Source organism: Furipterus horrens, unplaced genomic scaffold, assembly GCF_987537825.1.
Source record: "Furipterus horrens unplaced genomic scaffold, mFurHor1.1.pri manual_scaffold_9, whole genome shotgun sequence".
Classification (NCBI taxonomy): domain Eukaryota; kingdom Metazoa; phylum Chordata; class Mammalia; order Chiroptera; family Furipteridae; genus Furipterus; species Furipterus horrens.
The window spans coordinates 72,081,569-72,658,284 of NW_028327179.1; the positions used below are offsets into that span (position 1 = coordinate 72,081,569).

The 576,716-nt window shown below is 37.6% G+C and overlaps 2 protein-coding genes, 1 long non-coding RNA gene, 1 other non-coding gene and 2 pseudogenes across 4 annotated transcripts; 4 read left to right on the forward strand and 2 right to left on the reverse strand.

The window, feature by feature from the left end:
* Window positions 1-9,440: 9,440 nt before the first annotated feature.
* On the reverse strand, window positions 9,441-10,772 carry LOC150001913 (uncharacterized). The gene is made up of 3 exons (XR_016513067.1): window positions 10,503-10,772; window positions 10,289-10,392; window positions 9,441-9,644 (listed from the first exon to the last, which is right to left on the reverse strand). It is a non-coding gene; the product is annotated as an uncharacterized LOC150001913 (long non-coding RNA).
* Window positions 10,773-10,962: 190 nt separating this feature from the next.
* On the forward strand, window positions 10,963-276,755 carry CFTR (CF transmembrane conductance regulator). The gene is made up of 27 exons (XM_090287405.1): window positions 10,963-11,162; window positions 60,197-60,307; window positions 66,247-66,355; window positions 83,570-83,785; window positions 87,349-87,438; window positions 88,318-88,481; window positions 89,813-89,938; window positions 93,179-93,425; window positions 96,356-96,448; window positions 101,743-101,925; window positions 104,681-104,872; window positions 134,050-134,144; window positions 136,496-136,582; window positions 138,367-139,096; window positions 141,051-141,179; window positions 149,051-149,088; window positions 149,555-149,805; window positions 153,686-153,765; window positions 158,270-158,420; window positions 165,570-165,797; window positions 172,892-172,992; window positions 217,437-217,688; window positions 243,426-243,581; window positions 253,105-253,194; window positions 273,818-273,990; window positions 274,613-274,718; window positions 275,931-276,755. The coding sequence occupies exons 1-27, from the start codon at window positions 11,110-11,112 to the stop codon at window positions 276,129-276,131; spliced, it is 4,452 nt and encodes a 1,483-aa protein (XP_090143531.1). The 5' UTR covers window positions 10,963-11,109; the 3' UTR covers window positions 276,132-276,755.
* Window positions 276,756-346,779: 70,024 nt separating this feature from the next.
* Window positions 346,780-552,982, reverse strand: CTTNBP2 (cortactin binding protein 2). The gene is given in 24 exon segments (XM_090287406.1): window positions 346,780-347,586; window positions 347,589-347,796; window positions 354,178-354,279; window positions 355,381-355,513; window positions 356,579-356,642; window positions 366,374-366,559; window positions 366,918-367,123; window positions 369,464-369,642; window positions 376,145-376,332; window positions 376,470-376,622; window positions 389,287-389,386; window positions 389,470-389,556; window positions 403,826-403,905; window positions 404,979-405,074; window positions 407,465-407,740; window positions 411,657-411,774; window positions 428,632-428,886; window positions 435,449-435,599; window positions 437,799-437,898; window positions 449,464-449,667; window positions 455,750-457,406; window positions 472,819-473,043; window positions 539,529-539,636; window positions 552,859-552,982. Coding segments are annotated over 24 exon segments (5,070 nt in total). The 5' UTR covers window positions 552,940-552,982; the 3' UTR covers window positions 346,780-347,473.
* On the forward strand, window positions 370,996-371,098 carry LOC150001916 (U6 spliceosomal RNA). Its single transcript, XR_016513196.1, has one exon. It is a non-coding gene; the product is annotated as a U6 spliceosomal RNA (small nuclear RNA).
* LOC150001917 (ATP-dependent RNA helicase DDX18 pseudogene) lies at window positions 382,474-384,724 on the forward strand (annotated as a pseudogene).
* Window positions 532,190-533,404, forward strand: LOC150001918 (E3 ubiquitin-protein ligase makorin-1 pseudogene; annotated as a pseudogene).
* Window positions 552,983-576,716: the final 23,734 nt, after the last annotated feature.

Here is a 576,716-nt window from a genome sequence, read left to right on the forward strand (position 1 = left end):
CACTGAAGAGTCCATTCAATAGATCCTGAAGAAATAAATAAAAAAGGAAAAAATCTCCCTTTGTGGTAAGTCTATTTTCACCTAAACAGAGAGGCAAGTGCACAAATTGTAGAAAGTTCGTTAATTAAAACAGTTTTATATGGTCCAGTTACACAAAGAGCACTGTGATTTAAGTGGTAAGCTTTGGAGCCAAACCACTGGATTCATTCAAATTCTGGCTCTATTTCTTGAATTTGAGCATTACATTTAATTTTATGCAACTTACTTTCTTCATTTATAAAATAGAATAATGGTGATAATAAGATATATCAAATTATAAAGTTTTTCCTCGGCATGTAATGTAATTTGTGCAGTAAACATGTATGCCATACTGTACAATATTTTTTTCTTGCAAAGACAAGAGCATGCTAAATTAACCTACTATTATTAAAAATTTACAGTTTTTTAGGTAGAACTTTATAAGTTAAATTTGTTTAAATGAAAACCATTACATACTTGCCAATTTATTTTCTTTTTCCCTTTTTATTAAATGTATTGGAGTGACACTGGTTAACAAAATTATACAGGTTTCAGATGCACAATTCTACAACACATCATCTGTGCACTGTATTTTGTGCTCATCACACCAAGAAAAGTCTCCATCTATCACCATTTATCCCCCCATACCTTCCTCCACCTCCACCCAACCCCTCTCCCACTAGCAATCACCACAGAGTTGTCCATGTCCATGAGTTTTTCTCTGTTTCTTTTTTGCATTAATCCCACAATGCCCCCCGACAGCACCCCTCTGACAGCTGTCAGCCTGTTCTCTGTCTTTGAGTCTATCTCTATTTTGCTTGCTAGTTCATTTTGTTCATTAGATTCCACATAAGAGTGAAATTATATGGTACTTGTCTTTCTCTGACTAGCTTATTTCACTTGCCATAATGCTCTCCAGGTCCATTCATGCTGTCTCAAATGGTAAATTTTCTTCCTTTTTTTTTTTTCTTTACAGCTGAGTAGTATTCCATTGTGGAAATGTATCAGTGTTTTTTAAATCTACTTATCTACTGATGGGCACTTTGGGCTGTTTCTAGATCTTGGCTACTGAAAATAATGCTGCAATAAACACAGGTGCGCATACATTCTTTTGAATTTGTTTTTCAGGTTTCTTCAGATACATTCATAGTAGTGGAATTGCTGGGTCATAAAGTAGTTCCATTTTTAATTTTCTGAGGTAACCCCGTGCTGTTTTCCACAGTGGCTACACCAATCTGCATTCCCACCAATATTGCACAAGGGCTTCCTCTTTTCCACATCTTAACCAATACTTGTTATTTGTTGATTTGTTGATGATAGCCATTCTGACAGATGTAAGGTGATATTTCATTATGGTTTTAATTTTCACTTCTGTGATTAGTGGCATTGAGCATCTTTTAATATATCTATAAACCATCAGATATCCTCTTTGGAGAAGTGTCTATTTTTTTTTTAATGGCTATATCCTTGTTTTTAGGGTTTATTTTTTCAGATATAAGTATTGCTACCATAGCTTTAGCTTCATTTCCATTTGGAAAAAAATATCTTTTTCTGTTTATTTTCTATTAGTCTGTATGTATCTTTCATTCTGAGGTGGGTCTCTTGTAGACAGTATGTATATGGATCTTGTTTTCTTATCCATTCACCTACCCTATGCATTTTTATTGCAGCATTTGAACCATCTACATTTGAAGTGATTATTGATACTTATGTACTTATTGTCATTTTTTTCTTTTTACTGTGTTCCTGTTTATTGTTGTTGTTGTTGTTGTTGTTGTTCTTCTTCTTCTTCTTCTTCTTCTTCTTCTTCTTCTTCTTCTTCTTCTTCATCCTTCTTCTTCTTCTTCTTCTTCTTCTTCTTCTTCTCCTTCTCCTTCTCCTTCTCCTTCTCCTTCTCCTTCTCCTTCTCCTTCTCCTTCTCCTTCTCCTTCTCCTTCTTCTTCTTCTTCTTCTTCTTCTTCTTCTTCTTCTTCTTCTTCTTCTTCTTTCTTCCTTTTCTTTTTCTTCTTAAAGCAGGACCTTTAACATTTTGCAGTACTGGTTTGGTGGTAACAAGGTCCTTTAGTTTTTCTTGTCTGGGAAGCTTTTTATTTCTCCTTCAATTTAAAGTGATAGCCTTGCTGGGTAACACAGTCTTGGTTGTAGGTTGTTGCTTTTCATTACTTGACTATTTCATGCCAATCCCTTCTGGCCTGAAATGTTTCTGTTGAGAAATCAGCTGACAGTCTTACGGAACCTCCCTGGTACATAAGTGACTTCCTCTCCTTGCTTCTTAGATTCTCTTGTTGTCTTTAACATTTGGCCTTTAAATTATGATGTGTCTTGGTATGGATCTCTTTGGGGATATCTTGTTTAGGACTCTCTTGCTTCCAGGACTTGTGTGTCTTTTCTCTTCACTGGGTTAGGGAAGTTTTCGGTTATTATGTCTTCAAATCCATTTTTGATCCCTCGTTCTTTCTCTTCTCCTTCTGGTACTCCTATGATGCAGATGCTGTTATGCTCCACATTGTCCCAAAGTACCTTAAACTAGCCTAATTTAATTTTTTTCCTTTTGCTGCTCTTATTAAGTTTTTTTCCTACTTTGTCTTTGAAATTGCTGATTGGATCCTCTGCTTGACTAAAGTTACTGCTTAAACCTTCTAGTGTATTGTTCATTTCAGCTATTGTTTCCTTCATTTCTAACTGGTCCTTTGTAATTGTTTCTATATCCTTTTGAGCACCCTTATAACCACTATTTTGAACTCTGTAGCTGATAAATTGCTTACCTCCATTTTATTTAACTCTTTTTATGGAGATTTATCTTGTTCTTTGTGGGGGTCTGTTACTTTGTCTCCCCACTTTGGCTGCCTCTTTGTGTTTGTTTCTATATATTAGATAAATCTACTGTGACTTCCAGTTGTTACATAGGTGCCTTATGTAGTAAGGGTCTTGTAGGGTCCAGTGGTGCCATCTCCTTGATCACCTGAGCTGATGTGAATTATGTGGGCCCTTCTGTTGTAATTGAATCTTGATTGTTATTGGTTTCTTTGTGCATGGGATCAATCCCCAGGATGGCTAACTGTGAGAGTCAGCCCTTATCACAGCATATGACCTGCTGCATAGTTTCTGACCACACAAAGTGGAATTTGCTTCAGCAAGGTTTGGTTCCTGCTTAGATCTCCTTATTGATATGCTGCTTGTGAAGCTTTTGGATCTTGCTATGATGTTGTCTAAAGCTGGCCACTGGGTATATTGGTTCTTGGTCTCTTGGGAGGGACTCTGGTACAGGCCAACTTAAGATGCTTCCTGTGACTGACCCTCAGCAACCTGTTTGGAGCTAACAGCTATTGACTGATTGTGGCTGCCTCTGCTGCTCCTGATTGTGGACAGGAAGGACCAATCCACACACCAAAGCTGCTTTTACTAGTATGGGGCCTGAGAGCAGGTCAGCAAAGGTCCCAAGGCCCCCTGAGATCTGCTTCTGCCTGCCTCAGCCTGCTGGCTGCCTGTTAGCCTCGGTCACTGAAAGGGCTTCTGAGTCTATTCCTCAGCAGGGCATAAACTCCGCAGAGGAGGAGTGTGTGTGAGGGGCAGTGTGAAGCTATTGCTTCCCCCTGGGCTGATGCTGTATTGAGGGCAGTGCTCCATTCAAGAAAAATTGCTTCTGCAGTGTGGAAGAATTCTCAATTTGATTTTCTTCAAATTATATGATATACTTTGTTCCAGAAAGAATTTAGACAATTTTCGTACATATCTTTAAAGATAATTTTTGCATATGTAAATAAGGGTTCCATAGTGTTTTGCCATCATTTCATCAATGCTGCCTCTCAACAGCCTTTGAAGCAAGGAAGTTGCTGTCATTCTGTGAGATACCAGGATGTAGACTGTGGAGGCCAATGAATCATAGTTGGTGAAGCAGGAATTGGTTGTTCTTTTGACCATATGGATTTATCACCATAGTTCACCAATCACAGTGAACTTGAAGATCAATAAATGGCCAGTTTAGTTTCCTAAAGCAACAAGAATTTATAGACTCTGTCTATATAGAGTAAATTAAAGAAAATCAGAAAGAAGACTCTGAACCGGGGAATTCTCAAATTCTAGTTTCCCAGGCTGAATAGTCTTACCTGAGTAACTGACTTTATGTTATTTCCTTGGCTTTAATCATGCATGCATCAGTATAAGAAATTACCATAAAATAATTTTTTGTGAAAAAAAATTATAGCTGAAAATACTGTTTATGATATCATTCAGTGATAATTCTATAAGCCTTTGAATGGCAAACTCTTCCAAAGTTGGAATGGAAATTTAAGGTGTACATGTTGATTTGATACATTTATACATTGTAATCTGATTACCATTATAGTAATAATTAGCATCTCTATCACCTTGCATAATTATACTGATTTTTTAAATTGCATACTGCCTTCTAACATATATCAGACTAGACTTTGATAACCAAGATATTTATAATTATTTCAGGTCCCAGGTGCAATAAGAATTTCCCATGCAGTCTCTCCTCTTATTTTTTATTTCAATGCCCTCCTGATTTACATATTTTTACTATAAATAATATATTTTGAGGGATATATTTATAAATAAGTAAATAACCTACTATTTTATTTACTGTACTCCGTTGCTTTTCTCAGTGTAACTCTTCTATATAGTATACAAATTAGTATAGAATTCACCTAAAGGAAAAAATCACCACTTTTCTTATTAGTATGCAAATATACAAAGCCACAATTTTAATTCTATAGGCAGCATCTGGCTTTCAGCATGATATCACCAATGAAAATTTAATCTGATGTCATTAATTCTCTTGTTTCTAAAAAAGCTTCAGTAGGAAAATAAAAAGAGAACCAATATAAATAATGAAACATTTTATGAACAGCAGTTCTAGGAAATCCCAGATTTATTAGCTTTTATATTCATGATAAAGTTGTATTCTGAATATTGTTCATAATTGTTCCAGTTTATTAGTAGCATTAATAAGCACCCATTTTGTAAATATTGAAGATCTTTAAGATTTCCTTTATGAGGGAGTACTTTTAAGTTAAAAAGACACATTAGGGTGTCAAATTCCATCTGGACACAGATGTTAAAAATGTACCACTGATGAAGAGCTGAAAATTAGAGGATATGAAAAATAGAGTTTTCAAATGTAATTTCAACGCAAAAGGAGTTAAGATGTTTTCACCATATAAAATATCTATTTCTGCCTCTAAATCAAAATTATCTTACAGCTGAAGGATACCCGAATCCCCCTTTTCATCTAGTCCAAATACGAACAACTGCAGAGGGAATGAGAGAGTTCAATGTTCCTGAGAATTCTGACAGCCTTTAAGGAGTTCAGTTTTCTGTAGCATTCCATTTTGCTATGTTGAACTGGTTTATTATTTATTACCAGTGATATATAATAATTTCTAAAATTTATCAAAATCCATTAGGTTCTAAGTCCTTTATGTTTGTTATATGCATCACATAATTTCATCCAGTGATTCTTAACTGAGGGCAATTTTGCCACCCAGAAGGTGTTTGGTAATCTTTGGAGACTCAGTTTTGGTTGTCACTACTGGGAGGGCATTAGTGCTACTCGCATCCAGTAGGTAAAACTGGAGATGCTGCTAAACATCCTACAGTTCACAGGACAGTTACCCACCTCAAAGAATTATTCAAATAATTATTCAAATGTCAAGAGCAATGAGGTAGAAAGAACCTGACTTAATGCATTCAACAACCTTATGAGATAGGTATTATTATTATTAAAATATTTTTACACGTAACACCATGTAAATTTAAGGCATATAACATGTTGATTTGATACATTTATATATTGTAATCTGATTGTCATTATAGTAATAATTAGCATCTCTATCACCTTGCATAATTATACTGATTTTTTTAGTAGTTGAATAATTAGGTTCTAGTCTCTTAGTAAGTTTGATGATTATAATACAATACTGATGTCTATATATACTATACTATGCATGAAGTGGTTATTATTATCCATATTTTCAGAAAAGGGAACTGAGACGCAGAAAAGTTAAGTAAATTATCAAAGACCACATAGCTAAGTAAGTAGTGGTGCCACAATTGAAAACCTAGCTCTTTATTGCCTTACAGCCCAAGCTCTTCCCATTATGCTCTGATACCATCTTCATAGAATTTTTATGACCATCTATAATTCTGAGTTTTGGAGGGTGGATATCCTGTCTTATTCTGTATACCTGCCATAGTACTGAGCTCTTGCTTGCTGAAAGATTAATAGTAACACTTCATCTCTTGAACATTGTCAGATTTCCCCTTTATGGTGACATTTCAACTATTAGATCAGTTTACCCCAAGAGCTAAGTGTTTGATTGTATATACTGTATTACTAAATAAGAGAAAAGTTGAAAGGAAAACAGAAAATATAATTTGTCTCCAAGGAGGTTGTGAAGAAGAAGGGTTATATATGTGTATAAACAGAAGTATGTGTGCATGTGTGTTTATAAGCAGAATTGCCAGCCTAAAGATAATGTTGGAAGATATAAAATAAAACAATAATCTGGCCTAATCATTGTCAGAACATGGCGGCAGCTGTACTGCCCACCCGGACCTTTGATGTATACAAATGAACCATATGCATATTGTCTCAGCCTCTCCCATAGGAAATAAAAATGGACTTTGCTCATTCCCAGAAGAAATGTTGATGGACCTAACGTAATATATTGACTGGCCTGGTTGGGGAAATGCAGGGTGATGTAAATGACCTGCTGAATGTGTTGATGGGTAAACTCACTCTAACCAACATGTATGTTCAAAAAACTGTGGAGAGGGCACCTGCAGACACACAGGCAGGCGATTTCTAGGGACTCACATGGGTGACTGGGAGTCTCCACTCCCCCTTTCTCCTTCTCTTTTCTCCCTTCTCCATTCTCCATTCCCCTTTCCCCATTCTTCTTTTGTTGCTCCTACAGGTCATCAAGTTGGACTGGGAGTTTTCTCTTACGTCTAACCCCCTTCCCTCTCTTCCTTCAATAAACGTGGTGTAAAATCCTAGACTGTTCTCTGGGTGATTTCTCAGAGCAAGGTTACCTGACAATCATGTATCAGGACACCTCCCTCTGGGTCTGAAGCATCTCTGTAAGACTATATTTATATTTGTATCTTTGGCCAACACTGTGGAAGAGCTTTGGATGCTTTTACCCTTCTAGCTTAGGTAATTTATAAGCAGAACCAGCTTATCCATGTGATGCTGACAAGACCTTGCACTTCTCTCTCTCTTTTTTTTAAATAATTTATTTGTTTATTTTATTTTTAGAGAGAGGGGAAAGGAGAAAGAAGGGAGAGAAATATCACTGTGTGGTTGCCTCTCACTCACGCCCCCAACCGGGGACCCGACGTGCAACCCAGTCATGTGCCCTGACTGGGAATCGAACCAGCGACACTTGACTCGCAGGGCAACGCTCAATCCACTGAGCCACAGCAGCCAGGGCTGCACTTCTCTTTTTTGATGATCTTTCCTTCCTTACTGGGGTGACTTTTATTGAACTGTACATGTAAAAATAATTTAATATGGTAAAATTATGTTATGTGTATTTTACCACACACACAAAAATGCCAAACAGCCCTGACTGGTGTGGCTCAGTTGGTTAGAGCATCCTCCCCTGCACCAAAAGATTGCAGGTTTGATTCCCAGTCAGGGCGCATACCTGTGTTGCGAGTTTGATCACTCGTCAGGGTGTGTATTGGAGGCAGCTGATCAATGTTTCTCTCTCTCTGCCTTTCCTCTCTCTAGAAATCAGAGAACATGTCTTCAGATAAGAATTTTTTAAAAATAAAAATTGCCATTCGAGTGGCCACTTAATATTCTATATTTAAGGTCAGTTCTGCTTAAAACATTAGGAAATTCTGTAGAAGTATGTATAGTGGTTAAATGCTTGGGCTTAGGCAATAGACTGCTTAGGTTCAAATCTCAGCTTTCTCTGTTATTATTTACTCTGAAAATTGCTTGGGAAAATTACTAAATGTTTTGTGCCTTAGTTTCTTTACTTGTCGTCGGCAGCCGTCCGTCTCGAGAGACGATGGTGTAGCTTCTTAAGAGTCTATCTGCACCGCCGAGAATGGCTGTGCAGTCCGACTCGGGAGTGACACGGTATCTGTCTCCTCCCGTGTTGAATCGACATCTTGTGATGACGCTGGAGTGTCCTCTCCAGTGAAGCTGAAGCTACAGAGCCTGGGCAGGGTGATATGGAGGGTCTGCTGTTGCCCATGCAGCAGACCCCCCCTCTCTTCGCAGCTGAAGGGTCCAAGGGAAAGACGGAGTCAATACAGCTTGGCTTCAGGTGCGCCGCAGGAGTTGCCGGTGTTGACTACAACATCAAACCGCCTTAGGGACTCCGGCTCCGGATTTTCTGTCGGGGTTTACTCCCTTAGCCTTTCCCCTGAAGAGGTATGCCGCAAGGCAGCGGAGGTTTTTTGGAGTCAGAGTTTTCCTTCTCTGATGTGCCCTGACTGGAAGATCGAACCAGCGACACTTAGCTCGCAGGCCGACGCTCAATCCACTGAGCCAAACCAGCCACGGCTAGTAAATGATAGTATATATAAATATACAAGGGGTGGTTTGATTAGAAGCAATATAACACATTGAAAGAAGTGATGGTTTGGAATTAGACCTGATATGAATGTTAGCTCTACCAGCACAGGCATTTAGTTAACTTTACTTCTGTCTTCTCAACTGAAAATTGGGGAGAAAAACACCTATTTACATAGTTGTCAGGTCTACATAAGATGATGCTTAGCAAATAGTAAGAACTCAAGAAATAGTAACTTTTATTTCTTCTTTCCACAGGAAGGAGATAATTAGCAAATATTGGAGGTCTCTGAACTATTATCATTTGATCAGCTTCTATGATCTCTTTTTGGAACTAATTCTTAATTTCCTTATTGTCCCTTGCATCGTGGTAAAAAAAAGGAACTGATTATCAATTTATTTCAAAAGGAATTATATTGGATGGGTCACCCTTGCAGTTATAAAGCAAACAATGGAGTGGGGTGGTGAAGTTCAATAATATACTTGGGAAAAGTCAATAATGAAGACAGGGCCCTAATTTTTATGTCATACTGGAGAGAAGAAAACATGGGTGCAGAATTTAAAGGACGGATCACGAGTTAGAAATACTTAAGTTCTTCCTGGTATCTGACTTTACCTAGTTTGGTTTATCTCTTTGATCTTATTTTCTCTAGTATTAAAATTTAGGATAATAAAATGTAAATGTTTATAAAATCCACTTTAAGATAGAAAAGGGTGATATTGAAAGGCAAAAGAGAGCTATAAAAACCCACTGAATGCACTCAATTTAAATACATGTGCTTGCTTTCTATTATTATGAAATGCACATTTTATTTATACTGTATTTGGGTAACCACAGTCAACAATAAGGTAATTCACAGGCAAATATTCTTGTGTTAGTAGATGTAGAGACAATAAAGTAATCAGACCAAACTTTCTACTTTCATTTGAATTTTTCAATTTAAACTCAAAGTGCCTTTGCCCTGGTGAGTGTGTTTCAGTTGGTTAGAGCTTCCCATAAACAGAGGTGGTGGGTTGGATTCCAGGTGAGGGCACAAGCCTGTGTTGCATTTGGTTTCAGTTCAGGCACCTGCGAGGGAAAATGGATGGGTATTTCTCTCTCATATGGATGTTTCCCTCTCTCGCGCCTTCTTTTCCCCTCTAAAATCAATAATCATGTCCTTGGTGAGGATTAAAAAATATATAATAAACTAAATATGCCCTTGCTTTTACACAATAGGATACAGGAATTAAAGGCTTAGCTCTTTAAAAACCATCAGCCAGGCACACAATCTTAGTACCAAAGACTGGGAGAAGCCAAGGGGCCCACACCTGTGAAAGAAAGCTTAGTTGCCCTTGGAGAGTTGAAGATGGCGTTTCCCTGAGTCAGGTCAGAGTTAACAGACTACTTCTGCTTCAAAGACTGTTTGCATTCCTTTCAGCATATTAGTCAAGATGTTTTGCTGACCGAGACTAGGAAATCTATATGAGGGCAGGTTAGTTTACAGTCTGTCCACATGTCATCGTAGTCGCTAACACACACAATAGCTTTTCTTAAAACGCAAGCGGGACTGAAAAACTTAGGACAGACAATGAACAAATCCTGGGAGAGTGAGTAATGGACAAAGGGACAACTTTTACCTTCTTGTAGGATTCCACGCCTTATTGCACCCCCAACCCCCACCGCCGCCCCAAGTAGTCACCTAAGGGGTCTAAGCCACACTTAGAGCTTACCTAAGCCTGAAACTAACAAAGCTTCGTTCTTCCTTGACACTCAAAGGAAATGCTAAGGTGAACACACATCAGGCACTGCCACGGGACTTTCCGGCTCTCTAAGGCTGCATTTTGATATAGGAGAAACATATTTTTGTTCCCCTTTCACAATGCACCTTGTAAACGTAACAGCAAACGGCTAGAATCTTGGAAAAAGGGAGAAGCAGGAACGCACGGGGTAGTTGGTGGAAGCGTGCGGGGGTTCGGTGCAAACTGGTGAATAGGAGGGTCCAGGTGGCGCGGGTGGAGCCGGAGCCGGGAGGGGGTTGGTTTGAGGGCTGGTTCTGCTTTTGCCCATGGCTCTTCTGTCCACGAGAGTCGGTGGCCCGACCTGGAGAGCTGCCACAACTGCCCTCACCTGCGGGCTGGGCGGGGCTGCACGGTAAGGACGCAGTTCTGGAAGGAGGTGAGAGAGGGAGGAAGGTTGGGAGTTAGAATCCAGAGAGGGGAGGCGCGGGGCAGAGAGGGAGGGAAGGAGGCGAGAAGGAAGAAGCCGTCGGGGTGCGGACAGGGGTGGGGAGGGGGTGGAGAAAGCCGCTAGAGCAAAAGTGGGGCCGGACCGGGCAGTGTCCGACTTTTAACCTGGGCAGCGGAGGCGGGGAAAGTAGCAAAAGGAAAGGGGAGGTGTGTGGGGTAGGGTTGTGGTGGGAGTTGGAAACAAATGACATCACAGCAGGTCAAAGAAAAAGGGGTGAGCAGCCGGCAGCAAGAAGACCGGGGCGTTTGGCATTAAGAGCTCGAGCCCTGCCTACTCGGCAGGGACCTCGGCGTCCCCAGAGACCATGCAGAGGTCGCCCCTGGAAAAGGCCAGCGCCGTCTCCAAACTTTTTTTCAGGTGAGAGGGTGTCCAGTTCAGCTTTGCAAGGACACGTGCCAGGAAAAAGTAGGGCCAGAGAATAGGCTAGTTTTGGGGAAAGAGGAATAGTTTTTTAAAAGATACACTTATCATTCGTTGTTACGGAAGAGAACCTGGATTTTGTGGAATAAAATCGAAAACATTAAGAAGAGATAAAAGAATAAACTTTTTTGATAGAAAGCTTTAGCTTAACTTTGAAGTCTTAACTAACAAATGAAAGTCATGCTCTCAAGATCCAAATGTACTACTGTGCAATTGTTTTCTTTGGTTTTTCTAAGAAGCTTATGAATTATAAACTTGTTAATAAAAATACTTGTTTAGTTATTTGTTTTCTCCCCTTCATGCCGTGGAAACTTCAATGATTTCTTGGCACACATACTACTACTGCCATGCCTGCATGTAGTAGGTGCTCGGAAAACACTTTGACCAGAAAACACTTGTTGACTGATATTTGGACGTTTTTAGGGGAGAGGAGTGAAATGGGTACTATGTGCTTAAATTAAGTTTTTATTGTTATGACACCAAGTCTAACAAGTATTTGCCGCAATTCCATTATTCTTTCTTTAAAGAATGAAAGTGAAACGCTTGAAATACCTTTTTCTTTTATTTTTTTAAAGCCAATTCCACAAGCTATAAATTTAAAAAGGGGTAGTGGTTAGAATTATCATAGAAATGTGAAGCCATGGAAATAAGACATTGAAGTTATATCCAACTGACATTTAATAAATTGTACTTAACCTTGCTTTGCATAAAAGCTTGCATACTTCATCTAATGAGAGTTTTTTTAAAAAGAGTCTAAATTCTAAGTCTTAGGTAAAGTGTAAATGGATGTAGCATTTCATATTTGATGTGTTCTTTGGATACTGTATCTTCTTTTCCTCTTATACTTGTATAAATGAATGAGTAGGCATAGCTCTGGAATATAACTTGATTCATAATTATCCAGTGAATCAACATATTTAGGTACCTATACACATATGTACATGTTGCAGGGAAGGGACTCAGCTTTTCACATCTATGTTTTTTATTCTGCATGTGCAGTAAGCCTGGAACTCAGTGCTAGGGGAAGATCATTGGCCATTGAAGGAGAGCTGTGAATGGGAGAGGATTTTACTCTTTGAAATTACCTTTTTGTGTTGATGTTTTCAGGACCTTTTGTTACACCATCTATAAAAATTGGATTATCTGTTGATCTATGTTCCTATTACTTACAAAATCAGAATGTCCATTGGCATACATTGTAGACTTTTTAGTAGAGCACTTTGAGAAATGTAAAAGCCATCTAGTCTAAAATTAAGTTTTCGGGAGCAGGAATACCTCATGGCTACTTCTATGTACTAAAGGACTTTAAATTAGCTCATTGTTGATTTAAATGACATTATTGTTGATTTATCAAGGTTTTTTTTTTTTCCTCAACAGATCACCTTAAAATTTTTAGTATAGTTTAAAACTGCTCTCAGGTTGATTTGTAAAAAAAAAAAAAAAAGTATTATAATGGCTACTGGCTTTGTTAAGAGCGCACTCATTCCTGTTTCCAAACTATTTCATAATAAATTTTTCTAAGACTACATGTATTTTAAAAAGTTAAGTTCCTGCTATTTAAAGGAACCGATGGTCATCTCAAGTACCTGTGATTATAAACTTCCTTCTAAGGTTATATTTCTGAAAAGATAAAAACTTATTTTCTGCATTGGATTAGAGGGTACTGCTTAGTGGTCAAGAGAGTTAGGACTTGTATTCAGATTGCTTTGGTTCAAATCCTAAATCTGCTACTTAGTAGCTGTGGGACTTGAAGGAAGTCACTTAACATCTCTGTGTTTGTGTGACTTGAACTTTAAAACTTGGACCTATATAATAGGGATTAATCTGTTGAGACAGTACATGTAAAATGTTTAGCCCATAAATGTTAGTTGCTATTATTATATCATCAGCAATTACCATATTTTTACATTTTTACAATACCATGTATCTTGTATATATAATATACTCAATTCATCTTTGTTGAATATAATTTTGTGACTATTGGTCTATATATGCAATGAATGAGCCCGGATGAGAACTTAAATTAGATAAAATCTCTTCTGACATGGTCTTACCAGATATAGAAAAAATCATTCAAAAATGTATTGTAAATTTTATTTTATTTTTAAAATTTATTTTTTATTTATAGTTGACATTCAATATTACTTTTATTGCAGACTTTAAAGACATTTACCAATGAAGGGAAACATAAGTGCTTTGAGCAACAGAAGCATAATTATAATACACCAAGGTTGTGGTTTAATGCCTTGTCAGGGCACATTGAAGAATCAATCAATGAATGCATAATTAAGTGGAACAACAAACTGATGTTCCTTTCACTCTTGAATCAATAAAAAAAAAATCATGGTTTTTCAGTTTTTCATTTATGTTTTAAAGGAGAAAATAGGACTTAGTTTGGTAATATTCAATGCATAAATGTTGAAACTTGTTTAAAAGGCCCTTAAATGGCACCAGTCTAAAATATATTATCATTGTTAGTGTCATTTCACTAGAACCTGTAATTTTAATGTGGTAGAGCTACAGTATAAGTATAGGATTGCAAAACCACCACGGAAGGGTGTTAACCATTTAACATGCAGCTATATGTTGTTTGTCAAATTTAAAAACACCTCTGACTCAGCAGCAATCTTGGTAATTGTGATTTCACTGATTCCAGATGCATCAGTGTAGGTCACTTTCCTGGCACAAATCCCTGAAACACAATGAAGTCAAAAGGGGAAAACAGATTATAAGAGATGTGATTGTTTTGGGACCCTACCTGAAATTTGAATATATAAATATGTTAAATGCATTATCACAGAACAAAATACTACTCTTTCAAATGCTTCTCCTAAACTCGTATGAATTTATCCAGTGGTTGTTTGAGAGTGAAATTAGCATTACAAAGTGGCTTTACTATGCACCTTTGTATCAGCAAAGAGATTAGGTTTCTTTTAGCAAGAAACTTGTAAAAATTCAGTTTACTTATTTGATGTAGAGTGAATATAGTCTTTTTTTTTTTGCATGCAATAAAATATTTTTATTTTAAAATTTTGTTTTTATTATTATTTTTTGTTGTTGACACTATTACAGATGCTCCCGTTTTCCCTCCTTTTTCCCCCTGCACCAACCCTCCCCTGCCCTTCACCACATTGAGATCTGTGACCATCGGCTATGCATATATTCATATGTGTTCTTTGGTCAATCTATTCCAGTTCCACCCACCCCCCTTCCCTCTGAGATCTACCAGTATGTTCCATGTGTCTATGGCTCTGGCTATATTTTGTTTGTTCATTAGATTCCACATATGCATGACATCATATGGTATTTGACTTTCTCTGACAGGCTTATTTCCAAAGTGTATATAATCTTATAGAGCTCTGAAAGATCTGTTTTCATAGCTGTATTCAGGTTGCAAGGCTTGTCAAGTAAGTTATTCTCTGTGCAGTTTCATTAGCTTATTACTGTCTTTCAAAATCAATGACTTTCAAATTGTAAAGCCCTGGATGTCAGGGCCTTCTGTGACGTGTTTAATGAAGCATTCAGACCATTTCAGGACTGCTGCATTGAATGGTATATACACATTTCTTTGTAGTGATGATGATTCCATGGTGATCAACTGTAGAGGCTTATTGGTATTGTAGATTGGTGACTTTCAACAGTCTTGTCATACATCATCCTTCTGATAAGAAGAGGTCAAAACAAGAGGATCCTAGACAGATTTTATTCACCAATTTTTTCTTGGGTTTATGGCCAGGCCTTAGCTTTAGTGGGAAAGTCTACCTGCTAATTCCTTGCTCATGGGGTAAAGACATAGTTTAAAGATTTATACTACGTACTTATTGTTAGGATTCTCACCCTGAAACAGGGATTTACTCTGATAAAATGAGGTAATTCTCCCATAGGTTGCTTCAAGGAGTTGAGTCAGAGCAGTACTTCGTTTTAGGTCATGATTCAGGGCAGCTTGGAGGATGCCCTAATGCAGCAGTCCCCAACCTTTTTGGCACCAAGGACTGGTTTCATGGAAGACAATTTTTCCACAGGTGGGAGGTGGGAGTGGGAGGCAGAGCTGCTCACCTCCTGCTGTACAGCTGGTTCCTAACAGATCCTGGCCCAGGGGTTGGTGGCCCCTGCCCTAATTCATTTATTCACCATTTTTTTGTATTCCATGAAAGGCATTAAGAAGGTTGAGGTGCACAAGAAAAAGTACTGGTGCTGCCTCCATGAAACAAATTCTCTGAAACCCATAGTCTCAAGGGCTTATAGAAACAATCTGTAGGGTATCTCATCCAGTCTAAGGTTGGTTAAGCAAGGCTTGCTGGAGGAGTGACCGTTGAAATGTCACAGAAAGAAGATTATCCAGACAAAAGGTGGGGATGGATTAGGAAAAAATTAAATACAGAAGCAGCTGACTGTATGCAGGAATGGCAGTAAGAGTGATCATGGCACTATTAAAGATTTCAGAGAAGTTCCCTGTGACTGGAACATATGTGTGACTGAGATTTGGGGGAAATGGATCTGAAGTTCTAACAATGGCCACATCATAAGGGGCTTTGTGAACTACATTTGGGCTTTATCATATTGGAAGTGCAATGGCATGGTTTTCAAGCCCGGGAGTGACATAGCAAGTGCAGAGCTGTTGCAGTTTTGCAAAAGAAATGCTGAACTGAAAGAGTGGCAGTTGGGGCAGGGAGAGACAGATGGATTTGAAAGACATTTACAAGGTAAAATCAACAGGCTTGGTAATTAAGTAGATATGGAAAGCAAAGGAGAGAAAAGAATCTAGGACAATGTCTATATTTGCTGGCTTGGGTAACAAGATGGATGGTGATGAAGCTTGCTGAGTGAGGAGATTGAATTGGAGAAGACGGGTGGGGGTGGGGCCTATGCAAAGCCTCGGCTTCTCTTTAAAATAAAAAAAGGAAGTTGTGCTTATGGCTCAAAGGCAGGTAATATGGTTGTTTGAAGATATATTAAAGTGATTTAGAGCTTAGTCTTAGGTAAGAGATGTTAAGATTCAGAATACTTCCCTCACACTCTTCATTAAGTCCAGGGTGACATCTGGGGAAGAAATGAAAGTGCTCAGTTGTTTGGCTTTATTGTGGTACAAAGTCCCCTGAGTGTTCTTGTGGAATAAACAGCTGTATTCTACGGACAACGCTGGTTAAATTCTACTTAGAATCTTCCTACTACCCTCCCCTCAAATCCACCTACTGATGTGTGAAGTGTTCCCACCTACTATAACTTCACTCCTTTAAAATGATTTCTGTGATTCAGGAAGTAGGTATGAAAATATGCTGGGGCTTCAGGTTTTGTCTGCAGTAACTGAATAAATATAAGCACACCTATTACATTAAATTTTTTTGTGTGTTTGAAAAAAGATTCTTATTACACTTGAAAAGATTATGTATCATTGTTTTATGTTAAAACTTTGAGTCTGTGAAAGCATGCAGAGCTTTTTTTCTTAGCACTGCCTACAGAGGTACACCCACATTCTATCCAAATTCACACCCACCCCCAAATGCCTAGTGAAATTCTTAACATCAAGAAAGGACCCAGCCATGACCAGTGTGGTTCAGTTGGTTGGACATTGCTCCACAAAGCAAAGGCCAGTAGTTTGATTCCTATGTCAAGGCACATGCATGGTTTGTGGGTTCGATCCCTTGCTGGGGCATATAGGAGAGGCAATCAATCTATGTTTCTCTCTTACATCGATGTTTCTCTCCCTCTTTTTCTTCCTCCCTTTATTTCTAAAAATAAATAAATAAAATCTTTTTAAAAAGAAGAAGGGAGCCCAAAATTTCATCTGGTACCAGTAAAACCGTACATGAAAAATAAGCTCAATAGGCAGAATCTTAGAGATGATGACAGCTCTGTTTAGAGGAGATTCAAGGGCCAGACCTTGGAGCACACAGTATAGGTTATAGGAATAACAAAAAAATGTAGCCCTGGCTGGTTGGGATTAGCTACTTCCGTTCTAGAGGCACTAACTGGAAAACTATAGGAAGCTCTTTTTGTACATTGCATTTATTTTAAAAACCTGTATAAACTCTGGAAAATGAAGCAACACAACAAAACTTTACCTTTTTTAACCCAAATCCCTTGCTATACTTTAGATCAGAGGTTGGCAAACTTTTTAAATAACATACTGGGAGGTAAATATTTTCAATATTAAAGGCAACATGGTCTCTGCCATTGTGGGAAAGCAGCCATAGACAATATACAAACAAAAGGGAATAGCTTTGTCCAATAAAACTTTATGTAATGGGTACTGAAATATGAATTTCATATAATTTCATGTCACAAAGTATTCTTTTAGAATTGTATGGTGGTAAGCTTAAAAATATACAGCTTTAAAATTATTTAGTTTAAAATAAAGATCTAGAAAAACTTTCCAAGGCTCATGTATTGCAGAAACCAGTGCAGATTCTTTATGTCTGGCAATCGGAAGAATATGCGAGGCAAGGTTGGAATCTCTGATATTTCCTTTATTGTAGATATTACAGTATTCATGCATGCACAGCACCATGGGTGAGTGCTGGACCACCAGTCGGCCACCAACCATGCTCCTGCTGCTTAGTGCCGCTGCTCTCCGTTCACTCGCTGCCCCCTGCTCACTAGCTCGCTGCTCCAACACTCCCAAAGGGGTTCCTGCCCCTTATATATTATGCATAGACAAAGCTGGCTACTAGCCAAAATATGACATCAATGCTTATATAACTGCGAGTGCACTGCACCTATGAATCTAACTGTTATTTCTAAGCAGCCTACTCCTGGGCATCTGGGGTGAGGGAGCCTGACAGACTCTCTTGTCCTCACATCATATATAATTAACTTTATTATATTCAGTAACAGAGTAATTTAAAAAAATTATTTTTAGAGAAAGGGGAAGGGAAAAGAGAAGGAGAGAAACATCATATGAGAGACAAACATTGATTGGTTGCCTCTTATACATGTTCCAAACAAAGACCAAACCTGCAGCGCAGACATGTGCCCTGATTGGGATCCAATGGGTGACATTTTGCTTTGCAGGATGACACCCAACCCACTGAGCCACATTGGTTAAGGCATGAGTAATTTTTAAAGGAAATGAATCACTAATACATTCAAAAAGGATTTTTCAGAAGAAGAGGAAAATACTGTAGTAGTTTAACAGCTATTAGATAATTTTCCAGGATAGTTTTTGGCTTATAGAAATATATTGACCATTTATTCTTTACTTATTTTTTGCATATGCTTCTTTTGATGCATCCATCTTTCCAGGTGCAGGCTCTACCTTATCCATCTTTTGGCATCCAGTCCCAGGTGCAAAGTAGGCCTGTAAAATATATGTGGTCTGTGCAGAAATAGTCCAGTCATCATTAATGTGAGAATGGTTTGTGTGACATTGATGTTACCTGGCAACCAAGGAGAATGGACTGGAATATGCATGCATGAACAATAATGACTTCACTTTACTAGTCAGTGGAGGCGGTAGACACCAGTGATTGATCATGTGTACTGTATGTCTGTCACATTCAAAAGGACTGAGAGAATAGAGCAACAAACCTGCATCAAATTATACAGTGAGCTTGAACATTCCTCCACAGACACTACTCAGATGATTCAGAAGGCCACAGCTATGGGCAACTGGTGATTGGCAGCTTCATCACGACAACACACTCACTTATGCATCATGTCTCGTGCAGGTTTTTGGTGAAACATCAAATCACCCAGGTGACGCAGCCCCCCTACCGCCCAGATTTGGCACCCTCAACTTCTGGCTTTTCCCAAAACTAAAGTCACCTTTTAAAAAAATATATTTTTATTGTTTTCCTGTTATAGTTGTCCCACTTTTCCCCTCATTGCTCCTTCCCCACTCAGCCCACCCCTTCTCCCACAGTCAATCCCCAACCCCATTTGAAAGGGAGAGATTTTGTCCTGTTGGTGAGATTCAGGAAAATATGACGGGACAGCTGATGGTAGTGGGAGAACTTTGTGAGGTCCCAAGGTGACCGCTTTGAAGGGAACTGAGGTATCCTTATCCTATGTACAATGTTTCTTGTATCTCATATCTTATTCATAAATGTCTCCATTATTCATATTACATGGCTGGATACGTTCTGGACACACCTCGTACTTGTTGAATTAAATAAAACTCGACTAATTCAGCTCATATTTACATTTATAAAATATTGAATATTGGCAGGAAATGTAAACATTTACTTACATATAGAATTAAAAAATCTTTCTGTTTAGTATTCTGAAGTTAAAATGCCTAATTTTGAGTTAAAATGTTGTTTGTTTTACCATGTGTTCTAAAGTATAACATTATATAGGAAAAACTGTTTCCGTTGCTTTCTTCTGTAGTTCACAGAACTTTCCAGGAAAATTGCAGCTTAAGATAGTTCAGAAGATCAAATGATAGCTAAGCTTCCCATGGATACACTATTCCCTCTGAAATATTTTTTTCAAACCTCCTGTGAATATTCAGGTTGCCTGATAGTTTAATTTTAAGCTAGATTATTAAAATGATTATTTCCAAAATTTACTCCTAAATGTATGAGGGGGGACTCCCCCTAAAACAGAATTTATTTATAAAAAATTGTGTATTTATTCTTACATATTTAAATTTCAGTCACCTTCAATGTATTCTCTATTTGATGCAATACACCTATCTAGTCTTTCTTTGCATTGCTCAAAACAGTTTTTGAGCTTGTTTATTTTAATGCCTTTTATTACTTCTGTTGTTCTTTGTTTCACTTCTTCCACATTGGCAAAATGTTTCCCTTTGTGGACTTTTTTCATTTGGGAAAATAAAACAAAAGTCACCAGGGGTGAGATTGGGTAAATAGGGAGGATAAGGCATGGGGGTCATACTGTTTTTTGACAAAAACTGCTGAACACTCTGCGCAGTGGGGGCAGGTGAACTCATAAATCACCCATCATGAAATGGGCAAACATGCTGAAAGAGTCTTCAAAAAAAATTCACCGAGGCTGAACACAGCCTCTCACAACAATGCAGCTGGTACATGAATACAGATGGGTTCCTAAAAACACTCCCCTAGCAGGGGAAGCCCATACTATGGGGGCCCACCCTCCTGAAGATGATTCTGGGTTTGCTTGAGTTCCCTATAATATATGTCATAACTTAGTGTTTCAAAAAAGAATTTCAAATTTATTTTAGTCTTGGGCTCTTGAATACATTTTCCAAATAATAAGTAGGCTGACCAAACACTACCAGAAGAACTTCTACTTTCAATTCAAACATAGCATTGGCTTCCAAAAACCCACATTATCCTCTTTTCTACCCACTTTCACCTGGTGCTTTATAAGGTTACTCTCTTCTATCCATTAAAGTCAGTGTATTGCTTGTATATATACCTTGTGAATTTGCACAAAGCAAATAAATTCCCCGTGGATTAATTCGATCATAAAACTTGGAACAAATCACTAATACAGTTAGACATTAAGTATTTATGTAAATCAGTTAATTTAGAGCATACACTAACTACAATGAAGTAAAAAATTTTATTCACTGTATTGAGTTTATAAAATTGATGAAATTAAAGCTAAGAGGTAGCCATCCCAGTAACATTAGAATTGAATTTTTATGCAATAAAATTTTATTAGACAACCTCTCTAAAATGAGCTCACTAACATAAAAGTAATAACTTTGAAACACAAATGTGATTTTTATTTATTTATTTATGCATGCACTTATTTAGCATAAATATTGAGCCCCTGATATAGTCTAGTAATTAGAAGACTTAGAACTTATACCAAAACTTATTATGCATTTGCATTACTCTTTACTGGAATTTTCACAATAATGCTTTTATTTTTAAGTATATTTTATTGATTATATTGTTACAATAGTTCCAATTATTTCCCCTTTGCTCCCCTCAGCCCAGCACGCCCCTCCCCCAACAATCACCCCCAAGTCCATGCCCATGGGTCGTACATACAAGCTCTCCTGCTTCACCCTTTCGTATATTCTTCTTCTTCTTTTTTTTAAATAATTAAATAATCTATTAATTATTTTAACAATAAAAAATAATCCCTCCCTCTCAGATATTAACACTCTTTATAATCTTATAAAGGACAATGGGCGAAGGTCTCGAGCTCCTCTAGGTGCTTCAAGCTGGACATGGTCATCGTCCTACCTACGCTTGGGTCCAGAAATCCCTAATAAGAGTGGGGGTGTGGAGGGGAGGGTAGCCTTCCCACATGGGGAACGATCGTGCAGACTTCAGGTCTGTCGGCTGTCCCTGGACAACAGCATGCTTGATTTAACAGGCTGGCATTTTTGTTGTATTCTGGAGGCAACAGATTTGGCAACAGGGTTAAAAGACATCATTCAATCCATAACCACTAGATGACAAAAGACAGGTATTAATTTTTCAATGTCCCACATTAGGGAAAAAAAGGGGGGGGCTTCTTTGGAGGAAGGTATGCCAGGTACATCTCATCTGTCCAAAACCCTTTTGCCCATTATACTTAGTTTGGGCTGAGGGAAATAGTTTAGGTTTCCCCCCTCTCAGACCTCTGCGCTCTTTCTGTCCAAGCCATTAGGACAGAAAAGAGAAACCAGTTTTAAAGTGAAGCCCACAGACCACCCCATTCTTCACCAACCCAGCCACTTAGTTCAGCCAAACCGTTCAGTCTCAGGAGGCAGCGATGCAGACAGGATGAAGTGAGGCCTATATGTACAGACAATCACTCAGGTAATGATATCATAGGCTTATGCCCTTTAAAAACAGAAAACACATGTTAATTTATGTAACACAACCCACATACAAGTCTCTAAATCTGTAGGACTGTCTTATCGGAAAGACATCCAGTTGCAAGACATTTGACATTCTTCTTGCCTGTAAATTAAATATCTTTGATAATACCACAGACATAGTTTAACTTTCAAATGAAAACAAATTTTAAATGAAAAGAAACTTTAAAGATGATTAGCTGCATTACTTTATAGTCTACCACTGAGCATTGTGATTTTCCTTGAATCACAATTTTTCTCCCTAAGATTACCCTCCTTGTCATTTAAGGGACTGCATGAAGTCCATTTTTAATTTATCCTGTTCATTTGCATAAACACAACAAGAATGAAAAATGATCTTTTATGATCTTTCGTTCTGCTTTGCTGGAACTTATGCAAGGAACATTTAGGCTGACCTTCAGTCTGCCCTTCAGGGCACAGAAGCAGAACCACATACCTGGCATTCAGCCTTGCCTGTAAACACCTGTCTTTTCCAAGTCCTTCTGGTTTTCCATTGTATCTTAAGGTCCCTACTAGCCATATTTCAGGAAAACAACCTTCATTCCTTCCCTGGAAAGATTGCTGTGGACCGCACATCCAGCCAAGATACCAGACCTTTTATCTCGTGGGCTTTTATTACCTTTGAAAGTCAATCCTAGTTCCTCAGGGCTTTTTGGTAACAACCAGAGCCCAAGCATGTCTCCTTTAGGCATGACATTCCAGTCAAAGTCTTAGTCAAAAAACCCTCTATTAACAACTGGTCTTATTAGTTTTATGCACAGAAACTTATGTCATTACTTACTTCTTTAGAAGGTCAAACTCTGGAGGGATCAGATAGGGAGAAAAATATACAGTGTGAAGGAAAATGCTTGTCCTTCTAATATTCACTGAACTTTCATTTTTTTCCCCACTAAAGTTTTTTGTTTGTTTGTTTTTTCATTACAGTTGTCCCACATTTGCCCCCCTCTTGCTTCCCTGCCCACTTCTCCCACATTCAGTCCCCACCCAGTTGTCCATGTCCATGGGTCATTTATACATGTTCTTTGACTAGACCCTTCCCCTTCTTACCCCCTTCTCTCCCTCCCATCTCCCCCTTTGTTACTGTTCATTTATTTCTTGTTTACATACCTCTGGTTCAATTTTGCTCATTTGTTTGTGTTGTTTATTAGTTTGCTGAAATAGATAATAGCATAAGATATTTTTCTTTTGTTGCCTGGCTTATTTCGCTAAGCATAATTCTCTCTAGTTCCAATCATGTTGTTGCAAACAGTAAAAGTTCCTTCTTTCTTTAAGTACTTATTCATTGTCATTTCCCCCACTTTGTACTCGTGTTCCTCTCTGTCTCTCTCTGTTTCTTCATCTTCTTAAAGCAGACCCTTTAGCATCTCTTGCAATGCTGGTTTGGTGGAGATGTATTCTTTTAGCCTTCTTTTGTCTTGGAAACTCCTTATTTCACCTTCTATTTTGAATGAGAGCCTTGCTGGGTAGAGTATTCTTGGTTGTAGGCCTTTGTTTTTCATTTCTTGGAATATTTTTTGCCATTCCCTTCTGTCTTCTAGTGTTTATGCTGAGAAATCTGATGATAGCCTTATTGGAGCTCCCTTGTATATTATTAGCTGTTTCTCTCTAGCTGCTTTTAGGATTCTCTCTTTGTCTTTGAATGTTGCCATTTTAATTATGATGTGTCTTGAAGTGGGCCTGTTGGGGTTCATCTCCATTGGGACCCTACGTGCTTCCTGGACTTGCGTGACTCTTTCTCTCCTCATGTTAGGGAAGTTTTCTGTCATTAGTTTTTCAAAGAGGTTTTCTATCCTTGCTCTTCTTCTTCTCCTTCTGGAATTCCTATGATATGGATATTATTATGTTTCATGTTGTCCTGCAGCTGTCTTAGAACCTCTTCAGTCTTGTTCAGTCTTTTTTCATTTTGTTGCACTGTCTGGGAATTTTTGTCTACAATTGTCTTCCAGCTCGCTGATCTGATCTTCTGTTTCCTCTAGCTGACTTTTAATTCCTTCTATTGTGTTCTTCAATTCAGAGATCGTATTCTTCATTTCCTCCTGGCTGTTATTGATAGCTTCTATGTCCTTTTTCATGCTGGTGTAATTCTCAGTAAGTTCCTTGTAGTTTCCCTGGAGTTCCTTGTAGTTTTTGCTGAGCTCTCTGAGCTTCTCCATAATCCATGTTTTGAATTCCATATCTGATAGTTTGCTCCCCTCTATTTCATTTAGCACTCTTTCTGGGGATTCTACATTTCCTTTCGATGGGGGTTGTTTCTCTGTCTCCTCATTTTTGTGACTCCTATTGTTTGTTGGTGCTTCTTAGAATGATCTGCACTTCCTGGATCTGCCCCTGGTGGCGTCAGATCCTGTACCATTCTGGGCATAGGCAGCCTGTTGGAGACTTCCAGGGATCTACTGCCTTTGTCTGACTTCTTTAGTTGTTAATCTATTCAATCTGTGATTAGCTGTCAGGCTTAAGGACCGTGGGTGTGGCAGCTTAATTCCTGTAGGCAGGGTTTTTGCTTCCCTTTAGGCTGACACCACTTGGAGGGGGACGGGGGATGATCTGCCTGCAGTACTGGGGATGAGTCAGCACTGGGACCCAGTTGGCCGCTTCCCCAGTTCTCCCCTCAAAGCCACCACACCAAACTCTCCCGAAGCGTCTCTAGTCCTCTCTGCCTTCCCTCTGCTCGAGCCCAGGGTAAGTGGGGGCCAAAATATTTTTGTATATGATTCGCTTAAGAGCTCTTTTTCTCCTGCTGTTTCTCTCCAGCTATCAAGAAACCCTGCGGCTTTCGCTTTTCACAGCTGGATACTATTTTACTTTCCACTCTGTTGCTGTAGGCTGGGAAGCCCAGCTGGGGGTTTAGACCCTGCGCTTCTCAAGGGGAACCCCCAGCTGCTGAGCTGTTTCTCAGTCCCTTCAGCTGCCACCCATGTGAGCCCAGCCAGCCCTTCTGCATCTCTGTACTCCCTACCAGTCACGTTGTGATGTAGCGACCTTTTCTGTCTCTCCATGGTTATAAGACTTCTCTCCAGCTAGTGTTTGGTTGGTTATTCCAGATGATTTCTCCAAAATTAAGTTGTAAATCCAGACTAGTTCTGGGAGGAGGTTAGTGTAGCTTCCACTTACTCTTCCGCCACCTTGTTTCCTCTTCACAATAATGCTTTTAATGATACAATTTTCCTCTTTAAAGTGCAGAGGTGCTCTAAGAGCTACAGATTTTTTTCTATTACTTTATTTAATAAAGACCTTTTTTTTTTTACTGATTTTGTGAGGATGGAAAAGTAATTTTTCTTCCACCATTAGAAATTCTCCTGGCTAGACTAATAATCTTATTAATATGAGATGGGTTAACAGAGTAAAATAACCAAATTTAATACATATGCACATATGGGGGTTCTGTAGAAATGTCAGACCCTAGGACACATTGGGCAATTGAAACTGATATGCTATGATTAGCTAAGGAAAAAGCAGGGTGGGCAGTTGTGGTTTGAGACTTCAAAAGGCAGGAGATGGAAAAGCAAATGTTTGGTAAACTAGTGTTTTCTGGGCCATCTTTGGGACACAGAGAAAACCTAGATCTAACGGCCCTTGCTAGGTTTCTCCCTATCACACAAAAGTATATATTAAACTATAGTTGTCTATGATGATAGCTTCTTTCCTGCACCAGGTGCTCCCCTTCTTTTAAGCAGTAAAGGGGCAGTCAGAGGTTTTTTTCTGAGTCTTGTTTCTTAAAATTAACCAGCTTAAAATAATCAGTATCCCAAAGATGCTTATTTTGGAGAAGCAAACTCTGCTTCCTCCCAATTTACAAATCAAGTGCAGTAGTCACCTCACATAATAAAATAAACTTTCCTAAAGTCAAAAATATAATTCCTTGAGAGCAAAAATTGTTTAATGTATTTTTTAAAATATGTCTTATGAAATGTAAATACAAGATCATTACATTTAGAAGTGAAAATTGGATTCAGTCCTTGAACACAGTCTTTGGATCCATTGAGGTGTCAATTTGGTAACTTGGCTTCCTTTCTGAACTCATACAAGGTTTTGCTGATACAGTTATTTTTGCTGCTGTCAAGGGTAGCTGTGAGGCTACCAACAAACAAAACTCTTCTGTTTCCTTAGTCACACTCTGTCACTTTAGTGATTACACAGGGGAACAATTCTTAACATAATTCCTGTTGAGTTTGATTTTTCAGCTGTTTTAGACTTAAGTAGTCATGTTGATTTCAAAACTGCAGTTATTTTCTCCTATCACATTAAGTTTTTTCCTGTACAGCTTATCTTAATGTGACCACTCTAGGCTGGATCGAACCTGAATCAAGGGAAGCACTAATGCTCTCCTACTGCCTGAGAGCAAACCTCCCTTGAGTAGGTAGGGGTAGGGGACAACCTTGGAGACCAGTGACAGTTTTATACTTGTCTAAGCTATTCAGTTACACATGAGACAGTGTGGTGAGAGTTTGTGTGCTGCTCTATATAGAGAATCAAATTCCGAATAGTCCAAGTTCTTGTCTGTATACAAGGAGTTAGCAGAATTTATTTTTTTTATTTACAAACGTACTTATTTCCTTTCCTTCAGATCATGTCTGCCTCTGCTACTTCTCATGGTAAGTGCCTAAACAACCCTGATTCATTTTGTTATATCTGTGGCAGTTTCACCATTCCCAGTCAAAGGACCAACATCAGTGCATTTTTCGGGCAAGCCTATTTTGCATATTTTAAAGTAAAACTTGGTGATCAAGATGTCTTGGGCTCCTCACAAGGTGTGCAAGCAGTGTGTCAGGAGTTTATAGATGTGGATGAGGGGAACACATGATAAATTGCCATTTGGTATACTTATGGTTTGGTGAGAACTCAGAGATCAATCAAGTGACTGTTACTTTTCTATAGTGAAAACATCAGGATATAACAAGAAAAATACATGTAAAATAGAGTATCCTAGTCTACCATCAGCTGTACGCCCAGTGCCTCATTCAACTGAAATCCCAGTGCCAGTTTTCATTGAACTACCCTCTTTCAAAAAACAGGAGTATGATGAAGAAATAAGTGACAGCAACAATGAAGATTTTGGAATTGAAGATGACTCAGTTCTTAAGGAATTTGATCAGCATGAGTTGAATGATTTGGCATGAGATTTGGGACTATCCAAAAAGGCTTCAGAACTCCTGGCATCAAGACTACATGAGAAAAACTTGCAAGAGGGAGTACATTTCTGCAGTACTTTCCAAGTGACGTTGGCTTTGTGCATTGCTATAACATACATGGTTTAATGGGGGAATTGGGAATTCCAATCTAGAACGCAACTGAATGGCAACTGTTCATCGATAGCTCAAAGCGGAGCTTGAAGTGTGTCCTCCTTCACAATGGCAATTTATTTGGTGCAGTCCCAATTGGCCATTCAGTTTGTTTTTGTGAAGAATATGAAGACTTAAAGAGAGCCATTGATCTGTTCCAATATCACAAGCACAATTGGATCATCTGTGTTGATCTTAAAATGGTCTGCTTCCTTCTTGGTCAGCAACACGGAATCAACAAGTATCCCTGTTTTGTGTGTATGTGGGACAACAGAGCTCATGAGAAGCATTGGGTGGAGGCGAATTGGCCTCCGAGATCTGATCTCAAACGTGGTGATCCAAACATTCTACATGAGCCCCTTGTTGACAGAAAGAACATTATATTCCCACCTCTGCACATAAAACTGGGTCTCATGAAGCAATTTGTTAAAGCTTTGCCAACCAAAGGAGACGGTTTCAAGTATCTCATTTTGGCATTTCCTAGCCTGTCATTTGAAAAGATAAAATACCTTAATATGTATGTTTGGTAGTAGAAATTTACTATTTGTACACAATTTGACCTACAGTAACAATATATAGCCTTTATATGAATAAAATAACTCTAAACAGTCTATTCATGTAATTTTTTCTTTATTTTCCTTTGTGTGTACATTTTGTATGATTTTTGGGACACAGGAAGGTTATCCTATACCTTAAAACGTTGATGTGATAGAGGAAAACTGGATCATTCTTGGATTCAGATGCCAAAAGTTAGTCAAAACCAACTGTCAGATCTAACTCAATGAAAATTGTGTTCCGCAGTGTTATTAATGCAGAGGAGAAGTCAGATTCTGTGATGAATAGACATAAGTTACTGAAAATAGTTGAGCTACCAAATCTGTTGTTAATGAACATTTGACAAAAATTTAGTTATTCTTTTGAAAGAGAAATATAGCTATAAAAAAGATAAAGAAGTTTTTTACATGAATTTATGCTTTTAAAATTAGGAGCTTTTACTTCATAATTAATGGTATTCTAAGCTTTAGAGATATACATTTTAAATTGTGATCTACTAATCATCTGCTCTAAACCTATATTAGAATATATGTATCTTATTTATTAAATTAAAATACTTTAATAATTATTAAATCAATCACTTAATTTAGTAATAAATATATATTTATCTATTACATTAAATATGCATATTCTTAGATCACACTGTATACTTACTAAGTCAGAATATCTGGGAGAGGGCAACCACAATCTTATTTTGTTGTTATTTATTACATTTCAGGTGATTCTTTTTGCCTATTAAAATCTGAGAACCATTAGGTCAGTCATAAGAAAATGGGTTTAAATTGTCCAACTACTAACTTCTCAACCTTAATAAAAGGCTTCAGAACTACAGTTCTGAGAACAAAAACAGTATTCTACTTCAAATAATAAAATGTGGGATATTGTGGAGATTTCATCTTCTCCCAGCTCCATTAAATTTCCTTCTCTTAACATTCTTCTTTAAATCTTTGGGTCCAAGAAAGAAAATTTTGAAATTTCACTATTTTTCCGTAAATTAACAATAAAAACATACATATAGTTCAATTTGCCATAACATTAAATTTTTCTTCTTAATAATTCTTGAAATTTATAGTTTTGCCTCCTGCTATCTTCTAGCATTTACTAATAAGCACTTTTTATGTACTAGACATTATGCATATTTTCTCAGTGACTTTTTCCAACAAATCTAGATAGATTCTACATATAAAGTATATGAGATTTAGAAAGATAAAAGACTTTACACAAGGTCACCCAGTTAATTACTGTGAAGTCAGGATGTGAACTTGGATTGGTCTAAATCCAGAACTCAATTCTTAACCAGTATATTACAATATCCAAAAAAACTAGAATGGATTTGGTGTATTATATGATTTTGCTTCCTTTTGTTATATAGATTTTTCTAAATTTCCTTCTCTTCAAAATTTGTTTTGTTTTTATACAATTTTATAAATAATATTTAAATAGGCATTAGACTCAGTTCTTGAGAGTGCTCTCCTATTGTTGATTTGCATGCCCTCCCACTACTGATTTGCATAAGTCCCTGTGACAACCTACTTTAGGGCTTAGGTTGTATGGGGAAGTGTTGTCTTAGGTTAATGAGGTGTTTAAAATTTTAAGTGTCTATCTGAAGAGTGAAAGGTGTGGTCATCCAAAAGCATGCCAGTAGCCAAACATTGTCAGTTGCACAAAACTTGAGCCACACTGCACTACTTATCCTGATTTGTTCCATCAGGTGCTTGCCATCCATCACCCGTCATTGTTTTCTCAAACCTACTGAGCCAGGCTTTCTGTTAAGTTTTTGCATCTACTCTTCTTATCTTATTAACTTCATGCCCTCAGCTACAGTCCAGGTTCAGTCAGTTCACTGTGGCTGTCACCACCACCCACACCTTCCTTGATGGCCATCTCTGATCACGAATCCCTAGTTCATCATTCAGGTCATCTGTTTCTCTATGTTTACTCTTATCTCTTTCTTGGGGATGAAGGAAGGGACAAATCACCTGGAAGATGGTTCTTCAGTTTCATGTTTGACACTTTATATATATAATTCTTGGATTTTCCTAGTGCAGTGGTTTTAATAATTTAAAAATATATATATACAAATAAAAGTGACAATAAAAGACAATAGCCCTTCCATAAATACAAAGATATAGCAAGCCTCCTACACCACAATAAGGGATGATAGGATTATATAATATGTATGTGAGCTATTCTCTTGTTCCTACATGCTTGAATTTTTCATAATGTTATGGTTCTGAAATTGAGATGCCTGCCTCTTATAATTGATGTTAAAAGAATCTTGTCAAGGAGCAAGTTCTAGTTGCTAGATGGGATGTTGTCTGATTCATAGTTGCTTAATTAAAGCCAATTAGAGCTTCAGAGAAAGAAATTTGTCAGCTATCAACCCAGGAATAAATTGTAATATGAGATTTAACAATACATAATAGGATTATATTCCTGTGACCTCAATTAAGTTATTTGCATTTGTCGTACCTCACAAGGTTGACTATTAACTTTTTTTAAAAAGATTTTTAAAATTTATTTTTAGAGAGTGGAATTGAGGGAGAAAGTGAGGGAGATAAATATCAGTGTGTGAGAGAAACACCCATCAGTTGCCTCTCAACCCCACCCCGCCCCCCAACTGGGGACCTGGCCCACAACCCAGGCATATGCCCTGACCAAGAATCAAACTGGTGACATTTGAGTTCATGGGATGACACCCAACCCACTGAGCCGCATTAGTCATGGTTAACTTTAACATATTGCTTGAAATTTCTTGAGAAATATTACTCTGTGGTCTAGTTTTAAAAGAAATGGTTAATATTTACTCTGAAGTTTGTTGGGCATACCGAGCACTGTAATTAAAGTAGAAATTGCCCAAGCTCAGGAGTTCACTGAAATTATACTGCCTGTTCTACAGGTGAAGGTGTTAAGAATGTAGCTTGTCACTGTAACCCTACTTACAGCTGTGAATAGCCAAGAGAGATTCAAAAGAATATTTTTGACCTGAATATGAAAAAGGCTTAGAAGAAAACTTTAATTATGATATTGAAGGAGAAAGTGGTAGGTAATTGTATGAATAGGTATATAATACTAAAAATTTCCTTAAAAAAACGATATTTAATGGAACATTTTTTTTGAAAGTCTATTATTAAGTTGATGGTGAGTCTTAAAATCAATGTCACTTTATTGTTGAGCAAGCATGGCAAAGTATTGTAAAACCATAATATCACACATGGCTTGTTATTTTCTGAGAGTTACATAACTCTCTGTTATACTGGGATGAAACCTTGTACAAACAAGCATATCAGAGATGTAAACTGAGCTTGGCTTACATGTGACTGTAGTGACACGGTTACTTATGTAGTGTGGAAATAATCGATGACAGATTGTAATATGTTTATATCTGTGCACAGTGATGTTAGGGGAAGTTTTTCTATATAGTGAACACTAAGTGGATTACCCTGTCAGTCCAGGCTAATGTTTGGATGAATCCATTGTGCTAAAAAATTTTTTAAATTATTATATATTTTTATTACCATTTATTCCCCTTAGACCCCTTCACCTCTGCAATCACCACACTGTTGCCCATGTCCATGAGTCCTTTTTTCTTTTTGTGAAATCTCTCCAACCCTTCACTTCTCCCCACCCCTTAGCTGTCATTCTACTTCATGAAACACATTTGAGAATGTATATTTTTATTTCTATTTTTAATACCAAAACATACTTAAAATATTGATATTTCAAATGAAAAGTTGGTGAACTCCTTGAATTATTTCTGGGGAACACTGGGTGTTGGTGTCCACAGTTTGAAAACCACTGAACTATTTTCCCTCCTATTGGTTGTTCTTGATCTTCCTTTGAGTTCTTTATTTTAACCTTTCTATACTCTTAGAAAATAATTTCATGTTCTACTTTATCTCTATCCTCAGTGTCAACTCTTAAGTAACAGTATATAGTGGAAGAAACATGTACATTGGGATCAAACAGACTTGGCTGGAATCCTCACTGTGTGATTTATTAATAACAATATGATCTTAGGCAATTTACTTAACCTTTTGATAATGTTATGATCATCATTATAATGAGTTATGCTCATCTTAATGCAGCTCAGAACTATTATGACATCTAACATTCATTGAGTGTTTAATATGTGAATGTCAGAGTTTTTCAGAGCAACAAAACCAATAGGAAATGTCTATGTCTTTATCTGTATCCTATCTATATCTATATATTTATACCTATATCATTTATCAATCTATAGGTATAGACATTCTTATTTATTATAAGGAACTATTTCACGTGATTAGGAAAGCAGGAAATCCACAATTTGCATGGTGCGTTGGTATTATGGAGACACAGGAGAACTGATGTTCCAGTATGATTTTGAAGGCAGTCTACAGGAGAATTATCTCTTGCTTGGGGTTAGCCTTTTTGTTCCAGTCAGACCTTCAACTATTTGGATGAGGCCCACTCACATTATGGAGGGCAATCTGCTTTACACAAATTTTACTGATTTAAATGTAAATCTCATCCCAAGACACTCTCTAAGTTAACATATAAAATTGACCATTATGCTCTGTAAGCACTTTCCATGCATTAAGTGATAGCTAATTATGCCAGACAAAGAGTGGTTTTTTAGTAAATGCTAAGTACTATCATCAACATGATTATTATAATTACTACTTTTTTATCTTTACTTCAGACTCCAAGAAAGTAATTCTCTTCTCTAAATTTAAGTCTCCTCTTCTGTGAACTGGACCCAGTGCCTCCTCTTTGCTTTGCTGATGCCTTTCATCAAAAGAGCATCACCTTTGTTCACTTGACCCTCTGTGTGCATTGTCCAAATATGGAATTTTCCCATTTTTTAGGACTATTGTATTAGTTTTCTAGAGCTGCTGTAACAAAGTACAAAAAAGTGAGTGATATAAACAATGGAAATTTATTGTTTCACAGTTCTGAAGGCTAGACATCTGATACTGAGATCAAGATATCAGCATGTTTGGTTTCTTCTGAGACTGTGAGAGAAAATCTGTTCCATGTGTCTCCCCCAGCTTCTGGTGATACACTGGCACTCATTGCTGTTCTTTGATGTGATGTGGCCTCATTTTCACCTCTGCATTTATCTTCAAGTGGCCTTCTTCTCATTGCTTTCTCTGTGTCCAATCCAAATTTTCTTTTTTTTTTTTTTTAAGGACATCATTCATATTGGGTTAAGGCCCATTCTATGGTCCTCATTTTAACTTGATCACCTCAGTAAAGATCCTGTTACCAAATCAGGTTACATCCTGAGATACTGGAAGTTAGGATTCATATATATCTTTTCTGAGGGGAGCACAATTCAATTCATATAGTAATAGTCTTCAGGAGCAGAATGAGATATGGAAGCAATTTGAAACTATGAAGTATAATACATGTAGGGGTTACTCTAATTTATGAAACCTTTTAAAAGATATGTGTACATCATCTATAATGGTACATAAATAACATGGAGACAATGCAGAGTATATCAAATGACATGATAGGGGAACTGTCAAGGAAGGTCAAAATAAAGGGAACATTTGCTCTTGAGTACACTGAAAAATCACTTTCTGTTTATGAAATATTGGCCGTCTTCACTAAGAATAAATAAAATGAAGGCCAGACATTAGGAAAACTGCTTTGGTAGTGACGAGTGTTAAAAATTAAAGCATTTTATGGAGGGTAATGAAATAATCCTTACATGGAAGTTTTAGGATTCTCAGCTTTAAGATATGATTCAGAAAAAGAACATAGATGTTATTAAAGAACTGTCCTTGAGCAAATATACACACCCTTACATTCATCTTGCATTTACCATATACTTATGAAATGTTCTGACTTGTTTTTGTCTTTTAATACATTTGACCAACAGTTATTTGCAGTCATATCTGTGTCCTCACATGGGCTATAAACATATCATGTTTGAGTAATTGGTTAAGACATTAATTCCATTTTTATGCTATTCCAGGCACTGCACAACACAATGAGATATAAAAATCTGTATTATACTTTCATTGTCCTCATAAAGTTAGTCTTATTAGGGGAATAAACTAGTAAACAAAGTGTAATGTGGGTAACATTAATTTAACAATTTAAAAAATAATGGAGTGATGATCATGTGCTATGCTCTGTGGTAGGTGCAGGATATACAGCAGTAAAAACAAATCTGTAAGGTGTTTGCCCTTGACAACTTACAGTCTAGTGTGTTGGAGTCAGGAGGAATTGGCAAACAAGTAAACAGACATGTTATAGTAACTGCTCAAGTGGAAGAAGGATGGGAGAGAATGGAGAACATGGGAGGAAAATCAAACAGATTATAGAGAGATTCACATACATAATTTATGTGAAACTATTTTAATGCATTTGAGCTTTCTTGGAAACAGAGTTCAAGTTTTATTTCAAAGAAGTTATTTATTTTTCTTCAGTTTGACCAGGCACTTGGTTGGTATTGGTACAAAACCAAAAAAAAAAAATTTGCTACTAAGTCATGATAATAGAAGAATTCTTTTTAAAATTAAGAGCCAGCTTAAGAGCTCATCCAGTGAGAGCTCCTGCAGTGTTCAAAAGGAAGAGACTCTGGCTCAGTGTTTCCTTTAAAGTTTATTTTCCTAAAGTGCATATGGAAGCAAGAGATCATGACATTCTGAGGTCACAATTATTCTTAAATGCCTATAAAATGAGTTTTTACTAAGTTATCATGATTTGTGTTATACTTTCTGCTTTTAATGACCTCATTGCAAGGGTGACCATTTTGAACCTCTAAATTTCTTATTAGGATCAGTTAAGGATTCAATAATTAATTATTATGTATTTTGTTGCAGTGCCGAGGTTGGGGAGTTAGGGACTGGGGAGGGAGCAGGTTGGGGTATTTTGTGGATTTTTATTTACCAATATGTTGCTTGTATAAAGAAAAGATGTAAGGAATAAGTGAAGGGGATTTAAAGTAAAGCTCTTGCAGTAGAGACTTTTTTCCTTGGTAAATCTTGAGCCAATAGCTGTCTCCATTCCCTGCCTGTGTTATGCTTCTTTTTTCCTGGAATTTACAGTGAAGATGAGGGTTAAGGCACTCTTCTCCTACCCTGTAACCCTGAGGGGTTTTACTGTCAGTGTCTCTTTCAGTAATATCAAGGCTCCAGTAAAAGGAAAGATAGCATTAATGTTGCTTTATAACCTCAGGAATAGGATCAAAAATTTAAATCTTGAGTTATATAATGTGTCTACAAAACATGCACTTCCCCTCACCAGAGGCAGAAGAAATAAAGTTGTAAATTTACATTTTAATGCTATATTTGGCAATTTGTTTTTTCTAGAGGGTGAAATAATAACAACGGAATATAAAAGGGTTAAAATGTCACCAATATCCAAATCCATATAAAGATTAAAGATGGAAATTGTCTGCAGCTGGGAGGTCTGAACCCAGTACCCTACTTACTGCTCTTTGACTCTCTGAGGAACAGTAGTGTAGCAATGTAACTGAGCAGGGAGCAAAAACAAATCAGAGCGAAGAGAAGGCTGAGATAAATGAAGAAAATTCTGGATCTGACTGATCGTCTGGTTAGATGATTCCAAGAGAACTTTAGAAACTAACTTTATATTGACTGCACTTAAAAAATCATCAGCTTTGTCTTCCAATGCTGCTGTTTCACTGTCACCCTGGAAGCATTTAATCATCTTCATCTAAAAACATTTCCCAGGTCACCTCTAAACTTCATTATCATTCCATCAAAGAAGCAAAATAAACAAATAAGTGAGCATCCTCAAATAAACAATGTTGGGTGAAATTATACTGCATTTTTTAACTTTGAGAAAAATTTCCTCACGGCAGTTACTTAGAAAGCAGGTGTCAGCAAGGCTTTAATAGGCAGTGAGAATTTTTGTACACATAGTCGTCGTCGTTGTCGTCGGCAGCCGTCCGTCTCGAGAGACGATGGTGTAGCTTCTTAAGAGTCTATCTGCACCACCGAGAATGGCTGTGCAGTCCGACTCGGGAGTGACACGGTATCTGTCTCCTCCCGTGTTGAATCGACATCTTGCGATGATGCTGGAGTGTCCTCTCCAGTGAAGCTGAAGCTACAGAGCCTGGGCAGGGTGATATGGAGGGTCTGCTGTTGCCCATGCAGCAGACCCCCCCTCTCTTCGCAGCTGAAGGGTCCAAGGGAAAGACGGAGTCAATACAGCTTGGCTTCAGGTGCGCCGCAGGAGTTGCCGGTGTTGACTACAACGTCAAACCGCCTTAGGGACTCCGGCTCCGGATTTTCTGTCGGGGTTTATTCCCTTAGCCTTTCCCCTGAAGAGGTATGCCGCAAGGCAGCGGAGGTTTTTTTTTGGAGTCAGAGTTTTCCTTCTCTGATGTGCCCTGACTGGAAGATCGAACCAGCGACACTTAGCTCGCAGGCCGACGCTCTATCCACTGAGCCAAACCAGCCAGGGCTTAATAACATTTTTACTTTTATTATTGTTTTACTTATTTATTTTCAGAGAAGGAAAACTCTGACTCCAAAAAACCTCCGCTGCCTTGCGGCATACCTCTTCAGGGGAAAGGCTAAGGGAGTAAACCCCGATAGAAAATCCGGAGCCGGAGTCCCTAAGGCGGTTTGACGTTGTAGTCAACACCGGCAACTCCTGCGGCGCACCTGAACCCAAGCTGTATCGACTCCGTCTTTCCCTTGGACCCTTCAGCTGCGAAGAGAGGGGGGGTCTGCTGCATGGGCAACAGCAGACCCTCCATATTACCCTGCCCAGGCTCTGTAGCTTCAGCGTCATCACAAGATGTCGATTCAACACGGGAGGAGACAGATACCATGTCACTCCCGAGTCGGACTGCACAGCCGTTCTCGGCGGTGCAGATAGACTCTTAAGAAGCTACACCATCGTCTCTCGAGACGGACGGCTGCCGACGACGACTTATTTATTTTTAGAGAGAGGGGAAAGAGAGGGAGAGAAACATCAATGTGTGGTTGCTTCTCACATGCCCCCAACTGGGGACCTAGCCTACAACCCAGGCATGTGCCCTGACTGGGAATCGAACCAACAACCCTTTGGTTCACAGGCCAGCACTCATTCCCCTGAGCCACACCCGCCAGGGCTGTACACATAGTAAGGGCAGTATAAATTATTTGGATGTTGAGGATCATGAGAGTCTATCAGGTGCTTTGTCTCTGATGGCTCATGACAAATAGATCCCTGACTTCACAGCCCAGAGCTTCCCAGTGTGGATTTCTGTCCCCATAACAGCGGTGTCATCTTCACACTGCAGGACCACTTTTCACTGAAAAGAAAAATCAAGTAGCATTGTTTCCAGATGTTGAGTTAATTCCAGAATGAAAACCATGGCTTAGAAAGGATTTGGGCATTTCATTACCAAAGGATGGAGAAGCCCATTAGACAGTGTTTATTTTGGGTCCTAGAGGTGGAATTCGAACAAACCAGGTAAACAAAGCTTCAATAAGGGATTCAGAGTTCTGGAAAAAGGAAGGGGATGCCAAATAAATGGGATAATTATAAAACAAATACCAGCAAAGTTAAATCAATATATTATGTGGGAGACATCCTTGTATCACTCATGTGAAGTATGTTTTGTTTCTACCTTAGAGAGAAGAGGCAGAACTTGTTTTCCTTCTTTCCCGCTCAGCTACCACTGGGCATGCTTCAAACTGCTCTGCTCTGTTCTCTAGTGTATGATTGTCTAGAATAACAGTAATAATGGTGAGCTCTGACAATCACACAAGTTTCTCTCTGTAAGCTTTTACAAATGTCAGCCAGTACCCAAATGGCATTATCTACTGTAAAATCTTAAAGCCAGTCCATTTCCCTTCTTCCTTATTTTCTTGGTTTCAAATATATTTCTTATTGCCAATGGAAATAAAAATCAGAAATTTGAAAGCAATGGTATCACTGTCTTTCTGGTTTGTAGAGAGCTCCTAAAAGTTAACTCATACAGAATACAACAATTTTAAAGGGAAGTGAATCAGCCTATCTTTCTAGTCAGTTGTTTCAGCTACAATCAATTTTGTGCCTTTCATTAGCGGTTTTATGCCCAGATAGAATAAAATTAAAACTAAAGCCATTGAACAATACTGTGAGATTGCTTTTCTGAAGTACATGGGCATGGGCTATAAATCACTATGCTTTGTTTCTTGGGGGTCTGTCAAGATGGGTGGAATATTTTGTAGCATTTCTTGTTCTCTCTCATTTGATTGAGTCCCTGAAATCGAAGTCATGTGAGTAAATTAGGTATACCTGTTAGAAGTGGCCTTTGCACACAAATGGTACCCATTACTCAGTTTCTTTACAATACTATCATTATCACCACTTTTTCTATATTCATAGTAGTTCCAAAAATTGTGTTGCTTTTGGGGGACAGGAAATACACAATTTACACAACTCCTGTTGCATGTCACCAGACCATGGGCTGTGCAGTCTTAATCACTTGCAGTAGTCACCCAGGCACTAACATATCTGAAAAGGCTTGGAGTGTCAAAGTCAATCCAGTAAGAATTTATATCTTTACCTGTTCTAAGAGTGAAAAATCAATGTTTGGGAAAACTTTTCAAATTGATGTTGAGAGTTAATTTCTGTATGCTTTTTTCTTCTTTCCTCCCTCCCTTCCTTTCTTTCTCTCACTCTCTCTCTTTCCTTTTTCCCCTCTTTTTGAGAGGCAACAAGTGTTTATTTGGGATCAAAGGATTGAAATTTGGGGACACATATTAAGGCAGAAATGCAACTAGTGTCCCAATTACAAGGAGAAAGCAGGAGGTTTTAATGAGAAAAAGAAAGGAATTATTACATGATAGAAAGAAAGAATTTCTGTTGCTGCTTACAAGCTGTATATGATGGGTTACTGATTTTTTCTTCTGATGGAGACTCCATAAGCAGTCCTCTGGTCAGGATGTTTGCCCTCCTGCTGGGTTTACAAATAATTATTTGTGAAACAATGTTGATTTTTAGCCCAGTCCAAAGGTCTGGGTAAGTCAAATGATTCAAGGAACAAGCTATGCAGGATGTTTCTGTCATTTTTCATAACTATGAATAAGAAGTATTTTTCACAAAGCATACAGTTCATTTTAACTCACAGTTCCCCCTTTCACACCTCCCACTCTATACATCCTCTGTTGGGTTTCATGTAGTTTGAGTAGTATCAGTTCTGGAATTGGCTAACTAGCACCTCTTTCCCTGTATGAACTCCAGTTTCCCCTTCTCTAAAATGGAAGCAATAATGTTCTCCTTCCAGAAGGAGTGACATGAGAATTAAAAAAAAAAAAAAATAATGGGAAAGTTGTATGACAAAATGCTATAGAACTGTGGTAGGTTATTCTAGATATACATAGTTTGCTCTCATTTAAAATGTCAGTAGAACAAGGTAAAGTATTATTTAAATTATATTTCATTGATTATGTTGTTAGAGTAGTCCCAATTCTTTCCCCCTTTGCTCCCCTCTGCCCAGTACCTACCTTCCCTCCAGCAAGCCCAACCCCCGTAGTTCATGTCCATGAGTCATGCATTTAAGTTCTTTGGCTTCACCCTATCCTATACTATTCTTAACTTCCCCTGTCTATTTTTTACTAACCAATTATGCTTCTTAATCCCTGCACCATTTCCCAATTTCTCTTCCTCCAGCCTCCCAGTTGATAACACTCCAAATGATCACCATATCTATGATTCTGTTCCTATTCTGGTTTGCTTAGTTGGATTTCATTTTTATTTTTTAAATTCAGTTGTTGATAGTTGTGAGTTTGTTGTCATTTTGTGTACATAATTTTGATCTTCTTTTACTTAAATAAGTCCCTTTAACATTTCATATAATAATGGCTTGGTGATGATGAACTCTTTTAGCTTTATACCTTGTCCAGGGAGCACTTTATCTGCCCTTTCATCCTAAATAATAGCTTTGCTGGATAGAGTAATCTTGGCTGTAGGTCCTTGCTTTTCATCACATTGAGTACTTCTTGCCAGTCCCTTCTTGCCTGCAAAGTTTCTTATGAGAAATAAGCAGATAGTCTTATAGGCACCCCTTTGTAGGTAGCTCTCTGCTTTTCTATTGCTGCTTTTAAGATTCACTCTTTATCTTTCTGCTTTGGCATATTAATTATGATGTGTCTTAATGTGGTCCTCTTTGGGTATAGCTTCTTTGGAACTCTCTGTGCTTCCTAGACTTGTATGTCTATTTCCTTTGCAAAATTTGGGAAGTTTTTCTTCATTATTTTTTCATATAAGCTTTCAATTTCTTGCTCTTCCTCTTCTCCTTCTGGCACCCCTATGATTCAGATGTTGGCGTGGCATGTTTAAAGTTGTCCCAGAGGCTCCTAAGCCTCTCCTCATTTTTTTCAATTCTTGCTTCCTAATTCTCTACTGGTTAACTGTTTATGTCTTCTTTATGTTCCAAATCATTGATTTGAACCCCAGTTTCCTTCCCTTCACCATTGATTTTGTGTGGATTTTCCTTTGTTTCATTTAGCATAGCCTTCACTTCTTTCCTTATGCATTTGCCATACTCAAGTATATCTGTCAAGTCTGTGAGCATCTTTATCACCAGTGTTTTGAACTCTTCATATGTTAGGTTGGCTATCTCCTTGTTGCTTAGTTCTCTTACTGGAACCTTGATCCATTCCCTCTTTTGGGCCATACTTCTCTGTCTCCTCATTTTGACAGGCTCCTGTGTTTGTTTGCCTCTGTGTCTTAAGTAGAGTTGTTGCTCCTGTTATATTGTAAGGGGTGGAGCCTTAGGTATTCATCAATATGGGCGATATTTTGTAGTGCTCTATGTGAGGAAGGTGTCTGAGAGGAAACAATGTTACTTGCTTAGCACTTGCCCCTTTTCTAGGTGCTTCTCCCACTTCCTCATGGGATTGGTACCTCTCTAGTTGATGCCCTCGCCATCATTCCCAGAGTGGGTGGATCTGTGGACCTTCTAAGACCACGGTGGCCCTTTAAACAAGTGGACTCTGCTGAGAGACCAGCAGTTTCTTCCTCTGCCCCAACCTGCACTGGTTTGCACAGTCAGAAGCAATGAGGCTTTATTTTCCCTGACACTGGGACTGTGAGCTGTGCAGTTTGGTCTGGTAGTGGGAACGCTCCCCAGGTGATCCTCCCGACTTTTAATAATGTGTAACTGCATTTTCCACTGGCCTACCACTGCCGCATCCTCTCCTCCCTGGCTTCACTCCTCCTACCTGTCTGGATGAGTATTCCTTCTTTATATATTTGTTTGTTGGACTTCCATGCAGCTCGATCTTCTGGAACTTCTGGTTGTTTCTAGTTTTGAGGTAGTTGTATTCCTTCTTAGTTGTGGAGGGAGATGCAGCATCTCTGTCTAGGCCTCCATCTTGGCCAGAAGAGGGGAAAGTGTTTTTTAATGTATAATAGCTATGTATTTATTACCATTTTATTGATTTTTTTTTCTTATTCTTAAGAACACCCTTTAAGATTTCTTGTTACACTCGTTTTGTGGTGACCTCTAGGTTTTTCTTGTCTGGGAAGCTCTTTAAAATCTCTCCTTTGATTCTAAATGATAACTTTACTGTGTAGAGTAAACTTGGTTGTAGGTCTGTGCTTTCATCTCTTTGACTGTTTCATGCCAATCCCTTTTGGCCTTCAAAGTTTCTTTTGAGAAATCATTGGACAGTTTTATGGGAGCTCCCTTGTAGGTAACTAACTGCTTTCTTTTGCTGCTTTTCAGATTTGTCTTTGTCTTTAATCTTTGGTATTTTAATTATGATGTGTTTTGGTGTGGGCCTCTTTGGGTTCATCTTGTTTGAAATTCTTGGTGCTTTCTGGAATTATGTGTCTATTTCCCTCACCAGGTTAGGGAAGATTTCAGTCATTATTTTTTCAAATAGGTTTTCAATTCCTTGTTCTCTTTCTTTTCTTTCTGGCATCCCCATGATGTAAATGTTGATATGCTGGAAGTTGTTGAAGTTGTCTCAGAGGCTCCTTATAGTACCCTCATTTTTTGAGTTGTATTTTTCTTTTTGCTGTTCCAATTGCTTTCTGCTTCCTTATTCTACAAATCACCGAGTTAATCCTCTGCTTCATCTATTCTATTGTCGATAACCTGTAATGTATTCATCATTTCAGTGTATATTTCATTGTTCACTTTTTAAAATGTTTTCTATCTCCATTTTTATATTCCCTATCTCTTTGTTGTAGTTCTCACTATTCATCTACTCTTCCCCTCAGTTCACTGAGCATTGTTATAACTAGTGTTTTGAATTCTGCATGTGATTGATTGGTTGTCTCCATTTAATTTACTTCTTTTTCTGGAATTTTGTTCTGTTCCTTCATTTGGGAAATGTTTTTTTGTCTCCTCACTTTGGTTGTCTCCCTGTGTTTGTTTCTATGTATTAGGTAGAGCTACTATGTCTCCCAGGCTTGGTCAAGTAGTGTTACATAGTAAGTATCCTATAGGGCCCAGTGGTATAGCCTCCCCAGTAACCTGAACTGGGCACTCTAGTGCACCCCTTAGGTTGACTATGTGCACCCTCCTAATGTAATTGAGCCTTGATTGCTTTTGGCACCTCAGTGGGAGGGATTTACGCCCATGCTGATCAGCTGTGGGAACTGGCAGTGAAATCAGCAGAGAATCTACTGTGCAGGGGCTGACCCCATGGAACAGGATTTTTTTAAGTGAGACTCTGGTGCCTACTGCATCTTCCTCTTGTGTGTGTTGATTATGGATGTGGTTGGTTGGTGCTTTGGCATGGTTGGAAGCTGTACATCAGATATGCTAGTTCTAGAACATCCCAGGAAGTACAACCAAGGTCAGACTTCCACAAAGCAGTCTCCTTGTTCCATATTAAGAGTTCATTCATATGTCACACTTTTTTTAAACTCCATGATTTGTCATTTTTATTTAATTCAAGCCTCATAAAAGTCTCTTTCTTTCAAGTCTGGGCTCCCTCTTCACTCCCTGTCCCATGGAGAAACCCCAACTTAAGAGGCTAACTTTCAACGTGAGTAAGAAAGGTAAACATTCCACTGTAACACCATTTCCATAGAGAGGGGCCATCCACTATGAGCTACATAGTGATCTGCTGATTGCTACTACTTGTAAAGGTCTTTTGGTGCCTTGGAAGAGACCATGCTATGAACTAATGCTGGCTGCTGCTAGTGCCAGGCCACTTAGTAAGAAGTATAGGGCATGCTGAAACCAGGTGCTGATTGTTTGAGGTTTATGAACCTTTGAGAGGTTTTAGGAAAGTCAGCATGATGAGCCAAGAGAGGTCATTTGTATGGAAGAGTCACTGGACGCAGCCTGGGTGTACTCACATATTAGGGTCTCGGGGATTTATCAGGGCAGGGAGATCAGAGTTAGTGAGGTTAATAGAGACTCAGATATGGTGCCTGCCTGCAGACTCTGTGGGGTGAGGGCTCAGCAAAGGAACAATGAAGTCTGCCAGCAATCCTGTGTGAGACAAAGCTGTCCCTCTAACCCTCACACAGATGCCAGACACGTTGGTTTCTCTCCATATGTCCTGGGCATCTTTTAAGCTGCTGCCTCTGTGCTGGAGCTCATAACAAGTGAGTCCATATAAGTCTGCACACCCCCTTTAACAGGAACACTTTGGACTCCGGGAAACTTTTGCTCATTCAGCCACAATCTTTGCTGGTTTTTTTAGCCAGAAATTATGGGACTTCTCTTCTCAGCACTGAAACTCTAGGTGGAGGGGCCTGGTGTTGGCAGGGACCCCTAGCTCCTCAGCAGAGACCTCTGCAGCTGAAATATCTCTCCTGATTTTTAACTGCCACATGAGTGTGGGGTCATTACATTCTGTATCTCCATTTCTCCTACTTTTCTTGATGTGGCTTCTTCTTTATACCCTTAGTTGTAGTACTTCTCTCAGATGGATTTCAGGTAGTTCTAAATTAAGGTAATTCTGTAGTTTAGTTTTACTATTGATGTGGATGTGGGAGGATGCAAGTACCACATTTTCTATGCTGTCATCTTAAACAGAAGCCTTTATATTATTTTTCTTTATTTATTTTTACAATTAAAATTTGTATATTTTTGTATTTTTGCCTTTTTTAATTGTTGTCCCAATGTTTTCCCATTGCTCTCCCCTGTACCCTCACCCACAACTCCCATAGTCAATCCTCATCCTGTTGTCTGTATCCATAGATTATTTGTACGTGTTCTTTGACTAGACCCTTCCCCTTCTATCCTCTTTGGTCCCTGTCAGTCTGTTCCTTGTTCTCATGCCTCTGGTTCTATTTAGCTCATTTGTTTGTTTTGTTCATTAGGTACCTCTTATAGGTGAGATCATATGGTATTTGTCTTTCACTACCTGGTTTATTTCACTTAGCATAACACTCTCTAGTTTCATCCAAACTGTTGAAAATGGTAGGAGTTCTTTCTTTCTGTTATGTAGTATTCCACTGTGTAAATGTACCATGTTTTTTTGATCCACTCATCCACTGATGGGCACTTAGGCACTTATTGTAAATAACACTGCTATGAACATAAGGATGCATAGGTTCTTTTAAATTGGTGTTTCAGGATGCTTGGTGTATAATCCCAGCAGTGGGATCACTAGATCAAAAGGCAGTTCCATCTTTAATTTTTGAGGAAATTCCATATTGTTTTCCACATTGGCTGCACCAGTCTGCATTCCCACCACAGTGCACTGAGGTTCCCCTTTCTACACATCCTTGCCACCATTTGTTGCTTGTTGATTGGTGAAAGATGGCCATTCTGGCCAATGTGAGGTGCTATCTCATTGTAGTTTTAATTTGCATCTCTCTGATGGCTGGTGATGTTGAGCATCTTTTCATATGTCTAGGGCCCTCTGTATGTCTTCCTTGGGGAAGTGTCTGTTCAGGTCCTTTATCTATTTTTTAATTGAATTGTTTGTCTTCCTCGTGTTGAGATGTATGAGTTTATATATATATGTTGGAAATCAAACCCTTGTCTGAGGTATTATTGGCAAAGATGTTTTCCCATATGGTTGGTTCCCTTTTCACTTTAATGATAGTTTCTTTAGCCAAGCAGAAGCTTTTTAGTTTGATTTGGCACTATTTGTTTATTTTTTTTCTTTATATCCCTTGCCTTAGGAGATATAGTAGTGAAAATATTGCTGTGCAGGATATCTGAAATTTTACTGCCTATGTTTTCCTCTAGGACTTTTATGGTATCATGACTTATGTTTAAGTCTTTTACCCATTTTGAGTTTATTCTGGTGTATGGTGTAAGTTGATGATCTAGTTTCATTTTTTTGCATGTACCATTCCAGTATTCCCAACACCATTTGTTGAAGAGGCTACTTTTACTCCATTTTATGCTCCTTCCCCCTTTGTCATATATTAATTGACTGTAGAGACATGCATTTATTTCTGGACTCTATATTCTGTTCCATTGATCTATGTGTCTGTTCCTATGCTAGTGCCTGACTGTTTGGATTACAGTGGCCTTGTAGTACAGTTTGATATCAGATATTGTGATCCCTCCTACTTTGTTCTTCTTTCTCAAGAATGCAAAAGCTATTCTGGGTTGGTTTTTGTTCCATATAATTTTTGAAGTATTTGTATTAAATCTGTGAAATATGTCATTGTTATTTTAATAGAGATTGCATTGACTCTATAGATTGCTTTGTGTAGTATGAACATTTTATTGATGTTACCTCCTTGGTAAGTTTATTCCTAGGTACTTTATTTTTCTTGTTATTATAGTAAATGGGATTTTTTCCTAGCTTCTTTTCTGATATTTCATTGTTGGTGTACAAAAAAGCCTTTAATTTCTCAATATTGACATTGTTTTCCACTATTTTGCCATATTCACTTATTAGGAAGAGTGGTTTCTTGGTGGAGCCCATAAGGTTTTCTATGTACACTATCATGTGATCTGCAAATAGTGACAGTTTTACTTCTTCTTTCCAATTTGAATGCCTTTTATTTCTTTTTCTTTTCTGCTTGTTGTGGCTAGAACTTTCAATACTAGAAAGCAGACACCCTTCTCTTGTTCCTGATCTTACAGAGAAAAATTTTAGTTTTTGCCCATTGAGTATAGTACTGTCTGTAGTTTCCTTGTATATGTCCTTTATTATGTTGAGGTATGCTCACTCTATTTCCACATTGCGGAGCATTTTGATCATAAATGGGTGTTGTACTTTATCAAGTGCTTTTTCAGCATCTATTGATATGATCATGTGATTTTTGTCTTTCATTTTGTTTATGCGGCATATTACACTCGTGATATGCAAATATTATACCATCCTTGCATCCCTGGGATGAATCCCACTTGATTGTGGTGTATGATCCTTTTAATGTGTTGATGGATCCTGTTTGCAAATATTTTGTTGAGGATTTTAGCATCTATGTTAATCAACAATATTGGTCTATAGCTTTCTTTCTTTGTTGTGTCTTTACCTGGTTTTGGAATTAAGATAATACTGGCCTCATAAAAAGAGTTTGGGAGTCTTCCTTCTTCTTGAGTTTTTTGGAGTAGTTTGAGAAGGATAGGAGTTAGCTCTTCCTTAAATGTTTGGTAAAATTCACGTGTGGAGTTGTCCAGCCCAGGGATTTTGTGTGCCAGAAGTTTTTTGATTAATGTTTCAATTTCACTAGCTGTTATCCATCTCTTCTGACTTTCTGCTTCTTCTTGATTCATTTTTGAAAGATTATGTGTTTCTATATATTTTTCCATTTCACCCAATTTGTCAAATTTCTGGGTATATAGTTGTTCATAGTAATTTCTTACAACTCATTTTATTGCTGTGATATCAGTTGTAATTTCTCCTCTTTTATTTCTGATTTTATTTATTTGGGTCCCTCCCTTCTCCCTCTCTCTTTTTTGATGAGTCTAGTTAAAATTTTGTTGATTTTGTTTATCTTTTAAGAGAACCTACTCCTGGATTCATTGATCTTTTGAACTGTTCTTTTAGTCTCTATCATTTAATTTCGCTCTAGTCTTGATTATTTCCTTCCTTAGACTCACTCTGGGTTTGATTTGTTGTTCCTCTAGTTTTTGCAGATGTGGGTTAGGTTGTTAATTTGAAACTTTCTATCTTTTTTTTAGGCAGGCATATATTGCTATGAACTTACCTCTCAAGACTGCCTTTGCTGTGTCACATATGGTTGGGCTGTTGTGTTCATTTTCACTTTTTTACAGAAATTTTCAATTTCTTTCTTGCTCTCATTGTTAAACCATTTACTATTTAATAGCATGTTATTGAGTCTCCATGTATTTGAATGTTTCTGAGTTTTTTCCTTGAGGTTGGTTTCTACTTTCAAGCCATTGTGATCTGAGAAGATTCTTGATATGATTTCAATTTTCTTGAATTTGTTGAGGCTTGTTTTGTGTTCTACCATGTGAGCTATCCTTGTAGATGTTACATGTGCATTTGAAAAGAATGTATATTTTGCTTCTTTGGGGTGAAAAGTTTAGTATATATCAATTAAGTCCAATTGATCTAGAGCAGTGGTTCTCAACCTGTGGGTTGCGACCCCTTTCACAGGGGTCACATAAGACCATTGGAAAACACATATATAATTACATATTGTTTTTGTGATTAATCACTATGGTTTAATTATGTTCAAATTGTAACAATGAAAATACATCCTGCATATCAGATATTTACATTGCGATTCATAACAGTAGCAAAATTGCAGTTATGAAGTAGCAACAAAAATAACTTTATGGTTGGGGGTCACCACAACATGACGAACTGATTTAAGGGTCATGGCATTAGGAAGGTTGAGAACCACTGATCTAGAGTGTTGTTCAATGCTACAATATCCTTGTTGATTCTTTGCTTGGAAGATCTATCCATTGTTGACAATGGGGTGATAAAATCCCCTCAATGAGTGTGTTGCTATTGATATTTTCCTTGACATCCTCCAATATTTTCTTTATATATTTGGGTGGTTCTATGTTGGGTGATTTATGTTTACAAGGATTATATCTTGATAGATTGTTCCCTTAAGTATTATATAGTGTCCTTCTTTGTCTCTTTTTATGGCTTTTGTTTTGAAATATATTTTGTCTGGTATAAGTATTGCTTCCCCTGCTTTTTAAAAAATGTTGGTTTGCTTGGGAAGTTTTTTCCATTCCCTCATTTTTAATCTGTGTAGGTCTTTTGTTCTGAGAGTCTCTTGTAGATAGCATATACGTGGGCCATGTTTTCTTCTCCATTCAGCTACCTTATGTCTTTTGACTGTAGTATTTAATCCATTTATTTAAGATTATTATTGATAGGTAGTTAGTTATTTATTGCCATTTCTCCCTTTGTACCAATGTTCCTGCCCCTACCCCTCTCTTTCTCTTTCTCTTCATCTTCTTAAAGCAGTCCCTTTAACATCTCTTGTAGTATTGGTTTGGTGGAGATGTATTTTTTTAGCTCTTTTTAAAAATGTTTGGGAAACTTCTTACTTTGCCATCCATTTTTAAATAGAACCTGATAGGTAGAGTAGTTTTGGTTGTAGGCTGTTGCTTTTCATTATTTGGAATATATCTTGCCATTTCCTTCTGGCTTGTAGTTTTTCTGTTGAGTAATAAGTTGGTTGTCTATCAGAGTTCCCTTGTATGTTACTACTTGTTTCTCCTTTGCTGCCTTTAAAATTCTCTCTTTGTCTTTAAATTTTGCCATTTTAATTATGATGTGTCTTGGAGTGGGGCTCTTTAGGTTCAGCTTGATTGGGACCTTCTGTGCTTCCTGGACTTGTGTGACTTTTTCTGTCATCAAGATAGAGATTTTCTGTCATTACTTTTTCTTTTTTTTATTATTACTTTAAATATGTTTTATTGATTATGCTGTTACTGTTGTCTCAATTTATTTTCCCTTTGCCCCCCTCCACCCAGTGACCCCCTCCCTCCAGTTGTCCCCCACTTTTAGTCCATGTCTATTGGTTGTGCATATAGTTCTACTCAACCTCTTCCTGTCTATTCCATTCCCTCCTAATATGCTTCTTAATCCCTTACCATCTCCCTCCCTCTCCCCCTTCCCCCTCACTGCTGACCTCCCCCCAGTATGTTCCCCATACCTATAGTTCTTTTTCCACTCTCATTGCCTATATAGTTTGCCTTTGTTTTGATTCCCTAGCTTCTGTTATTGGTTGTTGTGATGCAGTTTTCATTTTAGTGTTCATAGTTTTGTTTCTCCTTCTTCTAAACAAGTCCCTTTAACAACTCATATAATAGTGGTTTGGATCTAATGAACTCCTTCAGTTTTATTTTGTCTTGGAAGCATTTTCTCTGCCCTTCTATTCTGAATGACAGTTTCACTGGATAGAGTATTCGTGGCTATAGGTTTTTGATTTTCATTACTTTGAATATTTCTTGCCAGTCCCTTCTTGCCTGCAGGGTCTCCCCTGAGAAATTAGCTGATAGTCTAATTGGGACCTCTTTGTACATGATTCTTTTCTTCTCTCTTGCTGCTTTTAAAATTCTCTCTTTATCTTTGATTTTTGACAATTTAATTTTAATGTGTCTTGGAGTGGTTCTCCTTGGGTTCAGTTTTTCTGGAACTCTCTTTGCTTCCTGTACCTATAAGTCTATTTCCTTCTCCAAGTTTGGGGAGTTCTGCTTCTTTATTTTTTCACATAATTTTCAAATTTCTAGTTCTTCTTCTTCACCCTCTGGCAATCCTATAATTCGAATGTTGGATCTCTTATAGCTGTCCCAGAGGTTTCTGATCCTCTACGCACTTTCCTTACTTTTTGTTTTCCCTTTCTGCACTGGTTGACTCTTCCTTCTCTATGTTCCGGTTTGTTGATTTGATTTCTGGATTTTATTTTCTCACCACTTGTCTCGTATGTGTTTTTGTTCATTTCAGTATGAGTGGCTTTCTTTCCTTCCCTGTCTTGTTCAAATCTTTTGTTAATTCTGTAAGCCACCTCATAACAATAGCTCTGAACTGAGCCTCGGAAAGGTTTCTTATTTGTTCGTCTGTCAGATTCTTCATCTGCTGCCTGGTGAGCTGCGTCACCAGGATTTCAGTCGTTGTCTGCTTCATTTTGACAGATTTGTGTTTTGCTTTGCTTCCTGGGCAGGCTGTAGGGGGCAGAGCCCTGTGTACGCATCACTACCCGGCGACCTGTGGTGATCCTGACCTTTTTCGCCACGCTGTGGTGCTTTGTGTGGGGGCGGGGATCCAAGATAGATTCCTGCCATTATTCTCTGCTGGGAGATCGGGATTTGTCCTCCTGCCCTCTGGGCCTCACCGTCCGATGCAATGGGGAGCTGCCTTTCTCCGCATTGGGGTTGTGAGTGGCCAGGGCTCGACTGCAGCCGGGATTGCTCCCCCTGCCGCTCTCCTGACTGCTACTGCAAACAGCACCACCTGACCTTTCCGTTCCAGTTCCGATTTCGCCCCTCCTACCCATCCAGGCGAGCACCACTGGTTTGTAACTTCATATGTTGGGCTTCCATGTAGTTTTACTTTCTGAAATTTCTGGTTATCTTTTGTTATGAGGTAGTTGTATTCCTTTCTAACTGTACAGGGAGACTGAGCGTGTCTGTCTAAGCCTCTATCTTGGCCGGAAGTCCCCTTGTTATTACTTTTTCAAACAGGTTTTATACCCCTTGCTCTTCTTCTTTTTCTGGTGTCCTTGTGATATGGATATTAATATGTTTCATGTTGTCCTGCAGCTCCCTAAAATATCTTGTTTTTTCTGAGTCTTTTTGAGTTTTTTGCTCTTTCTGAGAATTTTTTTTTTACCTGTCTTCCTGCTCACCAATTTGATTCTTTACTTCATTTAGCCTGCTTTATATTCCTTCGACAGTGTTCTTCATTTCAGATATTGTATTCTTAATTTTGTTCTGGCTCTTTTTGGTAGTTTCTATGTCCTTTTTCGTACTGTTGGGGTTCACAGTGAATTCCTTGTAGCTTTCCTGGAGTATTTTGTAGTTCTCACCAAGCTCCTTGTGGATGCTTATAATCATTGTTTTGAACTCAATGTCTGATAGTTTGCATGCCCCTGTTACATTTAGCACTCTTTGGGAGGATTTCTCCTTTCCCTTCAGTTGGGGGTTGTTTCTTTGTCTTCCCATTTTTGTGACTCTTCCTGTTTGTTTCTGCACTAGATTGATGTGCTTTGACTTTCTGTCTTTGTCAGGTGATCTCTATGGTAGGAAACTGTTGGGACGCAGTGGTGCAGTCTCCTTTACTTCTGAGCTTGATGATCTTGGGATACCCTTTATGCCATTTATGTGGGCTCTCAGTTTGTAATTGGGTTTTGGTTGTTCTGTTGTTTTTTTGGTGGGTACTTCCCCATGGCTGGCTGACAAAGAGTCACTCTGCCCACCACATCTTGTATGTTGATGTATATCTGCTGCCAGAACAAAACCTAACAGCCCAGGAAAAAAACCCACACCTGCAAAAATAACCCCCATCCACATCCTCAGTGTCAACAGCAAATGAGCCAATATTAATAAAGGTGTCAAGGGATTAAAACTATTATAAAAAAGGAAAAATGAATATGAGATGAATAAATGAAACAAAATTATTTTGAGAGAGTAGAAGGAGGGGCAATACTAAGACTGAGGAATAGAGATAAGGTGAAGAGAGAAAGAAAGTAAAATTTACATCATAAATTAAAAAGGGTGGGAAAAAGTTGGGATGAAATAAGAGAAGGAAAGCACATAGTATTAGGGTTAAACAGAAATTTATATATATTTTATATATATATATATATATATATATATATATAGAGAGAGAGAGAGAGAGAGAGAGAGAGAGAGAGAGAGAGAGAGGGAGAGAAAGGAAAAGGGAGGAAAAAAGAAAGAAAAACAGGGGTATCAAATTGAGGAAGAAAATCCACCACAGCAATATAAATAACAGAACAAAGATTAATATAGATGGGATGGGAATAAGAGAGAAAAGAGAAATAAAAAAAGCTTAAGGGGTGTCTAAAGGAAGGGTAATTTTGAAGCATAGGGGGAAAATGAATACTAAGAGTGAGGAATGAAAACCAGGCTAAGAGAGGGAAAAATCATAAATTAAATGAATAAAAGAAAAGTCAGGAGGAAAGCAAAAAGGAGTAGGAGAAGGGAATAGTAAAATTTGAGACTTGAAATACAAAAATAGTGATGATCTAGAAATGAAATTGATGAAATGCAACAACCACCATATTTACAACCCACAATCAAAGATTTATAATGATGGAGAGAAAATAAGGATATTTTACAAATGGGAAAAAGAATGTGAGATGACTAATGATGAGTGGTTTTGAGAGGTTGCATGGGGGATAAATAGTAAGAATGCAGAATAAGAACAATTCATAGCAAGAGAGTACAGTAGTCCCTCTCTCTATAGCAGTTCACTTAGCCTCAGTGTATCGCAGGATTTTTAAAAATATTATATTTAATTATTTATTGTGAATTTTTTGCTATATTGCAGGATTTTGTGGTACTGTACACATATGTTCTTTAAGTTATGTAGGTTTAAGAGTGTAGAATAAATGTAAGTTTCTACTTCGCTGGGATTCTAGAATGTAATACCCATGATAAGTGAGGGAATACTGTAAATAAAATTTAAAATGAAAATAAGGAAAGAAAAGGGTAAAATGGATTTAGGGAAAGGAAGGGCAAAATATGAGATTTGAAATAAACTATAATATAAAAACTAGTGCCCTAATAGACACAGAATTGAAGAAAAAGAAATGGATGTTAAAAAGCCATGCAGAAAAGAAAATAACACTAATCATGAAGAAGACCGTGGTAGAATTCATCTCAGTAGAATCTAGCTTTACCACTCTTTTCTCTTTCTTATCCACCCCTGGTAATGTCAGAAGGTGTCTCAGTCTGGTTGTAGGCGGTCTATTCAAGACTACTAGCAATCCACAGTCTGTGGCTGTCTCCTTCAGTTGTTAATCTATTCAATCTGTAATCAGCAGTCAAGGTTAAGAACCACAGGGTGGGGCAGAGTAATTCCTGTGGCCGGGATACTGCTTCCCCTCCAACTAAAGCCACTTGGAGGCTAGTGGTCTGGTTGAGCAAGATGGCTTCTGCAGTATGGAGTATAACTCAGCATGGGGATCCTCTCAGCTGCTCCCTCAGTTCTCTCCGCAAAGCCACTGCCCCAAACTCTCCTCAGCTGTCTCTAGTCCAGTCTCCCTCCTTTTGTTAGAGCCCAGGGTAAGTGGCTACAAATGATATTTTGTGCATTGGCCCTTTTAAAGGCTCTGTGGATCTTCAGTCATCTCTCCCTGGCAAAAAAATCCCCACCACTTTTCACAGCTGAACTTTATTTGGGTGCCTTTCCAGCTCTGGTGCTGTAAACTGTGGAGCCCAGCCTGGGTTTTAGACCCAATATTTCTCAGGGAAAAGCCCCCCAAAGAAACTCCATATTTATACACAATCATTCCCCATCCCCTTTTCTTCCCCTGTCCTAGGCAAATACTAATATACATCTGTCTCTGTAAATGGGCCTAACCTGAATATTTCATATAAATGGAACAATGTGGCCTTTTTTGACTGGCTTCTTTCGTGTAGTGTAATGTTTTCAGGATTCATCCATGTTATAGCATGAATCTGTACATCTTTCCTTTTTATTGCTGAATAATATTCTGTTCATGTGAATATACATTTATCCATTCAGAAGTTGGTAGATACTTGAGTTGATTCTACTTTTTTTCTCTTATAAAAATGGTGCTATGAACATTTATGTGAAAGTTTTTATGGGACATACATTTTTATTTCTCTTGAGCATATGCCAAGCAGTGCAATTGCAGGGTCTTGTGGTAAATATATGTTTAATATTTTGAGAAACTTTCAGGCTGTTTTACAAAATGGCTGCATCATTTTATATTTCAATCAGCAGGGTATGTGTGTTTCAATTTTTTCAGACATTATTATCTGTCTTTTTTATTATAGTCATTCTAGTGCATATGAAGTGGTATTTCATTATGGTTTTGATTTCCATTTCCATGATGGCTAATGATGTTGCACATCTTTTCATGCTCTTATTGGATGTTTGTTTATTTTCTTTGGGGAAATGTCTATTCAGATTTTTAACCCATTTTTAAATTGTTTTTTTTTTTTAATTATTGAGTTATGAGTCCCTTATATATTCTAGATACAAGTTATCAGATGTATTATTTTTGAAAAATTCTCTCATTCTTTGGGTTATTTTTCTACTTCATGTCCTTCAAAGCACGAAAGTTTTAAATATTTTTGATGCCCAATTTATCTGCTTTTTTTTTTATATTGCTGCTTTTCCTTTTGATGTTATATCTAAGTGTCTACTAGTTTATAAAATTAGTCCTAATATGATAAATATGGCACAGGTTTGGACTTTGCCATCACAGTACTGGTTTTTAATTTCAACTCTGCACTGGACAAATTATTGAATTCCCTCAGCCTTAGTTATTCATCTGTAAGATAGAGATAACAATGGAATTTATTTCTTGAATTGTTGTGGAGATCATATGAAATAAGGTATGTAAAATAGTTAGATAGTTTTGCAGAGCTGTGGAAATACTCTACTGTTAGCTATTATTTTTGTCATAATCCCAATAATAATAAACTCTAGCACTCTGAAAGTTAAACTGATGTCAAGAAGTTTATATGAAGATGTTTCTAGTGATGAACAGTTATAATGTTTTATAGGTCATTGAATTTGGCCCCCATGAAAACTAGGTACAGTAGATATGGTAATTATTTCCAGGAAGAGATGCAGCTGAGAGATCTTAACAAGAGTCTTTTTCAAGGTCATATGACTGGGCGATGATAAAGACAGGATTAAAACCTGGGGTGATCTTCTTCTGTTTTTTTTTTTTTTTCCTTAAAATCATTAGTTGTTTCAGTAACAGATTTGTCATTGGACTTGGTGACTGTGACTTTGTGGTCTGAAGTATTAACTCAGACAACCACATCAAAAATAAAGATAAAAAGCAATGGTATGAGAAATTATTGATAGTGAGCATTGTCTGAGAATCAGAGTTAGAACATATTTGACCAGAAGAGTTAGGTTCATAGATAGCCTTAGAAAATAATTAACTATAATTATATGTATATTATTGTTTAAATAAAAATAACTTCCTCCTTATTTCCAAAGTTACACGTGTTCATTGTTAAATATTAGAAAATATAGATAAACATAAAAGAAAATATCTTTCCAGACACTTGCTTAATATGCTTACATTCCTAATACATTTATACTTAGAATAATCTCATAAAGTGGACAGATAGATTCTTGTATTTAGTGTTTGGATTCATTAAGCATGGAGTTAAATGAGTTTACATTAGGATGATTGTATGGTTTTAAACTCTGGGCCTCCAGAAGATTTTTCAGAATTGGTTTGTGGTCTTCTGTTGAGAAGAAAATAATTGCCTCCAGATCTTCTGAAATTGATTGACTACATTTACTTTACTGTTTACTCATCTAGAAAGAAAAAATGAAGTATAATTCTCTTGGTACATTAGATGTCATGAGTAATTAACTCTCTAATAGAAAAATGGCTGATCTTTAGCAAGCATGTACTTCCTAAAGGTGATTGAGTGGACTGAAGTGATTATTGCTTATAAATTCCCACTTTATAGAAAAGCAGCAAACACTGTTTAAATACCTTGTGGAAACAGAGAACAGTTACTCACCAACCTGACCTCAACTCCAGTGTTGTGATTTTGGGGTGCATTTTTTAATCCTATAAGTTTCATACTGGACTTTTTAGAGTTTGATTCCACTCTTAGTTTTATTTTCACTAAAATTCATTGAAAAAAATATATCTGAGTATAAGGTAACATTGAATCTAAGTTGATAAAATAATGGTGACATTTGGAGTGTTATTTATGAGGTTAAAAAGAATCCTTATAGAGATGAGATGACTTCTGGTCAAGTCAATTTTTCCCATTGTAGCCATTTATCTAACTAAAGCAAAGTAGTAGAGCTATGCTGCAGAAGTTTGAGATTTATTACCACATTTTGTTCTAATGATTTTTCCTCTTTCCTCTGCTTGAACTTCAACATTTTCTGTAGTTAGGACTACCCAGATCTTTTTTAGCTATTTAAATCTCATGGTACATATATTGGATTATGCAAAAACCTCCAGTGTTTTAAATTTATCTACACAAATTAGTTTAGAGTAATTTCTACTTAGGTCTTCAAGTATTAATTACTTTTTAAAATATTTTATTTCTCTATTTTTAGAGAGAGGGGAAGTGAGGGAGAAAGAAAGGGAGAGAAACATTGATATGAGAGAGAAACATCAATTGGTTTCCTCCTGCACATGTTCCAGTCAGAACTGAACCCACAGCTGAGGCATGTGCCCTGATTGGGAATTGTACTGTAGATCTTTGGCTTTGCAGGACAATGTCCAACCAACTAAGCCACACCAGTCAGGGCCTCAAGTATTAGTTATTTAATTCAAAAAAGGAGTGTATGAGTTTGTTAATGTTTAGAAGTGTCATGCAACCTGTGGTTTGAATTTGCTGTTTTATTTGGCTAGTTAAGTAACAAGTAATGTTAAATACTGTGGAAGCCTGATTGTTTTATACAAACAAAATCATTGTGAACTAAACAGATCTGATACCTGCCCTCCATCTTAAATTTTAGCAGCTGAAAATGTCAGATGCCTCTGTTGGATTAGTAAAACCCAAATGTCAAATGGAAAAATGATTATAAGCTTTAGTTATGTAGTTTTAAGGGGATAGATTCCATAAAAATCTAGGCTTTAATAGTGGCTATACTTGGAAAATTCTTTTTATTATAAGAATTACAAGTCACTATATACAAATATTGGAAGCTTTGTCCTAAAAGTAAAACTAATTAAATACAGTTACATCTTTGTGTGTGTGTGTGTTTAAATAAAAAGTAGTGATAGCATTTTTCCTCAATAAAACCTGGAGCCTCTCACAGTTAAGTGGACAGAATAGGGAATCTGTGGTACTAGACTTTTTTCCAAAGTCAATTTGAAACTTTTAAATTACAAAACACTATATACCTAGGGATCTCTGTCTGCTACCATATAATTAATGATTAGCTAGTTTCTGTTAGAAATAATGAGAACTTTGGAAACTATTTCTAAGTAGATCAGTTTATATGTTTATTGTCAATATATAGCGACTGCTTAAGTATGAAGGAGAATTGATAAGATCAATTAAAAGTGAGAGGAAGAGATAGATGGTGGGAGCAAATTCAAGGAGGAGGAAGGATAGAGTTTATTTCTTTTGGTGAACCTGCTTTGTTTCATGAAACACCTGGACACATGTTCATTTTTAATTATAGAAATTCTGTCTGGGCATTCCTAAATTCTATCCAAGTATGTTTAACCTCCTCAGAATGATTCAAAAGCAGTGGTAGCTGAAGTTTTACAGTAACTAATATTTCATAAAGTATCTAATTATAGATATCCAAAATTTCTGTTGTTTTGTTTTTGTATTTCTAAGACTGGCTTGAGGTAGGCATGAAAAACTCCTTGATGGGGCAAAAATTTTATTCAATTTTTATTAGTTTAACCTCACAGAATAAATTCTTTTCTTAAGATAACTCTGGTAATTACCAAAGTTAATTGATTTTAGTTCTCATAATTTACCTTAAGTCAAGTTTCTATTTCAGAGCTACAAATATAGGTTTACTGTGGTGAACCTATCAGGAAATACTAAATTATATTAATAATTTTAAATGGTTAACACATTTTTATACTACTGAATATGTTTTGTTTGATCATGCTGGGACATGGAACTCGATAATCAAAACTAGATGTTACAGTGTAACATACATATTAAAATGGGCACAGATAACACACGAAGTTTTTATAAAAGCGGCCCACAAATTGTTACTCTGAAATGAGATGGAGACTCATTTATGGGAATAGTCATCAGCTCTTAGATGTGCATGAAAGATGTATGTTTATATATTTTTAAAAGAGATGAAAAGATTTATTTTTAAATTTACCCAAAATATATTTGTGTATTATTTTTACAGACAGTGAAATTCTATTTATTTGTAATTTTAGCATCAAATTTTAACCATTTCAAATAGTGAAATGCAAGGTTTATTGAGAGGTGAAATATATTTTTCCTCTTACTTAATCTTCTATAGGCCCTTTTCTTACTGTCCTCAATGCCATTACACTGTTCCAAGGCTTTCAATCATCTGGCAACAGTGATCTGCTATAGTTGGCCATTTCTTATAGTTAAATTTTTAAGGACATTTGTAACCTGGCTGTTAAGCACAACTGGTGTTGAAAATTAAATCATCTACACTTACAGTTAAATAAATTATATTAAAACAAAGGCAATAAAAACTCAAAAGTTTTCACTACCTAATTATTTTACATCTTACTGTTATCCATATTATTGAGGTTATTTATGTTCATTGTATCTCAATGATAAACATTTTACATTATGATATGCAACTGTGTATCTCTTCCCAACTATGTGTTCACTGACTTCATATTTGATGACTTATAACTGGTCATAGTGGGAGTATCTATTTACACCAGAGAAACTGGAAAATGACATTAGTCACTTTTTTTCCTTTGCTTTTTGTTTGTCCTGGGGAAAGGATGGTTAAAGATTTGCCAGCACACTATACCACTACCTGCAGACTGTCAGCTTTTGATCTTCCTGCTTTGAGGTTCAACTTCCAGCTGCTTGTCTTGTACAATTCACCATGCTTAATTTTCCTAAATAGGGAAAGTTGAGTATGGCAAAGGAAGGAAGTTAGACAAATGTGGTAAAAAAATCTACAGTTTTCACCTTTAGTAACAGACGAGTTAGTGTCTCTGAGTCTCTATTATTTTATCCTTAAAATCAGACAATGTTCTCTTTTTGTTCTACTTAACAAGATTTTAAAATTAAAATCACAACATGCTATGTTTGTAAAATCTCCTTGGAAAATGCTATATACATATACATTTTTTAGTAATAAACAGTTGCTTCACTTTTTCACTTCCTGCGTTAAGTTTACAAAGGCTCATGACCAACAAGATGGAGCTTATATCCTAACTTGCTGTCCCCAATTTTTCACAACCTAACTTCACCTAATTTCCAAATTTACTTTCAGTGCTTTATGTTTGATACTGGGATGGTGCTGTGTGTGACATCACCTTTTCCATGATGCCCGGTACACTTGTTGTATTATCGTGGTACTTCTCTAAGTATACCATGATAGACAGTTCCCAACTATTTTCATTCCTGTTATCCAGGAAAAATTTTCAATGAATCAGACTGGACAATAAAGACAAAACCTAATTATCATCCTTTTTGTTAAGGCTCTTGTTAAGATGCAAATATTGCAAGTAAATGGAAAAAAGGTGACATTAAACCATTGTCACTCATTGATATCTTGGCAAGAAATGATTAATGAAATTACTAAGCCTTCAAGTTGGGCCCTAATTCAGTTAACTTCTAAGGAAGGACAAGTTATAGAGACATCAGGAACGTAAGGCAGGGTCCAGCTGAGGAAGTTGGAGACAAAGGATGTGTGAACAGGAAACTGGGCCTGTTTGATTAACTGGTGGCTAACAAGCAGTTTGATATATTACCAAAGTCTCAATGACACAAAATTTTAGATATCTATAAAGAAGAAAAGGATTCCAAGGGAAAGAGTATACGCTTGGAGATCACTATTTCCAAATTCAATTCATTTCTTCAATAAATGAAATTTCACTCAAATTTCATTTAGGAATTTCTCTTTCTACATGATTTCTTTGTTTCATATTTTTCTCCTCCTCCTCCCTCCTTTCTTTTCCTTCTTCTTTTTAGTTTATCTATCTCTGTGAAGATTATTCTGCCTTCCCATAAGAATTAGAAACAATATACTTGAAAATAACTGAGCTATCTTGCCTAATTATTTACCATATCAGCTTCACCAGTTTCTGTCATAAATTCTTATTTATGATGTGGGGTAAGGGGACGAAACATAAGAAAGTTATGACCCCCACCCTCAAGTAGTAATTCCGATGTGATAATTAAATAAACAAATTGATAAAACTACTTTTTAACCCTCCTGGTATATATAGTCAGTTTATTAAACAAATAGCTCATTGCTGAATGCCAAGTATCATGTGCTACAGTAACAAAACTATGTAAGGGTGTTGATTGAGAATCTATCTTCTTATCATTCACAGACCATTTTATATTTGAAGTGGTAGAGACTGGACTTCAGCAATTATAGAAAACTATAAACTCCAAGTATCTGCTTATTTTGGGGCTGCATTTTTTTTTGAAGAATACTTTTAATATAGAATGTTTAGCAGTTTGTTTTTTCCTTTAGAAAGGATTCTACTATCATTCTCAATTCTTTCTGACAAAGCTACAGTAACATTAGTTCAGAGATACTAGTGTTTTATACAAATGTGTCCTGTAAATATGAAACTCTGGTATTTATAAATAAAGTTGAATTATGTTATTCATATTTATGTCTCCACATGCCAGAATATTTGAAATAATATCAGATTACAAGTCTATATTTGAGACTATATCAAGTATATATTTCTATCTGTTCTTCTCTTTATTTTAGCTGGACTACACCAATTTTGAAGAAAGGGTACAAACAGCGCCTGGAGTTGTCAGACATATACCAAATCTCTTCAGCTGATTCTGCTGACAATCTCTCTGAAACATTAGAAAGGTATGTTCATTACATTGTCCATTGTAGAGAGAAATTAATATTATTAATTACTTATAAAACTGACATATCAGAGGGCTTAATTTGTAAAATAACATATAGAAAATAGGAGCATATGCCTGACTGGGTTGTTCAGTTGGTTGGAGTGTCATCCCATTCACCAAAAGGTAGAGGGTTCAATTCCTGGTTAGGGCACATACCTAGGTTGTGGGTTTATATCCTGTTTAGGGCATTTATGGGATCACATTGATGTTGCTCTCTTTCTTTCTTCTTCTTTTTTTTAATATGCTTTATTGATTATGCTGTTACAGTTTTCGCAATTTCTTTTCCCTTTGTTCCCCTCCACCCATTCACCCCCCTCTAGTTATCCCCTCCTTAGTTCATGCCCATTCATTGTGCATATAGTTCTTCTCAACATCTTCCCGTATACTCCACTCCCTCCTACTATGCTTCTTAATTCCTGTACAATCTCCCTCCCTTTCCCTCTTCCCCCTTCCTGCTGACCTCCCCCTATAATGTTCCCCATACCTATAATTCATTTCCCACTCTCATTGCCTACTTAGTTTGCCTAGCTTAAGTTCCCTAGCTTATGTTGTTGGTGGTTGTGATACAGTTTTGATTTTAATGTTCATAGTTTTGATCCTCTTTCTCCTAAACAAGTCCCTTTAACATTTCATATAACAGTGGTTTGGATCTGGTGAACTCCTTCAGTTTTACGTTGTCCTAGAAGCACTTCCTCTGCCCTTCTTTTATGAATGACAGCTTTGCTGGATACAGTAATTGTGGTTGTAGGTTTTTGCTTTTCATTACTTTGAATATTTGTTGCCAGTCCCTTCTTGCCTGCAGAGCTTCTTTTGAGAAATCAGCTGATAGTCTTATTGGGACCCCTTTGTATGTAATTTTCTTCTTCTGTCTTGCTGCTTTTAAGATTCTCTCTTTATCTTTAATTTTTGACATTTTGATTGTAATGTGTCTTGGTGAGGTTCTCCCTGGGTCCAGTTTTTTTTGGAATGCTCTGTGCTTCCTGGACCTGTAAGTCTATTTCCTTACCCAAGTTAGGGAAGTTCTGCTTCATTATTTTTTCCCATAATTTATTTTTTAATTTTTTTATTTTGGTTTTTCAATTACAGTTGTCCCCTTTTCCCCCAATTTCTCTCCCCCACCCAACCCACCCCCTCTCCCACAATCATATCCCTCCCCGTTGTCCATGTCCATGAGTCTTTCATACAGGCTCTTTAATTAAACCCTTCCCTTACTTATCCCCCTTCTCTCCCTCTCCCCTCCCCCCTATTTTTCCCATAATTTTTTAATTTCTAGTTCTTCTTCTTCACATTTTGGCAGCCCTATGATTTGGATGTTGGCCCGCTTATAGCTGCCCCGTAGGCTTCTGAGCCTCTCCTTGTTTCTCTCACTTCTTGTTTTCTCTTTCTGCACCGGTTGACTGTTAGTTCCTTCCCTATGTTCTGATTTGTTGATTTGATCCCTGGTTTCCTTTCCCTCACCAGTAATTGTGTATGTGTTTTTGTTCATTTCAGCAGGACTAGCCTTCATTCCTTCTCCGTCTTTTTAAAAACCTACTGTTAGGTCTGTAAGCACTTTTATAACCAAACCTCTGAACTGAGCCTCAGAAAGATTTTCTATCTGCTGCTTTGGTAGATTAGATATTTGCTGTCTGGTCAGCTGTGTCACCAGGATCTCTATCCTGATCTGTGCCATCCTGACAGTCTTCTGTTTACCTTTGCTTCCTGGTGGGGCTGTCACACCTCCTACGCTATAGGGCGCGGAGCCCCGGCACTCATCACAACTGGGTGACCCTTCTCACCACGCTGTGGCATTTTCTGTGGGGGTGGGGTCCAAGATGAATTTCTGCCATTCACTCTCTGCTGAGAGACTAGGAGCCTCCTCCTCCATCCCCTTCCCTTTGGGCCTCACAGTCCAAGGCAATGGGAGTCTTCCTTCCCCGGCATTGGAATTGCAAGCTGATCGGTCTGGTCTGCAGCCAGGGGTGCTCCCCAGACACTTCCCATCTCCCCTTAAATACAAGTGTCTGTGCTTACCACTGTCCCACTGCTGTTGCTGCTGCTGCTTCTGCCAGCACAGCCTGACCTCTCTGCCCCAGCTTCACCCCTCCTACCCATCTGGATGAGCACCACTTCTTTATAACTTCATACGTTGGACTTCCATTTATTTTCTTGAACTTTTGGTTATTTCTGGTTTTGTGGTAGTTGTATTCCTTCTTAGTTGTGGAGGGAGACAGAGCGTGTCAGTCTAGGTCTCCATCTTGCCCGGAAGTCTCCTGTGTGTGTTTGCCTCTGTGTGTAGAGCTGTCATAACTGTTACATTGTAAGGGGCAGAGCCTTAGGGATTCGTCAGTACAGGGTGACCTGTTTCCCCATGTTGTGGCGCTGTATGTTGGGGAGGGGCCTGAGAAGGAACAATGCCACTTGCTCAGCACTCATCCCTTTTCCAGGCACTTTTCCCACTTCTGTATGGGACTGGTGCCTCTCTAGCTGTTGCCCTGGCTGTTCTTCCCAGAGTGGATGGGTCTGCAGACATTCCAGGACTTGGAGGGAGGCCTTTAAACAAGTGGATTCTGCTGAGATACTGGCAGTTTCTGCCTCTGCCCCAACCCCCACTGGTTTGCACAGCCAGGAGCCATGAGGCTTGATTTTCCCCAGTGCTGGGACCATGAGCTGCAGGGTCTGGTGAGGAGCTGGGAATGCTCCCCAGGTGTTCCTCCTGACTTTTAAAAACATGTAACTGTGCTTTATGCCGACCTGCCGCTGGCACCACTGCTGCCACCACCACACCGTGTCCTCTCCACCCTGGCTCCGCCCCTCCTACCTATCTTGATGAGTATTTCTTCTTTATATCTTTGTTTGTTGGACTTCCATACAGTTTGATTTTCTGGAACTTCGGTTGTCTAGTTTTGTGGTAGTTGTATTCCTTCTTAGTTGTGGAGGGAGACACAACATGTCTGTCTATGCCTCCATCTTGGCTGGAAGTCCTCCCTTTCTTTCTCTGCTTCTGTCTCTCTCTCTCTCCCTCTTCCTCTCTCTGAAGTCAATAAATATATCATCCCTGGTTGAGGATTAAACATTAAAAAAATAAAACAGGAGCATCTTATGTTCTTGCTGAAATCTTGCTCAATTAGAAATTAAACAGTGAAAAGATGAAAGAAAAATAGCATTTTTTGGAGAAATTATTTTTTCTGAAAAAATACATATTTGAGTTCTAAGACATTAACACTCTTTGAAGTATATTAGGTGGATTTCGTGAAGACTGAAATAACAGCTATATGAAACAAATTATATATATTTGCCCCCAAAATTCTAATATCTGATTATAAATAAAATCTTAAAGTAATGGCTATAAATAGTAAATAAAAATAAAAGATTCATAATTTTGAGTATCAAATGCCAGGTATAGTGTTTCTTTTCAGCCACTATGGTAGAAAAGCATTATCTCCATCTTACAAAAGAGCAAACTGAGGCTCAGAGAGTTGATTGATGTAATTTTCCAGCTAATGACTGATGGAGCCATGATTCTAACCCAAGGTCTGTATTCCTGGTCTCCCCCCGAACAGTGTTTCCCATTGCAAGAACTCCCCTTTTCTAAGAGTACAGTATTCCCTCATTTATCATGGGTATTACGTCTAGACACCCCCCCACCCCCGCAAAGTAGGAACCTTACATTTATTCTACAGTCTTAAATCTACGTAACTTTAACAACATACATATACAGTACCACAGAATCCCGCGATACAGTAAAAATCCACGATAAATAATTAAATATAATATTTTTAAAAATCCCGTGATACAGTGAGGCCACGATAAGTGAACCATGATATAGAGAGGGACTACTGTATTGGTTAGAACCCTTTGATTGCCAGTGAAAGAAAACCAATTACTATCTTAAGTAAATAAAAAGAAGGAATTTATTGACTCATGTGGTCTAACTCTATGAATGCCTAGATAAAGAACTGACTGACCTTAGAGATTCAGTGGAACCAGGGACTCAAATGTGTTGGTTTTATTTTCTCAGATGTGCTTCCTCCTTGCAGACCACAAAGAACAGAGCCCTTTCTTTTTGGTCAAATGTGAAAAATTCCAGAGACCCTTGAGTCACATGCTCACTCCTTGGACTAACCACAGTCAATGAATGAGCTAGAGTTGGTCTTGTGCCAGCAGCACAAGTTCTGACACCAGATGAAAGGGGGAGGGGAGAGGGAGTTGGCAATAAATAAACAAATAAATGTTAATAAGTTATTGCACCAAAAGAAAGTTGATTAGACTTGAAATTTTACTTTATTTTCATTAATGTCATTTTATTTTTGACATTTTTATGGCAAGGGAAAATATTCAAGTTTATTTTTCTTGATTTTAATCAAAGAATTAGGCTAGTAGAAGTAGCAAATCCACATTTCCAAGATCAAGTACCAAAACTTATATCCCTGCTAACTTCTCTTAGACTACAAACTGTTCAACCACCACCCATAAAAAAGTTTCCCAGTCTTAGCTTTCCCTCAGGTCACTATCCTATTGTCCCCCCCCCCCCCACTTTCATAGCTAATATTTCTCTGCTCTCCTTGTCTCTTCCCTCTTCACCTATTATTTACTTCTTAGCTCCCTAAAATATAGTTCACATGTTTACCATGTTCCTAAAATCACACTGATCAGGGTCACCAGAGGCCTCTAAATTATCAAATATAATGAAATCTTCTTATATGAATTCACTTCTTCTCACCTTGAAACCATTTCTTTGGCTTTTTAATCTGACTCTTCCTTTGAAGGAGAAGCTGAAGATTCAACCTTCATATTTACCTCATTGTGAGTCACTGAATGATATGGTTGGGAGGCAAGTTCCCTGTGTGTGAGTGAAAGAGTGGGGAAGAGTGGGGAAGTAGACAAATGGGATAGGGTAATTAAGCATTATAGATAGAAAGCTTCTGGGGCAAGCCATTGTTCATGCAAAGACTACCAAGCTTGTCCTCAAATCTCAGTTGTGTGTTCTTTCTTTCAAGTAACTTAGAATGATCTGTAATGATAGATCGAAGGGTATGGGAATAGCTTTTGATCAAATGCAAATCCTTTATCTAGTTATTTATTTAGTTTTTGCTTGTGGTTCATGAAATTTTTATCGTTAGAGTTTAAAAATGGAGTCGAATGTGACATTTAGAGGTACATTTTATCCTCTTGGGAAGAGAAAGAGGGCTTTTTACTGATATAAAATAGTGACAATAACAAAATAAATATAGTCAGCTTATAAACCTATAGTATTTAAAAGAAAACAAAACATTTATTTATATATCAACCATTTTAAGACTATTTCATTTTTATTTGTACTAGAAAATATAGAATTTGATTCCATTCTAGTCTTCCTAACTCTTACTTTGGAATAATTATAATAGTTGAAATTAAAGCTTGATGACATTTATTTCATACCCCTACATTTAAAAACAAAGTCTAAAAAGTTTTTCTAATGTTAAGCTACAGAAAACTCCATCCGAATTTTTATCTTGTTTTTGATTTAATGGTTTAATTATATAAAATCTACTACAATTCTAAACAGGTAAAAATCAAGAGATAAAAAGGCAAAAATATTAAACATTTATTTTCCACCTTGTTCCAAGTGCAGCAATGTGTATTCATAAGTCATACTTATTTGTATACATTTTGTATTGCTGTTAAGAAGCCCAAAATTTTTCTTTAACAAAAGTATTATGACCTTTTCATGAGGTCAACTCTCTGAAATTGATATATGGTGGAACATCGAACTCTCCCACATATCTGACTGAGCATCAGTGTTGCAACATCTCTACAAATTTTCATTTCTTTAGTTGCTTGGTTAATCTGCTTGGATGTATGAATAAAACTATGTTAAGGTAAATAAACAACTCAAATATTTGCACCTTATTAGTTCAACTTTTTATTCCTTTCCAGAGAATGGGACAGAGAGCTGGCATCAAAGAAAAATCCCAAACTCATGAATGCCCTTAGACGATGCTTTTTATGGAGATTTATGTTCTATGGAATCCTGTTATATTTAGGGGTAAGGATCTCATTTGTAAATTTATTATAGATAAAATAATTAGGTTAAATTTACCCAAATACATATATGAGTGTTCATAATATTTTGAAATCTTATCTGCAAGCTGAATTATTTCAAGGAAAAATAATAAAATTTAAAAGTTTGGCGTGAGGTATTCTTGTTTTGTCAGCCTGCAACACCTTTATCAGTGTGAAGAGAGCACCATGCCTGAAAACCCCAGGCTTTGTGGTGTTTAAGTGCTGCCTGGGACGTTCCTCTGACTCTGATTTTTATTATTTTACATCAACAGAGCCTCGTTTTGAATCGTTGGTTATAATCTAGAAAAGGCAATGACAAATTGAAAACTTATTTAGTCTTCAAGGAAAAATTGTGCACAAATTTGCTTTGGGATGTGAAGCACCATTTGAATGCACTTGTATTCATATAAAAGTTCATGCTTTGCAGAGCTAGCAGTGTCCTAGTGTCTCCCAGAGAAATGCCATACAAATTGCACTATTTTAAGAATCTATAGTAGAAACACAGCAAGAAAAATACACTTAAAAATTTATCTTGACAAACTGACCACATTTATGTTCGTAATGTTTTGTGCTCTCTAAGGAATCTCCTGGAAAAGTTCTTCTGGCTTTTGACTATCTATCTATCTATCTACCTATCATCTATTCTATAGAAATCTGTAATAGTTTGGGGGGTGAAATATTTTGTTCACTAATGTGAATAGGATAGCCGAAGCATTAATTATCTTTTAAGATATCTTTGAGGTAATTTTTCTCAATGATAGTAGTCAGAGTTTTGGGAAACAATTTTACACATAGCTTTTGTCTCAAATGACTTAATTTTTAAAAATGTTTTTGCTGATAGCCTTAATAACTATACTCTATACACTTGTGGAACCAAAAACAACCCCAAATAGCCTCAGAAGTCACACAAAAGAGGAAAAAAGTAGGAGGAATCACAATACCTGACATCAAACTATATTACAAGGCCACTGTAATCAAAACAGTCTGGTGCTGGCATAAGGTCAGACACATGGATCAATGGAACAGAATAAAGAGCCTTAATTTTTGACAAACGGGGCAATGAAATAAAAATAACTTCTTCAACAAATGATGTTGGCAAATGAAACTAGACCACCAACTTACACCATGTACCAGATTAAACTCAAGATGGATAAAAGACTTAAATGTAAGCTGTGACACCATGAAAGTCCTAGAGGAAAACATAGGCAGGAAAATTTCAGATATAATATGTAGCAATATTTTCACCAATATATCTCATAGGGAATGGGAAAGAAAGGAAAAAATAAACAAATGGGACTACATGAAACAAAAAAGCTTCTGCTCAGTAAAAGAAACTATCATCAAAATGAAAAGGGAACCAACCATATGGGAAAACTTTTTTCCCAATGATATCTCTGACAAGGGATTGATTTCTAAAATATATATATGAAAAGTCACATGACTCAACACCAGGAAGACAAACAATCCAATTAAAAAATAGACAAAGGACCTGAATAGACACTTCTCCAAGGAGGACATACAGAGGGCCCATAGACATGTGAAAGGATGCCCAACATCACTAGCCATCAGAGAGATGCAAATTAAAACCACAATGGGATACCACCTCATACCGGTCAGAATGGCCATCATTAACAAATCAACAAACAGTAAGTGCTGGTGAGGATGTGAAGAAAAGGGAACTCTAGTGCACTGTTGGTGGGAATGCAGACTGATACAGCCATTGTGAAAAACAGTATGGAATTTCCTCAGAAAACTAAAAATAGAACTGGCTTTTGATCCAGTGATCTGATCCCACTTCTGGGATTATACCTGAAGAATTCTGGAACCCTAATTCAAAAGAACCTATGCACTCCTATGTTCATAGCAGTGTTATTTACAATAACCAAGTTATAGAAACAGCCTAAGTGCCCATCAGTGTATGAGTGGATCAAAAAAACATGGTACATTTACACAATGGAATAATATGCAGCAGAAAGAAAGAACTCCTACTTTTTGCGACAGCATGGATGGAACTGGAGAGTATTATGCTTAATGAAATAAGCCAGGCGACAAAAGACAAATACCATGAGATCACCTAATACAGGAACCTAATGAACAAAACAAACAAATGAGCAAAATAGAACAAGAAACATGGAAACAAGGAACAGACTGACAGTGGCCAGAAGGGAGGGGAGAGGGAGAAAAGGGGGGAGAGAAGGGGAACGGTTTAGTCAAGGAACTAGTATAAATGACCCATGGACATGGACAACAGGGTGGAGATTCACTGTGGGAATGCAGGATGCAGGGCATTGGAGACCAAAGGAGAAAAATGGGAACAACTGTAATAGAACAACAAAAAAATATGATTTACTTCTGTTATCATATAAGAATGTAATATTATCAATAAATGATTGTTTAATTGAAGTAAATAATACTTCAAAATCCCTGGCTGGTGTGGCTCAGTGGATTGAGCGTCGGCCTGCGAGCTAAGTGTCGCTGGTTCGATCTTCCAGTCAGGGCACATCAGAGAAGGAAAACTCTGACTCCAAAAAACCTCCGCTGCCTTGCGGCATACCTCTTCAGGGGAAAGGCTAAGGGAGTAAACCCCGACAGAAAATCCGGAGCCGGAGTCCCTAAGGCGGTTTGACGTTGTAGTCAACACCGGCAACTCCTGCGGCGCACCTGAAGCCAAGCTGTATTGACTCCGTCTTTCCCTTGGACCCTTCAGCTGTGAAGAGAGGGGGGGTCTGCTGCATGGGCAACAGCAGACCCTCCATATCACCCTGCCCAGGCTCTGTAGCTTCAGCTTCACTGGAGAGGACACTCCAGCGTCATCGCAAGATGTCGATTCAACACGGGAGGAGACAGATACCGTGTCACTCCCGAGTCGGACTGCACAGCCATTCTCGGCGGTGCAGATAGACCCTTAAGAAGCTACACCATCGTCTCTCGAGACGGACGGCTGCCGACGACGAATACTTCAAACAGATTTTACGTTATCACTATGGTTGCAGTGAAACTGAAAATTTTTTCCTAGTCGTATTCTCTGTCACATGCTGGGCCTATTAATTAACATAAGCACAACTGAGTAGAAGCTGGAAGAGAGGCCTAGTTACCAAGCTCCTTTATTCTCTGCCTGACTTGTGAAGTAGTTTATCCATCAGCCTAGGAGTTTTATATGAGCAAAAGCACCTCATAAATGTGCAAATTTAGATGATACACAAACATATTGAAGTTATTTTTGGCCTGGTGTACACAGACCCCAAAATAAACATGATATAGTTTAATATCTATTGTTCCTAATCTGTTTCAGGGTCAGGTCAGCATTAAGCCTTTTATGCAGATTATTTTACTTGATTGTCCTTATAAATCCATGCAGAAGACATTATTATACAGAAAAGAAAATTGAGAATCAGAGAAATTATATAACCTCCCCAAAGTCATGCATATGGTAAATTTGAATGATAGCCAGGTCCATTTAGCTCCAAAGCCTATGACCCACTACATTAGATTATACTTGCTATTTAACTATATTTATAATGGTTGTATTTAGGCTGTTGGCAGAATGTTGACTCTAGTAATTACTCTTGGGTCTGCTCAGTTTCTTTGCACTTTTTCAGGAGACACAGGTTATCGGAAGCTTGAAGGTTGAGAATTCTTCCTGGGTCACTTCAGAGGAAAATCTGCAGAAAGTTCACAGAAGAATGTAGGATAGGAAAACCAACTAGAGTCTTATCACTTATACTTAAGGAAGAAACTGGGTGAAATTCACCCAAGAGCCAGTAGTGCTGAGGGTCAGACTTATAAACAAAACTAAGGAGTCGAAGAGTGGAGACAATGTGGAGGACGAACTATTCTTAAACTCACGTTTAAAAATGTCTCAGGAATCTTAAATCCTTTTATGGGTAAGGGGAGAGGTGCTCATGAGCTAGCCTGAGCCCTGGGCTACAGGTCTGCAACTGTCATGTTTATTTGCACCAGCTCAGATTCTACTGATAACCAACAGAATATTGGTGAGGAAAAGAACCTATGGCATAGTGGCTGAAATGTGTATGGTAAGAAGGTATGGAGAGGAAAATTAACATTGGCAATGGCACGAGTGTAGTGTGACTATAGGTTTCTCACTCTTGTCACAGAGAAAAGTCCTTGCTGAAGGCATGCAGTTTTAAGTAGTGGAAGTGTTGAAAACTAGAAGTCTTATAGAATTTAGGTAACTATTGAGGTGGTTAAAATGAATGCCACCTTTCAGGGCATCTGATCTCTTAAATCTGTTTTGTTGGTTACAGGAGGAAAAGAAGAGGAGAGAATGTAGGCATTTTCATAAGAGCTCTGTCCTTTTAAGCAAATTACACCAATGCCTCACTATTTACATATTTTTTTCTGGGCACTCCTTCTTTCTACTGAGTGTGACATTTTGGTAATGTTTAAGTTCCATGAAATGAACAGGGATTCAGAAAGTTGTTATAACACTACTCTTGATAATAGATAGACATACTTTCAAAATGTCCTGTATGTTCTCTGTCTAAATCAGGATAATTGTATTATATAGTTTGATTGGTTTTATTACTGATAGAAACAGTACTATAAAATTTGGTGTTGACTATGAAAGGTTAAGAAAAAAATCTCATTATGAAGGAGCTTGTCTCTGCGCAATATTCATGTAATTTTAAATTATATTAGCTATGGCCTCTCAACATTAACTATGTACTTATTTTTCTTCATTTGACTCAGCATCCAAATTCAACATTGTCTTTAACATCTAAGACTCCCAAAATAGAAGGGAAGCTAGCTGTTGAAAAACTGAGTATGGGAGTCACTTAAGGATAGGCAGAGGGAAGCAAAGTGGATGGAAGTGTATAAAAGCAGGTTACTGAGAGAATATCGTTATCACAATATATTTATTATGATAAAAATTTTACAAGCATTCACTCAAAATATTCTTGATTCCTAGGCAGCCCTGTGCATATTTCCGTCATCAAATTGCAATACATGTCAGAGCAACTTGGGTCAAATTACTTTATTCATTAAACCCTACACAGTTTAAGAGCATAAAAGAGAAGTCCTAGTACTCATGTTGCTAGACTTCTGAAGTTCCATAGACTATATTGCAAAGGTAAATGTCCCTTATGTTTTGATAAACACATTGGGTAAGTGTTTGAATTTAAGCATACTTCTTTTTATTTTTAAGTATATTTTACTGATTATGTTGTTACAGTACTTCCAATTTTTTCCCCTTTGCTCCCTTCTGCCCAGTACCCCTCTTCCCTCTAGCAATTCCACCACCCTTAGTTCATTTCCATGGGTCGTGCATATAAGTTCTTTGGCTTCACCCTTTCCTATATTATTCTTAACTTCTCCCTGTCTATTTTGTACCAACCGATTATGCTTCTTAATCCCTGCACCATTTCCCCATTTCTCCCCCTTCACCCTCTCAGCTGATAACCCTTCAAATGATCCCCATATCTATGATTCTGTTCCTATTCTGGTTTGCTTAGTTGGATTTTGTTTTTATTTTTTAGATTAAGTTGTTGATAGTTGTGAGTTTGTTGTCATTTTGGTGTACATAATTTTGATCTTCTTTTACTTAAGTAAGTCCCTTTGACATTTCATATAATAATGGTTTGATGACGGTGAACTCTTTTAGCTTCACCTTGTCCGAGAAGCACTTAATCTGCCCTTCCATTTTAAATGATAGCTTTGCTGAATAGAGTAATCTTGGTTGTAGGTCCTTGCTTTTCATCACATTGAATACGGCTTGCCAGTCCCTTCTTGCCTGCAAAGTGTCTTCTGAGAAGTCAGTCGAAAGTATTATAGGCACCCCTCTGTAGGCAACTCTCTGCTTCTCTCTTGCTACTTTTAGGATTCTCTCTTTATCTTTCACCTTTGGCTTTTTAATTATGATGTGTCTTTGTGTGGTCCTTTTTGGGTCTAGCTAGTTAGGGACCCTCTGTGCTTCCTGGATGTGTATGTCTATTTCCTTTGCAAATTTTGGAAGTTTTTCTTCATTATTTTTTTACATAACTTTTCAATTTCTTACTCTTACTCTTCTCCTTCTGGCACCCCTATGATTCAGATATTGGCACATTTAAAGTTGTCCCAGAGGTTCCCAAGCCACTCTTCATATTTTTCAATTCTTGTTTCCTCATTCTGTACTGGTTGACTGTTTTTTTTTTCCTTATGTTCCAAATCATTGATTTGAACACTGGTTTCCTTCCCTTCACCATTGGTTTTGTGTAGATTTTCCTTCATTTCACTTAGCATAGCCTTCACTTCTTCTCTTATGCGTTTGTCATACTCAAGCATATCTGTCAAGCCTGTGAGCATCTTCATCACCAGTGTTTTGAACTCTGCATCTGTTAGGTTGGTTATATCTTTATCTGTTAGGTTGGCTATCTTTTCGTCGATTAGTTCTCCCACTGGAACCTTGATCCATTCCCCTTTTTGGGCCATACTTCCTTGTCTCCTCATCTTTACAGGCTCCTGTGTTTGTTTGCCTCTGTGTCTTAGGTAGAGCTGTCATTCCTGTTAAGTTGTAAGGGGCAGAGCTTTAGGGATTTGACAGTACAGGGCAACCCTTTCACCACGTTGTGGCACTGTGCGTGGGGGAGGGGTCTGAGAGGAAACAATGCCGCTTGCCCAGCACTCATCTCTTTTCCAGGCACTTCTCCCACTTCTGTATGGGATTGGTGCCACTCTAGCTGTTGCCCTGGCTGTCATTCTCAATGTAGATGGGTCTGCAGATGTTCCAGGATCATGGGGGTTCTTTAAACAAGTGGACTCTGCTGAGAGACCAGCAGTTTCTGCCTCTGCCCCAGCCCCCACTGGTTTGCACAGTCAGGATCGATGAGGCCTGATTTTCCCTGGTGCTGGGACCATGAGCTCTGTGGTCCGGTGAGGAGCTGGGAACGCTCCCCAGGTGTCCCTTCTTACTTTTTAAAACGTGTAACTGTGCTTTCCGCCAGCCTGCCACTGCCGCCGCTTCTGCACCACCACACCGCATCCTCTCTTCCCCAGTTCCGCTCCTCCTACCTGTCTGGATGAGTATTTCTTTATATCTTTGTTTGTTGGACTTCTATGCAGTTTGATTATCTGGAACTTCTGGTTGTTTCTAGTTTTTTCTTTTTTTTTAATTGTTTTTCAATTACAGTTGTCCCATTTTTCCCCTATTGCCCCCACCAACCAGCCCACCTCTTCTCCCACAGTCATTCCCCACCCCATTGTCGATGTCCATGTATCGTTTATACATGTTCTTTGACTAGACCCTTCCCCTACTTATCCCCTTTCTCTCCCCTGCCCTCACCCCCTGATAACTGTTTTTCTGTTCCTTTTTCAATTTTGTTCATTTGTTTGTGTTGTTCATTAGTCTTCTGTATCAGGTGTTATCATATGGTATTTTTCTTTCATTGCCTGGCTTATTCACTAAGCTAATTCTCTCTAGTTCTATCCATGTTGTCACAAATGGCAGGAGTTCCTTCTTTCTCTCTGCTGCATAGTATTCCATTGTGCAAATGTACCACAATTTTTTAATCCACTCATCTACAGATGGGCACTTAGGCTGTTTATAGCACTTGGCTATTGTAAACAGCGCTGCTTGAACATAGGGGTGCAAAGGTTCTTTTGAATTGGTGTTTCAGGATTCTTCGGGTATAATCTGAGCAGTGGAATCATTGGTATAAAGGCAGTTCCATTTTTAGTTTTTTGAGGTAATTCCATACTTTTTTCCATAGTGACTGCACCAGCCTGCATTCCCACTAACAGTGCACTAGGGTTCCCATTTCTCTGCATCATCACCAGCACTTGTTGTTTGTTGATTTGTTGAGGATGGCTATTCTAACTGGTGTAAAGTGGTATCTCATTGTGGTTTTTATTTATATCTCTCTGATGGCTAGTGATGTTGAGCATTCTTTTCATGTGTTTATGGACTCTCTGTGTATCCTCCTTGGAGAAGTGTTTGTTCAGGCCCTTTGCCCTTTTTTTAACTGGGCTGTTTGTCTTCTTGGTTTTGAGATGTGTAAGTTCTTTATGTATTTTGGAGATCAATCCCTTGCCTGAGGTATCGTTGTCAAATATGTTTTCCCATAGTGCTGGTTTCCTTGTCATCTTGCTGATGCTTTCTTTTGCTGAGCAGAAACTCTTTAGTTTGATGTAGTCCCATTTGTTTATTCTTTCCTTTATTTCCCTTGCCTTAGGTGAAAATATTTCTACATGGGATATCTGAAATTTTCCCTCCTATGTGTTCCTCTAGGACTTTTATGGTTTCATGGCCTACATTTAAGTCTTTGATCCATCTTGAGTTTATTCTGGTGTGTGATGTAAGTTGGTGGTCCAATTTCATTTTTTTACATGTTCCTGTCCAGTTCTCACAGCAGCATTTGTTGAAGTGGCTCTTCTCACTCCATTTTATGCTCCTTCCCCCTTTGTCAAATATTAATTGAGCATTTAGACCTGGGTTTATTACTGGGATCTCTATTCTGTTCCATTGATCTATATGTCTGTTCTTATGACAGTACCAGGCTGTTTTGATTACAGTAGCTTTCTAGTATAGTTTGATGTCTGGTATTGTGACTCCTCCTGCTGTGTTCTTCCTTCTCAAGATTGCTTTGAGTATTTGGGGTGTTTCTAGTTTTGAGGTAGTTGTATTCCTTCTTAGCTGTGGAGGGAGATGCAGCGTGTCTGTCTATGCCTTCATCTTGGCTGGAAGTATGACCCTTTAAGCATACTTTTAATGAAAGGAGAGTGTTTGGGGGAATTCTGCACCCAGTCAGTCTCTGGTTTAGGCACTTACATTTATTTATGTCTCTTTCACCTAAGTATATCTACCTCTATCAAATTTTCAAGTTGCATGTTGTGTAAGATTTACTTTTTAGATTCTTCTTTCATTTCCACAAACCCCCATAGCTAGCTGCTTCTCTAACCACAGCAGTGACTTACATGCTACACTCACTCTATATCCTGAAAATACCCTCTACTATACAGGGGAACAATTTTTAAAATAATTTGTTGATTTTGGTATTTCAGCTGTGTTAGACTTAAGTAGGCATGCTGATTTCAAAGCTGCAGTTAGTTTTCCTTTATCACATCAAGTTTTTTCTGTAGAACTTATCTTAATGAGACCACTCTAGGTAGATTGAGCCGGGATCAAGGGAAGCACTAGTGCTCTCCTATTGGCTGAGAGCAAACCTCCCTCAGTTGGGGAGGGGTGATGGACAACCTTGGAGACCAGCAACAGGTTCATACTTGTCAAGGCTATTCAGTTACACATGAGATAGTCTGGTGAGAGGTTGTGTGCCACTCTATATGGTGAATCATATTCCAAAGTGTAGTCCGAGTTCCTGTCTGTATACAAGGAGTTAGCAGAATTTATTTCTTATTTACATATGTACTTATTTCCTTTCCTTAAGATCATGTCTGCCTCTGCTATTTCTCATGGTAAGTGCCTAAACAACCCTGATTCATTTTGTTATATCTGTGGCAGTTTCACCATTCCCAAAGGACAAACAAAAGTACATTCATTAGGGAAGCCTATTTTGCATATTTTAAAGTAAAACTTGGTGATCACAATAAGTCTTGGGCCCCTCACAAAGTATGCAAGCAGTGTGTCATGAGTTTATAGATGTGGATGAAGAGAACACGTGATAAATTGCCATTTGGTATACTTATGGTTTGGCGAGAACCCGGAGATCATTGAAGTGACTGTTACTTTTCTATAGTGAAACATCAGGATATAACAAGAAAAATACATGTAAAATAGAGTTTCCTAGTCTACCATCAGCTGTACGCCCAGTGCCTCATTCAACTGAAATCCCAGTGCCAGTTTTCATTGAACTACCCTCTTTCAAAAAACAGGAGTATGATGAAGAAATAAGTGACAGCAACAATGAAGATTTTGGAATTGAAGATGACTCAGTTCTTAAGGAATTTGATCAGCATGAGTTGAATGATTTGGCATGAGATTTGGGACTATCCAAAAAGGCTTCAGAACTCCTGGCATCAAGACTGCATGAGAAAAACTTGCAAGAGGGAGTACATTTCTGCAGTACTTTCCAAGTGACGTTGGCTTTGTGCATTGCTATAACATACATGGTTTAATGGGGGAATTGGGAATTCCAATCTAGAACGCAACTGAATGGCAACTGTTCATCGATAGCTCAAAGCGGAGCTTGAAGTGTGTCCTCCTTCACAATGGCAATTTATTTGGTGCAGTCCCAATTGGCCATTCAGTTTGTTTTTGTGAAGAATATGAAGACTTAAAGAGAGCCATTGATCTGTTCCAATATCACAAGCACAATTGGATCATCTGTGTTGACCTTAAAATGGTCTACTTCCTTCTTGGTCAGCAACGCGGAATCAACAAGTATCCCTGTTTTGTGTGTATGTGGGACAACAGAGCTCATGAGAAGCATTGGGTGGAGGCGAATTGGCCTCCGAGATCTGATCTCAAACGTGGTGATCCAAACATTCTACATGAGCCCCTTGTTGACAGAAAGAACATTATATTCCCACCTCTGCACATAAAACTGGGTCTCATGAAGCAATTTGTTAAAGCTTTGCCAACCAAAGGAGACGGTTTCAAGTATCTCATTTTGGCATTTCCTAGCCTGTCATTTGAAAAGATAAAATACCTTAATATGTATGTTTGGTAGTAGAAATTTACTATTTGTACACAATTTGACCTACAGTAACAATATATAGCCTTTATATGAATAAAATAACTCTAAACAGTCTATTCATGTAATTTTTTCTTTATTTTCCTTTGTGTGTACATTTTGTATGATTTTTGGGACACAGGAAGGTTATCCTATACCTTAAAACATTGATGTGATAGAGGAAAACTGGATCATTCTTGGATTCAGATGCCAAAAGTTAGTCAAAAACAAGTGTCAGGCCTAACTTAATGAAAAATTTGTTCCCCAGTGGTATATATAACCCCATCTCTGACACACACGCTGCACTTTCTAGTGGTACTTACAGCATTCTACACTTTCCCCCAGTTCCTATGACAAGATTTGGAAAGTTATGGTGTTCAGTTTTCTTTGAAACATAAGTAATTTTTCTTTAATATGTAGAGTAACTGGTAGCTCCATTCCAGATATGGTGATTTAATTGGTCTGCGATGGGCCCTGTGATAATAAACAGTAGTCTCTGAAAAGTCCCCAGGTGATTCTGATTCAGTTAGATCAGCAAGAACGTTATGACTGAACGTATTTAACTTTCACTAGAATCTAAGGTGAGGGAAGTGGGGGGTGGTACATATAAGGAGGACATTTTAGTTTTTTTTTTTTCTTAATAATACTTAATAATATTTCAGAGAAGGAAAACTCTGATTCCAAAAAACCTCCGCTGCCTTGCGGCATACCTCTTCAGGGGAAAGGCTAAGGGAGTAAACCCCGACAGAAAATCCGGAGCCGGAGTCCCTAAGGCGGTTTGACGTTGTAGTCAATACCGGCAACTCCTGCGGCGCACCTGAAGCCAAGCTGTATTGACTCCGTCTTTCCCTTGGATCCTTCAGCTGCGAAGAGAAGGGGGGTCTGCTGCATGGGCAACAGCAGACCCTCCATATCACCCCGCCCAGGCTCTGTAGCTTCAGCTTCACTGGAGAGGACACTTCAGCGTCATCGCAAGATGTCGATTCAACACGGGAGGAGACAGATACCGTGTCACTCCCGAGTCGGACTGCACAGCCATTCTCGGCGGTGCAGATAGACTCTTAAGAAGCTACACCATTGTCTCTCGAGACGGACGGCTGCCGACGACGATGACTTAATAATATTTAGTAATATCTTAATACTGAAAAATTTAAAGCATAACAATTAATATTAACTATTTTAATGAAAAGGGAAAATATTTACATGCATACCAGATCCCCATCCCCCATCTAGCTAACTTGCAGAATCTAATTCAGAAAGTTTCAGGTGGACCCTGAAATTCTGCATTTCTAAAAGCTCCCAGATGAAGATGCTGTTTCCATTACCACCTCACTTTGAGTAGCAAGGCCTGACAGAGTCATGGAAGAAGAGAAAGCCTAGTTAGAAGAAATAGTTGTGAATAGAAAAGTAGGCAGATATGACCAAGGAACCCCTGAATAAAAGTGACAGCAATCCCATTAAGACTACAAGTTGGTCAAGGATTTGTGAAAATTCTCAATGTTAACTATTAACTTCTGTGTCCTTCCCTAAGCACTCCCTTGCAACTAATATAGAATAATATTGTATATAAACTGTAATTGAAGAAAAAAAGCAAAAAATGAAAACACAGAAAATGGTTAGGAATAAAAATTCACCAAGATTCAACAGAGGGAAAAAAAAAAAGATGCATCCTTACCAAAAGAAAAGAAAAAAGGAAAGAAAGGAAAGAGAAAAGAAAATGACTCTTGCAGAGAAGCAGATAGATGACAGGGTATATGGTAAGGGAAAATATATGCCTAAGAGGGACTCTGTTTCTTTTCTAAGACTGCAGGAGGGGGAGATGTTCCATCTCTTCCTGTAGAAATATTGTTACACAGTATTAGGTCCTGTTAGGTTTCAACAGAACTATCTGAACAGAAAGGTGATCCAAGAGCATTTAACATTATATATACTTTTGAAGGCTAATCTAGAAATCCAATACCATGTTCAGTAGAAAATTGTATTTAAGGAAAATGCATCTCCTGCTCTTCCATGTGACATTTAGAAAACAATCAATTTGTAGATTAGGAATTGTCTGTGATCATGTATTCACAACTTAAATTCCGTACAAGGTGGTGCAGTTCTCTCATTCCCTGTAGGAAGATGGTGCAGCCTTAGTTCTTGTAGCTAACCAGTATCCAATCATGACTCATGAATGCAACTCAGTGAAATAAAGTAAAATATATGTGATGCACTCCAGGATGTGTTTTTTTCAAAGGTGAGCATTTTTTTCCCCTCAGGTCTCCTGGGGTCTGATCATGCTTTGATGCCAGAGTCTGTTTTATTGTCTTTGGACAAAGCAAAGAAATCTTCAGGACCTCAGTTTCTTTAACTGTACAATTCAAGGGATGGCAGTAAAGTATATAGTTTCTATAATTCCTTCCACTTTTCAAATTATGTGTCTATGATATGGGGCCTAGAGAAATGGTATATGTCTTAAATTACAGTGATATTAACTTATAACTTGGTAGGTTGATGTTGAACTAATCACAATGCTTGCTTGATGATCAACTGAGAGAGAACAGGCTGTATTTTAACATTTTCTTTTTTATTTAGGGTTATGAATATGAAATAGACTTTGGAGTCAAAATGTCTAGTTCAAATTCCACTTTCACCACTTACTAGCTGTGTACCACTGGGAAAATTATTTAAACTCTCCTTGTCACAGTTTCTTTAATTGTAGAGTGGAGATAATAGCATATATTTCAGAGTTATTGTGAGAATTAGATGAGTTAAGCAGGTAGAATGGATCCTGATACATAGCAAGTACTTCAAAAATATTAACTGTTACTAGATCTTTATTAGAATCTATCTACCTACACAAATACTAATCTTATTAGCATTTACTTAAATTTCATAGGACATAGGAGTATATCTTGCTAATATTTAAAAATGATGCCTAGATATTAAGTATTACCTCTGAATTAAAATCAGTATTTTAACACATATTTGATTATTGTATCTTCTAGGTTAAACCTATGTTGCTGCTATATCAGCAGGTCCAGGAACATTTTATTATAAAACACTAAGAATTTAGCTTAGATTTCTAGTGAAGATATTGCTGGTAATAGTTAATGAATAAAAAATACCAAAAGTAAAATACTAAAAACATGATTCAAAACATGATACCACATATATTTTCTATGCTGAATATGTATGGTATCAGATGGGTACTAGATTTTTGGGGATGATCACTTTGTAAATTATATAAATGCCTAATCACTGGGCTGTACACCTGAAAGTAATAATATTGTACGTCAACTGTAATTAACAAATAATAAAAAGTAAATCTAATTTTTAAAATGACTATTCAGTTTCTCCATTATGTATTGCATAATTTAACCTTTATACACTGAATTAAAATGCCATATTTTATTGTACATCAAATTACTAAGTGCACTTGGACCTATTCTGGAACTTTCCAAATAAAGCAGTCTATTTCTGTCTCATGCCACGTATTATTATAGTTGTATAATATAATTTGATGTTTAGTAATGTGGACCCTCTCACACATTGTTTTTATTTTTCAAATGTTTTTCATTAGTCTCTTATTTTTTTCCCATTGAAATTTAGAATAATTTTATCCATTGATTCTACAAATACATGCTGAGTGGATATTCTGTGCTAGGTATTGTGCATGGTGTTAGGATTGCTTTAAGAATTGAAATAGACAGCCTCTGCTCTTATAGTGCTAAAAGTTCACTTCTAAAAACTCAGAATTCTGATGAAAATTACATTAACCTTATAAAATAACTTAGGGGAGAATGTGATTTTTGCAACAATTAGTTTTTCTTTTTAGAAAGTTTTAAAGTTATTTACTTGACTTTAAAAATATATCTTAGTAATGTATTATAAAATATATTTTTAGGTATATATATTAATTACTAATATTAACAATGCATTTTTATTATATTTTTTGATATAAATGGGGTACTTTTTAAATTGATTATTATGCTTGGTATATAGTAATCTTTTTCCTTAGTACAAATTTTTTTTTTTTTAATCTAAAAGTTGTTCTATGGACAATCACATTCTATGCTGATAATGATAATAGTTTCATTTCTTCTTTTCTATTGCCAAACCTCAGTTGTTTTTCTTTTTGAATTGTATTAACAAAAGTTTCCAGAAAAAAATGTTTAATTGTACTACCTGCTAGTATTGCTATTGTTCATATGTATCTTACTCTAAAAGTAGTGCTTCTAGAGTTTTATTAATTGTGGTGTTGGTTATTGTTTTGGAGGAGATTTTTTCCCAAGTTAATGAAATATCTTTATATTTGAGTTTATTTAGAACATTATAGATATATGTATTGAAGTTTTATCATACAGTGTTCCTTTACAGTTGTTATTGAGATAACCATAGGTTCTTTTGTAGACCATTGGTGTGCTATTAATTAATTTATCACTATCAAGACATTGTAACTTCTCAATATTTCTCAAATAATATTCTAGTTTTCCCAATATTAAGACATATAAAATATATGTAAAATGAGTTAAGATGATAATGATAATTATTTTACAACTACTCACAATAGAAAATAATGTAAATTTAGAAGTTCTTCAATTAATCATTGTACTTGTATTAGAAACAAGTATACTTTGGGTTTGGAATTGTAATTTTTAAGGTGAGGTTATCTTGGGATTACTTCATTTACTGTAATTGTAAGCTGAACCAAGTTTTCTATTTTCACCTGAACTTTTTTTAATGGTCTGAATGTCCAGCAGACTTCCCTATCTCTAGAAACATCTGGTCCTGTCCTAGGTATGCAGGTAGAACAGAAATTGTAAAGATTTAGATTCATCCAAAGTTACTTTAAACTCTAGTCTGGAGGATCCCATGAGAGAACAGATATATCTCCCTGGAGTTATTTTCATGTTTCTTAAATTTTCCCTAAACTGAAATTTTCATCTAAACTGAAACTGAAGAGTATTCCCACCAGGAATGCAATCTCTAAGCACATGGTCTTCTGAACTCACATTGTTCAGACCTGCATCCCTCTGAGAAGAAAATACCTATAGTGGTGGTAGGATGTGGGCCAGTTGCCCGAGAAATCCTCAGCATCTGCCATGGGACTCCCCTGGCTTAGACCATATAATCAGAGATGTTAGCAAGGCAGGGGACCTCCAATATCAGCTCACTCCACCACTCAGTTTATCAGTTAGGAAACCACACAGAGAAGGGAAGTGACTTACGTGACAGAGACTATAGGTAACGTGCTGGGATAAGAATGTGGATTTCATGACTCTGAATTCAGTGTTCATTTCACTGTCAGGCTGGCTGAAAATTTTGTACGTATCTTCTTCTGTTATCTAAGTGAACCATAATAAAGTGAATTTCATCTTGATTTGTGTCTGATAAAATTAACAAAATATTTTATGAAATTTTCAAATAAATTTATGTTCCTTCTCATTACTTTCAAGCCTCAGTTTGCTTGCACTGTTTTATATGGTGCTGTACTGGGAAATTTCTTCTGTTTCTGAAAATAATCGGAATAATGGTGTATACACAGCTTTCACATGCCAAGAATGTAGGACTTCTCTAACTGGTGTGTAGCTCAGTTGGTTGAGCATCGATCGTCCTGCAAAGTGAAATGTTACCAGTTTGATTTTCAGTCAGGGCACATGGATGGGTTGTGGATAGGTCCCCAGGTGGGGTGGGTGGCAATTGACTAATGTTTCTCTCCTTCTCTTTCTCCCACCCTTTCTCTCTAAAATGAATGAAGGAACGAATGAATGAATGAATGGATAGATAAATGCATACATACATAAATAAAATCTTTTAAAAAACGTAGGACTGTGTTTATCTCAGTCATTATAGGGATGATTTTTATAAAGGACTGTACTTCAAAGACTAAGCTAAGTATCAGTTATCATTGTTTTCTCTTTCAAATAAAAAAATCGGGTGATATCTGTTAATGGTTCCATTGTAAATATTAGAAACATGCTACTTAAAACAGAGTAGGAAAAACTAAAAGGGCGAGGGGTTGGAGTGCTGATTTTGTCCTTGAATATTAACAATTCCATGTTGTGGTGAGGTTTGTGTTGGTTTGATGTTGACAGATGGTCCTATTGTTGGGATTTTGTCTACCAAAAATAAATTACATTTTTATATGAACATGTACCCTCCCAGAGTAATACTACTAGTGTTTTTGTGGAATAGCCATGGTTGTTCAAGGGATAAGTACGTCCTCTTTTGGTTAAGACAAGATTACAGCTAACTAATTCAGTAATGATAATGTGCAGAATAGGTGTCTAAATCAGATTAACACACATTTCATTTATTTTGTTATTATTGCAACTGAATAACAATTCACCAAATGGGCCTATTGTGATAACCATGAGAGGTTATGGAAAAATTATAATGGTGATACAATGGCAGGGAATTGAGGTACCAACATATTTAAAGCAATATGTTAAGAATTTCATATATGGCATGGCTCTTTGTGTAGCCATTTTAAAATTTTCTTTAAAGATAAAACTTCCTGTGTTGAAATTGTGAGGGTATTTTATGAAAGGGGAATAAAATTTCATTTTTCTGTTTGTCCTCTTCTGCAGGAAGTCACTAAAGCAGTCCAGCCTCTCTTACTGGGAAGAATCATAGCTTCCTATGATCCAGATAACAAAGTGGAACGCTCCATCGCCATTTACCTAGGCATAGGATTATGCCTTCTCTTTATCATGAGGACACTGCTCCTGCACCCAGCCATTTTTGGCCTTCATCACATTGGAATGCAAATGAGGATAGCTATGTTTAGTTTGATTTATAAAAAGGTAATACTTCCTTGCGCCGTCTATATTCTACATGGAGTGGCATCATGTTGTAAATGCTGTGCTGTTGTAAATTAGGGATAAATGTTAAATCAATTTCATAAGTCTGTGAGATAAATTATAGCAGTAATTAGTGTTTCTAATTTTTCTTGATAATTTATTCACTTTAATAATTTTTGAACACATTCTATAAACTGCATATGACATAGTTTCATTTTTGTTCTTTTCACTAGTCATGTCATCATTGTTTTAAATCCATGAGTCCCTGTTAAAATGGTTCTTACCATCTGCATAAGATATTGACAAAATATTGTCTTATGGTATAATGCCATATATCCTTATATTCAACTATAAGAGTATAGTATATAATTATTAATGATAATCCAAGCAATGAAATTTTCACCTTAACTAGTTGTGACACAGGGGTGTATTCACCTATGTACTTCCTTATTTTGAGTTAGATTTTTGTTACCCTGTGAGTTTGCAAATTTAAAAAAAAAATTAAAACAGCTCATGGATGGCAACCATAACAACCTTTTCTGTTTTCTGTGTGTACTGTTCATACAAGAACCCAAGTTGCTGAAGTATGATTTAGGTAAATTCAGATTAAGATTTAGATACCTTGCAAACACAACTTAAGACCATTTCAATAACGTGTTTTCACTAACCTGATTCAAAACCAAGTGTGACTGTTTAAGTCATTATATTGGGTTGGTCAAGAAGTCTATTTAGTTTTCTTTGTAAAACAAAAGACACATTTTTCATTTTACCAATAACTATTGATTTGGATATTTTGCATATGTCAGCTATCTCCTGTGTGGTAGAGCATTGACTGTTCTCAGTTACTGTCTTGACTTGATTGCTGTCAGTTTCAACTAGTCTACCTGACCATGGAGCATTGTCCAACGAGAAATCTCTAACACAAAACTTCACAAACCACTTTTGACACATTTGATCAGTCACAGCACCTTCTCCATACACTGCACAAATATTTTCTTGTGTTTCAGTTGTGTTTTTACCTTTCTTGAAATAATAAAGCATAATATGATGAAAATGTTGCATATTTTCTTCCATATTCAATATTAAAATGGCTATACAGAAATTCATCAATTTTGATGTTTTTTCTGAATGCACACTGATATGGCAGCTTTCACAATACAATCTAACAAAATTGTTTTGAATGAAGTTAAAGACAACTAAGTGCTACTAGAGCCATCTTACAGAAAAAAAAAAAAAAAACAAATTTTTGTCCAGCCCCAAAGAGAAAGCTATTTTGGTTGAATCATTTGGATACTGCTTTACACTTATTCTCTCTTTTCTTTTCCCAGTGTAGAAACTTTATATACTTAGTTTATAAGGGTTATGGATCTGAAATTTCCTCTAGCAAATAACCCATAACACTTCCATAATATACATGCAAGGTCACTTGTGTTGTAAAACCTTGATAGCCATACTTTATTGTTCAAAGAAGCCTTTTATGGAGGCACAAGAGAAAAATGGAGTCCACAGTTTAATTAAGTCACCTCAGCTGCAGTCTCATCAGTTCACAATTACCAGGAAAGCATGGGTGATAACTCAACAAAAACTTTGTTTTGATCTAGAAATTTTATATAAGTGAAGGAATTAGGTATTATTTAGACTATAAAAGCTACACAAGCATATTAAAGAAAGTAGGATCTGGTTTAAAAAATATTTATAAAAGTGCTTAATATCATAAGCAATAGCTAATGATGTACAGTACATGACATGACAAGCTTCTAAGTTATTTAGACATGCTTTCTCCTTTGAGCTTCTCCCTAGACTGTAGATAAAAGATTTCAAGAAAATAAGACCTAAGAAAATATAGAACATTGAGTAAAAACTTGTTTAAATTTTTTAAAGTGGATAAATCATATTCCTTGAAGTAAATGGTTTTCCAATATTAGGGAAAGTAAAATAGTACTGAAATAATGTAGCAAGACAAACTGTGTTATATAGGAAGAGAGAGGCATGAAATGGTCTGGGCTAAGGGGAGGAGAGATGAAAGAAGGAACAGGTTAGTTTTTAAATAAGTCCATGTATAACATTTAGCACAAAAACAGCAATTTCCGTATGCTTTCATATCCAAAATGCATTCATGAAACATTAGAAGCTGTTGTTTCTATCCTTTTTTATTGTTGAATATCTGTTATTACCTAGTTTGCTTTATCTCTCTTGCTGCACTTGTTGGCCTTCATTGACATCATCACCAAAGAATGCAATTGCATCTCCACATGGCTTTGTTTTGATCCCTAAAGTAAACCAGTACCTTAGCTGACCAGTTTCATCCATGTGGCAGGCAAACACTGATTCTTTCTATGATATTCTAAATTTTGTAATAGGGCACCATTTTGGTTTCATCCAAAATCTGCAACTATGACTCATTCAAATTATATTTTAAGTAATGAATCTAAGTACAAACTAAATTAAGCTATACCTCTGAATTTCAGAAAGATAAAGGTAACTAAAATGAAGAAATATTCATTGAGTGTTTATTGTGCTTAACATGGAGCCTTGTGGAGAACTCAGTCACTTGAGACTGAGTCTGTTACTAGGTCATGTGCGATCCAGCTCAATGGATTTTCCCTCTCATATTGCTCTAATAATGTTTTGAAATTAAAGACCTTGATTCCTTCTTCATCTGTGCTTATCTAAACACTATTCATTAATCCACATTCATCTTTAATTCTGCATCTTTAAAAAAAATCTTTCCAGGTTTTATGACCAGATACATGAACTTTCTCTTAACCACCTATTATATTCTACTTCCTTTAACTCATTTATCATAGCATATTTAGTTATGTTTTAAAAAACTTAATAATAATCCATGAAGCCTTAATATAATGATTTAATCTACTAAGTGCTCAGTACATATAGGGATTCCATTGAAAAAAATATTAGATGGGTACTCTCAGATCAAAGCCATCTAATGGCAAATCATTCTTACTAAATTTTGCTGATAAAGTATGATTGTGATCTTTTATAATTATAACTAATTTATCTACTAAAAATTCTATTTTGTGTATATGAATGTATATTTCTTTGTAAAATTTAAGGATTTTATATTAGTAATATAATCTTTCACAAAATTATTATTTAATTATTTATACTATACTTTTACTTTAACAGTAATTTTATATAATAGAGTTACTATAGGACTACATTCAAAATCTAAGACCAAGGTTTTAATTTCAAACTACCTTTGGTTCCATGTTTTATAAAAATGAATCAAATCCTCTATACTGTATACATAAATATTTAAGTACAATATCATTCCCATTTTGGAGTATAAATAATAAAAAAATATTATTCTCTAGATGCTGAAAAATAAAATAACTAGTGGCATGCCAGTATAATATTTGTTGTGAAGAGTAATATTTATAGATCTGAGGAGATACAAAGCCAAATGAGCATAAAATAATTTTCATGATCTTTTCTTAAAAATACATGCATAGTTAACTAATTCCTCAGGTCTGTTATTATGTTACTTATGGATATATTTGTCTTCTGTTTATCAACATCATCTAACTTCCCATTTTTCCTTTTAGACTTTAAAGCTGTCAAGCCGTGTTCTAGATAAAATCAGTATTGGACAACTTGTTAGTCTGCTTTCCAACAACCTGAACAAATTTGATGAAGTATGAACCTACTGATTTAATCTTTTGTGCAATGTTATTATAACTTGTACAACCTGAAGGTTTTCTTGGATTAGATAACGGTAATAAGTGGTTAAGTAGAACACATCCTTATCTTCCTTATTTTTGAAAACTGAGAAAGGTAAGTGGTGTAATGAAGTGCTATTTTGGGGTCTCATGGAACCACACAACTCAAATGCACATCACCTTACTGGGTACATGATGAGGTTTTTCAAAATCCAATCCTTTTCAGATCTTGTTTTCTTTTAATACTTTAAATCACTTATTTGCTTCAGTTGAATATGATACTCTAAGCAATTTTTTGTCAATACTATCTTGTGTCATAAATAAATGCAAGGACCTTGAGGACAGATAGCATATTTTATTTATCTTTGCATTTTCAGCGTTTAACATAGTATTGAACCCTCAGCAGGTGCTAAATAAATTATTGTTGAATTGAGCATGCTTTTATTCTGAAGATATTGTCAGACAGAGTTGTGCCTTTGTGGAGACTGGGCTCTGGACAGTCTTTTGTTCTTCATAGCTCTTTACTTTATCCAAATAGAAGCAAGTTAATTAAGATAAATTTTTTCATTTGACACTTAAGAGATCCAATCTCAATTCCACTGGGGAAAAAAATACAATAAAAATGCAGTAACTTGAAATTTGTTCCGTGGAAAATTCTAGTCTATGTGTAGAAGGTTTGAGCACATTGCTGCGTTTTATGTAATGAACGCCTAGATTTTAGTGTACTCAGAATCATGAAGTGTTTGGTTGTGTAAGTTCACTGTGCTCAATTCATTCATCTATGCTTGTCTGTTTGTTTTTTGAGTAGGTGGCGGATAAAATATCACCAGTTTTCAATGTGATTTTATTTTCCAGGGACTTGCATTGGCACATTTTGTGTGGATCGCTCCTTTACAAGTGACACTTCTGATGGGGCTGCTCTGGGAATTGTTACAGGCATCTGCCTTCTGTGGACTTGCTGTGCTCATAGTCCTCGCCCTTTTTCAAGCTGGGTTAGGGAGAATGATGATGAAGTACAGGTAGCACTCTATTTACATAGCTTGAAAGTGTTTTAAATTAGGTTTTCAAAAAGCCCATGCAAATAGAACCAGGACTGCTCTGCACCGAACTGTTATCTAATTCCTACCAAAAAGGAGTTTTTATTTATTATTTAGTTATTTATTTTCACCACATCTTTTACTTGTATGTGGACTCTCATGAACAAATTAAACAAAGAGAAACAGACTCAGAGGTTCAGAGAACAGACTGACAGCTGTCAGAGGGGAGAGTGTTTGGGGGCTGAGTAAAAAAGGTGAAGGGGGATTAAGCACACACACCAAAAAAAAAAAGCCTCATAAACACAGATAACAGTATGTTGATTGCTAGAGGGAAAGGGAGGAAGGGGAAGGTAGAAGAGGGTAAAGGGAAGATGAATGGTGATGTAAGGAGACTTGATTTTGGGTGGTGAACCCACAATCAAGGAATTATTTTAATGATGCAAATAATAATTCCTATGTCAATGGGACACTTTTTTACTTGTCAGTTTGTAGAATTTCCTTATAAATATGTTACCACCCAGTCCATTTTTGTATATCATAAGATTTAAGTACAATGGATAAAACATTGATGTGAGTGGAAGGGGATGCACAGATTTTAGATAGACTGTATAAGCTTTTACTACCCTGGTTCATAGATCATCACACCAGAGCCTTAGTTACTTTTTATTACAGAATGATTCAGTGATGTCAGTCATTGCTTAATTAGAGGACATCTAGAGTTTTTCAGCTAGAGCATGATAAAAATTATACAAATTTTGGAGTCAGATAGCTCTTGGCTTGAATCCCAAAGTGTAGGCTTACTAGTTAGTTATGTGACCCAAATAAGCAATTTTTCCTCACCGAGTCTCTGATTTTTCATCTATTTTAAGAAATATTTATTGATTTTAGAGAGAGAGGAAGGGAAGAAGAGAGAGAGGGAGAAGCATTGATTTGTTGTTCCACTTATTTATGCATTCATTGGTTGATTCTTGTATGTGCCCTGACTGGGAATCGAATCCACAACCTTGGTGTATTGCGACGATGTTCTAACCAACTGAACTACCTGGCCAGGGCTGGTTTTTCATCTTTAAAATAGAGATAACCACCACTCCTAAACTGCCATTTGTATGGAATGTATCTAGTATAATGTTTGGCACATAAGAGGCATTTATTAAGTGGTAGCTATTATTTTTATTACCACATATTTGATAATAAAATGTTCATCTTTTTAATAAAAGAAGTGTTGCTTCTTAAAAGCTTGAGCAGTTTTTAGTGGATAATTTGACTTGTTTTTACTAACTGTGAAATTGATCAATTGATTGATTGATTTACAGAGATCAGAGAGCTGGGAAAATCAATGAAAGACTTGTGATCACCTCAGAAGTTATTGAAAATATCCAATCTGTTAAGGCACACTGCTGGGAGGAAGCAATGGAAAAAATGATTGAAAATCTAAGACAGTAAGTCATTTAGATAGTTTTAATGTCATTAGTCAGTTAATGTTTAACATTTCAAAAATGAGTCACAGTGGATTTCCAGCTCATATTTGAAGTTTTTGACAATCAAACACTTATATTGAGTTATCTCAATATTCACATTTGCATACAATCATTTTCATGGACTGTATTTTTACAGTTTGTCTAGTGTGTTATTTTTCATTAGAAATGTATTTTTATACTGTATGAAAGAATCTTCTATATATGTTTATAGCTGTCTAATATACTTATTTGACTAAAATAATGGTCTCAATGCTAAAGGTTGATTGAAACTTTAAATAGAACTGCTAGAGAGGTAAGTATACAATTCTGAACCAAATAAATGATTGTCTATTATATATATACTAAATATATGCATTATGGCTCATGAATAATGAAAAGAAAACTTCATTTGGTTAAAATATATTTGTTCTTCCTACATGGTAATATCTATAAATTCTAATTCTATAAACTCTTTACTTGAGATTTCAGTTCAGGTAATGAAAATCACCTTCTGAGGTAGAATCAGTACTTGGCACTTATCTCTCATCTTGTTTCACCTCTGATAACCTTTTTTTCACTGATTAGTAAATATTATATCCAGCAAAAAAATACAGTGCAGACTAAGATGAGATTACTGAGATAATTTTGGATAAAATGTAAATTAGGGTAGTCATGAGACCATTTGTCTTTAGTCAAGTTCCATTTTCTGCAAAGTGCATTCAAAAAAGATTCTAGGACACTCAATGGGGATAGATATACTGTTAGAGGGCAAGTATTTTAGGATGGATATCACAGGACAGTTTCACAGGGGAAAATGAACTAAAAAGAAGAGCACCCTTTTGGATAATGTGACTATGTGTTATTAGGAATACAGGCTGCTGATTCCAGTAGATGGTAATGGTAACTGAGCCGCAGGTGTGTGATTGGAACAACAAAAGGAATGCTAAAATGTTAAGTCCTTTGCCATGTAAATAGAAAGAGTAAAAGGATATTTATTTCCCAAACATTATTGCTCACCTGTTTTTATTATGCCTTTCAAGACAAATCCAGGAAAGGAATTTTATTTTCTTTCCAGAAACATCCTTAAAGATCTCAGGGACTTGTTTTATTAAAGTTGTTTTTCTCATTAGCAAGTGTTTTCCATCACACTTGTCCCCTTGGTCACTCATAAGGCTATAAACACAGACATAGCAAGAGTGATGAAGAGTTTTCTCAGGCCTTACGGTGAACTCGTGGTCAGGTCATTCTGCTTGCTGACTTTTCTTGACTTTTTTTTCTCTGTTCCTCAGAAAGAAGAAATTCATTCTTCCTACTCTGTATTTCTGTTTGAACAATTCTAATAGCATATGTTTGGTTATGTAACTTGTATAACCCAGTTCCTTAACCTGGCATGAAATTGTTACCTGAAAAGGCCGTAAAGTGCTGACGTAAATATGGGAAAGCAAAAATTACTTCTATTCAAAAGAGCAAATACAAAGTTCTGGAAGAGATTGGAGGGATGCACTTCAAAGGGTGGTTACCTTGGCTTGGGCCACTGTTAAACTTGGCAAAAGGCTATGTAAAGGTCCCTGATTATTGTTCCTTGGTAATAAAGTCATTTACAATTTTTTATAAGAAACTGATAAAATACTTTTATGACTTATAAAATGTTAGTGACTTTACTATGGAGCGTACTGCTTTCTTGGTGGTTTTTATAAATATTCTTGAACCCATTAAGCTTTCCCTGTAGTATCACTTCTTCATTTCCCTCAATAGTCTCTAGTACATTTCAACAAAAATTCTGACAGATTTATTAACTTTTTTTGTAAATAGTGTTTTCTAGCATTTATTAATATCAGTGTAGCCAATATTTTTTTTCTGATGAAGATTGAAGACAACTCAGTAAGGTTCAAATGCCAGGTCCTCTGCTGTAATGTCATTTATCTTGACAACAATTTCACAAGGATGATGTTATGTTTTCCTTCTGAGGGAAAAACAACTTGCTTAAGATGGTATAGCTATACCTGATACAACCGGCAATCAAACTATAGTGATGTTCCAAAATCATAATCTGTCTTCAATGCTAAATAATTAATACAAGTAAGCATTAGACAGTAAATCACAGTTGAGGATGGGCACACTGAACTCCATTTTCTTCATCAGAGTGCTCAATGTTACATTTTTTAAAACTTAAAAGATTTCCTCTGAATTCTATCTATTAAGAATGGGAACCTTTATGAGTTATACAAGTGTGTGGAAGTAGCACTCAAATGCCAGGCACACCTATTGCTCCTTCCCATCAGGACCCTAAACTTATCCATGTCACCACTGATCTTTCCTTTACAAGAGCTGAATAGAAGAATCATAGTGATTCAAGTTTTTAGGGTCCAGGAAGAATGAGACAGAGGTTGAAGGCAGCATTGTGTTCTGTTCTCACCAGCTTCTGCACTCCCTGTTTTCTGCCTTTTGGAGCATTTAAACTTATCATCTGTGTTAAAAAGAAAACGGTTCTCATTTGAAATATGGACTAAAAGATTGGAAGTATAACATAATTGCAAATAATTACATTAAAATGAGAAAGACAAGGAGAATTCAGTATCTCACTTGTAGTTTTTCAAGAACCACACCCCACAGAATCATTTGGGTTCTTTATTTTCTTTTTCTTTTTTCTTGAAGCCTACTGCAAACTCAGTATCTCTGAGAGCTGGGCCAGAGACTCTGCATTTTAAAAAATTTCTTGGGTGATCTTTACTTATGCTAACATTTGAGAATCAATTCTCTGTAGCTTGTATATTATTTTCAGTGTTCCCCAAAACCAAGGTGGAATTTCTAAAGTGCTAAGAAGCTCTTAGGAAATCACAGTATAGCCTTTTTAAAAATATAAATCTTGCAGAATTGTCCTCATTTCCACACTTAATTGCTTAACATGCCAACCAACAAACAAAATATTATCAAAGTCTGACTAATCTTAATAATTAATAATGAAGTGATAAAGCTATATAAATAATGTAATAATAATTTAGCTTATTAATTATAGTTTAAAATAGTATTCACAGGTATTATGGGTAAGACAGTGATACATTCATTTCTATTCTTCTTTCAGATAAGGTAACTGAGGCCCAGAGAGGTTAAGTAACTTGCCCAAGGTCACAAAGCCTTGAGAGTCTATGTTCAGGTTTTACATTCCAAGATGCCTCATGTTTAAAAAGTAAATAAGCATCCCAAATCTTTTTCTTTTTATAGAACAGAACTGAAACTGACCCAGAAGGCAGCCTATGTGCGATACTTGAATAGCTCAGCCTTCTTCTCCTCAGGGTTCTTTGTAGTGATGTTTTCTGTGCTTCCCTATGCATTGAACAAAGGGATCATCCTTCGAAAAATATTCACAACCATCTCATTCTGCATCGTTTTGCGCATGGCAGTTACTCGGCAATTTCCCTGGGCTGTACAAACATGGTATGACTCTATTGGAGCAATAAACAAAATACAGGTAATGTACCATAAGTGGGCATTGTATACAATGATTTTAGAACAATTTAGAGCTTTGCTAGTAGGTAAACTGTTTAGAGATAAATTCTTGATCTTGGGCCTGTTTGATGCTCAGGAACTCCTCTCTTGACATCTATATGTGGTCTCTCCAGTCCTAGTAATGAAAGCCTCATGAAATAAAATGAAAGCCTGTGAGATTGTCCTAAGTCAAAGAAATTGAAGAAAATATTGTTTCTGTATTGTGGACAATTTTCTTCAACTAATCAATCAATAGATCAGTTCTAATGAACTTGGAAAATGTACACAAAGATGGTGGTAGATTCACCAGGAAGTTAAAAACTTTCTAGCTAACACTAGGAATATTCACCTTAAATTTTTCCAAGTATTTTCCTAGACAGTATGATGGACAAGAATGGTATTTTATGTCACATTAATCCCCTTAAAATACCAGCAATGCTGAGGTAGCTGCTAAGTCTGCAGAGAAGTTCTAAAGTCCTCAAGTGATGAGACTCAGTTTATACAAAGCTAATTGAATCACTACTATTAACTTGTATATGCTTATAACTTGTTTTAATCCTCACGTGAAGACATGCTTATTAGTTTTAGAGACAGGGGAAGGATGGGAGAGCAAGAGGAGGGAAACACCTATCTGAGAGAAAAACATTCATCTATTGCCTTGAGTATGCACCCTGGCTGGGGCCCAAACCTGCACCTAGGGTTGTGCCCTGACCAGGAATCAAACAATGACCTTTGGTTTATGGAATGATGCTCCAACTGAGCCACACTAGCCAAGGCAGTGCTTATAATTTTTATACTAATATGTAGATCAGAGCGTTTTGTTATACTTTTAAAATACTATTTTTTAAAATTCTCACCCAATGATAAGTTTTATTGATTTTAGAGAGAGAGGAAGGGAGAGAGAGAAACATTGATGTGAGAGAGAAATATTGATGGGTTGCCTCCTGTATGCACCCTGGCTGGAGCTCAAACCACAATCCAGGCATGTGCCCTGACTGGGGATCGAACCTGCAGCCTCTTGGTGCATGGGCCAGCATTCCATTCAACTGCGCCACCTGGCCAGGGGTTAAAATACTATTTGAGTATTTAACCCAGAAAATAAATCACTGTGGTTCTGTCATTATATAATCTAGGCCATAGTTTGCAGATGGTGGCCAGTGGACCTAATTTTGGCCTCAAACCTGTTTTATTTCACCTTTACATTAAAAAAAATTTTAATTAGCTGCCAGCATTTAAAAATTGGGAAATGTCACATATGCAATAAATTATATGTTCAACCTTTTTTGAAGGATTACAATATATAGTAAACATGGTCCTCTTCCCTTACAAGCTGTTACAGCTCCTCCATTAGAGAGGGCCTACCCTCTCCCATTTATCATAATCTTAATTTTATCATTTTAAAAATATAAAGGGGGATCCAAAAATCCTTGGAATTTATTTATAAAAGATTGTGTATTTATTCTTACATGTTTAAACTTCAGTCATCTTCAAAGTACTCTCCATCTGATGCAATACACCTATTGAGATATTTTTTCCACTGCTCAAAACAGTTTTTGAATTAATCGAATTTGATGCCTTTTAGTGCTTCTGTTGTCTTTCATTTCACCTCTTCAACATCGGCAAAATACTTCCCTCTGAGGACTTTTTTAATCTGGGGAAACAAAAAAACATCATTTGGAGTGAGATGGGGTGAATAGGGAGAGTGGGGCATGGGGTCATGCCATTTTTTGCTAAAAGACTGCTGGACACTCAGTACCATGTAAGCAGATGTGCTCATAAATCAACCATCATGAAATTGGCAAATGTGGTGAGCCTTCAGAGAAAATTAACTGAAGCCGAATGCAGCCTCTCACAACAATGCCAGCTGATACACTGATACGTATGGATTCCTAGAATACTCACCTAGCAAGGGGAGCCTGTACTACAAGGGGACTATCCTCCAGAAGATAATTCCAGGGTTTTTTGGGTCCCCCTCATTTTATGTGAGTTTGAGATCTGCAATTTGGACAAATTGATGAGTGTAGCTCAAAACCATAGAAGGTCATGGACGATCTTATCCCATCACAGCTGTGTGTGTGTGTGTATGTGTGTGTGTGTGTGTGTGTGTGTGTGTGAGAGAGAGAGAGAGAGAGAGAACAGACATGCAGATCAGAAATGAGAAAATGAGAGTGTCATAGAGACAGAGAGAGTGACTGAACAGGAATGCAGAGATAGAGAAACATCTTGAAAACACATTAGAGAAAAAGAGAGAAACCAAAATAGAGGTAGCAAGAGAGAAAAGAGTAGAGAAGAAAGAGGAAAAGTGAGGCAAGGACCAGGTTTTTCTTATTACCTCCTGTGAGAAAAGCTTCAGGATGCATGGACTTAATTCTTCTTTGTGCTCCCATCTTCCCTCAGAGCACTGTGAATTGGAGTTTCTAATGGAACTTTTAGAATCAGGGTTTGATACCTTAAAATTAGCTATATCAGATCTGCACACCTTCACTTAACCCAGAGGAGTGATGCTAATGATGTCTCTAATAAAGGCGGAGGGTGTGCTATAAAGATAAAGATACTAGTTTTGTCTCTGTCCTAACTGAGACAAATTGCTGCCTAATGCAGAGGTGCTTTATAAATTCTTCACTAAGGTTAACATGTATAGTATGAGGAAGTATGTTAAAATTTAATGTGTAAACCAAATTTATGTAATATCACAGGTCGAAAGGGTGCATTTCTATTATGATGACTCCTAGTGCTTGGCAAATTTACTTTAGAAATTATTTTTAATTGTTTTATTAAGAAATAATTTCTACCATAATTCATAAAGTCTAAATACAAGATATAGTACCATTACAGTATGAAATATATGTAATAATGTATTAGTGCTTGCTTTTCTGGTTCTCCATTATGTTTTTGCTCTCTTTTGATAAACAGGATTTCTTACAAAAGCAAGAGTATAAGACGTTGGAATATAATTTAACAACTACAGAAGTAGTGATGGAGAATGTAACAGCCTTCTGGGATGAGGTCAGAATTTTTTAAAAAAATTGTTTGTTCTGTATATTCTTTGGTGAATCTGGTTTTCATACTAATGGAAATGAGAATGATGTTGGAATTGGTAGAGCTGGAATGTTAACCAATCTACCTATTTTATAGATTAAGAAGTAAAGGCCCAGGAATATTAAATATAGTATAGAAGCCTCTTCATTTGTTTTCTAAATCATATAACTCAGCTCACATAACATGTTAGGAAGTAATACCAAGCTCATTGGTTTTGAATCCAGGTAGAGCTGAATTTGAATCCCAGTCCTGCTGATTACTCTCTATGTAATCTAGATTGAGTTATTGAACTTTGGGGAGCCTCTGGTTCTCCATCTGTAAAATGAGTATATTAATATTTACCTTGCAAATTTGTGTAAAGTGTTCAGTGCACATAATAGTTCCTCAATAAATGCTACCATACCTAATCTCAAGTTTTAGTCCAAGTGCTTTACATATACCAGTTAACATAAAGATATATGAGAGGCCTATCAATGTATGGTTTTCTGTGATTTTACTTATTTTCATTCACTATTAAAAATATTCATATTTCTCAAAGTCAGAAATATATTATCAATAATTTTTAGCCTCTTAAGAAGTAATATGTGATCATTGAGAAATCCTGTTGTGTTCCTCTTTCCTTCTCACTGATATCTGCTGAGTAAAGGCAGGAGTTATGAAACCAATGCCCTATTTCTCCATATTACACAATATATTAAACTTGTTTTATTTATATAAGTAACTTGATCACCAGGTCTTCACTTTACTTCAAGTATTAAGATAAATGTAAGAGAATAATTTTTTACCTGAATAGCAAAATTGTTTGTGGAAAAGTGTGTAGATCAGATTGATTTCACTTTTTTTATTTTAGGTATGAAGAAAAAATAAATTTGATGTTTTCACAACTATTTTCAGACAATTATTTTCCTATTCTGGTGGAAAAGTCCTCCTTATCACTCTCCTTCTGTTTAGTGATATAGATACTATGCTTAAGCCCCATATGTGCCAGGCACTAAAAGAAGCACTTCATATATGTTGTCTCATTTAATTCTCATAACATTTCTATGACCTAAGAAGTGATATTAATATTTCCATTTCACTGACAAGGAAAGGGAAGCTTATAAATGTTAGGGGACCTATCTCAGCTCACGCCTGGCAAGAGCTGAGGCCAGATTTTGGACACAAAAACCACAATCTACAGTCCTTCCACTGAGCCATTGACGGTTGACTCCTGTCTGTCTGTATCTCCACCTTTCAGTTTTTTGACTGTCACCTAGCAAAATCCAGACACTCCCTGATGGTATTTACTAAGGATAATGGTGCTTGTTAAAACTCTGCTTTCATGTGTGAGACTTCAACATTCACATGAGCCGTCCTTCTGATACTATCCTTAGAACTTAAATTTTACAGTGACTTCTTCGGAAGCTTCCTCTCATAGTCATATCCTGAGCTTTGTGAGCACTTTGGCAGTTGTATCACACTTTGAAATCTCTTTTTCAGTCTAGAATTTCCTAACGCTTCCACTCACTCAGTCTCTTAATCCCATCTTTACTGCCATGCAATTTCATCAAGATTTCTAGTCTCTAATTCTGTCTTTTGAACTCCTCCTGGTTTAACCTCTGCTTATTCCAAGACCAACCATTTCAGTTCTTCTTCCAGCAGCACTCTCAATTACCCTTCCTGTGTGATGAAGCCTTTTTTTAAAAACATTCACTTCATCAGCTTTGGTGAAGAAGATGCTATCTGGAAAAATCATATATTCTAGTCAATTTTCTACTTTATAACAATTAATGTCTCAGTCTCAGCTGGGTCTATAAACCTTCTTGAGAAATCTTTTTGTCTCTGGTTAATTTTACTTACCATTTCCCTAAAAGATATCCCTGATTTTTATTACTTTCCTGAACCATCCCACCATCTCTCCTAAAATCTGCTTATGCCCATCACATAGCCTTGCCTTCTACAATACATAGAGAAAATATAAGGCATCATCGTGTATGAATGCTTCCAACTTCCCTTTCACCCTTGGAATTTCGCCCTTTGTTCTTCTTGTCTGAAGAAAGATGTAGGCTTCCTTGTTCCATCTTCTCAGAACACAGGCCAGTGATTATTCTCTCTCTTCAAGCTCCCACATCTCTTTTCAAATTACACCTTCTCATATTTAAATATTTTCAAGCCAAAATATTTTTCTGACTTTTTCCCACCCAGTCTCATTCTCTAAGATTTATCAGTTACCTCCCCTTTGCTCTCAAGCTTGTTCTTACTTCTCATATTTCATGGATGTCTCCACACTGTAGTCTGGATTCTGCCCTCATTAATTTATTAGAACTGTTCTTTTCTCTTTGAATTCATCCCTAAACTTTAGTGAACCACTCTTTCCACATTATTTTATCCTCAAACCATGAATTCTAGTCTTCTCTGCCGGCCATTTCAATAGTGATGGGCCACTGGGTTTCTACCTGTCTCCTTCTAGCGTTTCATGCTTTCTGTGGGTGACCTCACCCAGGCCCAGTTGATGACAAGATGCTAATTACCCTTTGGAAATTCCACTTTCAAAATTTATAGTAGAAAAAAAACCATGTGCTCCACATTTATAGCAAAGTACATATATATAGTTTATCCATATTCTTGGATACTATCCTGCAACTAAAACATATTTAAAAGACTTTAATGGTATATGAAAATATTTATCATTTACTGTAAGTCAGATAAGCAGTTCATAAACTTTACATATAATTTTTATTAATGTATAAATTAAATGTAAAAATTATATATATGATTTTATATATTATATACATTTATATTATACGTAAGAGTAGAGGGATATCAGTTGAAATGTTAAAGATGGTTTTCTCAGTGGTAGTGCTATAGGTAATTTTTTTTCTTCTTTTCTGCTTTTCTGTGTTTCTCAAATTTTCTGAAATTAGTATCGTACTTCTGTAATCAGCAATCAATGTTATTATCAACAATAACCTGCCATTGGTCCTTTTATCATAATGGATAAAAGTTCTCCTAAGCATGGCACACACAATCTTCTTAATAGCTTGTACTGCCCTCCATAACATGCACAACATTTGTTATCTTGCCATGTATATCATTCCTGAGACATAGTTTGTTCTTTTAAGCCTAAATTATTGTGCACGCAGATCCGTCTTCCTAGAACACATATACTATTCCTTGTCTTGTGAGATCCCACTTATATTCTTTATAGCCTAGTGTGTATATCCTTTACTTGGTCAAGTTCCAGGCTGAGTCAGTTGCTCTCTTTACTGTACTCCCATAGGTCTTGGTATGATTTTCAGTTGTAACACTAAGCATATTGTAATATGAATATTTATTCATATGTTATTTTCCCATGTGGGATTCTTGAAGCCATCTTTAATACAGAGATGGGGTTCACTAAGTTTAATGTATTTGATAATTAAATGAATAGTGAAATAACAAATGTCTTTTTCTTATTTTTAAACACTTTTAATTGCCTACTTAAAATTTTTTTTATTCTATTATTTTTAAAGAGAGGGAAAAGGATGGAAAAAGAGAGGGAGAAAAACATCAATGTGTAAGGGAAAAATCAATTGATTGCCTCTCACATGTGCCTAACCGGGGACTGGGCCTACAATGCAAGCAGTGTGCCCGGAATTGAACAGCAGCCCTTTACTCTGTGGGGAGATGCCCAAGCAACTGAGCCACACTGGTCAGGGCTAATTGCCTACTTCTTAAAAGCTCTACTTTTATTATCTGTATCATAAGAACTCAAATCAGCGGTCTTCAATTAATTAATTAGTTAATTAATTGATTTATGGAGAGGGAAAGGGAGAGAGAAAGAGAGGGAGAGAACATCAGTGTGAGAGAGAAACATGGATCTATTGCCTTTCATATGTGCCCCAACCAGGGACCAACTCCGCAACCCAGTCATGTGTCTTGACCAAGAACTGAACTGGCGAACTTTTACTATGCAGTATGATGCCCAACCAACTGAGCCACATTGGTCAGGGCAGCGGTCTGTATTCCTCTGACACATTTTTAAGATGACTTATAAATTTTTCAACATAAGTAGTGGCAAAAGATGTAATTCTGGTTTATTGTATGTATGTTAAGTGGATATTTGTCAAAACTTGGGAGCTGAACTTTCAGTGTATTCAATTTATAGAAGATAAATGAATTTATGAAGTCAATTCTCATTGTCAAGCCAATCAGCCCCCTTATCTTGCTTTGTGCCACAGCATGGAGCAACCTGGAGACTACTATGCCAAGTGAAATAAGCTAGTCAGTGAAAGACAAATACCATGTAATCTCACTTATACGTGGAATCTAATGAACAAAATAAACTGACAAACAAAATTAAAATATAGGCATGGATACATGAAACAGAGTGAGAATTGTCAGAAGGGAAGGGAGAGGGAGGACTGGGTGAAAGAAGGGAAGGAATTAACCAAAGAACATACACGCATGACCCATAGACACAGACAACTGTGAGGTGGTGGCTAGAGGGAAGGAGAGTTGGGCTGGGTGAAGGTGGGCAAATGGGACATCCGTAATAGCATCAACAATAAAAATAAAGTAAAAAAATAAAAAGCATAATATTATAATAAAATGCAGATGGTTTATATATTAATTAATTAAATTATTGAAAATTAAGCAATCAACTAAGTACTTAATTGAAATGCATTATCCTTCAACTCATTTCTAACATCTATTCTAAGCTAGGTAAGACATGACTGCTTTCTTGGGTAAATGGGATTTGTTAAGTCATCTGACAGTGTTGTCACATTTATGTTTAGTAATAACTACTTAAAGAAATAATTTGAGCTTTTCAGAGGAAAGTACTACCAACATGACAGAATAGAAGTCAGATTTGGGTTATAATTCAACTCTGGCTTATTAGTTATGTGACTTTAGGTTTCTCTGAATCACAGTCTACAGCTTTGAAAAAAGGAAATATCAAATCTTACCTCATATATTATTATTATGCTGAAGATTAAATTATAATGTTTATGTATCCAGCCTATAGGAAAAGGTGTACATATAAATATTTATATTTATATAGACAGGTCTTTTTAACTTGATGGTCAGTAACAATTAAGAAATTAAAACTATCTTTCGATTAAATATTGTAATTTTCAAATATTTTAGATCATGTGCTCTAGGAATCATGGGTTGTATAATTATATGCTGTAATGTATGGATCATGGTCCATGTGCTTTTGAAACTCATCATATGTAAGATAAATAACTATTGAAAATATCTGGAAGGCCTACTTTTTTATTTTCTATGTTTTCCTACAGGGATTTGGGGAATTATTTGAGAATTCAAAACAAAACAATAATAATAGAAACATTTCCAATGGTGATAACAGCCTGTTCTTCAATAACTTCTCTCTTCTTGGTACTCCTGTCCTGAAAGATATCAATTTCAAGATAGAAAGAGGACAGTTGTTGGCGATTGCTGGATCTACTGGAGCAGGCAAGGTAGTCTCTTTTATTCCTTATCATTAAGATCTTAATTTGGCATGCCCCTCTTTTTTCTTTTTTTAGTTTGTAGTATAAAAAAGTATTTTGGAGAAATTCCTACATTGGTATTAGAAGAATGCTTTCATGTAGTGTTTCTTATAATATAAGTGATTCCACTGATAACATCCTTTAGCCCTTATTAATATTATTTCCAGTGACTCTTCTACATCTTTAAATTTTGTACAGCTCTCCACACAGTGTCCTGTACATGGTGGGCATTAAATAACTACTGAACAAATGAATTATCCATATTTATGAGCCTGTGGCACATACATTTTTTCAGAACTGGTCCAGGAAAATCATAGCTCAGATTTTACCTCTGTAACCACATAGGCAAAATGTCCCCATTTTGTTGATGTTAGAATTTTGGAAAATGAACTCAGATTTGCTTATTATTTATTAAGAGAAATATTGTTGAGTGAGATAGTTATTTAAAGGAAATACATAGGAATGTTAATTTATTCAGTGTTGATCAGCCTCCCTTCCCCCACATCCAAACACACACACTCCATGTTACTTTTTGTCATAAATTAGAAAGTGAAAACAGCTAAAGTCTCAAACCTCACTGTCAGGAGAAGAGAAGACTTGATCGTCATCTTCAAGGACATAAGTTATTGTTCAGATAATGATAGAACACTTGTTCTCCTTAGGAAATAAATTTAAAGCGCATGAAGGAATCAAATTAGAGATGCAAATCAGAGCTATAAATTTGTTAAACATCTTTGAGAAAAAATGGTGTTTTTTTTGTTCTAGTCTACATTAAGTGTCTTTCATTTAGGAAATGTCCTTAAATTATTTTAATTAAGTGATATTGGTATAAGACTCTTCAGCGCTTGCTTGCCACATCTGCCCAGAGGTGTGGGGATTTTCAGTTTATCTGTTATTTCCAACACAACTGAAATAGTTCTGTTGCCTTGCTGACAACCCCTGACACTATATAGTCTCCATCATTCATCCTGGCCATGCTTTGGTACTAAGCTTTAGTTTGGATATAAAAACTGAACATTAGACATATAGAATGAACTATTAGCTTCTGCTTTTGCTTATTTTTAAATAAATATAGTGTCTTCAAAGTTTTATTAATATTTTTGTATTTTATGTATTTACATATTTAATGATGCTTTCATTTAACATCATATCTCTCAGAATACCAAAATATCGATAACTGCATAAATATATAAATTATTTATATATGTCAATAAATATGAGTATGTATATGTATATATATTTATGTATTTTTTAACCTAAAATGATATAATTTAATGATATTGATACATTATATTAAATTATAAAGGCTCAATAATTTTAAAAAGTGAATTACTGGTATATAAATAATAGATGAAACAGTGGAATAGAATTAAAGCTATGAAAATAGATCTAAATGCATAAAGGAATTAGTATTTGATAAAAGTTGCATCTAAAATCAGTGAGGAAAAATAGAATATTCAGTAAATGGTGTTGGACAACTGGACAGCCACATGAAGGGCAAACAAAAAATTATATCCAAGTCTCACATAATAAACCTGATGAATTTGAAACAGATGAAAGAATAAGCAAAAAATAAGATGATAGGATGCTTAAAGAAAATATTGGAGGATGCCTAAAGAGAAAGAAAAAAAAAAAAACATGGAGGAAGAAAGCTTTTCTATGACTCAAAGTACAGAAGTCATAAAATAAAAGATAAATTAAACCATATTAAAAAAAAAACTATTTGTACAAGGAAATCAAAGGGGAAAAATGTCATACTGAAGTAAATATATGCAATTTATATTGTATAAAGGAATAATCTCTCTCTAAATAAAGTGATCCTAAAATTTAGAAAAAACATACAAACAACCCATTAGAAAAATATATAAAGTATGTGAACAGATATTGCACCAAAAATGAAAATAGAAGTGGCCTTTAACATATGAAAAGATATTGTACTTTATTCATCATAATAAGAGATATGCAAATACATTTTGATAGTGTCACTTTGAGAACAGGTTGTAGGAAAACAAGGGAAGAAGCAAGGGGATGAGTTAAAAGGCTATTGTGCTAATCCAGGCAAAGGACAATGCTGTATTACTCCTGGTAGGAATCGAATTAAAGTAAGATTCAGGATATGCTTCCAAGAAAGATACAACAGGTTAGAGAGATTGAACATGGCATATGAGAAAAATGGAAGACTCAAGGAGGAGCCCAAGGTTTTTGGACTAAAACTGGAAGGATGAAGTTTCCATTTATTGAGAATGTTATGGGAGAAACAGGTTTGGGTTACAGATTGATTTTGGAATGTTAACTTTAAAATACCTCTTTGACATCCAAACAGAGATCTTATTTGGATATACAAATCTGGTTTCAAGGAAGTTGAGGATAGCAGTGTAAATATATGGGGCTAGGTGAGATTCCAATGGAAAAAATGTTGATAAGAAGAGAAAGGTGCCAAGGTAAAAATCCAAGGGCATTCCAAATTTTAGAAGTTAGGGAGGTGGGTGTTTTTATTGGTTATATTTATAATAATAATTCTATGTTGCATCTTTGGTTTTCCACTTTTTAGTTCACTATCAGTGTACCCAAAACAGGAAGTGCTTAATAAATTTTGAATTAAATGAATTAATATAGAATCTTTCAAGATCAGAATAGATACCTCTATTTAGGATGACAGTTGGAAGCAAGACCATTCTGGGAGTGATTTGATCAAATGACTTAATAACAATGGTTTTATTTCTAGACCTCCCTTCTAATGATGCTTATGGGAGAACTGGAGCCTTCTCAGGGTAAAATTAAGCACAGTGGAAGAATTTCTTTCTGCTCTCAATTTTCATGGATCATGCCGGGAACCATTAAAGAAAACATTATCTTTGGTGTTTGCTATGATGAGTATAGATACAGGAGTGTCATCAAAGCATGCCAACTAGAAGAGGTAAGTAATTATGTGAAGATTTTATGATTATGCATATGACATCTTTATACTACTTAAATTATATATTTAGCTTCCTATTTAATGTCAGTATACATATATTAATCATGTTTTCACAAAACCATAAAGAAGGTATACTTTACTTTTAAAATGGTGGACTTGTTTGGTTAGAACAAAAACGCTTTATGAAATGGTGAGAATTTTGTTCATTCATTAGTGAGAAAATGTCCTCAATGTGTTACTGGAAGAAACCTGCTTCTTATTTTGATGCAGTAAAGAATGACAGATCAGCTAGTCTATTAGTGTGCAATCAGGGTTTATTAGTGATATGTTCTAATGGAAGAGAATAGGCCTTGTCAGGTGGGGGTGAAAGGGGAGAGCAGGGGTTGCATAAGCCCCAGGTCCTTTGTTCTGAGGACTTACATAGTTGGTGGAATGGGGATGAAGAAGTTACATATTGATTGGTAGGTAAAAGTGGTGCCAGCTTCCCCCAGTGGGACATGACTACCCAACCATAGGTATGTGTGTGGGTTCTTTCCCAGATAGTGGAAATGGTAGATAGAATTTCAAGGACTTCTTTCCCACCTTCTAGGCCTTGGGATGTTCAGAACACCTGACAATCTTAGTAAGATTGTTACAGAAGCTTACAGAAGCCCAATCTCAGGACTCTTCCTTCCCCCTATAATATCATAGTTTTGCTTGTGATGTTTGGAAGGCCTGACAATCTTATCAAACCAGGCTCGGGACTGCTGGGTCATTGGGTGAGACACATCTCCCTCCTCCTCCTTGCCTTGGTTTAGTATCTATCCTACATAAGTGATAAAAGGCATTGCCTGGCAACCAGGACTCTAAATGCTGGCCAGCAATAACAACAGTCTCAGATTTCTTCCTATGCTATCTCTTGCCTCAAATGGACATTTATATGGCATGCATTTTTTAAAAAGGTATTTCAAAATTATATGAGGTTTTCAATAATTTTACTAATACCATAGTCTAATGGAATGAATGTTTCCCTGCCAGTAGAGAATCATAGGTAAACTTGCATTTTATTTTATTGTTTGGCCTTCAACATATAGCTATATAATCTTTAGTGATTGTAATTCTCTGAAATGGAAGCTAAATGAAAATGATACTGTTGTCTCATTTTACAACAATATTGGGGAATGGACTAATTATTTGGAAATACATGAAGTATATCAAGTGAAGTGAGTGTGGGGATCTTGTGCTATCTGAAACATAAATTATATGATGGAAGCTTCAATAATTATTGATATAAATAATTACAGGGAATATATTATTATGAGGTTTTCAGAAGTATTTCCTGAATAGTTACTTTGATTCAAAATCACTTCTTTGATAGATGGCATTTGACACTAGTGGATTTCTTTAAGTCACCTTTAGTGGAAAAAATTGCAGTGGGAATAAAATAAAACAGAATACAGTGCATGGAAAATAGAACATGGCTAATTGTGGAATAGATAGAAACTGCAAATTTTACAAAAGGACTGCGTACTTGTATAAATGGCTCTCTATGTATATGCAAACTCATTCAACAGTTTTTAAAAAGTTCTATTCTCTTATTTTTCTATCCTCTCTGGAACCATAATGAAGATAAAAGCTATCCTGAAAAACTGCTAGATTTACTTTGAAGAAGATATTCTTCATTTCTCAAAAGGTCTTCTTCCAGGAATAGTGTTTCATAACCTGGAGGTTGGAACACTCAGTAGATTTGTTATAAAAAATCTGAGTGTTCCTAAAGAACATAGATATTTGTCTAGGAGGGGACTTGGATGTAGGAATGCTAGTGCCTTGCAAAATAAAGTATGAGATCTATTTATTTATTTATTTATTAGTGGAAAAGTGTTGGAAGGTTTCTGGTAGGCTTATACTTTGCTTTAAATATGCCTTTTCCCATAGAAATAATATTATTGTGGTGGTTTGATTCCCCCAAGTAAACCTAAAAAATTATGTTTAACCCAAATATGGCATAGTTATATTATTAGTAATAAGTTCAGAGCTAGTGGTCTTTCATTCATATAATGAGCATGTACTAAATTCTGAATACTGTGCTAGGTCTTGAAAATACCAAGTTGAGTAAGACATGGGCCATTTGCTAAAAGGTGCATAGTATATTGAGTATGTTTTAATAAATGATTGTATGGTATGTGAATTATATTTCCATAAAGCTGTTAAAAGAAGGAAAGAAAGATGATAAAAGGAAGAACATATTGTTGATTTTTTTATTATTTCATAGTCAGCCTTAAAATTATTTTGTTATAATTTAGTCTTTTTTATTATATTCACAGGGTTGAACAACCATCACCACATTTTCAACCACTTTAAAAGAAACCCCATTAAAATCAATTTTTATTTCTTCATACCTACTCTATCAGCCTTACGCAACTTTCAGTCTCTAAAGAGTCTCTATTCTGGATATTTAACATAAGTGAAATCATATGGTCTTTTATGCCTCATAACTTTTTTAAAGTATATTTTATTGATTATGTTGGTACAGTAGTTCCAATTTTTTCCCCTTTGCTCCCCTCTGCCCAGTAGCCTCCTTCCCTCCAGCAATCCCACGCCACTTAGTTCATGTCCATGGGTCATGCATATAAGTTCTTTGGCTTCACCCTTTCCTATGTTATTCTTAACTTCCCCCTGTCTATTTTGTACCAACCGATTATGCTTTTTAATCCCTGCACCATATCCCCATTTCTCCCCCTCCCAGCTGATAACCCTCCAAATGATCCCCATACCTATGATCCTGTTCCTATTCTGGGTTGCTTAGTTGGATTTTGTTTTTATTTTTTAGATTCAGTTGTTGATAGTTGTGAGTTTGTTGTCATTTTAGTGTTCATAGTTTTGATCTTCTTTTACTTAAGTAAGTCCCTTTGACATGTTATATAATAATGGCTTGGTGATGATGAACCCCTTTAGCTTCATCTTGTCTGGGAAGCACTTCATCTGCCCTTCCATTCTAAATGATAGCTTTGATGGATAGAGTAATCCTGGTTGCAGGTTTTCTTTCATCACATTGAATACTGTTTGCCAGTCCCTTCCTGCCAGCAAAATGTTCTCTGAGAAATCAACTGATAGTCCTCCAGGCATCCCCTTGTAGGCAACTCTCCACCTCTCTCTTGCTGCCCCCAGGACTCTGTCTTTATCTTTCACCTTTGGCATCTCAATCATGATGCGTCCTGGTGTGGTCCCCTCTAGGTCCAGCTCGCCCGGGACCCTCTGTGCTTCCTGGACCTGTATGTCTATCTCCTTCACAAAATTTGGAAAGTTTTTCTCATTTTTTCAATTCTTCCTCATTCTGCACTGGTTGACTGTTTTTTTCTTCCTTATGTTCCAAATCACTGATTTGAACTCTGGTTTCCTTCCCTTCACCATTGGTTTTGTGTGGATTTTCCTTCGTTTCACTTAGCATAGCCTTCACTTCTTCTGTTATGTGTTTGCCATACTCAAGCATATCTGTCAAGGCTGTGAGCATCTTTATCACCAGTGTTTTGAATTCTTCATCTGTTAGGTTGGCTATCTTCTTGTCACTTAGTTCTCCTGCTGGAACCTTGATCAGTTTCCACTTTGGGCCATAGTTCTTTGTCTCCTCATTCAGACAGGTTCCTGTGTTTGTTTGCCTCCACATCCCAGGTAGAGCTGTTGCTCCTGTTACATTGTAAGGGGTGGAGCATTAGGGATTCATCAGTACAGGGCGACCTGTTTCACCATGTTGTGGCGCTGTATGTGGGGGAGGGGTCCGAGAGGGAACAATGCTGCCTGCCCATCACTCATCCCATTTTCAGGTACCTCTCCCACTTCTGCACCAGACTGACACCCCTCTAGCTGCTGCCCTGGTCGTCGTTCCCAGAGTGGGTGAGTCTGCAGACGTTCTAGGACTGTGGGAGCCCTTTAAACAAGCAGACTCTGCTGAGAGACCAGCAGTTTTTTCCTTCACCCCAACACCCACTGGTGTCCATAGTCAGAAGCAATAAGGCTTTATTTTCCCCGGTGCTGGGACTATGTGCTGTGAAGTCCTGTGAGGAGCTGGGAAAGCTCCCTAGGTGTCCCTCCTGACTTTTTAAAACGTATGACTGCACTTTCCGCCAGCCTGCCACTGCCGCCACCACCACACTGCATCCTCTCCACCCTGGCTCTGCCCCGCCTACCTGTCTGGATGAGTATTTCGTCTTTATATCTTTGTTTGCTGGACTTTGATGCAGTTTGATTTTCCGGAACTTCTGGTTGTTTCTAGTTTTGAGGTAGTTGTATTCCTTCTTAGTTGTGGAGGGAGATGCAGCATGTCTGTCTATGCCTCCATCTTGGCTGGAAGTCCTCACCTCATTAACTTTTAATCTAGAAGAAGACATCTTTATTTTGAAAACATTTATTGAGACTTGCTGTATTTTATGAAAATATAAATAATATAAAGTCCATATACTTCAGAGATTCATGGACCAGTAGGAGAAAGACACATATCAATAAAAAATACAATATAATGGAAAAAGAAAGCCATTTCTATAGGAGTAAAGATGAAAGCATGGGAATCAATCTGGTTTTACCTAATATAAGGAATAATCTCCAGAGAGAGCAGAAAGCTAATTCCCTCCAATGGTTTGATTCACTCTGGAATTTCAGTGGTGACAAGGGTGAAAATTATGACCTTGTAGGAAATTTTTGATTAAGAATATTAGAGATGCCAGTAGAGAGAAGGTTAAGTTGATGCAGAAAAGTGGGAGATTGATGAGTAAATGGTCACTGTATTATTGACAAAAGAAAATGAAATATTCAATAAATATAAGGTGGCTGATAAAGTATCTGGTACAAATTAGCTATTCAGTAACTATTAGCTTATTTCTATTACCTTTATTTACTAGTATTTTTATTTTATTTTTTAATTTAATTTAATTTTATTTTTTTTTCAGATTTAATGTGTTTTATTGATTAAAATATTACATTTGTGCCAATTTCCCTTCCCTCTGCTCCCCTCCACCCGGTGGCCCCCCTCCCTCCAGTTGTCCCCCCTTTTTAGATTATGTCCATTTGTTGTGCATACAGTTCCTCCCAACCTCTCTCCGTCTATTCCATTCCCTCCTACCATGATCCCCAATTCCTATATCATCTCCCTCCCTCTCCCCACTCCCCCTCCCTGTTGACCTCCCCCCAATATGCTTCCCGTACCCACAGTTCCTTTTCCACTCTCGTTGCCTGTTTAGTTTGCCTTTGTTTCATCTCCCTAACTTCTGTTTTTTAAACCAGTCCCTTTAACATCTCATATAACAGTGGTTTGGATCTAATGAACTCTTTCAGTTTTATTTTGTCCTGGAAACACTTTCTCTGTCCTTCTATTCTGAATGACAATTTCGCTGGATAGAGTATTCGTGGTTGTAGGTTTTGGATTTTCATTACTTTGAATATTTCTTGCCAGTCCCTTCTTGCCTGTAGGGTCTCCCTTGAGAAGTCAGCTGATAGTCTAATTGGGACCCCTTTGTACATAATTCTTTTCTTCTCTCTTGCTGCTTTTAAGATTCTCTCTTTATCTTTAATTTTTGACATTTTGATTATAATGTGTCTTGGAGTGGTTCTCCCTGGGTCCAGTCTCTTGGGAACTCTCCTTGCTTCCTGGACCTGCAAGTCTATTCCCTTCCCCAAGTCTGGGAAGTTCTCCTTTATTATATTTTCACTCAATTTTTCAAGTTCTAGTTCATCTTCCTCACTCTCTGGCAAACCAATGATTCTTATGTTGGGCCTTTTATAGCTGTCCCAGAGGTTTCTGATCCTCTCATTGTTGCTTCCCATTTCCTCTCTCTGCATTGGTTGACTGCTTGTTCCTTCTCCATATTCCAGTTTGTTGAAATGAACTCTGGATTTTTTTTCCTCACCATCTGTCTCGTATGTTGTTTTGTTCCTTTCGTTATGATTGTTTTTCGCTTCTTTCTTATCTTTTTCCTGCTCTTTTGTGAATTCTGTAAGCCACCTGATAACAATGGCCCAGAACTGAGCCTCTGACAGGTTTCTTATCTGTTCATCTGTCAGGTTCTCTATCTGTTGCCTGGTGAGCTGTGCCACCGGGATTTCTATAGTTGTCTGCCTCATTTTGACAGATGCGTTTTGTTTTCTTGGGCCGGCTGTCCGGGGCAGTGCCTGTGTGCGTCACAAATCAGCGACCGGCGCCTGCCTGTCCACGACCTATTTCGCAGCCCTGTGGTGCTTTCTTTGGGGGCGGGGGTCCAAGATGGATTCACACAGTTATTTAGCTAGGAGACCAGGATCCGTCCTCCTGCCCCCCTGGGCCTCACTGTTCAAGGCGATGCAGTGGCTGCTTTCCCCAGCGCTGGGGTCGTGCACTGCCAGGGGCTTGACTGCAGCCGGGATTTTTCGCCGCCCCGCCACTGTCCCAGGTGGGACCGCAAACAGCGCTGCCCTCTTTAACTCTTACCTGCCCAAATGGCACCGCTGGTTTATAACTTCATATGTTGGGCTTCCGTGTAGTTTTATTTTCTGGAATTTCTAGTTATCCTTTGTTTTGAAGTAGTTGTATTCCTCTCTAGTTGTAGAGGGAGACCTAGCGTGTCCGTCTAAGCCTCCATCTTGGCCGGAAGTCTCTAATTTTATTTTTCAATTGCAGTTACATTCAAAATTATTTTGTATTAGTTTCAGTTGTGTGACATAGTGATTAGACAACTGTACACTTTAAAGTGTCCCCCAGTATTTCCAGTACCTGCCAGGCACCATACATAGTTATTGCAATATTATTGACTATGTTTCCTGTGCTATACTTCACATCCCTGTGACATTATGTAACTACCAATTTGTACTTATTAATCCCTTCACATTTTTTACCCAGTCCCCCAACCGCACTCCCCTCTGGTGATCAATGGTTTGTTCTATTTCTTTTGAGGTCGAGAATATTGCTAGAGAGCATGACATAAGATAAATGTGACTGAGAGTTAGTTCTTGTTAATAAGTGACTACTGTGGAGACAAGCTGGAGCTTGGTGTAATTAAGAAGGAGAACCATGAAGCCAAAAAGTAATAAAAATCATTCAGTATGAATTTTGATGTTCACAAAATAGTTATAAGAGAAAGTTATAAAACTGGTCATCTATAAATATGGTAGTTGGTCTTCATAACCCACTCAACAAAAGTTGGACTATTCTCTAGAAGAAAACAGATGACATAGATCCCAATGATTTATAATGTGTGAACATTGGTTCCATGCTCCAGAAATGGCAGTGGGATTGGGAGGTGATTCCAATATCTATGTCCCTTTCAGACCCCAAACAGTACTATGTGATTACCTTATGCCAGACACTGTTCACTGTGGTGGGAACAAGGAGAGTACAAAATGAAAACATTATTATACCTTTCCACAAAGAACTTAGAGGGTAGTTGGGGGAAAACATACATAAAGAGACCATTTCAATATAATACAGCAAGTGTTGGGTCAGAGGTACTCTCAGGGCAGTATTGAAAGCCCAGGTGAGGGCTGTTAGCCAGCCTGGACAGTTCTGGGAAGCTTTCTGTAAAAATGAATACCTTGAAGGCTGAGTAAATACAGAAAAGGTATTATGTACAGAGGAAAATGTGTGAGCAGAAAAGTGGTACATAAAACCACTTGCTTATTACAGGGGACCACAGGTGTCTTAAGAGAGCCATAGTATAATTGGGGACAGTGACTGACTGGTAAGAAATGAAACTGGAGGGTCCTGTCTTGAGAGCCTTGTATACCAGTCTCAGGAATTGGTCTTGAAGAGCTTTAATTAGGAGTATGATCCCATCAGCTTTGCATTTTAAATATATCACTTTGGTTGTAATATAAGGAGCAGAATTAATGTGGACATAATTCAAAGCTTTGTGGAATAGGAGAAAGAACATAGATTTTGAAATCTGACAGATCTGGGTTACTAAAGAAAGTTACTTGTCCTTGTTGAGTGCTGAGTGCTGAGTTTTATCCTCTGCAATATGGTGATAATATTACCTACATTGTAGGGTTTTCTGTATGCTTTTGGCACATGGAAAGTATTAGTAGTAGTAGTAATAGTAGTACTATTTGTTATTCTGACTAGAATGAGGGACACTAATAGCTATTTCAGTAATTCAGATAATGGTTATGATAATCAGGAGAGACAAAGTAAAGCAGAGGAATTGTGAGAATATAAGGAAAATCATCTTTATGCACTTAATATTTGCATTTATAGCAAAGTGCATCAGGAAAAATGAGCCTTCAGGAAGAGTGAGTATTTTCCTCAAGAAATTAGAAGTGAAGAGAAATGGAATTGGAAAGGGGACAGTTAGAACTGCTATGGGTTTAGGAAGAAAGGATGTGGAGCTGAATTACATAGAACTGAGATACCTCACCAAGGCAGAAAGATCACAGGTCTCACTAACATGGTGCCAGTGGAGAACCCCACTAAGTACACTTTAACAAAAAATTATTAATAATGATGACGACCTCCATTTTTTATGTGAAATAAAACACTTAGCATTTCATTCCTAACAACCTGTCCTGTTGACTTTTACAACTGATTTGGACCTTTTTAGTCATCTTATGATAGGCAAAAGCATTCAGCATTTCCTAAAATTCCTTGTACTTTTTAAAAAAGTATATTTTATTGATTATGCTGTTACAGTTGTCCCAATTTCTTTTCCCTTTGCTTCTCTCCACCCCAGTAACCTCCTTCCCTCCAGCAATCCCACCCCCCTTAGTTCATGTCCATGGGTCACGCATACAAGTTCTTTGGCTTCACCCTTTCCTATATTATTCTTAACTTCCTCTTGTCTATTTTGTATCTACCAATTATACTTAATCCCTGCACCATTTTCCCATTTCTTCACCTTCTCCCTCCCAGCTGATAACCCTCCAAATGATTCCCATATCTATGATTCTATTCCTATTTTGGTTGTTTGCTTAGTTTTTCTTTATTTTTTATGTTCTGTTGTTGATAGTTGTCAGTTTATTGTCATTTTTATTTAAGATTTTATTTATTTTTTAGAGAGAGGAGAAGGGAGGGAGAAAGAGAGGGAGAGGAACATTAATCTATGGTTGCCTCTCATACCCCTCCAACTAGGGCCCTGGCCCATGACCCAGACATGTGCCCTGACTGGGAATTAAACCTGCAACCCTTTGGTTTGCAGGCCGGTGCTCAACCCACTGAGCTACACCAGCCAGGGCTATTGTCATTTTAATGTTCATAGTTTTGATCCTCTTTTTCTTAAATAAGTCCCTTAAGCATTTCATATCATAAGGGCTTGTGATGATGAACTCCTTTAGCTTTACTTTGTCTTGAAAGCACTTTATCTGTCCTTCCATTCTAAATGATAGCTTTGCTGGATAGGAATTAAAAAAAAAAAAAAAAGCAAAAACTAAAATTCCTTGTACTTTAAGCTGGCAAATGTGGTGAGTATAATGAGTACATTAGTATATGCTGTTCTCTTTTATGAAAGTTTCCTAAATGGTGTTATCTATCAAACTACATGGTATATTTCTTAAGAACTATAATTCTAAAAAATTTATATTGGTATACTTCACCTAGCACATTGATACACAGAAGGGTAAATTCTTATTCAATAACTGTTTCAGAAATATTTTGAAGTAGGCATGTCAGTTGCAAGAATTTTGCTAAAAAATAAGTTATCAGACTCACAGTCTAAGAATTTGCGGAGATTTACATGACAGCATATTATTACTGGGAGTGACAAAAGTAATCAAGTGTGCTCAATTATGTTAACAGTCAAAATCAAGTTTCTTCTCTTCTCGCTGACTTTAGAGTTTCCAATTTTTATATTTTTGTTGTTACTGTTAAACAAGTGTTCACACTTTTGTAAAAGGTCAGTGAGAAACTTCAAAAATGAAAGTTTTATTTTTGTAAGTGTAGAGAAGCTTCAAGCGTAAAAACATGAAATACCAGCTGTTGCCAGCAGAATAATCCCTTACATTCTCTGCCTGGCCCCTATCATCATATACAAACATTCATGACTCAGTATGTTTTCATTTTGATTGCCAAAGATGATCTGTTTCTTAATGTACTACATCTAGACTTAGAACTGGAGATGAGAATGGAATATTTTTTCCTCATTTTCGTGTTTTTGTTCAGCTCTAATATCTACAGAGCACTTGGGTATGTAATGATACTTGGTGTCATAGGAGTAGGCTGGTAGGTGTAAATTTACTTGGTGAGAAAAAGCACCCACAACATATTTCACATAGTTTTCTGATTTCAGTTTGTTGAAAATTATTCACTCAGTGGGATAGCTCAAAGACTTTATCACAGGGAAGGGCATAGAAAGAGTTGTGTGCTGACAGGATAACTTGTAATGTGCAGACATGAGTGAGAAAACCATGTTGAGATTCTTGACCTTCAGTCCTCCTCTTTTAGGAACATCTCCATGTCTTTTTTATATATCCTACTTTGGATCTAGATCATAGTAGAATGGATTCCTAGGCAAATTGATAATTATTTTTTGAATACCATTTTTTTGTGCTTATGACCATGAATATCCTCTTTTCTCTTTCTTTCCATGTACCCAAACTATCCTTAGAGTACTCCTGAATACTTGCAATTTTTGTAACTAGTACTGGAGACTTTGCCAGTTTAAAATGAGTAATCAATATAATTGGGCCCTCATTAACTTATCTCTTAAGGAGATTATAATCATACTTCCTATTGAAAGAGTGACAGACTTCACTGTTCTCTTGCCTTTTTTATTCCCAGAATATCACCTCTTTTGTACTTCACCAATTCCTTATTCTACCACACAGCGCCACAACTGACAGCAAGAAAATTCTAGGTGGCCTAGTGTTTAGATGGTGAGTCTTTCCTCAGCAAGGCACTCTCTTGTAAAAGTACTTGGGTTTGGAGAAGTAATTGGCTTTTGTAATGTGCATGATGGGAGGAGGGGGAGGATGTGAGAAGAGGTCAGGGGTTTAGGATATGTAATTGGTTTCCAAAAAATTGTTGAGATTCTTTTGTAACACAAAGTGTTACATTAAGTATTTGTCATGAATAACATTACATATGAATTGCAATAAAAGCATTTATGTGTAAGTTGAAGTAAAATCTGTTGTGTTGTCTATTTCACCACTGCCTGACAGTTTTCATATTTAAGACACTGGAAGAAAAAATTGGGAGGGAAGTTGGCAAGAAGTTACTAAAAGAAACTTGGGAGGAATATTGGCAAGAAGTATGAAAAACTTGGGAGGGATGTAAGCAAAGAAATGAGCTGACAACTGTTCTGGAAAATAAATTCCATCATGCAGATACCACAAGATTAATTAAATTAAAATTTGACCTCTGGATTTTCAGATCTGGCCAAAACTAACCTGCATTGAACAGAAGTTTAACTTTTAGATGGTCAATATATTGTACCATCACAGGAGAATTCAGGAATATTCAGTTGGGAGATCTGTAAATAAAAAGGTGCCATAGGAATTAACATTTGCATTCAATAGTAGTCAAGATATAATGGGCTCTAAAACAGATATTTGAAACACATTTAACTGTGTTTCCTAAACCAGAATAAACCACATTAAGTGACTGTACCTTGACACACCTGTAATTTGCTATTGGTAGGTAATTGAGTTTGAAAGCACTGCCATTTATTTACTGTAATATGAAACAAGCACATTTATTTTGTAAGACTACTGAACAAGAACCAAATAGGAATAGTGTGGCATATCCCAAATGAAACTATTATTTCACTTCATTTGAACCTTAGAACTTAAGAAATAGTAGCTAATATCTATTGAGAGAGCACATGTAAGCACTGCTGTGCTAAGCACTTGGCACACATTGGTATATCGAATTCTCACTTTCTAGTTATCTAATGATAACTTTGCCCAGAGTTTGCAGTCAAAATGAAAATGTGCTAAATTCTAGAACTATGAACTAGGTTTTAGTTACAAGCCTGTAACTAATTATTAGTTTAACAAATGAGAGTTATTACATCCCTAAAACCAAATTTGCCCTAAAACTCTCTTAGTAAGATTTAGGTAAGCCTGGCTTATTTCACTAAGGCAAATACCGTATGATCTCACCTAATACAGGAAGCTAATTAACAAAACAAATGAGCAAAATAGAACCAGAGGCATGGAAACAAGGAATAGACTGATAGTGAGCAGAGGGGAGGAGGGTGAAAGAGAAGGGGAGGAAGGGAAGGGTCTTGTCAAGGAACTAATATAAAGGACCCATTGGCATGGACAACAGGGTGGGGACAGACTGTGGGAGAGGGGCGAGGGTGCGCAGGGCAGGGGAGAGGAATGAGGGAAAAATGGAACAACTGTAATAGAACAACAATGAAAAAAAAAGAAATGAATAAAAGATTTAGGTACTTTAACAGAACAGTAGTATAAAAATTTAATTATAACTGAGTCCAGCTATTTCATGAACAGATAATAAAATTAAAATATTTAAGCCATGCCTTCATATCAGAAAAAAATTATTGTTTTCCAAAGGTAAAAGGCATGCTGTATCATCACACATATCCCTCTGGAAGAAGTGGGATTCTGGATCTTACACTCTTGGGGTTTCCCATCTTCTGGTAATGACAAACTAAACAAGATTAAGAGAAGATTCTACACTTATATTTTAATAGAACCTTAGACCTTTAATAGAACATTAGAACTTAGTAATGTTCATAAAGACCTTTCCAGAAATGGAAATTTGTTTTTCTCTGAAAATTCTGAGTGCAAGCATTCTCTAGACAAAATAGTCCTTGAAATGGCAATTGTATTATCATTAATATGATGCAAAATCAAGTCTATAATACCTAATTTTTATTTAAAAGGTATAGTTACCCTTGAATCAAATTTAATAAATTAAAAAATTAATTTCAATAAATATTTGTTGAGTTCCTACTATGGACACAGTACTGTGTTAGGCATTCTGTATACTGTCTGCAAGTATAACAAGGATCCCTGTCTGCAATGAACTTTTGACCTACAGATATTTTGAAATAAAATGTATTTAATTACATTTATTTAATAAATATTTGTGACTGCAAACATTGAACTAGGGACTATGTCACACTCTGGGAATTATTAATAAACAAGACAAAATTCTTGTCCTCAAGGAGCTTTCATTCTAGTGGAGATAAACAAGTAAAAACCAATATCATTTGGTAAGTTATATGATATTGGACAATATAGGATCCTTATCAGAGTGCAGGGAAGTGGTACTTTATCTGGTCTTAGATGATCAGGCAAGGTGTTCCTGGAGGAAATGATATCTTAAATGAGAGATGATGAATGAGTAAGAGTCATTGAAGTAAAGAAGAGGGAGAACATTCCAGAAAGAGAACAGAATGTACAAGGTCTGGGTTGGGGAATAAAATGAACCTGGAGCCAAGGGACAGCACTGCACTTTTAGAGGAGCTCAAAGTATTGCAGCAAGGCGGGGCTCTGGAAAGGAAGCAGTATATGGTGAAAGCTGAACTGGGAGAGGACAATCAGATTGTTGTTTCTGTCTCCCCACTTGCCAGCAATGAAAAAATAGCCAAAAGATGCAGAAAGGCAGAAGTACTTCACTTCACTTTCATGTTTCATATACCCAGTGAAATCCAATTCTCATACAGCACTCTAACTGCAGAGGAGTCAGGGAAATGTGGTGCTAAGTGGGATCACAGGAAAGTACCCTGGGAGGAGAGCACATGGGTCCACAGTAACTTTTATTTATTGGGGAAATGCCATGATCAAAACTGTATCTTATGTAGATTCATCCAGTGTAATATGCAAACTAGAGGGGGATAATGTAGATATGGTTAGAAGTTTAGGAAATTCTTCATATCTTAAAGAAAAGAAATGAAACTTTAAGAGACTTTTATAAGATCATCTGAATCAATGGGATCAGCATAAATCCAAATCTTCTGATTCTGTATCTTTTTTGCTATATACTATTTGAGATGTTATCTCTTAGAAAATAAACTCTATTGTAGACTAATGATTTACCCATTAAACATTGCTAACTTTAAGTTAGAACTTCAGGAGAGTTATTGTAACAGTATTATTAAACCATCAAGGTTATAGATCTGCTATTTGAAGAGAAGATAATGATGACAAAGAGTTGTGAACTAATGGATTTGAAAATGCCATGACTTAGTTTAGAAAAGTATTTTCAGGATATTTATTTTCATGTAAATGATATATCAAAGTACCATAATTCTAAATAAGTATATCTTAGGTAAGTCATCTATACTTGAAATTTAAGTTTCTTCTCCCAAATTACCTTTTCCTTTTCGTCTCCCCTCAGTGCAGAATCTCTTCTTCATGCCTCATAACTTCAAATTTAAAGTATGGGAATCCAAGAGGGTGGGCTGTCAGCATAGGGGAGGAAGCCTGCTCAGGTCAAGTTGAATTACAAAGTAGAAGACTAGTTACTAAGGGACTTGGAGATATGTTAGGAACTCCAGAGCAGGATAACACTGTATGTTCCCATGAAGTACTGAGAACAAAGTGCTTTCTCACAAATCGGATTTCTTTCAGCATCTTGAGTGGGTAGATCTAGAAGAAATAGGTAAGAAATTAGTAGCTTCCTAAATGTCAATTCTTAGACCAAGTGAATCAAAAACATCTAGTGAGCTTTTACAAACTAGACTTTTTAGGGTTATTTCAGGGAATTTGAAATCTGGAGTCCAGAAATGTATAGTTGAATGAATTTAATATAGAGCCAGAATAAGATAACTAAGATTTTTTTATTTATTTCAAGTTCCTTTTTTTTACTTTACTTCCTTGGGAATGTTTACCAAAAGATAACTTAAATTACTGAATTTTACAGTTCTTTTAAAAATGCTTGTTATTATTCTGAAATATAAATGCAGAGCTATACACATACAAAAATGAACACTGAAGAGGCATAGGGATATTAACATAAGTGCATATATTCTCATAAGTCCATGCATAAAACTATATATGTATATGAATATGAAATAATTTTTAATATTGGTGTCAAAAACAATAACATTAATTATAATTGTGATTTTTGCACTTTTGCTAGATCCAATAAAATTATATTGGAATGTAAGTTTTCTGTTATAAATTTGGTCAGTACCAAAGGTCAGTGAAGGAAGAGATTTTGATTTTCAACTTGACAATAAGTTCTCATCTCTTATGCTTTTTAGCAAGAGTAAATCTTTACCCAATATTTTTATATATGACTGTTTATAATCAAGTGTGACTTAGGTCAACAAATGATTTTTCCTAATAAAACAGAACTCCAATTTTTAATTTATGAATTCATCCATGTATCTTTCCTGCTGTAGAAATTAACCTCTGTAGATATATATCATAGAGAGGTACACAGAACTTTTAAGACAATATATCCACATTTACAACAGCTATGTACAAAAATGATTAATTCGTCCTTTCTCCCTCCTTCTAGTACTCTCTTGGCTTCCTCACATTCTTTCCTTCTTTCCTCTATTCTCCCAACACCAACACTTTTCTCGTCCCTCCTTCTTGCCCATTTCCTTGTGCATAAAGCACAATACAAGTGTTTAGTAATTATTAAACATTAATAACAATAGCACTAAGTCTCCAATGATTTACTCTTAAAGACATGCTTTATTGAGTGGCATTACCTCTAAAGTTCATGTTGGTCCAACCCAAGTATTTCACCCTCCTCTTTTACCACAAGCACCTATATTGTCAAGGTTGTTCTAAAGAGTGATAAGGCAGTCATAAAACAAGGTGTACAGTTTTTCCTATCTACAAAGCCACAGGAAGCTCAAATGTACTCAGCAAATATTGCAAAATCACACAGGATCATTAAGTGTAACACTATACCCTTTCTTTAAAGTTCTCGCTTGCTCTTTCTCTCTCTCTCTCTTTCAATAAAATAGCATCTTGTATCATTCCTCTGTTGTATGTTAATGTCCAAGTTAATGAGCTTTATATTAGCTTTAACAACTCCTGGTTTATCTGGTGCACTTGAATAATACTACAGTGATTGAGTTAGGTGCACTTAAAAGAGTAAATGATAAACATTTGTGTGAAAAGTACACATATTACCTGAGTATATTACACATTTCTTACTAATGAAGTAAGTTAATCTTTATTGCATCCTTATTATAACATTACTTTGACCCTCTTTGGTACACTTTATCCAAGTATTTTCAAGTGCTTTACAATCTCAAATAGACCTAATGTATTATATGCACAGAAACCTTTGAAGTTGACATTTGCCTTTCTGACTAGCACACTGTAAAGAAAATTAGCCAAAGGACAAATCTGAGGAGTCGTAATACTTACAAGTTAAAGATGCATATTTCTGGGATCTGCCTTAATTTTTCTAAGACTAGATAAAGCATTTTTAAAACAAGGTCCCCAGGTGTTGTGAAACAATTGGTCCAGGAACTTCACTTTGAGAAACAATGACTTAGATACTTGATTTTATCTGTAGATAAATTGTTCTGAGAAAATTATTTTATTTTATTTTATTTTATTTTATTTTATTTATTGTCACTCTATTACAGTTGTCCCAGTTTCTCCTGTTGCTCTCCCCTGCCTGGAAAAATTATAAAATATAAAATGTCAGTGTAGGATGGCTTCAGAGAAAGGTCTTTCAGGGTCTCCTTCAACAAGAAAATTAATTGATCATGACTTTTATAAGTTTATATTTGATTATCTTAAGACAGGTCTATATTCTATTGAGTTATAATTGTCATAACATTATCATTTCAGGTACACAAACAATGATTTGATATTTGTATACACTGCAAAATGGTCACCACAATAAAACTTAGTTTAAAAAAATTTTTCAGTAGTTAATTTTTATATAACAAATCAGTTTACACCCAGCATCTTAGTTCCATTGAATTATTTCCTCCAACATTAAAACATTTTTTTAATTATATTTTTTAGTGGGGGAGGAAGAGAGGGAGAGAAACATCAATCTGCGAGAGAAACATTGATCAGTTGCCTCTTGCACACCCTCAACTGAGGATCTGGCCTGCGACCCAGACATGTGCCCTGTCCGGGAATCTGACTGGCAACCTTTTGGTTTGAGGGCCAAACCCACTGAGCCACACCAGTCAGGCCGGCAACTTTTATGAATAGCTGCAAGGGACCTCAAGAAAAGTTGCAGTGTCAGGGTAGAGAAATAGAATTTGTCTCTCTGTGTGCAAGGCTTCTCCTAGCAACTCCTGCTTTTGGTTGCTTTTTAAACTCATGAGAGCACCAGGTGATTTAATTTTGTTTTAGATTATAATTTTCACTGAAGGAAAAATTTCCTGTGAAGGCCGAAAACCAACACCCTTAAGATAAATATATTACCAGATTTGAGTGCTCTTAGTAATCAGCAAGGATAAATGTTTAACAGTCTACACAAAACAAAATGTATTAATTTAAATCAAATAGAAAAAGCCAAACACTAATAAAGAAATATACAAATGTACAATAAAATAGGTGATCAGAACAAGTGCTTACATTAGCAGCAGGATATTGGTATCACTAAGACATTTGACCTTAAAATAATAGATTTATTCACAATTCTCTTCAATCTACCTTCACTATTTTGTTTCATTTCCATCTCAGTAGCTTCCTATTAATTACAATCTCTGAACTACGCGTTAAATTATCTAAAGTTGCACACTTCATTTCATAAATGGTTTTAGTCCAGAAAGGAGGCCAGAAACATTGCCTCAGAATAATAACTTTTTCAGATACAGGAATCTTTTATTTTCATGCTTTTAAAAAATAATCTGTCTCACTAGTGTCCATTTTAGATAGAAAACATTCATATAACAATATCCCTGTTTTCTTAATTGCATTTTTAGTGGCCTAGACAAATCCTTCTCACTATCGTTCTTCCACAAAACCCCAAATTTCAGGCAATCATTATTATGATTGTGATGTATACTTTTCCAATCCATTTGAAATAACTTATACCTATGTATACATATATTTATCTATAAACAATATTTAATAGTTTTGTTTGCATGGCTTTAAAATGTATGTAAATGGTATCCTTTGTATATGTCAACCTTCAACTTGCTTTCTTTGCTCCTATTGCCTTTCTGAGATCTAGCTCTCCTAGTTATATGTAGAAATGTATTTTACTTTTTAAACTTCTGCCATTTGTGACAACATGGATGGAACTAGAGAGAATTATGCTTAGTGAAATAAGCCAGGCGAAGAAAGAAAAATACCATATGATATCACCTAATACAGGAGACTAATGAACAACACAAACAAATGAACAAAATTGAACAAGGAACAGAGTAACAGTTATTAGGGGGGAGGGGGGATAAGTAAAGGAAGGGTTTAGTCAAAGAACAAGTATAAATGACTCATGAACATGGACAACGGGGGGGGGGCGTATATGATTGTGGGAGAAGGGGTGGGCTGGGGGGGAGCAATGGGGGAAAATGGGACAACTGTAATTGAAAAACAAAAATAAAAAAAACAAAATAAAATAAAATAAAATAAAACTTTTTTAATGTAAAAAAAACTGTATTGTACTTAAATGTCACATTTCATTTACTTATTCTGCTACTGATGAACATTTAGACTGCTCCAAGATTTTAATAAGTACAGCAATAAAAATCTTCGAAATTTCTCCTTGCACATACACAGGGGTTTCTCTGGTGTAGATATCTAGCTGTTGAATTGTGGTATCTTAGGGTACATGTATGCATATTACCAATTTTACTAGATACTGCCAAATTTCACTTTCAAGTAGTTACACCAAAGTACTACCAGGCATTTATGACAGTCCCCATTGATTCGGTTTTGTGAGCTCTTATTATTGACAGAGACTTTAATTTTGCCATTCCAATTTGTAAAAAGACATAATCTCTCTTTTTCTAATTTGCAGTTCCCTGATTGCTGATGAGAGCATACATATTTTCATGTTTATTAGACATTCTCACTTCATATCCTTTGCCAGTTTTGGGGGGTAAGATATTGTGGAGGCTTTAAGATGTGCCTTACAGACTGCTGTTGTAGGGAACATAATTGAACAAAGGCCCCAGCTGCTATGAATTGAAATCCTTCACTCATTGAATTTGTCTTGAACCTGGTCCTTTCACAGGCTGCTTCTGATAAATGACTCAGTATGGCAAGGTTACAGATTTGTGTTTGGAAGACATGGGACTTATTTATTAACTAATTTTGCTTCAGGGACTCCCAGCTAGCTTTCCAAAACTTTCTTAGACTTAGACTGCACACTGCTTTAGTGTTCTCCCATCCGCTGTCCCTCTTGCCTTCACTCAGGGCCTGTACTTGTACTGAGGTCTGACAATTTTCCAGCCTTCCCTGCCTCCTTCCCTATTTCATTTTACACAACTATTTCCCCTAATAAAATCATTTCACATTTAAAACTGTCTTAGCATAGGAAGAGTGGTCTTTAAAGTTACTTGAAAAAGATCTAAACTGTTAGGAAATTGGATGCTTTAAGTGTTAGACAAGATGACTTTTTAGCAATGCTTTCCTTAACAATATTTTAATGGTGTTAAACACCAGGTTTTTTTTATAGGTATAGTATATCTAACTAGAATTTATCACAACTGCTTTCCAGTCTTAAACCTTAAAAAATAAAAAGCTAGAGGAACTGGATAATTTACTAGCAAATGCAAACTATTGAAATTGAAGAATCATAAAAAAGGTTAAATAGACACATTACCACTGTGAAGGCGATTCATTGTCTACTAAAAAAAGGCACTATCACTGGATGATTTTGTAACTGAATTGTGTCTAACCTTTAAATAACATGCATTTCCTATGTTATTTACACTATACCAAACCATAGAAACAAAATCATCTTAGTACCAAAATCTGAAAAAAAATAATATAAAAAGAAAACTATAGTTAATCATACTTATGATATAGATTTTTTAAATAATTTATTTATTCATTTTTATTTATTTATTTATTAATTTTTTCTAGAGAGAGGGGAAAGGAGAAAGAGAGGGAGAGAAATATCACTGTGTGGTTGCCTCTCACTCACGCCCCCAAATGGGGACCTGACGTGCAACCTAGTCATGTGCTCTGACTGGGAATCAAACCAACGACACTTGGCTCGAAGGCCGATGCTCAATCCACTGAGCTACAACAACGAGAGCTGGATATAGATATTTTTAATGTTCTAAATAAAATAATAATAAATAGAATCCAGAATGGTATAAAAAATATGGCCAAATAAGATTTGTGATAGGAATGCAAGAGTGCTTCAGCATAAAGAAATATGTAAATAAAATATAATTTGTTATATCAACAAGGAAGAAAACAAAATAAAGTATCAGTAGATGCTAAAAGTGTCTTATATAAAATTCAGCAGTTATTCTAAATAAAATTTCAAAGTGAAACTAGAAGGAAACTGTATAAATACAGTAATTTTTTAATCAAACATCCCAAAGTGAACATTAGTTTAAACTAAAGAAAGTTAATGTCATTTGTCTTAAAACAAGAACAATATTAAATGTTCATTAAAAGATTGTTCACCTAAAATATTCTAGAAAAAAGGAAACAAACAGAAAGGAAAATGTCTGCTAGAATTAACAAAGGATTATAAGATGGTGGGATCGTAGTAGATAAGCATACAAAAATAGTCTTTTATTTAAAATTTACTTTTATTGTTTTTCAATTACAATTATCCCATTTTTTCCCTATTGCTCTCCTCCCCCCAGCCCACCCTTTCTCCCACAGTCATTCCCCAGTTCATTGTCCATGTCCATGTCTCATTTATATGTGTTCTTTGACTAGACCCTTCCCCTATTTATCCCCCTTCTCTCCCTCCCCACTACCCCTGATAACTGTTATTCTGTTCCTTGTTCAGTTTTGTTCATTTGTTTGTGTTGTTCATTAGTCTCCTGTATTAGGTGATATCACATGGTATTTTTCTTTCATTGCCTGGCTTATTTCACCAAGCATAATTCTCTCTAGTTCCATCCATGTTGTCGCAAATGGCAAGTGTTCCTCCTTTCTTTCTGTTGCATAGTATTCCATTGTGTAAATGTACCACACTTTTTTGATCCACTCATCTACAGATGGGCACTTACGCTGTTTCTAGCACTTGGCTATTGTAAATAGCACTGCTATAAACATAGGGGTGCATAAGTTCTTTTGAATTGGGGTTTCAGGATTCTTCTGGTATAATCCTATCAGCGGAACCACTGGTTCAAAAGGCAGTTCCATTTTTAGTTTTTTGAGGTAATTCCATACTGTTTTCCATAGTGGCTGCACCAGTCTGCATTCCCACCAACAGTGCACTAGGGTTCCCGTTTCTCCACATCCTCCTAAGCACTTGTTGTTGGTTTTTTTGTTGATGATGGCCATTCTGACTGGGGTAACATGGTATCTCATTGTGGTTTTTGTTTGCATCTCTCTGATGGCTAGTGATGTTGAGCATTATTTCATGTGTCTATGGACCCTCTGTATATCCTCCTTGGAGAAGTGTTTGTTCAGGTCCTTTGCCCATTTTTTAATTGGGCTGTCGGTCTTCTTTGTATTGAGATGTGTAAGTTCTTTATATATTTCAGAGGTCAATCCCTTGTCAGAGGTATCATTGGCAAATATATTTTCCCATATGGTTGGTTTCCTTTTCATCTTGCTGATATTCTCTTTTGCTGAGAAGAAACTCTTTAGTCTGATGTAATCCCATATGTTTATTCTTTCCTTTATTTCCCTTGCCTTAGGAGATATATCGGTGAAAATATTGCTACGTAAGATATGTGAAATTTTCCTGCCTATGTTTTCCTTTAAGACTTTTATGGTGTCATGGCTTACATTTAAGTCTTTGATCCACCTTGAGTTTATTCTAGTGTGCGGTGTAAGGTGGTGGTCTAGTTTCATTTTTTTTGCACATCTCTGTCCAGTTCTCCCAACACCATTTGTTGAAGAGGCTCTTCTCACTCCATTTTATGTTCCTTCCCCCTTTGTCAAATATTAGTTGACTGTATAGACCTGGATTTATTTCTGGGCTCTCTTTTCTGTTCCATTGATCTATATGTCTGTTCTTATGCCAGTACCAGGCTGTCTTGATCACAGTGGCTTTGTAGTATAGTTTGATGTCTGGTATTGTGTTTCCTCCTGCTGTGTTCTTCTGTCTCGAAAATGCTGTGGCCATTCAGTGTCTTTTTTTGTTCCATATAGATTTTTGAAGTAGTTTTTTTTAGGTCTGTGAAATATGTCATTGGTATTTTAATAGGGATTGCATTGAATCTGTATGGGGAACAGACAGGCATGGGGAGATGTGGGAAACAGATAGGCTTGGTTTAAAAGATTTTGACCGCTGTGCAGAGCCATGCCTTGCTGGGCCCTTAGCCGACAGGTTGTCTTTCAGGCTTCCTCTGGATCCCACCCTCTGGGAGATTTTAGAGATAGAATAGAAATACAAAGTGGCTTTTAAGAAAAAGGAAACCTGCTCCGTTTTTCTCTAAATGGCCCCAAATTCTTGTCAGTAGGATGTGAAAAAACAAAATGACTGAGTAAGTGTAAATGTTTTTGAACTTGTGTAAAATACCTGGGTGCTTCACCTTTGTATTTATCTGCATTTCCCTTTGTTATGACTCCCAACCATTTGATGAAGGGCTGCATGTTTTTCTTATGCATTTCCCATGTAGAAAGTAGTTAAAAAAAAACCTGGCTAATAAAGAAACGAGGGTGATTTTCTTCAGAGAAAACCCCCTCCCTTCGTTCCTCAGATGGTGAGTGTCTGAGTAGTTTCTTCGTCCACTCCAAGGGACCCAGAGTCTCTCTCAAATCTGTAAATTGCTTTGGGTAGTATGGACATTTTAATGATGTTGATTCTTCCTATCCATGAACATGTTATATGCTTCCATTTGTTTGTAGCTTCCTTAATTTCTTTCTTCAGTGTTATGTAGTTTTCTGAGTACAGGTCTTTTATCTCTTTGGTTAAGTTTACTCCTAGATATTTTATTTTTCTTTTTGTTATAGTAAGTGGATTTTTTTTTTTTTTTTTTAGTTTCTATGTCTGATATTTTATTGTTGGTGTACAGAAAGGCCTTCAATTTCTGTATATTGACTTTGTACCCTGCTATTTTGCCAAATTTGCTTATTATGTCGAGTAGTATTTTAGTGGAGTCTATAGGGTTTTCTAGGTACACTATCATGTCATCTGCAAGTAATGACAGTTTTACTTCCTTTTTTCCAATTTGGATGCCTTTTATTTCTTTTTCTTGTCTGATTGCTGTGACTAGAATGTCCAACACTATTTTGAGTAGGAGTGGAGAGAGTGGACATCCTTGTCTTGTTCCTGACCTCAGGGGAAATGCTTTCAGTTTTTGTCCATTGAGTATGATGTTGGCTTCATGCTTCTCGTATATGGTCTTAATTATGTTGAGGTATGCTCCCTCTCTCCCCATTTTACTGAGTGTTTTCATCATAAATGGGTGTTGTACTTTATCAAATTCTTTTTCAGCATCCATTGATATGATCATGTTATTTTTGTCTTTCATTTTGTTTAGATGATGTATTACATTTATTGATTTGCGAATATTAAACCATCCTTGCATCCCTGGGATGAATCCCACTTGATCGTGCTGTATGATCTTTTTGATGTGTTGCTGGATCTGGTTTGCCAATATTTTGTTGAGGATTTTAACATCTATATTCATCAGTGATATTGGCCTACAGTTTTCTTTCTTGGTTGTGTCTTGACCTAGTTTTGAAATTAGGGTAATATTGGTTTCATAGAAAGAGCTTGGGAGTTTTCCCTTTTCTTGAATTTTTTGGAATAGTTTGAGAGGGTAGGCATTAGTTCTTCCCTAAATGTTTTGTAAAATTACCTGTGAAGCCATCCAGCCCAGGACTTTCATGTGCCAGAAATTTTTTGATTACTGTTTCAATTTCACTCTTTGTTATTGGTCTGTTCAGGTTTTCTACTACTTCTTGATTCAGATTGGAAGATTATATGTTTCTAGAAATTTGTCCATTTCATCTATGTTGTCAAGTTTCTTGCCATATAGTTGTTTGTAGTAATTTCTTACAATCCTTTGTATATCTGTGATATCTGGTCATGATTTCTCCTCTTTTGTTTCTGATTTTGTTTATTTGGGTCCCCTAACTTTTTTTTTGTGATGAACCTGGCTAAAGGCTTGGCGATTTTGTTTATTTTTTCAAAGAATCAGCTCCTAGTTTTGTTGATCTTTTGAATTGTTTGTTTAGTCTCTATGTCATTTAATTCTGCTCTGATCTTTGTGATTTCTTTCCTTCTTCTTGCCCTGGGCTTTGTTTGTTGTTGTTGTTCTAGTTCTTGTAGCTTTAGGATTAGATTTTTTATTTGAGATTCTTTTATCCTTTTTAGGTAGGCCTGTATTGCTATGAACTTTCCTCTCAGGACTACTTTTGTTGTGTCCCATAGGTTTTGGATTGTTGTGTGTTCATTATCATTAGTTTTCAGAAACTTCTTGATTTCACCCTTGATGTCATGTTAACCCACTCATTATTTAATATCATGTTATTTATTCTCCATGAATTTGAATGTCTTTGAGTTTTTTCCTGAGGTTGATTTCTAGTTTCACGGCATTGTGGTCTGAGAAGATGCTTGATATAATTTCAATTTTTTTAAATTTTGTTAAAGCTTGTTCTGTTTCCTACCATGTGGTCTGTCTTTGAAAATGTCCCATGTGCATTTGAAAAGAATGTATATTTTGCTTCTTTGGGATAAAAAGTTCTATATATATATCAGTTAAGTCCATTTTACTTAATATCCTGAATGCCTCAATATCCTTGTTGTTTCTTTGCTTCAAAGATCTGTCTATTGTTGATAATGGGGTGTTAAAGACTCCTACTCTGACGGAGTGTGTTGTTGTTGATATCCTTGTTGTCCTCTAGTATTTCTCTTATATATTTGGGTGCTCCTATGTTGAGTGCATATATGTTTACCAGGGTTATATCTTCTTCGTGGATTGTTCCCTGCAGTATTTTGAAATGCCTTTCTTTGTCTCTTTTTATGACCTTTGCTGTGAAATCCGTTTTGTCTGATATTAGTATTGCTACCCCAGCTTTTTTTTTTTCATGTCCATTTGCTTGGAACACTTTTTCCCATTCATTCACTTTCAGTCCATGTAAATTTTTGTTTCGAGGTGCATCTCTTGTAGACAGCATATATGTGGGTCATGTTTTCATATCCATTCCGCTACACTATGTCATTTTTTAATGTGTTTCATTGATTATAGTGTTACAGTTGTCCCAATTTCCCTTCCCTCTGCTCCCCTCCACCTGGTGGCCCTCCTCCCTCCAGTTGTCCCCCCCTTTTAGTCCATGTCAATTGGTTGTGCATATAGTTCTTCTCAGCCTCTCTCTGTCTATTCCATTCCCTCCTACTATGCTTCTTAATTCCTATACCATCTCCCTCCCTCTCCCCTTCCCCCTCCATGCTGACCTCCCCCCAATATGCTCCCCATACCTATAGTTCTTTTTCCACTCTCGTTGCCTACTAAGTTTGCCTTTGTTTCAATTACCTAGCTTCTGTTGTTGTTTCTTGTGATACAGTTTTCATTTTAGTGTTCATAGTTTTGATCCTCCTTTTCCTAAACTAGTCCCTTTAACATCTTATATAATAGTGATTTGGATCTAATGAACTCCTTCAGTTTTATTTTGTCCTGGAAACACTTTCTCTGCCCTTCTATTCTGAATGACAATATCTCTGGATAGAGTATTCATGGTTGTAGGTTTTGGATTTTCATTACTTTGAATATTTCTTGCCAGTCCCTTCTTGCCTGCAGGGTCTCCCTTGAGAAGTCAGCTGATAGTCTAATTGGGACCCCTTTGTACATGATTCTTTTCTTCTCTCTTGCTGCTTTTAAGATTTTCTCTTTATCTTTAACTTTTGACATTTTAATTATAATGTGTCTTGGAATGGTTCTCCCTGGGTTCAGTTTTTCTGGAACTCTATGTGCTTCCTGGACCTGTAAGTCTATTTCCTTCCCCAAGTTTGGGAAGTTCTGCTTTATTATATTTTCACTTAATTTTTCAATTTCTAGTTCATATTCTTAGCCCTCTGGCAAACCAATTATTCTTATGTTGGGTCTTTTATAGGTGTCCTAGAGGTTTCTGTTTCTCTCTTCATTTTCCTTGCTTCCTGTTTCCTGTCTTTGCACTGGTTGACTGTTTGTTCCTTCTCTATGTTCTGGATTGTTGATTTGAACTCTGGATTTTATTTCCTCACCATCTGTCTCGTATGTGGTTTTGTTCCTTTCAGTATGAGTGTTTTTCAATCCTTTCTCATCTTTTTCCAGATCTTTTGTTAATTCTGTAAGCCACCTGATAACAATGGCCCTGAACTGAGCCTCTGACAGGTTTCTTATTTGTTCATCTGTCAGATTCTTCATCTGTTGCCTGGTGAGCTGCGCCACCGGGATTTCTATAGTTGTCTGCCTCATTTTGACAGATGCGTTTTGCTTTCTTGGGCCGGCTATAGGGGGCAGTGCCTGTGTGCTCATCACAACCCAGGGACCGGCAGCGATCCGCAACCTTTTTCGCCGAGCTGTGGCCCTTTGTCGTCACTACCCAGCGACCAGCGGTTGTCCAGCAACCTTTTTCGCTGCGCTGTGGTGCTTTGTGTGGGGGCGGGGGTCCAAGATGGATTCCTGCAGCTATTCCTGTAGGAGACCAGGATCCATCCTCCCGCCCTCTGGGCCTCACCATTTGAGACGATGTGGTGGCTGCTTTTCCCAGCATTGGGGTTGCAAGCTGCTGGGGTTCGACTGCAGCCAGGATTGCTCTCCCTACTGCTGTCCCTGGTGCTACCGCAAACAACACCGCCTGAGTTGCTCTTCTTACCTGCCCAAAGAGTGCCGCTGGTTTATAACTTTGTATGTTGGGCTTCCGTTTAGTTTTATTTTCTGGAATTTCTAGTTACCTTTTGTTCTGAAGTAGTTGTATTCCTCTCTAGTTGTAGAGGGAGACCGAGCATTTCCGTCTAAGCCTCCATCTTGGCCATATACTTGAATATTACTCAGTGTTGGGGAATAAATGCAGAGTCCCTTTTGTCTGGCAGTCAGATGAAATATATGAGGCAAGGTTGGAATCCCTGACAGTTCCTTTATTGCAGCCATTACATTATTCATGCATGTACCCCTGCTGTTCACTCACTCAGCACCCACCAGCGCTCGGTGCCATTCCTCCATTCACTCACTGCCCCAACACTTGCCCCTTTGTGTGCCCGCTCAAACTCCCATGGGAGTTCCTGCCCCTTTTATATTATAGATAGACAAAGCCAGCTATTAGCCCAAAATATGACGTCAATGCTTATATAATTACAAGTGCATTGCCTGGGCATCCCAGGTGAGGAAGGCTGACTAGATTCTATTGTCCTCACACTCAGTCATAAAAGAGAAGGAAATCCTACCATTTATAATAACATGGATAAATTTTGAGGTCATTATGATAAGTGAAATAAGTCAGACAAAGACACATTCTGTATGATCTCATTTATATATGGAATTTTTAAAAATTGAACTCACAGATACAGAGAACAGAGTAGTGGTTGCCAGAGGAAGGAGTGGGGGTTATTCTACTGCACTTCCTCCAATGTGTCAGTGTTTTTAAATATCAGGCCTCCGGTCACCCCAGCTCAGGAGTATTGACAGTAACAGTTCCTTAGAGGCAGTGTTTAGAATGGTCTCAGTCTTTTTTGTTGAATTTAAAGTTATGTATATAAAGTTCTATTTAATTTTCATATTGTAGGTAACAGAAACAAATTAATTAACATAAGTAACCATTTGAAAACTTACCTATAAATTATTTGGCAACTCAAGGAGAGATGGTGGATTGCTTCTGGACTGTCAAAGGAAAAGGAGGGATAGTATGGGAGTGTATTTTTAGTAAAGGGAGAGAGAGGATGGTAACAAAAGAAAAAATCAGATCGTTGGGGATGGGGAGAAAAGTGGAAGAGAACTTTTTTCTAACAAAAGAATGAGTACTACCTATCTGACTCTTCTCCAAATCTCAGGTCAAACCCCATTTCTTTCAAAAAGTCTTCTATCATTTTTCTGTCTATTGTACAAATACTTCTGTTATCTATACAATTAATCTGTGATTTAATTATGTACTAGTTTATAACCTATATTAAAATGGTTAATTAAATCTTTTGAATGTTATTTGGTATTCTCCAGGATAATAGCTTATCTTTCAGATTAGATTTAGAATGACTGGGAGTCAAGGACTATTTCTGATAAATACTAAACTTCTTTTACAATGCCTAGGATGGTTGTTGCCACAGAAAGTTCATTAACTGGGAGGGAATATGACATAACTGATGTGGAAGGGAGGTGACAGGAGAGACAGCATGGTTGCAGAGAGGACACAAGAGTATGTGTTGGGTGGGTGGGTGAGAGGACTATGGAAAGAAGTTGCCTTGTACCTATGGCCACCCACTGAATATGTTTAGATACTGCAGGGGATGGTGAATGTAAGTAACATTCTTTTAGTTTCTCTTATTGAGAAGTTTACAGTATTCCCTCACTTATCACGGGTATTACATTTTAGACCCCTCCCTGTGACAGGTGAAAATCCACAAAATAGGAACCTTACATTTATTTTGTATTTATATATATTTTAAGGCTTTATAAACCCTTCCCACACATTTATAAACCATTCCCAGTCCCTTATTAACATTTCCCACTTCCTTATTAACCTTTTCCATGCTTTTATAAACACTACTTATGTTCTTAAATATATTTTACACTCTTAAATCTATGTAACTTTAACAACATACATATACAGTACTGCGAAATCCCACGATATAGCAAAAAATCTGTGATAAATAATTAAATATAATATTTTAAAAACTCGTGTGATACAGTGAGGCCACAATAAGTAAACCGCGATATAGAGAGGGACTACTGTATTTAGTTTTGGAGGTTTCCTTTTAAAAGTGAGCTTAAATTGGAAGAAAGTGCACTTAAGCACATTATTAGCACTTGGGTTTGTATAATTGCCTATGGATGCACACATGTTTACATGCCATAAATATGCATAGTCTTTACTTTTTTATATTTTTAAATTATTATTTAATAATCATTAATGGCATCTTAAAACTTAAACAAAGCTTTATTTCTTAATTTCAGCGATGAAGTAGATTTGAAATAATTGAGATGCAGTTCAAAATTCAGCTGTGGTTAAAAACAGTAGTATGAGATATGATTACATTTGAAGAAAAAAGTAACTTTGAATTTCAAATTCAACACATTAACAATTCCCCTCTTACTTTCTATTTTTGATAATAGGAGATTTCCAAGTTTGCAGAGAAAGACGATGTAGTTCTTGGAGAAGGTGGACTCACACTGAGTGGAGGGCAGCGAGCGAGAATTTGTTTAGCAAGGTGAATATCTGATTATTGGTCCAGGGAGCATTTGCTGTAAATATCATTCGTATAAAAGTTATAGATAGTTCTCCATTTTTTTACATTCTGTTTTGGAATTGAAAAGTACTTAGGGTTTTATGACTAGCTGGTTAAGAATAATCATTAAAATTATAGATAATGATATAAATAGTATTCATATCTGTTAAAATGATAACTTTTTCAGAAAGTTATTTGGTGTGTGTATATTTGATTGCCTTATGGTATATTTTACTACAAAGGAAAACTCTGGGGTTCTGCATAGCACAGGAAATATAGAATGTACATTTTTGTGAAGTCTATCACACACTCGCCCACTCACCCCACCCCACAATAATCACACCTGCTCTAAGTTTCTGTTTATGCTTCTTAGTTTAGATAAACACACATTTTCAAATTGTTTTAAAATACACATAATAATTTTCATAACAAGAATAAAGGCAAATTATATCACTTAGTTTAAAGTCTGTTATCTTTAAAAACAAATAAATAGGACAAACACATCCAACACTGTGGTGCGAGGTTCCGTTAATAGAGACATTCTTGGTCTAAACATTTTGAGCTGTAAAAGAGAGACGTACAGTTAATTTTTATTAAGAAAAATTTTTGGTTAAACTATCATGTTCAGTTTTAAAAATTATTGGTGTTATGGGCTGTCAAATGTTCCTCCAGTTATATTTGAAAAAAATTCTTACATGTTGCCGATGTTGTTAATAAGAAATCACATTTACTTAATAATATTTTGGCTCCTTTCTCTTACTTTTTCCTCCTGCTTTTAAACGTTGGGATAGAAAACTAACTCACTGAACATCTCCAATTGCCTAGTAATATTCTAGGTAGGGTGTAAGTAGGTGTGTGCGTGGTTTTACTCAATCTCCACATCATCCTGCAAAGATAGGATCGTTCTCTCACTTTACGGAACAAATCATGAAATAATTTAAGCTGTTAGATGTTGCCAAAACCCACATTGGGAAATGGTAGAATGACTATTTGAACTAGGTCCTCTCGACTCTACATTAAATTGTGCCTTAATTTTGGGATTAAAATTTGAAGAAATAAATCAATAGATATGGGTAATTCACAGGAAAAGATAATGGCTTCTGAATAAAAGAAAATAATTAACCTGTGAGCCAAAGTAAGACATCCTAAACATTCCATTTCATATTTGGGTAAGATATGCAATATAGTTTCTAGACATTGAACATACATTTGAGTTTGTATTTACTAGTTTAAGAGTTGGTTTTATCGTAAGGTGCACACAGTTTGAGGTATTACTGAAATAATTATTTTTATTCTGATTGGAATGTATCATGTGTTGTCCAGTTTTAGATGGCGAATATGTTATTTCTAATCTGTTGAGAAACTGTGGTCATAGATGTTGTCTTTGAAAATAATTTACACTGCAAAGGTGTTTTTAGATTTTACTTTGACTTTTTGAAATTTCTGTATTTTCTCTTAGAAACCTGCTGATTGAACACATTGTTTTTTTACTGAGAGTATCAAGAATTATACATAAACATTGACTTCTATGCGTTTTGGGTAGGGGTAGGGTTACTAATCATCACAACTGAAAAATTTAAATGTTGCGAAGAAATTATATTATTTCCATTAATATGAAACTATATCTTCATCTTATTACTATTCTAAGACAAACTTAATGAAGAATTTACTTGCTCACAACATTTTATTTTTTTAACTTAAAAAGCCAAAAATATTTGTATACATTTTTACTGTGAATTATTCATTCTTTCCTTGTTTGGGATTTTTATGCATATGGTACAGAGACTGAGCAAAAAGCGTATCAATCATATAGCTACAATGGCACTGCTATGAATTGTTGGTAGCAGTCAACAGTGAAAAACATTAAAAAGAAATAATTTTATATAAGTTCTGCAATTTAGTTGCTGTCTCTGACATTTTACAGGATTGAAGCAGTCTATTTTATTCTTTCTTTTCCCCCACCAAAATGCGAAGTCTTTGAGGGCAGGGGCTGTGTAATTTTCACTATTGTATTTCCAGCACTTAGCACTGTGCTTTGCTCTAATTAGATACTATTGTTAGAAGGTGTTGTTTTGTGTGTGTGTGTGTGTGTGTGTGTGTGTGTGTGTGTGTTTAAGGTTTTAAATTGTATGGCCTGGTGTGATTCAGTTTGTAACTTTTGCTAGTTTCTGTCATTTACATTTAACAAAACCATGTCAGCAATTCTTGGAGTACTCTGAAAAGCCATAACAATCAAATGTAACTTATTTTATTATTCTTCATTTAAAATCATATACACTAAATGACATGGGAAATACTGACAAAGTCTTATTTAGTTTTCATTTTCTTTTTAGAGCAGTATACAAAGATGCTGATTTATATCTATTAGACTCTCCTTTTGGATACGTAGATGTTTTAACAGAAAAAGAAATATTTGAAAGGTATGTTCTTTGAATGACATTATGCTCATGCTAAAAGACAAAGAATGGTTGTACTATAATAGATTGCATATTATTCCTTGAGAAATATGTCCACTATTGTGAGTCAGTAAGAAAGAATACAATATAGCACTTAACTCAAATCTGATTTTCCCTTCACAATCAAGATTCAATATCACTTTCATGTAAACTTCTGACCACCTCATGCTAAACCTATTTCTTACATTGCTATTGCTTTAATAATTGCTATCTATGTAGTTTTTACAGCATTATTATCTTGTGACATTATTTTAATTGGTTATTATATTGAAAGTTTTTGCTTGCTTTTTGTGTCAGCATTTTATACTATCTCCTCCTTAGATAGTAAACTTTTTAAAGAGTTAAATAAGCTGAATGTTTTTTTATTAATTTTCACAGAGGATATGTTTATTGATTTTAGAGAGAGAGGAAGAGAGAGAGAGAAAGAGAGAGAGAGAGAGAGAGAGAGAGAGAGAGAGAGAGAGAGAGAGAGAGAAACATTAAAATGAGAGAGAGAAATCAATCACTTGTTTCCTGTAAGTGTCCCAACCAGGGATGGAACCTGAACCTGCAACTGAGGTTTGTGCTCTGACTGGGAATCAAATCTGCAACCTTTTGGTGTATGGAACAATGCTCCAACCAACTGAGCCACCTGGCCAGGGCAAAAAAACTGAATGTTTCAATGTTTAATGTAAGTGAATGCTTAGACTATTCCTCTACCTCAACGCCTCCTTGAGAACCTTGTCCTCAGTCACACAGAGCTCGGGATTTACATTTCATTGAAGGTCCTAATAGGGCTCAAAGTATGTGAAGTTCCAAAGAGAAACAATTAGTTTAATGACATGATTTCAAAGTTTCAAAATCATTTCAATGACTATAAAGTAGTTCATTATGCGAATTATCATGATACTCTTTTAGAAATAAAGATTTTAAGCAAAAAGTATGTAGATGTATGTGTGTATAAAATGGCATTATTCCAGGAAGCACATTTCCTAAAATTTAAATTTAATATCTAAAATACTATAATACTTTTATAAGTATGACTGTAATAAGTAACTTCTTACCAATAAAAACTTTGCTAGCTATGCTAGTATATTAGAGTACACTCTAGAATTACGCCTCTTTCTATACAATGTATAATGTTTCAATGCCTAAAAGAAAATAGTCTCCCTTAGATGGTTCTATTCTGGCTCTGGAGGGCAATTTTATGAGAGGAGGGTCAATTTATCCAATTCTTAGGTTTATTGTTGTTGTTGATTTAATAAATGAGATTAGTCTTATCATAAAACTTTGAGAACTAAATTGATGATCAACTTAAAAATTAAAAGGAATTTAATAGAAAATTTAAAGAACAAGAAAGCTCAGACATTTAAGAAACTACATAGAAATATAGTCCTCCACTCTTTTCCCCCAGGAATCTTAAAGGTCATCTAACAATTCTCCATATTTTAGATGAATGAACCAAGACCCAAAGGATAATCAATTTGCTCAAACTCAAATATTTATTTAATATAGATATTTAATTTCATTCAAAGTCTATTAACACTCAGCTTATACAGTATCTCATGCTATAACAACTCAAGAAACACCAAATTAATTAGTATTGGGTATTTACTTTTAGAATTGTTTTAAGTATAGTAACATTGTATTATAGAGGTTTTATATGAGAATACAATAATAAAATGTTAAAATGAAATACATATACATAGTATTGTAGTAAAGTGTTTATAAAATTGACATCTAATTTATATCTTTTTATATTCTTAAAGCTGTGTCTGTAAATTGATGGCTAACAAAACTAGGATTTTGGTCACTTCTAAAATGGAACATTTAAAAAAAGCTGACAAAATACTAATTTTACATGAAGGTAGCAGCTATTTTTATGGGACATTTTCAGAATTACAAAGTCTACGGCCTGACTTCAACTCAAAGCTCATGGGATATGATTCTTTTGACCAGTTTAGTGCAGAAAGAAGAAATTCAATCCTAACTGAGACTTTACGGCGTTTCTCAGTAGAAGGAGATGCTGCCATCCCCCAGAACGAAACAAAAAAACAGTCTTTTAAACAGCCTGGAGAGTTTGGTGAGGAAAAAAGGAAGAACTCTATTCTCAATCCAATCAATTCTTTAAAAAAATTTTCAATTGTACAAAAGACTCCATTACAAATGAATGGCATTGAAGAAGCTTCAGAAGAGCCTTCTGAGAGAAGGCTATCTTTAGTTCCAGATTCTGAGCAGGGAGAGGCTATCCTGCCTCGAAGCAATGTGATTAACACTGGTCCCACATTTCAGAGAAGAAGGAGGCAATCTGTTCTGAACCTGATGACACATTCCTCAGTGAACCAATGTCAAATCACTCACCAAAAGACAGCAGCATCCACAGGAAAAATGTCACTAGCCCCTCAAGGGGACTTAGCTGAAATGGATATATATTCAAGACGTTTATCTCAAGGTAGTGGCTTGGAAATAAGTGAAGAAATTAATGAAGAAGATTTAAAGGTGTGTATAAATTATTAGTGTTTTGTGTTGTTTTTTTGTTTGTTTTTTTGTTTTTGCCATGGAGTACATCTGAGTGGAATGCAATATATAGTATGTTACAAAACTTATTCAAATAATGGGTTTAGCATGTGGTTTATCTTAAGACTCTGAAAGTGCAAAGTTCATAATTACAAGCACCTTCAAAATGTAAAAGAATCAACTATTTCCTTTTGTGAAAGGCATATCTTTTCCCATAAAATGTATTGTATGTCAAAGCAAGGGCTAGGGTTGAGTTTACTAGGCCAGTGATAATCATCATTATAAATTAGAAAAATTATAAATTATTAAAAATCATTATTAAACTGCTTATTACCACCTTAAAACCTCTCTAGGAAGAGGTGGAATATAAATAGATACATAAACAGATAAGGCAGTTATTTAGAGCCCAATAAGTATTTCCATATGTAATGTATATAAGCATCTAGTTTCTCAACAGGACTAACACATTCTGATCTTACTTTTCAATATCAATCTTACCTGAGCTTAGTGTGAGCTCTTTTAATCTTTTAAATTGGCTTTATACATTGGATTTTTAGACAGGTTTCTTTTAAAGAAGGTATGTGAAACTCAACATATATCAGTACCAACCTTCAAATAGAAAGTTTTTATTATTAAGTTTTAAAGAATAAAATATTATTTTTAAAATAGGAAGCAATATAAATGGAGAGGATTTGTTTAATTTTTACTAGGAAAATTCTTTATGTGCCTTGGATGAAACAGGCAGCATTGTAATAAATTAATATGTTTAGTAGCACAGATCAATTAAGAGTAGTATGACTTTTGGCAGTCGCAAGTCATTTAACATCTCTGGGCTGAGTTCTCTTTTGTAAAACAAAGGAATACAATAGGTTATCTCTAAAATATATACTTTCAGTATTCCTATAACTTTAAAAAAATGTTTCCTAAAGAACAATTTATTTATGTGATTTTAATATCAGTCTGAATGAATTTTTCAAACCTGAGCCTGTAAAGTTAGTTGTGAAGAATAATTTATTTGATAATATCTAGTTATTATTTATTGATTGCTTCCAGTGCCAGACAGCATATACTTAGTCCCCATTATTATCCTAGAATCTACCTGTAATTATTCTTAGTTATAAATAAGGTAAGTAAAGTTTAGAGAAGTTAAATTGTCCAAATTCAAGCAGCATCTAGGAAGTCAATGTGGAATCCAGATTCAAAGCCAGGTTTGACTTCAAAAATCTCCATACCCAACCAGTGTGCTATATGTTCCAATATCATAGGACTCCTTCTTTGAAGTTTTAGTGCTTTTCCTGTTGACCTTATGAGAAACAAAATTATCTTTTCCCTTTGGATTACTTAGAATTACTCTTTCTCAAATTTTTGAAATACATCTACATATGACAAAAACTTCTAGGGGAATATACTGAGGAGTAGAATTATATCATTTAAATCAGAGCTGGGAAGAGAGATAATCCTAGGCTATTTAGGAAGGTACAAACATCAATTGGCCCCAGGTATATTTGGAGATTTCTATAGCTAGCAGAATTTCAAACTGTACTTATCCGTAGATCCCCTTAAGAAATAAGTTAAATCAAGGTGAGTTCTGGGAAGCTTCAATTTGATGGTACTGTTCACTTGATGAAAGATGTAACACAGATAAGCACTAAAGTGGTAAAATTGCCCAAAATATAATAGTTACATAATCAGTGATGTGCTTTCAGAATTTTGATGAATTACAGTGTTTCTCATTTTTTAAAAAGCTGTGTTGCTCCAGGGGACATACTGTCTGGAGTATTCTGCATGTGTCATTTATAATGGTTTATGTTTGTTGAAAATCACTTAGCTTCAAATAGTAACATTTTCTTATTTTTACACATTCAAAATAAAACCACATAGGTGATATGAAACTGTATAGTCTCATCATAGTAACCATGAGTGCTTTTTTTTGCAGGAGTGCTTTTTTGATGATGCGGAGAGCATACCAACAGTGACCACATGGAACACATACCTTAGATATATTACTGTCCATAAAAGCTTAATTTTTGTGCTGACTTGGTGCTTAGTTATTTTTCTTGTAGAGGTAAATATTTTCTGCTGTAAGATATTACTTTGATTTAAACTCAAAGTAAGAATAGTTTGGAAGGATATATACATATATGAGGGAGGACCCCCAATTTTTTTATTTATAAAAAATTGTGTATTTATTCTTAGATATTTAAACTTTAGTCACCTTCAAAGTATTCTCCATTTTATGCAATACACCAATCAAGACATTTTTTCCACTGCTCAGAACAGTTTTTGAATTCATTGATTTTGATCCCTTTTACTGCTTCTGCTGTTTTTTGTTTCACCTCTTTCATGTTGGCAAAACGTTTCCCATTGAGGATTTTTAAAATCCATGTGAACAAACAAACAAAAGTCACTCGGGGCAAGAATTGGTTGAACGGGGAGGATAAGGCATGGGGTTCATGCCGTTTTTGGTCAAAAACTACTGAACACTCAGTGTGGTGTGGGCAGGTTCGCTCATAATCACCCACCATGAAATTAGCAAATCATTGAAACCAAATGTAGAGTCTCACAATGCCAGCTGGTACACTGATACAGATTGGTTCCTAGAACACTAACCTAGCAGAGGAAACCTATAGTTCAGAAAATAATTCTGGTTTTTTGGGGGGGTCCCCACTCATATATGTACACATGTATAAATGTATACACATAGAAATAAGAATATATGTATATAAGTAACTTTATAATGTATAATGGTATGTATAGTTTTATAAAATTTTTCTACTGATATTTTATTATTTCATATATACCATATAAAACACTTAAACATGTATCTTCTATATAAAGAGTTTTTACTAGAGAGATTCAAAACCTCAATGTAGAATGCCTTTATGTAGATTGAAATTAAACACTGAAAATCATTCTATACTAAATTTTAATTTCACTTGACTCTATATATTGCATTATTACATATGTAAGTGATGAATCACCACCTTTAAATGATTTTCAGAAATGAAGTAAACATATATTAGTCACTTAGTAATCATTGTAAACAACCCTTTTAGAGATTTGAATTACCCAGTTGCTTACAGAATGCTTTTATGTTCAAAGCCACCATCATGGTGTCTTTGCCATGTCCCTGCTGTCTTTCACATTAGCAGGTTTAAAAAAGGCGGAGGTGCAAACAGTACAGTAGGCCACAAGATCAGTTCCACGTCAACATAAGAGGTTCCTGAAGCTGAATGATGGATGAGGCTTTTCTCTAGATCAGAAGTAGCTACCTAAATGGTAAAAGGGGCCTGGCAGATGGGTGTTGCAGTGACTTTGAGACTGAATGGAGAACATTTAACCTCCAATCATCTAAGGGGGGGCAGCTGTAACTCAGCACCAGCTAAGGAGTTTTTATGAGGCATTTGGGATCAGTTTTGAAAAATATTCTTATCAAGACAAATTAGAAACCAGATTTTTCTGTAAAATTTTCCCATTTTTAAATGTGGGTAAGTCAATTTAATAAAAACAAGTAAACACTACATGGACACAACAAAACACATCTGTGGGTTGGATTCAGTCTAAATGACTACTTACTCTAGATATTTATTGCAGAGGACATTGATTTGAGGATGTGTCCTAACAGACAACCTAGTTCTAACATGAAGGCCCATGCTGCCTTCAGGAAAGAAATGAGCCAGGAGAAGAGCTGTCTTCTTGAGGCTATATAAATATGTACATAACTGAAATCAAACTAATTACTATACATTTGTTATGTGACTAGGCTGTTTGTAACCTCATTTAAAAAGCCTACATACACCCTGGCCAGGGTGGATCAGTTGGTTATAGCATCTTCCTTAACTGGAAGGTTGTGGGTTTGATTCTGGTTAGGGCACATATCTATGTTCATCCTCAGTCTGGGTGCTGGCCCATGCAACCCTGGTCCAGTTGTGTAAGGTCCCCAAGCTGAGCATGTATGGGAGGCAACCAATCAATGCTTTTCTCTCTCACAATGATGTTTCTCTCTCTTCTTTCCTCTCTCTATAAAACCAATGAAAAAAAATGTCCTCAGGTGAAGATTTTTTTTTAAGTCTACATAAAATATCATCACTCCTCTGTGACTATATTAATGTTAAATATCCAAAGGTATGTCCCAAAAATTTGTACATACTATTTCATCTCTAAACTACTGGTTTCCATTTGATATTTGGGTTCTGATGATATCTATTTTGCCATACTATTATTTTAAATTAATAAACCAAATGAAGTTTCAGTGGGAAATATAATATAGCACAGTGCCAGCTCTGGAATCAGACTGACCTGGCTTTGAATTCTGTCTTATTAATACTATGAAACTCAGTCAGGGGACTTCTGGCCAAGATAGAGGCATAGGTAGACAAGCTTCACCTCCTTGTACAACCATAAGAAGGATTACATCTACTTCAAAACAAAAAAACAACAGAACTACCAGAAAATATAACTGCATGTAAGTCCAACAAACAAAGATATAAAGAAGTAATACTTATTCAGAAAAGTAGGAGAGGCAGAGATGGGGAACTGGGTCAAGAGGACGTGGTGTGGTGACAGTGGCAGCAGCAAGGCAGTGGCTATAGCTGGCCAGTGTAAATGAGCAGTCACACATTATAAAACCCAGAGGGACACCTGAGGAGTGATCCCAGACCCAGGCCAGACCACATAGCTCACAGTTTCAGCACAGGGAAAATAAAGCCTCATTGCTTCTGACTGTGAAAAACAGTTGGGGTTGGAGTGGCAGATGAAACTGCCAGTCTCTCAAGAGAGTCTGTTTAGAGGGCCCCAATGGTCCTAGAATGTATGCAAACCCACCCACTCTGGGCATCATCACCAGGGCATTAGCTAGAAGGACACCAGTTGTATATGGAAAGCAGGCGAAGTGACTGGAAAAGGGGCAAGTGCTGAGTAAGTGGCATTGTTCCCTCTCTGACCCCTTCCCCACATTCAGCACCAAGAAATGTTGAAATGGGTTACTCAGTACTGATGAATACCTAAGGCTCCACCCCTTACAATGTAACAGGTCCAACAGCTCTACCTAATACACAGAGACAAACATAGGAGGCTGTCAAGTTGAAGATACAGAGAAGTATAACCCAAAAGAGGGAGCATATCAAGGCTCCAGAGAGAGAAGGAAGTGACGAGGCAATAGCCAACCTAACAGATAAAGAGCTCAAAAACTGGTGATAACGATGCTCACAGAAATGATTGAGTATAGCAAATGCATAAGGAAAGAAGTTAAGTCTATACTGAGTGAAATGAAGAAAAATCTACATGAAACCAATAGTGAAGGGAAGGAGGCCAGGTTTTAAATTAATAATTTGAAACATAAGGAAGAAATAAAAAGTCAACGAGTACAGAATAAAGAAACAAGAATTAACAAAAATGAGGAGAGACTTAGGAACCTCTGGAACAAGTTTAAACATACCAGCATTTGAGTCATAAGGGTGCCAGAAGAAGAGGAAGAGCAAGAAATTGAAAGCTTATTTGAAAAAATAATGAAGAAAAACTTCCCTAATATGGTAAAGAAAATAGATATACAAGTCCAGGAATCACAGAGAACCCCAATCAAGCTAGACTCAAAGAGAACCACACCAAGACACATCATAATTAAAATTCCAAAGATTAAAGATAAAGAGATAATCTTAATAGCAGCAAAAGAAAAGCAGAGAGTTACCTACAAAGGAGTTTCCATAAGACTGTCAGATGATTTCTCAAAAGAAACTTTGTAGACAAGAAGGGATTGGCAAGAAGTATTCAAAGTGATGAAAAGCAAGGACCTACAACCAAGATTACTCTATCCAGGAAAGCTATCATTTAGAATGGAAGGGCAGATAAAGTGTTTCCCAGACAAGGTAAAGCTAAAGTTCATCATCACCAAGCCCTTATTATATGAAATGTTAACATTTAAGAAAAAGAAAATCAAAACTATGAACACTAAAATGACAACAAACTCATGACTATTAACAAATGAATCTAAAAAATAAAAACAAACTAAGCAAACAAGTAGAACAAGAACAAAACCATAGATACGGAGATCATATGTAGGGTAGTCAGCAGAGAGAGGGAAAGGGAGAATAGAGAAAAAGGTGCGGGAATCAAGAAACATAATTGGTAGATACAAAATAGGGCATCATTAAGCATCACAGAGTAAATGAAGAAGCCAAAGAACTTATATGCATGACCCATGAACATGAACTAAGCAGTGGATATTGATGGAGGGAAGGAAGGTACTAGGCAGAAGGGAAAAGGGGGGAAATAACTGGGACAACTGTAATAGCATAATCACAAAATGTATTTAAAAAAGAAGAAACCAAATTAGTTAACCTCCTTGAGCTTTGTTTTCCTCATCTATAAAATGGAGGTCTAAGGATACCAGGTTCATTGGCCATTTTTGTGGGTTAAAAAACATGATGATGATAAAGCACTTAATATAGGGCTTGGCACATATTGAGCAATGCTTGTTCTCATTAAGAGCCTTAAGGTTATATTATCATTTAAAGCTCCAGATAGTTTAAGATGAACAAGTCCATAACACAGACATAATGGAAGTTTCAATAATTCCTTTTACACTTTAACAAAAACATGGGGTTGGGTAATTTAACACTTCACATGAGTAATAAAAATTACATTGAAATGTATTTTAAATTCACCTTGATGTCTGCCATTCTTGCCAAAAGACCAACACTGATTTGAACAAAACCAAGTCCTGTGCCACATTTAATCTCAAACCATCTCTTAATAATTGTTAATGTTTTGAACCATTGCATTGAAAAATCACATTTCTTGATTGTTTTCAATTTAGAGTGTTATGTAATAAAAATAACCCTATATTAATGTGGTGGTGATTTATGTTAATTTAAAGGACCTTTGTCACATGCAACTCCATAGAGTTAAACTTACATACCTTTCAAAATGTTGTAAACTCATTTAATTACTGTTTGGGCATTGAGCTTCTGCACATATATACAATATTATTAGCTCACTTAATCAAGAAAACAGTGTTCCTTTGTCTTTGGGGTAGAAACTAAATTACAACAGAGAATGCAAACACTGTATAACTACCCATTATTGTAGGGAGCTCAAAAACTTTACAAAAAATATTTCTAATGGACAAAACTATTGATAATGTCATTTTCTAGGTGAGACTTAATATACTAACTGATAAGTCTTTTTGGCAATATCCTGGAAGCATTGCCAGGCTCTCAAAATTTTGAATAACAAAAGCTTGGTGATAGTAGGCAAACAGTAATTGTTTTAATTATGTGCACAGTTATGTAGCTAAACAGATTATTCACTGGTGTTCCCAATTCTGTTGCCTCTTTTTAAATAAAAATTTATGAAGTTTTTATTTTTGCTTAAGTTCCTTTTTTTAACCCTCATTCAAGGATATATTTATTGATTTTAGTGTGAGAGGAAGGTGAGGGGAGAGGCAGAGAGGGAGGGAGAGGGAGAAGGGGAGGGAGAGGGAGAGAGAGATGGAGAGGGTGGAGGGAGGGAGGGAGAGAGAGAGAGAGAGAGAGAGAGAGAGAGAGAAGCATTGATGTGAGAGGGGAAACAGCAATCAGTTGCATCAGTTGCCTCCCATCCTCACCCTGACTGGGGATCTTGGTGTATGAGATGATGCTCCAACCTCTGAGTTCCCTGGCTAGGACAAGCACCTATCCTTTTTTCTTTATAAATTATATTTCATTGATAATGCTATTATAGTTTTTCCAATTTTTTGCCCTTTGTCCCTCCACTGAACTTCCCCCCCAACCCTTCAGGCAATCCTTATTCCATTGTCCTTGTCCATAGGTCATTCATATATGTTCTTTGGCTACTCTATTCCCTATTCTGTACTTTACATCCCCGTGACTATTCTGTAACTACCAATTGGGATTTCTTAATCTGTTCAACTTTTTCACCCATCCCAATCCTCCCATCTTGCAATTGTCAAAATGGTCTCTGTATCTATAATTCTGTTTATGTTCTGCTTGTTTATTTTTGTTTTTAGATTTAAATGTTGATAGATATGTATTTATTGACATTTTATTGTTAATATTTTTATCTTCTTCTTAAAGAATGCCCTTTATAGTTTCATTTAATAGTTGTTTGGTAGTGATGAATATCTTTAGCTTCTTTTTGTCTGGGAAGCTCTTTATATGTCCTTCAGTTCCACTGGATAAAGTAATCTTGATTGTAGGTTCGTACTTTTCATCACTTTGAATATTTCTTGCCAATATCTTCTAGCCTGCAAAGTTTCTTTTGAGAAATCAGCTGACAATCTTATTGGTGCTCCCTTGTAGGTAACTAATTGCTTTTCTCTTGTTGCTTTTAAGATTCTCTCTTTGTCTTTAACCTTTGGCACTTTAATTATGATGTGCCTTGATGTGGGCCTCTTTGGATTAGTCTTGTTTGGGACTCTTTGTGCTTCCTGGGCTTATATGTCTTATTTCCTTCACTAGGTTAGGGAAGTTTTCTGTCAATATTTTTTCAAATAGGTTTTTAATTTCTTGCTCTTTCTTGTGATGTGAATGTTGGTCTCCTTACACTACATTAATTATTTTAATTCTTTTTTCTTCTGATAACCCTTCATATGATCTCCATATCTATGATTCTGATCCTGTTCCAGTTGTTGCTTAGTTTGTTTTTGTTTTTTAGATTCACTTGTTGATAGTTGTGAGTTGTTATTTTACTGTTCATTGTTTTGATCTCCTTTTTTTCTTAAAAGTGTCCCTTTAACATATAATAAGAGCTTGGTGATGATGAACTCCTTCAGCTTCACCTTGTCTGGGAAGCACTTTATCTGCCCTTCCATTCTAAATAATAGCTTTCCTGGAGAGAGTAATCTTGGTTGTAGGTCCTTGCTTTTCATCACTTTGAATACTTCTTGCCAATCCCTTCTTGTCTACAAAGTTTCTTTTGAGAAATCATCTGACAGTCTTATGGGATCTCCTTTGAAGATAACTCTCTGCTTTTCTTTTGCTGCTATTAAGATTATCTCTTTATCTTTAATTTTTGGAATTTTAATTATGATGTATTTTGGTGAGGTCCTCTTTGGGTCCAACTTGTTTGGGTTCCTCTGTGCTTCCTGGGCTTGTTTGTCTATTTCCTCCTGCAAATTAGAGAAGTTTTCCTCCATTATTTTTCAAATAAGTTTTCAATTTCTTGCTCTTTCTCTTCTCCTTCTGACATCTTTATGATTTGGATGTTGACACTTTTGGAGATGTCCCAGACACTCCTTAAACTCTTCTCACTTTTTTGAATTCTTGTTTCTTTATTTTGTTCTGGCTGAATATTTATTTATTCCTTATGTTCCAAATTGTTGATTTGAATCTCAGCTTCCTTCCCATCACTGTTGGTTCCCTGTGTGTTTTTTCTTTATTTCACTTTGTATAACTTTCACTTCTTCCTTTATTTTGTGGCCAAACTCAATCACTTCTCTGAGCATCCTTATCACCTGTGTTTTGAATTCTGCATCTTATAGGTGGCTATCTTTTTTTCCCTTCATTCTCTTTCTGGAGTTTTGGTCTGTTCTTTCATTTGACCCATACTTCTTTGTCTCAATTTGACAGCCTCCCTGTGTTTGCTTCTGTGTATTAGGTAGAGCTGCAACACCTATTATTATCTTCCAGCAGGTTGAGATTTAAATATTTAGGTATGATCATAGCTCTCCTGTGGGGCAATGACTACTTCCTACTGAATAAAGAAAAGAAATAACAAAGTATTTAATTCAGTGAAATTTGAATCCCATTTATTTTACATGCTCTTACCACAATAATGGTTCTTAGAACAATTATTGCAGCTGCTAGACCCAGGGGGAAAAAAAGGAAAATGAAAGTGTGTGTGTTTTGATATTGGTTATGGAGAATTACAGTTGAGTGTGTGAATAGCAGGTAAATATGGTGAAAAAAATCAAGTGTGTTGTTGATTGTTCTATTCCAGGTGGCTGCTTCTTTAGTTGCGTTGTGGCTACTTAAAGAGTGAGTATCCCATGTCCTATTGTGGATTGTATTTTGTTTCTATTTGATTATTTGGGTATTATTAAATATTGTAACATCCACTGTGCTTCATTTCCCCCCAATATCATAGAAATGAAAAATCAAATTATTTTGTTTAAAATTGTCAGCATGTGCAGATCCTGCAGCTCTTCACTAATTTCTAAAGAATTAAATTGTGTTTAATTTTCATAAGACGTAATGAAAATATTTAAAACAATATATATTAGAATTTTCTCTACATACTTAAAAATAATCAAGTTTATCTATTTCAATGGTGAAAAAGTTTAATCTACATTCTTGCAAAAATAAGTCCTTGAGATTAAAGGCATAAACTATGCTAATGAAATATGTTGTATTTCTTTAGACTTAACTTCAGGTTCAGTTAAATGTATTGGAAATTCAATAGGAAGTTTTGGTTTCTGAATAACAATTTCCCTTTCCTTTACAGAACACCTCTTCAAAACAGAGAGAATAGTACTGAGAGTACAAATAACAGCTATGCATTGATCATCACCAGCACAAGCCATTTTTATGTTTTTTACATTTATGTGGGAGTAGCTGACACTTTGCTTGCTCTTGGATTCATCCGAGGTTTACCACTGGTGCATTCTTTAATCACAGTGTCAAAAATTTTACACCAAAAAATGTTACATTCTGTTCTTCATGCACCTATGTCAACCCTCAACATGTTAAAAGCAGGTACTTAACTAGGTATTCAAAATGAAGCTGCTGATCCACCAGGGGACCTATGATTTAGTTGGTTTTCTAGTAGTAGCTTTGCACAGAGGCATCTGCACCTTTATTGAGCTTCCTTATGACAGGTGTGTAGATTTTTCAGAACCTATAGGCTATCCGATATTGTTCGTATTTCTGTATAAGTTAATTCGAGTAGCTCAGTTTGTGCTGATAACATTGTAATAGCAAAAGCAGGACTTTCTGGGGCAGTTTTTCTCCATTCAGATGTTTGGTCTAACCCTTTCAAGGCATCTTGTTGCCAATGTACATATTGTTTAAAGGAGGAGAAGATTTGAAGCAATCAAGGAAAATATAAAATTCTTTTACTGAGAAAGTCTTTTGATGGGGTAAAATAATCTAGTTTTCTGTAACTGTTCAAAGGTGATCATGCAAATTTGTTTCAGGTTGTTTTTTTTTTTCCTTTTATGGTGGTGGTGGGGAGTATTGTTGGGGTTGAAATCCCAAATGTATTTTAAAAGTAGTTTTATACCATCATGGAGGTTGGTAAAAGGGTAGAAGCTATCAATAATAAGATGAATAAGGCCTGAGAATTTAATGTGTAACATATGGCTATAACTGATAACACTTTATTGTATAATTGAAATTTGCTAAGAGAATAAAACTTAAATAAGAGATGATGGATATGTAACTCAATGGAATGAATCCTTTCACAATGTGTACATATATAAAATCATTACATCACATACTTTAAATACCTTACAATTTAATTTGTCAGTTATACCTCAATAAAAAAAAAGTCACAGAAAATAAGAGTAGTGAAATAAAGGAACCAAAGATTTTAAATACTAAGGTCAATAAGGTACATTGAAAGTAATCAATTTAATTGAATCCCCTTTAGACAATTTCACACTTAGAGTTGAATAAGGAATTCTCTGAGTTTTATTCTTCCATCAGTCTGCTGGGCCCTAACTTTGTGTGGCCACTGAGCCAGGGGCTAGTATGAAAAAATGAATGAGGCACAGTTATTGCCCTGGAAGAACTCACAGATGAGAGAAAGGAGACACAGAAGCATTTGATTATAAAGCAAAGAATAAGTTCCAAGATTGAGGATTTTAGAGTTATTTGTATCTACAAATCTCAAGATAATATATATCCTTTTTTTTTTTTTTTTTTTTTTTTGGCTAACAAAATTTCAGTGTTAATTTGTAGGAAGATAGGAAGATCTTTATATTTATTCTGAAGCCCTGTGGGCCACTAAAGCTTTGACTCTTTTGGATATATTCATCACCACCATCTGTTTTAGAGCTAAATTTTAGACCTAAAAGGGAACATCAGATTTACTTGACCTAGTGATTTCATTTTCTTATGCAAAAATTGAGACCCAAAGAAGATAGAGTATTTGTCAAAGTTGCCAACAGTCAGAAATGGGCAATGAGACATAATGGAAAGAGCAAGAAATTGTTTGAATTCTGGCTTGTATTTATATGGGCAAGTTACTTTCCTGAGCCTGAGCCTTGCCTTTGCATCTGTAAAGTGGTGACCTCACAGGATTATTGCCTGTTTCAAGGCCAACATGAAATAAATGTCAGTTCCCTGCCGTTTCCTTCTGTGAGGCCCCGTTCCCACAGGGGGTGCCCTTTCCATTACCCTCCTTGCATTTCAGAGCTCCTCATTCTCTTGAACACCACACATAGTGGTTCAGAATCTTCTCTCTTTCATAATTAAATGATTGTCATTCACTTTATTTTCTCATTCAACTCACTTTCCAAACTAATCTGTTTTGTGGAATCATTTTGAAACATCTGTTTTTGCATTTTTCCTTATTTATGCTCATGAGAGCTAAATAGCAAGATGACCTTACAATATCTAGATATCCTTTTATCACTTCTATAGTCATCCTTAATTTCTATATTCAAGGATAATGCTTTATTTTGGAAAACATTGCCGTTACTGATATATGGCCCATTTTTTTCTCATGTTGCCTACTGTGCTATAATCAGCAGAAACCAATGCTTGCTTGCCTTGTATGTGTACTTCAGTTTCTCTCATATGTGCCCTTCTGCGACTGTCTACTGAACTTGATTTTCTTTGACTCCTTATCTGATTTTTCAATGTTGTTATTTAAATGACCTTAAGTCATAAAGACACACAGTAGGCGCTCATTAAAATATGCTGAATAAATGGAAATGTGAATGCATATTTTGAGAGGATACTACCATTTGAAATATAATAAGTGCCAACAGAATGATATTTTTTCCATCAAAATAGACTTCCATTTTCTCAACAATATATATACCATAAACTAATATTTTTCAATTTTTGGTAATTTATGGAAAGATATAGAAATATGTTTAAATATGCTAAAGAAAATATCGATAAAGGCTAAGAGAGAGTGACTTAAATTGAATAATGCATTGAATAATTCCTACATAGAAGGCTTTTTGCTGAGGGCTATGAGTGATAAAAAATAAATGTGGCACAGTCCTCCTGCCCTCTAGCAATTTACAGTCTAGAAACAGATAAGACATATATACAAGTGACTGTGGTATAAGACATGGATAGAGTTGTTATAACACAGAAGTGCTGACAAGATGCAGTAAAGGTATTAAGTGTGTCTAGAGGAGAAAGGGATTAATTTGAACTGCTGAAAACATTGATGCTTCCTTGTAAGAGAGGCATTTGAATTGGCCCAGGAAGGAGACATAGATTTTGCAAAAAAAAAAAAAAAAGAAGAAGAAAAAGTGTTTCAGGCAGAGGGAACTGCATGGAAAAGGCAGGGAGGTAGGAGAGTATAGAATATACTTAAAGAATAAACCAAGGAGGGGATTTAGTTATAAAATTAGTCATGGGAAAGTAAAGTACAGCGCAGGGAATATAGTCAATAAAAATTTAATAACTATGTATGGTGTCAGGTGGGTACTAGACTTACTGAGGTGATAACTTTGTAAGATATATAAATGTCTAATCAGTAATCACCTGAAACTAATATATTATTATATGTCAACTATAATTAAAAACAAAAGTTTAAAAAGAATAAAAGAATTTTGTTGAAATAGAATGAGTAGAGGAGCCATGTATTAACTAGGGGGTTTTCAAGGCCAAACCATGGAAGACATTAAATATTTAACTAAGAATTTTGGACTTTATCCTGCAGTTAATGGAGGTAGGTGTGTATGGGTGATAAGATTCCATATCACTTTGTGTGTATAGTATTATGGTGTATTTTATCCAATTATATGTTTCACTCCCTCCCTAGACAATGAATTCCTCAAGGGCAAGATCATGGTTTATTCACCTGTGTTACCTCAGTGCCTTGTATTGTGTCTGGTGCAGAGTAGACACTCCATATATAACTCTTTTTGATTGAAGGAAAAAATTATCAGACTTATAAATGTGAGTCTGGTCTCTAGAAAACAGGCTGAAGTCTGGATTGCTAGTTTGGGCAGGTAGGAGTGGGAGCAACCATGGGTTCGGCAGAGGTACATCAGGAAGGTGAGAAAATCAGAGAAGATAAGCTATATAGTATGGGCTATAAATGTAAGGGAATGATGAGAACACAGCCAGGCTTGCAAGTGTGACAGTGTAGTAGGATGAGTACCCATTTCTAACATAATTTCTGATATGGGCTCTATTAAAGAGATTAGTTTTGACCTGAATCTTACAGCAACCTGCATTTTATAAAGGTTTAAAAGTGGGAGACAATAACTTGAACAGTTACTTAGAATCTTTGTAGAATACTCAGTTTTTCTAAGTGCTTATTTATCTGATTACACGCTAATTCTTAAGTCCTAAAAGCATCTCCTATGATCCAAATTTATCAAATATTAATATATCTTGTTAAGATTATTTGTTTTTGAGAAGTTTATCTTCTTTTATATTATAGGTGAGATTCTTAATAGATTTTCCAAAGATATAGCAATTTTGGATGACCTTCTGCCTCTCACCATATTTGACTTCATCCAGGTTTGTAAAAATAAGTATTATTGTGTCTTTGCATTTGTCATCTTTTAAAAATAATTAGGAAAAGAAGTAAATGAGTTTTTACTTATTTTTCATTTGCTTGAGAGTTGATGTCCTATCTACTGTATGAATTTTGTCAATATCAAAAAATCTTCAAAGTAAGCATAATTTTAGTAAATTCAGTGACAAGTTAAAATGCTTTACCTTATCCAAATCCAAGGTAGTTCTGCATTTAGATGTACTCCTGTCTGCTTGGGAGTGATGTGAGAGGTATAGCAGACCATCTTCCCCCAGATCACTGTCCATGAAGTATGCCATTTTGACATTGGCATCACCATTTGATGGAAGTCACCTACCTCCAAAGGGCCCATGTTAAAATTAAGACCAATTTCCTGGTAGCCTACAGTTTCAACCAGTCTGATCCATGAACACCTTGGCACAGATTAGCCAGCCAGCATCCTCGCAATAAGGACCATAATGCAGGGACAGAAGTACAAATAAGTGTTCAAGAATGTAAGAGGGGAAAGAAAAATTCAGGACTGGTCTGGACTATCCCTAGGTGATAGATTTGAAGAGGCTTCCAGTGCAGCCTGGCTCTGAGCATGTCTCGGTTGTGGTGATTGCTGGTAAGAATGAAGGAGGAGGGGACAGAAATGAGTAAGCTTCAGAATACTGCATTAACATTCCATAAGTGACAGAGCTTCAGGTGTGTTTTGGATTCGTAAACTGGGCTGTTGGACCATGTTTACAAATAGCTTCTTGTTTGGCTTAGGTTGAGGGACAGAGAGCAAATGCCACTGTCTCAGTGATTGATCTCTTTGGAGAGACAGTAGGAACAGGATGCAGCCCATCTTGTGATGAGTCTTTCTGTCCTCCCACCCACTTTCACACTCCCCCACCTCTCAATAATACTTTATTTGAGAGAAACTATGGAACATAATAAGGGTTCCCAGAGTTGTGTGTATACACAGCTAGCACTAACAGGTGCAGAAAAAACCAGATTGTCAGTTTGCCTCATTGAAAATGATTGGCAAAATCAAATACAACTGTCCTAAGTGAACTTTAGCATCTTGGATTTCCTTCAGTTGCTCTGTTTAGGGATATAACTCAGCAGCAGCTGCTGGAATTCTTTTATTGATGCTTTGAGTTTGTGAATTTGAAGGAGTGTTTCCTGTTTCATTTAATGCTGGACATTTGTTCCTTGTTTCAGGAGTGTAAATGACTCGTTCCAAATATATACTATTATTAAATCAGGTACAAACTGGAACATGAACATCTCAACATATTGAAAAATGATTCATGACAATTTTTTCCTACTTTTGTAGCCTACTGAGTATTTTCTGAATCAGTATGAGGCTCACTTCAAAAATTATATAGGAGAGATAATTTTTAATATTTTTTTATAAATTAACACTTTTCAACACATGTGATGACTCAAATGCTGTCTCTATTGCAGTTTCAATAGTTTCTGCTTAATTTCTAATATTGTTGGGATTCTTTAGTCATGGCTTCAAAAGAGTTTGGGTAGGACTCTTTTAATATTCCTGTTTATAGAAGGGTCTCACGATAAGGAAGCATAGCATATGACAATCACATACAGTAAAAATCTGATTAATTTCTATTTTATTAAAAAATATACTGGCCCTGACTGGTGTGGCTCAGCTAATTAGATGTCATCCTGCAAACAAAAAGGTCACTGGTTCAATTCCCAGTTAGGGCACATGCCTGGGTTGCAGGTTCAGTTCCCAGTCGGGGCATGTGCAAGAGGCAACTGATCAATGTTTCTCTCTCACGGCAATGTTCCTGTTCCTTTTTTTCTCCCTCCCCTTGCCTCTCTCTAAAATAAAATAAATAAGTTAAAATTTTATTACAGGAGCTCCTTTAAATTGTGAGCTCCTCTTGTTATATTTAAGCATGTTCTGATTAATGAAATTTCATTCTAGACACATTTCAGGAATACATTTTTGTACAAATAAAGCATACATGTAAATTTCACTTTAAAATTAATTTATATTTGCTCTATTTCCAAGCATTGGATAATGTTGTGGAAAATTTGCATTCTGGATCGGAACATCATATAATGAAAATGGAAGTTCCAGATTCTGTTCTGAAGATACCACTATTTATTCCACCTTAAGGAGATACTTAATCTCTGAGGGTCTCAGCTTTCTAACCTGTAAAAAGGAGAACCATAAATCTGATGATGGTCACTTTCATTACTAAAGTTATATGGTTCAGTTTGGCACAATGGGATTGGACCATACATGACTAATTTGAACTTGAAGCCAAACAGAGAAAAATTTTGTACTCTAGCTCCTACCTAGTTCTCTGTTTGGATGAATGATTTTCTTTTTTTTAAAGAAACAAGCCTACACATTTTTAATTACCAAAACCTATTCTTCTCAGCCTCAAAACCTTTAGGTCTTTTTTTTATTTCTTCTCTCTTATATACAAGTACACACTGAGTCCCGCTACTTTTACCTCTACCGTGTCTTTCACATTTTTCCCTACTCATTCTATTAACTCTATTAATCCCTTACTTAAAATTTCTGAAGGACTTGCTCTCATTTATGAATTCCAAATATTGTGTTTATTGCATGGTTTTAAAAAGTTATTAACTCATTTCCCTATTTATCTATTAATTAATTATTTGTTTTGAAGTGATCCATTATTCTTATTGGATAATGAGGCAGAGCTGTGTGACTGTCAGTGTCAGGGATGCTTTGGAGCTGCTTTTGGTGGGAGAAAATGTGCTGCCCACTTCCTAGGAGCATTAATGAATGGTACCTTGCAGGTTTTATAGTCTGTTGACTTTTATTTTCTTCTGAGAAATTTTAGGATTTGAGTAACAATGAATGGGAATTAGAAATCTGTGCTCACATTTTCACCTTGTCCTGAAGTCCCTCTATTTATTTATTCATTTTGTTGTCCTCTTACTAATATACACAGTCTGAAATGATTTGTTTCTTATCTATTGTGAGTTCAATTAGGACAAAATTTAAGGTTTCTTTGTGTAACTTGAATATCAAATATTTTAAACCAGTGCCTTTAGTTTTGTATACAATGCTAAATTATTAGCTTCTTACCTCAGTGCCTAAGGGTGGCCTCTTATGGAGAAAATTGAGTTATTTTCCTTAATTCTTCGGCTTATTTTCCACTGATTTCTCAGTTTGGACTGTATTCTGGATGATTATAATGGTGAAAATATATTTTGTGAATGTTTCTTCACTTCTAGTTTTAATAATGTGAAGCAGTAGCTATAGTGTGGATGGACTTGACAAACACAAAATTCATTTTGACAATATGTGAGATAGAAAAAAATGTCTAATTTTAAATTAAATTAGCCATACCCCCACCCCAATTTTTTTTGAGCCTGTAGTTTATCTCTAGTTGTTTTAAGGAACAGAAACAAGATTTGGGGGGAGAGGAGTCGGCAGCCGTCCGTCTCGAGAGACGATGGTGTAGCTTCTTAAGAGTCTATCTGCACCGCCGAGAATGGTTGTGCAGTCCGACTCGGGAGTGACACGGTATCTGTCTCCTCCCGTGTTGAATCGACATCTTGCGATGACGCTGAAGCTACAGAGCCTGGGCAGGGTAATATGGAGGGTCTGCTGTTGCCCATGCAGTAGACCCCCCCTCTCTTCGCAGCTGAAGGGTCCAAGGGAAAGACGGAGTCAATACAGCTTGGCTTCAGGTGCGCCGCAGGAGTTGCCGGTGTTGACTACAACGTCAAACCGCCTTAGGGACTCCGGCTCCGGATTTTCTGTCGGGGTTTACTCCCTTAGCCTTTCCCCTGAAGAGGTATGCCGCAAGGCAGCGGAGGTTTTTTGGAGTCAGAGTTTTCCTTCTCTGATGTACCCTGACTGGAAGATCGAACCAGCGACACTTAGCTCGCAGGTCGACGCTCAATCCACTGAGCCAAACCAGCCAGGGGAGAGGAGTAACATTTATTTATTAAGTAAAACTATTTTTTCAATCTTAAACATGAGAAAACTAGGTTCAGAGAAGTTAAGTAACTTGCCTAAAGACCAAGCCTATATATTTAAACCAGATTTGTATGACTCAAAATGCTGCAAGATGAATGACCAAATTTCAGAAATTGTCTAAGCAATATAAATGCTAAAATTTCACATTCACACTAAATTATTTCAAAATAAAAAGTTTATTTTAAAAGAGGGCAGGCTAGAAAAAAATCACCCTTTCCCAATTTATTTATCATACACTTTAAAGTGTACAGGAAAGGAGGACATTAAGAGAGCCAAGATCACCATGTTTTCAAAACTTCAAAATGTTATTATGAAGCAATTTAAAAATTTTTTGAGTTTTTAGAGAACTTATTTTAAAAAGTACTTTGAGGTGAAAGCCTTACTAGTAGGAAAATACTTACTCCTTATTGAGAATGGAACAAAGTGTGAAGAGCTTATTTAGAAATTATATCGCAGACGTACCTTGTCCACTTGCAACATGAAAATGTTTACTCACCAAATGGCTTTTCTTGATCCTACAGTTGGTATTAGTTGTGATTGGAGCTATAGCAGTGGTCTCAGTTTTAAAGCCCTACATTTTCCTAGCAACAGTGCCTGTGATTGCTGCTTTTATTATATTGAGAGCCTACTTCCTCAACACCTCCCAGCAACTCAAACAACTGGAGTCTGAAGGTATGACATACTGAATGTGCAATGCTCACCATGGAAAATATCCGCAAGAGTTACCTGTAATTCTCTACTATTTTTTAAATTTAATTTAATTTTATTGTTTTTCTATTACAGTTGTCCCATTTTTCCTGCCATTTCTCCCCCTGATCCAGCCTATCACTTCTCCCACAGTCATTCCCCAACCCATTGTCCATGTCCATAGGTAATCCATACTAGTTCCTTTACTAGACCCTTCTCCTATTTACAACCCCCCCCAAAAAAATTGTTTTTCTGTTTCTTGTTCAATTTTGTTCATTTGTTTGTGTTGTTCATTAGTCTCTTGTATTAGGTGATATTATATGGTATTTTTCTTTCATTGCCTGGCTTATTTCGCTAAGCATAATTCTCTCTAGTTTCATCCATGTTGTCGCAAATGGCAGGAGGTCCTTCTTTCTCTCTGCTACATAGTATTCCATTGTGTAGATGTACCACAGTTTTTTAATCCACTCATCCACAGACGGACACTTAGGTGTTTCCAGCACTTAGCTATTGTAAACAGCACTGCTATGAACATAGGGGTGCCTAGGTTCTTTTGAATTGAGGTTTCTGGATTCTTCGGGTATAGTCCTAGCAGTGGAATCACTGATTCAAAAGACAGTTCTATTTTTAGGTTTTTGAGGAAAATTCATACTGTTTTCCATAGTGGCTGCACCAGTCTGCATTCCCACCAACAGTGCCCTAGGGTTCCCATCTCTCCACATCCTCGCCAGCATTTGTTGTTTGTTGATTTGTTGATAATGACCATTCTGACTGATGTAAAGTGGTATCTCATTGTGATTTTTATTTGTATCTCTCTGATGGCTACTGATGTTGAGCATTCTTTCATATGTCTATGGACCTTCTGTGTGTTTGTTCAGGTCCTTTGCCATTTTTTAATTGGGTTGTCTGTCTTCTTGGTGCTGAGATGTGTAAGTTCTTTATATATGTTAGAGATCAATCCCTTGTCAGAGGTATCGTTGGCAAATATATTTTCCCATATGGTTGGTTCCCTTTTCATCTTGCTGATGTTTTCTTTTGCTGAGCAGAAACTCTTTAGTTTGATGTAGTCCCATTTGTTTATTCTTTCCTTTATTTCGCTTGCCTTAGGAGATGTATCAGTGAAAATATTGCTACATGGGATATCTAAAATTTTCCTGCTTGTGTTTTTCTCTAGAACTTTTATGGTGTGAAAACTTACATTTAAGTCTTTGACTCATCTTGAGTTTATTCTGGTGTGTGGTGTAAGTTGGTTGTTTAGTTTCATTTTTTTGTATGTCCCTGTCCAGTTCTCCCAGCACCATTTGTTGAAGAGGCTCTTATCACTCCATTTTATGTTCCTTCTCTCTTTGTTGAATATTAGTTGACTGTATAGACCCGGGTTTATTTCTGGGCTCTCTATTCTGTTCCATTGATCTATATGTCTGTTCTCATGCCAGTACCAGGCTGTCTTGATCACAGTGGCTATGTAGTATAGTTTGATGTCAGGTAATGTGATTCCTCCTACTGTGTTATTCCGTCTCAAGAATGCTGTGGCTATTCGGGATCTTTATTTGTTCCATATAAATTTTTGAAGTAGTTTTCCTACGTCTGTGAAATATGTCTTTGGTATTTTAATAGGGATTGAATTAAATCTGTAAATTGCTTTGGGTGGTATGGACACTTTAAAGATGTTGATTCTTTCCATCCATGAACATGGTATTTGCATCCATTTATTTGTATCTTCCTTAATTTCTTTCTTCAGAGATACGTAGTTTTCCAAGTACAGGTCTGTTATCTCTTTGGTTAAGTTTATTCCTGGGTACTTTATTTCTCTTGTTGCTATAGTAAATGGGATTTTTTTAGTTTCTATCTTTGACATTTTATTACTGGTGTACAGAAATGCCTTTGCTTTCTGAATATTGACTTTTTGTTCCCTGCTATTTTGCCAAATTCACTTATTATGTCAAGTAGTTTATTAGTGGAGTCTATAGGATTTTCTATGTACACTATTATGTCATCTGCAAATAATGACAGTTTTACTTCCTCTTTTCCAATTTGGATGCTTTTATTTCTTCTTCTTGTCTGATTGCTGTGGTTAGAACCTCCAACACTATGTTGAATAGTAGTGGAGAGAGTGGACATCCTTGTCTAGTTCCTGACCTCAGGGGGAATGTTTTCAGTTTTTGTCCATTGAGTACGATGTTGGCTTCCAGTTTCTCATATATAGCCTTTATTATGTTGAGTTATGATTCCTCTATTCCATTTTGCTGAGAGTTTTCATCCTAAATGGGTGTTGCTCTTAATTGAATGCTTTTTTATCATCTAGGGATATGATCATATGGTTTTTGTCTTTCAGATTTTTTTTTTATGTAGTGTATTACATTTATTGATTTGCAAATATTGAACAATCCTTGCATCCCTGGGAGGAATCCCACTTGATCATGGTGTATGATCTTTCTAATGTGTGGCTGGATCCTGCTTGCCAAAATTTTGTTGAGGATTTTAGCATCTATGTTTATCAGAGATATTAGCCTGTAGTTTTCTTTCTTTGTTGTGTCTTGACCTGGTTTTGGAATTAGGGTAATACTGGCTTCATAGAAAGTGTTTGGGAGTTCTCCCTCTTCTTGGATTTTTTGGAATAGTTTGAAATGGTCAGGCATCATTTCTTCCCTAAATATTTTGTAAAATACACATTTCAAAGCCATCAGTTGAGGGCTTTTGTGTGCCAGGAATTTTTTTATTACTGTTTCAATTTCACTCTTTGTTATCAGTCTCTTCAGGCTTTCTACTATTTTTTGATTCAGTTTTGGAAGATTATATATTTCTAGAAATTTGTCCATTTCATCTAAATTGTCATGTGTCTTGCCATATAAATGTCTGTAGTAATTTCTTACAATCCTTTGTATTTCTTTGATATCAGTCATGATTTCTCCTCTTCCGTTTATGATTTTATTTATTTGGGTCTTCTCTCTTTTTTTCTTGATGAGCCTGGCTAAAAGCTTGTCGAATTTTATTTATCTTTTCAAAGAATCTGCTCCTACTTTTGTTGATCTTTTGAATTCTTTGTTTAGTCTCTATGTCATTTAATTATGCTCTGACCCTGATGATTTCATTCCCTCTACTATCTCTGGGCTTTGTTTGTTGTTGTTGTTCTAATTCTTGTAGTTGTAGGGTCAAATATTTTATTTGAGATTCTTCTAACCTTTTCAGGTAGGCCTGTATTGCTCTGAACTATCCTCTCAGAACTACTTTTGCTGTATCCCATAGATTTTGGGTTGTTGTGTGTCCATTATCATTAGTTTCCAGAAACTTCTTGACTTCTCCCTTCATGGCATGTTAACCCACTCATTATTTAATATCATGTTAGTCATTCTGCATGAGTTTGAATGTCTTGAGTTTTTTCCTTGAGGTCGGTTTCTAATTTCACGGCATTGTGGTCTGAGAAGATGCTTGATATAATTTCAGTTTTCTTGATTTTGTTGAGGCTTGTTCTGTGTCCTACCATGTGGTCTGTCTTTGAAAATGTTCCATGTGCATTTGCAAAGAATGTATATTTTGCCTTTTGGGGATGAAAAGTTCTATATGTATATCTGTTAAGTCCATTTGACCAAGTGTATTGTTCAATGCCTCAATATCCTTGTTGTTTCTTTGCTTTGAAGATCTGTCTGTTGTTGATAATGGGGTGTTAAAGTTCCCTACTATGAGTGTGTTGCTTTGATATCCTTCTTGTATTCTTCTAATATTTTTCTTATATATTTGGGTGCTCCTATATTAGGTGCATATGTGTTTACCGGGGTTATATCTTCTTAGTGGATTGTTCCATGCAGTATTTTGAAATGCCCTTCTTTGTCTCTTTTTATGGCCTTTGCTGTGAAATCTGTTTTGTATGATATAAGTATTGCTACTCCAGCTTCTTTTCATGTCCGTTTGCCTGGAATATTTTTTCCATGCCTTCACTTTTAGTCTGTGTTAATTCTTTATTTTGAGGTGTGTCTCTTCTAGAAAGCATATATGTGGGTCATGTTTTTGTATCCATTCTGCTACACTATGTCTTTTGATTGGAGTATTTAATTCATTTACATTTAAGTTTATTATTGGCAGGTCTTTATTCATTTCTCTGTGTACCTGTGTTTCTCTTCCTTCCTCTTTTTCTTTTTTTCTTAAAGTATGCCCTTTAGCATCTCTTACAATGCTGGTTTGGTGGAAATGTATTCTTTTAGTCTTCCTTTGTCTGGAAAACTCCTTATTTCACCTTCCATTTTGAAAGACAGCCTTGCTGGGTAACATATTCTTGGTTGTAGGCCTTTGTTTTTATTGCTTGAAATATATTTTGCCATTCCCTTCTGGCTTGTGCTGTTTCTGCTGAGAAATCTGATGCTAGCCTTATTGGAGCTCCCTTGTATGTTATTTACTGTTTTTCTTTTGCTGCTTTTAGAATTCTCTCTTTGTCTTTGAATGTTGCCATTTTAATTATGATGTGCCTTGGAGTGGACATTTTGGATTCATCTTCATTGGGATCTTCTGTGCTTCCTGGACATGCATGATTTTTTTCTCTCATATGTTATTACTTATTCAATCAGGTTTTCTATCCCTTGCTCTTTTTCTCCTTCTTGTATCACTATTATTCTAATGATTTTTCATATAAACTTGTCCTGCAGTTCTCTTAAACCCTCTTCATTTTTTTAAAGTCTTTTTTCATTTTGTTGTATTATCTGGGAATTTTTTTTTTTACATTGTCCTCTAACTCACTGATCTGATCCTCTGCTTCATTTAGCCTGCTTTTTATTGATTCCTCTGTGTTCTTCAGTTTATAAATTGTATTCTTCACTTCTTCCTGGTTCTTATTGATAGTTTCTATGTCCTTTTTTTTGTGCTGGTGTAGTTCTCTGTAAGTTCCTTGTAGTTTTTCTGGAGTTCTTTGTAGTTTCCCTGGAGTTCTTTGTAATTCCCCTGGAGTTTGTTGTAGTTTTCTCTGAGTTTGTCAAATTCATTGAGCTTCCTTATAACCATTCTTTTGAATTCCATGTCTGATAGTTTTCTTGCCTTTGTTTCATCTCTTTCTCTCTCTCTAGGATGCCTCTTTTCCTTTCATTGGGAGGTTGTTTCTGTGTCTCCCCATCTTGGATGCTTCTTGTTTGTTTTTGTTTCTTGGATTTGTCTGCTTTGATTTCCCACCCTTGTGGTGTGAGATTCTGTATAGGAGACCTGGGGGATTCAGTGGTGCAGTCTTTGATCTTGTGAACTTGATGCTCTTGGGATGCCCTTTAGGTCTTTTGTTTAAACTGTCTGGTTAAATTTCAGTTACTCTTTGATGGAACCTTCCCTCTGGCTAATTGATTGAGAGTCACTCTGCCCACCATGTCTTGAGTTCTTTTGTTGTGATGCTTTTGATGCTGTCCTTCTTTTTCTGGATCTGCCCCTGGTCAAAATTCCATGGGTTTCAAATCTTCTTTTCTGGCTGGCTGGCTGGCTGTGAGAAGATCTAGCTGGATTCTGAGGCTGCTATTCTCTCACTTGTGGGCCTGCTGTGAGATGCACTGAGTTGGGTCTCTCCCCACTTGTCCTGAGGCACTCCAGTTCTCCTCAGGCTTGTCTAGCAACACTGTTCTGCTGGCAAGCCAGTGCACAAACCCCTGATCCCTGCCCAGCCTCGGGTCCTATCTCTGCTCCTCCTTCAAAAAAGTCTCTATGTTGCCTCCAAGCTGCAGCACCAGCCTGCGTCCCTGTCTGATAGCGCCTATTGTGCTCCTGTGCATACAGCTTGCCTGCCTGGGGTCTCTACCGAGTCTGCGTTTCTACTGCAGCTTTCTTATATGGTCCCCTCTCCATGACTGAGTTCTGCATTATTGTTTGGTGGAGCCGTGATGCGATGCGAGTGCCCAGTGTGCAGAGTTCTTGGCCCAGGGAGTCCCCACCTACATTCTGTTCATTTAGTTTCTCACTCTTCACTGTCTTCCCACGCCTCTGGCTGTTTCAATGAAACCTTCTTGTTGACTCGCTCCTGGACTTTTGTGGTCCAAGCACCTCTGGCAGGGGGAGGTTTCTAAGCAGATCCAAGCTAATGAGCTGGTCGACAGCTGCCCCTTTCAGGTGCGGTGCGGCAGAGGCGCTGGGTTGGGAGGCCCAGCGACTCTGCTTGGAGTACTCGGGCCGAGCTTTCTGCCCTCTTTCATGCCCCTTCCACATTCCCATCCCTGTTTGTGCCATCTGAAATCCACACTCACTCAGTCCTCTCCGTGTTTGTCCTCTAACTTCTTCCGCAATGGGAGCAAGCAGACAACACTGCTACCTACTCTGCCACCATCTTCTTCCCTCTCTCAGTCTCTATTATTAATCTACATTTCCCCCCAAAATATTTTCTGTTTTTAAATGTTTGCATTTTATTGTAATGATTTTTTAAAGTTATATGAATGTAAAGGAAATAGCAAATTACAAAATACATATAGATTGTTTTTGTTAAATAAGACCATGTGAATTCATTTTCGGTTTTAGAGCAACTGCATAAAGCCTTACCAGATTAGTATATAAGATATTTATCCATAACTTTCTCATATAAATTGAATTTAAAAATGATAGTGCTAGCTAGTATTACTAAAGGTTTGTCTGGGTACCCAAATGACACTGGACAAAATTCTTCCTTCTGGATTGTTTTCAAACACTGTTCTTCTCTCTCTTCAGGTCTGCCCTTTGTGCCCCAAATATTGTTGGAGCTGTTTGTAAGCACATGTTTTGGTAACAGCCTTGGTGCAGGTGCATTTTCAGGGGCTAAATTTTAAGTGTATTTTTGCATTAAAAATTATTTGCTAAATTAAGTCGCATAAACTTTCTTCAAGGTGTTGAATAAATTGTCTTAAGAGAAAAACATTTTCTCTCAGCAGTGATTAATTTAGGATCAGTCAGTGGTAGCCAAGAAACATGAATAACTAATGGCAGTGATTTTATATAAGTTCCCAGACATGGTAGCCAAGTAAAAAAAGAGGGTAACATTAAAAAATAACAAATTTCATCTATTCCAAGTACGGTACCAATATCAAAACCTGTCTAGCCAGTAATATTTGCTGTATTTTAAGCTAATCTTTATCAGATGCATGGTAGTAAGGATTTGCATTATGTATTTATGTGATCTGCATTATTTTCTATTGGAATATTGCACAGGCAGGAGTCCAATTTTCACTCATCTGGTTACAAGCTTAAAAGGACTATGGACACTTCGTGCCTTTGGACGTCAGCCTTATTTTGAAACACTGTTCCATAAAGCTCTGAATTTACATACTGCCAACTGGTTCTTATACCTATCAACACTGCGCTGGTTTCAAATGAGAATAGAAATGATTTTTGTCATCTTCTTCATTGCTGTTACCTTCATTTCCATTTTAACAACAGGTACTATGAAGTTGTTAACTAGTTAGCTAAACATTTAATTTAAAATTTTATCAACCAATATAATATTATATTCTTTAGGTTAAAATTTTTAGATATCTTTAAATCAATTTGGGGAATATTTGTTAATCAAAACATTTTTAGTTTATTGTTTAAGAAATTATTTTCTTGAATTTCTATTGTTTATTGCCAAACAAATAATGTCTTTGAGTTTTAACTGTGTATAGCATTATCCCTACTTCACAGTTTTAAAAAGTGAGACAGAGTGTCAGATAACAAATTTGTAATTGAAAAAAAATTCTCTCTAATAAAGAACTCTCTAACTAGGGGGAAAAATGTCCACTCACCCATATACAAAATCTTCATCCCTGGTAAGTTTTGTTTTTTTTAACTGCCAGTTGGTAAAATTTGTTATTCTAATGAGAATTTTGTGTGACAAAAACTGCCACAAATGTGAATTGTTAGATAAAAGTACATTTTTCAAATACAGATGTGTTGAATTTTTCATCATAGGAAAAATAAAAATCTGTATAGACAAGTGAGTTCTTCTCACTTAAGAAATTGAATTACTGAGCTATATCGTCGGCAGCCGTCCGTCTCGAGAGACGATGGTGTAGCTTCTTAAGTGTCTATCTGCACCGCCGAGAATGGCTGTGCAGTCCGACTCGGGAGTGACACGGCATCTGTCTCCTCCCGTGTTGAATCGACATCTTGCGATAACGCTGGAGTGTCCTCTCCAGTGGAGCTGAAGCTACAGAGCCTGGGCAGGGTGATATGGAGGGTCTGCTGTTGCCCATGCAGCAGACCCCCCCTCTCTTCGCAGCTGAAGGGTCCAAGGGAAAGACGGAGTCAATACAGCTTGGCTTCAGGTGCGCCGCAGGAGTTGCCGGTGTTGACTACAACGTCAAACCGCCTTAGGGACTCCGGCTCCGGATTTTCTGTCGGGGTTTACTCCCTTAGCCTTTCCCCAGAAGAGGTATGCCGCAAGGCAGCGGAGGTTTTTTGGAGTCAGAGTTTTCCTTCTCTGATGTACCCTGACTGGAAGATCGAACCAGCGACACTTAGCTCGCAGGCCGACGCTCAATCCACTGAGCTAAACCAGCCAGGGTTCTGAGCTATATAAAGTACTGAAATATATATGTGACAGAGGACAAAGGCTCAGAGCAAATGGCACATCCCACAGGGCTGTTTAGTTATAAGAACAGGATCCTGCTCAAATAAAAACAAGGCACGGAATGGATAAGAAAACAAAACCCACATATTTGCTGTCTACAAGAAACACACCTCAAAACTAAAGATTTACACAGACTGAAAGTAAAGGGATAAAAAAAAGTATTTCAAGCAAACAGACATGAAAAAAAGATGGGGTAGCAGTACTCATATCAGACTAAACAGATTTCAAAGCAAGGGCAATAAAAGAAGATAAAGAAGGACATTTTATAATACTTAGCGGAACAATCCATCAAGAAGATATAACACTGATAAACATACATGCACCCAACATAGGAGCACCCAAATACATAAAGAAAATACTAGAAAACCACAATAATGATATGAACAGCAACACACTCATAGTAGGGGACTTTAACACCCCATTATCAACAACAGACAGATCATCCAAGCAAAGAAACACCAAGAATATACAGGCATTGAACAACACACTAAACCACATGGACATAACTGATATATATAGAACTTTTCACCCTAAAGAAGCAAAATATACATTCTTTTCAAATGTACATGGACATTTTCAAAGATACACCACATGATAAGACACAAAACAAGCCTCAACAAATTCAAAAAGTTGAAATTATATCGAGCATCTTCTCAGACCACATAGCCTTGAAACTAAAAATCAACCTCAGAGAAAAAAATCAAAGACATCCAAATTCATGGAGAATGAATAACATACTATTAAACAATAAATGGGTTAACAATGACATTAAAGAAGAAATCAAGAAGTTTCTGGAAACTAATGACAATGAACACACAACAGCCCAAAACCTATGGGACACAGCAAAAGCAGTCCTAAGAAGGAAGTTCGTAGCAATACAGGCATATCTGAAAAAGATAAAAGAATCTCAAATAAAAAATCAAACCCTAAAGCTACAAAAACTAGAACAACAACAACAAACAAAGCCTAGAGCAAGAAGAAGGAAGGAAATCCTCAAGATCAGAGCAGAATTAAATGACATAGAGACCAAACAAACAATTAAAAAGATCAACAAAACTAGGAGCTGATTCTTTGAAAAAATAAACAAAATCAACAAGCCTTTAGCCAGCTCATCAAGAAAAAGAGAGAGAAGACCCAAATAAACAAAATCAAAAGGAAAGAGAAGAAATAACGACTGATACCACAGAAATACAAAGGATTTTAAGATATTACTACAAACAACTTTTATTGCAAGAAAGTTGACAACCTAGAAGAAATGGACAAATTTCTAGAAACGTATAACCTTCCAAAACTGAATCAAGAAGAAGTAGAAAGTCTCAACAGATGAATAACAAAGAAGGAAATTGAATCAGTAATCAAAAATCTCCTGGCACACAAAAGTCCTGGACCGGATGGCTTCACAGGCAAATTTTATAAAACATTTAGGGAAGACTAACTCCTACCCTCCTCAAACTATTCTAGAAAATCCAAGAAGAGGGAAAACTCCCAAACACTTTCTACGAAGCCAGTATTACCCTAATTCCAAAACTAGGTCAAGACACAACAAAGAAAGAAAATTACAGGCCAATATCGCTGATGAACATAGATGATAAAATCCTCAACAAAATATTGGCAAACAGTATCCAGCAATACATCAAAAAGATCATACACCACGATCAAGTGGGATTCATCCCAGGGATGCAAGGATGGTTTAATATTTGAAAATCAATAAATATAATACTTCACCTAAACAAAATGAAAGACAAAAATCACATGATCATATCAATAGTTGCTGAACAAGAATTTGTAAAGTACAACACCCATTTATAAAGAAAACACTCAGCAAAATGGGAATAGAGGGAGCATACCTTAACATCATTAAGGCTATATATGAGAAGCCTGAAGCCAACATCATACTCAATGGACAAAGACTGAAAGCATTCCCCCTGAAATCAGGAACAAGACATGGATGTCCACTCTCTTCACTTCTATTAAACATAGTGTTGGAAGTCCTAGCCACAGCAATCAGACAAGAAAAAGAAATAAAAGGCATCCAAATTGGGAAAAAAGAAGTAAAACTATCATTATATGCAGATGACATGATAATATACATAGAAAACCCTATAAACTCCACTAAAATGCTACTCAACATAATAAGCAAATTTGGCAAAATAGCAGGGTACAAAATAAATATACAGAAATCTAAGACATTTCTGAACACTAACAATAAAATATCAGAGACAGAAACAAAAGAGAAAATACCACTAACTATAGCAACAAGAAAAATAAAGTACCTAGGAATAAACTTAACCAAAGAGATAAAAGACCCATACTCTGAAAATTATTAACATTGAAGAAAAAAATTAAGGAAGATACAAATAAATGGAAGCAAATACCATGTTCTTGGATGGGAAGAATCAACATCATCAAAATGGCCATACTACCGAAAGCAATTTACAGATTCAATGCAGTCCCTATTAAAATACCAATGACATACTTCACAGACCTAGAACAAATACTCCAAAAAATTCATATAGAACCAAAAATGATCCCGAATAGCAAAAGCAATCTTGAGACAGAAGAACACAGCAGGAGGAATCACAATACTAGACATCAAGCAATACTACAAAGCCACTGTGTTCAAAACAGTCTGGTACTGGCATAAGAACAGACATATAGATCAATGGAACAGAATAGAGAGCCCAGAAATAAATCCAGGACTATACTGTCACCTAATATTTGATAAAGGAAGAAGGAACATAGAATGGAGTAAGAAGAGCATCTTCAACAAATGGTGCTGGGAGAGCTGGACAGAAACATGGAAAAAAATGAAACTAGACCACTAATTTACACCACACATCAGAATAAACTCAAAATGGATCAAAGACTTAAATGTAAGCCATGACACCATAAAAGTCCTAAATGAAAACATAGGCAAGAAAATTTCAGATATCCCATGTAACAATATTTTCACAGATACAATCTCCTAAGGCAAGAGAAATAATGGAAAGAATAAACAAATGGGACTACATCAAAATAAAGAATTTCTGCTCAGCAAAGGAAAACTTCAGCAAGATGAAAAGGAAACCAACCATATGGGAAAACATATTTGCCAATGATACCTCAGACAGGGGACTGATCTCAAAAATATAGAGAGAGCTTTTACGACTCAACATCAAGAAAACAGACAGCCCAATTAAAAAAATGGGCAAAGGGACTGAACAAACACTTCTCCAAAGCGGACATACAGAAGGTCCATAGACACATGCAAAAATGCTCAACATCACTAGCCATCAGAGAGATGGAAATAAAAACCACAATGAGATACCACTTTACCCCAGTCAGAATGGCCGTCATATACAAAACAACAAACAATAAGTGTTCGCAAGGTTGTGGAGAAATGGGAACCCTAGTCGACTGTTGGTGGGTATGCAGACTGGAGCAGCCACTATGGAAAACAGTATGGAATTACCTCAAAAAACTAAAATTGGAACTGCCTTTTGAACCAGCGATTCCACTGCTAAGATTATACCCGAAAAATACTAAAACCCTAATTCAAAAGAACTTATGCACCCCTATGTTCATAGCAGCCCTGTTTACAATAGCTAAGTGCTGGAAACAGCCTAAGTGCCCATCTGTAGATGAGTGGATCCAAAAACTGTGGTACATTTAAACAGTGGAATACTATGCAGCAGAGAGAAAGAAGGAACTCCTGCCATCTGCAACAACATAGATGGAACTAGAGAGAATTATGCTTAGTGAAATAAGCCAGGCAAAGAAAGAAAAATAACATATGATATCACCTAATATAGGAAACTAAAGAACAACATAAAAAAACTAACTAAATAAGACAAGGAACAAAATAACAGTCAATAGGGAGGAGGGGGGAGGAAGAGAAGGGGGATAAATAAGGGAAGGGTTTAGTCAAGAAACGTGTATAAATGACTCATGGACATGGACAATGGGGAGGGATATGATTGTGGGAGAAGGGTGGACTGGGTGGGGGAGAGCAATGGGGGAAAAATGGAGCAACAGTAATCGAAAAACCAAAAATTAAAGTTAAAAAAATAAAATAAAGTTTTTTTAGGTTCATAACTTAAAATTTTTTTCTTACGTTATTTGAAACAGGATCAAAGAGAGCTAAATTACATGAATAAAGATTTGTTACTAATTCAAACCAATACATCATGTGTTATAACATAATGGTTAGGAGTCGGATTGAGGCCTGATTTACCAGGGGTGATAGGCAAAGCATTTAACAATCATAGCAGTTTAGGACCTATCAATCAAATTCAGTGCCCAGCCAGAGTGAATGTTAGCCCCAGAACTAATCAACCCTGCCTCTACTGGTCTTCAGTTGTATTAACTTGTACCCATTAACTTCTCTAAAGCCTTCATTTTCCTCATGTGTAAATGTATATAATATTAGTCCCTATCCCATGGGTTTATTGTGAGTATTAAATGTGATAATTTGTGCTAAACACTTAGTATATTGCCTGGTACATAATAAATACCCATAAATCTTACTTTGCTATTAAATTTTATCTTACTTTCATCTTAATCTTCAGAATGAGTAATGTATTGGGATCCTGAATAAATCTTACCTATTCGGAATAAATGACTTAGTACTAAAAGCACATACTGCTGTCTATGGTTTATCCTCTGTTAGAGGAATTGTGAAAGCCAAAATTTTTATTAATAATTGTAGGATAAATTATTTTTTCTATTTTTAAAACCCTATGACAGTTTTATTATGCAAATAGATACAAGGACTGGCTCTCAATAGAGATTTGATAACCTAAAGTTATAATAATTAAAAAAGATTTGTATTAGAAATTTTTATGACCATAAATAAGTGCATATTTGTAGATTTTAATTAGTGGCCCTCTCCAGCCCTGAAAATGTATTTATGTTAATTAAACACTTAAGTTTTTTTCTTCCTCAGTGAACTTTTTTTTAACATAAATGGCAATCTTCTCTTTCCAAATTGCAGGCCCATGAGTTTTGACTTCCCCATGAAACTCTGAGTCCAATTTCTTTTCAACAGCATCTAATTTCTTTGTTGATTAGCTCATCAGGACACATTGTGCATTGTAGTCTTTGAAGGTATTATTATTTACAGAGTAAGGGTAGATGAGTTAAACATGGTATCTACCCCACAGCAACAGCCCACTTAATATTTATAGCTCTTTCTAATATTCAATCACTCTTTGATTTAAAACATTGATTGAGTACTTATTATATGCAGGGCATTATTACCAGTAGTATGCCCTGGCTGGTTTAGCTCAGTGGATTGAGCGTCGGCCTGCGAGCTAAGTGTCACTGGTTCGATCTTCCAGTCAGGGTACATCAGAGAAGGAAAACTCTGACTCCAAAAAACCTCCGCTGCCTTGCGGCATACCTCTTCAGAGGAAAGGCTAAGGGAGTAAACCCCGACAGAAAATCCAGAACCGGAGTCCCTAAGGCGGTTTGATGTTGTAGTCAACACCGGCAACTCCTGCGGCGCACCTGAACCCAAGCTGTATCGACTCCGTCTTTCCCTTGGACCCTTCAGCTGCGAAGAGAGGGGGGGTCTGCTGCATGGGCAACAGCAGACCCTCCATATCACCCTGCCCAGACTCTGTAGCTTCAGCGTCATCGCAAGATGTCGATTCAACACGGGAGGAGACAGATACTATGTCACTCCCGAGTCGGACTGCACAGCCATTCTCGGTGGTGCAGATAGACTCTTAAGAAGCTACACCATCGTCTCTCGAGACGGACGGCTGCCGACGACGACGATTACCAGTAGTAGCTGCTATGGTGAACTGAGATGACAGATGGTTAAAACTGTCACAAAATTGAAATGTAAATTTAAATGTCATATATCCTGGGAGAGTTATAAATAAAGGGGTTTAAGAGAAAAATAACATCAAGTTTGTTTATATCTTTTTTTCACATATAGGTGAAGGAGAAGGAAGAGTGGGCATCATTCTAACATTAGCCATGAATATCATGAATACTTTGCAGTGGGCTATAAACTCCAGCATAGATGTGGATAGTTTGGTAAGTAATTGTTATTGTTTTAAGAATTTTTTATGAAACATTTCAAAGAAATCAAAAATATAGCCCTGGCTTCTGTGGCATGGTGGATTCAGTGCCAACCTTTGAACTGAAAGCTCACCAGTTCGATTCTAGTCAGGGCACATGCCTGGGTTGTGGGCCAGGTCCCTGATTGGGGGCATGCAAGAGGCAACCAACTGATGTTTCTCTCTGACATCAATATTTCTCTCCCTCTCTTCCTCCCTTCCCCTCTCTCTGAAAATAAATAAATAAATAAGTTATAAGAGACAGCTAGGTACTCAACCCTCAGCTTAAAATATAAAACATTACAGATAAAATGAATGCTACTATGTATCTCTTATTAATCCCACATGTCTTATTTCTTCCACATAGATAACCACAATCAAGATTTAGTGCTGCAGTGAGCATTCTTGCACAATCTCCTCAGTCAGGATTTTTACAGGGGAGATATCTGGGGGTGTTATTACTGGGTCATAGAATTAACTTACATTTAACTTTACTAGTTGATGCTAAATTGTTCTCAAATCTGTTGTACAATTTATATTCCCATCAACAAAGTATAATGATTCTCATAGACCCATACCTATGATATCCAACCCTTGATATTGTCGGGCTTTTTAATATTGACAATCTGATTAATGTGAAGTGATTACTAAGGAGATATGGCAGCTTAATACATATTTATTGGCCACTTGAGGTTTCTCTTCTGTTAATCGCTTGTTCATATTGATTGCCTATATTTCAAATAGACTGTTTTTTTCCCTTAATTCATTTGTAGCAGTTTATGAATTCTGAATCAATTGCCAGTTTTATACATTCAAAATATGTTCAGTCCCCCAGTTAGTGCTTGATTTTTTAGTGTCTTTTGATGAAAAAAGGGTTTTAAGTTAAATGAAGTTAAATTTATTAGTCTTTTCTTTTATGTTTTATGCATTTGGTATTGTGTTTAAGAAATTCTTCCCTATCTTAGAATTTCAAATTTATCAGCATTACATCTTTTAAAATATTCTTTCTATTATTAAAATTCCCAGTCTTTAGTCATGGCTCCTTTCTCACTCTTATAGTGTTTTTCATTGCCTTCTCTCTTTTTGCTTGATCATTATTGCCACACATTTGTATCCCTTGATTGGTGTCTATGAAGACCATATTTTGGCTTTATTGTTTCTCTTGTTTTGTTTCCCTAGAATGTAGAGCCTGCAGTAAAGTTTATGAGCTGGCACTGTGTCAGTGATACAAATATCATGGCAGCAAGAATGAGAGCTAAAGGAAGCAAGGCAGATTTCTAATTTTTAATTAAAAAAACAAATACATAATTTTCAATCAGACTATGTAGTTTGTCTGGATAGCTTAATCATCAACTTTCTTAGTCTATCTGTAGTACTGTTTTTAAAATCAGTTATCCATTACTGCATTGGTGGGGGGGTCTAGAAATCCTTGTTGAGAATGACTTTTATTGCAGTCCAAGGTCCTTTTTTCCATTTTTTGAGATAGTTTGCTTGCTCTCAACCCACACATTCATTCAGCTGTGACATGTCTATAACCAATTCTTGTCAGAACAAATATCATCATAAAAAATATCTCTAAGAAAAAAACAAACCTATTTTTAAGTATATTTTATTGATTATGTTGTTACAATAGTCCCAATTTTTTTCTTTTTGCTCCCTTCTACCCAGTACCCCCGCTTCCCTCCAACAATCCCACCCTCTCTTAGTTCATGTCCATGGGTCATGCATATAAGTTCTTTGACTTCACCCAAAAACCAACTCTTTTAATGTCCTCTTTTTGCCTATATGTCTTAATATTTTATTTTAACCAAAGATTTTAAATAATTCATTGAAGTATAACTTAACCTTAACATGATTTATAGTAGGGTTTATCTCCTTTCTTTTAACATTATATAATTTTTTAGTTTGAACAGCTCTTTTCAGCTACTATTCATCTCTTCACTGAGCTCTTATGCTTTTGGGGTTGGGTCTCATAAATGTACATTTATTTACTTATTTAAATCCTCACCTGAGAATATGTTTATTGATGGGGGGGGTGGGACAGAGACAGAGAGAAAGAGAAACACTGATGTGAGAGAAGAACATCAATGGGTGGCATCCCATACATGCCGCAGCTAGGAACCAAACCTAGGTATGTGCCCTGACCAGGAATCAAACTCATAACTTTTTGGTATGTGGGACAATGCTCCAATCAACTGAGCCACCTGGCCAGGGCTTTAAAAATGTTTCTGTTGGGAAATAGTAGAAGAATAGTGCTTGCATTTATTTAATTATTTGTTCCAACTTTCTACTACTTTGACTTAGAGTTAAAATTCTTATTATGTCACCTCTTTATCCAAACAATCTCTTCAACCTGTATATTCACAATTCCTTTCTCTTTGTCATATTAATTTTCTTGGTTTACATAACAGCCTCTATAAACTGATGTCAAAATCTTTGTTCCATTTTGCATGTCCAATCTCCATTAAGGTATTTTTACTTCTTAGTTTTCACATAAACATCCTGGGCTTTGTGACCTACACTTTGACATTGTATCTTTCATCTCCTGGTATAAAAGGATCTTTGCAAAGAATTATTATGCTATAATACAGTCTATAAAAAGGGTTGGTATTTGCATTTGATCTCATTTTTAAAAGTCATGTTCTTTTGTTTGGATATCAAAGTGATTGTGTTAATTTTCATTTCCCTGCCAAATAACACAAGTGGTCTTTCATGGGCCTTTGTGGGCATTTATTTAAATATTAATTCCATTCATATTGCTTTCACCCATGCAATTGCTAAAGTTATTCAGTAATTTCTTTAATTTTCACATGGCATATGTTGAGAGTAGAAGGTGAAATAGTTATGCCCTCAAGTTTCACATTTGAATGATCTTAACAATAAAAGTCCTTGTGACCTCTGAAGTAAAAACTCAATATGTTCTCATTTTTATTTTACTGATTTCTTAACTGAATTTAGATCTGAGTTTAAAATGCAGTAAACACATTACTTTGGTTGACACATACTTTTAGTTTTTTAGTACTGGGCTATTGAGAAAAATATTCTTGAAGTGTGGAAAGAATATTGCATTGTCCCATTTGACATGGACACGGAGACATCAACAGAACTATGAAGTTATAAAAATAGCAATATGACTTTTTATAGCTCATCCATTGCTTATACCCAGGTGCCTACCCAGATGCCTTCCTTTCATTAGCTTTCAACCAGTAAAAGTAATATTTGGATGATAATACTTCCTCATCACTACTTCTAGTCACTTTGTATTTATGACTGACTATGCATATCAAATATTGGCACTGAAAACTGGCCAACAACCCTTTTATTACATTTTCTAATTATTATTTGTATTATTTATTAAATTTGCTTGGGCTAACATTGGTTAATAATATTATATAGGTTTCAGGTGTACAATTCTATATTACATCATCTGTTTTGTGTGTTCACCACCCACAGTCAAGTCTCCTTTCATCCCCATTTATCCACACTATTCCCTCTTCTACCTACCCAACCCTGTTTTCCCTCTGGTAATCACCATATTGTTTTCTGTGTCTATGAGTTTTTTTCTTAATGCCTTCACTATTTTTATCCAGCCCCACAACCCTACCCCCTCAAACACTTGACAGCTGTCACTCTGTTCTCTATGATTCTGTTTCTATTTTGTTAGGTTACTTTGTTTTTTAGATTCCATATAGGAGTTAAATGATATAGTGCTTTTCCTTCTCTAACTAGCTTATTTTACTTAGCATAGCGCTCTCCAGGTCCATCTATACTGTCCTAAAAGGTAAGATTCTTTTTTTCGGCTAAGTAGTATTCCATTATGTAACTGTACCACAGCTTGTTTTTTATCTTCACCTGAAGACACTTTTATTGCTTTTTAAAGGGAGAGAGGAATAGAGAGAGAAAACCATTGATGTGAGAGATAAACATTGATCTATTGCCTCCAATACACACCTAGACTGGGGATCAAACTCGTAACCCTTTGGTTACAGGATGATGCTCCAACTAACTGAGCCACACTAGTGAGTGCTGTACCACAGCTTTTTTTAAATCTACTGATGAGAATTTGGGCTGCTTTCAAATCTTTTCTATTGTGAATAATACTACTATGAACATAGATGTCCATATATTCCTGCAAATTAGTGCTGGAATTCTTTGAATATATTCCCAGGAGTACAAACACTGGGTCCTAAGGCAGTTCCATTTTTAATTTTTTGAGGTAACTCCATACTGCTTTCCACAGTGGCTGCACCAATCTGCATTTCAACCAACAGTGCACAATTGTTCCTTTTTCTCCACATCCTTGTTAACACATTGTTTATTGATCTATTGATAATAGCCATTCTAACAGGTGGGAGGTGATATCTCATTGTGGTTTTAATTTACATTTCTCTGACAATTAGTGATGTTGAGCATCATTTATATGTCCATTGGCAATCTGTATGTCCTCTTCAGATAAGTGTCTATTCAGGCCCTTTGCCTGTATTTAAAATTGGATTGTTTGTGTTTTTGGAATTGAGATTTATGTTTTTAATAAAATTTGGATATTAAACCCTTATCAGGTGTATCATTGGAGAATATGTTCTTCCATTCAGATGAGTTGTCTTTCATTTTATTAATGGTTTCCTTTGCTGTGAAAAACCTTTCTAATTTGATGTAGTCCCATCTGTTTATTTTTTCTTCATTTTCCTTGCCCAAAGAGATATATCAGAAAAAATATTGCTATGAGATATGTCAAATATTTTACTTCCTGTTTTCTTCTAGGATTTTTATGGTTTCGAGTGTAACATTTAAGTAATCCATTTTGAGTTTATTCTTGTCTGTGGTATAAGAAGGTAGTCTAGTTTCATATTTTTGTACACATGTGTTCAGTATTCCCAGCACCATTTATTGAATAGACTACCTTTACCGCATTGTATGTTTTTGCCTCCTCTGTCAAATATTAATTGACTGTAAAGGCATGGGTTTATTTGTGGGCTCTCTACTTTGTTCCATTTATTTCTATGTTTGTTTTTATGCCAGTACCATGCTGTTTTGATTACTAAGGCCTTATGTATAGTTTGATATTAGATAGTGTGATTCCTCTTTGTTCTTTCTTAAGATTGCTGTTACTATTAGGAGTCTCTTGTGGCTCCCTGTAAGGTTTTGAAATATTCGTTTTAGTTCTGTGAAAAAAGTTATTGGATGTGGTTCAGAATATTGTTGAATCTGTGGTGTGCTTTGGAGAGAATAAACAGTTTAATGGTGTTAATTCTTCTTACCCATGAACATCGTATATGCTTTCACTTATTTGTATCTTCAGTTTCTTTCTTATGTGTCATAATTTTTGAGTACAGGTCTTTTACATTTTTGGTTAAATTTATTCCTAGGTATTTTACTCATTTTGAAGAGATTCTGAATGTGATTGTTTTCTTAGTTTCACTATCTGATAGTTCATTATCAGTATGTATATAAAAATGCAATTGATTTCTGGATGTTTATTTTGTATCCTGTTAGTTTACTGAATACATTTATCAGTTCTATTACTTTTTTGGTGAAATCTTTAGGGGTCTCTATATACAGTATCATGTCATCTGAAATTAATGACAGTTTTACTTCTTTCTTTCCAACTTGGGTGACTTTTCTTTCTTTCTTTCTTTTTTTTTTTTTTTTTTTTTTTTTTTTTTTGTCTGATTGCTGTGGTTAGGAATCTCAGGACTATATTGAATAAGAGTGATAGAAGCAATAAGCAATATCCCTGACTTGTTCCCAATCTTAAGGAAAATGCTTATAACTTTTGCATATTGAGTATAATGCTGACTGTGGGTTTGGCATATATGGCTTTTTTGTGTGTGTTGAACTGTATTTCCTCCATTCCCACTTTGCTGAGAGTTTCCCTCATAAGTGGGTGCTGGATTTTATCAAATGCTTTTTTGTGCAACTATTGGCATAATCTTTTAGTTTGTATCCTTTGTTTGTTCATGTGGTGTGTTGTATTAACTTATTTGCAGATATTGTACCAACTTTGCATCCCGGGAATATATCACACTTGATCATGGTGTATAATCCTCTTACTGTATTGCTGGATCCAGCTTGCTATAATTGTGTTGAGAATTTTAGCATCTATGTTTATCAGGGATATTGGCCTATAATTTTTTTGTAGTGTTTACATCTTGTTTAAGAGTTAGGATATGCTCACTTCATAAAATGAGCTTGGGAGTCTTGGCTCCTCTTGGAATCTTTGGAATTGTTTGAAGAATAGGTATTACTTTTTTCTGTGAATGTTTGGCAAAAATCACCTGTGAAGCCTTCCATCCCAGGACTTCTGTTTGTTTGGAGTTTTTCTTTTTTTTATTACTGCTTCAATTTCACTACTTGTAATTTATCTATTCACATTCCTGATTAAGTCCTGGGTGATTGTATGTTTCCAGGAATTTGTCCATTTTGCTCAAGTTTTTTCAATTTGTTAGCATATATTTGTTAAAGCATTTTCTTAAAAATACTTGTATTTCTGTGGTGTCAATTGTTACTTCTTTTCATTTCTGAGTTTAATTATGTGACTTCTTTTTTGCTTGATGAGTCTGGTTAAAGGCTGGTCAATTGTATGTATCTTCTCAAAGCTCCAGCTCTTGGTTTTATTGATTTCCTTTAAGCATAAAGTTAGATTGTTTGTTTGAGATTTTTTGTGTGTTTCTTGAGATAGGCATGTAATGCTATGAATTTTCTTTTATGGTTGCTTTTGCTATGTCCCATAAATTTTGGGTTGTTGTATTCTCATTTAATTTGTTTCAAGGTATCTTTTGACTTATTTTCCGATCTCATTTTTTACCCATTCATTGTTGAATAACAAGTTATTTTGCTTTCATGTCTTTGAGTGTTTTTCTGGGTCTTTTTTTTTTTTTTCTTGTGATTGATCTCATTTCATATTCTTATGGTCAGAGGAGATGCTTGATAGGGTATCAGTCTTCTTAAACTTATTGAGACTTGTTTTGTGTCCTAACAAATGGTCTATCCTAGAAAATGTTCCATGTGCACTTGAAAAGAATGTGTACTTTTGAGTGAAATGCTCTGAAGATATCAATTAAATCAATCTGATATAGTGTGTCATTTAAGATTGCTGTTTCCTTGTTGATTTTGTTGTTGTTGTCTTGGAAGATCTGTTCATTGATGTTAATGGGGTGTTAAAATTTCTTCTATGATGGTATTACTGACAATCTATCCAAAAGGATTTGCTTGACCTATTTAGGCACTCCTCTGTTGGGTTCATGAATATTTAAGGGTTATAACCTCTTGTTGGATTGCTCCCTTTATCATTATGTAGTGTCCTTCTTTGTCTCTTAGTGTAACCTTTGATTTAATTTCTCTTTTGTCAGATATAATATTGGTAGTCCAAATTTTCAAACTTTTCTTTTGTATAAAGTATCTCTTTCCATTCCTGTAATTTTAGTCTGAGGTGGGTGTTTTTTAAACAGAATATGTATGGGCCTTGCTTTTTCTCTTATTTTTTAAATTATATTTTATTGATTGTGTTGTTACAGTAGTCCCAATTTTTTCCCCTTTGTTCCCCTCTGCCCAATACGCCCCTTCCCTCCAGCATTCCCACCCCCCTTAGTTCATGTCCATGGGTCGTGCATATAAGTTCTTTGGCTACCCCTTTCCTATATTATTCTTAACATCCCCCTGTCTATTTGTACCAATCGATTATGTTTCTTAGTCCCTGCACCATTTCCCCATTTCTCCCCCTCCCCCTCCCAGCTGATAACCCTCCAAATGATCCGCATACCTATGATTCTGTTCCTATTCTGGGTTGCTTAGTTGGATTTTGCTTTTATTTCTTAGATTCAGTTGTTGATAGTTGTGAGTTTGTTGTCATTTTAGTGTTCATAGTTTTCATCTTTTTCTTAAGTAAGTCCCTTTGACATTTCATATAATAATGACTTGGTGATGATAAGCTCCTTTAGCTTCACCTTGTCTGGGAAGCACTTCAGCTACCCTTCCATTCCAAATGATAGCTTTGCTGGATAGAGTAAACTTGGTTGTAGGTTGCTTTTCATCACATTGAAAACTGCTTGCCAGTCCCTTCCTGCCTGCAAAGTGTCCTCTGCGAAATCAGCTGATAGTCCTATAGGCACCCCACTGTAGGCAACTCTCCGCCTCTCTCTTGCTGCCCCCAGGACTCTTGTCTTTATCTTTCACCTTTGGCATCTCAGTCATAATGCATCCTGGTGTGGTCCCTTCTGGGTTTATCTCGCCCAGGACACTCCATGCTTCTCAAACCTGTATGTCTACCTCCTTTGCAAAATATGAGAGGTTTTCCTCATTTTTTTCAATTCTTGCTTCCTCATTCTGCACTGGTTGTTTTTTTTTTTTTTTCCTTATGTTCCAAATCATTGATTTCAACCCTGGTTTCCTTCCTTTCACCATTGATTTTGTGTGGATTTTCCTTCGTTTCACTTAGCATAGCCTTCACTTCTTCTGTTATGTGTTTGCCATACTCAAGCATATCTGTCAAGCCTGTTAGCATCTTTATCACCAGTGTTTTGAATTCTGTGCCTGCTAGGTTGTCTATCTCCTCATCTGTGAGGTTGGCTATCTCCTTGTCGCTTAGTTCTCCAACTGGAACCTTGATTCATTTCCTCTTTTGGGCCATACGTCTCTGTCTCCTCATCCTAACAGGCTCCTGTGTTTGTTTGCCTCTGCATCCCAGGTAGAGCTGTTGCATGGAAAGGGGCAGAGCTTTAGGTATTCATCATTACAGGGCGACCTATTTCACCACATTGTGGCTCTGTATGTGGGGGAGGGGTCCGAGAGGGAACAATGCTGCCTGCCTATCACTCGTTCCTTTTTCAGGCACCTCTCCCACTTCTGCACCAGACTGGCGCCCTCTAGCAGCTGCCCTGGCCATTGTTCCCAGAGTGGGTGGGTCTGCGGACATTCTAGGACCATAGGGGCCCTTTAAACAAGCAGACTCTGCTGAGACCAGCAGCTTCTGCCTCCGCCCCAATCCCCACTGGTCTGCATAGTCAGAAACAATGAGGCTTGATTTTCCCCGGTGCTGGGACTGTGGGCTGCGAGGTCCGGTGAGGAGCTGGGAAAGCTCCCCAGGTGTCCCTCCTGACTTTTTAAAATGTGTGACTGCACTTTCTGCTGGCCTGCCGCTGCTGCTTCCACCATACTGTATCCTCTCTGTCCGGGCTCCACCCCTCCTACCTGTCTGGATGAGTATTTCTTCTTTATATCTTTGTTTGCTAGACTTCATGCAGTTTGATTTTCTGGAACTTCTGGTTATTTCTAGTTTTGAGGTAGTTGTATTCCTTCTTAGCTATGGAGGGAGATGCAGTTTGACTCTCTGTGCCTCCATCTTGGCCAGAAGTTGAGCAGACTGTATGGGTCTTGCTTTCTTTATGAATCAGCTACCTTATGTCTTTTAATTGGAGTATTTAATCTATTTACATTTAAAGTGATTATTGATAAGTATGTATTTATTGTCATTTTATTTTTTTAACTATGTTCCTCTTTTACTGCCTCTTCTTCTCCTCCTCTTGCTCCCATCCTCTCTTCCTCCTCTCTCTTCATTATTATAAAGCAGCCACTTTAACAATTCTTGTAATACCACCAGGTAACAAACTTCTTCAGGTTTTTCTTGTCTGGGAAGCTCTTTATTTTCCCTTCAATTTTAAATAATAGCTTTGCTGGGTAAAGAAGCCTTGGTTGTAGGTCCTTGCTTTTCATTACCAGTCTCTTCTGGCCTGTGATGTTTCTGTTGAGAAATCAGCTGACAGTCTTGTGGGGAACTCCCTTGTAGTTAATTCTCTTTCTCTTGTTGCTTTTAAGAATCTCTCTCTCTTTTTTTTTTTTTTTAAATTTAAGCTTTGCCATCTTAATTATGATGTGTCTTGATGTGGTCCTCTTTGGATCCAGTTCATTTAGAACTGTCAGTGCTTCCAAGTCTTGTGTGTCATTTTTCCTCACATGCTTAGGGAAGTTTTTGGTCATTCTTTCTTCGAATATGTTTTTGATCTCTTGTTCTCTCTTCTTCTGGTATGCCTGTGATGTAGACGCTGTTGTGCTTCACTTTGTGCCCCTAGTCACTTAAAATATTCTTATTTTTTAAATTCTTTTACTTTCTGCTGCTAGAGTTGGTTGTTTTTTCCTACCTGTCTTCCAAATCATTGATTCAGTTATCTGTTTTATCCAACCTATTGTTTATTTCTGCCAGTGTATTCTTTTTTTATTTTTTAAAGTATATTTTATTGATTATGTTGTTACAGTAGTACCAATTTTTTCCCCTTTGCTCCCCTCTGCCCAGTACCCACCTCCAGCAATCCCACCCCCCTCTTAGTTCATGTCCATGGGTTGTGCATATAAGTTCTTTGGCTTCACCCTTTCCTATGTTATTTTTAACTTCCCCCTGTCTATTTTGTACCAACCGGTTATGCTTCTTAATCTTGCACCATTTCCCTATTTCTCCCCCTTTCCACTCTCAGCTGATAACCCTCCAAATGATTCCCATACCTATGATTTTGTTCCTATTCTGGTTTGCTTAGGTGAATTTTATTTTTATTTTTTAGATTCAGTTGTTGATAGTTGTGAATTTGTTGTCATTTTAGTGTTCATAGTTTTGATCTTCTTTTTCTTAAGTAAGTCCCTTTGACCTTTCATATAATAATGGCTTGGTGATGATGAGCTTCTTTAGCTTTACCTTGTCTGGAAAGCACTTCATTTGTCCTTCCATTCTAAATGATAGCTTTGTTGGATAAAGTAATCTTGGTTGTAGGTTGCTTTTCATCACATTGAATACTGCTTGCCAGTCCCTTCCTGCCTGCAAAGTTTCTTTTGAGAAATCAGCTGATAGTCGTATAGGCACCCCTTTGTAGGTAACTGTCTGTTTTTCTCTTGCTGCTTTTAAGATTCTCTCTTTATCTTGAACATTGGACATTTAAATTATGATGTGTCTTGGTGTGGTCCTTTTTGGGTTTATCTTGTTTGGAACCCTCTGTGCTTCCTGGACTTATATGTCTATTTCCTTTGCCAAACTTGAGGAGTTTTCCTTCATTATTTTCTCATATAAGTTTTCAATTTCTTGCTCTTTCTCTTCTCCTTCTGGCACCCCTATGGTTTAGATGTTGGCACATTTAAAGTTGTCCCAGAGGTTCCTAAGCCTCTCCTAATATTTTAAAATTCTTTTTTCTTCATTCTGTACTGGTTGACTGTTTTTTTATTCCTTATGTTCCAAATCATTGATTAAACCCCAATTTCCTTTTCTTCACCATTGGGTTTGTGTGGGTTTTCCTTCATTTCACTTCTTCCCTTATGCATTTGCCATACTTAAGCATATCTGTCAAGCCTGTGAGCATCTTTATCACCAGTGTTTGGAACTCTGTATCTGTTAGGTCGGCTATCTCCACGTCACTTAGTTCTCCCACTGGAACTTTGATTCGTTCCCCCTTTTCGGCCATACCTCTCTGTCTCCTCATCTTGACAGGCTCCTGTGTTTGTTTGCCTCTGTTTCTTAGGTAGAGCTGTCGCTCCTGTTGCATTGAAAGAGGCGGAGCCTTAGGTATTTGTCAGTACAGGGCGACCCATTTCACCACATCGTGGCACTGTATGTGGTGGAGATGTCTGAGAGGGAACAATGCTGCTTCCTCAACACTTGCCCATTTCCAGGCACTTCTCCCACTTCCATATGGGAGTGGTGTATCTCTAGATGTTGGCCTGGCTGTCGTTCCCAAAATGGGTGAGTCCATGGATGTTCTAGGACTGTGAGGACTCTTTAAACAAGCAGACTCTGCAGAGGGAATTGCAGTTTCTCCCTCTGCCCCAACCCTCACTTGCTTTTACAATCAGAAGCAATGAGGCTTTATTTTCCCTGGTGCTGGTACTGTGAGCTGCGCTGTCTGGTCTGGTGCTGGGAACGGTCACCAGGTGTTCCTCCCAACTCTTTAAAATGTGTTACTATGCTTTCCACCAGCCCGCTGCTGCTGCTGCTGCCACCACCACACCGCATCCTGTGCACCCCGGCTCCGTCCCTTTACCTGTCTGGATGAGTATTTCTTCTCTATATTTTTGTTTGTTGGACTTCCATGCAGCTTGATTTTCTGGAACTTCTGGTTGTCTCTACTTTTGAGGTAGTTGTGTTCCTTCTTAGTAGAGGGAGACGCAGTATGTCTGTCTACACCTTCATCTTGGCCGGAAGTCTCCTAACTGGTCCTTTTTAATGGTTTCTGTGTTCATTTTTATAATGTTGAGTATCTCTGTTTACCATTACTTTGAACACTGCATCTGATAAATTCCTTATCTTCACTTAATTTAGCTCTTTTTCTGAGGATTTCTCCTCTTATTTCATTTGGGACATGTTTCTTTGGTTCCCCATTTTGGCTGCCTCCTTGTGTTTGTTTCTATATATTAGATCTGCTATGACTTCCAGTCTTCATGGAGGGACCTTATATAATAGGTGTCCTGTGTAGTGGCACAGTCTCCTTGATCACTTGAGCTGGGTGCTTCAGGAATGTCCCTTGTATTTTATGTGGGCCCCCTGTTGGAATTGAGTCTTGATTGTTATTTGCCCATTTCTGCATGAGATCAGCACTCAGGCTGGCAGAGTGAGGCTCAACCTCATCCACAGTGTTTGAGCTTCTGTGCTGGTGCTGACCTCACAAAACCAAATTTGCCTCAGCAGGATTTGCTGCCTTTTGAGATACCTTTTGTACATGCTGTTTGTTAAGCTTTTTGCATCCCGCTGTGATGTCTGAATCTGGCCCCTGTATGTATTCTCTCTTGGCCCCTTTGGAGGGACTTTGATGCAATCAATGTCACACACAGTCCGTGACTGACCTTGAGCAACCTATTTTGAGCTACAAGCTATCTGCTGTGTCTGCTTCTGCTGGGCTTGGTGCACGTGCATAAGGCCACGCTGTACATCAATGGGGATTTTACCAGCACAAGGCCCTGGGAGAAAGCCAGGGAAGGTCCCAAGGCACCCTGAGATCTGCCTCCAACCGTCTTCACCTGCTAGATACCTGTTAGGCCTAGTCACTGAATAAGCTTCTGGTAGTACTTAAGTTGCATGAAGTTCACAGTTAGTCACCAGGTAGGGCAAGTGTTGTTTACCAGATTGATACAGGTTCCAGTGCTGGGGGTGGGGGGGACACTTACCAAATCTAGCTGCCACCCCCTGGGTACTTGCACATTTTTGTGTTGGAGTGGGGTCTCAGGGAGTCATCAAGGTGAGATCAGCATAGCTTATCAGGCCTAAACAGCCCAAGAGTTGTCTATATGAAGGGAGAGCTCTGCAACAGTCAGGCATGTGAAGAAAAAATAGACCTTGTCCTAGAGCCACACAATTCATTGTGTCCCAGATTTGGCCAGGAAAGGGAGATTAACAGTGTGGGGCTGCAGGGAGTCAGGAGAATATAACTAGTGAAAATTCTGTGTGTGTGGGGTGCCAGTCAGGCTTCTAGAATGGTGAAAGATGTGGCCCCTGCCATAGAGCCACACAACTCAGTCTATCCTAGATTTTGCCCCAACATTGGCAGGGTGAAGCCACTAGAAGTCTGATGAATGAGGCTACTTGAGCTGGGAGGGTGGGACTGCCCAAAACCTGAGGGTAGTTTTATCAGATCTTCCATGAGAGGGAAGTACCAGTCAGGTTCAAAGGAAAGTCAGGTTCAGAGAAAGAGAAATATCCCCATCCCAAATCCACAGAACTCAGTCACTGACATCCACCTGCATCTGACCAGACTTCTACATCCTAGCCAATGCAGATTACTCCCCAGCAGGGTGTAAGACCTTCAGGATGTGGCAAAAAGGATTCCAGTTTTCCTCTAGTCTGATGTCATATGGTGGGGAGTGCTCCAGCCAAGAAAGATGGCATCTATGTTGTGAGAGGGACTAAGCATAAGGATTCTCAAAGCTGTTCCTTCAGATCTCTTCCCAGAGCCACAAATCCTGGACTCACCTCATGTGGCTCTCTTCTGCTTTGTCTTCCCTCTGCCAAATCCCAAGGTGAGCGGCTGCATAAAAAAATCTCGTGTTGGACCTTTAAGAGGGTACTTGTCTCTCTAGTAGACTCCTGCTTATCCCTGGTGAAAAGAATCCCCACTGATTTTCATAGCCAGGTGTCACATGAACACCTCTTCCTAGGTCTGTTGCTCTGGGATAGGGAGCCTGGCTTGGGGTTGAGACCCCAAAATTCTTAGGGGGAACCCCTGCAGCTGAGATCTCCTTCCAGGACCTCAGCTGCTACCTGAAGGAACACAGCCTACTATTTTCTTGTTTCTGTTCTTCCTATCAGGCTTGTGGCTTCTTCTACAAATCTTTGGTTATACAACTTCTCTTCAGCTAGTCTTCAGTTGGTTATTCAGGTGATTGTTGTATAATTTAGTTGTAACTCCAGTTTGGTCCTAGAAGGAGGTGAATGTACCTTCCACCTACTCCACTACCATTTTGGCTTTCCCTAATTAAAATTTTATTTTATTTCCTAAGATAGTTCTTCCCCACCTTATTGCCTCTTCTCATGTAATCTAAGAATTGTTATTTCTGCACCCTCAGGTGCATATTTCATAGAAAAATGTGCAATGGAAACAAATTTCCTCATTTCTCTTCTTAGTTGCACTATCCTACTGCACTTCTACTCATGTGCTCCACCTTCCCTCTGTGTCTTTGCTCTTATATGAAGGCCAGTGATATGCAATTAAACCTTTGTAGGATCTTTCTCCCTAGCTTGAAGATACCTTCCCTTGATCTGCAGCTTATATCCCATTTTGTTGACATATTTACAGCCAAACTTATTGAAAGAGTGTGTCTCCACTTCTTCCTTCATTCTTTATACAATTTACTTCATTTTATTTCCATCATCCCCATGACTCATGACCAATATCTTTTCAGAGCCAATGCCTTTGTCTCCCTCGACCTCTCACAAATATTTATACCATGGAAAATTTTTTCTTTTTGTGATACTTTCTTCTCTCATTTTTATGATGCTATTTCCACCTCATTTTATTGCTGTCTCTCTGGTTCTACCTTATTTCTCTTTGTTGGCCCCTGTTCTGGTTCTACCTTACTCTTCTTTGTTGGCCTCAGCTATATTCCAGCCTGCTCCCATATACACTCTCTCTAGCTATTGTTATCTAACTCCATACTTCAAAACCCATGTCTTGGTGAATTACACATTAATACCTGTAGTTTAGACCAATCCCCTGCTCTGTAAACATACATCGAGCTACCTACCTGACACATCCATATGTTCATAAAATGTAGTGATAGAATATCTCCCAGTAAACTTGATAGTTTAGGCCATAAGTTCTTGTCCAGAATTGCCTCAAAATACAAATGGGATATCATCAGACCATTGAAAAAGAATAGAGTGTATATATTATCTACTAATTTGTCTGTCTTGATTTAGCAAATTGGAAAAATCATATGAACATTGCCAACTTAAGAACAATATATAGCAGGTTCTCAAGTAACATTGTTTCATTCAATGCCATTTTTTATAACATTGATGAGATGCTGTAGGAACCTAATTCTTGTTTATATCAATTAGCCTGTAATAAATTGGTTTCATTATATATCATTTTGCTTAAAGTCTCTATTGATGGTGTTAAATGAGGACTTACTGTTTTGTTTTGTTTTTTGTATAATAGGTTGTGAATCACCCCAGAAATTTAAAAATACAGTAAAATTATAGTCTAATTTATTTTTTAAAGTATATTTTATTGATTATGCTATTACAGTTATCACAATTTTTCCTTCATTGCTTCCTTCTGCCTGCTACCACCCTGCCCTCCAGTACTCCCCACCCTTAGTTCGTGTCCATGGGTCATGCATATAATTTCTTTGGCTTCTCCATTTCTTATACTATTTTTAACATCCCCTGTCTTTTGTACCTATCAATTATGTTTCTAAATCCCCATACCATTTCCCCACTCTCCCCCTTCCCCCATACCAATGATAACCCTCCATGTAATCTCCATATCTATGATTCTGTTTCTGTTCTAGTTCTTTGCTTAATTGTTGCTTGTTTGTTGAGAGTTGTTAGTTTGTTGTCATTTTAATGTTCATATTTGATTATTTTCTTTTTCTTAAATGAATCCCTTTAACATTTTATATAAAAAGGCCTTGGTGATGATTAACTCTTTTGGCTTTACCTTGTCTGGGAAGCGCTTTATCTGCCCTTCCATTTCTAAATGATAGCTTTGCTGGGTAGAGTAATCTTGGTTGTAGGTCCTTGCCTTTCACCACTTTGAATACTTCTTGCCAATCCCTTCTAGCCTGCACAGTTTCTTTTGAGGAATCAGCTGACAGTGTTATGGGAACTCCTCTATAGGTAACTCTCTGTTTTCCTCTTGCTGCTTTTAAGATTCTCTCTTTATCTTTAAAATTTGGTATTTTAATTATGGTGTGTCTTGGTGTGGTCCTCTTTGGATCCAACTCATTTGGGACTCTCTGTGCTTCCTGGACTTGTATGTCTATTTCCTTCACCAAATTAGAAAAGTTTTTTCATTATTTTTTCAAATAAGCTTTCAATTTCTTGCTCTTCCTCTTCTTCTTCTGGCATCCCTATCATTCAGATGTTGGTACATTTATAGTTGTCCCAGAGGTTCCCAAGCTTATCCTCATTTTTAAAAATTATTGTTTCTTCATTCTGTTCTGGTTGACTATTTATTTCTTGTTATATTCCAAATTATTGATTTGAATCTCAGCTTTCTTTTCTTCACTGTTGGTCCCCTTTGTTTTTTTCTTTTTTTTTTAAAGGACATTTTTAAATTTTATTTATTTATTTGTTTGTTTGTTTGTTTATTTTTAGAGAGAGGGAAAAGGAGAAAGAGAGGGAGAGAAATATCACTGTGTGGTTGCCTCTCATGCACCCCCCAACTGGGGACCTGACGTGCAACCTAGTAATGTACCCTGACTGGGAATCGAACCAGCAACACTTGGTTCACAGGCCGAACTCAGTCCATTGAGCCACAGCAGCCAGGGCTTGTTTTTTCTTTATCTTACTTGGCGTAGCCTTCATTTTTTTGCTATGCTTTTGCTGTACTCAGTGAGTTTCCTGAGCATCCTTATTACCAGTGTTTGGCTAGCTCTGTTTTGTTTAGTTCTTTTTCTTTTCTTTTTTTTTTCTATTCTTTCATGTGAGCCATACTTCTTTGTCTCCTCAATCTGGCAGCCTCCCTGCTGCATATTAGGTAGAGCTTCTTTGACTCCTTGTCTTGGTGCACCTGTTAGCAAAACCGTAGGTAATGCTAGGTTGGGGCAACCCACTTCACTGTTTTATGGCTGTGTATGTTGGGGAGGTGTCAGAGAGGGGACAATGCTGCTGCCTGGCTGCTGAAGGCTTGCTGGGCACTCACCCCATTTCTAGTCACTTCACCCATTTCCTGTATGCAACTGGCACCTCTCTAGCTGTCGCCCTGATAGTGGTTCCCAGAGTGGGCCCTTTAAATGGACTATCTTTATAGGCTGGCAGTTTCTTCTGCTTCCCAACCGCCACTGATTTTTTCAGCCAGGAGGTATGAAGTTTTATTTTCTCAAAGCTGGAACCCTGGGCTCTGCAAACTGACCTAGGACTGGGATCTATCACTCCCCAGGTAACCTGTCCATTCTTTATCTACCACACATGAATATGGGACTGCCCATTCCACAGGGTGCCACAGCCACTGCCTTGCTGCCACCAAACTGAGTCCTCTCCACCCCAGCTCCCTGTCTCTGCCCTTCTTACCTATCTGGATGAACATGGTTTCTTTAATCCTTGATTGTCAAACTTCCATACAGTTCAATTTTCTGGCAGTTCTGAGTGTTTTTTGTTTTGAGGTTAGTTGTGATCCTTATGGTTGTGCAAGGAGGCAAAGTGTGTCTACCTATGCCTCCTTCTTGACCAAAGTCTCCAGAGTCTAATTTAATAATTTCTACTGTATAGCCCCATGTTAGGGAACTTCTAGTTATTCAACTGATAATACATTGTTTTAAAAACTGTTATTTCTAATCCCTCTATTCATTTCAGTTGCATATCTCACATCAGTTTGTAGATGGGATGAAAAGAGAAGTATTAATTCATTTTAACTTCTTACATCAAATATTATATGGATTATAGTTGTTATTACTAAAACTATTACTTAAATGTTGCATATTTAATTTAAAAACTATGTACTGATTTATTTCCATGGATTAACAAGGTGCCTGCCATTTTTAGTAACATTAACATGAAGCTCTTTCTCCTAGTCTTAGCTATTATGTATCTTAAATAGGCAATGGATATACCTAGCTATCTGCCTGCATGAATAAATGAATGACATTTTAAAAATTAAAAAATAAATGCTTGAGGGTGAAAAAGTGATGTTTCAGACTTAGTGATATCCAGCCATCTGGTGACTGATAACTTGCCCACACTCATAGACTCATTGTTTGAATGAGGCAGTTGATAATTTATGTTTTTTAAGGGTTGTCTGTTATATAGGGAACACAACTATGATATCTGAGCATATGACTTTTATCCTGCTTCCTTAATTCTATAACAACATCAACAGATAAACTACCCCTGTTTTTTTGAGTGTTTCTTATAACACAAGAGGAAGGAAGCCATCAGATAAGCAGGGAAGATAGTGCATCTGTAGGGTTTGCATTTAGATTCCAGTTAATGGGTCTCCAGAAAATTCTTGTAAGATTGATGAAATCTGAAAAGGGTTTTCTGTCAATAGAAACTTCCTCTGTTTCTCTTCTGTCCTTATATTGCCTTTGTTTATTTTGGGTTCCAGTAAAGATCAAGTGATTAATTGTACAGTGACCAACAAGAAGCCTGCTGTGAAGAGAAAATGGGAAATTGGCTTTTCTTCATTACTCCTGATGCCTAATTCACTTATATTAAAAGTAGTTTCTCCTATACAGCCCTGGCTGGTTTGGCTCAGTGGATTGAGCGTCGGCCTGCGAGCTAAGTGTCGCTGGTTCGATCTTCCAGTCAGGGCACATCAGAGAAGGAAAACTGATTCCAAAAAACCTCCGCTGCCTTGCGGCATACCTCTTCAGGGGAAAGGCTAAGGGAGTAAACCCCGACAGAAAATCCGGAGCCGGAGTCCCTAAGGCGGTTTGATGTTGTAGTCAACACCGGCAACTCCTGCGGCGCACCTGAAGCCAAGCTGTATTGACTCCGTCTTTCCCTTGGACCCTTCAGCTGCGAAGAGAGGGGGGTCTGTTGCATGGGCAACAGCAGACCCTCCATATCACCCTGCCCAGGCTCTGTAGCTTCAGCTTCACTGGAGAGGACACTCCAGTGTCATCACAAGATGTCGATTCAACACGGGAGGAGACAGATACCGTGTCACTCCCGAGTTGGACTGCACAGCCATTCTCGGCGGTGCACATAGACTCTTAAGAAGCTACATCATCGTCTCTCGAGATGGACGGCTGCCGACGACGACGACGGAGTTTCTCCTATAACAATGTGAGGGGAGGGATCATTACTCCTGTTGTTGTTGTTGTTATTATTATTATTATTATTTTGCCTACCTTCCAAGGCCTTTATTGTTTGCTTTTTTAAATTGTATTTTCTCCATTACAATTTATCCTTTTTATACCCACCTCCTCCCAGTAATCGCCACCCTGTTGTCAATGTCCATGGGTCCTGTTTGTCTTTTGCTCAAGTCCCTCCATCTCCTCCTAATCCCCACCAGAGCTGTCTGCCTGATTTCTATCTATGAGTCTGTCACTACTTTGCTTGTTAGTCTAGTTTTTTCATTAGATTCCACATATAAGTGAAATCTTATGGTATTTGTCTTTCTCTACCTGGCTTATTTCACTTAGCATAATGTTATCCATGTCCGTCCATGCTGTCACAAAGGGTAAACTTTTTTATTTCTTTTCTTTTCATTTTTTTTTTTTAAGGCTGAGTAGCATTACATTGTGTAAATGTCCCATAGCTGTTTTATCCACTCATCTACAGATGGGCACATGGGCTGCTTCAATATCTGGTGATTAGAAATAACATTTCAATAGAAATAGAGGTGCTTATAGTCTTTCAAATGAATATTTCATTGGATATATTCCCAGAAGTGGAATCACTGTGTTATACAGCAGTTACATTTTTAATTTTTTGAGGTATCATCATATTGCTTTCCACAAACTGCATTCCCACCAACAGTGCAAAAAGGTTCCCATTTCTCTACATCCTTGTCAGCACTTGTTTGTTGATTTATTGATGATAGCCATTCTGACTGGTGTGAGGTAATATCCCATTTTAGTTTTAATTTGCATTTCTCTGATGCTTAGTGATGTTGAGCATCTTTTCTTCTGTTTATTGGCCATCTGTGTGTCCTCTTTGGAGAAGTGTCTTTTCAGGTCCTTTGCCCATTTTTTCTTAAGTATATTTTATTAATTATGTTGTTACAGTGGTTCCAATTTTTTCCCCTTTTACTCCCCTCTGCCCAGTACCCTCCTTCCCTCCAGCAATCCCACCCCCCTTAGTTCATGTCCATGGGTCGTGCATATAAGTTCTTTGGCTACACCCTTTCCTATATTATTCTTAACTTCCCCTGTCTATTTTGTACCAACCAATTATTCTTCTTAGTCCCTACACCATTTCCCCTTTTCTCCCCCTCCCCCTCCCAGCTGATAACCCTCCAAATGATCCGCATACCTATGATTCTGTTCCTATTCTGGGTTGCTTAGTTGGATTTTGCTTTTATTTCTTAGATTCAGTTGTTGATAGTTGTGAGTTTGTTGTCATTTTAGTGTTCATAGTTTTCATCTTTTTCTTAAGTAAGTCCCTTTGACATTTCATATAATAATGACTTGGTGATGATGAACTCCTTTAGCTTCACCTTGTCTGGGAAGCACTTCAGCTACCCTTCCATTCCAAATGATAGCTTTGCTGGATAGAGTAAACTTGGTTGTAGGTTGCTTTTCATCACATTGAATACTGCTTGCCAGTCCCTTCCTGCCTGCAAAGTGTCCTCTGTGAAATCAGCTGATAGTCCTATAGGCACCCCACTGTAGGCAACTCTCCGCCTCTCTCTTGCTGCCCCCAGGACTCTTGTCTTTATCTTTCACCTTTGGCATCTCAGTCATAATGCATCCTGGTGTGGTCCCTTCTGGGTTTATCTTGCCCAGGACCCTCCATGATTCTCAAACCTGTATGTCCACCTCCTTTGCAAAATTTGGGAGGTTTTCCTCATTTTTTTCAATTCTTGCTTCCTCATTCTGCACTGGTTGTTTTTTTTTTTTTTTTTCCTTATGTTTCAAATCATTGATTTGAACCCTGGTTTCCTTCCCTTCATCATTGGTTTTATGTGGATTTTCTTTCGTTTCACTTATCATAGCCTTCACTTCTTCTGTTATGTGTTTGCCATACTCAAGCATATTTGTCAAGCCGGTTAGCATCTTTATCACCAGTGTTTTGAATTCTGTGTCTGCTAGATTGTCTATCTCCTCATCTGTGAGGTTGGCTATCTCCTTGTCGCTTAGTTCTCCCACTGGAACCTTGATCCATTTCCCCTTTTGAGCCATACATCTTTGTCTCCTCATTCTGACAAGCTTCATGTTTGTTTGCCTCCAGGTCCCAGGTAGAGCTGTTGTTCCTGTTACATTGTAAGGGGCAGAGCCTTAAGGACTCATCAGTACAGGGCGACCTATTTCACCACATTGTGGCACTGTATGTGGGGGAGGGGTTAGAGAGGGAACAATGCCCCTTGCCCAGCACTCGCCCTTTTTCAGGCACCTCTCCCACTTCTGTACCAGACTGGTGCCCCTCTCACTGCTGCCCTGGCCGTCATTCTCAGAGTGAGTGGGTCTGTGGATGTTTTAGAACCATTGGGGCCCTTTCAACAAGCAGACTCTGCTGAGACTGGCAGTTTCCTCCTGCACCCTAAACCCCACTGGTTTTCACAGTCAGAAGCAATGAGGTTTGATTTTCTCTGGTGCTGGGACTGTGGGCTGCTGGGACTGTGGGCTGTGATGTTTGGTGTGGAGCTGGGAACACTCCCCAGGTGTTCCTCCTGACTTTTTACAACGTGTGACTGCACCTTCTGCTGGCCTGCTGCCACCACATTGCATCCTCTTCGCCCCAGCTCCACCCCTCCTACCTGTCTGAATGAGTATTTCTTCTTCATATCTTTGTTAGCTGGACTTCGATGCAGTTTTATTTTCTGGAACTTCTGGTTGTTTCTAGTTTTGAGGTAATTGTATTTCTTCTTAGTTATGGAGGGAGATGCAGCGTGTCTGTCTATGCCTCCATCTTGGCCAGAAGTCTTCCTTTGTCCAGTTTTAAATTGGATTTGTTGTTGTTGTTGTTGTTGTTGTTGTTATTGAGTTTTGTAAGTTTCTTAAAACGTTTAGATATTAAACTCTTATCAGATGTATCAGTGAATATGTTCTTCCATTTAGTGAGCTGTCTTTTTATTTTGTTGATGGTTTCTTTTTAGTTTGACATAGTCCCATTTGTTTATTTTCTTTTTTTCTTGCTTGAGGAGATATTTCAGAAAACAATATTGTTTCCAGCAATATCTGAGATATTACTGCCTATGTTTTCTTCTATAATTTTTATGGTCTTGGGTCTAACATTTGAATCTTAATCCACTGTAATTTATTCTTGGGTGTGACATAGGAAGGTGATCTAGTTTCATTTTTCTGCATATATCTGTTCAATTATCCCAATGCCATTTACTGAGTAAACTCTCTTTAGCCTATTGTATGTACTTGCTCCTCTTTCAAATATTAACTGACTATAAAGGCATGGGATTATTTCTGGGCTCTCTATTGTGTTATATTGATTTTTGTGTCTTGTTTTTATTAAAGATGTTTTCATTACTATGGTCTTTTAGTGTGTTTTCATATTATGTAGTATGATTCCTCTAAATTTTTTTTTTAAGTATATTTTATTGATTATATTGTTACAATAGTTCCAATTTTTTCCCCTTTGCTCCCCTCCACCCAGCACCCCCCTTCCCCGACAATCCCCTCCCCAAGTCTATGCCCATGGCTCACCCTTTCATATATTCTTCTTCTTTTTTTTTAAATAATGAATTAATTAGTTAAATATTTTAACAATAAAAAATAACAATCCCTCCCTCTCAGACTTAAGACCCTTTACAATCTTATAAAGGACAATGGACAAAGGTCTCGAGCTCCTCTAGCTGCTTCAAGCTGGACATGGTCGTCGTCCTACCTACCCTTGGGTCAAGAAATCCCTAATAAGAGTGGGGGTGTGGAGGGGAGGGTGGCCTTCCCACAAGGGGAAGGATCGTGCAGACTCCAGGTTGGTTGGCTGTCTCTGGACAACGGCATGCTTGGTTTAACAGGCTGGCATCCTTGTTGTATTCTGGAGGCAACAGGGTTAAAGGACATCATTCAATCCATAACCACTAGATGACAAAAGACAGGTATTAATTTTTCAATGTCCCACATTAGGGAAAAGAAGGGTTTCTTTGGAGGAAGGTATGCCAGGTACATCTCACCTGTCCAAAACCCTTTTGCCCATTATACTTAGTTTGGACTGAGGGAAATATTTTAGGTTTCCCCCCTCTCAGGCCTCTGGGCTCTTTCTGTCCAAGCCATTAGGATAGAAAAGAGAAACCAGTTTTAAAGTGAAGCCCACAGACCACCCCGTTCTTCACCAACCCAGCCACTTAGTTCAGCCAAACCATTGAGTCTCAGGAGGCAGCAATGCAGACAGGATTAAGTGAGGCCTATACGTACAGACAATCACTCAGGTAATGAGATCGTAGGCTTATGCCCTTTGAAAACAGAAAACACATGTTAATTTATGTAACATAACCCACATACAAGTCTCTAAATCTGTAGGACTGTCTTATCGGAAAGACATCCAGTTGCAAGGCATTTGACATTCTTCTCGCCTGTAAATTAAACATCTTTGATAATGCCACAGACATAGTTTAACTTTCAAATGAAAACAAATTTTAAATGAAAAAAAACTTTAAAGACGGTTAGCTGGACTACTTTATAGTCTACCACTGGGCATTGTGATCTTCCTTGAATCTTGATTTTTCTCCCTAAGATTACCCTCCTTGCCATTAAAGGGACTGCATTAAGTTCATTTTTAATTTAGTCTGTTCATTTGCATAAACACAACAAGAGCAGCAAATGATCACTTATGATCTTTAGTTCTGCTTTGCTGGAACTTACGCAAGGAACATTTAGGGTGACCTTCAGTCTGCCCTTCAGGGCACAGAAGTTGAGCCACAGACCTGGCATTCAGCCTTGCCTGTAAACACCTGTCTTTTCCAGGTCCTCCTGGTTTTCCATTGTGCCTTAACGTCCCTTCTAGCCATCTTTCAGGAAAACAACCTTCGTTCCTTCCCTGGAAAGATTGCTATGGACCGCTCATCCATTCAAGGTACCAGGCCTTTTATCTCGTGGACTTTTATTACCTTTGAAAGTCAGTCCCAGTTGCTCAGGGCTTTTTGGTAACAACCAAAGCCCAATCATGTCTCCTTTAGGCATGACATTCCAGTCAAAGTCTTAGTCAAAAAATTGTTATTAACAACTGGTCTTATTAGTTTTATGCAAAGAAACTTAGGTCATTACTTACTTCTTTAGAATGCCAAATTCTGGAGGGATCAGATAGGGAGAAAATATATACAGTGTGAAGGAAAATCCTTGTCCTTCTAATATTCACTGGACTTGCATTTCTATTCTTTATATTTTTATTTTTTCCCCCCACTAAAAATTTTTCTGTTTGTTTGTTTTTCCATTACGGTTGTCTCACTTTTTTCCCCCTCTTGCTTCTCTGCACCCTGTCCCTCCCTTCTCCCACATTCAGTCCCCACCAAGTTGTCCATGTCCATGGGTCATTTATACAAGTTCTTTGACCAGACCCTTCCCCTTCTTACCACTTCTCTCCCTCCCATCTCCCCCTTTGTTACTGTTAGTTTATTCCTCGTTTACATACCTCTGGTTCAATTTTGCTCATTTGTTTGTGTTGTTCATTAGTTTCCTTTAACAGGTGATATCATAAGGTAATTTTCTTTTGTTGCCTGGTTTATTTCACTAAGCATAATTCTCTCTAGTTCCAATCATGTTGTTGGAAATGGTAGAAGTTCCTTCTTTCTTTCAGTACTTATTCATTGTCATTTTCCCCCTTTGTACTCGTGTTCCTCTCTGTCTCTCTCTGTTTCTTCATCTTCTTAAAGCAGACCCTTTAGCATCTCTTGCAATACTGGTTTGGTGGAGATGTATTCTTTTAACCTTCTTTTGTCTTGGAAACTCCTTATTTCACCTTCCATTTTGAATGAGAGCCTTGCTGGGTAGAGTATTCTTGGTTGTGGGCCTTTGTTTTTCATTACTTGGAATATATTTTGCCATTCCCTTCTGGCTTGTAGTGTTTCTGCTGAGAAATCTGATGATAGCCTTATTGGAGCTCCCTTGTATGTTATTAGTTGTTTCTCTCTTGCTGTTTTTAGGATTCTCTCTTTGTCTTTGAATGTTGGCATTTTAATTATGATGTGTCTTGAAGTGGGCCTGTTGGGGTTCATCTTCATTGGGACCCTCTGTGCTTCCTGGACTTGCATGATTCTTTCTCTCTTCATGTTAGGGAAGTTTTCTGTCATTAGTTTTTCAAAGAGGTTTTCTATTCCTTGCTCTTCTTCTTCTCCTTCTGGAATTCCTATGATACAGATATTATTATGTTTCAAGTTGTCCTGCAGCTGTCTTAGAGCCTCTTCAGTCTTATTCAGCCTTTTTTCATTTTGTTGCACTGTCTGTGAGTTTTTGTCTACATTGTCCTCCAGCTCGCTGATCCGATTTTCTGCTTCCTCTAGCCTGTTTTTAATTCCTTCTACTGTGTTCTTCAGTTCAGAGATCATATTCTTCATTTCCTCCTGGCTCTTATTGATAGCTTCCATGTCCTTTTTGATGCTGGTATAATTCTCAGTAAGTTCCTTATAGTTCTTCTGGAGTTCACTGTAGTTTTTCTGGAGCTCTTTGTAGTTTCTACTGAGCTCATTGAGCTTCTCCATAATACATGCTTTCAATTCCATATCTGATAGTTGGCTCCCCTCTATTTCATTTAGCACTCTTTCTGGGGACTCTACCTTTCCTTTTGATGGGGGGTTGTTTCTCTGTCTCCCCATTTTTGTGACTCCTATTGTTTGTTGGTGCTTCTTAGAATGATCTGCACTTCCTGGGTCTGCCCCTGGTGGCATCAGATCCTGTACCAGTCTGGGCCTAGGCAGCCTGTTGGAGACTTCCAGGGATCTACTGCCTTTGTCTGTCTCCTTTAGTTGTTAATCTATTCAATCTGTGATTAGCTGTCAGGCTTAAGGACCGTAGGTGTGGCAGCTTAATTCCTGTAGGCAGGGCCTTTGCTTCCCCTCAGGCTGAGGCCACTTGGCCGGGAATGGTCTGCCTGCAGTGTGAGGATGAGTCAGCACTGGGATCTGGCCGGCCGCTTCCCCAGCTGTCCCCTCAAAGCCACCGCACCAAACTCTCCCCAAGCATTTCCAGTCCTCTCTGTCTTCCCTCTGCTTGTGCCCAGGGTAAGTTGGGGCCAAAATATTTTTGTATGTGATCCGCTTAAGAGCTCTTTTTCTCCAGCTGTTTCTCTCTGGCTAGCAAGAAACCCTGTGGCTTTTCGCTTTTCTCAGGTGGATACTATTTTACTTTCCACTCTGTTCCTGTAGGCTGGGAAGCTCAGCTGGGGGTTTAGACCCTGCCCTTCTCAGGGGGAATCCCCAGCTGCTGATCTGTTTCTCAGTCCCTTCAGCTGCTACCCGTGTGAGCCCAGCCAGCCTTTCCGCGTCTCCGCACTCCCTACTGGTCACGTTGTGATGTAGTGGCCTTTTCTGTCTCTCCGTGGTTATAAGACTTCTTTCTAGCTGGTGTTCGGTTGGTTATTCCAGATGATTTCTCCAAAATTACGTTGTAAATCCAGACTAGTTCTGGGAGGAAGTTAGTGTAGCTTCCACTTACTCCTCCGCCATCTTGTTTCTCTCTAAATTTGTTTTTTTTAACAAGATCACTGTTGCTATTCAGGACCTTTTGTGGTTCCATATAAATTTTGAAATCTTTGATCTAGTTCCATGAAATACATCACTGGTACCCTGATAGAAAATGAATTGCTCCTACAGATTTCATTGGGTAGTATGCACATTTTAAGGATGTTAATTCTTCCTGTCCCTGAAGACTTAAGTGCTTCTACTTATTTGTATCTTCTTCAGTTTCTTTATTCAGTGTCTTATAATTTCCTGAATACAGGTCTTTTACATCTTTGATTAGATTTATTTCTAGGTATTTCATTTTTTTAAAAATCAGTTGTGAATGGTATGGCTTTCTTAATATCCCTTTCTGTTAATTTATTATTGGCATAAAAGTGCAACTGATTTCTGAATATTAATTTTGTATCCTGCTACTTTGCTGAACTCACTGATCGGTTTTAGTAGTTTCTTGGTGATATGTTTGGGGTACTCTATGTACAGTATCATGTCATCTGCAAACAAAGACATTTATACTTCTTCCTTCCCAATTTGGATGCCTTTTATTTCTTATTCTTGTCCGATTCCTATGGCTTGGACTTCCAGTACTATTCTGAATAAGAGAGGTGAAAGCAAACTCCCCTGCCTTGTTCCTAATCTTAAGGGAAATGCTTGTACTTTTTGCTCATTGCTCATGATGCTGGCAGTGGGTTTGTAACATATGGCCTTTTTTATGTTTAGGTATATTCCCTCTATTTCCACTTTGCTGAGAGTTTTTTAAATCATTAATGGACACCGTATTTTATCAAATATTTTTCTACATCTATTTATATCACGTGGTTTTTATTCTCCATTCTGTTATGTGGTGTATCACATTTATTAATTTGTGAATGTTGTACCGCCTTTTCACTCCTGGAATAAATCCCACTTGATCATAGTGTATAATCTTTTTTGATGTGTTGCTGTATTCAGTTTGCAATATTTTGTGAGGATTTTAACATTTTTGTTCATCAGGGATATTGGCCTATAATTTTATTTTTTTTTACGGTCTTTATCTGTTTTGGAATTAAGATAATTCTGGCCTCATAAAATGAGTTTGGGAGTCTTCCCTTCTCTTGAAATTTAAAAAATAGATTGAGAAAAAGAGGTGTTGGTTTTTATTTGATGCTTGGTATAATCACATGTGAAGCTATGTGGTTCAGGAATTTTGTTCATTAGGAATTTTTTTATTACTGCTTCAATTTCACTAGATGTAATCTGTCTATTCAGATTCTCTGATTCTTCCTAATTTAGTTTTAGAAGATTGTATGTTTCTAGGAATTTATCCATTTTGTCCAGGTTGTCCAATTTGTTGGTATATGGTTGTTCATAATATTTTATTACAATCCTTTTTATTTCCTCAGTGTCAGTTGTTACTTCTCCTCTCCATCTCTGATTTTATTTATTTGGGCCCTCTTTCTATTTTTCTTGATGAGGTTGGTTAAAGGTTTGACAGTCTTTTCAAATAATCACTTCTTGGATTCATTGATCTTTTGTATTGTTTTTTTTAACTCTATTTTATTTATTTCTGCTTTAATCTTTATTACATCTTTCCTTCTATTTACTTTGGGATTTGTTTGTTGTCCTTTTCCAACTTCCTTAAATGTAAAGTTAGATGGTTTGAGACTCTTCTTATTTCTTGAGATAAGCCTGTAATGCTATGAATTTTCCTCTTACGACTGCTTTCCCTGTGTCCCACAGATTTGGGGTTGATGTGTTCTCCATTTCAATTATTTCAAGTATCTTCTTATTTCTTCTTTGGTATTGTTGTTGACCCATTCATTGTTTAATAACTTGTTATTTAGCTTCCATGTCTTTGAGTGCTTTGCAGTGTTCTTCTTGTAATTGATTTCTAGTTTCATAGCACTGTGGTCAGAGAAGCAGCTGGATATAATTTCAGTCTTTTTAAAACGTAATGACCTTTTGATCATCTTTCGTTTTCAGTTCTCAAGAGCCTTTGTGGTATTTTGTGGTATTTTTTTCCTCTCATGACCTCTGTCCCAAGATTTCTTTTCATCTAACCATTTTCTTTCCATCCAGCAGAGTGGTTTCTACTTTGCATTTCAGCCTGTTTTTCCCACCACGAAATTGTATGGCCTCATATAATTCATAATCCCTTGAGAGCTTCACATTTCTCATCTGTAAAATGAAACAGTTTGGTTAGGAATATCCTAAGGTTCCTGTTGACTCTGATATTTTCTCACTTTTGAAATATTTCAACTCTTGGTTGGCATGTATCAGGCATTATTCCATATGTTCACAGGAATCACAGATATTTGTCACTCTCCCTGGGTGTTGAAGTTCAGTGATTACGTTATTCACTACTGCCATTGTCAAAGCTGATTAAAGAACTCTGAGCCAATTGATGTTTTGCAGTCCTGAGCTTATAGAAGAGGTTTAGAGAATGCTAAGGCTTTGCTGGAGTGCTGAAACATTTAGAAAATTTGTTGAGCTTTGTGCCTGTCACTTTAACTTTCTGAGTTTAGAATTTCTCATGTGTATCAAGAAAGGAATGTATTAGACGCTCTCAACCTAAGAGCACATAAAGAATTATAAAATTATAGATTACCCAGCACCCTCTAAGCCAATTAAATCAGTTCTCTTGGCTGGGACAGGGAATCTGGGCATGATGTAAAAGAGTTTCAGGTGATTTTTTAAAAGGTTTTAATTTAATTTTATTGTTGTTCTATTAAAGTTGTCCCATTTTCCCCCATACCGCCCCCCACCCAGCAAGCCCCTACTCCCACAGTCATTCCCCACCCCATTGTCCATGTCCATGGGTTATTTATACTAGTTCCTTTACTGGGTCGTTCCCCTCCTTACCCCTTCTCCCCCTCATAACTGTTTTTCTGTTTCTTGTTCAATTTTGTTCATTTGTTTGTGTTGTTCACTAGTATCCTGTATTAGGTGATATCATATGGTATTTTTCTTTCATTATGTGGCTTATTTTGCTAACATAATTTTCTCCAGTTCCATCCATGTTGTCGCAAGTGTTAGGAGGTCCTTCTTTCTTCTTGCTGCACAGTATTCCATTATGTAAATGTACTACAGTTCTTAATCCACTCATTTACAGATGGGCATTTAGGTTATTTCTAGCACTTGGCTATTGTAAACAACGCTGCTATGAACATAGGGGTGCATAGGTTCTTTGGAATTGGGGTTTCAGGATTCTTCAGGTATAGTCTTAGCAGTGAAATTGCTGGTTCAAAAGGCAGTTCCATTTTTAGTTTTTTGATGTAATTCCACACTGTTTTCCATAGTGGCTGCATCAGTCTTCATACCCACCAACAGTCGACTAGGGTTCCCATTTCTCCACATCCTCACCAACACTTGTTGTTTGTTGTTTTGTATATGACGGCCATTCTGACTGGGGTAAAGTGTTATCTCATTGTGGTTTTTATTTGCATCTCTCTGATGGCTAGTGACCTTGAGCATTCTTTCATATGTCTATGGACCCTCTGTGTATTCTCCTTGGAGAAGTGTTTGTTCAGGTCCATTACCCATTTTTTAATGGGGCTGTTTGTCTTCTCGGTGGTGAGATGTGTAAGTTCTTTATATATTTTGGTGATCAGTCCCCTATCTGAGACATCATTGGAAAATATGCTTTCCCATATGGTTGGTTTCATTTTCATCTTGCTGATGTTTTCTTTTGCTGAGCAGAAACTCTTCAGTGTGATGTAGTCCCATTTGTTTATTCTTTTCTCTATTTCCCTTGCTTTAGGAGATGTATCGGTGAAAATGTTGCTACATAGGATACCTCAAATTTTCCCTTCTATGTTTTCCATTATTACTTTCATAGCGTCACTGCTTACATTTAAGTCTTTGATCCATCTTGAGTTTATTCTGGTGTGTGGTGTAAGTCGATGGTCTAGTTTCATTTTTTTACATGTCCCTGTCCAGTTCTCCCAGCACCATTTGTTGAAAAGGATCTTCTCACTCCATTTTATGTTCCTTCCTCCTTTGTCAAATATTAGTTGACCATATAGACCTGAGTTTATTTCAGGGCTCTATATTCTGTTCCATTGATCTATATGTCTGTTCTTATGCCAGTACCAGGCTGTCTTGATCACAGTGGCTCTGTAGTATAGTTTGATGTCAGGTAGTTTGATTCCTCCTACTGTGTTCTTCTGTCTCAAGATTGCTATGGCTATTCTGGATCTTTTTTTGTTGTTGTTGTTCCATATAAATTTTTGAAGTAGTTTTTCTAGGTCTGTGGAATATGTCACTGGTATTTTAATAGGGATTGTGTTGTATCTGTAAATTGCTTTGCGTAGTATGGACATTTTAATGGTGTTGATTTTTCCCATTCATGAACAGGGTATTTGCTTCCATTTATTTGTATCTTTCTTAATTTCCTTCTTTCAGTGTTATGCAGTTTTCCGAGTACAAGTCTTGTATCTCTTTGGTTAAGTTTATTTCTAGGTACTTTATTTCTCTTGTTGCTATGGTAAATGGGATTTGTTCTCAAAATTTCTATCTCTGACATTTCATTGTTGGTGTACAGAAAAGCCTTTGATTTCTTAATATTGACTTTGTACCATGCTGTTTTGCCAAATTCACTTATTATGTCAAGTACTTTATTAGTGGAGTCTATAGGGTTTTCTATGTACACTATCATGTCATCTGCAAATAATGACAGTTTCACTTCCTCTTTTCCAATTTGGATGCCTTTTATTTCTTTTTCTTGTCTGCTGTGGCTAGAACCCCCAACAATATGTTGAATTGGAGTAAAGAGTGTGGACATTCTTGTCTTGTTCCTGATTTCAGGGGGAATGCTTTCAGTTTTTGTCCATTGAGTATGATGTTGGATTCCGGTTTCTCATATATAGCCTTTATTATGTTGAGTTATGCTCCCTCTATTCCCATTTTGCTTAGTGTTTTCATGCTAAATGGGTGTTGCACTTTATCAAATGCTTTTTCAGCATCTATGGATATGATCATATGGTTTTTGTCTTTCATTTTGTTTATGTGATGTATTACATTTATTGATTTGCGAATATCGAAAAATCCTTTCATCCCTGTGTGGCTAGATCCTGTTTGTCAAAATTTTGTTGAGGATTTTAGCATCTAGTTTCATCAGCTATTTTTGCCTGTAGTTTTCTTTCTTTGTTGTCTCTTGACCTGGTTTTGGATAAGGGTAATAATGGCTTCATAGAAAGAATTGGAAGTCTTCCCTCTTCTTGGATATTTTGGAATTGTCTGAGAAGGATAGGATTTAGTTCTTTCCTAAATGTTTTGTAAAATTCGCCTGTGAAGCCATATGGTCCAGGGCTTTTGTGTGCTGGGAGTTTTTTGATTACTGCTTCAATTTCATTAGTTGTTATTGGTCTGTTCAGGCTTTCTGATTCTTCTTGATTCAGTTTTGGAAGACTATATGTTTCCAGAAATTTGTCCATTTCATCTGTTTTGTCAAGTTTGTTATTGTACAGTTGTTTGTAGTAATTTCTTACAATCCTTTGTGTTTCTTTGATATCGGTTGTGATTTCAATTCTTTCATTTCTGATTTTATTTATTTGGGTCTTCTCTCTTTTTTTCTTTTTTAAAAAATTTATTGATTATGAGAGAGAGAGAGAGAGAGAGAGAGAGAGAGAGAGAGAGAGAGAGAGAGAGATCAGTTTGTTGTTCTACTTATTATGCATTCATTGGATGATTCTTGTATGTGACCTGACCACGGATTAAACCCACAATCTTAGCATATGGGGACGATGCTCTAACCAACTGAGCTGTCTGTCTGGCCAGGGCCTCTTTTTTTCTTGATGAGCCTCGCTAAAGGCTTGTTGATTTTGTTTATCTTTTCAAAGAACCAGCTCCTAGTTTTGTTGATCTTTTTAATTGTTTGATCTCTATGTCATTTAACTCTGCTCTGATCTTAATGATTTTCTTTCTTCTACTATCCCTGTGCTTTTTTTGTTGGTGTTGTTGTAGTTCTTGTAGCTGTAGGGTTAGATTTTTTATTTGAGATTCGCTATTCATTTCAGGTAGGCCTGTATTGCTATGAACTTTCCTCTCAGGACTGCTTTTGCTGTGTCCCTAGGTTTTGGGTTGTTGTGTGTTCATTATCATTAGTTTCCATAGACTTATTGATTTCTTCTTTGATGTCATTGTTAACCCATTCATTATTTAATAGCATATTATTCATTCTCCATGAGTTTGGATGTCTTTGATTTTTTTCTCTGAGGTTGATTTTTAGTTTGAAGGCATTGTGGTCTGAAAAGATGGTTGATATGATTTCAATTTTCTTGTATTGTTGAGGCTTGTTTTGCATCCTATCATGTGGTCTATCTTTGAAAATGTCCCATGTGCATTTGAAAAGAATGTATATTTTGCTTCTTTGGGGTGAAAAGTTCTATATATATCAGTTAAGTCCATGTGGTTTAGTGTGTTGTTCAATGCCTGTATATCCTTGGTGTTTCTTTGCTTTGAAGATCTGTCTATTGTTGATAATGGTGTGTTAAAGTCCCCTACTATGAGTGTGTTGCTGTTGATATCCTTTTTGTAGCCTTCTAGTATTTTCCTTACATATTTGGGTGCTCCTATGTTGGGTGCATATATGTTTACTAGGGTTATATATTCTTGATGGATTGTTCCCTTCAGTATTATGAAATGTCTTTCTTTGTCTTCTTTAAGGCCTTTGCTGTGAAATCTGTTTTGTCTGATATAAGTACTGCTACCCCAGCTTTTTTGTGTGTCCATTTGCCTGGAATACTTTCTTCTATCCCCTCACTTTCAGTCTTTGTAAATCTTTTGTTTTGAGGTGTGTCTCTTGTAGATAGCATATATGTGGGTCATGTTTTCTTATCCATTCTGCTACCCTACGTCTTTTGATTGGAGCATTTAATCCATTTACATTTAAGGTTATTGTTGACATGTATTTATTCATTTCCCTTTGTACCTGTGTTCTTCTCCCTGTCTCTTTTTCTTCTTTTTCTTAAAGCATTTCCTTTAGCATCTCTTGCAATGCTGGTTTGGTGAAGATGTATTCTTTTAGTCTTCCTTTGTCTGGAAAACTCCTTATTTCACTTTCCATTTTGAATGAGAGCCTTGCTGGGTTGAGTATTCCTGGTTGTAGGCCTTTGTTTTTCATTGCTTTAAATATTTTTTGCCATTCCCTTCTAGCTTGTAGTGTTTCTGTTGAGAAATCAGTTGGTAGCCTTATTGGAGCTCCCTTGTATGTTGTTTGCTGTTCTTTTCTTGCTGCTTATATGATTCTCTCTTGTCTTTGAATGCTGCCATTTTAATTATGATGTGCCTTGGAGTGGGCCTTTTTGGATTCATCTGCATTGGGACCCTTTGTGCTTCCTGGACTTGGATGAATTTTTCTCTCCTCAAGTTAGGAAAATTTTCTGTTATTACTTTTTCAATTAGGTTTTCTATCCCTTGCTCCTCTTCTTCACGTTCTTGTATCGTATGATTGTAATGCTATTTTGTCTTATGTTGTCCTGCATTTCTCTTAAACCCTCTTCATTCTTTTTCAATCTTTTTTTCATTTTGTTGTATTATATGAGAATTTTTTTCTACTTTGTCCTCTAACTCACTGATCCAATCGTCTGCTTCATTTAACCTGCTTTTGATTGATTCTACTGTGTTCTTCAGTTCAGAAATTGTATTCTTCATTTATTTCTGGTTTTTATTTATAGTTTCTATGTCCTTTTACATGCTGGTGTAGTTTCCATATGTTCCTTGTAGCTTCCCTGGAGTTCTTCATAATTTCCTTGGAGTTTTTTCTATTTTCCCTGGAGTTCGTTATTGTTTTCTCTGAGTTTTTCAAGTTCATTGAGCTTCCTTATAACCGTTCTTTTGAATATCATGTCCAATAGATTGCTTGCTTCTGTTTCATCTAGCTCTCTCTCTGTAGATTCCTCTTTCCCTTTCATTGGGAGGTTGTTTCTGTGTTTCCCCATTCGTATGCTTTCTCTTTGTTTTTGTTTCTTGGATTTGTCTGTTTTGATTTTCCCTTTTCATGATATGTGATTCTGTATAGGAGACCTGGGGGATTCAGTGATACAGTCTATTTGATATCCTTAGCTTGATGCTTTTGGGATCCCCTTTATGTTGTTTATTTAAGCTGTCTGGTTATTTTTCAGTTACTCTCTGGTGGAATTTTCTCTCTGGCTAGTTGTTTGAGAGTCACTCTGCCCACCTTGTCTTGCATTCTTTTGTGTAGATGCTGTTAAAACATACACACACAACCCAGGCAAGAAACCCACACCCTCACAAATATCCCCCACCAACAATCACACTATCAGCAGCAAATGAGCCAGTATTAATATAGATGTAAAGAGGTTAAGACTATTATGCTGCATGCAGAATTGATAAGATTTGTTTTATCTGATAGAGAAATGACTTTTGATAGGGAAGATGATAGAATAATAATAGTAGTAAGTAGGGTCAAGGCTGAGCAAGACTGTGAGTAGTATTTACATTTTATGTTGAAATAGGGAGTGAAGAATGCAGAATGAAATGAGAAAGTGGAAGTGTATAGATAGTATTAGGTTTATATAACAGTTATATGCTATGTATTTAGTGCGAGAGGGAGAATAAACAAAACAGAAAAACAAAAAAACAAAATTAAAGAAGAAGAATAGGAGGGAGAGAATAAAGGAAACAGACAAAGAAATATTTTTACTCCAGTACAACCTTTGGGCACAGTCCTCCTTTTATTGCATCCACCCCTGGTCAAAATTCCATGGGTTTCAAATCTTCTTTTCTGCCTGGCTGGCTGTAAGGAGATCTGGATGGTTTTTGTGGCTGCTCTTCTCTCGCTCGTGGGCCTGCTGCAGCTTTCTGCTGTGAGCCACACTGAGTTGGATCTCTCCCCACTCGTCCTGTGGCACCCCACCCTTCAGCAATCCTCAGGCTTGTCTAGCAACATTGTTCTGCTGGCAAGCCAGTGCTCATGTCCCTAGTCCCTGCCCAGCCTTGGGCCCTGTCTTTGCTCTTTCTCCCAAAAAGTCTCTGTGCTCCAAGCCACAGCACCTGGCTGCATTCATCCCTGGTTGGCAGCGTCTTGTTGTTCACCTGTGCGTACTGCTTGCATGCTTTGGGTCCCTACTGAGTCTGTGTTTCCACCACAGCTTTCCTGTATGGGCCCCTCTCTCCGCCTCAGTTTTGCTTTTTCTTTGGTGGTGCTGTGATGTGCATGCCCGGGGCACAGTGTTGCCAGCCCAGAGTTGCCAGCCCAGGGAGTCCCCATCTAGACTCAGTTCATACAGTTTCCCACAGTCTGGGCTGTTTGCTGTCTTCCCACACCTCTGGCTGTTTCAAGGAAACCTTCTCATTGACTCCCTTTGGGACTTTGCTGTTCCCAGCACCTATGGCATATCCCAGCTAATGAGCCAGTCTGCAGCTGTCTCTTTGGGGTGCAATGCAGCAGCAGTGCCGGGCTTGGTGGCCCAGTGACTGAGCTGGGGGGCCCAGTGACTCCTTTTGAGTGTGCGGGTGAGCTTTCTGCCCTCTTTCACGATGTTCCCACACTCCCTTCACTGTTCGAGCTATCTGAAATCCGCACTCACTCACTCCTCTCTGTGTTTGTACTCCCAAGTTTTTCCGTGATGGGAGCAAGCAGACAACACTGCTACCTCCTCCGCTGCCATCTTCTCCCCTCTCTGTTTCAGGTGATTTTAATGTATATCTAGACTTATGTATCACTGGATTAGATGATCCCTATGATTTATTTTATTTCTGATTATTTTGTGTGTTATGACAAGGAATCAGAAAACATTTTCCTATAAAAGATTAGATAGTATTTTCAGCTGCTGGCTATATGATCTCCATGTCAACTACCCAACTAAGGTTTGTAGGGCAAAGCAAATGTAAAAAATGAGTATGGCTAGATTTGGCCATTTAGCTACAATTTTGCTGATATCTGGTCTACGGGACAAAATTTACTTTGGAATTGAAGGACCATTAGCTAACTGTTTTTATCCTATGTATCAACCAATTATATATGAGGTCTCTCCAGAAAGTATTCAGCCATGTAATATGAAAAATAGAGACATTTATGGAAGGTACAATAAACATTGTATTTAGGACAATGATGTATCAGTTCCCTTCAAAGTAGGCATTTGGGAACCTTACACAGGTCTCCCAGCATTTCTTTCACTGTTTGGAATACTCTGCAAAATCCTTTGTTGGACTCACCATCAGCTGTCCTATTGTATTTTCCTGAATCTCATCTGTAGTCTGAAATCTCTTCCCTTTCAAAGATGATTTTAGTTTTGGGAAAATTCAGAAGTCACAGGTTGTCAAATCTGGGCTATAGGGAGGTCTGAGTCACCTGGGTGATAGATGTTTTGCCAAAAAAAAAAAATCTGCAAGAGATGTGATGCATGAGCAGCCATGTTTTCCTGATGCCTGTAGCTGCAGCCATTTTCATTGTATTGCATCTCTCAGCTGATGGAGAACATTGAAGTAGTACTCCTCATTAATTGTTTGTCCTGGAGGGGTGCACTCATGATGGACACCACCTTCCCCATCAAGAAACATAGTTAACATGGTCTTGATCTTGCTGCGACTTTGTCATGCTTTCTTTGGGCATGGAGAATGAGGCATCTTCCATGGGGACTACTGAGCCTTCATTTCCAGATCATAGCAATAGACCCATGATTCATCTCCAGTTATGACCTTCTTAAGGAAATCTGTTTCATTGGTAGCAGTTTGAATCAAGTCATTAGCAACTGCAGCACAAAGTTCCTCCTCCTCTGGTAGCAGCATCCATGGAACAAATTTTGCCACAACATGTTTCATGCCAAGATCCTGCAGTAGTTTTTTGAGTTGCCAGATCAGCTTCTAGTTCTCACACTGTCAGTTGCCGATCTTTGTTAATTGGAGTCTGTACACATTCCACATTCTCAGATGTTCCACTTGTCTTGGAGAACATGGATCACTTTCAACAGATTCTTGACCATCTTTGAAACATTTGTGCCACACTTTTATTCACGCTGCACTCATTGCAACATCTCCAAAAGCCTTCTGAATTATCTGAATAATTTCTGTAGAGGAACATTCAAGCTTAATGCAAAATTTGATGCAGATTTATCACTTTACTTGCTCCGTTGTTTTGAGTGTGATGACCACACAGTACACTCAATGGCATCTACCATCCCCACTGACTAGTACAGTGCAGTCATCATGGTTCATGCATACGAATTACAGTCCATTCTCTTTGGCTGCCAGGTTACACTGATGTCGTGCAAACTGTTCTCATTATATTAACAATGGTTGGACTTTTTCTGGACAGCCCTCATATATCAATAATATCGGTAAGGGATGATGCCTAATGAGTGACTATGGGGATGCCACAATATTTCAAAATTAAGATGCTTAGAGAAGCATATTATGTTATTTATTAAAATAGTAAACACCTTGACAAAATATTTGGATATGTCATTTTAGACTCCTCTTTTTGAGCTTTTTAAAAATATATATTCTTAATGGATACCACATACACCCAGTTGGATTCATGAAGCACTCCCTGATGACTTTGATGTGCTTTAAAAAAACAATATAGAGTGTAAGTAAGCTCTAATATGAATAGTAGATTCAATCAGTGATGTCACATAAAAAGGTAAATTTGAGTTTTCCTTTGCCTATTGCAACACTTAGTACCATGATTACTAAAGCTCTTAATTATTGAAAATAGGCATCAGCATATTTGGCACTTTCATGTTTACCTATAAAAAGGCTTTTGACATTAGTTGTAATGGATTTTCTTTCTTTTATGTCAAGAACACTATCTCTATAACTTTTGCAGTCAGAAAAAAAATCACACTGACTTGTCGTTGTTTGCTACAGGTTAGAGTACATAATTCATTCGTGTAGCTAGCAAGTGATAATAATTTACTAAGGGTTAGAGTTTATACTGTACTATAAGTAACTCACTTATTCTGTTAATGTTAATAAATTATAGCAATATGGTGCCTAACTTGTTATGTGCTCTAGATTCACAAGTGATAGATGCAGAAAGATAGAACAGAGTTTCAAGAATATTTTTTGAGCAGAGCTTGTTTTCATGATAACCATTATCTCTTAAGTCTGTGTGGTGCCCTAAAGATTAATAGGTCTTGCATCAGGCTTGTGTTACTGAGTGCTGAGGAGCAGTTAGTTTGGGCCTACCTGGAAAGAGCTATGATTTAAAATGTTTTAATACCTTTTTTTATATACTTCACATTTTGAAAATATCTCTGTGAAATGTGTGATGTTTTTCACATAGTGTACATTTTCCAGATGCTTTTCTTCTCATTTATTTCTTGCAATCTTTCTGTAACAACCAGTTATGAGAACTCTTTATAGTATCACTAGCCAGATGTCAGGATCATAAAGTAAATTTTCTATTATCATGGCTTTTGGGATGTCTGGGTTTCTAAACAAACAAAAGAATAAAAGGAACTGGAATAATTTTGTGAGGGAGTGAAATGTAGCTTCATAACTTATTCTAGAAAAGGTCTTTAAACCCTCTCTTTCCTCTCTGTCATTAAAAAGTGAAAGGAAAACCAGGAATTTTTTTTTTCCCCTTAAACATATGCCTATAAAGTAAGGTTGAGATGAGGTGATGGAGCTTCTTGTTAAAACCATCACACTTCCAAATGACTTTGTTCTCCTGTGCTTAGATTAGTAACTTTAGATGTTACTATAAAGATAATGAGACTCAATCTTAAAGATTAATTCAGGAGAATTTTTGAGCCTAGTAAATTTAAATAATAAAATCAAAACTTTAAAGCAGATGATTCTCAAGTAAAAATCACTTTGTTTTGGCTAAAGTCCAGTTTTATAGAAATCTGTACAGATTATGTTGTTTCTCTTTTTACATAAAGAATGGGTCTCTTTTGGCTTCATCAACTGTGGATGGCTGCAAAAAGATTCTTCTGTCAATGGGCCAGACATAGCTGCCCCTCAGTCCTCTTTGCTTCTCTATGCACAAAAAGCAACATCTTAAGGTTAGCAGTTTGCCAGTTTACAGTCACTCTGATAATTTCCAAATCTGAATTTCCATCTAGCTCTCCCTAGACAGCTGGACAATGGCACAGATGTTTTTACATGTCATCTGAAAATGTTTAATAGACATTCTAAATTAGAGAAAGGATTAAGTTAGGTTAAAAAGCTCAATGAAAACGAATGGATGAGACTAAAAATAGTTTGATGTGTTACAACTTCCTTCTAATCCAAATAGCAATGTATGTTTTCAGGCTGAGAAACTCAGGGGTATTATTACAGCCTGGATTACCTGATAAACTACTCACTACACTGCCACTCTTCTTACACAGACATTGCTTTCTGCATGTGAGGTGGGACAATGTTTATTTGTGATTAACAAAGATTTTTTAAGCTAATAATTATATGGGGGAGAATACAAGAATGCTTTGAATACATTACTGTCATAGGCACAGTGGGTTTAACATGAGGCCCCTGAAACATGAGCTACAGTTTCTCTCACTTTGAAGGTCCTGCACTTAATTATATATGCATAATTTTGATTCTTGTTTTATTTAGGACATGCTTATTGATTTTAGAGAAAGGAGAAGGAGGGAGAGAGGGAAAGAAATATCGATGTAGAGAGAAACATCAATTTGCTGCCTCTTGTATGTGCCCAGCGGGGACTGAACCTGCTGTAACCTAGGCATGTGCCCTGACTAGGAATCAAACCTGTGACCCATGAGACAATGCTCCAACCATATGAGCCACACCGGCCAGAGCTTGATTCTTTTTTAAAGATGAGTTCCTCAAATTATTTAAGTTTTGGGTTCCACAAAACCTGGATTTATCTCTGGTCACAGCTATGAACCTTTGGCTGCAAAACCAAGTGTTCAAAAAATGTCTTTGCTTTTGCTATAGTCAGATTTATTTTCCATTTGAATATGTGTTCTACTGAGTGAAAGAAACAATCTCAGAGATCTTGACAGAAGTGAATGTAAGTTCTGAGCAGTGTTTTCAAAATGCCAAAATACTAGGTGAAGGGGTGTCGAGCCCTAGGTTATCCTTTGTCATGTTTACTGTGTCTGAAGTATTGAGGTTCCTAGAGGTGTACAGTACCATTGGATTGAATCTTTGTCCTTGTCCTGATTGTGAGTTTTTCTTTGATAGGCCGCCTCTCAGGTTTTTCCATGTACCTGAGGCATGGAAGACCAGAGGGATCAGAGGATTAGAATTCTTTAGCTTCCCTTTAGCACCACAATGGAGAAACAGGAAAATCAGAAGCTGTCATCTGTGTCTAGACAAGCCAAACAAACATCTCCACTTCATGATTCCCATGCCAATTCAGGCACTGGAAGCTTCTCTAAGGCATGCCTGTTACCTGGGTCCCACCTTAGAATTGAGGCACAGGACTCCTATTTTCTAAAAACCCCAAAATCTACTTGAGGATGAAACCACACTTGTTGCAAAACAAAACTCACTTTTAGAGAAACTGGTGTCTCAAGCCTCTTGTTACCCCCATTCATGAAAAAAATTGTAGAGTGAGGAAAAGAGCTGTTTCTCTTATATAGAAATTCTTCTGTGGCTATTGTTTTTGTGTAAACACTGTGCTTTCAAGTTCTTCAGGCTTTGGCTTTTGAAGCTTAAAAGCCAATATACAGGTGGCTTTAAAATTTCAAACTATCAGTCTCTGACTCCCAAAGCCAAGTTTTGAAACTTGAAAGACCAGAATTAATTTTCTGTGCTTTGGTTCTGATGTGGTTTCTCTGTCAAAAAAAAAACACTGGAAGTAGAGTGTGCAAATTGAAGAGAGCCTGTGACATACAAGGCATTAGTTAGTAATTAATAATATTATCTGACCACATTATCTACTCAGTAATGGCATTTCAGTGGCTGCAAAACTGACCATAATGCAGATGTCTGCCCTTGCCACCTTTTCTTCCCATCGGGAAATGTTCCAACCCATAGAATTGAATGAATTGAATGGATGAATGCTCATATACTATGGATGAGTTCCCATTGTTAAGATGAATTTGTTCTTGACAAGGCCAAGGTAACCAGGTCATGGTGTGCATAACTATAATAGTCTGTCCTATGAACACTTTAACCAACTAGACTTTATGAGAGATGACAATTTGAAATTTTTATTTCCTAAAATTTATAAGTATGTTCTATTTGCCACATTAGACATTAAAAGTTCTGGATTTACCCTTCAGAGGTGAGTCTCACTAATAGAGAATATAATTTGCTGTGCTCAAACACAAATTCTTACACAAAAAATTACATACTGCATTTCAGTGCTGCCAGAATAACTGTTTTGGATGTTATTTTGTAATGACACTGCACATAATCTTGAGTTGTTTAGCTAAGCAACACTTAAATGTTTTCTTGATTGTTTGGAAGTATTAAAAATAAAGGATTTTTGCTATATAGTATCTTTCTTGACATTCTAGAGCACTTAACAAAGACAAATTTGTAATTCTTCTTAGTGCTGACATGCAGAAATTTCAACAGTATCAACTACATTTCTCTCAATTTCTCTTTCAAAAGAGCGATGTTATTCTTATGAAGGATGAGTACAATAAGATATTTACTTCTTTTTTTTTAGATTTTATTTATTTATTTATTTTTAGAATGAGGGGAAGGGAGGAATAAAGAGAGGGAGAGAAACATCAATGTGTGGCTGCCACTTGTGCGCCCCCAGCTCAGGATCTGGCCTGCAACCCAAGCATGTGCCATGACTGGGAATCGAACCAGTTACCCTATGGTTCACAGGCTGGTGCTCAATCCACTGAGCCATACCAGCCAGAGCCAATAAGATATTTGAAATACATTTGAACTACTTTTCTGGTGTTTCCATCTCAGTGGTAGTTACAATTCTAATATATCTTCCAGATCTTAAATAGACTAACAGTTTCATCTGAAAATTAATGACAGTGAAATGCAAGAGTATACTTTAATTCAAAGTTAATAAAAGTAACTCAATTGGGATTTAACAGCCCCTGAATTTGTAATTTTAAAATATTACATGTGGGAGCATTAAGGATTATATGCCTTTCACATCCCCTAGAGTTATAAGATGGATGTGGGCTTTGGATACTTTTTACTTCCATTAACAGTGGGTTTGACTGAAAAGAATTTTTTTCTTTAATCTTAAACAATTGTTGAAGATAACTCCAAGATGGAGGAAACTGAAGCACAGAATTACTAGGTAAAAGAAAGGACTTCACAAATAGCAGGCTTGATCAATGGCATGTAGAAAAGACAATATAATTAGATGTGCTAAGCTGAAACTTTTAATATTCCATTAAAGATCAATATCTAAATTCCTAATCCTCCTCTTCCAATCATTTCATACTAAAGATAAAGAAATTTTACCAGTTAATTCTAACAATGAAACATAGAAGTAATAGAAGCAAAAGCTGCAAATGCATTTCTTCCAACATTTTTGGCAAAATGTCATTTCTAATAATCTAAATGTTAACTATAAATAAAATAATACATTAACATTGTAAAGAAGAAGGATAAGCTTTTGACTGAGTAAAGCCAGAATCAACAGTTACTTCTAAGACAAGAAAAAGTAGTAAATTTCTGTCCAGTAAGCGATTAACTCCTGGGAAAGTCTGCGTCACAGGATTAAGGATAATATCTTTTGAAATTAAAAATTGAGTGAATTCAAAGGCGGTAATTCTTTGTTCTTATTCATTTATTATTTATATGTGAGTATATTTAATCATTCACATATTTATTCTTAATTCATTCATTTTTTAAAAATATTTGTTGGGTGCCTTTTTTATGCTACACTATTTTTAAAATTATATTCCAAATTCCAATAGATCATAATTATTCATAGTTGAACTCTTATTTTTATTTACTTTAAACATATATATCATTAAATGTTACATGAATTAGTCTGTAAAGCAGATGCATATTTAATTTCAAATACAAATCTTGTACTCAGTCACATTTTGCTCAGCAATGGAAATTGATCTTTAAAATGATTAAAATGTAATTATTTAACTACAGATGTATGCCAATGACTTTTAATTTGTTTGAAGAATACTGTGAAGTTATTCAATATTTGCTAAACATCAAGAATTTACATACCTTCCAACTCACATATAGAATTGTAGAGAATTATTAAGGCAGTACAAGAGAAAGGCAAAAATCTTCCATGGTAATTTTTAGGTTTGGAAAATTTTATTATAACATACCAGTCATACAACATTGTGCGGTGCTGTTCATAGTATAAAAAGTTTTCCTCTTGACATTGTCTGTTATTCCCTTTAGTATAGTTTGGCTATTAATGTGTAGCTTGCGTAACTGAGAATTAAGTGATTACAAAAATAAACAAGTCTGTTCAAAACCCATTTATAGAACTCCTAGTTAATTCTCTTTGGTTAAGCTTTTAATTATATCCAGTTTCCTGTGATTTCATTGATAAACTTTATGACAAATAAGAAAGTGATGAACAAGCTAGTGTTACATTCTACAAGTTATTTTTTAGGACACATCAAACTTATTATGACATTGTCTATAGCTCTAAAACAAAAATAAAATATTGTTATTTTCATTTCAGATGCGATCTGTGAGCCGAGTCTTTAGGTTTATAGACATGCCAACAGAAGAAAGTAAATCTACCAAGTTCATCAAACCATCCAAGGATGACCAGCTCTCAAAAGTTATGATTATTGAGAATAAACACGTGAAGAAAGATGACCTCTGGCCCTTGGGGGGCCAAATGACCATCAAAAACCTCACAGCAAAATATGTAGACAGCAGGAATGCCATATTAGAGAACATTTCCTTCTCAATAAGTCCTGGCCAGAGGGTGAGACTTCAACATTGCTTGCTTTGTTAGACCTGGGTTCAGTAAGTGAATCTCAGTAGCCTAGAGCGATGTGTTCATAGAATCCATTTGTAACACCATTACTGTAGACTAGGATCTGTATTGAACATACATATTTCAAGTTACTATTATATGGAGTCATTATTTTATCCTTAATGAAGTTTAGTTCACAGAGTCCTGAATCTGTATAATAGGTTAATTTAAATATGATTCTATTCGCAAAATATCTAAAGAAACCATTAAAGAAACCAAAATTATAACATGTTTTAGGTTTTGTTTCTTGGAACTATCTTCCAGAGAAATATTTTGTTATTGACTCTATCTCATGTCTTCTTAAATTTTACCTAATTTACACTCTGTCAAAGAAGTGGTACTTTTTTTTCTATATATTTTTCAGTTTGTTTGTTTATTTGGAGTTCTCATCAGGCTATGGATTAATTTTTCTCAATAATTTTCTAAGTGAATTTTATTATTTAATAAGCAAAAACAAACAAACAAAAAACATACATTATTTTGAAGCATCCCTTATGGACTCCAGCACTGGGCCAAACACATAGAAGGTACTCAGGTACTCAAATATTCTGATTCTGGAATTGATTCTTGGAGAAAAAGATGGTCAATATTGTCTTCAAATTCCGTATTCTGGGCCACTCTATATACCTATACAGTGGTATTATATTGTTTTGATTGTTACCTTTAAAAAATATTGACATAGAGTACAAGAAAGATATTTCTTATGAAAACTGAATTTAAAAACTTCAGGGCTTTATAGTTTAATTTCAAATAGATGTTTTTAAACTATTGAGATAATGGTCAAGAAAGTTTATTAGGCCACTATATCAATACATAAGAAGAGACTGTTATCACTTGCTTTTTTCCCATAGCTTTAGGAATATTTGATAATTTAATGCACTGTATAAAGTTCAGTTAAAAAAAAGTATAAAATGAGCTGAAGTTCCTGCATACCATGATAAATGGCTTAAAATAGCACACTGGAAATTTTGACTCACCTTTTTAATCTTTTGGTTAGGATAAATAAATTCATATACTACTAAAATTATCTATTATATTTCTTTATTATAAATAATGGGGTTTATTATTTTATAGAAAACATTTTTAAATGGGCATAAATGGAAAGACTAGATTTTTAGGTTAAATTTACACCTGCTATTCAAATGAAGCTGTATATGGGAATGTGTTTTATATTACAGCTCTCATGAAATCTCAGAAATTTTTGACATTTTTACTTCATTATTGAACTTGGAGAAATGTCAAAGTTATGCTTTGAAACTATGTAAAATTAGTGATTTGCCTTTGCTCCTCCCTTGCATTGAGAAAATCATTATTAAGTACTCTTTTTTGCTTTATACATCAGAGAATGCCATCGGCAGCTTAGTGTCCCTGGAGTCACCAGGAAACATACCTAAAGTGCTGTCACAAGTTATAAAAAACAGCAGCAAATAGTTTGATATAAACCAAGGTGGAAAGCTGTGGTAAATCATTTGCTTTTCTTTCTCCAGATATCCTCCCATTCCTTAGCTTTACCATTGCTCACTTGCCCTCTCAATTAAAGTTAACCTAATCCTAGTACAGTGACAGAATTTACATAGTCCTCTTTTCCTATGCAGTTTCCCTGATGTGAATGTAGTAATCAGAGATGATGTAAAACAATCATCTCAGGAAGAAACAATATACTGAGGCATTTCATTTTCCTTGGACCTATACATAGAAAACAGGTCATGTGTGTTCAGTAACTGTTTTTTGCAAGATGTTGTCTAGGTGCTATGGGAAATTAAAAAGTACTCACACAAGGTTATGGATCTTGCTATACATATATGGAAACTACTGCTTCTTGGATGCTCACCATGCTCTAAGAACTGTTTAAAGACCTTTATTTACTATCACATTTGATCTTATTACAGCTCAAAAGGTAGAATTTTTACCCTTTTTGTGTGCAATGGAAGAAACTGAAGTTTGATAAAGTGACTAAGATAGCAGGGATTTTAAAACAAGGTCTATCTGACTTGAAAGTTTTTTTTTTCACAAGTTGCCACTGCTTCTCTTAAAAAAAGAAAAAGAAGTAGCATAAAGGGGTGAAGAGAGGGAGGGAGGGGGATTTGGGCGCACGCACGTGCGCGAGGGAGAGAGAGAGAGAGAGAATATGAATTTTTCCCAGGAGATGACAATCTAAAAGAAGTACAGCTTCTAGTAAGGGCTGAGGCAGATTTATTGTGAAGTTAACAAAACCTATTTTAAGTTTCAGAGAACTTCACTTGCCTGAGAGTTTTCCAAAGCCCATGCCTATTTTTGTATTTATAATTTTAATCTTTATCCTTTTTTTTCAGAAAGAGATCAAATGAAATCCTAGCTCTTTATTTATTATTTTTCAATGACAGTTTACATGTAATATTATTTTGTATTAGTTTCAGGTGTACATCATAGTTGTTAAACAATCATATATTTTACAAAGTATTTTCTAGTACACAACTGACACCACACATAGTTATTACAATATTATGAACTAGTTCTTTTAACTATGAGATTTATAACCTGGGACAAGTCTCTGTCTCTCCATTTCAATATATTTATTCACTAAATCAGAGTAACAATATCTGTCATGACAGTTAATGAAACATTGAATATAATGTTTTAAAAGTACCTAACATAGCATCTATTATAATGTAAATGTTTAGTGTGTGGGGGCTCATTTTATTGCTCTAATTACCATAAGCAAAATATGAGCTGATTCTTCCCAAAAAGTATTTGTTGGAACCTAAAGAGAGAATATTATGCTTTTATATACATTCTTATTTTGTGTATTCAATCTTGTGAATGATATAAGTTTAATGTGCTTCCATGGTGCTAACTTGTCATTGAAAACATGTTCTAAAATTGCATTGTATAGAACTCAGACTGAATCTATAAATTAAAACCTTATAGTTGAATTTCCAAATAGCTTGCAGAATCTTAATTTGCTCTCCAGAATTACCTTAGTTATTCCTTAAGCTTTGAATTGAGCCCCTTTTTATATTATTCTATACAATATTCTTTCTCTGATTTGTTTTTATAGTTTTTCTATTACAGTTCTCCAATTTCTCCCCCATTGCTCCCCCCTACCCCAACCTCTCCTCATATTCAGTCCCCACCCTATTGTCCATGTCCATGGGTCATTCATGCTAGTTCCTTGACTAGACCCTTCCCCTTATTCTCCTCCTTTTTCCCCTTCCTTCCTCCCCCTGGTCACTGTCAATCTGTTCCTTGTTTACATGCCTCTGGTTCTATTTTGCTCATTTGTTTGTGTTGTTCATTAGGTGAGATCATACACTATTTGTCTTTCACTGCCTGGCTTATTTCACTAAGCATAATACTCTCCAGTTCTATCCATGTTGTCTCAAAAAGTAGGAGTTCCTTTTTTCTCTCTGCTGCATAATATTCCATTGTGTAAATGCACCACAGTTTGTTGATTCACTCATCTACTGATGGGCACTTAGGCTGTTTCCAGCACTTAGCTATTGTAAACAGTGCTGCTATGAACATAGGGGTGCATAGGTTCTTTTGAATTGCTGTTTCAGGATTCTTTAAGCATAATCACTGGATCCAAAGGCAGTTCCATTTAGTTTTTTGAGGAAATCTCATACTGTTTTTTTAGTGGCTGTACCAGTCTGCATTCCCACAAACAGTGCACTAAGGTTCCCTTTTCTTCACATCCTCTCCAGCACTTGTTTGTTGATTTGTTGGTTATGGCCATTCTGACTGGTGTGAGGTGGAAGAAAGCTCCCCCTCCAAATTATATGAGTTTTTGCTCCCAAAGGTCCTTTGTTATACTCTTGAAAAATGAGTGAAATACTAAGGCAATACAAAGGAGGAAGCAGTTACTATCAGTTGGATGATAGTTGGCTCTTCAGGAAAAGTTTTCCACTGGAGGTGGCATTTAGAATAAGACAGACTTGAATTATGTATTTGAACAAGTAAAGGTGGGTGTAGAAGGGTGCTATAGGCATGGAGAATATCATGGGACATAAAAGGTGACAGAAAACAATTACTATTTCAGACAGACTTGGGGATGTGTAAAGGATATAACAAGAGATAAGGTTGTATGAAGCTTAAGCACCAAAGTAATAAAAGAAGTTGGCTACTCAGAAAATTCTAATCGATTTTTCTACTAAGTGGTCTTTGTTCATCTTCAAAAGCAGTGATTCTCAAAATGTGGTCCCTGGACAAGCACCATCACTTGAAAACTAAGAAATGCATATTATTGAGCCCCACCCAAGTCTACTGAATAGAAAGCTCTGGAGGTGGGGACAGTGATCTTGCTCTGTCATACCTTCCAGGTAGTGGTGGTTCATGCCTGCCTAAGGGTGAGAACCCATCTTTAAAAGAGTCATTTGATGTAGGGGAGTGAATGCTGAAGTTCAACTACAAAAGGTTATCAGAGGGGTGAGTACTGAAGTGAGAAGCTATATAGAATACCAATGGTGGCGGTGGGAAAGACAAAGTAAGAACACCTAGAGGATGGCTACATGGAGAGATTTCTTTGCACTAGAGGGGGTATGTTTTTAAACAGTTCAAGACAGAAGGAAAGGAGATAAATGGAGTTAAAGAGAGTTGAAATTTAAAAGAATCATTGAACAAAGAGTTGGAAAACTGAAATTGTTCATATTATACAGCTTTAATCTTTTAAGTCAACTACAAGGTAAAGTCATGGAAGTTAACTAGTGTCAGTTTTTTGACTTTATTCTCCTTCAGTGTTGTGTTGACTATTCAAGGTCTTTTGCATAGCCATATAAATTTTCAGATCCACAAAATAATTTTCTGGGATTTTGACTGGGATGACATGGAATCTGTAAAGTTTGGAAGAACTGACATTTTGGCAATATTTGACTCTCCTTATCAGTGAACATGGAATCTCTCCATTTATTTAATTTTCTTTTACTTCACTTATCATAGTTTTGTTGTTTTCCTCATCTAAATATCGCATATATTTTCTTAGATTTATACCTAAATATTTTATTTTGGGGGCTGCTAATGTAAATGGTAATGTGTTTTTAATCTCAAATTCCACTTGTTCATTGCTCATATATAGAAAGCAGTTGACTTTTGTATATTCATCTTATATCCTGCAACTTTGCCATTATCACTTATTATTTCCAGGAGTTTTATGTTGTTTCTTCCAGGTTTTACACATAGACAATAATATGATTGAATAAAGACAGTTTATTTCTTCATTCCCAATTTGTATGCCTTTTATTTCCTTTTCTTATCTTATTGCATTATCTAGGACTTTGAGTGTGATGTTGAAAAGGAGTGATGAAGAGGGGACAGCCTTGCTTTATTCCTGATGTTAGCAAGAAAACTGACTTTTTAGCATTAAGTATGATCTTAGCTATAGGGTTTTTGTAGATGTCTTTATCAAGTTGAGGAAGTTCCCCTCTATTCCTAGTTTACTGAGAGTGTTAATAAGATCATGTGATTTTTCTTGTTTATCCCATTGATGTGATGAATTAAATTAATTGATTTAAAAATGTGAACCAATCTTACATATCTGGGATAAATCCCAGTTGGTTGTGGTATGTAATCCTCTTTATACATTGTTGGGTTTGATTTGCTAATATTTTGTTTAAGATTTTTAGATCTCTGTTTATGAGAAATGTTGGTCTGTAGTGACTTTGAATAGTTTTGGTATTATGTTAATACTGGCCTCATAGAATGAGTTAGGAAGCTTTTTCTCTGCTTTTATCTTCTGGAGCAGGTTGTAGCAAATTGGTAAAAACTCTTATCTTAAATGTTTAATAGGATTTACCAGTGAGTATATCTGGGCCTCATGATTTCTGATTTGTGGGAATATTAATTATTGATTCAATTTATGTAAAAGATATATACCTATTCAGATTGTCTTTTTCTTCTTGTGTGAGTTTGTCAGATTGTGCCTTTTAAGGGAATAGTCCTTTTCATCTAGATTATCAAAGTAGTGGGCATGGAGTTATTTATAGGTATTCCTTTATTATTCTCTTAACCACGGGATATGTAATTATGTCCCCTCTTTTATTTTTTATACTGGTAATTTGTAGCAATCTCTCAGTTAACATAACAGAAACTTCTTGATTTATTGATCTTTTCAAAGCACCAACTTTTATTAATTTTTCTCTGAAGATTTCTTGTTTTCAATTAAATTAGTTGATTCTGCTCTAATTTTTATTATTTCTTGTCTTTGTTGAGATTTAATTTGCTCTTCTTTTTCTAGTTTTCTAAGACAGAAGATTAGAATATTGACTTTAGATGTCTCTTCTTTACTATATGTACATTTAATTCCATAAACTTTCCTCTGAACTGTTTTTGCTGCATGCCACACAGCTTGAAAAATTATATTTTTACTTTTATTTGTTTGAAATATTTAAAACTTTTCTTTGAGTTTTATTTTTTTACCCATGTTGTTTAATCTCCAAGTATTTGGAGATTTTCCAGCTATCTTTCTATTATTGATTTCTAGTTTAAAAATCTTTTGTGGTCTGAGAGCAGACATTGTAAGATTTCTACTCCTAAGTTTGTTAAGGTTTATTTTATGGTCCATAATGTGATTTATTTTGGATAATCTGCGTGAGCTTGAGAATAATGTGTATTTTGCTGCTATTGAATAAGGTAGTTGATACATGTCAATTATATTTAGTTGACTGATGGTTCTGTAGAGTTTAACTGTGCCCCTGATGATTTTCTTACTGTTGTATCTGTCCATTTTTGATAGAATATTGACCTCTCTAATTGTAGTTGATTCATCTATTTCTATTTGAAGTTCTGTCTATTTTTGCCTCCTTAAAAAGGTCTTTGTGTGTGTTTGTGGTTGATCTAGAATTTCCAATATATATTTTCATCTAATTCATGACACATTTAAATAACATTGTAGTGTAATACTTCACAGTGTGTTATTATAATAATATTCCCAATTTCTCCCTCTTGTTCTTTATAATGTTGCTGCCATTAATGACACTTATACAGAAGCATATATACTATCGTCGGCAGCCGTCCATCTCGAGAGACGATGGTGTAGCTTCTTAAGAGTCTATCTGCACCGCTGAGAATGGCTGTGCAGTCCGACTCGGGAGTGACACGGTATCTGTCTCCTCCCGTGTTGAATCGACATCTTGCGATGACGCTGGAGTGTCCTCTCCAGTGAAGCTGAAGCTACAGAGCCTGGGCAGGGTGATATGGAGGGTCTGCTGTTGCCCATGCAGCAGACCCCCCCTCTCTTCGCAGCTGAAGGGTCCAAGGGAAAGACGGAGTCAATACAGCTTGGCTTCAGGTGCGCCGCAGGAGTTGCCGGTGTTGACTACAACGTCAAACCGCCTTAGGGACTCCGGCTCCGGATTTTCTGTCGGGGTTTACTCCCTTAGCCTTTCCCCTGAAGAGGTATGCCGCAAGGCAGCGGAGGTTTTTTGGAGTCAGGGTTTTCCTTCTCTGATGTGCCCTGACTGGAAGATCGAACCAGCGACACTTAGCTCGCAGGCCGACGCTCAATCCACTGAGCCAAACCAGCCAGGGAAATAGGCTCAGTGGATTGAGCGTCGGCCTGCAAACCAAGTGTCACTGGTTCGATTCCCAGTCAGGGCACATGACTAGGTTGCACGCCAGGTCCCCAGTTGGGGGCACATGAGAGGCAACCACATGTTGATGTTGATATATACTATAAACATACATAATTAAATAAATTGTTACTATTATTATTTAAATAAACTGTTATCTGTTATATCAATTTAGATCAATTAAAATAATAAAAAATAATTTTAAAATTTTACCTTCACTTATTTATTCTCTCATGCTTCCTATATGTAAGTAAAACTTGGACTTCCAAGTTTCCTTTATGTAAATCTAAGTTTTTGACATATTTTCCTTTTATCTAAAGAACTTTATGAAACATTTTTTGCTAAGCTGATATACTGGCATCAAACTCCCTCAATATTTGTTTGAGAATATTTTATTTCTCCTTCACTTTTGAAGAATAATTTCACAGGGTACTGAATTCTAGTTTGGTGGGGTTTTTTTCTCTCAACACTAAATATTTTACTTCACTCTATTTTGCTTACATGTTTTTTGAAGTGTTGTTGGATTTAATTCTTATCTTTATTTCTCTATATGTAAAGTGTTTTTTTCCCCTGGCTTCTTTCAAGACTTTTCCCCTTCTCTCATATTTTCTGTCATTTAAATATGATATGCTTGCATGTATTATCCTGGTTGTTAATGTGAGCTTCTTGGATCTGTGGCTTAGTTTTTTGACATTAATTTGAGGAAGTTCTCAAGTCATTATTTCTTTAAATATTTGTGTTCTTTCTTTCTTTCTTCTCCTTTTGGTATTCCCATCACAGATATCTTATACTTTTTGTGCTAGCCCACAATCCTTAGATACCTGTTATATTTTTCAGTCATTTTTCTCTTTGCTTCTTGGTTTTGAGGTTTCAAATGTTCAATCTACTAATAAGCCGATCGAAGGCATTCTCCATTACTCTGGCAGCATTTTTGTTCTGTTGTTGATTTTTTAATCTCTAGTATTTCTTTTTGACTCCTTATTAAAATTCCCATCTTTCTTCTTACACTCTTTATGTGTTCTCACATATTTTCCATTAGATAGCTTAGCGTATTATTCATAGTTCTATTAAATTCCCACACTGATAAATCCAGCGTTTCTGGCATGTCTGACTCTGGTTCTGAAGCTTGCTCAGTCTCTTCCAACTATATTTTTTGCTTTTAGTATATCTTGCAATTTTGTGTTGAAAGGTGCACACAGTGTACTAGATAAAGGAACTCTGATAATTACACCTTTAGTGGCATAAGTTTGGGGAAAAGTAGTGTTCTATAGTTCTATGATTAGGTCTCAGTCTTTTAGTGAGCGTGTGTCATTGAGCAGAGAACTTCACAAATGCTTCTTAGATTTTTCTTCCACTTAGATGTAACAGGATGGCTATTGTAGGCAAGAATTGGGTATTTTTATTTCCTAAATCAATGAGAGTCTAATTAAAAAATAAACCAGTAGTTTAGTCTCTTGAGGAAGTCCTCAAGAAGAACAAAATACTCTGGGTTATTGCAAAATTGGTTGCTTCCCCCAGCCTTCTACTGGATGCATGAGGCAATTCTTCTGTGTTCTTCATAGTGATGTGATAAGTCTGGCTGCCTCCTTTGGGTAATACTCACAAAAGTGTACCCCTTTTCAGACTTGCACACATTTAGCTTCCAACAATTTGTATATTACAATTTAGGATTTCCTACCTTGGTTCTTGTTTCTGTAGAGGTTTCTGGTCATGGGTTGTGATTCTCTGTATCTGTCTGCTTGACTCTTCTTTTTTTGTGGCAGCAGTTTTCCCAATCACTCTCCGAGAGATATAAGAAGGATTTTATTTTATTTTTAAGTTTACTTGTTAGGATGAGATAATGACATCCAAGTTTCTTTTTATTTTTTTTTTAATTTTATTTTTAGGTTTTTCAATTACAGTTGTCCCATTTTTTTCCCTGTTGCCTCCCCCACCCAGCCCACCCCTTCTCCCACAATCATATCCCTCCCCGTTATCCATTTCCATGAGTCATTTATACATGTTACTTGACTAAACCCTTCCCTTACTTATTCCCCTTCTCTCCCTCCCCCCTGCCCCCTATTGACTGTTATTCTGATCCTTGTCCTATTTAGTTCATTTGTTTATGTTGTTCTTTAGTTTCCTGTTTTAGGTGATATCATATGGTATTTCTCTTTCTTTGCCTGACTTATTTCACTAAGCATAATTCTCTCTAGTTCCATCCATGTTGTTGCAGATGGCAGGAGTTCCTTTTTTCTCTCTGCTGCATAATATTCCATTGTGTAAATGTAACAGTTTGTTGATCCACTCATCTACTGATGGGCACTTAGGCTGTTTCCAGCACTTAGCTATTGTAAACAGTGCTGCTATGAACATAGGGGTGCATAAGTTCTTTTGAATTAGTGTTTTAGGATTTTCGGGTATAATCCTAGCAGTGGAATTGCTGGTTCAAAAGGCAGTTCTATTTTTAGTTTTTTGAGGTAACTCCATACTGTTTTCCATAGTGGCTGCACCAGTCTGCATTCCCACAAACAGTGCACGAGTGTTCTCTTTTCTTCACATCCCCACCGGCACTTGTTTGTTGGTTTATTTATGATAGCCATTCTCACAGGTGTGAAGTAATATCTCATTGTAGTTTTAATTTTCATCTCTCTGATGATTAATGACATTAAGCAGTTTTTCATATGTCTTTTGCCCATCTGTATGTCCTATTCAGGCCCTTTGCCCATTTTATTTTAAAGAGTAGAAATTAAAAAAAAAAAATCTCACCTAAGGATGAGTTTATTGACTTTAGAGAGAGAGAAAAGGAAGGAGAGAAAGAGAGATAGAGAGAAATTGATGTCAGAGAGAAAGATCAATTGGTTGCCTCCTGTTTATTCCCCTTCTGGGCATTGAACCTGCAATTCTTTTATGTATGGGACAATGCTCCAACCAATTGAGCCACCTGGACAGGGATGCCCATTTTTTAATTGGGTTTTTTGTTTTGTGATGTTGAGAAGAATACGTTCTTTATATATTTTAGAAACTAACCCCTTATCTGTTGTAGTATTGGCAAATATGTTTTTTCATTCAGTGGACTTCCTTTTTATTTTGTTGATGGTTTCTTTTCCTGTACAAAAGCTTGTGACTTTGATGTAGTCCAGTTTATTTTTACCTTGTTTGCCTTGATGAGGGGTTATCAGCAAAAATATTGCTACAAGAAGTGTCTGAAATTTTGCTGCCTATATTTTCTTCTAGGAGTTTATGGTTTCAAATATTACATTAAAGTCTTTAATCCATTTTTAGTTAATTCTTGTGTATGGTGTTAGTTGGTGGTCTAGTTTCTTTTTTTTTAATTGCATGTATCTGTCCAATTTTTCCAACACCATTTATTGAAGACACTGTCTTTTCCTCATTATATGTTCTTGCCTTCTTTGTCAAATATTAATTGAACATATGGGCATGGGTTTATTTCTCTGATCTCTATTGTGTTTCATCGATCTAATGCCTGTTCTTCTGCTAATACCATGTTGTTTTGACTAATATGGCCTTGTAGTATAGTTTGTTATCTTTGTTAACTTTGTTTTCCTTTCTTATTTTTGAGGGTTTTTTTTTTAATGTTTTGTTGATTATGTTTTTAGTTACCCAAATTTTTTTCCCTTTGCTCCTCTCCAGCAACCCCCTCATTCCAGCAGTCATGTCCCCACTTAGTCCATGTCCATGGGTTGTGCATAAAGCTTTTCTTAACATCCCCCTGTCCATTATGCACCCTCCTACTATGCTTCTTAATTCCTGCACCATTTCCCTCCCTCTACCCTTTTCCCCCTCCCAGCTGACCTCCCTCCACATGCTCCCCATACCTTTGATTCTGTTCCCACTCTGGTTGTCTGCTTAGTTTGCATTTGTTACAATTCCCTAGCTTCTGTTGTTGATAGCTATGATACTGTTTCCACTTTAATGTTCATAGTTTTGATATTTTTCTTAAATAAGTCTCTTTAACATTTCATGTAATAACGGCTTGGTAATGATGAACTCCTTTCTTTTTACCTTGTCTGGGAAGCACTTTCTCTGCCCTTCCATTCTGAATGATAGCTTTGCTGGATAAAGTAATCTTGATTGTACATCCTTGCTCTTCATCACTTGCAATATTTCCTGCCACTCCTTTCTTGCCTGCAAAGTTTCTTTTGAGAAATCAACTGACAGTCTTATAGGTAACCCTTTATAGGTAATGCTCCTCTTCTCTCTTGCTGCTTTTAAGATTCTCTCTTTATCCTTAACCTTTGGCATTTTGATTATGATGTGACTTGGTGTGGTCCTCCCTGGGTCAAGCTTTTTTGGGTCTCTCCGTGCTTCCTGAACTCATATGTCCATTTCCTTCTCCAAATTAGAGAGTTTTCCATCAGTATTTTTTTACATAATTTTTCAATTTCTTGCTCTCCGTCTTCACCTCTGGCAACCCTATGATTCAGGTGTTGGCACATTTAAAGCTATCCCAGAGGTTCCTAAGCCTCTCTTCATCATTTTCAATTTTTGTTTCCTCCTATACTGGTTGACTCTTTGTTTCTTCCTTGTGTTCCAATTTGTTGATTTGAACCCTGGTTTCCTTTCCTTCACCACTTGTTTCATGTGGATTTTCCTTCCTTTCAGCTTGGATAACCTTCATTCTTTCCCTATCCTTTTTAACCTTTTCTGTCGAGTCTGTGAGTATCTTTATCACCAATACCTTAAACTGTGCACCTGTTAAGTTTGCTATCTCCACATCTGTTAGGTGCACTATTTGCTTGCTGCTCAGTTGTGTCACTGGGACCTTGATCTGTCCCTGCTTCTGGGCTGTACTTCTCTGTCTCCTCATCTTGACAGCTTTCTGTGTTTGCCTCCGTCATTTGGGTAGGGCTGTCGCACCTCTTATGTTATAGGGGGTTGAGCCTTAGGTATTTGTTAGTGCTGGCAACCAGTTTCACTGCATTTTGGTGCTGTATATGGGGGAGGGGTCTGAGAGGGAACAGTGGCAATTGCTGCCACTTTTCCAGGCACTTCTCCCCCTTCCCATACTAAGCAAGCTGCCTCCTTTTCAAGATGGGTAGCTTCTACCTCCACCCCAACCCTCACTGGCTTTCACAGTCAGAAGCAATGCGGCTCTGTTCTTCCTGGCACTGGAACCACAAGCTACATGGTTTGGTCTGGGGCTGGATCCATCTGGTTTGGGGCTGGGATCACGTCTTGAGTTTAAACTATATGACTATGTTTTTTGCCATGGCTACAGTTTCTGTACTGCTAGCTGCACCCACCCGCCATGCTCCTGCCAGCCTCACTGCCTCTAGCTATACTGCCTGCCAAGCACCACCCCAGCAGCCGCTGCTCTGCTCCTCTTTCTCTCCATTCTGGCTCTGCCCCTTCTACCTTTCTGGCTGATTATTTCTTCTTTATTTTTTCCTGAACTTCCCTATAGTTTCAATTTTCTGGATTTTCTGGTATTTTTTAGTTTTGGAGTAGTTGTAAATTCCTTCTTAGCTGTGAGGAGATACAGTGTGTGTATTTACACCTCCATCTTGGCCAGAAGTCCCTAACTTTGTTTTTCTTTCTGAACATTTCTGAGACTATTTGAGGTCTTTTGTGGTTCCATATAATTTTTTGGAATATTTGTTTTAGACATTCAGAAGTATGCCATTGGTATTTTAATAGTAATTGCATTGACCCGTAAATTGCTTTGGGCAATGTGGACATTTTAATTATGTTAATTTTTCCTAACCATTAACATGAAATATGTCTCTGCTTTCTCGTATTTTCCTCAATTTCTTTCTTCATTATCTTAAAATTTTATGAGTATAGACATTTTACCTCCTTAATTAAATATATTCCTAGGTATTTCATTTTTTTGTTGTTGTTGCTATAGTAAATAGGATTGTTTGCTTAAATTTTTATTTCTGATAGTTTATTATTGGTATATAAAAATGTCACCAATTTCTAAATATTAATTTTGTATGCTGCTACTTTGCTGAATTTATTAACTAGATCTAGTAGATATTTGGTTGAATTTTTAAGGTTTTTCTCTGTATAGTATCATGTCATATGCAAATAATGACAATTTTACTTCCTCCTTTCCAGTTTGGATGACTTTTATTTGTTCTTCTTGTCTTATTACTATGGCTAGTACTTCCAGTACTATGTTGAATAAGAGTGGTAAGAGAGAACATCCCTGCCTTGTTCCCAATATTAAAAAAAACACTTTTAGTTTTTGTCCATGAGTATAATGTTCACTGTTGGTTTGTCATATATAACCTTTATTCTGATGAAGTATGATCTCTCTATTACCATTTTGCTGAGAGTTTTTATCATAAATAGGTGCTGATTTTATCATATGCCTTTTCTGTTTCTACATAATTTTTATGATCATATGATTTTTATCCTTCATTTCTTTATATACTGTATTAGGTTTAGTGATTTGCAAATATTGCACTAATATTGCACCCCCAGAATAAGTCCTACTTGATCATGGTGTATGGTATTTTAACTGTATTGTTGGACCTGACTTACTAATATTTTGTTGAGGATTTTATTATCTATGTTCATCAGGGGTATTGGCCTTAATTTTATTTCTTTGTATTGTCTTTATCTTGTTTTGCACTTAAGATATATCTGGGCTTGTAAAAAGAGCTTGGGAGTCTTTCTATCTCTTGAACTTTTTGGAAGAGTTTGGAAAGGATAGGTGTTAGTTCCTCCCTCAATGTTTGATAAGATTTACCTGTGAAGATATTTGGTCTAAGACTTTTGTTTGCTGGGAGTTTTTTAATTACTTACTTAATTTTAGTAGTTGTAATTGGTCGATTGAGGTTTTCTGATTCTTCTTAATTCAGTTTGGAAGGTTGTAAGTTTCTAGGATTCTATCCATTTTGGCCAGGTTGTCCAATTTGTTGGCATATAGTTATAGTATTTTCTTACAATCCTTTGTGTTTCTGTGGTGTCATTTGTTACTTCTTTTTAATTATTTTATTTTATTTATTTAGGTCCTTTTATTTTCTTGATAAGTCTGGTTTAAGGTTTGTCAATCTCATTTATCTGTTTGAAGAACCAGCTCTTGGTTTCATTGATGTTTTGTGTGTTTTTTTTACTCTATTTCTGATCTGATATTTATTATTTCTTTTTTTCTTCTTAGTCTGGGCTTTATTTGTTTTTCTTTTTCCAGTTCTTTCAGGTGTAGGCTTAGATTGTTTCTTTGATATTTTTCTTGCTTCTTGAAGTAGGCCTTTAGTGCTATGAACTTCCCTCTCAGGCTTGTTTTCTCTATGTCCCAAAGATTTTGGTTTGTTGCGAGTTCATTTTCATTCATTTCCAGGTAGCTTTTGAGTTGTTCCTTGATCTTGTTGTTGACCCATTTATTGTTTAATAACATGTTTTTTAGTCTCCATGTGTTTAAATGGTTTTCAGTTATTTTATTGTAATTGACTTCTACTTTTATACCATTGTGGTCAGAGAAAATGCTTGCTATGGTTTCAATCTTTTTGAATTTTTAAGACTTATTTTGTGTTCTAATATATGGTCTGTCTTTGCAAATGTTTCATGTGCACTTGAAAAGAATGTATATTCTGCTGCTTTGGGATGAAATGTCCTGTAAATAGCAATTAAATGAAACCAATCCAGTGTGTCATTTAAGGTTGCTATTTTTTTTTTGATATTTTTGTCTAGAAGATCTATCCATTGATGTCAGCGGGGTGGTAAGTCCCACATTATGACTGCATTGCTGTGATCTCTCCCTTAATTTCCACCAAGATTTTTAAAAATATATTTAGGTTCCCCTATGGTGGTTGCATATATTTTTACAAGTTTTATAGCCTCATGTTGGATAGATCCCTTTAATATTACACAGTGATAATACTTTTTCTTTCATAACTGCCTTTGTTTGGAGTCTGTTCTGTCTGAAACAAGTATTGCTACTCTAGCTTTTTGTTTTTCATTTCTGTTTGCGTGGAATATTATTTTCTTCTCTTCACTTTCAGTCTGTATCTTTTGTTCTGAATATGGTCCTTTGTAGATGGCATATATATATATATATATGCTTCTTATAGATGACATATCGGCGGCAGCCATCCATCTCGAGAGACGATGGTGTAGCTTCTTAAGAGTCTATCTGCACTGCTGAGAATGGCTGTGCAGTCCGACTCGGGAGTGACACGGTATCTGTCTCCTCCCGTGTTAAATCGACATCTTGCGATGACGCTGGAGTGTCCTCTCCAGTGAAGCTGAAGCTACAGAGCCTGGGCAGGGTGATATGGAGGGTCTGCTGTTGCCCATGCAGCAGACCCCCCCTCTCTTCGCAGCTGAAGGGTCCAAGGGAAAGACGGAGTCAATACAGCTTGGCTTCAGGTGCGCCGCAGGGGTTGCCGGTGTTGACTACAACGTCAAACCACCTTAGGGACTCCGGCTCCGGATTTTCTGTCGGGGTTTACTCCCTTAGCCTTTCCCCTGAGGAGGTATGCCGCAAGGCAGCAGAGGTTTTTTGGAGTCAGAGTTTTCCTTCTCTGATGTGCCCTGACTGGAAGATCGAACCAGTGACACTTAGCTCGCAGGCCGACGCTCAATCCACTGAGCCAAACCAGCCAGGGTCAGATGACATATATATATATATATATAGGCTTCTTATTCATTCAGCTATCCTATTACTTTTGATTGGAGCATTTCATCCCATTCGTCGTCGGCAGCCGTCCGTCTCGAGAGACGATGGTGTAGCTTCTTAAGAGTCTATCTGCACCGCCGAGAATGGCTGTGCAGTCCCACTCGGGAGTGACACGGTATCTGTCTCCTCCCGTGTTGAATCGACATCTTGCGATGAAGCTACAGAGCCTGGGTAGGGTGATATGGAGGGTCTGCTGTTGCCCATGCAGCAGACCCCCCCTCTCTTCGCAGCTGAAGGGTCCAAGGGAAAGACGGAGTCAATACAGCTTGGCTTCAGGTGCGCCGCAGGAGTTGCCGGTGTTGACTACAATGTCAAACCGCCTTAGGGACTCCGGCTCCGGATTTTCTGTCGGGGTTTACTCCCTTAGCCTTTCCCCAGAAGAGGTATGCCGCAAGGCAGCGGAGGTTTTTTGGAATCAGAGTTTTCCTTCCCATTACATTTAAGGTTATTATTGATAGATAATTACTTATTGCTATTTTATTCATTTGTTCTCTATTTCTTCTTTTTCTTAAAGCATGTCTTTAAACATTTTTTGCAATACTGGTTTGGCAGAATGAACTCATCTAGACTTTTTCATTTGTGTTTGCTTTTTGGTCTTGGAAGGTCTTTATTTTACCTTCAATTTTAAATTATTGCCTTGCTGGATTGAGTTGGTTGCAGGTATTTGCTTTTCATCACTTTAAATGTTTCATGCCAATCCCTTCTGTTCTGAAGTGTTTCTGTTGAGAAATCAGCTGACAGCCTATGGGAACTCCCTTGTAGGTAACTAATTCTCTCTTGCTACCTTTATTATTCTCTCTATGTCTTTAATGTTTGCCATTTTAATTATAATGTGTCTTGGTGTGATCTCCTTGGTTGTTCTTGATTGGGACTCTCTGTGCTTCCTGAACTTATGTGACTTTTCCCTTCACCACATTAGGAAAGTTTTCAGCCATTATTTCTTCAAACAGGTTCTCTATTCCTTGCTCACTCTCTTCTCTTTCTGGTACCCCTATCATGTGAATGTTGTTATGCTTGATGTTGTCCCAAAAAACCCTTAGACTTTCCCATTAAAAAAATATTTTTCTCTTGAATGCTCTAATTTGGTGCTTACTGTTATCTTGTTTTGTAAATCATTGATTCAGTCCTCTGGTTTATCTAACCTGCTGTTGATTCTTCCTAGTGTATTCTTCATTTCATATTCATATATTGTATTCACCATTTCTGACTGGTTCCTTTTTGTGGTTTCTATGTCCTTTTTAATGCTTACTATCCTTTTGTTTAAGTTCTCACTGAAATCATCCATTCTTCCCTTAAGATCCTTCAGCATCCTTATAATCATTGTTTTCAGTTCTGCATCTGGTATCTTGGTTGCTCCCATTTCATTTCATTTAATTCTGTTTCTAGAGATTTCTTCCTCTCTTTCTCTCTTTTTTCATTTGGGGTATTTTTTTCGGTCTCCTCATTTTGCCTCTGTATATTAGCTAGATATGCTATGACTTCCAAACTTGTTATGATGGTTTTATGATATAGGTGTGTCTTGGTGGGGCCAGTGGAACAATGTTCCAGATCACCTGAATGCAGTGCTCCAGGAATGTTTCCTGTGGGTTGTGTGCACCATCCCATTGTAGTTGTGTCTTGAATGTCTTTGGTCTTTTCATGGGTAAAGTTAACCCTTCAGGCTGGCTGAATATAAAGATAGACCTCAGTCACTGTGTATGAGTTGCTGTGTAGGTACTGCCTCCGCTCCCATTGGGTGGGATTCATGTACAGGTCTATGTCAGACATTAGTAACGTCTTGGGCTACTTGTCTGGAGACACCTTGCTATTTACTGTTTGTGACTGGGTCTGGGTGTGAATGGGAAGGGCCAACCTGTGTATGGGGTCAGCCTAGAAGTGGGGGCAAATCTATATAATGTATGAGACTTTCTGAGGTTTGCTTACACCTGTTAGCTACACCTCTTCCAGAGCCTTCCAAAGGAAGGAAGACTGTAGAGTTGGCCCAGGCTAGCTGTAACTTGCAGACCCTTCCATAGGTTATGAATCAGTAGGGCAGGGTGACTGGGATTGGGAGGGCAAGGCTAGAGGGTTTCCTAGTTGGGTGGCATGCAGCCAGGCATTCAGTAAGGGTAAAGTGGTCCCTGTTTCAGAGCCAAACAACTGAGTCTCTGCCTGAGTCTCCAACTCTAGCTCCACATGTGGAGCACACTTCAGATTTAGGTTCAGGTTGGGTACAGCCAGCTGTTGCCTCACAGGAGCAAGCTCAACAGGTAGAGCCACCAGAGCTCTGGAGGACAAATCAAAGAGTCTTCCATTGAGGGTGGTGCTGGCCGAGCCTTCAGGGGAGGGGCCACGCACTTCATCCTGGTCCCAGACAATAGCCTCCTAGGGAGACTCATTCCACATATCCTACTGCTGAGCAGCATACTCCTTCCCCTCCAAGAACAGAGTTCAGCTGGGCAGGGCCACAAGGAATTGGGAGGGTTATTCAAATAGTCTCCCGTTGGTTGTGTTGTTGGCAAGCCTCTAGGGGGGTGGGGTGGGCACTTCCCCTTTCCGGGATAGCACAAGCTGAGCTTGCAGGAAAGATAGGAGTTCCTCCAATCCCCATGATGTAATCACACAACCCAGCACCTGCCCTTCTGATACCCAGACAAAAGTCTCCCTGGGAAGTGCTCTGAAAGTTCCAGCTCTGTGCAGCATTTTGGTCCCCCTCCACTCCTGAACTCAGTAGGGTGAAGCCATAGAGTGGCAGGGCAGGCCCAGTGATTCAACAGGTAGGAGAGGGCAAGCTGGCTGTGCACTAGAGGTGGGGAAGAATGGTTCCCTTTTCAAAGCTCCTGAAAAAGAGCATCCTCAAAGGTCCCTGCTAGGTGCAGCCAGCAGACCCCTCTACAGGACCCAGGCACAGCAGATCGGTGTTACCAGTAGCTAGAGGACCAGGCAGTACACTCCCCAGGCTGGTGCTGTAACAATAAGAGTGCTCAGCCCTGGGAAAGTGGTGTCTGGGTCTCTAGCAGATTCCTTTCTGTCGCGAGCAAACTGAATTCCTACTGATCTTCTCCACCAAGTGCTATGTGGCTCCTCTTCCTGTCTCTTTTACCCTGGGTTTGTGATCCATTCCAGCTTCTCAGCCTCCACACGTATCTGGGCACCAGCTCTTTCTGCATCTCTGCCCTTCTTCCCAGTCTTTTTGTGGCTTCTTCTGCAAAACGTTGGTAATGATATTTCAGTTTGGCTAGTCTACAGTTGGTAATTCAGATTGATTGCTCTATAAATTAGATGTAAATCCAGTTTTGTGCTGGGAGCAGGTGAGTGTATCCATTCTCTACTCTGCTGGCATCTTTGAATCTGAATTTTATTTTCAATGGGTGAAAAATGTAGCAAATATACTATCACTCTTTCTTTAAAAACCTTTTTTTAAATTTTCAATCTCAAATAGTATTTCTATTTTTATTTTGCTAAATTTTAATATCCAGATCACCTTCCTCCAGCTAAACTAAGTCCCTTTTTTCCTTTTATTTTTCCTCTCAAAATTCAAGCTGAGATTTTAATTTGGAGCTGGGTCTTTCATGACAAACCTGACCTATCAAAATGCCTCATATGGTATATTGTACATATCATAGTACTAGAAAGTCCTCTGATTACATAAATATTTAATAGTACTTCAGGACCTATACTCTTGGATGTTCTTACCTGCCTTATCCATTTGTAGTGTCTTCAAAACACTGAGATGCCAGAAACTATTATGAAGGGTTCACATCATAGTAGCACAACCACCTAAATATGTATTTAATTTGTTAAACACATATGGCATTCTATTTTGATAAAAATTGGTGTAAAGTAGTAGCTGAATCATTCAGTAACCTAATACTGAGTTTATGAGGACTATTCTCAAGAACTTATATTAACAATTATGTTTTTTAAAGTATATTTTATTGATTTTGCTGTTACAGTTGTCCTAATTTTCCCCTTTTGCTCCACTCCACCCAGTAGCACCCTTCCCTTCAGCAGTCCCCCTGTTTAGTTTATGTCCATGGGTCATGTGTGGAAGTTCTTTGGCTTCTCCCTTTCCTATACTATTATTCAGTATCCCCCCTGTCTATTTTGTTCCTACCAGTTATGCTTCTTTGTAAAAAAAAATATGTTTTATTGATTATGCTGTTACAGTTGTCCCAATTTCTTTCCCCTCTGCTCCCCTCCACCCAGTGGTCCCCCTCCCTCCAGTTGTCCCCCCCTTTTAGTCCATGTCCATTGGTTGTGCATATAGTTCTTCTCAACCTCTTCCTGTCTACTCCATTCCCTCCTACTATGCTCCTTAATTCCTGTACCATCTCCCTCCCTTTCCCCCTTCCCCTTCCCTGCTGACCTCCCCCCAATATGTTCCCCACAACTATAGTTCTTTTTCCACTCTCGTTGCCTATTTGGTTTGTCTTTGTTTCAATTCCCTAGCTTCCGTTGTTGGTTCTTGTTATGCAGTTTTCATTTTAATGTTCAAAGTTTTGATCCTCCTTCTTCTAAATCAGTCCCTTTACATCTCATATAATAGTGGTTTGAATCTAATGAACGCCTTCAGTTTTACTTTGTCCTGGAAGCATTTTCTCTGCCCTTCTATTCTGAATGACAGTTTCACTGGATAGAGTAATTGTGGCTGTAGGTTTTTGCTTTTCATTACTTTGAATATTTCTTGCCAGTCCCTTCTTGTCTGCAGGGTCTCCTTTGATAAATCAGCTGATAGTCTAATTGGGACCCGTTTGTACATGATTCTTTCCTTCTCTCTTGCTGCTTTTAAGATTCTCTCTTTATCTTTAACTTTTGAGATTTTGATTATAATGTGTCTTGGAGTGGTTCTCCTTGGGTCCAGTTTTCCTGGAACTCTCTGTGCTTCCTGGACCTGTAAGTCTATTTCCTTCCCCAGGTTTAGGAATTTCTGCTTCAATATTTTTTCACATAACTTTTCAATTTCTAGTTCTTCTTCTTTGCTCTCTGGCAATCCTATTATCCGAATGTTCATTTGCTTATAGCTGTCCCAGAAGTTTTTGATCTCCTCACTTTTCTTACTTTTTGTTTCCTCTTTCTGCACTGGTTGACTGTTTGTTCCTTCCCTATGTTCCGGTTTGTTGATTTGATCTCTGGATTTTATTTCCTCACCATTTGTCTCGTATGTGTTTTTGTTTGTTTCAGTATGAGTAGCTTTCATTTCTTCCCTGTCTTGTTTCAAATTTTTTGTTAATTCTGTAAACCACCTTATAACTATAGCTCTGAACTGAGCCTCTGAAAGGTTTTCTATTTGTTCGTCTGTCAGGTTCCTCATCTGCTGCCTGGTGAGCTGCGTCACTGGGATTTCAATCATTGTCTGCTTCATTCCAACAGACTTATGTTTAGCTTTGCTTCCTGGGCAGGCTATAGGGGGCGGAGCCCTGTGCACTAGTCACTACCTGGCGACCAGTGGCGATCGGCAACCTTTTTCACCACACTGTGGCCCTTTGTGTGGAGGTGGGAGTCCAAGATGGATTCCTGCCATTACTCTAAGCTGAGAGACTGGGATTCGTCCCCCTGCCCTCTGGGCCTCACTGTCCGAGGCAATGGAGGGCTACCTTTCCCAGCATTGGGATCGCAAGCTGCTGGTACTCAACTGAAGCCAGAATTGTTCCCCTGGTATTTCTCGCAGTCCTGCCACTATGCCCTCTGCTACCACAGAGAGGACCACCATTTCTCGCCCCTCCTACCCGCCCAGATGAGCACTGCTGGTTTATAACTTCATATGTTGGGCTTCCATGTAGTTTTATTTTCTGGAATTTCTGGTTATCTTTTGTTTTGAGGTAGTTGTATTTCTTTTTAGTTGTAGAGGGAGACCGAGTGTGTCATTCTAAGCCTCCATCTTGGCCGGAAGTCCAGTTATGCTTCTTAATCCCTGCACTCATTCCCTTTTCTCCTCTTCCCCCGCCTAGCTGATAACTCTCCAAATAATCTCCATACCTATGATTCTGTTTCTGTTCTGGTTGTTTGCTTAGTTTGTTTTGTTCTTGTTTTTTTTTTAGATTCAGTTGTTGATAGTTATGAGTTTGTTGTCATTTTAATGTTCATAGTTTTGATCTCCTTTTTAAGTAAGTCCCTTTATATTTCATATAATAAGGGGTGATGATAATGAACTCCATTAGCTTTACCTTGTCTGGGAAGAGCTTTATCTATCCTTCAGTTCTACATGGTAGCTTTGCTGGATAGAGAATCTAGGTTGTAGGTCTTTGCTTATCATCATTTTGAATACTTCTTGCCAGTCCCTTCTAGCCTGCAAAGTTTCTTTTGAGGAATCAGCTGATAGTCTTATGGGGACACATTTATAAGTAACTCTCTTCTTTTCTCTTGCTGCTTTTAAGATTCTCTCTTTATCTTTAAACTTTGGCATTTTAATTATGATGTGTCTTGGTGTGGTCCTCTTTGGATCCAAGTTGTCCAGACTCTGTTCTCCCTGGACTTCTATGTCTATTTCCTTCACCAAATTAAGGAAGTTTTCCTTCATTATTTTTTCAAGTAAGTTTTCAATTTCTTGTTCTTCCTCTTCTCCTTCTGGCACTCCTATGATTCAGATATTTGTTCATTTAAAGTTGTCCCAGAGGTTCCTGAGTCTCTCCTTGTTGTTTTTTTGTTTGTTTGTTTGTTTTTTTCAGTTCTTGTTTCTACTTTCTGTTCTGGTTGACTGTTTATTTCTTGTTATATTCCAAATTATTGATTTGAATCTCATCTTTCTTCCCTTCACTCTTGGTGCCCTGTGGTTTTTTCTTTATTTCCCTTGGTGTAGCCTTAATTTCTTCCCTATTCTTTTGCTGTACTCATTGAGTTCTCTGACCATCCTTATTACCAGTGTCTTGAACTTGCATCTGATAGGTTGGCTATCTCTGTTTTGTTTAGTTCTTTTTCTGTTTTTTTTTTTTTCTTCTTCTATTCTTTCATGTGAGCCCTACTTCTTTGTGTCCTCAGTCTGGCATCCTTCCTGTGTTTGTTTCTGCATATTAGGTATAGCTGCTTTTGCTTTCTATCTTAGTAGCATGGCCTATGTATCAAAGGCATCTGTAAATTGTGTGGGGAGGAAACTTAGGTAATTTCCAGGGTGTAGCCACCCACCTCACTGCTTTCTGTCTCTGTTTGTGTTGGGGGGCTTGGAGGTGGTACAGTGCTGCTGCCTGGCTTCTGGTGATATGCCCATCACTTGCCCCATTTCCAGTCAGTTCACCACTTCCCCTATGTCATTGATGCCCTTCCAGTAGCTTCCCTGCAGTTTGTGTACATTCTAAGATCATGCAGGCCCTTTAAGTGGTGAAAATCTTGCAGTTTTTCCTGCTGTCCCAACCCCCACTGGTTTTTATAACCAGAGATAATGGGGGTTTGTTTTTCTGGTGCCAGAACCATGGGCTATGTGGTCCGACTTGGGGCTAGGACTGCTTGCTCCCAGGATATCACTCCTGATTTTTATCCATTACATGTGAATGTGGGACCTATTCTTTTGCCACCACCACCATCACCGCTACCACCACCACCACCACCACCACCATTTCTCTGGGCCACACTGCCTTTCCACCCCATCTCCACTACTCCACTCTTCCTACCCTTCTGGATGAATGTGGCTTCTTTAAATCTTTGGTTGTTGAACTTCTGTATAGCTCAATTTTCTGACAGTTCTTGTTGTTATTTATTTTTTTTTTTTTTTGAGATCTGGTTGAAATCTTTCTATGGTTTTGCAGAGGCGAAGCATGTCTACCTATGCCTTCATCTTGACTGGAAGTTTGATCATGTTTTTTAAATAGATATGTAAACATCTACAAGGTAGAGTTGTTATTTTGGGGATATAAGATTCATTTAATTTGGCATCTTGATTTCGGGAGACCACCAGGAGATAAAGAATAATTACAATAGGTTTCAATCTGTGTAGTATTAAAATGGTGACTCAGTTACTCTGAAAAGAAGGTACTGAGACTCTTCTATTCATGGTACAGTGCAATTACAACTAGCACCAAATCTAACACTATTTAACTTTCCACATAATAGTTTAATTTATTTTGATCCAAAATTCTCAGAGAGGAGATGCATTGAAGTTATTGGAAAACACTGACTTGAACTTAGGGTAGATATTAAAAGCTTATTTATGAGAAGTACCCTGGCTTATTCAACAGGCCACTGAGAAGCCTGGCAAAACAAATCCTGGAAAAGAATTAGCAAGTGTCAAGTATATAAATAACAAGACAATTTTGTTATGTATGAACCAGTAAGATTTGTTCGTGTTAAATGAAAAACATGTCAAACATACTGCAATATCAGCATTTCAATAATATGAGGAAACCAGAGCAGTAACTAAAAACTTTAAAGCTAAACAAAAGATTGACAAGTTATCTGAATCTAGTCTCATTCCAACATAAAAACTGAGTGCTCCAAAAATCAGTATTTGCTTCTTAAGGAAAAGGAACATGTCATTTATCCTAGTCATTAAAACTCTGACCAGTGATAAAAGGGCCTGGACCACTTTTTATCAAACATTCTTGATATGACTTTAAAGAAAATCACTTCTTCCTATTGAAATTTTTCTCCTCTTCTGTCCATACCTCACCTATGCAAGGCATATTCAGATTGGTTATACAAAGCTAAATGATTTTTTTTAAAAGGAATAATGTAAGGGGAAGGAAATGAACATTTATTCAGTGCCTCTAAATGTTGGGCAGCTTATTCACTAAATAACTACAGGAATGTTCAATCTCACTCAAAGCACCTTCCTCCACGTGCTGAATCTGAGTCAACCTCAGAACACAGAGTTTGCCTCTAAGTCTCCAGTAGCACCTGTACTCGCCTTGCTATTTATGGCATTCTCACTTCCATACTACGCTCTTATAATTTTTAGGTAATAAGAATATTTTTAATATGTTTTTGCTTTCCAAAATTCTTTCCTTATCAATCAGGATGGATGTAATAATTTGATTTGACAATTTTCCAGTTGCCTATCTGTGAGGAGTAACCAGCCCAACCTATCTTCTCTGGGAAAGTGTAGCTACCTGAACTTAGTCTTGTTTATTGTCAGGCCTGAACCTGATGCTTGCTTATTTATTAAGGACAGTATCTAAGTACTGGGATTGTTTCAGATTTGTTAATTTTTAAGTTTTTATTTATGTTTGCCACTAGGACAAACTATAGGTCTCTGCTTCTGGCTTGAGCCCACCCTTAGAAATGATGTGTGTTAAGACACTTATCTTCGTTTTTCCTTGATATAAAATGGGTATTTTCAACCTTTTTGTTATTACTGAAGGTCTGTAATTAATGAAGCCAGCACGAGGGATCCAATTTTATTGCCACCTTCTGTATTCTGTTCCAGATCAAAATTAGTCAGAATGGGGAGTACACAAAAAGGTTTGAATAAATAAGTGAAAAGCTTGCCCTGGTGTGATTAAAAATTAAACAGTTTCAGTGTTTTTTGATTGAAATATAGTACTAGCTAACATTTATGGTAGAGTATCTGTATATCACAGGAGTAATGTCATCACTCTTATATTCTAGGTGGGCCTCTTGGGAAGAACTGGGTCAGGGAAGAGTACTTTGCTATCGGCTCTTTTGAGACTGCTGAACACCGAAGGAGAAATCCAAATAGATGGTGTGTCTTGGGATTCAATAACTTTGCAACAATGGAGGAAAGCCTTTGGAGTTATACCACAGGTAAGCTGGAAAGACTTACTAGGGAAAAAAGTAACTAAATACAATTTTACCATTATTTGATGCTTGTACTCAAGAAATTCCAATTTTCCTGAAAAATATATTCGCTATATATTTCTGTCCATTTTGTGCAATGGAACATTTTCATTGGGAGAAAAACTATCTCTAAAAGTTTAGAATTCTCTGACATCCCATTATGGAAATATTAATAGTTTTGGTAGCCTGTCCCAGACACAGAATCTATAGTAAAAGCATGGGGATTTTGTTTTCATCAGCTTATTTTTTCCTGCTTCAGTGGTCTGTGTTCCAAATTAGCAATCACAGCAGGTTGAGAAATTCTTTGCAAGATATAAAAGATGCCTTTGAAATAACAAACACTTGGAAGCATGAGGTAGTAAAATTGAAAACAAAAAATGTAAAGATTGTTTTTTGTTCTTTTGATAAGAATGAATCATGTCAGATTAATCTGTAGATATTTTTTGAAAGTCACTTTTTGATGCAGGTCACAAAGGATCTCTATCCTCACTGGCTAAATATCATTCTGTTATGCAAGAGGGATTCTTATATATGAGAAAAATAGTAATGGTTCCATTTTTAAATGATCCAAGTGGAAACCAATGAATGTCTTTAATGTGAGCAGATCTGAAAGGCATGTGCTATATATCTACTAGTATTTGCTCTCATCTCTATGGATGTACAGTATTCACTCACTTATCATGGGTATTATGTTCTAGACACCCTCCCCACCCCCCGTGATAGGTGAAAATCTGCAAAGTAGGAACCTTACATTTATTTTAGTATTTATATATTTTTTAAGGCTTTATAAACCCTTCCCACACACTTATAAACCATTCCCAGTCCCTTATGAACCTTTCCCATTCCCTTATTAACCTTTTCCACGCTGTTATATATACTACTTATGTTCTTAAACATATTCTATACTCTTAAACCTACGTAACTTTAACAACATACATATACACTACAGCAAAATCCCGCGATATAGCAAAAAATCCGCGATCAATAATTAAATATAATATTTTTTTAAATCCCACAATACAGTGAGGCCGCGATAAGTGAACCACAATATAGAAAGAGAGTACTGAAGTTGCTGTTTTAGTAATCATTTTGCCCTCTTTGTTTTAATGGGCACTGAATCCATTCCACTACCATGGTACTCAAAATTATCTACTCTTAATATAAAGGTAAATTGCTAAGAGCATCTCCCAGTAGATTGACTATAAAGCTAGCCTAAGAAAAAGCTTGTATTTTTTGATAGATTACCTTTGTAAATGTTTATTCTGTTCAGCTAATGAGGCGGTAAATATTGTGTCTCTAGACTGATACTTTTAGTTAATTTGTCTGAACTTTGCCATGTTGCCAGATGCTTAATCCTAGTTGAACTTTGAAAAACAATATTTTTTCTTCAGAAAGAAAAAAAGAGATTGTTAGATGATTTAAAGGTAAACTGTGGGACTACAAGTATCCCAGGATGATATCATTAGGCAAAATGACAATGTTGAAGAACACAGAATAGAATCTTGTTGTCTCAGAAGAATTGCTGTTCAGTTGACTCTAAGTTTTCTGATCCCGTTTTTTAATAATAAAATGAAACTTTTGTTTCCTTGTTATTCACAAAATCCTGCCTATTAGAATAAGCTAAGTTCTAAAAAAAATAAATTCTATTTCACTGGAAGTCCTTTAGTTTAATTGTCATGTGATACAGAGGTTTTTGTTTTTTTAAGTGTTCTATTTAGAAACCCAAATATGCAAGACCTGAAGGAAAACTGAGTGGGTCAGAGTTATGAAAATTCTTTATCTTACCTTTCTGACAAAATGAATCTTCTAAAGTTGACTTTATTTCATTTTCTCTCTTATATGCCTTTAAGGTTTTTATAACCTAAACAAGAAATACTTTGAGATATGCCTTTACAAATGTGTTATCATGCTAACAAAAATGCTTCTCATTGTATGTGTTTATAACCTTGGTTTCTGGGAGTGTCTCTGAGTACCACAAGACTGTCTATAGACAAATGTATTATTTCTTCTACAGTGACATCTTGAGACCATTCAGTGAATACCTAAGAAAGAGAGAAAGAGTGCAAACTCTTCATACCTTTTAAACATCCAAATTAAGAGATGCTTTTAATTTTTATCCTTCCTGTGAGTTTGACCCTAAAGAAGAGAAAATAAGGAAAAAGAAAATAAAAACCCTATAAGAACTTTTTTATTGCTTTTCTTTTTCTTCCTTTCATCTTTCTGACCTTGCAAGGGCATAGTTCCCCCCAAGATCTCTGACACTGGGACATCAGAGATCTCTGGGTCAATTAGCTACTTGTTTTCAAACACATGAAACAGGAATTTTGAGCCAGAAACTTGCCTTCTCCAACAGTGAACCTGAGACACTGGCCATGGAATATCAAAATATTATTAGTTTTGGCAAGTTCTTGCAATTTTTTTTCTCTGTACTTCCCTCCTACAGCTAGAGTGTAATTTTGGAGGATGCACCAGCCTGGAAAACAAGGTATTGTATACATTTCAAGGTGGAGTCTTCCTTAATTTGTTCTACTTTACCCGTGAGCTCTGAGAGCATGGAGAGTAGACAATGAGGCCTACAGTCATAATCCCACTGGCTTAGGCAATTTGAAGATGAGACTTAAAATTGTTCATTAGCCTTGAACTTTGTTAAGTACTTAATTCATGACAAACAGAAAAATAATTTTTTAATGTATTTTAAAAGCTTCAGTTAAAAGTTTGAAAGGCTGCAAAGCTATTCTGAGGCAATGAGTAAGCTTATTCTTGCAAAGAGACTTTCTCATTCAAAACTAATCCATGCCCACATATGACTATGACAACAAAGTTGGAACATCTTTTGCTGTAAGAGATACTAGATTGTTCCAAAATATCTATCTGTACGTATGAACAATGAAGTTGGGAGCGCAACAGTTCTCATTCAGTTTAACAATAATTCACAATTTAACAATTAGTTATTAAACTCCTTCTATATGCTTAAATAAGTACTATAGATTCAATAGTTATGTTAGTGGTATCAAGCTCCCAATCCAACCTAGGAGCTTCCAATGAGAAGCTCAAATTTACACTCATTGCTGTAAGTCAGGGATCAAAGGAAGAAACAAAAATGATAAATTAAACATATGTAATTAAGTATAGTCATGAGTCATGGCAGGTGCTAGTCAGGGAGTGCTGTAGGCAATTTTGAGAGAATCCAGCCCCAGCATATCACTGTGTCCTTCCTTCTTTTCTACTCCCATGGCTGTATTTTTCTCTTCATCTTCTTCTTTGCATCTCTCCATTACAGTAGTCCCTCTCTATATCGCAGTTCACTTATTGCAGCCTCACTGTATAGCAGCAGGGTTTTTAAAAATATTATGTTTAATTATTTATTGCAGATTTTTTTACTACATCGTGGGATTTTGCAGTATTGTATATGTATGTTGTTAAAGTTACATAGGTTTAAGAGTATAGAATACATTTAAGAACATAAGTAGTGTTTATAAAAGTGTGGGAAAGGTTAAGGGAGTGGGAAAGGTTCATAAGGGACTGGGAACAATTTATAAGTGTGTGGGAAGGGTTTATAAAGCCTTAAATATATGTATATAAATACTAAAATAAATGTAAGGTTCCTACTTCACGGATTTTCATCTATCGCGGGGGGTCGGGGTTCTAGAATGTAATACCCATGATAAGTGAGGGAATACTTTATATTTTGCACACAAATTAAGCTTTTTAAAGCAACATTAGAATTTTATGATTTGCCTTTTGGGAACTCCTTCTTCCACTGAATAGATCCTGATTCTTCCATTGTGGTTACGTCCCTGATAGTCAGGTCCCAACCCAACCTTTCCAGACAGATCCACCACTCTTCTCACTTGGGCACTTCTATGTTTCATTCCAGCTGGACTTACTGTGCCATGAAAGATACCTCACTTTTCTCTCTCATTTCCTATGTTCATGCACTTCCTCTAAGACAATCTCCGTTCACCACTGTCACTTTGCCATCACAAATATTAAACTCTGCCAGGTGGTCTTTTCTGACTCACTTTCTTATCCCCATTAACCCTGACTCTAACCTCATCTCTCTACTCCCAAAACCCAGTCCCAGATGAGATCTAGAACTATGTTTATGTATCTCTCCTGCTACTTCTCTATGTCTTGTCTTAGGATTATCTCTGTATTTCTTTAATTTTCACTAGTATTATAAACACTTTGCAGACACTTTAGTTAAAGAAGCAGAATTTAAACACAAAATCATCACCAGTCAGAGAACACAGCCAGAAATGATAAATAAAACATAGATTTTTTTACCTTGCTAATTTTTGTATCTCTTATTATAGCATATAACACGATAGCTTTCATGGTAGGAATTCAATATACATTGTTTGTGTTGAGTCATTAAATGCTTTATCTCTTTTACTAGAAATTATAGTTCTATTAGTATCCATATTTTACTAGTTGTATAATCTTAGACAAGATATTTAATTTCTCTGAGCCTTAGTTTCCTTATTTATAAAATGGGTATACTGGTAGTAACTCCTTCATTGGATTTTTTTTCAGGATTAAATAAGTAAAGTAATAAGTAATATACTTAGTCTACTCTCTGGCATGTAGTAAATACGATACACTGGGTTGTGGTGGTTGGTATCATTTATAGTTCCTTAAGGGCAATGGATAATGTCCTCCTCATCTTTGTATTGAATTGAAGATATATATCCAAATAGGTATGGATAATTTCACAAAGGAGGTAATAATTAAGGTGGTCCATAAAGTTTCTAGGTTTTAGAGAGGTTTGGGGCACGGAGTTGTGGAAAGGCTATTCCAGGATCCAAGGCAGGGATATTATGAGCAAGTACAGAGATGGGAACTAGAAAAAGCTGAGAGACTTAAGGAAGAGGAGGCTATGTGTTAGCGTTGGGAGAAAGAGGAAAGATTTCAAAAGTGAGGGATGAGTTGACTCTTTTGAGCTAGTAAGGGGTAGTGAAATGGTGGTAGAATGGTGTGCAGCTGTTAGCAGCATGGGGATGATGTACTTCAGATAGGCAGAATCAGGAGCAAGGAAATGAGTGGGAGCTGTACTGTGATAAAATTAATGAGGAAGACAGTGGGAGTGGAGTTCCAAAATCAAGGGAGGAAAATAAACTAGTATGGTTATCAGTACAATACAATATTAGTATTTCTGAGCCTAAAAATTTGATGTCTTTGATAATTTGGTCAGATCTAGAAAACACTTTTTATGCTACCTCTGAAAAAGTATATGCTAAAATGTTGTCTTATAATAGGTTTTAAAGCATTAAATGACGTTACAGAAAACAATAATTTGAACATCTTACATGTAATCATTTACAAATAAATGCTATGTACATTGACCTTATAAAATTATTCTCTATTTGTTATAAACTTTAAACATTTTTGACTAACAAATACTTTATTTACCTTGTTCTCATTAATAGATGTTCTTAAAAACAAAGCAAAACTTATTTTTAAACATCGTATAATTCATTACATTCTTGATTTATTCAAATCGGATGAATTTCTATTTTTCAGACTCAACTTGTAAAAAATTTTGCAGACATGTCCAAAAGAGGAGATCACAGTAACTGTGGTGCTTATAAGCATTTGAGTGATACCTTAAGAGAACTCAGCATGATAAAAATATATATACATATTAACATATACACATTCATGTATATATGTGTGTTTTTACAGTTGTTTGTATGGAAAATAATGCAGTAATTAATAAATGGCAACAGAAGAATAAACTGCGCTTTGCATACTTAGAACTGTAAACCAACTTTTACCCCACCCTGTATATATTCTGAGTAAAAAAAAAAAAAAAAGACACTTTATCCTTAAGAATAGAAGTAATTTCTCTGACTCATTTAACTTATTCTACATTCAGTTATCACAGAATCCAAACTGCTTTTTTGTTTTTCACATAATATCCAAAGTATAAAACATACTGCTTACTGCAGTGATATATGAGCAACTTTGAGCACTCCATGTAGGCTTGGCTGTCTTAAGTCAGCTTCAGGAAGGATATTAGTCAGGCAATGAACAATGGTGCTCTCTTTATTTTTCCTTGAGTCCCAAGAATTGCTCTTTATACCACACATACATGACCTTAAATATCAAATATTTTCATATCCTAGTTTTGCTATTTGGTGAACAGTTTCTTTAAAGAGGGATTTATAGTTTCATATATAAATATGAAACTATATATATACATATGTATATATATAGCTATACAATCAGTATGACTGTGTTATCTAACTTTTAAGGGACTTGGCTATTGCATTTGTAAGCCAGGAAAAAGGATGTAGATGACCTTCAAAGATGTCTCGGCTTTAGAGATAAGTTTGTGGAAACTTCAAGCAAGAGAGTACCAGATGTGATTTGTGAGATGGGAATGGAATGTTTGATTTAATTGTATGAAATTGAATTTTAACTGAATCAGTTAACTTTTCTTTAAAATTAAAGCATTTCCATGGCCAATGTGGCTCAGTTCGTAGGACATTTTTCCGCAAAGCAAAAGATCTGAGGTTCGATTCCTGGTTAGGGCATGTGCCTAGGTTGCAGGTTCAGATGTAGTTGGTCATGGGAAGACTGTAGGGGGTGAGATTCTTAGGCAAGGAGACTAGAATGTGTAAAGAAAGTGAGGGGGTAAAAGAAAACCATATGGCTGGAGTGAAATGGGGAGGGGTATGGAGAAGGGCACTAAATGAGCTAGAAGGAGTGGAAGGGGCTAAATCATGTATCATCTGTCGACCCTCTTATATTTTCCCTGAGTGCAATGGAAAGCCACTGAAGATTTTTCAAAAGATTAATGACATAATCCAATTTATACTTGTAATGATTGCTTTGGTTGCTAAGTGAGAGTAGACTGGAATGGAGACAAGAGTGAAGAAAAAAGATCAGTTAGGAGCTTCTTGCAGTGTTCCAGAGAGAGGTGCTAATGGCTTGAATTATGTGGTAGCAATAGAGCTAGAAAATAAATGGACTTGAGATATATTTTGGGAAAACCATTCACCGGACTGAGATTCATTTCCTTTGGGAGGACTAGCAAAAAAGATAAATCATGAATAACTCTGAAGTTTCTGGATTGAGGAAATGAAGGAGTCATGTATTAAAATTGAAAGCCTAGATGTATAGTAGATTTGAGAAGAAAGATGGCATTTCCCATTTTCAGTGAGAACACTGAGGCTCAAAGAGCATGGGTTCTTATTTCCAGGTATATCTACCAAGTCAGAGCTAAATTACTATACCATCTTTGCAAACCACTTTATCTTTAATAACTTCTGATGTCATGATACCTTTGGCCTCTACCAAAGGTCATTCAGAATAACAGCACTATTCCAATTACCTGCAGTAAAAATTTCTGTTGTGCTGTTCCATTAGATATGTTAGTTTCCTTGAAACTTACAAAGACACTATATCCCCTATGGAACTTTTCAGCTCAGGTTCTGCTTAGGAAGAGGAAGCTAATCTCTCCATTGACAGTGCAGGACCTGAGCAGTCATCAGTGATATGGATAGCAGTACTTTTAACCAAGACTACGTTACTGAGCACTGTTGGGATCTAATGGACCCACAAGGCTGCTCCTTCCCAACCTTTAATCTATCCTGAGCTCCATATCAGGGGAAAAATTTTGTAGGATTTGAGGCATTTTGCGATGATGGTGGGGAACACAGGGTTGAAGACAAACACCCTCAGGTTCTGCTAGTTGAGTGATCTTGGGAAAGCCACTTAAATTTTCCCTGCTGTGATGGCTTCATGTTCAATAATAGGATCCATTTCATAAGGTTGATATGAAGATGAAGAGATATTACACATAAAGAGCCTAACCTGGCACCATAAGCCAGAGTTCTGTGTTTCAGCCGCTTAACTCCCAGTGAAGATAACTTTTCTGAAGGTACATAACACATTATCTGATGTTTGGTAAGCTCTCACAGTTACTTCCCATCCCTCTCAGTAATGCTAGAAACCTTTCATATTAAGAACTACAACATTCAAAGAAAAACGTAAAAAAATACTAAATGGCAAAATTCCATTGGCAAGCCTTTGAGTTTTAGGTACTAAATAAAACCACTTTCTTGCTGATTTAACTCAAGTTCTCAGAGCCACTTCTTTAATTTTCCTTAGTTTATCCAAATTCTCTGATAACTTCCTTTGTCTGCTCTCTTTAACTTATTTGGACATTACTTTCATTTCTTTGGAAGCTTGGAGGAGGATGCACAGATATATCTATCTTGTATCTTATGATAAGATGAGTCACCTAGTCAAGTCTTATATCCACTTCTGTAAAGCAATGTATGCATCCCTTAGGAAGAATTTCAATGCAGGTTAAGTGAAAACAGATAAGGTTCTTATTGGGGTTCCAGAGGGTTCCTGACTATTTGGCAACACTTTGTTCTTTAAGCCATCAATTATGTACTGGAGAATGAGGTCTCTAATGCCTCTTGTTCTGTCTGAGAGGCACAGACACCATTAATCTGGAGGCATCTTGCCTTGTGCACTTCCTTATAGATCAGATTGGTACTGACCATTCTCTCTCAGTCTAAGGCAATTTGTGAAGACTAAGACTTCAAGAAATTCAGTTCTTAATTTTCCTTACTGCATGTTACTAACCAAAGGCAAAAGAAAAAGGCAAAGCAGAAAATACTCTGAACATTAACATCAGAAATATTTTTCAGTTCACCCATAGGCACAAAGAACTAAATATTATTATTTTTGTATCAGCACTTTCCAGTTAGATAGAGAATTTCTTTCAAAACATTATTTTATCATATAGGTCAACTTAAATAGACAGTGACTCAGGATGATAGCTTAGCAGTGCTCCTTGCAGGGAGTTAGATTGTCATTGTGTTACCTCAGCAGGATCAGCCTCATCTGCCTTCCTTCCCTTTGTAACATGCATTTGGTTAAGTGAATATTTTATTTCTGATCTTTCACTGATTTCTAAGTTAATTCTCCTGAGCTTGTCTGGTTTTGAAAGTAGATGTGCGCCTTGGTTTATACACCAGATAAACATGTGTTGAAGTAAGTGTCTGTAATTCAATTTCAAACTCCCTTTAAAAGCTAAGTTTATAAAAGAAATTCAAGGAAAATACATTAATACAAAAGAAAACTTTGTTCAAACCATTGTAACTCATAATCTTAAAAAATTTAACTACTTAATATTGTACTTGTTTATAATAAGAAATATTCCTAGGAATAAAAAATTTAATTTCCTATAATTTACAATAACCTTAATTTTTTTATCCTAAATACATTGTGATTAGAAACATGTTCATAAGGGGATTCAAATGTAGCTATATTTTATTTATTAATAAAAGATACAAAGCAAATATAAAATGTTAAAAATTTAAGAAAACTAGATGGTAAGTACATGGGTGGGTATTGTATTATTTTAAAATATGTCTGCTGCTTGAAATATTTCATAATTAAATGTAGGAAAAATAAAAATATATTTAGGTTATTCATGCTTTCCTTTTTTTCTCCTTTATTACTATAGAAAGTATTTATCTTCTCTGGAACATTTAGAAAAAACTTGGATCCCTATGAAAAGTGGAATGATGAAGAAATATGGAAAGTTGCAGATGAGGTAAGGATGATAACTGAAATATTTTGAAAAAGGTAACATATGCACACATGAGTGGTTTGTCATAGCTGAGATAATTTTACACATCTGTGCATGTGTGTATATTTACAACTTTAAGCTGAAGAACTCTAACACATCTAGAGAACCCACCCAGTGTTTTGGATTAGACCTTCCCCTCTCCTCAGTGTTTAGTTTCCATCTACCAGGCCCCAGAAATAGCATTTCTTTGGCCTTCTTCCCCCCATCAATGAGATACGAACTAGGAGAGACCCAGACATCTACAGCCCACCAGGATTAGTCCTGATACAAAGAATCATCTCTACACCTTCTCATTTACTCCCTGTCTGGGTTTTGAAGCTTCCCCAACATAAGGAGGAGACTTTGCTTTTATATGATGTATTTCTCTGAGAAGCATTGTTTTAACACAGAAGGATCATGATCATTTTGTAGCACCTACAGATGACTATAGTCTTTTCTGAAAGCCATCAGGAATCAGATGCCTTTGGGAATGTGTTGGCTATGAGTGCTTCTAGGCACAATGCCAATGACCTAGATACTGCATACTCCATTCCTTGAGGTCATTAAGGCACCATATAGGATGTATATGAATTAAAATAAATTCATAATACCTTTTATTTACCCAATAGGTAGTGTATTATAATTGAAATTACTATACACAGGAATTTAGGGTGAGGGGAAAGAGCTAGAGTGAAATACTTGGTTCCTTTAATAGAACACCCAACAGTAAACTGACAATTATTGAAATGTAGGCATCGTGTTAAGGTAAGGGGGAACATAAATTGCTCTATTTCATTAAGCCTGAGGCTCAAATTCAAAGCTCTGGTTGGTGACAGACCACAATTATGGGACTGAAGAATATTGAAATTCAAAGGTCTTCTTAAGGAACAATATTATTCCATTATTTCCTGTCTTTTTGGTCATTGTTTAGCACAGTTCTGTTTATCCCAAATGTTCTTTCTTTTTCTGCCTTCATTCAGAGTGGATCTGCCTGAAGCTTTGAAATGCCCGTGAGTGTTAAACACTTACCCATTGAGTACCCAACCTTAATATGCTCCTAAATGCACTTAGATGAACCCTTTTTATTATCAAAGTTTCCTTATTACCCAACAAACAGGTTTCTTTAAAAAGAAAACATTAACTAAATTGCAAGTGACACATTTTAAGATCTTGGATGTGACTTCTGAAAATGAACTATAGAAACACAATGTGGTGGGAGAGAAACTTGGGAAGGGAGACACTAGACTATAAGATCTGCAAATGTTGCCAAGCCATAATAAAATTTACAGAAAATCGGGAATATAAAAATATCTAAAATTTTATAAGACATAGTTAAGGTTTTAAATACCAGTAGAATGCAAAATTTATATCTGTCTTGAGTTTCATTTGATTAAATTGTTTTGAGGTATTCTGTTTCTACTGGTCCTCTTTTTAATAATTTGCTATTTGAAAATGGAAATGTTGATGCTGTCCTTACATTAATGTCATATGCTTTGAGCAGTGGTGATAAGCTTTTTTTCTACAGAGACCTGAAAATAGTATACAGACAAATAAGCAACAGCCCAGAGAAGCAGAAAATAGTTTTAAAAGTTATAGGGCTTAGGCATTAAATCATATAACTTATCCAAACAGGAATATTGAGGGAGTGTCAGTTTCTAAACTGGACAGGATACTGGGAAAAAGTGTAAAGCAGAATGATCTGGGACAAACTAGGATGTATGTCATCATTGAGTCATCTCCATGACCTTGGTATGACTCATGTCTCTCAAGGAAAATAAACTGAGTAATGGCAGATAACCAAACTCCTGAATCTTATCCCAACAGCACCTCCTGCATAATTCCCCTTTTCCCAAATGAAAATCACAAGCATATGTGATGACAACAACAGACCAAGTAACATTTTATGCCTAGCTTGGATCTGGACCCAAACTCTAGATCCTTATATTTTCTGATCTAGACTAGATTGTGTCAAGCCAAGAGGATCATGCCTGGTTAGTAATGCTAAGGTTTGGAAGCAAAACTGGCCCAAACAGCTCCCTGTCCCTTTGTGCCCTAGGACCACACCTTCATCTTAGTACTCCATGAACTGAGATGGTCTAATTTCCATATTCCAAAACAAATCAGGGCAGATAGCTTCTTTCCAGAATCACTGACTTTACCAGCTGTATGGACAAAGAGAATCTCAAAACAGACTAAAGCCCAAGGGGAAACAAGAGACCCCTAGTTTTGTGGCCCAATAAATTGATAGCATTATTTGAACTTTTTAAATAATTTAAAACTTTTTTCATTATAGTTGACATAATATCATATTAGTTTCAGATGTATAACATAGTGATTATACATGTAAATCTTATGAAGTGATGACCAGGATAAATCCACTACCCATATGACACCATAAATAGTTATTACAGTATTATTGACTACATTCCCTATGCTGTACTTTACATCTACGTGACTATTCTCTAACTACCAATCTGTATTTCTTTTGTGTGTGTGTGTGTGTGTGTGTGTGTGTGTGTGTGTGTGTGTGTGTGGTGAAACATTTATTTACTTTTCCCATGAAGTCTCTTATCAGATTACAAAGTCCATCTCAAATAGACATTAGTCCCCCTTCTCTCTTGGCTCCTTGTCTCTCGACCTTCTTCCCTCTATCCTTTTTCCTAAATATTATCCTGTCCTCTGTCTCCCATTAGGTTCCCACCTCTATATTTATTTATTTATTTAAGTATATTTCATTATGTTGTTACAGTTGTCCCAATTTCTTTTCCCTTTGCTCCCCTCTTCCCAGTACCCACCTTTCCTCAGCAATCTCACCCCCCTTAGTTCATGTCCATGGGTTGTGCACATAACTTCTTTGGCTTCACCATTTCCTATATTATTCTTAACTTTCCCCTGTCTATTTTGTACCAACCAATTATGCTTCTTAATCCCTGCATCATTTCCCTGCTGATAACCCTCCAAATGATCCCCATACCTCTGATTCTGTTCCTATTCTGGTTTGCTTAGTTGAATTTTGTTTTTATTTTTTTAGATTCAGTTGTTGATAGTTATGAGTTTCTTGTCATTTTAATGTTTATAGTTTTGATCTTCTTTTTCTTAAATAAGTTCCTTTAACATTTTATTTAATAATGGCTTGGTGACAATGCACTCCTTTAGCTTTACCTCATCTGGGAAGCACTTTATCTGCTCTTCCGTTCTATATGATAGCTTTGCTGGATAGAGTAATCTTGGTTGTAAGTCATTGCTTTTCATCACTTTGAATACTTCTTGCCAATCCCTTCTGTTCACCAAAAGTTTCTTTTGAGAAATCAGCTGATAGTCTTATAGGGACCCCTTTGTAAGTAACTCTCTGTTTTTCTATTGCTGCTTTTAAGATTCTCTCTTTACCTTTAATCTTTGGCATTTTAATTATGATGTGTCTTGGTGTGGTCCTCTTTGGGTCTAGCTTGTTTGGGACTCTGTGCTTCCTGGACTTATATGTCTATTTCCTTCATCAAATTAAGAAAGTTTTCCTTCATTATTTTTGCACATAAGCCTTCAATTTCTTGCTCTTCCTCTTCTCCTTCTGACACCTCTATGATTCTGATGTTGGCACACTTAAAGTTATCCCAGAGGTTCTTAAACCTCTTCTCATTTTCTTTCAATTCTCTATTCCTCCTTCTGTACTAGCTGACTGTTTTTTTCTTTCTTATGTTCCAAATAATTGATTTGAACCCTGGTTTTCTTCCCTTCACCATTGGTTTTGTGTGGATTTTCCTCCATTTCATTTAGCATTGCCTTCCCTCCTTCCCTTATGTGTTTGCCATACTTAAGCATATCTGTCAAGTATTTGAGCATCTTTAACACCAGTGTTTTGAACTCCACATCTGTTAGGTTGATTATCTCATTATCTGTTAGGTTGGCTATCTCCTCATAGCTTAGTTCTCCCACTGGAACCTTGATCCATTCCCTCTTCTGGGCCATACTTGTGTCTCCTCATCTTGACAGGCTCCCTTATTTGTTTGCCTCTGTATCTTAGGTAGAGCTGTCACACCTGTTACATTGAAAGGGGTGCAGCCTTAGATATTCATCAGTACAGGGTGACCCATTTCTCTACGTTGTGGCGCTGTATGTGGGGGAGAGGTCTGAGAGGGAACAATGCCACTTGCTCCACACTCACCCCTTTTCCAGGCACTCCTCCCACTTCTTGTATGGGACTGATACCCCTCTAGCTGTTGCCCTGGTCGTCATTCCCAGAGTGGGTGGGTTTGTGGACATTCTAGGACTATAAGGGCTCTTTAAACAAGCAGGCTCTGATGAGAAACTGGCAGTTTCTTCCTCCACTCCAACCCCCAAGGTTTTTCAGTCAGAAGCAATAAGGCTTTATTTTCCCTGGCACTGGAACCATAACTGTGCATTATGGTCTGGTGCTGGGACCACTCCCCAGGTGTCCCTCCCAACTTTTTAAAATGTGTGACTGCACTTTCTGCCAGGCTGCTGCTGCTGTTGCCACATTGCTTCCTCTCTGCCCTGAGTCCATCCCTCTTACCTGTCTGGATGAGCATTTCTTCTTTATATCTTTGTTTGCTGGACTTCCATGCAGATCCATTTTCTGGAACTTCTGGTTGTCTCTAGTTTTGAGATAGTTGTATTCCTTCTTAGTTGTGGAGGGAGATACAACATGTCTATCTAGGCCTTTATCTTGGCCGGAAGTCCAATTTGTATTTCTTAATCCCTTACCCTCTTCATCCATCCCTTGTAAACATCAAAATGTTCTCTGTATATGAGTTTCTGTTTTGTTGGTCTGTTTATTTTGTTTTTTAGATGCTCATATAAATGAAATCATATGGCATTTGTGTTTATCTAACTTACATTACTCTACTCAGCACAATACTTTGTTCATCCATCTATGTTGTTGCAGATGACAAGATTTCTTTCTCTTTTATGGTTGAGTCATATTCCATTGTATTTATGTAATACTTATTTACCCATTCAAGCTTTTTGTGTTGTTTTCATTTTCATGAGATATGTTTTAATTTCTGTACTTTAAGTCTGTGTGTTCAATCTGAAACAAGTCTCTTATATACAGTGTACGTAAGCGGTCTTGTTTTCTTATTCATTCAGCTACCCTATGCCTTTTGATTGGAGCATTTAATCCATTTATAGCTAAAGTAATTGTTGATGGAAATGTAGTCATTGCCATTTTATTATTTATATTTTTAGTCTTTTCCCGCCTTCTTTTTTTTATGTGTTTTATTGATTACAGTGTTACATTTGTTCCAATTTCCCGTCCCTCTGCTCCCCTCCACCCGGTGGCCCCCCTCCCTCCCCTTGTCCCCCCCTTTTAGTCCATGTCCATTGGTTGTACATATAGTTCTTCTCAACCTCTCTCTGTCTATTCCATTCCCTCCTACGATGTTTCTTAATTCCTATACCATCTCCCTCCCTCTTCCCCTTCCCCTTCCCTGCTGACCTCCCCCCCCAATATGCTTCCCATATCTATAGTTCTCCTTCCACTCTCATTGCCTATTTAGTTTGCCTTTGCTTCAATTCCCCAGCTTCTGTTGTTTCTTGTGATGCAGTTTTCATTTTAGTGTTCATAGTTTTGATCCTCCTTTTTCTAAACCAGTCCTTTTAACATCTCATATAACAGTGGTTTGGATCTAATGAACTCTTTCAGTTTTATTTTGTCCTGGAAACACTTTCTCTGCCCTTCTATTCTGAATGACAGCTTCGCTGGATAAAGTATTCGTGGTTGTAGGTTTTTGCTTTTCATTACTTTGAATATTTCTTGCCAGTCCCTTCTTGCCTGCAGGGTCTCCCTTGAGAAGTCAGCTGATAGTCTAATTGGGACCCCTTTGTACATGATTCTTTTCTTCTCTCTTGCTGCTTTTAAGATTCTCTCTTTATCTTTAACTTTTGACATTTTGATTATAATGTGTCTTGGAGTGGTTCTCCGTGGGTCCAGTTGTTTTGGAACTCTCTGTGCTTCCTGGACCTGTAAGTCTATTTCCTTCCCCAAGTTTGGGAAGTTCGGCTTTATTATATTTCCACTTAATTTTTCAATTTCTAGTTCTTCTTCTTCGCCCTCTGGCAATCCTATAATCGGTATATTCGATCTCTTATAGCTGTCCCAGAGTTTTCTAATCCTCTCATTCTTGTTTCCCTTTCCTCTCTCTGCACTGGTTGACTGTTTGTTCCTTCTCTATGTTCTGGTTTGTTGATTTGAACTCTGGATTTTACTTTCTCACCATCTGTCTCGTATGAGGTTTTGTTCCTTTCAGTATAAGTGTTTTTCAATTCTTTCTCATCTGTTTCCAGATCTTTTGTTAATTCTGTAAGCCACCTGATAATAATGGCCCTGAACTGAGCCTCTGACAGGTTTCTTATTTGATCATCTGTCAGGTTCTTCATCTGTTGCCTGGTGAGCTGCGCCACTGGGATTTCTATAGTTGTCTGCCTCATTTTGACAGATGCATTTTGCTTTCTTGGGCCGGCTATAGGGGGCAGTGCCTGTGTACTCATCACAACCCAGCGACCAGCGGTGGTCCAGCAACCTTTCTCACTGCGCTGTGGCACTTTGTCGTCACTGCTGAGCAACCAGTGGCTACCCACAACCTATTTTGCAATGCTGTGGCGCTTTGTGTGGGGGCGGGGGTCCAAGATGGATTCCCACAGTTATTCTGCTAGGAGACTGGGATCCGTCCTCCCGCCCTCTGAGCCTCACTGTTCGGGGTGATGTGGTGGCTGCTTTTCCGAGCGCTGGGGTCACAAGGTGCCGGGGTTAGACTGCAGCTAAGACCGCTCTCCCCGCCGCTGTCCCTGGTGCTACCGCAAACAGCACCGCCCACTTTCGCTCTTACCTGCCCAAAGGGCGCCGCTGGTTTATAACTTTGTACATTGGGCTTCCGCACAGTTTTATTTTCTGGAATTTCTAGGTATCTTTTGTTTTGAAGTAGTTGTATTCCTCTCTAGTTGTAGAGGGAGACCGAGCGTGTCCGTCTAAGCCTCCATCTTGGCCGGAAGTAGAAAACCTCCCCCCTTCTTCTTATTAAAGAATTTCATTTAACATTTCTTGTAATACTGGTTTGGTGGTGATGAACTCCTTTAGCTTTTTCTCTTTTTTTTTGTCTGGGAAGTTCTTCATCTCTCTTTTCATTTTAAGTGGTAGCCTTGTCGAGTAGAGAAATCTAAGTTCTGGCTTTTCATCACTTTGAATATTTTGTGCTTATCCCTTCTGGCTTGCAAAATTTCTGTTGAGAAATCAGCTGACAGTCTTATGGGATCTCTTCAGAGGTAAATAACTGCTTTTTTTGCTGCTTTTGAGATTCTCTGTCTTTAATCTTTGGCATTTTAATTATAATGTGTGTTGGTGTGGGCCTCTTTGGGTTCATCTTGTTTGGGACTCTATGCCTCATGGGCTTTTATGTCTATTGGATTAGAGAAAATTTTCATCATTATTTCTTCAAGAGGATTTTTATTTTTTGCTTTCTCTCTTCTCCTTATGGTATTCTTATAAGTGAATGTTCGTACATTTGATGTTGTTCCAGAGACCCTATAAACTATCCTCACTTTATGGATTCTTTTTTCTTTTTGCTGCTCTGACTGGGTGTTTTCTTTTACCTTTTCTACCAAATCTCTGATTCAATCCTCTGCTTCATCTAATCTACTATTGATTTCATATAATGAATTCTCAATTTCAGTTATTTATTCTTTATTCTGACTAGTTCTTTTTTATATTTTTTTTGTCTCCAGGTTTATATTTCCCATCTCTTTGTTGAAGTTCTCACTAAATTCGTCTACTCTTCTCCTAAGTTCACTGATCATCTTTATAACCAGTGTTTTGACCTCTGCATCCGGTAGATTGCTTGTATCCATTTTGTTTAGTTCTTTATCTGGAGTTTTGTTCTGTTCTTTTATATTGGACATATTTCTTTGTGTCCTCATTTTGTCTGCTTTCCTGTCTTTGATTCTATGTATAAGGTAGAGCTTCTATGTCTTCTGGTCTTGGTAAAAGGCCTTATTAATAGGTGTCCTATGCAGCCCAGAGGTGCAGTCTTCCTGGTCATCTAAGCTAGGTGCTCCAGGTGTGTGTCTTTTTCTTTTTATATATTTTATTGATTATGTTGTTACAATAGTTACAAATATATTTCCCCTTTGCTCCCCTCTGCCCAGTACCCCCTATCCCCCAGCAATCCCATCACCCTTAGTTCATGTCCATTGGTCATGCATACAAGTTCTTTAGCTACACCCTTTCCTATATTCTTCTTCCTTTTTAAAAAAATTAATTAAAATTTTATAACAATTCCGCCCCTCTCAAACTTAAGACCCTTTATAATCTTATAAAGAACAATGGTCATAGGTCTCATGCTCCTCTAGCTGCTTCAAGCTGGACATGGCCGTCATCCTACCTACCCTTGGGGCCAGAAATCCCTAATAAGAGTGGCGTTGTGGAGGGGAGGGTGGCCTTCCACATGGGGAAGGATATAACAGACTCCAGGTCAGTTGGCTGTCCCCGGACAACAGCATGCTTGGTTTAACAGGCTGGCATCCTTGTTGTATTCTCTGGTTCAATTTTTCTCATTTGCTTGTGCTGTTTATTGGTCTCCTGTAATAGGTGATAGCATAAGGTATTTTTCTTTCATTACCTGGCTTATTTCACTGAGCACAATTCTCTCTAGTTCCATCCATGTTGTTGCAAATGGTAGAAGATCCTTCTTTCTTTCTGCTACATAATACTTCATTGTGTAAATGTACCACAGTTTTTTGATCCACTCATCTACAAATGGACACCTAGGCTGTTTCCAGCACTTGGCTATTGTAAATAGCACTGCTATGAACATAGGGGTGCAAAGGTTCTTTTGAATTGGTGTTTCAGGATTCTTTGGATATAATCCTAGCAATGGAATTGCTGGTTCTAAAGGCAGTTCCATTTTTAGTTTTTTTGAGGAAATTCCAAACTGTTTTCCATAGTAACTGCACTAGTCTGCATTCCCACCAGCAGTGCACTAGGGTTCCCTTTCTCCACATCCTCACCCGCACATGTTGTTTGTTGATTTGTTGATGATGGCATTCTGCTTGGTGTGAGGTGGTATCACATTGTGGTTTTTATTTACATCTCTCTGATGGCTAGTGATGTTGAGCATTCTTTCATATTTCTATGGACCATCTGTATGTCCTCTTTGGGGAAGTGTTTGTTCAGGTCCTTTACCCATTCTTTAATGGGGCTGTCTGTCTTCTTGGTGTTGAGATGTGTATGTTCTTTATATATTTTGGAGATCAATCCCTTGTCTGAGGTATCATTGGAAAATATATTTTCCCATATGTTTGGTTCCCTTTTCATCTTGCTGATGTTTTCTTTTGCTGAGCAGAAACTCTTTAGTTTGATGTTGTCCCATTTGTTTATCCTTTCCTTTATTTCCCTTGTCTTAGGAGATAGATCAGTGAAAATGTTGCTACATGAGATATCTGAAAGTTTCCTGCCTATGTTTTCCTCTAGGACTTATATAGTGCCACAGCTTACATTTAAGTTTTTGATCCATTTTGAGTTTATTCTGGTGTATGGTGTAAGTTGGTGACCTAGTTTTATTTTTTTTTGCATATCCTTGTCCAGTTCTTTCAACACCATTTGTTGAAGAGGCACTTCTCACTCCATTTTATGCTCCTTCCCCCTTTGTCAAATATTAATTAACCATATAGACCTGTATTTACTTCTGGGCTCTCTATTCTGTTCCATTGATCTATATGTCTGTTCTTATGCCAGTGCCAGACTCTTTTGATTACCGTGGCCTTGTAGTATAGTTTGGTATCAGATATTGTGATTCTTCCTACTGTGTTCTTCTTCCTCAAAATTGCTGTGGCTATTCAGGCTCTTTTTTGGTTCCATATAAATTTTTGAAGTATTTGTTCTATGTCTGTGAAACATGTCATTGGTATTTTAATAGTGATTGCATTGAATCTATAAATTGTTTTGGGTAGTATGGACATTTTAATAATGTTGAGTCTTCCCATCCATGAACATGATATATGCTTCCATTTATTTGTATCTTCCTTAATTTCTTTCTTTCGGTGTTATGTAGTTTTCTGAGTACAGGTCTTTTACCTCCTTAGTTAAGTTTATTCCAAGGTACGTTATTTTTCTTGTTGCTATGATAAATGGGATTTTTTTTCTATTTTCTATTGCTGATATTTTATTATTGGTGTAAAGAAATGCCTTTAATTTCTGAATATTGCCTTTGTAGCCTCCCATTTTGCCAAATTTTCTTATTATGTCAAGTAGTTTTTTAGTGGAGTCTATAGGCTTTTCTATGTACACTATCATGTCGTCTGCAAATAATGACAGTTTTACTTCCTCTTTTTCAATTTGGATGCCTTTTATTTCTTTTTCTTGTCTGATTGCTGTGGCTAGAACTTCCAACATTATGTTGAATGGGATTGGAGGGAGTGGACATCCTTGTCTTGTTCCTGACCTCAAAGAGAATACTTTAAGTTTTTGCCCATTGAATATGAGGTTGACTTCAGTTTTCTCATATATGGCCTTTATTATGTTGAGGTATACTCCCTCTATTCTCAGTTTGCTGAGAGTTTTCAACATAAATGGGTGTTTTACTTTATCACATGCTTTTTCCGCATCTATTGATATGATCATGTGGTTTTTGTCTTTCGGTTTGTTTATGTGGTGTATTACATTTATTGATTTGCGAATATTAAACCCTCCTTGCATCTCACTGGGATGAATCCCACTTGATCGTGGTGTATGATCTTTCTAATGTGTTGCTGGATCTGGTTTGCCAATATTTTGTTGAGGATTTTAGCATCTATGTTCATCAGCGATATTAGCCTGTAGTTTTTGTTCTTGTTGTGTCTTGACTGGTTTTGGAATTAGGGTAATACTGGCTTCTTAGAAAGAGTCTGGGAGTCTTCCCTCCTCTTGGATTTTTTTGGAATAGTCTGAGAAGGATAAGAGTTAGTTCTTTCCTAAATGTTTTGTAAAATTCACCTGTGAAGCCATCCAGTCCAGGGCTTTTTGTGCTGGGAGTTTTTTGATTACTGCTTCAATTTCATTAGTTGTTATAGGTCTGTTCAGGCTTTCTGCTTCTTGATTCAGGTTTGGAAGATTATATGTTTCCAGAAATTTCATTTCATCTAGGTTGTCAAAATTCTTGTGATACAGTTGTTTGTAATAATTTCTTACAATCCTTTGTATTTCTTTGATATTGGTTGTGATTTCTCCTCTTTCATTTCTGATTTGATTTATTTGGGTCCTCTCTTTTTTTTCTTAATGAGCCTTATTAAAGGTTTGTCAATTTTGTTTATTTCTTCAAAGAACCAGCTCCTACTTTTGTTGATCTTTGAATTGTTTGCTTAGTCTCTTGTCATTTAATTCTGCTCTGAGCTTAATGATTTCCTTTCTTCTACTTGCTCTGGACTTTATTTGTTTTTGTTCCTCTAGTTCTTGTAGCTGTAGGGTTAGATTTTTTATTAGAGATTCTTCTATCCTTTTTAGGTAGGCCTGTATTGCTATGAACTTTCCTCTCAGGACTGCTTTCACTGTGTCCCACAGGTTTTGGGTTATTGTATGTTAATTATGATTTGTTTCCAGAAACTTTTTGATTTCTTTCTTGATGTCATTTTTAACCCATTCATTATTTAATAGCATTCTTAATGAGTTAGAATGTTTTTGAGTTTTTTCCTTGAGGTTGAGTTTCAGTTGCAAGGCATTGCGGTCTGAAAAGATGCTTGATATAATTTCAATTTTTGTGAATGTGTTGAGGCTTGTTTTGTGTCTTACCATGTGGTCTATCTTTGAAAATGTTCTATGTGCACTTGAAAAGAATGGATATTTTGCTTCTTTGGGGTGAAAATTTCTACATATATTAACTAAGTCCATTTGATCTAGTGTGTTGTTCAATGTCTCAATATCTTTGGTGTTTCTTTGCTTTGAAGATCTGTCCATTGTTGACAGTGGGGTTTAAAAATCCCCTACTATGAGTGTATTGCTGTCTATATTCTTCCCAAAGTCTTTCAAATTTTTCCTTACATATTTGGGTGCTCCTATGTTGGGTGCATATATATTTATAAGGGTTATATCTTCTTGATGGATTTTTTCCTTAAGTATTGTGAAATGTCCTTCTTTGTCTTCTTTTATGGCATTTGCTGTGAAATCTGTTCTGTCTGATATAAGTATTGTTACCCCAGCTTTTTTTTCATGTCCATTTGCTTGAAACACTTTATTCCATCCCTTCATTTTCAGTCTGTGTAGACCGTGTTTTCCAAGGTGGGTCTCTTTTAGACAGCCTATATGTGGGTCATGCTTTCCAATCCATCCAGCTATGCTATGTCTTTTGATGCATTTAATCCATTTACATTTAAGGTTATTATTGATAGTTACTTATTCATTGTCAGTTTCCTTCTTTGTACTTGTGTTCCTCTCTCTCTCTCTCTCTCTCTCTCTCTCTCTCTCTGTTTCTTTTTAAAGCAGACCCTTTAGCCCCTCTTGCAATGCTGGTTTGCTGGGGATGTATTCTTTTAGCCTTCTTTTGTCTTGGAAACTCCTTATTTCACCTTCCAGTTTGAGTGAGAGCCTTGATGGGTAGAGTATTTTTGGTTGTAGGCCCTTGTTTTTCATTGCTGGGAATATTTTTTGCCATTCCCTTCTGGCTTGTAGTGTTTCTGTTGAGGAATCTGATGCTAGCCTTATTGGAGCTCCCTTGTATATTATTAGCTGTTTCTCTCTTACTGCTTTTAGGATTCTCTCTTTGTCTTTCAATGTTTCCATTTCAATTTTGAATTATGATGTGTCTTGAAGTGGGCCTGTTGAGGTTCATCTCCATTGGGACCCTCTGTGCTTCCTGGACTTTGCGTGACTCTTTCTCTCATTAAGTTAGGGAACTTTTCTGTCATTAGTTTTTCAAAGAGGTTTTCTATCCCTTGCTCTTCTTCTTCTCCTGGAATTCCTATGATATGGATATTATTACGTTTCATGTTTCCCTGAAGCTGTCTTTACACCTCTTCATTCTTTTTCAGTCCTTTTTCATTTTGTTGCATTTCTGGGAATTTTTTTCTACGTTGTCCTCCAGCTCCTGATCCAATCTTCTCCTTCCTCTAGCCTGCTTTTAATTCCTCCTACTGTGTTCTTCAATTCAGAAATTATATTCTTCATTTCCTCCTGGTTCTTATTGATAGCTTCTATGTCCTTTTTCAAGCTGGTGTAATTCTCAGTAAGTTTCTTGTAGTTTCCCTGGAGATCTTTGTAGTTTTCTTTGAGTTCACTGATCTCATTCAGCTTCCCTATAATCCATCTTTTGAATTCCATATCTGATAGTTTGCTTACCTCTATTTCATTTAGCATTCTTTTGGGGGATTCTTTTTTTCTTTTTGATGGGGCGTTGTTTCTCTGTCTCTCCATTTTTGTGACTCTTCTTGTTTGCTGCTGCTTCTTAGATTGATCTGCACCTCCTGGATCTGCCCCTGGTGGTGTCAGATTGTGTACCAGTCTGGGCCTAAGCAGTCTGTTGGAGACTCAGGTGTGTCTCTTGTGTGTGTTGTAGTTAAGAATGGATTGCTGTTGGTATGTCAATGGGAGGCATTGATCCTTAGGCTGATTTGCTTGAGATCTGCCTGTGATTATAGCTATTTGTTTAAAGTTTGTTAACTTTTGAGAAATTTTAGAAAAGTTCAAAGCATGAACCAAGACAAACCATTTGAATGGAAAATCCACTTGAATCTGCTTTGCTAAGCCTACAAGTTGGGTGTTGCAGTGTCTCATGTTATCATCAGGGAAGGGCAAACAGTGTTAGCCAGGTTCATAGAGACTCAAATATGGCTCCTACCTTCACATGTAGGGGAATAGGGGAAGAGCTTAGCGAAGGAACAGTATAGCTCTGCCAGTGCTTATATTTGGGAGAAAGCTGCACCTCCAGTCCTTGCCCTGAAGCCAGACAACTCAGTTCCTCCCTATATGTTTCTGGTGCCATTTGAGCTGCTGCCCTAACACTGGAGATCAGAGTGAGTAAGTCCATGAACACATAAGTCCATGTATGGGCCCTTTACGAAGAACACCTGAGACTCCAGAAGCACTGTCTCACTCAGCCACACTATCTGCTGATTTGCATAGCCCTAAGTTATGAGTACTTCTCTTCCCAACATCTCAACCCTGGGCTGAGGAGCCTGGTATGGTGATGACTACTACCTCAGCTGGAACCTCTACAGCCAAGATATCCCTGATCATTTTTAACTACTACATGTAGGTGTGGGACTGGCCTGTTCCATGTCTCCACCCCTCCTACCAGTCTTCATGTGGCTTCTTCTGTATATCCTTAGTTATAATACTTCTGTTCAGCTAAACATCAGGCAGTTCTCAATGATGGTTGTTCTGCAGTTTGGTTATAATTTTTATGTGGTAAAGGGATGAAGCAAGTACAGCATCTCACATCTCAGCAAGGACAAGTTCTTTATGTTCACCATCCACACAATTGTCCTGTGTTCCTAATCCCAGTGAATAGCTTCATCATCCTTAAATTACCCAGAGGCAAGACCTGGAACTTATTCTTAACTTGCTGGTTCTTTATTTATCCACATGTCAAGTCCTGCTAAGGGTGTCTCCTGCAAATATCTTGAATGTATTTACTTTTACACATCCCCACCTGACACCACTACAACTCTCATGTGAATTTTTAGAAGAGTATCCTGGCTGGTTTCCCTTTTCTATAGTTCATTTAGCTCTCTGCAGCTCTGGTGAACTTCCTAAACTCTGTCTCTAATCTATTGTTTCTCCCCTTCCTGTGGCTCCTTATTTTCCTTTGGACAAAGTTCATATTACTAAGGTGGCTTACAAGGTCCTTTGTGATTTGGTGTCTGCCTGCATTTCTAAATCACTGTCCAATATCTCCCACTTACCGTGATCCAGCTATACTGAATTTCTTCGGTTTCTCTAAAGCACCATGTGCTCTCTTTCTCCAGAAGCGTCTTCACACACTGTTCTCTGTACCTGGAAAACTCTGCCAGCCCTTCACTGCTTTTCCCCTAGGTGAACTCCTACCCATCATTCAGGCCTCTCCTTAAACATTGATTCTTTCCAGAAAACTGCCCTGATGCTCCAGATCCAAGGGAGGAGCCCTTCTAAGTGTAACCCTATACCTGTCCCCCTTTAATCATACTTTTCACATAAGATATAGATTCATCTCTTAATTTGCCAATGTACCCCACCAGTTGTGGATTCCATAAGGACAGGGATCATGTCTACTTACTGCAGTATTTCCTGTGCATGGAGTGGTGTTGATCACATGGATTGTGTTAAGTAAATATTGATTGAATGAATGAATGAATGATTTAATTTATTTAAATAAATAAATCATGTCTGACACATTATGAAAATGACCTTATGATGAATACATAACAGGTGTTACCATCACTAATGAGGATACTGAGTCTTCAGAAATCTGAGGAACTATGCTGAGGTTATTGGTGGATGCAGGAACAGCAGTATCTTTTGACTTTCACCACAGTGAGCTCTCTCAGTGTTACTCATAATCTAGATAGTAGGTCTGTTGGTTTTAGAATGAAGGCTTTTTTGGTAATTGTTTGCTTATGAAATTACTTATAAAATAGTTTCCTTTTTTAAACATTCATAGGCAAGTAAATTACTTTAAAGAGGAAGCTAAATAGCAGAAATAGTTACCCTTTAAGTTAAAGATTTGCCCTTGAAAAACCTGCAGAGTGGCAAAAGGGTGTCTAAAGGAGTTCAGAGTATCTATTTTTGTAACTGCCTACTAATGGACTATTCAGCCCAACCACAATTCACTTTTTCTTATTTTTTCATGCTTCCTTGTCACAAGAGCAAACTCTTGCTCCACAATGACATTCCAGAGTGAAGCAATAGCAAATGTCAACATTTTAAAGAAAATCTTAGTCCTTTACAGACTGTTAAATGTTTTTTAGTTTGATATATCATAAAACAAACTTCTTTCTAAATGGAAATTTTGGAAGTACATATGGTTACTCAACAGCATAAAGCTGGCAGAGTCTTTGTTCTACAGTTCTTTTATCTAAAAATTGTGTTTTTATTTATTTTTAATGATAAATTAGAATGAAAATTATTAGAAATGTTTAGAGTCCAGTAATTTTTAATTCCCCTTAGTTTAGATACAGGTAAGCTAAAGTTTGCATTTTTTATTTTTATTTTTTAAAAACAGTTTATTTTTTCATCAAGCTTACTTCTATACTGTTTAAGAGTTTGTGAGAGAATAGCTTAAGACCACTCAATGGTTGTCTCTACCTATTCAGTGGTCTGAGCAGTGGGAGCTACAGACCAGTCTTCAGTGGCAGGCTATATTTATTTTTATTTCATTTTACTTTATTTTTAATGGATGGTCAGTACATTTTATTTAATCATCACAGTACAAAAATAAATAAAAATAAGGGAAGGGGAATTTAATTATAGCCAAACTGAGCTTCGAGCTTCATGCCTTGTCAGATTATGAACCACATACACTTACAAACACACTACACATATATACAAAATGAGACAAATATAAATTAATATTAACAATACCCACAGTTCATTCAAAGCATATCTAGAGAAGAAATTGCACTAAAAAACCATAATACACCACACATTGTGTAATTAGCAGTTTCAGATATACAGTTATAAGAAATTCCAAGTGAAAAAAAAGCACATTTCTTTTCATTGCAAGTTTAACAAGAGTTGAGACAAAACTGAACTCTAATAATTGCATGGAAAGAATATAACAACCTTCAGCTTTATAAGAAAGATAAAAACCAAATCCTCAATTACTATTTCTGACTTTTTCTGTGCACAGGTGTAATTATTTTTAATCTATTAAAAATGGCTATGACAATATTATAAATAACATTATATTGGGAATATGTATATATTTGTATATATATTTAATATAAAGAATTGTACTCCTAAAGATTATTAAATTAAATGATCTCTATAGCAATTGTCTCTTCAATATTTTTCTCCCCATAGCACTTCTCTCTTTGAACAGTAATTTCTCATTTATTGTTTTTCTTTCCATCTGGACTATGTATTCCCTCAAAGCAGGGCCTAGTGTTATTCATCTTTGAATCCCTAGGTCTGAGATAGTACCTAGAATTTAATAAATTCTCATCGAGTAAGAGAGGAATACAGGACTAAGCAGTCATTTACATCCAAACAATCAGTAGGCTAATTTAAGCTATTTTTATTACCACATAGAGTTGGTAACAATACCTGTGTCTTTTTAAAAATAATTACTAATCTATCTGGCTTCCTATTTTCTCTCCAAAGCCTATCACAATATCTGGTAATTAATAAATTTGTTAAATGTTCACTGACTTCAAATGTTAAAGTTTTACTAACTTATGTTGACCTTTCTCTAGTGAATATGATTTTAAAAGGTTTTTACCACTTTATAGTGAGTAAAAGAGTGCTATAGAAATGTTGCAGAATACAACCCCAACCAATCTGCCTCATTATCCTTCATTTTAAAAAATTTTATTCTCTAAACATTGACAGTGATATATATTTACATAAATAATTCTTTACTTGTAGTAAAGAAATAGTTTTATTCATGAAAAACATACACTTTGTTCAGCTCTTTATCAGTGGGAAGTAGCTTTTCTACTACATTTATTCCCAAATCTCAACCTTATTACAAAGGGTATGATGTAAATGAATAGTATTGCAGGATTTACTGCTAATTTACCTGTCTAGGCAACTTGTGATGGGTGGGTAGTGTTTCAGTGACCAGGCCCATGTCATTGGAATTTTCTAGACTTCAACAATACTAATAGTTACCATGGATTAGGTGTTTACCACTTGCCATACTCTGTGGCAACCTCTTTCCACAGATTACCTCATTTAATCCTCATTGCAAGCCTTTCCCCATTTTTTTCAACTGAAGTAAATAAGACTTAAAGTAATACACTTGACATCATCAACAAATGAGGGGTGGAGTGCAGAGTCAAAGCCACTTCTGTATGGCTTCAGAAATCCAGTTTTTAATCAGTAGAATATTTTGCTTTTTTAATTGAAATATAATTGGCATATACACTAGCAATTACATTAATTTCAGGTATACAATATAATAATTCAGTAATTGTATATATTGCACAATAATTACCACAATAAGTCTAGTTAACATCCATCTAATTTATACTTTTCTTGATGGTTAATTTGACTTAAAAAAATCCTCAAATACTGCTGATTGATCTATTGATCTGAAATAAAATATTGACATATATATCAGTGTTAAAGAACTTCTAATTTTGTAATTTGATCTCTAAAGGATTTTATAGAGCCTTAAATATTTTTAAAAACAGGCAAAATGACTTGTTTTAAGTCACACTCTGCATTCACAGACCTAAATCCAGAACTCATTCATTTATCATTTGTTATGTTTCCTTAGGTTTATCATTCTTCTGAACTATGTTTATTTTGTTTGGTCAGCATTCCAGAAGCTCCGTACTTATTTGTTGAACAAGTGCACGAATGAGTTGAGGCTGACAGTGTATTCAGTATTAGCACTGAGGACACAGAGCTAAAAAGCACATGTGTTTACCCTCAAGAAGCTGACAGTCAAAGAGGGAAAAGTTGCACAAATGGTACCATGGCTAGGTGCCTGACTGCCCTAAAGGATGATCAGAGATATTCAGAAGGGTATGTCAAGGTGTCTAAGGACACACACACTGTTTGATGCTTCTGAAAGAGTGGCAGGGACCCAATTCTGGATATCTTATATGCCACCTAAGAGAGTTGTTTTGTTTTGTCAGGTAGATATTTAAAACAAAGAAATAAGATAGTCAAACATGTCATTTCAGGATCCTTGGGATTTTTGTATGGTGAATTAGCAAATTTACAATCTGGGATTTATAGTTTGATTCTTAAGAGAGTAAGGTAGCCTGTCCTAGGGTCCCTGTAATAAGATTAATGAGGAGAAGGATTTAGAAGATGACCAGGGATGGAGATAAGGATTCAAAAAAATCATTAGCTTATCCATGGTAATCGATGCCCTAAGAATGAATGAGATCTCAAGAGAGTTTAGAGAGTGGGGGGTCAAGAAGACCAAGATTCAAGGGACAGGAAGTGGGAGAGTTGCACACACATGATAGTAAGTAAAAATGGTCATATATTGGGTGGTTTCTCATAAGCCAAGTAATAGATGCTTGAAGAAGTGAAACATGTTCTGCAGTGTGAGTCAGTGGAAACAATGGATGCATGCTAATTTTTTCAGATGTTTAGATGACAAAGGGGATAGATATTGAATAACAGCTAAAGGAGAATGTGGAAGCAAGTGAGGGTTTGGGTTTTGTTTTAAGATGGGAGGTAACTAGCAGGCTCACAGGCTGAAGACAAAGAAACAACACAGGTCCTATAACTCTCTATCCAGTCTTCTTTACTCACATTCTCAGCTACTTGGGTCCAAAAGTAGTGTTCTATTTGAATCTTCCCAGATACATCAGAGTAGTCCCTTATCTAATTAATATGTTTATATTCCCTGTCATCTCAGAAATTCTTTCCAGAGTTAATGAATTCTATAGTGAGATTGCTTTAATGAGAACCCAGTCCAGGGAAGGAATATCATCTGCAATACATTTTATGGGCACATAGTTAATATTTGCTGAACAAACATGGTGATGCAGGTCATTTCTGAATTCATCACTGAACTCATGAGTCTTTTTTAAAACCATTATCTCATTCTGCCTATATTACAGTTAGTATTGCATCTTACCTCTCCATCTGAGTCTCAGATTTCCCAAGGACAGTAGACAATCATCTGCATATCTCTTTAACCCTCACTCAGCAATATTCAGTAAAAAATAAACATTAATACACATTTATCTGAAGAAGTGATAAAGATCTAAGACTCCAGTCATTTTTGTCTTATTTTGAAAGAATGGGTTTCTATATGTTGTTGACATTTTCAACCTATTTTTTTCTGTCTACCTTATAAAAAACATGCCATTGACCATAACACAACTCTCATATTCCACCTCAATATCTAAGCACCTTTAAATCTTCTAGTAATATGCCACCATTTTAACTCCAGCCTTTTTTGCTTCATAGTTTAATCAATTTCTTAAAGTCATTTTTTATGAATTGAAGAAATGAGTAGCAAGTTGTCAAATGTAGTTTTAAAAAGCTCTCTAATTGATTCTTTTATGCCACTTTTCCTGCTCTATTTTGACAGAGTAAAGAATGGAAGGTGATATAAAAGGATCTGTCATTATAAAATAAATAACTCCATTCTCTACATGTTATATTTTCTAGCATGTATTTAGTTATGAATGAATTATTTGTGTATGTCTTTATAACTCTGATCCTTGCAGGGGCCATGTGCCATTTATCATTTCTTCAATCCTGATTGGAATACCTGACAGATAATAGACACTCACTGAAGATTTCCTGAATGATGAAGTTCAGAAATTATACAAGTCATAAATTGATCCTTTGGAGCTGTCAAGATAATACAGATGAAATTTTTGTTCATTCTAACCCAAATAGCAGTAGTAGTGGGGCTGATATGAAATTTAAACTTAGAACTCCTATGAATGTATTTAACCTAATGGTATCTCAACTGCCCTTTCCAAGCACAGTATTTTTTTCACTCTTTCTTTTCTTCAGGTTGGACTCAGATCTGTGATAGAACAATTTCCTGGGAAGCTTGATTTTGTCCTTTTGGATGGGGGTTTTGTCCTAAGCCATGGCCACAAGCAGTTGATGTGCTTGGCCAGATCTGTTCTCAGTAAGGCAAAGATCCTGCTGCTCGATGAACCCAGTGCTCATTTGGATCCAATGTAAGTTTCAGAATTCCTGCTATTTAATAACACAGTGGGAGCAGAATCATCGAGTCCTACTTCATATTGACAAATTCCCATTAGGCTATTATGTCTGCAAGTGAAAGAACCTCCTTCAACTATGAAATAATTGCTCAGTGGAAAAGTCACCATTTGGCATGAACACAAGTGCTTATTTCCTAGTATAAGAGCCTTGTGTTCTCTTCTGAGTGTAATTTGGGAATTTCATACAAACTCTACCCCTTGTCAACATATGATGAATTATTTAGTTACATAGGCATAACCTGATTTTTACAATTCTTGTTTTTATTTTATTTATACAATATGAAATATTTATAGCACAAAAGAACTACTAGTGATTTTATATAATGAAAAAAAAATGTACCTCTGTGAAATTTTCTTCAAAATATTTGTACTGTTTATTGATGGAAGCTTATAATCTACCCCATGGTTAGAAAACTGATTGTGGCTGACTTTTGATCACACTTATGTTAATGGTATTTAAAGAAAGATAAGTAATTTAAAAGACTAAATTGATAGACTAGTAAGTATATTATCAAAGGTAAAGACATATTATTTGATGTTCCGTGATGTTCCGTGTGGTATTTTCTTTCTTTTCTAGAACATATCAAATCATTCGAAGAACCCTAAAACAAACATTTGCTGATTGTACAGTGATCCTCTCTGAACACAGGATAGAAGCAATGTTGGAATGTCAACAGTTCTTGGTGAGTATTCTTAATTTACTTAAGATCTCATTCTGCCACTAATTTTTTATAACAATCTCTTATGTGACAGTTCTTTCAAATCACAGTAATGTACAATTTCTCCCTTAAAACATGTGTCATGTAGCCATTTTGTTAGCTTAACTCAAAATAGCTGCACAAGTTTCTCACTTCGATCTGAGCTGTTGAAATTCAATAAATCTAAAAGAGCAGCATATTACTAAGTTATGTTAATTAATTGGAACATCTGTACTTTTTGAGTCCTTTATTTGGGGATCAAGTCAGAAGAAAGACTGAAGTCCTGATGCTTTTAATAACTAAATCTTGCTTGGATGGGGTCCAGGACAGGCCTGGATTGTCTTGCATCTCATGTATAATTTTAATAGTTAGAAGGCTTATTTCATTTTTCTAGTCATTATTGGGATCTCAGGTGAGTGCCTCTCCCAACCACCTTCTCATTGTGCTTTCAAAACTGTCACAGATTATTTCAGGTGATGTTTACAAATTCCCTCAGGTTTAGTCACAAGGAAGTTCTTGGGATAATGTATCACGTCATTTCTGTTAAGATTTTTGAGGCTGCTGGAGGTAAATGCTTCCTTACTGAAGGATTGTTATTACCTTTATTATTACTGAGCTACAGGTAACAAATTAAGGGGCTGACTTACAACCACTTGCTCTGCCATGATCAGGTTCAGGAAGTTGGGTAAAACCCTTCTATTCTCTGGTTTTGGGTTTGCTCAACTTGAACATGTGAAGGAGGCATATTAAACTCAGGCACACTTTGACCAATTTGGAATTAACCTTCAAATCCCCTGTTGAAGAGGTCCAACTATCATGTTGTGGACTTCCACTCATTTTTAAGATAACATATAAGGGAACTAACAAAAATTATTCTGGTTGACAAAGCGCCCTTAGTTTCTCTAAACTTATCTGAAGAAGTACATTGCTCAGTACAATCCTAGTTTAAAAAAAAAAAAAATCTTCCAGCTGCAAAATAGAAAGTTACAGGTAATTTCACAGATGGTGAAAGCTCAGTAAAGCAAGAGGATGAAGGACTCAGCAGTGAAAATGAAATCTCCCTGACTGTTCAGACTGCAAACCTCTGCACATTGTGCTTTCCTTTTAGCTTTTATCTTCCTCTGAACCTATGCCACTTTCTGTCCTTGCTCTCGTCATGTCTTCTGTCCAAGATCTCACTAATAGCCACTTCCCTAGGTCATAGAGGAGAACAAAGTGAGGCAGTATGATTCCCTCCAGAAACTGCTGAGTGAGAAGATCCTCTTCCAGCAAGCCATTAGCCCCTCAGACCGCCTGAAGCTCTTACCCCACCGGAATTCAAGCAAGCACAAGTCTCAATCCAAAATCACTGCTCTGAAGGAGGAGACAGAAGAAGAGGTGCAAGAAACCAGGCTTTAGAAAGCAGTATGAATATTTGCATGGAACGCTCACTCATGGAGTTGAATGAGAAAACAGTTTATGCATCAGAAAACAAGGATGAATGATGTTATTTTTTAAAAGGAAACATTTTAGTAAGAGGAATTAAGGATGTTCACATGGGTCTGGATAAATGGCTTCCTGGCAGTGGTAAATTGTGTGAAAGGTACTTCAAATTCTTGAATATTTACCATTTGTGTTTGCAAGCCAGATTTTCCTGAAAACTTTTTCCCTTTGGTAGTTATTGGAAAGGTGGCTGTAAATGTCAACCAGCTTAGTTCAACTTATTTTTTATTGAAATTTGTTGATTTGCACTATTGGAAAACTATAATCATACTATTTAGAGATATGATTAACTGAAAACTTTCGTGATTTATATTCCTTTTTTCTCTACACTCTCCAAGATATTTAACAACAAAACTATATCATCTGATAAGTATTCAGATTGTCCCATTGCCAAGTGAGTACTAGAATACTGTAAGAATCACAAGACACTCCACCAAAATACATAATTGCAGCATCTAGGTATCAGTCAGGACAGAGGGCTTCCTGAATACTGGAAATCAGGGCTAGTACCATTCCGCTCTACCAAAAATCCAAATAATCAGAATACATTCTGTACCTGGAAAGAGGACTGTTACAACATGTAGGGAATAGGATAGCTCCCTTCATATGGAAGTTGACATGCCTTTCCCCAGCTTCCAGAAAGTAACAAACTCATAAACCCTCTGAACTGAAAGATGGCTAGAAAAATGCTTTAATGCAAATTGGTGCAGAAAAATCCTTCTTTTTACAGAAGCTCCAGGTAGTGAATACACAGGCAGCTAAGCCAAGGGGCTTCAGGTGTATGTACCTAAATTCTGAAAATCTAAGTGTGAATGGCACCATGTTTTGTGTTTTTGGACTCACTATATGCACTTCATACTGTATATACTGAATGGGAGACACATTAAGGAAGAATCAATCATGAATTAGCTTTATATGCTTCTGTTTTTTAATTTTGTGAGGCAAATGAAATTTTCTATAGGAAACAGTATTTATTTCAATAATGTTTCAAACTCATATAAATGGCTTATTTTAAGAATGATTATTATGAATTCTATTTGTATAAAAATTTTATATTTGAAATTTTGACTTTTAATGGCATTAGCTATTTTTATGATATATTAACCTGGGGGAAAAGTTAGGGTGATGTTGACTGGGGACTATGAAGTACCTTGGGTTCACACAGTTGTGCATACCTGTGTGAGCACACAGGTTTCCTCTTAGGTGGAGCTCTAAAGAAAATAGCAAGCTACTTCTATTAAAGACACACTACCTTCCAACTTCACACTAACCTTAAAAAATGACTTGTATTTGTTACTGTAAGAAAATATCACTTGTCAATAAAATCCACATATTTGTATAAAACTTAGCTCTTTTCAGATGTGTTCATTGATCATGTCTCATTAATCTCTTACTTCAATCTCTAAAGATCATGGAGTACAAACCATGAAACTTTCTTTAGATATATCTTCTTGAAAATCCCACATGAATTGGAGACACTCTTAAAATTTATTTCTTTTAAATATTGTGGTAAAATTGCATAACTTAAAGTTTACTATGTTAACCATTTTTTGTGGTCTTAATAAAGTGCATTCACATTGTTATATAATCATTATCGCCATTCCTTTACAGATCCTTTTTTTAAATCTCACTAAACTGAAACTTTAGCCATTACACAAAAACTCCGTATTTCTCCCTTTTCCAAGCCTCTATCAATTTTATCTCATATGAGAGGAATCCTATATTACATATTTATCCTTTTATGACTAGTTTATTTCACTTAGCATAATGTCTTTAAGATTCAACCATGTTGTAGCATATGTCAGAATTTTCTTCTTTTTTAAGGCTGGAATAATATTATATTGTTTGTATATATCACATTTTGTTTATCCATTCACTTGTAAATACACACTTATGTTGCTTCCACCTTTAAACTATGTTGAATAATGCTTTTATAAACATAGGTATGTATACAAATATCATTTTGTGTCCCTGCTTTCATGAGTTAGGACACTTCCAATTATTTTTTGTTTTAAAATGGGCTTATACAACAGCAACAAAATATTCCACGAGGGTCCATTTATTTATTTGAAAGCTTATTCAAATAGTGGTAGCTATCTGATAGCTCTTGATAAGAGAGCAAAACTCATCAAAAGAAGTAGTATTTCTACACTTAATCTGGGTGGCTTTTCTTTGTTCAAATCTGTGTTTTTAATTGGTGAAGCTCCTTTGGTTCCTTTTCTTCTTTGCAGTTTATTTTTCTTTTCCTGAAGTCCACTGATGCCTTTATTGCTTTGGCAGAGAGGGTGATCAGGAGCTCTTGGTGGTGCGCAGGACAGTACTCGCCCTGCCGATAACAGCCATGCACAGATTCCGGTGGTACTTGTTCTTGAGGGTCCTGTGTGAAATACTGCTCATAGTGGCCCAGGCCTTCTTGTTGATGGTGGTCCACACATAGGAGGTGGCCTGCTTTTGCTAGCTGAATCTCTGATACATGATAGTCACCACACCTTTGCCACTGGGCTGCGGAAGGAGTAGCGGGCCTTCAGATGATTAAGTTCAGCTCCAGATGTCTCCTTGTTCCTCTTGATCAGGAGGTGGAGCAGTTCCACTCTCATCTGCTGCTGGTGGGTGGACATGCAGTAGCTCCTCTCGCTGTGATGGCAGGCAACCGAAAGAACCTTGCAGAGTTTCTTCACGGAAGATGCAAATGAGGTGTGGTAGATGGACAGTAGACCCCTAGACATGCCAAGCCCGCCAACCCTGCCTTTACTTATTTGGAGAGGTTAGTTTTCACATGTGACTCCAAGAGGGCAGTCTTAGAGTCCGCTCAATTCTAGTTATTCCAGTTCATTCTTCAAAAAATTAATAACCTTTATTTTTTTAGGGCATTTTTACATTGAGAGCAAAACAGAGCAGAAAGTACAAAGTCCCCATATCCCTCCTGCTCCAACACATGCACAGCCTCTGGCACTGTCAACATCCCATTCCAGAGTGGTAGGTACATTTGTTGCAATCCACTATCACTAATTACCCAAAGTCCATGGTTTACATTAAGTTCTGTCCATTTTTGCCTAATCTATTTTGTATGTACATGCACCTCTGTTGGTCACATACACATTAAAGATTGTCGTGTCTTCTTGGAGTATATTGACCACTCTATAATTATGTAACACCTCTCTTTATCTCTAATAACTTTCCTTACTCTGAAATCATCTCTGTCTGATTAATAGAAGTATTCTCTCTTTCATTAGATTAATGTTAAAATGGTAAAATTTTCTCCATACTTTTAACCTTTATGTGTCTTTATATTATGTACAGTGGAATTCTTATAGGCAACATATAGTTGGGTCTTGGTTTTTGATCCACTTTGAATGACAATCTCTGTCTTTTAATTGGTGTTTAGATCATTGCCCCTGTTATTTGTTCCTATTTTGACTGCCACATTTTTGTAAGGCTTTAATTGAACATTTTTTTTAATGAGTCTATTTTCTCTTTCTTAGCATATCAATTACATCCTTCTTAAAAAATTTTTTAATGGTTTTTAGTGGTTGCTCTATAGTTTGCAATATATATTTACAACTAATCTCACTCTCTTTAAATAACATTATAGTGCTGTGTAGGTGTACCTTATAAGTACCTTATAAGGACAAAATATTCCTAACTCCTTCCTCTTGTCCCTTGTATCATTGATGCCATTCATTTCATTTATACATAAGGATACATAAGGAATTTTTATATATATATATATATATATATATATATATATATATATATATATATGTAACGTATAACCAATACATTGTTGCTATCATTTCTCGAACAGGCTGTAATTTATTCAATTAATTAAAAATAAGAAAATAAAGGCTTTAATTTTACTTTCATGTATTCATTGTCTGATGCTCTTTCTTTCTTTATATAGATCTGTGTTTCTAACCTGTATCATTTTTATTCTGTGTGGGGTGGGGGGAGTTCTACATTAGTCACAGTCTTTTGGTCACCTGTTTCCATGGACCGTGATTTGACCAGGGCTTCTCAACTACTCCCGACACTCTTAGGTAGGACAGGATGGCTAGAAGTGGCTGGAGTTGAGTATTTTCCTTTACCCAGGTTTACTAGGCTCTGGTAAAGTAGTTCCTCCTGAGGGTAAGCCTTGGTGCCCTGAGGTATATTTCAAAATGTTTATTGTTCCCCTTCTGCTGGAATCCTGAAGAAATTTTCACTGATCTTCACTGTGAATACCTGTTACAGTTCCTGAAGGTACAACTCACAAAAATATGGGTTTCCCTCCCCTGATGACTGGGTGCCTTGGAGATTTTCTCTCTCAGCCTTGTCTACACTGAGCCTCTAGCAATTCATCAGTTACAGTTCAGGTTTTCCTACCCCAGTACTGGTTCCTAAGGATGTTTCTGCTTAGTAGTTTATACTCAGGTAAATTGTATTTGTCTGTTTCTCCAGTTTGGAGAGGGCACCAGTTTGCCCTGCGACCTTACTTCTCTGACAGATCTAAGAAGAGTTATTCAATTTTCAGTTTGTTCAACTTTTTATGTATTGTTTGGTTGGAGAGTAGACTTTGAAGTGCCTTACATGCCATATCAGAAACCAGCAGTCTTTCAGGTTCATTTTGAGACAGGAAGGAAGGAAGGAAGGAAGGAAGGAAGGAAGGAAGGAAGGAAGGAAGGAAGGAAGGAAGGAAGGAAGGAAAGAAGGAAGGAAGTGAGGGAGGGAGGGAGGGAGGGAAGGAAGAAAGAAAAAGAAAGAAAGAAAGAAAGAAAGAAAGAAAGAAAGAAAGAAAGAAAGAAAGAAAGAAAGAAAGAAAGAAAGAAAGAAAGAGAAAAGAAAGATAGGAAGAAAGAGAGAGAGAAAGAAAGAGAAAGAGAGAAAGAAAGAAAGAGAGAAAGAAAGAGAAAGAGAGAAAGAATGAAAGAAAAAAAACTTTAAAAAGGTGAAGGAGTCAAATGGAAATTAATTGTGACAAAAGAAGTCATAGTTCTGAAAGCCTACTTCAAAAAGAAAAGCACTGAAATAAGAAGTCAGTGTTGTCACCCAAGCTACATTTCTCATTGCGTGTACCAACCCTTGGTTTTTCTTATCAATTTTTGCCTCTTCTTTTTCAATTTAAAGAAATAAACCATTTTGCCCACAAACTTCCTAATTTTGTCTATCTTTTTTTTTTATATCTAAGTCTTGAGTTTTGGAGGTTACTTGTTTCAGTCTCTGCCCACTCCCACCCAACACAGTTCCTTCATTGATTTCTCAGACCTTTCACTTTGTTCTTCCTCATTCTGAGAGAAAAAACAAAAGCTGAAGCTTGAAGCAAGTACATTTCCTTCCAGTACTCAGGGACCTTCCAGGATTGGGAAATTTCTACTCATTAGAGTGAAAAGCTAATAAAACCCCCAATGTAAATATTTTAGTAGTTTGCTAAAGAAAGAACCTCCAATACTATGTGGAAGACAATTTAGAATGAGGTTTAAAGTGCTCAATATAAAAACCTGTTTGACCTGTTAAAAAAGGTGTGGAGAACCACCATTCCCTATTAAAAGTTGCAATGAGAAAAACCTATAAATTCAAGACAAATACATTAGAGTATGAGAACTTCAAATGAACAGGTTGAGAATTATAAAGTGCTTCTGGAGTATAGAGCCAGAGACCCTAGTCACCATCTGTCAGTTGATGGGGAAATGGGGAATCAGTATCTATGTACCTACTCAGAAGAAAGAATTCTTGGCAGAAGTTTAGGGTTATTGCTTAATTCTTTAGAGTAGAAACACTTACTTGCTTTTTAATAACTTATTAAATTATAAAATGATACAGTGCATTTGTTTAAGTGAATATGTTAATGCTGGTCTTTAATTTCATGTAGCAAAATGAATTAATGCAACAATAATGCTAAATTGTTATTTGGATAAAAGGTTAAAACAATTTACAATACATCTTCCATTCATCAAAGTACAAAATATGTACAGAAAATCCACACTGACCTTCCAGAACTGCCCCTTTGTGTAGATTTTGTTTTATTGTTAAGATAACTGATTTCCCAAAAGAACACATATGCCAACCACATAAATGAGTACAGAGACTCACATGCCAATTTAAATGAGTTTTAGCACATGTTCTCTTTTGACTATTGTGAATATTGAAAGTAGGCCTAAATAGTTTGGGGGTATAAACACCTTGTTATCTATGTTCTTTCCTATTCACCTTTGACACTGACAGAATAATAGAAGGAATGATTTTTAATTGTCAGCAATGAAAGATATACTGACAAGTGGAGCTAAAACTGGATTGGATTTTGATTGACCAATACTGGCACAAAGGGTTAGAAATACAGAAATCTTCATTGCAACTAATGCTTATAAAACTGATGTTGTAATTTACCCAAATTTGTACTATAAAGAAATAAGATTTCTCTGTTTTATTTTTTTAAAAAAAGATCAATACGGAAAGTGGAACGATGCTTAACAGAAACTTGGGATTGGGGGAAGTGAGATGTCAGTCAAAGAGCATGGATTTCTAGTTGTAAAGTAAAATATGTTTGGGGGACCTAATATACTGTGTGATGATTATAGTTAATGATGTGTTATATACTTGAAAGTCACTAAGAGAATGAATATTATACATTAACCATTTTAAAAAAAGCAATAGTAAGTGTGTGATGTGATAGAAGTATTAGCTAATGCTACAGCAGGAATCATTCTGCAACATATAAGTGTATTAAATCAGCATATTGTTCAGATTAAACTTACACAGTGTTGTATGTAAATTATATCTCAATAAAACTGAAAAATAAGTTAAATAAATGATAATAATTAATATATTTGGCCACAGTTGATTGCTTGGCCATCATTATTTTTGCCAGAGTTAGAGTTCTTTAATAAAAACCAGACTATTTGCCAATCAACCATTTGTCTTCCCCTTTGTCCCTTCTCTGTTAGCAGATAGCAGACACTTATTAATATTCTAAAGAAAAAGTTCTCAAACAAATTTGTGATCATAGGCAATTTTATTGTTAGGAAGAAATTTTTATTTTTATTTCCTCTTATTTACCATTTAAGTCAGATACTCCAGGTGAACAGGAAGCAGAATGTCCTTGCACAGACATAGCATTTTCCCTACTTGGAAACCCACACCAGGCATATGCACTTGAACTTAGCAATGTTGCCAAGCTATTCTGGGGCCAGGAAGTCACAGATGTATGATTAAATATTACAATAAAACATTGAATGACTATTACATTATTTTACATTTTCTGTCAATTAAAGCATTTGAAATTTCTTTGCAAATTTCAAATATATACAAAAGTAAACAGATAACATAATAAACTTCATACCCCTGCCACTGAGGTTCATTAGTTATCAGTTCATGGCCAATCTTATTTCACTTATACTCTTTTGCACTTTCCTGGTACATTATTTTGAGCAAATCCCAGAAATATAAGTTTAGTTCTTTTTATCTCTTAGAAGACAAGAACTTTCTCATCTTAAAAAAAATATGTGTATATATATATATTATATATATATATATATATCCACAATGCCATTGCCACCATTTAAAAAAAAGTGCTTAATATCCTCAAATATCTACTCAATGTACAAATGTTATTGTCTCTTTGTTTTTCTGTATTTGAAATTTAAGTCACCCTCAATTTGCACAGTACTTTGGGACTGTAAAAATGACCATGCAAAAGCAAAAATAATTTAATTAATTAATGAGAAAATTATTATTATTCCATGACCTTTAAAGATATTAAAAATTAAAAACACTTACTTTTGGTTATAAATATATGAGTATTAAAATGCTAGTAAAACTATTTAGTTCACTGACTGAAAATATTAGAAACATTGAAAAATAAAATGTTTTTTTTCTTTGTAAAATACCTATCAAGAATAGTTTGAACAAGTCTTATCTTTTGGTTTTGTAACTTACAATCTGAAGAGAGCATCTCCTTATGTCTTGGCAACTTGTCATGCTCCAAGTTTAGATCAGCTTCCAATATTTTATCCTTTGTGACTCCAATATTGTGAAGAACTCTTGGAAAAGAGTTTTAATGAAAAGGTTTTAGCTAATGTCACTTCCTCTGGGACATCTTTGTCTTTTTGTTACAACCACTTTCCTCATTTCTGTTGCTAAGTAGGTCTTCACTCAGATTCCTCTGGTAGCATGTCTAGTCTCTTGGATGGCCACAGTGTAAACATTCCCACTGTCAACTCTTTCTTCCAGAGCTCCTTTTATATTCAATTTGAATTTCACTTTCAGCATTGTCACTTGTTCTTTCTTTGGGGCATTTTCATCTTTGTTAACCAGTTCCCTCATTTGATTCTCTATTTTTGTAAAATGTCATGTGGGTTTATCTCTAAGAGACAAGGAGGCAACACAACTACACACTCCCCACACTTTGCTGCTTGTGAATGTACTGGATAACAGTTGCATCAGATGGTCGCCAACGGATTTTGAAAAAAGTGACATAATTGGTCACCGAACATGATGCAACTCCATTATTCCGGAATGATTTGTGGACAGAAGAGCTAGTAGTGATGTTGATACTGCATGCCATTATTCCCACTTAATATTTTGTGGTAACAGAAATTTGCACTACATTGCTGAGGGACTGGTATTGTTTAGCTAAACCATGGCAATACATTGGCTCATATCTGAATGCTTCAAAACAAGGACTGCCTGTAGTTTGTTTGAATCCATATTCAGTTAAGGTTCACATATTGTGACTGGTTCATATATATACATACATATGTGTGTGTGTGTGTGTGTGTATATATATATATGTATGTATATATATATATATATATATATATATATATATATATATATATATCTTAAGTTCTTTTATAGATTCTTCCTCCATTTTTCCCCCATACAATTTAATGATTGAAAAAACGGGGTTGTTTTTCTTTTGCAGTTTCCCACAGTCTGGATTTAGTATTTTCATCCCCATAGTGTTTTTTAATAGTTTCAGTCCTCTATATTTCCTATAACCTGGCAATTAAATCCAAAGGCTTCCTCTAGTTGGCTCTGAGCCCTTTTAAAACACCCTAATAGGTTTTGATCGTTTCCTTGAATTTTTCATGACAAGATATTCTGAGCTTATTTACATATGTGCTTACTTGCAGACATGAAATTAACCACTCTTCAAGGAGCCCTGGTCACTTTCGGTGGGAAATGGTATTTGAAGACCCAAATTTGATCACCAAAATTGTTCATTGCTGTTGAATTTGTCATTGAATTGGTCTTTCCAGTGGATTGAGCTAAGAAATAGATAAAATATATAATGGATTTGGACTGAGCAAAGAAATACATCTCTATATAAGTCTATTTCTAAATCTATGTTTATATCTGTACCTATTCCTATGTTTGCTATACTGGAAATATGTCAGAAGTTCATATTATTACTTACAATTTAAATTCAGGACTACAGGGCTTTTACTTACCCTCTTCTATCTTATATCCGTACTTTCTTTCTCCCATACCAGGAATCCCAGTTCTCAACAATACTAACGGTGATACAAATGAGACTACCTCATAATTATTCATTTGTTCTATCCCATTCCATTTTCTTTTTTTAAAATATGTTTTATTGATTATACTGTTACAGTTGTCCCAATTTCCCTTACCTCTGCTCCCCTCCACCCAATGGTCCCCCTCCCTCCAGTTGTCCCCCCCTTTTAGTCCATGTCCATTGGTTGTGCATATGGTTCTTCTCAACATCTTCCCGTCTACTCCACTCCCTCCTATTATGCTTCTTAATTCCTGTACCATCTCCCTCCCTTACCCCCTTGCCCCTCCCTGCTGACCTCCCCCCAATATGTTCCCTATACCTATAGTTCTTTTTCCACTCTCGTTACTTATTTAGTTTGTCTTTGTTTCAATTCCCTAGCTTCTGTTGTTGCTTCTTGTGTTCCAGTTTTCACTTTAGTGTTCATAGTTTTGATCCTCCTTTTTTAAAACCAGTCCCTTTAACATCTCATATAATAGTGGTTTGGATCTAGTGAACTCTTTCAGTTTTATGTTTTCCTGGAAGCACTTTCTCTGCACTTCTATTCTGAATGACAGTTTCACTGGATAGAGTATTTCTGACTGTGGACTTTTGATTTTCATTACTTTGAATATTTCTTGCCAGTCCCTTCTTGCCTGCATGGTCTCCCTTGAGAAGTCAGCTGATAGTCTAATTGGGACCCCTTTGTACATGATTCTTTTCTTCTCTCTTGCTGCTTTTAAGATTCTCTCTTTATCTTTAACTTTTGACATTTTGATTATAATGTGTCTTGGAGTGGTTCTCCCTGGGTCCAGTTGTTTTGGAACTCTCTGTGCTTCCTGGACCTGTAAGTCTGTTTCCTTCCCCAAGTTTGGAAAGTTCTGCTTTATTATATTTTCACTTAATTTTTCAATTTCTAGTTCTTCTTCTTTGCCCTCTGGCAATCCTATAACTCTTATATTCGATCTCTTATAGCTGTCCCAGAGGTGTCTGATCCTCTTCTCACTTTCCTTGCTTCCTGTTTCCTCTCTCCATACTGGTCGACTATTTGTTCCTTCTCTATGTTCCAGTTTGTTGATTTGAACTCTGGATTTTATTTACTCACCATTTTTCTCATATGTGTTTTTGGTTTTTTCAGTATGAGTGGTTTTCAATCCTTTCTCGTCTTTTTCCAAATCTTTTGTTAATTCTGTAAGCTACCTAATCACAATGGCTCTGAACTGGGCCTCTGACAGGTTTCTTATTTGTTCATCTGTCAGATTCTTCATCTGTTGCCTGGTAAGCTGCGCCACCGGGATTTCTATAGTTGTCTGCCTCATTTTGACAGATTTGCATTTTGCTTTCTTGGGTCGGCTATAGGGGGTGAAGCCTGTGTACTCGTCACTACCCCAGCACCGATGGCAATCCGCAACATATTTCGCGGAGCTGTGGCGCTTTGTCGTCACTACCCAGCAATCAGCGGTGGTCTAGCAACCTTTTTTGCCATGCTGCGGCACTTTGTCATCACTGCCCAGTGACCGGTGGTGATCCGCAACCTGTTTCGCGGCACTGTGGCGCTTTGTGTGGGGGCGGGGGTCCAAGTTGGATTTCTGCTGTAACTCTCCGCTGGGAGACTCGGGTAAGTCCTCCCGTCCTCTGGGCCTCACTGACCGATGCAATGCGGTGGTTGCTTTTCCCAGCCTTGGGGTCAGGAGCTGCTGGGGCTTGACTGCAGCCAGGACTGTTCTCCCTGCCGCTGTCCCCGGTGCTACCACAAACAGCACCGCCCACTTTCACTCTTCTTACCTGCCCGAGGAGCGCCGCTGATTTATAACTTTGTATGTTGGGCTTCTGTGTAGTTTTATTTTCTGGAATTTCTAGTATATTTTGTTTTGAGGTAGTTGTATTCCTTTCTAGTTGTAGAGAGAGACCGAGCGTTTTCGTCTAAGCCTCCATCTTGGCCAGAAGTACTACTATCCCATTCCATTTTCATAGTAACAGTACAACACTATACTAACTCAATGATTACTAAAAATATTTCATTTATTTTCTTTATTTTCCCCCACAGTTCTTTTATATCTTTAGGGTCTATTCCACCAGAGAGAAGCAGGCATATTAGTGTGCTTCAAAACCATTTAGAATAATTTCTTTCTATGCGATTACATTACCAATTGGAAACATATTTAGATTTATTTAGTTTTATTTTTAGCTGTCTTTTCCCACTGTTCTCAGCCTAATGGTTCAACTTCTGTTTCTTAAGGAGCTACCCACAGCCTACTCTCAATTGCTTACCACCTAAATCCCTTTGTTTCTGAGAGCACCTTCAGGCTTGATCTTCTCCATAATGTTCCTTTGGTGAGAGCTCTATGTCCTTATAGTATTCCTATCTACCTGAGCAAAATCTCTGAGCCACTGCTCTGGAGCTGGGGCTTCCCACTTCTCTTGGAGCAACTCCCAACCTTTATAGCAAGGTGTTGGGCAGTGGTAGTAGACTCTGGTCTTTTAAGCCTGCCATTTCTGGCACAGAACTTTCACTTTATGAATGTGCTACAGTAAGACAATTGTGGCCCCAATATTCTTGGTCTACTACACCTGGGATGAGCCTCTGCTCTAAAATGGGGACTGCATGGAGGAAGGAGCCCCTTAACTCTCCATTTCATTCATCTGGAATTTAGCCTCTGCAACGTAGAGTGAAGAAATAAGTGCTATTAGCTTGCAAGCCTAGGGAGATACTGTAGTTTTAGACTGTGAACTGGGAGAATAGGGAACCCCACCTTCTTGGCTCACACCCCCTTAGAGCTGTTATCACAGTGAGCTAGAGGAGGGAAAAGGGAATAGGTTGTGGCTAAAGTGGTTTATAGCTTCTATAAAAGCTAAAAGGTCTTTTGCTGTTCTTACTTAGATTCACTGTATTTTCTTGATTGGCTTTTTCATTGTTGTATGCTGTGAGGACAATATCCAGAGAGTTTAAGTGGTTGTTTGATCATTTTTACCAGTAATAATTGTTTCACTGAGGAGCAGGTTTGCAATGTGACTCACTTTGTTGTTCAGGAAGTTGCCCTCCAGTTTAACACTAATTCCTGTGGTTTCAGTTTTTCTGTTCTTTTACCTTCAAAGTGATTCACCTCCGGGGAACTCTTTGATTATGGGCCAGGTGCTTTTTATATATAATTATGATTTTGTTCCTCATACAATCCTGAAAAGGAAGTTCTAATAACCATGAGGCTCAGAGACATTACAGGTATTTCCAGAAATCACATCTCACTCCTGGGTTTTGAGCCATTGCAAAGTTTAGACTCATTTCTAATCAGAGGGAAGTCATCTGACAGTTTATGTCAGAGAGTCAGAGAAGCAGTCCTTGTTATGCTTTCCTCTTTAGAGAGCCTACCAGCCCATTCTTCCCTCCCATGGAGCCTCAAACTTCAGAAAATCTCCTGAGAAAAACAATGCTCACCACAGGATAAAGTTGGTGCACTACTCAGATTCCAGCTTGTGGTTCTGTCATTGATTATGAATAGCCTGTACTAATATCCAAGTGATTCTGCCTGACAAAGTAAAGTAAAGGTATACCTGTAGTTTTTCAGTCTGTTTAATGGGATGTCAGTCTACTACAGAACTTCTCAGAGCCTTTAAGATGCAAAGGTGCATTTTTGACTCTTCAAGAGTAGAATATCACATGCAACATGTCTCAGTTTATTTGACCACGCAATCCCACATTTCATTGTGCCATTTACATTCTGTCATGGGGAAGGTTGGCCTAAAACATATATCCCACAAGAAAAGGGCATGAAAAATCTTCACCATTGGCTGGAAAACATTTGGATATCAACAATTGTTTCCACCTGCCATCCTTTAGGGTGTGCTTATGGAAGACAATGTCTATGTATAGTCTTAAAAAAAAAAAAAAAAAAAGCTCATGGACATACTGTTCAGTAGCTGCAAGGGTCTATGAGGGCACATCTAGCTTCCTGTTGAGGCCTAATCTGTATTTGTATCTGGAGAACTCTGGAGTAATTCCATAGGCTGCTTGTTGATCCTTGGAAAAAATTCAGAAAAACACACTGGAACAGGTGGTTAACTTTGCCATGACAAGAACACACTGTTGGATATCCAGTGTTAGCATGGTGCTTTGTGCATAGTAGAAATTTGATAAATACTTGTATAAATACTTTATAAATACTTGTATAAATACTAAATCAGTGCACAATTCAGAATCAAGCCTTCCAAAAAAAGAAAATTAGCTCTGTTTTTCCTGTTGGGGAGGGGAGAGAGAATGAAACAATCTCTCCTGCTGGACCCCCAGGCGTGGGTATGGCCAGGATCACAGGAACTGGTATTCATCTTAGAGTTCCTAAACCCAGTCCTTGGAAAGATAATGAAATATTGCTCCACAAAGACATTTGTCAACCTGAAAGAACTGGATCACTGGGGCCTGCAGCATTATGCATTAACCTGTAAGCTTGTTAGTAATAGGAGTTCATGTTTCCCTCCCACCAACGTACTGAATTAGAATCACTGAGGATTTGCCCAAAAAAAACATTTAAACAAAGCTTCCAGGTGATTCTTATTCACATTAAAGTTTAAAAAATTGCGCTGAACTAGACTCTCTTTCTGAGATCAAAGTGATTGCTATAGACTGAATATGTGTGTCTCCCTGAAATTTATATGTTAATGTGATGGTATTAGGAGGTGGAACCTTTGGGAGGTGATTAGGTCATAAGAGTGGCACTCTCATAGATGGATTTAGTGCCCTTATAAAAGATTCCAGAGTGCTCTCTGGCTCATTTTTTGTGAAGCTGTATTGAGAAGACTGCTGCTTACAAACCAGGAAGCCAGCTTTTTTCCAGACACCAGATCTACTGCCACCTTGATTTTAGACTTCCAAGACTTAAGAAATGTGAGAAATAAATTTTTGTTGTTTGAGACATCTAGTTGGTGGTATTTTGTTATAGCAGCAGAGCAGTGATAATACTAACAACCATAAAGCAGTGGTTGTGAAACCTGGGTGAACATTAGGAAAATCTGGAGCAGTTGAGAAAACATGGATAGATGGACACAGGCCCAATCCCAAAACAGTTAAAGAAGAATCTTGGGAGAATAATAGTAGATTATTGATAACCTAAATGGCTCTTTAGGGGATTCTAATATGCAGCCCATAGAGAACCATTGACCTTAAAGACAGGACTTTCAAGGTGGGCTGAATGAGCTGTGATGCTCAAAAAATCAGTGGAGCTTGGCAGTAGTTTGAACAGGGACACTGAAGCTTATCAACTGAGGGCAGGAACAGTAGAGTGGTGCCTGGCACCTGAGGTTATATTAGAGGCATTGATTTTAAAAATGGTGGTAACATCAAGTGAGAATCCTTAACCAAATGTTCAACACATTGTTGAGTGTATCTATGCTATGGATACAGCAGAGTACAAAAAAGTCGAAGTACTCAGTCTCATGGGGCTTACCATCTAGTACTGGGCACAGAAACTTAAACAAAGAAATGGTTAAACTATGTTAAATGACAAATGGTAATTAAGGAGAAAATAAAGCAGAGATTTAGATTATTTTACATAGCAAAATCAGAGAAAGTCTCCTTAGTAAGGTGTCAACTGAGCAGAGTGAATGAAATGAGGAAGTAATGTGGGTATCTTGAGGAGTATTTGGAGCAAATGCAAGAGCAAAAGCAAAGACAGAGTCATGTTTGGTATGTTGGAGGAAGAGAAAGGAGGTGCTGTGTCTTGATTAGAGAGGGAAATAGAATCATAAAGGTAAAGGAGGGTGGGGGTGGTGGTAGATAGGCAGATGATATGGGCTTCTGTAAGAACACTAACCTCTCCCTTAATCAGGAAACTGTTGGAGAGTTTTGAGTAAGAAGTGAAGTAATTAGTTATATTCTATCAAGGTAATACTGCTGCTGAAGAGTATAAAAGCAGGGATTCCAGTTACGACTCCTGCTATAGTCCTAGTGAGAGACCACAATAGCTTGGACCAACGTGACAAAAATAGTGTATCTGAGACATGGGACATGGTTGGACTTTGTATCTTGAAGATAGCAGTGACAAAATTTGATGATGAATTGTATATAGAGTGGGAAAGAAGGAGGAAGCCTCGAGAATGATACTAAAGTCTTTGGTCTGAGAATTTTTTTTGTAAGGTGTTTTTATTTACTTATTTTTAGAGACAGGGGAAGGAAGGGAAAAAGGGAGGGAGAGAAACACCAATGTGTGGTTGCCTCTAATGCACACCCATCTGGGGACCTGGCCTGCAACTGAGGTATGTGTCCTGACTGGGAATCAAACCAGTGACTCTTTGGTTCACAAGCCAGTGCTCAATCCACTGAGCCACACCAGCCAGGGCTTGTCTGAGAAGTTTTAAGTATACAGTTGTTATTTACTGAAATTGGGAAGATTGAAAGAGAAGCTAGTGGAGTGGGGAGGCAAGATTGAGGATGTGTTCAGGATTCAGGATCCTTAGACCTGTTAAGTTTGAGACATCCAAGAGGAATGTCAAGTGAATTGTTTGAATATATAGGAGAGAAGTTCAGAGTGGAGAGAGAAATAAAGTATAAAAGTCATCAATGTGTAGAGTGTGTTTGTGCCATGATAGTGAACTACATCCAGCTACTTGCAGCACTTAACATCATCTGAGAGTTTATTAGAAATGCAGAATCTCAGAACCTACCTCAGAACTATTGTATCAGTATTAGCATTATATCATGATTCCAGGTGATTGGTAGGCACTTTAAAGCTTAAGAATGCTTTCAGATTAGATGACCTAAGGTCTGAATAAATATAGAAAAGAGGGCCTCAGGGCCTGACACCATCTAACTTTGGATGTAATTAAAGAGGTAGAGACTGATATGGTATAGGGGAGGGGAATTCAGAGAGAATGGTGTTCAAATCAAGTTCAGAATGAGTTTCAAAAAAGAAACACATCTCCACTTAGTCAAATGTTGTATGTCAATTAAGATGAAGAATGAGAATTGACCACTGGATTTAGCATTAAAAATGCCACTGGTGACTTCTATAATAGCATTTTAGTGAGAAGAGAGAAATTACGGACAGTGAGTGTAGACTTTAATGAATTTTGCTTGAAGTAATGTAGATAAATGGGTAGTAAATAGATGGGAAATTAAAGTCATTCTTTCTTTATCTTTGAGATGAGAGAAATAACATCTTATTTGTGTATTGATTATGGAAATAATTAACTAAGGAGAGACAGGAGTTGATGGAGCTGAGGGAGAGTTGGGAGTTGTCCAAAATACCTTGAGCAGGTGAGAGTGAAGGTATCTATCTAGGGTACAAGAAAAGGGATCTTTGTTAGTGAGAAGGGTGGACATTATTCATAAAACAGGAGAGAAAGAAGGTTGATAAATGTGGGGATGGGAAATTATGAAAAGGTTTTTTTTATTGACTCAACTTTTTAAAATTAAATAGGAAGAAAGTCACAAATTGAGCACAAGAATGGCAAAGGCAATATTGGGGGTTTAAGGAGAAGTGTGAATTGTCTTCTAAGATAGTTTGCCCCAACTTTTTAAAGCCATGGAATACATTTAAAAGGAATATTTCAGTGGCACACTTAGGTCAATAGAAAGGCATTTGGAGCCTTGGACAAATGGGGCAGGAGGCAACTGGCTCCATGGTTCTGGTTGCCATTCGGCACTGCCTAGATGCCCAGATAGCTAAAGAAAGTAATTCCTTCTAGCATTCTGGTTCTGCTTGGCACACATGAGGATGAATGGACAGAGAAAACTTAAAAATATAGCCAGGTATCAGGAAAGGATCCCTTTGCATTGTAGTTCATGAATTTGAAGAGAGACTAGTAAGGATGGTTGTGTGTGTTTTAGCCATCTTCAGCTACACAGGTATAGTGATATAGGTGATTGTATTTGGTAGATAACTGTATTTAACTAGGTTTGGGGTTATGCCAAGCAGATACAACAAAAGAAAGAGGGATTAAGGGAGTTGAGGAGAGATGCTAAGGAATGACAGTAATTATGCACCAGGTAATATAAACTAGGTGATGAGAGAAATTAGGACACAGAATGGGTGAGGGATATTGAAAAGGTAGGTGGTTTAATGTTATGGGGTTTTTGGTGTTGGAAGGAAATGATCAGACAATAGAATGCTTGAAATTGAGATTGTGATGGCATGCAAGTATTGGTAATGACAAAGCCAGGGTACTGAATGGCAGTGGGTAGCTCAGGTAAGGTTTAGGAAAAGAGGTTGCTGAATTCAGAGGTCAGGAAGGATATCAGAGGAATTATTTACATTGATATTAAAATCACCAAAAATGTTATGAAATGAGAGTAACAGTGAATCTGAAGATAAAATCTTCAATAACTGAAGGAGAGTAACCCCAAAGAATATACATGACTGAAAGAATAAAATCTAGTGTAGTCAGGTAGCAGAGTCTAATATCAGAACTTCAAAGGGCAGTAGTGAAAAAGAGAGATACAACAGGTGGGTGGGACAATGAGACTCAAGAAGACTATCTTTCTCCACCTCCAAGTCTAGTGGTACAAGATATGTGGGAAAGAAAGCAGACTACTTGAGATGGCCCCAGGAAAAACAGTGAGCTCAGAGGGAGCCATGTTTTCATTAGAAAAATGTGGTGAATAAAACAGTTGGCCAAGTGTTTGATGATGCAGGAGATTCTAATGATTCCAGAGGATCAAATGGGAGGATTTGAAGGATCTGGGATATCTGAGAGATGGCAGCAGATTGAAGGATATGTGGAGTCATAGCATATAATATTTCTGGTAATGGCCTAGCTTGAAGCTGTGAACTTCCTGTTACAATTACTGCTGCTGTTAGAGTTACTCATGAGCAAACAACACCAGGTAGTTCAGAGTTTTGTGCATAAGCAACTACATGTTATCTAACATCACATTTTAGAGAACATTTTCTTTAAGACAAAATATTTTCTCCATAATCTAGCTGAGAAAATGGGTTGGCCTTCCTTAACCCTTAATAATTTTCTCAAAACTACCAATTCCAGAAATGAGAAGTTAGAGAATATTGTATAATCCCTTGTCTTAAGAAATTCTTCCTAGAAAAATGATTATCCATTTTCTTTAACACCCTCACCTTCAAACTTCTGTTTTTCCTTTCTAAATCATAAGTATCCCTTATTTTGTGTTATTCTTACATATCAGGGTATGAGCCTTTGCTATAGATGTGAGGGGGTGTACACCAGTGTATATGAATACCAGCATTTGTGCTGGGCAGTGACAATGGTGGTGTCTTTAATGCTCTTTAGACCTGATATTTATGGATCTCATGGTATTCTATTTCCTGTGACCTGTGTGGCTTTGGTGACTAATATTCTTTCAAAAAACACTGCTCTAAAGGACAGCTAGAAAATTCTAGGAGTCTGTCCAAATTCTAATAGAGATGCAATTCTCCACCCTTACAGACCTTTATTGAGCAACCTTTATAAGCAATTGTTTTCCAACTTTCCAGATTACTCATTTCAGAGTTCAACTACCCAGAAACTACCTACTTCCATATCAACAATAAGAGGCAAACAAGAGGTGTCTGCTATAAAGATAATCAGTATCTAGGATAAGAGTTGGCATGTGGGTTGGTCATTTTTTGTTGTGAAGTTACAAGGAAGAGAAAGGCCAGCCTTCCAGAAAGCAGTTGATTAACCCCAGTGGAACATCTTACCTCACCTCTTGGCAGATGTATTGGTTGGGCTTTTCAAAATCACGAGAAGGAGTTCTATACACATGACATTCAGTGATATAATTTTATTGTCAGAATATGTGAGAACTTGGGGTAGTATGAAGAATTTCCTCCTCAGCTGCATAATTCTTCCAGGTCCCATGCTTCAGGGCTGAGGTGATCAATATCAATCCTCTTACCTAAAAGAGAGGGAATATGTCTTTCTTTTGTTCCCCTAGTACAACAGAGAGTGTTTTATTGAGTCATCCCTTGGTTTCTCATTACGCGGCTCCCTAACAAGAAGTAATTCCCAGCAACTCACCTCTTTGATGCTCAGCTTCTCTAGCATCAGGGATTTTCTACCTGAGATTTTGGGTATTCGTGAACTTCCCCTAAACATTATTTTCCCAAGTGAAGGTCGGTCCATATGTGCATTTTCTGACCCATGTCTGTGAGAGAAATTTTTAACTATTCCCAAAAGGGTTTTTCGTATTTCCAGTATTGACTCAGACCCAATCAAAAGCAGTATGAAAGCAAATGAACAGCAAATCTAATAAGAATGTCCAAATGCTGTTACTCAATCACAAAGATGAAATAAGTGACATGAAATTACGTTGCTTTTTTATTCAGTTATTCTAAGTCAAATCCACTTACCTCATAATGTAATTATTCACTTTCATAGCCAGGGGTCTGCCTGGTTGGTGAGTTAGAAAAAATGCAAATGAAAACAAAAGGAAAGTCTGGGGGCTGTTGGCTTTGGATCAATGCAATATGTGCTTCACATATTCAGCCTGAGGTCTTTAACTCTGTATGTGGATTCAGCAGCAGGACCTACCAACCAAAGGTAACCGAAGTCAGGAGACAAAATTGACTTCACCAGTTTTTCAGTTCAATGACATTGAAGGGTTTAGAAACTTGGTAACATGAATATATCATAAGATCCTCACATTTTTTTAAGACAAATGTTCTGGGAACAGGGATAATCATTGTTTTATTCAACTCCATTGGTTGCTATTTCTCTTAATTCAAACTTTCTAGTGAAGATGAATGTAATTTGTAAGAAATACTTTTTATTTTCATCCTCTGAGAAAGCTGAACTCCTTTTAAAAAAGGAAATGAAAATTCACTTCACTCAAAAGTACATTTAGGGTGTCTATTTGTGTTTATGCATCTGTTTTGGAGACTTTTTATGTTTATCAATACCGTGTGTTTTCTTACAATATTCTGTCCTTTAAAGCTGAAAAAGCCAATATTTCAATAACATGTTCATAAAAATCTTAAAGAAATTTCCCAAATAAATAAGTTGTAGATTCCAGGAAAGGAATATAAAGAATGACGATTACATTTTATTTTGTTCTTTGGAGTTGTAAGGGGCTGGGACAATGCTTAAAGTGAAACAAGAAAACCCCTATGAAGAAAGACAAGTCGACATGACCAGCTGGCATTATGTTTATCTTCTCAGTATTTAAAAAGAAAACTTTTTGGCTCTTCTTCTGACCTTGCTTTTTATATTGTTGTTCATTTGGTTTTCAGAGGGCTTGGTTCTTTTTACTTTATTTACACACACATTCTCTTTGTTGTAAGAACTTTTGTTAAATTATTTTGTCAGCTCCTACCGAGCTTTCTTTTCATAGTTCTTGCTGCCTAGATTGTAAGAATTCATGGCAAACCAAGAGGTCCCCAAAGAATGTATGTTGGATCTTCTAGAAACATGCTTGCCCTGGATCTTGTGAGATCTTTGTCTCTGGGAAAGCAGCAGGGAGAAGGTAGGTTAGCCTGAAGGAAGTCTGTTATAATGGTTTTGTTTTGTTTGGTTTGGTTTGGTTTTTTTGAGCAGCCATGTAAAGTAGTGGTGCCTTGGGGACTGATACCAAGCTGACCAAGCTGACAGGCCAGCAGAATGTTGTTAATAAATGTAAAATATGCAACTGTCCTGCAGGTACTTCTTGTATGATATTAACCTGTAGGATTTGCATCTGGTGTTGTTGAGTACATTCTCTCAAAGGCGAGGAAGTCACTTCCTTTCAAACTTTTTGCTATGAAAACAGGAACAATAAAATCAGTGATGCCAAGTACATATTATTTCAGTGACAAGTTTTACTTCCTCTGAGCAGTGGCTGTGGACCACTGCATTAGGTTAGTGTGACTAACAGAGAGTATGAGACAATCAGCTCTCCCTAGGCAGCTGTCTCTCTCAGGAGTGCAGTCCCAGGAGGGATGATGACAACTCTCCATGCTTGTGTCAGTTGGAGAAGAGCTTGGCGAGACCATAGAATCTAGTTTCTTGTTTTTAAAACTGTGAAGGGCCATCTTAATTTAAAAAATACAGTAAACTGACAATTTACATTTAAAACAAATTGATACACAAGTTAGAGAAAAAATATAAAGAAATGTCACCTTCTAGGTTTGACTTAAACATTCTTGTTCCTCAAATTAAGGATTATTAAACTCTGCTACTGTGGCATGGAAGGCAAAAGAGTTAAACTGCCAGGCTTTGTATCAGAAGACTTGTTTAACAGTATTATGCACACTGAGAAATGCTCACTTGGGACCCAATGTAAAAGTGACACCTCCCTTCCACCAAAAAGAACAGAGAAGAAAGCTATCTCCCCCAAAAAGCACAGGCAGAATGCACTAGGTCGAACTACATGAAATTGCTGATATGACTATTTTTGCCTGACTAAAAGAATAATTTCATAACATTCAATAGACTCAACAACTTCTTCTAAAGTGGACTGTGGCCTTTTCCACTTTTTGCTTTCTTTCACTCTTGAACAGGAATTTTGAGTAGGGAATGAAACTTGCTCTGCCCCTAGAACAGACAAGAAAATGTTTTCTCTTCTTTCATCCTTCTGCAGTATTACAGAATATTTTGGAGTGTCCAATGAGACCTCAACAGTATGCCTGCTATCTTCTGGGATTAAGCCTTCTCCATCTCAGTTAGCCTCAACTTTCTCCCCTATGTTTACTGGGGCAGAGGGAGGGTACTGTAGATGAGTAAGAGATTTTCTCTACATACATAAAATTATTTATCTATAGGGTAGGTTTAGTTATTCTCAATTATTGTTTTTTGATGTCTTACATTAAAAAAAAAAAAAAACCTCCCAACTTCTGGCCAAGATGGAGGTATAAATACACACACTGCATCTTCTCACAACTAAGAAGGAATTTACAACAGCTTCAAAATTTAAAAAAACAAACAAAAAGAAAATATTTTGAAACTACAGGGAAGTCCAGCAGAGAACTAAAGAAGAAATAATCAGCCAGAAAGGTAGGAGAGACAAAGCAGGGAGGGATAGAAAGAGGAGTGGAGCAGAGGCTGTGGGGGCAGTGCTTGGTAAGCAGCACAGCTGGCTGCATGGCTAGAGGCAGGAACAGCTGGCAGGAGTGCAGTGGCTGGGTGCGGCTAGCAGTACAGCAACTGTAGGCGAAAAACACAGTCGTATAGTTTAAATCTGAGAAGCAATCCCAGCCCCAAACCAGACCGCATAGCTTGTGCTTCCAATGCTGGGGAAAATAGAGCTGCATTGCTTCTGACTGTGAAAGCCAGTGGGTGTTGGGGCTGAGGAGGAAGCTTCTGTCTGGAAAAGGAGGAAGCTTACTTAGTACAAGAAGGGGGAGAAGTGCCTGGAAAAGTGGCAGCAAATGGCACTGTTCCATCTCAGACCCCTCCCCCACATACAGCAACAAAACTCGGTGAAAAGGGTCGCCAGCACTAACAAATACCTAAGGCTCCACCACCTATAACGTAACAGATGCTACAGCCCTACCTAAATCACAGAGGCAAACACAGAAAGCTGTCAAGATGAAGATGCAGAGAAGTATGGCCCAAAAGGGAGGCCAGATCAAGTTTCCAGCGACAGAACTAAGCGATGAGGAGATAGCAAACCTAACAGATGAAGGGATGGTGAACCTCACAAATGCACAGCTTAAGGCATTGGTGATAAAGATGCTCACAGACTTTCCAGAAAAGCTTAAAGAGGATGGAAGGGCAGGAAATGAGGGCTATCCTAAGTGAAATGAAGGAAAATCCACATGAAACTAGTGGTGAAGGGAAGGAAACCAGGATTCAACTCAACAAATTGGAATATAAGGAAGAAATAAACAGTCAACCAGTACAGGAGGAAATTATAATTGAAAAAATGAGAAAAGACTCAGAAACCTCTGGGATAGCTTTAAATATGCCAACATCTGAATCATAAGGTTGTCAGAAGGTGAAGATGGAGAGCAAGAAATTGAAAAATTATGTGAAAAAATAATGAAAGAAAACTTTCCTAATTTGCAGAAGAAAATAAACATATGGGTCCAGGAGACACAGAGAGTCCCAAACAAACTGCACCCAGGAACGACCAAACCAAGACACATCATAATCAAAATGCCAAAGGTTAAGGATAAAGAGAGAATCTTAAAAGCAGCAAGAGAGAAGAGGAGAATTACCTACAAAAGAGTACCTATAAGACTGTGAGCTGATTTCTCAAAACAAAGTTTGCAGACAAGAAGGGACTGGCAGGAAATATTCAAAGTGATGAAAAGGGGGATCCAAGATGGCAGAGGAGTAAGTGGAAGCTACACTAACCTCCTCCCAGGACCAGTCTGGATTTACAACATAATTTTGGAGAAATCATCTGGAATAACCAACTGAACACTACCTGGAGAGAAGCCTTATAACCACTGAGAGAGAGAAAAGGCCGCTACATCACAACATGACCAGCAGAGAGTGAGGAGACGTGGAAGGGCTGGCTGGGCTCCCACGGGTGGCAGCTGAAGGGACTAGGGGTTCCCCCTGAGAAGGGCAGGGTCTAAACACCCAGCTGGGCTTCCCAGCCTACAACAACAGAGTAGAAAGTAAAATAGTATCCAGCTGTGAAAAGCGAAAAGGCACAGGGTTTCTTGCTAGCTGGAGAGAAAAAGCAGGAGAAAAAGAGCTCTTAAGTGGATTACACATGAAAATATTTTGCCCCCCACTTACCCTGGGCTCAAGCAGAGGGAAGGCAGAGAGGACTGGAGACACTCAGGGAGAGTTTGGAGCTGTGGCTTTGAAGGGAGAACTAGGGGAGCAGCTGACCAGGTCCCAGTGCTGACTCATCCCCATACTGCAGGCAGACCATTCCCCTCCAAGTGGCATCAGCCTGAGGGGAAGCAAAAGCCTTGTCTACAGGAATTAAGCTGCCACACCCACGGTCCTTAAGTCTGACGGCTAATCACAGATTGAATAGATTAACAAATAAAGAACCCAGACGACGGCAGTAGATCTCTGGAAGTCTCCAACTGGCTGCCTAGGGCCAGACTGGTAGATGATTTGACGCCACCAGAGGCAGATCCAGGAAGTGCAGATCATTCTAAGAAGCATCAACAAACAATAGGAGTCACAAAAATGGGAAGACGGAGAAACAATCCCCAATCTAAAGGAAATGTAGAATCCCCAAGAAAGAGTGCTAAATGAAATAGAGGGGAGCAAACTATCAGATATGGAATTCAAAACATGGATTATGGAGAAGCTGAATGAGCTCAGCAAAAACTACAAAGAACTCCAGGGAAACTATAAGAAACTCCAGAAAAACTACAAGGAACTTACAGAGAATTACACCAGCATGAAAAAGGACATAGAAGCTATCAATAAGAGCCAAGAGGAAATGAAGAATATGATCTCTGAATTGAAGAACACAGTAGAAGGAATTAAAAGCAGGCTAGAGGAAGCAGAAGATTGGATCAGCGAGCTGGAGGACGATGTAACAAAAACTCACAGACAGTTCAACAAAATGAAAAAAAAAAACTTAACAAGACTGAAGAGGTTATAAGACAGCTGCAGGACAACATGAAACGTAATAATATCCGTATCATAGAAATTCCAGAAGCAGAAGAAGAAGAGCAAGGGGTAGAAAACCGCTTTGAAAAACTAATAACAAAAAACTTCCCTAACATGAGGAGAGAAAGAGTCATGCAAGTCCAGGAAGCACAGATGGTCCCAATGAAGATGAACCCCAACACGTACACTTCAAGACACATTATAATTAAAATGGCAACATTCAAAGACAAAGAGACAATCCTAAAAGCAGCAAGGGAAAAACAGCAAATAACATACAAGTGAGTTCCAATAAGGCTATCATCAGATTTCTCAGCAGAAACACTACAAGTCAGAAGGGAATGGCAAAAAATATTCCAAGCAATGAAAAACAAAGGCCTACAACCAAAAATATTCTATGCAGCAAGGCTCTCATTCAAAATAGAAGGTGAAATAAGGAGTTTCCAAGACAAAAGAACGCTAAAAGAATACATCTCCACCAAACCAGCATTACAAGAGATGCTAAAGGGTCTGCTTTAAGATGAAGAAACAGAGAGAGACAGAGAGGAACGCAAGTACAGAGGGGGATAATGACAATGAATAAGTACTTATTGGTAATAACCTTAAATGTAAATGAATTAAATGCTCCAATAAAAGGACATAGGGTAACTGAATGGATTAGAAAGAATGAACCACATATATGCTGTCTACAAGAGACCTACCTTAGAACAAAAGATCTACGCAGACTGAAAGTGAAGGGATGGAAAAAAGTATTTCAAGCAAATGGACATGAAAAAAAAGCTGGGGTAGCAATACTTATATTGGACAAAACAAATTTCACAACAAAGGCCATAAAAAGAGACGAAGAAAGATATTTCATAATACTTAAGGGAAAAATTCATTAAGAAGATATAACCTTTATAAATATATATATGCACCAAACATAGGAGCACCCAAATATGTAAGAAAAATTTTGAAAGACTCCAAGAAAGATATAGACAGCAACACACTCATAGTAGGGGACTTTAACACCCCATTGTAGACAATGGACAGATCTTCAAAGCAAAGAAACACCAAAGGTATTCAGGCACTGAACAACACTCTAGATCAAATGGACTTAGTCGATATATATACAACTTTTCACCCCAAAGAAGCAAAATATACATTCATCTCAAGTGCACATGGAATTTTTTCAAATATAGACCACATAGTAGGACACAAAACAAGCCTCAACAAATTCAAGAAAATTGAAATTATATCAAGCATCTTCTCAGATCATAATGGCTTAAAATTGGAAATCAACCTTAAGGAAAAAACTCAAAAACATTCAAACTCAAGGAGAATTAATAACATGCTATTAAGTAATTAATGGGTTAACAATGACATCAAGGAAGAAATCAAAAAGTTTCTAGACACTAATGATAATGAACACACAACAACCCAAAACCTATGGGATACAGCGAAAGCAGTCCTGAGAGGAAAGTTCATAGCAATACAGGCCTACCTAAAAAAACTAGAAGAATCTCTAATAAAAAATCTAACCCTACAGCTACAAGAACTAGAGGAAGAACAACAAGCAAAGCCCAGATCAAGTAGAAGGAAGGAAATCATCAAGATCAGAGCACAATTAAATGACATAGAGACTAAACTAACAATTGAAAAGATCAACATAAGTAGGAGCTGGTTCTTTGAAAGATAAACAAAATTGACGTCTTTAACCAGGTTCATCAAGAAAAAAAGAGAGAGAACCCAAATAAATAAAATCAGAAATGAAAGAGGAGAAATCAAAACCGATATCACAGAAATACAAAGAATTGTAAGAATTATTACGAACAACTGTATGGCAAGAAATTTGACATCCTAGAGGAAATGGACAAATTCCTGGAAACCTATAGTCTTCCAAAACTGAATCAAGAAGAAGCAGAAAGCCTGAATAGACCAATAACAACTAGTGAAATTGAAGCAGTAATCAAAAATTTTCCGGCACACAAAAGCCCTGGACTGCATGGCTTCACAAGTGAATTCTACAAAACATTTAGGAAATAACTAACTCCTATCCTCCTCAGACTATTTCAAAAGATCCAAGAAGAGGAAAGACTCCCAAACTCGTTCTATAAAGCCAGTATAACCCTAATTCCAAAACCAGGTCAAGACACAACAAAGAAAGAAAACTACAGGCCAATATCGCTGATGAACATAGATGCTAAAATCCTCAACAAAATATTGGCAAACCGCATCCAGCAACACATTAGAAAGATCATACACCACGATCAAGTGGGATTCATCCCAGGGATGCAAGGATGGTTTAATATTCGCAACTCAATAAACATAATACACCATATAAACAAAATGAAAGACAAAAACCACATGATCATATCAGTAGATGGAGGAAAAGCATGTGATAAAGTACAACACCCATTTATGATAAAAACTCTCAGCAAAATGGGAATAGAGGGAGTATACCTCAACATAATGAAGGCGATATATGAGAAAACTGAAGCCAATACCATATTCAATGGGCAAAAACTGAGAGCATTCCTCCTGAAGTCAGGAACAAGACAAGGATATCCACTTTCTCCACTCCTATTCAACATAGTCTTGGAAGTTCTAGCCACTGCAATCAGACAAGAAAAAGAAATAAAAGGCATCCAAATTGGAAAAGAGGAAGTAAAACTGTCATTATTTGCAGATGACATGATAGTGTACATAGAAAACCCTGTAGACTCCACAAAAAAACTACTCAACCTAATAAGTGAATTTGGAAAAATAGCAGGGTACAAAGGCAGTATTCAGAAATCAAAGGCATTTCTGTACACCAACAATAAAATATCAGAGATAGAAACTGAAAGAAAAATTTTATTTATGATAGAAACAAGAAAAATAAAATATCTAGGTATAAACTTAACCAAGGAGATAAAAGACCTGTACTCAGAAAACTACATAACATTGAAGAAAGAAATTAAGAAAGATACAAATAAATAGAAACATATACCATGCTCATGGATGGGAAAAATCAACATCATTCAAATGTCCATACTACTCAAAGCAATTTATAGATTCAATGCAATCCCTATTAAAATACCAATGACATTTTTCACAGACTTGGAATAAATACTTCAAAAATTTACATGGAACCAAAAAGGAGCCCAAATAGCCACAGTGAACAAACACTTCTCCAAAGAGGACATACAGATGGTCCATAGACATCACTAGCCATCAGAGAGATGTAAATAAAAACCACAATGAGATACCACTTCATACCAGTTAGAATGGCTATTATCAACAAATCAACAAACAATTTGTGCTGGAGAGGATGGGGAGAAATAGGAATGCAAAATGATGCAGCCACTATGAAAAACAGTTTGGAATTTCCTCAAAAAACTAAAAATGGAACTGTCTTTTGAACCAGCAATTCCATTGCTAGGATTATATCCGAAAAATTCTGAAACACCAATTCAAAAGAACCTATGCACCCCAATGTTTATAGCAGCACTATTTACAATAGCCAAGTGCTGGAAACAACCTAAGTGCCCACCTGTAGATGAGTGGATCAAAAAACTGTGGTACATTTACACAATGGAGTACTATGTAGCAGAAAGAAAAAAGGAACTTCTACCATTTGCAACAACATGGATGGAACTAGAGAAAATAATGCTTAGCGAAACAAGCCAGGCAACAAAAGAAAAATACCTTATGCTGTCACCTATTACAGGAAACTAATGAGCAACACAAACAAATGAGCAAAATTGAACCAGACGTATGTAAACAAGGAGTAGACTAACAGTAACAAGGGGGGAGGTGGGATGGAGAGAAGAGGGTAAGAAGGGGAAGGGTCTAGTCAAAGAACATGTATAAATGACCCACGGACATGGACAACTGAGTGGGGACTAAATGTTGGAGAAGGAGGGGAGAGGGTGCAAGGAAGCAAGAGAGGGGGAAAAGTGGCACAACTGTAATGGAAAAACAAACAAAAAATTTTTAGTGGTGGAAAAATGAAAATATGAAGAATGGAAGTGCCAGTTCAGTGAATATTAGAAGGACAAGGATTTTTCTTCACATTGTATATTTTTCTCCCTATCTGATCCCTCCAGAGTTTGGCATTCTAAACAAGTAAGTAATGACATGAGTTTCTTTGCATAAAACTAATAAGACCAATTGTTAATAGAGGTTTTTTTTTGTTTTTTTTTTTACCAAGTCTTTGACTGGAATGTTGTACCTAGAGGAGATATGCTTGGGCTCTGGTTGTTACCAAAAAGCCCTAAGGAACTGGGAATGACTTTCGAAGGTAATAAAAGCCCACGAGATAAAAGGCCTGGTATGGTGGTTGGTTGCGTAGTCCATGGCAATCTTTCCAGGGAAGGAATGAAGGTTGTTTTCCTGAAAGATGGCTAGAGGAGACCTTAAGGCACAATGGAAAACCAGAAGGACTTGGAAAAGACAGGTGTATACAGGCAAAGCTGAATGCTAGGTATGTGGCTCAGCTTTTGTGCCCTGAAGGGCAGACTGAAAGTCACCCTAAATGTTCCTTGTGTAAATTCCAGCAAAGCAGAACTAAAGATCATAAGTGATCATTTGCTGCTCTTGTTGTGTTTATGCAAATGAACAGGATAAATTAAAAATGGACTTAATGCAGTCCCTTTAATGACAAGGAAATCTTAGGGAGAAAAATCATTATTCAAGGAAAATCACAATGATCAGTGGTAGACTATAAAGTAGTGCAGCTAACTGTCTTTAAAGTTTATTTTCATTTAAAATATGTTTTCACTTGAAAGTTAAACTATGTCTGTGCTATCATCAAAGATATTTAATTTACAGGCAAAAAGAATGTCAAATGCCTTGCAACTGGATGTCTTTTCAATAAGACAGTCTTACAGATTTAGAGACTTGTTTGTGGGTTATGTTACATAAATTAACATGTGTTTTCTGTTTTCAAAGGGCATAAGCCTGTGATCTCATTACCTGAGTGATTGTTTGTACATATAGGCCTCACTTAATCCTGTCTGCATTGCTGCCTCCTGAGACTCAATGGTTTGGCTGAACTAAGTGGCTGGGTTGGTGAATAATGGGGTGGTCCGTGGGCTTCACTTTAAAACCGGTTTCTCTTTTCTATCCTAATGGCTTGGACCGAAAGGGCCCAGATGTCTGAGAGGGGGGAAACCTAAAATATTTCTCTTAGCCCAAACTAAGTATAATGGGCAAAAGGGTTTTGGACAGGTGAGATGTGCCTGGCACACCTTCCTCCAAAGAAGCCCTTTTTTTTTTTCCTAATGTGGGACATTGAAAAATTAATCCCTGCCTTTTGTCATCTAGTGGTTATGGACTGAATGATGTCTTTTAACGCTTTTTCAAATCTGTTGCCCCTAGAATACAACAAGGATGCCAGCCTGTTAAACCAAGCACGCCATTGTTTGGGGACAGCCAACTGACCTGGAATCTGCACGATCCTTCCCCTTGTGGGAAGACCACCCTCCCCTTTACACCCCCACTCTTATTAGGGATTTCTGGACCCAAGGGTAGGTAGAATGACGACCATGTCCAGCTTGAAAGAGCTAGAGGAGCTTGAGACCTTCGCCCATTGTCCTTTATAAATTATAAAGGGTCTTAATATGTGCGAGGGAGGAATTGTTATTTTTTATTATTAAAATAATTAATTAATCATTTATTTATTAAAAAAGAAGAAGAATATATGAAAGGGTGGAGCAAGAGAGCTTGTATATATGACCCATGGCCATGTATGTGGGGGGTGGGGGTGATTGCTGGAGGAGGGGGGTGCTGGGTGGCGTGTAGCAAAGTGGAAAAAATTGGAACTTTTGTAACAATACAATCAATAAAATATACTTAAAAAAAAAAACAAAGTGATGAAAAGCAAGGACCTTCAACCAAGATTAGTGTATTTATCAAAGCTATCATTCAGAATGAAAAGGCAGAGAAAGTGCTTTTCAGACAAGGTAAAGAGGAGGAGTTCATCATCACCAAGCCATTATTATAAGAAATGTTAAATGGACTTATTTAAGAAAAAGAAGATAAAAACTATAACATTAAAATGACCGCAGACAGTATCACAACTATCAACAATAGAAGCTAGGCAATGGAAACAAAGGCACACTAAGCAGACAACCAGAGTGGGAAAAGAATCATAGGTCTGGAGCATATGTGGAGGGAGGTCAGCTGGGAAGGGGAATGGGGGAGAAGGTGGGAAATGTTGCAGGAATTAAGAAGCATAGTAGGAGGGTGCAGAATAGACAGGGGGATCTTGAGAAGAGCTTATAGGCATGACCCATGGACATGGACTAAGGGAGGGGGGTAACTGCTGGAAGGAGAGAGTTTGCTGGGTGAAGGGGAGCAAAGGGAAAAGAAATCAGGACAATGTAACAGCATAATCAATAAAACATACAAAAGAAAAAAGAAAAAAATAAACTCCCTCAGGTACTGTTAGTGATATATATCTATAACCTCAACTGGCTAGTATTGTGCTATTCCATGAACGTAGGCCAAATAAGCATCATTCTTACATAATGCTGCAGTTTAATGAGTGTTAGACCTGTCTAGGTGTGTTAGGTGTTACACTTACATCCAGTTTGGCTTTCATAGAGACTGTTTCATATGTTTATATGACTCATTGCTTCTATGTTTTTGGCTTTCTGTAAGTAAAGGTGATAGCATGTGTGTTTGCTCACTGTACCTGCTATTAAGCTGAGTAATTATCCCCTGGCATGGGAAAATAACTTCTAACTTCTTCAGACAAATGTCGAACAGAACCAGGCCAGTTTATTGTTAGTTCATCCCCTGGAATAATCTTGTTTTTTGTAGAATCTCCAACATTCCAAATGAAGGAACTTTCGGATTACTGTACAATGGAACTATTTTCAAGATCTTTTTTTATTTCTTTCTTTAAAAGAAATATATTATCTGTATATATTTTTTGTGTGTTCACTACTCCAAATAAAATTTCCTTCCTACCAACACCATTTATCCCCACTTTACTCTCTTTTACCTCCCCCACGCTCCCTTTTCCTCTGATAATAACCATACTGTTATCTGCATTTATTTTTCATTTCTGCTTAATCCCTTCACCTTTTTCACCCAGACCTAACTTTGTCCATCTGACAGCTGTCAGTCTCTTGTCTGTATCTATAATCTGTTTCCATTTTTTTGTCTGTGTATCTTGTTAATTAAAATCCACATGTGAATGAAATCATATGGTACTTGTCATTCTGAGTAGATTATTTCTTTTATTTTAGGTCTTTATTATTTTTTTTTAGTATATTTTATTATGTTGTTATAGTAGTCCCAATTTTTCCCCTTTGCTCCCCTCTGCCCAGTACCCCCCTTCCCTCTAGCAATCCCACCCCCCTTAGTTCATGTCCATGGGTTGTGCATAGTTCTTTGGTTTCACAGTTTCCTATATTATTCTTAACATCCCCTTATTTTGTACCAACTGATTATGCTTCTTAGTCCCTGCACCATTTCCCCATTTCTCCCCCTCCCCGCTCCTAGCTTATAACCCTCCGAATGATTTCCATACCTATGATTCTGTTCCTATTCTGGTTTGCTTAGTTGGATTTTGTTTTTATTTTTTAGATTCAGTTGTTGATAGTTGTGAGTTTGTTGTCATTTTAGTGTTCATAGTTTTGATCTTCTTTTTCCGAAGGAGGTCCCTTTGACATTTCATATATTAATGGCTTGGTGATGATGAGCTCCTTTAGCTTCACCTTTACTGGGAAGCACTTCATCTGTCCTTCCATTCCAAGTGATAGCCTTGCTGGACACAGTAATGCTGGTTGCAGGTTGCCTTTCATCACATTGAATACTGCTTGCCAGTCCCTTCCTGCCTGCAAAGTGTCCTCTGAGAAATCAGCTGATAGTCCTATAGGCACCACCCTGTAGGCAACTCTCCACCTCTCTCTTGCTGCCCCCAGGACTCTGTCTTTATCTTTCACCTTTGGCATCTCAGTCATGATGCGTCCTGGTGTAGTCCCCTCTGGGTTCAGCTCGCCCGGGACCCTTCATGCTTCCTGGACCTGTATGTTCATCTCCTTCGCAAAATTTGGGAAGTTTCCTCATTTTTTTCAATTCTTGTTTCCTCATTCTGCACTAGTTGACTGTTTTTTTCTTCCTTATGTTCCAAATCACTGATTTGAACTCTGGTTTCCTTCCCTTCACCATTGGTTTTGTGTAGATTTTCTTTCGTTTCACTTAGCATAGCCTTTACTTCTTCTCTTATGCGTTTGCCATACTCAAGCATATCTGTGAAGCCTGTGAGCATCTTTATCACCAGTGTTTCAAATTCTGCATATGTTAGGTTGGCTATCTCCTTGTCACTTACTTCTCCCACTGGAACCTTGATCCATTCCCCCTTTGGGCCATACTTCTCTTTCTTCTCATTCTGACAGGCTCCTGTGTTTGTTTGCCTCCACGTCCCAGGTAGAACTGTCGCTCCTGTTACATTGTAAGGAGTGGAGCCTTAGGGATTTGTCAGTACAAGACTACTTGTTTCACCATGTTGTGGCACTGTATGTGGGGTAGGGGTCCATGAGGGAACAATGCCGCCAACCCAACACTCGCTCCTTTTTTAGGCACCTCTCCCACTTCCGCACCAGACCGTCGTTCCCTGAGTGGGTGGATCTGCAGACATTCTAGGACTATGGGGGCCCTTTAAGCAAGCAGACTCTGCTGAGGGACCAGCAGTTTCTGCCTCCACTCCAACCACCACTGCTCTGCACAGGCAGAAGCAATGAGGCTTAATTTTCCCTGGTGCAGGGACCATGAGCTGTGAGGTCTGATGAGAAGCCAGAAACGCTCCCCAGGTTTTCCTCCTGACTTTTTAAAACATTTGACTGTGCTTTCTGCCAGCCTGCCACTGCTACTGCCGCTGCCGCTGCCGCCATCACACCGTGTCCTCTCTGCTCCCGCTCTGCCCCTCCTACCTGTCTGGATGAGTATTTCTTCTTATATCTTTGTTTACGGGACTTCCATGCAGCTCAATTTTCTGGAACTTCTGGTTGTTTCTAGTTTTGAGGTAGTTGTATTCCTTCTTAGTTGTGGAGGGAGACACAGCGTGTCTGTCTATGCCTCCATCTTGGCTGGATGTCAGGTCTTTATTTTTTTTAACTGAATATTTATTGTATTTTTTCCGTTACCACTTAGTCCCCTTTTATCCCCCTTCCCAAAGCAATCACCATGCCCATGAGTCCCTTTTCCTATTTTCTCAATCTCTTCATCCTGTAACCCCCCAACTAGCTGTCATCCTGCTCTGCATTTATGAATCTGGTCCTTTTTGTTGTTGTTGTTAGTTCAGTTTGTTCATCAGATTCCACATATAAGTTAAATCATATGGTATTTTTCTTTCTCTGACTGGCTTATTTCACTTAGCATAATATTCCCCAGGTCCATCCATACTCTTGCAAAAGGTAAATTTTTCTTCTTTTTTATGGTTGAGTAGTATTTGATTGTGTAGATGTCCCTATTGTTGTTTTATCCACTCATCTATTGATGGACACTTGGGCTTCTTCCATATCTTGGTAATTATAAATAAATAATGCTTCAATTAACCTAAGAGTGCTTATGTTCTTTCAAATTAATGTTTTAGGCTCCTTCATATATATTCCTAGGAGTGGGATTACTTGGGTCTATTTTCACTTTGGGGTGGTATTGCCATACTTCTTTCAACAGTGGCTACACCAATCTGCATTCTCACCAACAGTGCAAAAGGGTTCTCCTTTCTCCACATCCTCACCAGCACTCGTTTGTTGATTTGTAGATGATACTCATTCTGACATGTGTGAGATGGTATCTCATTGTGGTTTTAATTTGCATTTCTCTGATGATTAGTGATCTTGAGCATCTTTTCATATGTCTATTGACCATCTATCTGCATGTCTTCCTTGGAGAAGTGTCTACTTAGGTCATTTGCCCATTTTTAAATTGGGTTGTTTGTTTTTCTGATATTGAGTTTTGTAAGTACTTTATAAATTTTGGATATTAGCTCTTCAACAGATGTATCAGCAAATATGTTATTCCATTCTCTGTGTTGTCTTTTTATTTTGTTGATGATATCCTTCACTGTGCAAAAACTTCTTAGTCTGATGTAGTCTCATTTTATTTATTCTTTTGTTTCACTTGTCAAGATTTTTCTCTATACATTTTCTTCTAGGACTTTCATAGATTCGAGTCTAACATTTAAGTCTTTGATTCATTTTGAATTTATTCTTGTGTGTGGTATAAGACGGTGGTCTAGTTTCATTTTTATGCATGTGTCTATCCAGTTTTCTCAACACCATTTATTGAATAAACTATATTTAGACCATTGTATGTGCTTGCTTCCTCTGTCAAATATTAATTGACTATAAAAAGGTGTGGGTTTTTTCTGGGCTCTCTATTCTGTTCCATTAATCTATGTGTTTGTGTTTATGCCAGAACCATGCTGTTTTGATTACTATGGTCTTATAGTATAGTTTGATATTAGGCAGTGTGATTCCTAATTTCAATGTTATTCTTCTTTCTCAGAGTTGCTGTTGCTATGTAGTGCCTTTTGTGGTTCCATGTAAATTTTTGAAATGTTCGTTCTAGTTCCGTGAAATATGTCATTGGAATTTTGATAGGAATTGTATTAAATGTATATATTGCTTTGGGTAGCATGGACATTTTAATGATATTAATTCTTTCTATCCATGAACATGGTATGTACTTCCATTTATTTGTATCTTCTTCTGTGTTCTATAATTTTTGAAGTACAGGTTCTTTACATCCTTGGTTAGGTTTATCCCTAGGTATTTTATTCTTTTTGAAACAATTGTGAATGGGACTGTTTTCTTAATTTCACTTTCTGTTACTTTGTTGTTGCCATATAAAAATGCAACTGATTTCTGGATATTAATTTTGTATCCTGCTGCATTGTTGAATTCATTTATCAGTTTTAGTAGTTTATTGTTAGAATCTTTGGGGTTCTCTATATACAGTATCAGTATCATGTCATCTGCAAATAATGACAGTTATTTGGATGCCTTTTATTCCTTCTTCTTGTCTAATTGCTGTGGCTAGGACTTCTAGTACTATATTGAATAAGAGAGGTGAACGTGGACATAACTTTTCTTGATCTTATCTTAAGGGGAATGCTTGTATTTTATGCCCATTGAATATGATGCTGGCAGTGGGTTTGTCATATATGATCTTTAATATATTTAGGTATGATTCCTCTACTCCTACTTTGCTGGGAGTTTTTATCATAGATTGGTGCAGTCACTGTGGAAAACAGAATGGATTTTCCTCAAAATTAAAAATGAAACTGCCTTGGCAGAGGAGGAAGAAGATTGAGGTGGAGTAAGTAGCAGTATTATCTGCTTGCTCCCATCGCAGAAGAATATGGAGTACAAACAGTAGAGTGAGTGAGTGCAGGTTTCAGATACAGCAAAAAGGGACAGTAGTGTGAGAGCAGCATGAATGAGGGCAGAAAGTTCAGCCTGCGCTCTCCAAGTGGAGTCACTAGGCCTCCCAACCTGGTGCCTCTGCCGCACTGCACCTAAAACAAACAGCTGATGACCAGCTCATTAGCCAGAATCTGCTTGGAAACTTCCCCTGCCATAGGCACCCTGACCAGCAAAGTCCCAGAGGGAGTCAGTGAGAAGGTTTGGTTGACACAACCGGAGACGTGGGAAGACAGTGAACAGCCCAGACTGTAGGAAACTGTGTGAACTTAGTCTAGGTGGAGGCTCCCTGTGTTTGCAACCCTAGGCTGGCAAGTCTGCACCCCAGGAACTCTCTACAAGGTTCCACCAAACAAAAATGGAGAACTGAGCCAGGGAGAGGGGCCCATATGGTAAAGCTGTGGTGGAACCCCAGACTCGGTAGGGACCCCAGACAGGCAACGCAGTACATGCAGGTGCACAACAAGGCTTAAAAGCATTGATAGACAAGCCTGAGGAGGACTGGAGGGTGCAGCAGGACCAGTAGGGGGGACTCAACTGAGTGTGGCACACAGCAGAGAGCTGCAACAGGCCCACAAGTGAGAGAATAGCAACCTCAGAATCCAGCAAGATCTCCTCACAGACAGCCAGTCAGCTAAATAAGAAGATTTGAAACTCATGGAATTTTTACCGGGTGGATCCACAAAAAGAAGACAGTACCCAAAAGTTGTACTGGGGAAAAACCTCTTTCTTTAATTTGTTTCTTACCTTCTCTCCCTCCTATTCTTCTTTAATTCTTTTATTTGTCTGTTTTGTTTATCCTACCTCTCGCACTAAATATATAACATATAACTGCTATATAAACCTAATACTACACACTTCCACTTTCTCACTTCATTCTGAATTCTTCCCTCCCTTTCCAACATATGATGTAAATATTACTTACTGTCTCACATAGCCTTGGCTCTACTTGCTACTATTATTATTCTACCATCTTCCCTCTCAAAAATTATCTTTCTTTCAGTTAAAACAACTCTTATCTGTTTTTCATATAGTATAATAGACTTAATCTCTTTACATTTATATTAATATTGGCTCATTTGCTGCTGATAATGTTATTGTAGGTGGGGGATATTTTGGAGGGTATGGGTTTCTTGCCTGGGTTGTGTTTTATGTTTTAACAGCATCTCCACAAAAGAACTCAAGACATGGTAGGCAGAATGACTCTCAGTCAACTAGCCAGAGGGAAGTTTCCACCAAAGAGTAACTGAAATACAACTAGGCAGCTTAAACAAGTGGCATAAAGGGCATTCCAAGAGCATCAAGCTCAGGAGATCAAAGAGATTGAACCACTGAACCCCTGGGTATCCTATACATAAATTCATACCATGAAGGTGGGAAATCAAAGCAGACAAATCCAAGAAACAAAAACAAACAAGAAGCGTCCAACATGGGGAGATAGAGAAACAACCTCTCAACAAAAGGAAAAGAGGAATCCCAGAAAGAGGGCTAGATGAAACAGAGGTAAGCAAACTATCAGACATGGAATTCGAAAGAGCTGTTATAACGAAGCTTAATGAACTTGAAAAACTCAGAGAAAACTACAACAAACTTCAGGGGAATTACAATGAACTCCAGGGAAATGACAAAGAACTCCAGGGAAGCTACAATGAACTTTCAGAGAACTACACCAGCATAAAAAAGAACAGAAACTATCAATAAGAACCAGGAAGAAATGAAGAATATAATTCTGAACTGAAGAATACAGTAGAATCAATCAAAAGCAGGCTAAATGAAGCAGAAGATCAGATCAGTGAGTGAGAGGACAATGTAGAAAAAAATTCTCAGACAATACTACACAATGAAAAAAGACTTAAAAAGAATGAAGAAGATTTAAGAGAACTGCAGGACAACATGTATCATAGGGATACAAAAAGTAGAAGAAGAGGAGCATGATTGAAAAAGTAATAACAGAAAATTTTCCTAACTTGATGAGAGAAAAAGTCATGCAAGTCCAGGAAGCACAGAGGGTCCCAATGAAGATGAACCAAAAACAAGGCACAGCATAATTAAAATGGCAACATTCAAAGACAAAGAGAGAATACTAAAAGCAGCAAGAGAAAAACAGCAAATAACATACACAGGAACTTCAATAAGGCTATCAACTGATTTTTCAATGGAAACACGACAAACCAGAAGGGAATGGCAAAACTATTTCAAGTAATAAAAAGCAAAAGCCTACAACCAAGACTACCCAGCAAGACTCTCTTTCAAAATGAAATGTGAAATAAGGCGTTTCCCAGACAAAGAAACTCTAAAAGAAAACATCTCCACCAAACCAGCATTGTAAGACATACCAAAGGAAATGCTTTAAGAAAAAGAGAGAGAGAGAGAGAAAGAGAGAGAGAGGGAAAGGAACACAGGTACAAAGGGAAATGAATAAGTACCTGTCAATAGTAACCTTAAATGTAAATTGATTAAATTCTCCAATCAAAAGACATAGGGTAGTGGAATAGATACAAAAACATGACCTACATATATGATGTCTAGAAGAGACACACCTCAAAACAAAAGATTTACACTGACTGAAAGTGAAGCTGGGGTAGCAATACTTATATCAGACAAAACAGATTTCACATAAAAGTCATAAAAAGAGACAAAAAATGTAATTTTATAATACTTAACGGGACAATCCATCAAGAAGTTATAACACTGGTTAACATATATGAACCCAACATAGGAGCACCCAAATATATAAGGAAAATATTAGAAGACTACAAGAAGAATATCAAGAGCAACACATTCATAGTAGGGGATTTTAACACCCCATTATCAGCAATAGACAGATCTTCAAAGCAAAAAACACCACGGATATTGAAGCATTGAACAACACACTAGATCAAATGGACTTAACTAATATATATATATATATATATATATATATATATATATATATATATATATATAAATTTTTACCCCAAGGAAGTAAAATATACATTCTTTTCAAATACACATGGCACATTTTCAAAGGTAGACAACATGGTAGGACACAAAACAAGCCTCAACAAATTCAAGAAAATTAAAATTATATCAAGCGTCTTCTCAGACCACAATGCCTTGAAACTAGAAATCAACCTCAAGGAAAAAACTCAAAGACATTCAAACTCATGCAGAATGAATAACATGCTATTAAATAATGAATGTGTTAGCAATGACATCAAGGAAAAAGTCAAGAAGTTTCTGGAAACAAATGATAATGAACACACAACAGCCCAAAACCTATAAGACACAGCAAAAGCAGTCCTGAGAGGAAAGTACATAGCAATACAGGCCTATCTGAAAAGGATCGAAGAATCTCAAATAAAAAATCTAACCCTGCAGGTGTAAAGTTAATATTCAGAAATCAAAGGCATTTCTGTACACCAACAATAAAATTTCAGAGATAGAAACTAAAAGAAAAACCCCATTTACCATAGCAACAAGAAAAATAAAGTACCTAGGAATAAATTTAACCAAGGAGGTAAAAAGACCTGTACTCAGAAAACTACATAACACTGAAGAAAGAAATTTAGGAAGATACAAATAAATGGAAGCATATACCATGCTTATGAATGGGAAGAATCAACATCATTAAAATGTCCATACTACCCAAAGCAATTTATAGATTCGATGCAATCCCTATTAAAATACCAATGACATATTTCACAGACCTAGAACAACTACTTCAAAAATTTATATGGAACCAAAAAAGAGTCCGAATAGCCACAGCAATTTTGAGGAAGAAGAACACAGTAGGAGGAATCATTATACCTGATATCAAACTATACTACAAGGCCACGGTAAATCAAAAGTCTGGTACTGTCATAAGAAACAGAATAGAGAGCCCAGAAATAAACCTAGGTTTATATGGTCAACTAATATTTGACAAAGGGGGAAGGAGCATAAAATGAAATGAGAAGAGCCTCTTCAACAAATGGTGTTGGAAGAACTGGACAGAGGTGTGCAAAAAAAATGAAACTAGACCACCAACTTACACCATGCACCAGAATAACCTCAAGATGGATCAAAGACTTAAGTGTAAGACATGGCACCATAAAAGTCCTAGAGGAAAACATAAGCAGAAAACTTTCAGATATCCCACGTAGCAACATTTTCACTGATATATCTCCGAAGACAAGGGAAATAAAGGAAAGAACAAACAAATGGGACTACATCAACTAAAGTGTTTCTACTCAGTAAAAGAAAACATCAGCAAGATGAAAAGGGAACCAACCATATTGGAAAACATTTGCCAATGATATCTCAGACAAGGAATTTATCTCCAAAATATATAAAGAACTTACACATCTCAACACCAAGAAGACAGAGAGTCCAATTAAAAATGGGCAAAGGACTTGAACAAACACTTCTCAAAGGAAGATGTACAGAGGGTTTATAGACATATATAAGAATGCTCAACATCACTAGCCATCAGAGAGAAGTAAATAAAAATCACAATGAGATACCATTTTACACCAGTCAGAATGGCCATCATCAACAAATCAACAAACAACAAGTGCTGGCAAGGATGTGCAGAAACAGGAACCCTACTGCACTGTTGGTGGGAATGTAGTCTGCTGCAGCCACTATGGAAAACAGTATGGAATTACCTCAAGAAACTATAAATGGGACTGCCTTTTGAACCAGCAATTCCACTGCCAGGATTATACCCAAAGGGTCCTGAACCCCTAGTTCAGAAGAACTTATGCACCCCTATGTTCATAGCAGCGCTGTGTACAATAGCCAAGTGCTGGAATCAGCCTAAGTGCCCACTTGTAAATGAGTGGATTAAAAAACTGGTGCATTAACCAAGGGAACACTATGCAGCAGAAAGAAAGAAGAAACTCCTGCCTTTTTTGACAACATGGATGAAACTAGAGAGAATTATGGTTAGCGAAATAAGCCAGGGAATGAAAGAAAAATACCACATATCACCTGATACAGGAGACTAATGAACAACACAAACAAATGAACAAAACTCAATAAAGAACAGAATAACAGTTATCAGGGGAGAGGAGGGAGGGAGAAGAGGTAGGTAGGGGAAGGGTTTAGTAAAGGAACTTGTATAAATAACCCTTGGACATGGACAACGGGGTGGGGAATGATTGTAGGAGTAGGGGTCGGCTGGGTGGCGGGGAGCAATGGGGGGGAAACAGGAGAACTTTAACAGAAAAATAGTAAAAAAAAAGGAAAAAAAATGAAACTGCCTTATGACCCAGTGATTCCACTTTGGTAATATATCCAAAGAAACTCAAAACATTAATTCAAAAAAATATATGCGCTAATATGTTAATTGCAGCCTTATTTACAATATACAAGATTTCGATGCAGCCCAAGTGCCCATTAGTAGATGAGTTGATATAAAAAGCTGTTGTACATTTATACAATGGAATACTACTTAGCTGTAAGAAAAGAAAGAAATATTACCTTTTAGGACCACTTTGATGGACCTAGAGAGTATTATGTTAAGCAAAATAAACCAGTCAGAGAAAGATAAATACCACATGACTTCATTTAAATGTGAAATATAATTAACAAAATAAACAAACAAAATAGAAACAGAGTCATGGATACATGGAATAGACTGGCAGCTCTCAGAGGTCAGAAATTTGTGGGCTGGGTGAAACAGGTGAAGGGCTTAAGTGGGAAAAAAACCCCGAACTCATAGACACAGACAACAGTATATGATTACCAGAAATTAAGGGAGTGTTGGGAGGTAGAAAAGGGTAAAGGGGCAATAAATGGTGATAGAAGGAAACGACTTAGGGTGGTAAACACACAAAACAATATACAGATTATGATTATAGAATTATACACCTGAAAACTATATAATTTTATTAACCAATGTTACCTCAGTAAATTCAATAAAAATTTAAAAAACAGAAAAAAACTGAGTAGGAAAAAGAAAACAAAAATAATTCTTTTGTATTAACAGTATTTACTTTTAAGATTATTTTCTCCCAAGCAGTAAATGGAGTTATTGCCAGCTGAAAAAAAGAAATAGTGGAGTGTGTTAGTGCTGAGGAGAGACTAGAAACTTAATGTCATGAAGAAAAGGATATAAATGGACTCTACTTTTGAGCAGCTAATGACAGGGCTCTCAGAAATGGTTGATCTTCTCTCTCAGCCATGGTAAGAACTGTATGTGAGATCCTTTTCTGACCCATATGAAAACTCTTTGTTCAATCTCAATAGATCTAACTCTAAGCATTTTTCTTTACACTTTATTTTATTATTGAAGGCTAGAAAGGTGAGCTACCTTTTCTCTGATTTAAAATTCTTGCTTTTCTGGCTTACAAACTGCAGAGTACCTGGCTGTTGCGATGTGTACATAGAGGCCATTCAGAGATCTATTTGACAAGCATCACACCTGTGACCCAATAATACTCTAGAAACAGGATTTGCAATTCTTATCAAAATCTTTTCCAAATAGCACTTACAACTATCCTTTCCATTAGATAAGTTCCAGGTGAATAAACATGGCTAGACACTTTTCATGCTGCTTTGATAAGAAAGCATGTAAGATGTGGATAATTGAGCAATGGTTGTAGGAAGTTCACATTATATTCAACCACCTCTCAAGAATGCTTATGACTACTAGGTTGCTTGTGGCATTGGGATAATATCTAATCTTCAGATTTCCTTGTTCTCACTTATAAAATGTGATACAAGGATAACTTCCTCATAGCACAAACCATGATAGCTGGATCCTCTTTCTCTCCCATTCCTTTCTGACTCACGTTTGGAGACTTTTAAAGTTGATTTAAATAAATGACCAATTCTCAGGCCTAACATTAGGAATCTATAAAAGAAATTTACTATGATAATAAATAAGCTTAAGTTCACTTATATTGGCCTATTTCAAACCTTCAAACATTCTCCTCAGCAGATTTAGGAGAATATAGTACAGCTATAGCATGTATTAGGGATATAGAGTACTTCCCTAGAGGACTTGATGGTCCCAGGCCAGCCCTACCTGTACACCTATAAAACTTGATCCTGGTAGACCTCATCCCAGATCAGATCTTATCTTCTGCCCCAAAGAGTAGAATCTGAATGAGTCACTGCTTTGTTCTTTGATCCAGACCACCAGGACTTAATTTACAAGGCCACCTAGCCCATCCTGCCCACAGCAAAAAATATGGCATTGCAAATGAAGCTAAGATTGTTTTCTTATATTATTGATAATCAAAATAATTTCTTAACAACTCTGCTAGAATCAAGACTGAATTCTTTTTCTATTTTTTTCTATAGGAAGTTTTACAATAATATTGCCATGTGAAAAGGAAAACAATTTATGTATGCTCAATAAAACAGCGCAATTCTTAGATTGCACTTTTCGTTGTTATTGTTGTTGTTATTGTTTTGATAACTTTACTGAAGTATAATTCACATATTGACAGGATGTCATACAATTTTTCCATTTAAAACAATTACATTCAATGGTTTTTACTATGTTCACAGAGTTATACAAACATTACCATAATCAATTTGAGACTTTTTTATCACCTCCAAATGAAACCCCCACACCCTTTAAATATCTCCTCCCACAACCCCTCCATTTACCCTAGTCCTAACCAGCAACTAATTTACTTTCTGTCTCTACATATTTGCTAGTTCATAAAAAGAAATTTAGAGTGTTCTGTGGGAAGATTTTAAAAAATGGTTTCTTAATATGTTCTCTGGCTTGGATTTTCCTGTTTCAATTACTTGATGCAGATAATCAGACACTGGGTTTCCAAGGAAATTCTGTGCTCCAGTTGTCCTAGCACCCATAACAAAACACACTATTTACTTCAAAATTAAGGCAAAGTAGAATTTTCTAAGACTTTATATTATTATTTAAAAGCATATTATTGAAAAGCAAAAAGATACCAGCATTATGATTTGAAAATGTCTTTGGTTTTAGACAGGCTCTCCTTCCTTTCTACAAAACTTGATCATACATGGCATGGTGCAGTAGAAAGTTATATTACTCAGAACTTTCAATCACAAAAGACAGAAGTCTGATTCACACTGGCTTAAACAAAAAGATAAATGTATTGACTCATGTGACTCCAAGGTTCCTTAGGTGCTGCCAAACCTATTATCAAGTTTCAGTCTTGTTCTTTCTGCTTTTCTTTGTTTTTATGCCACTCTAAGGCAGTCTTGCTCCCTGAGGTAGCAAGGTGGCTGCCAGCAGCTCCAGATTTACAACCTATCCTCTTTACAACATTGGTAGTAGGGAGAATACTTCTACTTGAACCTGAAACACAGTCTTGGAACTGAGTGTATTTGTACCTGATTGGTCTGGATTGTGTCACATGCTAACTCTTGAAGCTGGGGGGGGGGGGGGGGGAGTCAGCTCTTCCTGGTCCACTTGACAGAGAAAGGAAGGAATTATTTCCCAAGGAAATTCAGGTGTGGTTGAAGAGATGGATTGGGGACAGGTAAAAACAAAGGATCATGATTAAAGAGTATAGCACCATGAGTCATAAAATCTGGGCTTTTGTCTAATTTGCACTAAGTAGTTTTGTTACCTGAAGCAAATTATTTAATTTCTGTAGGCCTAGGTTCTGTTCTGTAAAATGTCAGACTTGCATAAAAGTCCTCAAAGTTCTATGTTAGTTTAAAATTCTCATTCAGTGATGAATTGACTAGATATTTTGGTGTCAAAAAGGCATAACTAAATCGGATTATTTTTGATAAAATCAATACAATAATTTTCATGGAATAGTCATATATGCTACAACAAATGTTGCTCTGTCTAGAGTCATGACATTGTGTGCTGTCTTTGATACCAAGTGTTGACTAGAAGGGTGAAAATTTTCTAACTCATTTTTTTTTGTCTCCAGTCTAGACATAGAAGTTGTAACCCTTATTATTTTAAATTTTTTTTAGAAAAAAACATGCTGGATATAAGGTTGCTTTCAGTACTTTATGTTTATATCTACCTTTGTGGTGTTAGTGAGAGAATTAATGAGTTTTTTGAAGTAGCAGGGATCAATTAGTAAAAATAAGATAGAACCAGGTTGCTAACATAATTGACCTTTCTGATAACCTGCTAAAAGGAAGAAGGAAGGAAGGAAGGAAGGGAGGGAGGGAGGGAGGGAGGGAGCTATCATCTCAAGTTAACAAGTTAGGAACCACACAATTGAACTGGAAAAAAAGAGTGAGCCCCCCAAAAGGTCAAGACATTTGATCAGTGCCATGACTAGTAGTCAATGTAGGCAGATGCCTTGGTGGGGAGTGAAAAAATGTTTGGGGATAGTGCATGAATTTTTCTTAGAGATTCTTGCTTTGGGTATTAAAAGCTTTTTATTTTTACAAGTTTTCATTCAAAATGTAAATACCTGAGTGCCCCACATATTACTGAGATTTAAATATCATTTAAAAATTAAGAATTATAACTGTTTTAGAAGTTCCATTAAAAAGTGTGTACTTCATCTGTTTATATTTGACAATATATATCTTGGCTTTTGACATACAGATAAGGTACTTCTCTGGTGTTTTAAACTGCAGATACTCTAGGCAGGTGGACATTTTTCACAATGGAAGGAAGGCAGCATTTACATGGAATTAAATATAAACGTTGTCCCCTGAAGCATAAATTTGTTGCTGTCCCTTTAAAGACACTACACTGGCTAAACTCTATAATATACAGGCTGGATATTTCCAAGTGGTAATAGGGCTTGATTTCAAATTAAAAAATAGTCATTCAATCTCAGGTCTATCCCCAAAGTACTGTGCACTGCCATAAATCTGGGCCTCATTTTTTTAATGTGTAAAAAGGTTATGAAGTACATCAATCAAAGAGGCATGAGAAAGTAAAAATCTTGGCAATACAAATGTTCAATGAATGGGGAAGATATGAGTTAACAGGGTGTAGGCTTACACTGAAATAAATAAATACATAAATAAGTACCACAAGATTTCCGTAACTGACATGACTGTGCAGTTGTGAACACTGTATGAGGATTAGTTGATACTGTAATGATGTTTACGTACATTGGGTAAATATTAGGTTTGAAGGTAGTGTAATGGTACTTAATATACAAGTATTTATAGGATTAAGTGAGGTATAAATTAATATTTAACACCTGAAAGGAAGGAAAAGAAGATGGTGTTGTAGTCACTCCGCAGTCATCCACACTTTGTACAATACCAGTTCTTTTTCTTTTTTCTTTTTTTTCCCTTCTATTATCCATCTATTCCATGCAATGACTCCAGTGGTGCTGGTGGTGAGGTTGGGAAACTTTTATAGATTTTCCTGAGAGAAACTTAGACTGAACTGAGGTTCCTCATTAGGCTTGGACACCATTGTCATATCACCATCATATTTTTATTTGTTCTTGTCAAACATTTATATACCTATTATAGTACTTCTGTGTAGTAATCCTAGCTATTTGGGGTAAAAAGAAATTAATAATGCAAAAGTGGTCTTTGGCTGCAAGTTGCTAATAGAATACCTTCTGTTTGGTTGATATTAAATACTTGGTACAACACCTCCCCCCACCCCGACAAAGCTCCTGGACTCAGCTAGGATTAGCTGGATGAAATGTCTCTTCACTAAAAAACTTCAATCTTCAGCCTGTGCTTTTTTTTCTCTCTTTTCCGCTTCGTAGCTTTTGGTGCATTCTCCCCTTGTCTTTGCTGCTCATCACTCACCTCCTGTTTCAGGATGACTTTTGCTGCATTCTCCCTCTCCCAAGCCCCAAAACACCATGTACCTGGGGCATCCCTTGATGTTAAAGATCCCATTTCCCTTTTTGCAGCTGATGACTTCCTTCTAACTAAATGTAAGGATTCTGATTCCATCCCTCAGTGTTCAGCTGAAAAGAGGAAAAAAGCTCATCTGAAAGTATTTGAACTACTTGGTGAATTACAGAAGGAAACACTTCATGAGTTAGAAGGTAATTTTGTTCCAAATCAAAAACCTAGGCCCAAGAAAGGGTAAGATCACAAGGTCAATGATGCAGGTCATTACCATAGCACAAAATATCACACTACATCACGTTTTAATAAGACAATTCAGAAACAAGAGAGGGTCTCTCCTTGCAAATTATACCACACAGGCGTGCATATTATCCTAGTTTCTATTTTATTACCCACAAGGATGGTCTTGAAGATTTCAGGGCCAAGTAAACTAATTTTCAGAAAGATCTGAACAATAGTTTTGACAAAAGTGATTCATGCTTTTTTTAAAATAGTATTTTAGTGAAAATATTATTATATTTGGATTTCAACATTATTTGAAAATTTGTCAGGAAGAAAATAGAACATTGATAGTTTAAGCCCCTGACACAGAGGCCCAGAAACCAAGTTAATTATTTTCTAAAGAGAATACCCCAAATCAATTGGTGGTCATCATAGAAGAAATTCAGCTGTAAGCCACAGTGACTTGCATATCTCTGTGTTGTTTCTAGTTTTGAGGGCCAAGGTGATAAACTGAAATTTTGGATGAAAAAGGAAGTTGCGTGTTTAAAGGAGCTTGTTGATTTTATTTAATCTGTGGGGATTTTTGTTATGATTGCTTTAATATGTAGATTTAGGAAACATTGGCTCAATATTAAATCTTCCTAGCCCCTAATATCCTGTATCTTGACATTTATGTAGTTCTTGTCTAATTTGTCAGAAATACTATGCATTATTCAGTGTATAGGTTTTATACTTGTTTTGTTATGTTTATTCTTAAATATTTCATATACTTGATGCTACTGTAACTGGCATTGTTTTCTAATTGTTTATTGGTGGAATATAAAAATATTTTTTTAAATAATTTATTTATTTGTTTGTTTGCTTATTTTATTTTTAGAGAGATGGGAAAGGGGAAAGAGAGGGAGAGAAACATCTCTGTGTGGTTGCCTCTCACTCGCGCCCCCAACTGGGGATCTGACGTGGAATCTAGTAATGTGCCCTGACTGGGAATCAAACCAGTGACACTTGGCTCGCAGGCCGACACTCAATCCACTGAGCCACAGCAGCCAGGGCTATAAAAATATTTTTATTTTTGTATGCTAACCCAAAATCCTGGACCTTATTCAATTCAATTATTAGTTCTAATAGTTCTGTTGCAGATTCCATTGGGTTTCTATGTATATAATCATGTCATCTGCAAATATAATGACAGTTTAATGAAAATAATGGCAGTTTAATTCTCATCCCAACACATGGACCTTTATTTTGGGGGAGTGCCTATTTCTAGTAAAAGTGGTGAGAGTATATATTCCACCCTGTCCAGGATTGAACCTGCATCCTAGGCAAGTGTCCTGACTGGGGAGCAAACCAGCAACCTTTTGGTGTATGGGACAATACTCCAACCAACTGAGCTACCTGGTGAGGGCTACATTATGGCTTTTGATTCAAACATTTAATCGATATACATTTAAAGTGGTTAGTGATGGGGATGTGTTTATTGTCATTTTATTATACATATTTATGTTCCTCATTTTCTTCTCTTTGCTCTTCTTAAAGAAGTCTCTTTATTATTTTTTGTAATACTGGTTTTGCGATGGTAAACTCCTTTCGCTTTTTCTTGTTTGGGAAACACTTTATTTTTCCTTCAATTTTAGATAATAGCCTTCCTGGGTAAAGTAGTCTTAGTTGTAGGTCCTTATTTTCATCACTTTGAGTATTTCTTGCAAAGCCTTTCCAGCCTACAAAGTTTCTGTTGAAAAATCAGCTGACAGTGTTATGGTAGCTCCCTTGTAGGTAACTAATTGATTTTCTCTTCCTGCTTTTAAGATTCTATCTTTGTCTTTAAACTTTGGCATTTTAATTATAAGGTGTCTTGGGGTGGGACTCTTTGGGTTCATCTTGTTTGGGACTATGTTGTATTGGACCTGTGTGTCTCTTTCCTTCACCAGGTTAAAAAAGTTTTCAGTCATTATTATTACTTTTTTTTCCAAATAGATTCTCAATTCTTTGCTCTCTCTCTTTTTTTTTTCTGGTATCCTAAGATTTGGATGTTGTTATGCTGATGGTGTTCCAAGGGTCCCTTACACTATTTTTATTTTTTTAATTCTATTTTCTTTTTGGTGTTCTGATTTGGGTGTTCTTCTGCTATGCTGCCTTATAATTTGTTGATTTGATCTTCTGCTTTATATACTCTGAAGTTGATTACTTTTAGTACATTCTTTATTTCAGATATATTTTTCATTTCTGAGTGGTTATTTTTATGGTTTCTATGTGAGGTGTTTTTTTTTTCTTACTATCACTCTGTTCAAGTTCTCATTGAGTTCATCTATTCTTCTCCTAAATTCATTGAGCATCCTTCAAACCATTGTTTTGGTTTATTCCCATTTTTTAATTTATTTAAAATTTTTTTATTGTATTCTTTACAAAATAATTGTTTGAACACTGTTTCTGGTAGATTGCTTGCCTTCATTTCATTTAGGTCTTTTTTTATGGAGATTTCTCCTGCTTTTTTTTTTCAGGCAAGTTTCTCTGTCTCTTGATTTTGCTAGTTCTCTTCTCCTTCCAGCACCCTTATGATGTAAATGTTGTCATGCTTGAAGTTATTCCAGAGGCTTCTTACGCTATTATTATTATTATTATTATTATTATTATTATTATTATTATTATTATTTTGCTGTTCTGATTGGGTGGTTTTGCTTCCTTGTATTCCAAATTGTTGATATGATTTTATGCTTCATCTCCTTTATTGTTGATTTCCTGTAAATTATTTTTTAATTGAGTTAATGTATCCTTCATTTCTCACTTAAAAAAAATAATTTGTTTATTTTATTTTTAGAGAGAGGGGAAAGGAGAGAGGGAAAGAAACATCATTGTGTGGTTGCCTCTCACTCATGCCCCCAACTGGGGGCCTGATGTGCAACCTAGTCATGTGCCCTGACTGGGAATCGAACAAGCGACACTTGGCTCGCAGGTCGACACCATTTCTCACTTTTTTATGCTGCTGAGAGTCTCTCTAAGTTTATTGTGCAACTGTATGACTAGTGTTTTTAACTCTGTGTCTACTAGATTGCTTGTCTCCATTTTGTTTAGTTTATTTTTTCTGAAGTTTTGTTTTATTATTTCAGTTGCAACATGTTTCTTTGTCTCCTCATTTTGGCAGCCTCCCTGTGTTTGTGTCTGTATACTAGGTAGAACTGCTATGTCTCCTTGGCTTGGTAGAATGGCCCAATGTAGGTGTTCTGTATGTTTCAATGGAACAGCCTCATTGATCACCCTGGCTGGGCACTTGAGGTGCACCCCTGTATGAGGGCTGTGTATATCCTTTCTGTTGTAGTTGAGCCTTTATTACTATTGGCTTATAAATGGGAGGGATTTACCTTCAGGCTGATCAGCTACAACACTTGATGTGACCACTGACTACTGACTTACAACAACTGTGGAGGATCAGCTGTATAGTGGCCCATGGCCCACCTCACACAGGAGGACTTACTTCAGTGGGGCTCTGTTGCCTGCTGAGTCTGCCCATTGAGTGTGTCCCTTGTGGTGATGCTTCAACATTGTCTGAAGCTGTCCACTAGGTGCTCTGAGTCCTGCCACCTCCTGAGTCCTGCCATCATGAGCTACAAAGCAATCTGTTGATGGCTACTACTAGTTCTGTCTTTGGATGTCCCCAAGTAAGGCTAATCTGTGAACCAAGGCAGGCTTCTGTTAGTGCCAGGGCTGAGGCCAATTAGCAAGAGGTACAAAGCATGCTGAGGTCAGTTGCTGCTTGTTTGTAAGATTTTAGGAAAATCTGAAGCATAAGCCAAGACAGGCCATTTGTATGAAAAAGCTACTGGAAATGTCTTGGATGGGGCCAAAAGTTGGATGGAGCTGGGCCTCTGGGAATCTCCAGGATGGGTCAAACACTGTGAACCAGGTTAATGAGTCTCAGATATGATACCTGCCTGCCAACTCTGTGTGGGAAGGTTTTAAAAATGAACAATGGCCTCTACCAGCACTTCTGTCTGGGAGAAAGCTTCCCCACTGGCTCTCACACTGATGTCAAACATTTCAATTCCTCCCCATATGGTGCCTTTCAAGCTGATGCCTCAGTGCTGGAGCTCAGAGAAAGTGAGTCAGAGAGAATCCATGTGTGTAAGTTCTTTTAGAGGAACTGCCTGGGCCCCCAGAAGCCCTTCTTCCTCAGCCTCAATCCCTGCTGGTTTTTACAGCCAGAAGTTATGGGGACTTCTCTTCCTGGCATTGGAATCCTGGGAAGGGGTGTTTGATGTGGGAGTGGGACCCCTTGCTCCTTAAGGGGAGCAAGTCTCCCCTTAATTTTTTATCTGCCAGTCATGGGTGTGGAACCAGCACATTCCACATCTCTGAGTCTTCTACCAGTCTCAATGTGGATTCTTCTTTAATTTTCTATTTGTAGGAGTTCCATTCAGCCAGATTTCAGGCAGTTCAGAATGATTATTATTCTGTAGCTTAGTTACAATTTTGTTGTGGTTGTGAGAGGTTGTGAGTACTGCATTTACTGATACCACCATCTTGCCTATAGTCTTTCCTAGTCTTGATATGGTGGCCTGTGTAGCTTAGTGGTACAGTCTCTCAGCTCAGGTGAGCTGGAGCTCTAGGAATGTCCTTTGAGTCAGTTTTGTGAGCCCTCCTATTGTAGCTGAGTTTTTATTGCAGTTGGCCTTTCTATGAGTGGGAATGACCCTCAGGCTGGCAGACTGTGAGGATTGACCCTGATCACAGTGTACAAGCTGCTGCTGTGCATGGGTGCACCCAATAAAGTGGAATTCACCCCTGCAAGACGGTGCCTTCCTAAATCTTGATTTGGATATGCAACTTGGATAACTAATGAGGTCATGCTCTGATGTGGTCTGAAGTCAACCACTGTGTGTGTTGATTCTTGGTCTTCTAGGGAGAGACTCTGGTGCAGGTCAGTGTCAGATGCTTCCTATGACCACGCTGGGCTACCTGTTAGTAGCTATAAAGCACTTCATGTTCTTTGGGTGCCTGTGCCAACCTTGGGTGTACATAGGCGGTGTCAAGCTGTTTACAGATGCCAGCTTCTACTAGTACTAAACCTGGAGAAGGGCAGAAAAAGCCCAAGGCACCCAAAGATCTGCTTCCACTTGCCAGTTGCCTGTTAGGCTCTGCCACTGAAAGAGCCTCTGGGGGTTATGTGACTTGTGTGAAGTGAGTTCTCAATGAGTCACTAGGTAGGGGCAAGTAGTGTTCACCAGGTTGATACAGATTCAATCTTGGCACTATTGCTGTATCTAAGGCAACTCAGCAAAAATATCAGGGTATACCAATGTCAGCTGCCATCCATCTGGGGCCTGTGGACCTCTGTGGTGGGGCAGTATCTCTTGGAGTCCTCAGGATGAGTCCAGTAGAATTTATAAGGCTAAAACAGATAAAATTTTTACTGTGTACAGGGATGGCTCTGCACAGAAACAGTGGTTATGGTTGGGCATGAAGGGAAGAATGGCCCCAAAGCAACTCTACTCAGTCTTTCCCTGTGTATCTCTTACAGCCCCCGAGTTTGTCTGGACCTCTGCAAGAACCTTCCAAGAAAGACTGCAGCATGACCAGGCTTTCCACAATTAGCTGATTCCTCTGCAGGACATGAACTTTGCAGGGCAGGGCCACAGGTAGTCAGGAGGCTGGGGCTAATAGGGAGGGGTATGCTCGACCCAGGGAAGATGGCATCTGTGGGCAGTATGGGAGAGGAACTCAGCACAGGAACAGGGGAAGCTGTCCCTCTAGCCCTTTGCCCAAAGCTATACAATGCAATCTCTTTCTGTATGACTCCATTGGCAAATATGCTCTCCCATAGAGTAGGTTTCCTTTTTATTTTTAAAATAATTTATTTATTTGTTTGTTTGCTTATTTATTTTTAAAGAGAGGGGAAAGGAGAAAGAGAGGGAAAGGAACATCACTGTGTGGTTGCCTCTCACTCGCGCCCCCAACTGGGAACCTGACGTGCAACCTAGTCATGTGCCCTGACTGGGAATCGAACCAGCAACACTTGGCTCGCAGGCCGACGCTCAATACACTGAGCCACGGCAGCCAGGGCTTTTTTGGATATTTTTTTATGGTTTCTTCTGCTATGCAGAAGCTTTTTAGTCTCATTTATTTTTTTCTTTATTTCCATTGCCCTAGGAGATATATCAGCAAAAACATTACTATGCAAATTGAGATTTTACTGCCTATGTTTTCAAAGGATTTTTATAGTTTCATGACCTACACTTAAGAGTTTCATTCATTTTGAGTTTCTTCTTGTGTATGGTGTACATTGGTTGTCTATTTTTATTTATTTTTACATATACCAGTCTAATTTTCCCATACCATTTATTGAAGAAACTGTTTTTACTGCATCATATGCTCTTGCTCTTTTGTCATATGTTAATTGATCATAAAAATATGGGTTGATTTCTGGGCTCTCTGTTCTGTTCCTTTGATCGATATGCCTATTCTTGTGCCACTACCAGACTGTTTTGATTACACTGACCTATAGTTTGACATCCGGTATTGTGAGACTTTCAACTTTGTTCTTCTTTCTCAAGATTGCTGTGGCTACTTAGGTTAGATATAAACTTTGGAATGTTTATTCTAGATCTGTGAAATATGCCATTGGTATTTTAATAAGAATTGCATTAAATCTATAGGTTGCTTTGAGTAGTATGGACTTTTTAATGACATTAATTTTGCCAATTCATGAACACAGTATATGCTGCCACTTGTTTGTGTCTTCATCTATTTCTTTCTTAAATGTTTTATAGCTTTTCAGTATAGGACTTTTACCTCCTTGGTTAAGTTTATTCCTGGGTACCTTAATTTTTTGTTGTTGTTACAATGGTAAATAAGATTTGTTTTTAGTTTCTCTTTCTGAGAGTTCATTATTGGTGCCATTAATTTCTGGATATTAATTTTGTATCCTGCTACTTTTATGAATTCATTTATTAAATCTAGCAGTATTTTATTGGAGTCTTTAGGGTTTACTATGTACAATATGTCATCTGTGAATAATGACAGTTTTAATTCTTCCTTTCTAATTTGAATGCCTTTTATTTCTTCTTGTCTAATTGCTATGGCTAGGACTTCCACTACTATGTTGAACAAAAGTGGTGAAAACAGACATCCTTGTCTTGTTCCTGATCTTAAGGAAAACACTTTCATTTTTGCCCATTAAATAGATGTTGGCTGTTGATTTGTCATATATGACATTTATTGTGTTGAGGCATGATCACTTCTATTCCCACTTTGCTGAGAGTTTTCGTCATAAATTGATGCTGGATTTTATCAATTGCTTTTTCTGCATCTATTGATGTTATCATGGTTTTTTTTTTCCCTTCAGTTTCATGTGACGTATCACATTTATTGATTTGCAAATATTGAACCAACCATGTATCTGTGGAGTAAATCTCACTTGTTCATAGTGTATGATCTTTTTAAATATTTCTGGAGTCTATTTGCTATTATATTGTTGAGGATCTTTGCATCTATATTCATGAAGGATATTGGCCTATAACTTTCTTTCTTTGTAGTGTCTTTATCTGGTTATGGAATTAGGATAGTGCTGTCTTCATAAAAAGACCTTGGAAGTCTGCCCTTCTCTTGAACTTTTTAAAATAGTTTCAGGAGAATAGGTGTTAGTTCTTTTTTGAATGTATGGTAAAATTTACCTGTGAAGCCATCCATTTTAGGACTTTAGTTTGCTGGGAGTTTTTAAATTACTGCTTCAATTTCATTAGTTGTTATAAATCTACTCAGGTTGTCTGATTCTTCCTGAGCAGTTTTTTAAAATTATACTTTTCCAGGAATTTGTAAATTTTGCTAAGGTTGTCCAATTTGTTGGCATATAATTGTTCATAGTATTTTCTACAATCCTTTGTATTTCCGTGATGTTTTTAGTTATTTTGCTTCTTTTATTTTTGATTTTGTTTATTTGAGTCCTATCTATTTGTTTCTCCATAAGTGTGGCCAAAGGTTCATGAATCTTATTTTTCTTTTCAAAGAACCAGCTCTTGGTTTCATTGATCTTTTGTATTGTTTTCTAAGTCTTTACATCATTTATTTCTGCTCCAATCTTTATTATTTTCTTCCTTCTATTTATTCCAGGGTTTTCTTGTTGCTCTTTTTCTAATTCTTTTTAGTGCAGGGTTAGATTATTTTAGATTTTTCTTGATTCTTGAGATAGGCATGTAATACTTGAATTTCTTCTCGGAACTGCTTTTGCTGTGTCTGATAGATTGTAGGTAGCTGTATGTTCATTTTCATTTGTTTCCAGATAGTTTTTTATTTCTTCCTTAATGTCATTAGTAACCCATTTATTGTTTAATAACATATTTAGTCTTCATGTGTTTGAATGTTTTTGAGTTTTTTAATTGTAGTTAATTTCTAGTTTCATGTAATTGTGATCCTAGAAGATGCTTGATATAATTTCAATCCTCTTTAATTTGTTAAAACTTATTATGTTTCCTAAAATGTAGCCTATCCTTGAAAATGTTCTACGTGCACTTGAGAAAAATGTAGATTCTACTGTATTGGGATAAAGTATTCTGTAAATATTAATTAAACCCATCTGATCTAGTGTATCATTTAAGGTCACTGTTTCTTTGTTGATTTTTTGTCTGGAATATGTATTTATTGATATCAGCGGGGTGCTAATACCTGTATATCTGTATTGCTGTCAATCTTTTTCTTAAAATCCACAAAGAGTTTACAATAGTTATATACTCTTGTTGGTTTGAGCCCTTTGGTATTATGTAGTAACCTTCTTTGTCTCTTGTTATGACTTTTGTTTTAAAGTCGATTTTGTCAGTTATAAGTATTGTTACCCCAGCTTTGTTTTGAGTTCATTTGCATGGAATATTTTTTCCATACATTCACTTTCAACCTGTGTGAATCTTTTGTTCTGAGGTGAATCTCTTGTAGACAGCCTATACATGGTTCATGTTTTCTCACCCATTCAGCTACCTTATGTCTTTTGATTGGAGCACTTAATCCATTTACATTTAAAGTTATTATTGACAGGAACTTATTTACTGCCATTTTTATTCTGTTATGCCTATGTTCTTCTCTTTCTTTATTTCTTCTTTAACATTTCTTGCATTTCTGGCTTGGTGTTAATAAACTCCTTAGACCTTTTTTTTTTTTTTTTTGGTCTGAGAATTTCTTTTTATCATCTTTAATTTAACATGATAACCTTGCTTCTCATTACTTTGAATAGTTCATGTCAATCGCTTCTGGTCTGTAATGTTTCTGTTGAGAAATCAGCTGACAGCCATAGGGAGCCTGCTTGTAGATAACTAACTGCTTCTCTCTCTTGCTCCCTTTAAGACTCTTTATTTATATTTAACCTTTGCCATTTTAACTATGATGTGTTTTGGTGTTGGTCTATTTGGGTTCATTTTGATTGCGATTCTTTGTACTTTCTGAACTTGAGTGACTTTTTTGCTTCACCAGGTCAGGGAAGTTTTCTGCCATTATTTCTTGAATCAGGTTATCTATTAATTGCTCTCTTTCTTCTTATTATTGTAGTTCTATGAGATGGATGTTGTTACATTTTATATTGTTTCAAAGATCCCTTAGGCTATTCTCTTGCTTTTCAATTCTACTTACATTAGGTGCTCTGATTGAGTGATTTTCTTACCTTGTCTTCTAATTCACGAATTCATTTTTTTTTTTTTGCTACATACAAACTACTGATTATTCCTTCCAGTGTAGTCTTCATTTTAGATATGTCATTCTTCATTTCTGACTAGTTATTTTTCATGGTTTCTATGTTGTTTTTCATGCTGTTGAGCATGTTTATAACCATTATTTTGAACTTTGGTTCTACCTCCATTTCATTTAGCTCTCTTTCTTGAGATTCCTCTTGTTCTTCATTTGGGATCTGTTTCTTTGTCTCACCCTTATGGCTCTTTCTTTGTGTTTGTTAGTGTTAAATAGAATGGCTATTACTCCAAGTCTGTGTGGTGGCCTTCTGTAGTAGGTGTCTTGTGGGACCCAGTGGTGCAGTCTCCTTGATCTCCTGAGCTGGATGCCCTAAGAATGACCCTTTGTGGGTTATGTGGGCCCTCCTGTTGTAATTTGTTGTTGATTGCTGTAGTCTTGTTGAAGGGTAGGCTCAACCCTCAGTCTGATCGACTTAGGCTCAACCCTTACAATGTCATGCAAACTGACTTACAGGTGCTGACAGAATAAAACAAGACAAAACAATACCATAAATAACTCAACAAACAAAACAAACCACCACTACAAAAAGAAACAACAACAAAAGAATAAGAAAAGAAAACAATAAAAGACAAGAAACAAAAGAACTGGAGAGGAAAAAGGAAATGGAAAAGATGATGTCATAAGAAATAAGGAGAGAAAAGAAAGAGAAAAATAATAATAATTTTTAAAATATTAGGGCTAATATATAGAGAAAAAAGACAGAATAAAGAAAAATGGAAAAAATTTAAAAGGAGAAAAATAATGTAAGAAAATGGAAGAGAGAATAAGAGATATGAAAGAAAAAGAGAGGCAAAATGAAATAGAAAAGTTTTTTGTGGGGCCTTCAGAGCCCAGGGGCTGGTCTGCCTCACATCTCACCCTTTGAATGTTTCCCCAGAACTACACTCAGCAGGGGTATTCAGGACCTGGCAGGAGTGATTCAAACAGTCTGGGTGGACTTCTGGCCAAGATAGAGGCGTGGACAGACACGTTGCATCTCCCTCCACAACAAAGAAGGAATATGACTACCTCAAAACTAAAAACAACCAGAAGCTACAGAAAATCAAACTGCATAGAACTCCAGCAAATAAAGAAATACTCATCCAGACAGGTAGGAGGGGCAGAGCCGGGGCAGAGAGGATGTGGTGTGGTGGTGCCAGCAGTGGCAGCAGCGACAGGCCAGCAGAAAGCACAGTCACACATTTTAAAAAGTCAAGAGGAACTCCTAGGGGACATTCCTAGCTCCTCACTGGACCTTGCAGCTCAGGGTCCCAAAACTGGGGAAAATCAAGCCTCATTGCTTCTGACTGTGTAGACCAGAGGGGGTTGGGGTGGAGGAAGAAACTGCTGGTCTCTCAGCAGAGTCCGCTTGTTTAAAGGGCCCTCACAGTCCTAGAATGTCCGCAGACCCACCCACTCTGGGAATGAAGCCCAGGGCAACAGCTAGAGAGGCATCAGTCCCATACAGAAGTGGGAGAAGTGCCTGGAAAAGGGGCAAGTGCTGGGCAGGCAGCATTGTTCCCTCTCAGATCCCTCCCCCACATACAGCGCCACAATGTGGTGAAACGTGTCACCCTGTACTGACGAATCCCTAAGGCTCAGCCCCTTACAACATAAGAGGAGCAACAGCTCTACCTGGGATGCAGAGGCAAACAAACACAGGAGCCTATCAGAATGAGGAGACAGAGAAGAATGGCCCAAAAGGGGGAACAGATCAATGTTCCAGTGGGAGAACTAAGTGACAAGGCAATAGCCAACCTAACAGATGAGGAGATAGACAAGCTACCAGATGCAGATTTCAAAACACTGGTAATAAAGATGCTCACAGGCTTGACAGATATGCTTGAGTACAGAAAACACATAAGAGATATGAAAGCTATACTAAGTGAAATGAAGGAAAATACACCCAAAACTAATGGTGAAGGGAAGGAAACCGGGGTTCAAATCAATGATTTGGAACATAAGGAAGAAAAAAACAGTCAACCAGTGCAGAATGAGGAAACAAGAATTGAAAAAAATGAGGAAAACTTCCCAAATTTTGTGAAGGAGAAGGACATATATGTCCGGGAAGCATGGAGGGTGCCGGGCGAGCTGGACTCAGAGGGGACCACACCAGGACGCAGCATGTTTGAGATGCCAAAGGTGAAAGATAAAGAGAGAGTCCTGGAGGCAGCAAGAGAGAGGTGGAGAGTTGCCTACAACAGGATGCCTATAGGATTATCAGCTGATTTCTCAGAGGACACTTAGCAGGCAGGAAGGGACTGGCAAGCAGTATTTAATGTGATGAAAGGCAACCTGCAACCAGGATTACTGTATCCAGCAAGGCTATCATTTGGAATGGAAGGGGAGATGAAGTGCTTCCCAGTAAAGGTGAAGCTAAAGGAGCTCATCATCATCAAGCCATTATTGTATGAAATGTCAAAGGTACCTCCCTCAGAAAAAGAAGATTAAAACTATGAACACTAAAATGACAACAAACTCACAACTATCAACAACTGAATCTAAAAAATAAAAACAAAATCCAACTAAGCAACCCAGAATAGGAACAGAATCATAGGTATGAGGATCATTTGGAGGGTTATCAGCTAGGAGGGGGGAGGAGGAGAAATGGGAATACGGTGCAAGGATTAAGAAGCATAATCAGTTGGTACAAAATAGACAGGAAGATGTTAAGAATAATATAGGAAAGGATGAAGCCAAGAACTTATATGCACAGCCCATGGACATGAACTAAAAGGGGATGGGATTGCTAGAGGCGGGTACTGGGCAGAGGGGAGCAAAGGGGAAAAAAATTGGTACTACTGTAACAACATAATCAATAAAATATACTTAAAAAACAAACAGTCTGGGTGTTGGTGCGCTCTTCCTGTCCTTCCCTTGGCTGCAGCAGGCTGAAGTGGCTGGGAGCTGGGCTCTACTTCCCAATATTGCAGCTGCAGAACTTAGCACAGGCTTGTCTGACTCCCAGTCAGAAGTTCACCTAGGAAACACAGGTAAAACCCAACTCTGCTTGACTCTCTGGCACCTCCACCCAGCCTAACCTGGCTGAAGGTGATTGAAACAAAACAACAACAAAAATCAAGCCTGTTTGGCACTCCCAGCTCTGACCAAAACTCCCAGCTCCGACCAGGCTGTAAGGGGCCAAATGTCTCAAAGCCCCTAGTCATCTAACCCAGCAGGACTGGGCGCAAGTTCCAGCCCAGCGCATGCCTCTGTGCCACAGGATGGGGAAGACCAAGCAATTCCGCAGGTCGGGGAAGGGTGTCATCTGTGTGCTGGAGGTGGCCAAGACTGGTCCTCCTCCTCAAGCCACACAGAATAGACCCCAAACTGGGTCTCTGCCCAAAGTCCTTTCAGCGAGCAGAGGGCCCCTCAATGTCACAGCTCTGTGTTCAAGTAGACACCTTTGCTGGCCACGAACTATCACGTGGTCCCTCCAGCAGTCACAGATTGGAGTGACCTTCCCAAGCTGGTATTGAAGCAATAGGTTTCCTCCTTCTCTGGGATGGTACATCCGACTCTCCCAAGTGGACCAAATCCCCACTGATTCCACCTGCCTGATGCTACACAGGCTCCCCTTTCCATCTTTTGTTACTCTTGAGTGGGGAATCCCTGTGTGCAGCTGAGACCCCACACTTCTAGGGGGAGGAAACACCACTGCCACAATATCCCTATGGCTTCCCAGCCACTGAAACTGCGGGAGGAGGCTCACGCTCTCCTTATCTCCTCCCGCCTTCCTCTGTACACCTGTATATAAAATTTTAGATCAGCTACATTTCAACTGGTTGTTCAAGTTGATTGCTCTGCAATTTAGCTGCAAGTATGACCCAGGGCTAGGAGCAAGTGGAGGGAGATTCCAGCTACTCTGCAGCCATCTTGGAATCCTTCTCAAGATATTTTTTAATTTTATTTTTGAGTTATGTTGTCCCATAGGATTTTTTAGTCTCCAAATATTTGTGATTTTTCCAGTTTTGTTCATGTAATTGATTTCTAGTTTTATGTTCTCGTCAATGGAGAAGATGCTTACTATGATTTCCATCTTCTTAAACTCATTGAGACTTGTTTTGTGGCCAAACATATGATCTCTGTGGAAAATGCTTTATATGCTTGAGAAGAATGTGTATTCTGTTGCTTTTGGATTGAATGTTCTATATCTTTGTGACATGTATTGGGTCTAGCATGTCATTTAAAGTCAATTTTTTTCTTATTGCTTTTCTGTCTGAATGATCTATCCATTGATATAAGTAGGGTACAAAGTCCCTTGATATTATTGTATTGATGTCTATTTCTGCCTTTAGATATTTGCTTTGTATATTTAAGTGCTTTTGTGTTTGGTGTATAACTATTTATAAATGTTCTATTATCTTGTTGGATTGACCCCTTTATCAATATCTAATGCCTTTCTTTGCCTCATATTACAGTCTTTGTTTTTAAATCTGCCTTGTCTAATATAAGTATTCCTACCCCAGCTTTCTCTGGTTTCATCCCTTCACTTTCAGTATGTGTATCTGAAGTGAGTCTCTTGTAGGCAGCATATAACTAGATCTTATCTTTTGATTTAAGAACTTAATCCATTTACTTTTAAAATAATTATTCAATACATATATCGTATCATGTTTATTTATTAATCCATCGATGGACATTTAGGATGTTTTTATATCTTGATTGTTGTAAATAATACTTCAAAGAACGTAAGAGTGTTAATCTTTTCAAATTAGTGTTTTTGTTTTCTTCAAATATATACCCTTGAGTGGAATTGCTTTGTCATATTGTACTCCATTTTCTTTTTCTTTTTCTTTTTTTTGGGACCCCCATACAGTGTTCTATAGTGGCTGCACCCATTTGTAGTCCCACTAACAGTGCACAAGTGTTCTCTTTTCTCCATATCCCTGCCAACACGTTATTTGTTGATTTTTTTGATAATACCCATTCTGCCGGGTATGAGATATTATCTCACTGAACTTTTAATTTGCATTTCTCTGATGATTAGTGATAGTGAGCATCTTTTCATGCTTATTGATAATCTGTATGGGTTCTTTGGAGAAATGTCTTTCCATATCTTCTGCCAATTTTTTGATCAAAGTGTTTATTTATTTTTCTGTTGAGTTGTATCAGTTACATATTGTATATTAACCCCTTACCAGATATATTATTTGTGTTTATATTTTAGGATTTATTAGGTTGTTTTTTAGTTTTGTTGATGGTTTCTGAATGGATAGAGAAGATATATATATATATATATCTTAAGAGTGAAATATTACACAGCAATAAAAAAGAAAATATTGCCTATTACAACAGAATGGTTGGACCTAGAGGGTATTATGTTAAGTAAAATAAGTGAGATAAAGATAAGTACCATATGGTTTCACTTATATATGCAATCTTAACAAAACAAAACATAGCAAACAGATAAGCAAAACAACACAAACAGACTCATAGAAACAGAGACCAAAGGGATGATTACCAGAGAAGAGAAGATAGGTAGATGGGTGAAAAAAATGAAGGGAAATATAGTCAGTAATATTGCGATAAGTTTTAATGCTGACAGATGATACTAGAAATAGTGAGGTGATCGCTTTGTAAAATATAAAAGTACTGAATCACTATATTATACTACTAAAACTAACATTTATATACCAACTATGATTAAATATTAAAATAATAAAAAGTAAGAACTGATAGGTATATACTTATTGCCATTTTGTCTATTGTTTTCTGCTTGTTTTGTAATTCCTCTCTTCCTTTCTTCTTCTCCTGTTCTTTCTTTGTGGCTTGAAGATCTTTCTTTCTTTTTATAAAAATCATCATAAGAGGATATGTTTTTATTGATTTTAGAGAGAAAAGAAGGGGGTGGGGAGAGAGAGAGGGAGACATTTATGTGAGAGACATTATGTGAGGAGCATCAATTGATTGCCTCCTGTACGTGCCACAAGTGGGGATTAAACCCATAACCCTGGTTATATGCCCCAACAAGGAATCAAATCTGTAGCTTTTTGGTATATGGGTGATGCTCCAACCAACTGAACCACCCAGCTAGAGCTGATGATTATCTCTAGTAGTGTGACCAGATTATTTTCTCATTATGGTTTGTGTACCTACTATAAGTTTTTGAGGTTATGAGATTTACCATAACAAGTTATTTTTATAATATTCTATTTTAAGTTGATAACTACTTACATTTGAATGCATTCTAAAGGTCTGTATATTTATTCTTCCCCTAACCATGTTTTATATTGTTAATGTGACATTAAGGAGTTTTTATTTTGTTTATATTTTAATAATTATCTTACTGTTATTTTTACCATTTTTTCCTTTTAACATTTTTACCAACCTTACAAGAAATGTTCAATGTCCATGAAATTGTCCTTTGCCAAGAACTGTTTCTCCAATTCTTACTGTCCCATGGGATCTAGGAATGCAGGCCCCTTGAGCTCCATAGCCAGGCATTTAAGGTGTGTCCTCTGGATGGCAGCCATAAAAAACAGATCACCAGGCATAAAAAGCTAGGGCACCAGATGTGTATAGAAGCTCCTTCTGGGAGATGCTGGTGCTCTGGAGAGTGGTAGAGGGAGAACACAAAGATGTCACCCACTGGATGAAATGAGGAGTGCAAAGATGGTACTCACTATGAAAAGGAAAACAAAGAAAGAGAAAAAAACAGAACTAGAAAAAAGGAAAAGAAAAAGAGATTGTACCTGCTAGCTCTCCCAAGGCAGACGGAGATTATGGAAGATGGTACCCTCCAGCTGGAGCATCCAGGTGGCACCTGTGGGAAAGGGGGGGAAATGGTGCCTGCTGACTTTAGCAGCAGAGAGAGAGCAGGGAGTTGGTGCCCACCAGCACTCCTCACTAGAGAGTTTCGCAGCAGGCCCCCAGCCCCTTAGACCAACACTTAAAAATGGAGAAATAAGTCCCTTTCACCTAAAGTCTGGGCACTTTTAAAAGACTCCTTCTGTGCTGGGCCCTGGGATGGAGAGTCTGTGCTCAGGCTCTTTAAAAGCTGTTCCTCAGTTCATCACAGCCCTATGAGTCTCATGCATGTAAGCTCCCTTGGTCTGCAAAGCTAGATGTTTTGAGGGCTCCTCTCTCAGTTTTTGGTATTAAAAGTTGAGGTGCCAGATATGGAGTATAAACTCTTCACTCCTCAGGGAGAAGCTGTGGATTTTGAGTTTCCTCCTGATTGTGGATCACCATTCCAGGGGTGGGGTTTATGGTGAGATTGTGTCTCAGCCTTTCCTACTAGATAATATGTGGTTTTCATCTTGTTTATCAGATATGAAGGGGTCACTTTGCCATATTTCAAGTTTTTTGAAGAGAAGTTTGTTCCATATCTAGTTGTAGATTTGGTGTGTCCATTGGATAAGGTGAGTTTAGGATCTTCCTATGTTGCCATTTTTAATTGGACTTTCATACTGTTTTGATTACTACAGCTTTGTTATATAGTTTAAAATCAGAAAGTCTTAGTTTTTCTTTCTCAAGGTTGCTTTGGTTATTCAGGGTATTTTGTAGTTCCATACAAGTATGAATTATTAAATATTTCTGTAAAAAATTCCATTGCAATCTTAGAAGTGATTAATGATATTGAATCTCAGAATGGCTTTGGGAAGTACGAACATTAATTCTATCAGTCCATGAACCACAAGATATGTTTTTATTTATTTGTGTCTTCTTCAATCTTTCATCAATGTCTTGTAGTTTCCAGTGTATGAATATCTTTCCCCTCCTTGATTAAATTTATTCCTAAATATTTCAATGCTATTGCAAATAGTTTCATTTCTTTTTCATATAATTCATTCTTAGTGTATAGAAACACTAATGAACTATTCTGTAACTGAATAAATTTGTAGATTATATTTGACAATTTTTCTGGTGTCTGTAGGATTTTATTTGTATTAGTTTATGTCATCTGCAGAGATAATTTTATTTCTTTTTTATTTTGATGCCTTTTATTCCTTTTTCTTGCCTGATTGCTTTGTTTAAGACTTCTAGTACTACATTGAATAGAAATGGTAAGAGTGAGCACTCTTGTCTTATTACTGCTTTTAGAAAGAAAGTTTTCAAACTTTCACTGTTAAGTATTATGTTAGCTGTGGGATTGTCATATATATAGCTTTTATTACATTGAGATACATTCCTTCTGTACCCAATTTGTTGAGAGTTTTTAACATGAACAGATGTTGAATTTTGTCATGCTTTTATATACCTAGTGAGATCATCATTTTCATCTTTTATTCTATTAATGTAATTTATCACATTTATTAATTTACATATGTTGAACCATCCTTATGTGCCAAGGATAAATCCCACCTGGTCATGATATATGATCCTATTCATGTGTTGTTTTCTTTTTCTTGCTAATCTCTCTTGAGTCTGTTTGATTATAATACCATCCCCAATGTCTGCTATAGGTCCCACATACTGTGGTAACCTCCTTATGAGAACACAATCTATTGTCTACTGCAGTTACTCTCTTAGAGTTTCCTGTCAATACTGAACCTCATGTATAGAAGGCACTCAATATGTGTTGTTGTTTTTTTTTTTTTTAATGAAAATAAAATATAGTTTTACTGGAAAGGGGACTGGGTCTGGAGAAGTTCAGCCTTAGGGTGATCGATAGTGTGTAGGTTCTCAACTTCATGCAGGAAAGGTTTCACAACATGAGTCTAGGTGATTTTGAATGTTTATTAAAGCTGGAGACAGTGAAACAAGGAAGGGCCTAGGACAGATGAAGCAATAGGAGAGAACCCAGGTGGGCTACTTTGGCTCAGAGAGAAAGGGGAATGGGCAGCCGGGGTGCTTGGTGGTGACAAATGTAGCTCAGTCCCAGATTTGGAAAACCACTGAGAGCATGACGGCACACAGAACCCACTCCACACACCGGTTTTCCCTTGGGGAACCAGGCCTATGTTTCTCTTAAAAGCTTGCTTTCTGCTAAAGGACCCCCTTATCCTGGGCTGAGAGCAATATATGTTCAGCATGTAACCTTGAAGCAGTTTCTTAGGATTCTGGGCTGATTTTCAAGGACAGGATGTAGCTAGACCAGTTATCTTTATCATCCATGCATGTGTAACATTCTTTTCTCTGTTATATAAAAGTAATAATCATATAAGGCAATAATTGGCACAATGATTCATAACTTTCTTGGATGTAATCCGTCTAAAGAGTTAGTAAAAGCCTGTTCAGACAGGGGCAAACACGCTTTCTCCTTTAGAGAGTGGCCAGTTTTGTCCCCTCTTCTCCACAGGATTCTTGCAGTCCATGTGCATTTATTCATTTCATCTACAACACCATGGACCCCGCTGGTCGGAGGTCTGTGACAAAGGAGGACTTAGAGACTTATTCAGGGGGTTAGCCTTGGGTGAGCTGCCACTGCCCATTTTTCCCCAGGTTGCAAGTCTTGTGGGGATCTTTAGAGTTTAGGAGGAAGATAATTTACTCAAAAAGGAGATTCAAGTGGGCATGCCCCAAGGAAAGCGCACCTTGTTTTTGAATGTTTATCATACTTTGTATTCTGGGTACAAATGTCACTTGGATATGATGTAGTATATTTTTTCATGTGTTGCTGGAGTCTATTTGCTAATATTTCATTAAATATGTTTGCACTTATGTCCATGAGGATTATTGGTCTATGGTTTTCTTTTCTTGTAAAATGTTTGGTTTCTGGTTTCAGTTAATTGATTTTTCTATTATTTCAATTTTATCTACACATTCTACACATTGATTTGCTAGCTACATGTTTTAGTAGTTTTTCCTTGGGTTGACAATGTTTGTATTTAATGTATTGCCACATACCTTCAAATAATATTTCAATAGTTCACATATACTATAAGAACCTTACCACAATTACTCTATTCCCCTCATCCTGTCCCACCTCCTGTGCTATTGTTGTCATTTTACTTTTATTTATGTCATAAAGTCCATCATTCATTGTTACTTTTTTCCTTTAAACAATTATCTTTTGGATAATTTAAAAATAAAACGTTTTTATTTACCCATATATGTATTATTTCTGGCATTGCTCATTTAGGGGATTAAGGTCCAAGTGTTATTTAAGTGTACTTGGAATATAATCTTATATTGGTTATATTAGTGTCAAACAGATAATTTAGTAATTTGACAGTTTGATAACTTACAATGTGATTACTTCACTAATTTGAATAATCATCTGTCACTTAAAAACTTATTACAATATTATTAACTATAGTCCAAATATTGATAACAAATCAATCATTTTATCTGAAGAACTTCTTTTGATATTTCTTGTAGTGGAGATATGCTGATGAGAACAAGTTTTCATTTACCTAAAAATAATAGTCTTAATTTTTGTTGTAAAATTTAGTCTAATTTTAAAAACAATATAATGTAATATATCTCAATATTTTTATATTGATTAGTTTTTGAAATGATAATACTTTGGATATAGTGGGTTAAATAACATATACAATTATTATACTTAACTTTACCTTTTAAAATGTGGCTACTAGAAAATTTAAATATATATTATGTGGCTTACCGTTTTGGCTAATATTATATTTATTTTGGACACCACTGATCTGTAAAATCTTTAAAAAATATAAGTGAATATCTGACAGTTACTTAAAAACTTCCAGTGACTTCTCATTGTGGTATACATTCTTACCAGAGCCTACCAGAATCCAACATCTGTCAAACCACCCACCTTTCTCTCTCCTAATTCTGGTTGCTAAATGTGCTCCAAACCCATAGGCCTCCTTCCTGTTCATTGCTTTTTTAGGGCAGCTGCCAGTGATACCTCCCCCTGGCTTCTACATGCCTTAATCTCTTTTATCCTTCAAGTATCAAAGTAAATGTTGGCTCCCTGGTGAACTTTCCTTGAATTATTCTTTCCTGAAATATTTCTTTCTCCGTGATCTTTGTCAAGAGCTCTCTATCCCATCACTCTATTTTTTTTATAGAACATACAGAACATGAAATTAATTTTGTTTATTTATTTACTCACTCTCTCACCCTAACAGACTATAAGCTCCAAGATGAAAGGCATCTTTATCCCCAGTCCCTGAAGACACTCTGAACAGATGTAAACTTTCAAGTTAGCTCAGGAGAAATGTTTTCTTCATTTTCTTAAAATATAACCCGAATAACTTTAATGGTATGTTTAGCTGATACCTTTAAAAGGTATGAGAATGTACAGAGATGACTATCAGGATTCCTGATTCTCTGCTGTGCTTTTCCTCCTGGGAACAAGAAAAATTCTCTAATATTCCCACTGAAGATATTGAAGCCCAAAGGTATTAAGTATCATCTTAGTTTTGTAGTCATAATTTGAGCTCATGAATCATGATATCAAGTGTCTTGACTGTTAGAGAATAGACATAGTGTGTAATTCTGCACATCCCTTCTTAATGTATTTCCATAGTCCTTTCTCTCAAACTAACTCTCAACAGACATTTTGGTTCATAACTAAACATATTTATTCATAGTAAAAAGAAAAACAAACTATCCTAAGAGAACATCTATTCACTCATTATGCCTTTGACATCTGTAATTTTTTTGTTTTTTGAGAAAAATGATTTTGCAAAAGGCCTGTAATAGAATTCAGAAAGCATCACCTAACTTCTGTAATGGACCATAGTGGTTAACAACTTGTGCCTAAATCATGTGATAGCTAGGGCTAAGCAACTGAACTTCATTATAATTAATAGCTGCTCAGAAAAGAATGTATTTGTGAAAATTCAAACTTTTCTGTAAAAACTGGCTAATTTTCCTCATTAATAAGATTTTATGAAATCTCTACTTGACAAGGAAGTGCAAAATATATTATTCTATAGGAGAAACTCATCTTCAAGCTAACAAAGAAAATTGGAAATTTTAATGTTTTATAGTTAGTAATTTTCAATTAGATATTTCTATCATTAGTGTTTTATACAGCTATAGTTTCAAGTCTGATGCTTAGACTACAGCTTCCAGTACTTATTTGTGAGTTGATTATACCTTGAAAAGATGTTGGAATGCCACAAAGTCAGACAAATTTAGTTAATTATTTTATCAATAAAAGAGGTAACTAGAAACATTTTATTGCTACCTCCTTTAATGCTCATGAACAACTTGCAGGGTTATCACAAGGCTATTTTACTACTGAGAAAACTGGATCAGAGATTAACTAATTTCTTAGACCACAGAGCTAATAAATGGCTATGCTTAATTCAGCCTCAAATCTGTTTATCTCTAACTACCTTTTTATCACCCAAACACCCCCAGACCCACCACTAGGTTCCCATGTGGTATTGTCTTTCAAAGATTTTTGGCCATGACATCACAACCCAGTATGTGCATGTACAATATCTTTTTGCTTCACAAACAGTTCTTACTTTTATTGACTAAAACTATAATATACTTTGACACTTTCTATTTTTTTTTAAACTTTGCTAGTAATGACTTACTCAATTCATATTATGACCCATTATTAATTAGGTCTCTACCTATCTTTTGAAAACCCCTGATCTAAATGCTTTTGGACATCTTGCAGTCTACCATTCCATTATTAAAAATGCAGAGAATTTTACTGGGAAATCAAAGCTACATAGATCAGCTATTATATGTCCTCTGAATAATGTATTCCAATTTGTTTTTGTTTCCCCCTCTGGTCTTTAGTACACTAATGGGATCTTTATCTTCAGAAAATATGCTAATGTAAAAACATAATGACTAATCACTAGGAATTCAGAATGGATATAATCTAAGCAGGTGTATGTAAGCAGGAGGAAACACGAATTAGTTATATTGGTCTATAATTTTGAGAGCAGTTTTGTTCCCACAATTAGTCCTTTTGTGAAAACACTTGAGAGTATCAAATACCATGGAGCACCAAGAATCTGAGTTCAGCTCAAAGGAGTTATTGTGTTCAAACCTAAGACTTTTTCTTCAGCCTCTTCCTTCCCCCTTCCCCCTGTCTTCTTACTCTAGCCCCTTACCCACCCTGCCCATTTCACTGCACACTTCTCTGTGCATGCAGTCAGAGCTGTACACCTCCAGGATTGTCCTTGCAGAGGTAAAGCCCAGGTAGAATGCTGACAAGTGCTAGAATTGAGTTCTTCCCTGACAGGCCTTCCTCCATTTCATCCCATATGGCATAATCTTTGACAACACATTTTGTTTTTCTAAGCTATTGTACTTGCAGTCATTAAAGTTTAATATAGTATCAAGGCACGTGTGTACTTCAGTGTTAACTATTCTGACCAAAAATGTGCTTTCAGTACTTTTTGACAAGTAAATGATTCTTAGTATAAAATCTTACCTTTTGGGGGGTATCTGATAAAAAAAAGAAAGGTAAGTTGTTCTGTGAGCACCTTATTTCTAAAGCTTCATTTAAATGTTATTTTTATTTAAACCAACAATCTAACACAGGTGGGTCTGTGAACAGCTAGTGAAATACCAACCTGTAGGACACATTTTATGAATGTCTCTAAATTGAACACAAATATCTGTTGTAGGAATAAACTACTAAGAGCTATAGATAGAAACTGCAGGAAAATTATTTCACTAATTCAATATTTTATTTGATTTCAAAGCATCTTAACTTTGAGTTGTATAAGTAAGAGTAATTCCATTAATAATTTTAGAAGAAACAGTTCTAGAAAATATCAATTGTGCTGCTAGAATTTAATTGAAAAGGGAGTTAACTCTTGAATTAATTTATTGTAGCACTTATGCAATTTTTTTATACCCACTTAGGTACAAAACTTTTTATAAGAAATAGAATATTTTTATTGCATTATATAATTTTATATTTTACAGTAATAATGCAAACTCATAAGCATAAATATACATGATGCAACCAAACAGTAATATAACTATTAAAAGGTTTAAAACATAAAACTAGAATTTAACAGGCAAAATACTTAATATGGCTTTTAATGGAAATAACTGCTTAGAAATGATTAGTTATTGCCTCATTCTAGTCATTCCTTATCAAGTGAACATAAAATTATGATCTCCATAAGAATGGTACACTTTATCCAAGTCAACGTTGTACACACTTTATAACATGTAGTATGCAATATGATACTTGGACTTTCTTAAATATATACATATCTACAGATGTACAGTACACAGACAGTTTTGTTTTAATACCCCTGAACATGTTGAATAAAACTATTACAATAATTCTATTCTAAAACTACTTGAGAACTTGGCATAACTTCTTGATACTAAATTCAATCCTACAGAATTGAAAAAAAAGCAACATAATGTTGGTTATAAATACATTCTTTACAAAAAAATTGAATAGTGGTCCCGCACTCATACTTATATTACAGTGAAAATATTTTATTCATTTAAAGGTATTTGCATCTTATTGTCCTTGGTTTATGTTTGAAATATATGGAAGTTAAGAGAGAATATTGAAGGCAGGCCTGTTTCTTAGGTTTTTCTACTTGTTCATTTTGTGTAAGTTCCAAATCTCTTCTTTTGAGTTGTTGTTTATTTCTATTTGCCTTGTATTACTGCTGCTGCTGCTTCTTTTGGTGTTCGGGGAACACTGTGTAACTTTACTTCTAGGAACAGGAAGAAAAGATTTAACTCTTAAAACACCCAACTCAGTCTTTGATTTACTGTTGCTGCATTCTATAGTTTGATGGCTGCTGAGAGGACTGACCTCCTGTAAGAGAAACAAAAGACATTTGTCACATTTGACGGTGTTACCAACTTTTAGTATCAGTCCTAACACTTCCTCCTCTATTTGGGCGCTCATGTGGGAGTTTCTTCTGAAACAAAGTTCTTATGAAAAAAGTCAAAAGGCAATAGAGAGAAGAAGCTGAACGATGAATTTCCTATAGACTTAGTGGTTTTCATTAGGCCCTTTGTGGTGTCACAAAAGTGCGAGATACAGGGTCAGTGAATCCAGTGCCAAGGAGTCTGGGATCTCTTCACTAAGAGGAGCTTCAATGAAATCATCAAATTGGACCAATTATTTGTAGGCAGCCATACAAATCACCTGTATTGTCTACCTTTTTTGACTGAGGCACCTAACTTTTCTGCTTTTTACTTTCAGATCAACTAAAAATTGGACTATTATTCCATAAGACACAACAAATATTTTTTGAGCATTAACTGTAAGATGAGCACTGTACTAGGTGCCTGGCATAGAGCAGGGAACACAAAAGAGAAACGTCCTTGCTCTAATAGAGCCCCATTGTGATGGAGGCTTCTGTGCAGCAATTCTATGATTAGGTGGCTGTGAATTTTCCAGGCTTGCTCTAATTTTTCCAGTGTTTGTTTCAGAACTCTTACCATGTCTCTCATTTTTTCCGCAGGGAAACTGAGAGCTGGATAGGTAAGATTATCTGCCCAGAGTCACAGAGTGATGAAGTTGGCACAAGGCCTCAGCTCCTAACTTTCATTCAACGTGTCTGTCCTATATTGTGTTAAATTCCACCAACCAGCAACTGTGAAGTGAGTTGGTAAGTAAGCTGCTCCAAATGCCTCTGAAGCAGCTGATATTATTTTCCTTCTCTTTAAATTTAAAAGTAATAACCCAACCAAACAGCAGTGTAATCTTTAAAAGATTTAAAATGTAAAACTAGAACTTAAAAGGGAAAAATACTTTATGGAAAATAACAATTTGGCCTCAGTTGACAGTTGGATTCTCCTGGATGTCTTCTTAAATCTGTAAAATGTGACTTAGTCATGGGCCTAGTAAGGCCAATCCGAGTAAGGCTGGTCTAAAACACCAGCAAATTCAGCACACAAAGTATTCAGAAGACATGACATGTTATACTAAGGAAAACAGCTAACTGGTATACAGAATTAATGAAGAAGAATGGTGGATGTAACTATAAATAAGTTTGCCACAATATTTGACACTCCCGAAATCCACAGAGGCAGTGCTTGGCGCAGTGCCTTGGCACAGGCATAGAGAATGCGACACACAGTGTGTTCTTTGCTTGTCTCCCTCTTCATCTGCATCATGAAGGCAAGGGGGGGAGTGCATCTTTATGTTATGATCTGAGGCAGGAAATGCTCATGTGAAAAGAAATAGCAAGAAGCACCTGTAACAGCTAAAAATGTGGTTGGGGTGTTAAAGCTCGGTATGAACTTATGAGGCTGAATCAGTGCTTGGAGGTGTGAGGACAAAACAGGAGAGAGTAGGGAATCACTTGCTGAGTGAGGCTAACAATTCAAGGCAGAGTATAAGAACAGAGTAAGTGACTTACACAGTGATGTTCCTGACACTCTGGCAGCCAAGAACAGGGTTTGAAGTGTTTTCTCCAAAGCTTAGGTGTACCAGAGCCTAAGAAAGTTAAGGGTGTTTAATCCTTCCTGAGCTAAAACCCAAGAGTTCTCTGTGTTAAACATATATGGTTACTATATCAATGTTGTTGTGCATACTAAGTAAGCTCAAAGAAAACCTAGTTTGTACAGAAAGGCACTGCTTGTAGTAGTCTTTAAGAAATATTGTTAAATCACAGCTATTCATTCATTCATTCATTCAATACTGAGCATCTCCTGGAACCTAAGAGGATGCTATATTCTCTGCTCTCTAGATGTAAAAGTAGGAGGCAGGAAGTAAGGGAAAATACTGTAGGGAAGATGGCATTGGATACGGTGCTTCAAGGATTTATAGGATTGTGACAGGTGAAGAGGTGGGGAAGGGTTGCATGGGAAGAAAAAAGGGTGAAAACAGACATGGGGAAGTGCAGGGTGTGGGAACAGTAAATTACACCAAAAATAAGTTATATGAAGGTATATAAACCCCTCTAAAGATACATTTAGGAGGAAAGGAATGGGGTGGAAAATGAAGATGACAGATCAGAGCTATGTTTTGGAGCCATGAATCTAAGTCACAGCTTCACATAAGAACTACCATGGAGCTTTTAAAAACAATGTCCAGGTTGCACCTCAGACAAAGTACATCAGAATCATTAGGGAACATGAAACAGATGCTGGGGAATAAAAAATATATATACTCAAGTGAATTTCCTTATGTAACTAAAGACAAAAACTTTGCTTTAGGGGGGTTAATTTGCATTTTCATGAGAAGAAAACATGTTAGTATCTGCTCTTTCTGTTGACAATTTAAATATGCGTGTACATTTTTTTTTTATTTAGAAGGGTGGCTAACATGCCACTCAATTAATAAACCCCATTACAGTCTCTTACTGTCGAAGCAACAAGGAATTATAATGTGGCAAATGAAGAGTAGGAGGGTAATTAACTGATCCTTGTCTTTCAGTGTATAATGGTGGCTGCCAAGCCCCTCTTGGGTCACATAGGAGAAATGACTTCAAGTAAGCCAGAGAACTCTTACTTCTAAAGGGAATTACTTCCTGATAACAGAAGAAACTGGGCATTCGAGCAAGAAATGCCCACTGTGGAGAGAAAGGGAATGAACCTGCCAAGTTGTCAGAAGGTTGCCAAGTGAGGGCTACTTTGCCCTCTGCTGGCAGCTTTTGGGAATAACGTCTTCCAGCCATTGGGGAAGTCCCTCCAAATGTGGTCCCATCAAATCACATTTAAACAACCACATGGTTCTTTTTATTAAGAGCCCTGAGCCTCTTAAAAGGATCCATTTTTTAAAACATCCCTTTTAAAACAAAGCTGTCCTGAGCTGCCTAGAACTGACCCCACTTTCAATACTATTTTTATGGATAGTACCTTATTGTAGCAACTGAATATGTTCACGTGGCAGAGAAGTAGGGATACAAAACTGTGTCTCCATTCGACATTTAAAGGCAACCAGTCACTACCTTCCAGCATATTTATATAGAAAGTGACATGGCCTTGCAGAGAAATAGTGGCTCATGGTTCCTCTTCCTAGACTTTCATGGCTCCTTCTATTGACTAATCCTGAAGAATGATCCTGAAGGCCCAAGAAATGTGCTCTGAGCCAAAGCCCAGGGACAGCCCCAGAACGAAATATTTTCCAGCCAGAATTCTCAGTAGTGACCCTAGGTCACCTCCTTTCAATTTCCATTATGTGCTCTCCAAATTATGCTGTTCCCAATTGAAGGAGAAGAAAGCAGACATATGATGAAGTGAGCCAAAAAGATCATGTTCATCTTCACAGATCATCATCTTATATATTTTTATGTGGGACTCAGACTTGCCAATACCTCCTGTCCTCCATATATTTCCCCAACACACACAACTCACATAATTTGACATGTACTCATCAGAACTGAAACCTAATGAAGCAGTGAGAGAACAGGGGCCCAGGAGCTCAGGACTCGCAGGTCATCAGATAAGGATGAATAATTTTAATAGTCTCACCACGTTCACTCTATAATCCTGCTCTCTGCACTGCCCTGCACAGGTCTCTGTAAGCCACCATGGGAGTGGATGAGAACAGGATGTGAACCCCATTGACATGGCTTGGTGAGCAAAGTGCTTAATACTGAATGCTTCTATGAAATCTGCATCCTCACAAAATAACTACTGGGTAAGAAGTACTTTCATTGTTTCTCTTCACCCAGGAGCACCATGCTGGCCCATCTTTTGGCATTTATTAAACAATGTTGAAGTTATTTCAAAAAGTTAATGATGAAGTATTTTGGAATCCTGGCTCTTTTGTTTAACATTCTGACTTGTTTTTAAAGGAAAACCTCTCACTGAGACACAATGCATGATTGGGCAAGTTAAGAAACTAAACCAAAAGTGAGATTTTCTTAACATATAAAAGATCTTTATGTTATCACTCAGCCATTTGCTCTAATTAACTTCAAAATTCCAAAATGCAGGAAACCTTAAAAGTTTTCAAATGAAAAACAATACACGTTAAAAAGTAACCACCAAGTAGGAAAGTGAACAAAAGAAAATGTAAAGTATGGAAATTCAATTTTAGTGAATATTAGAAGGACAAGGATTTTCCTTCACACTGTATATTTTTCTCCCTACCTGACCTCTCCAGAATTTGGCATTCTGAAGAAGTAAGTAATGAGATAAGTTTCTTTGCATAAAACTAATAAGACCAGTTGTTAATAGAGGTTTTGTTGACCAAGACTTTGACTGGAATGTCATGCCTGAAGGAGACATGCTTGGGCTCTGGTTGTTACCAAGAAGCCCTGATGAACTGGGAATGACTTTCAAAGGTAATAAAAGCCCACGAGATAAAAGGCCTGGTACCGTGGTTGGTTGTGCGGTCCACAGCAATCTTTCCAGGGAAGAAATGAAGGTTGTTTTCCTGAAAGATGGCTAGAAGGGACCTTAAGGCACAATGGAAAACCTGAAGGACTTGGAAAAGAAAGGTGTTTACAGGCAAGGCTGAGTGGCAAATATGTGGCTCAGCTTCTGTGCCCTGAAGGACAGAGTAAAAGTCACCCTAAAGGTTCCTTGTGTAAGTTTCAACAAAGCAGACTTAAAGATTATAAGTGATCGTTTGCTGCTCTTGTTGTGTTTATGCAAATGAACAGGATAAATTAAAAATGGACCTAATGCTGTCCCTTTAATGACAAGGAGGGTAATCTTGAGAAAATCGTGATTCAAGGAAAATCACAATGCTCAGTGGTAGACTACAAAGTAGTGCAGCTAACTGTATTTAAAGTTTATTTTCATTTAAAGTTTATTTTCATTTAAAGTTTGTTTTCAAACTAGGTCTGTGACATCATCAAAGATGCTTAATTTACAGGCAAGAAGAATGTCAAGTGCCTTGCAACCGGATGTTTTTCCATTAAGGCAATCTTATAGATTTAGAGATTGGTTTGTGGGTTATGTTGCGTAAATTAACATGTGTTCTGTTTTCATAGGGCATAAGCCTAGGATCTCAATGCCTGAGTGATTGTCTGTATGTATAGGCCTCACTTAATCCTGTTTGTATCACTGCCTCCTGAGACTCAACGGTTTGGCTGAACTAAGTGGCTGGGTTGGTGAAGTTGGGGTGGTCTGTGGGCTTCACTTTAAAACTGATTTATCTTTTCCATCCTAATGGGTTCGACAGAAAGGGCTCAGAGGTCTGAGAGGGGGGAAACCTAAAATATTTCTCTCAGCCCAAACTAAGTATAGTGGGCAAAAGGGCTTTGGACAGGTGTGACGTGCCTTGCACACCTTCCTCCAAAGAAGCCCTTTTTTTCCCTAATGTGGGATATTGAAAATTTAATCCCTGCCTTTTGTCATCTAGTGATTATGGATTGAATGATGCCTTTTAACCCTGTCGTTAAATCTGTTGCCCCCAGAATACAACAAGGATGCCAGCCTATTAAACCAAGCATGCCGTTGTCCGGGGACAGCCAACTGACCTGGAGTCTGCACGATCCTTCCCCTTGTGGGAAGGCCACCCTCCCCTCCACACTCCAACTCTTATTAGGGATTTCTAGACTCAAGGATAGGTAGGATGATGATCATGTCTAGCTTGAAGCAACTGGAAGAGCACGAGACCCTTGCCCATTGTCCTTTATAAGATTATAAAGGGTCTTAAGTCAGAGAGGGGGGAATTGTTACACAGCGGGGGTCTCCTCAAAAATTAATTAATTTTTAAAAAGGGGGAAAGTGAGAAGAGGGAAGTGGAAAAGGAAACTGCAAAGTTTCAGGTGTGAGGTGAAAAACAGAGAGCGTGAAGGGTCATCATGAAATGTGAAGCAGTACCTTATTGACTGTAACAGGCTCTGCTATGTTTATGACAGAAATTTTTAACTCTTAAAAAACACTAATTTTTAAAATGTATATGCATATATCAGAGATCAATGGAAAATTAAAATAAAAGAATAATTTTTAAAAAGGAACCAACAAAAGATACAAGCTACATTGTTTCCAGTTTTGACATACACAAATGAAGATTTCAAAAGACACCTAAAGTTTTGGAATAAAATTTTAGACATCAAACAGAAGGTTTAATAAAGTAATCCTTTTCTGATTATTCTTTCAAGCTATTATAAAATAATAAACTTTCTAACTTTGCTAAACTAATGAACACATTTACCTTTATTTTATTTCCTACTTCATAGTTGCGGTTTAAAAATAGTTTTTTCATTTATATTGAAAGGAGATTTGTGAAGTCATTCCAAAGTAATTCCTGTTCACCTGATTTTGGGGACAAATGAACACTTACCTTCTGAGACTCTGGCATTCTTAGATTGCTAACAGTTGCTGAAAAGATAGGGTTGTTTCCTGGACTATCAAACCTCTTTAAATCATCCCTGGAATCTGCAATCTGGAAAATACAGTTAATCAAGTCATGTTTTCAGTTACACTGTGACACACTCAAGGCACAATTTAAAGTCACTGTGGAAAACTGGCAGTAGAAATGTTATCTCTCTCTTCTTCCCCAACTTGCAATAGCTCTACAGAACATTCCTTCAAGTCCTGTACTGTTCACATGGCAGACTTGAAGCCTTTCTGTGAACCAACAGCAATAGCATGAGAAATAGTCTCTGAGGAAAGACAGTCTACTTTAAAAAGTCACAAGAATATGACCAGATGAGCAACACCCTCGCAAAAAAAAAAAAAAAAAAAAAAAAAAAAACACTTAGCAAAAAGAGAAAGAATATAAAAACTGCAAAATTTTAATCATTACCTTATATTTCTAGTAGATAAGTATTTCAGTTCATTTCCAGCAAGGTTAAATAAGATAGTCAATTCCATTTTGTCCTAGATATTATGACTTGTCAAATGTAATAGTTGAGTCTTTCAGGGGGAGCTGCCCAAGTTATGCTCCCTTTCAAATAAAAGGTATTTATCAAAGAAGTTTGGTCCAATTTGCTGCAAATATCAGCATACTGAAACAGGATGAACTTGATGCCACTAATGCTTTCTTTGAGATTTTGGGTCACTGATTTCTATACCTGGATCTCAGTTTTCACAGTATAAAGACTATTATACAGACCAATTACTTTTCTTATTGGTAAAGAAAGTTGTTGCTATTGCTCTGTCTTTGCTCTTACTGATAGATGCACTTGCTGTCAAAGTTAGGAAGACAAAAAGCAAAAAGCTTGAGAGAACCAACTGAGGCTTACATAAATGCTGCCCAAAGATGTTGGTGTGATTTGGGCTAATTATAACATATGTAATTTTAACTTCAGACTTCTCAGAGAAGTTTAGAAAAGCAAATAATGCTTAGAGATCTCTTATTGTATACATAAAATTTTGGAAGAAAGGGCTTTTATAAGCAAGGTAAGGGTCATTCTGATCTGGATCATTAACATGCTATTCCATAAATAACTTCTTTCAAGGAATGAACATTATGATGTGGCTCCAAGAAGTCTCTCTACTGTTGGGTGGTGCCATTTAATGTCTTCCCATGTGTACTGCTTACCTTGCTTATATCTGATTCAGATTTGCTGGAGCATATGCTCTGAAATTCCTTGACAAGGTCTGCTTCATCATCTGAATCCAGACAGAGTCTTTGATTCAAGTTCAACGTCAATGATAGATCATTCTCTAAAGTCCTAACACAAAGTTCAGAAAAGAGTTTTTAAAGTGAGAGCCACAATCCAATTCCCAATACCTTGTTCTAACTTTTGATGTGCAGTAGAAAATTTGTTTTAAAAATCCTTTAAATGTCATTTAATGTAACAACCCACTTTCATAGGATTTTGATAACTTTCATTCAAAATTCTCCTCAATAGGATAAAATTTTATTCACAAAGAAGTCCACTTGGACTTACAACATTCCAGTCTCCTTACTCTTCCCTTTCCTTCTCCACTTCCAAGGCTAAATAAAGCTAAGACACTATACTCTGTGGCATAGTGGACAGTGTCATAATAGAACAAATATGAATTTCAAACTCAGCTCTACCACTTACTAGCAATATGGCCATAAGTCAGGTTTACTTTTTTTCATTTCTTTCATTTTTTTTGCCTCCTTAACACTTAAATTTCTGGGTTCCCTTCTGTAATGGACTCCTTATACTTGAATTATAGTTACTGGGAAAATTATATACATAACAGATCTAGCAGTGGACCTGGCAGGAAGAAGCATATGATGCAGTTCTCTTTATCTCCGTTATCTCTCTTCAACCTCCTCGCTTTTGTAATTCAGTGAAACCAGGGTCCTAAGTGTTATCTGCCAAGTGAGAGACCACACAATTTATTGGGCTACAATGGGGAGCTATTTGCAAACTGCCCAACATTTCTACTCTATGATTAACCAAATAATTCTTTACCTCAAAATTTGTAAGCTGAAATAATCAACAATAAGAGCAACATAGGAAAATAAATATTATCACTTCAAACACTTAACACCTAAAAGCAAGCATCATATTATGTTTCTGTAAATCTGGCATTAAAAAAATCAGTCATCTAAAGCCTGTTTAAAATGCAAAACACAAGATTTTACATCTTTATGTCAAATGCATTAATAATAATCAAGTTTGATAAAAATAAAGCTAATAATATTCTAACCTTTTCAACCAATTGTTTTTTAAAAAATTATATTAACAGTATAATAGCTGGACAACTAATAATGAAAGTGTGTATTGTTTGCCCTGAGTTAAACTGAAAGGGGAACTTACTTCTGTTTTGACAGAAAAGCATTCCTGTTACAATTCAGCTGTGATATAGTCATATTTTTGATACCTGCAAGGAAAAAATGTAATCAATTAAATAGAATGAATCATTGTCCCTGTGCGTCTTGAACTCTGTATTTAAAAGAAACAAGACTATGGGCTCTGCAGCACTTTCATATTGTTTTTGGATTGAATCCATCTCTTGAGGGGTTTTTCTCAGATGTAGCTTCCTGCACAGCCACTGGGGAAGGTCCCTCATGTATGTTCACAACTTAATTAAGCCCAACTAACATCACCTGAGGCTCATTTCAGACGCCTGAATTTTGCTTTTATCAATGGCCCCTCTTCTCACTAGTCAAGTCACTATGTCTCTACCTTTGTCTTCCAGCGCTGATCCTGCAGATCAACTGCAGTTTCTGATGTGTGGATCCCCACAATGTATCACAGTGTGTATGACATTAGTTGTGTACTTATAGAAATTTAACTTCTAACTGCTGTGCATGATACAGAAAATATGAACAGTACACAAAAAGACACAAAATAGAAAATATCAGATTGCATTACTTGCAGTAAATATATTGACTATATCAGTTATATATACACACAAACCTATGTCATGATGTGAAACATATTTCACACTGTGGGTTATGGTAAAAAAAATTGAGAAAATAATGTTATAAACCATTTAAGACTCCAAAAAAGTATGTTTTAAAAATACGCTAAATTTTATAAGCACACTTAAACATTTAGTTGCTTCTGAGTGAATTCTAAAATTGTATGAATATTATTAGTACAAATTATCTTTAAAGAATAATTTTAAATATTTTTAAAGATTTTATTTATTTACTTTCAGAGGGAGGGTCAGGGTGGGAGAGAGAGGAACATTGATATGCAAGAGAAACATCAGTAAGTTGCCTCTTGCATGCTCCCAACTGGGGATTTGGCCCACAAACCAGGCGTGTGCCCTGACTAGGAATTAACCGGTGACCTTTTTGGTTTGCAGGAGGCCAGCACTCAATCCACTGAGTCACACAAGCCAGGGCAAGAATAATTTTGAAAAGTAAATTGATTTTAATATATCCTCATTAAAAGAAGATAATCAGACATAATGTCTGTACTAGTTTCTTTACCAATACTTTTATCATTATTGTCAGAAAGCATTGACTAGTGGCCTTTTTAAATTACCAAATGTGCCCAGACTTGGGCGCTGCAGTCCAGAATCCTATGACCTGACATCATGCTTTTCTGTTTTAGGTCAGGAAATAAAGAGGCTGTGCTTCTACTAACTTCATGACCTTCCCTGGTGATCTGCATGAAATGCAAAGTGGTTCCTATTCTGATATTCTTTTAACAATAGTATAAAAAAACCCAAATCAGACCAATGTTGTTATAATCCTATATTGAATGCAATTATTTGAAAAACTTACTTATTATAAAAAATACAATAACCAGAGAGATATGTCGATTCTTGGTTCATCTAATCATGGTATATGGTTAAATTCATGGCCCATGAATTCTGCTTGGTAAAATTAGTTTTTAGATTTTATAAGTCTTTAAGTTTAAATCCATGTAAAATATGGTTACATACAATTTTATTAATCTTTTAAATAAGGTTTCATGTCTCAAAGAATATCAATGATATATCAAATAGTTTTAACTATAAATTATTAAAATGTAAATAAATTTAAAATCATTTATAATTCAGTTTGCTGAGTTAGACATTTTTCTATTATATTACTTTAAATTTATACTCATTTTATTGATTTTGTTTGTCAACAAGTATATATTGACAATGATTATTGTTTAGGTAATTATTTAGCTCAAGAAAGAAGTTGGTCCTAAACCCTACAGAAATTGTAATAAACTTGGAAATGATGGTAAAGAACCTGGATGGGTATTCACTTCTCTGGGTGCTTATGGATTATTACACGTGCCACAGGATTACAGTCACATGCACTGAAGAAAACAGCATTAAACTGGCAATAAATAGAAACATGGACAGCAGAACCCTATGTCTCCAGGAGAGGGGACTTTGAGCAGGAAGCCAAGGGTTTCTGAACCTCAGTTTTGTTATATGTAAATGAAGATAATAATCCTTATATTAAAACTCATTTGCATATCATAATGGGATAAATAAGTAAAAGGTATAAATCCTTGCCACATAAAGTCATCTGGGGAGTCTCTTAAGTTACACTGGGGGACTAGAATCTAATGACTATCTCCTGACTCAAATATTCTTTGGGGAGTAATGGCAAGATCTTGAGGTCAGAATATATCATATTATAAATACACATAACAAAAAAGTATAAGTAAAACTCTCATTCAGTGACTCTCCACTTAATCATTCAAAAAAATAAAAATGAAAAGCAGTCACAGGTTTTCAAGATGGGAGTAGAGTAGGTGGATCTTACTCTCACATCCTCCCAGAAACAATTGGAAATAGACTAAATTGGGGAACAAGCACCCCATATTACCAACTAAAGACTATCTGAAGAGGAGACTTAAAACCAAGGGAAGGAAGAAGAAGCCATATCAAAACAACTTCAAACAGGTTCGGCTGGCACAGACAGCATCTCTCAGTGGATTACCTCAGAATTCCTTGTAAGAGGCCCAGAACCAACACACCAAATGGCCAGCTTCAGACAATCCTGGAGCAGGATCCAACAAGTTTCACAAACAGCATACCCAAAGGAAGATTACAACAGGCACTAAACTCTGCTGAGACAAACTCCACTTATTTTTTTAAATATATTTTTTCCTTGCCTTTTTTCTTTTCCATTTCTTTTTTGCTCTTTTTCCTTTTCTTTTTCTTTCATTATCTTTCCTTTTCTTATTCTATTCCTTTTTAGTTTTTTTCTTTTTTTTTATTTTGGTTTTTCAATTACAGTTAACCCATTTTTTCCCCTTTGCTCCCCCCCCACCCATCCCACCCCTTCTCCCACAATCATATCCCTCCCCGTTGTCCATGTCCATGAGTCATTTATACACATTCCTTGGCTAAACCCTTTCCTGACTTATCCCCCTTCTCTCCCTCCCCCCTACCCCCTATTAACTGTTATTCTGCTCCTTGTTCTATTTAGTTCATTTGTTTATGTTGTTCTTATTTTTTTTCTTATTTTTCATATTCTTTTCATTTTTCTCTTATTGTTTTACTTTTCTTTTTTTTTCTTATACCTCTTTACATTTTTATTTACTTTTTCTTTTTTCTTTTTTCTCCCTCTTTCCTTCCTTCCTTCCTCCCTTCCTTCCTTCCTTCCTTCCTGCCTTCCTTTTGATTCAGTCAGCACCTATACAGCTACTTGCACACCATGATGCGTGTTGAGCCTCACTCACTCAGCCAGACTGAGGGTTGATCCCACCCATGAACAGGCCTACAGTAATCAAGACCAAATTATCACAGGAAGCCCACATAACCCACACAAGAAAGATTCCTAGAGCCCCCAGCTCGGGATATGAAAGAGATTATATCACTTGATCTCACAGGACACTACTACATAAGGTCACTCCATGAAGACAGGGAGTCATTGCAGTTCTAATACATAGAAACACACACACACACACACACACACACACACACACACACACACACAAAGACAGCCAAAATGGGGAAACAAACAAACAACCAAATGAAAGAACAGGATGAATCTCCAAAAAAAAATAAAAGCTACATGAAATGGAAGCAAGCAATTTATCAGTTATAGAGTTCAAAGTAATAGTTATATAGTTGCTGAACAGCATGAAAGAGGACATAGAAACCATGAAAAAGAACCAGTCAGAAATGAGGATTAACATATCTAACATCAAAAGTACACTGGCAGGAATAAAAAGCAGGTTGGATGAAGCAGAAGACTGAATCAGCAATTTGGAGACAAGGTAGGAAAAAACACCCCATCAGAGCCACAAAAAGAAAAAATAATTTAAAAGAATAAGGGTACTTCCATATCTTGGCAATTGTAAGTAACCCTGAAATGAATGGAGTGGGATCACTGGGTCAAAAGACAGTTCCATTTTTAATTTTTTGAGGTATCTCCATACTGTTTTGCATAGAGGCTGCACCAGTTTGCATTCCCACCAACAGTGAAAAAGGGTTCCCCTTTCTCTGCTTCCTCACCAGCACTTGTTGTTTGTTGATTTATTAGTGATAGCCATTCTGACAGGTATGAAATGGTATCTCATCATGGTTTTAATTTGCACTTCTTTGATGATCAGTGACATTGAGCATCTTTTCATATGTTTATTGGCCAATGTATGTCCTCTTTGGAAAAGTGTCTATTCTGGTGCTTTGCCCATTTTTGAACTGGTTTGTTTTTTGGTGTTGATTTTTGTAACTTCTTTACAAATTTTGATATTAACCCTTTATCAGATGTTTCGGCAAATATCTTCTCCCATTCTCTGTGTTGTCTTTGTATTTTATTGATGATTTTCTTTGCTGTGCAAAAACGTTTTAGTTTGATGACGTCCCATTTGTTTATTTTTTCTTTTGAGTCCCTTGCCTGGGGAGATATATCAAAAAAAAAATTTGGTACAAACAATGTCCAAGAGTTTGCTACCTATGTTATCTTCTAGAGCTTTTATGGTTTTGGATCTAACATTTAAGTCTTTGTGTCTATCAGTAGATAAGAGCAGATAAAACAACTATGGGGCATTTATACCATGAAATACTACTCAGCCATAAAAAAAATTTACCATTTGTGACAGCATGGACAGACCTGGAGAACATTATGCTATGAGAAATAAACCAGTCAAAGAAAGACAAATATCATATGATCTTACTCATATGTGAATCTAAGGAACTAATAGAACTAAGAAGTAAAATGGGACACACTCATAGATGGAGAGCAGTATGACAGCTAGTGGTGGGGGGTGAGGGTATAGAAGGATTGAGCAAAAAAATAAAAAGACTAATGGGACATGGACAACAGTGTGGTGATTGCTAGGGGGAGGGAGTGTAAGGGGACTAAATGGTAATGTAAAAAATACAATAAATATTAAATTTATAACATAATAAGGATAGTTTTAGGGAACTTCGGGACAAAATGAAATTAAACAACATTCACATTATAGAGTACCAAAAAAGGAAGAGAGAGAGCAAGGGATCAAGAACCTATTTGAAGAAATAGTAACTGAAAACGTCCCTAACCTGGTGAAGAAAAAAAGACACAAGTCCAGGAAGCACAGAGTCCCAAACAAGATGAACCGACAGAGGCCCATATCAAATGGCAAATTAAAAGACAAAGAGAGAATCTTAAAAGCAGCAAGAGAAAAGAAGTCAATTACTTAAAAAGGGGATATCGTAAGACTTTCAGCTGATTTCTCAACATAAACATATAAGGCCAGAGGAATTGGCATGAAATTATTCAAAGTGATGAAAAGCAAGAGTTACAACTAAGACTACTTTACTAAGCAAGGCAGGTGTTTAAAATTAAAGGAGAAATAGCTTCCCAGTCAAGAAACAGCTAAAGGAGTCTGTTACCATCAAGCCAACATTACAAAAATGTTAAAGGCTCTGCTTGAAGAAGAAAGAAGGGGGGGGGCGGCAAGGAGCAGGAGGAGGAAGAGGAGGAGGAAAGCAAACAAAAAGACACAAAGGTAAAATAATAAAATGGCAATAAATATGATCCTATCAATAATCACTTTAAATGTAAATGACTTAAATGCTCCAATCAAAAGACATATAGGGTAGCTGAATAAATAAGAAAACAAGACCTATATATATGCTATCTATAGGGATCCACCTCAGAACAAAGGATACATACAGACTAAAAGTGAAAGGATGGAGCAAAATATTTCATGCAAATAAAAATGAAAAATAAAAAAACTGGGATAACAATACTTATATCTGAAAAAATAGACTTTAAAACAAACGCTATAGTAGGAGACAAAGTATGGAAGGGACATTACACAATGATAAAAGGAACAATCCAACAAGACAATATAACTCTGGTAAATATTTATGCTCCCAACATAAGAGCACCTAAATATATAAAGCAAATCTTGTTGGACATAAAAGGAGAGATTGACAATAATACAGTCAGAGTAGGGAATTTTAACATGCAACTGACATCAATGGATAGTGCTTCCAGACAGAAAATCAATAAGAAATCTTAAGAAAGAAGAACAAAATTGGAGGTATTGCAATACCTGATTGGCCATTGAAATCAAAACAACCTAGTACTGGCATAAGAACGGGCATACAGAAAATTGGAACAGAACAGAGAGCTCAGAAATCAATCCACACCTATATAGTCAATTAATATTTGACAAAGGAGGCAAGAACATACAATGGGGTAAAGAGTTTCTTCAATAAATAGTGCTGGGAAATCTGGACAGACAGATACAAAGAAATGAAACTAGACCAACAACTTACACCATACACCAAAATAAACTCAAAATGGATAAAAGACTTAAATATAAGTCATAAAACCTTAAAAATCCTAGAATTTGAAAACATAATCAGTAAAATCTTAAGACATCTCTTGGAGGAATATTTTTGCTGATATGTCCCCTGGGGCAATGGAAATAAAGAAGAAAAATAAGCAAATGGGACTACATCAAACTAAAACCTTCTGCATAGAAAAAGAAACCATCAACAAAATGAATAGGGAACCCACTGTATGGGAGTACATATGTGCCAATGGTACATGTGATAGGGGGTTAATCTCCAAAATATGTAATTGGATTGGACAAACAATCCAATTAAAAATGGGAAAAAAAAAACCACAATAAAATGGAATAGACACTTCTCCAAAGAGGACATACACATGGCCAAAAGACAAATGAAAAATGCTCAAGGTCACTAATTATCAGAGAGATATAAATTAAAACCACAACGAGATATCACCTCACACTGGTCAGAATGGCCATCAGCAACAAATCAGCAAACAAGTGCTGGCGAGGATGTGGAGAAAAGGGAACCCTAGTGCCCTGTTGGTGGGAAAGCAGACTGATGCAGCCACTATGAAAAACAGTATGGGATTTCCTCATAAAACTAAAAATGGAATTGCCTTTGGACTCAGTGATACCACTTCTGGGGATATATCCTAAAAATTTCAAAACACCCGTTTGAAAGAATATATGCACTTTTGTGTTCACAGCAGCATTATTTACAACAGCCAAGATATGAAAACAGCCTGAGTGCCCACCAGCAGATGAGCAGATAAAAAAGCTGTGGCACAATTGCACAATGGAATCCTATATGGCTGTAAAAGAAGGAAATCTTATCTTTTGCAACAGCATGGATAGATCTGGAGATTATTATGCTAAGTGAAATAAGCCAGTCAGAGAAAGACAAATAACATATGATCACATTTACAGGTGGAGTCTAATGAACAAAGTAAAATGGCTAACAAAATATTAGAAACAGAGGCATGGATGCATGGAACAGACTGACAATTTTCTGAAGGGTGGTAGGGAGGGGGCACTGGATGAAAGAAGGTAAAGGGATTAGCCAAATAACATATATGTACACCCTAAGGACACAGATGACATTTTGGTGATGGCCAGAGGGAAGGGGAAGTGGGGGCTGGGAGGAGGGAAGCAAGGTGGGAAAATGAAGATATCTGCAATAGTGTCAACAATAAAAATTAAGGGAAAGAAAGATGAGATAACAAATATAGAACTATACATGATCCACCAATCCCAAGTCTGGGTATGTAACTGAAGAAAATGAAATCATATTCCAGAGAGATATTTTCACCCCCATGTTTACTGCAGCATTATTTACTATAGCCAAGACATGGAAACAACCTAAGTTCCCATCAAGAGATGAATGGATAAAGAAAATATTACATATATAAAACATATATAAAATGGAATACTATTGATATATACATATAAAGAAATACTATTTGGACATAAAAGAAGGACATTCTGCCATTTCTGACCTTGAGGGCATTGTGCTGAATGGAGTAAGTCAGATAGATGGAGAGGGACAAATACTGTATAGTCTCACTTATGTGCAGAGTCTCAAAAATCCAAACTCATAGAAACATTGTGATTACCAGAGTCTGGGGTACGGGTGGAGAAATTGGGTAAAGCTGACTAAAATGTACAAACTTCCACTTATAAGATAAGTCAAGTCCTGGGCATGTAATGTATAACATGATGACTACAGTTAATAATACTGTATCATATAAATTAAAGTTGCTAAGAGAGTAGATCTTAAAAATTCTCATTACAAAAAAATTGTAACTATGTGAAGTGATAGATGTTGACTAAACTTATAATAATCATTTTGCATATATAGATATATACACACATACACACACACACACATATATACATATATACATATATATACATATATATCAAATCATTATGTTGTACAGTTTAAATTATACAATGGTATGTGTCAATTATATCTCTGTAAAAACTGGAGAAAAATGGTAATATATAAATGAATGGGTATAGCTGTGGTCCTAATAAATAAACCCTTGGTCTACTGGATCATCAGTTAATTTATCTTATCTTAAAATTTTCACATAACATAATATCTGAGAAAACATTATAAATCTCATTTGTTTTCCACAGGGAGGTAAAGTACAGCATTTGGAATATAGTCAATAATATTGTAATAACTATGTACAGTGCCAGCTGGGTACTGGACTTACTGAGTGGATCACTTTGTAAGTTATACAAATGTTTAACCACTATGCTGTACACTTGAAACTAATGTAATATTGAATGTCAACTAATTGAAAACTAAACAAATTTTTTTAAAGAAGGAAAGAAAGGAAGAAAGGAAGGTAGAAAGAGAAAGGAAGGAAGGAAGGAAGTCATAATTTCCTAACACACACTTGAGGTAATTACAAAATTCTAGCATGAATTAATATGTTAAAAAACCATACTAAAATTTTATTAAAAATCAACAAAATACAAGCTAAAGTGTGAAACTATATTAATGAACAGAATGTTTTATGTTTTAAATTTCAGGCATCATGTTCTCCTATTTAGCAACCCCACTGCTGTACAGTTGGCATATAATGACACAAAACAATAGTTGGAGGTGGTTCCTCAAGACCTAAAATTAACCACTTATATCAAAAACCCACCATGCATATGAGGTTGGAACATCTTTTCTTTCTTACTCAAATATAGATTTCCTTTAGGAAGGACATTTATAATTTGTATAATTATTGATTATCTGATTATCAAAACCAAAAGAAATAGGTCTAACATCAAAGACAGATGTATTATATCCTTTGTTACAATGAAAACTTATGTATTTCTTTTTTATAAATGACATCCCATTATATATTCCGTTTAATGATTTATTAGAATGTAAACTCTATGAGGATAGGAATTTTTGTTGTTTTTAGTGCTCTATTTCCATTGCCTAAAATAGTACCTGGCAAATGGTACACATTATATATGATAAAGAAATACATAAAACAGATTGACTTATAAAAGCCTTAACTGATATCAAATATGTCTGTATACATACTTTTAGATATTTAAGGCTCGTTTAAGGATGACACATAAAAGGAAAGAAATATGCCAAAGTGCAATTATTGAATTACAAAAATTTAATTGTGGACATCACAAATATCAAATTAATTTTAAAAAGACCATTAACATGGTAAAGATAAATTTCATATCAGAATTCTAGTATGAAAAATTATTTCCAATTAGGGAGCTCCCATATATTTTTGGAAGTGTACCCACTACATACTTTTATTCCATGAAAATGTGCTTTGAGATACTCAGAATTTTGTTGAATGTATAGTGAAAAAAATAAAAGAAAGGCACATTTGCGGTCAGAAACTAGATCTCAAGTGCCCAGGTGCCTCTAGGTCCCCTTACCTTTCTCACTCAGGATCGGCTTGTTCCAGGTGGGTGAAGAGAAACAGCCAGACTTCTTGCGAGGACTGGTGCTCACCTTTCTCCAGGCACCACTCTCTCCTTTCTTCTTGTTGCAACTGTTGTAACCTGAAACTATGAATAAAGGGAAACGTCCTCCTTTGAAATCAGCTGTATGCTGGTCCAGCTCTGAAACAACACAAATCATGTCTTGTCAAAAGAAAGGCAGTGATAATGCAGTTTCATAGAGTCATGCAAAACGCACATTTCCAATTCTCAAAGAAAGAGACTCTTCAAAATCATGGACCTGCTTAATACCCAAGCAGGGATTTTGTGAACCAGCACACTTTACTTGGAGGTCTCAAATATAAACATTAGCCAGTAATTACAAAATAGAAAGACAGTTCTGGAGCAATGGTGTGAAATGTTCATTAATGCTGAAATAATTTATCTAGATACAAAGAGAAAAATCAGAGCTCCCTAATAACAAATTTAAACAAGTTTTACATAAGAGTGCATATTTCCTCACCTCCCAGCATGAACTCACCTGCTCTCTGGAGGGGACAGCCATGCAGAACAGCTTTATTGAGCAAGATACTGAGAGCAGCTTTAACCAAAGCCTGCTGTTGATGGCTAGCATGCTTTTTAGCAGCTGTTTGCACAAGGCCAGGTTGTCTTTTCACAGAGGATCTTGCCAATATTGCTTCTTGAACTCTGGGAGCAATGACAGCATTCCATAGCTTACACATCCACCTTGCAAGAGAGGGGCAGACACAGTAAGGACCAGGTCTCTCAGGAATTATACATGTGTCTACAAAGTACAGTTTGAAGACCATAGAAAAAATATAAGTGTTTCTAAAGATATGCTATCTTTTCCAAGTAGTTCTGGAACAAGTGTTAACTATCCAACCCCAAAGTAATTTGACTTTGCCTCAAAAATACAATGTATTTCAAATGAAACCATTTACACATTCCTCTCCTTTTACTTTGTAAGATCCTTGAGAGCAGAAATCAATGCTTGAGTGTATGTTAGATGAATGCATGAATAAAGTAAATGAAAGAGATTTCACTCTGGGTGGTAAACACACAATGCAATATACAGATGATGTATTATAGAATTGTACCCTTGAAACCTGTATACTTTTATTAACCAAACTCTTCTCAATAAACTTAATAAAAAAATTTTAAAAGACACAGAAAGGTAAAATACAGACAGTTAAAGTCTGGAAAAAAGACTTCCTGAAAGTCCGTGTTTAAATAGCTTACACTAATTTACTTTATTTCCTTAATAAGACACACATATTTTAATATTTCTGAAATTGGGATATATCTAAGAATCACTGGCAAATTAAACCTTGTCCCAAGACAAGGGCTCAGTGTCTGCACTTGGGTGGCCTTGGTCCTGCAGAGAGGGGACAGGTCAAACAGTCTCAGGTTGACCTTTGCATTAATAACTGTAGCAGTGAAACTTAAGCTCAAGTTCAGAGTACACAATATCAATGAAATTCCTTCAAAAAATAATTTTATTGTAGCATTAAAAAAACAGTGAATGTGATTAAGGTTATAGAGACAAAACCACATCTCCCAGAATAGGAAAGTTTTCAAAACTGTTAGGTAGTCTTTTAAGACTATTAAAACTTAACCATGTATCAAGAATTTATCTATTATAAGCTTCTTTGTTACTGTATAGTGATAAGTAATTCAAGGGAAGGAAAAAGAAACTACAATAGAGAATATAGAAAAAAACTGGCATTCTACCATGTGAGTCAAACTTGCACAGTTACTCTGTAAACGCTAAAGGGATAAAGATGATAACTTTTGTTTTTTAAAAAAGAGCAGTTCCTTAATATAGCTGTTGGGAGACAGTTCTCCATGACACATCTGCTTATTGTGTCAGGTTTTGTTCCAGACTAGCTTTTCAAGGTTATTAGGATAACATATAGCCTTAGAGATAGAGCCAGTATCTCTCTCTAGCAGAGGGCAGGTTTGTTTCCTGACCTGGATAATGAAGGTAAGTCTCCTCCCAGGGCAAAGGGTGGGCAGATCTGACAGCAACCTGTTTAGAAGCTGGGGATTCCCAAGCTCAGAATTTTGCAGCTTTTGATGCAAAGCCAGTATCCATCGGGGTCACTGAGTGTCACTCAGGGAGATGTGAGGAGCTAGATGAACCAATGAAATGTGAAGCCCAAGCTGGAGCCATAACATGAGTGGTGAAGTCCCTGACCTCTGACCCAGCACCCTGAACTTGTTAGCTTGCAAATAGAGTACAAATCTCAGAGTCTCTACAGTTCTTTACAATGACTATGTTCCTGACAGGAAAGGCCAAAATTGGATCCTAAGAATCTTGAGAGTCTACATGTTTAAAGGCTTAATTTAATTGTAATATTGATTTTAAAAGGACATAATTATAAGCATAAATGTGTTTCTGCTCTTTAGCAAGAGAATGCTGTGTATATTTTAACACAGTGATTCTTCCTCCCTGCCTGCAATCAGCTGTAATTAAACTGACAATTTGTCTTATAATAAAGAAGATAATAGTATTTGCATCCTGCTTTCCAAAATTGATTTCTTTCCTGGATGCCAGAAATTGCAAAATCAAAGCTTATAGCTAATCACAGAACCCTCAGTAAGCTGGATAGTGACAATTTTTTTCTACTTTTCAATTTCTTCCTGATTTTCCATTTCATTAATTGTATTGTTTATATGTCTATTTTCATAAGCTGCTACAAAGAAATGAATGGTAAGTACATAAGTCTCACTAATACAGGAGGAACATTTTAATTCATCAATAGAATATAAGGTTTTGGTTTTGGTTATAGGATACTTGACCAAATTTCTCACACGACCTTCCCAGGAAACACTTCCCAGCCAGTCACACATGATATTGATGAGAGTTTTGTAAAAGAGGAAAACTGCTATCTAGTTCTTAGTAAAAAATGGTTTCCTCAAGAGTTACCCAACAGAAAAGTCATGGTTTTCCTCTGATACTACATGTTGATGACAGGAGGTATCTATCAGCATTTTCACTCTCAGAAAACCCCAACTGGCTATGGCTCTACTTTAAAAGGGCAAATAAAGAGAAATGACACTTACTTCACTGTCAGTTGGGCATGTCCTGGGACTACAGGACAAGACAGGAAATACTTTGGCCCAAGAAGTGCTTCAGGTGTGCCCAAGTGGGCCAGGCAGGAGTTGAGCTGGCGCCAGACAGCCAGGGCCCAGTCGACTGTCTTGCACATGGGGTTGCAGGAAGAGGGCACCTGACCTCTGAGCTAGAGACAGAGAGGTGGAACATGAGGGTTTGATTTAGAACAGTGGTTCTCTCCCTTTTGCTTTTAACAGTTCAAAATTAAAAACATAAACATTTAAAACTACAAAGCAAAAATGTAGCTGAACCTGATTTATATTCACCTGGGATAGTTGAAGGAGGGATAATATCTCATGTTAAAGAATACAGACATGTAGCTCCTTATGTGGAATGAAAAGGTTCAGACACAATGGAGCAATAAGTAGGCTAAGGAGAAATCTTGGATGAATTCTTAAACATCAATTCTGGAAGAAATCATTATTCACATGTACATAAAGGACCTCATAGGGCTGTAAAAGGAATTCTGGGTTAATGAAATAAAAAATGACATTAAATATTTGTGTATTTTGGGTGATGAGATCCACATGGTACATTTGGTCTGTGGCATGTTAACCTGTATTGATTTAATTTCCCTAGCTAAAATGCTAACTTCCTGAAAACAAACAGAGTTCTGCTGATACAAAGAAATTTGTTCTTTTGTTTTTGCTTTTTTTTTTTTTTTTTTAGAATTTAGTATTAGGAGAAACATCCCTCAATTATGTAGAAGTCAGATATAGCAATTAGTTTAGTATTTTATGAGAAAAGATTCACATAAATCTTTGCTTTACCAGTAATTATGGTATTAAGACTGGGGATAATCTGTGAATATTGGTATGTCCTGCATAAAAGGATATAAATTGGCCAAGTAAAAATGAAAAAGTGGCTCAGTAATAGTAGCAGCTCTGTTAAAATATTATTGTGTTACAAGAGGCTTTGGGACCCGTTATAATCTCCCACCTCTTAAAAAGAGGAGCAGTCATATTTCTGTTACTTTCTCTGATATTCTTCCAGCAAGAATAAGATTATGTATTAATAATTAATGGTGGATGGTTCAATATTTATTTTCTACTAATAAAAGTATATTTTAAAAAATACTAGTTGGAAGCCTGATATTGTCTTGAAAGATTTATTTATTTGTATCCCTTAAAGAAACTGAAAGAAGAAATTGTGATCAAGTGCCAGTGGGCTACTAAGTACCCCCCAAAATTTGGTTCTGTCCTGCAGTTACAAGACTTCTGATGTTTTGCTGAAGTCATTCGTTCCCCTTGTACACTTAGCCCAGAAATCATTTTGTTAACCTACTTGAAGTGACTCTTGGTAAATGAAAGGAGTTACCCTTTTCTGCCCTTTCTGTTTTGCGAAGAACTCCGATTCTCAAACACAATGGAGAATAGAGGACAACTTGAAGCTTGGAACTTTCCTCTCAAAATAAGTAAAATCATTCTTTTCGAAGTATGCTTACCAGTTAGCAGGACCGGGAAGAGTGGAGGCACATTTTATGTGAAACAGTGCCACATCTATAGAGCAAAACTAGCACCTTTCAAAGATTAGCATGACCCCTGTGCAAGGATGACACAAACTTTGAAGCATTCCATATTTCCCCACCTTAGGTAAACTACAGGCTTTGGGTTATTAAAGTGTTCATCCTTGATAAAAAAAAAAAAAAAAAAAAAAAAAAAAGTACCACTCTGGTGAGTGATGTTGATAATGAGGTAGGCCATTTATGTAAGAAGCTGTATATAAGAAATTTCTCTACCTTCCTCTCAATTTTATTGTAAACCTGAAACTGCTCTAAAATAAATAAAGTCTTTAAGATAAAAAACTGGTATCTTGTGGTTATTTGTGTGATTTTTTGGCAAGGAAATATTAATAATGATGAGTTAATAGAAGTATCAGTAATTTGAAAAGCTAAAAACCTTTCATGATCTTTACCTCACATTTTTGGCTACAGGTTGAGGTCATACAAGGGCTGTGCTTTGGTCAAAAGTATATATTTATGACCAAGCAACTGACTTTAACATAAGTTGGGTTAAAAGATTTCTCTGATTAAATTAAGAATTCCAGATATTAATTCAAATCACTAGTGGCAGGCACTGTTCACTCAATTACCAAAGGCATTCCCACCCCACACTTTTCCCTCCACCCACCTCCTCTGACCCCCACACCCACAAATGCATGCCCTTTCACATCCTCTATATAACACAACAGATACAATGGAGAGCTTTGATCTAAGAAAGGTAGGTCCAGGATAGTCTGGACTGAAGGGGTGGGCTTGAAACCAATTCTGGTTAATGAAACATTAAGGGAAGTATAATGCTTCTGGGAGTTTTAGAAAAAGATGCTTTATTCCCTGAGGAGACTGACAAAACTTTAAACCCACCACAGTACCCTGCTTCCTGCTTTTGAACATGTTTGTGTGAGTACATAGACATCCTGCAATATTGAAGGCAGAGGTCAACAGATTCCCTTGGACCTGGCACCTGACATTGTGAGGTGCTGAGCCGATGCCAGCAAACCCTACCTTATGACATTTGGTTATGGTGAGGGGAAAATGCCTCTTTTTGTGAAGTAGCTAGTGGTGGGCTATTGTGTGATATACAGCTTAAAATACTGTGCTGATCCAAATGGTCCCATTGTACATGAATAAATTTTTTAAAAGCATGCTAAATCAGGCTTTTATTTCAAATCCACCTTAACATTCAGCTACTGACTGAACTTAAGATTATTAAATTAAATAGTAATGTGCTAGATTTGGGAGACTATAGAACATTTATTATAATATTCAGAAAAATCACTAAAAGTTATTTTTATTCTTGAAAATGTGTGAAAAGAGGTTTCTGGTCAAGATGGCAGAGAAGGTAAATGTACTCGCCTCCTTCCATGACCAAATCCAAACTACAATTAAACTGCAGAACCACCACCATTCAGAATGCCTAAAGATTGGCTGAACAGAACTCCTTTAAGAAGCATATACAGAAGAAGCCACATTGAGATTGGTAGGAGGGGTGGAGACGCAGAATAGGTAGATAAAATTCGCAGGGATATGTCAGCTGTGGAGGTCCCCTCCTGAGGAGTGAGGGGTCCCAGGCATACACTAGACTCCCCAACCCTGGGTTCCAGTGTTATAAAGAGAAGTCCTCATGACTTCTAGCTGTGAAAACCAGTGGGGATTGTGGCTGAGACAAAGGGTAGCTAGAGTCTAAGGTGCTCCTCTTAAACTGCTCACACATGGACTTATCTGCTGACAGACTGACTCACTCTAAGTTCGAGTGCTAGGGCAGAACCTCAAAAGGTACCAGTGACATACAAGGAGGAACTGAATTGTCAGGCTTTAGCACAAGGGTTGGAGGGGCAGCTTTCTTCCAGACAGAATGCTAGTAGAGGCCATTGTTCCTTTGCTGAGCCCCCTCCCTGCATGTGAAAGCACGTGGCTTATCTGAGTCCCCATCAGTATGGCTAACACCGTTCTCCCTCCTTGGTGATTCCCAGAGACCCCCAACCCACCCAAGCAATTTCCAATGGCTTTTCCATATAAGCGACTTGTCTTGGGTCATCCTCTGGTCTTTCCTAAAATCTCTGAAAAGTTCACAAATCCCAAACAAGTCTCATCTGGCCTCGACATGCCTCATCCCTTTCATTAAGCAATCCCCAGTCCAGCATTAGTGGTAACCAGTCTCAGTTCACAGCTTAGCCTCTCCCAGGCACCTGCAGAACAAGTGGTAACCATTTTCGAATCACCTCATAACTCATACCAAGTGGCTCTGGGGAAGGGCACAAGCAGCAGCTGACCTTGGCCTGAACCAGAGCTCCTCCAAAGAGGCTCCAGAACTAACACGCCAGGTGGCCAACTAGAGACCACATCAGAGCACCACAACCACCTCCACAAATGACACATCCAAAGACCAGATTAAGCAGACACCAGATCCCTACTGAAGAAAACCCTGCTCTGTAAGGTCAGCTCCTGCATAATAGCTCCTCCTCTGTGCTCACTACCAATTATCCTAAGTGTCAGTCCCTTTCAACAATGTGAAAACAGCAATCAAGGCTCAATTACAACAGGAGCACATACACAATCTACACTAGGAACACACGTGGAGCACCCAGCTCAGGGTACCAGGGTGACTATGACACTGGGCCCCACATGACACCTACTACAGAGGGCCACTCTACCAAGATCGAGAGACATAGAAGATCTACCCAATCCATAGAAACAAACACAGAGAGGCAGCAAAAATGAGGATACAAAGAAACATGTCCCAAATGAAAGAACAGAACAAAATTCCAGAAAAAGAACTTAAAAAAAAATAGAGATAAGCAATCTATTAAGACAGAGTTCAAAACACTGGTTATAAGGATACTCAGTGACTAAGTGAGAACATCAACAAAGAGACAGGAAACATAAACATGGACATAGGAACATAAAAAAAGAACTAATCAGACATGAAGAACACAATAACTGAAGAATACATTAGAGGGTATCAGCAGTAGATTAGATGAAGCAGAGGATTGAATCAGCAATTTGCAAGAGAAGGTAGCAGAAAAAAAACAATTCAGAACACCAAAAAAAAAAAAAACCTTAAAAAATAAGGATAGTTTAAAGGGTCTCTAAGACAACTTCAAGCATAATAACATTCACATTACAAGGGTATCAGAAGGGAAAGAGAGACAAAGGGATTGAAAACCTATTTGAAAAATAATGATGAGAAACTTCCCTAACCTGGTGAATGAAATACAAGCCCAGGAATTACAGTTACAAACATAATGAACCCAAAGAGGCCCACACCAAAACATATCATAATTAAAATGCTAAAGTTTAAAGACAAAGAGATAATCTTAAAAAGAGCAACAAAAAAAGTAGTTGGTTATTTACAAGAGAGCTCCCATGAGTGTCAGCTGATTTCTCAACAGAAACTCTGCAGGCCAGAAGGGATTGGTATGAAATATTCAAAGTGATGAATAGCAGGTCCTTACAACCAAGATTACTCTACCCAGCAAAGCTATAATTTAGAGTTGAAGACTGAATAAAGGGCTTCCCAGACAAGAAAATGCTAAAGAAGCTCATCACCACAAAACCAGTAATATAAGAAATGTTAAAGGGACTCCTAAAGAAAAAAAAGATAAAAATACATGAATAATAAAATGGTAATAATTACATATTTATCAATAATTACATTAAATATAAATGGATTAAATGTGCCAATTAAAAAGACATATGGTGGCTGAATGAATAACATAATAAGGCTCTTACATATGTTGCCTAGAGACTCACTTGATATGGAAGAACAGACATAGACTGAAAGTAAAGGGATGGAAAAAAGTATTTCATGAAAATGGCAACAAACAAACAAAAAGCTGGGGTAGCAATACTTATTATACCATACAAAATAGGTTTTAAAATGAAGGCTATAATAAGAGACAAAGGACCTAGTGATTCCACTTCTGGGTATTTTTCCAGAGAAATCCAAAACACTAATTTGAAAAGACATATGCATCCATATGCTTATTGAAGCATTATTTTAATAGCCAAGATATGGAAACAATGTAGGTGTCCATTAATGGATAAATGCATAAAGAAGAAGTGGTACGTATGTACAGTGTAATATGACACAGGCATAAAAAAGAATCAAATCATGCCATCTACAGCAACTTTGATGGGCTCACATGGTGTTATGCTAAGTGACACAAGTCAGAGAAAGACAAATGTCGTATGATTTCACTTACATGTAGATTCTAAAAAAACAAAGTACACAAACAAGCAAAACTGAAACAGACTCATAGATACAGAGAACATTTTGATGGTTGCCAGATAGGATAAGTAAGAAGTGGAAGGGATTTAGAAGTACAAATTGGTGGTTACAAAATAGTCACTGGGATGTAAAGTACCACACAGGGAACATAGTCAATGATATTGTAATAACTATGTATGGTGCCAGGTGGGTACTAGATTTAATGGGGTAATCAATTACTAAGTTTTATAAGTGTCTATGTTGTATATCTGAAATTAATGTATTATTGTTGGGTCAACTGTAATTGAAAAATAAAAATTATTTTAAAGAGCCTGTATAAAAGACTCATGGACATGGACAACGGGGAGGGATATGATTGCGGGAGAGGGGGTGGGTTGGGTGGGGGAGAGAAATTAGGGGAAAAGGGGACAACTGTAATTGAAAAACCAAAAAAAAAAAATAATAATAATAATAAATAAATTATTTTAAAAGAGAAAATGTGTCAAAAGATAGAAAATTCTAATTTTTCATGTGACCTTTTAATATTACTATAGCCAGTTTAACAGTCATATATTAAAAGTAGTTTGAGCAGATGGATAGTGTTCTGAAGGTCCCATGGTAGCAGTGGCTTCTCTTTAAGAAGAGTGATTAATTTTCCCATCTAGTCTTCTACAGCATTTAGTACTTGGTGAGACTCGTTGAGGATAGTTAATAATGTAAAACCTATTAGCTTTTTAAATAGCTTAATATAGTCCAGAAACTATTATGGGTTTTATCTTTTTATGTGTTATCTTATTTAACATTGAATTTTCAAATATTGCACTTGTCCGAGGCCACTCGGTTAGGAAATGGTAGAACTAAATCCAGGTTTCCTGACACCAAATCTCTTCCAAAAATAGGCTGCAGCTGTGGGCTGTTTACCTTATTCACAACTTTCCTCCTTAAGGACCTCTGCAGCAGGCCCTGCATGGGCTCACTGTCCCACCGCAGCTGCACCCAGCGGAAATGCTGCTGCACCAACAAGTCGGAGCCCTGGAGGCAGGCCTTGGCAATGGTGCCCATCAGAAAGCAGTTCTCATGAAAGTAGTAACATTCCGATGTTCCATTTCCTAAAATAAGCCATGTTATGGGACAAATGCAAATTAACATAAGTCAAAGAAAGAAGAACATGGAAGTATAGCATGTACTCTGAGGACCAAAAGAGTAGAATGATCTCAGCATGGTCTTGTCTCACCACAGTCATTACCTTTTTGAAAAGTACAGGGACTTTCCATGCTGCGATTTTCCAGAGGTGCCAAGAAGTCCCCCAATAACTCAGACAAGGAAGATTTTTCCAAATTCTCTAGAATGATGATGATTTTCTTATTAACAGGTGATTGTTTCACTGGGATCAAACAAGCTGTGGTCAGAAATGAAACAACAATCTATATGAATTGACAAAAATTACAAAGTCTGAAAATATAAAGTGTTAGCAAAGATGTGACATAATGAGAATGCTCTTCAATTGCTGAGGTGAGTACAGGATTCTGGCAAACAGCTTGGCATTATTTAATACAGCTGAAGATACACACACATAATCATCCAATACTACTGGCTCCACAATAGATCCCAAACAGAATCAACTCAACTGTCCACCAACCATGGAATGGATAAATAAATAGGAATATATTCATGCAATGAATATGAAAGTGAACAAATAGCCACAAGTAAAAACATGAAGGATTGTCACAATCAAGTAAGGCACCAATTACAAAAAGACATATACAATATGATTTCATCATGTTAAATTCAAACATGGGCAACACTACATATATAATTTAAATGTTAACACATAGGCAATAAAAGCAAAGAAATGATATCACAAGACAGACTAATGGTTACCTACAGAAGGAAGGGTTTGTGAACATAGACAGTGGCCTGCGGGCACATTTTAGAAGCTGGAAATATTATTACTTCGTCTGACCAGTAGTTAAGTGGCTATTTTATTATAAATTATTCATTGATCTGTAAATATGTAGATAGTATGTATTTTATAGATGTAAATTTCACAATACAAAAGGTCAAAACTCCTTATATGACCTTTAAATTGCACATATATAATAAAATATTCATAAAATTATGGAGACTGGACCTCAGAGAGATAATCAGACCCTTCTTTTCATTTTACAGGTCTCAGAGATGTTACTATGATGTGACTAGAACAGTGGTAACAAGGACTAAAAACTCGGACTTCTGAGTTTTTAGTGCTCCTCCCACTAAAGATAGGGAGACTTAATTGAATATGAACCTCAAATAAAAGGAAAACTATGTGGAAGAACATTATATGCAGGAAACAAATAAGTCAGTGGACAAAACATACTTGAAACAGTGCCTCACACCTACCAAGCACTCAAATGTTATTCATATTGTAGTTAAAATGTATACAGTATTTCATTTCTGATGTACCAGTGAATTAATGACAAAATTAAAGTCACTTTATAATTGTTTAGAAGAGTCTAATAGCCCCCAGTCTTAGCCAATTTAACTTTGAGGAAAAAATCAATTGAAAATACTTCAGAAATATTGACAAATATTCCACTTTTCACAAATATTCCTGATAGTGTATTATACTCCCTTCCTCCTTGTTACTATAGACATGATGCTTCAAAAGAACCTCTTGAACATCGTAAATGAATCTCTTCTGAGACTGAAATAGTTTTTCTGGATGCTATGAAGCTTTAAAAATTAGACGGCTAGGAACATAATACGCACCTCTCAATTTAGTTGTATTTGTCGGGGTTGTTACACTAGTGTCTGGTGTGTGCTGGATCCCCTTCAACAAAGTTATTAGTAAAAAGTGTTAAAATACTGAGTATCAGTGTTCAAATGTTCTCTCAGGAATAACTGATAATGGAAGTATTATAATTCTATAGTTCGTTAAAACAAGAAAGATAAACTAACAAATCAATAATAAAAAGTAGATTAGGTCGAATGGTTTATGTATCTGCTTTCCTGTAACTACATACTAAAGGTCTCAAGTTACCTCTTGATTTGTAACTGTCTGGCTAGTTCCTGGGGCCCTAAAACTTCTGTATCCAGCCAGAATCTCTCTGTAGGAACATGTAACTGCATTTCAACAAATGTTTATCCAGTGCACCTTCACTGTATGTCCTGTGCTAAGTGCTATATCATATTGGAGATGACTAATTCTAATTGGGGGTGCAGCATTTTTAAACTGGACCTATTATAAGGAATGCATCTTTATAGGTAGACAGGTTAGGAGAAGGCTTACTAAATGTTTGAAATGGCACAGGCAGAGAATGGAGGCTGGGCAGGGCTCAGTCCTAGGAAGTCAGAACAGCTTCGAGAGTGGCATGACAGTGACTTCCAAGTTGATACCTCCCTCTAGTCAGGACTTGCTGGGAGGTTGGTGTGGTGCCTCACTGGTGGAATGGGATCAAATAGCCAGAGCTGTGGGCAGCTGCAAGGCAGGCTGTGTCCTCCCCAGGGCTGCATGGTACAATCTCCTAGGATCCATCACCCAGAGGCTCTGATTTAATTGGTCTGTGCTGGGCTTGAGCATTTTGTGTGCAGCTAGAGGTGAGACCTGCTGCTATGATCACAACCAAACCACAAATGAAAAGTGGAAGCCCCAGAATGTCATGGTGGAGGGAAGAAACTACTGGCGCTGAGAATCAGTGGACCTCTTTACAGGATGGAGATAAACAGGATTTGACTACTGCTGTGAGATCTCACTTTGACATGAAGAGCTGACTGGAAAAGAATGAAACAAGAAAACACACCTGCAGGCTTTTATTACTGAAGTGAAGGCAGGAGGCAGTGGGCACCTCATCCAGAGCCAAGGCAGAGAACACAAAGGCATCTTGAGAAACAATCAAAAAGGCTCAGTGGTGGCTGCCTTGAGAGAAGGCTGGAGCGGAAATCTCAGTAACACTGGAGTTCCCACCCAAGAAGAGGCTGTGCAGGGAATTGAGGCTAGCGCACATGAGCAAGAGCATACTTGGGATAGGGTGTGAAGTGCTAGTTTATTTCTCAGGCCTGATGTGCCTGATGAGTAAGGCAGCCCCTCTGAGTTGTCCAGCAGGTGGTGGGATGTGAGGATGGGAGCATCAAAGGAGGATTCGGGCTGCTAATGCAATAAATGAATTTATAGGAAAGAGACAGCAAGCTCATCCTTCTGGGTCCACAAGCAAGGACTGAATTGCTAATGACTCAATTAATCCCACTTTTAATGGACAATTTGTGCCCTAGACAGGGTTGCTGTTCATAACAGTTGGGTTGGGTTTCGCCCTCATCTTTGTCTACCTTGGTCTCCCATGGGTTTCTCCAGTGAAAAGTTTTATCTTCAACACTGCCAGCCCCAAGTCCTCAATTTTTCACTAACACCTATTTCTCCACGTGACCATTTAAGTTCAATATCCTCAAACAAGTTAGTCCAAAGGCAAATTTTACTTTAGTTGAGAAAAATCATGTGCCTAATTCAGGTTATTTAGCATAGTTTCAGTTCTACTATTTTAACCAACCACAGGAGCAAGAAGTCATTACTGTTTCCAGTTTGAAGGATTCAACAGCCTTTGATCAAGGTTTATGTAAACAAAAAAAGAGGAGGCCACAGATTCCACGATGGAGCTTGAGAGTCCATCTGGCCTGGTGCCAGAAAGTTAACGGTTTGGAGTACCTCTGTCTGGCGCTACTTCAAGGCTCTATTTATGGAACTTATCTACCCTTTTTGTCCTTGTTTCTTCCAGCTTTATAGGCTATGTTAGCCTTTTTCCTCTCCTACAGGTTGATAATCTCAATTAGACAGCCCCTTGGCTAGCTCAGGGCTACACTGCAGTTTTGAAAACACTTGTATTGAAAGTTATGAACAGTCAATCCTAGACCAACACTCATTGGCTTAAAAATATTTAACATATCACATTTATAATTAAATTCAAACTCCTTTGTGTCTAAAGTGACCCCAAGTCTACAATCTGCCCCCTTGGGAATAGAAAGCAGCTATCATTTACAGTCTACTTAAAGGAAGGCTCTGCAGGGACAAGGCTCTGAGAGTCCAAATGAGCAGCAAGGGGCAAACCTTGGAAGAGCCTCCTGTATGTAATGCCGGATCCAAGAAGGTGAACTCAGTCATGTAGATACCAATGGGCATATTCTCCGCATGTTATTACAGTAATTCCATCTTCATTACTACTAAAAAGGAAAGTTCTCTCAGGAATTCAAAGTACTATTTTAAAATACTAATCTAGGGTTAATATTTTTTCTACTTATGTCATATGTAACTTAAAAAAATATCTGTCTTGCTACCTAACTGCATACCTTACACTGAGGCAAATTTTGACCCAATTCTAGTACATGTTCACACCCTCCTTACTATATAACAGAAGCACGGGGTATGACTGTCTCTCACAAAAGGAATATGAAAGGGGAGATGTGGTTTTAAAAGAAAAAGAGAATAACTCTTGCTAGTATAAGTGTTATGTTGTTCTTTTTGAAGTGTTCTTTTTTTTTTAAATCTCCTTTTCTTCACTGGCACAATTTTAAATCTCCATATAAATTTTAAATTCTTAAAATTATTTAAGATACATTTGTTATACTTCCTTCTTATATTTTTTGCTTGTACACTTTATTTATTCATTCTCTGTCCACTGGCTTCCTTCTACAGATTTCCGGAGAGGAACAAAGGTTATATATGTTCTGTGCACAATGGAAGATAAAATTCAACTTTCTAGCCTTAGTCCAAGTAGTTTAAATCTCTTTCATTAGAGAAAATAAAGTTAAAATTTTTACACACAGGATCCGGAGCTGGTGCTGATAACACCAGAATCCCCTATCTACCTTTCTCTTGGTCCTGGAATAGCGCTACTGATCACCAAATGGCCATAAGATTTTATAATAAACTATCGGCACTTGCTCAGTAAAATTAATTAATTAATTAATTAGAAAATAAAAATAAAATAAAAAAGAATTTAAAAAATGCTTCATTTAAAAATTCTAATTAACTCTATCTTTATGCCCTATCATCAACTACTCCCTTATCAGCCCCTGTGCTCTCTAATCTTACTTCTTTGTGCCTTCACTGTAAGCAAGTTCTACTTGCTGACACCTAACTATGACTAGCATTTCTTTTTTATTTTCCCATGCTATTTTCTGTATTAGGAGACTCACCCATTTATTCAACATATAATCATTGGCAATTCCTGGCTGGTTTGGCTCAGTGGATTGAGCGTCGGCCTGCGAGCTAAGTGTCGCTGGTTCGATCTTCCAGTCAGGGCACATCAGAGAAGGAAAACTGATTCCAAAAAACCTCCGCTGCCTTGCGGCATACCTCTTCAGGGGAAAGGCTAAGGGAGTAAACCCCGACAGAAAATCCGGAGCCGGAGTCCCTAAGGCGGTTTGACGTTGTAGTCAATACCGGCAACTCCTGCGGTGCACCTGAAGCCAAGCTGTATTGACTCCGTCTTTCCCTTGGATCCTTCAGCTGCGAAGAGAGGGGGGGTCTGCTGCATGGGCAACAGCAGACCCTCCATATCACCCTGCCCAGGCTCTGTAGCTTCAGCTTCACTGGAGAGGACACTCCAGCATCATCGCAAGATGTCGATTCAACACGGGAGGAGACAGATACCGTGTCACTCCCGAGTCGGACTGCACAACCATTCTCGGCGGTGCAGATTACACCATCGTCTCTCGAGACGGACGGCTGCCGACACGACAATCATTGGCAATCACTGTGCAAGATAAAGTGTTTTAAAAAAGGTACACATTATGAGCCTTCAAACATCTCACAATACAACATGTGTTTAGGCCAAGGCAAAAGCCCAAATAATACCCTCAGTGCCTTGATCTATAGTTAGGTGGGAAACAGAGGTTTAAACAAAGTCTACTGCTGTCTATTAAAGGGAGTTGTCATATTGGGAGGGATCAAAGAGGGCTTCATTTGAGGTGTCCTTAGAGCATTTTAACAGGGACTTTTCCCATATAAAATAGATCATATCTATTTTAATCCATACTATATAATACTTTGCATAGTACCTGCCATGTGGTAGTCACAGTGTAGGTTGAGGGGTGGGAGGATTGTGTGTTCACTTTAAAATTCTAGATAAAAACTGCAGTGTGAACAAACACATGGAGAGTGGAAAAAAACAAAGAACATGTAATAAATAAACACCATATTTTGCTGGAGGATAGACATCTATTAAAAAAAGAAGTCAGGAGAAGAAGGAACGTCATTCCGGAGACAAGAAGCAGAGCTGTGGCACGGCTCTGTAGGCGATCCATCAATATGTCTCACCTACCGATGAAACTCCTGCGCAAGAAGATCGAGAAGCGGAACCTCAAATTGAGGCAGCAAAACCTAAAGCTACAGGGAGCCTGGAATGTGAGCCTATCAGAAACTCAAAATGGAGATGTGTCTGAAGAAAGAGTAGGAAATGGAAAAATTTAAAAAACCTTAAAACAACCTATGAAGGAAGGCCTATCAGAAGACCAAAATGGAGATACATCGGAAGAAATAGTGCGAAGTGGAAAAGTTAAAAAACCCATAAAGCAGTCTATGAATAAGGGCTTCACAGAAGCCCACAATGGAGCTATATCCAAAAAAGAGGTGGAAAATGCACAAGTTAAAAAATCTCCCAAGGAATCTACCATATTAACCAAGGGGGAAGCAGCAGTGCAGTCTCCCAAGTCAGAATTGAAGAAGAAGAAAAAGAGAAAAATGGTGCATGATCATGGGCCTGATACCAAAAAAGCCAAAACTGAAGACAAAGGCGATTCTGAAGCAGGTGCCCAGACTCCTAGAGAAACAGAAACCAGTATGGAGAAGCCAGTCGATGAAGAGGACAGTGAAGCGCCCTGCCTGCCCCTAGGGCTGACAGGAGCTTTTGAGGATACATTTGCTTCCCTCTCTAATCTGGTCAATGAGAACACTCTGAAGGCAATAAAAGAAATGGGCTTTACAAAATGACTGAAATTCAACATAAAAATATCAGACCACTTCTGGAAGGCAGGGATCTTCTCGCAGCTGCAAAAACAGGAAGCAGCAAAACCCTGGCCTTTCTCATCCCTGCGAACTCATTGTTAAGTTAAAGTTTATGCCCAGGAATGGAACAGGAGTTCTTATTCTCTCACCTACTAGGGAACTGGCCATGCAGACTTTTGGTGTTCTTAAAGAGCTGATGACACACCATGTTCACACATATGGATTAATAATGGGTGGCAGTAACAGATCTGCCGAAGCACAGAAACTCACTAATGGGATCAACATCATTGTGGCTACACCAGGCCGTCTCCTGGACCACATGCAGAATACTCCAGGGTTTATGTATAAAAACCTACAGTGTCTGGTTATTGATGAGGCTGATCGTATCTTGGATGTTGGGTTTGAAGAGGAATTAAAGCAAATAATTAAACTTCTGCCAACATGCAGACAGACCATGCTCTTTTCTGCCACACAAACTCGAAAAGTTGAAGACCTGGCAAGGATTTCTCTGAAAAAGGAGCCATTGTATGTTGGTATGATGATGATAAAGCTAATGCAACAGTGGATGGTCTTGAGCAGGGATATGTTGTTTGTCCTTCTGAAAAGAGATTCCTCCTGCTCTTCACATACCTTAAGAAAAACCGGAAGAAGAAATTAATGGTCTTCTTTTCATCTTGTATGTCTGTGAAGTACCACTACGAGTTGCTGAACTATATCGATTTGCCTGTCTTGGCCATTCATGGGAGACAGAAGCAAAATAAGCGTACAACCACATTCTTCCAGTTTTGCAATGTAGATACAGGGATATTGTTGTGCATGGATGTGGCAGCTAGAGGGCTGGATATTCCTGAAGTCGACTGGATTGTTCAGTATGACCTTCCAGATGATCCCAAGAAATACATTCATCATGTGGGAAGAACAGCCAGAGGCCTAAATGGAAGGGGGCATGCCTTGCTCATTTTGCGCCCTGAAGAATTGGGTTTCCTTCAATACTTGAAACAGTCCAAGGTTCCATTAAGTGAATTTGAGTTTTCCTGGTCCAAAATTTCTGACATTCAGTCTCAGATTGAAAAATTGATTGAAAAGAACTACTTCCTTCATAAGTCAGCCCAGGAAGCATATAAATCATACATTCGAGCATATGATTCCCATTCTCTGAAACAGATCTTTAATGTTAATAACTTAAATTTGCCTCAAGTTGCTCTGTCATTTGGTTTCAAGGTGCCTCCTTTTGTTGATTTGATGTGAACAGCAATGAAGGCAAACTTAAAAAGAGAGGAAGTGGTGGTAGATTCGGCTACCAGAAAGCCAAGAAAGTTGAGAAATCCAAAATCTTCAAACACATCAACAAGAAATCTTCCGACAGCAGGCAGTTCTCTCACTGAAGACATGCCTTCCCTTCATCTCCAAGAGCTTGTCCTGAAATGAAATTTTCTTAACAAAAGAATTTTTTTACTTTAGTATTTGGACTGATCTAATGGATATAAATTGACTTGGGTTGCAAGCACTGAGCGTTGATATTTCCAGCAAGTCTTTTATTTGGGATTATAAAACAGTTCAGTTTTTCTTCATTTCCCAAGGACAAAGCAAGGCATCTTTTTGTTTTTTGTTGTGAATATAGTTTTTTTTCTCATTTGTCATTGTTTTAATTCTTTTTGTACCTTTTCTTACTGGTGCCTGAAGATTTTTGCAGCATGGATTGCTATAGTAACCTGCTGTAAAAGGCAGATGACCTAGTACACTGGACAGGAGGTGATGGTGGTGGTGACAGTGCAGGAAATTGTCTCCATTTATTTTTTTTGGTTTTTGTTGTTTCTTGGACCTTACTTATAGTTCTTGACCCCTCCTGAAAATGCTGCCATGTAAAAGGGCAAAGACCTTTTGGAAATACCTAAGAAGCACCTTCCATTAAAGGTGTCATCGATTTTTATATATACCAGATTTTAAAACAACAAGCCTTGCCCAATTTATTGTTTTAGGAGCAAGAAATATGAGTATTATGATTTGAATAAAATTCCCCTAGCAGTTCTGTTTGGAATGGGGAGAGATCTGAGACTTCTGAGCCTATTTATACCACTGCAGGTACAGTAGTCACCTATTCTCCATGTGGTAATTTAACAAAGACCTTTAAAAAGAATAGAGTCCTCACTCAGATTTGTTTCAGGTGATTTGGATTTTTGTAAGCCCTTTCAACTCTGCAGAGTACTTAGAAGGCAAAACATCTTATTAAAAATAAATAAATAAGTATGCCTCTTTCCAATCCATGAAACAAAAATTTACAATGAAATTGAAAATGAACAGAGATCAGAAAGAGCAGAGGAAGTTTAGTAAGATATGGTTTTTTGTTGTAGGAGCTCTTGATTTATGTTTTATGTTTTATGTATTTTGTATTTTAGCTATAGTGTGTTTCGTACCTAGAAAATGGTTATTACATTTTGTAACAATTTAAAACCAAAATTGCTAGCATCATGTTGCTGTTGTGCCAGTTAATATTTATAGATCTTGTTAAAATAAATGCACTGAGAACATCAAATGTAGAGGAAACAGTCTGATAAATAGCATGCCAAAAGGCAAAGAAAGGAGTGATATTCTGCAGCTGGGTTCAATCACTATCTTTGTAGCTGGACCTGTCGTGGGTTTCAGACCTTGAATGCCAGACTCTGGTCATTTAATAACTGTTTCTTTATCCATAACATTTTTTCCTTTTTGTTTCAGAAATAATCATGTTTCAGAAAATACACAAAAGGAAAGGGGAGAATATTTAATCACTGAACAGAAGTAAATACTGAATATTTTGGCATATATATATATATATATATATATATATATATATATATAAAGAAGTCAGATATTCTAAGGAAGACACAAACAACCAACAGGTATATGAAAACTCAACATCACTAATCTTAAGAAAAATGTAAATCAAAATCACAATGCCTGTCAGAATAGCTATTATCAAAAAGACAAGAGATAAGTGTTGGCAAGGATGTGGACAAAAGGGAACCATTGTGTACTGTTGGCGGGAATTTGTGCAGTTACTATGGAAAACAGTGTGGAGGGTCCTCAAAAAATTCAAACTATAACTGCCATATGATCCAGCAATTTAGGTATATATCCCAAAAAGATGAAATCAGTATCTTAAAAAGATACCAGCACTCCCATATTCATTGCAGCATCATTTACAATAGTCAAGACAAGGAAATAACTTAAATGTTGAACAACAGATGAATGGATAATGTCATATACACACACATAAAATGGCATATTAGCTAATCATAGGGAAGAAGAAGAAATCCTGCCATTTGCAACAACATGGATGGACCTTGAGGGTATTATGGTAAATGAGATAAGTCAGGCAGAGAAATACAAATACTTTATTATATCACATATGTGGAATCTGAAAAAGCCAAACTCACAGAAACAGAAAGTAGAATGGTGGTTGGCCACACCTTGGGGAATCAGGAAATGGGGATATATTGATCAAAGGGTACAAACTTTCAATTATAAAATGACTCTATTTGGAGATCTAATGTATAGCATGATGACTATGGTTAAAAATATATTATTATATGCTTGAAAATTGCTAAAATATGTTCTTACCACAAAAAGAAATGGCAATTATGTAAGGTGATGGCAGTATTAGTTCATGCTATGGTAGTAATTGTTTTGCAATGTATGAGTGTATCAAATCAACACATTGTACACAATAATCATACACAATGGTATATCTAGATAAAAAATAAATAAGGGTCAAATAAGCAAATCAGATGGATCAATGTTCTAGGACAGAAGGTCTTGAATGGCATCAACTTCATTCAGTGGGCAATGGAGCGACGTGGGGGGCAGGAACCACAGAGAACTTTTAATCAGGGTCTGGCCTCTGAGGGGCACTCAGGGAGGAGAAGCAACAGGCAGAGCAGTCATTTACAGGAAAGCAAACAAGATATAGGAAAAGGGGGCAGATAGTAAGATGGTGCCAATGGGGATGGAGGAAAATGCACACTGAGACCAACTTGGCAAGACATAACCATAGACTGATTATGGGACAGGAGTGAGGGGCCCATGAATGAGAGGACCTTGAGGTTCTATGTGGGCCTCTATTGCTTTAAAAATTGAAATAGTTGACAACACTGAAAGAACAAAACCTTAAATTTTCACATAAATACCTAGATTCCTGGCTTCTTCCTAAAAGTTATAAGACCTCAGGACACTGAATCTACACTTCTGCTAGCAACAAGCTGCTGGAGCTGCTACCTTCAAGGTAGACGGAGACATGGCTCCTCTCCCTCCAGCCCCAACCAGCATGGTTCACCCCTTAGTGTACTTTGTTGGAACTTGTGGTCATTTAGGTTTTCAAGCCTGTCAATAAGACCTGAGTTTCAAGTGTGAAGGACCAAAGACTTCTGCCACTCACCAAATTTGGAAACCAGTAAGAGGAGTTCTATTTAAGAAGATGTTCCCCATAGATTTAGAAATACAAGTCGTTCATCTTACGTCACTTTATGATCTAACTCACTGCTTGCTCTCCTATGTTCTTAGCTCTCTATAAGCTTAAGCAGAATTCAGTCTGCTATTGTTATTTATCTAATAGGGTGAGAGAAAAACATATTTTACCTTCTTACTTTGAGATGAAACAAGGCAAAGCTGAAAAATGCAGGGGACATTTGTTATAACTAAGGGGGGGGGACAGAAATTTTGGTACAGTTTAGTTAGGGAGCAGTGGTTAGCAATGATTAAGGGCAGGTTCAAGAGTCAGATGCATGGGTTTGAATGCTGCTCCTCCTCTGTGTCCTAGCTGTGGGATCTTTATGCAAATTACTTAACCTCTTATCTCCAGTGCTTCATGTTTATAAATCAGGGTGTTTAGAATAGGGCCTACCTATTCTAAAGAGCTTAATAAATGTTAGCTATTATTAATAACATCTTCAGAGAAAATAGTTTTCTGTAGCTAATTTTCACTAGTTTCTGATCAAAGGCTAGCCACATTAGCCTTTGCTATAGCAACATTCAGATTCTAGAGGGATTTTTCTGTATCCAAAATGTGCTTCTAGGTTTGGGAATCCTCAGTCCATCCTCAAATCTGCCTCTTAATTTTATTTCTTGACTTAGGAACTATTGGTTATTTCCTTCTTCCTAAGCCTGGTCAACAGTTGTTCTAGCCACAAGATAGCACCCTTGATCACAGCTCTAAAAATGAGAAGCACTCCTCCCCCAAAAAGGGAGATTTGAATTTGGTTTCAAACCATCCTTCATGTATTATTCAACTGCCTCCCTCCTTCACCTGCTCTCCAGGGCTGTCTGTGGCTCTAATTCTCTGGAAACTGGAGTCTGCTTCATTTCAGTTTTGTGTTGTAGTCACTAGTCATGCTATGCTATGCAGTGCTATGCTAATTCCACCTGTGGTGAAGCTTGGGGTCTGAAGCTCTGAAACCTAAGATACAAAATTCATGAAAATGCTATAGTATTAATAAACACATTTAATTCTGTTTCTGCCACTGGGTAGTTGTAGTAAGTTATTGACCTTCTCTGTGCCTATTTCCCCACCTTTGAAATGGAGATAATTATACCTATTTGTATAGTGTTGTCATAGAGATTAAATGCATGCAGTGTGTTTAGCAAAGTGCCAGTCAATACCATCCATACTAAGGGTGATGTGGGGAAAGTAGTTTAATAATAAAAATTACCTAACCCATCTCTTTCATTATCACTGTGCAATTCTAAACAGCATCAGTGATGCAATACTTAGTCCCACTACGGGAGACTGCTCCCACCACTTCCTCATTGATATGCTCTAGTGTCAGTAATACAGTATGCTCACAACAGATGAGTTATAAACAAAAGATTTTAAAAAGCAGAAAAAATGCAGGGTGTACAGTAAGTACAATGATGTATATAATTTCTTAAAATTGTTAATGTGTGTAATTTTTTGCAAATGTTCACCTGAGCTCCCAATTTTCACCTCATAGCAGTTGAATAATTAAAAAGTTGATTTAAATTAATTTTCAAGCAACAAGTTTATTGCCTTTAATGGCATCATTGAAGTGCATGTTGTTAGTTATTACAATTCAGTTTACTGAAGTGATCTTACCACTACTGATGAACAGGTCTACTAGTTGTTTTTTAGAGAAACCAGCATCCACTTTGGCTCTCACTATTTCACAGGAGAATCCTGCAGCCATTTGCCTGTGCTGTGATAAAGGAAACACACTGGTTAATTCTGTGCACATTTGAGTTTTCAAAGAAAAAGAGAGGGTATGCAAGTAATCGATACCTTCATGCAGAGTGCAAGCTGATGTGCTATGTAGTCCTGCAAGCTTCCTTCTGGGCCATGAAAAATGACAGTATGATATTGCTCAACCTACAAATAAACGAAGAGAAAAGTTAGGTGAAAATTTTAAGTTCAAAAGAGAAAAAAGTGGTACACAAATGTGAAATTCCATTTCTGATTGTTCTCAGCCTTTCAAAAGATTAAAAATAATTAATTAGCTTTATTCATTGGGCATGTCATGTTCGCTTTAATGCGAAACACTGGAAAATACCGTATTTATATATTTATATACATTTTGTGTAGTGTTTATATATTTAAAGCAAACGATGGCATATTATGAAAAAGTATACTCCTTGTTCTATTATCTACAACTGCTGTTCAGTATATTAGCTTGGAACAGGGTTACTAGCATTTTTGTCCCTTGCAGAGGTTCTATAATTTTTTTTTCTTTATTATCACTTGTAGATGACCTTTAGTTTGAGCTTTCCCAATGCTTATTTTACTTTTCAGTGAATAAAACAGCAATTAATTTCATTAAGAGAATTTTGAAAAATACAAAGACGCAAGAAAAAGCAGAGAAATCACTAAAGCAACCACTGTAAACACATTGCCTTCTAGCGTGTTTTTACAAAATTGATATATTTATGTTTTTAAGAATATGTGAGTGTAACCTTTTTACAGCTGTTGTACCTCAGAGAATATCTTTGGCTTTTTATGTAAAATATATCTTGATGAACATAAAAAATTCTTTGATCAACTATCGATAGTATTCCATTCTGGAATTCAGTGTTCCAAAGAAATTTAGGTAGAGACTGATCACTTTTACTTTTTAAAAAAGAAAATCTCCTACCTGGATGCCTATAGAATTTTTAAAAATCTTTATCTTCACATATAAAAATATTTCACCTGAGAACATGTAGAGATGTAACATATGCTGGAATGGAAAGCCAATGACCTTCTACATAGGGTAAAGACAGTGCTATTTGGAGCAAGATATGGAGGAGAGGTCATTCTCCACCTCCATCATCCCAGAGCTGAGCTCCCACTCCCAGCCCACACACTTGGGAAAAGCTTACTTCTTGGAAAGGTCTTTCAGAAAAGGACGTGTACCAAGTCAAGTGCCAACCTAACCTGTACAGTTGGAGGTAGCTCGTGCATGCAGACTGAGCCACTCAGAGAGAATGTTGAACATGAAAGGGTGTGTTTTCTCTTTATAATTTAGTATGGGACAATGTAAGTATACACATATGTATGTATCTTTGTGCTGTTGTTGCTCTGTTGTGCTGTGACAAGGCTGTCCCTTTGAGATCATAAGGGAAAGCCCCATCTTTGAGGGTTTCTGGAATGGACTTCTATGAAGACAGTGAATGTGCCCCTGGCTCATCATTACAGGGAAAGGCAGATTCTGGAATATAAAGTGAAGGCTTGAGGGAAAGCCCTTAGCATGGAAGGAAGAGGGAACTCCTTCCTACCTGGGCCTTTAAGACTTGAGCTTTGGCCTCCAAGGAGATCAAGACATGCTTAGAGGAACTCCTGGAAAGTAGAGAAAAATGAGCCTTGGCTCCCAGGTATCAGACCATGAGCTAAACAGAAAGTAGTCCTTTAAGAGACTCCTTATGTTGGACTTGGGACTGGGTTTTAGGCTCTGAAAGACAATACATCTGGTAGTCACCAGTGATTCTCTCTGGATTTGAATACTATTCCACTATTGCTAAGCCTTCAGTAGAAAAGGGAATGGCTGGATTCACACTGGAACTAAGGCTGTAAAAGGGAAAGTGGTGTGCCTGGAGGAAACATGACAGTGGCTATAGCTGCCCAAGAAATGTCATTCTAAAGCCACAGGATGAGATCAGCAGTAGCTGGTCTGGGCTGTTTTCTGTGGTAGGCGGACTGTGAGCCAAGCAATGGTAGACCTGCCAGCAAGGAGCAAGACATGGTCAGGGACTCCCCTACAGACATGGGAGACAGAATATCCTAGCAAGTTCAGCTGATGTTCTGCTTGTAGGGAGTGAGGCTATGGAGCCACCAAACTGCAGAGGTAAATAATTAAAAAATAATTTTGAAAGAATAATCTGTTCTTGTTTGTACCTATGAGATGAGGAAGCTTGGGGGATAAATAAATTGTACCTGTAATAAAAAATGTAACCCAGATTTGTCCAGTTGTGGCCTCTCTCTCCCAATTTTAAATGGATCATGGTAGATCCCTTAGATATGCATAGCCAGAAATTATTTTGGCTTAGAAAATTTTTCTTCCATTATGTTTTTGGTAATTTCTCCTTTTTTAGTTCTATTATCTCTAAGAAAAACCTACCATCCTATTTAGAGTAGACAGCTGGTTAGATATTAATAAGGAAAGAGGGAGGCAAACAGAACAAAACATTTGACTAATCAGGTAAATAGCTCTGCAGTCACTGATGGGGTTGGGGGGAGTAACTGACAGTTCCACCAGCTCAACAGGCCTGAGATAAACCAGACATCCTGAAACGAGAAAGGGCCAGAGGGAAATTCCTATTATTAGCTCATGTACAGACCTGTACCCAAGTCACCTTGAAGTGACCTCTCTTCAACTATGCCCTTATTATAATAAAGTAGCATTGCATTTTATACTCCCCCAAAACCCCATTATAGGAAAACCTAGAGAATTGTGTGTAGGAGCCAAAGTGGCAGAACACCACACTAACAAACAAGCCTGGTCTTTTCAGGGATGGGATAGTTTCAAATAAACATACTCTTTTCCCAGCCCAAGAAAACAAAAGGGATCCATGCAGTTGCTCTTCAAGCCCACCTGCTCTCTTTTTCTCTCCGAGAGTGTACTTTGCTTTAAGGGCATTTGCTCTTTGATCCTTCCCGCTCTCTCCCTCTGAGTATACTTTCACTTTAGTAAATTTTGCCACCGCCGCTTGAACCCCTCCTATGTGTGTCCCTGAAATTTTCCTGTGATGCCTCAAAGAAGTTTCTCGGACTTCTGGCCAAGATGGAGATGTAGACAGACACAATGCGTCTTCCTCCACAACTGAAAAGGAATACAACTACCTCAAAACAAGTAAAAACAGGGAGTCCAGAAAATAAAACTGCCTGGAAGTCCAGCAAACAAAGATATAAAGAAGAAACACTCATCAAGACAGGTAGCAGAGGCAAAGCCGGGGCAGAGAAGAAGCAGTGTGGTGGCGGCAGCATCGGTGGCAGTGGCAGGCCAGCAGAAAGTGCAGTCACACGTTTAAAAAAGTCAGAAGGGACACCTGGGGAGCATTCCCAGTTCCTCACCCGACTGCGAAGCTCACAGTCCCAGCACCAGGAAAAATCAAGCCTCATTGCTTCTGACTGTGCAAACCAGTGGGGGCTGGGGTAGAGGCAGAAACTGCACATCTCTCAGCAGAGTCTGCTTGTTTAAAGAGCTCCCACGGTCCTAGAATGTCCGCAGACCCACTCACTCTGGGAACGATGGCCAGGGCAAGCCAGAGGGGCGCCAGTCCAGTGCGGATATCAGAGGTGCCTGGAAAGGGGGCGAGTGCTGGGCAGGCAGCATTGTTCCCTCTCGACCCCCCCCCCCATACAGTGCCACAACGTGGTGAAACAAGTGACCCTGTACTGACGAATCCCTAAGGCTCCGCCCCTTACAATGTAACTAGAGCAACAGCTCTACCTGGGATGCGGAGGCAAACAAACACAGGAGCCTATCAGAATGAGGAGACAGAGAAGTATGGCCCAAAAAGGGGAATGGATCAAGGTTCCAGTGAGAGAACTAAGCGACAAGGAGATAGCCAACCTAACAGATGAGGAAATAGACAGCCTAACAGATGCAGAATTCAAACCACTGGTGATAAAGGTGCTCATAGGCTTGACAGGTATGCTTGAGTATGGCAAACGCGTAAGAGAAGTGAAGGCTATGCTAAGTGAAACAAAGGAAAATCCACACAAAACCAATAGTGAAGGGAAGGAAACTGTAATTCAAATCAATGATTTGGAACATAAGGAAGAAAAAAAGTCAACCAGTGCAGAATTAGGAAGCAAGAATTGAAAAAAATGAGGAAAACTTCCCAAATTTTGTGAAGAAAATGAACATACATGTCCAGGAAGCATGGAGGGTCCCAGGTGAGCTGGACCCAGAGGGGACCACACCAGGACGCATCATGACTGAGATGCCAATGGTGAAAGATAAAGAAAGAGACCTGTGGGCAACAAGAGAGAGGCGCAGAGTTGCCTACAGGGGGGTGCCTATAAGACTATCAGCTGATTTCTCAGAGGACACTTTGCAGACAGGAAGGGACTGGCAAGCAGTATTCAATGTGATGAAAGGCAGCCTGCAACCAGGATTACTGTATCCAGCAAGGTTATCATTGGAATGGAAGGGCAGATGAAGTGCTTCCCAGACAAGGTAAAGCTAAAGGAGTTCATCATCGCCAAGCCATTATTATATGAAATGTCAAAGGGACTTACTTAAGAAAAAGAAGATCAAAACTATGAACACTAAAATGACAACAAACTCACAAATATCAACAATTGAATTTAAAAAATAAGAACAAAATCTAACTAAGCAAAGCAGAATAGGAACAGAATCGTAGGTATGGGGATCATTTGGAGGGTTATCATCTGGGAGGGGGGAGGGGGAGAAATGGGGATATGGTGCAGGGATTAAGAAGCATAATCGGATGGTACAAAATAGACAGGAGGAAGTTAAGAATAATATAGGAAAGGGTGAAGCCAAAGAACTCATATGCATGACCCGTTGACATGAACTAAGTGGGGTGCTATTGCTGAAGGGAAGTGAGGTACTGGGCAGAGGGGAGCAAAGGGGGAAAAAATGAAACTACTGTAACACCATAATCAATAAAATATAGTTAAAAAATAAAGAACTTTCTCTATCTGGTGACATCATCATGCTTACTTATGTTCTCTTTTTGTGCTCTGTGGGGATATCTATCCCTTTATCATCATCATAACTCTGTCCTCTTCTGCATTATGGAAGAGCTCAAGTTAGCCTTTCACACACTGGCCATTCACTGTCTCACTTCTGCTCATTACTGTCTCAAGTACAGTTTAATGAAGCTATTCTACTTTTAATTGTTGTTATAGTTCTTTACCTCATCCACCTCCTTTCAAACACTTTCCTTTTTAATATTAGCCTGCATTCTACCATGGCTCTATTGTCCTGCTTTCATAGTCTATCTCCTTGCATTCTCTAGAGAATAAACATAATTTTCCACTTTTTTTCTAATAATTTTTCTTCTGAGTTTTGAAAATGATTAACTCTACTCTGTTTTGCAGTATTCTTCCTAAGTATAATGTTAACTTATTATTAGCATTTATGTACTTGTGAAATCACAGGAAGAATTCTGCAGTAAAGCAGGATATGTGGACTAGGACAGGCTTCATTCAGTGTGCACTAATTTTTTTTGGTTGAATTTCTGCCTTAGGCCATTGGGTGGGTCATGGGCTGGTGTCTATACTTTATAGTTAAATTGCAGGATCCAATACTAGCTGCAGTGGTCTGCAGACAAATGCATCAGATAAACCTGCAGTCCAGGAAGCAGGATGCTCCTGCATCCATTCCACTGACAGTGCTTATCTAATACTTTTTCCAGGTATCGTGCAGTCTCTGTAAGCCCACCAAGTTCCTGCCAGGTATTTCCAGGAGCTTTCATCTCTGAATCAATGTGAAAGGACTTGTATTGACAGGGGGTAAAGGAGAATATCATGGTGTTGCAAATGGCAGAGACTATGAAATCAAGGTTATATGTCCATTTTCTGAATAGTGTAAATCTTGCCTTTTAAATATTAGTAAGATGATAATGCATAGTAGGCAGTTAGACAGGCATGAGCAGAGCGTTAGACCAGGTACAAAAGGTCACTCATGCAGCCCAGCTAGCTCACTCCTTCCATGGCTCACTCCTTCTACCTCTGTGACTTTCTAAATAAAATTTGCTTGTATTTGAGTCTTGGCTCTGAATTCTTTCTTAGCCAGAACTCAAGTTCTGAGGTTGCCAAATCGAGGTCCAATTGTGGGGAACATTCTGATGCCTTTTTGTTGCTACATTAGAAGGGTATTAAAAGTAGTTTCCTACTCAATTTCCAGTTGGCCTCAAATAAGTAGGCCTAACACTCTCTTGCCTCTACAAAAGCAGTAGAAAGTTTTTTCTAGGTTATTGTCAAAGGGAAACCTCAGTTTTATTTTTCTGTTATTGTGAGGTTTTGTCACTTTTCAAAAGTACTTTACTGGGAAACTGCATGTTAGTTACTGCTAGCCAGGTGCAACTTTAAACCATAAGTCCTGAGCTCTCCAAATTAATCACAAACTGCCATGACTTATTGGGTAGAAATTCTCTTACAAAGAATGGATTGTTTCATAACAGTAAAACAGAATACAGAATTTCAAGATTTACTGAATATTTTACCTCTGAGATTTTCAAGTAGCATTGCTATTTAATCTTGTCTCTCTTTTGAAAACAAGAGTGTTCTCTATTCATTACAGCCATACTGTCAAACTGCATGTACTTTCTTAAGATCGATTTTGAAATCATATAACAGCAAGAGACCCAGCTTCACAGAGAAGCTGTCTTCAATTTCAATATCTCATTTGTTCTCAGAGGTCTTACAAAATAGGGGCAGGAAACATTTAATTTAAAATTTCATTGGAAGGGCTGTTCACTAGCAATAAGCATTTTGAGTTCACATAGACCATTATCTTTCTGGAAAAAGGTAAACTAAAAACAAATGAATGAAATAAGTAAAGAGAAAAGCAAGCGCATGCATTTTAATAGTAGTCACTAAATGAGCTTTCTCCTCATTTCCGGTATTATCAAAAAAATTTTTAATGTTATTTTGTTCTGTCTCATCAAATGATAATCGTTGTATTGGTTACCATCAAAAAATTTAATTGCTGGGAGCTTGTTACTCTGAAACTGGTGCAAACATGCAAAGCTATGCCAAGAAAACATACTTATCTATTCTAGCATTATTGTTTACATTTCTCTAAATAGCAAGATCTGAGGTATAATAAATATACACACTATGTGCTTCCAGCAGAGGGCTCTAAAGATAGATAGGTAGGTAGATTGACAGACAGATAGGCAAGCAAATTTTTTAGAATGGGAGGTAAATATTTTAATTGTGTTAAAATGGATCTGTTCTTTGAAAAAGAAAATTAAAGTTAACTTCTAAAAAGGCGAACTGTAATGAGATACCATTTTACACCAGTCAGAATGGCCATCATCAACAAATCAACAAGCAACAAGTGCTGGCGAGGATGTGGAGAAACGGGAACCCTACTGCACTGTTGGTGGGAATGCAGACTGGTGCAGCCACTATGGAGAACAGTATGGAATTACCTCAAAAGATTAAAAATGGAACTGCCTTTTGAACCAGCGACTCCACTACTAGGATTATACCCGAAGAATCTTGAAACACCAATTCAAAAGAACTTATGCACTCCTATGTTCATTGCAGCACTGTTTACAATAGCTAAGTGCTGGAAACAACCTAAGTGCCCATCTGTAGATGAGTGGATCAAAAAACTGTGGTACATTTACACAATGGAATACTATGCAGCAGAAAGAAAGAAGGAACTCCTGCCATTTGCAACAACATGGATGGAACTAGAGAGAATTATGCTTAGTGAAATAAGCCAGGCAAAGAAAGAAAAATACCATATGATATCACCTAATACAGGAAACTAAAGAACAACACAAACAAAGGAACTAAATAGAACAAAGAGCAGAATAGCAGTCAATAGGGGGGAGGGGAGAGGGAGAGAAGGGGGATAAGTAAGGGAAGGGTCTAGTCAAAGAACCCGTATAAAAGACTCATGGACATGGACAACGGGGAGGGATATGATTGCGGGAGAGGGGGTGGGTTGGGTGGGGGAGAGAAATTAGGGGAAAAGGGGACAACTGTAATTGAAAAACCAAAATAAAAAAAAGAGACTGGCAAAAAAATAAATAAATAAAAATAAAAAGGTGAAATGTAATTGTCAAAATTATCCCCTAAATGCATGCTTACAGTGTGACTTTTTTGTTTATTAGTGAAGGGAAACAGGCCTTATTATCACAAATGGCACCAATCTCTTTTATACTTGTGTGTTCATGGCCTATTCAGGAAGTTCTTACCACATGTCAATTAGTGCTTTGTGAGGCAAATGAATTCTGGATTAAATGGGAACAATGACCTCAACAAAGGCCCATCCATTCCTTTATTTTTCTCCCTATGGTGTTTATTCTGCAGAATGAAGTTTACAAGAGGAGTTTCAGTCTCTACTATAGTCAATGGGGCACCTGTAATGAATGTGGTTTCAGACATGTAGCATTATTTCAGATCATGGCAATAAAATTCACCTTTTATTTGGAGTTGTATTTGTCAGAATCTGAGGAAAAGTTTCTATTGTCTTGAGACAGTTTTAGGCCATGCTGTAGTGAGACACTGAACTCAAAAAAGAATGAAAAATAAAAGGTCTTTACCAAGTCAATAAAATTGGGATGGCTATAACTTAACATGTCGTGCTTTGTAGCTAGAACTTTCATTCTGATCTCTTCTGACACTCAATTTTAAATAAATAATTCATATGACTTTAGAGCCACAAATAACAGTTACTATCAATTTGTTCATATAAAATCCCCCAAATATATTGGCACGTCCAGCATGGGGAATACACAAAACTAGAATCCTTCTTGTTAGAGAGAGTTTTAACCATTTGCTGAGGTCCCTCTTAATGGAAAAGGTATAAGAGAATAAAACTGTAGAAAAATTACAGTTTACAAATGGAGATGCACATTTTCTATTTTTAAAAATTACCTCATTGAAACTGTAAAAGCCAAGCTCAGACTTGGTTACTAAATTCAAATAAAGCTAGGCCCTTATTTATTAACATAAGTGTACTAATTTGAGTATGATAGCTTATTAAAAAGATAAAAACTATAGACATTTTGAGCATAACCCTTCCTTGCACCTAGGCTCTAGCACACATGAACTCTTCCTGCTCCAGACCTCCTCTGAGTCAACACTGGCCCAACTAACTGGCCAGAATCTTCTTCCCTACAAGCATGGGAGCCTGAGGATCTATTGTTGTAGGAGCCACCTGTTTCTCATACCAGGGAATTGGCCTCCTCCTTCCACTGGGACCTTGCTCCTCCACACCCTGAAAAAGATCAGGCCGGACCTGGTCATCTGCTCAAGAGATTAATGGAGTTTATATGGGCTGTTTTAGGTACATAACCACATTATTTTTATGGGTAAATAGCAAATTTATTTTGGGATTTATGAAGAATAAATATAATCTCCTAGTGAGGACTGAATGAATAGCCAATAGGCAGAAGAACCTAAATAATTATGTCCTGTTGGAATCAAAGTACTACATTTTAAAAATAGAGCTCAGATTAAAGTGATTTATTCAAGTATTTTCCTAATATAATAATCACTTATAGTCATGAAATTATTAAAATACAAAGTTATGGAGAAGCTAATAGAAATTGCTAACTGGCTAAGAGAAGAGTTTGAGTTTATGCAAAAAAGATCAACTTTATAAATTATTAGTGATTAAAACTCAAGTAAGTTAAATGTTTCTCTTTTCTATCCTAATGGCTTGGACAGAAAAGGCCCAGAGGTCTGAAAGGAGGAAAACCTAAACTATTTACCTCAGCCCAAACTAAGTATAATGGGCAAAAGGATTTTGGACAGGTGAGATGTGCCTAGCACACCTTCTTACAAAGAAGCCCTTTTTTTTTTTTTTCTTTTCCTAATATGGAACATTGAAAAATTAATCCCTGCCTTTTGTCATCTAGTAGTTATGGATTGAATGATGTCTTTTAACCCTTTTCGCCAAATCTGTTGCCCCCAGAACACAACAAGGACACCAGCCTGTTAAACCAAGCATGCCGTTGACCAGAGACAGCCAACTGACCTGGAGTCTGCACGATCCTTCCCCATGTGGGAAGGCCACCCTCCCCTCCACACCCCCACTCTTATTAGGGTTTTCTGGACCCAAGGGTAGGTAGGACGACGACCATGTCCAGCTTGAAGCAGCTAGAGGAGCTTGAGACCTTCGCCCATTGTCCTTTACAAGATTACAAAGGGTCCTAATATTTGAGAGGGGGGGGATAGTTAATTTTTACGAACCAGGGGTATGGACTTGGGGGGATTGCTGGGGGAGGGGGGTGCTGGGTGGAGGGGAGCAAGGGGGAGAAAATTGGAACGGTTGTAACAATATAATCAATAAAGTGATATTAAAATTTAAAAAAAAAGAATAGAGATTTAAAATCTATTTGTATTGATTTAACTATTTAGTGAAAGTATTTAAAAATAACATCAACAGACTTTGGGCCAAGATGGAGGCCTATACAGACACACACACTGCATCTCCCTCCACAACTAAGAAAGAATACAATTACCTCAAAACTAGAGACAACTAGAAGGTCCATAAAATCGAGTTGCATGGAAGTCCAGCAAACAAAGATATAAAGAAGAAATACGTATCCAGACAGGTAGGAGGGGTGTAGCTGGGGCGGAAAGGATGTGGTGTGGTGGCAACGGCAGTGGCAGGCTGGTGAAAAGTGCAGTCACACTTTTTAAAAAGTCGGGAGGAATAAAAGTGGGGAATGTTCCCAGCCTCAGACCAGACTGCACAGCTCATGGTCCCAGCACCAGGGAAAATAAAGCCTCACTACTTCTGACTGTGCAAACCAGTAGGGGCTGGGACACAGGAAGAAACTCCTGGTCTCTTAGCAGAGTCTGCTTATTTAAAGGGTTCCCACAGTTCTAGAAGGTCCCCAGACCCAACCACTCTGGGAACGAAGGCCAGGGAAACAGCTAGAGAGGCTCCAGTCCCATACAGAAGTGGGAGAAGTGCCTGGAAAAGGGGCAAGTGCTAAGCAAGTGGCATTGTTCCCTCTCAGACCTCTCCCCCACATACAGTGCCACAACATGGTGAAACAGGTTGCCCCATATTGACGAATACCTAAGGCTCCGCCCCTTACAACATAACAGGAATAACAGCTCTACCTAAGAAATAGAGTCAAACAAACACAGGAGCCTGTCAAGATGAGGACACAGAGCAGTATGGCCCAAAAGAGGGAGCGGATTAAGGTTCCAGTGGGAGAACTAAGCAATGAGGAGACAGCCAACCTAAGAGACACAGAGTTCAAAACACTAGTGATAAAGATGCTCACAGGCTTGAGAGATACGCCCGAGTATGGCAATGCATAAGGGAAGAAATGAAGGCTATGCTAAATGAAACAAAGGAAAATCCACACAAAACCAATGGTGAAGGGAAGAAAACTGGGGTTCAAATCAATTATTTGGAATATAAGGAAAGAAAAAACAGTCAATCAGTGCAGAATGAGGAAGCAAGAATTGAAAAAAATGAGGAAAACTTCCCAAATTTTGTGAAGGAGATGGACATACAGGTCTGGGAAGCACAGAGGGTCCCAGGTGATCTGGACCCAGAGGGGACCACATCAGGAGGCATCATGATTGAGATGCCAATGGTGAAAGATAAAAAAGAGAGTCCTGGGGGCAGCAAGAGAGAGGCAGAGAGTTGCCTATAGCAGGGTGCCTATAGGACTATCAGCTGATTTCTCAGAGGACACTTTGCAGACAGGAAGGGACTGGCAAGCAGTATTCAATGTGATGAAAGGCAGCCTGCAACCAGGATTCCTGTATCCAGCAAGGCTGTTATTTGGAATGGAAGGGCAGATGAAGTGCTTCCCAGACAAGGTAAAGCTAAAGGAGTTCATTATCACCAAGCCATTATTATATGAAATGTCAAAGGGACTTATTTAGGAAAAAGAAGATCAAAACTATGAACACTAAAATGACAACAAACTCACAAATATCAACAATTGAATTTAAAAAATAAAAGCAAAATCCAACTAAGCAAAGCAGAATAGGAACAGAATCATAGGTATGGGGATCATTTGGAGGGTTATCAGCTGGGAGGGGGAAGTGGGAGAAATGGGATATGGTACAGAGATTAAGAAGCATAATCGATTGGTACAAAATAGAGAGGGGGAAGTTAAGAATAATTTAGGAAAGGGTGAAGCCAAAGAACTTATATGCATGACCTCATGGACATGAACTAAGGGGGGTGGTATTGCTGGAGGGAAGTGGGATACTGGGCAGAGGGGAGCAAAGGGGGAAAATACTGGGACTACTGTAATAGCATAACCAATAAAATATACTTAAAAAAAAAAAGTCTTCATTCATTTGGTTTTCTGAATAAAGGTTTTAATGAGTGTATTTTATATAATACATTTACACACCAACCATAATTGGTTACTGCAATTCTTTCTTAACCAATAGATTAATAACTAGTATAAACTATGATTAAATGCATAGGTTCAACTCCTTAGGTTCTACCACTTACTTGCTGAGGACCTTAGGCAATTTATTTTGAATCTTGGTTTATTCACCTGTAAAATGGGAGTAATTGGTATAAGTTCCTCATAGAATGATTAAAGGAGACAATTGATATACTTAGAACAGAGCTTGGCCTATAATAAATAATCATTAAAGTCAGATATTACCAGGTTTGTATCTCTATTGTACAAATTTTCAACAATTCTAAAACATATCAATGTGCCTATAATTATTTTTGTACATGCTAATCCCTCTACTTCAAACACCCTCCATAAGGCCTTCATTTCATCTGTTTTCTGTTTACATGTCACCACAGAAAGGTCTTTCCTACCACCAACTCCATCTAAAAGCTCTTTCTGCCATCCCTTCCACTAGATCTTTATTTTCTTACCTGCTTTATTTTTCTTTATATTTATAATTAGTGCTAGCCTCATATTATTTGTATTTATTTGTTTGTTTTTTATCTGTCTTCCCCACTAGAATGTAAGTTCCATGCATTTAGGAAGTGTATCTTATTTATACATACCTATATCCTAAATTCCTAAAACTGCATGTAGGAGGCTTTCAACAGATAGCTGTCAAACAATTGAATTAAATAACTACACAAAATACAAAATTGTGTAACACATGGTCTGTCTCCTTAAGGGGTTTGTGATTTTGTATGGAAAAAGAAACACCGACAACCATTATAATATATTATTGCCTCATTCATTTAAATTTTGAGACGATTGCTGAAATAAGTGATAGTGTTTATCTTCATCCAAGAGTTCATTGTTAGATTGAAAAAGCCCTTGTGTACACTCATTAAGTTGAGAACAGAGTTAACAACTGTTCATTTAGTGTCTGGTTTGCTGGTCATTGGTAGTCAAACTATGTCTTATGAATTAGGATGCACAAACATAATTACAACTGGAATGTAACTAGTGGACATTTCATTTGACAGATCTACTCAGATAAGGCTAAAATGCAGTTGTAATTCAGTTTTCTATTTATTTTATCATCTAAACAGGTGAAAGAGAAAAGGAAGTGGCTGTAGCAACTGACTCCAGTGTGAACCTGAGGTTCACATTCCTGAAAACAAGTTGGTGACACAAGTTTAACCTTCACTTAAGCAAAGGAATGAGACAGATCTCCTTCCCGTTTGTATAAAACCCACAGGCTTACTTTGATGCATCACGGTAGAAGAGAAAATAGCAAAAAAAAAAAAAAAGTGAAAGTAACCAGTTTAGAAGATACCATCTCTCCTAAATTGTAAGGACTTTGAATGTTTCTATACTACTATAGCTACTTTAACAAAGGTCAATCCTAACTTTGAGCTTAACTAGATCAATGGAATGGTTTTCAATACTTCTCATAAGGGCTTCTAGCTAGTCTTGATGATCAAAAGGACTTAGACCTGCTAGTTATGTCACAATTTTTGGTAAAAGAAGAGGTAGAGAAACAATGGAATCTAGTAAAATTTCCAAGCAGCAACAATCTTTGACCAACACAACACTAATTAAAGGAGCCACAGCTGCTGATTTCTTTAAATGAATAAAAAGCTGTTTTTGTCGAAACTAGTAAGGATCCAGTTGCACCCGATTCCACTGTGTAAACTATAATTTTTGGTTTCTGGTAAGTTGCCAAATCAATACTCAAAGTAATGCTAACTTACTCATTTTTCAATTATAAAAGTTTATAGCAAGGCATCTGGTATTATTTACAGCCATTCTCTAACATACTGATTAGTTATTTGATGTCAAGTCCTTGTTAAGGAAAGACAATCTTCTCTTACTCAAATTATAACACTCACAACTCACAGGTAATCTCTGGGTCCAGGCAATGAACACCTGGGTAACAACGACAAAAATCCATAACTAAGTGACCACCAGCCTCCCAAGGAATAGGCTGTTAGGGAAGGTAATGGGGTCAGAGCACAGGGAACATGGTGGACGGGAGCTCACTCTTCTAAACATAAAAATGGAACACCAGTGTCAGGAATGGGAATGTGAGACTCCACTCGGCAACATCAACATACCAGCCTGAGGTAGTTCTGCAGCATCTGAAGAGGGATCATAGATGCATAAGTCACACTACAAAGGCAGCCTTCTTGAGGACCTATAAGAAAGAAAAATACAGAAGGAACACCGGCTCTGATCACTGCATTCACTATTTTACTGTTTATAAGTTAACATTATCACAGCTTAGTTCCAATCCTCAGAAAGCTCTAGTCTTGGTCAGCATTAATGCATAGGTCTGGGGTCTCCCTTTAGGCCCATTCCCCAACTCCATCTCCCCATCTACCATACGTTTTGCTGTTCTCTCAATACATTGTTTGAGCCTAAAGGAATTTTCTAGGAGAACCTCATTCTCAAAAAATAAAAAATAAAAAAAACTAAGGAAGTTCAAACAATAAAATAAAACTTTATTAATTGAATGGAATTTTTAAAGACTCCATTCACAAGTATGGGAAATAGATGATGAAATCTGTAGCCTTCGCTCTCTCTGAGCTTCTATTTCCTTGTATATAAATTGAGGACCAAGAAAAATATGTATCCCATTGGGTTGTTATAAGAATTAAATGAATTAATACTTTTTAAAAAATCCTCACCTGAGGATATTTTCATTGACTTTAGAGAAAGGGAGAGAGAAAGAGAGAAACACTGATGAGAGAAACCTCGATTGGCTGCCTCTCTACTGCCTACCATACATGCCCTCAGTGGAGATAGAACCTGCAACCTTTTTGGTGTACAGGATGATGCTCCAGTCAACTGAGCTTCCCAGCCAGGGCATGAATTTATATTCTTAATGTTCTCTAAGCAATAGGGCTTAGCACATAGTAGGTATTCATTAAACATTATCTTGACCATTATAATAATCATATTGGTCATGCACTGTACTTGACAGTAACGGACTTCTTTTAACACCCTGTCACTCTCTTATCAGCCTGTCAGTTTGGTCTCTGATTTATTCCTAATGAAATGCAATCAAAATTGAGGAATCAACAATCAAGACATCACCATAGATATTCTTCTTAATAGAAGGTTCCAGCAAACACTAATTATTAGTGGGAGTCATATGTGCATCGCTAGGGGATGCAGGACTAAAACATGCAGATTTAAGGACTGTACTTCAAACTAATCATAAAGCAAATGCTCTGTCAATGTTACCTCAATTTAAAATATGTTTACCTGACAAAAGCACAGTGACTTGCTCTGCTTTATTCTTTTTCATAAAGTTCCACGGGGACAGGGTGGAGCTCTGACCTTCTGACAATGGCACACTTCCTAGTTCAAAAAAAATTAAATTAAAAAATGTCAAAAGAGATTTAGAAGGGTCAATATAAGGGTCAATATATGATCTCCTCTGCGAGAACCCTAAGGAATCTAGAGCTTAAACTGTCAAAGGCACGGCCAGAATTTTTAAGGGTCACAGGTAGTTAACTCGATAGTACAACTTTTGTTAAAGGTCAAGCGGAAGACCTTCAAACTACAAGATTCTCCAAAGCTGTCCTGAGGAGGGACTGGGAGAAAACTGGAGCTCAAAAATACAATTAAAGACATCTAGGGTCAGGTTTTCAAGAGCAAAGCTGGTCATAACCTTTCATGGTTCTTCCAGTGTGTACTTCATGAAGGCCAAGCACTCTGAATGAGGTAACAGGTCCTTTATGATCTAGTTTTTGCCTCTCTTTCCAGCAAATTTTTAGATTAAAGAAAAAAAAAACCATAACCTCAGGTGCTCAGGAGTCTTCTCACAGTCTGAGCCCTCTGCTCACTCTTATTCAGAAAGAGTCCCACTTCACAGAGGCCTTCTCTATGGAGGAATTAGTAATAAGAACTTGTTCTCATCTCTTTCCTTTCATAGATCAATTCTTCAATACCTTTTCTCAGCATATTCCCACATACATGCCTATTACACCTGTAACTTTCTGTTCTCTGTTAGCCTCGGTCCTTTTAATCTAGCTTAGGTTATCAACACAGTAAAATCAGTTATATGCATATATTAATAACAATAATAATGTAGTTACCAATTATAAGTGGCTATAGCCAGGCCTTAAACTAAGCCCTGTACTCACACAATGATTTTAGATCTAAAATTCTACTAGGGTGCCCCACCCTCAGTGACGAGCATGAACACTGAAGTCCATTGCTCAGAGGTAAATCTATCCAATAGTGGTAATACCCATTTTCCTTTGCCAGATTTCAGATTATCTGGGTGAGGGCTGATGGTAGAGGTCCATTTTCTTTAAAACATGGCTGTGCAGACTTCGTCTATCAGACCTCTGAGGCTGACCCACACCTTGAATAACACTCTGCTGTATGTACTAAATGTGATGCTCAGAATCATTTCCAACTTTTTTTAATGCAATTATTTAATTATACATATTTCTGTAATAATTATGTAATTTTAATGATCATGCCAAAGAGTCAAAAAACTAAGTTATTGTGAATAGTGTTTTAAAATCTAGTAGTAATATATATTTTGAAAGTGAACCAGCATATATGAGTGAAGGAAATAAAACACTTTCTACTAAAATAAGCCTATACATTAATAGTATGGTGAAAACCACACTTCTCTCAACCTGGACCATGCTTTTGCAACACGGTGCTATTGAAGTATATAAGCTTTCCTATCAGATAGGCTGGGGCTTGAGTCATGACTGCATTGCTCACCATTAGCTGCACTTCAGACAGGTCATCATGTATCTTGCCTAGTTATCTGTAAAATGGGCCTGCTGTAGGGACTTTCTGAGGTGCTAATATTAAGCACCCAGTACAATTCTGGCATAGCGCCAGAAGGTTCTCCTGATTTAAGAGGAAAGAAACTAACCAGGGATAACTAACATTTACAGAGCACTTACTATGCTCTCAAGAAAGCAAATCTTATCTTTATAAGGTCTTTTGAGGCTGTTTCATGCACCCTATCAAACAGGAATAGCCAAACCTTGGTTCGCAAATGTCTGGGTTCTCGAACAAAGCCATTCTCAATCAAATAGTTCATGGAACAAAATGTCTTGGTTGTCTAACAAAACTTCAGGTCTTGATTCTCTATCCAACAACCCTTTCATGCTGATACCTGTATGATCAGTCACATGTTCCTCAGCTGATAAATAAAGGAGATTCGGTTTTTGAACAAATTGTTTCTCAAAGAGTTTTCCAGAATTAATTAAGTTCAAGAACCGAGGTTCCACTGTATTAGGTCATCACCCTGATTCACCCCATGTGGAAACTTTGAATATATCTTCATTAAAGTTCTTCTTCCAACTCTAGACTTCATTAGGACTCCTGTTCTCGGAGGTAAGGTGTTAATGGACTACAGTACCTCTGGAACAGCCCAAGCACAAATTTGGAGCTGTGTTCAGTACTTGTGCCTTAGCAAGCTGTTGCAGTGGGGTTAGTTTCTTGCATTTATCAAGAATAGCAAATGCAATCACAAATCCTCATCAAGGGCTTTCATGTTCTTTACTCTCTATTATCTGAGGCATAAAAGTACTTTTATACTAACAGGCAACATTATGTAATGGCTGCACTGTGAATACTTATGTTTCAGCACCAGCAGCTGCCTCAAGTGAGCTTTGAATGTGCTTAATCAGTGAAGTAAGTCTCAGGTTATGAAGCTCATAAACACAAATAAACCCAGAAATTTAACTTTCTCTTCACTGCAGAACTGTTGATACCTAGCATGATGGATTGCACACTGCCTGCACCGAGGCCAATGTCGGAGTCAGTAGTGTTATTATACGTCACATCTTCCAGACTCCACCATTCATCAGAAGAGATGGCTTGGAAATGATTTGTCAGAGCTTGACTCACTGCTTTTGAAAAATCATCCCATGATGTCTGTTTGCAGATATTTAAAGCACATATTGTGTTTTCACAGTCAAAGTCATCAGAACCATAGTTGCCTGGTTGAATCTCACCCACTGAAATCCTTAAGGGTATTTTAAGGGCATCTGTTGGAAGAAAAAGCTAATTAGAAGTTGTTGTTGTTGTTTTTTTTAATCCTGATAGAAAAAGAGTGAAACTATTATATAAATAAGCAAATACGAACATTTTAAAAGAAAATCTAAGGGGAGATTTAATATTTTTTTAAATAACATCAATTCATTGTTCTTATACTGGAATAAACTTGGTCTTTCATCTCTTCATGGTTTCTTTGGAACCAGGTTGCTTGAACTGTTAATCTTTCCTTGTATCTTTGGCCTTTTCTACTTCATTGATTCTTTTGCTCCAGCAAGATTCTCAAGTTCTTTAAAACATCTAAGAAAATAAGGGTCCTATCTAGACACTGAATTATCTGTATTGATCTTTCTCCTCACCTTTATTGATAATGTCACGAATGAAGCAGGTTATACATACTTTATATATATAAAAGCAACCATAGCATGAGTCTACAGGGGCTTAGCTTGGCTGTTGAGTATAGAACTTGTGGATATCATTCATTCATAGGGTGGCCAGGAGTTGGAGCAAACTCAATGGCATGTGATATACACATGGTTCTATAGGTCGGTGTGCTTAGGATATGGCTTCAGTCATACAACCTTGGTCTCAGCTGCCTTGATATCTATACACCCCAATGTCTTCTATAAAATGAAAGGAATGTACAATCAAGGTGTTATGGAGAATAAGTTAACTCACATTTGGAATGAATTTAAAATATTATCTTACATGCTAAGTACTAGTAAGAATTTGATAGATGGCAAACAGTACAGTAGAAGCTTATAACATGACCTTTCCAATGGAAGCTTCTAAGTTGATCTTTCCAGACTCTCAGTCTTCCATCCCGTTTGGCTGGTACCCAGTTGGGCAGCAGCCCCATGCACTTCCATTCGTATGAATTGATTTAGATGCTTACCAAGAGTCACATGTGATTATTCCCAAATCCTCTATGTCTGTTAACCCATCACTATAATTAGTAAATTAAATATTTCATGAAGTGATGAAATGAGTTACTATTCCTATGAAAACTAAGTTGAACATTTTAGAGACACTGAACAAAGGAGTTTCTAAGGAAAAAGTCATCTAAGTATATACAAGGCAATTACATAAAATTAGTAAACAATTTAATTATCTCTCTACAGCTACCATCTTTAGTTAGTATCACAAATACATGGTCTGTCCGGAAAAAAAGTCCAGGCATTTTAATAACAAGAACGGTTTTACAACATCAATGTAACCTGGCAGCCAATGAGAGTGGACTGGAATGCCCATGCATAAACAATAACAACTTCACTGTACTAGTCAGTGGGGGTGGTAGATGCCACTGAGTGAACATGTATACTGTATGGCCGTTGCATTCAAAATGACTGAAAAAGTAGAGCAATGGCTCTGTATCAAATTTTGCATTAAGCTTGAACATTCCTCCACAAAAACTATTCAGATGGTTCAGAAGGCCACAGCTATGGGCAACTGGTGATTGGCAGCTTCATCACGACAGCACACCTGCTCATGCATCATAACTAGTACAGAGATTTTGGTGAAACATCAAATCATCCAGGTGATTCTGCCCCACTACAGTCCAGATTTAGTGCCCTGCAACTTCTGGCTTTTCCCAAAACTAAAATCACCTTTGAAAGGGAAGGGATTTCAGACCATTGGTTAAATTCAGGAAAATAAAACAGGGCAGCTGATGGCAATTGGGAGAACTATGTGAGGTCCCAAGGTGCATACTTTGAAGGGGACTGAAGTGTCATTGTCCTATGTACAATGTTTCTTGTATCTTGTAACTTCTTCAATAAATGTCTCTATTTTTCATATTACATAGATGGATACCTTCTGAACAGACCTCGTATGTTTAAGTCCTCAAACACTAGATACCATAGATGAAGCATTAAAGGTGTGGTCTGTTCAAACAAGAATAGTATGTGGAACTTCAGTCAGTAGACATATTAAAATGAAGACTTCTACCTAAAAATTAGTGAAAAATTATTTTAAATTAAAAGAAAGTGTTTAAAAATGTGTATTTTTATTATTCCCTTCATAAACTGGCTTTTTCCATTAATTGGCCAACTAGTGGGTTATTTTCTTTTCTGATTGTTAATTCTCACTTCTCATCTTACTTATGCCAGTAACTGACAGAACTGATATCTATATGCTCTCTCATGTACACTCCTCCTGGATTTCCTCATACCTTACTGGTCAGTCTTTAATGTTGTTCCTTTGTTGGTCCCTCCACTTCTTCCATATTTCTTAATGATAGTGTTGCAATGCTCATTTCCCTTATCTTTTCTGTGTTCACTTCCTTAGTGATCTCATCTAGTCCCATAACTTTAAATATGTGTAGACCACTGGCTTTCAGATTTACATATCCAGCTCATACTCACCTCCGGAATTCTTGCTGACTTGACACCTCCACATAGTTCTAACAGAAATCTCAGATTCTTATACCCCAAATTTGCTGATCTTCATTAGCAAAATCTGCTTCACCTGCAGCCTTCCCCTTGACAGGTAACGGTAACTCCATCCTACCAGTTACTTGTTCAGGTTGAAAATCTGAAGTTATCCACAAATACCCTCTCTCATAAACTTTCTTTAAATTTTATTTTTCAATTACAGTTTACATTCAATATCACTTTGTATTACTTTTGGGTGTACAGTATTCCCCGTTCTCATACTTCAATTTCAATCCAGCAGGAAGTTCTCTTGGCTTAACCTTCAGCTATATCCAAAGCCAAACCTCTTCTCACTACCTCACGAGCGACAATCCTAGACTAAGCCGTCATTATTGTCTCTTACCTAGAATACTACGTCCATGGCCTAAGAAGTCCCCTGATTCTACCAGTGAGACTATTAAAATTTAAAAGGTTCTTCAGTTCCTGTCACACCTATACTCAAACCCTGACATAGTTATCCCCCTAAGTCCGTAGAATTCTACAAATGTCAACAAGATCAGGCCCCTAGGCCACAGCATCCTCAAACTTCTTTGACCTCTCTTCCTTCTTCTCTCCCCTTGCTCATTCTAATACAGTCACCCTGACAGTTCCTCAGACACACAGGTATGACCCTAGCTTAGGGCCTCTGTCCACCTGATGTTCTCCCTAGAAAATTCTAACCTGCGATATATACATAGCTGTTCTCCTCACCTCCTTCAAGTGTTTGCTTAGATGTCTTATCAGTGAGGCTACCCTGTCCATCATTTAAAAAACTGCAACTCCATTTTAAAAACATCCATTCCCCATCCTGCTTGATCTTTTCAATAGTGCATATTATCATCTCACATACTCTAGAATAAACATATAATTTCTTATGGTTATTGTTCATTTATCATCTCTTAATGTTAAAATACAAACTGAAGTAGAATTACTTATACAGGTGGGTGATGGAATGGACTGAGTAATAATCTCAAATAAGAAGTCATACATATTATTTTGTATGACCTAGCACTCCATATTCATAAACCCACAAGTGAACCTTTCATGTAATGTGCTGAGAGCATATATTCTTTGAGTTGGGAGGCACCAAAAAGATCACCAATTATCTTCATAGAAAGGTAGGCAGACAGATGTGGAGAGAAAACCGGCTTGCCTAGGTTCATACAATCAGCTAACGGCAAAGTACCCAGCCAGGATTCCTCATACTCTCTCAGTTTCATGTCTACAAAAACAACCTAAGTCAGAAGAGTGAAAATTACTTGAAATTCTTTCCTAAGAAGATCTTTCATTTATCTGAATAGCACCTAATTCTGTAAAAAAGTCATTCAACATGGAAAAAATAATTACCACAGTTGTAATCAATAGTTTTTGTAACAACGAGGGTTCAAAGAAAGGGAAGCAGATGAGAAAACTGAGTTGCATTAATATTTTTCCCATTGTCTCAGAGGCCCCACACTGTGGATGAGGGATGATCACCGAGGCTGCGAAAGACACTCACTCAGATTCTCCAGCAGATGCTTGCAGTCATCAGTGGCGACACCATGCACAGTCTGGCCGCACTTATCTCTCCTTTCTGGCTCCAGTCCTTCATGCCTACACAGGATTTCTAGGCAGTTCTGTAAGGACAAGAGCTCTATTACCTCACGTCCAAAGGAATAAACATGAGCTAAGACCAACAAGAAAGTCAGTTGCCTACAGCAAGCAAATAATGAATTCTCAGCCAGAAATCTTGTTTCAATTCTGGAAGCTCACACATACAGACTATTCTTAAAATGTCTCAAAAAGAAAAGCAAGGAGTGCTTAATTTAAGTGTGAATCATTGGATCAAAACATTAGTCCACAAAACAGCTTCTTAGTTTTCAAGAGAAAAAAAAATTAGTTTACTAATCACTCAACTTGCAGAGTGAAATCAGAAAGAAATTAACTTCAGCAGACAGTATCCCTCTATGGCAATTTGGCAATATAAAGCAAAAAGACTGCTACTTGCTATCTTCTAGACTATGAAGTGCTTTCCTGCTTATATAACTGGAGGAATCCAATTTTAACAATTCTGTTCCACAGTCCTCAAAAAACACTTTTATATTAAGATCTTGCACTGTCTTTTTCTTTTAAATTTAAAATATATAAAGACCATATTGGATATCCTGCCTCGGAGCACAACAGGTCAACCTGCCCCTGGCCTTCACGAGGAAATGCACTTGCCTCTGGCTGAAAACAAAGGACAGTGAAATGAAGAGAGTCACTTTGTAATAAGTTTTGGGTGCTGGCTCTTAAGAAAGAGCTGGGAGAGCAGTGGACTGGGTCCCAGTACAGAAGCATCCCAAGTGCTACGGGAGAAATCACTTAAGCAGACTGCTCCCCTCCAAGTGGCATCAACTAGAGACAGCAGCTCAACAACTGTATATAAGAAGTTCACACCATAAAGGCAGAAAAAATAAGCAGATCAATCTACGAAGCAGAAACAAGACCACTGCCCAAAATGGGAAGGCGGAATAACACCCCACCAAACAGAAACAACACTCCACCAAAAAGAAAGGAGGCATTCCCAGAAGGAGGGATAGACCACATAAAAGCAAGCACGCAAGTTATCTGACATAGAATTCAAAACAATAGTAATGAGGAAGCTCAATGAACTTGACAACTCACAGAAAACTATAATGAACTCTAGGGGAACTATAAAGAGCTCCAGGGAAGCTATAAGGAACTTACTGAGAACAACACCAGCATAAAAAAAAGGACATAAAAACTATCAACACGAACCAGGAAAAAAATGAAGAACACAACTTGTGAACTGAAGAACGCCGTAGAATAAATCAAAAGCAGGCTAAATGAATCAAAGGACCGCATCAGTGAGTTATAGGACAACATAGAAAAAAATTCCCAAACAAGGAAACAAAATGAAAAAAGACTGAAAAAGAGTGAAGATGGTTTAAGAGAACTGCAGGACAACATGAGACAAAACAACATTCGAATCATAAGGATAAAAGAAGAAGAGCAAGGGATAGAAAACCTGATTGAAAAAGTAATGACAGAAAATTTTCCCAACTTGATGAGAGAAAAAGCCATGCAAGTCCAGGAAGCACAGAGGGTCTCAATTAAAATGAATGCAAAAAGGCCTACTCCAAGGCACATCATAATTACAATAGCAACATTCAAAGACAAAGAGAGAATCTTAAAAGCAGCAAGAGAAAAACAGCAAATAATATACAAGGGAGCTCCGATAAGACTATCAACTGACTTCTCAACAGAAACACTACAAGCCAGAAGAGAATGGCAAAAAATATCCCAAGCAATAAAAATAAAGGTCTACAACCAAGACTACTCTACCCAGCAAGGTTCTCCTTCAAAATGGAAGGAGAAGTAAGGAGTTTCCCAGACAAAGGAAGACTAAAAGAATACATGTCCAACAAACCAGCATTGCAAAAGATGCTAAAGGGCATGCTGTAAGAAAAAGAAAGAGAGAGGGAGAGGAACACAGGAACAAAGGGAAATAAATAAATACCTGTCAATAATAACCTTAAATGTAAATGGATTAAATACTCCAATTAAAACACATAGGTTAGCAGAATGGATATGAAAACATGACCCACATATATGCTGTCTACAGGAGAAACACCTCAAAACAAAAGATTTACACAGACTGAAAGTGAAGGGATGAAAAAAACTATTCCAAGCAAATGGACATGAAAAAAAAAGGTGGGGTAGCAATACTTATATAAGACAAAACAGATTTCACAGCAAAGGCCATAAAAGAAGACAAAGAAGGACATTTCCTAATACTTAAAGAAACAATCCATTAAGAAGATATAACCCTGGTAAACATATATGCAACCGACATAGGTGCACCAAAATATATAAGGAAAATATTAGAAGACTACAAAAAATATATCAACAGCAACACACTCATAGTAGGGGACTTTAATACACCATTGTCAACAATGGACAGAACTTCAAAGAAAAGAAAAACCAAGAATATTGAGGCACTGAAGAACACTCTAGACAAAATGGACTTAATTGATATATAAAGAACTTTTCACCCCAAAGAAGTGAAATATACATTCTTTTCGAATGCACATGGGACATTTTCAAAGATAGATCACATGATAGGACACAAAAGAAGCCTCAACAAATTCAAGAAAATTGAAATTATATCAAGCATCTTCTCAGATCACAATACCTTGAAACTAGAAATCAACCTCAAGAAAAAAAGTCGAAAACATTCAAACTCATGGAGAATGAATAACATGCTGTTAAATAAAGAATGGGTTAACAATGACATCAAGGAAGAAATCAAAAAGTTTCTGGAAACAAATCATAATGAACACACAACAGCCCAAAACCTATGGGACACAGCAATAGCAGTCTTGAGAGGAAAGTTCATAGCAATACAGGCCTACTTGTAAAGGATAGAAGAATCTCTAATAAAAAATCTAACCCTACAGCTACAAGAACTAGAACAACAACAAACAAAGCCCAGATCAAGTAGAAGGAAGGAAATCATCAAGATCAGAGCAGAATTAAATGATATAGAGACTAAACCAAACAATTCAAAAGATCAACAAAACTAGGAGATGGTTGTTTGAAAAGATAAACAAAATTGAGGAGCCTTTAGCTAGACTTATCAAGAAAAAAAGAGATAGAATCCAAATAAACAAAATCAGTAACGAAAGAGGAGATATCATGACTGATATCGCAGAAATAAAAAGGATTGTAAGAAATTACTACAAACAACTATATGGCAAGAAACTTGACAACCTAGATGAAATGGACAAATTTCTGGAAACATAAAATCTTACAAAACTAAATCAAGAAGAAGCAGAAAGCCTGAACAGAACGATAACAGAGTGAAACTGAAACAGTAATCAAAAGACTCCCAGCACACAAAAGCCCTGAACCGGATGGCTTCACAGTTGAATTTTACAAAACATTTAGGGAAGAACTAACACCTACCTTTCTCAAACAATTCCAAAAAATCCAAGAAAAGGGAATACTCCAAAACTAATTATATGAAACCAATATTACCCTAATTTCAAAACCAGTTCAAGACACAACAAAGAAAAAAACTACAGGCCAATATCACTGATGAATATAGATGCTAAAACCGTCAACAGAATACTGGCAAACAGGACCCAGCAACACATTAAAAAGATCATACAGCATGATCAAGTGGGATTCATCCCAGGGATGCAAGGATGGTTTAATATTTGCAAATCAATACATGTAATACAACACCTAAGCAAAATGAAAGTCAAAAACCACATGATCATATCAATAGATGCTGAAAAGGTATTTGATAAAGTACAACACCCATTTATGATGAAAACAGCAAAATGGGAATAAAGGGAGCATACCTCAACATAATAAAGGCCGTATATGAGAAACCCAAAGCCAACATTATACTCAATGGACAAAAACTGGAAGCATTCCCTCTGAGATCAGGAACAAGACAAGGATGTCCACTCTCTCCACTGTTATTCAACATAGTATTGGAAGTTATAGCCACAGCAATCAGACAAGAAAAAGAAATAAAAGGCATGCAAATTGGAAAAAAGGAAGCAAAACTGTCACTATTTGCAGATGACATGATAGTATACAAGAAAACCCTATACATGTCACTAAAAAGCTACTCAACCTAACAAGTGAATTTGGCAAAATAGCAGGGTACAAAATCAATATTCAGAAATCAAAGGCATTTCTATAGATCAACAATAAAATATCAGAGATAGAAACTGGAAAAAAAATCCTGTTTACTATAGCAACAAGAAAAATAAAGTACCTAGGAATAAATTTAACCAAAGAGGTAAAAGACTTGTACTAAAAACCTACATAACCCTGAAGAAAGAAATTAAGGAAGATACAAATAAATGGAAGCATATACCATATTCATGGATGGGAAGAATCAACATCATTAAAATGTCCATACTACCCAAAGCAATTTATAGATTCAATGCAATCCCTATTAAAATACCAGCAACACATTTCACAGACCTAGAACAAATACTTCAAAAATTTATATGGAACCAAAAAAAGAGCCCAAATAGCCACAGCAATTTTGAGGAAGAACACAGTAGGAGGAATCACAATACCTGACATCAAACTATACTAAAAGGCTACTGTAATCAAAACAGCCTGGTACTGGCATAAGAACAGACATATAGATCAATGGAACAGAATAGAGAGCCCAGAAATAAACACAGGCCTCTATAGTCAATAAATGTTCGACAAAGGGGGAAGAAACAAAATGGAATGAGAAGAACCTCTTCAACAAATGGTGCTGGGAGAACTGGACAGGGACATGCAAAAAAATGAAACTAGACAACCAACTTATGCCACACACCAGAATAAACTCAAGATGGATCAAAGACTTAAATGTAAGATGTGATAACATAAAAATCCGAGAGAAAAACATAGGCAGGAAAATTTCAGATATCCCACGTAACAATATTTTCACTGATACATCTCCTAAGGCAAGGGAAATAAAGGAAAAAATAAACAAATGGGACTACATCAAACTAAAGAGCTTCTGCTCAACAAAAGAAAACACCAGCAAGATGAAAAGGGAGCCAACCATATGGGAAAACATATTTGCCAATGATACATCAGATAGGGATTGATCTCCAAAATATATAAAGAACTTACATATCTCAACACAAAGAAGACAGGCAGCCCAGTTAAAAAACGGGCAAAGGATCTGAACAAACACTTCTCCAAGGAGGATATACAGGGGGTCCATAGGTGTATGAAAGAATGCTCAACATCACTAGCCATCAGAGAGATGCAAATAAAAACCACAATGAGATACCATTTTACACCAGTCAGCATGGCCACCATCAACCAATCAACAAACAACAAGGGCTGGCGAGGATGTGAAGAAATGGGAACCTTACTGCACTGTTGGTGGGAATGCAGACTGGTGCAGCCACTATGGAAAACAGTATGAAATTACCTCAAAAAACTAAAAATGGAACTGCCTTTTGAACCAGAGTTTCCAGTGATAGGATTATACCTGAAGAATCCTGAAACCCCAATTCGAAAGAACTTATGCACCCCTATGTTCATAGCAGCACTATTTACAATAGCCAAGTGCTGGAAACAGCCTAAGTGCCCACCTGTAGATGAGTGGATCAAAAAACTGTGGTACATTTACACAATGGAGTATTATGCAGCAGAAAGAAAGAAGGAACTCCTGCCATTTGCAACAACATGGATTGAACTAGAGAGAATTATGCTTAGTGAAATAAGCCAGGCAAAGAAAGAAAAATACCATCTGCTATCACCCAATACAGGAGACTAATGCACAACACAAACAAATAAACAAAATTGAACAAGGAACAGAGTAACAGTTATCATGGTGTAGTGGGGAGAGAGGAGGGAAGGAAGTGGGTAATAAGGAAAGGGTTTAGCAAAGGAACTAATATGAATAACCCATGAACATGGACAATGGGGTCAGGATGGACTGTGGGAGAAGGGGTGGGCTGGGTGGTGGGTAGCAATGAGGGAAAAAGTGGGACAATTGTAATAGAAAAACAATAAAAATAAAAATTAAAAATAAAAAGACCATATTGGATAGGTTTTTAGAAAAACATTCTCAACAGATACTTAAGTTCTGTTCCCTCTCTTTTTCAGCTTTTCTATTTCTGTGCTCTTAAGAAAAATATTCACTCAAAAAAGATCAGTAACCTACAAACTGACAAGTCTTATTCAAAAATCGTCAAACCAATTTAGAAGTATATGCAAACATTTTCTAATAATTAATTGCATGACAGGATGTAACATCAGGATATTTACCAAAGAACTCTACTAGCTCAACTTTTACCACTTCATGTTTTGTTTACTGATTTCCCAGAAAAATAAGCACAAAACTGAATAGACTAGAGTCTATGAAAAGGAACTACCAACCAAAATAAGCAACATCCTTCTCATCACTCACATACACGCACACAAAGGTTTTGCTATAAAACACCCTTTTTGTGTTTGAAAAAACACACTTTTTCCTTTTTATTTTAATATTTTACTTAAGTAGAATATTCACATAGGAAGTACACAAATAAGTGTGCTGTTTGAAGAATGATCACAAAGTGCTATACTTGTATAAGGAGCGCTTTTTGAGCTTCCCTCTCAATCTCTAGCGCCTCCCTTCTCCCCCCACAGGTATCAAAATTCTGATTTCCAGTATTAAGAGATGAGCTAGCCTGTTTATGTACTTTATACAAATGAGATCATAGTGCAGAAACACTTTTATATTTGGCTTGTTTCAGTCAACATAATGTTTACAAAATATATCTGTGTGGGCAGTAGTCACAATTCATATTTTTGTGTTGTTCTTTTTTAAGTTACTGTATGGTATTCTATGATGTGAATATACCACAATTTACTGACCTAATCTCTTATTGAAGGGCATTTGGGTCCTTCTATGAACATTCTAGTGCAAGTCCTTTGGTATACACATGTACACATTTCTGTTGAGTACATATACCAGAGCTGGAATGCTATGTCACAGGGTATGCATATGTTCTAAGTCAGTATATACTGCAAAGTGTTTTAAAAGTCACTACACCAATTTCCACTCCCACCAGAAGAACATGTGAGTTCCAACTGTTTCATATTGCCCCCAAAACATATTTTAAATGCAACCCCACGTTTATAAGGAAGTACAGGAAATCCCTAACAGTCAGGAAAAAAACAAGGAGTAAGCTGAAACCACCAATTAAGTGAAATTTGAACAGGAAGCCAGGACTGGTTTAAAGGCAAAGCTTATACAGAGAGTTATTTAGGATGTGTTGGGAAATGAAGACTAGGTCTTGGGACCCAGAAATTGGAGAAGCTGAACCAGAGAAACTCTGGGTAAATCTGTCTGTCTGCAAAGGGAAGCAACTAGGACATCTGTTTCTCACTACCTCTGTTCAGGTTGGAGGGATTTTCCCTATAATTGTAATTAAAGTCTAGCTTTTGTGGGTCTGGGGTTCAGATTTAAGAAATCACAAAGTCAATAAATTAACTGAAAAAAAACCAAATATATAAATAACAATCCTAATTAAACTGTTTTATTAATTTGCACAAAAGCAGTGAATGGATAAGATAGTTAATGAGAAATTCAGAAACATTGACTTAGAGATTAACTCTAAAAATAAGTATTAAGTAAAATGCAGTCTGAGCACAAAAATTCATGAATTCCCAGATGAGAGAAAAATAATACATTTATTATGCAAGTTAGTATCTTGCATAAAGCAGACCTGGATTATAATACTGATATAAATTATTTTATCTATATTTTTGGTAAAGCATTTAACATTTTTTGCTTCAGTTACCTTATCTGTGTTTCAAAGTCTATTTTCATAAGAGCTGTTACCTCACTTACATGAAAAGATGCATAAAAAGCTCTTATATTCTCAGCACCTACTTATTCCTCAATATTTATTAGCTGCTGTTATTATTATAATCAACACAATCATCACCAGTTAGAAAACGTGAATATTCAGTAAAGTGGTAATGTATTATAGCACACAAACAAATGTCACTAATCTCAATATAATTCTAGGTGATGTTACCTTAAATTACAAAGAGAAGTGGTAAGAGATGCAACCCCAAACTGCAAGATTCTTTTATTTCTGATCCTTAAAGAAGGTTATGTATAATTTGTATTGCACTCAGGTAGGTCAGTGGGCAATATATATAAGCAGTGACTTTCTCTTTAAGGAAGCACAAAATGTCAGGCAGATAGCAGGATAAGGCATATACAAACACTGCTACAGGTGTGAATTCTACAGAGCTATGCTGGGTTCAGTGGAGAAAACAAAGAAGATGAAAATTGGTACGTAACAAGAACAATAGCTACAACAAATGTTTGAGTTCATACCAAGTGGCAGGCACAGTCCCAACAATTTCCAAGTGTTCAGTGCTCATCCGTCTACACAGGTGTTGTGTTAGAGCTGAGGATTGTGATGATGAATAAGAAAACAGTTCTGTTCATCAGAAGTCGTGAGGGAGAGGACGCAAAATGTAGTGAAGAGTTAGACATGGGGTAAGTGTACACAGGAAAGGGAGCTGTTGAAATAATGAGCAAAGTTTTAGCATGTGGAAAAGGAAGAGGAGAGAAAGGTAAAGAAAAGAATCTAAGCTCTCTCTTTGATGGGTGGGATTGTGAGAAGAGGATAAATGCTGTGATGCCAGTCATTACTTCTGAAATGGATTCTCAGAGGGCCTAAATGGGCAGGGTGTTCTACCAAAGTGATGTAGAGCAAGATATCTAGATGAATGAGTTCAAGGCATAGTTCTATTAGTTACCATACAGACACATCTGTAATAACAGGGGCTAAAAAAAGCAGTGGCTTAGGCTTCAGCTTTCACTTCCATTCACATCCCACTCACCAGAACTTAGGTAGGTGGCCACAGTTACCTGCAGTGGAAGCTGGAGAAGGTGAATCTTTTTTTCTTCAGTATATATCTTTGATTATGTTGTTACAGTTGTCCCAATTTTTCCCCTTTGACCTCCTCTGCCTGATACCTCCCTTCCCTCCAGCAATCCCCACTTCCCCTTCATGCATAGAAGTTCTTTGGCTTCTCCCTTTCCTATACTATTCTTAACTTCCCCCTATTTTGTACCAACCAATTATGCTTCTTCATCCCTGCACCTTTTCTGCCATTCTTTCCCTTTCTCCTCCCCACTGATAACCCTCTAAATGATCTCCTTATCTATGGTTCTGTTCCTGTTCTAGTTGTTTCTTTAATTTTTGTTTTCTAGATTCATTTGTTGATAGGTGTGAGTTTGTTGTCATTTTAATGTTCATAGATTTGATCTTCTTTTTCTTAAATGTGTCTCTTTAACATTTCATATAATTAGGGCTTGGTGATGATAAATTCCTTCAGCTCTACTTTATCAGGGAAGCACTTTATCTGTCCTTCCATTCTAAATGATAGCTTTGCTGGATAGAGTAATCTTGGGTGTAGGCCCTTGCTTTTCATCACTTTGTATATTTCTTGCAAGGCCCTTCTTGCCTGCAGATACTTTTAAGATATCAGCCGCCAGTCTTATGGGAACTCCTTTGTAGATAACTAACTCTCTGCTTTTCTCTTGCTGCGTTTAAGATACTCTCTTTATCTTTAACCTTTGGCATTTTAATGATGATGTGTCTTGGTGTGGTCCTCTTTGAATCTAGCTTCTTTGGGACTCTCTGTGTTTCCTGAACTTGTATGTATATTTCATTCACCAAATTTGGGGAGTTTTCCTCTATTATCTTTTCAAATAAGCTTTCAATTTCTTGTTCTTCCTTTCCTTCTGGCATCCCTATGATTCAGGGATTGGTACAGTATGTTTAAAGTTGTACCATAGGTTCCTAAGCCGCTCCTTGTGCTTGTTTTTGTTTGTTTGTTTTTCAATTCTTGTTTCTTCTTTTTGTTCTGGAAAAACGTTTATTTCTGCCTTATGTTCCAAACCATTGATTTGAATCTCAGCTTCCTTCCCTTCACCATTGGTTTCATGTGGATTTTTCATCACTTCACTTAGTATAGTCTTCACTTCTTCCCTTATACGTCTGCTGTACTCAATCATTTCTGAGCATCATTATTACCAGTGTTTTGAACTCTGTGTCTGTTAGGTTGGCTTTCTCCTCCTCACTAAGTTCTCCCTCTGAGGCCTTGATCTGCTCCCTCTTTTAGGCCATACTTCTCTGTCTCCTCAACTTTACAGCCTCCTGTGTTTGCCTCTGTGTATTAGGTAGAGCTGCCACACCTGTTACACTGTAAGGGGCAGAGCCTTAGGTATGTGTCAGTGCTGGGTAACTGGTTTCACAGCCTCATGGAACTGTATGTCGGGGAAGGGTCAGATAGGCAACAATGCCACTTGCTCTATACTCGACTCTTTTCCAGGTATTTCACCTGCTTTCTGTATGTGTTGTCCTGGTGATGGTTCCCAGAGTAGGTGAGTTTGCATACGTTCTAGACCATGGGGCCCCCTAAACAGGCTCTCCGGAGAGACTGGCAGTTTCTTCTGCCGCCCCAACCCCCACTGGTTTTCACAACCAAAAGCAATGAGGCTTTATTTTCCCAGCGCTAGAACTTGAGCTGCATGGTCTGGTCTGGGACTGAGATCGCTCCCCAGGTGTCCCTCCCAGCTTTTATAATGTGTGACTGTTTGTTTCACCAGCAAGCCACCGCCAAACCGAATTCTCTCTGCCCTGGTTCCCCGACTCCCTGGCTCCACCTCTCCTACCCATGTGGATGAGTATTACTTCTTTATATCTTTGTTTGTTGGACTTCCATGCAGTTCGATTGTCTGGTAGTTCTTGGGTTTTTTTGTTTTGAGGTAGATGTAATCCTTCTTATGGTTGTGCGAGGAGATGAAGGTGCTTACCTCCATCTTGGCTGGAAGTAGAAGAAGGAAGGTAAATCTTTATTTTGGGTGTTTGGGGCCCCTCTGAACACTGAGGGATCAATTATTATAGAGGAAAGGTAGAAGAGATGTTGAGGGCCAATGAGCCATCTCTACCATGGTTTTTTAAGGAGAGCTGAGAAGTAAGGTACCAATGCCAAGGGGAATAAGTAGAAATCCCAAGTCCAAAGAGCTAGAGATAAAATCAAAGTCAAGGCAGAGGGCACAGAGTTCAAGATTGAACAGAGGGAGCAAAAGCAAAAGCAGTGTGCAGACACGCAGGAGATAAGGTCAAGTGCAGGTACTAGGAATAACCTTGGGTGTGGAAATACCCACTGTTTTGCAGGGCAGGGGAAATGAAGGCTGTGGAAATGGTAAATAAGGGCATAAACAAAAAGGTAAATTTGGGGGTGAGTATCAGAATGAAGGCAGCTGGAATCAGCTGTGAAGGACTGAGTGCTGAGGAGTTTGAATGCTTTTCTATTGGCATAGGGATATGTTCAGGTAGCAGTGTCAAAATCGGTTCAGTTCTGAAAACAAGTCGGTGCATTTGGAAGATATACTGGAAAGGAAGAGGGTAACAGGAAGGGAGCTATTAGAAAGAACTAGAGTAATAGTCCATTTATTCATTGAGTCAACAAACATTAGTACTGCTGGGTGAGAGACTCTGCTGGGCACTGCACATACAAAGATGGAAAAGTGATTTTGGGAAGGAGGCAGAAAATAAGAGAGGGATGCAAACAATTACAGTTTTAAAGTACAAACTCACTAACTGAAGTATGAAGAGGTGCCCTGGGAATATCTAACTCTTGGAAGCCAAGACTTAAGATGAGATGTTTTCCAGGCAGGGAAGGGTCAGAATGGGGGAGGAAGCCATTCGAGGTAACAGGAACAGCAGATACAAAGACAGGGAGAGAAGAGAAAGCACAGGCTGTCTGCACAGCAGCCAGTAGTGCATGATTAGAGCACAGAATGAATTAGGGAGGGATACAGGAAATATGCGTGAGGAGGTAGACTGAGGTTACATCAGGGAGGGACTTGACAGAGGTCTGGCACGTAGCCTGGAAGCGATAGAGCCATTAAGTAGGTAAATGATATGACCTTTGTTCCTATCAGCAAGGCCCCTCTGATGGCAGTGTGAAGGAGTGGGAGTAACTTGTGAAGAGACTCCGCTAGGTGCCTGCACAGCAGATGATCAGGGTGCTCTAAGGACAGTGACAATGCTCATGGGGCATGGAGGAGCCAACATATTCAAAATCCATTTATAAAGGAATAAAATGTAAGATTGTCTTGATCAGTTGCAATCATTAAGTTAGGAAGATGGAGAAGGAAACACAAAAGGCAGGTGATGTTTTTGGATAAAGAAAGAAAGTACAAGAAATGCAACAGACTGGTTAAGGAGCAGAAACATGGGAATCCAAGATTCACCCCCTTGCAGCTGATATGCTCATCAACAGGGTTACCATGTAATTTTCTAAACTGGGATACTTTTAAGAGTAAAAAGAAGGCACTGTTAATAATTACACTGGTACAACAGGTATAAGCAAGAACTGTACTAGCCAGACTGGGAAGTTTGGTTCTCTAATTATGAAGGAAATGCCCTGTAAACTGTGGCCATCTGGATGGATTCAGAAAATAATAAGTCGGTCAAGAGGTAAGATTTTGGAATCTCTAAAAGATTCTATTCTGCAAGTCAGTAAGATCACTCAAGGGAATACATATACTGAGAGGAGAAAAGGGTCAAAATCCAGATCAATGGAAAGTGTTGGTGGAAAACACTGGAAAGTCCAAGTCTCGGGTGAGTGGTGGAGCATGTTTGTTAGAAGTTTATGTCAGAATAATTTAGTTAGCTAAGTTTATGTTAGAATCCTTTGAGATTTTGTCAGTTAATCACTGCTGCTCAAATTAATCAAGAATGCCATACTCTGCACTGAACACTGAGGAATGTGTGTTAAAAAAAAAAAAAGTCTTCACTTTGTTTACACTGAGTTAAGTCAGTCTGGTCTTTCAAAGATCATTTTATAAAAATTGAGAAAAATATAAATAATCATGGAAAATCAAAAGCACAAGAACAGATTCCAAAGAAGAGATTTATATCTATCATGGTTAACCTCTAGTCCCAAAGACATGGTTCAAGGTCATAGGTATCCTGTCTTTCTCCTCTCAGTCAGTTATCCAACTCTGTGGGACTCCTGGTCATCTTTGTCTCTTTTCAGCCATGACCTATGAGGAGGGAAATCTAAATCTCAGGGCCCTAAGTGGGCCTGTGCACTTGAGACACACACTTCATCCAGACTACTCAGTTGGGGGAGATGCTACAGTGTGAACAGAAATGGCTGACACTCACCAGACTAAAAGCCAGCAATCCATCAGGCAGACCAAAATCCTAACACAATGCAAGAATGGCCTGAAGACAGTGACAAGAGGGCAACCATCTGACCAGGGGACAGTGGGGCTGCCCAGATGACTTCTAGGATGCTGGAAATGAATCTCTGGGAGACAGTTAAAAAGTCAGATGTGGAGATTAAGGGTTGGGACTAGTTATTGCAGAAGCCACAGTTAAAGCTAAAAGATTGGGTAATTTTTAAAAAGTAGGACTAGCCAACTGGGAATGGAGTTTGGAAACTGCTTATGATTAAACAAAAGAGAAAATCCAGAAAAACAAAGAGAAAGCCTGGTCATCAAAATTGGAGGGGAAGCAAGGAATGAAACAGTGTTGGGGGAGGAGTTTGCATTAAACAGTCAACCCAGTGAGACTGCATAAGATAATGCATGAGTGGTAAGAAGCCCCTGGCTTTGGCAAAACATTAACTAGAATTCTAATCTCCTCCTGCAATCAGAAGGACATACAGTCCCAAATATAAAGAAACTCTGTATGAGAGCTTCAACAGCAAAGATGATCAAATCCATACAATCTCCCAAATACGTTTCTGTGGCAGGAGCCTGACATGTTACAGTTCTCACGACAGAACAAGGTTTCGCTAAGACACTCTTCTATCTAGTCACATTAAGTGATGAAAACAAAAGTTTGTCCTCATTGATTAGTTCAGCTCTGGAGTCACAGGCTAGTTTTAGAGAGAGGTACTCCTGTTACCAAACACTAAATAATAATTTGCATAAAGTACTTAACCATTGGGAAGAAGACCAAAGACAAAAATAAAAAAAATACTGATTTGGGACTCTGATCTTCTATGAATTGACCTTGGGGAATTAGTTATGCTAATTTCCAAGACTTAATTTTTCATCTGTAAAACGAGGGGTTTAGACTGGCTAAGCTATGTCTCTTTGAACTCTGAAATCCCACAATTCTTTATTGAAAAATATGCGAAAACTGAGGTCATCTTGTGTGGACAGTACTACTACCTTATGTAGACTGGACACAAAAATATTACCATAGAGAGAAAAAACATTAGCTTTTTAGGTCTACTTGTGGTCAGGGCAAAACCTTTTTATTCACATGATTACATCAGAATTATTTTTTTAATTTTTCAGAAAATTATTCTTCACAACTTAGTTGTAAACGGAGAGTTCTCTGGAGAACTCTCTCAGCCAGAATATAAACTTTGTATTAGGCAAATTATACAAAAATATTTTCTAATACCTTTGACTAGGAAGGAAGGCAGCATGGTATAGTGTGAAGAGTAATTAAATCAGGCAATCTGGGATTCATTCCCCACTTCTATCTATTAATCCCTTCAGTGTTTAAATGTCCCTATATTCAAAATAATCATAAAATGAAGAAGTTAGTCTAAAAGATTAAGTATCCACCCTAGGGCTAAAAAATCTATTATTTTACTTAGACATGTATGACTATTGTCAGTCATGCTCACTTTTTTAAATCTTTCTTTTCTTATTCAAAATTCATCTTATGCTTCTTCAAGTAAGAGAATACAGAGAGAGACACATTCCACATGAGAAACAGGTCACAGTTCCTTTTACTCAACAAGGATTGAGCACCCATTTTCCAGGGGCATGGGCACCCACGATTATACCATCATTGACTATCAAAAGCACCAAGAATAATAAGGAGTCATAGTTAAAAAGCTGAGCTACAACACAAGGCCCTACACTGCAGGGTGACTTACGCCAGGGAGCAGGTTTCTCTGCTGGTCTAGCGTAAGGGGTTTGTTAGCTGAATATTCTAGCTCAGTCATGCTCAGGTTTTGTTTTGCTCTTTTATTTCTTTTTGCCTTCAGGTTGAGTGCATGTACATCCATTCCTATCAGTAACATATTGCATTATACTCACAGATTTTCTTTACGGGGTTAAGACAGGTTGCAAACTACCCCTTCCATGCCCAATTCCACCATTAACTGAGATTCACTGTCTTAGATTAACTGTATTTTCAACTTCAAACTTTTCATATTTCCCATCTTTGTCTCCTAAAACCTTTTTTGTCAAATGTTATTAAATCCCATGCAAATCAATACATATTGTGTATATATATTAAGTTCACAAATTTTTGTAACTTTATTCTTTGTTAAAGAATAAAATGGAAAAAACTGCTAACAAAGAATAGCTCACTGAATTGCACCCTTTTCTCACTTAAAAATAAATAAATAAAGACAACCAAAGTCCAAAATGAACAGCTTCTTTTCTAGGTCACAATAACAGAAATTTACCCAACCAGAAGCTCAAAATACACATTTTTAGGTATTTCCAGATGTCTCCAACTGAATGAACATATCATACCACTTAAATTCAACATGTCTAAACCCACATTCTATTATCTGGATCACAATGATACCTCCTCTCTTTCTGGGAACATCACTATTATCCTTCTATTCAGCTCCCTCATTTCCCATATCTAATCAATCTCCAACACTTTGACATTTCTAGTCTGAAATATCTCTTATTTCTACCACTCCCATTATCTTTAACCTAGTCTCTCTCCCTTGACACCCACTTTTTCATAATCCCAAATTTTCTGGATGTTTTTGCCAAATTAATCAATTCAAACTAAAGTGCTGATTATTTTGCTCCTTTATGCAAAACTTTTCAATGGTTTGCTTTCACTAGTAATTAAAGTCCAGACTCCTTATTATGTCACTGAAAGCCCATGACATCCTATGAGACTTCCAGTCTAGTCTTAATTTCTTCTCATTAGCTCAGATGGAGCTGTTACCTAGCTGTCCTTCCCTTTTTCTGTTCCTATTTCTTCCTCCATATGAACAACTCTTTTCCTTGCGAAGGGTGGCAGATCTAGCCCATTCTGCAAGGCTCCAAATGATATCTAGCTCCTCTAGAATGAGTCATTTCTGAGCCCAACATGCCTGCAACTCTGCTCTCTGAAATAAGGGCATTCTTTTCCTTTTTCCACAAAAATAAAAATGTGCATTTTTGTACTATTCCAACTATACACTTTTTAAAATATAATTTTTAATTGTAGTTGACATTCTATTACCTTGTTTTAATGTTTTTGTATTTCTTTTATCCTACAGTTGTCTTGTACCCCACACTCTTGCCACTGGACTAAGAGTTACCTAATGATATAAATGATCCCTGCAAATGACCACATAAACAGTGTCATGCACTTAGAAGGTTTCTAATAGCTTATTACTGTTAGAACATATTATTTGTCACTTAAATAGAAAAAGAAGCACAAATGGATGTCCCACTATATCATTTCCTTAATAACCAGAATCTTTTTCAACTCTAAATTATGAGTAAACCCAGAGCCCCTTCTCTTAGCAGGACAACACAGGTAGGGCGTAATGAGGCTGTTCATATTACAGGGCATCTATTTGAGTCCTGGTCCTCCCTCTAACAAGTATTATGAGCTTGGTACTGAATCAAACAACCCAGTAGACTAAATCAACACCAAAAATTTTCCCCCTAATTTTAAATGAGATATGTCTAAAATACTCCCACATTTCTTGTTAACAAACTCCAAATATTTTTTTATGAAAAGTCTCATGTACTCTTGGCCATAAATATTCGCTGGACAGAAAAGAAATCAGTTCATATTGGTAACTAGCTTATCATCTCCTGCAATAGTATCATTCAGTCTCCTATTATTCAGCTGACATACACTCAGTCAACAGCAGACAACTTTGCCACTCATCAAATTACAGCTGCATAATGAGGTCAGCTGCCCCAGACACACCTTAAAACCCTTTGAAGCAGCAATATGGGCAGCAGTCCATCCTTCTCTGTCAGCATGGTTAATGAGGTCTACAGGAACAACAGGTTTGGCTGTGCCTTCAGGCCTCTCTTCTCCTTGACCCAAGTCAAAAATACCCAACCTGGTCTCTTCCTCATGCAAGGAATTTCCACAAGTTTGTGCTATATGGTACATAAGAAGCTTGAGGCTGTCCACGTTACCAGTGTCCACAGCTGTGTGAACTGGTGTCCAGCCATCCTGAAAATAAAATAACCAGGGAAAATGGTTGATTACAATATTAATATTGAGAAGAGTGTTACTTAAAGTTCACCTCTAAATGTTTCTGAGCATGGACCATTGAGCTGGGAAAGGCAGGCATTCCGATCCTGAATATCACTGATGAGTTAAGTTCTCTGATCTCTGTCAATTAGGTATTGCCATTGCTATGACTTGTGTTTGCTATTTTGTAAGAGTTTCCACTTAAAGTTAACCATTTGGAGTAAGTAGATACTGCCCAGGCCAGTAATTAAGCATTATCTATGAAGAACCAAAATCTCAATTTAATACTACAAAAGAGAGTGAACTTTAGCATGAAGAGATTGTTTAAAATTTACATCTAGCTACAGTGTTATTAGTAATGTACTATATAAATTCTACTATAAACCAATTTTATTTATAGGGCAGAGTCCTAATCCTAGTGATCTTAAAATTTTTGTCAATGATTGCAGAGGATTGCAGATAACAGGGAAAAGGCAGGCAAACAGGAAAAACAAAGCCAAATTACTTCATGGTATGGACATGGGTCTCTATTGAGTGTTCTGTGATCTCCGTGGGTCATCAATATATGCAAGCTTAGAAAATGTTTCAACTAAAATGATTGTGCCCATTTTCTAGAATGTTACTTTGAAGCCTCAGTCTTCCACTTAGCTGGTTTCTAGAGTAGACTCAACTCTTTTCTAAGGCAATGATTCACAGGTATGGTCCCAAGACCAGCAGCATCAGCATCACCTGGAAACTTGTTAGAAATGCAAATTACTGAGGATCACTCAAATCCTACAGAATCAGAAAATACTCAGGTGTGGCCCGAAATTTGTGATTTGACAAGTCCTCCAGGTTATCTGGAGGCACTAAAGTTTGACAAGCACTATTCTAGGGGAAATCTTTGTCCCCGTGTATTCTTGTATTTTTTATATAGAGATGGGTCTGCCTCCTACTCAGGTATTTGTCTTCATTATATTTTTAAGACTTTCATAAAATAACTGAGTTTTATTTTGGTACTTTGTGTTTTGGCTTTATTTATTTTCCTTTTGGCATGTTTTTATTATGTGGTGTTCTTACCAGTAGGCAGTCTGTCCAGGACCTGGGCAACCTCCCCCATTGGCCAAGATGGCACCAAAAAGATAGCAGGATAATTGGATAGGAAAAAGCACCCCCTTCCAGTACCAGGTTGAGGATGGGACCAAAGGAAAGCAGGCAAATGCACCCTAGAAGTCAAAATGGGGCAGGGGTAGGTTCTGGACCAAAGAGGTCTGTCTGTCCAGACTGGGAAAAGAAGGGGTTGGTTGGGAGGTGGACCCACCTAAAGCATGCAAGTCTGGGAAGTTGATTGGTTATTTTGAGAAAGCACCTGGGCCATCTTACACCCAACCTAATATAATCCCAGGGGAACAGAGAAAGCAGGCTGGCTCTCTGTGGCTCGTGGCTGTCTGGTTCATGACCTTCCCTGCCATGGTGCACTGGACTGTTTTCTCCTTAGCAATCATGTGGCCAATGATCTCCAGGAGGGAGTCTCTCTCAATCTCTTGCCCACCTGGTAATGCATTCATTGGTGCATTCATGAGCTGGCCTCAGGAGCATGTGTCCTTGCAGCCCTAGCAGCTGCATGGCCTATGGCCACATGGGCTCCACGTGCAGGCTCCAAGAGGGAGCCTGAAATGGACAGCAGTGGGGAACAAGCTAAACTACCTGGATGACCACTTAGCAGCCTCCAGCGAGCTCCAACCAACTGTACTTTATTTTTTTAAATATGTTTTATTGATTATGCTGTTACAGTATCCCAATTTCCTTTCCCTCTGCTCCCCTCTACCCAGTGGCCCCCCTCCTTCCAGTTGTCCCCTCCTTTTAGTCCATGTCCATTGATTGTGTATATAGTTCTTCTCAGCCTCTTCCTGTCTATTCCATTCCCTCCTACTATGCTTCTTAATTCCTGTACCATCTCCCTCCCTCTCCCCCTTCCCCCTCCCTGCTGGCCTCCCCCCAGTATGTTCCCCATACCTATAGTTTTTTCCACTCTCGTTGCTATTTAGTTTGCCTTTGTTTCAATTCCCTAGCTTCTGTTGTTGGTTCTTGTGATGCAGTTTTCATTTTAATATTCATAGTTTTGATCCTCCTTCTTCTAAACAAGTCCCTTTAACATCTCATATAATAGTGGTTTGTATCTAATGAACTCCTTCAGTTTTATTTTGTTCTGGAAGCACTTTCTCTGCCCTTCTATTCTGAATGACAGCTTCATTGGATAGAGTATATGTGGCTGTATGTTTTTGATTTTCATTACTTTGAATATTTCTTGCCAGTCCCTTCTTGCCTGCAAGGTCTCCCTTGAGAAATCAGCTGATAATCTAATTGGGACCCCTTTGTACATGATTCTTCTCTCTTGCTGCTTTTAAGATTCTCTTTTTATCTTTAATTTTTGACAATTTGATTATAATGTGCCTTGGAGTGGGTTCTCCCTGGGTCCAGTTTTTCTGGAATTCTCTGTGCTTCCTGGACCTGTAAGTCTATTTCCTTCCCCAAGTTCGGGAAGTTCTGCTTCATTATATTTTCACTTAATTTTTCAATTTCTAGTTCTTCTTCTTTGCCCTCTGGCAATCCTATAATCTGAATGTTCGATCTCTTATTGCTGTCCCAGAGGTTTCTGATCCTCTACTCACTTTCCTTACTTTTTGTTTCCTCTGTCTGCACTGGTTGACTGTTCCTTCCCTATGTTCCAGTTTGTTGATTTGATCTCTGGATTTTATTTCCTCATCACTTGTCTCGTACGTGTTTTTGTTAGTTTCAGTATGAGTGGCTTTCTTTCCTTCCCTGTCCTGTTCTAAATCTTTTGTAAATTCTGTAAGCCACCTTATAACAATAGCTCTGAACTGAGCCTCTGAAAGGTTTCTTATTTGTTCATCTGTCACGTTCTTCATCTGCTGCCTGGTGAGCTGTGTCAGCAGGATTTCAATCGTTGTCTCCTTCATTTTGACAGATTTGTGTTTTGCTTTGCTTCCTGGGCAGGCTATGGGGGGCCGAGCCCTGTCTACTCCTTGCTACCCTGCAACCTATGGCTATTCCGACCTTTTTCGCCACGCTGTGGCGCCTTGTGTGGGGGCGGGGGTCCAAGATAGATTCCTGTTGTTATTCTCCACTGAGAGACCAGGATCCATCCTCCTGCCCTCTGGGCCTCACCATCCAATGCAATGGTGGGCGGGGGGGCGGGGGGGGGCTGCCTTTCCCCGCATTGGGGTCACAAGCTGCCAGGGCTCGACTGCAGCCGAGATTGCTCCCCCTGCCACTCTCCCCACTGCTACGGCAAACAGAACGGCCCGACCTTTCCATTCCGGTTCCTATTTCGCCCCTCCTACCAGTCCAGGCGAGCACCGCTGGTTTATTACTTCATATGTTGGGCTTCCATGTAGTTTTATTTTCTGGAATTTCTGGTTATCTTTTGTTTTGAGGTAGTTGTATTCCTTTCTAGTTGTAAAGGGAGACCAAGCATGTCTGTCTAAGCTTCCATCTTGGCTGGAAGTCTCCGACTGTACCTTAAAATGTACTTTTGTCTTGGTTTTGCAGATGAGATGAGTTTTGAGACAGAAGTCTGTCATTCTCATGGATCATGCAGCACCTGAATTAAACCTCTTTTCTTTTATACCAGCATCTGCTTCACGAGAGTTTGTCTTCTGTGACTGACTACAGGCAGCTGAACCTCCTTTTTTTGTTCGGTAATAGTATTCCATATTGCTATACTAGATATTTTTTAGTGTGTTTCAGCACACTTTTAAAAATATAAGGTAAAAGGGAGAAAACTAGACAATAAATGGTACAATCTACATTTCGACTGAGTGATCTGATCATTTGCTAATGCTGTCCCTTGATAATGTGCTTTTTTGGTCTGGTTCTATACCACCTACCAATGAAGTCAACTTGGCTGTGACAAGACCATGAGCAGTAACTGGGATACCATAGAGTCCCTGGATGGGTTCTGGCAGGCTCCAGACAGGCAAAGCATTTCATGGCTTGTTCTTTGTTGGGCTCTGGACACCTGATCTTGGGTATCAGTCTTATGCAGGCAATGGAGTATAAATGCTCTTAACCATCCCTAATTTACATTACAAAGGCCGTAAAGCCTTTCCTGTAAAACTTTTAATCTTCCATTCTCCTTTGATTTCTTATTAAAAGTCACAAGAGATAATTATTCCCTTAAAATCCTCTACCAATTATACTGTTTATCTCTGTACTTTAAACAACTTACTTGACAGCATGAATTTCTGTGTTCTCCAACTTATGTGGATGTGACAAAGTTTTATGTGGCACTATTTATTTTTCCTCAGCTTGGTAATGTAAAATTCATTCAGTTTTCACATTAAGGTAGAATTTCACAATTTCATAATGAAATCTCTGTATGTAACATCACAGATTTCTTAGTTAAAATATATAAAATAGCATTAATTAAAATAACACAGGATTATTTTCTCAGATTTTCAAAAAACAGATCGGAAGATTTTTTTTAAGCTTTAATTTAATAATAGCATTCAATAGAAAATGTTTATACCCAACTTTATACCTTTAATTGTTGGTTCTTTTGGGAAATTGCTTAAGAAAGCCCAGGGTCAAAGAGTGACCTATAAAACAGATAATGCACCTTTTTATCCTAAAAAGTTTTAAGGATGTTTTCTGTGAAATGGATGCCCAGTACAGTTAATTCTCTATTAACAGAAGAAATCTAAGGTGCAGATAACCTTTGGAAATTAAAATGTCTGCACTTGTCTTTCATCAGGAATATGTTGGAGGGTGGTATTTCTATGTAACATTATGAGAAGCTGCAATAACAAAAAGAAAATAATGCCTGAGCCCAATGATGGAAGTTCCTTCACTCCTCCATCCCTTAGAGGAACTCTGTCAGAGAAATGCCTGTCAGTGTACACAGGGCTGATTTCTCAGTCTTCAAGTATATCACAATAGCTTGATGAAGACAAATTTCTGAGGGTTAATTGGGAAGTTTTATTTCAAATGCATTTCCATGTGGCTAAGCCAAAACTACTATCCAAGGACTGTCAGCTTCTAAATCTCTGTGCGGTATCAGAACTGTGCAGGATGAAGTCAACAGTTGCATCAATGTCTTAGGTTTTATAGTGCATTTCCACATAGTGATTCAAGTTCTGAGGCAAATTAGACTGACCCTGAACTCTGTGAGGGACTGCACAATCTTAGTGATAACAAACATCATTCTAGCAGAAAGAGTTAACATAAATAACCCTCCTCCAGTGCAGGGCAAAGCTCTTCACAAAACTCCCTTTTGTTTACATGTTACAACTCAGTACTACTATTGATGATGATCATGGTGATGATGATGGTAATGGTAATGATGATGGTGGTGATGATGATGATGACCAAGATGACAGCTAACATTTGTCAAGTGCTTACAAGTCCTAGGCCTTATATAGACAGGCTCATTTCCATACCCCTAATAATGGTGACCACTATTAGCCTCAGTTTATAGAGGGATCAATCATGGAAAAGAGAAGTAAGATCACTTGCCCAAAGTCACACTACATTGTGGAGACAAGGTTCAAGTCACAAGGTCTGATTTCAGACCCTGACTTCTCAGTCATTACAAAACACCTTCTCTTTTTACCATCATTGCCACAACTGCCAAAGTTTATACTTCTTCCATAGTACTTTATAAAATATATAATGCACCTTGAAAATACATCCAGAATTGGACCATTCCGCACTCTACCCTTCAATCTTAATTCAAACCATTATTTCCTCCCTCAATTAAAACAAAAGATTCTTAACAGGCCTCCTTTTCAACTGTTCTGCACCTTGCCACTTATACCTGCAGTCAGTGATTCTTAGAAAATAAGTTAGTTTATATCCATGTTCTGTTCAAAACATCCATTCTTGCCCCACGTCCTCATCATGCCCACATCTCCCTGAGGTGCAGTGAGGATGCCACCTCTCTCCCGCCTGATGCCTCTGCACTTGCTGTTTGCTGCTCAGGCCTGGCACACAGCTCTCCTTGCCTCTGTGTGGCCCATGCCCTCACTTCCTTTCGGTCTTGGCTCAATTGTCACATTTTCACTGAAGACTTTTCTGACCAGTTCTTATAAGAGTTTCCTAAACATCTAACTATTGTCTATTCACTTATTTATTTATTGTTGCCTCCTCTCAGTAATTGAATATAAAATCAATGAGGGCAGGGGCTACTTTGATTGCTACTGTTTCTTTCATCCCTAGGACAGCTGGTATTAAGCAAAACATTTGTTGAATGACTAAAAACTTATAACTAACTCCATTATCTCACCTAATTCTGAAAAAAAGTCAGGAGACACAGGTATTCATTTTAAATAAACTGAGGATCAGAGGTAAAGGTCTGGTTAGACTAACAGACAAGGATTTTAGTTAGTAGAGACTCAGGAACAAGACACTGTCCTTATCCAATATCCTGAAAGCAGAACAAAGCAAAGCAACCTTTATTTTAATGTATTTTATTTTTCTAGCTGTACAATTTGTAGACACATTGCAAATTATAGAAAAACAAAACAAAACTAATACTCACTCTAGTTTTTACACATTGGTCACTTCCAGCTTCCAACAAGAGTTTAATACATTCTTTATTTCCATTTTTACAAGCCAGGTATAGAGGTGTCTGTCCTCCGTCAGCAGCATGATTAACATCAGCATCATATGCAATTAAGAATTCTACACACCTAAACATAAGATTATGATTAATTCAGAGAAACTGGGATTGATTTCTGAAGTGCCACCTGACCAAGATATTAAATATTGATGATAATTATGAATTCTGCATCTTTATATACATCAAATATATTGTAAATTATTGTGGGTCTTATTATATGGGAACTGTTTTGCAACAAGGCTAGAAGATGTATTTTAATAACAAACTTAATTACTCCCATGAAAAATTTAAATAGCAACCTTAAGTGCTGAAAATTTGTTTATGACACTTCTTTGTAACCACCTTATAAAAATGGAGTCCTTGGAATATGTTTAACTTATTGGAATGAATGATTTAACTGTGCTTGACATATATATTATTAGTGGTTCAAAATAGTTTCAATGTTGAAAAAAGTCGGGCTGCTGACTCATTCTGAGATTTTTCACTTGAGAAAATAATCATAAATAGCACAGAGAGCAGGATGCCATTTGCCTCCACTAAAAAAAGCAGCAAGAGAGCGAAAAAAGTTGCCTGGGGGGAAAAAAGACAGCAGAGGCTGTCTGGTCTCCTGAAGGGGTATAGTTTACAGAGAAAAAAGACACAGCTAAGCAGGAAATCATTGCCCTGAGAATCAAGACAGTAAGAAATGAAGTAAATTCAAGATGTAGTTTCACTTACTAATGAGCTAAATACTAAAATCTTGAGTTTATAAAATCAGAGAAAATAAACTTATAAAAGAGAACTAAATCATAATCAAATTAAGAAGCAATTCACATCATCTTTTTTCTTTTTCTTTTTCTTTTTACTTAGGGTGCATGTTTTCTTATGAATTCCCTTAACATTTGTTTATATATACATCTGAAAAAATAAGTTACATATTGGTATGTGTGTATATATCACACAGATTAAATTAATCAACCCCCAGCATTCTTCCTTTTTGTAAAGATATCCACGCCTCTATTCTGTCCGAGCAAGTGACCCTACAGATTGCCTGGTGATAGTAAAGGTAAAAGTACAGCTCAGAAGAAATCCTCTTGGAGAACTCAAGACATGCAAAAAGTAAGAGCAAAATCTATGGTCTTCAATAATACCTCAGGGTGATGACATGCAGAAAAAAATAATGTATACTTTAAGGATGCATTTTGAATTTTGAAATTTTTCCATTTATAATTTAAATTGAATTTATTGGGGTTACACTGGTTAATAAAATTATATAGGTTTAAGGGGTATAATTCTATAATACACCACCTGTATATTGTATGGCATTCACCACCCTGAGTCATGTCTCTTTCCATCACCATTTATCCTCCCTTTACCCTCACTTACCTCCCCCGTCACCCCCATTTCCCTCCACTAATGACCATACTGTTATCTATGAGATTTTTGGGTTTTTCTTATTCTTTGTTTTGCTTAATCTCTTTACTTTTTTAAATAAATCAGTTTGAACCTTAAAACCCATATTTTAAGAATTCTGAAAGTTGTTAAAGAACATTTCTATCAGGATAATGATGTAAAAAGTTCAAAATAGTGTGCAATCCCTGCAACCTGCTGTTTTAGCACAGGCAGAGAAAACAACTTAGCTACATTCTATTTTAGTAAAATATGACACGATTAAAAAATTATTACTATGTTCAATTGCCTTAGTAAGCTACTAAAGGAGCCATTGCTAAAGTTATGTATATTTTAATTCATAGGTTCTTTTGAGTTTGTGCTCTCATTACTTTCAGTATGTAAAGTTTCACTCCATTTTTTTTTTAAATGATAAATCAAGGTAAATAATTGAGATTTAATACTGAATAAATTGCTACTAGTAAATTAAGATTGTTACAAATAATATAGTCCTGTGTTGTACTTGTAATGCCACTGTCAGTAAGAAAGCTTCTTGTGTTGGGGTGGTGGAAAAGAGCGAAGAACAAAGTCTAACAGCCCATTAAATTACTGCATATATGTTGCTATCGTACGACAAGACCATCTTCTTCAGAATCAGGTTCATTCACGTGAGGTTTGGACACTGCATATTTCTCTTCTTCACTTCCCTCATACACAGCTTTTATCAATTCCTAAAAGCAGTTTCAGGATCCTAATTTGTGTTTAAATCCTCAAAAATATTTAGTATCTTTATTTGACAATATATTTTAAGCATTGGTTTACACATTCAGCCAAAACAAAAATATGTGTACAAATTATAAAGAGCCTATTTTCATAAGAAAATAAGAAAAGCATCGCTTACTTGAAATGTCCCTGAGAAGCTGCAGCACACAAGGGTGTGAAGCCATTTTTATCAGCAGCATTGACATGGGCTTCTGCATTCAGCAGCAATCTCACACAGTCTACGGATTTCAATAAAAAGCCACTTTAATTCCTCATTTAGAGTTCTGATGAGCCAAATTCTATACAAGCTGTAGACAGATACTAAACCTAAAGGAGCTCTCCCATGCACAGTTCACCTGATAATTAATTCTATCATGGCAAATGTGAGACTCCACAGACTATTTACAGTGAAAGCAGATTCTTTTCTTGAAGATTGTAATACCCCAAACTCCCCTGAACTAAGACGTAATCTTTATTTTCTTTTGGTGCTTTGGGACGTGTTGCTGATGAATGAGAGAACTGTGTCATGTGTCAGAAAACCCTTTGCAGATTTTTCTACCAGACTCCTCCAGAAAATAATGTTATTGGATGGAGAACTAAGTCCATTTACTATATTGAAATAGCATTCTTTATATTTAGTAAACTCTTACTTTGTTTTATTTAATTTTTAAAATGCTTCTGTGTCATGGTCATCCTACACTTAATTCCATGAATAAGGGTAAAGGTTAACCCATACTAAGTCACCTGACTCGGGCATAAATAGCACCACCTAGATCTTATATATCTCTTGTAATTCACTAAATTTCCCTATATTAAAGAAAAATTCCCATAGTGCTTTCAAAGTAAATGTGAATTCCAAATTACTTTTAAAATAATGAGCTACTTTCTTAGCTCAGTAGAACCTTCTATTTAGAGGGGAAAATGGCGGCGGAGTAGGGGCAGTGTTCTCAGCTCACTCCTGTTAAGGAGAGACTCCAGAAACGAATGCGGAGAGGAGTGACTGAGTGAGTGTGGATCTCCGATAGCGTGAACAGGGAGGAGAGCGTGGGAGCAGCGTGGAGGGGGGTGGAGGGGTTTACCACACACTGCAGGCTGAGTCATTCCGGGACCCTGTGCATCTGCAGTACCAAGCCTGAGAGCTCACTAGCAGAGAGCTGCTTGGAGGCTCCCCCTGCTAGGGGCACACCGATAAGTGAATTCTTGTAGGGAGTTAGGGAGAGGATTTGGCTGAAAAAGCCAGAGGAGTGAGAGAACAGTGAACAACCAGGACTGGGAGAAACTGTGATCTGAGTCTAGAGAGAAACCTCCTCAGCTGCAACCTCCTACCGAAAGCTCAGCATTCCTGGCACGTGCAGCACTTGCGGTAGGGCCCTACAGAACAAAGGGACAGTTTGGGGGCAAGGAGACTGGCCACACAGAAAAGCTGCTGCGGAACTCCGGACTGGGGAGAGCTCCTGAGCAAGAGAACAGTGCATGCCCACAGCGCTTTGAGCAATTCCGCTAGAATCCCACAGAACAAAAGGCAGGTTTGGGGATAGGAGGGAAATAGGGTGCGCAGGGCATGTAAGTAGGGAAGAGAGTGGAGGCAGTGATTCTGGAGTGGAGACGGTTTTAGGGTGGGGAGAAGGGCCCGCAGGGAAAGGCTGCTGCGGAGCTCCGGACTGGCGGAGAGCTCCTGGGTAGGAGAGCACTGCGCTGACCCACCACACTAGAATCCTGCAGAACAAAGGGACGGTGCTGGGGCGGGAAGAGAGATAGAGTGCGCAGGCCTGTAGACAGGGAAGCCAGCAGAAGCTGTAGCTCGAAATAGACAGTTTTGGGGCAAGGAGAAGAGCCCACGTGGGAAAGCCGCTGCAGAGCTCCAGACTAGGGGAGAGGTCCTGGGCAGGAAAGTGCCACTGGGCCCAGCGCTTTGACCAACTGTGCCAGAGTCCTGCAGAACAAAGGGACAGTCTTGAGACAGGGAGAGAGGTAGGGTGCGCAGGCATATAGACAGGGAAGAGAGCAGAAGCTGTAGCCTGGGAATAGAGTCACGACTGGAGGCAGGGCGGGGATTGCTGGCAGGCACAGGCTGGACCAACAGTGGGAAGGAGTAGCTGGACAAGCCTGAGGAGGGCTGATGGTGCCACAGGAGGGGACAACTAAACACAGCTCACAGCAGAGCAGAGGTAGGCCCACGAATAAAAGAATAGCAATCCCAGAATGAAGCAGGACCCTCCCACAGCCAACCAACCAACCAGAAAAGATTTGAAATCCATGGAATTTTGAATAAGGGCGGACTCAGGAAGGAAAAACAAAAAACAAACAAACCAAAAATACCCAGAGACTGTGCCTAAAAGTTGAATTGAGTTAAAATCCTCTCATTCTTTTATTTCTCACTCTCTCTCTAACTGCCCTTCTCGTCCTTTCTTATTCTCTCTCCTTTTCTCCCCTCCTCTTCCCTCCCTTCTCTCCCCTTAGCATGTCTCCCCTTCATCCTATTCTTTGTTAATTTTTTAATTTTAAGTTCTCTTCCTTTCCTTCCTATTCCCTTCTTCTAATCCCCTTCCTTCACCCTTATCCTCATTCTCCCTCCGTTTCCTTTCTCTCTCTCCTTTCTCTGCGCTAAGCACTTTCAATTTTATTAAATTTCTTTCTTTATTTTGTCCCCCTTCAGTCTACATTCGTTTTTATTTCCTCCCTTGCCCTTATTTTCCTTCTCTCCCTATAAATAATTCTCTCTCTCTTTCTTTCTCTCCCCAATCCACTTTATATTCTAATCTTTTAATATTTAAATTTTAATCCTAATCTATTCCTCTCCCCCTTCACCCTCCCCTTAACCCTTCTCTTTCCACCCCATCCCCTCACTTCTTTCTCTCCCTCTTGTATTTCTCTCCTTCATCCTATCTTTTATCAACTCTTCAATTTCAATCTTTCCCTCCCTAATATCTCCTCTTCCTCTTGATTTCCTTCCCTCCTCCGTGTTCTTTCCCTCCCCCACCCTCTTGCTTTCCCATCTCTTATTGCTTTCTCTATATTCCCTCTTTCTCTCTATCTTGCAATTTTATATCATGTTTTAATCTCCTTATTTTTTATAATATATATATTTAAAAAAATTTAATCCAGTCCCCCCTCATCTCCCTCCCCTTCCTCTTTTGTTCTCTCTCCTACCCTTCTCTTCTCTACTTCCTCTCTCTCTTTCCTCTCTCCCTTCCTGTCTTGCTATTTTCTACTCTGTATTTTTATTCTTGAAAAATTCTTTCTCAATCTGTTTCCTACCTTCTAACCTCCTCAGCCCTCTGCTTCAGTTTCTGGCTGGCTGTCTGCCTGGATGTCTGTTGTGTCTATCTTTCCTCCCACGCTAAACATATAGCATATACCAATTATATAATCCTAATACTATACACTTCCAATTTCTAATTCCACACTGTAACCCTCTACTCCTTTTAAAACATACAGTGTAAATGTTAATTGCTGTCTTACATAACCTTGATCCCAAGTGCTAATATTATTACTCTATCAACTTCCAGCTCAAAAATTAACCTTACTTCATTTAAAACAACTCCTATTTGTTTCTCCTACGAAATAAGAGCCCCAATATCTCCACAAGTATATTAATACGGGCTCATTTGCAACCTATAGTGAGATTGTAGGTGGGGGAGACATTGGAGGGTGTGGGTTTCTTGTCTGGGTTGTGTGATTATGTTTTAGCAGCACCTCCACAAAAGATCTCAAGACAAGGTGGGGAGAGTGACTCTCAATCAACTAACCAGAGAAAAAGACCCACCAAACAGTAGCTGAAATACAACCAGACAGATTACAGAAATAACATCAAGGACAACACAGACGGAAATCCAAGATGGCGGAGGAGTAAGTGGAAGCTACACTAACCTCCTCCCAGGACCAGCCAGTGCTGACTCAGCCCCAGTACAGCAGACAGACCATTCCCCTCCAAGTGGCATCAGACTAAGGGGAAATAAAAGCCCTGCCTACAGGAATTAAGCTGCCACACCTACGGTCCTTAATCCTGCGGGCTAATCACAGATTGAGTAGATTAACAACTAAAGAACAGACAAAGGCAGTAGATCCCTGGAAGTCTTCAATAGGCTATCTAGGGCCAGTCTGGTAATGCTCTGATGCTACCAGAGGCAGATCCATGAAGTGCAGATCATTCTAAGAAGAGCCAACAAACAATAGGAATCACAAAAATGGGGAGACGGAGAAACAACCCCCCATCGAAAGGAAAGGTACAATCCCCAGAAAGAGTGCTAAATGAAATAGAGGGGAGCAAAATATCAGATACAGAATTCAAAACATGGATTATGAAGAAGCTGAATGAGCTCAGCGAAAACTACAAAGAACTCCAGGGAAACTACAAGGAACTCCAGAAAAAGTACAAGGAACTTACAGAGAATTACACGAGCATGAAAAAGGACATAGAGTCTATCAATAAGAGCCAGGAGGAAATGAAGAATACGATCTCTGAATTGAAGAACACAGTAGAAGGAATTACAACCAGGCTAGAGGAAGCAGAAGATCGGATCAGCGAGCTGGAAGACAACATACACAAAAACTCACAGACAGTGCAACAAAAAAAGACTGAAGAGGTTCTAAGACAGCTGCAGGACAATATGAAACGTAATAATATCCGTATCATAGGAATTGCAGAAGGAGCAGAAGAAGAGCAAGGGATAGAAAACCTCCTTGAAAAACTAATGACAGAAAACTTGCCTAACATGAGGAGAGAAAGAGTCACGCAAGTCCAGGAAGCACAGAGGGTCCCAATGAAGATGAACCCCAACAGGCCCACTTCAAGACACATCATAATTAAAATGCCAACATTCAAAGACAAAGAGAGAATCCTAAAAGCAGCAAGAGAGAAACAACTAATAACATACAAGGGAGCTCCAATAAGGCTATCATCAGATTTCTCAGCAGAAACACTACAAGCCAGAAGGGAATGGCAAAAAATATTCCAAGCAATGTAAAACAAAGGCCTACAACCAAAAATACTCTACCCAGCAAAGCTCTCATTCAAAATGGAAGGTGAAATAAGAAGCTTCCAAGACAAAAGAAGGCTAAAAGAATACATCTCCACCAAACCAGCAATGCAAGAGATGCTAAAGGGTCTGCTCTAAGAAGATAAAGAAACAGAGAGAGACAGAGAAGAACACAAGTACAAAGGGGAAAAATGACAATGAATAAATACTTATCAGTAATAACCTTCAATGTAAATGGATTAAATGCTCCAGTTAAAAGACATAGGGTAGCTGAATGGATTAGAAAGAATGGCCCACATATATGCTGTCTACAAGACACCCACCTTAGAACAAAAGATCTACACAGACTGAAAGTAAAGGGATGGAAAAAAGTATTTCAAGCAAATGGACATGAAAAAAAAGCTGGGGTAGCAATACTTAAATCAGACAAAACAGATTTCACAACAAAGGCCAGAAAAAAAGACGAAGGGCATTTCATAATACTTAAGGGAAAAATCCATCAAGAAGATATAACCCTTATAAATATATATGCACCCAACTTAGGAGCACCCAAATATATAAGGAAAATTTTGAAAGACTCCAAGAAAGATATAGACAGAAACACACTGATAATAGGGGACTTTAACACCCCATTGTCAATAATGGACAGATATTCGAAGCAAAGAAACACCAAATGTATTGAGGCACTTAACAACACTCTAGATCAAATGGACTAAGTCGATATATATAGAAGTTTTCATCCCAAAGAAGCAAAATATACATACTTCTCAAGTGCACATGGAACACTTTCAAAGATAGACCACATGGTAGGACACAAAACAAGCCTCAACAAATTCAAGAAAACTGAAATTATATCAAGCATCTTCTCAGATAATAATAGCTTAAAATTGGAAATCAACCTCAAGGAAAAAAACTCAAAAACATTCAAACTATTGGAGAATGAATAACATGCTCTTAAATAATGAATGGTTAACAATGAAATCAAGGAAGAAATCAAAAAGTTCCTGGAAACCAATGATAATGAACACACAACAACCCAAAACCTATGGGATACAGCGAAAGCAGTCCTGAGAGGAAAGTTCATAGCAATACAGGCCTACCTAAAGAAGCTAGAAGAATCTCTAATAAAAAATCTAACCCTACAGCTACAAGAAATAGAGGAAGAACAACAAGCAAAGCCCAGATCAAGTAGAAGAAAGGAAATCATCAAGATCAGAGCACAATTAAATGACATAGAGACTAAACTAACAATTCAAAAAATCAACAAAAGTAGGAGCTGGTTCTTTGAAAAGATAAACAGAATTGACAAGCCTTTAACCAGCTCATCAAGAAAAAAAAGAGAGAGGACCCAAATAAATAAAATCAGAAACGAAAGAGGAAAAATCACAACTGATAAAACAGAAATACAAAGGATTGTAAGAAATTATTACAAACAACTGTATGGCAAGAAATTTGACAACCTAAAGGAAATGGACAAATTCCTGGAAACCTATAGTCTTCCCAAACTGAATGAAGAAGAAGCAGAAAGTCTGAATAGACAAATAACAGCTAGTGAAATTGAAGCAGTAATCAAAAAACTTCCAGCACACAAAAGCCCTGGACCGGATGGCTTCACAAGTGAATTCTACAAAACATTAAGGAAAGAACTAACTCCTATCCTTCTCAGACTATTTCTAAAGATACAAGAAGAGGGAAGACTCCCAAACCCGTTCTATGAAGCCAGTATTACCCTAATTACAAAACCAGGTCAAGACACAACAAAGAAAGAAAACTACAGGCCAATATCACTGATGAACATAGATGCTAAAATCCTCAACAAAATATTGGCAAACCGGATCCAGCAACACATTAGAAAGATCATACACCACGATCAAGTGGGATTCATCCCAGGGATGCAAGGATGGTTTAATATTCACAAATCAATAAATGTAATACATCACATAAACAAAATGAAAGACAAAAACCACATGATCATATCAATAGATGCAGAAAAAGCATTTGATAAAGTACAACACCCATTTATGATAAAAACTCTCAGCAGAATGAGAATAGAGGGAGCATACCTCAACATAATAAAGGCCATATATGAGAAACCTGAAGTCAACATCATACTCAATGGACAAAAACTGAGAGCATTCCCCCTGAGAACAGGAACAAGACAAGGTTGTCCGCTCTCTCCACTCCTATTCAACATAGTGTTGGAAGTTCTAGCCACAGCAATCAGACAAGAAAAAGAAATAAAAGGCATTCAAATTGGAAAAGAGGAAGTAAAACTGTCATTATTTGCAGATGACATGATAGTGTACATAGGAAACCCTATAGACTCCACAAAAAAACTACTCGACCTAATAAGTGAATTTGGCAAAATAGCAGGATACAAAGTCAATATTAAGAAACTGAAGGCATTTTTATACACCAACAATAAAAACTCAGAGATAGAAACTGAAAGAAAAATCCCATTTACCATAGCAACAAGAAAAATAAAATACCTAGGTATAAACTAAACCAAGGAGGTAAAACACCTATACTGAGAAAACTACATAACACTGAAGAAAGAAATTAAAGAAGAAACAAATAAATGGAAGCATATACCATGCTCATGGATAGGAAGAATCAACATCATTAAAATGTCCATACTACCCAAAGCAATTTATAGATTCAATGCAATCCCTATTAAAATACCAGCAACATATTTCACAGACCTAGAACAAATACTTCAAAAATTTATATGGAACCACAAAAGAGCCCGAATAGCCACAGCAATTTTGAGGAAGAACACAGTAGGAGGAATCACAATACCTGATATCAAACTATACTAAAAGGCCATGGTAATCAAAACAGTCTGGTACTGGCATAAGAACAGACATATAGATCAATGGAACAGAATTGAGAGCCCATAAATAAACCCAGTTTCATATGGTCAACTAATATTTGACAAAGGGGGAAAGAACATCAAATGGAGTGAAAAGAGCCTCTTCAACAAATGGTGTTGGGAGAACTAGACAGGGACATGCAAAAAAATGAAACTAGACCACCAACTTACACCATACACCACAATAAACTCAAAATAGATCAAAGACTTAAATGTAAGCCATGATACCATAAAAGTCCTAGAGGAAAAAATAGGCAGAAAAATTTCAGATATCCCACGTAGCAACATTTTCACTGATATATCTCCTAAGGCAAGGGAAATAAAGGAAAGAATAAACAAATGGGACTACATCAAACTAAAAAGTTTCTGCTCAGCTAAAGAAAACATCAGCAAGATGAAAAGGAAACCAACCATATGGGAAAATATATTCGCCAATGACATCTCAGACAAGGGATTGATCTCCAAAATATATAAAGAACTCATATGACTCAACACCAAGAAGACAGACAACCCAATTCAAAAATGGGCAAAGGACCTGAACAAACACTTCCCCAAACAGGACATACAGAGGGCCCATAGACATATGAAAGTATGCTCAACATCACTAGCCATCAGAGAGATGCAAATAAAAACCACAATGAGATACCAACTCAGAAGTCAGAATGGCCATCATGAACAAATCAACAAACAACTTGTGCTGGAGAGGATGCGGAGAAATGAGAACCCTGGTGCATTGCTGGTGCGAATGCAGACTGGTGCAGCCACTATAGAAAAGAGTTTGGAATTTCCTCAAAAAACTAAAAATGGAACTGCCTTTTGAACCAGCAATTCCATTGCTAGGATTAATATATTAAAAATCCTGAAACACCAATTCAAAATAACCTATGCACCCCTATGTTCATAGCAGCACTATTTACAATAGCCAAGTGCTGGAAACAACCTAAATGCCCATCTGTAGATGAGTGGATCAAAAAACTGTGGTACATTTACACAATGGAGTACTATGTAGCAGAAAGAAAGAAGGAACTTCTACCATTTGCAACAACATGGATGGAACTAGAGAGAATCATGCTTAACGAAATAAGCCAGGCAATGAAAGAAAAATACCTTATGCTGTCACCTATTACAGGAAACTAATGAACAACACAAACAAATCAGCAAAATTGAACCAGAGCTATGTAAACAAGAAGTAGACTAACAGTAACAAGGGTGGAGGTGGGAGGGAGAGAAGGGGGTAAGAAGGGGAAGTGTCAAGTCAAAGAACATGTATAAATGACCCACGGACATGGGCAACTGAGTGGGGACTGAATGTGGGGGAAGGAAGGGGCAGGGTGCAGGTAAGCAAGAGGGGGGAAAAAGAGAGACAACAGTAATGGAAAAAAAAATTTTTTTTTTAGTGGGGGAAAAATGAAAATATGAAGAATGGAAACGCCAGTTCAGTGAATACTATGACAAAGATTTTCCTTCACGTTGTATATTTTTCTCCCTATCTGATCCCTTCAGAGTTTGGCATTCTAAACAAGTAAGTAATGACATAAGTTTCTTTGCATAGAACTAATAAGACCAGTTGTTAATAGAGGTTCCTTTTCTTCTTTTTTTTTTTGACCAAGTCTTTGACTGGAATGTCAAGCCTAAAGGAGATATTCTTGGGCTCAGGTTGTTACCAAAAAGCCCTGAGGAACTGGGAATGACTTTCAAAGGAAATAAAAGCCCGCAAGATAAAAGGCCTGGTACCATGGTTGGTTGTGCGGTCCACAGCAATCTTTCCAGGGAAGGAACAAAGGTTGTTTTCCTGAAAGATGGCTAGAAGGGACCTTAAGGCACAATGGAAAACCAGAAAGACTTGGAAAGGACAGGTGTGTACAGGCAAGGATGAATGCCAGGTATGTGGCCCAGCTTCTGTGCCCTGAAGAGCAGACTGAGGGTCACCCTAAATGTTCCTTGGGTAAGTTCCAGCAAAGCAGATCTAAAGATCATAAGTGATCATTTGCTGCTCTTGTTGTGCTTATGCAAATGAACAGGGTAAATTTAAAATGTACTTAATGTAGTCCCTTTAAAGACAAGAAGGGTAATCTTAGGGAGAAAAATCATTATTCAAGGAAAATCACAATGATCAGTGGTAGACTATAAAGTAGTGCAGTTAACCATCTTAAAAGTTTCTTTTCACTTAAAATATGGTTTCACTTGAAAATTAAACCATGTCTGTGATATCATCAAAGATATTCAAGTTGCAGACAAGTAGAATGTCAAGTGCCTTGCAACTGGATGTCTTCCCAATAAGTCTTACAGATTTAGAGATTTGTTTGTGGGTTATGTTACATAAATTAACATGTGTTTTCTGTTTTCAAAGGGCATAAGCCTATGACCACATTACCTGAGTGATTGTCTGTACGTATAAGCCTCACTTAATCCTCTCTGCAGCGCTGCCTCCTGAGACTCAACGGTTTGGCTGAACTAAATGGCTGGGTTGGTGAAGAATGGGGTGGTCTGTGGGCTTCACTTTAAAACTGGTTTCTCTTTTCTATCCTAATGGCTTGAACAGAAAGGACCCAAAGGTCTGAGAGGGGGGAAACCTAAACTATTTCCCTCAGCCCAAACTAAGTATAATTGACAAAGGGGTTTTGGACAGGTGAGATGTGCCTACCACACCTTCCTCCAAAGAAGCCCTTTTTTTCTTTTTTTTCCCCCTAATGTGAAACATTGAAAAATTAATCCCTTCCTTTTGTCATCTAGTAGTTATGAATTGAATGATGTCTTTTAACCCTTTTTGCCAAATCTGTTGCCCCCAGAACACAACAAGGATGCCAGCCTGTTAAACCAAGCACGCCATTTTCCAGAGAAGCCAACTGACCTGGAATCTGCACGATCCTTCCCCATGTGGGAAGCCCACCCTCCCCTCCACACCCCCACTATTATTAGGGATTTCTGGACCCAAGGGTAGGTAGAACAACGACCATGTCCAGCTTTAAGCAGCTAGAGGAGCTTGAGACCTTCGCCCATTGTCCTCTACAAGATTACAAAGGGTCTTAATATCTGAGAGGGAAGGATAGTTATTTTTTACGAACCATGGGTATGGACTTGCGGGGGGATTGCTGGGGGAGGGAGATGCTGGGTGGAGGGGAGTAAAGGGGAGAACATTGGAACTATTGTAATAATATAATCAATAAAATACATTTAAAAAAAAAGAACCTTCTATTTAATTCACCTCAACACAGTAAAATTCTGAAGACTTCCAAGGAAGCCACATTATCTGAATTAATCGGCAATTATATGGCTTCCATAGGCAATTATATCTGACTTAGCATTTTCAGTCAAATTATCTTTTTTTCCCCACTACGTTATGTTTTAGTATTTTGACTACAGGATTTGTATTTTAAGGAAAATAATTCCGAGACTTCATCAATATATCATTTACAGCTGTACAACTTCTTAGCTTCTAAAACAATTTCCAAATAACTATAAATTGTTTCAACTACAGAACAATTTCGGACCCATGACCTTCCCTAACTACTATAACTCTCCCTCTGGGTAGCATGCACTAAAGTTTAGGTGCTTTGACTTTCACAAATATCAGGTATTTCTAACAGACAAATTAGGGCTGTTTTGTCCTGACCAAAGTGGTCACAGATGGAGGCCTTTATTCTAAAATGTGGGTTATTACCAGACCTAAAATTTCTAAATACACAATACATTTCATTGTGCATAAAACAAAGATTGCTTTTTTTCTAGCTGCCAAACATTTTACGTTCTTATAAAACTTCATGATATGGGTTTTTTAAAATGTTTACAAAAATCTTTAAATCGTGAAAAAAAAATTATTCACTGCTGCCTGTAAGAAAAAACTGAAATCAAAATGAACCTTTTGCTCATGACAGTGTTACAAATGCTTCTGATTCTCCATCCTTTTGCAAGCAGGCATTAGTATGATGAGGTAATATTATCACTATCTTTACCTGTATGTCCATTCTTAGCAGCAGAATACAAGGCAGAATGGCCATCTTCACAGGAGTAATTAATGTCCAGTCCTTCTTCATTAAGCAGCATTGATAATAAAGTGACATTTCCCTGGGCGGCAGCTTGCTGAAGAAGGGTGGGCCTGCCAGCCAGGGGGGCAGGACCACCACTCATTAGCAAAGGGGTTAGGGAGGGTGACCAGCCTGTGGGTTAAAGTGACCCTAGTTAGAGAGTAGGAGCAAGGGCAAGGGACAGACATTACCCACTCCTTTATGAATTACATACACACAGACACATGAACATGTATTCTTAGAGGATTATGTAATTTCTAACATTATCAATCTGTTAATAGTTACTCAGCACAAATCTGTACTGCTATTTCAATCTGGTATCTGCTAATTAACATACATGGTGACAAATTAATTTTAGACATCAGTCTTGCACAGGTAAGGGTTAAAGCAGGGACTGGTTAGGAAACTAAGATGGCCGTCTCACTCTGAAAGTTCAAATTCATCTTTAAGCTTTCAAAGCAAACTTGAATTTTAAAATTATGTACAGATTTTCTCAATTTCAATATCAATATAAAAAAGCAAACCGATACTTTTAAGTATTAGAAATAATTGTAAAAAATAGAGATTTTCCATTTTTGACAATGTTTCCAAGGTACTTAAATTTTACATAAACCGTTGTGATGGACCATATACTATTAAGGAATTTACTTACACTCCTTGAATTTCCTTATTTGAGATTAAAACCAATAGAAAACTACTATTCAGTATCAAGTAACAGAAGCATTACATATATAATTGGATCTAAAATATACCAGCACAAATAATCATTGCAATTGTGAAGACTATATCATTTAGCCATCTTTTATAATATATGTTCCAGGCATTTTTAATCAGTCAACAGAAAAGGACACTGTACATAGAGATTTAACAAAAATCATAAAGAGTTATTATAGTTGGATATTTATCATCAGTATTTAGCAAGTTTATAAGAGAATCTGTTAAGTGTGTAAAGTCGGCTGCATATAGCATGGAAAATTTTCTGAATTCTTCCTTTATCAAAAAGCTGTAAAAACAGGAACGTAAAAATATTTATTTAATGTGACATATAGTTATTTTGTGTATTTTAAACTTAAATACAACTAACTTTCAAACAACATCATTTTATTTTCTTTCTCATAGAGCCTCAAATACCTCTAAACAATGCTGCTGCCTAGATAAAGGTGTGTGTGCATATTGTCATCCCTCAGAGTATAGTTTCTGCATATACCTGATAACATTCCATGTCGCAACATATCCTACATAGGTGTTTTATATTCTCTGCACACTCTAGGTATTTGGGTATTACATTGCTATGTGTGTAATATTCAATTCTTATAACTGAATCTTAATTATTGGCCTTAAATTATTTAATAAATATTAAGAGTACATATCAAAGGATTTCTCAGTATTTTAAAAAATCTTTTTAATAAAGCAGTTAATACAAATGAAGCTAGAACTGCTTATTAAAAGCTGCATAATATAGCTTCATAATCAATTTATTTGGGTCCAAAATAATTTATTGCTTTTACCCTATTAGATTGCAATGACATACAGAATTCAAATGGCCATAAAATTAAATATTTATCCAAACTTTGTGATATTTTCCCACTGATATTCATTACCTCCTCTTACAAAAGTAGTATTTTTACTTCATACTTACAAGAAGGCTCCTCTCTGGTACATTTTACCTTTTGTATTAAAACAAACAAAAACAAACCCACAAAAATTAAATCAGTACTTATCAGAAATGGATGATAAACAGAAAGTCTGTAAACATCAAGGTACAAAACCTTGACTGCAAAGCAAACACAATGGCAATATGAAGGCATTGTACTGTAGTTCTCTGTAGAACCAGAGGGAATGTGACTCACATTCTGTTTCTCCCTCCCTCCCTTCTTTCTTTTCTTCCCTCACTTTCTCGGTCTCTCTCTTTCCCTTCCTCTCTCCCTCCCTCCCTTCTTTCTTTTCTTCCCTCACTTTCTCGGTCTCTCTCTTTCCCTTCCTCTCTCCCTCCCTCCCTCTATTGCCCTCTATCTCATCCAAGGATTCTTTGTTACTGATATCCCTTTAAGGATATGGTCCTAGCAGGGTGGCTCAGTTGTTTGGAGCATCATCTCCATACATCAAAAGGTTGCAGGTCTGATTTGATCCCTGGTGAGGGCACATACATAGCTGGTGGGTTTGATGCCCAGTTGGGGTGTGTATGGAGGCAACCAATCCATGTTTCCATCATACCCCTTTCCTTTCTCTAAAATCAATAAAAACATATCATCAGGTGAAGATTAAGAAAAAATATGTCAACGGGTGTTTATTAAGTGGTTTCCTATTATTTGAGTTTTGTTTCCATTTCTTCTATACAATTCTAAGCTTTGTAAGACAATTTAAATGTAACTATATTTAACTGTTTTATATGGAAATAGTCAACTATTGATATAATTTCCTGAGAAACCCTATTTTAATGAAAAGCTACCTGAAAGATAAAATTTTATTCAAAAATTGTCTTAATCCTTAGACCGCTCAAGAGTCTTATACTTCTCTATTACACAGAACTGCAGAAAAATACATATTAATTTTCTTATTTTCTTAGAGATTTGCAACACAGTATTAAATGATTTACAGAGAATAATTGTTAAAGTTTAAGTAAATTTTGTATCTGCACTATCTTTTCCAATTTTCTCTAGCACAAACTTAAGTTATTGTAATAAATCCTCCTATAAATACAATACAAATAAAACCTTACCATGAGAATTTATTAACTCATTTGAAACTGCCAACAATGACAAAAAAGATAATATTTAGTTGACATTTTAAGTAATGCTTAAGTAAAGATAGAACAGATCTGCAGTCATACAACTACTTTAATGATGTTAGAAAAATGTCTTTAGCTTTGCAGTGTCATGGGCAAGCATCAGTAAAGGTGAGCATCTCACAGAACATGCAGTGACGAAGGGGACAGAGAGCACATGCCATGGCAGTAGGAAGAGCTGAGAACAGCTTCTGGCATCAGCTTCAGAGCGTGGAGAGGGTTAATATCATAGCTCAGATCAATCCCGCTTTCTGATTTAGCCTTTAAGCTAATCATACATGGAGGAAAATAATTTTTAAAATGTATGTTTAAATAAGGAAAAAAGGTCTGAATGAAAATAAATTAAATGTGTGAAATTAAAAAAAAAAAAAAAAACGTCCAAGGGTATGGAAACTCAGCTGCCTGGGTTGATATCTGGTTTAGGCTTCTATTCATCTAATTATTAAAATGTGTTCTTCTGAGAAGTTCAGGAAGAACAAGAAAACCTAATTTATTTATAATTTAAAATGTTATTTAAGAACTTAACATTTGGCCATAAAACTTCTAATAGAGTAATTTACAACATAATTCATTGAAATGCTATCTTTTATCATCGTGATCTTTTCAGTGAAGATTTATTAATCATAATTTTGTATCATAAAAATAAGTTCCATAGAAATAACTTTAGAGTCTGAAAGATCATGAGATCTAGTGGTTTTACAAGGAGGGAGAAGGTAGTGAGCTGTATGAAAATTCAACAGGCAAGTTTCAAAAGTCTTTTTGGTTTGGAATTATTATTACTTTTTGGTTCAATGCTTTCATTTTTAGATGGGAAAACTAATGGTTCAGAGAGAATTTGCTCTTTAGGATGATAACTAGACAGGGACAGAAATGGACTAAGTGCCTTTTTATACTTGGTCTAGTGCTCTTTGCATCACTGAAACTGAAACAGACATCCACTATGTATTTGGCAGATGTCCTTTGTCCCCATTCCCTGCTCTTACCAACTACAATGGCATTGGTGGCTGTTTAGAAGGGTAATAGCCTGCAATGATCTTTTCTGCAGAAGCACAAACTCACCCAGGCACAAATGGGTTAAGAAGCAGGATGGAGGGAGCTCTGGCACCTCCTAATTGCAATGGGCAGGGCAGCAAAAGTAGGGGCAATCTAAATGGAAAGGAGAATCAAAACCCTGTATCTCATTTAGAAAGTTCAGGTTGACCTACACCCATGGTGGAGTTATACACTTCCATTATGTAATAATAATATTTCCATTCCCTGAATACATGTTCAGTAAACACTTGCTGAATAAGTAATAACCTCCAATGCCTCCATTTCAACTAATAAACCACAGCTTCTAACCAAATGAAATAGAAACCTATTATCCCATCAAAGGTAATCCTGCAGTTCCCAAAGTATTCTGGGTAAATTACAAAATCAGAGAATAGAAAATAAGGAACCAGTTTCACATATATTTCAGTGGCTGTTATTTCTTTGGTTCTACTATTTATTCTCTAACACTAAAGATACAAAGCCAAGGGCATTTTTCAGCTGGCTCCTTTATCCAAAATTCTGCTGTACCCTATGCAGGTTTACAGTTGTTTGTATGGAAAATAATACAATAATTAATAAGTAATAACACAAGAGTAAGGTGTTTCATGTACTTACAACTATAAACCTACCTTTGCCCACCCCTGCTGGCAAAATGTTCATCTGTCACGAATTCTGGTTTTAAAGCTTTTCTACTGAACCCTGGAGCACAGTAATGACCAAAACAAGTACTGGCAAGCATCAAGGTACAACATAAAGACAGTTTTGTATTTTTTATAAACTGAAAAAATTTATACATCCCAGGAAGTGTCTTCTGTTTTACAGTTTGTGCATTTATGTCAATAATACCCCACTGCCATGAACATTTTTGGAAATCTGTTTTGCTGACTGCCTTACAACCATATATAGCATGTTCTCTGATTCTCCTGAATTATAGCAAAAATTCCTTCTTTGCAGGTGGATTTAACTTGTGGGAAACAGCCAACATTGTTTCAGGCCAGGAGAAGCCATCTAGCTCAGTAATAGCAATTTGGATTTTATATACATGTATATAAAATCCAAATGCCTGTAAAGAGATAAAGAAAGTAATACTGAATTCAATTCTAAAGCAAATTTTCAAAAATGCTTTTAGAAACGATATCATTGAAGTAGCAATATCACCTCTATTCATTCATTACTCATGCTGCTCTACATCAAATACTACCCTCTTTGTACATGCTATATTAAATCCTCTGAAGTGTCACCTTCCCCACATTAGTAGCATAAGTTCCAATGAGAAAACTTGCTCAGTTCAAGAAAACGCACCCATAACACACAGCTGTAAACGGCAAAGCCCTGATTCCAACACAGATATGACTAACATCAAAGTCCCTGCTGTTTCCAATTTTGCCCCTGAAAATATAAAGATAGCCTCTAAAGGAACTTAATTTCAAGAAGACAGTTTATAATTGGATAAATAAGTCCCGGTGTACTGCTCTCATTACCTGATAATTCCCAGCTACCTGTTTTTCTTATTCCTACTCTTCTCCCTAAATTTTAAATAAAACACTACTCAAATCTTCCTTTAATTCTTAAATTCCCTCTCATCAGAACAAATAGTCTCTGCTAACCACTAAGATCCCACTCTGAAGAGCTAATCCAGTCATGTCAATTAAAAAAAATGCTACCTCTAGTACTTTATAATGAAGGGTAAAAATCCAGATCTTTATCAACTTCTTTGTTTAATAGTCCCAGATTCTTTGACTATGTAAGGCACATCTGCAATGGACACCTTTTCTAACATAGGCCATATGCTAACCACCTGTGCTCAAGTATTGGAAGACAGCTCTGAATAAGAGTAAATGACTTCTGAAATAAACTACACTTAAAAGAGATTGATAAATATACAAACTCAGTTTTTGAGGTTAAAAAAATGTTAAAACCAAACTGATATTAAAACTTAGAACATACCAGTTATAGAACAAACCTAATCAATTTGATAATCCAAGTAGGATTTAGTGTTCATAACTACTTGAAGAGATTACTTTTATGTCATCTCAGAAGGGGTAGAACTGAACACATGTACTGAAGTCTTGAGAGATAAATATTTAATAAAAAGGAAGTCTTTGTTCCCATGCAAATACTTTCATTATCTATATTATTGATCTCCATGTGCTTCAAACCACTATTTGGGGTTATTAAAAAGAGAAAAAGAAAAGAAAGCATGTAGCATAACAAAACTGCAACTCATAAAGCAAGATGAATCACCATACCCTGGAGCCTTGAAAAAAAGAGAGGAAAGAAATATATATTTAAAAGTATAAAATTAAAAAATAGTTTCAGGGCTATGTGAAAGAAATTAAGGCAAGTGAGAGGACAGGCCACATTCTTAAAAAGGGTATAATAGTACAATCCCTTTACCTGATGCTGTTACCAGGAGACATTCTGAGGCACCTGTTCTACAGGATGAGGCACTAACAGGGTTTATGGAAGAGCAAAAGGCAATGGTGGTGGGAATGACAAGGGAATGTTCTGAACATGCAGGTTGGTTCAGTCCAGGGGTTTCAGCAGTCCAGGCACCCACCTGAGATGTGGCCAGGGCTGAAACGGCACAGCCTGCTGGTGCCACAGTTAAATCTATGGATGGTTTTGGTGGAAGCTGAGGGGAGGATGATTTAGGGAGGTTCTCCTCATTTATGACCCTGTTCCCTTGGGGTAAACTGGAAGGAAGGGAAGCCACAGTTTTGTTATCCACTTTGGCCCCAGCACTGGAGGCCCTGCTGCTATCCATGATAACCTTGAATTGGGGGTGGGGTGGAGAAGGAGCTTGGGAGAGCCCTGGCTTTTTTGGAGGGATAGGAGGAGGGTTTCCTCTGTCAACTCGTGCTACACCAGGAGTCTTTACGCTGGTCCGACCTACTGGAGGGTAAGTGCCAACATCCCCTGTGGGGGGCACTCCAGGCCTTGGGGGTGCTCCTGCTTGAGGGCTTGTAAATCTTGACAATGCTTGGGTCACAGTATTCCGAGCCAGTTGTTTGGCCACTAGGTTGTCACGGCTTGTAGGAGAGACATCTCTTGATGGAGGACTTTGAGTAGTATTTCCATTTTGGTCTGGGTCATTAACATTGCCCTGGAATCTAAACCTAGCTGCTTGGATCCGCACATTTAGACCTGAATGCAGAGACGCATTGGCACATGGTGAATGTAAACTGTGCACAGGTGGAGCTTGTGAGTAACTCTGGGGAGCTGTGTTTGGTGTTTGCATGGTGGGACGGGCAGCGTTATTGGGAAGTGGGGGTGTGCAACTTGTTAAATCTGGTGTTGAGCCAGTGCTGGATCCATTTTCTTCAATTCTGTTTGCACTTGGAGGTGGAACAGTGGGCAGAGAAGACCCAATCAAGTCACCATGGGAAGCCTGCCTGTCAATACCTGGTCTGACCAAGGTGGCATCGGTGCACACATTCCCTTTTGCATTTGCAGAAACTAGGGTGTTCCCTGTGGAAGGCTTTATGGGCACAGTCAAAGGCAACTTCTTCACATGGTCAGTGCCTTCAGTCACTAGGTCTGTCTGGCAAGCAATGGATCTTGTCATAGGTCCTTCTGTTCCCACAGATATGGAAGCCAAACGCCTATCTTTTGTCTTCCGGGGAAGAGAAAGGCTTGGTTTGCTGTCATTTCCCCTTTTCAGTTGCTCAATCATCTTCTTCATCTTGTCTATTTCCTCTTTGAGGTCAGCGGTGTGTGCTTCTTCTCGGTGCAGCTTGGCACGAAGCTGTTCCCGTTCAGTATCAAACTCAGAGAGCTGTTTTTCCATCTGAGCTTCCATTTCGGTGCTTCTTCGTTTTTCAGCGAAGAGTTCCTCTTCTAATGCACTGGTCTTTTTCTTTTCCTCATCCAGTTTAGCCATTACTTCCTCTAGCTTCTGGGCCTCCTCTATTACTTTGCTTGAGAGCTGTTTGCACTCCTTCACCAGCATCAGGACAACGTGCTTGTTCTTGCCACGCTCTTCCTCCAGACGAGAGGTCAGCTTCTTGTGCTCTTGCTCAAGGGTTTGTAGATGAAGCTTTTCCATCTCCAGCTGAAAGAAATTCACAGGACAGCTCTATTAATATGCAGAGAATTCTTTTAGCGAAACAAGTGTTTCTTTTGAAGTTTTGTTAATTTTCTTACAATTACATGGTGGGTTAGCCAAAATACCACATTTTCAAAATGTGCTATAATATGAAAGATACTGTTTTTAGACTCATTAAAATGAGAAAATAGATGTAAATGACTTTATGAGAAACATCTAAGTTACACTAATATATAATTTTCTTAGATCAACTAAAGTTAACTATAGAAAATAGTAATCTCATGCTTCAAATCACAGCAGAGTTCAGTAAACAGCAGACTTCAGTTATATTCTAAGCTCCTATATTTTCTAATAGTATTACTTAGCATTTTTTTTTAACTTCAAGCTTCTCATGAGGGGTTGCAGCAGAGATCATATAAAATTATATATGAAAGTTCTTTGAAAATTATAAAGAGCCTAAGAAATATCTTATTAGAACTATAGTCAATGTCAGTGAATCCAATTTCTGACCTCATTTTACTTCAGTCTCACTTGCACACTTAGTTCCCACTACAATGGCTTCTCTTGAGTGACTTGAACATTCTTTAATATGGTCTTGCCTCAGTCTTTGACCTTGCTGTTCTCACTGCCTAGAATGCCGCCATACATCTTCATGTAGGGCGCTCTTGCACTAGGCAATGACCAAAAGAAGAGACTGGCTCATGGCCCAGAAAGAAGTCTGGCATATTATTCATTTACTTTGGGTGCTTCCTGTTTTGAAAAAGTAGTTGAATAGCAGTGCAATGGGTCTTATAAGTAAGTGATCAGGAATACAGATAATTCTCCAAGAAAAATTAGAGTCCTTTGTTTGTTCACATATCCTCTACTCTACTATATAAAATTTGGGGGGTGACTTTATAAGTAGATTAGGTAAGATTTGGAGAATAATAGTGCCATCATATACTATATTTATATATGCATGTTTTATTCATCTGAGTAACGCAGGAAATTTAACTTATTTGTAGTTAAAGCACATTTAACTTTTCTAAATGCATCAAATAATAGGTTCCTGTGGAAGGCATAGACAAAATTAGAACAAGAAAATTTGAAATATAGCATGTATTAGCACCTCCTATCCTTAGAGTAATTCAGGAAAGAGAAGAAAGTATATCAGTTTTCAGCTTATTTTTAAAATATGAGTTTCATAATTTACCTCCCACAGATGTCTTGCAGAATTCTGAGGGCTACCTTCATTTTACAAAACAAGTAACTACAGGCCAACTTGTTATTTGCCTAACGTCATCCAGTTACTCAGTGTCAGAATCATGAAACTTACTCAAGGTTCTACTTGTCTCTAGCTTTTCTCACCACATCACACAGCTTGGCCATCGAATTTCTTCAATATGGGTCATCAAACTTTATTTTTGAAATGGTAACTTTCATCTTACACTTCAGAATCAAATTGAAGACAGACTTCCAACACAAGATAAACTCAACTAATCTCAAATATTTATGTAGAAAACTATATTATAACTCTCCCATAATTCATTTGTATCTTTGTTCTTGCATTATTTGTGCCTTATAAATATTATCTCAGACTAACATGAGTCCTTTTTAATCTCACCACAGACAGAATACAAAAGAAACACATAACTGATGCACCTACAAACACATGGCTCCAAATTCAACTGAGCTCTGAACCCCAATCATCTATTACTTTACCTAACTCTGTTTAGCTTCTTGTAGAGTTTACTTCATGGGATATTTAAACCTCTGCCACTCTGCCCTGACTGGTATTGCTCAGTGGGTTGGCCATTGTCCCACAAACCAAAAGATTTCCAGTTCAATTCCCAGTCAGGGCAAATGCCTGGTTTGAGGGACAGGTCCTTAAATGGGGGCATGTGAGAGTCAACCAATCAATTTTTCTCTCCCTCTCTCTCTAAAAATAAATAAAATCTTTTTTTAAAATAAATAAGTAAATAACTCTGCCACTCTCCCCCAAACTTCACCCACTGACCACTCAACTGACTCTGTCTATTCTAATAGACTTGTTTAACAAGACAATTCAGACTAACTCACACCCTGTCTTCTACATCCTGTATCCTGTGTTAGGCTTTTTTATAGCCACACTAATCCATATGTTCTCCTCTTCACTCTTGGGGAGAAAGGTTTCCATCTGTTGAAGGTCAGGCATTCTTCAGCAATTAATTTCATTCTCTCCTGTCACCTCTGAGACTTGCTGCAATTACTTGTCACACTGCTCTTTATAAATATTAAACATCCCCTTCTCTACTAGCCCCTTCCAATTAGTATATAAACATACCCCCATATTTTAAAAAATAAATTTTTACATTAAAAAATTTTTTGACCATTTCGGCCTAGACACAAAAGTTTTGTGCTTGACAAACTAAGAGACAAGGCCCTGGCCAGTTAGCTCAGTTGGTTAGAGCATTGTCCCAACATGCCTAGGTTGCAAGTTTGATCAACCAGTCAGAGCATGTACAAGAATTAGTAAATTAATGTTTCTCTCCCTCTCCTTTCCTCCCTCCCTCTTCTTCTCTCTCTCTAAACTCAATCAATAATTTTTTTAAAACGATATAGTATTGAGTTGGCCAAAAAGTCCATTTAGTTTTACCCATAAAATGAAGACACATTTTTCATCTTTTTCCATAACTTCATTGATTTGGATATTTTGAGTATGTTGGCTATCTTCCACGTGGTATTACGTTGATTGTTATCAATTAATGTCTCGATTTGATTGCTGCCAACTTCAACTGGTATATCCAACTGTAGATCATCATCCAGCAAAAAATCTGCAGTATAAAACCTGGCATACCTCCTTTGACACATTCAATTGGTCACATCACCTTCTCCATACACTGCACAAATCTTTTCTTCTTTTTTTTTTTTTTTTTTTGCATTTTAGTTGCATTTTTACCTTCCTCAAAATAATAAAGCATAACATGCCAAAAATGTTGTGTATTTTCTTTCATATTCAATATTAAACAGCTACGCAAAAATTCACCAGTTTTGATGTTTTCTTTAAAACACATGCTGAAGTGACAGCTGTCACAATACAATCTACCAAAATTGTTTGGAATGAAGTTAAAAAGACAACTAAGTGCTATTACAGACATCTTAAGGGGAAAACGAAATGAACTATCCACACAATAGAGGAAAAATAATTATTACAGATTAAATACAGCAGTACATGTAAAGCATGCACCATTGTGCCTTGCAATAAAATGTAATGTTTTCAGTTTATAATAAAAATTTGTGCTATTTAAAAATGTGTCACCAGAAACAACCTCCCAATGAAAGGAAAAGAAGAATCCCCAGAAAAAGAGATAGATGGAATAGAATAAGTCAAGTATCAGACATGGAATTCAAAAGAATGGTTATAAAGAAGCTCAAAGACCTTGACAATCTCAGAGAAAACTACAACAAATTTCAGGGAAATTACCTACAACTCCAAGGAAACAAAAAAGAATTGCAGGGAAGCTACAAGGAACTTATGAAGAAGTACACCAGCATAAAAAAGGACATAGAAATTATTAATAAGAACCACGAAGAAATGAAGAATACAATTTCTGAACTGAAGGACACAGTAGAATCAATCAAAAGCAGGATAAACGAAGGAGAAGCTCGGATAAGTGAGTTAGAGGAGAATGCAGAAAAAAATTCCCAGACAATACAACAAAATGAAAAAATATCAAAAAAGAACGAAGAGAGTTTAAGAGAATGGCAAGACAACATGAGACTAAACAACATTAGAATCATAGGGATACAAGAAGGAGAAGAAGAGGAAAAAGGGATAGAAAACCTGATTGAAAAAGTAATGACATAAAATTTTCCCAATTTGATGAGAGAAAAAGTCATGCAAATCCAGGAAGCACAGAGGGGTCTCAATGAAGATGAATCCAAAAAGACCCACTCCAAAGTACATCATAATTAAAATGGCAACATTCAAAGACAAAGCGAGAATCCTAAAAGCAGCAAGAGAAAAACAGCAAATAACATACAAGGGAGCTCCGATAAGGCTATCAACTGACTTCTCAACAGAAACGCTACAAGCCAGAAGGGAATGGAAAAAATATTCCAAGCAATGAAAAACTAAGGTCTACAAACAAGACTACTCTACCCAGCAAGGCTCTCTTTCAAAATGGAAGGTGAAATAAGGAATATCTCAGACAAAAGAAGACTTAAAGAATACATGTCCAACAAACCAGCATTGCAAGAGATGCTAAAGGGAATGCTGTAACAAAAAAAGAAAAAGAAAAAAAGAGAGGGAGAGGGACATCAGTACAAAGGGAAATAAATAAATACATGTCAATAATAACCTTAAATGTAAATAGATCAAATGCTCCAATTAAAACACATAGGTTAGCGGAATGGATATGAAAACATGACCCACATATATGCTGTCTACAGGAGAAACACCTCAAAGCAAAAGATCTACGCAGACTGAAAGTGAGGGGATGGAAAAAAGTATTCCAAGCAAATCGACATGAAAAAAAAACTGGGGTAGCAATACTTATATCAGACAAAACAGATTTCACAGCAAAGGCCATAAAAAGAGACAAAGTAGAACATTTCATAATACTTAAGGGAAAAATCCATCAACAAAATATAACCCTTATAAACATATATGCACCCAACATAGGAGCACCAAAATATATAAGAAAAATATTAGAAGACTACAAAAATATATCAACAGCAACACACTCATAGTAGGGGACTTTAATACACCATTGTCAACAATGGACAGAACTTCAAAGAAAAGAAACACCAAGGATATTGAGGCATTGAAGAACACTCTAGACAAAATGGACTTAATTGATATATAAAGAACTTTTCACCCCAAAGAAGTAAAATATACATTCTTCTCAAATGCACATGGGACATTTTCAAAGATAGACCACATGATAGGAGGCAAAACAAGCCTCAACAAATTCAAGAAAATTGAAATTATATCAAGCATCTTCTCAGATCACAATACCTTGAAACTAGAAATCAACCTCAAGAAAAAAAGTCGAAAACATTCAAACTCATGGAGAATGAATAACATGCTGTTAAATAAAGAATGGGTTAACAATGACATCAAGGAAGAAATCAAAAAGTTTCTGGAAACAAATGATAATGAACACACAACAGCCCCAAACCTATGGGATACAGCAAAAGCGGTCTTGAGAGTAAAGATCATAGCAATACGGGCCTACCTAAAAAGGATAGAAGAATCTCTAATAAAAATTCTAACCCTACAGCTACAAGAACTAGAGGAAGAACAAGAAGCAAAGCCCAGATCAAGTAGAAGGAAGGAAATCATCAAGATCAGAGCAGAATTAAATGACATAGAGACCAAAAAAAAAAAAAAAAAAAAAAAAAATTCAAAACATCAACAAAAGCAGGAGCTGGTTCTTTGTAAAGATAAACAAAATTGACAACCCTTTAACCAGGCTCATAAAAAAAAAAAGAGAGGACCCAAATAAATAAAATCAGAAATGAAAAAGGAGAAATCACAACCAATAACACAGAAATACAAAGGGTTGTAAGACATTATTATGAAAAACTGTATCACAAAAAAATTGACAACCTGGAGGAAATGGACAAAGTTCTAGAAACATATAATGTTCCAAACCTGAATCAAGGAAAGCCTGAACAGACCAATAACAACCAGTGAAACTGCAGCAGTAATCAAAATACTCCCAGCACACAAAAGCCCTGGAACAGATAGCTTCACAGGTGAATTTTACAAAGCATTTAGGAAAGAACTAACTCCTATCCTTCTCAGTCTATTCCAAAAAATCCAAGAAGGAAAACTCCCAAACTCATTCTATGAAGCCTGCATTATCGTAATTCCAACACCAGGTCAAAACACAATAAAGAAAACTACAGTCCAATATCGTTGATGAACATAGATGCTAAATCCTCAACAAAATATTGGCAAACCGAATCCAACAACACATTAGAATGACTATACACCACAATCAAGTGGGATTCATCCCAGGGATGCAAGGATGGTTTAATATTCGCAAATCAATAAACATAATACACCACATAAACAAAATGAAATAGAAAACCCACATGATAATACCAATAGATGCAGAAAAAGCATTTGATAAAGTACAACACACATTTATGATGAAAACACTCAGCAAAATGGGAATAGAGGGAGCATAACTCAACATAATAAAGGCCATATATGAGAAACCTGAAGCCAACATCATGCTCAATGGGCAAAAACTGAGAGCACTGCCCCTGAGATCAGGAACAAGACAAGGATGTCCACTCTCTCCACTCCTATTCAACTTAGTCTTGGAAGTTCTAGCCACAGCAATCAGACAAGAAAAAGAAATAAAAGGCATCCAAATGGGAAAAGAGGAATTAAAACTGTCATTATTTGCAGATGACATAATAATGTACATAGAAAACCCTATAAACTCCACTAAAAAACTACTCGATATAATAAGTGAATTTGGCAAAATAGCAGGGTACAAAGTCAATATTCAGAAATCGAAGGCATTTCTGTACACCAACAATAAAATCTCAGAGATAGAAACTGAAAGAAAAATCCCATTTACCATAGCAACTAGAAAAATAAAATAACTAGGAATAAACTTAAGCAAGGAGGTAAAAGACCTGTACTCAGAAAACTACATAACACTGAAGAAAGAAATTAAGGAAAATACAAATAAATGGAGGCATATACCATGTTCATGGATGGGAAGAAACAATATCATTTAAATGTCCATACTACCCAAAGCATTTTATAGATTCAATGCAATCCCTATTAAAATACCAATGACATATTTCACAGACCTAGAACAAATACTTCAAAACTTTATATGGAACCATAAAAGAGCTCGAATGGACATAGCAATCTTAAGGAAGAAGAACACAATAGGAGAAATCACAATACCTGATATCAAACTATACTATAAGGCCACAGTAATCAGAACAGTCTGGTACTTTCATAAGAACAGACATATAGACCAATGGAACAGAATAGAGAGCCCAGAAATAAACCCAGATCTATATGATCAACTAATATTTGACAAAGGGGGAAGGAACATCAAATGGAGAAGAGTCTCTTCAACAAATGGTGTTGGGAGAACTGGACAGGGACATGCAAAAAAAAAAAATGAAACTATACCACCAACTTACACCATATACCAGAATAAACTCAAAATGGATCAAAGTCTTAAATGTAAGGTGTGGCACCATAAAAGACCTACATGAAAACAGGCAGAAAATTTTCAGATATCCCGCATAGCAACAATTTCATTGATGTATCTCCTAAGGTAAGGGAAATAAAGGAAAGATTAAACAAATGGGACTACATCAAACTAAAGAGTTTCTGCTCAGCTAAAGAAAACATCAGCAAGATGAAAAGGAGACCAACCATATGGGAAAATATATTTGCCAATGATACCTCAGACAAGGGATTGATCTCCAAAATATATAAAGAACATACATGAGTCCACACCAAGAAGACAGACGACCCAATTCAAAAACGGGCAAAGGACCTGAACAAACACTTCTTCAAAGAAGACATACAGAGGGTCAATAGATATGTAAAAGAATATTCAACATCACTAGCCATCAGAGAGATGAAAATAAAAACCAGAATGAGATACCAACTCACACCACTCAGAATGGCCATCAGCCTAAACTAAGTATAGTGGGCAAAAGTGTTTTAGACAGGTATGATGTGCCTGGCACACATTCCTCCAAGGAAGCCCTTTTTTTCCCTAATGTGGAACCTTGAAAAATTAATCCCTGCCTTTTGTCTTCTAGTGGTTATGGACTGAATGATGTCTTTTAACCCTTTTTGCCAAATCTGTTGCCCCCAGAACACAACAAGGATGCCAGCCTGTTAAACCAAGCACGCCGTTGTCCGGGAACAGCCAACTGACCTGGAGTCTGCACGATCCTTCCCCATGTGGGAAGACCTCCCTCTCCTCTACACCCCCACTCTTATTAGGGATTTCTGGACCCAAGGGTAGGTAGGACAACGACCATGTCCAGCTCGAAGCAGCTAGAGGAGCATGATACCATCACCCATTGTTCTTTATAAGATTATAAAGGGTCTTAAGTTTGAGGGGGGGGATTGATAATTAAGGGAAGGGTTTAGTCAAAGAACGTGTATACATGACTCATGGACATGGACAACAGGGAGGGATATGATTATGGGAGAAGGGATGGGCTGGGTGGGGGAGAGAAATGCAGGAAAAATGGGACAACTGTAATTGAAAAACCAAAAATAAAAAAAATTAAAAAGTAAAATAAAAGAAAGCTGTGGCAAAAATATTCTTCTTTGCCATCTGACCAAAATAAATAAATAAATATATAAAGAAAATAAAAAATTAATTAATTAATTTTTAAAATAATAATGTAGGAAGGGGAGAAGCCAGGGAGCTTGTATGCACGACCCATAAGCATGGACTGGGGGGGATGGGATTGCTGGGGGAGGGGGTTGCTGGGCAGAGGGGAACAAAGGGGAGAAGGCTGGAACTATTGTAACAGTATAATCAATAATATATACTTTTTAAAAAATGTTTCACTGTGGCACATTATTTTTCCTCTGAAGAGATATTTACAGGTAAACAAGAGTCTAGAGAATTGTCCACATTGGACATTTGGATGGATGTTTTGTAAGTTAGATAGCAGTTGTAATTCAACAATTACGAAGTACAACAGAGAAATTTCCCCTACTAGTAATGGTAAAATAACTAATTTAGAATATCTTTCCTGCATATAATTATGAACCTTAGAAAAATATAAAAAATAACTACTTGAAGGCTCTGGAGAACAATAAAAGTAGTTGAAATAAGAAAGGAGCCAACAGTACTGGATGAGATTTGCCATTGTGTAGCTTTTTATATGAGGGCAATTCTCTGTCCTGACAGCACTGGCAGCAGGAGCTCAAGCACACAGCACCTCTTGTTCTGGTCTGAGAAAGCAGAAGATGAAACTGAGGCTGCCACAATTAAACCACCAGCCTCTTTGGTTGACCCTTGAATTACACATTCCTCAGGGAGATGCCACACTAAATGACAGAGTTGCCTGCTGAGTGACTGAGAGAACTCAGCAAACATTTTAGTTATTGCCAAATGTAAGGAGACAGAGTGTGGATATGAATCTTACCAGGTTCACTGCTTCCTAGAACAAAATACATTCTTCAGAAGATAACAGAATCTAGGATCTGTAGCATATCATCCATAATGTTTAGTATACAATAAATTACTAGAGAGGTAAATAATTTATTTTTTTAAGTCATGCATTGTGAAAGAAATGTACTCAAATATAAATTGGGTCCAAGATGATTTATGTTGGAATTAGAAAATAAGGACCTTAAGCAGCCATTATCAAAGAAAATATGGTCACACTGATAGAACAGAAGGAGAATCTTGGCATAGAAATGGAAACAAAAATAATTAAATGAATATTTAGAAATAAAAAGCATAATATCTAAATTTTTTTTAAAAATTCACCAAATGGGCTAACAGATTTGAGAGAGTAAAATTTAAAAGGACAATGAATTTGAAAATACAGCAAAAGAAAGTATCCACTTTAGGAGACATAAAAAAAAAAAAAAAAGATTGACAAAAGTGAACAGCACATCAGTAACCTGTAAGATAATATAAAGCGGTCTAAATTCCACAAAAGTGGAGTTTAAAAGAGAAGAGATAAAATGAGGAAGAAAAATATATTAAAAGAAAAAAATAGCAAAAAAAATTACAAATATGATTTTTTTTTTAATTTACAGTCTAGGAACCTTAGCAACCCAAAGCAGGAGAAATATAAAGAAAATCATACCTAGGCACATTATAGTAAAAATGCTGAAAACAAAGATAAGAAACAAGCTTAAAAACAGAGGGGAAAAAATACATAATATGCAGAGAAATTATGATATAAATAATGGCTGAATTATTATCTCTATATGAAGTGAAAACTGACAGAATCAAAGGGAGAAATAGAAAAATATAAGATAGCTATCTTCTCTCAAAACAAAAACAAAAAAAGACCAAAAAAAAAAAAAATCCCACTAGATTAAAAATCAGCAAGAATAGCCCTCAGTGGTGTGACTCAGTGGGTTGGGTGTTATCCTTCAAACTGAAAGGTTGATGGTTTGATGCCTGGTCAGGGCATATGCCTGGGCTGCAGGCCAAGTCCCCAGTTGGGGGGCATGCAAGAGGCAACCAATCGATTGATGTTTCTCTTGCACTTTGAAGTTTCTCTTCCTCTCACTCTCTCTCCCTTGTTTCCCCTCTCTCTAAAAATAAGTAAAATCTTTTTGAAAATTAGCAAGAATTTAGATCTTAATAATACTATGAACATGCCATGGCCTAACTGACATTATGGAACAGAATATTCTAAGACTATAGAAGATGTAGTCTTTTCAGATGCACTTGCTAAGCTATTCAAAACGACCAAAAAAATTCAGAAGACTAAAATCTTACAGAATGTTCTCTGACCACAGTAAAATTAAATTATAAATAAATCAGAATAAGATATTAAGAAACCCCAAAATTCAAAAGTAAAACAACATACTTCTAAATAGTAAAAAATGTTTTAAAAGAAATTACAAGGGAAATTAAAATACATTTGGGGCTGAATGAAAATAAAAACAGAACATACCAAAATTTGTGGGAGTATTTAAAGATAACTACAGCAGAGGACAGAAAGAAATTTATATTTTTATAATTGCTTATATTGGAAGAGTTATCTCAATCACTTGAATTTCACCTTAAGAAGCTATGAAAAGTTAAGCAAATTAAATACAAAATAGAAGAAATAACAAAAGTAAAAAATGAAATAAGACAGAGAATAGAAAAATTAAAGCCAAAAGTCTTTCCTCTAAAAGATTGATAATATTGTTCAACATTTAGAACAGGTTACTACAGAAAAACACAAATTGCAAATAACCAACATAAAAATGGAGATAATCACTACAGAATGAATATTTAAGAATAATGAATAACTTGGTCCCAACAAATTCAACAAATCATATTTCTCTGAAACACACTTTATATCAGAATTGACATAAATAGCACAGAAAATTAAATGGCTGGCTTTATATCTTTTAAATATATTAAATTCACAAGTAACTTTCCCTCAAAGAAAACTCCTGCCTCAAATGGCGTTTACTGGTGACTTCTACCAAACATCAAAGAAAGAAATAATGGCAAACATATACACAGCCTTCCAGAAAACATAGGGGAGAATGCTTCTAATTCACTATATAAACCTAGAATTACCATCAATCAAAGCACTCAAATATTTTTTTTTAATTTACAGAAAAATTATCACTCATGAACAGACACAAAACTCCTTAGCAAAATATACGCAGACTGAATCCAGCAATAAATGAAAAGAATAAAAGGTGACCCACTGACGTTTACCTCAAGAATCCAAGTTGCTTTAATATTTGAAAACCAAATAATGTTTTTACAAAATGAAAGAGAAAACTATGTAGATGATTGCAGAGCAGCAATGTAAAGGCAATTGGTTCTAATTCAAAGAGGAAAACAGAGGGAAGCAACTATGCTCATTCATACAATGAGAGAGCAGAATGCATGTTTGTGACAACCACACACTATTCTTATGACATTTAATTATACCCTTCCCATATCTTTTAATACACACAACAGCTTTGTCCTCTTCTGAAACTACAACCTCTCCCACCTGCCCAATACTGGTAAACAAATAAATAAGAAAATATATTAAAATAACTTTTTTTTCTTTATAGGGGCTGGAGCTCCCAGTCAGCATCTTGGGCTCTGCAGATATCATCTGTATCCTTCTCTCAATCTAGAGTTTCAAGAGAGGGAACACAAGACATGGTGGATCAGGTGAACTGCCGTCTGCTCTAAGTTTCTGCTCAGAGCCATAGACCTCAGTAGCCAGCTCCCCCTTAATGCTCGCTGCAATGTGCCTGGGGAGTCAAAATGCAAGTTGAAATGTAACAATGAATCATACAAAAAGGACTCATGAGCTAAAAACGATCACTCATGTACAAAATGTCCTCAATACTCTTCCTAAAAAGGCTATTTTAGATAATTTATGTTGTCCTTGAATGGAAGTCTAGAGAGCAACTTAAAATTAAATTATATGTTATAAACCATTATATAATGAAGTACAGAGCACTGAAACAAGTGGCAGAACAGTACAATTAGTTATAAGAGGAAGAGAAGACATATGAAAGAAATTAAAATAATTTGATGATTCTTTTCTGATCAAATTGTCATTTCTTCAGCTGTTTAGCACCTGAAGCTCCTTCCTGTGTTAGAATTCTCCACCATGTGATTCTCCCCTACAGAAGTAAAATATATCCAATAGTAGCTTTCCTGGTCTTTTTTGTAGCCAAGGAGAGAGCATGGGGCCTAAGCTTAACAAATCAAATACACCTGTTCTTAGGTTTCAAGTGGGAAATGAGGGATGCAAAGAAGCAAGGCCAGGTGAGGCACCACTCAAGACCCAGAGCAATGACGGCAGTGGTGCTACCTGGAGTCTGCAGCTTGCAGACTATCAAGATCAAAAGCATCACCACTTAAAACTAAATCTACAGTGAGCTTTGTTATTGGTAATGTTGGCTGGTAGGAACTGGCCCTCTAGCTGTCCCAGCCATGCTCTACCATGCTGTAAACCAAAAAAGCAATAAATGCTTTTTTCTGCTTCACTCAGTAAATACTGACTTTATTTGCTCACAACTAAGAATCCTGCACGATACATCTATTACTGTGCAACTGGCCTCATTATGCCAAACTTCTTGAGAAGAAGCTATACCCAATACACAGAGCTACATCGAGTTTTTTTCAGTGGTGAAAAAAATATTGCCCCTTTCTAAATTTCCTATTTATCTTGGCTTCTTACTTTTAAAGGCCCTGCTCAAACTAAATGGTCTTTCTTGTTTCAGGGTTAGAAATTATGATTTCTAAGTATGAATAAAATGACTGAAAATAAATTAGGATAGAAAGTCTATTAACAGATGATGTACAAGATAATAAAAATCCAAATATCATTCAACCCTAGGTTACTGGCTGTAAATGTGGAGTAGATTACTGGAGGCAAAGTTCCCCATGATGATTACTCATTAGCTTATTCAAAATGGCTTTAAGGGCTCAGTCCATTTGCCAAATTGATTCTGGCCCAAATTTTCCTGGCACACGAACTACCAGTTAACCTTCCTATTAGTAGTCTCAGTGGGAACCAACGCACGAATGAGCATGGAACCCCTTCTCCCTCCTGGAGAGGCCAACTAGAGCAGCATTCAGGCCAAATGTCTTAGAATTACCCAAGAGCTATGCCCATTGTCAGATAATAAATACGTGAATTGTAGATAATGAGGCCTTTGCTTTCCCTGACTCTTGCTCTAGCAGTGATTTAAAGAACTGGACTCATTGAAAATAATGGATTTTTTGTCTTACTTACTGCTTTTAGATTTCTAAAGCTTCAATGTATTCTATATGCGAGAGAAGTGAAGATGTCTGGTTGAAGTATTTACTTTCAGGACTATAAGTGACAGGTAATTTTATTGCTAAAGAGATGATTTGGTGTTTCTGGTCTTATCAGCTGATGTGGTATTTTCTTTGTAAGATCCAGGATAAGAGTACAAACTGTAACTCTTCTTACAGGCTACAATCTTCCAGAGCGGAATGTCCTTTAGGGACACAGGATAGCACTGCCTATCAGAGCAACCCTTCACTAAGACTACACAGCCAATGAGTTTGCCGATAAAGGACCACCATGTCCCCGTTATATGGGAGAGACAAATCACTGGCTCATTTCATATTATCCTGTCAGGACCCACAGGACAGAAACAATCTCCTTTCATTTCCAGCCAGGTTGAAAATGACCCAGTCATTCAGAAACAAACAGGATGTGAGTGCACTTTTTAAAAATTAGCTAGATAATAAAATCTTTGATTCAACTCAAAATGAGTTATTTCTTTTTCTACAAGAGAAGTGGTAGATAAAACACACAACTGAAGTAAAATTTAGAAAAGTATGCATTTTTATATATTAAGTGGAAACTATAATGAAAACCAAAATTTTTTAAATTTTTGATAACACAGCATAAAACCCAGCAAAAATACTTTATTATGAAATAGCTCATTTGACATGTTAAGAACATAATTGAAAAGAGTCTCAACCAAGAAATACAAATGAGCTTCAGTGACATCAGCTGAAATATAATGGGTCTTGCTTATGTGGTTTGTGGGGATTTTTCACAACCTCTGGGGACCTCAGTGGTTGTCTGCTAGGCTTTGCAGAAGGTTTGCAACATCCAAAGTAACTCTTTGATTCCACCTCACATCCATGGAAAGCCTGCAATTCTTTCTTCTTTAATATATTACCCAGTGCTTTAGTTTTCTACCATGTGACATGCTGATGAAAATGTTTGCTTTTATTCAACACCCATACCAGAACACTGACATGTATATGTTAATGCAAAGCTATAATTACATGGAAAAGACATACACATTAAACGACAGTACCACAAATATTTATAGTATAGTGCATTCAGGTTAATTGTCAAACAGCTATAATGAGGTCTCCGAAAAGGACAAATAGAAACATTTAAATTTATGCTTTAATGATGGTTTATAGAACATATTGCTTTTTGTTCTAATTACACTACACATCATTAGCTTCTATGATTTCCTCACTCCCTTTTCTAATAAAGGGAATGAGCAGTCTTGGCTGCATATCAGAAAGACAAAATTTAAACTTTTATTTCCTCATGGCTGATGACAGTAAGCTTTTTCACTCAGGACTCTTTGAACCATCTATTCATGCACAATAAATAAGTGTGTATTGGTTGGGAAGGCAAGGAGTGGGGAGGAAGTCAGTTTAAATGAAACACATGTGAGCAGGAGCCTGGAGGTCTTCAGTAAACACAGCTATCAGACCCCAGAGGCAAGTCTGAGACTAACCAGGACTTCAAGATGACATGGAGTCAGATTGCAGGCAAACCTTCATTCTAATTCTCCTCATGCTAGTTTCATTTTCCAAAGAAATAATTTAAATGATTTTCAGTTTTAAAAAAATATTTGAGACAGCTGTCAGGAATGCCACTATATGATCAGAGTCGTGGTTGCATGACTGGATCACCCACCTAGAAGTTAAGTATGTCTTGTGGCACTAGAAAAGAGAAATTCAAAGGAAAAAATTCATATTTTAAAGGAAGTATTAAAGTCATCATTATGGAAAACATAATTTCTTTGTCAAACATCTTTTCTGGTTTAGTGTATTTTTAAATTTTTGAGTGACATTTGAAGAAAAACCATAAGAATCTGTCAGAATTTTGAATTTCTAAGTACTTATCCCAAATCTTTGTGAAAATACACTATTGAAGAACAAAGGATAACCTCAGAGATGGTCTCTGAATTCTAAACTGTATTATGGGGAAAATGACTATTTGAAAGTCTCAGTACCTTCTTTTGTCTGCTCTCAGCAGCAGTGAGTTCTGTGGACATCCTTTCTTGCATTTTCCTACAGTGGGCCATGACTGCTTCAAGAATGGAGACGGGGCTGGTACAAACTGGCTTCTTGTCTTTATCACCAGCACCTGATTCATAGTCTCTCTGCAGCGCCAAGAATGGGTCATTTAAATTAAATCTTCCATACCGTTCCTGGATGAATACCTCCTTCCTGCGAGCCTAGAACAAAATCAGAGGAATGTACTGAAGAAAGAAATTAAAAGTTAAAAGATATTTATAAGAAGGTTTTGTTATTACTCTTCCAAATGGTATTCACAACTCTTGTGAGTAATGGCTTGTGTATGATGTTAGGTGGAGAGCAAGACATAAGGGGCATTTGACCCCAATCCTGGACTAGCCTGGCATGTCAGTGCATCTACTTTTCAATTTTCTTCCTTTAAGAATATTGTATTTTCAATCACAAATGATACAGATATAGTTTCCCCATGATGCCTACTCCTTTAAGTATCTGAATTTTAGATACAGCCCTTTCTAATTTAAAGTAAAATCAGAAAGATCAACAACTAAAATAAGTTTTAGCAAAAGTTCAAAAATAAAATTCTCTGTTGATAGAACTTATATATTTTTCATAATACTTATGAAGTCACAAAATATAAAACTCCTACAAGTTTTATATAGTTAAAAATAATTTATAAGGATAATTACTAAAGAAAATATTTCATGAAAATTTTTTAGTCAAAATTCATTCTCATTTTACGAACTTTGAAAAACTACAAAAAACCTCCAGAAATTTTACAAACATGTAAATATCTCATCATTGAAGGGAACTAAAATATAGTTCACAGAATCCCAGGAAAGAATGTAACCTCGTTTTACTCTAAATGTCAGTCCATCAGCATCAAAGTTAATTGCACATCCACGTGACATTAAATGCAATTTTCAATAATTAGCCTACCACATCCAGTTTTTGCATAAAATGGAAAATAGCAGTAGAAATATATTGAAAACTAGCAACATTTTTCTAATTCAAGTCATTTGGAAGAGTCCCCCCACCCCCCCAAAAATTATTCTATGTCACTGTTAGTGGAAAACGAAATTACTTTATTATGAATAAAATGTAATTGTCCCAAATGTTAAGTGTGTTTTCTAAAGATATATTACATACATTTTCTCACTTTAAAAGCAACCACATTGAGCTAAACTTTTCCATTTTTAGACCACTGTCAGCAAGCCAACACCTAGATACACACAAAAGTAAATGACAAATGGAAAAACCTAACATTTTTTTCCTGTTACCAAATTAGATCAATTTGTAGATGCATTACAAAAAGTACGATTTCATCATTAATTTTAAGCTAGTTTTCAGAGCATCATTTGAAACTTAAAAGTTAACATGGTTTATGAATCAAGGAGCATTTGATATTTATAGATTCTTATGTCATCAATACACTGAAAAATATCACTTTAGAGATGCAATTTCAAATGCAGTTTCTTTTTCTCTTTCACTTGTCTTTTAATTTCTATTCAATATAGTAGTTCATCCCCCACCCTTGGATGAAAATTTATAAAAGTCCCATGGTTTTTCTAATTACTTTTATCTAATACAAGTCCTATAGTCACTTTAGAACATAAAACAGTCTCCATTTGGCTATCAGAATATCCAGCTTCAGTGGTATGACACTTTACCTTCCCCAGCTAGGACCTGATGCAGGTTAAGATGTACCACCTGGGACAGGAGTGTTCATGAGAACCTCTCTTTGTATCCAAATCTTCTCCTCTTTCCTAAGCTGTTTTTAGTCCTCTCTGGGTTGGGAGGGACTGGAGGTAGATGATATGAAGATGGAGGTCAAAGATGCAGGAACATTCTACCTGACTGGTTCACTAGCCTTATCAATGAGTGTGGTGAATATTTAAAGTCTACTCTTCCGCCATAGAGTGTGTGGTGACTTTAGAGCAGCTGTCCCCAACCTTTTTGGCACCAGGGACCAGTTTTGTGGAAGACAATTTTTCCATGGATGGGGGAGTCGGGCGGGAGACTAGGATGGTTTCAGAATGATTCAAGCTCATTACATTCAAACTCACCTCCTGCTCTTCGAACAGGTTTCTAACAGGCCACAGACCCATCATGGCCCCAGGGTCAGGGACCCCTGCTTTAGAGGACCATGCCTTCTTCCACTGCTGAGACCCCTTCATCCATAGTTTCCGCAATGCCGGTCATAAATTTAGGACAGACTACATAATTTGTGTAGATCCAATAACAAATGAAAACTTAAGGCTGTTTATTTAAAAAATTAAGAATTTCAAGATGGTAACAGCACCCCATTTAACCAAGTATGGGGCCCTTCTTAGGGCCTGGCTTTTTGCAACTGCACATGTTGCACACCCATGAGGCTGGCCCTGCATATACTTCTTATGTAGCATCTAGAAAGTAGTTTTTGTGGGCTGAGATCACATGTTCTCAAGACTTCTCTATTAAATAGGACCTGAATCAATCTCATTCCCACTTTTTGATGTCTATGGCGCAATGTAACCTATAGGAAACACTCATGGGTCTTTGTCTAACAAAACCTGGCAGTACAAGATGACTCTTGAGACCTCCATGCTGTCACTGCCATAGGATTCCAGCTTTTCCATCTCCACCTATATTCAGTCCACCATGGCCTTCAGGAGAAACTTGTTAAGTCATTAATTTGTGTCCTTAAAGCCTGTTTCTCTCGACTTGAGATGAAGGGAGAAGCAACTGGATGGGGCAGGACTCAGCACAAGTCCCTCCAGAGACTTTATCAAAGAGCATTTACTCTTGAATTAAAAACAACAACACCAGTCAAAATGGAGGCGTAGACAGACACGCTGTGTCTCCCTCCACAACTAAGAAAGAATACAACTACTCAAAACTAGAGACAACTAGAAGTTCCAGAAAATCGAGCTGCATGGAAATCCAACAAAGATATAAAGAAGAAATACCCATCCAGACAGGTAGGAGGGGCAGAGCCGGGGCAGAGAAGATGTGGTGCATTGGCGGCTGCAGATGCAGCAGCAGCAGCAGCAGTTGCAGGTTGGCGGAAAATGCAGTCACGTGTTTTAAAGAGTCTGGAGGGACACCTGAGGAGCGTTCCCAGCCCCAGACCAGACCACGCAGCTCACAGTCCCAGCACTGGGGAAAATCAAACCTCATTGCTTCTGACTGTGCAAACCAGTGGGGGTTGGGGCAGAGGAAGAAACTGCCAGTCTCTCAGCAAAGTCCACTTTTTTTAAAGGGCCCCCATGGTCCTAGAACGTCCATCCATAGACCTATCCACTCCGGGAACGATGGTCAGGGCAATAGCTAGAGGGGTGCCAGTCCCATATGGAGGTGGGAGAAGTGCCTGGAAAAGGGGCAAGTGCTGAGCAAGTGGTATTGTTCCCTCTCAGACCCCTCCCCCACATACAGAGTCAGAGCATGGTGAACAGGTCGCCCTGTACTGACGAATCCCTAAGGCTCCACCACTTACAACATAACAAGAGAAACAATTTACTTAAGACACAGAGGCAAACAAACACAGGAGTCTATCAAGCTGAGAAGACAGAGAAGTATGGCCCAAAAGAAGGATCGGATCAAGGTTCCAGTGGGAAAACTAAGCAATGAGAAGGTAGCCAACCTAACAGATGATGAGATAGCCAACCTGACAGACACAGAGTTAAAAACACTGGTGATAAAGATGCTCACAAGCTTGACAGATATGCTTGAGTATGGCAAACGCATAAGGGAAGAAGTGAAGGCTATTCTAAATGAAACAAAGGAAAATCCACACAAAATCAATGGTAAAGGGAAGGAAAGGGTTCAAATCAATGATCTGGAAAATACGGAAGAAAAAAACAACCAGTACAGAATGAGGAAACAATAATTGAAAAAAATGAGGAGAGGCTTAGGAACCTCTGGGACAACTTTAAACGTGCCAACATCTGAATCATAGGGGTGTCAGAAGGAGAAGAGGAAGAGCAAGAAATTGAAATCTTATGTGCAAAAATAATGAAGGAAAACTTCCTTAATTTGGTGAAGGAAATAGACATACAATTCCAGGAAGCACAGAGAGTCCCAAACAAGCTAGACCCAAAGAGGACCACACCAAGACACATCATAATTAAAATGCCAAAAGTGAAAGATAAAGAGAGAATCCTAAAAGCACCAAGAGCAAAGCAGAGTTACCTATAAAAGGGTGCCTATAAAACTGTCAGCTGATTTCTCAAAAGAAACTTTGCAGGCAAGAAGTATTCAATGTGATGAAAAGCAAGGACCTACAACCAAGATTACTCTATTCAGCAAAGCTATCATTTAGAATGGAAGGGCAGATAAAGTGCTTCCCAGACAAGGTAAAGCTAGAGTTCATCATCACCAAGCCATTATTATATAAAATGTTAAAGGGACTTACTTAAGAAAAAGAAGATCAAAACTGTGAACACTAAAATGACAACAAACTCACAACTATCAACAACTGAATCTAAAAAATAAAAACAAAATCCAACTAAGCAAAGCAGAACAGGAACAGAATCATAGGTATGGGGATCATTTGGAGGTTTATCAGCTGGGAGGAGAAATGGGGAAATGGTGAAGGGACTAAGAAGCATAATCAGTTGGTACAAAATAGACAAGGGGAAGTTAAGAATAATATAGGAAAGGGGGGTACTTATATGCATGACTCACGGACATGAACTAAGTGGGGTGGATTGCAGGAGGGTAGGAGGGTACTGGGCAGAGGGGAGCAAAGGAGAAAAACTGGGACTACTGGAACAACATAATCAATAAAATATACTTAAAACAACATAAACAACAACAACTTTCTCTTTAATCTCCAACAACTAGATTCTTTTATACCCTTAATGTTGGCAAGGAGATTAAAATTAAAACTGGATTTCAAAATTTCTCAAAATGTTATATATTTGTCCTCACTTTATTATCCAATATTTATCATTATGGGTCCGCTGCTCAAACTTATATTTTAACACCTAATTATAATTACTTGATGACTACTCATGCATCCAACATATTTTATGACATACAATACTAAACACACTCCAGCCATTTTTTACCCACACAGGTTATTCTTAAATCAGAATGAACTTTTGATAAATGGGTTAAAATTCATTTTTATATTAATATAATGTAAGAGGTTAATACATGTATCACTGACCGAATTCCAGTTTAAATAGATTTTATAATCAGAAAATATTTAATACCATTGTTTACTAATATGAAACAGTTTTGTGTGTTTTCTCTTGTGTTTGGTTTTGTTTTAAAATTACTACTTTAACTGTGATACTGTTAAATGTGGACAGTTTCTTTTTTCTGCTGAAAATGTTGTAAAATTATATCGAGGATCATCAACAAAAAACAGCCAATGATTTTCTTTGCATATATAGACTGACATTTAACTGTTATGCCAAAGTGCAGGATACATACACTTGGTTCTTTTAAGGGTATCAGTTAGTGGTTCTGTATTTGCTGCCAGTAGTCATTTCAAATTACTTTCTAAGTTCCTTGTGGTTTTGTCTTTGCCATCTGAATTACAGAGAAATTTCTTTCAAAAAATTTCAGATGTTTACAATATTGAATTCTCATTTAATTCTGTTGAGGTCACTGAATACATTCTACAAATACAAATGCAAATTAAGATGATTGGTAGTGTTACTCATATTTTCTGTTTTATACTGGTTTTTGTCTATAAACTACTGTTTGTTTATCAACTATTGATAAAAGTATTAAAATTTATGATTATGATATTCTCTGTTTCTCCCTTCAGTTCTGTCAATTTTTGTTTCAGTTTCATATCTTTTGAAGTCCTGTTACTCACATAAACACTTATAGTTACATCTTTGTGATGAATTATCCCTTTTATCTCAATAATACTGGGTCTGTTTCTGAATCGTCCATTCTGTTTCCTTTATCCTTCTATTCATAAGGCGCCAGTACAAATGCTTTAATTTGTATTAAGTGCTACCAACCAGTAGGACAAACCTCCTTCACAAAAATCAGTTTCTAAAAATTTCTTTGCTATGTTACCAGCTCATTCTTTCAGATAAAATCTCAATTTATCAACTTCTAAAAAATCAATTATAACTTTGATTGGACTTATGCATACATTAGACACACACTGGAATCCTGCCACTGAAAAATAATCTTTTTCACCTATTAAAATTTTTTATATCTTATAAAAGTTTGATATTTTCAAATCAATTAGCATAAATTTAAGAATAATGGGATCCTTTTTACATATCCTTGGCAATGTTCCCCACTTTCTTAATTATCTGTATACAGTACATATTTTACATATTTTACAGATTGATTAGAAGTGGTAAAGTGGTTCTCAGTGCTGACTGCTCATCAGAATCACACTCAGCTTTGTCCACTCAATTGGTAGGTCTAGCAAGAGTCCCTAAGTTCTTAGATGCCCCAGCCAAGGACAAGAACTAATAACCAATTTTTTGTTCCTTTTTGCACTTTCATACCATTACTTTTTTTATGCTGACTTCTAACTAGGTAAATCTCTAGGCCATTTACTGTTCAAGTAGCTTTTGGATGGGACTATTTTATATCATTGTCAATCTCAGGATGACTTTTATTTTCTTTTTACATGACCACCACCTTGTCTGGGTGAAAATATTCTCATGTGGTATCCTTCAACAGAGATATTGTTTTATCACCTTCAGCATTCTATAGTGCACAAAAGCAAGTCTAAGGCCTGGCAGAGTTTTGTCCCTTTCAGGTAAACTTCCTGCTTCTCTGCCTGATTAAATCATTTCTGTTTCTACCCTTAAAATTAATAAATAACATTTAAGATTATTTCTAGTTTGGCTGGTATTGGCCTGGTATTTAGCCATTTTTTTAAAGATTTTTCTTATTTATTTTCAGAGAGGGGGGAGGGAGGAAGAGAGAGAAGAAAAGAAACATCAATGTGTGAGATAAACATCGATGTGCAAGAGAAGCATGGATATGCCAGAGAAACATCAATCAGTTGCCTCTCGCACACCCCCAACTGGGTACCTGGCCCACAACTCAGGCATGTGCCCTGACCAGGAATCGATCCAGTGACCTTTTGAATTGCAGGCTGGTGCTCAATTCACTGAGCCATACCAGCCTGGAGTGTAGCCTTTTTAAGCTAAAGATTCTGCTACATTTTGTTTGCAGCATCCATTGCATTTGTTCTAGTCTCTTTCAAAAACATGAATTTCACTCCTAGTGAATCTCCATTCTCTATTGTCCACATACATATATATTTTCTACTTTATCACTTTATTCCCTTCCTCTGGGTTCTGAGAGATCTTAATTTTGTTATGGATTCAATTTTTTAATAATGTTGATTTTTCACAGTTACTTTAGTATATGCTTTGTTTCTGCTAATTCATTTTAAATTCTTATAACAACCCTATTGAGTAGATAACCTCATATTATATATAAGAACACTGAAGTAGAGGGGGAAAGGGGCTTGTCCAAGGTTCTACAGCTATAAGTGGTGGACCTAGGACTCACTCCCAAATTCTTGCCTCCAAGATCGATGCACCATTCTCTGCTCTTTTCCTCAGTTTTGCAGACATCCTCTCTCTTCATCACAATCGACCTTACTTACCACTCAGTCACTTAAAAGCCTATGTTTCCCTGAATTTTAAGACACAAAACACAGGCTATGTAAGAATTACCGGTACTTTCTAAAATTTACTTGTTTCTCATTATTTTGTCAGATGCATGTTGTTCCCTTGCATTTTAAATGTTATCTTCCTTTTTCTTTTATTTTTCTATGCCTCAAAATATTCCACAAGGCCTTTTCTTGTTCTTTTTCTTTCTTTTTTTTTTTTCTTTTCCTTCTCTCCCCTCCTTTTCCTTCCTTCCTTCCTTTCCTCATTTCCTCCATTTTTGGACAGTATGAGTCACCCACATCTGGCATTTATCCTAAGCAGGACAGGTAGAGTCTCCTCAAATATCTTTACTTCAGAAGGTTGCCATCAATACACTTCTCTAATATGGGGAATCGGTGGACAGAATGTTGCAAATTTACATCATGTGCTCCTTTAAGCTCACAGTAAGAGAAGTCCTGAGCCACAGCCCCTGCAAAGTATTGCAATATAGACTCTGCCACTTCAAACTTTTGTAAATTAGGGCTGATAACTTTATGCCCTGGGTCTTCACCAGTTCCATGAGGATAATAGCTACCTAACCCATGGAACAATGCATATAAGAAATTTAGCAGTACCTGGACAATCACAAACATGTAGTTAAGTGACAGCTATCATTTCAATAATGATGACACCCTTTTTGGCTTCTTTTTGCCTATTTTATATACTTCAGGTGATCTCACAAATGGGAAGCTGGGAGTCAGATGCTAGAGCTGGTCTCCATGTTATTCAGAGCTCCCAGGAGAAGTCTATCAAGTGTCCAGTGTACTGGGTGAGTGTTTTCATGTGTGTGCCCACAGGTGTACAACTATTCTGTCTCTCCTATTGCATCATATATCTTTGGGGAAAAGCCTGTGCTTCTGAAGTCCATTATTCTAGACCCCTCTCAGTGTGTGTGGGAGGTCGAGCACTGAGGGTGCACTCATGAAATGCTACGCATGAACAGAATCAACATGCTCACTGGTAGGCGGAAAAGAACTCAACATTATCCCACAGTTACAGAAACACATGCAAATATGACACTCCATGGATAGAGAAAATATAAATAGTAAATCCTTTAGAGAGAACTTTTTAAAGAAATACAGAGCAAAATGCAAAGACTTAGAACAAAATACTACAGAATCCTATTTCAATACTACCCTCTTATACATAAAATCAGTTTTTAAAAATTTTTTTTTTATTTTTGGTTTCTCAATTACAGTTGTCCCCTTTTCCCCCAATTTCTCTCCCCCACCCAACCCACCCCCTCTCCCGCAATCATATCCCTCCCCGTTGTCCATGTCCATGACTCATTTATACACATTCCTTGACTAAATCCTTCCCTTACTTATCCCCCTTCTCTCCCTCGCCCCTCCCCACTATTGACTGCTTTTCTGCTCTTTGTTCTATTTAGTTCCTTTGTTTGTGTTGTTCTTTAGTTTCCTGTATTAGGTGACATCATATGGTATTTTTTTTTTCTTTGCCTGGCTTATTTCACTAAGCATAATTCTCTCTAGTTCCATCCATGTTGTTGCAAATGGCAGGAATTCCTTCTTTCTTTCTGCTACATAGTATTCCATTGTGTAAATGTACCACAGTTTTTTGATCCACTCATCTACAGATGGGCACTTAGGCTGTTTCCAGCACTTAGCTATTGTAAACAGTGCTGCAATGAACATAGGGGTGCATACATCCTTTTGAATTGGTGTTTCAAGATTCTTCGGGTATAGTCCTAGTAGTGCAGTCGCTGATTAAAAGGCAGTTCCATTTTTAATCTTTTGAGGTAATTCCATACTGTTTTCAATAGTGGCTGCACCAGTCTGCATTCCCACCAACAGTGCAGTAGGGTTCCTGTTTCTCCACATCCTCTCCAGCACTTGTTGTTTGTTGATTTGTTGATGATGGCCATTCTGACTGGTGTAAAATGGTATCTCATTGTGGTTTTTATTTGCATCTCCCTGATGGCTAATGATGTTGAGCATTTTTTCATGTGTCTTTGGACCTTCTGTATGTCCTCTTCGGAGAAGCGTTTGTTCAGATCCTTTGCCCATTTTTTAATTTGGTTGTTTGTTTTCTTGATGTTGAGTCGTATAAGCTCTTTATATATTTTGGAAATCAATCCCCTGTCTGTGATGTCATTGGCAGATATGTTTTCCCATATGGTTGGTTTCCTTTTCTTCTTGCTGATGTTTTCTTTTGCTGAGCAGAAACTCTTTAGTTTGATGTAATCCCATTTATTTACTTGTTCCTTTATTTCTCTTGCTTTAGGAGATGTATCCATGAAGAAATTTTTACGTGAGATATCTGATATTTTCTTGCCTATGATTTCCTCTAGGACTTTTATGGTGTCACGGCTTATATTTAAGTCTTTGATCCATCTTGAGTTTATTCTCGTGTGTGGTGTAAGTTGGTGGTCTAGTTTCATTTTTTTGCACATCCCTGTCCAGTTCTCCCAGCACCATTTGTTAAAAAGGCTCTTCTCACTCCATTTTATGTTCCTTCCTCCTTTATCAAAGATTAGTTGACCATAGAGGCATGTGTTTATTTCTGGACTATCTATTCTGTTCCACTGATCTATATGTCTTTTCTTATGCCAGTACCAGACTGTTTTGATTACAGTGGCTTTGTAGTATTGTTTGATATCTGGTGTTGTGATTCCTCCTGTTGTGTTCTTCTGTCTCAAGATTGCTTTTGCTATTTGGGGTCTTTTTTGGTTCCATATGAATTTATGGAGTATTTGTTCTGGGTCTGTGAAATATGTCATTGGTATTTTAATAGAGATTGCATTGAATCTGTAAATTGCTTTGGGTAGTATGGCCATTTTGATGATGTTGATTCTTCCCATCCAAAAACATGGTACTTGCTTCCATTTATTTGTATCTTCCTTAATTTCTTTCTTCAATGTTATGTAATTTTCAGAGTACAGGTCTTTTATCTCTTTGGTTAAGTTTACTCCTAGGTACTTTATTTTTCTTGTTACTATAGTAAATGGTATTTTCTTTTTTGTCTCTGTCTCTGATATTTTATTGTTGGTGTACAGAAATGCCTTAGATTCCTGTATATTTATTTTGTACCCTGCTATTTTGCCAAATTCACTTATCCTATCGAGTAGTCTTTTAGTGGAGTTTATAGGGTTTTCTAAGCCCTGGCTGGTTTGGCTCAGTGGATTGAGCATCGGCCTGCGAGCTAAGTGTCACTGGTTCGATCTTCCAGTCAGGGCACATCAGAGAAGGAAAACTCTGACTCCAAAAAACCTCCGATGCCTTGCGGCATACCTCTTCAGGGGAAAGGCTAAGGGAGTAAACCCCGACAGAAAATCCGGAGCCGGAGTCCCTAAGGCGGTTTGACGTTGTAGTCAACACCGGCAACTCCTGCGGCGCACCTGAAGCCAAGCTGTATTGACTCCGTCTTTCCCTTGGACCCTTCAGCTGCGAAGAGAGGGGGGGTCTGCTGCATGGGCAACAGCAGACCCTCCATATCACCCTGCCCAGGCTCTGTAGCTTCAGCTTCACTGGAGAGGACACTCCAGCATCATCGCAAGATGTCGATTCAACACGGGAGGAGACAGATACCGTGTCACTCCCGAGTTGGACTGCACAGCCATTCTCGGCGGTGCAGATAGACTCTTAAGAAGCTACACCATCGTCTCTCGAGACAGACGGCTGCCGACGACGATAGGGTTTTCTAGGTATACTATCATGTCATCTGCATATAACGTAATGAAAGTTTTACTTCCTCTTTCCCAATTTGGATGCCTTTTATTTCTTTTTCTTATCTGATTGCTGTGGCTAGGACTTCCAAAACTATGTTGAATAGGAGTGGAGAGAGTGGACAACCTTGTCTAGTTACTGAATTCAGGGAGAATGCTTTTAGTTTTTGTCCATTGAGTATGATGTTGGCCTCAGGCTTCTCATATATAGCCTTAATAATGTTAAGGTATGCTCCCTCTATTCCCATTTTGCTGAGTGTTTTCATCATAAATGGGTGTTGTACTTTATCAAATGCTTTTTCTGCATCTATAGACATGATCATGTGATTTTTGTCTTTCATTTTATTTAGGTGATGTATTATATTTATTGATTTGTGAATATTAAACCATTCTTGCATCTCTGGAACGAAGCCCACTTGATCATGATGGATGATCTTTTTGATGTATTGTTGGATCCTGTTTTCCAATATCTTTTTGAGGATTGTAGCATCTATGTTCATCAGTGATATTGGCCTGTAGTTTTCTTCCTTTGTTGTGTCTTGACCTGGTTTGGGGATTAGGATAATACTGACTTCATAGAAAGAGTTTGGGATTTACCCCTCTTCTTGGATTTTTTGGAATAGTTTGAGGAGGATAGGAGTTAGTTCTTCCCTCAAAGTTTTGTAGAATTCACCTGTGAAGCCATCTGGTCCAGGGCTTTTGTGTGCAGGGAGATTTTGAATTACTGTTTCAATTTCCTTCTTTGTTATTGGTCTATTGAGACTTTCCACTTCTTCTTGATTCAGTTTTGTAAGGTTGTATGTTTCCAGAAATTTGCCCATTTGTTCTAGATTGTCAAATTTCTTGCCATACAATTGTCTGTAGTAATTTCTAACTATCATTTGTATTTCTGTGGTATCAGTCGTGATTTCTCCTCTTTCATTTCTCATTTTGTTTATTTGGGTCTTCTCTCTTTTTTTCTTGATTAGACTGGCTAGAGGCTTGTCGATTTTGTTTATTTTTTCAAAGAACCAGCTCCTAGTTTTGTTGATCTTTTGGATTGTTTAGTCTCTATGTCATTTAGTTCTGCTCTGATCTTGATGATTTCGTTCCTTCTTCTTGGCCTAGGCTTTGTTTGTTGTTGTTGTTCTAGTTCTTGTAGCTTTATGGTTAGGATTTTTATTTGAGATTCTTCTATCCTTTTTGGATATGCTTGTATTGCTATGAACTTCCCTCTCAAGATTGCTTTTGCTGTGTCCCACAGGTTTTGGGCTGTTGTGTGCTCATTATCATTAGTTTCTAGAAATTTCTTGATTTCTTCTTTGATGTCATTGTTAATCCATTCATTATTTAATAGCATGTTATTCGATCTCCATGAGTTTGGGTGTCTGATTTTTTTCTCTGAGGTTGATTTCTAGTTTCAACGCATTGTGATCTGAAAAGATGCTTGATATGATTTCAATTTTCTTGAATTTGTTGAGGCTTGTTTTGTGTCCTATCATGTGGTCTATCTTTGAAAATGTCCCATGTGCCTTTGAAAAGAATGTATATTCTGCTTCTTTGGGGTGGAAAGTTCTATATATATCAGTTAGGTCCATGTGGATTAGTGTGTTGTTCAATGCCTGTATATCCTTGGTGTTTCTTTGCTTTGATGATCTGTCTATTGTTGATAATGGAGTGTTGAAGTCCCCTACTATGGTGTTGTTGTTGATATCCTTTTTGTGGTCTTCTAGTATTTGCTTTATGTATTTGGGTGCTCCTATGTTGGGTGCATATATGTTTATCAATGTCATATCTTCTTGATGGATTGTTCCTTTAAGTATTATGAAATGTCCTTCTTTGTCTCTTTTTATTGCCCTTGCTTTGAAATCCATTTTGTCTGATATGAGGACTGCTACCCCGGCTTTTTTTCCAGTCCGTTTGCTTGGGATATTTATTTATATCCCTTTACTTTCCGTCTTTGTAAATCTTTTGTTTTGAGGTGTGTTTCTTATAGACAGCAAATATGTGGGTCCTGTTTTCTTATCCATTCCATTTCCCTATGTCTTTTAATTGGAGCATTTAATCCATTTACATTTAAGGTTATTATTGATGTGTATTTATTCATTGCCCTTTGTACCTCTGTTCCTCTCCTCTCTTGTTCTTTTCTTCTTTTTCTTTTTCTTTTTTTTAGAACACTCCCTTTAGCATCTCCTGCAATGCTGGTTTCGTGGAGATGTATTCTTTCAGTCTTTCTTTGTTTGAGAAACTCCTTATTTCACCTTCTATTTTGAATGCGAGCCTTGCTGGGTAGAGTATTCTTGGTTGTAGGCCTTTGTTTTTCATTGCTTGAAATATTTTTGACCATTCCCTTCTGGCTTGTAATGTTTCTGTTGAGAAATCAGTTGACAGCCTTATCGGAGCTCCCTTGTATATTATTTGCTGTTTTTCTCTTGCTGCTTTTAGGATTCTGTCTTTGCTTTGAAATGTTGCCATTTTAATTATGATGTGCCTTGCCGTGGGTTTTTGGGGGTTCCTCTTCATTGGAACTCTCTGTGCTTCCTGAACTTGTATAACTTTTTCTCTCATCAAGTTTGGAAAATTTTCTGTCACTATTTCTCCTATCAGTTTTTCAATTCCATTCTCCTTTTCTTCTCCCTCTCTAATTCTGATGATCCTGATATTATTTCTTCTCATGCTATCCTGTATTTCCCTTATATCTTGTTCATATTTTTTCAATCTTTTTTTCATTTTGCTGTACTGTCTGGGAGTTTTTCTCTACATTATCTTCTAACTCACTAATCCGATCCTCTGCTTCATTTAGTCTGCTTTTGACTGATTCTGCTGTGTTTTTCAGTTCAGAGATTGAACTATTCAATTCTTCCTGGTTCTTGTTAACAGTTTCTATGTCTTTTTCTATGCTGGTGTAGTTCTCTGCAAGTTCCCTGTAATTTTCTTGGAGCTGCTGGTAACTTCCTTGGAGGCTGTCATAGTTGTTTTTAAGGATATCGAGTATATTGAGCTTCTTTACCACCATTGTTTTGAATACCATGTCTGACATTTTGGCTATGTCCATTTCATCTATCTCTCTTTCTGACGATTCCTCTTTTCTTTTCATTGAGGGGTTATTTTTGCGTCTTACCATGTTGGATTCTTCTTGTTTTTATTTATTTATTTATTTGGTTTTGCGGGGGGTGGCCTGCTTTGACTTCCCTCCTTTGTGGTGTGAGATACTTTATGGGAGCTTTGGGGGTTTCAGTGGTGCAGTCTCTTTGATATCCTGAGCCTGATGTTCTTGAGTTATCCTTTATGTCGTTTGTTTATGCTGTCTGGTTATATTTCAGATGTTCTTTGGTAGGATCTTCCTTCTGGCTAGTTGGTTGGGAGTCACTCTATCCACTTTGTCTTGAGTTCTTTTGTGGATATGCTGTTAAAAACATAAACATACAGCCCAGGCAGGAGACCCACACCCTCAAGAAATATCCCCCACCCTCTATCCTGCTATCGTCAGCCAACGAGCCCGTATTAATGTAAATGTAATGAGATTAGAGATTTTATACTATAAGAAAAATAGATGAGTTGTTTTGGGGGAGGAAAAATACAATTTTTGATAGAGGGGGTGATAGATTAATAATAGTTGAGACTATGCAAGCCAGAAGGTAATATTTACATTGTATGTTAATAAAAATAGAAGAAAAGGATGGAAAAATGCATAATATAGTAAGAAAGTGGGGTTGTATTGTATTGGGTTTATATAGTAATTATTTTCTATTATTTAGAGTGATGGGGGGCTAAACTAGACACACAAACAAATAAACAACGATTAAAGAGAAAGGATGAGGAGAGGTTATATGCAACACGTTAGAGATAAAGTTTGTTTTTCTTTTTGGAAGGGAAAAAAACAACAAGAAAAAAGAAGAAGGAAAGAGAGAAAAGAAAGAAGAAAGAAAGAAGAAAGAAAGAAAAAAGGAAGAAGAAAAAAAGAAAAAAAGACCCGGAAAAAAAAAAAACAAGAAAAAAGAAGAAAAGAAGAAAGAAAGAAAGAAATGAAAGAAGAAAGAAGAAAAAAAGAAAGAAGAGAGAAAAAAAAGTGGGAAAAAGAAAAGGGATGTTTTTACTCAGTTTAGCCTTGGTGTGTCGTCTTCTTTTTCTGCGTCCACAGCTGGTCTAGTGTGGCAGCTCAGAGGTTCTTGTTTCTTGCAGCAATGGTGTGCGCTCACGGTTGCCGCAATGGTGTGCGTCCGCGGTTGCCTGCATGGTGCGCTCCCTTGCTGCCCGCTGGAGCCAGCTGAGGTTTCCTTGCGCGCTCGTGCCCCTGCACAGGAGGGGCAGTCAAGAGCTTGCCCCGCGATTGGCGCCTATTGTTGCCGGGCTGAGGTGTTTCTGCGTTCCCGCCGAGGTGCGTCCCTGCTAGTGCGGGGAGGCCCAAGAGGTGCCAGTGCCCTCAGTCCCGCTGAGCCGAGCTCCGGGAGTTGGTCTCTCGCCTCTTAGGGCGGGGCCCCGGACACTTGTGCTCAGTGGAAGTGAGCATCTGTGAGTCGCTGCCGCCCGCTGTTCCCGTGCTGCAGCTGCCCGCCTCCCCTCACCCGTCTGGGCGGCACAAACAGAGCCTGAGCTAGTGGTCTGCTTTCCGGCCTGGGGCCTGGAGCCCACGGGAGCTGGCTAGGGGTGTCTGCGCACGGTCCTCTGCATGTTCAGTGGGCCCTCCCTGTGCCCGTTGGGGCACTGATCTTATGTCCATTGGGGAGTGTCCGAGGGACACCTGGACTCACTGCCCCACGCACCTGGGCCAGTGAATGAGAGCACTTCCCTATGCGCGCCCCCTCGACCCAAGGGTAGGGTTGGGGAGTGGATGAGCGCGCCTCTGCGCCTGCACTCCTCAAGAATGGCCTACCACCCCCAAACTTTCCTCCCCTCTCCACCGTCCACTAGAGAAGAATATAAAGGAGAATTATGTTCTCACTTGCCCGGCAGCACGCTGTCTCCTGTCCTTCAGCACCAATGCCACTTGGTCGAGTCCCGTCTCTGCCAGGGGGCAGAGATCTGCTCTCCTCCCGACTCCTCTCTGGGGTAGCCTGTGGTCGCCAAAACGCCTTTGTGTACTTCCAGCCGCAGCTCGGGCAGCTACCCCAGTCAGGAATCCTGCTTCATCCCCTTTTCCTCCGCTATCCTCACTAAACAGCTTGTTCCCAGATGGTTTTTCTCTAATCCAGCAGTGCCATGGCTCGACTCCTGCCAGTGTCCAGCTGCTCACTGAGAAGTTCTGTCTGCAATTAGCCCAAACGGCAGACGGGTCTCGGGAGCCTGAAAGCGCAGCCTCCCCTCACTCCTCTGCTATCTTCCTTCCTTCCATTCTAAAATCAGTTCTTATGTAAAGCGAATGATATGTTCTGAAGTACCACATTTAGAGACAGGAGATATTGTTATGCAATTAAGTTCAGAAGCTTTGCCATTATGAATGGAATTTATTTATTTATTTATTTATTTATAAAGATTTTATTTATTTATTTATTTTTAGATAGAGGGGAGGGGAGTGAGAAAGAAAGGGGGAGAAACATCCATGTGTGGTTGTCTCTTGTCTGCCCCCAACCCAGGCCCCCAGCCCAGGCATATGCCCTGACCAGGAATCGATCCAGCGACCCTTTATTTCACAGGCCAGCACTCAATCCACTGAGCCACACTAGCCAGGGCTGAGTGAAATTTAAATATCACATGTAAATATTCTATTTGTGACCCTAAAGTAACAAATGTAGTTCATTCGCTCAAGTTGTAAATCATATTATTCATGCTAAGTTTCCTAAAGTTCCTAGATACTGAGTAAATTGGTAGAATTTTCCATCTAAATAAATAACCCCATCAAAAAAATGTATCAAAGTTTGTGACATTAGAGTAAAGCAGCAAAATAAAAGCTCCTGGTAAAGAGGCAACTTAGAACATATGTAAGAAAATATGTTTCCACTGATTAAAAAGAAGAGTAGAATTTGGTTTGACCATTGATTTTTAAAATAAATTTTTAAAAACAGGCTTTTATTGAGTGGTCAGACACTATCTAGAGAAACAATGACCACTTATGGGGATTGAACAGTCCTGTACCAAGCACATCAGCTGAGATTCTACAGGCACCTCCCTTCACATTTGCTGGACCAAATTTGTGTTCTAAAAACACCAAATAGGTTTTTCTCCCACTTTCATGTTATTCACATCATCATGACTACACAGAAGTATTTTCTTAATTGCTTCATCATCTAGGACTTTTAACTTATAACAAGAAGAAAAAAAAAACAGCATTAAACATCTTTCCTAAAAATAAACATATAAGCAGGTATCCAAACAAACAAAACTCAAGAAAATATAAGGTAGCTTCCTTGAAATGTCTCAGCATTTCGGGAATAATGCAGTTAGCCAATATGATAATTTCAAAAATACCTACTTATTTATAACTTGAGGGGGAAAATGTGGAAACAGTGTTAACATAAGCAGACCCATGCAAAATTTTTACAAACTGAAAAACAAAGAAATAAAGGCAAAGTCTTGTCTACTGGGGATAATATAACAGATAATTTCTGTGGACAGAGGCTGTGATTACAAATTTAAAATACCCTCCCTTTTATAGCTGCAGGAAACATAAGTTAGCTTGGTTAAAAATAAAAGTCCCCAGGACACAAGGAGAGAATGATGGATATAGTTTGGCTCTTTCTGCTGTGTCTTTTCCCAACTCCCTACAAAACCCTTTTTGGTCACTGAGCAGTAACTTACTAGTTGCAAGAACTGCTGAACATCTGCAAAACATAAACAAAAAGATCTTAACATTCTTACTTTCTATCAGCTGAAATTACTCTCCTGCTATCAACAACAATCAAGGGAAAAGGTTTGAAAGCAGTCTTTATTCAAACTCTGCCAGTAATTTTACCACCGTTAAATGTTCCCTAGTTCTTGAAAGAATGTACACCTGCTGCTTCTCCCCACAGCGAAGCAGAAAATGGCTGCAGCTGCCAGAAAAAAAAAATGCATACCATAGATCACAGGGTAACCCTGGGAGAAAGCAGAGTCCCTTCATCATATGCCTGCCATAAAGATGTGTGCCCTCCGACAGGCTGCAGATGTGCAAACTGTGGGTTGGATGCTCCCGGCTACTCTTAAGTCCAAGGCACAAAGACCTAAGAGGCAAAAGGTGAGGAAAAGAGCTCATCTGTTTCAAGGGACAGGTGTCACTTGGTGTCAGCAGGACAAGTGTCACTTGCAGCAACAGGGTAAGAACCCATTTCAGATCATAGAATTTTGTCTCCCTTCACTGTATTTGATGCAAGGACAGCTGCAAAAATGCTTTATAAATCATCAAATGTGGTGCATAGGTTGGCTGGTATTATTAACATTAAACTGGTCATTTATGACAGGCCTGTTTGTGTTGTTTCATGTCATTAAAAATGCTCAACTATATGGGTTTCTGCTAAACTTTTCTTTTTGCATTTCATCATTTATTCAAGCAAGGTCTACGCATGGGCCATTTTTCTCCAGCAAACAGCTGTCCTTTTCCTCTTTATTCTGCTGGGCATCTGTGAGCAGAATGGAAAGGGGTACTTAACTAGTCTGTAATACAGAATAAACATGTAAACATGTGTTATACATTATAAAGCAGTGGAATGTGGAGTATCCTCCAAAGGAGTTTAGGCCAAGATGAATGGTAATCATTTCCTGAGTCTCCAACATGATTTATGACTGTCTGTGATAAATTTCTGAAGAGTAAACCTGAACTGTAGTTGTAAAGCTTATTCTGGTACTAATCTGATTTCTCCTCTCCAGGCTATGCCACCCACTTTCTCACTGAAAGACTTAGTGGCATCCTTAGACGAGATAACACTGCTCTTCTGTGGAGGCAGCACATTACAGTGCCCGCTGAAATTTGGTGCAGGAAGGAGATCAGGACCCGGTCATCCCCACCCCCTCTATTCTGGAACAGCTACTGAAGGCATCTGTTTTTGTCCTCTAATATCCTTAGTCTTCTGTTAATATTCCTGCAGAACCCAAGGACAGTGAAACAAAGTTAGTTAGGATGAGATTAAGGTCATCACCCTTTGCCAAAATCATGTTGTAGGGAATTGTTACATGTAACAAAAGCCTGTAGTCACAATCCCTCAGCCAGAGTAAAAAAGGCTACCATTCATAGTAAGGGTAAACATTTCATTTTTATCCGAATGCCTTTGCTTTGTATACAGGATCAGATTATGCTATGAAATGTACTACAGGACATACATCTCTGGGAGCAACAGGATTAGAAATGGGCTTTCAAGACACACTTGTCACCCATTCCTTGAGTGACTGTCCCACCATGGGGCTAGCCAGCAGGAAAGGATTCATGTATAATTTTACTGCCTCTGTGCTATAGTAAATGCCCCAAATGGGAATCACATCCAAAGCCCTGGTCACAGCCCCACATTCATAACAACTGACCTAACTGCAAATCAAAATTTCTAAAACAAGATCTGTCAGGAGTACACATGAAACATCATGAGACTTGTCTGAGCTCACTCAGGATAGCCATGAATTTAGAGGATCCCTCTAAAATAATATAGTACTTGGAAGTGAATGCACAGACTGTTTTGCCTGTATAATTTATTTTTAAATATTGCTACCAAGCACATGGATACTTGCAGCTAGCTGTGTTTGAGAAGTAAAGGATAACATGTACTTTCTTGAAATTAAGATGGGCATCTGTAGAAGCAATTCCTACTCCATTTTTTTGTGGAAGAGGCCACAAAAATGACCAAAAAAAAATCAACTTATTGGAGGAAAAATTGTAATAACCCATCTCCAAAATAATTCTTCTGAAGCTGATTTAGTGATTAGTAACACTCAATTTTATTAGTATTTCCAGTGTTAAATGATTCTAATAAACAAAAGATTTTTTAAATGTACACAACACATACGAAGTGTACAACAGGCAATCAAATTCTCTTTATGTCATTACAAATAATAATCAAATAAATGCACCCTTTAAAGTGATCCATGTTACAGTATTTTTGCTGTAATCCTGTTGATCCACAAAGTCACACTAGAAGTCCAGCATCAAGGGCTCCATGAGTATCTTATAAGGTCAAGAAATTAATCAGCACTCTAACATACTAAAAATCTACCCTAGGATTAATAAGCCCATCAGTCAACATCTGAGTGAAAGGACCAGAGACACATTAGAACACACTATGCATGGTATCTCTATTTCCTTTCTCTTGCTTTTCAAATGTGAAGAATTTCAAAATAAGATTTGGAAATGAGAGTAAAAAAACAGAAATCCAAACATACAGCCACTGGGAGGAATGTTGTCTTCATAGCGGAAACAATATTTGGAGGGAGAAGAGTCCCAGAAAGGCATGAAAGCTACTAAACAGCTGATGGTTTTGCTACAGCATTGGGCTGCTTTCCCTTCATTACAAAGGATTCATTGGTAGAAAGAACCATACTCTTCCATGGATATATGGCCCTGGAGGCTGCCTGCTCCTCATAGGAAATAAACACTTCTCAGTCTGAATTAATTGAAAAAGTAATGCTTGTTTTTGTTTCACAAGGTCATAACTGGAATTTGTATTTGAACTACCCTTTGGGGATGAATAGCCTAGATTACCAAATTGTTGAAGAATCCTATTGGCTATAAAAAGGCTAATGGTATTTCCACATGTAAGCTTTTATTTTTTAAAGTAATGAATGTTAAGGAAAGGTAAGGTAAAATTCTAACTGTGGATAAAATATTTACTGGTTATTGTATTTTCATATCAAATTCAAACACTTGGGGAACAAATAAAACAAAAACAGCTTATCTAAGAGCTTAGTGTTTCCTGCACCCTACTTCACTGAACATTCTCTACAATCCAGGGAGGCCTGAATTATGTGGATAAGCAAAAGGATCAGAGATTACAATGTATTAACATCCTTGGCCTCAACAGCCTTCACCAGAGCTCTGATCAATATCTTCATGTCCTGGTGTTACCATAGACAGGGAGCACCAGGGAGTCTTACCTACAGGCCCAAATAGTGTGTCAAAAACTAAAAGTTGAATTGTCAGGACTGGAGTATGCCAAAAGCTAGCCAGATATAAGATAGAAAAATAAAGGCCTGCACTCCCTATCCCTATAAGGACCTTGGGCTGAAGCAGGAAGGGGGATGGTCTCTGACACAGGAGTGCACCATCTCCCAGGTCATGGTACCCAAATAAACCTCTTTCCTTCTCCACCAGCACCTGTATCATGAATTTGGCTTTTGCTGCAGCAAGCAGCAGAATCTCTGTTTTGGTTTCAGTTTTTGGTGACTCCACTGGAACAGCATGGACCTTAATAAGACTGGAAAGTCTGAGCGGGGCTCCCAATTGCCTGTGGCAGGCTGACCGCAAAAACAGGACTGTGGGGACTTCCCATCTAGTGCTGAGAGCATTTTGTGGGGGGAGGATTCCCTGCACTCCTTGTCAAGGTGTCAGCCACCTGAAAACACTTGGCCGGGGAAAGAAAATGGTTTTCTGGGGAGTAGAGAGACTAAGACTGAGTAGGTTGAACCAGTGTCCACACTGGGGGTCCTCTATCCCTGACAATTGGGCTTTGTGCCACTTGGGTCTAGTTAGGACCATTTGCAGTACCAGTCGGTAGGCTATACATGATGCTTGAGCTTCATGACACTTGGGCTTTGCACCACTTGGGAACAGTTAGGATCATTTGCAGTTCTGGTTGGTAAACTATCCCTGTTGCTCGGGCTTCAAGCCATTTGGGTCTGGACAGGAACGCTTGCAATATCGATTAGCATGAGATAAGATGCTACGACTTGCTTGTGAATGCTCATTTGAACTAATGGAATTAATAGATCCAAGTTTTGCTCATACTTTGCCACTTCATCTAGGGTCTTTACATGCTTATGGTTTTGAGTCTGTACTTTCAGGCCATCAGGGGTTGTTCATCAAGGAACGCACTGAGCTGAATTTTAGCAAACCAGTCTATGTACAGCTGTGAGCCGATGACCAAGAAGGAACCGATTTTCCATTGTAACACTGTTTAGCCTATGTATACTTCAGACTATGGGGGGAAATGGCCCCTAAATGGTTCCATAAATTGGTACATCATCATACAATTGGAAGTGTTTGCCAACAGTCAGGGAAATGGGATGAAATCACTTATGTCCAGGCATTTATGTTTTTACATAATAAGGATTTGGCAAAGAAAAGGAACAACATAATGATGAAGAGATGGAAATTGGACTCAAAATCCCTCCCTGATAGTAAGACACAGTAAGAAAAGAAAAATGGAAATAAGGCTCTTTAATGCCCTTAACCCAAGAGACCCAGGATTAGCAGCAGGAAGATTTCCCCTACCACCATCCCCCGCTGCTAGATACCCCTGAAATAGAGTCCAGAGGGGCAACAACTGGACCTTTGTATGATCGAAGACCTGGCAGAGGACCCAATTTGGTTAGGGTGAATCCTATCCAGAATGGAACAATTCCTTTTGAGGCAATATACTATAGGCAGAACAAACCACCCCACTGGCCTCTACTGGGCCCATAACTTCATTTTCCACATCAGATTTACTGAATTGGAAAAACTACAACCTTTCATATAGGGATGATTCTTAGAAAATCGCAGATCTTACCACCTCCATTTTTGACACTCACCATCCAAACTGGGAAGATGTACAGGCTCTCCTTAGCATCCTGCTAACAGCAGATAAAAGGCAGCTAGTTAGAGATATGGCTTATTGCCTCCATCCAGAGAATCCCAATGTGACCTCCAACCCAACTGGGGTGATTCCTTTGACAGAGCCATACCGGGACCTGAATAGTGGGGACCTAGTCTGTCTAGAACATTACAAAGGTGCATATTAGAAGGCTGACGAAGGGGTGCCTAAACAAAAGAGCCTGAATATGATAAGAGCCATTCAATAAAAAGAAATTAAGACCCTTCTGAATTTTTAGAAAGGATCTATCAGGCCTATCAAAAGCACACTGATACTGACCCACGACATCAGAAAATGTCTACCTGGTAAACATTACTTTTATTGGGCAAAGTGCCCCAGACATCAGAAGGAAGCTCCAGTGTTTAGACAGGGGATTGGGAATGAATCCCCATTTGGTGGACATAGTGTTTAAAGTTGACCATGGCTGGGAAACAAGGAAATAAAAGCAGGCCATTTTCATGAAAACAGTGATGGAAACCATGAGAGGCAGGACCCAAAAGAAAAAGGAAAAGACCCACTAGGTGCCAGTCGATGAACATAGTGCAAAAAGGAAGGGTACTGGAGAAAGGAGTGCCTAGAACTTAAAAAGAAAACTATTAATAAAAAGGACAGAAACTCTTGCCAAGAAAAGTCAGAAAGAAATGACGGATCTGATGATGAACAAGGAGGCCCAGGGACTCTACTAGATACTTCTCAACTTATTATTATTTACCCACAGGAGCCCTGGGTACAACTGACCATGGGGAACAAGCTAATTGACTTCCTCATAGTTGTGGGAGGTTACATACTCAGCTTAATACAAAACTAAGCAGGAAAAGTTCAGCCGCAGTGTCAGTTACTGGAGGACTGGATTAAAAACAGGGGTTCCTTCAACCTCTAAATGCCAGCCTGGGGATCAAAAACTTTCACATAGTTTTCTTTACATGCCAGACTTCCCCATTCCATTGCTAGGCCAAGATTTACTTTGTAAGTTGCCTGCACAGATAACTATTTCCCCTGAGAAGCAGCCAGAACATGCGCTCCAGCTCCAGGTGCTCCTAACTTTCCCAGAAGTACCTGAAGGTGAACTCTTCCCATCTGAGATCTACAAGTAGATTGCTTGAGCCATTTGGGCTGATGAAACCCCAAGTAAGGCAGTTAACACCCAACCCATAAAAATTAACCTAAATAAGGGGCACTAAGAAATAATACCCTCTTTAAAAAAAGAAAAAAGCTTTAGAGAGAGGAAATTTAACCAATATTGCAGAAATTCTTAAAATCAGGATCAATTTGGCCATGCCAGTCTCTATAAAACCCCCATTTCGCTAGTCAAAAAACCTCACTCTGAAGAATATCAATATCAGTTTGTACAGGATCTTAAAGCTACAAATGACACTGTCCAGGATATTTATCCTACAGTGAATGTTTAGTTTTGTAAGAAACCTCCAAACTGTCTTCCAAAGTGGCTGCTGGGTATGTCACACAAACTCTCTCTCTGGATTAGATCACGGGGATCCTTTAGTCTCTCCAGTTTCTGATTTCACTACCAGTCCCCCTGCACTACTAAGCACGCTCTTCACTCAATACTTGATTTCTGGTCTACACGATAGGTCTCACTTTGGAAGCCCATCTGCTACTCCACCTCTTGAAATATGAAGCAGACTACCAGCTTCTTCTGTTCAGGAGTGCCATCCTCTAGACATTGCATGTCCAAAGTCAGTAATCCCTCCTCCTCACACAGAGGCTTCCTTACATTCTTGATCCCTTTCTTCCTTTAGCAGATAGCAAGAATATCTGGACCTGAGGAGAGGTAAGACTATGCCCCTTGACAGCAGGAAGAAACTATAGAAGATAAGACCTTTATCCATTTGTCCTTGTAAGATTACAAGGGTCCTGAGTTTTGAAGGGGAGAATTATTACTGTAGGCAGTCAAGGAACACTGGGAAGTCTTCCCCATTGGCAAAAATGGCTCAGGGATAAGTTCTACTTAGTGCACCAGAAGCTAAAAGATGAATGAACAGGGCCCAAGTGCACCAAAAGCTAGAAAAATGAATGGATAGGGCCCGAGCACACCAAAAGCTAGAAAGATAAAAATGGACAGGATCTGAGAGAGCCAAAAGCTAGCAAGATAATTGGCTAGAAGAAAATGTCCTCCCCTTCCTATTCCTATAAGAACTGTGAACTTGAGCAGGAATGGGGATGGTCTTTGACATGGGAATCCCTCATTCTCCTAGGTCACAGCACCTAAATAAACTCTTTCCTTTTACACTAGTACCTGTCTCACAAGTTTGGTTTCTGTTGAGGTAGGCAGCTGAACCTGCATTTCAGTTTCTCTCGGACTCCACCATGACTATATAAAGATATCAGTGCAGTAGTTTTCCCCCAGTGCATCTCTCACTCAAACACTTCTCTACATCCAGTGGAGAGCTCACATTTCTCCAGATAATATCTCTTCAAACCATTATTTCTCACCACTGTACACTTGCATGCATCCAGAATATTACGTCTGTGCTTTCTCAGGAGGCTGAGCAGTGTTAACGCACACAACAGCATATTTCGAAGCCAGTACACATTTGAAGTCTACAAACTCATCTGAGCTCAAGGAGTCAAGGTTTCTACAGGTCTGGGTGATATTGGCTAAAGGAATCCTATCCTCACCACAGGTCCCTGGTTATATGGTAGACATTCCAAAACTTCTCTACATTCCTATCCCATCTTTAGCCTCCTCATGACATTCAACCTTGCTTTCCCTCCAGCTTCTGGTAATCATTTTTTTAATACTCTCAAAATTCTGTTTCCTCCTTTATTATCTTTCTGAAAAGAAACTGTCTCTAAGGTTAATTAATTCTATCTATGCTTTATCTTCTCTCCCTGCTTCCTTCAATCTCTAAGCTGCTAAAAACAGTACTCTGTGGCCAAAACTACTTTTTCCAGGCCCTTAAATTCAACTGCCTGCTAAATTACTTACCCTGACTGTTTCAACACCAGAAAATTTAATAAGTAAGTACCAACTGAACTCTTCATCCCCCCCACCGCACACCTTTACCTCACATATTCCCTGCTCTGGCTGTGGCACCACCACCCTACCGCTCAGCTGAAACCTGAGTATTAACAGAGATACCGCTTTCAACCCTTCATACCCACAGCTAATCAGTAAAGGCTTATCATTGCTACATCCTAAATACTGCTCAGATGTATCACCTCCTCTTTATTCCAGCCATCACTGTCTTATTCTACTCCTTGTCATCTTTTCCACTAACACTGTAACAGTCTCCTATGTGGTCTCCACATCTCCAGACCTGACACCTCTCTAATCAATCTTCCTCTTTGTTTATAAGAAAGATTACCCTAAAATACAGGCCTAAGGTATTATTGCATTGCTCAAAATCTGTCAAGAGCTCTTTGTTACTTCCAATGCTGTTGCAAAACCATCAGCTATTCAGTGGTTCTAATATCTTCCTGGGGCTCTTCTCCCTCCAATTAACATGTCAGCTATGGGGACAACATTCCTCTCAGTGGCTGTATGTTTGGATTTCTAATTCTTTACTCTCATTTCCAATTCTTATATCCAAGTTCTTCACACTTGAAGAATGAGAGAAAAGAATTGGGGATACCATGTGTAGTGTGTGTTCTAAGTGTGTCTGGTCCTTTCACTCAGACAAGGGCTAACAGGTTTTTAATCCTGGAGTAGATTTTTAGTATACCAAGGTTCTGATGAATTTTGTGACCTTACAAGATACCCATGAAGCCCTTGATGCTGGCCTCCTAGTATAACTTTGTGGCTCAACAGGATCATAGTAGAAAAACACGATCCCAGGGATAGCTGATGATTAGAGATAGCAAATGACTCTGGGAAGTGTGACTTTCATATCTAACCCAACCAATCTAGAGCCCATGTTCCCCTTTATCAAACTCTCACACTTCAAGCCACTATCCCCCTGCCCTAGTTTTCCCAGAGCCAGATATCAGATAACTAGGGGCAGTCCCTATATCCTGGAGCTTTCTAGAATTGTTCAAACTAGCCAAACTAAGGCTGCTTACCTTGGCTTATCCATTCCTTCACAGAGAAACCACAATAAAGGCTTTGCCTATGCTTTGCTTCACTCCTTTTACCTCCTGACTGATGCTGGTACTTCCTCATGTAGCCCTGCATGGCAATACTGCACTTCCTGCTTCTAGAAATCTGAGTATAAAAACCTCTTCCTTCATAAAAGTCATTTTCATGTTTGTATGCCTTACCATCTATGATTAAAACAAATCCTGGGTACACTGTAAAACAAGGTTAAACTACAAAGCTATTTACAAGGCCCCAAGTTCACCATGCTGTTGCATAACTCTTTTGTAGCTGGTATGTTGTATTCTTCTTATGTGACCCAATTTCAAGTTTGTGTTTCTCTGGAAAGCCTTTTCTGACAACCCCAATGCTGAACCACTGCTCTCTGTGCCATCACTGTATTTTGCATATAGCCTTGACTGAATATTTGCTATTCCACCACAACATAGTATTTGCTTGAAAGTCCACCTCTCCTCTCTTCAAAAAAACTTAAGCTGTAAACTACAAGAAAGATACTAGGCATACTCATGTTTTTATTATGAGTGCTGAGCATAGTACACAATAAGAACTCGGTGAATTCTTTATAAACTAATTTAAATATACATAAATAGTGTTAGTATTAAATAGTGCTAATGACCAGCTTTGCTGCTTTGTAAAAGAGCTTTCCAATTAGAATTTCCAGATGGAAATTGATCAGAAATCACCTTATACAGCTTATTATTATCAATCATTTAAACTATTTATATATATATATGGAGATATAGATAGATAGATAGATAGATAGATAGCATCTTCATGGTGGCTCAACCAGTCAGTCAATATGTTGACTGGCTTTGGAATGTATTTTTATACATATTATTTGGCTAAGGGTATATGATATAACCGGAGAATCCATAATACAATACCTTAAAAGACCAGAGAAAACAATGTGATTCTGACTTAACTGGGAACTTAAGTTAATTTCCTTTTTATCTTCCTACTTAAAACTTTTTTTTTGTTATTCACTCCATTTAGGAAATGATATAAAACATACATCTAAAGAAACTGATCTCTTGCCCTCCTCATGAAAGGCAATTTAAAATTTCAATGTTAAGTTGTCAGACTTCAAGGTAAGTACACATTTTGGGGAAAATAATATTAACATATGTCAATTTATTAAAGAATGATGATAAAATTAACATTAAAAATAAACAAGTGTTGATCATAAATTTATCCTTCTTAAGTTTTGGAGAAATCTCATTTAGGGCATTTAGTCTATTGCTTTCCGGAAGTAATGGGCTTTTATAATTTGTTCTATTTGGCTTTTGAACACAGGGAGAGGAATACACAGACTAACTCTCTGGTCCACATGGAAGGTGCTAAGTTGGGTTTACTTATGTTCTCAAAACAATTCTGGTCCTTCAAAAGCTACACAAAGCCAAAAAGTTCAGGTCTTACTTGTTTACTTAGAGGTGACTCCTGCAAATGCCTGTAAGTTATGCAACAGTGTTCCAGTTTTCCTAATCTTCTTAGATAATTGCCAGCAACAATAAAAGGAAAACAACTTATAATGCTCACATCCTTGGATGGAATTATGAACCCAGGTAAGCCAGCTGCCATGGGAGGATGGATGTTCTGACCAAGCTCCCAACAGGGGACAGCTAAAGCTGCCTCTGAAAAGTGTTTGCAGTAGTCTTCTCTCTGAGCTCCAAGGACATCACGATGAGTTATTTATCAGTGTGTCTTGTCCACATGAAAGAGAAGCACACTAACTCACATGGCTCACTCATCTTGCCCAAAGTTAGAGGGTCTGGTTGAGCATCTGGAAAGAGAGATTTTGGAGATGCAAAACCACATAATTCATTCCAAAATCATGGCTCTGGTTTCCAACTGCCTGAATTTAAATTTTGGCTCTAAAATTCCTCAGCTCTGTGACCTTTGCCAAGTCGCTAACCACTCTAAACCTATTTCTCATGTGTAAAATAGATATCATTATAACTAAGTCATAGGATTGTTTTAAGGCTTAAAGACATAATTACTGTACAGTGCATAGTATGTTACCTGACACAAGTAAGTGTTCAGTTCTGTCACTCTCAATAAAAGAGGATAAGAAAATTTACACACTACTCATAAACTACAAGACTAAGAAGTTTGGGCTGGAGGGTAGGTTATAGGAGGCATTACCCAGACTGATGTTTCTACATCCTCCTGCTACTTTCAAGTTTTAAACACAGGCAATGTTCTTGAATTAGCAAGCTAAGACCTGGTGCTATATTTTTTCGAAGTCTATTTTTCAGAGCAGGTTGAGATTTGAGAGGTAGGTACAGAGATTTCCCACACATCTCCTGCCCCCATAACTGCATTGCCTCCCCCCATTATCAATACCCACATTTGTTACAACTAATGAACCTACACTGGCACATCATAATCACCCAAAGTCTATGGTCTACCTTAGGGTCCACTCTTGGTCTTGCACATTCTATGGGTTTGGACAAATGTAATGACATATATCCATTTATTTAGTATCATACAGAGTAGATCTGCTACCCTAAAAATACTCCGTGTTCCACCTCTTCATCCTTCTCACCTTCTTCACTCCTGCCACAACCATCGGTCTTTTGCTGTGTCTGTTTTGCCTATTCCAGAATGTCATATAGTTGGAAACAGGCAGTAGGTAGCCTTTTAGATTGGCTTCTTTTACTTAGCAACATGCATTTAAGGTTCCTCCATGTCTTCTCATGGCTTGATTAATATATCATTTTAGTACTGATCAATATTTCATTGTCTGGATATACCACAATATGTTTATCCAGTCACCTGCTAAAGGACATGTTGGTAGTGTCCAAGTTTGGGCAATTATGAAAAAAGCTGCTATAAACATCCATATGCAGGTTTTTGTGTGGACATAAGTTTTCAACTCCTCTGAGTAAGTACAAAGGAACACCATTGCTGGATTGCATGGTGAAAGTATGTTTAGTTTAGTTTAGTTTTTATCCTCACCCAAGGGAATTTTTCATTCTTTTTTAGAGAAACAGGAAGGGAGAGAAGAAGGGAGAAGGAAAGAAGAAATATCAATGCAAAAAAGAAGCATTGATTGGTTGCCTCATGTATACACCAGAACCTGGTATTGCACATATGCAGACCAGGGATTGTACACACCTGGACCTGAGACAGAACTTGCAACCTAGGCATGTGCCCTGACTAGCAATTGAACCTACAACCTCTTGGTCATGGGACAATGCTTCAACCAAGCCACACCAGCCAGGGCAAGAGAGCATGTTTATCTTTGCAAGAAACCTCCAAACTGTCTTCCAAATTAGCTGTACCATTTTATATTCCTATCTGTAATGAATGAGACCTGTTGCTCTACATCCTCACCAGCACTCGGTGTTTCCAGTGTTTGGATTTTGGCCATTCTAGTATCTGTGTAGAGCTGCTATATATTTCACCATTTCATGTTTTCTCCCCTCATATGATTCTCTTTAAGAATAGTCTTTATGAATGCTGACTGAGAGAGTTAATAAATGTAAGTCTTGTAGAAGATACTGTTAGAGAGGACAAGGGTCTCAAGGTGTGGGCCATTCTTGCTAAATGGCAAAATGTAGCACAGTATTTTGCAGACCAGCTGTAAACAGGATGAGCTTCACAGGAACCCAAGCCAGTAAGTCTAGCCAACTGAAATCACATGCAATTGACTAAATAGTGTATATAAGCAAAGGCTAAATCCTCTTTCAGGGAGGCAGAGCTCTGGCTATGAATCTGGTCTCCTTTACTTGCTGCAAGAAAACAAAACTACCTTGTGGCACCACATCTCATTTTTGAATAGAGCATTCCAAGTGGTGAACCCCTTGAGTTCAGTAACAATACCCTAATGCACCAATTCAACCACTGTTCTACTTTTCAGAGAAACGAGGGCCAGTTTCAGTGAGGTTGAGTTCTGATTTATATAAATTGAGTCCTTGGGTTTAGCCACACCTGAAGTCTAGACTTATTCCTGTGATTTTTCGGTTACACAAACCAATATATTCCTTCGGAGGTATTTGGTTTCTGTCAATCGAAACCAAAAACATTCTGAGTAGCAGTGACACTTAATTTCACAGTTTGTAGCAATCCCACCAATAACAACAAGTGTTCACTTGTTAACATCCACCTAAGAAACTTGAACTGCTCTCTAACCACCACTTAGAGCATCCTTTTCAGATTCTTTCTGATTTCCACTTATCCTCTCTTGGTACACCTGACTATCTTCTTTGTTCTTATATTCTTCTCATCACTTGCCCTAACCAATCTCCCCCAGTTAAGGAAATACAAATTACCTGCATTTAAAGAATGGCCTGGAGGCCCCAGAAAGATAGCATCCACCTGAAGCTGAGGCCCACAGATCCTTCCTTCTCAGCCTCACCTTCCACTACACTATCCCACCCACTAGTCTATTTGAGCCCAACCAACCCACAAAGACCACAACAGAAATGAACCACTGTTTAAAATAAAAAACGTTGGATATGTGGCAATAGGTAACTAAAATATTGTTCTAAGGTATAAAATCTCCTGAGAGGAGATACATAGACTTCACCTAGAGGTAAGTACCACACACAGTAGCACTGAATAATTAAATGCTTTCTACAAATCCTCCCAAGAAACAGAGCCCATTTTTGGTGTTAGCAACCACCAGGGTGAAATGGGGAGAAAAAACAAAACTAAATTTTGCCACTAAGACCAGTGCAGTTAACCAGCTGAGCTGCAGTTTCCCATTGTAAAATGGAGCACATTATACAGATTGCATGGCACAAAACATCAGCATATTCTCTATTGCAAATATTATTAAAGGGTCTAACATAATATATAATGCTATTTTGGGGGTGGGAAGCCCCCCAGAAATGGGGGGAGGTGGAGAAGCACCAAAGATGGTCCATGCATGCATCAGCCTGGCAATGAGGACAATGTGGGCATGGCCCAGCAGAGTTGCATAGGGCTAGCACCAAAAGCTGGGGAGGTAATTGAATGGGAAGGACATACCCTCCCATCTACTTCCAGCATACGGAGATTACGGGGAAAGTTTTGAACAGTGGAGCACATGGAAAACATACACTTTTGCTCCCCCATCTCCTGGCTGGTGGTTCTATGGCTGGTGGATGAGGTTTCTGAGCTGATAGGCCTTGCCAGGAGGTTTCCCCATGCCCCTGCCCAAATTCTCTAGGACATGCCAAGCCCCGAGCACAGCAGGTTCTGGTAAGAGGGCAGTGGGGAGCCTGGCGCTGGTGGGCTCATGAAGCAAGGCTGGCTGGAAAGCACCGCCCCCTTTCCACATGGGAAGCTATGGTGGCTGTTGCCTGCCCACGGCCCATGCCAGTGCAGGCCTGTCGAGTACACCCCCAGTGTAGCCAAGGGACAGGCCCCATGCCCTTCCCCAAGAAGTGCTCCTGACCAGGAGCACTGTTGGGGCTAGGCTGTAAGAAGAGGGTTAGAGGAGGCTAGGGCCACAGGTTCCCAAGAGGTGGCATGGCTGGGTGGCAAGTCCAGCACCTCTCCCACATGCATGAAGTTGCAGGAAGCCACTGTGTGGCCACCCACCAGCTCCTCCAGCAGGGGGTGGGTCCAATCAAGAAACCTGCTGTGCATATTTTAAATAAAAACTTCCTTTTTCTTTTCCACTTGACTCTGTCTCTGGAGTTTTTGCCTGTGAGCGGGTAACAGGAGGACCCACTGGTTGTTTGATTACAATAATGGTGTCCAACATGGGGCCTCAGCTGTTTGTGGTGGGTTGACTCCTTCCCGAAGGAGTTCCAGGATTGTGGGGCTTCCCAGTTACTGAGAATTTCTCTGCATGCCCACTAGAGGCATCATCTGCTTAAACACGCCTGGCGGGTGGAAATAAAATAGGTCTGGGGAGGGAACAGACTCTGGAAGGGAGGAACGATCACCTGAGTTTTAGGGCTGCAAACCAGAATCTGGGTGAGAACTGACCAAGTTTTGGGGAGGCCATTGCTTAGGGTCATTGTTTGTGCAATTGGTTGGCAAAAAAACTTGCTTGGAGCATTTATTAGAATAATGGAGTCATAGATGCCAATTTTCTCTGTAATGTTCCCAGGTTGCCTGGCTTCTTTTGGTTATAGCGTTGGGCCTGTATCCAGGCCAACAGGGGCCATTCTGGGTTGGTTCCTGAAGGGAGCCCATTGGGTAAAATTTTAGTGAACTGGGATACGTACAGCCATTATCCAAGGTTCAAGGAAGTATTGGTTTATTACTATAATATTGTGTGGCCTACATACATTTTGGATTGTGGGTAAAGGGGGCCCATGGATGGTTCCCTAGCTTACTGTAGTACTGTGCAACTAGAACAGTATTGCCAACAGTTACATAAATGGGATGAAATCAGTTATGTCAAGGCCTTTATGTAAATTGCATAACAGGATTTCACCAGAAACAAAGATCCACTTGATGGTGCAGAGAAAGAAAGGTGCTTTGAAACCTCTTCCTGACAGTACACAGGAAGAAAAGGAGAATGAGGAAAGAGGCCTCATTAATGCCCTGAACACAAGGGACACAAGGCTCATAGCAATGACAGAAACAGGCATTCCTTCAACCCCTAGAATTTCAGCTTGGAAAACAAAAGATCACACACCGTTTTCTCTACATGCTAGACTGCCCTGTTCCATTGTTGAGCTGAAATCTACTTTGCAAATTGCACACACAAATAACTCCTTCTCCTGAAAAGTAGCAACAATGTATAGAGGTCCCAAGCAAGCATGCTGTCCAGCTGAAGGTACCCCTGACATGCCTAGGAGGTCTTGGAGGTGAACTCTCCCCACTTGAGATTTATGAACAGGTTGATCGAACCATTTGGGCTGATGGAACCCTAGGTAAAGAGGTTAACATGCAACCCATAAAAGTCAACTTGAAAGGAGGGGTGTGGATCCCACAGAAGAAATGGTATCCCCTCAAAAAGGAGGCTTTAGAGGGGATTCAGCCAATATTGCACAGGTTCTTAAAACTGGGACTAATTTGGTCATGCCAGTTTCCCTGTAACACTCCCATTTTTTCCAGTAAAAAAAAACCCTCATTCTAATGAATATTGATTTGTACAGGATCTTAAGAGCCATAAATGACATTGTACAAGACATTCATCCTATGGTGCCCAACCCTTATACAGTGTTGACCCTGGTGCTTGCAGACAGCAAATGATTTTTGGTCCTAGACTTGAAGGATGCTTTTTTTAGCACCCCAATAGATGAACAGGCTCAATTACTGTTTGCTTTTTAATGACAGGACCCAGAAACAGAAGCCACATTCCAATACTGCAGGACTGCCGCCGAAAGGATTTAAGAACTCCCCAACTATTTTTGGTGAAGTTATTAACCAAGGGCTTAAGGGATATTCAGTTGAGCTCAGGAGCTCTTCAGATGACATATTGATAACTCGCAAAACCTACAAGGACTGTATGCTCAACACCATCAGAGTCCTAATAAGGGTACATAACATATTGCCTCACAAGGCCCAGATCTGCAAACAAAATGTGACATACCAGGGATTTCAACTGAAACAGGGCACTAGGAGCTTGATGGTGGATAGAAAACTAACCATCCCTATACTAACAAATCGGCCAAGATGAAGGAATAGGTAGATATGCTTCACCTCCTAGCACAACCATTAGAAGAACTGGAACTACCTCAAAACAAACAAACAAACAAAAAACCAGAAATGTCAGAAAGTCAAACTATATGGAAGTCAAAAACCAAGGATTTAAAGAAGAAATATTCATCCAGACGGGTAGGAGGGACAGAGAGGATACAGTGTGGTGGAGGCAAGGTGGCAGTGGCAAGGCAGTAGCTGTGGCCAGAGGAACAAGTGGTCCCACATTCATGTGTGACAGAAAAAGTCCAAGAGGGACACCAGGGGAGCAATTCCAGCCTCAGTCTAGACCATGCAGATCACCATTCCAGTGACAGTAAAATAAAGTCTCATAGCCTTTGGATGAGAAAACTGGTGGGGGTTGAGGTGGCAGAAGAAACTTCCCATCTCTCAGGATAATTCATTTAGAGGGCCCCCACAGTCCTAGAATATATGCAAACCCACCCACTTGGGGGAAAAAATCACCAGTGAGAGGGGTGCCAGTCACAAAGAAAGTGGATGAAGTGACTAGAAAAGGAGTGAGTGCTGAGCAAGTGACATTGTTACCTCTGACCCCTCCCCCACATACAGCGCCAGAAGGTGGTGGAACCAGTCACCACGCACTAAGGAATACCTAAGCTCCACCCTTATAATGTAACAGGTATGAGAGCTCTACCTAATATGCAGATGCAAACACAGGAGGCTGTCAAGTTGAAGAGACAGAGAAGTATGGCCCAAAAGAGGAAGCAGATCTAGGCTCCAGAGGGAGAATGAAGCAAGGAGGAGATAGCCAACCTAACAGAGGAAGAGTTCAAAACACTAATGATAATGATGCACACAGAAATGTTTGAGTACAGCAAATGCATAAGGGAAGAAGTGAAGACTATACTAAGTGAAGAAAAATCCACATGAAACCAATGGTGAAGGGAAGGAAGCTTGGGCTCAAATCAATGTATTGGAACATAAGGAAGAAATAAACAATCAGAACAGCAAAAGAAAAAAGAATTAAAAACAAAAAACGAGGAGAGAATAAGATGATTCTGGGACATCTCCATAAGTGCCAACATCTGAATCATAAGGATGGCAGAGGGAGAAGAGGAAGAGCAAGAAATTGAACACTTATTTGAAAAAATAGTGAAAAAAAACTTCCTTAATTTAGCGAAGGAAATAGACATACAAGTCCAGGAAGAACAGGGTCCCAACAAGTTGGACCCAAAGAGGACCATGCTAAGACACATCATAATTAAAATGTCAAAGGCTAAAGATAAAGAGAGAATCTTAAAAGCAGCAAGAGGAAATCAGAGAGTTAGCTACAAAGGAGTTACCACTAGCAGCTAATTTCTCAAAAGAAACTTTGCAGGCAAGGAGGGTTATCAGCTGGGAGGGGGGAAGGGAGAGAATGAGAGAAAAGGTACAGAGATTAAGAAGCATAATTGTTAGGTAAAAAATAGACAGGGGAATGTTGAGAATAGTAAAAGAAATGGAGAAGCCAAAGAACTGATATGTAGGACCCATGGACATGAACTAAGGCGGCGAGGGAATTGCTGTAGGGAAGGGGGGTACTGGGTATAGGGGGCAAAGGGGAAAAATGGGACAACTCTAATAGCATAATCAGTAAAATATACTTTACAAATAAATATTAAAATATATTTTAAAAAAATTTTTTTAAGTCCCAGAGAATTGAAGGCAGTTTTGTGGGTTCTTAGGGATTACACAGTTTGCTGAAACTGGATTCCAAACTTTGGACTTATACTAAAACCATTGTATAATTCCTTGAAAGGACTGGACTCTGAACCTTTCAAATGGACATGGGATTGTCAGGTAACAGTTGATAACTAGAAGGAAAAGCTAGTTTTGGCTCCCGCACTAGGATTGCCCAATTTACCGAAACCTTTCAAATTGTACATTCATGAAAGGCAGAGTGATTAGACTAGGTTTACTAACCCAGACTCTGGGAAACACCCCCACACCCATAGCCTATGTCTCAAAGAATTTGGACCATATGACAAAGGGGTGGCCACCATGTCTTTGAGCAGGGGCAACAACCTGTGACATCTTACAGGAAGCTGAGAAGTTCACTTTGGGACAGCCTACTATGGTATTGGTACCACACCAGGTCCTAACTCTATTGGAACAGAAAGGAGGGTACTGGCTGGCAGCAGGACGCATGGGAAAATACCAGGCCATTGTGTTGAACAACCCAAATGTTACTCTGAGAACTACCTCTACTTTGAATCTGGCCAGTCTGCTTGCAGACTCAGAGGGAGACTCAGCCCTTCAGTATGACTGCTTGGAGATCATTGACAAAATTTATTCTAGCAGGCCAGATCTACTTGACCAATCACTGGCGGCACAAGACTGGGAGCTATAGACAAACTGGAGCAGTTTCTTGGACAATGGCTATTGATGAGCAGAGTATGCAGTAGTCAATGTAGACAAGGTAATAGAAGCCCAAGTCCTTGCTCCAAGAACATCAGCACAAAAGGCTGTTTGATAGCCCTCACAAGAGCATCAGTACTGTCCTAGGGAAAGAAAGTTAACATCTACACAAACTCTGATATCCCTTCATGGTAGTCCATGCCCATGGAGCAATATGAAAGGAGAGAAGACTCTTAACCTCGGGGAACAAGGGTATTAAACATGCAGAGATTTTACAATTGCTAGAGGCAGTGAACCTACCAGACCAGGTTGCCATAATGCACAGCCCAGGACACCAAAACGATGGTTCAGGGAAACCAAACTCCTGATAAAGCAGGAAGACAAGGAGCTGGAGGACCACTACACTTAAGGGTTTTGATCCCCTGCTTGGAATTGTCAAAATTCAAACCTCATTGCACAGAACGAGATGAGGAATGGGCCCATGAGGGGGATTCACTAACACTGATCCCAATTCCATATGGAAGATCGACACTATGGAATGATCTTACTTCCCAAGGCTTTAATGTATCCCATCCTCAAACACCTACATGAAGGGACCCATTATGGAAGAGATGCTGTGATGGACCTGATTAGGCCCCATTTGAAGGGCCCTCATTTGCAACTGACTGTTCAGAGGATTATCCAAGCCTGTCAAATATATGCCAAAAACAATCCTAAGACAGAATGCACCCCAGTGAAAAAGAGAGTACAATAAAGCATTGTGCCCATTTGAGGACTGGCAAGTTGACTTTACACAAATGACTAAAACCAAAGGGAATTTCGAGTTTTTATTAGTTTTTGTGGACCCTTTATCCAGGTGGATAGAGGCATGCCCCACTAGAACTGAGAAGGAAACTGAGGTAGTGAAATTTCTACTTAAAGACATAATTCCCAGGTTTGGACTTCCTCACAGCATTCAGAATGACAATGGTACATCATTCACTTCAGAGATCTCCCAGAAGGTTGGACACTTACTGCAAATAAGATGGAAACTACATGCATCTTGGAGACCTAAATCTATGGGAAAGGCTGAGAAAATGAATCACAAAATAAAGAAGACCTTGGCAGAAATATGCCAGGAAACACATTTGAAATGGGACAAGGCACTCTCCATTGCTTTGCGTTGGATTAGGGTAGCACCCAGAAGTGGACTTAAGTTAAGCCCTTTTGAAATAGTTTATAGGATACCCTTCAAAATATCAGCTCTGGGAGCACCTCCCACCCCTAGATTTGGAGCATACGTAAAAAAATGAAGCAATATGTGCAACATTTAGGGCAAGCACTAAGCATTCTGCACAAGATTGCTCATTGTAGGCCTGCCTACCCATCTGACAAGCCCTTACATCCATTCCCGCCAGAGGACTGAGACTTACTAAAGACTTAGAAGACTCAAGGACCTGAACGCAGTTAGCCGAGCAATGGACTGGTCCCTATGACATCCTACTGACAATGCACTGTTCTCTAAAGCTCATAGGAATTAAGCCCTGGATCCACCATACACAAATAAAACAGTGCCTGAGGAGAATTTGAACCCTGCTGCTGTGGTTGATGCTGAAAAGGAAAGTTGGACCTGCACTCCAGAAGATTTAAAATTTCTCTTTTAGAAGAAGACAGCAGGCCCCAATGCAAAATGACAATGTTACTTTACTTCATTTATGTGTTTGCAGATTTAGGGGCTTTTAGCTGCCAGATACTGAATTTGAGTGCGGTTTTTTCCATTGATAAAACAGGAAAAGGACTGAAAGTGAGTTATGATTATTCATAAGTAAGAAGGTCTATGAAGGTTGCAGAAGGTGTGTAAAGGTTGTAAGGCATATAGAAAGTGGAAAAAAAAGAGGTTTCTGAAGGTTGTAGAGTCCATAGAAGGGTGTGAAGTTTTGTTTTGTTTTGTTTTTGAAAGGAAAGAAACCTCAGTGCTTGGGTTCAGTTATTCTTTGCTTTAGGTTTTGTTCTGTTTCTTGCTTTCTGATCTTTGGAGACTTGGGGAACTTTGTTGTTCTGTGTGTATTGGGAATCCTCTGTCTCTGCCATTTAGGGCTCCATGCCATCTGGACCTTGTAAAGGCTGTTTGCAGTACAGGCTTGCACGAGAACATGTCTCTGTCATTTGGGGCTTTGTGCCATTTGGACTTAAGAAAGATCGTCTGGTGCCTTTTAGAGCCGGCTGGGGTGAGAGAATATGTCTCTGTCATGAGACCGGTTGTTGAGAGTTCATGTCTCTGCCAGGAGACCAGCAGACACACTGGTAGACAAGAGAATGCCTCTACCACGGGGGCTTTGTGCCACTGGTGCTGGGTAGAATCTGGCTGAAGTGAGAGAATGTCTTTACCATTGGGGTTTTGTGCCATTTGAGACCTGCAAAGTCATCTGTGTGAACAGTTAGTGTGACTGGTTAGTGGGTAACAAGATTCTAAGGCTAGTTTCAGCCCCTTTTTATTGTTTGGAACTCTGTCTTTGCTTTGGATTTTTTTGTTTGTTTATGTTTTAAAAAGAAATGGTGGTTTCTAAGGGTTCAAACTTCACATTAAGTAAGGAAGTAAAGTAATGAAAGAAGGCATGGAAATGCAATTTTGATGGATATTGGAAGGACAAGGATTTTCCTTTTTGCTTTGTATTTTCCACCCTACCTGATCCCTCTAGAATTTCGTATTTAATGAGTAATGATATAAAATTTCCTTTATACAAAACCAATAAGACTGGTTTCAACTTATAGTTTTAATAACCAAGACTTTGACTGGAATGTTAGGAGGCATGCCTAGGCTCTGGTCATTACCAGAAAGCCTTAAGAAACTAAGTTTGACTTTGAAAACTAATGAAAGCCCACTGGAGAAATGCCCTGGTACCTTGTTTGGTCATGTGATTCATATCAGTCTTTCCAGGGAAGTAACAAACATTGCTTTCCTAAAAGATGGCAAGGAAGAAACTTAAGACATGATAGGAACCTCAAAGACTTGAGGAATACAGGTACTTCAGGCAAAGCCAGATGTCAGGTATAGGGCTTGGCTTCTGTGCCGTGAAGTGTTGACTAAGGGTCAAACTAAAGGTTCCTTGTGTAAGTTCCAGAACAGAGTTGAACAGTCTATGTGATCAGTTGTTACTCTTACTGTTTTTAAGCAAACAATGAGGCAAAATTAAGAACTGGCAGTCTTTCTGATGACAATGAAGGTAGTCCAAGGGAGAGGAATCAGGGTTTAAGGAAAATCACAATGGTCGGTCATGAACATCGGATTCTAATGCAGCAGTCTTTAAAATTTGTTTTCACTTGAGAGTTGAACTGGTTTCACCTGATGATATCAAATTGTCACTGCTTAGTATCATTCCAGCAAAGACCTTGCAACTGAATGTTTTATTGAAAGATAGTCTTGCAGATTTAGAGATGGCGTAGGCCTCACTTAAGAAGCCCATCTGCATCGCCACCTCCTGGGACTCAATGGTTTGTCTAGACTCAACTAAACGGTTGAGTTGATGAAGTATTGGGTGGGGGAGGGGGGCTATTGGTTTTGCTTTAAAACTGGTTTTGTTTTCTCCCATAGTGGTTCAGATAGAAGGGGTCCAGAAGTGTTAAACGGGAGAATCTCAGTATATTCCCCTCTGCTTAATTTAAGTAGTAGGCAATAAGGCGTCGGACAGGTGTGACACTCTTTGAACTTCCTCCAAGGAAGCCACTTTTTCTTAATTAGGGACACTGTAGAATTAGTCTCTACCTTTTGTTATTTAGTTGTTATAGTTTTGATTGTGCCTTCCAACCTTCTTGCCAAATTTGTCACCTCCAGAATACAACAAGGATGCCAACTCATTTCGTAATGCCATCTTTAGGCATTGCACACACCCCTTTCCAGGGACACTGCTGACCTGGTGGACTTTGCAAGATCCTTCTCCCTCAAATGAAGGCTCCCTCCACCCCAGACCCCCTTTTGTTAAAAACCTCTGGACCAGGGAATAGGTAGAACTATGCCCCTTGGCCAGCAGGCAGTAGTTACAGAAGAGCGAAATGTTCATCCATCTGCCCCAGCAACTGGAACGAGCACATAACACAGCAAAAAGAGTCATGTAGGGCTGTTGCCAAAAGTCGGGTGGGTAGTTAGATGAGAGGGACATACCCTCCCATTTACTTCTTCTGTGCAGGGGATTATGAGGCAGTTTTAAAAAGAGTGCATGGAAAACATGTGCTTTTGCTCCTCCATCCCCTGGCTGGGGGGTCCGTGGCTAGGGGATGAGGTTCCTGAGCTGGCAGGCCTTGCTGGGAAGATTCCCTGTAACCCTGCCTGAGTGCTGCAGGAACTGTCTGGCTTGGGCTGGTAGGCTCAGGGAACATGGCTTGCTGGCAAGCCTCACACCCCTTTCCCAGGCAGGGAACTGTTGTGGCTGCTGCCTGCCTGTGACCTATGGCAGTGTGGGCCTATGGCGTACCCTGCACCCATCCCTGGGTTCTGTGGACATGACCAGGAGCACTGCAGGTGCTAGGCTGTTAAGAGGAGGGTGAGGAGTCTCAGGCTGGCAGGTTCTGGGAGGTAAACCAGGCAGGGTGGCAAGTTCTGTGCCCCTCCCCCATGCACAAAGGCATGGAAAGCTGCCTTCCCACTCCTCCAACTGTAGTGGGGGCCCATCAGGAAATCTGCTATGAATATTTTAAATTAAAAATTCCTTTTTCCTTTCCACCAGACTCTCTATCTGGAGTTTTTGTCTGTGGATGGTGTGCAGTAGGACCCCACTGGTAATTTGGTTACAACTCCGTATTTGGCAGCATAACTTAAAAAAACTACAGGCAATTCTTCTCTTGAGACCCTAGTTATTACAGAAAGAGGAATTTTTAAAACTTATTAACATATATTAACTGTAGTATTACAGGCTCAATCTTTGAAAACTATCCTAGATATCTATCCTAGATATTAAACATACTTAGAGATCTGAATTCAGTCTTTTTTTTTAACAAATGATCAACTAGTTAACTAGTAATCCAACTTGGAAGACTTGGAATAGAAAGTCACTAAAATCTACTATTTAACCTATGGGGTTCAATTCTTACATACCACCTTTGACTGTGCCTTTACAAAAATGTAATTAAATAGTGACATATAAAACACTGAAAGAAATCTTCATGAAAATAAAGATTTTAGCACTTAATATAGTTTCTCTAGGTTTGTTCCTAAAAATTTTTTGAATAATAAGCATTATGTAGCATCTGGGAACCACAGCACCATTTCATTATTTAGAATTTCTTTATTTCTTTAAAGTGTTTTCTATATTTTTGTTTAATAATGTATATGAATGTTCCAAATGGGACATAAAAAGAAAATCCTCCAAAATGCAATTTCCACAAGTTCATGATCATTTCCTAGAGAAATATTTAGAAATTAATTTTAAGGCCTCCCTATCCATCCTATTTAAAGTAGGAACCTACCTATTATTTTCTTAATACAAAATCTTGTCACAAGTACTAACATTTTTCCACAGTTTGATCTCATCTTTCTATCTAGCACATCACAAGGGCTATTACAATTAGAATTTGCATATGCAGCCTCATTAAATCCTGACAACCACATTAAGATAGCTATTTATACCCCATCTGTCAAAATGGTAAACTCAGATTTAAGGTGTGGGAATAATATTCCTAAAAGTCACAGAGCTATAACAGGCAAAATCTGGACTTAGTCCCAAAGCACTGAATAGTACCATAGAACTGCCTTAATAATGCATTTAGTGGTTGGTAAAATCCTCTAGTAATGACTATAGGGATCACAATAAAATTTCAACACACTTACGATGTGACAAATAATTATATTTAATATACTATTGGGTTCGCCAACAAGTTCATTCTTTTGTTTCTGTAAGTGGCTGTAATAGCACTTAGTTTGTCTTTAATTTTATTCAAAACAATTTTGTTAGATTGTATTGTGACAACTGTCATATCAGAGTGCATTTTTAAAAATTTATCAAAATTGGTGAATTTTTGTGCAACCATTTTAATATTGAAAATGGTAGTAAATAAGTAATATTTGACATATTATGATTTATTATTACAAGAAAGGTAAAAACATAACTGAAACACAAAGGATTTGTGCAGTGTATGGAGAAGATGCTGTGACTGATTGAACATGTTAAAACTGTTTTTGTGAAGTTTTGTGCTGGAGATTTTCATTGGACAATGCTCCATGGTCGGGTAGACAAGTTGAAGTTGATAGAGATAAAATCGAGACATTAATTGGGAACAATCAATGTAATACCATGCAGGAGATAACCAACATACTCAAAATATCCAAATCAATATATTTATTGGTGAAAATGAAAAGTGTTCTTTTAGTTTATGGAAAAAAACTAAAGTGATTTCTTTACAAACTCAATAGATTATTCACTTTAATAATATCAAAGCATTGACTCTTGTTAATGTGTTCTTATGAGCATTTTGGCCACAATGTTAATTTAATAAAAATGCTACTTCTAACTAAAGAAAAAACAAGTTCAAACCGCTGACTTCAGAAGCAGCATGGTAGAGTAACAGGCAACTGGCACCAAGTCCCAGTTCTGCTCCCTGATCATTCCTAGCCAGCTGAGGATCTGACCCACAGCTCTAGCTGCACCCTCAGCTTCATCCTTTGCTGTGTGAATACCTCAGGGTCTCATGGAATAACATTTTTACATCTATAAAATTCCCTGGAAATTATCTTTAAAACAGGCTTTATCCATTAAATTGTTTTTATAACCATCAACTACTCTCTATAATAATAATTACTAAATAATCAAATCTGATTACCCTAAACTTCTAAACTTATGACTAAAATTACTTTCATGACTAAAGATTCACTAATATATGTGGATGTAGAAATTAATAAACAATCATGTTTATATTTGTATAGGTATACACACAAAAAACATACAAATATACATTTCTACTCAAACATTCCATAAATATTTAGGGCATACTTTAAAGGTTTTTGAAGGCTGAAAAGTATAAAACTATAACTAAATATCACAGCTTTATCAAACTCAAACCCATTGGCTTTGGAAACATTTCTAGTCCCAGAAATAAGCTAGAAGGCAAAAGTCACCTTTTAAGCAAAGCAGGACAACTCTGCATGCAACAACTAGCACTCCTGTCAGAGTCACAGAAAGGGGTATTTCTAATTTTTGTCAGTATCCCCAGCACCAAATTGAAGTCAGACATATCATAGGATAAAAAAAAATGTGTTTTCCCTGCCTCGCTCCCTCCACCACACACACACACACAATATCCTCCCAACATATGCGAACTATTATCACACAGGTTCATCATTTCTAAGCACATGCCCGGAACCCTGTGCAGTCATCTTACAGAATTAGTTTTTGGCAGCTGCAAGGAGTATAATTCTCTCTTTGGAAAGGAGTCTGGGCTTCTCCTGCAGGCAATTATTTCTAGTATCACTGGGAAGATCTTTGTTTTCCAGCAGGCGATCTAAATTATGAGGGTAAACCACACGTAATCAAGATAGTGGAGGCCACTGAAAGGCCTTTGTCTTTTACTCAGATTGCCATGAAAAGGTTGTGAAATGGAGGACGATGTGATCTGAATCTTTTATTAATTGGGGTACTCTGACTGCTATGGAGAATATAGACTACAATGCAGTAACTGCAGATATAAATGGAACTAGGTAGGGGGATAGAGGGTTTCCATAGGAAGAATAATTGCCCCTAAAGATATCCATGTCCTAATCTCTGCAGCCTGTGAATACATTACCTTGCTTGTCAAGAGACTTTGCAGATGTGATTAAGGATCTTGAGATGCAAAGATTACCTCAAATTATCTGAGTGAGCTGAATATAACCACGTGGGTCCTTGTAGAAGTAACTAACAGGAGAGAAGAAAATGGTGGGGGAAGTAATGAAGGGTAGGATACATAATTCACAGCTGTATTTGAAGATGAAAGAAGAGACCACAAGCTAAGAAATGCAGGCAGCCTCTAGAAGCTAGGAAAAGCCCATTTGGAACGAACAAGCCCTGATGACCCATTTTAGACTTCTAGCCTCCAGAACTGTAAAGTAATAAATTTATAGTTTTAAAGCCACTAAATTTGTAATAACTGGTTATAGCAGTGCTATAGGCTGAACATTTTTGTCCCCCTAAAATTCATATGTTGAAACCTAATCTCTAATGTGATGGCATTAGGAGATGGGGTCCTTGGGAATTGATTAGGTCATAAGGGTGGAACTTTCTTGAATAGGATTAATATGCCCTTATAAAAAGAGACCCCGGAGGTTCCCTTGCCCCTTCCACCATGTCAGAACATGAAGCAGGAAGTGGGCTCTCAACAGACATTGAATCTTGATCTAACCTTGAACCTCCCAGCCTCCAGAATAATAAATAAATGTTTGTTGTTAAAGTCACTCAGACTATGACATTTTGTTATTGCAGCTCAAATGCAGTAAAACAGACAGCAACAGGAAATTAATAGAGAAATGCCAGCGGAGATAGTGAGGAGTCAGACTGTGCAATTATCTTACAGTTAGAGCCAAACTTGACAGAGATTGGATGTGAAGTGTGGAAGAAAAGGAAGAGCTAAGTCTTACTCCAAAATTTTTTATTTTGTTTTGTTTTTTCCCCCTGGCAATTATAAAGATGGATGGACTTTTGGTTGGAATAATGTTAGAAAAAGATTGATTAGAGTAGGTCCAAGGGAGAAGGGAAGAAAAGGCATGGCATGAGCTAGTGGACAACTATTTCAAGTTTTCCTCTAACAGGGCAAAAGGAAATGTAGCAACATAGAGAGCCATGGTCAATCTGATGACAAAAAAGGTGTGGATAATTTCTTAAGAGGTGGCCCTGAATATGTGAGAAGGCACAGAACTGGGCCAGGTACACAAGGGCCAGCTGATCCTGAGTTAGGAACATATAGGTAGGTACAGATGCCATCTGGTGATGTGATGGTGGAAGAGGAGGGAGGTGATTTCTCATTGCTTCTATGCTCTCGTGAAAATCGAGAACAGGGAAGACTAAAGCAAATGAAGGGGGTGCTAGAGGAAGGTCTCAAAAGAGAGAAGTGTTTAAAAAAAAATCCAGAGTAAAGCTCTAGAGAGCGATACAACTGCCAACCAGTACAAAGCACCATCAAGACGGTGCACTTGTGAATTTAAAATGAGGCCTGTTGGCCAGACTGGATTCTTCTTCTCCAGGTGTGGTCAGGAGTTGGGCAGAGCTAAAGGTTACAAGCACTGGAGTTTTGCCAAGTGAACAATGGCAACCTGAGAGCGCTGAGGAAATCGGGGGTACCTGCAAAGGAGGAAATTCAGCAACAGTTCACATGATCTAAGATGGGTAAGGAGATTTCCAATGAAAGGAGGTTTCATTAAATCAATAATATGCAGAGGTAGGGAAAAAACTGGAACTATTGTAACAATATAATCAATAAAATATATTTAAAAAATATATGCAGAGGTGAAAAAATCACCATGTTAAAGAAAATCTAGTGACATATTCACAATATATTGAAAAAACAAAAAGAGTGCACAAATTACTATGAAGAGTATGATCCCATTTTGAGAGATATATTATGCATACTCCTTAAGGCAGAGAAAAATTGTTACTTCTGAAAGGTGGGAAATTTCCAATTTTGTGCCCTTTTAAGATACTCTACAAAGAACATTTATTACTTTAATAGCCGTTGAAATTCTTTGTATATTATGCCACTTAAAACTACCCACTTAAATGATGGGTTTAATCTGTATGAGTAGATTAGCTTAAAATCATTAATAGGTGCTACCAATGGGCATTAAGATGAAAAAGACTTTTACAAGCAAATGCATTTGATTGGACTGTGCATCTTGGAAGGCTTTCCAAGCTGAAACATTTCAGAGAAAGATACACACAGCAAAGGCTCTTGTTCAGCCAGTATGCATAAGATGATGTAATGGATGTAATCTGCTCTGGTAGTTAGGCATTCTTTTTGATTCTCTGGTGTCTGTGAGGTTTCTGCTGAGAAATATTTTGAACATGATCCCTGCCCATAGCTAACAGAAAAACAGCAGATGAGAGAATATAGAGGAATAATTAGGTTTTATTTCTTCAACCATATGAAATATACCTTAGTCAAACAGGCTGCAACTTATAAACACAGAAAATATTTTAAATGCTTGACAAAAAATGGAGGACGATGTTGAATAACCTGGTTACAAACTAGATTATGGTGGTAAGATTATGGGTGAATTTTTAAGTCAGCAATTTAACAATCAAATGACATATGTTTCCATTAAGAAAAGGTAGTATAACTTTCTGGTACATGAAGGATTAAAACTCAGTTATTTGTAAGGAAAATAGAGCCATGGAGGAAAACTGATCCTACATGGGTCCTGCAGATAAAGTGCAAAATTAAAAAATAAAAATAAGAAGGCTATAACTTTAAAATATCACACAATGCTATCTACCTAGTTAACACAGAAATTTATGAAAAGACATTTAAATAGACTGTAGAACAAATTTATAAAATTGATATAAACTTTCAATTCTCATAAATAATTATCTTTACTAATAAAAATGTTAAAACGCTGCTCCATTATTATTTTTATCTAGTAATATTCAGTCCTTTGTTAAATGTATGAAGATTTAAAAGCTAGCTTCTTAAACACAGTGCCTTTTTAAACATATATTTATATAATTCAATTTTGTCTCATAACTAAAATATTTTCATTTTGAAGAGGCTTATAGCCTAACTTAGTTACTTATAGCATAACTTATGATTGAAAAACAAACTATCTATTTAGAGACACCACAGAAAGTAGTAACAAGGCCCTATAAAAATCAATATACAATTCACTGGCAGGAAATAACAAGCAAATAACAACATTTTGAATTATAGGGTTACCGAGGTGCTGGTAACATTTTAAACTGTTTGAGGTGTGCCAGGAAAAAAAGGAGCACAAACTGGTTTTCAAAACATGGAAAGTAAAACAATAAAGGGAGTTGAAAAGTCCAAAACTAAGCATATGGAAAACAGGTACGATTTCAAACTGGTGAACTTCCAAATTGAACTAAGCTGATTAGAAGATATATTTAGCAAAATTTTTAAGAGTTCTATAGAAAAATGTTTAATGTCAATTAACAGTACTTAAACTGTAAAGTATACTCATAAACTTATAAAAATATTTGTGTTATGGGCAGTCATCATACATTCTTAGAAAAAATGTTATAAACCAAAATTACCTGACATCAATTTTCTTTTTTTTTTGGAAACAATGATATAACTGTTTCCTTGCTTTCGCCCCACATTCAAAGTTTTATAGCTACTGCTTTGCCTAACCACATTTGAATATAAATGATATAATATTCAGTCTGGAAAACACATACATAAAGTGATTAACCAAGGGACATTAATAAATGATATGAGATTATACTGGCAATTGGTTTGAAGGTCACACAGCCCATCTGTTTAGAGGATCTACTTGAATGTATAGTTCACAGCAGAATAACAAAAAGCTGTGCATTTTAAACCCTCCACTGTGTTGCCCACCCCTCAACACTACCCCCCTTTAACTTCTACACCAGCTACTTCAGCTAAGCATCTGCCTCTCACTTGTGTCCATGGATGATATGCAAACACAGCCATTTACAGCCGGCTATTGCATTTCATGTGGATACTGTTGAAAACAAGGCCAGACCACATTACCCAACACCTCTGATTTGAAGGGGCATGAAAGAAAGTTTAGACCTCGGTACCAGAAGGAGCTGATCTATGCTGAGGAAGTAATTGCCATGGCTTTTTCCACTAGGTTATATAGGAGATGTTTAAGAAGATGCATTTGGAGTCAGAAGGGCCTGGCTCCAAGTTTTGGGGCCACACTTATCAGCTATGACACAGAACAGATGACTTAACCATGAGCCTTAAAGTGAGAAAGTGAGATAGCAACAGTATTTCCTTCAAGGGAGACTGGTGAGGATTGAATGAGATAATGCACATAAAGTGCTAAACAGCACTCCTGGCAGATAGGCCTCAGTAAATCATAGCAGCAGTTTCCTGGAGTTTTAAACATGTTATTCCCAAATTCTTTGATACTCTTCCCAGGTGATCAGGTCTATGTATCTTTCCCTTGAATCAGAGCCCTGTGACTACTTCACAGATGGAATATAGTGGAAAGTGGCTTTGTGACAGAGGCTTTAAAGAACTGGCAGATCCTATTTCTGTGTCTTTGGATATTCACTGACGGATCCCAGCAACTTTGTGACAAGAAAGCCTAAGCAGTCCACGAAGAAGAACCCAAGACCCCCGTCCAGTGCCCACTGACATCTTAGCAAACAGCCAGCCACGAGGGAGCCAGCCACCCCAGAAGCAGATCCTCTAACACCCACAGCTTCATGAGGTGCAGAGAGTGAGCTGTCCCCACCATACCCAGCCTAAATTGCAGATTTGTGAGCAAAATGAATGACTGCTGTTGTTTAAAACCATTATATCTTGGTGTGGTTTGTGACAAGCAATACATGACAAGCAGGAACTGTTATTATCTTTGCATCCTTTCTTCTCTCTAGCAGCGAGGATCACAGGTTAGGACGTTAAAGAGTGTTCATAATAAGATTCGGACATTTCCAGAGGGAAAAATTCTCCCAGGAGATAACTTTCTGTGAGTAAACACAGAACTCCCTGGGAAAGAATTTATTTTAACCTAAGAAAACACAATCTTAGTCCTCATCTCACCTAACCCCACCACAGCTTGGCAGGACCCTAAGAAATTGAGGCTTTGATAAATATAATGGAGCTTAAAATTTTTTTCTATAAAGCCAGTTCCACTCTGCAATAATCTCAAATAAAGCAGTGAATCCTAAATAGGGGAAACTAACATCCACTTTGAAAAGCAAGGAATCATGAAGACACCCCTGCATCTAAGGAAAGAGCAGATGGAGGCAGAGTACAGCAGCTGATACACACAACAAATAACTTTTGGGGCTATTGCACAAAATCTAGGGACACACAGTGAGTAGGGATCAAAAACAGTGGGACGTGATTATTTTCCTTTTATTAAATATATTTAAAATGTTAATATTTTACTAAGTTACTAGTATTCTTCCAGACATTTTTACATGGCCCACCACAGTGGGTCTTAGGAACATATCCGTTATGGTACTTAGTGATAATGTACAAGAGCATCATTGATCTTTTACTCGTGGTACATATTGTAATGCCTAGTACTTCTTTGTTGCACTTATCATAAATAAGACCTATTAATCATGGTTAGTCTCCTTCCCTAGACAGTAAGTTCAACAACTAAAGGGACTGTTTACACCTCTCTTCCCTGGGCCCAGCACCAGGCATGACAGAATACATTCAATAAATATTTGTTGGGTGAATGTTGAATGACTAGCACTCAAAAGGTTATTAAAGGAACTGAAGTTTTTGATGCCTGGATTTAGTATGAATTCACATGGGGCAAAATACACAATATCCTTTAAAAAATAAACTTTATACCCCAACATTGAATTTGCTTTAGAAATAAACAGTTGCTGTCGTAAGTTAGAAAATAATGCACTCTTACCCTGGAGGAGTTATTTTTATTCACAATCTCCTCTCCATCTATCCATGTCCTTTTATTACTCCCTAATAGGATATCACCTACATTTAGAACCATCACCCATAATTAAGAGTTTTATAAAACCCATATTTTAATAAGTGTCCATTGTAATTGCTTCCTCAGATACATTCTCTCCCTTCTCCTGTCAATCTATTTCCGAAAGTGGTTAACATAATCTCCCTTAAACACTGTTTTTACCATATCCTTTCCCACCTCAGAGCCTACAGTGAATCTCAATTGTCAATTGTTTGAAATTTAAATTCATTAAGAGTTTCACATATTAACAATTCCTATTAAGGGATTCTATACCTCTTCTCTTAATTGCCCTACCTACCATCCCTCAAAACCAAACTTGTATCTTATTCCTATTCCCCAAATGGGCACAAAAATACATAGAATCTCTGATACAGCTAAGCAGACATGATGGAAGATGTCTTCTCAATTACACCATGAGGTTTCAGTATTTTGTCAAGACACACGGGAAGGAAGTCCGAAGTACTTTCAGAGGGTCTAGAAAAAAATTCACCACGAATGACTCATGAGGAAAATCATCAATCAAAAATCATTATCAGTTATAAGTTAACTTTTAAGGATAATTTAGAGGTTTATATAAATTAATCTAATCTAAGACTACTAGATTCTGAACTTTCTAACAAGACCAATGATAGATACATATCCTAAATATGAGAAATATTAAATTCTTTATTGGTAGTAAATCTACCGTTACCCTGACTACATTATCTGCCCTTCCAAATTTTCTGAAACTACTACTTATTGGAAAAAAAAAAAAGGATTATTAACTCAAGAAAATCAGTATAAAAGACTTCCATGAAAACCAAACTAAATTCCTATTTTTTTTATTTTTTCTTTTTGTATATTTTATTGATTATGTTGTTACAATAATTCCAAATATTTTTTCCCTTTGCTCCCCTCCGCCCAGTACCCTGCTTTCCCCAGCAATCCCACTCCCACCCCTTAGTTCATGTCCATGGGTTGTTCTTTAAGTTCTTTGGCTTCACCATTTCCTGTATAATTTTTTACATCCCTCTGTTATTTTGTACCTACCAATTATGCTCTTAATCCCTGAACCTTTTCCCCTATTCTTCCTCTTCCCAACTGATAACCCTCCAAATGATCTCCATATCTATGATTCAGTTCCGGTTCTGATTGTTTGCTTAGTTTGATTTTTTAGATTCAATTGTTGATAGTTATAAATTTGTTGCCATTTTAATGTTCTTAGTTTTGATTTTTTCTTAAATAAGTCCCTTTGACATTTTATATAATAATGGCTTGGTGATGATGAACTCTTTTAGCTTTACCTTGTCTGGGAAGCACTTTATCTGCCCTTCCATTCTAAATGATAGCTTTGCTGGATAGAGTAGTCTTGGTTGTAAGTCCTTGCTTTCCATCACTTTGAATACTTCTTGCCAGTCTCTTCTTGCCTGCAAAGTTTCTTTTGAGAAATCAGCTGACAGTTTAATGGGAACTCCTTTGTAGGTAACTCTCTGCTTCCCTCCTGCTGCTTTTAAGATACTCACTTTATCTTTCACCTTTGGCATTTTAATTATGATGTGTCTTCATGTGGTCATCTTGGTGTCCATCTTGTTTGGGACTCTGTGCTTCCTGTACTTAAATGCCTCTCTCCTTCACCAAATTAGGGAACTTTTCCTTCATTATTTTTTCAAGTAAGTTTTCAATTTGTTGCTCTTCCTCTTCTCCTTCTAGCATCCCTGATTTGAACATTGGTACATTTGGAGATGTCCCAGAGGCACCTCAGACTATCCTCATTTTTTTTTAAATTCTTTTTTCTTTCTGTTCTGGTTGAATGCTTATTTCTTATGTTTCAAGTCATTTATATGACTCTTGGTTTCATCCTCTCCACTGTTGTTTTCCTGTAGATTTTTTTTTATTTTTTATTTCACTTAGTTTAACCTTCATTTTTCCTGGGTCTTTTTTATTTTGATGCCATACACTATGAGTTCTTTGAGCATCCTGATCACTAGTGTTTTGAACTCTGCATCTGATAGGTTGATTAGCTCCATTTTGTTTAGTTCTTTTTCTGGGGTTTTGTTCTGTTCTTTCATTTAGGCCATATTTCTTTGTCTCCTCAATATGGCAGCCTCCCTGTGTTTGTTTCTGTGTATTAGGTAAAGCTGCTTTGACTCCCTGTCTTAGTTGCTATTGTAGAAAAGGCACCTGTAAATTGTGCAACCTACTTCATCGCTTCGAACAAAACTATGACTGCATATTAAGACCAGAGAGGTGAGATGATAAAGCATCCACTGAACCTCATTTATCTAGGGATTTATTTTTTAAATATTTTATTCACTTATTTTTAGAGAGAGGTTAAGGGAGGGAGAAGGAGAAGGAGAGAAACATCAGTGTGTGGTTGCCTCTCGCACATCCCCATGTATGGACCAGGACCTAACCTAGGCACGAGCCCTGACTGGGAATCAAACTGCTGACCACTAGGTTGTCAGGCCGATACTCTATTCACTGAGCCATACCAGTCAGGGCTTCTAGGAATTTAAAGGACACCTTAAAGGCAGGATGGCTGCAATGCCCAGACATCAGAAAATGGATAGGTCAATTTCCGCCTAACTTGGTGAGTCTCAACTTCCATTGTGCATAAAAATTATTACTTGAATATACAAAATCATGTTTGAAGCACTTTATGGAGAAGCTCAGAGCTTCCCAATGTTTTAACCATTAAAACCTAAAGCCCACGGGAGCCACAACTCCACTTTGATACAGGTTAAGGTGCCTAGTACAGCACCTGACACCAACACAAGACTGTCCATTGTCTGTTTTCTATAGAAAAATTTCATGAGAAGAGTTGAAAGCTGTTGAAGAGCTTGTCATCTCTAGCATTTTCGTATCTGTAGGGGGTAATTATATGAACATAACCCCTGCAATTGTCCACTTAAAATAGGCTGACATGCCTGTATTAGAGCATAACAAAGTCAGACACTGTTGAAATATATTTTACATTTTTGCCAAGTCACTTTTAGCACTATGTGAAGTGACATTCTATTCCTTTACCCAACTCTATGAGAAAAAGTTTTTTAAAAATTGATATTATAACAGATAGGCCTTTAGAAATATATAGTAATCTTAAGGTCTGAAAGAAGAGGGCTTTTAACAATAAAGTTCATTCAACTTAAAAATCTAAACTAAAAAGAGATTAAGTGGACTGGAAAAATAAAATGGAATATAGAATTTTGCCTTTTAAAAAAGTTCAAGTGGAGAACTTACCTTATAAATCTTATTTTATGTACATAAAATTTAACTAAAAATCATAGCTCATCTTAAAAGTCTGAGGAAAGCCGCTGATCACAACTAAATGACACATTTTTCATGACACAACAGTTTCCATGACATTATGGCAATAATTACAAACATTTGAGATATTTACATTTCTCATACAACCACTATGACTTTCTTTCTTCACTCTGGCTTTCCTACAAACTTTTATCTGCCTAGCGGTTAGGGTGATCTTAGTCATTTTTCCCTTGAAAATGGTGATAAATTTTAAATATTTACATTTAATAAATTAAAACTTTTAATGCAAAAGATAAAATACAATATAACTGTGCCATGAAAGTGGTCTTGTAGAAGATGTATGTCAAATCACTGGTAGTCTTGAGCTTAAACATTCCAAATGGATCCTCAACCAATACAGGATGAAATCCACCCTTACCATAGCCTTTACCCTCCAGCATGGTGAGGTCTCAGCCTAGCTCTGCACCTGAACTTATGCCATCCTCTAATTCTGACTTTTCATAGTTCCTGTAAGTTTCCAAGCTCCTTTCCTTCTCGGGGACTTTGCATAGGTGCTCCCTCTGCCTGAGCACTCTTTCTCCAACTGAGTTCACAATATCCCTCCTTCAGTTTTCAGGCAGGGGTGTCCATTCCTCAGAGAAGCCTTTCTTGTCCTAATCTAAAGTACCATCCCTCTTATCCTCTCTCATAGCATTCTTTCCTTTTCTTCCATAAACATAATTTATACTTAGATGGTTTGTTTATTGGTTTAATGTCAATCTCTCCCACTAGATTCTAATTTCCATGAGAAAGAAATGTCCCATGTTCACCATGCTTGAATTCAAGTACATGTCTAAAGATGATAAACATCAGCTGAAAAAAATGAATCCATGGATCCCCACCCTGTTCAAATATCATTTGAAATATGGGACACAGACTTTCCTTTCTTATTTCATTTGTTCAACAATTATTTATATTTTTACTCAGAAAACTTGAAAGGCAAAAGATGAGTCTCAATTTTTCTTTCCAAAACAATAACCGAAGATGAGGAAGGTAGACTTTTGGGAGTACTGCTTTGGACTCTTGTTTCCTATTATAATCAAGACACACAATCAGCAACATTGGCAAAGGAAATTTCCACAAGATAATTAAAATGTTATCAAAATGCCTCAGAGGAACACTTGATGTTTTCAGATCAGAAGGAGCTAATTCTAAAAAAACTGGTTAATTAAATTTACAGTCCACCAAAATATGATAACCTTCAAAGTGTACGAAAATATATTCCTGGCTTCATCCCTTTTGTAATCCTGAATCTACCCTGCACACAGTGTGGATCAAATGGTACATTTTTAACTTGGGGAATACTCATCTTTAGTTTGTCCTCACAATATCCTGATGATTTATTAATAAAAATCAGCATGAAAATCTTGCTTAAGAAACTTCAGTTGCTTATTAAATGGTAGTGATCAATATTTTGTTTTCATGGTGACATCATCTTTATTTCTTAATCTATGAAAAAGCATCACTTTGTACGGTATTCTTTTTTTTTTTTTTTTTTTTACTTCACTAACAGTAAATGTTCATCAGAAAAAAGGAAATTTCTCAGAAGAATCAAAATTGATATCTCCTGTTCACCCTACTGGACAAAATACAATACTATTTAAAAATCATCAGATATTTATATTTTATAAAAACGGATATACTTGAAGAAACAATACAATATTTGGTCAATTCTCCTCTTCCTTTCTCTAGACATGGAACAAAGGCATTATCTTAGCAGACAGGGATGGAAACAATTTATGTTTTCATGAATTCGACTCTGCCCAGCAATTTAATTCATTTCTTAAATAAAATGAACAACACAAAAAGATATGCTTTGGTCAATCAACTGCATGCAATCAGAGAATGCTGAAATGCAAGAGGCTGTCTGTTTTACTTAGCTGAAAACAGAATAGTATTCTTTTATCATTATTTAGCAGATATGTCATATGAGGAAAAACCTCACAACACTCTGTATTATACCAGAAGCTGCTTTCAACATCATTCTATTTAACGCTTTTATTTTATTTTTTAATGTTTTATTAATTATGCTGTTACCATTGTCCCAATTTCTTTTCCCTCAACTCCCCTCCACCCAGTGATACCCCTCCCTCCAGTTGTCCCACCCCCCTTAGTCCATGCCCTCTGGTTGTGCATATAGTGTTTCTTCCATCTTCCTGTTTACTCCACTCCCTCCTACTATGCTTCTTATTTCCTGCATCATCTCCCTCCTTTTCCCCCTTCCCCCTCCCCACTAACCTCCCCCTAATATGTCCCCGTATCTATAATTCTTTTTCCACTCTCATTGCCTACTTAGTTTGCCTTTGTTTCAATTCCCAAACTTCTGTTGTTGGTTATTGTGATACAGTTTTCATTTTAATGTTCATAGTTTTGATCCTCCTTCTTCTAAACAAGTTCCTTTAACATCTTATTAACAGTGGGTTGGATTTAATGAACTCCTTCAGTTTTACTTTGTCCTGGAAGCATTTTCTTTGCCCTTCTAGTGTGAATGAGAGCTTCACTAGATAGAGTAATCGTGGCTATAGGTTTTTGATTTTCATTACTTTGAATATTTCTTGCCAGTCCCTTCTTGCCTGCAGTCTCCTTTGAGAAATCAGCTGATAGTCTAATTGGGACCTCTTTGTACATAATTCTCTTCTCCCTTGCTGCTTTTAAGATTCTCTATCTTTAATTTTTGACATTTTGATGATAATGTGTCTTGTGGTTCTCCCTGGGTCCAGTTTATTTGGAACTCTCTGTGCTTCCTGGACCTGTAAGTCTATTTCCTTTCACAAGTTAGGGAAGTTCTGCTTCATTATTGTTTCACATAATTTTTCAATTTCTAGTTCTTCTTCTTCACCTTCTGGCAACCCTATAATTCGGATGTTCACTCTCTTATAGCTGTCCCAGAGGTTTCTGAGCTTCTCCTCATTTTCCTCACTTTTTGTTTCCTCTTTCTGCACTGGTTGACTGTTTGTTCCTTCCCTATGATCCAATTTGTCGATTTGATCCCTTGTTTTCCTTCCCTCACCACTTGTTCCATATGTGTTTTCACTCATTTCAGCAGGACTAGCCTTCATTGGTTCCCTGTCTTGATTAAGTCCTGCTGTTATTTCTGTAAGCTGCCTTATAACTATAGCTCTGAACTGAGACTCAGAAAGATTATCTATCTGTTCATCCATTAATTCATGTATTCGCTTTCTGGTCAGTTGCGTGATTGGATCTCTATCATTATCCCTGTCATCTTGACAGGTTTGTTTACCTTTCCTTCTTGGGCTGGGCTGTCACACCTCCTACACTATCAGGGGCAGAGCCCTGTGCACTCGTCACTACCGGGCGACCCTTCTCACCACACTGTGGCAATTTGTGTGGGGCCGGGGGTCCAAGATGGATTCCTGCTGTTCACTCTCCGCTGAGAGACCAGTAGCTTCCTCCTCCTCCGCCCCCATGCCCCCTGGGCCTCACAGTCCGAGGTAATGGGGGTCTGCCTTCCCCAGAGTTGGAATTGCGAGCTGACGGATTTGGTCTGCAGCCAGGGGTATTCCCCAGGTGCTTCTCGCCTCCCCTTAAATATGGGTGTCTGTGCTTACAACAGTACCACCGCTCATCGCTGCAGCTGCTGGCACCGGCACAGTTTGACCTCTCTGACCCAGCTTCGCCCCACCTACCCGTCTGGACAAGCACCACTTGTTTATGACTTCATACACTGGACTTCCATGTAGCTTTATTTTCTGGAACTTCTGGTTATTTTTGGTTTTGCAGTAGTTGTAGTCCTTCTTAGTTGTGGAGGGAGATGGAGTGTGTCAGTCTAGGCCTCCATCTTGGCCAGAAGTCCTAATGCTTTTATTTTAAAGAAACTTCCTTTGTTCTATAGAAAAATTCCAGCACTACACCATAAAGGTTTTTTTTTAATTTGAAAAACAAAGCATTTAAGTTCTGCTTTAAACACTAATGGTATTTAAATATGTGGAGTATTTTGAAAGAGTTATACAATATGTTACAATGAGCATTTTCAGATTAATTTAACTTTGAGAAAAATATTTCACAAAAAATATTGTATCATAGTAATATGTATTTGAATAATTAAGAGTTCTTATACTTATGTCAGCAAATACAGTTTTAAAAGTGGTATTTTCTTGAACATCATTACTTTACATTGGTGCTCCCCAGATGGGACCTACTGTGTTCCCCATGGGGAAGTGCTACTGGCCTGCAATGAGCAGACAGAGGCCAGGGCTACTGCTAAGCATCCTACAGCGGGCAAGATAACCTCCCTCCCCACAACAAAAAATAGCCTGGCCCAAATGTCAAGAGTGCAAACTTGCTTTAAAACAGCACTTTTAAAACATTTAAAAAATGAGTTTTAAAACCAATTACAGATCAGATTTGCAAAAATGAGAACCATTTCAGGCAACATCTGAACGTACTGAGTTACAGTTTGAGAAAAGTAAATATAAAGTCAAGATATACAACTTTCTAAATGGACACAATTTTGGCATAATAATAAACCTCCACTCATATTCATTTCAAATATTTGTGTGTGTGTGTCTGATACATAGTAGATACTCAACGAACAGTGAGGGAAGGAGGAAGGAAAGAATCTATCTTCTTATAACATACACCAGAACATTTTATAAGAGAACCTGAAACCAAGGTAATGGACTGCACTAGATTGTTTAGGTGTCTTCTCATAATACTAAAGCTACTAGCATATTCCCAGGGAGCCAGAGTGAGTTCCCAGCCTCCTATGTAGCAAGGTGTGTCCATAAGAGTTCTTACCAATGCACATGTGTGCACTGCTTAGAAGAAGCTGCTGCTCCTTCATTTTCCCTCTTGCCCCCTTTACCAGAGTTTGGGATATGGAGGTGGCATTGACCCAGCTTCAAGCATGCAGATGAGGTAATTTCCTAAGGAGAGCAGTAAGACAGAAAAACGTAGGTTGTTGAATAATCACTTGGCCTAGAGCCGCCTCTCAAGCAGAGATCACTCACCTCCAGAATAGTATGTGAGAAATAAACTTCTTATTTAATCTGTCCCCTATGATACAAGTGCTATAAATGCATTTTATCTGAAAAAATGTTAAACTGGCTAATTTTTTTAGTTTCAATTAAAGTAATATTTGAAAATCTGGATTATATAGTCACTGATAGGTTAGGAAGAAAAATGGCTATGTCTATAATACTATATAATTCTCAAGTATCCAATCTAAAAGGAAAAGGAGGATACAAGAAATCTAGAGATAATTACTCAAAAAACTCATTGCTGCAATGATGAAATATTTACACAAACTCATGCTAACAACAGCAGGCTGGACTGTACAAAATGAGGATGAAACACAATTTTGACTCTTAAAATTTTATGATCATAGAATTTTCATTTTCTTGCTCTTTTCTCTTTTGACTAAGATACTGATAAAAAATAATAGTAGGACCGCTCCGAGACGCGTCGCGGTGTCGGAGGGAGCGAGCCGGCGCTTTTGTCTCCTTCCTCTCCCTTCCCCTCGTCTCGCCGCCTTCTCCTGCCAGCAGCCGGACCGGAACTATGTGATCCGGAAGTTCCGGTGCAATTGCTGTGTGGGATAAACAGTAATGGCGGAGGCTGCAGCTCCCGGAACAACAGCCAAACCATCAGGAGCAGGAGAGGCAGCGGCGCTGGTGGCAGCGGGCTCCCCCACCCCTGTCCCCACAGTCACCTCCCCGTCCGCGGGGGCGGGGGGCGGGGGAGGCGGCGGCTGCGGCTGGACTAAGCAGGTCACCTGCAGGTATTTCATGCATGGTGTTTGTAAGGAAGGAGACAATTGCCGCTACTCGCACGACCTCTCTGACAGTCCGTACGGCGTAGTGTGCAAGTATTTTCAGCGAGGGTACTGTATTTACGGAGACCGCTGCAGATATGAACACAGCAAACCATTGAAACAGGAAGAAGCGACCACTACAGATCTAACTGCAAAATCGTCCCTTGCTGCTTCCTCAAGTCTCCCATCAGTAGTTGGACCGATTGTTGAAATGAATACAGGCGAGGCTGAGTCAAGAAATTCAAACTTTGCAACTGTAGGAGCAGGCTCAGAAGACTGGGTGAATGCCATTGAGTTTGTTCCCGGGCAGCCCTACTGTGGCCCTACGGCCCCTTCTTGCACTGAAGCCCCCCTGCAGGGCTCAGTGACCAAGGAAGACTCGGAGAAGGAGCAGCTGCCGGCGGTGGAGACAAAGCAGCAGCTCTGCCCCTACGCAACTGTTGGAGAGTGCCGCTATGGGGAGAACTGTGTGTATCTCCATGGCGACGCCTGTGATCTCTGTGGGCTGCGGGTCCTCCACCCCGTGGATGCTGCCCAGAGGTCACAACACATAAAATCTTGCATTGAGTCCCACGAGAAGGACATGGAGCTCTCGTTCGCCGTCCAGCGCAGCAAGGACAAGGTGTGTGGGATCTGCATGGAGGTGGTCTACGAGAAGGCCAACCCCAGCGAGCGCCGCTTCGGGATCCTTTCCAACTGCAACCACACCTACTGTCTCAAGTGTATTCGCAAGTAGAGGAGCGCTAAGCAATTTGAGAGCAAGATCATAAAGTGAGGCTCCTCCCCAGCCCTCGTTTGTGCTTTCTGTTTTGGGGAAGAATTTAGTATCTTGTGCCAACTTTCAACCAGATGGACCGCATTTAAATGCATGCATTTTATCTTGAAACTGGGGTATTCTTCTAATTGGGATTTCTTCTTTGTATTTCAGCTAGCTTCTCTAGGTTAGTTGCTATATCTTTTATTTGAATGAGGAAACCCTGTGTATCAGTTAGTAGAATCTTCGTGCTTTTTCTGAGGAGATTGTGTTTAACGGATTAGCCTGTTCAGGCTCAGTGAACAAACTTGCCTAGCTCTGAATGTATGTTTCCTGACGTTTTACATTTTCCACGTTCCTATTCCATCCATTAAGCTAGCCAACAATCCACCATCCTTTAAAGATTGTTCTCATAACTGAACAAAAACGACATAACCGAAACAGAGCAAAGTTACAAGAAATAAATTTATTTCAACGAAAAAAGAAAAATAATAATAGTAGCAAGAGGGAAAAAGTGAAGGCAGAAGATTCCATAAACTAAACAATCAGCACTGAATAAATGATTACTGGATAAATTATATATTCAAATTTTTTTTCTTTTTTTAAAGTATATTTTATTGATCATGTTGTTACAGTAGTTCCAATGTTTTTCCCCTTTGCTCCCCTCTGCCCAGTACCCTCCTTCCCTCCAGCAGTCCCGTCCCCCTTAGTTCATGTCCATGGGTTGTGCATATAAGTTCTTTGGCTTCACCCTTTTCTATATTATTCTTAAGTTCCCCCTGTCTATTTTGTACCAACCGATTATGCTTCTTAATCCCTGCGCCATATCCCCATTTCTCCCCATCCCCCCTCCCAGCTGATAACCCCCCAAATAATCCCCATACCTATGATTCTGTTCCTATTCTGGTTTGCTTAGTTGGATTTTGTTTTTCTTTTTTAGATTCAGTTGTTGATACTTGTGAGCTTGTTGTCATTTTAGTGTTCATAGTTTTGATCTTCTTTTTCCTAAATAAGTCCCTTTGACATTTCATATAATACTGGCTTGGTGATGAGGAGCTCCTTTAGCTTTACTTGTCTGGAAAGTACTTCATCTGTCCTTCCATTCTAAATGATAGCTTTGCTGCATAGAGTAATCCTGGTTGTAGGTTGCCTTTCATCACATTGAATACTGCTTGCCAGTCTCTTCCTGCCTGCAAAGTGTCCTCTGAGAAATCAGTTGATAGTCCTATAGGCACCCCACTGTAGGCAACTCTCTGCCTCTTTCTTGCTTCCCCCAGGACTCTTTATCTTTCACCTTTGACATCTCAGTCATGATGCATCCTGTGTGGTCCCCTCTGGGTCCAGCTCACCCGGGACCCTCTGTGCTTCCCAGACCTGTATGTCCATATCCTTCACAAAATTTGGGAAGTTTTCCCCATTTTTTTCAATTCTTGCTTCCTCATTCTGCACTGGTTGACTGTTTTTTTTCTTCCTTATGTTCCAAACCATTGATTTGAACCCCAGTTTCCTTCCCTTCACCATTGGTTTTGTGTCAGTTTTCCTTCATTTCACCTAGCATAGCCTTCACTTCTTCCCTTATGTGTCTGCCATACTCAAGCATATCTGTCAAGCCTGTGAGCATCTTTATCACCAGTGTTTTGAATTCTTCATCTGTTAGGTTGGCTATCTCCTCATCTGTGAGGCTGGCTATCTCCATGTCGCTTTGTTCTCCCACTGGAACCTTGATCCATTTTCCCCTTTGGGCCATACTTCTCTGTCTCCTCATTCTGACAGGCTCCTGTGTTTGTTTGCCTCTGTGTCCCAGGTAGAGCTGTCACTGCTGTTACATTGTGAGGGGCGGACCCTTAGATATTCCTCAGTACAGGGTGACCTGTTTCACCACGTTGCGGCGCTTTACTGTGGGGGAGGGGTCCGAGAAGGAACAATGCCGCCTGCCCAGCACTTGCCCCTTATCCAGGCACTTCTCCCACTTCTGTACGGGACTGGTGCCTCTCTAGCTGTTGCCCTGGCCATCGTTCCCAGAGCGGGTGGGTCTGCGGATGTTCTAGGACTGTGGGGGTCCTTTAAACAAGAGGACTCTGCTGAGAGACTGGCAGTTTCTTCCTCTGCCCCAACCCCCACTGGTTTGCACAGTCAGAAGAAATAAGGCTTGATTTTCCCCAGTGCTGGGACCGTGAGCTGCAAGGTCCAGTGAGGAGCTGGGAATGCTCCCAGGTGTCTCTCCTTTTTAAAATGTGTGACTATGCTTTCTCCCAGCCTGCTGCTGCCACCACTCTTGCCGCCACCACACCGAGTCATCTCTTCCCTGGCTCTGCCCCTCCTACCTGTCTGGATCAGTATTTCTTCTTTATATCTTTGTTTGCTGGACTTCCATGCAGTTTGATTTTCTGGAACTTCTGGTTGTTTCTAGTTTTGAGGTAGTTGTACTTCTCAGTTGTGGAGGGAGATGCAGCGTGTCTGTCTACGCCTCCATCTTGGCCAGAGTCCCATATATATATATTCAAATTTTTATATTCAATTAAATTTAATTCATAAGGTTTTGTGTCTACCTTGGATTTCAGAAAATGTAGCTGCTTCTTCAAAGTACTTTCCGCTAGACTTCACTTGAACATGTATGTTATTCAAAGATTTATCTGTTTTGTGCCAATGAAGGGAGCTCATTAAAACTCATAATATTTCTTATGGAATTCAATTAAAATATATTTCAATTAAACAGCCTTATGAAATTCATATTTCCATCAGTCGTCGTCGGCAGCCGTCCGTCTCGAGAGACAATGGTGTAGCTTCTTAAGAGTCTATCTGCACAGCGGAGAATGGCTGTGCAGTCCAACTCGGGAGTGACACGGTATCTGTCTCCTCCCGTGTTGAATCAACATCTTGTGATGACGCTGGAGTGTCCTCTCCAGTGAAGCTGAAGCTACAGAGCCTGGGCAGGGTGATATGGAGGGTCTGCTGTTGCCCATACAGCAGACCCCCCCTCTCTTCGCAGCTGAAGGGTCCAAGGGAAAGACGGAGTCAATACAGCTTGGCTTCAGGTGCGCCGCAGGAGTTGCCGGTGTTGACTACAACGTCAAACCGCCTTAGGGACTCCGGCTCCGGATTTTGTGTCGGGGTTTACTCCCTTAGCCTTTCCCCTGAAGAGGTATGCCGCAAGGCAGCGGAGGTTTTTTGGAGTCAGAGTTTTCCTTCTCTGATTTCCATCAGTATTTCTTTTTAAAATATAATCCCCCATAAAAATTAAATGTCTGGAATATTACATGTGTTATAAAGCCATGGAGATGTTTTATTGGGAAATATTTTTAGCTTAAACATATAAAAATAGTAACTACTACATATATTTATAGTAATTTAATAATATCCTCCTCCCAAAATCACATTTATGGATTGTACTGAAAAGTGTATTGCCATTAATTTGATGATCTATGCAATTTTTAATAATTTGAAGATCAAAAGCATTAAGATAGGATTATTTAAAAAGTAAAATAACTTGGTATGAAAATTTTTTTTAAGTTTCTAAAATTCTAAAGGATTTGAATGCCTCACGAGAGAATCATTTCTAAGTTTTAATAAAGTTCAGGGTACAAATTATCTTTGTATCTAAAAAAACCCAATTTACTTATTAAATTCAAAAATATTTACTATATTGAGAAAAATATAACTTTTGACTTATTTTAAGAAAATAAATGCACTGAATAGCAGCATACTTATCACTGATTCAGTAGATTTTGACTTTTAATTGAGGAAGACGTTTACTGCATAATATGAAATGAAAATATAAATTTTCAATTCTGTCTCCTTCCCAGTTTATTTCTGGGGCATTCACACGTCACTAAATAATATCTTACCACTGAAGGAAAAGGCAACTCGATAATACATCTGGACCCAAGTATTTCATTAGTTTCACTGGCTCTAGTGAATACCCGCAAGGGAATGATAGTAAATCACAGTGAGACTATGACAGCTATGACAGGTATCTGATAATAACATTATTACCTACTCTTAACAATTCAAACATCTAACAAATCAATCACAACTCTCCATTTAAAAAGTGACAATAAGCTTTAAGAATTTCCAACACACCCAGTTTGCGCATGCCACATTTTGACCTGAGTGAGATAAGTCATAATCTCTTGAGGTTTCTTTTAGTTTGTTTGATTTTAATCTATAAACAAAGGAGACTGGTATAACCCACTGGTTCTCTACAGGGGCAGTACCCTAGGAGACATTTTGGAAACAGGAAAGAGCATTTTTAGTTTTTAGTGATTGGCACTAGGGCGCAGGGCTTAGAGTTCTGCCACACATCCAGGAACCAGTCCCATGTCCCCAACAACTTTCAAATGTCCTTCTGTTCATTCCTTTCATTTGAACCTTCAGTATGACTATCTGAAGCTAGAGGGTAACTTATTTTTACATATTTCAGTTTTAACGAACACTGAATTTTCCAGGGATTCAACCCCCATGTAAATATGCACTTTTGTTTGGACTTGACTAAGAGTCATTGCCATTTCAGAAAAATCACTTCACCCACCACACATCTGCTCACTGTATCTGAGTCAACAATATGGCACACCTGGATCAGAAATTCTTTTGCAAAGACTGCATTCATGGCAATGCTATCAATAGGTGCAAATACTCACCTACTTCATCATGTCTCCCAATAGTCATGACTGAGCACTTATATATTAAAATGTACAATGTTTTTATATACATTTCTTTCCTGTTATTTTATATCAAGATTAGGGCATTGTATTTGGTTATTTTTAACATAACCTACTTATAACATGCAATTATCCATAAATTTCATTACAGGACACCAAAAGTAATAGTAGTATTTTATGAAAACCAAACACTAGATCTGATAGGGATGCAAACAACTGACCTAAAATATAATGTAAGGCTGCTTGCATCTTCAACATTCCTTGATTCTGTGAAAAACTTTCAGTTTGGTAAGCCCTAATCATCAGTAAAGACTTACTTCTACTTTTACATTTGAAAATATTGCAATTAAGTTAAAAAGAGAAATGCATATGGTTGCTGAAGTGATACATTAAAACAGACTCCACTAAACTCCTAAATATTTGTGTGAGTAGTGGGAGATGCCATAGTGATGATCCCTTTTAAAGTTAACAGAGAGGGACAGAAAAATACTGAAGGTAGAACAGGAGCTTCCACATCTGTTTGATCTCAAGAGGCTATACTACTGACCTTACAGGTGACATACCCTAGCCTCTCCTTGGAGTGAGGGTCACATTTTAGTGATATACTGCCTTAGCATTTCTTCCATAAAGTTCATTCAAGAAAATATATATTGGTAAGGATTGTAAATGCTCCAAATGTGGGGCAAGAAGAAAACCTCTCATAACCAAACTGCAAAGTCTACTTAGCAAAGCCTGTCATTCAAAAAAAAAACAAAAAACACCTTCAACTGAACACTGGTTTAGTTATACTGGTAACTACACTCCCATTTTTCTCAGGCAATCATTCTCTGTTATCAGACTGAGAAATAATCAATATTCCCATTATGTTAATTTTCAGTTTGTGAAAATGTACTGAAGTCATTATATCAGGAACTGCATTACCCCTTCCCCACACAACTGGATTCTCAGCACATCCACCTTCTCCATTATGTCTGACCACTCACTATTATTACCTCTTTCCCCTAGCATATTAGTGCCCATGGAGGCAACAATTTTTTGACATTCCAAAGACTTGCATATGTTTAAAAAAATTCCCTAGAACAAAGTGTGAGGAAATACTCCCTGGTGAAAAAGATCTACTTCATTTATAATATATATATATATATACATATATATATATGTATATATATATATGTTGTGGCCAAATGACTTAAGTTTGGCTCACAAACCAAAATAAGTGAGAGACTGGGAACAAGCAATTAGAAAATTCTGCAGTTAAACATTTAGTTTTTAACTCTTCTATGTTTCTGAAGATAAGAAATAATTAATAATTTGTATAGAAAGGAAAAACTTCTATCATCAGCAGTATCTTTCATAAATGATTCTTTTAATTTTACATACCAATTTTCTGAAACCTTATGTCTTTAACCAACTAAACTCATGAAACATAAAAGGATTTGGGAACCAAAAGTGCTTAATCCTCAAGTTTCCCATATAGTCAGTATTTGGGTTTACAATGATTATGGGTTGATGTCCATGATAAGGGACACATTTTAACATAATGAAACATTTTAAATCTACATTACTGAAAAAATAAGAAAAAGAATTTTCACCACTGGCCCTCTGAAAAAGAAAATGGCATAGCAACGGGACTCAGCTCTTACCCGCAGGGCCTCGATGACAAGGTCTCTGGCCTCCAGCTCCCCTTCCATCACGCTGAGAAGCATCCGGAGCTCAGATTTACTTAGAGTGTCCACATCAAACTCTTTTCTCTACAACACAAATTTTTTAAAAAGCAATGAAAAAACTATTTCTAGGAACAATACACATGTTTATGTATATAGCCCCTTTAGAAGGAACATGTTCTTTGTTACCCCGCCTACCCACCCATACACAGACACGCAGACACACACACGGAGCAGGTATGCAATGTATAAGCTTTATTCCAGTGGCTCAGTATATCCAAGAAGCACTGGGGCCCTGCTAGGCAGCAGACCATCTCCCCTGACCTCGTAAATCTCTCCATTAGGTAGACCAATTTTCCCAGCCTGTATGGACATCTAGATTCAGAATCTTTTCAAATTGTGCCACAAATACATCAGGGAGAAGTTTCAAGGGTAGCCAAGGAAGCATAGAATGTATTCCTAGAGCAGCCCCAATATAAAGGCTCCTGGAAGGTTTTTATAAATTCCAGAACATCCAATAGTAACAGGTCACGCTTTTAGAACACTCTGCAACGGAGGCCATCAGCTGGCAGCCTACAGCAAAACCTAGCCCACAGATACGTATTAGTTGGGCCACAAAATGTTTTGATGTTTTATTCAGCCAGCATTAGAAAAACCTGAAGACGTCACCAAAAAATCCAAATCTCTGGCTTTTTTTCAGACCTCAGATGATGGGGTAACCCCAGATGCATGTTCCCATGGGGTAATGCACAGAACCAAATAGCAGCAGCCCCTTTGGAAGGAACATGCTCTTTACTTTGAAACACAAACACACACACACATGGCAGTATGCACTTTTGAAAGGCCTGGCCTGCCACCCACATTTTGTTATCTGGGCCTATGGTGAGGTGAGTCTAGAACCCCTGCTATATAGTTATCAAATGCTTCCGATACAATGCCTCTGTAGCTTCTTGTCATTCCAAGGTGGATTAGGCTGGAATAAATGTGCCTTCCAGAGACCCAGCTGCACCGTGAGGCACTGGCTCCAGGACCCTGGGGTCATAATCCTTACCTATCACTCTTCCAGCCCTGCTGTCTTCTCTGCATTCCTTTTCTAGTGACTGCATCCAGTATCATTATTTTAAATCCCACTGATATACCAGCAATTCCAATTCTGTTTCCAACTCTGCCTGCTATTCTCATAGCAAGTTTTATGAGCAGGTGTTCAGGCAGTCATATTCCAGGTGAAAGTAAGAGAGGATCAGTGTTCACAGTTCTGCCTGGAAGAGTTTTCCACAGTCTCAGCTCCCTCCACAGCACATGCTCTGCTGAGCCCTTCTGGGGAGAGACTCATCTGATAAACCCAGTCACCATCAGAGGGCAGCGGACACACAATCATCCCCAAATGTCTCAAAATAGCCAGCCTCAGAAGCCATACTTCGGGACATTCCAGAATATCTCTTCACATTTGCATAGCACCCAATGGTTTCTAACGTATTCTCAAAAAAACAAATCTAATCTGTAAGATATCACCTTGTCTATGTTTCAGTTGAGAGAATCGCAACTAAGAGAAGTTGGATAATGTGCCCAGACCATGCAACCAAGAAATGGCGGAACTACAAATAAGTGTTTAACTTGTCCACACACTTTACCAGCACAGACACTCTAGAGATGAAAAATAGTGCCATTCTATCGATCAGCTAATGAGAAGTAATTTAGCTGTAACTGACCCTACACTATCCCTTTGACACAGTAGTAAACATGACAAGTCCAGGGGCTTTCAAACAGGCAAGACCAGAAACTGGTTGCTTCTCAGTTTCAAAGGAACCTTCTAAAGGCTATAATAATAGTATAAAGGGGAAAGAAACCAGAGGTTGTGGTTCTTGAAAGAAAGATTTTATCAACATCACTAGCCATCAGAGATGCAAATGAAAACCACAATGAGATACCACCTCATACCTGTCACAATGGCCATTATTACCAAATCAACAAACAACAAATGTTAGTGAGGATGTGGAGAAAAGGATCCCTAGTGTACTGTTAGTGGAAATGCAGACTGGTGCTATAAAAAAAGTGTGGAATTTCCTAAAAAAACTAAAAATGGAACTGCCTTTTGATCCAGCAATTCAACTGCTGGGATTATACCCAAAGAATCCTGAAACACCAATTCAAAAGAACCTATGCACCCCTATGTACATAGTAGTGCTATTTACAATAGCCGAAGTGCTGGAAACAGCCGAAGTGCCCATCAGTAAAGGAGTGGTTCAAAACACTGTGGTACATTTACACAGTGGAATGACTACGCAACAGAAGGAAAGAACTCCTACCTGTTTGTGACAGCGTGGATGGAACTGGAGAATATTATGCTTAGTGAAATAAGACAGGAGGTGAAAGACAAATACCATATGATCTCACCTAATACAGGATCCTAATGAACAAAACAAGCAAACCAACAAAATAGAACCAGAGGCATAGAAACAAGGAACAGACAGACAGTGGCCAGAGGGGCGGGGGGGAGCGGGAGGAGGGAAAGAAGGGAAAGAGTCTAGTCAAGGAACATGTATAAATGACCCATGGACATGGATTACAGGGTGGGGGTTGACTGTGGGGTGGGGGGAGTGGAGAACAATGGGGGAGGGGAGATTTTTTTTAAAGCCATAAAGCTTTAATTATTTTTTTTAAAAGAAAGATTTTAAAAGGATCTTCATCTTAAAATTGTTTCTTTTTGCACATACATTAGAGCAATAGTTTGGAAAGGCAGGGGCTAAAAAAGAAAAGGAAAGAAAATAAAAAGCTGTAGCATGCCTAAAGCATAAGTAATTCTAGGAGGCTTAAAAGGTTAACTTAGTGGCATTCCTTGTGCCTAGTAAAATCCAATACATGTATTCCCTCACTTATCACGGGTATTACATTCCAGACCCCCTGCGAAGTAGGAACCTTACGTTTATTCTACACTCTTAAACCTACGTAACTTTAACAACATACGTATACAGTACCGCAAAATCCCACGATATAGCTAAAAATCCACAATAAATAATTAAATATAATATTTTAAAAAATCCCTGATACAGTGAAGCCATGATAAGTGAACCATGATATAGCGAGGGACTACTGTATACTAGGGCTCAAAGTCTGCTTCCACTCTCTAGTCACAAAAGTCTTATAACTCAAATATTCTCAAATTCAGACACAGAGAATAAATCACCTGGAGGCCTTGTTAACACAGACTGCTGGGGCTCCACAACTGGAGTTTCCAGTTGAGTTATGTCTGAGGTGGGGCCCTGAAATTGCCTTTCTAATAAGCTCCTGCTGCTCCTGCTGGTCCAAGGACTACACTTGAAGAATCATTTCTGCAACTTACCCTAGTCTCTATTTTCTCAACTATATAATAGAAAATTTAACATCTATCCCACAAAGTTCTTGTGAGGATAAAACAAAAACATAAATTAAGTAAGAACTAAATAAAGATAGGTGGTTGTTATTAATAAAGGTAGGTGATTGTTATTAAACCTGAGCACCCAGGGGTTTTATGGGACTACAGGCCTATTTCTTTGAAAATCTACCAGCCCAAGTCCAATCAACTCAGTTTATTGACTATGATGAAAGACAAACTCTTTTGTCTTCATTTTCCCCACTGACATGGGAGAGTAAGTTGCAATTCTTATGTGCTTTAGAGCAGCGATTTTTAACTTGTGTGCCACAAGAATTTTTAAAACATGCAATACCTGACTATTTAGTCAGGGGCATCAATTTATTTTCCCTTAGATAGTCAAATTTAAAAAATGACAACAGCCAACAGCTGTCTAATGTAAATAAATCAAAATTATACCTTTTCTTTTCAGGGCAGCAAAAAATATACTTTTGGGTGTGCTGCAGAATTTTAGTAATTAGTTTATGTGTGTCATGAGATGAAAAAGGTTGAAAATCACTGCTTTAGAGGGTAATGTTTTATTAATGTTGCTGGTTGTTCTAAAGGTTTTTATTAATTGTATATTTTACTGTCCTTGTTTTCCCAAAGCTTTATAAGTAAAGCGCTCCATTTTAAAAACTAGTAAATTATGAAAGACATTGCCAGGATTTTTATTCATATTAGAGTTAGGAGAGCTTGCCCTGGTTCCATCATCATCAACATCACAGCATGTGCATGAAACAAACACTTCTGGTTTGGTTTTCTTTTTTTTTAATTTTATTTAATTTTATTTTTTAAATTAATTTTTTTGTTTTTTCAATTACAGTTGTCGTCCCATTTTTCCCCCATTGCTCCCCCCCACCCAGCCCACCCCTTCTCCCTCAATCATATCCCCCCATTGGCCATGTCCACGAGTCATTTATACATGTTCTTTACACCCTTCCCTTACTTACCCCCTTCTCTCCCTCCCCCTTACCCCCTCATAACTGTTATTCTGTTCCTTGTTCAGTTTTGTTCATTTGTTTGTGTTGTTCCTTAGTCTCCTGTATTACATGAGATCATAAGGTATTTTTCTTTCATTGCCTGGCTTATTTCACGAAGCATGATTCTCTCTAGTTCCATCCACGTTGTTGCAAATGGTAGGAGTTCCCCCTTTCTTTCTGCTGCATAGTATTCCATTGTGTAAATGTACCAGTTTTTTAATCCACTCATCTACAGATGGGCACTTAGGCTGATTTCAGCACTTAGCTATTGTAAACAGTGCTGCTATGAACATAGGGGTGCATAAGTTCTTTTGAATCACGGTTTTAGGATTTTTCTGGTATAATCCTAGCAGTGGAATCGCTGGTTCAAAAGGCAGTTCCATTTTTAGCTTTTTGAGGTACTTCCATATTGTTTTCCATAGTGGCTGCACCAGTCTGCATTCCTACCAACAGTGCAGTAAGGTTCCCATTTCTCCACATCCTCGCCAGCACTTGTTGTTTGTTGATTTGTTGATGATGACCATTCTGACTGGTGTAAAGTGGTTCTCATTGTGGTTTTTATTTGCATCTCTCTGATGGCTCATGATGTTGAGCATTCTTTCATGTGTCTATGGACCCTCCGTGTATCCTCCTTGGAGAAGTCAAACAGTTCTGTTTTTTGATGTATCAGTAAAAAGATAAATTCATTAAAATAAAAATCATGGTTTCAAGGGTCCTTGCTAAACCATGTTGTTACACAATGGAATGTTTTTAAAAAACCAGTCTCTCATCATAATATATTCGGTTGGCCAAAAATTTGTTTGGTTTTCTCCATAAGTAGCGCTTAGTTGTCTTTATAACTTCATTCAAAACAATCTTGTTAGATTGTACTGTGACAGCTGTCATATCAATGTGCATTTAAAAGAAAACATCAAAACTGTTGAATTTTTGTGTAGACATTTTAATATTGAAGATGGAAGGAAATAAGCAACATTTTTTGGCATATTATGCTTTATTATTTCAAGAAAGGTAAAAATGCAACTGAAACGCAAAAAGAAAAAAAAAAAGATTTGTGCAGGGTATGGGAGAAGGTGCTGTGATCGATCGAACATGTCAAAAGCGGTTTGCAAAGTTTTGTGTTAGAGATTTCTCACTAGATAATACTCCACAGCTGGTAGACCAGTTGAAGTTGATAGTAATCAAATTGAGACATTAATTAAGAACAATCTACATTATACCATGTGGGAGGATAGCCGACATACTCAAAATCTCCAAATCAATAGTTATTGTGAAAAATAAAAAATGTGTCTTTTATTTTACAGAAAAAAACCATATGGACTTTTTGGCCAACCCAAATTACTATATCCTGGCCTGCAAGAATAAAAATATTATAAATTTTTTGAAGTATCATTCTCCATTGCTTGATGTTTCTATCCCCTATTCTGTCCAAATAGAGTAAAAGAAATCATATGAAAATGTCACAGGGCATAAGACTTTGGGTATTTTGGGTGTTTTAAAAATAAATTCAAAGCATTTTGGTATTTTTAGAAAAATAAAGATGTCCAAAAGCAAAAATCCAAATAAAAAGTGTTATTATTGCTTCATAGAAATGCCACTTATCTGATCTGAAACACATGTCATAAAAAAATATCTAGATATAGAAAAAGTAATGAAATTTTCTTAGTTTATGAACAAAATAATTGTTCTAAATATTATATTTAAAAATCACTTTGTTGAGGTATGAATGACACACCAAATATTTACATATTTAATGTATACAATTTGATGAGTTTGGAGATAAGTGTACAACCATGAACCCATCACCATAATCTATGCCATAAACAAGTCTGTCACCTCCAAAAGTTTCCTCCACCCTCTTTTTTAAAAAATACTCACCCCAGGATATATTTATTGATTAAAAGGAGAAAGGGAAACAGAAGGAGGAATGAGAGAGGGAAGGAGGGAGAAACATCAACTGGTTGCTTCCTTTTTGCACCCTGATCAGGGATCAAACCCTCAACCTTTTGGTGTATGGAACGATGCTCCAACCAACTGAACCACCCAGCCAGGGCCTATCCTCTTTTTTTTAATAAATTTTATATTTAAAAAAAACTAACTTGATACCTAATTTGCAAAAGTAAGATACAACAAGACAAGATCCAAATGCCACACTCACATAAAAAATTAGGACCAAATCAGACCACCCATGAAAACATGACACCCCTCTTCAAAAAAAAGTCACAGCGCACATGTTCACAGACTAAGCTTTATTATTACTGTACTTCCTTGTCCTAATTAACAAAGGATGATCCAGATCTCACCTTTTAGTCATGGCAAGGTGCTCAAAACAAACAAACAAACACCTACTAGGTTTCAACTCTGCAGGCCTCTCCTCTGCTCATGTTTAATGTCTGTCAGAAAAAGTACTCCAGGAAAAGTGCTTCTTAACACCAAATTCTACAAATCTGTCATGGCAAGCTTAAACTAATCCAGAGTCTAGTCATTTCATAGACAGAAAGCCTTTTGGGGGAGATAAACAAATTATATATAAAAGAGGAGACACAATCTCAAATTTACTGTTTAACACAGCAGTTTTCAGTTGGTGTGGGGAGGGCCTTCTTTTCTAGTTTCCACATAGGGTGAGAGAGAAAGAGAAAGGAGGAGGGATGGAAGGAGAATAGAACCTAGCTGAACTGTCATCTGAAATTGTCAGAACTGAGCAGGGACCAATATCAAGTTTCCTTTAAAAACACTCCCCCAGTCTGAACCGCAAATTAAAAAATGCTGGGTTTATCTATGCAATTCGTCACAGCCAAACAGAGCCAGAAGAAGCATCTTTTTTAATAATTAATGGAGTCAGCAAGTAAATGATGTGTAAATAATAGAGGTAAGTAAATAATTAATAGTTCAATCATTTCCATTCGTAGTTTCAAAATCCACTCAAAACAATATAAACGGGACAATTTTGTGTGTGCCTTTAAAGCAACATACAGAAAACTTGGGGTCAGCTCTCTGTGGTCACAGACCTCAAATTAACCACACTGCCTGGGGTCTTTCATGCAAAAAAGCAACTCAGTATATTAGGAGGTAAAACTGACAAGCAAACAGACTGTCAGAAAGGAATCCTAGTAATGGATGTAACTAATTTTAAGTATGATACAAGAAAACTGGAGTGAAAAGCAGGAAAGAGGCTCGGGCAGGGGTGGTAGCCTCTGATTATTAAGGACAGCTACCACCTTTTCCTCCTTTCAGATCTCCCATCAGTCCCTATTTTCTCTGGAATAAAAGGACCAGAGCTCAGATAAAACAAATGTCTACAGTATTTCCAACCCAACTCAGCTTTTCAATGTTACATCAGTCCTATGTGAGACATGGGTCAATTCCACCTGCAAGCTGGCATCCAGATCCAGTAATTGTCCATTCAGAAGCTTATACTGCACTGAAGAGGATGATCTGGGTTATCTGCAGGTGGCAAATGTCAGCATGCTGATTTTCCAATGAAGAGGCTTAAGCATGAATGACTAAAGGATATTCTTACACTTACAAAACCCTTCTGTGGAAGAGCTCAGGCCCTTGAAATTACCTTATTGCCTTTTCAATGAAATATAAAAATGTCAAAACCAAACCATTTGGGAAAAAGTATCTACTCCACAGAGCAAAGTTAATGCGCTTACACACACACACACACACACAAAAAAAAAAAAAAAAAAAAAAAAAAACCTACATACTATTCTGAAATAGCTCACTGCATACTGAGATTTATAAGTACAAATAATTTTTAAAAGCCATCAACAAACAATTGCAACAGAGTGTGGTATAAGCTATTAAACTCATGTTTTCAAGAAGGAAGTAATTATATGCTAATATGTCAAGAAACTGTCACTTGAGGATATATAATAATAAAGTGACACAGAAATGTTAAAAAATAACCTTTTAGATTCTCCTCAACCTATTTGTTATTTATTAACAATTTATTCCAAGAAAGCATTTTTTCCCCTTAAAACCAGGATTTCTACATGAATGACATCATATTGCACATGGCATTAATACTTTGAACTCATTTTTGTATGTTATTTATAACTAATTAAACTAAATATTTTTAAATCCTTTGCTATCAATGTCATCATGATCATCATCATCGCTCTTATAATTGGCCTCCATCTCATTACATAATTGGCAAAGACAAAAGACAAGTTTCCTTTTCTATGTTATATAAGTCTTGTAAAGGAGCTCCAATAGAGAATACAATTAAGTACATTTAAATAAAGTCTTCTAAAGCATTATTCAAGTGTGCTTAATGCTTAGGTGGCAAAATGTGTGGGCTTGGAAGGGAGACAATGCTCCCATCTTCCTAGGCATATTCAAAGTGGAATTTCAGTCCCATATTTCTGGGCATTTGCAGATGATTCCAAAGCCTTGCCTAATCTCTGTTTTCCTCCCCAGTCTTTTCTTCCCTTTTCCTGTTTCCAAACTTCCCTGTCTTTGTCTTGATACCCTTTGGGGGATTTGGCCTTGATTCTATTACAGGAAGAATTTAGGATGGGGAGTGGTACAGTTACCATCTTACCACTGCACTCCCAGCCTCCATCAGTATTTTGAAGAGAAAAAAAGTCTAAATGGAAAACTAATAGTGTTGGATACTAAAATAATTTTTTAAAAATATTTAAAGTATCTGAAACATTATGAGAAAAGCAGCTCAGAAAGGGACCACATACGAGAGAAAATTCAACAAAGAATAAGGGTCATCCTTCTGAAACAAAAGAAGATCTTTTACATCTATAATGTTAATTATTACAAATCCCAGGCCAATAGTTCCATTACAATCTGGTAACACACAAGGTAAACTGTCCAATTTTCCAATCAATATTAAGTATTATGATACAGCTTCTTGGTGAGTGTTCATTTTCTTCAGTCAATAAATATTGGGGAAATACCTACCATGCTCCTGACACTGTGCTAAGCTACCTTTGCTTTCTTTTAAAAACACACACCTCTTCCTGAAGGAAGAAGCTGCTCCCTCCCAGCCACAGACTTGCTCTCCAGAAGATAAACAGCAGGTATGTAAATTGCTAAGTACCAAGTCTGTGAAATGTTTTCTCACCTCACAGTTACCTGAAACACAAGAGAATAGGACCAACTGGATTCAAATAGAGAGGTGAAATGCTTTATGCTTTTCTCTAAACAATATTGCTCCTGTGAGAAATATAACAACAATGCCAACAACAATAATAAAGTCTAAACTATCAGTGCAAATATACAACCCATTATGTAAGAAGGAAAAAATAATAGAGTGAAAAGCATCACATCGAATGCAGTTATAGTCTAATCATGAGGGAACATTTCAGTTTATTTCCTCAACTTCTAGCCTATTTTTCTAAAGTACATAATTGATACTGAAATTGAAACTTTATATGCTGATCTTTGAAAGTCCCTCACATGTGAGCCTGGTCACCTCTCAAGGAATCCTAGAAAAATCCCAGCCACACTTGGACAAAGCTTCGTGTGGTCTCCCAGCCAAGGCCTCCTTACTTCTAAAGGCCCAGTTCAAATGCCATCCTTCTGTGGAATGTTTCCAGATCCTTCCACTAGTAATCCTCTCCGTGAATCTTCCTCCCCAAACTCCTAATGCAAATTATTTGTGCCTCTCATGACACCATCATCTCTGTTTTGATTCCTGGTATATGTCCATTTCTATCACTGGAATGTGTTACGTTAGGACAGCAAAGATATTACTCATGATGCCTCCATCTCAGTAAGTGCTCAGTAATGTATGTCCAATCTAGATTATTTTCTACTTAAAAATTACTGTGAAGTTTTCAATATTCTATAGCTGCCATATAATTATAATTGAGTTTATTTTAAAGAAAGGTTATCAAAATTGCCAAGAAGTTTCTTCTCATTGCATTTACTTTCAATACTATGTCTGGAAACAAAAACTTGAAGATGCTGGCTGTTTATTTAACATCACTGTTGTACATTTTTAACAAAATCATCGTTGAAGTTTTTTTCTTATCACTATCACTATGACAACAAATTTATATCTACCTTTTGCATAGTAGCTGCTCCAGAAAAGCCCAGAATGACAAGAATGTTGGTCTAGCCCTGACTGGTGTGGCTTAGTGAGTTGAGCATTGTACTTCAAACCAAAAGGTTGCCGGTTTAATTTCTGGTCAGGGCACATGTCTGGGTGTGGGCCAGGTCCCTAGTTGGGGGTGTGCAAGAGGCAACCAAGTGATGTTTCCCTCTCTCTCTTTCTCTCTCCTTTCCCCTCTAAAAAAGAAATAAAATCCTAAAAAAAGAAAAAGAAAAAAACAGAATGTTGGTATGCTTCCTAAACATAGCTCTATAAAGATCTCCCTTTTCCTTTCACTCTTACTTAGGTGACAATAAAAAACAGAAAGGGTTCTGTTTTTCATACTGCCTTATCCATTAGAAGTTATTTTCAGAGTAGAAATAGCAATATAGCACATAAAAGTCGTCACATTTGGCTAAGGTGCTGAAAATAACCCAGGTCTCTCGGCATGGTTCACAGCAAAAACTATTATTATTATCCTACTGAATAATGTAGCTGTTATACAGCTTTACACTTGGGATGCTTTCAGGATTTAATAGCTAAGAACAAGGATTGCAAACTAAATTTAAAACACTCCACTGAAAATCATATTAAGTTGAAAACTATAAATTAAATTTGTCTCTAAGCAACAATATAAATAGTCAAAACTTAGTGAAAACATTTACTTTCAAAAATAGCCTACTGCTTTGGAGTCTCCACTGGCTCATTACTGTCAAACATACATATAAAAGTCCATTATATGTAAACTGAAATAAAATAAAATGAAAAATAATCACACAAAAAAAAAACAAAATTTAAGTTGCCACAAACCCAAAATGCATAAAAATGCATTTCATTTTTAATCATTAGATAAGGAACAGTTATAATGACAAATATCATTCCTCAACCTAGATTTTCTTTAATTTAAAAACCAATCTACAGGACAACTGGCTGATATGGGAGGATCATGCCTTTTTAAGTGAAAAATAAAATGTTCAGTTTACTGCACAGAAGAGATCATAAAAATTTTACTATAAACTCAAAATTATTTAAAAATAAAGCACTATTAGATTAATAATCCTTTTTACTGCATCTCCTTACAACCCTAAAGAATTCTATGGAAATAACAAAAGACTTTGACTTTTACATATTTTACCGTGGCTATTCTCAATTCCAGGGTAAAATGATCAAATCCCCACCTATACAGAGTCTGAAAATCAGACTCCTGGAAATTTTCAACATCAGAAAGGGAATGCTGACCTTGTTAACACAAAAATATGCCTGGCATTCAAGGTTCTATTTACAATCTAACCAAATAAAACTACAGATCAGCTAAAAACCATAAATCAGATGTTTTTGTTTGGTTTAATTGTCAAGTGAGTAAAATACTGAAGCTAGCAGAAAGTAGCCTGTTTTAAGTAAACAAATTCAGCCTTCCTGGGAAACAAGAAAACACACACACACAAAACAGCTCTTTTTCCTCTCACTCACTCCCCTCACCATCTCTTGAGGAAGTAAGTACCAAATCATTTCAATTTCCTAGAGGCTTGTATTAATAGCAAGCTTCCTTATTGTACTTCACAGAGGGGAACGGATTCATTGCATCACGGTACGCAGGGTTAATCTGAAATCTTAAGAAAGCACGTATTTTCCAGGAAAATAAAAAATGAAAAATCAATTTTCCTTAAAGTTTCAACTCTCAACTTGACAGTTTCACAAGTGGAAATCAGCAATCCTCCTCTTCCTCCGTTTTTTCTTCTCTCCCTGTTTTCTTTTCCTTCCCAGGCTTGGCTCCTTTCACGCCCAAATAGCTTCCTCCACATCCCTCTTCTCCCGCTCCAGAAAGCCTCACCTCCAAGCTGAGAGGGAGGAAGTTAAAGCAGCCCTGGCTATTGACACTTGGCCCTGCTCCCTGCTGCTTGTGCACCGATTATGCTCAGGTCATGGGAAGAACTGAGGGACGTCCACTATCCTCTCACTCCATCCCACCCAGAATCTGGCGAGTGGTATCGCGCTATGGGTGGGAGGCGCTCCCACAGTTGCCTTTCTTTGCAGATCCTTGCAGCTTTCATGAAGCTCCTTCCCAAACCCAGAGAAGGTTGTCTTCCCAGGAAATGTGGGTCCAGCCATCCCTCAAGATAGGGCTGGAAACCACCACTGAGACTGTGTGCGTGGATATTCTGGGGGTGAAAGTAGAGGCCAGCGATGAGTGGAAGCTCATTCGGTGTCCAGACCCCAAAGAATACTGGATTGATTACCAGGTGCTGAACCTCCACCTCTGCCGGTCACCTCCTCAGGAAGAACGAAGACCCTTCCCACAACCCCAACCACCAACACTAAGACCCAAGGCGCTGGCATTCGGCGGCAGAGGTGCCCACAGCTGGGCACCGGGCCTCTCCCAAGGGGCCTCGGCACACGAACATACACAATGCTCATCCCCACACCTGCTTCGTGATGACCCGCCTCCCCCTCGTTGCTTTCCTGAGTCCGCTAAGAGGTTGCCAAGACACGCGCCCACAGCCACTTGAGCAGCCAGAAACGAACAATGGGAGGGGGTGTCAAGTTCACTGGGAAACACACCCTAAACCTCACCCCCGGCCAAAGGCTACCGTCCCAGAGGGAATGGGCGTAGGGGTCGCATGGGATGCAGGTAGTAAGCCCGGAGAACCTGGCGATCGAGGCTGCTTCCCGCGGGACTCAGAAAGGACAAGGGGGATCCCCATCCAGGCAGCCGCCTGGCCCCATAGGGGCCGGCCTCTGGCCACGAGGACACCCCGAGGAAAGGCACCTCGGGAAAGGGACACACCAGGGAGCCCGGGCTTAAAGAGTGCCCCAGGTTTCTGGGTCCAGCCGGGACTCTGGCTCCAGTCTACTCTCTCCCCACGCCCACCCCGAGACCTCGGTTACCGTCGCCTCCGCAGTGGTTCCTGCCGCGTCCTCCGGGGAGCGGGATAAGTCCGACTCGCAGCTCGGGCCGTCCGTCGCCATCTTCCTGCTTTAGTGGGTCCAAACTGGAGCTCCGAGCAGGGGCCCCAGGTTCAGCCCTCTCGGCACAGGCGGCGCTTCACCAGCTGTGGCCCGGGGACTCGGGCTCTCTCAGCCTTGCTGCTGCAGCGCTCCCTCCGCCCCTCGCTGCCACCCCCGCCGCCTTAACCCACTGAGCGCCGGGGAGCGGCCCACGACGCCCAGTTGGGCCCTCTCCCAGCCCCTGGCTGCAGGCAATAGGGGGCTGATCCTTGGAGGTACCAGAGATGGCACCCGCCCAGGCCCAGCTATGGCCCTTAGCGCAGATGGGAAGTCACAGCCCCCAGGTGCGGCGAAGGAAAGAAAGCACCCAAAAGGTGATTCGCCTGACATCGTCCCCACCAAGACGGCCGCACACAGACAGACCAGATGAAATGTCAGGCCTCCTGATCTGAATACTCTGTGACATAAGGAAAATCCTTTACTTCAGCCCCTCTGTCCCACCGCTGGGAAATCAAATAAGGCACCCTTTTTTGTTGTTGTTGTTTGTTTAAGTTTCTTTTTGTTTGTTTTTGCAAGACTGGAACCAGGGCGTTTTCATCCTCTTGGTGAATCTATCTAACTTTGTTTTACTGTATTGTTGCCTTGTGTCCTCCAAAAACCATCAACTCCCAAATCAAAATGCGTCCTGCTACCGTTTATTTCGGTGCACCTGGCCCCTCAGCCCATACCTTTCTATATAGTCTCTTTTTTCAGAGAAGTTGAAGCAGGGGGCCCTTTGATCCCAAGTGTGAGATGTTTTATGAAGGGCTAACCAAGAAATACTAAGTGCCATTGCTAGTAAAAAGAGGGTCTCTACTTTTAAGAGACTTTAAGAGAATTGCCTCTATGCAGTGTGTACCCACCTCCCAAAAATTTTTCCTAAAAATTGATTTTACGAGAATTAAAAGTTTTAAAAGACATTTCATGAGATTAATGAGTTAGGCCCAAATTCTCAATTTCCCTTCTCACTTCTGATTCAATTCCTACCCTTTTCTGTCAGTTCCCAGAAAATCTATCACCTTATCAAGACCGTATGGTACAGGCCTTCCCAAATCACTGGATTGAAAAAATGTGTTGAAAGCACGTCAAATGGAGGCATTCAAGCTGTGTCTCAAAGAAGTAAAATCAAACCACAACCAAATCCTGGATTTGAAATACTGAAAGATGAATGCCTAGAATGTTGAGTCTAAGGATTACAGGTCAAACCTCATTTTTAAGAAATGGCAGACTCCTATTGAAAGGATTTGGCACTTCAATTGCTTCACTTTCCAAATTGGATCTAAATATGACACAAACCAGAGAAGACAAAACCCTTTCTACAAAGGTTCTGAAAGGGTCGATCAATAAATTGTACAGTTTCCTCCCAGAAGAGGTCTACATCAAGAAAGAACTTTGACCTGGAACCTTGGTGGTAAGGGTCTTCAGGTTTAGAAATGACCTCAGGTGTATCCTATAAGCAGAGGTGCTCAGCAATTTATTTTCTTTGGCTTTATAGCTAATCTTCTCTTAGCCCTATGGTTTTTTTAATCCCTGTTCATTATACCACTTTCTTTTAGCAAACATTTTCTCTGAAAATACTCAATACTGGAATAATAACTAGATTCCTTATAAGATTTTAAAAAAGCATTTGACAGAGTTACATGCTGAACTCATAGTCAAAATTTTAAGTTGGAGCCAAAAGCATTCCTTGTTTTTTTCAAAATGCATATTCACACATTTACAAAGCAATGAATATTCTCCTACTGATACTTGATACTGATGTAGGATTGCTACTCAAGAAATTAACTGACTCACTTTTGGGGGATAGAAAAGAATGAAATAATAAACTTCACTTGGGGATTAAGAACTAGGAATATGACATGACAATATTTCTGGGAAGCAAATCCCAATTATTTTATACATGCAGCTCAATTTTTTAAAAAATTATTATTGGAAAGAAATAGCCTCAGTTGGTCTAAATACAATTAAAGCAGAATCACAACACAAAGGAATCAATCAATCCCTGAGTAGTTTCTCCCCCCTCACTTCTTTTTTAAAATTTATTATTTTATTTTTTTGTAAAATGAAAAATAGGTGAGAAAAAGTCACAGGACAGCACATTTTTTAAGTGCCAAAAGCCAGGACCTTGGAAGGAAAACACATAGTGTTTTATCCCTACCTTAAAGCTGCCACTGCCCACTGGCCAGGGCTGAAGGAATGCCCCACCCTACTGCACAGAAGCAGCATACTAGGAGTTAATTCTAAAGGGAGGACACTTGCTGGTTTAAATTCTCTCCTGAGAATTAGTCTCTTCTGAGGTTGAGATTGCAAATTAACTCTTTCTGAAAAGCTTTCTTTGCACAAAGGCAGGTTCTATGAGAGTCAAATCAAATATATCTGAAAGGATAGTGACTTGATGGTTTTAGAAATTAAATATTTTGAAGCTTCATTGAAGAGCTAAAAAAAAAAAAAAAGGAAAAAAAGGACATCCCAGAGCTAAAGTGAAAATTTCTGAAAGGAAGGGGAAAAGCTGAAAGGACAAAAAGGAAGAAAAGAAATCCCTGTAACAAAATTGAAAATGATTTTTAATCAGTAAATTACTTTGTGTTTAAAATGGAAGTGTTACAGCCAAATGAGTAGTAGAGGGAGACACGTCTCACCCCCTAATTCAGCAGTCCTGGGCCCGGGCCCATAATATTGCCAGGTGTTCCAACATCACAAGAAACACCATGTTAGCACGGGAAGAGGAAAGTTCTTGGAATTCTGTGTATCCTTTCCATTATCTGGGAAGGAAAGCCTTTGAAACTGTGTTTATATCCCAAGGCGCAAAAGACGGGAAAGGGCCCATAGTGCCTAAAGGAAGAAGCCCCTTTAGGTATCCATGCCCCAGTCCTGGAAAGTTGGTACCACCTTTACCTGTCAATCAATATGTGACTTCCTCACCCCTATCCCACCAACTATATAAGTCCTCAGAGCAAAGGGTTTGCGCTCTTGGCTCTCGTGGCCCTCATTGCTCTCTTGGTGCTCTTGTCTTCTGGCCTCAGGGCCTCTGGCCACACTAGGGCAAGCTTGCCACCCCAGCCTTTGGCCACCCTTGCTTTTGCTCTCCCATTCACTAATAAATTTTGCATGCACGCTAATAATCTTGCTGATCTGTAATTCTTTTCTGTATCGGGAGAAGAACCAGGGTTTCTCTGATAACAGAAGGAGAGATAGATACTAAATACATTGCAAGCAGAAAAAACTATTTACATTGCTTTCTCCTTTGAATCAGTGAAGTAGATGACCTAACAAATGAATTTAGACAAATTATTTTCTGATCCCTGGAGTGGAAGTGTTTGTGCTGAGCCATAGCACACTCTTCAAGATTGTCTTTTAAGACCAAGGAAATGGGTTGCTGCAGCTAGGAATGCAGACTGGGGGCCGGGGGGCGGGGGAGGTTCTAATTAAACCAGGGCCTTGGCCACATCAGCCACATTCTCCAATTCACTAAACCCCAAATCCAGAGTTATACAGAATGGTGCAATAGGATGCTTCCTCCTGTGTGAAAAGATAAAGGAACATACACATATCCTAAAACAGTTTCCCTTGTGGAATAAGAGAATTCTTTATTTCAGTCAAATAAAAACATTTATGTTAATTCCAAAGAGCAAACCATATGTTATCATGTCTTAGTATTGCCAAATGACAAAATTATGGAGTAGCAAATCATTTTGACTGTTTCCACAAAGATATAGTTATACAATTTAAATATTCCAGACCATGCTTATTCCTGTCTACACCACTGAGACCAATTTAATAAACCCCAAATCTTGACACAGGGAACTCAAAAAAAAAAAGCACAGAGGAACTTGAGTACCCTGTACCTATCACATGTTTTTGAAACTGAGACATTGCCAGAAGCAAGTTTGCATATGACCTAACTACATTCCCTCATAGTTAACTTGTCATTATCTACATGTGCTTAGACTCTTTGTGGATTTTACTCAGTGAATTTAGCCCTAATTTAGTTAGCCACTCTTGTCAACAACCTATGGTTTGGAAGGCCTCCTTCACCAACTGTAGTTGGTTTGTGCCAAGGGAATGTGAGTTAATTTTACTTAAGCTAAAGCAAAACATAATTAGGAAATTAAATCTGCTGGGTAGGAGGCAAGCCAAAACTTAACATAAATATATATTTATAATCACTTCCAGCCTCTTTTAACACTACCTCTAGCTGGAAACTGGATTTGGTCATTGAATGCTAAAATGATGTCCAAATATAAGATTTTATTGAAGGCTTAAAATACAGTACTAACACTATTCTCCAGTCTAGTCACTCTAAGAACAGAAACTGGGACTGACACAGGACAATCAAGCAGAGCTAGTGTTGCTCTACTAGATGATTTTTTTTTTAAACCATTGCTTTTTAGTTTGGATTCTCATCTGCAGAAGTCATTTACAAGAATAAGTTTTAATGCAGAAGGAGGTTTTAGCGAAAACCCATTATAGAAAAACAATTTTAATAAAGGAATATGGCCGACTGCTGTCCCTCATCCACCTGAATTGGAAATAGATCTGAATATTTCTATGTATGCAACCTCTTTAGCAACCCCACCAGCCTGCAGTATGTAGTTACTAGGCAACCACTAATGCAGCAGTGTTTATACCTAGGCATTAATTATAGCAAGCTTTATTTTTCTTAGAAAGCTTTAGAATTATATAAATAGGTTGTAAGATCAGACCCTTTTCTCCTTTGATTAAGACTGAAGAAATAGTTAAGCTATAAAACCAAAGCTGAGATTTTCTTTTCACTATGGGTATATATAGTTCAGTTCAAAAGAGAATGTATTGTATGAAGCATTAATAAAGTAGCTAAAAATTATACCCTTCAATTTTAATAAATAAGCAAATGACATTTATGATTAATTCAGTGATGACTTACTTATGATATAAAAAGCAGGAAAAAAAGTCATAAATGTATAGCTGTCCCATATAAAATGGTGAAATAAATCAATATACCAACATTTCTCAGACAATCATAATCATTAACCATATACCAAGTTAACGTAGTTTAAAAATCTTGGGAATTTTTGAAACATGAATTCCACCTTACACTGCCCAAAAGCTCACTTGATGACATTTTTTGATTGATTCAAATCAGTTGGGTTAATTTAAAATATTCCAGAAATGTGATTTCCTTATTTGAAAAGAAATGATATAGGAGGATCCAAGATGGTGGAGGAGTAAGTGGAACCTACAATAACCTCCTCCCAGGACCAGTCTGAATTTACAACTTAATTTTGGAGAAATCATCTGGAATAACCAACCGAACACTAGCTGGAAAGAAGTCTTATAACCACGGAGAGACAGAAAAGGCCGCTACATCACAACTTGACTGGTAGGGAGTGCGGAGACGCAGAAGGGCTGGCTGGGCTCACACGGGTGGCAGCTGAAGGGACTGAGAAACAGCTCAGCAGCCGGGGATTCCCCCTGAGAAGGGCAGGGTCTAAACCCCCAGCTGGGCTTCCCAACCTACAGCAACAGAGTGGAAAGTAAAATAGTATCAGCTGTGAAAAGAGAAAAGCCACAGGATTTCTTGCTAGCCGGAGAGAAACAGCTGGAGAAAAAGAACTGTTAAGTGGATCACATACGAAAATATTTTGGCCACCACTTACCCTGGGCTCAAGCAGAGGGAAGGCAGAGAGGACTGGAGACACTTGGGGAGAGTTTGGCATGGTGGCTTTGAGGGGAGAACTGCAGAAACAGCCGACTGGGTCCTAGTGTTGACTCATCCCCAGTACTGCGGGTAGACCATTCCCCTCCAAGTGACGTCAGCCTGAGGGGAAGCAAAGGCCCTGCCTACAGGAATTAAGCTGCCACACCCACGGTCCTTAAGCTGACAGCTAATCACAGATTGAATAGATTAACAATTAAAGGAGACAGAAAACAGCAATAGATCCCTGGAAGTCTCCAACAGGCTGCCTAGGGCCAGACTGGTACATGCTCTGACGCCACCAGAGGCAGATCCAGGAAGTGCAGATCATTCTAAGAAGCACCAACAAACAATAGAAGTCACAAAAATGGGGAGACAGAGAAACAACCTCCCATCAAAAGGAAAGGTAGAATCCCCAGAAAGAGTGCTAAATGAAATAGAGGGGAGCGAACTATCAGATATGGAATTCAAAACATGGATTATGGAGAAGCTGAATGAGCTCAGCGGAAACTACAAAGAACTCCAGAAAAACTACAAGGAACTCACAGAGAATTACGTGAGCATGAAAAAGGACATAGAGGTTATCAATAAGAGCCAGGAGGAAATGAAGAATACGATCTCTGAATTGAAGAACACAGTAGAAGGAATTAAAAGCAGGCTAGAGGAAGCAGAAGATCGGATCAGCGAGCTGGAGGACAACGTACACAAAAACTCCCCGACAATGAAACAAAATGAAAAAAGACTGAACAAGACTGAAGAGGTTCTAAGACAGCTGCAGGACAACATGAAACGTAATAATATCCGTATCATAGGAATTCCAGAAGGAGAAGAAGAAGAGCAAGGGATAGAAAACCTCTTTGAAAAACTAATGACAGAAAACTTCCCTAACATGAGGAGAGAAAGAGTCATGCAAGTCCAGGAACCACAGAGGGTCCCAATGAAGATGAACCCCAACAGGCCCACCTCAAGACACATCATAATTAACATGGCAACATTCAAAGACAAAGAGAGGATCCTAAAAGCAGCAAGAGAGAAAAAACAAATAACATACAAGGGAGCTCCAATAAGGCTATCATCAGATTTCTCAGCAGAAACACTACAAGCCAGAAGGGAATGGCAAAAAATATTCCAAGCAATGAAAAACAAAGGCCTACAACCTAGAATACTATACCCAGCAAAGCTCTCATTCAAAATGGAAGGTGAAATAAGGAGCGTCCAAGACAAAAGAAGGCTAAAAGAATACATCTCCACCAAACCAGCAATGCAAGAGATGCTAAAGGGTCTGCTCTAAGAAGATAAAGAAACAGAGAGAGACGGAGAAGAACACGAGTACAAAGGGGAAAAATGACAATGAATAAGTACTTATTGGTAATAACGTTAAATGTAAATGGATTAAACGCTCCAATTAAAACACATAGGGTAGCTGAATGGATTAGAAAGAATGACCCACATATATGCTGTCTACAAGAGACCCACCTTAGAACAAAAGATCTACACAGACTGAAAGTAAAGGGATGGAAAAAAGTACTTCAAGCAAATGGACATGAAAAAAAAGCCGGGGTTGCAATACTTATATCAGACAAAACAGATTTCACAGCAAAGTCCATAAAAAGAGACAAAGAAAGGCATTTCATAATGCTTAAGGGAAAAATCCATCAAGAAGATATAACCCTTATAAATATATATGCACCCAACTTAGGAGCACCCAAATATATAAGGAAAATTTTGAAAGACTCCAAGAAAGATATAGACAGCAACACACTGATAGTAGGGGACTTTACCATCCCATTGTCAACAATGGACAGATCTTCGAAGCAAAGAAACACAAAAGATATTGAGGCACTGAACAACACTCTAGATCAAATGGACTTAGTCAATATATATAGAAGTTTTCATCCCAAAGAAGCAAAATATACATACTTCTCAAGTGCACATGGAACATTTTCAAAGATAGACCACTTGGTTGGACACAAAACAAGCCTTAACAAATTCAAGAAAATTGAAATTATATCAAGCATCTTCTCAGATCACAATGGCTTAAAATTGGAAATCAACCTCAAGGAAAAAACTCAAAAACATTCAAACTCATGGAGAATGAATAACATGCTATTAAATAATGAATAGGTTAACATTGACATCAAGGAAGAAATCAAAAAGTTTCTGGAAACTAATGATAATGAACACACAACAACCCAAAACCTATGGAATACAGCGAAAGCAGTCCTAAGAGGAAAGTTCATAGCAATACAGGCCTACCTAAAAAAGCTAGAAGAATCTCTAATACAAAATTTAACCCTACAGCTACAAGAACTAGAGGAAGAACAACAAGCAAATCCCAGATCAAGTAGAAGAAAGGAAATCATCAAGATTAGGGCAGAATTAAATGACATAGAGTCTAAACTAACAATTCAAAAAATCAACAAAAGTAGAAGCTGGTTCTTTGAAAAGATAAACAAAATTGACAAGCCTTTAACCAGGTTCATCAAGAAAAAAAGAGAGAGGACCCAAATAAATAAAATCAGAAACGAAAGAGGAGAGATCAAAACTGATACCACAGAAATACAAAGGATTATAAGAAATTATTACGAACAACTGTATGGCAAGAAATTTGACAACCTAGAGGAAATGGACAAATTCCTGGAAACCTACAGTCTTCCCAAACTGAATCAAGAAGAAACAGAAAGTCTGAATAGACCAATAACAGCTAGTGAAATTGAAGCAGTAATCAAAAAATTCCCACCACACAAAAGCCCTGGACCAGATGGCTTCACAAGTGAATTCTACAAAACATTTAGGAAAGAACTAACTCCTATTCTCCTCAGACTATTCCAAAAGATACAAGAAGAGGGAAGACTGCCAAACTCATTCTATTAAGCCATTATAACCCTAATTCCAAAACCAGGTCAAGACACAACAAAGAAAGAAAACTACAGGACAATATCGCTGATGAACATAGATGCTAAAATCCTCAACAAAATATTGGCAAACCGGATCCAGCAACACATTAGAAAGATCATACATCACAATCAAGTATGATTCATCCCAGGGATGCAAGGATGGTTTAATATTCGCAAATCAATAAATGTAATACACCACATAAACAAAATGAAGATAAAAACCACATGATAATATCAATAGATGCAGAAAAAGCATTTGATAAAGTACAACACCCATTTATGATAAAAACTCTCAGCAAAATGGAAATAGAGGGAGCATACCTCAACATAATTAAGGCCATATATGAGAAACCTGAAGCCAACATCATACTCAATGGGCAAAAACTGAGAGCATTCCCCCTGAGATCAGGAACAAGACAAGGATGTCCGCTCTCTCCACTCCTATTCAACATAGTCTTGGAAGTTCTAGCCACTGCAATCAGACAAAAAAGAGAAATAAAAGGCATCCAGATTGGAAAAGAGGAAGTAAAACTGTCATTAATTGCAGATGACATGATAATGTACATAGAAAACCCTATAGACTCCACAAAAAAACTACTCAACCTAATTAGTGAATTCGGCAAAATAGCAGGATACAAAGTCAATATTAAGAAATCAAAGGCATTTTTATACACCAACAATAAAAACTCAGAGATAGAAACTGAAAGAAAAATTCAATTTACCATAGCAACAAGAAAAATAAAATACCTAAAAATAAACTAAACCAAGGAGGTAAAAGACCTGTATTCAGAAAACTACATAACACTGAAGAAAGAAATTAAAGGAGACACAAATAAATGGAAGCATATACCATGCTCATGGATAGGAAGAATCAACATCATTAAAATGTCCATACTACCCAAAGCAATTTATAGATTCAATGCAATCCCTATTAAAATACCAGCAACATATTTCACAGACCTAGAACAAATACTTCAAAAATTTATATGGAATCAAAAAAGAGCCCGAATAGCCACAGCAATTTTGAGGAAGAACACAGTAGGAGGAATCACAATACCTGATATCAAACTATACTACAAGGCCACGGTAATCAAAACAGTCTGGTACTGGCAAAAAAACAGACATATAGATCAATGGAACAGAATAGAGAGCCCAGAAATAAAACCAGGTTCATATGGTCAACTAATATTTGACAAAGGGGGAAAGAACATCAAATGGAGTGAAAAGAGCCTCTTCAACAAATGGTGTTGGGAGAACTGGACAGGGACATGCAAAAAAATGAAACTAGACCACCAACTTACACCATACACCACAATAAACTCAAAATAGATCAAAGATTTAAATGTAAGCCGTGATACCATAAAAGTCCTAGAGGAAAAAATACGCAGGAAAATTTCAGATATCCCACGTAGCAACTTTTTCACTGATATATCTCCTAAGGCAAGGGAAATAAAGGAAAGAATAAACAAATGGGACTACATCAAACTAAAAAGTTTCTGCTCAGCTAAAGAAAACATCAGCAAGATGAAAAGGAAACCAACCATATGGGAAAATATATTCGCCAATGACATCTCAGACAAGGGATTGATCTCCAAAATATATAAAGAACTCATACGACTCAACACCAAGAAGACAGACAATCCAATTAAAAAATGGGCAAAGGACCTGAACAAACACTTTTCCAAAGAAAACATACAGAGGGCCCATAGACATATGAAAGCATGCTCAACATCACTAGCCATCAGAGAGATGCAAATAAAAACCGCAATGAGATACCACCTCACACCAGTCAGAATGGCCATCATGAACAAATCAACAAACAACTTGTGCTGGAGAGGATGTGGAGAAACAGGAACCCTGGTGCATTGCTGGTGGGAATGCAGACTGGTGCAGCCACTGTGGAAAACAGTTTGGAATTTCCTCAAAAAACTAAAAGTGGAACTGCCTTTTGAACCAGCAATTCCATTGCTAGGATTATATTTGAAAAATCCTGAAACACCAATTCAAAAGAACCTATGCACTCCAATGTTCATAGCAGCACTATTTACAATAGCCAAGTGCTGGAAACAACCTAAATGCCCATCTGTAGATGAGTGGATCAAAAAACTGTGGTACATTTACACAATGGAGTTCTATGTAGCAGAAAGAAAGAAGGAACTTCTACCATTCGCAACAACATGGATGGAACTAGAGAGAATAATGCTTAGTGAAATAAGCCAGGCAATGAAAGAAAAATATCTTATGCTGTCACCTATTACAAGAAACTAATGAACAACACAAACAAATGAGCAAAATTGAACCAGAGCTATGTAAACAAGAAGTAGACTAACAGTAACAAGGGGGGGGTGGGAGGGAGAGAAGGGGGTAAGAAGGGGAAGTGTCAAATCAAAGAACATGTATAAATGACCCACAGACATGGGAAACTGAGTAGGGACTGAATGTGGGGGAAGGGAGGGGCAGGGTACAGGGAAGTAAGAGGGGGAAAAAAGTGAGACAACTGTAATGGGAAAAGAAACAAAAAAATTTTTTTTAGTGGGGAAAAATGAAAATATGAAGAATGGAAATACCAGTTCAGTAAATATTAGGTCAAATATTTTCCTTCTCGTTGTATATTTTTCTCCCTATTTGATCTCTCCAGAGTTTGGCATTCTAAACAAGTAAGTAATGACTTAAGTTTCTTTGCATAGAACTAATAAGACCAGTTGTTAATAGAGGTTCTTTTTTTTTTTGACCAAGTCTTTGACTGGAATGTCAAGCCTAAAGGAGACATACTTGGGCTCAAGTTGTTACCAAAAAGCCCTGAGGAACTGGGAATGACTTTCAAAGGTAATAAAAGCCTGCGAGATAAAAGGCCTGCTACCATGGTTGGTTGTGCGGTCCACAGCAATCTCTCCAGGGAAGGAACGAAGGTTGTTTTCCTGAAAGATGGCTAGAAGGGACCTTAAGGCACAATGGAAAACCAGAAAGACTTGGAAAGGACAGGTGTGTAGAGGCAAGGATGAATGCTAGGTATGTGGCCCAGCTTCTGTGCCCTAAAGAGCAGACTGAGGGTCACCCTAAATGTTCCTTGGGTAAGTTCCAGCAAAGCAGAACTAAAGTTCATAAGTGATCATTTTCTGCTCTTGTTATGTTTATGCAAATGAACAGGATAAATTAAAAATGGACTTAATGTAGTCCCTTTAAAGACAAGGAGGGTAATCTTAGGGAGAAAAATCATTATTCAAGGAAAATCACAATGATCAGTAGTAGACTGTAAAGTAGGTCAGCTAACTGTCTTAAAAGTTTCTTCTCATTTAAAATATGGTTTCACTTGAAAATTAAACCATGTCTGTGATATCACCAAAGAGATTCAAGTTGCAGACAAGTAGAATGTCAAGTGCCCTGCAACTGGATGTCTTCCCAATAAGACAGTCTTACAGTTTTAGAGACTTCTTTGTTGGTTATGTTACATAAATTAACATGTGTTTTCTGTTCTCAAAGGGCATAAGCCTATGACTACATTACCTGAGTGATTGTCTATATGCATAAGCCTCACTTAATCCTCTCTGCAGCGCTTGCCTCCTGAGACTCAACAGTTTGGCTGAACTAAATGGCTGGGTTGGTGAAGAATGGGGTGGTCTGTGGGCTTCACTTTAAAACTGGTTTCTCTTTTCTATCCTAATGGCTTGGACAGAAAGGGCCCAGAGCTCTGAGAGGCGGGAAACATAAACTTTTTCCCTCAGCCCAAACTAAATATAATGGGCAAAAGGGTTTTGGACAGGTGAGATGTGCCTAGCACACCTTCCTCCATAGAAGCCTTTTTTTTTTTTTTTTTTTTTTTTTTCCTAATGTGGAACATTGAAAAATTAATCCCTGCCTTTTGTCATCTAGAAGTTATGGATTGAATGATGTCTTTTAACCCTTTTTGCCAAATCTGTTGCCCCCAGAACACAACAAGGATGCCAGCCTATTAAACCAAGCACGCCGTTATCCGGAGACAGCCAACTGACCTGGAGTCTGCACTATCCTTCCCCATGTGGGAAGGCCACACTCCCACTCTTATTAGGGATTTCTGGACCCAAGGGTAGGTAGGACGACGACCATGTCCAGCTTGAAGCAGCTAGAGGAGCTTAAGACCTTTGCCCATTGTCCTTTACAAGATTACAAAGGGTCTTAATATCTGAGAAGGAGGGATAGTTATTTTTTATGAGCCATGGGTATGGACTTGCGGGGGGATTGCTGGGGGAGGGAGATGCTGGGTGGAGGGGAGTAAAGGGGAGAAAATTGGAACTATTGTAACAATATAATCAATAAAGAAAAGCTGGGAGAAAAAAAAGAAATGATATAAATGTAGCTCAGAAGTTATTCAATTAATCAATAAATAAAAAATAAAATGTAATTCATAATGTTTATAAAACAATGTCACGGCTAGACTGGAAGGCTTAATTGATTATATTTGTGATTCAAGAACTGAAGGGAAAAAAGCATTGGTGTTGTTATTTTCATTCTAGGGAAGATGAAGTCATTTTGGAGAATAATAAAGAAAGAATTCTGACAAATCAACATTAAGATTTAATGAAATGGGAGAGAAACAAGATGGCGGAAGAGTAAGTGGAAGCTACACTAACTTCCTCCTAGAACTAGTCTGGATTTACAATGTAATTTTGGAGAAATCATCTGGAATAACCAACCGAACACCAGCTGGAGAGAAGTCTTATAACCACGGAGAGACAGAAAAGCCCGCTACATCACAACGTGACCGGTAGGGAGTGCGGAGACACAGAAGGGCTGGCTGGGCTCCCACGGGTGGCAGCTGAAGGGACTGAGAAGCAGCTCAGCAGCCAGGGGCTCCCCCTGAGAAGGGAAGTCTCTAAACCCCCAGCTGAGCTTCCCAGCCTACAGCAACAGAGTGGAAAGTAAAATAGTATCCAGCTGAGAAAAGCGAAAAGCCACAGGGTTTCTTGCTAGCCGGAGAGAAACAGCTGGAGAAAAAGAGCTCTTAAGCGGATCACATATAAAAATATTCTGCCCCCACTTACCCTAGGCACAAGCAGAAGGAAGACAGAGAGGACTGGAAATGCTTGGGGAGAGTTTGGTGTGGTGGGTTTGAGGGGACAGCTGGTGAAGTGGCAGGCCAGGTCCCAGTGCTGACTCATCCCCACACTGCAGGCAGACCATTCCCGGCGACGTGGCCTCAGCCTGAGGGGAAGCAAAGGCCCTGCCTACAGGAATTAAGCTGCCACACCCACGGTCCTTGAGCCTGACAGCTAATCACAGATTGAATAGATTAACAACTAAAGGAGTTAGACAAAGGCAGTAGATCCCTGGAAGTCTCCAACAGGCTGCCTAGGCCCAGACTGGTACAGGATCTGACGCCACCAGGGGCAGATCCAGGAAGTGCAGATCATTCTAAGAAGCACCAACAAACAATAGGAGTCACAAAAATGGGGAGACAGAGAAACAACCTCCCATCGAAAGGAAAGGTAGAGTCCCCAGAAAGAGTGCTAAATGAAATAGAGGGGAGCCAACTATCAGATATGGAATTGAAAGCATGGATTATGGAGAAGCTCAATGAGCTCAGCGGAAACTACAAAGAACTCCAGAAAAACTACAGTGAACTCCAGAAGAACTATAAGGAACTTACTGAGAATTATACCAGCATCAAAAAGGACATGGAAGCTATCAATAAGAGCCAGGAGGAAATGAAGAATACGATCTCTGAATTGAAGAACACAGTAGAAGGAATAAAAAACAGGCTAGAGGAAGCAGAAGATCGGATCAGCGAGCTGGAGGACAATGTAGACAAAAACTCCCAGACAGTGCAACAAAATGAAAAAAGACTGAACAAGACTGAAGAAGCTCTAAGACAGCTGCAGGACAACATGAAACGTAATAATATCCGTATCATAGGAATTCCAGAAAGAGAAGAAGAAGAGCAAGGGATAGAAAACCTCTTTGAAAAACTAATGACAGAAAACTTCCCTCACATGAGGAGAGAAAGAATCATGCAAGTCCAGGAAGCACAGAGGGTCCCAATGAAGATGAACTCCAACAGGCCCACTTCAAGACACATCATAATTAAAATGCCAACATTCAAAGACAAAGAGAGAATCCTAAAAGCAGCAAGAGAGAAACAACTAATAACATACAAGGGAGCTCCAATAAGGCTATCATCAGATTTCTCAGCAGAAACACTACAAGCCAGAAGGGAATGGCAAAATATATTCCAAGTAATGAAAAACAAAGGCCTACAACCAAGAATACTCTACCCAGCAAGACTCTCATTCAAAATGGAAGGTGAAATAAGGAGTTTCCAAGACAAAAGAAGGCTAAAAGAATACATCTCCACCAAACCAGCAATGCAAGAGATGCTAAAGGGTCTGCTTTAAGAAGATGAAGAAACAGAGAGAGACAGAGAGGAACACGAGTACAAAGGGGGAAAATGACAATGAATAAGTACTGAAAGAAAGAAGGAACTTCTACCATTTGCAACAACATGATTGGAACTAGAGAGAATTATGCTTAGCGAAATAAGCCAGGCAACAAAAGAAGAGTACCTTATGCTATCACCTGTTACAGGAAACTAATGAACAACACAAAAAAATGAGCAAAATTGAACCAGAGGTATGTAAACAAGGAATAAACTAACAGTAACAAAGGGGGAGATGGGAGGGAGAGAAGGGGTAAGAAGGGGAAGGGTCTAGTCAAAGAACATGTATAAATGACCCATGGACATGGACAACTGGGTGGAGACTGAATGTGGAAGAATGGGGGGGGGGGCAGGGTGCAGGGAAGCAAGAGGGGGAAAAAAGTGAGACAACCGTAATGGAAAAACAAACAAACAGAAATATTTTTAGTGGGGGGAAAAATAAAAATATAAAGAATAGAAATGCAAGTTCAGTGAATATTAGAAGGACAAGGATTTTCCTTCACACTGTATATTTTTCTCCCTATCCAATCTCTCCAGAATTTGGCATTCTAAAGAAGTAAGTAATGACCTAACTTTCTTTGCATAAAACTAATAAGACCAGTTGTTAATAGAGGTTTTTTTGTTTGTTTGTTTGTTTTTAACTAAGACTTTGAATGGAATGTCATGCCTAAAGGAGACATGCTTGGGCTTTGGTTGTTACCAAAAAGCCCTGAGCAACTGGGACTGACTTTCAAAGGTAATAAAAGTCCACGAGATAAAAGGCCTGGTACCTTGGATGGATGAGCGGTCCATAGCAATCTTTCCAGGGAAGGAATGAAGGTTGTTTTCCTGAAAGATGGCTAGAAGGGATCTTAAGGCACAATGGAAAACCAGGAGGACCTGGAAAAGACAGGTGTTTACAGGCAGGGCTGAATGCCAGGTATGTGGATCTGCTTCTGTGCCTTGAAGGAGAGACTGAAGGTCACCCTAAATGTTCCTTGCGTAAGTTCCAGCAAAGCAGAACTAAAGATCATAAGTGATCATTTGCTGCTCTTGTTGTGTTTATGGAAATGAACAGGATAAATTAAAAACGGACTTAATGCAGTCCCTTTAATGACAAGGAGGGTAATCTTGGGGAGAAAAATCAAGATTCAAGGAAGATCACAATGCCCAGTGGTAGACTATAAAGTAGTCCAGCTAACCGTCTTTAAAGTTTCTTTTCATTTAAAATTGTTTTCATTTGAAAGTTAAACTATGTCTGTGGCATTATCAAAGATGTTTAATTTACAGGCGAGAAGAATGTCAAATGCCTTGCAACTGGATGTCTTTCCGATAAGACAGTCCTACAGATTTAGAGACTTGTATGTGGGTTATGTTACATAAATTAACATGTGTTTTCTGTTTTCAAAGAGCATAAGCCTACGATCTCATTACCTGAGTGATTGTCGGTACGTATAGGCCTCACTTAATCCTGTCTGCATTGCTGCCTCCTGAAACTCAATGGTTTGGCTGAACTAAGTGGCTGGGTTGGTGAAGAACGGGGTGGTCTGTGGGCTTCACTTTAAAACTGGTTTCTCTTTTCTATCCTAATGGCTTGGACAGAAAGAGCCTAGAGGCCTGAGAGGAGGGAAACCTAAAATATTTCCCTCAGTCCAAACTAAGTATAATGGACAAAAGGGTTTTGGACGGGTGAGATGTACCTGGCATACCTTCCTCCAAAGAAGCCCTTCTTTTCCCTAATGTGGGACATTGAAAAATTAATACCTGTCTTTTGTCATCTAGTGGTTACGGATTGAATGATGTCCTTTAACCCTGTTGCCCCCAGAATACAACAAGGATGCCAGCCTGTTAAACCAAGCATGCCGTTGTCCAGAGACAGCCAACCAACCTGGAGTCTGCACGATCCTTCCCCTTGTGGGAAGGCCACCCTCCCCTCCACACCCCCACTCTTATTTGGGATTTCTTGACCCAAGGGTAGGTAGGACGACGACCATGTCCAGCTTGAAGCAGTTAGAGGAGCTCGAGACCTTCGTCCATTGTCCTTTATAAGATTACAAAGGGTCTTAAGTCTGAGAGGGAGGGATTGTTATTTTTTATTGTTAAAATATTTAACTAATTAATTAATTATTTTTTTAAAAAAAGAAGAAGAATATATGAAAGGGTGAGGCAGGAGAGCTTGTATGTACGACCCATGGGCATGGACTTGGGGAGGGGATTGTTGGGGAAGGGGGGTGCTGGGCGGAGGGGAGCAAAGGGGAAAAAATTGGAACTATTGTAACAATATAATCAATAAAACATACTTAAAAAAAGAGTTAATGAAATGGAATGTTTTATTCTGGCAGGTAAAGAAATATTTAACCACTACCGTAGCAATGCAATATATTTTCCTTATGGAAAAACAGAAATAGCCACATACTGGCCATTACTGTCAGAATCAACATCCATTTATTATTATATCATCACTTAATGCTCATGATTTATTACTTTCAGGATTAATGTCTTCTTTGTTAAAAATCATTCTTAAGATGTATTTTACCACTACTATTTCCTCCTTTCAATACCTGCAAAGGATATCATTTTGTCAGCTGTCAGTCTTCATCTCCTGGCCATTGGCCATCCAAATGAATAATGCCATCTGGACCATAAGACACCTTTGCTTGACATTTTCTGCTCGGTAAGACCTCCACTTTCACCCAATGTGGCCATAGATACCCATTGGAATGGTGGTGGGAACCCCATTCTTGGAATTTGAAATCTGAGGTGATGGTAGGGAGGAGTTGAACTTAATCTGGTCAGGAACCCCTGAGCTTGAGCAATGGGTAAAGGAACCCGTTTTATAAATACCACATTGTATGGTTCTGTTTACTGTAAAAATCATTTTTAGAAATATAGAAACAAACAAAAAATTATAGATTCATTCATGAGTAGTAAAGCAATAACTCTTCTTAAAAGAAAATATTTTCATGAACCTGTAAATCAGGTAATAAATTCTCATTTATAATGCAATCTAAAATCTTTTTCTTGTATGGTTAGTGTTTTAAGTCCTGTTAATGAAATCTTTGTTCAGCTCCTTACTTTCCTAGATGCTGTTTTCTATTGGCTTTCTTGAAGTCCAATCCTGCATGTGTTTCGCTTATAATTCAGCCTAAAATTTGAGACAAAATTGTGTACAGTTTTTGGACTTTTTCTCTTAAATTTCTTCCTCTATGGCACTTTGTCCTTCAGATCCTGGGCTTCTAGGTAACTCCAAAACCCTGACCTCTATCTCTTTACCTCAGTAAACTCATCTTTATTCCCCAATTGTGACCCACAGCCCTCCTAGCCCTTCTCTCTAGAATCATAGCTCCCCAAGTCCTGCCTGCATTCACATACATGTTGTTTCACTTTTTTTGTTTCAGTAGGAGGGTTAGACCAAAATAACTAGAACTGAAAGCCACATGTGCTTACTTTTAGAGAGCGTGTTTATAACTAATGAATCTTCCTAATGTTCCCTTGTCTAACTGGATTGCATCCAGGACTGTATTGTCTGTTTATTTGTTTAGTATTGTTTGTTTGTTTTTTAGAGTGGGGATGGGAGTAAACCCATATAGACCCTCCAGTTGCCATTGAAAAACAAAATCCAGGAGCTGATCTGCTAACTCATCTATAATGAGACATAAAAAACCATGTTGGCAACAAATAATGACATTTTAAAATAGTCTGGTACTGGCATAAGAACCGGCATATAGATCAATGGAACAGAATAGAGAGCCCAGAAATAAACCCAGGTCTATATGGACAACTAATACTTGACAAAAAGGGAAGAAATATAAAATGGAGTGAAAATAGCCTCTTCAACAAATGGTACTGGGAGAACTTGACAGTGACATGCAAAAAAAATTGAAATTAGACCACCAACTTACACCATACACCAGAATAAACTCAAGATGGCTCAAAAACTTAAATGTAAGCCATGACACCATAAAAGTGCTAGAGGAAAACATAGGCAGGAAAATTTCAGATATCCCATGCAGCAATATTTTCGCTGATATATCTCCTAGAGCAAAGGAAATAAAGGAAAGAATAAACAAATGGGACTACTTCAAACTAAATGTTTTCTGCTTAGCAAAAGAAAACATTAGCAAGATGAAAAAGGAACCAACAATATGGAAAAACATATTCACCAATGATACCTCAAATAAATGATTGATTTTCAAAATATATAAAGAACTTACACAACCCAACACCAAGAAGAGAGACAATCCAATTAAATGGGCAAAGGACCTGGACATACACTTCTCCAAGGAGAACATACAGAGGTCCCAGAGGCATATGAAAGAATGCTCAACATCACTAGTCATCAAAGAGATGCAAATTAAAGCCACAATGAGATACCTCCTCATGCCTATTAGAACGGCCATCATCAACAAATCAACAAACAAGTGCTGGCAAGGATGTGAAGAAAAGGGAAGCCTAGTGCACTGCTGGTGGGAATGCAGACTGGTGCAGACTGGTGCAGTCACTGTGGAAAACAGTATGAAATTTTCCTCAAAAAACTAAAAAATGGAACTGCCTTTTGATCCAGCAATTCCGTTGCTAGCATTATACCTGAAGAATCCTGAAACACCAATTCAAAAGAACCAATGCACCAGTAGAGTATAATGCCATGATGGACAAACTAGTATTTGTCTTAAAAATTTAGAAATATTTCTCTTATTTCTAGGGAATGGCATGCCTGTGTTTTTCAGAAAATAAGAGAAAAGTTAGAGATTGAGAAGCAGAGAAGAGGAAATAGTTTGAGGGTAGCCTTAAGTTTCCCTCAGTGAAGAAACTAAGTCCTTCAAAGAACAAAGGTATCTTGAATGTGAGGATTCTGGCACATTCTGGAACATTTGGTAGATTTTCTGAACTTCAAGGTCAAATAAAGTTTGAAATGTCTATAAGAATGTTAACTGTTGAAATTAACACATCACAAGCAGTCAATAAATATTTAATCAACTTAATTCAGTGAAACCAATGGGTCGTCGTCGTCGTCAGCATCGGCAGCCATCCGTCTCGAGAGACGATGGTGTAGCTTCTTAAGAGTCTATCTGCACAGCCGAGAATGGCTGTGCAGTCCGACTCGGGAGTGACACGGTATCTGTCTCCTCCCGTGTTGAATCGACATCTTGCGATGACGCTGGAGTGTCCTCTCCAGTGAAGCTGAAGCTACAGAGCCTGGGCAGGGTGATATGGAGGGTCTGCTGTTGCCCATGCAGCAGACCCCCCCTCTCTTCACAGCTGAAGGGTCCAAGGGAAAGACGGAGTCTATACAGCTTGGCTTCAGGTGCGCCGCAGGAGTTGCCGGTGTTGACTACAACGTCAAACCGCCTTAGGGACTCCGGCTCCGGATTTTCTGTCGGGGTTTACTCCCTTAGCCTTTCCCCTGAAGAGGTATGCCGCAAGGCAGCGGAGGTTTTTTGGAGTCAGAGTTTTCCTTCTCTGATGTGCCCTGACTGGAAGATCGAACCAGCGACACTTAGCTCGCAGGCCGACGCTCAATCCACTGAGCCAAACCAGCCAGGATGGAAACCAATGGGTGGATAGTAGAAAATATAGATGAATAAATAGATGAAGTAAGTATAGTTATTTACTTTTTTATGTCTTTCTCACCTTTGGCATTTTAATGAGACTTATGGATTCCTTCTAAAAGAAAAAAAAATGTAATGCATAAAACATAATATAGGAGCATAAAGAAAACTAAATATATTCAAATCCAATTATCAAAATTCTGAATATTATAAAACAGATTTTTAATACAGCAATACATGTGCTTTTTTATTATCACAATAAATAAAATGATATAATGGTGGGCCTCATAATTATTTGAAGTTTCTGTGACTGTAAATGACATTTTGTGATCTCTATAACAATCATATTGGGATTTAAAAATATCTGTGATTTTTTAAAAAATATGTTTTATTGGTTATACTGTTACAGTTGTCCTAATTTCCCTTCCCTCAGCTCCACTCCACCCGGTAGCCCTCCTCCCTCCAGTTGTCCCCCCTTTTAGTCCATGTCCATTGGTTGTGCACATAGTTCTTCTCAATATCTTCCTGTCTACTCCATTCCCTCCTACTATGCTTCTTAATTCCTGTACTATCTCCCTCCCTCTCCCCCTTCCCCCTCCGCTGACCTCCCCCCCAGTATGTTCCCCATACCTATAGTTCTTTTTCCACTCTCATTGCCTATTTACTTTGCCTTTGTTTCAATTCCCTAGCTTCTATTGTTGGTTCTTGTGATGCAGTTTTCATTTTAATGTTCATAGTTTTGATCCTCCTTTTTCTAAACCAGTCCTTTAACATCTCATATAACAGTGGTTTGAATCTAATTAACTCCTTCAGTTTTATTTTGTCCTGGAAGCACTTTCTCTGTCCTTCTATTCTGAATGACAGCTTCATTGGATAGAGTATATGTGGCTGTATGTTTTTGAATTTCATTACTTTGAATATTTCTTGCCAGTCCCTTCTTGCCTGCAGGGTCTCCCTTGAGAAGTCAGCTGATAGTCTAATTGGGACCCCTTTGTACATGATTCTTTTCTTCTCTCTTGCTGCTTTTAAGATTCTCTCTTTATCTTTAATTTTTGACATTTTGATTATAATGTGTCTTGGAGTGGTTCTCCCTGGGTCCAGTTTTTCTGAACTCTCTGTGCTTCCTGGACCTGTAAGTCTATTTCCTTCCCCAAGTTCGGGAAGTTCTGCTTTATTATATTTTCACTTAATTTTTCAATTTCTGGTTCTTCTTCTTCGCCCTCTGGCAATCCTGTAATCCAAATGTTCAGTCTCTTATAGCTGTCCCAGAGGTTTCTGATCCTCTCCTCCCTTTCCATACTTTCTGTTTCCTCTTTCTGCACTGGTTGACTCTTTGTTCCTTCCCTATGTTCCAGTTTGTTGATTTGATCTCTGGATTTTATTTCCTCACCACTTGTCTCATATGTGTTTTCGTTTGTTTCAGTATGAGTGGCTTTCAATCCTTCCTGGTCTTGTTCCAAATCTTTTGTTAATTCTGTAAGCCACCTTATAACTATAGCTCTGAACTGAGCTTCTGAAAGATTTCTTATCTGTTCGTCTGTCAGATTCTTCATTTGCTGCCTGTGAGCTGTGTCGCCAGGATTTCTATAGTTGTCTGCCTCATTTTGACAGATTTGTGTTTTGCTTTGCTTTCTGGGTAGACTGTAGGGGGCGGAGCCCCATGTACTCGTCACTACCCGGCGACCAGCAGTGATCCACAACTTTTTTCGCTGTACTGTGGCGCTTTGTATGGGGGCGGGGGTCCAAGATGGATTACTGCCATTATTCTCTGCTGGGAGACCGGGATCCATCCTCTGGGCCTCACCGTCCAATGCAATGGGGGCTGCCTTTCCCATTGTTGGGGTCGCGAGCTAACTGGGCTCGACTGCAGCCGAGATTGCTCCCCGTGCCGCTGTCTCCACTTCTACCACAAACAGCATCGCCCAATTTTGCCCCTCCTAACCGTCCAATGAGGGCCACTGGTTTATAACTTCGTACTTTGGGCTTCTGTGTAGTTTTATTTTCTGGAATTTCTAATTATCTTTTGTTTTGAGGTAGTTGTATTCCTTTCTATTTGTAGAGGGAGACCGAGAGTGTCAGTCTAATCCTCCATCTTGGCCAGAAGTCCCAATATCTGTGATTTTTATTGTGACAAAGTCACAGGCACTGCCAGGTCTGTTATGATCTGTGGTCTAAATTCATAACTGAAGTAAATTATAACTGCTGAAGGTCAGTGAACCTGAAAATATAATTTATTCATTTCTTTTTTTAAGTATATTTTATTGATTATATTGTTACAATAGTTCCAATTTTTTCCCCTTTGCTCCCCTCCGCCCAGCACCCCCCTTCCCCAACAATCCCCTCCCCAAGTCCATGCCCATGGGTCGTACATACAAGCTCTCCTGCCTCACCCTTTCATATATTCTTCTTCTTTTTTTAAAAAAATAATTAATTAATTAGTTAAATATTTTAACAATAAAAAATAACAATCCCTCCCTCTCAGACTTAAGACCCTTTGTAATCTTATAAAGGACAATGGACGAAGGTCTCGAGCTCCTCTAGCTGCTTCAAGCTGGACATGGTCGTCGTCCTACCTACCCTTGGGTCAAGAAATCCCAAATAAGAGTGGGGGTGTGGAGGGGAGGGTGGCCTTCCCACAAGGGGAAGGATCGTACAGACTCCAGGTTGGTTGGCTGTCTCTGGACAACGGCATGCTTGGTTTAACAGGCTGGCATCCTTGTTGTATTCTGGGGGCAACAGGGTTATAGGACATCATTCAATCCGTAACCACTAGATGACAAAAGACAGGTATTAATTTTTCAATGTCCCACATTAGGGAAAAGAAGGGCTTCTTTGGAGGAAGGTATGCCAGGTACATCTCACCCGTCCAAAACGCTTTTGCCCATTATACTTAGTTTGGACTGAGGGAAATATTTTAGGTTTCCCTCCTCTCAGGCCTCTGGGCTCTTTCTGTCCAAGCCATTAGGATAGAAAAGAGAAACCAGTTTTAAAGTGAAGCCCACAGACCACCCTGTTCTTCACCAACCCAGCCACTTAGTTCAGCCAAACCATTGAGTCTCAGGAGGCAGCAATGCAGACAGGATTAAGTGAGGCCTATACGTACAAACAATCACTCAGGTAATAAGATCGTAGGCTTATGCCCTCTGGTTCAATTTTGCTCATTTTTTTGTGTTGTTCATTAGTTTCCTGTAACAGGTGATATCATAAGGTACTCTTCTTTTGTTGCCTGGCTTATTTCGCTAAGCATAATT

What these genes read in the sequence shown, in the direction of transcription:
- CFTR (XM_090287405.1), top strand. Translation starts at nt 11,110, where the DNA reads ATGCAGAGGTCGCCCCTGGAAAAGGCCAGCGCCGTCTCCAAACTTTTT. An exon ending in TAACAGCCTTCTGGGATGAG is followed by an intron (nt 96,449 to 101,742) that starts GTCAGAATTTTT and finishes GTTTTCCTACAG; the next exon opens with GGATTTGGGGAATTATTTGA. An exon ending in CAAACAACTGGAGTCTGAAG is followed by an intron (nt 158,421 to 165,569) that starts GTATGACATACT and finishes AATATTGCACAG; the next exon opens with GCAGGAGTCCAATTTTCACT.